The 473,393-nt window shown below is 41.4% G+C and overlaps 2 protein-coding genes across 3 annotated transcripts; one reads left to right on the plus strand and one right to left on the minus strand.

Moving 5' to 3' along the window:
• Positions 1-15,350: 15,350 nt before the first annotated feature.
• Positions 15,351-30,596, minus strand: ESX1 (ESX homeobox 1; the record flags this gene model as incomplete). The annotated part of the gene is given in 6 exon segments (XM_029959197.1): positions 15,351-15,792; positions 17,100-17,386; positions 23,100-23,145; positions 23,225-23,280; positions 23,282-23,324; positions 30,529-30,596. Coding segments are annotated over 6 exon segments (726 nt in total), but the record flags the coding sequence as incomplete, so codon positions are not given.
• A 63,884-nt stretch (positions 30,597-94,480) lies between these two features.
• IL1RAPL2 (interleukin 1 receptor accessory protein like 2) lies at positions 94,481-454,366 on the plus strand. Of its 2 annotated transcripts, XM_008930689.2 has the most exons (11): positions 94,481-94,546; positions 104,634-104,734; positions 274,445-274,718; positions 287,945-288,131; positions 293,443-293,596; positions 349,405-349,479; positions 425,826-425,955; positions 432,237-432,382; positions 437,733-437,876; positions 441,629-441,799; positions 451,134-454,366. In XM_008930689.2, the coding sequence occupies exons 2-11, from the start codon at positions 104,653-104,655 to the stop codon at positions 451,829-451,831; spliced, it is 2,061 nt and encodes a 686-aa protein (XP_008928937.1). In that variant the 5' UTR covers positions 94,481-94,546; positions 104,634-104,652; the 3' UTR covers positions 451,832-454,366. The 2 variants fall into 2 exon arrangements, with proteins under 2 accessions (XP_008928937.1, XP_017926361.1); XM_018070872.1 differs by lacking the exon at positions 437,733-437,876.
• Positions 454,367-473,393: the final 19,027 nt, after the last annotated feature.

Consider the following 473,393-nt stretch of genomic DNA (forward strand, 5'->3'; position numbering starts at 1 on the left):
TCTGCTCTTCTAGAACATAGACCAGCTTGGGGACCTCTCCACCCCATCCCCTCGTTAACTGCTGAGCAGAGCAAAACCAGTTTGTGTTGAGAGAGTTTAAAATCTTGTGATTATGGTGCTATGTGGCTTTCACCACACAGTCACAAGAATATTATATTCAACTAATGACTCCCTTCTGAAAGCATAATTGAACACTAAAGCTGAGCAAATGTCATGTATTTATTTCATGTTCTTTAAATCATGAAATATTTTTTAAATCAAAATCTTTGATATTCAGCCAGCTCTGCTGTGGAATATTCTGTCTCTGGTAGTACAGGGATCCAGAGCCTATCATGTCTAGGGTTGGCACAATCTTCTACCCTCTGTAGGATGGAAATGATCACTCCAGCAACAATTTATATTGGCAGATTAGATAGACAGATAAAAAGGTGCATGAGTCTATGTGAGTATTTCACTAAATTCAAAGTGAGGAGAAAAGCACTATGGTGCTTTTTGTTTGAAAGAATTTTTTTCTGCTTATTTTTAAATAAGGTGAATTTATTTACCAAATAGAAAGTATTCGCAGTGTGTATTTGACTTATAAACATGTTGCTCCACAAATCCATGCATTTCCTCCTGAAACAATTTAGATCATAAAACTGTTTGTAGAAGTTACAAATGTTAGCCAAGCAAAAATGAAGCAGTCTAAAGTCTTAGCACAAACCCATTTGTGGACTGATAAACCCATTTGCAGACTGATAAAATGAGTGTAATTTATGGTCGAGATGCCTTATTGGCATATGTATTAAAGTTCAGGGATATGTCTATTTTTCTTAGTATTGCATTAGCTGTAATTTCTATGTAATGCTTCAATTCATTTATATATTTGCACAACAGACTATCAGATAAAAAAGTGCCAAAATGTGTATAAGGAGGTCATCACTTTAGCTTAATTGCACACAAATTTCCTGCAGACTCTGATGCTTAAGACCAATAACGAGACTGCTACAGCTAGAATAAACGCATTAGCCTATAAATTTAGAGCTTCTACCTGCTTTCCAAAGGGAGAATCATCTCTAAATGAGCCTAGTAACATTGATTTGTGATTAATCATTTTACTTGGTGACTCATCTATGATCACAGTACAACAAAAATGTCATGTTTGCTTAGTGGCATTAGCACCATTTATCTTCTCTGCATTCGGAGAATTGCCTTGTTGTCAATGTGGGACTGGGGCTGAACAGTACGGTTGTTAAAGGACTTCTGATGTCAGTTTACCCAAAGCAGAATATAAACAAGAAAACAAAAAATGTTTTTTAATACATGTTCCCGTCCTTAAAATTTAATTATTCCACTTGATCAGGCCAAACCATTTGCAGTAATTATCTTGCATCTGTAAAACAAAATTAATTTATCCTTGAAAATTGGTATTATTCAAGTTGCCTCTGGATTTTTCTTTTTAAGGCCATCCCTGCAAGTTAACTCTGCTTTTTAGGCAGTTTTGCTTTTCTTGTTGCAGAGTGAACCCAACCCTCACTCATTACCAAATGCTTGGCTTGTGGATGGACTTGTGGATGTCAAGTTTGCATAGGTGTTCTCTAACCCAATCTTCCTTGACCAAGGGAAAGTCTTCATTCCAACATTCCTTTACCCTGGTCTTCTGGGTCAGAGATTCCTGAGGGTTGGTCTTGTCAGTGAAGACTGAAGGTAATAAAAGTGATTCATGTTGAGTGTCAGATCTGAGAAAGAGAAAACCCAACAACCTTCAGAGGAAACTTTGATTTAAAGAGCAAATGGTACAACCAGAAGGTTTGGTGAGGATGAAGAATTCACACCTGCCCTGTATTGCCTGTTCGGTGTCTAAAAAGTATGAGTTAAATCTCTGCACCTTGAATTTACTTAAAAATCATTAAAACTTGCATGTATCCATAAATATAACTGGCCTCTGGTTATGCATTCAGAGGTTTCTTGTGACTATGGAAGCCAACTTATCTTTAAAGGAAGAGACACAGTCCTGCCATTTCGTAAGGGCATTGGTGAGGCTTTAATAAATATTGGATTGTATTGGATAATACATCTGGAGAAGGACATATCCACGTGATAAAACCTTAATTCAAAAAAGATCCAAGTGTTCATTGCTGCTTCTGTGACAGTGTTGGTTTTTTCCTTCAGCTTTACAACTGAGCCTGCTGCCTCTGTGAATTTAGTGATGATCAATGTGGACATGCTGGAACTGTTTACATGAAGTGAGCTGAATCATTCAACCTAATATTCATTTGTTTGACTAAAGCCTCTTTAGAGCCACTTGTGATCTGATGACTAACGTGGCACAAAGATGCTAATGCTCAGTGTATACATAAATCATTAACTACTTAATTTGGATTTGGAAACCTGAGGCAACAGAATGCTCCATGGAGAAGTAGCTATATTTATCTCTCTCCATCCTGAACCACCTGTCTCCAGAGACTTGGAATGCATTAGAAAAATTAATGTAATGACTGATCTAAATCTAGGTTCTCTGTTTCAGAAGAAAACAGCATTTTTTCAAGTAGATAAGCATGGAAATCTAGGATCTGTTCTCTGTTCTGCTGAGACAACAAAAATTAACTTGAGCAGTCCTGCCAGAAAAAGTGAGTAAGAGTTGAGAAGAATCTGAGGGCAGCCATAGTTTTTTTTCTAAAATATTTTTGGAGGTGGTCTAGGTTAGAGTGTTTGTGGAAGAGAAAAAGGAATTTTGGTCCTTTTTTGACTCCAGGGAGTAGGACTTGATGTTTTAAAGTGAGACTGAAAGCCTCCCTTCAGCAGTATTTCAGCCCATTCCTGAAGGCATATTTAACTACATTTCTTTAGTGAATTGTGTTGACACTGATGAGGGAAATCTATCTTCCAAACTGATAAGCTCACCTGCTAGATGATGTGAACAACTTCCTGCCATTCAGAGCCAACTTTTCCCCTCATTGTCACTGTTATCTTGTTCCTTACCTCTGGTTATTTATTAAAGAGCTGTGGCCCATTGACTAAAATACCATAAAGAATATTATTTATAATGAAGCCTAATGGAATATGTTCAGGGGTCTCTGTGCTCTTACAGGGCACTAAACTGCAAAATTCATAAGGGGAAATCTTGAGACTGGATAAATTTTTAGATATAAATTGACATTGAGAGAGAGGCATTTCATAATGATGTCAGTGAATGAACTCCATCCTCTGAAACTTTTGTTTATCTCTTGTTACATAAACAGGGTTAGGTGCATGTATTTAAGTATGCACAGAGCACCAAAGCTGCTTCTGTACCAAAGCCAGTTGATCCTATGCCCATTCCTACAAGTCCAAGAGGTGTTATTGCCCAGTTCTTAGAGGGGAAAGCTCAATGCTGTGAGCTAACCTGGATCCTGACACATGTTGAGCTGAAAGGGAAGTTGGACCCTCCAACCTTCTTCCTGGCTTAATTATTTATCTGTTCATTCTTTAGTACTACACTACTACCAGATGGGACCTTTTTTTCTTCATTTGAGTTATTAATTTGATCCTCTTGTGTAAAAGTATGGCAATTGATAATCTACTGGCATGTTGCTTTTTTTTTTAGTTTGAGCCGTGTTATGTCACTCTGTGTTGTTAATGGTGAGCATGACTTTCAGGAAAAAATATTTTGTTTGCTATTTCACTAGTATGTTGTTTACCTGAATGGAAAGCTTGGTCCACCAAATCTGAATGTTAGACACATTTTCTATTTAGTAAAGCAGGCAGTAAAAAATTATTTTGTTTTAAACATCAGATGACCTCACTCATTCTTAGAGAAGTATTACTTAAATATTTAATGACAGCTTATCCTAAAGGGTTTGATCTGTCCTAGATAAAATGTTTGCTTTGTCTTTAAATATATAGTATTTAAACCCTGCTCCTTTAGATGTTTATGGTAATACAAATTTGGAAAAGTGATAAGCAAAAAAAAAAAAAAAGTGTTGGAGGGCAAACAGGAATTATCACACAGTTCAGAGAAATCAAAATCACTTCAATATACGGATTTTAGCAATGTGCTTTTATTTAGCTTAAAAGCTGGAAAGTGAAGTTTAAGGGGCAAGTCAATATTCTCACAAGGACTTGTTTTACTTCATGATATAAAACTTGGAGATTACTTGTCAGCTACATTAGCTTTTAAAGTGTTTTTACAGTGAGTGATACACACACTTTGGAAGAAATAGTTCTTTTCCAGAGATAGCATTTTAATTCTATTTCAAATATTGAGTGAAGAAAGCTCCAAAGAATTTAGTACAATAAACCATTGCTACGTTCAAGACAGTAATATAAGGGGTGGGTTTTTTGGTTTTTTTACGGTTGCTAATAGCAACTTATGTGGCGAACATAAGTACAGCAATTTAAAAGGACACTGTGGTAATGTGAATTTCTTCAAGTAGTTAAATACTAATGTCTTTCACCACAACATCAATGTCAGCTCTGCTCCCAGTCAAAAAGCAAAGGACAAATGAACTTACCATTTTCATTTGCTTTTTTGAATTGAAGGGTTTTCAAAAACCTGACAATAGCCGGTCTAGTCTGTAATTTTAACTTGATTTATTTGAATTAGTGAAATCTTCAGTAAATACATCTCAGTACACTTCTTAAATATTTCCCCAGAGAGATTAAACATCTATTTACTTTAACTCCACTAGTGCTCACAGACTTTTAATTGCAGTGCCTGACAAACTTTTCAAGAAAGGGAAAGCGAAGAAAGAGGAAGAGAAGGTCACTGCTGTAGAGAGCCATTGCCCTGAGTGGGAGCCCTGGGTAGCACACTTCAGCAGCTCATCTGAATGCCAGGCAAGTGTGTTTGTGTGTTGGGAAGTGTAGCTGGATCATTTACGCTACAGATTTCATTTGTATGTGTTATCAGGAGGAGTATTTGTCTACTTCTGGAGAACTTGCCTTTTGTGTGGTGTTCCCATCTGCTTGCTGCATCTGCGTGCACGTAAGAGTGGCTGCACTCATGTCCTTCACCTTAATCTGTGTTTGGGGTGACTGCTTAATAGAAGAATATTTAAAACAAAATGCTAGTGGTAGTCCCATGTGTAGTGTAAACGCAGCACAGACCTGTCAGAAGAGCTTGGCAATAAAATTGAGTAATTGTCAATGTACATCCTTGAGGTGGAGTTCTACCCATGGTAAAATCAATGTCAACAGTTTAGTTGATTTTAGCCTTGGGTTTATTTGCTCTTTGCTACTGGTAACCATGGTATGGCATGTGTAGTTCTTAAAGAAGAATATGTGCTGTTGTTTTCGTTTGAGGCTTTATTGCAAAGACTGTGGAAGTTGACAACAGGATTTTTCCTACCCACAGCAAGGTCTGGACTTGGCAATGTCAAAATGGGAATAAAAGGCCTGTTCTCTGTCGAGGAGGACAGAGAACTCCTCCATCTCTGCAGAGTCCCCCACTAAAGCTCTCTGAGCCATCCTGGTTGAAATGGCAGAGACAAGTGCAAGTAATCTCCCCCACCATGGCATCTCTGCCTTCACAAAGATGATCCCACTGGGCAAATGTCTTGGATTGACCCAGAAGTATTTTGCAGAATTCACCTTTAATTCTTTGTTTCCTGCCATTGCTGCTTCTGCTGTCCCAGGAGTTCTCCCTTTAAAGAAGTTGTATCCTGGCTGCCTGGGACTTACCAGTTCCCTGTTAAACTGAGCAACACAAGTAAAGAAAGTGAGACACACAAAAGATCTCTTTTGCAACAGAAACAAATTGCTTAAGAAAGAATTCTTGCAGACTGGAGGCTTCTCTATCAGTGCCACATCTGCAGTGCCCTCTCCTTGGCTTTGGGAGGCATGTTTCCACATTGGCTTCAAGGGGTGAGGAGCCAGCCTTGCTGATTCAGTGCACTAATGGAATCGTCCTCGAGACATTGCTTGGCTGCAATGGGCTCAGAACTGTCTTCTCATGCCCTTTTAGTGTTTCTGAACAAATCCAGGCTTAACTGAGAAGGTCATTCTCTACCCTGGTAAAGCTTCTGGGAACTTTACAAGGGGAAAGGTATGATCAGTATTTTCAAAGATATATGAATTTTCTGCTGTAATTAGGTAGAATATGGACATAGCATTATAGGTTCAATTAAAAGCATGTCAATAAAAGGCAGTTGTGTGCTACATAAAAGATTCTTTTGTTAAAAACTGGCCTGAATTACGACTGTTTTATACACATTAATTTGCTTTGTACATACAGAATGGAGCCGATTGAACAGCGTGATTGTCTGACGAGAGCTGAAAAGCAGCACTTGCTGTAGGTAATTTAAATTGAGCCCTATTATCATTTACGGATTTATTCTGCTTAGAATCAATAAGATGAAAAAGGGTCTGAAAGCTTTACACTAATGCTAATCACTTCTGGGTCAGTAACTCCTTGTGTTTAAGTTATGCATTTCTTCCCTGTATTCACAGAGCTACTTGGAAAGTGAAATATTTAAAATATCTTCCACTGAAGAGAATCTTCCCGCTTCTACTTCACAGAGCATTCAGCATTGATAAATATTTTGTTGTACTGAAAAAGATCCCTGAGAGGGAAGTGACACCAGCCAAAAGAACAAAAGAGATGCTTTGGAAAGAAGCTCAGCACAGAGTGCCCTGAAAAATTTGTTATAAAGCAGCATTCTTGGTGGCTGGAGATTCAACTTGACCCTAGGATGCAAACCAAAGCTGGGTTTGGGTAGCTGCAGTCATTTCACTTTCTATTATAGGAACAATTTTACTCCTGGATGATTTATCTTTTCAGTTTAGAGAGGTATCAGGAGTCACAGGATGGGAAGAGTAAAAACAAGAGAGACCAGAACCAAGATAATTTTGGTATAGAGATGCAATCAAGAGGGAATACAATGAAAGGAATGTATATGTATAAAGCTGAAAAAAGGCTAAAATGACCCCAAAAAATCAACTTGACAAATTTATTTGTCCAGTAAGACCCTGGTTACTCTTTTGGGGATGCAGGCAAAGGGCAGAGGTGTGCTGTGCTGAAGGGCTGTGTTTGACAAACTGGAGGAGAGCTAGCAAGTTCTTATGAGGAAGAAACCTAACTAAAACATCACTCTGAGCAAGGAGCCACGGTGAATTTCCCACTTCTCCAGACTGGATTCGTTGTTTTTGAAGCTCAGGAACTGGTGGTAAAAGTATGGCTTAAAGAGAAGGTGAGGGGAAAAAAAAAAAGACAAAAAAGGACAGACCCCTGTCACAAGAGGATCTATGCTCCATGAATGCCTGTTTGTGTCACCTGTTAGCTGTGCAGCAGTGGATGGACTGCACCCCCTGCAGAGAAACCAGGAAGGGTAGTGAAAGAAGTGATCTGGATCTCTTCAGGAATTGGATGTGCACTGCCATGATGAGCCTATGGCTGTCTGAAATCTACTTTTTCACCCAGAGCAGCACAGAAGAGACAGTGAAGGGCTCCTTGAGTCCCAGTTCTATGGTTTCTGCTGACTCAGCCCCTCCCAACTTTACCAGGAAAGATCCATTCTGCAGGTTGAGAGGGGGCCCAGGTGATCCCTTTGGAAGTGGCTTATGTGGCAGAGCTGAGACTCAGGATCCTGAGGGCACTATAAAGCAGAAGGGTGAGTGATGCTCCTCTCCCTGAAGAGATTGGGCTTTGTAGACAGGGCAAAGTGTGGCAGAGGACAAAATGTTCTGCCTAAGGCATATGGAGGTGCAGGGGTAGGGGCAGAATCAGAAGTAGAATAAGACTTTTGAGTCCCAGGTGAGTGTCCCAGCCTCTGCACCCTGCTGCATCTCTGTTCAGGTACAGGGAGGTTAGTTCTGGATGATTAAACCTTCAGGGCTGTTATAACCGTAGTTCATTGCGGGCAACATTGTTGGAGCAGATTGCCAAATCTTTATTTCATCAACGAAGTGGCTTCCCCTCCTCATACTCAGTTTCCCCAGATACCTGAGAGTGATACTTCAGAGGTTTAACTTTTTTTTTATTAAAGTGTTTTAAAAAACACGTTAAACTTTTCTTGTATTAAAATGGGCTGGAGCAGCTAATACAATCTCTTGCAGTAAATAGCTTTAAAAACATCAAAGGTTTTGATAACTGTTAGCTATATATTTTGTAATGCCTATTGTATTTCCATTTTGTTAGTTCTATTTAAAGAGCAGTATTATCATGCCCCATTTCCTGTTAGATAGTTCTATTTGTCTGCTCTACAGGAGGCAGGAGATTTTAGGTCCAAAAGAAATTATCTCTCAGTAAATTACTCCTAACTCCATTACGGAATACTAAGCACTCTCCCCTTACTGTGTGAGCAGCTTGAAGAGATAACATTGCAATTTATTTATTTGTTTTGTCCCATGTATATAGGTGACACACGAACTCATCTGAGCAGAGATGGTGATAACTGACAGGTACATTAGATCAGACATATATAGCAAAGTTTACTTTGATTATGTAGTAAGTGCCAAGATGTACAGTAGCTGATGTCAGTTTGATCTCTCTTACAGCATATAATGGCTTGTCTTTTTCATGGTTGAATGGACACTAATTTTTGTCTAATAAGTAAGCTATCAGTTGAGTGTTTTAGAGAGTAGCCCGAGTTTTTTATCCTTCTGAAAGGGAAACCATTCGTGAAATTATTTTAAAATTTGTTTGGATTGCTTGTTGTATTCATTTTTCTCCTTCCAAAGTCCCCTGTTTACTCCAAGGTACTAAAGATACAATATTTTCTAAGGACCTGCTGTGAATCTGTTGCATTGTGTATGAGACCTTTCCATACTGAAATAGTAGCAGAGAACAGAATATTTTCTATCTATGTATCTGATGTATAGCTGCCAAACTATAAAGTCTGTATGTAACACCTTTTAAACTTTAAAGGGAGAGAAGCAACGATGTTCTGGCATTACAACCTCCATCCTTCTCCCCTCTGGGTAATGCAGGAATTATCTAAGACTGTAATTTTGTAGGTTTGTTTTATTATTATCATGCAGCCATGATTTCAGGTGAGTTGTGTTTATGAAAATAACTTTTAAAAATACATTTTGCAAGACATAATATTAACTGATTAATAATGGACTTAAACAAACCTAAAAAACCAGAATCCCAAAATAACACTGGCAAACTCTGGAAGTGAAGAGTAACATACTGGGTTGTCCAACATGGCTTAGCTTCATGGCACAAGGGCAGTTCCAGGGGAAAAAAATATTTACAGTGAATAGCAGTCTCTAAATTTGGAGGAATATGCCAATTAAAATGTAACTTTCTGCTACTACAAGTATGGCAGTAATAATTAACATCTCTGAACCCCATGCTGTTCACAGTATACATCAGTGGGACCAGAAAGTCTCAGTTCTGCATGGTTAGATCTCTTGTGCAGACATCTGAATGGCCTGCACTGGTTTTTATTTCTCTGATCAAAGTGCTCTTCCACAAGCAAAACTGCTGAATGCTTCAGTGTTGAGGCTGTTGATAATTTCAAATATTTGACTGCAGCCTAGCCATGCATCTTTGTCTTAAGAACAGTTTTTCTTGAAAATATTTGAAATGGCCCCTTCAGAAGGTAAAATTCGGTAAGAGTCAATAGTAATGGCCATGTCTGGCCACCTGTGCTGGAAACAATAAGTGAGGTTGTCTCCTGCCTTCTCTTAGACTCGGGATGAGAACTTGAGATGCAGATTGAGTTATTTTTAAAACTGAAAATAACTGAGTGAGTGCTCTAGTAATGCTTGGTGCTGGTCTCAGAGCTCACTACAGTCCCAAAGCAGAAACCCTGCTGCAGTGTTGGGAGCTGAGTAAGAATTTCTCCCATTTGCTCCTCTGTCCTCCAAGCATAGCCCCCTCACTCCTTTGCTTTCTCTTTGCTCAGCTCTGTACAGAGAAGCTGAATGTTTACAGTGCAACTGCTGAAACATCACCTGAAAACTTTATTGCTGCTGTCAGCAACTTCTCCACCAGTTCAGTTTGAGAGAGCACTAATAGAAGTAAGACTGAGATGTTTTCATAACTTACTGATGAAAGTGTCTCCAGGCTCTTCTCATACATTAACATTGCAGCCTGCTTCACTTCTCTTCCTATATTCACTTTGGGATATATAGAAAATAAGGCTATAATAATGCTGTCCTTTCTTGTCTTCTTTCACAAACATTAATCCCATGATTTTTTATCAGTATAAAATAACCCTGGAGATAGGGCAGTCTGTGGATCAGCTTCTATGAAACTAGAAAACTGAAATTATTGTGTTTAATTGCGTGTGAAAGTCAACTTTTGTCAAAATCTCTAGCTGTGACTGGGTGCTTACAAAATGCAATGTATTCTTTTCTTTAGCAGATCACCTAAATACATTTTACTAGCAACCCTTTTGAACCAGATGAAACTGTAATTCAAGCTGTCTTGTCTGCTTCTGCTTTAGTTCACAATAATGTCACTATGCTGCTCACACCAAAGCCTCACACCAAAGTTTTTATCTCTAACAGCTACATCAGATATTTTGTCCTAGTTTTTCTGCAGGTCATTGCTGATAAGGTATAAAGTAAAAAAAAACCCCAACAACCCAACCAAACCCCAACAATCCTCCATTCAGTTATATTTTTAATGTAAAAGTTTTGTTACTCCATCAGTGTGACTTTGCAAGCTCCTCCCAATCTTCCAGTGACTTCTGCCAGCCGTCACAGAGCAATTCTCTATCTGGAATATAGGAAATGTTTCTGCAACCAACAAATGAAGTTAAAATATTATGTTCCTTCCAGGAATTCTGCCTTGACATGCTGCTTGGCTGAACATCTTCAATCCTTCAAGGTTTTCCTCATACTTTTTTGAACATATATGTTAAAGGGTGGGGGACAGCATGGCCAAGGGCTAAGGAGAGGACAGGCAGCAGGCAGGGCTGGCTTCTTGCTGGTGCTCTGCTGCTCCTGTGAAGTAATGCCTCAATTTCTTGAAAATTAACAATTTGTTAAAATCCCAATAATAGCAAAAAGGAAAAAGAAAGTTCTGATTTAGGGAAAAACATCTGAAGTTTGAGGATGTTTCTCCCCTATGTTACTTTTCCTTTGATTTCAGGCATCTTTCGCAGGATGAACAAGTGGAGCAAAATTCTTACCTGGCTGAAGGAGAGAGGAAGTTTTACAGAGAAATTCTTGTTTACGTGGTTTAGCATAAAGTCAGCAGATCTCTGTTTCAAAAATGGCAGTGCACTGGGATTTATTATTCAGAATAAGGAGGGAAAAAAAGTAACATCCCGCTCTACCGTTGGCAAATTTGCAGCGAGGACCCCATTGAAAGCTGGTGGTTTACATCTCATGTAACTTGAAATAAAGGAGTCACTCACACATTCATAATCAATACAATTACTTCTACTTTACATGAATTAAGTAATTTGTATGGCATTACTGTTTGGGGCATTTGTATCCCTATTCAGAGCACTTTTTCAGTATTTCAGTCCCACTGATGGTAAAGGCAGGTGCATGCCAGTTACCCACAAAACCAAGGCAAAGCTCTATGGGGAAACTCTTTTATGTTCATCTAGATTTGAATTTGTAGTCCCTTTCCAATTACTGCGCTAATTGTTTAAGAGATTGCTAGACTAAAAAAGTTTTTAATCACTAATCTGTTTTTGAAAGGAACTTATGGGCTCAAAACCCGAACTACATACTTCTTAAATTAATTTTCTTCGTGAATACTTCTTTCTCAATACAGATTTGTGAGTCAGAACACCCTACTGTGCTTGTTTCTTTGTCTTTTCTTCAAACACCTGGCCTATTATTCTCTTTTTTTCTCCCAACAAAATCGCTCTTTCTTTGTAGGCAAGGTTCTGATGATATTATGTCACTGGAAATAAGGAAATTTACCCAACGGCCTATGGTACCAGAACTGAATTTGGAGCAGAGAACAAATTGAACAAACTTGACAATTCAGCCAAATGTGAGCCCTACAACAGAAATATTTGTCAATGTTTCCTGAAGAGATATCAATATGCTGCAGGATCTTCCAACAAAACACCTTGAAAAATTGTGACATGAAGCCAATAGGTTTAATTTGGACATAGAGGTTTTTCCTTAGTGGGATGGTGGCTGTAGAAGGTGGATGGGGTTGGGGGTGTGTTTAGATCTTCTGTGTGGCTTTGAAAATCCTCCCATATATTTTTGCTCTCAGGAAAACCAGACAAACCCAACAAAACAACCAGGACTCTAGGCCTACTTCAGTTGAAACCTGTGCAGGGAAAAAATCTTGATGTCACCCAGAGAAGATCTGGGCTGCGACCCTTCCTTATTCAGAAGAGAGGCATAGGGGCAAATCCTGCAGTCTTAATACAGATCAGTGTAGGCTTTGCCTAAATTAGGACTAAAGAACTTAGTGCACAAAGCAAGATAAAGTGTTGGGAAATAATTGCAATATTCAGTGTGAGACACTCTCTGTAAAATGGCTGACCTGTTTAGGATGTGGGAGGCTGCACACCCCATTGCCCTGAGAAAAACTAGGAAGCAAATGTCCTGGCTTGGTTCATGGCAAAGCTGTTGACCCACGTGCAGCTATGAAATTAGGCTGAAGGTTTTTCAGTTAATTGCTCCTCAACATTTTTAAAATGTAATTTTAATACTGTGTCCATAATAGATGGTAATTAAGCCTCTTGATTTAAATTTAAAACATACTGAATAAGTAAATCTTCTTCCCTTGGTGTGATATTTCATTGTAAGATGGTAATAATTAACATGAAAAGCTTTCTGAGTTTTGGTTACAGACACACTGATTCCTAAGCTGATTTCAAGTGTTGCCCTGCATATTTATTTTCATAATATCATTAGCTCTCACAGCTGGATTTCAATTCACACGAAAGAATGGAAATTTCTTGGAAGGACCCATTAAAGCAGAAAAAATGAAATCAGCTTAAAGAAAACCTCTCTGCACTTCAAACTAAAACCAGATGAAACATCAATAAGCTATATTCTCTACCTGTACCCATTGGGAACTGCTGGTGATTGGAGACACTGTCTTCCATGCAGACAGCACAGGACTGACAGCTCCCATTTAATCAGGAACAAGGAGCAGGGGGTGTCTTGGAAGAAAGGTGCCCTCTTGTAAGGAGAATTAGGACAGAGCAACAACCAGTCAAAACTGGCAAGGGTTTAGGAGCCAGCCCTGCTGTCCAGCCCTACAGTTCCCAGTGGTGCTGCAGTGGCTGTGTGTGCTGGGTGGAGGTAGCAGCTCCCAGCTCTGGCAGGAGCTGTCATGCACATGAGTGAAGTTACTTTGCAGTTGTGTGTTTAATTGCTGTTCCTGAAATTATTTCTATCCGTAGCTATTGGAAAAATTTTGTTGATAGATGAAAGTTATCTTTGATGTAACTGCTGAAATTTAGCTTGTGAATTTGATCCACTCACATGCCTGAGTGTGATCTCTGTGCCCTGTAGTCAGTAATGAAGATTTTAGTGATTACATAGGACCTACTATTTCATGCAATGTATTAAAACAACCTTCAGCTGTTATTTTTCACTTTATACTTCCAGTGAATTTTGTCTAGGAATTTGGCAAAAATACCTGGGTTTTGTTATTATTGCAGAGTTCTTTTCTCAGTGGCTCATGGCAAATGCAGGACAGTTTCTGCTACTTTAAATGAAACAGTGAGAGAGTCTATTTTCCTGCAGAACCTCTTTGCATTGCAAGAGCCAGACACTGGTGGTAAGGAAAGATGCCACAGAACAGGAGTTGTGTAATGACAGTTTTCAAGCCATTAACCTACTTAAAAGGTTAATTTGGAACAAACTCAGTGCTTGAATGGATACCGTGTTGTGCTGCCAGTTGGCAGCCTGGGCCATGAGAGTGGACTGGTGGAAGCAAATAGCTGTTGTGGAAGAAACACACTTAAACTTTGTGTGAGAGGTCCTGGTTACATCACTTCCCCAGCCTCCTGCTGCTCCATGCACAAGCACAGCCTCAGTGCTACTCGGGTGGGAAGCTGGCTTTTCCTAACAGTGAAATGCCACCACCTTCTCCTACCTGTGAGGTCTACAAACCCAGAAATACTTCCACTGTTTTGGTAGGTTGTGACTCAAGAGCAGCCCAAGCAGTGAGTATTTCAGAGGAAATGGAAAACTGCCTTCTCTGTCATGTACCCAAGTACAAGCTTGGCAAAGTCTCCAGAAGCAGCAGTGAGGTAGCTGGAGCTCTGCACCTCAACCTGTAGTCTTAAAAATAGTCCCAGAGCTGCCTGGAGAAACAAGTTCTAAAATATACAAAATCTTTTCAGTGTAAATGTATTTGAGGATGGTTTTGAGGAATGAGGCAGCACCAGTGGAGGAGTTCAATACTGTCCCATCAACCCACAGAAAGAGAGCTTGCTTGGACCTCAGCTAGAGGTGTGGGAAAGGTGATCTCCATGTGCAACCAGCTATTGGCCTTTCTTTTGTAACTGCTAAGCAACAATTAGCACTTGTATAACTCTGCCATTTGCACAGTGTCATGTTTGTTTAATCAGTCCTCACAACAGCCCTGTGAGGTAGGCGAGAAAGCTGCAAAAGGAGGATACTACTTATCCTCACTTTACACTAAAGCATCAGACCTGTAGAGAGTTGTTCTCAGTCCCATGTCCTGGATGGAGAAATTCAGCAAAGACTTTAAAACGACCTGTCTTGAGGCCAGAGAGGAATCCAGGATTTTGAAGACTGTAGACACTTACTCAGTCAAGACTCAGTTTTCACTCATTCCAACATCAGTCCAAGGAAGAATTTAACACTTCACATTTAGTTTTCACTTAAATTCTGAACCTACTCAAGGCATGAAATGTCTCAAAATGTACAAGTAATCTGTTAACTTACTGGTCTTGTAAGATGTGCCAGAAATCTTGCTATAAGTATTCAGCAACTTCATATTTACAGCTCTGAGCTACTGATTGACAAGTATGTACATACACGGAGAACTACACACAATTTGCTGCACACTGATCACCTACTTCCACAGATACAGTTTTCATATACAAAGGTTAAACTTTTTAAACTATTAAAACATTGCCACCCTGAACATAAAGCAAACTTTTTTTAAAAATTCGAAACAAGGTACTCTTTGTACAAACCTAGTTCTGAATCAAAAGGCCATACTGAAAACAGTCCCCATCTCATTCCTGCTAAGTCTGTCTAGAATGCAATATTTCACTGGCATTTGCACTTCAACATGAAGCATGGTCTCCAAGTTAATAACTGTGTAGAGATTCTTACATCTCAAGTACTGCATGTAAGAGTTCCTCCTGAGAAGTAAGTTAAGAATTGCTTAGAAAACTGCTTATTTCTACAAAGAATTTGGAACCTTTGGACTAGCATCTGGTGAGTCTGGTGATTTCAAAGCTTCAGATTCATGCTGGCCTGATTTACAAAGAAGAGATAGTTCCTGTTTCTGTTTCTGCAGTGTGAGAAATTATACAAGCCAACTTACTACCTGATTTAATGTTGTAATGAAGGAAACCCATCTTTAGCAGGGTTATTCCTTTCAGTCCGTTACTGAAGATACAGGAACTACAGCTCTGCGTGTGTGTGTGTTTTCTTTTTTTTTTAAACGTGTCTCTCTAACGAGAGCTACTTATTGGAGAAGGCATTCACTTCCCCCTCCGTGGCTGTAGTCTGTGGGAGAGCTCCTAACAAAGTTCTTTGTTAGTGTTTGTAAGACTGGAGATGAGGTTTAATTGAGGGATTTGTGCTGAATGTTCTTTCGCTTTGAGTCTTAGTGCTGCAATGCTTGACGTTTTCCTTTCAACTGCTGCTGGATCAGTGAAGGCAGTAAGAGCAGGGTCTGACGGGGGTCCAGGAGCTTTCATTAGCACTGAAGCTGTTGTCACGAGAGGATTTAAAGCATTGAGAAACCTGTATTTGAAAGAAGTCAATATTATCCAAATTAAGAATTGTTTTGGAGAACAAGTACTTACTGAGTTGCAGCTTCCCCCACCCAAAGTATTAGAAAAAAATGTGCCAAAATTTCCAATTTCTTCCACGTATACATTTTGTTTTAGCTTGATTTTGCAGCATAGTCTCTTGCCTTTAAAAAAACCAAACCAAACCAAAACCAACCAGAAACCCCCACCCTAAATAAAAAACCAAAACACTTTTAAATAAAATGAAAAAGAGATGATCAGACGTGGCATGCAGATACCTAGAACAGCATTTGCTTAACTCCTCATGCTAAATCCTTTCTAAACAAACCTGAGATGCTGCAGATCAGCCTGTTCTCTGAAAGCAATAAACCATCTCATAAAAAGACCAATTTATATGGCTGTTTATGCAGCCAATTTGTTCAGATCAACTGATTCCATGTGAAAAGCAGCATTTGTTTGTCTGTAATTGTGGAACTACCATACAAGCTCCAATTTCAGCAAGAGTGCTGTCTTCTGTTTTTATAAATATTTTTATATTTTAAAAATATATATATATCTACATACCTATTACATGTATACACATACACTATATACATGCTTTTTTCCTATTTTATGGGGTACACTAGAGCAGCAGTAGCATTTTGTTAATAAATTTCAGGTTGCCAGGCAAGAAAGCCCAGACAGCAGGTTCAGCCAAAATGAATTGCTGGGGTGTCTGACTACAGAGAAAGAAAAGGAGACTGGCTGTGGGCTCGTTCTGCGTGCTGAGAGCACATCACCTGCCAAGGGAAATGGGCTGGCTTTTAGTGGGACATGTAAGAGTCAGGAAGATCTCTCTCAATCTCTCTCTCTCCAGCTGTGTCTCTATACACAGCCAGACCCCTAGTCTTCTGAGAAGAAATGTTAAATACCATTATTCTGTCAAATCACCTACACACCATGTCTGCCTGCAGCCACATCTTTATGGTGTATAACCTGAGTTAGCCTGAGATAAGGATGAAGCTGCAGCCACCCAGGTCACAGCAGTCTGTGTGAAGACTAGAGTTCAGTGAGACCAAAATTGCAGTAAGTATGCACAACTGGTCTTCAAAAAACAATTACATGTTAATTTTTTACTAGCATGACAAACTTAAATCTTGCTATTCCTAATCAAGCTATCCTACATGGGAACTAACCCATTTTATTAAGTTTATTTCTCTATGGGAACACATTTATTGAGAACATGTGAGTATGAAACTAAAAAAAAATGCAGCATTTTTTAACAGTTTAGAGATTTAGAAAAAAAAATTGGTTCTGTACCTTCCAAAATGTGGATTTAAAATAGGATTTCTGAAGAGAGAAGTCCAGGTAAGGCTGTTGAGGCCAAATGGCCCTAAGGTTGAAGGACTAAAAGCTGGAGACATGGATGGCACAGCCAATGTAGAAAGAGGCATTGACCTCCACGTGGGATCTAGGAGGGGAGAATGACTCAGTGGAACATCCAAAAATAGACCAAGTGGGTGTGTTAAGGAGATTCCTGGAACAGTCCCCAGAATTTCATTTTTTTCACGTTTTCTCCACTTTGCCCTTCTGTTTTGGAACCAGACCTTCAGTAAAAAAATTATAAAGGCATTAGATGAACTTACTCTGTAGCTTGTCTTACCAGATACTACTGCATGCATTGATGCAGGTAGCAAAATATTTACTGTTAAACCAAACCCCCCTTCCTTTAATACAAAAGATCCATTCATAAATGCCTTAGTGGGTTTATTAAACAAATAAATCACTTGCAAGTATTGTAAATTTGACTACTCACATATGTTTTAAAGCCATTGTAATACCTATCACCTGAAAACTCATGAGCAGTTATTAAAAATTATCATTCTCCCGTTCATAAGCTATTTATTGAAAGTTAAACTTCAACAAAGCCATTCCAGAGGTGGCTATTTCTGTACAGATACCTCAGGAAGCAACTTAATCATGACTGTAAGAGTAACTAGGCCAAACATATATGTGCTTTTTATCTTGGTAGCTGCATCATACAGTTTTATGTAGAGAATTCAAAAGTAAAATGAGAACTTTTGCTACCTACCGTGAATGCAAACAGCACATGAAAGTGATTAACTGAATTGCACTGAAAGCCAATCCTAAACTAGAAAATCTAGTAAGCAGTATTGGAACAGAGTATCAAGATGTTTCTAAAAGGGCTTTAGCTACTATTAGGTTTGTGTAGTATGCTGGTATGTTGCCTCTTCAAGCCTGACTAGTCATTACTTTAGCCCATTAAACATCTTTTAAAGACTTTAGTCAACTGAATCTACAGATCAGAAAACTGAGGCTTCACACTGTTATTCTTTAGCATTCACTGAGCAGAACGTTCAGACTCAGGATGGCAGCAAAGAGGAGTGAAGGGTATCAGCTCTGAAGTGAGGGAGAGAGAATCTAAATCGAGGATATATAAAAATGCCAAAAATGTGAACACAAAAGATGTTGAACACTCAACATCCAAATGAAACTCAGCAGCTCAGGTTCCTCCAGCCCCCTCAGCAGTGGAGGTTGTTGGAGGTGGATTCTGAACTGGATCTGGATTTGGAAGACAGGCATTAGCTGTGGCCCATAATCTCATTCAGCAGTCTGGTATATAACTACTGTTGCAATTCAGTGAGCTGCTTGCAAGCACCTCCTATGTATAAAACTTGAATGCACTAATCAGGATTCAATACTATAAATAATAATGATAAATAGAGAGTGGTAACAGAAGGAAGAAGAGTTGTTTGAAAGGCCAATTTGTGTCCTGGATAAAATTATGACTCTCTAAAATTTACTTCTGATTTACAGCAAAGGTAAACTTCAAATATGAGGGTCTTTTACCATAATAATGTAGATGACTTCTTAATAAGAATCTATCAGGCCACTAAAGCAAACTAAAATCATAAAATTAAACTGCAAAAATTCAAGTATCAAAAAAATTACATGTTCTAAAAGTAGTTATTACTCTGATATTGGTATTTCTGAAATAGTAAAATTCTATAGAAATCTGTATTATGACTTTGGAAGCAGCAGTTTTACAGATGCATGCTTTTTCAATAGTTTCTTTTTGTATCCTCAATTACATTTCAGCCAAAAAAATGTTTTCAAAGAGTTTTAAATAACAGCTAAAAATCAGGTTTTTGGGGGTCCCGGTTTCGCTGTTTGCTTTATCTCAGACATGCCATATAACCATTTCCAGAAATGGGACTTACCTTCAGGTGCTCAAAAATAACATGAAGTGTGTTTGGAGGGAAGGCCCTTCACACACTGCAGCAGGTCCAACCTTTGTGTCCCTCTGTCAGTAACAACTGCCTCCTTCGAAGGACTCGCCCTGGGGTTTTCAGGAGCCAGCTGAAGGACTACTGCTCTACTCCTTTCAATGCATCTGGTATCTTTACACTGTGAGCTGCTGTTCTCCTGGAGGAGGGATTTATATCCCTTGGGTTACATATATAACTGTCTTGCTGCACAAGCAGTGGGCAGAGGGAGATGTCTTTAGCAGAAAAGTCAGAACATCAAAATTGTGATGCTGTTACTTAAAATTCTTGAGTGCTTTGACTCATTCTTCGGTCCTTTCTCCAGCAGCCCATGGCTTTCAGTGGTCAGATGTCTTACAAAGGAATATCTGAACCCCTGAAATGCCAGGCAGCTGTGCCCGTGTGACAGGGAGGACACTTGGTCTGTATTAGTCCAACACAGGGGGGTGGTAAGAAAAAAAACACCTCAATTACTGAGATCAGATGACTTTAAATCACTATTAACCAGTAATCCTAAATATTTTTAAGTGGAGCTTAGCTAAGATCTCATAGCAGAAGATCAACTCAAAGGTGTTAGTGTTTTCTGTGAAAATAAAGTCCAGTTGAAAAGGCAGTGAACTGTCTCGCACTGCAGCTATGCAGATACAGCCTTTCCTAAAAAGGATAAATGCTGCCAAGGTGTACATGACCTTACTAAATCTTAGCACTGTTCTTCAATCTGTTCTTGATAAAGAAGCCTAACACAAAATGAGATATCTGCTTTCCTGCTTTCTCTGCCTAAAGGAAATCCATTTGATCACTGCAGTGCAGACGTGCACTCTAACTACAAAATAATTTTTTTAATGTTACAGGTAATTTCGCGCTTAAAACCAAACCTTAGTCATCTTTCAGATTTTTTATTTATCAAACTGGAAGGAAATGCCAGCATACATATCTAATAATTACCTTTAGAAAAAGGCTGGCTTTCAGTTTCTTAGTGGTACAAACATCAATGCAAGTGGTAATAGAAGAGCAGATCCACACCTCATACCTCATACTGACGTGAGAAACAGCTTTCAAAATCTACTGCATACATTATAGTCACTAACATTCAGATTAGTCATCTTGAACCTTTTGTTAAGTGGTTTTCCTTTGCTTCAAATAAAAGGCTTAAGTTGCCTTTACTCTGTTTTCAGACACATCTCAAGTGCCAAACTAACTGTAACAGAAACTGCTATACCAGTCTTAAGATTTTCATGGTATGACTGTAATATCAGTGGTAAAATAACTGTGGAAAAAATGCATTACTTACTACTCAAAGATGAGTTTTAAACCATCAAGTTTGAATTGTATGCTAAATATTACCCAGATTTTATTTGCAATTACAGCATATCTGACAAGAGATTTAGGTCTTTCATAAAGGAAAAGGTGAGCATGTAAAATTTGATAGCTTTCTTGCTGTAATTTTCTTTAAAAATGTATCCTATTTAATTGATGTAATACCTAATGATGCTAAAAAGAAATAGATGTGTCTAACTGTATCGTGTTTCTGCTGCAGCTGAATAAGAGGGTTATAATGAGAAAATATGACAAGGATGCCCAGATCCATTATATCTGTAAGCTCATGTTTTAAAACTGATGCGATTTATGGTACTGAAATACCCATGGAATGTTTTACTGCTCACGTTAACAAAATAACATATTCTTTTAACTTTTGCCTGTTTTCCTCCCATCCTAACAGTACGAATTATGAGAAGCAGAATGGCAACAACAGATGCCATTGAATGCTACTGAAGAGCACCCCAACATGGCTCCAGGTTATGAAAAGGTTTTGCAGACTCTCCGACTACCCCTTTCCCAAGGTAAGGAATGCTGCCATCTCCCCTCCTCTATACAAGTAAATAATGGGGGTTGGGTGAGGGGATCTCTTTGAAGTGATGCTGGAATGAGCATATGTTCATGCAATTTTTTTTCTTATTTGTTCATTTTCATGTAAGATTCAGAATGCAAGAGGAGGAACAATGCTGTGCCTGGTACCCGTTTCAGCTGGCTGATGGAAGGCTGTCCCCAGAGAAGCAAACCTCAATTTGAAAACATACTGAGGTGAAGAAATGGTCTGACTGTATTGGGTAAGATCATTTTGTTCAGTTTACACTCAAGTAAATAAAGAGATACCAGTTTTCATGTCAACTGGTTTAGCCAGGCACCGTGGGACAGGACTGGAAGTCTTCACTTCACACGGGATGCCTTATAGAGCAATTATGAGCACAGGTACATGAGGCAGGCATTTGGGAATTAAGGTAGCTTGCTAAGTACAGTACATCACCATTGATACAGTACCTATTCCTATGCATCCCCTTCCCTCCAGGCTAAGCCCCATTTCTCGCAGGATAAGAACACATGCACTGGAGCTGAGCCACTGTGCACTGCAGGCTCACCCTAAACAACTGTGCTGACTCTGTGCTCTGGGCCCAGGAGACTTGTGTTAAGATGTGATATCTTCAGGAGGTAAGGAGGTGCCAGGAACAGCTCTCTGCTGTTCCTTCCATCCACTGTGGATGCATCAGCTCTGCTATTTCCCTTGTTAATTCCTTTTTTACTCCATCAAACATAAACATTTCAATTTCTTCTTGATGAGTCATTGAGAAAAGAGTCCCTCTTTGCCATATACCACTGCACCATTCCTTCACAGGATCTACAGAGCATGTACCCCACAAAGGGAATGTGACAATAACAGGTAAATTAACAGCTTTCCACCCATATCTTTTCAATTGTTAGATGCCATGTGTAATTGCCAGAGACTGGGCCATTTCAGTGACTGGAGGTTTTAGGGATTGTTGATGGTAGGAAGAGGAGAGGACACATAATTTCCTCCAAGTCCAAAAAAGAGAGATGAAAAGTGCATCTAGATATTCTCAGATGAGTCACTTATGAAGTACCATTCATACTTCTAAGGCCTTTTCTGAAGATGGTGCATATTAAAAAAAACCAAACTAAAGAAGTTACAATTTTACAGACATTAGCTAGTGTGAACCATCACCGATCCAGTGATTGAAGTAATGACAACGTATACAAACAAGGATCTGGCATCAACAGTAACAAAGCTACAGGAGTTAGTAGGGCTGTCACACTGAGCAGCTGTACCAGTTCTCAGTCTTTCACAAGTAGGCACAAACCCAGAGCTGTGCTGGAACAGTCAATATCTGATATACAGAACAAGCCAAATTTAGTGCAATTGTTGTTCTGAGCTTAAAAATACTTTGAAAGCCTTCACACCTTTTGAAACAACTATTATTTTTTTTTAAGGCTGTAGTTTCTGTATAAAAAGGATTTCTAGGTTATACAAGAGATGAATCTAAAGAAACTGCTTCTTAAGAGGTATTGTTAGGCAGGAGTGCACAGAGTCAGGAAAAGTTACTAAGGGTTATTTGTAGTTTAAGCAAACTGCAGGCTACAAGTCATTAGTGTCTGTCTCTGTACGATGAAGCTCTATGGGCGTTGTTACAATCACAGTCCAGCCAGGCATGAAATTTTTCTGGACAGTGCCTGACTGTCATATATGAATGTCAAATTAATCTTTCATTTGTTTTGACCAGTCATTTAGAAGTGTGACTGTTTTATGGAGCTAAGTTAGAGCAAGAAGAGGATGTAAACTTCACTGCAGCCTGGGTAAATAACTTTGGATGCCCCACAGAACCCCTCATTTGCTGTGAACCACCTGATTTATTTTTTTTTAAAAAGCTGTTTAGGCACTCAGGAGACACTACATGCCTTTAGACCCACGAAGGCGGCAGCACACGCGGGTGTGAAGCTCAACCTGGGAGCGCTCCCGAACCCTTTCCCCGCCGCGGAGGTACCGCGTCCCTTCCCCCGTCCCTTCAGCACCCCCGGCGTGGACGGGACGATCCCGGCCCCGCCCGCTATTCCTCCCTCCCGGCTGAGCACGGGGACAGCGCGCCTGTGTTTCCCCTGCTCTGAGCGCTCTCTGGGGCGTCTCTGAGCTCGCCCCCAGCCCCCAGAAGGGCCCCCCGGTGCTGCCGCGCCCGTCACTCACCTGCACCCGGGCTTCCGTCAGGTCCAGGCGCAGGGCCAGCTCCTCTCTGCGGGGCACACACGGTTAGCGCCTGGAGGCCTGGCGGCCGCCCCGCACGGCCCCCCCCGGCCCGCCCCTCCCGCTACCTGGTGAACACGTCGGGGTAGTGCGACTTGCGGAAGGCGCGCTCCAGCTCCTCCAAGCTGGAAGGTGCTGAACGGGGGGTGCGGGTAGCGCCGCTGCTTCCTCTTTCACCGGACCGGCGCCTCGGGGCCGGGCGGCGCCCCGCGCCCCTCGGCCGGCGGATCCTCCGCGGCCGGACTGCGCGCCCGGGACGGGCCGCGGCGGCACCCGAGCGCTCCGCGCCTGCGGGGAGAACCGCGGATGACCGGGGCGCGGAGCGCCCCGCCGCCCCTCACCGTTCCCACTGCCGCCGCCCGCCCGCCCCCGCGTTGCCCTCACCGCGCTGCCCCTCACCGTATGCCGGCCCGCGGCGGGGCCCCGGCCCAGGATGCTGTCGATTGAAGTAGGAGGTGAGCAGGTGCAGGGCCGGCGGGGCGGCGGGGGCCGCGCTCTGATGGGCTGCGGCCGGCGGCGGGGCAGGGCCCCCGCGCCGCTCCCGGCTTTTATGGTGGCGGGGCAGCGCCCGGCTTCCGCGCCGGCATTAGCATTTCAGTTAAGCTCGTGCTGTCAAGGCCGGGGTGGGACGCGCCGGGCCCCGCTCGCGCGCAGGGGCCGGGCCGCCTCCCCCGGGGGGCAGGGAGAGCCGCCCGTCGGGGTGCAGGCCCCGGGGCAAGGGCCGCTGCCCTTGTGTGCCCTGCCCTGCCCTGCCCTCGGGCCATTACCGACCGCTCCCGCGGGCCGCGGTAAACTTTTTCAAGGCTCCTTTCGACGGGGCGCGGGCGGCTGCCGTTGAAGTCCGATGCCTAAGGCATCAAAGTTGTGCGTTGCTGGGTCGGCAGCGGGGCCTGACAGCCCCCGGCTGAGCCCTGGCAGTGCGAGGGGGATCACTCCCTCACACAGAGGGAGAAGGGTCACTAGAGTTTGCCTTTACTGCTTCTGATGAACTTGAACTTGTTGAATTCAGCGTTTTAAGACTGATCTTGCAAGTGCCGTGTGCCGGCAGGTGCAGGGGGAGCGTGCAAACCCAGGCAAGATTGAGCCCTTTTTCCTGGAGATCTCTGATTCCACTCCTGCTAGAATTCTGTTGTGTGTGCTGTTACAGCAGTGATTCCTCAACAGGAGGTCTGGAAACTATTTCCTGCGCAGGGAGACTTCCAGCAGTACTCTGATCTTACTGTGGTGTACTGATAGAGACTGACATAAATTAGATGATGAAATTACTCAGTCCCAGGGTCTTGATTTTGGGGGTTGAGGATGAAATACTACTTTCTAGAGTGTCTTACAGAGAGTGCAGCAGAAAGGGGCTAAAAAAATCCCAAAAGTGGCTGAAAGCTGAAGCCGGACAAATTTAGATTAGAAATTAGATATAGATTTAAAAATCTGTGGGTTTATAACTAACTTTTGAAACAATGTAGATGGTGGTTTTTTGTGTTCTTTGTCTGTCTTTGCATCAAGGCTCGATGGTTTACGTTCTAGCTGAAGATGTAAAGGCCGTCAGTGCAGGGATGTTTTCTGAATCTGTGACCTGCCTTACACCAGATGTCTGGCTGAATAATCTTTTGGTTCCTCCTGGCACCGTAGTCCATGAGCAAATAATTTTTTCCTTTTGTCTTCCACTCACCTCACTGGGGCTGTGTGGGTGCTTAGTGCTTCTGTCTTTGTTACTGACAGACCTCCTTGCTGTCTCACTGCTCTGCTGCAGGGCTCTTCATTCTCAACTTCACTCCCTTCACTACAAAAATCGTGTTTGGCCTGAAGCAACACCTACATGAACCTATTCCTGCAGCACCTTCAGATGAGAAGGTTGGGAAAGCACTTACTGATGCTAACTCTTGAGAAAGTGGGCTGCCTTTGTGAAAGATGACCCATGGAGAGAGAAGTCTGTGCTGGAGAAGGTTTGCTGGCAAGACTTTTGACCCTGGAGGGGACCCACGTTGAAGCAGCCTGTTCCTGAGGTATTGTACCCTGTGGAAAGGACCTATGCTGGAGATAGAAGAACTGTCTCCCGTGGGAGGGACCCCAGGCTGGATCAGAGGAAGAGCATAAGGAGTCCTTCCACTCTGGAGGAGGAGCAGCAGGGACAAGGTGTGATGAACTGACTGCAATCCCCCTTCCCTGTCCCTCTGTGCTGGGAGGAGGTAGGGAATGCAGGATCAAGGTTAAGCTCAGAAAGAAGGGAGTGGGAAAGGTGTTTTAAGGTTTTATGTTATTTTTCATTACCCAACTCTGATTTGATTGGTAATAAATTAATTTCTGTAAATCTAGTCTGTTTTACCTGGGATGGTAATTGATGAGTGATATCTCCCAGTCCTTATTTCCACCCATGAGCCTTTCATTATATTTTCTCTACCTTGTCCAGCTGAGGGGGGGGAGTGACAGAGCAGCTTTGGTGGGCAGAGAAACATAGCAATTTGGGGGTGTATCTCATGCTCTATCACCCACAAGCCTCTGGAAAGAATGAGAGATACAATGGGCTGCTAAAGACTATGTTGAGATCATTAGGCAATGGGGCACAGAAACATTTGATACAAATTTACCAGAAGCCACTTGCCTGGTTAACATGAGAATGAATATTAGTTTAGTGTTAAAGGACAGGGGATATTAGTTAATGAGAATGTATAAAACTGTGTATTGGGTGTAAGATGGATTAAGTATGTAGTACAAGTTGTACATGTTGGTAAGAAGGGATTTAAGTAATAAGATTTAAATGCAATGACATGGCTAGAAGATGTATATGTATTAAATTATGTGGGATCTGAGCATGATACAAATGATAGGGAATAATGGATGGAGATTGTGCTGGGTTTAGCTGAGAGGGAGTTAATTTTCCCCAGAGCAGGCCCCATAGGGCTGTGCTGTGTATTGGTAGAAAGGTGTTGGTAACATCCAGTGCTGTGGCTGTTGCTGAGCAGTGCTCTTCAGCATCAGGGCTGTCTCTGCAACATTCTTACCTTACCCAGTGTGGTGGAGGTGGGCAAGATCTTGGAAGGGGACACAGCTGGGACAGCTGACCCCAACTGACCATATGATGTCTGCTCAGCAATAGAGGCTGAGGGAAAGGACGAGGGGTGTGAGGCATTTGTTGTTATGACATTTGTCTTCCAGAGTAACTCCTACGTGTGCTGAAGCCCTACTTCCCAGGAAGTGATCAGACATTGCCTGCTGATGGGAAGTAGAGAATAAATCTTTTGTCTTCCTTTGCTTCCATGCCTGGCCTTTGGTTTTGCATTATTAAACTGCCTTTATCTTCACCCATTAACTTTTTTGAACTTGTTTTCTCCCCTCCCTGTCGTGCTGAGGAGAGGAGGGACAGAGCAGCTTGATGTGCCCCTCGTGTCCAGTCAAGGTGAACCCACCACACAGCTGTATTTTTTGGATGTTCTCAGGCAAGTCACACTTACACTGCTGACTTTTAATTTGGTAATTTGGATTTGTATTGTGTCTTGTCATAAGCTGAACAACCTGTCTTGTAGTTGCTGCCTAATACCATTGAAAGATGCCCCAAAAGATTGTGACCTAAATGACTTTTTCATCACTTCTTGTTTAACCAACCTTGTTGCTACTGTTTTCTTGGTTTTCTTTGACTCCTATACAAAGTAAAATGTGACAGATGATTCACAAAGCTCACCTTGTCCACAAAGTGTTTGAAAAATGAAAGGAAGCATATGTGTGTGTTTGTGGATGACAGCAGAGTTGCAATTGCATGAGGGGGACTTGTGTTTGATGTGCTTGAAATGTTTCTTGGTGTGTTGATAATGTGCTTCAGCATTCTTTATAGAGCTTTAAATACATAAATGCATTTTAATTAAGTTTAGTATTTAGGCCTAAAAAACAAAGCCTGACTATTTTATATTGAAAGAAAGTTCTGAGACAAAATATGATGAAATTAACGGGAAAAATTTCCTGAAGAAAGTCCAAGGAGTTAGTTTGACAGCTCAGCCTGAAGCTCTATTGGCTTGAAGAAGAAAGATATCTGTCTGAGAGATCTAAGTGCAAAACTTGGGAAAGGCAGAAGTGATTCTGATGAGAACTCTGAGTCAGCTTTGGTTGATGTTATAGGAACTACATCCTGAAAAGTGCTGAACACCTTTAATGCCATATAATTAATGTTTCATATTCTAATTAATACAGTTGGTATCTCATTCTACTTCTGTTTTGCACTGAGGCCTGAAGATCTGGGTGAACTTGAAGATCAGCACCTCTCTTTCTTTTTACAGGATTAGATCTTATGTGTGGCAATCCTGTAAATACTGGGGAACTGCAAGACTGAATGTTGTGGGACAAAGCCTTAGTTGGCATGGTTAAGTTCTCTCAAGCCAATTGATACTTATTATACCAGCTGCACCTGAGTGCAGTAACTCTTTTGTAATGGAATCACAGTAAGCTGGTTTCCCATTTCAGTTAATAACTTCTGGAAATAATGTAAGTGCTTTTTGCTGATTAGGCATACCTGACTGCTTGGAAAGAAAATGTGTGTGCAGTACATGGCAATTCAGCTTCCCTTTCTGTGCTGCATATTCAAGAGCACAGCAAAGTATTAGTTGGAAGACAAATGAGATAAGAATCGAGGTGTTGCTGACTAACTCTGGAGAAGCCAATTGTGTTGAGGTGGTGGATGCTGCTGTCACTGTGCTCATTCTGACCAACCTGCTGGGAGCAGATGCCCTTCTGTTGTGTCCCCGTCCAAATATCTTGGCAGGCTCAGTTTCAGATCTGTTCCTTCCCCCTCTGCAGACTTTTGAATTTATGCAGGCCAATAGAGTGAGAGCCTCAGTCTTCCCTCTGTGCATTTGGTTCTTGAAGGAGATTGTTCATGAAGGACTGGCATGTAAGAGGTTCCTGTTGAAATTATATGAAAATATTGTGAGAGATACCTTGAACAACCTAAACCTGAGTATTGTCTCAGCAGCCTTTGTAATGCACTATTTCTCAAAACCTTTAGATGAAAAGTGACAAGCTCTTTGCTGCATGGGTACCTCTGGCAGTGCTGTTATGATATTATAATATTTACTGAGTCTACTAAAGCCACCACTTTTTGGGTCAGAATTAAAGGAGGCTCTCATCTCTTCTAAAAGTAAAAAATGTATGTTCTAACTTCTCAAAGTTTCTAGACTTTGCTTTTATGGAGAAACATTTGAAAACTGGTCAAGCCTACAGTCTCACAAGTCCAGGAATAAATAAAAACAAATCAACATTAGTTTATTTTTTCTTAGAAAATGACTAATTCCAACTCACTTTACAGACAGGGACTTAATTCACAAAAAATTAAGAGAGTTGTGAACTGTCTAGTAATGTGCAAGAGGGGCTCTGCTACAATCTTTCTGTTATCTCTGCCTCACTCTTCCACAACTGGAGTAAAGTAATTGCTCTGTCATCCTATTTCTTTATAGCAGTTTTGCTGCTGCCATCATGGAGAGCATGTTGAGATGGAGTGGTGTAGGAAAGGTGGTGGGTTGTTCTGTGTGTATAAAGTGGTTGCCCATGTTCAGCCTTATTGATTGAACTATCAGATTGTCCCTTTAGTACACCCACTTGAATACACTAAAAATTTTATAGGAGGCATAACTGCAGAAATCCATAGCATCCATATCTGTTCTCCTAACAAATCTGTAAGTGAAGCAGCCAGTCAATAGGTAAAAGTCTGCAGTAGTACATTTCTTTTAGTGTGCCTGTTGGCACACAGCTATTCAGTAGTATCCTAGATATTTAATACAATATCTAGATACACAGAGGTACAGCTACAGAGGCAGCTGTAGTGAGGTTCCCGCACTGTTTTATGGATTGCTCCTCTGACTTGTTTTTTGGTCTTTCTAAGGATCAGAGAGCTCTGCATTTGGTAATAGAGTGATTTGGGAACTCCTTTGGCTGGATTTGTTGAGGTACAGTCTGACTGGGCTCGGGGTATTATAGCACATCTCTGACCACAGCAGTTCTGCTGCTGATTCATGACAGTGCAAGTGCAAAGGGAATCAGGTGTAGATTGTGTTCAGCTAGAAAGGTATCATAGAATAGTTTGGGTTGGAAGGGACCTTAAAGATCATCCAGTTCCAAGTCCCCTTCCACTAGACCAGGTTGTTGAAAGCCCCATCCAACCTGGCCTTGAACACTTCCCAGAATGGGGCAGCCACAGCTTCTCTGGGCAACCAGTTCCAGTGCCTCACCACCCTCACAGGAAAGATTTTTTTCAAATATCTAACCTAAATCTCCTCTGTTCCAGTTTAAAGCAATTTTCCTATGTCCTGTCACTACATGCCCTGTAAAAAAATCCCTCTCAATCTTTCTTGTAGGCTCCCTTCAGGTACTGGAAGGCTGCAATTAGGTCACTCTGAAGCCTTCTCTGCTCCAGGCTGAACAATCCCAACTCTCTGAGCCTTTCCTCATAGAAGAGGAATCCATCCCTCTAACGCTCTCTCATTCTGAACTGTGGCACACTTGGTAACAGCAAACACCTGGAGTCTGCCACTGGTGGTGTTTGTGACAGCTGCTGTCAATAACAGAGGGAAGTAACTGTTGTCTACAGCTGAGCTGACTTAGGACTAAAGGGATATTAGAAACAAAAGGACACCTGTTTGTTGTTTTAAATTGTGAAGAGTTGGTGACTTAGTTCTACAGGTTGAAAGTGTGGAAGAGATACTGGTATTAGTTACTTGGCTTCTTTATTTTATTAACTAGTTCTGAAGAGCAAAGGCTGCATAAAATCATTCTGTAGTTACCTTTGTGGAATTGGAATGGAGTGAATCATCAAAAGGAAACAACTAAGCAGCTAAGACATAAGTTGAGCAAACTCCTCATCCACATGTTGGAAACTAATTGTGAAGGATGGCACAAATGCAGCCTGGATCTGAGCAGAGTTGGATAGCTACAGTCAAGTAACCTCATTCAAGAGGAAGGTAAGTGTGAGGCAGAGAACTCAGTTCTCTTTTTCTCCTCCTCCTAGAAAATCTGTGTCTGGGTTTAGTCTGTCTTTATCCAGCAAGGTTTAAGGATATGTAAGTTGCTGTGTTTGATACCAGTGGTAACAATGGTTGGAATCACTATGGATTGAAAGTCAATGGGCTTGGGCATCTGTTTGATTGCTCTGCTGGAATAGGACAGTAGCTGTTGCTTTTAGCAGTGGTGTCATAATATTTCAGGAGCAACCTGTAACTACCTGGATTTAAGATTTCTATTTCTAAACATTATAATATTCAGTTTCATAGTACTTAAAAGAGTTTTGGTGACTGGGGGAGAAGGTAGATAGGACAGGGGGGAGAGAGAGAGAGAGAAGGAATGACCAGGGACACTCTCCTATACTGCAAGCTTGTACACTTTTTGTTGTCATATATGCTGCAGAAGAGGAGGTTCAGGGGGATTTTTTTTTTTTAGGGAGCTATTTTCTAATATTGTTTTAGTGAGAAATCATAGTATACTGCCATTAAGGTTAGTACCTCCAGTTAGAAGTGTGTAGTTTCCTCATCTGTCCCTGCTCCCCCACACATATTTGATATGCTTGGAAAGGCTTATCAATTTCTTGCAAATATTCTGTTCACACTGCTGTGATGAACCTGCAGGTTTCTTCCCATCAGGATTGTCTTGATTTTGCCATCCTGTGGCATCACCCTGTGTGTGTTCCTTAGGTGACCTCTGCAGCATCTGCTGGCTTTGAAGAGGGCTCATCATGTTGTGAATGTGAGGCAACACCTTTTCAAAAGCAAAAAAATTGACTTTTTTCATTGTCTGAAGACCCGTGTGCTGTATAAAATTATTGTTAACTCTTAGCCTGACTTTAGTCGTAGGTAATTACATCGAACTGCTTATTTCTACCTCTTCTCTGGCATGGAGAGTTTAAGGAAGGTGAACTCTGCGCTCCCTCTTGTGGTACATGTAGGGTACATGTAGAAATGTGAAAAAAGTTTGGGGAAAAGCTGCCTGTAACAGTGAGGGAAGCTGTCTACGTTTTCCCTACCGTCTTGCGACAAGATTAAATGAGATTTTTGATGTTACCTCAAACGGCGTAAAAGTAAAAGGTTTTCTGAGGCCAGAACACAGCCCTGAAGCAAACAGCTTTTTACAGCAAGACTAAATGTTGTATTATATTGTAGCTTTCCAACAGTCAGGGAAGGCAGAATGGTGAAATAGAGTTACATATATGCTCTGTTGATTGATTTTTACAAATGCACGCAAAAGAACAGCATTTGCCTAATGCTAGTTAAAGTTTTTATGCCACATCCTGTAGATCTTCATGCCACTTGATGTATTTTTCCTTTATATGTTATTGAGTCTTCTGCGGGTTTGTAATCCAATAGTAGAAAATGCATTCATTTTGTGATCTCTTAGCTTTCTTGACCTTACAGCATAAGAAGTATTGACACAGATGTTCAAAGATCCTTTTCGCATAGCTGGAAATTATGTGCATTTTTACTCTAGAAATGAGGAAAGGAATAGTAATAAAGAACTACACCCCAGACTACTGCAGGTTGGTGTATGCTCTGTAAAGATCCTGTGCTTGCTTGGACTTCATAATTTTGCTTTAGATAATGTACTTTTTTTCTGGAATTGTTTATGCCCCTACAGAAGAATTTTTTTTTGTTGTTTTTAAAAGGGAGCAGTATGCAATGTCATCTGGGGATCCAGGAGCCTGGTTTGAAGGGAGACTTCACTGGCTGTGCCTGGTTGGCTTCATGTCTTTGCCATGGGCTGCACATTATTGGATGGATATGTGTGGAGTGCCCAGAGCCTCCAGCAGCCCCAGGCACTCTGCAGTAGTGAACTGGTGCAAAGCCTGATCTTGAAGATACTGAGAGGCAAGTGAGGAACGTCAGGTGAGCAGTTTTGTTTGTGGTTACAGTTGATGACTTGTGTTGCCCAGTTATAGAAAAAAAGAAACAGGTTTAGCTCATTTATACAGAACCTAACAATAGAATGACTGCCTCTTTGTCCCAGTAATAGTTTGTGTTAAGCAATGATTTCATCACTGCCTAAACAGTGGTATACCAGGCTAATAACATCCTGAAGGTTATACCATGACTTCCCCTCTCTGTTGGCCATAATTATATCTGTTTAATGTCTTCAACTTCCAATATCACCTATAGTCTTGTAAATAATACAAACCTTTGGTGTTTGCTAGTTGTATGCGGATTTTGAAAAGGTGGTTGTGCTGGTTTTGGCTGGGATAATTTTCTTCATGTTATCTGGTATGGGCCTATGTTCTGGATTTTTGCTGGAAACAGTGTTGATAATTCATAGATGTTTTTGTTCTCACTGAGCAACACTTACCCAGAGCCAAGGCCTTTTCTGCTCCTCACCCCACCCCACCCCTGAGGAGTCTGGGGGGGGCACAAGGAGCTGGGAGGGGACAGAGCTGGGACAGCTGATCCCAACTGACCCAAGGGATATCCCAGACCATATGGCCTCATGCTCAGCATATAAAGCTGGGGGAGAAGGAGGAAGGGGGGATGTTTGGAGTGATGGTGTTTGTCTTCCTAAGTCACCATCATGTGTGATGGAGTCCTGCTGTCCTGGGGATACTGAACACCTGCCTGCCCTTGGGAGGTAGTGAATGAATTCCTTGTTTTGCTTTACTTGTGCACATGGCTTTTGCTTTACCTATTAAACTCTCTTGATCTCAACCCATGAGTTTTCTCACTTTTACCCTTCTGGTTCTTTTTCCCATCCTACTGGGTGGCTGTGTGGTGCTTAGTTGCTGGCTAGGGTTAAACCACAACAGCAGTGAAAGATTTTAACATTAATGAAACACTCTGATTTTGATGTGGTTCACTTGGCAGTTCCCAGCAAAATTGCTTTGCATTTCTCTTTGCTGCGGTTTAAAGAATTTGAGTTTGCTGCAGAAAGCTTATGTAGATATCTGTAGTTTTACTGCTGGTAGAGGAAAAACCATCCAAGGAAATCAATAGTTGCTTTATCTGGATTAGAAGCTGGGCTTTAGGCCTAAAGTGCTCTAAGCAATGCAAGCATTGAGTGAACCACCAGGACTTTTATTTTCAGGGAGTACAAGCTGTTGTAAATGTGCAACACCCTGAACTTAAATATATTCATGTTACATGTCAGTCAAACATGTTATCCAGGGTGCACTTAAGCGGGTAGGTGTCTCTTCTGATATTTTTCCAAGGTGTGGCTGTCATGATGCTGGGGATCTGCAGAGATATAGAGATAAATATTTCAGTGGTGTAAAGTTTTGCTTAATGAGGGGACATGTCTCAAAACATACATAAGGTCTACTGGAGTATTGATAGCTCAGGTAACCCTCTTAAGCACTTTCATTGCGTGAGCAATAGAGGATGGATGCTTAAGCAGAGAAGTGACTAAATCCAGAAGTGATGGATGAAAGATCTCACAAGGAATTGGTGCAACAAAACACAATGAAAGATGTTCTTCTTAATTGAAAAAAAAAAAAATCAATGAACCAGATTGAAGTTAAATAGTTTATGTGAAAAACCTGTCTCATGGGCTCTGGAGGTGTGAGCTGCTGTTTGCCATTGTGGTGCAGTCGTTTCAGTACTGTCAGTGTTGCAATGTGCTGGTTCCAAGTTGAAGCCTATGGGACAAATCTGTTTCTTTCTCTTCATCATTTAATGCCTCAATGCTGCTAGCACCAAGGCATTTACACCTCAGGGGAAAGGTGCCAAGTGGTTACAAGAGTGGCCTGTAAACCCCTGAGGTTACAATAAATAACTGGTAGCATGAGTTCTTGTTTGTGTGCTGTCTGTCTTGGAGCTGTTCAGGATACACCTATACAGTCCACTGCTGTCAGTAACTGCAAGGAAATGTCACTTTTTCCTCTTTAAAATGAAAACCTGAGACTCTGATGGGATCATGTGAGTCTAGTAATTGTGTCTTTAAAACAGACCTGTGAAATAATGCAGCACTTGTGGTGAGTTATGGGAGGGCTGATAATACTTTAAGCAAGGGCTCTGTCTTGACTCTTGCTGCCCATTTCCTTCTGAACCCTGTCCTGTACCCCTCTCATTCCTAGTACAGAAAATAACATGGTTTTTGTCCCCCAAGTAGCTCGGTAAAACGGGAGGGTGTTGCAATTATCAAGAAATGAAGCAGAGATTTATTTTTATATTAACCTGCAACATAAATATCTTTTATACTGTTAGGCTATTTCACAGTTCTCATTAATGGACTAAACTTGCTAGTTTGTCTCTTTATCATGTTGATAGACCTGTTAAATGAAACCCTGAGAGATCAGACAATTTAGTCCCGTGGCCAGTGGCAGCTTTTCACAGTAGTGATTTCTAGCTGGGTTGTACATGCCAAATGTCCAGGCAGCTTGTGCTTATCAGCATCCGTTATACTTTTTGTTGACTTGAGCCATTAATAACCTGTCAGATTAGGTAATTAGGCTGTCTCTAGTAGCCAGGGGAAATTGTTTTTCCCTAACTGATGGTATGGGTTGTGCAGCTGTGCAGATAAGCACTTGGTCAAACGGCAGTTCAGGCGATTTTTAACTAGCCTTGCTGATGAATGCAGAAGTAGTGCTGAGACATGAGGGGCAGATAACAACAGAGAGACAGGCATGAAGTAAAAGGACCTGCCACTTTCAGAACTCTCTCCAAATAAGACAATGGTTACTGTTCTGATTCTGCAAATCTGCTGCATGTAGATTTGGTAATTGCAATTCTGTGATGGTTTTATAAACATTCTTCCATCCTCTCGAATTAAAAGTCATCCTAGACCTGGTGGAACTAAAGGGATTCTCTCTGAGGTGTTGTTCTACCCCTGTGAGTAAAGCTGTCTACTGCTAGTACTCACTGCTGCTCTGAGATTCTCTTTGTGCAGTGACCTTCTCTCTTTGGCACTGATGGAGTCTGTTGTGCCCAGGAAATGCTTCAGTGGTTAGTAGGTGCAGGAAAGGTCTGTTTATTTTGTTGAAGCCAGGATCCCAGTTCTTAGGTGAATGACATTTACCTATTTCTAGAAGCCATCAATCTTCAGTGTGAAAAGGCTGAGTGTTGTGACAGCATCCATCAAATAGCTGTGTCACCTCAGTTACGTGAAGGCTTTCTGTCAAAATAGACAAGAAAATGAATTTCCTGAAAAGCCATTTGGGTTCCCCATGATTAAGTGCTTAAGTTCTTGAAGCTTACTGTATTTGAGCCAACTGGTAAGGTGGGTGCAAGGGTCCTAGAGGCTACTTTGTTCTGCAAGATTGGTAAGGGGAATGAATTCCTGCACAAAAGGGTGTTTTAAGATACCATTCCTCTGAACTGGAATGATGTTGGGAAGGGAAACAAACCAGCAAACAAATAGTGATTCCCCAGCCCTAATTGTACTGATGCTGACAGATTCCCACAGAGGGCTGTGAGATGGGAGCAGGAAAATATGGTCAGCTGCCCAGTCTTATCTACTCAGGGGGACACTGAGCAGATTAGTTGTGCTTGGGTGCAGGGGAGGTCCAGGGAGTGGAGGGAGAGAGTGGCAGAGGGCTGGAGCAACCTTTGAACATGCATATGATGCAGCGAATGTCTTGGAAGAGATGACTTGTTCTGGCTGGCACCCACCCTGCACATGCTCTTCTTGCAGCCCAGGTGGGTGGAGTGGATCCACTGGCCAGCTCGTTGTGCCTCGAGTCCAGAGGCTTTACAGGGATTTGTAGCATTACAGCTTTGCCAGCTGAGTGACTACTGAGATTTATGTGGCATAGACCTAACCACCTCAAAGTCAAAATACTTTCTGGCAGGCCAGCCCTGCCCAGGGTACATAGTATAGGAGACTGAGAGCTCCCTTCTCCAGTGAGAAGTCCCTGAAAATGAGGTGTTTTAACAGTGGATTTTCCTAGTTCCCTGATACCTCCCTGGGAGATATGCACAGGGCAGCAGCCCTGTGTACAGACCCTAAGAGGAGGCAAGTGTTCTCTGCTCAGGTGGTGGCACATGCCTTGGTGCCCAGGGAATTACCTGCTTTTGCACTTTTATGCAGCTCCTGATGGGATGACAAAGATTTCTCTTTTAAATGTCACTGAAGAAATTTTGCTGAACCTCTGCCTGATAAAAATAGATATGTTGAAAGTTTGTCCTTTTGATTTACTGTCTGAACTTCATTGTGAGCTTCAGTGGAGCATTAAGTATTTTCTGGGGGTTCAAGGATTGGAGGCAGTTGATCTCTGGACAACAATCCATTAGAAGCTAAACAATCCATTGGGATGGTTTATGCTATGGTTGGTTTATGGAACTGACTGGATTGAGTCTGTTGAACTGTTCACTTAAAACAAGATGAAAATCCCCTTGCTTCAGATGAAAGCTCTGTGTGAACTTGAGCTGGGTTTCTCCCTTCCCCAGGCTCCACAGTCCCTCTCCCTCTTGCTTAGGCAGCTGCCCTCAACTGCCTGAAGCTCTTTGCTCCTGCTCTGCCCAGCCTTGTCACACTGTGATTCTCCTGGGCTTGCTGGTAGTTGTCCTGGTCTGAAGAACTTGGTCAGTTTTGTCTGGGGAGGATTCCTGTATCAGGGAAGCCCTAAGAAGTTTCCTAGAAACACAACAGATCTCTGAGATATTAGTAACACTGCCTGTGGCTGTTTGAGGCCAACACTTTCTGAGACAGTGAAAGTGCATAGAAAGGGGTGTTGAACATTGAGAATTCAGTTGCATTTAATGAAAATGTTGCATATGAGGAGGTTTTTGTTTCTCAGTAAAGGGAGAGATCAGCTAAGTCAGCTGAATATGACAAACTTGGTGCAGGGTAAACCTTAAGCCACACAAAGTAAAGGATTGGCTTGGAAACTCTTACTCCCAAGGTAATGGCTGCCTATAGTAGATCAGCTACCTATAGTTGTCAATCAGCTAGAAATAAAAGTGCAGAGCCCTCTCCAAGTCTCCTGTAATAGGGGAAGGAAAGGAAATAACATTGTTAAATGTTGGCCTGAATAGGTGCTTAATGAGTCAGGTTATTTGTTGGCCCAGTAAAGAATGGTTAGCAATAAATCAGAGTCTACTTTTTTAATATCATGGTGCAAGTGAAGTTCTTGTTTTAACTTCAAGCTGGGCAACTTTTCTTGCCATAAAATGAGTAGAGTTCAGAGAAATTGTGAGAGGGAGGGAGATAAGGTAGCACTGTGGAGTGAGAGGACACAGAGATGCCAACTGGATGGTGGAGCTGGAGGGATGGAATGGAGTTCTTTGTAAAATATGCTTTGTGCTCACAAGTGATTGCTTTCTGTAGTTCACTAATGCTGTCCTAGTAGTAGTGAGCTGTAAGATCTCGAGTTAGTGCCAAGGCTTTGGTGGATAACAACACCCTACCTGGAGTACTGCATCCAGCTCTGGGGTCACTGAAATAAGAGCAACATGCCTGTCAGAGTGAGTCCAGAGAAGGTCATGAGATGCTCAGAAGGCTTGAGCATCTCTCCTATGAAGGCAGGCTGACAGAGTTGGGGTTGTTCAGCCTGGAGAAGAGGAGGTTCCGGGGAGAAAAGGAGCTACAAGAGGGCTGGAGAGGGAGTTTTTACCGGGGCATGGAGTGACAGGACAAGGGGGAATAGCTTTAAATTGAAAGAGGATGAATTTGGTTTAGATATTAGGAAGATGCTCTTTACTCTGAGAGTGGTGAGGCCCTGACACAAGTTGCCCAGAGAAGTTGGGAATGCTCCACTCCGGGAAGTGTTTGAGGCCACATTAGGTGGGGCTTTGAGCAACCTGGTCTAGTGGAAGGTGTCCCTGCCCGTGGCAGAGGGGTGGAATGAGATGATCCTTAAGGGTTCTTCCAAGCCAAGCCATTCCGTGATCCTCTGATCTCGTGTGGCCTTTCCCGCGGACTACCGGCGCTGCTCGCAGGCGGCGGAGACCCGCGAGAGAGAGCGAAGTCCCGCGGTGCCGTCGAGGCGGCAGGTGGCCTGTGAGCAGCTCCGTCGCGCCGGACCGGCGGTGTCGCCGCGAGTGTCGCCCGCCGGCCGCGCCCAGCGCCGCTGCGAGCCCGGCGAGCGGGACCCGCACCCGGCCGAGCGGGACCCCCGACGCCGGCGAGCGGGGACGGCTCCGCCCCGGCCCCCGCCTCTGCCGACCTGTCGCTGCTCCGCCTGTAGATTTGCATTTTTGGCAGCGTTAAGGAAAGTCGTCGCTGCTCCTGCTGCTGCCGCTGCCGCCCGCCTGCTTTTTGTGATCGCAGGAGTTCTAGTCGTGTCCAAAAAACTTTGTTTTCTGCAGCGTTCCAGGGAAGCAGTTGAAATGGTCTTGTTTCGGGCAGCAAATAGTCTAGTAACTAAGGGAAAAACACCCAAAAGTAAGTGGACAGAGGGCAAGAAGTGAACTGCTGTGTCTTTCCTTCTCTAAACTATTTGTAACTCAGTCTATATGAACATTGTGTTGCATCTGATTTCTATAGAAAATCCAAGGAGGAAAAAGACAGAAATAACTGGTTTAGTAGAATCTAGGGGCAAATCTTATGTAAAACTTAACAGGTTATGAATAGCTCTTGCAGAGGTTGCTGTGGCTTAACCTCAGCCAGTAACTAAGTATACACAGCTGTGGAATAGAGAGGAGAATAAGAAAAAGGTAAAACTTGTGGGTTAAAATAAGAACAGTTCAAGTTCTGAACAGTTCTGGTCAAGAATAAACACAGGGAGAATCATAGTAGTGAGATGCAGAAAAATCTGTACCTCTTGCTTGGGGGATAGGAAAAATGTAGCAAAATATAGCCACAGGTTCCAAAATCTCAAAGTCAGAGGTAACAAAAAATGCTGATCTAGATCATTTGCATTTCAGATCTGTGCTTACAACAGAGGCAAGTGTACTGACTTCAGTATGTATCAGAAGTTTGCAGATACAGGAAAGTATAGAAATCTCTGAAAAGAGATTACTCTAGGGCAAGGTAAGGAAGCCAAGAAACCACACTGCAACTGCATAATGTACACTGTAAATTGTTGCAATACAAAAAGATCATTCAGGGATGAAGAAAGTACAAGAGACAGCTGGGGCATAATACAGGAACATTGAAATTATGGCTGTTTTACAAGGTTTTAGGACATAAGAAATTAAAATTCTACTCCAAGTTGATGTCAGGCCATCCTGGGGTCCATCACATCCACATATGCTACAAGATCAACAAAGCTTTGCATGCTCCTGGCTGCTGCAGTTGGTACCAGAAAATCATTGTCCAGGGAAGTTAGGTACTCTTGTTCCCAAGGAGCAAGAAGACTCTGAATTTTGCAGAAAAATAGCTTTCAGCATAAGATCAGCTGGATCCCAGGCTAATCAATAATTTCAGGATAGTGATATGTAAGGACATGTGCTGGAGAGAAAAGTTGATCAATTCTCCATTATTCTCTGGCACTCAATATCGAATGCTGCAGGACGCGCGCATTAAATGTGGTGCTTTTGCCACAACACAAACCTCTCAGTAAAAAGCCAAGAAGGAACAGGGTACCTGTTTCTTGGTACAGAAAATTACCTATTACCTGTCAACGATTTTTGTCTCTGACATCTGCTCCGAGCCCTGTTGCTGTTTCAACTGTGCTAACAATTGCTTTGTGGGCAAAACAACTCCCTAAAAACACAGAGTGACAAATCCTAGGTCTAGTATTCCCCTCCAGCTCTGTCTGGCAGACATGTGGATGAGGCAGTGGAAGAAATTGTAGTATCAGAGAATGGTTTGGACTGGAAAGGACCTTGAAGATCATCTAGTTCCAAGTCCCCCACCACGGACAGGGATGCCACCCACTAGACCAGGTTGCTCAGGGTCCTGTCCATCTTGGCCTTGAACACTTCCAGGATGGGCCATCCACAACCTCTCTGGGAAACCTCTGCCAGTGCCTCATTACCCTCTGGGCAAAGAATTTCTTCCTAACATTTAATCTCAATCTCTTGAAGTTTAAAACCATTCTCCCTTGTCTTATCACTATCAACCTATGCAAAAAGTCACCTTTCCTCTTTTTATAAACCCTGCTGAAGTTCTGAAAGGACTTCCAGTACCAGGGATTCAGATGTGTCACTTGCTGTGTGAAGCTGGTAGTGCAGTTTAGCTTCTGCAAAGCTAAAAGAATGTCTGTACAATGTCAACAGGAAGAATTTATCCTTGTCTTGCATGACCTCTTCCTTAGTTACAGCATTTCACGTGTGACTCCATGCATGCCTCTGTACATTAGTTTTGTGCTTCTCATAGTTCATCAGAGACTCACACACATGCCTTTTTACAAGCATAGAATGAAGTATAATAGGAAAGGACTTACATCTCAGTGTAGAGAGAGATTTATTGTCCTAGTCTATTATATTAAATTAAATTGCATTATTACTCTCTCTTGTCTATTGATTACCTTCTTAAGTGTGTCTAAAGTGAGCAATTGCCTTGATCTTCCAGCTCACTGACATCTGAAAAGAGGGAAGTCAAGCAGCCTCCTTTCAGGCTCTTAAATATATTTACATTTACATTATGTATATTTTCTAGCTTATCCATTATTCCCACCCTTAAGTTCATCTGTGTGCAGCTATACCTGCTTGCATTGTGTAATACAATGTGGTTTTCTACACTGGAGGCAGAAAATGTGCAGCTTACAAATTAATTGGTCAGACTTGTGCAGAAGAACAGACAATTTTTGATTCAGTTTCCAGGAGCTTTACTGCAAATATGTTATCACTTCTGCAAGATTTATCTACTTATGTGGTTAAACAGATCTTGATAAGGCTTGTCTGTAATTCCACTCTTCATGATTCTAAATAATGTTACACCTTGCAATCTCTGTTATCTATGTATCATGGTATCCAAAAGTCTTTCTGTGCTTAAGGAAAGTAAAACACAGTAATGCCAAGTGTATATCAGATCTTGTTTTGCTGGTCTTTATCTCAAGCTTTGATCATTAACGTAGTTCTGAAAATCTGGAAAAGTGAGACAAAGAATTTTGCATTCTGCTTTTAGGTAGGGTGGCGTGTCCCTCTTTATTAATAAAAATGGCTTTATTTACCCCAAATTTAGCTCAAATAAGTTGATTATGCCATGTTCTTGCTGGTGCAATTTTCTACCATAGGAGTATTGCTTTTGATTTGGAGGCTGGGGGGTGGAGTGAGGCAGTCACTAATCTCTAGTGTAACAGAGAGTAGTTACAGCACAGTAGTATTTACAGGATACATGCACAGGTTCCCTCAGTCACTAAGGGGAGCTATTTTGTAGTGGAAGCGATTTAGGAAAAGGGAAAAAACTGGAGCTGACTGACATTATACTGAGAGAAAAACTGACTGTGATCTAAATGTTATTTTTTTTTTTCTGGAAATCTGTCTTCCATTGATGTCCCTTCAGTATCAGGAAGCCAGCAACCCCTTCACTCTGCAGCAAGGCAACAAGAGCACACAGGGGCTGCACCTTGCTCGGTGAAGGCCACATCTCCCCACTGGTAATTTCACATGACTTTGGAAAAGGCTTCTGACCTGTTTCCCTTGTGAATAGCAATATGAGTTCATACCTGAATTTTTTTCTTTGCACCTTGTCTAGACATTTGTACTTGTGAACCAGAAGTGTTGAGCTGCCACCAAGAAAGAAGGGGAATTCTTATTTGGAAGAATTTCAGTCACTTTGTGCAGGCAGAAATGAAGACATGAAAGCTGTGCTAAGGAGAATCAGACCTAGAAATTGTCTTGAGCTTCATGAAAATGATCAGACAGAACCCTTCCCCATCACAGAGCACTGCTGGCATGCCATTGGTATATTGTCTGTATTCATCAACTAAAGGGTTTGCCCTGGGCAGCCAAGTAGCCCTGGAGGGATATATAGGCCTCAACCCTTGCATCTCTGCTAGATCCCCTCCTTGTCACCCTGAGAATTATATGACATGTCATTTACTGTCAGCTTCTTTTCTCCTTCAGGACTGCTGAGGCAAATAATTAATTTAGCTTGTTTTAGAGAATGTAATTTTTCTGTCTCAAAAGATTACCCTGGCTGCTCTATCCCTGCAAACCATTCAGTCTGCTTCACTCCTAGCACCCCATGTGCCCTCTGGATGTGAATTTTTTTTTCTTTCTCTGAACATCTTTCATTATCTTTTATTTATTTTACCCCTTTGCTTTTCTTCTCATTTGTTCACAGCTGATAACTTTGAACTTGCTAGTCATCATTGCCTGATGTTTTAGTGTCCATATGCCTCTAGACTTCTTTATCAATCTGTATTGTCCTTCTGTGAATTTACAGCATGATGACTTTGCTATTTGTACTGGATCAGTTCCCTGTGCCTATGGAATCAGATCTGATGGCTTTAATGATGCACTCAATTTGGATTGGATTTTGGCCCTGCTAGCCCAGTGGACCAGGTTAGAGAAAAGTGGTACCTTTTCTGTTCAAAATGCATGATTCATCCTGCAAAACCCTTTGAGGAAGGCAGGATAGCAGCCAAACTCCCAAGCTGGCAGAAACTTTGGTGGATTTAGTTCTCTTCTCCGCACTCCCCTTTTGAACTGAACATGTCTGATCTGGAATCAGTCAAAGACAATGAGCATAGAATCTTATGAAAAATTTCATAAATCACATTTCAAAGTAGATCTGCATCTTACTAAGCCTGTAAAAGACCAAAGTGTGAGTAGAGGATTGAGAAGATGAAGGGAAGGTAACTATATTCAGGGAGGTGATGGCAGGTGAGGGTTATGTGGGAGGAAGAGAATGAATTCATATTTAAGGATCACTCTGACACTTCATGGCCTGACCTGTGGTAGGTCTAAGTTTAGAGAATACAGTTAAGATCTGAGAAGAGGAGAAGCAGATACAAGATACAGTGCATAGAGAATGTGGTACCCTGGAGGATTTAACTCAGTAGTAGGGAGCTTTGGTGCAACCAGCAGCTGACAGCTTAAAGCAAGTCACCTAGAGGGATCTGAGTGAGCTACCCCAGAGCAGCAACTCATTAGTGTCACCAGAGACACAGAACTATGTAAGTCTGTCTTTCAGGTGAGAGAGATGTTATCTTCCAGCAGGGAAGGGTTGTGCTGATGAAGAATTTCTGTTTTAAAAGCTCTGCTACAGACTAAAATTAGCTGCTCCCCAGACTCAGCAATAACGGGCATCTTCTGAGGATGTGACTATTTATACATGTCAGGCAGCCTGAGAGAGTAGGGCCAGCATCAGCCTGGTTCTCCTGTTTGCCTGCAGTAAACAAGTGAGTTCTCCCTTGTCCCAGTGATGCACAAAGAATTGCAGGCTCTGTTCCCTGGGGGAGCAGAGACTGTTCTGTCCCCAGGCAGTGGAGATGCAGAAAGCTGTAAAGAGCACTGGGGACTGGATCTGTGGCCAACCATCCTGATGTAACAATGAGCTGCTGGGAAGTACATACAGGAGGTGGGATCAATCCCCTCTGGTATTGCTTCCTCAGCCATAGTTGCAGTAACTTTGATTCCATGTCATAGTGTAAAAGGACCAGCTGTTTTCTAGGTCTCCCTTTTTAAGCATTTCCTTCCTCAATGCATCACTGTGAACAGCCTAGATGAGAGTACCTTTCCTCACAGCTTTACTATTTTGAGGAAAACTGGGGTTTTACACTGTTAGCCCAAGGTAAATTACAGTGAAAATTCAGGTGTTGCACTTCTAATGTGAACTGGTGGTCTGGAGGCATCCTTAGCTCTGCCACAGTCTTTAACCTGACTGCCCCAGCCTGTGGGTTACAGACTGTGTAGCAGTCTTGAACAAAGAGCTCATCTGTGGTGCAACACAGTAGTTAAAGATTTTGACATGAGATATGAAGAAGGCAGCCACTCATCAGAGCTCTCTCTTGCCTCCCTCTGTTTTCCTACGTTGTCTCTTGGTCCCCTTCAGCTGATGGGCTGGGAGCAGTTAAGGTGCCTGCACACTCAGAGGAAGGCAAGATCCATCTGTCTGCTACATAAAGATGTCTCTTATGCAAGACAATTCTGAGCTTCTCTCAGTAGTGACCATATAATATTTTTCAGTTATTTTCTGACTCTATGTTTAGGTGGGATAAAGGATGAGCTCAAAATCGGATTTAAAATTCAGTGGAAACTTCCTTTCTTGTGCTACTTCTTTCCTTAAAACTTGCAATTTTGAAGGAAAAAATAGTGAGAACAGTGGAAATTCTGTGTAGTCCACATCACAAATAAAGCAGGGACTGGTAAGAAAGAGCTAATACAGAAAATTTCTGCTCATATGAAATCTGTGAATCTACTTTAGCCAAATAGATTGAAATACCCAGCATAGAAAACTTCCACTTCAAGTTTCTGGATGAGCAAATAAGGACTTGTTTGTACAGAGTGAAGTATAGTGCCTGACTGTGACCAGGCAAAAGACTTAAATTCATGAACTTATTCCTGAGCTGTTCCTCACTAGCTATATCCACAGTGTCATATGCTCAGAATGCATGTGAGTGCTTTGATGGCTTTCAACATGTCAAAAATTAGACCAATATCTGCTTGTTCTTCTGTGTATATGCCCTTGGTACTGAATACATTGTAGTACTCTGAGCTATCCAATGTAATGGGATTTCCATAAATTTTTTTAATGTAGACTTCAGAAGTACAGTATTTAGATAGTGCATCAAATGGATCTGACTGTTTCCCAAAGTTAAGGGCTCAAGGCTCAGCCAACAGATCATTCCTGGATGCTGTAGCATCACACAGGGACAACGTAGCTCCGAGAGCAGTAACACAAAGACACAAATACTACTGAAATGAGGTGTGAAGGAACTGGAAAATAACATAAAACCCCAGTGTGCAAGTTCAGACCATTTGCCTCTGACCCTACGTGAGAAGTTTTTATTCTAGGGCTGTGTTTGATGCTTGGTGCTGATGAGGCACAGTATGACAGGAAAACTAGAAGCCATGAGAAGAGTGGATGCACAACCACTTGTGCCTCTCTCTGCCAGGCTGGCCCCTCCAAGTTGCTGCTTGTGCTGGGAGTAATTTTCCCACCTTTGTTCATTCCATCTCTGCATGCAGATAGGGATGTTTTGCCCAGTGGGGATTGGTAGCATATTCAGGCTGGGTTTGTAATGGGGGAATTGACATATTTGCTAATCAAATGAAATTGGTTAGAATGCCTGAATAGCTACCAAAACTTTCTGAACATTTGTTGTCATGGCAGCTTTTATTGACTGGCCTTATTGCAATATCTTGCCTAACTGGACAGTTGTAAAAAAATATTCCATGGAGGTGATGAGTTTTAACTCTTTTTGGGTGAGTTGAGATTTCAAGGAAGAATTTCATTCCATTTGCAAACATTCCAGTGCAAGAACACACACGTGGTAGTTTCTCTTCTGATTGCTCATTTTAGAATTACATGGCTTGCTTTGTGTTAATGAGGGCTTTCTAATCTCATATAAGCAATCTTATTTATGGACAAGCTGTGCTCCATGGATCTTCATCTTTCCCCAATGAATATAAGCAATGATGGGAACTGTGCTAAATGACTTGCTACACCACTTTTTCTGCTTGTTAATACTGATCTATCAGTCATTGATAAAAAAGAGCTTATGAGGGAGCTGGCTACCTTAATGTGCATGTGAAGTTTGCCAGCTCTTTATTACCTATGTTATGTACATCATAGCAATTTGTTGAGTTATTCAACTGGAGAGAAGAATTTTATAGCAAGCATCAGGCTACAAATATTAGAGCCCAGGGTGTGTAGGAACAGGATAGAGTTAAGTGTTATGCCAGTATACAAGTCATTAATTTGAGGTTACTTAACGCAAAAAATCTGAAAATCCACTTTATTTATATAAGAGATGTTTGGGTTTTTGTTTGCTTGTTTGAGGGAGAAGGGTGTTTTATTGAAAAGTCAGATTTTGCTAACAAATATGCAAGATGCCTCTGGGGAGGTCAGTAAAATCTGTTCTCTAGTTAAGCTATAAGGTGGGAGATGGTTTTGAACATAGGATTGTGATCATTAAAAACTGCTAAATATGTCATGAATAATACCTGCTGTGGCTTTTCCTGGATCTTTTCACTGACTCTGTCACAGAAATCCAAGCAGTTGTGGTCAAAATATAGTAAATGACAAAAGCAAAGTTTGGAGATGACTGTTTCTTGTGCTGCAATGTTGTCTTGAGTTGGAATGAGATAGAGTTTACAGCTGAGACAGAGGGGCAGGATGGAAAGTGGACTCATTTCTACTCTGAAGTAACAGTGTAGTCACAAGAAACAGAGTTTATTCTGAAAGAAGGACCAGAGGAGGAGACAAAGGTATAAAGAGAGAAAAAGTGGAAGCAATAATCTAGTTTCCCATAAACCAGAGACAATTCTTCAAATTACAGAACCTCTGGATTTGGGGGGTATTTTTGCCATGAATCCCAAATTGTTGACCACCTCTACCAGGCTGTATATGTCTTGAAGATTAAACCAAATCTATATGAACCATTTATGTTCAGTTATTATTTATTTTTGATGCTCAATTTAAACAGCTAAAATTGTGATCTAAACATTAAATTAAACCTTGGCATGAATTGGATCGTGTACGTCTCTGCATGATTGCTTTTATATTAAACAGTTTACATGAATGCTGTTACTTATCTTGCAAGCAGTTTGACATGCATAATGATGAGGCCAGCTGTTAACTTCACACCTTCTTTCCAACTAGGAAAATCTTTATATTAACTTAGTATTTTTTACAAGTATTTCTTGTAATATATATGATGACACATTCCACATCTTAATGTTCCAGCATCACAACTGGAACATTTTATTTTTTCCTTTCTGAGTCTCTTGCTCAGTTGTAGATGAATCAGGCTCAGAGTGATAGCAGATATAGCCCAACATAAGCTGAGTAAAATGATATTGAGGAACCTACCAAAATATCAATAAACCCTAAGAAAGCACTGAGAGTTGAATCCCAAACAAGTCAGTGCTGTCTTGCTCAAAAAACAATCTTGGTGCATTCCTGTCTCTGATTACCCAGCTTCATAGCTGTTCAGTCACTGATGTGACTTTCCTTATTTTCCCTGGTGCCAGAATATTCTGCCTGCTTATGTGGAGTTGAAAAGTGTTGCATTTGGGTTTGTGAGCTTGCAGCTTGAGTAGCTTTTATTTGTGACCTTTTAGTTAAAAAACAGATAGAGCTGTCAATGATTTAGGCATGTTCTTGGACTTGTTGCAGCAGCCTGGGCAGTACTGGTAGTACATACAGCTAGTCCTAGGCATGCAAAGGCACCATCAGGTTGTAGAACTGCAATTCATCTGTAACTCTTGCAGTGGTGACTTCATCCCTTGCTTGCACATGAGGTCTTTGGAGGCTTCTAAAGCTTCATTTCCTCGATTGGGAAGCAGAATTCATGTGTGCTAAATCAATTCTACAACATTATTTTTGTACAGCTCTATCTTAGCTTGGTGAGCTTATGATTAACAAAGGTAATAAGGAGTGAGTGTGTCTCACACCACTTAAGTCTTGCCTAAAAAAAAGCTCCTTGGATATGGAGGGACATAGGTAACAAGAGAAATTCTTCAAAATCAAAGCCACACAAAGCAGAACTGACTTCTGAGGAGCTTAGGAAGAAGGCCTGTATTTCATATATAGACCCAGCTGCTGTAAGAGTTCAATCTCATTTGCTTTGGATTTTGGGTTCTGGTAGAACTGTATAGTGTTACTCTGCTTGTGATACCTGATTATTCACACATATCACAGTACTTGTCATAAGAACATAATTTATCTGTAAGAGTTTGATTCTCCAAGATGTTGGATTTCATGCCTATAATCTGGTCAAAGACTTTGGTTCTAGTTCTGCAGGGCATGTAGGTATATGCTGAATGTAAGTATATTAAGTTCAAGTTGAATAAGAGCCAAAATGCTTCCCATCTTGAAGGTTATTCCCAAGTGAACTAATGGCTCATAATGAGCATATTAATCCCTGCTTATGCAAAGTATTTGGATTGCCCCTCTAAAATAAATACCTTAGCACATTCATATCCAACAGAGGCTTAATTATAGGTTTTAAAGTATCGGTACAAGGAGTACAGAAATAAATATATCTTTTAAAAGAAAAAAAAGTTAATGGTATTACACTTATTGCATACTGCCAAAGGACACTGTGTATATATAGCAAGTTATGTACTCAGGTTACAGAAATAAATTTTTAATTTGAAATTATGAGCTCAATGGGCACTTAACTTTATTTCCAGTGTTAGTTACAGGTACTAATGGCTTCATTTACATTAGGTTAAATCATTACATTTAACTCTCATTCAAGCAACTCTTTTCATGGGGAGTCACTAGGAGTTGTTCTTGTTTAAGGGGACAGGACCAGAATTTACAATGCATGGGAGTTCCCATTAAAATGTTAGAATCTCTTAAAGGGTTGGGGTGTCAGCTCTCCCTAGAAGACAGGTTTTTTTTCTATGGAATGGGGTGAGTCTACAGAAATGTTTTGATAGAGAAGAATTGGCTGTGAAGGTGGTCAAAGAAAGAGTGGAGAGCAGAAGGGCTTTGTGGAAATAGTTGATTTTTCAATGGTGGGGGGAAGTGCTTGTCTATTTTTGTCAATGTTTTGAAAAATGTCATCAGCTCTCGAGGACTGTCAGCAGGTTTGTGAAGCTGGCACATTGGAGGGTGATAGAAAGAGAGCATTTGGCCTGTTCTTCTCACCTAGAAACCCTGCTCCTCTCGCCAACCCCTGACAGCTGAGATTTCGCTTCTTCACAAGTCTGTGAGCAGGGAGGAACAGAACCAGACCTGGAAGGGCCTGCTGAGGTCTGCCCCTGGTGTGGGCACAATGTGCTGTTACCTGGGGCGGGGAGCGAGCAGAGCAGCCGGTGACCACCTGCCTGCTCCATTGCACAGCTCCTGGTGCAGCACCAGCCCTTCCAGCAGCAAGGGCACCCTCAGGAGATCTCCAGAGCCGGTGGCCTGCACAACAGCACGTGTGGCATTCTCAGGATGAAGGCATTTCTCCTGAGCAGAGATCCTCTGCAGGCACAGAGGACAGAATTTGAAGCTGACAGGCTCAGTGACATGCAAGAGCAGGGTAATTAGACCACTGTGTGGTGTGGGCATAGGGATGCCTGAGCTGTGAATGTTCAGATGTGTGGCCACCCTCAAGGGCAAGTTGAGGTTTCCCTAAAGATTGGACGTCAGTGCATTCTGCACAGCTTAGCATGTGGCTCAATGTCTCTGGCAGGAAGGTGTGAGTGTGTTGCAGCTGAGCTGGAGATCTTTCTGTAGTTGAAATCCAGACACAAACTACAGCTATTCTTGTTGGAAAGCTGGAATGTGTGATGTCCAGGACAAGAGTGTATTTAGTATGGAAAGAGTATGTTACTAATTCACATGGCTGTTTTTCTTGATTTAAGTTGAAGGTCCATGTCGTGACTGGGATTTCCTCTGAGCCCAGGTTTTCAGGAAGGTCTTTGTGGAACCAGAGAGACTGCAGTAAAACCTGCCAGAGCAGAATTCTTTTGTTCTAAAGTTGTTAAGCTAATGAGACCCTTCAGGATGTCTCGAGGACCCAAGGGACAGAGGAGGAAGGAAGCAAGAAAGCTGGTTTAAGCTGTGGCCAAGGCAAAAGGAGCGTGATAAATGAGGTGAAAGTACAGTTGTGTTGCCTTGGCTGCTGCAAGCTGAAAGATTAACAGGTCAATGTATCCCAGCTGGGGAGGATGAGGAACAAAACAAATAGACTTGTGAGTGGGCTTGTAAGGTTTGGAAGCCAGCTGTATTAGGTATAACAGCCAGAGTTTCTCTCTTGGATTTGTAAAGCTTTTACAGTTCTAATTGAGGACTAAGTGATAATCTGAACTTTTAGAAATACTTGGGGGTGGAAAAGGTTTTCTGTGAGTGCAGTACTGCCACTTAGAGACAGATTTTTTTTCACTTCTCACGTAGGAAGTACTCAAGGATATGGCCCCAAAGCTGGTTGGGCCCGTTATCCATGAAATTATTTTCCCCAGCCCAGATCTGGCAGAGGTTGGGATGCTGATGGGCCCTTTGCAAGCAAGCAAACAAGATCCTAAGTGCTGTCAGGCAGTGTGTGTTCTCAGGCCCCGTGGATGTGAATGTTCGCTGTCCTGGGCTTGTAATTTTGGGGAGAATTAAACCTTTAATACTGAAGTTATCTTTCTGGGAGAAGTTCTTGGATGTGATTGCTCATCAGTTGAGTACAGAAAAGACCCCACCACTAACATTCAGAGTGAAAACAGCTGTTCGCCAGTAATTTTTTAGAGAGGTCTCCCAGATTTATGCCTGGCTCTTGATAAAGTGAGTGAAGTGCTTCTGATACTAACAGTAACCCCTGCAGCTGACCTCAGGTTTGTGCCAAGGCTACTGTATGTTGCATGTGGTTCTCAAGAAAAATCTGTTTAACTAAAGCAGGGCATCTCATCTTCCTTAGAAGCCCATCTTCCTCTTTATGAGGTGTTACTTTGCTATAAATCCCAACCACTGAGATGTCTGTAGCTGACACTGGGTTTTGAAAGACAACAGAGACTGATTAGGCCTTTCTCCAGAAATTAGTTACTGAGGGTGGGGAGAGGACACAAATAGCACATGCTGAATGAGGGGGAAGCAGTACACAGATCAAGGGATTAACTGGCTGTGCAAGAACACGCATCCAACCTAAAATGTTCTAGATATACTGTCAAGTTAATGTTATCCCTGATTTTTACTGTTGCCCAGATTTCCCCCCTTGTGTAGTTCAGTTTCCAGCTGTCAGTAACTTTTCCATCCTTTCAACATTTGGTGGAAATTCCTTCACCTCTATTCCACCTTGCCAGTGCAGGATTCTTCTGGAGTGTTACAAGTGTGTGTAGTTCTCTGGATATTGAGTTAATCACGTACTCACTGTCACTCCACTGAAACCATCAGAAATGAAGTTACCCTTTAATTATGAAGAGAGATGTGCCTTTTCAATGCTTCATTGACCCTCACATTGCTGACATTGAACCTTAAGGCTATTGGGAATGTCTTACTCAGAACGCCTTGGGGAAGGATTCTGGTTATTTTTATAAATACCCTTCATTTCTCCTACTTTTGAAAGACTTCCTTTTACAAAATATCCCTTCTCTGTGAAAAAACTGCTAAGTGGCCAGCCATCAAAATTCGCTGCATCCACAGTTTTTAAGGAGTGGCTGGAAGTGTGGTTAGTACATGAGTGCCCAGGGGAGTGTCACAGGGGGGTGAGGCTGGTGTGGTAATTGCTGACCATGGGTAAGACTCAGGGTGATTGCTTGGAGGGATAGTAACAGGAGATTGCTGCTCACAGCCATCCAAATTTGCTCTCCTTTGCATCTTGGTAATGAGCAATTAGGACTTGCAGAGCAGCTTTATTTGTTTGCCCTGGTTTGTTCAACTTACCAGGGTTAGTCTCATCTCCTGCCTTCTTACGGGGTCTTGAAGTTTTCAGGTAGTTGCTGTGAGAGTTCTGCTGCCTTGGAGGGTTTGGAGGAGCCTGTTAAATCACAGTATGACTGCAGAAGAGCTGGAAGTAATGCAGTGAGGCAGTCATGAGATCTAGGACAAGGAGACTAACTTTATGGTAGCAGTACTCACTGGAGGGTATGGCTGAACTTCCATCTCTGGCCAAGGTTTTGGGATGGCAAGGCCCTGTAAAATGGGCTTGTGGTCCTGATTCTGGATCAAGATGGAGATTCCTTTGATTGTCCTGCAGCAAATCCATGTACAGTGATGGCAATGAGGCCATTTAAAAAAGCTGGGATTTATACATAGATATTTTGCTTTATATCAAGTTGAATTTAACTACAGGGAATTTTCAAGCTGGGAAGTTCTGGGTAGGATTAAAGCCAGCTCTTAAGTTCGGTGTTTACTGTGGTAAAATATCTTGGGTGGTTCTTGCATGCCATGTGAACACTTGAACCTCTGAGCTATAAATTCACCATACACCCTACCTCTAAGAGATACATAAGTATTTCATAAAGAGAAGAATAACTACAATAAGAGACTGCATATAGTCAGGCATAGAATGCCTAATTTATGTTTAAAAATAATGTTTCAGACTTCAGAATAATTTCCAGTGTTGATTATAAAGTGAACCAATTTCAGCGGAACTGACTTGGCAGAGAGAGATCTTGGTGCTTAGAAAAGTATCCTGACAAACAGATTTGAAACCCTCTTCAGAGCTGAGTAGAAAAAGGATATGCCTTCAAATTTCTCTTTTCTTTCTAGATTTTTGTCTCTCTAGCTAGATTAGAAGATATGATAGCTTGCCAGTTTTGTGATAGTGTGCAGCTGACAACTTCTACTTTTGCTGTTATTTGGAGTGCTTCAAAGTGAAACAAAATCATTTGGGGTTGAAATTAGAGGTTTAAGCCAAAACAAATTGTTACCATTTATTGAATGTATATACACAAACACATTTATATATATGTAAAAATATATACTTTAAAAAAAATAATTTGCTTCAGGTGTACCCAAAGTATTTTTTCTCTCTCCAGCTGAACCACTGATCTAAAAAGATCAATTATTCACACCTCTCTATTGGTGAGGGACGTTTGCCTTTGTCATATCCTCAGTTCTGTAATGAAATCGTACTCTACTGTAATACCTTCTCTTTGGTAACTCCCCTTTAGGGCTCTTCTTTATCAGGTGTCTTAGAAACCTGACTTTTAAAATTTAAGGATCCTGTGTTGCCAATTTCAACCCGGACTAAAACTTCACCACATAGTTGTTCAGCAAAAACTTGGATTTCAGAAAGTATCTTAAGGCAGCTGCCTTGCTTCCCCTTTAGGCATGTTTGGTTTTTCTTCTAACTTAAATCAGAGAGAGTGGGGGGAAATGTCATAATTTCTTCTTCGCTTCTGTTTTAGTAACCTTTTCATCAAACACGAAGAGCTACATGTCTTTGTGCTTCAAATAGTGTTATCCTTCGGCAACGATAAGTAGAAAAATGTGTTTCTGCCTTGAAAATCTTATCACCTTGCTTTCAGATTCTTCACTTTTCTTGTATCTGTCTGTCTGTATCCTTTGTGGCTGGGCATGTACTATAACAACATTATTTATGTAAAGTGCAGGAAAGAGCTGCACAGTAAGAGTTCAAAGGCAGATTGTAATTCAGTAGAGATCAGGCATTTCTTTGCAGCTGGTTTGAAAAAAAATGAAATGCAAATAATCATCATTTCCTCCCCTCAATTATTTTGAAAAATAGAATAACATTTATGTTTTAGAGATTGACTTAGTTTTCTTTCAAAGTGTTAAAAATAAACAGTCATGGCTATTAGGAAACATTTTTCAAATGTGTGGCTTCCAGTTAATTTGCTGGAGGACACAGTCCTGGATGTATTATGGCTTCAGTGGGGAGGTCTTAACTCAGAGGTTAAGAGCTCTTGGGTTACCAGAGACCTCCTTAGGCCCTAAGAAATGGAACAGTTTTTACTCAGATGCAGCTTGCTGGAGACTCAGTCAGACTTGAGTGACTCAAATGGAAAAACTATTTGTTTTGCTTCTCCAGTCTGCCCTCTGAGGAGAAGGTTTTCCTACACTGCTTGGATCAGAATGCAGGCTCAGTAGGTTCAGACCACCCAGGGGTGGTGGGCTGTGGAGAAGAGGGGCTGTGGTGGGAACAAGGAGGATGGAGTAAGAACACTTCTGGGCAGTGAGCTGGGCTGTGAGGGGAGCAGGACCCTGCATCTCCCTGGTGCTGAGTGGGGTGTGGAGGGGAGAGGGAAAGAGATGCAGTGTCAGAATTTCTCTTTTTTTTAGTCTCAGCCAATGGGACATTGATGGGGCTGATTTCAGTGGGGGCAGTTTCTTTCTCCAAAACAAAGGAAAGACTTCCCCTTACTGTGCAGGCACTGGGCAGGAATCCATAGTACCTGGCAGTGCCTCGGTACTGTGCATCTTGCAATTTGAGTATCTGCTGGTACGGCTTTAGCACAGTACAGAGGAGTGTGGCAACTGGATACATTCTGCAGCTGGATTTTCATCACTCCTTGACCCAAAACTAAGGACTTTTACCTATGAATATCAGAGCAATACTGAATAAGAAATCATTTAGCAATGAGAACTCCTACTGCTTCTGTTCCTTCATTCTTGCCCCAAATGAAAAGTTGTCCAACCAGTGTATCATGGTACCATGAAATATTGGAGAGGCAGTCCTTATGCTCCACCAGGTACTTTAAGTAGGACAGCAAAATGATTAATGAGACCTAGCCCAAGCTCTGTCAAAGCCAGATTTGTTGGGCTGCATAGTTCTTCTTTTTTGGAATATTCTGCTCAGCAGCATGTTGCCGTACAGACTCATCAGCAAATGAGTAGCAGATGGAGCAGTGACACATTTTATCTTGCAGCAGCAGGGACATTGTATGTGCTAGGAGAATTCAGAGAAGTTAGTTTCATGCAAGTATGTGATGAAAGAGAAGCTGCCAATGGTTTTTCTTTCTCTGCAGAATTGCAGATGGACAAACAGAGAAGAAAGTGGTTGTCTCAAGCAAGAGAGTAACAAAGAATGGAATGTTCCAGAAGTTAAAATTAAAACCCCTGCTATGGCAGAGACATACATCTCTACCTCCTGTGGCTAACTGTTACACCATGGCTTAGTCTTTTGTTTCAGATACTATCCTTTCAGTCAGGGCTTTACAAGTTCTTTAAAAGTCAGATGCTGCCTGTCATCAAGAGCAGTTAATCCATACCCTGGGCTTTGTATAAATTGATTCTTCCACCCCACAAAATATATAATAGATGAGACATTGTAAAGGAAAATTTGAAAATAAATCTGAGCTGAGACTGTTTCAGGATTGTTTAGTTCCTGGGCTCTCCCCACATATGCCTTTTTCTCCTCTAAGCTCCATGTACCATAATGTTTACTAGAATACTTAGACTGGAAGTTGCTGATTGTGAAGTTGAAGCCTGAGGCTGGATCCTGAAGCTAACTGGACTGTGAGGAAGACTAAAGCAGACATTACAAAGCAAGGTCTGTGTTTGTCCAGCCAACATCTAACTCTTGAAGGTGCAGTCATTGTCTGAGGTGCAGGTCAGGTTTAACTTGTGAAAGGCCCTGCAGTATGATACCTTTTTTCCTCAATTAATTGACAGATAGAGGGATGTTTTCTGCCTCGTTTCTGTGGGTAGTGCTTCCCTCTCATTTTTGCTCTGATATTCATACTGCATCCAGGGATTTGCCAAGTATTTTTCCCCAATGACTATTGATCTATAAGGAGAAAGCATATGCAGCTGGCAGCGTGCCGTGTGCCTTGCTGTGTACCAGGTACAAGGCACATCCATAGATGTCAATTTGCCATTGCAGTGCTGTGCAGCTTTAGTGTATTTGGGCCAATGCACCCAAAAAATGTCTCAGCCCTCACAGAGTCTGATTACTCTTGAGACAGAGCTTGTTCAGATGAAGAAAGAGAAGTGACAAGGTACTGGTAGTGGCAGGGAATGGGTTACAATAACCCAACTGTCCCTTTCAATTCCTTTATCCCAGACCGTGCTATGTCTTCTACAACAGTTAATATCCTATTTCAGTGCGTGACATAAGTCATAATTCAGTAGTCTATTCTCCTTGCTTGCCCTATCCCATGACATCCTTGATGCACAAAGGGCTGTGATTTACAACAATAGACACATTGGGAACCATGTGCTGGTCTGCAAGTTATGTGGTGCTGTGCAGAGAGGGAGGTGCTGGCAGCCAGAGCCAAGCCTGACACTTCCTGAATGTAAAGGTGTGACTGCACCTCATCACCAGGTTCTGTGAAGTCTGCAGTGTGAAACATGGTGACTACCAGGAGAGGACAGAAGGCAGCAGGAGTGGGACATGCATGTTGGCTCAGACTTCCCAGACATTGAGGATGCCATGGAGGGAAAGGGCTTCCTTCTCTCCAGACCAGAGTCACAAGCATTGGCAAAACCAAATTCCCAGTCCCACTTGTAGCCTGTCCCACCATCTGCTGGGGAAAGAGAATTTGGTAAGTGATTTGCAAAAAGTTGAGGAGATCCCTTTCTACTGTTAATGAATAACTCTCCTCCTGCTGTGGTGACTAAAATCCTCTGCAAAGCCAGCTCCTAACATTGTCATTAGTGTCTCTGGCATAGTTGGGAGGAATGAAGGATGAGCTTTAGCTGAACATTAATCTCAGATTAGTCTGGTTTAGTAAAAGAAAAAAATAGCAATTGCATCATTTCTGAAAACCAAAGGGAGACAGGAACCTATTCATTTAGATGTAAATCACTTTAAAGTGCTTGCTCTGGGTTGGAATTTAGTTGATGTTAAATTTGTCAGCTTAAAAATGTGGGGAGGGTGGAGAGAGGGGAGGAGGGAGAGGGAGATATTGCAGGACTGCTTTCAGAACTCTCTTATAATCCTATATATTTAGAACAAAGTGAAAGCTTACTTTGTGGTAGTACTACAGATTTCTTTAAAGGAAGAGAAAGGAATATTTGCCTTCCAGTGCTTGCTTTGAACTTCAGAGCTTGTTAGAGCCCTGAATCAATATTCAGTGCAATTTCATTACCAGTTGAGTGAATTTGGATTTTTTATTCAAAGTGATTATTTCCCTCCCTCTAGCAGTCTGAGAGATTCTTAAATACCCTTTTACTCCAGACTGATCAAAATATTAGTGGAGGTTTGTGAAGTTTGGACCTGCTGCGCAGCACCAGATTCATTAATCTTTTGGGTTTCTGACAGATGTTAACCAAAAGCAGCTGTATGTTTAAATCTTCCCCTTAGTGATCAACACATGAAAGTATTAGGAATGGGGAGGAATAACACAGAATATATTATGTGCTGTGAATGTGTAACTGAAACGGATAAAATAACTAGAAAATAAAATATAAAACTGCAACTTGAGAAGATTGATTATAATGTTTCAGGAGTATTTAACAATTTAATTTTCTTAAGGATTATAAGTGTTTATTCCAAATATTTCTAATAAATATTCACAAAGAATATGAAATTTAGCATTTTATGTCCAAGGCTGGAATTGATTTGTACAAAATTCCTCTGGTAAAAAATAGATTTCTTTAATACTCCAGGCACAGATGCTGCCAATTTTTTAGAAATTTCCACAGTTACTGAGAAAAATTGTATGTATTATGAGACAAGTCTAATAGATCATAGAGTTAGTCACTTAAACCTGCAGGAAACACATTTATTAGGGCTTAATCTGTACTATTAAGCACTCATAGGGAATTTGCTATTAAAGCATAAATCATTGTCACGGATGATTTCCAAAAAGCAATGCATGCTGACTGTGATCTCTCAATCTTCACTGCACAGAGAGCAGGCAAAACATAACTGTAGATACGAATGGGTTCAATGTGAAGGATCTTGGGAGTAGTCTGCATGGTCAGTTCTTGACCCAGGCACCAAAGTGCTCAATTTTGGGTGAGTTTCTCAGCCTGCAGAAAGGCTTGGCTATGAGGCAGCAGGTGGGACCAGGCTCACAGACTTTTTAGGGGGGGAAATGTGCTGTGGAGCCAGCAGGGTACTCCTACATGGTGGCCAACACAGCTCTCCCCAAACTCTAACATCCTCTACCCTGTGCTGCATGTGTGATGTGATGCCTGGCCACTGAGGGGATGGGCACACCACAGCCCTTCTGGAATATATCTTCATCAGCAACCAAGTGCTGTTGCTCATGGTCGCTTGATCGATGTGACAGGGGTCGCTGGAAGTTAGACATATGAAAGACAGGCTTTTGGTCAGATATTCTGGGCTGGGGGAGAAGGTGCAGTTGTGAACCTTGTTACCTACTAAAATACACCCCCCTGGAGCCAGGGACTCACTGCTGGCCTCACAACATGTGCAACATGTTGGAGCTGCTTATCAGCCCTACAGCAAGGGCACAGCAGAGCATCTCACACTAGGGGAGTTGTTGTGTTTCAGACCTCATTCTACGTTATGAAGTCATTTCAATATTGGAAGAGGCACCATTCTGGAAGGCTGGGGTCCCATTTCCATGAGATTTTTGGCTATAAATAACCAGTAATTTTTAACTTTGGTGTTAATGAAGTAATGAATTAATGTCCTAATAAGTGTATTTCTTTGGAGGCATACTGAGCTCTGATCTCCCTAGACTTCTGTGTGTTCAGGAAGAAGTGATTCAAATCTGTGTATGAAGAAGGATTTACAAGAGCAAGTAACTGGACAGTACTAGGCAGTAAGTGGCAGTGTGAGCTAAGGACAAAATGCCTTGACTAGTGTGTCCTTTTGGACAGCCTTATTGGCAGGAGTTGGATCCTATTTGACAGCTGTCAAGGACAGTGTAACAGGGAAAAGCCATAAAATTCTGCTTGGTAACAAGCAGAAATCTTCAAGAGGGACAACATGGTAAATATCTTGCTGCTGGCCCATCCTGAAGGATGGAGATTGGCATTTATGTAGTGGCATTCAAACAGCACCCTGAGTAATGTTTGAATTCTGCCCCTTAGGCATTTTATAGAATCATAGGATCATAGAATTGTTTAAGTAGGAAAAGATCTCTAAGACGATTAAGTTTTACCATTAACCCAGCACTGCAAAGCTCATCACTAAACCATGTCCCTGAGTGCCACATCTACATGTCTTTTAAATACCTGCAGGGATGGTGACTCAACCACTGCCCTGGGCAGCCTCTTCCAGTGCTTGACAACCCTTTAAATGAAGAAATTTTTTCTAATATTGAATTGAAACTCTCCTGGCACGACTTGAGGCTATTTCTTCTTGTCCTATTGCTTGTTACTTAGGAGGAGAGACTGACCCACACCTGGCTACAGCCTTCTTTCAGGTACTTGTAGAGAGTGATAGGGTCCCCCCTGAGCCTCCTTTCTCCAGGCTAAACACTCCCAGCTCCCTCAGTCACTTCTCATCAGACTTGTGCTCCAGACCCTTCCCCAGCTCTGTTGCCCTTCTCTGGACCTGCTTCAGCCCCTCGATGTCTTTCTTGTTGTGAGGGGCCCAAAACTGAACAGAGGATTTGAGGTGTGGCCTCAGCAGTGCCCAGCACAGGGGGACGGTCACTGCCCTGGTCCTGATCCAAGCCAGGATGTCATTGGCTTTCTTGGCCACCTGGGCACACTGCTGGCCACTGCTGACCACTGTTCAGCCACTGTTGACCAGCACCCCCCCGGTCGTTTCCACCAGGCAGCTTTCCAACCACTGCCCCAAGCCTGTAGTGCTGCCTGGGGTTGTTGGGACCCAAGTGCAGGACTCAGAACTTTGCCTTGTTGAACCACATATAAATGGCCTTTGCCCTTTGATCCAGCCTATCTAGATCCCTCTCTAGAGCCTTGCTTCCCTCAGGCAGATCAATACTCCTACCCAACTTGATGTTGCCTGCAAAGTGGCTGAGAGAGCTTTCGGTCCCCTTGTTCACATCTGACCTGTCAAGGTCAGATTGACAGGCCTGTAGTTCACTGAGTCTTTCCAGCCCTTCTTGTAGATGAGTGCCACTTTTGCTAACCTCTAGTCAGCTGGGACCTCCCTGGTTAGCTGGGACTGCTGGTAAATGATGGCAAGTGTCTGGGAGAGCTCAGCTGCCAGTTCCCTCAGTACCCTTGGGTGGATTCCATGTAAGTCATTCTTCTGATGGCAGTTTGATTTCATTCTTGTTTATTTTAATACGCTGTGAATTCAATTCTCAATTGCACTAAAGTATTTTCCCTTTCTTTGACAGCATGTCAGAGGCTACAAAGTATGTTCATATTAAGTGCTCTTAGTACTGTCAGAATGACATGAAGTGTCTTAGGTTGAGTGAGGAGAAGGTCTTTTCTTGGGGCAACTTGGTGCTCAGAATTCCATGGAAGTAAAGTCTACTGAAATAAATGTTTCTTTTCAGCAGTGTCTGGAAAATAAATATCTAGTGTGAGCATCCAACTATAGCTGTAATTCACATTTAATTCTCCTACAAGATCCGGGGAATTGGAGACAGAGACTGAAAAGTCTATTAGGTTATTTGCAGTCTTTCATCTAGAATCTTTTCACTGACTAATAGCAAGATTAAAATCAGTCTGTTATTCCTCCTCTATACATATTTCCTACAGTCTTATTAAATATTTTAGATGACTTTGAACCGACAGGATAGAATTTTTTTTTCATTAAAAAGGCTGATTCAGAGTTAATATAAGACTATGTAATGTTAAAAATAGATGCAGACCCCTGTGTCAGTCTAGTTTCAGATTCAAAGCTGTACTTGTACTCTTGCATCTTTCAGAAGAAACACTTGCTTTAACCTGGTAGGGATGTAATATATTGACATCAGTGGCATAAGCATAACTGAGATGAATTTGATTCTGCTCCTCATGCCACTTCTTTCTTCAATCTATATTTCACTTGAGAAACTTGATTTGGTGTCATGCAGCATTGCATGTGGTAAAGGGTCCTGGCATTTTATTGCTCCTGCCTAGATGATATTACTAATGTTTCAAGGAGTGCTGCAAAGCACGAAAGCAAGACATAAATCTCTGAAGGTAGCCTAGCTGCTGTAAAACTAGAAAATAAATGTGAACCATTTGCATTTCCTGCAATGATGTTAGAAAAGAACTTGACTGATTGACGGGTAATTCTGCAGATTGAAAATGGGAGACAGAGTCACATTAGCCATATCTAACAGGCGAGTCATCCTCTTGTTCTTACAGTTGTGCAATGTAACAAGGGAAAAATAAAAGGAAGAAACACACGCCTAGGTTTTTTTTGAGCTGACCCTGGGCTATCAGTTGGAGCTGGCCAAAAGGCAGATTTTCCATATTGTAAAATAACTTTTTTTTTTATTATATTTTGTGTCAGTTTGAATCAGACTGCTACCAAATATTTTGACACTTCCTCTGAACTGGATATCCTGGCAAAATTTTGTAAATGCTGAAATATGTCATTGTAAATTCACTCCCCTTGGCCCACACAGCTTTTGGGCAAAATGCATTTCTGTCTCAGCATCACCACTGTGACAGAAGCCATGAGACAGGCAGGGGTAGCTGGGGGGCTGATGCTGTGGGGCTTGTTCCATGCAGTGTGCTGTGAGCCCTGCAGGCTCCTGGGTGTCTGCCTGGCAGGTGTCAAGGCAGTGCCACTGCTGGCTGAGGCTGCCCTGCTTGGTCTTCTCCCCTGCTTCCCTCCCTCCCCTTGTTTGCTCACTGTGCTGCTCTTGCTGGCTCTGGTCTTTCCTGTTTGTCATTCAGTGGTTTGCTGAACGTAGACCCATCCTCTGTGTGCACACTCAGTGTCACCTTGGCTTGCCATGGTCCCTGGCTTCTGTGGCCCCGACTACACTGAGCAAATTCCTTGTACCTCTGCACTTCACTGCAGCCTCTCTTTAATCACTGGATCTTCTCTTTGGGTTGTCCAAAGTCAATCAAACCTGTTTTGAAAAACGTGCTTTTTCATTGATAATAGGGTATTTTGGGTGAGGTTTGTTTCTACAGGAAGTTTCTGTCTACGTCATTGTGTGCCATTTCTAGGACTTGTATTAGGTTAGAATTGCTTTCTAACCTATTCTGCTTTGGGGAAACTTTCTTTCCAATAGACCTTGTTCTTTGAAATCCCATCTCATCTCAGCTTCATCTTCTGTGCTTTGTATTATTTACTCAGACGTTTCCACTGACATTTTAGGTTCTGTCAAGAATGAAGGGTTGTGGTACACATAGTTGTGTTTCCATTAAAGTAGGTGCTGCCCTAACCTTGCTGGGTGTCCATGGCATTATCATCTCCACTTGTGCCCATCTGAAATGTGCAGTCTGGCACGTTGCAGATGGAGCTAAAGGGAAGGTCAAGAACTGTAGCCCTGCAATTGAGAGTAAAATCTCTGAAGAGGCAGGTGCTGAACTTCACCTGACTGGTCCAAGCAGGGGTATTAATTCCTTACTTTCCTGAACACGCTTGCAAAGCTAATTTAAGAAGAAAAACAGCAAACCAAAACCAAACCTCAAACCAACAAAAACACCCAGAAAACATCCTGAAGTGATGCTTGATTACTTCTGGCTCATGCAATGTTAATTACTTTGGTTGGTTGGTTTGATTTGGAATATAAAAGTTATGATCTTCAATCTTTAATGAGAAACATTCCTGCCAATGATAAAAAGCAGGGAAACTGTTCACAGGTTGGCAGATAATGGCAAGTTCACTTAAATTCTCATAAGTTACTGAAGGATTCCCTTGCCAACCTTAAATCATATTCCCCATCCCCAACTGCCACCATGCACCATCAACTGCCCGACCTGCAGTGCATGCCAGAGGCACTAAAAAAAAAATAAAATAATTGAAAGACAGTTATAAGATATTATTTTGGAAATTATTTTGTTTTTCTTTTTAATTTTGTTATTTGTTAGACAATGTTGCCTGACACATTTTTAATAGTCACTACTAATGCTTCACTAATTGTGTCAGTCCTCTTCTTCCCAGGAGGAACATTGTAATCGTGACAAGGTGGCTCAAAATTGCTGCTGCTGATTTAAGGTGTGAAATCAAAATATGTCATTTACTATGACACCTCATATTCTGGAAGTGATGACTTTGTGAATACTGTAAGTTATATGAAATGGGGAATTAATACTTCTAAATAAAAAGGGAGATTTTTCATATTTGTTCCAGTTTGCTAAAGTTGGTATTATGCCACAATTGATATTACATAAATTATCTTGATCAAAGCAGTGTTTTTCAACAGAAAAGCACTTCCAGCAGTTTCAGCCCTGAGTATTTCTAGGAAGTTACATAGCTACACAGAACATTTTGAGTCACTGTAAGACCTATTACTTCACTTCTGTTTCCTCTTTGAGCCAGTGCCAGAGGTTGGCAGTGTTCAAGGTGTAAGAGCTATTCGTCTGGAGCTTCATCTAGATAATCCTCTAGTGTGGTTGGGAGGCTGGGAAAAGACTAGAAATGGCAAGATTTCCCACTGCCCTGCCATGAAAGATGGACACTTGCCATGGGATATGGCAGTTTGCTGTGGTGAGTTCTGGTAGCTCTTGCTGAACAGATGTTGCTCGATCTGTGAAGAAGTTTGCAGCCATGTCCTTGGATGTGCTCCTTGCTATCATTGGTATTTTCATTCATTGGAGATGCTGCTGCATTTGCTTTCTGGTCTGAACCCTGAGTAAGTTCAGAAACTATAGCCAGTAACAGTGTGTCCCCCATTAGTAAACTCTTTGTCCTTCTAAACACTACAGTGGGCATACATCTGCTGGAGTCAGCCTTACAAAAGCAACCACCAAAACAATATAGAAAAACAGAACTATATTCAATATAGTACTGATTTCTTATCATCACAGTCTGCTGGGACATACCTGAACCTTGGCTCAGGTCTGACCTGAAGGTCAGAGCAGAAGGCTGCAGAGTTAAGGATCAGAGCAGACAGATCTAACTTGAGATTTGCAACCAAGATAAGTGCAACTGCTGAGAAAGGAGAGCACTTAAGACTGCTGGACAAGGCTGCCATTAAGTGATAAGATGCAAAGGCCAATAACAGCTACTGTGCTTGTGCTATCTAATGATCTGTGCTCAAAATGACACAGAGTAAAGTGGAAGCTAAATGTATTCATCCAAGTTAAAACAATCCAGCTGATTGAATCTTGGACGTGGCAGAAACTGAACAGTTTCAATTAGGATGAAGTAGGAAGGTATAGGTGGAAAAGGGAGATGGGACAAGACCTGGAGACAAGGTGTGTCTTTCCAGCTAGAAACATCACAAGAGGCAAACAGGTGATTCCCATGTGACAAAGGTGTGGATCGGTGACACACTTGACATTTTATATGTGGAGGTGCCATTCCACACCACTCCATGCCAGATTTGACCTAAGCTTCTTTTCTTTATTATTAATACAATATTTTTAATTGGCCTGCTTGGCTTTAATTAAACTATAGCACTTTTATAGATATATATAGAGCACTGATGTGGATAGAAATGTTCCACTGAAACAACACCTGTGCCTGGGATGGTTTGCTCTATGTAAGGTTGGCCATGCCCTCAGGACATGTTGGGAGTCTGGATCATAGGGAGTCAAATATGGGTGGGTTTGAAATGAGTGAGAAGCAGGGTAGTGATTTGGCCTGGCAGGACCATGGAAACTCCCCTCTGCTTTTCATTAGTGCCATGCTGGAACTTTGGCATTCATTACTCTTTGTGTCCTTTTCCCTCTCTCTGTTGGTTTTGTCTGTTCACACGGCAAGTGAGCGTCTGTCTGTTGATGCACAAGGCCCTGACCTTCACTGCTATCAGTGTATGATCTCACTGGTATAAATAATGCATACAGTTTCTAACAGCCCTACCTACAGTAGTCAGCAAAGACAGGCACATTTTAAATCTCAAAGCATGCTAAGATACCTTCCCTTGGATGAGAAGCTTTCCAGAGGAAGAAGTTGATGTGCTACTGGAGTAAGTTACCCTTAAGTAATAAGATTGGATACATATGAATAATTTCAGAACTATAAATAGGACAGTTTAGCTCTAGATGTGCTGCTTTGAACTGGACCCCAGGTCATTATGTGGTGTTCTGTCATCAAATCTCCATGAAGAATGCCATATATAGTCTCAATTTCAGTAGCAAACCTGTATCGTTGTTGTTTAACCTCGGTGACTTGACACAGGGAACTGTTGAAATGGAGCTCTCAGTTTGTTTCATGATGAAAAGTAAGGCCAGTAGGAGTGTGAGTCTGTGTATGCACACAGACACACATAAGTATATACACATGTACATTAATCCAAGGCAGAAATCTCAGGGGTCAAGAAATTTGGAGAATAAAACCTTATGCATCTCAGGTGGCTCAGCAGTCAATCTGGGAGATCAACCTCTCTTTATATAATATTTTTCAGAGCCATCTTTGGTTATTTTTGCTGTAAACCCTTACATTTGTAGGGAAGGGAAAAGAAAGCAATGGCAATTCCATTTCACTCTTTAGTTTTAACAAAGGGTCAAGGGCCATTTTCAGGGTGCCTGCAGTTTCAGTGTCTTCAGGAGTTTGTGCTACACTTGCTGGGCTTGTTCTTTGGCAGCTGGAGATGTGAACGTACAGCAGTCGAACGTTTAATTTAACTTTGTGGGGCTGCATAACTTTGAGATTCTGAGGCAATTTGGCTGCTACTAAAGGGAAACACTGATTTTTAAATATACATTCATTACAGCAAAAGGCTGGAGGAACTTTTTAATATTTATGGTGCAATAATTGATCTTTTACCACTGTCAAAAGCTGTTAAAGACTTATCAGCTTGCTATTTCAACACCATATGCTCTATACAAACTCCTCACCATGTGTCTTTCCTGCATTTTAGAGGAAGAACATTTGCTGGAATATCAAAACAGAGAATCGCTTCTTCAAATGATGGTGCATGTGTAGATGTGTGGGACTTCATCATAAGCCCTCACTTGTATCCAGACCCCTTGAGCAGGGAGAGGTCTTGGGGATGTGCAGTTGGGTCTTTGTTTAGTAAAGTGTGGTAATAGTATTTTGTCAGAAAAAAAACCTGTATTTGGATTTTCTTTAATGTTGGCTACAATAACTTAATGCAGTGCTGTTGGGAAGGTACCGAGCTGCAGGCCTGGAATAAAGCAAATGCTCTTGCACTGGTGTGTTCACCTGATTTAGCTTTTATGATCACTTTAAGTCTTGATCTTGCAAGTTGTTCCCACATTTTCCAGAGTCTTACCTTCCTCTTGCCCATTATAAAGTGGTGGGAGGCTCTGAGGTCCCACAGGTCAGTAAGGAACAAGGTCTTCACAGACCACTGAATACACTTGAAATAAACCCTTAACTTGCCTGAGTTGCTACATGCTCTGGCATCTCATCTACACAAGGTCAGTGGGGAAGGAGTTTGTGCTCTGCAGGTCTCAGCCTGGGGATATATGGAGCATGTAGGTGTCTCTGTTGCATTTTTACCTTCTAGTGGAATGCAAAAGAGTCTCAGAGAGCTTCCCTGTCACCTGAGCATGTTTCCATCACAATCCCTCTCTGTGAGCCTCACACCCATTTTCTACATCAGAATTAAAATTACCTAGTTAAAATGAAAAGGGTTGGGAAAAGAGTAAGAAAGAAGCAATAGTAGGGTGGGAAGAAGAGCTAATTAAATTGGATTTCTATTTATTTAATTGTATAGTGAATTTCTAGAGAAAGAGGGATGGAATGAGTTTCTGTAGTTCATTAAGATCCTGCTCAGGGTCAGCCATACCATAGCCAGCAAAGAGAGGAAGAAGCTTGGCAAGTCTTGTGTCTGGCCATAAAATAATCATGGTCTTTCTAAAGACCCTAAAATATTGAAGAATAACAGGCCTCCTTCAGCTGTGGCCCTGTGCCATACCCCCACCCGAGAGTTTGGGCTGTGTCCATTTTTTGAAGAAATATGATTTTGCAGTCATGTCTTGCAAAGTCTGGAGCAGAAGAAAAATGCATGTGGATTTCAGAGCACCCTCAGCTGTTCCTTCCACCAGGAGAGTCATTGCAGGATTCAGGTCAAGACAAAGTTGGTTGGGTCTCTTCAAAGAGTAAGACCAGATGAACCTCTTATGGATGGTTAACTGGATTCCTCCCTCAAGGAAAGCTGGGAGGTGGGAGGTACTCAGTTCCTGTTGCTTTTTATCTGTGTGATTTGGTCCCCCTCCTCTCTCAAGCTCCTGTGAAAAATCCCTGCCATAACATCTCAGATGGAGGTTACTGTGGCAACGTTAACTCTTGCTTTCTTGCTGTGCACCAGATACTGTTGAGCCTTATTATGAGACAATCTTTGAAGATTGTGGAGCTTTTAAAAATCTGCTCATTCTCCACAGGGAAGAAGAAAATTTCTGATGGGTGGTAGTGTCTGCCCCGGCAGCTTCATCAAACTCAGAGCTCCCCTTTTAGGGCAAATTACTGCCCTCCTTCATTTTGCTGATCTTTCATCGGGTTTTCATCCTCTCCCTTACCTCTCAGTGACCTATTCTCTCAGAGAGCACCTGAGAGCATTTATAGACCTCCTGTAACTCAGCAGTGCCTTTGAAGACTAGGATGTTAAACTGTGATCTTTTCTCCCTGCTGTTTTTCCTCTTAACCTTGCTCTCTGATTTTAGCCGTGTTCTCTGGATGCTGGTTTCCTCTTATGCACAGCCAGCTGTCAGAGGCAAGAGAGAGTTTTGGAATCAGCTTGGAAGTAGAAGTTAGTTAGGGTAAGCTTCCTGACAACAGTGCACTGACTGATTTTTCAAAGTCATGTTTTGCTGTGAGGACTGTTTTGAACTAAATTTAATTATCTGAGTGTGAAACAATCTAGCATGAGCCGCAATGGATAGCCCAAGGCTGTGAGTGATAGAAGAGGTATAACAAAACTGCTACATGTCTATGTTTTTATATTTACCTGTAACTGGATGACGTTTGTTTATATGCAGGAAAACAAGATGAGGTAAAAGCTCTGAGAAAAGGAGCAAATAGAAAGAGCCCAATGCACTAGTGTTTGTGGACTGCTTTGTAAGATGACTGACAGGGTCAAAAAAAAGTACAGAAATTTGGGAGAATTAAAAGTTACAGCTTTACTTTGTGTTAGTTGAGGTAACACCTGACATAAAGACTGATAGGCTTCAAACTGCAGCATCTGTGCCTGGCATAGTGATGTGGTGCTGTAAGCAAAGGGCTGGGAGCCAGGACACCTGGGTTCTGTATCCAGCTTTTCTGCAACCCTAAGGGTGTTACTCACCACTGTGCTGCTATTTCTCATTGTAGCTCCTGTTGGCTTCACCTGCTGAGCCTGTTGACTTTCCCCTGCAGATGCTGTCCCCTGTACTGGAGCTGCACCTGACACAATGGGGCTTTGCTTCTTATTTAAAGATTTCTTAGGTTCACTAGTGACATCTGATGCTGAAGAAATGCCACCCTTGAGTCATTTTTATTTAGGAATGAGTCAAGCTCTGTAATATTCCGTAGGGTCACAGCAAAGCAGTTGGTCCCATCCGTGCTTATAGTGGAAGGAGTTTGGGAATGCAGGATGTAGTCAGGCACCACATTCTGGATCTGATTGCCTGCTTTGTACAAATGCATAGATCTTAAGATCTCTTACAGGTGCTTGCAGGGGAAGATTATTCAGGACCACAACATGAATATGGAAGTTCATCTCTGGGCAGCCAGTGAACCTGTGGTGCTTGGCTGGAAGGTGGCAGGTTCAGGTCTGAATCCCTGCCATGATAAACTTCAAGATAGGTTTCCAATGCTTCAAGCAGCTTCTTGAATGCTGATCTGTTTTCTGTTTTTCATAGCAAAAGGCAGAAACATGGAGCAACTGCTGCATAGGTGCATCATGTGCATAGTGGAAATGTTACTCACTTGTGGTTGGTGCTCATCATTCTTTCCCACCAGTCTTTAGAGGCATGTTTCCCTTTTTCAGAGAATGGAGACTGAAGATAAAAAGGACTTGGGAAAACAGATAAGTAATCAGGACAAATCGTCCAGTGAGGCTTTTGTTGCATTTTGACGAGGCTGAACCCATGGCATGGACTTGTTCTCAGACTTATTTATGGTATGAAGTGTTTTGAGATCCTACAGACAAAGCTAATACTCCCTTGGTCTTTCATTCCTTACGCAGCTCCAACACCTTTTAATGTCACAGGGAGATCTGGAAATCTGTCAGGATTGAGCCTTATGTTACCACAAGTCCTTTCTGCTAATAATTTAAAATGTCAGGCAGCTGCATGTTTGTGTAGGTAATATATCAGTATATGTTTTAATAACATAATAATGTTACCGAACATTAGCACTACCAAGGGGGGGACTAGCTCTCTGTGCCCTTTGACTAGCTTTGATTCCTCATGAGGCTACACAATTTTTACTTTATTTAAGGTTTTTTTTTCCTCTAGAAATGGAGAAAGTGTTGACAAATCTGTTGAAAGTGCGTTGAGATTAAGAGGTGCTACACAACAGTCAGAGCTCACAAACTTAACTCATTACTAATTAGCTTGCATTTCAGTATAACTTAGTTACTTCAATGCCTCATTCACTTGGCAGAACAGGAGGTTTCTCCACTGTGGGATCCACTGCAGGCACTGCAAACAAGGAGGCACTAAATAAACTCAACTCCTATGGAAATGACCAAGATCCTTTACCAGATGCAAAGATGGCTACGGTGAACAAATGTTTGTGTTGGGTTGACTGTTAATCTGAATTACATTAGGCAACAGAGATCATCAGAGGTTAGGAATAGGAGGGGGTTTGCCCCCCAAATGCATTATCTTTTCTTATTAAGTAAAGTTTGTAAAGTTTGCTTCCCTTTTTTCGTTTGTGTGTCTTAGTGTGACTCTTACGCTTGTCAAACTTATAGGAACTCAGCATCTGTCTGAATGATCTTTTTTTTGCTGACTTTAAATTATTTAAACTGGTCAACAAATTCCGTAATTCCTGGGTGTGGGTGGACAGAGGGCACAAAGAGTTGCCTGCCTCTTCTTAGGAGATGAGACTAATAAAAAAATTCATGTCTTGCTTCCTGCTCTCAATTAATAATGTCGCTCATAAAAGAAAATCTACTTTCTTAGAAGTATTGTTTTAGAATTTAGAACACATAGCAAGTGTGACTCCCCAAGGCAATAGTTTCCTTCTTATAACTTCCTAAATATATGTTCCTAAGTTTGTACTAAAATGAAGTAGAGAATTTACTCTAGACAAGTTATTAGATGATGTGCATAACATAATTACTATGGAAATTGCTATAACCAGTATAGCTAAGTATAAAGTTTGTTTCTTGCCTCTGGTAATTTACAATTCTTTTTTTTTCCACTAGATTTTATGACCCTGAATTAGAAGAATTAGGTTCAGTTGAAAAAAAGAAAAAAGAAAAAAACCCTAACTTTTCTTTTAAGAAAAGCCAATAGCAAAACGATCCTTTTATTTTCTTCAATGAGCTATGTTACATTTGCTCAGCCTTGTAATATTTTTCAAAACTGCCTATCAAAACTGCAAAGGCAGTCTGAGTTTTAAAAAAAATGAAGGTTCTGTGCTCCTGTGCCCAGAGTATCATATGTAATTAGGAAAAACTAATAGAAGTTAAGAGAAGTGGAATTTTGGCTCTTCTCTTATGCTTCTAGCACTGAAAACATGTCCTTTGCTTTGTATTTTTTTCCTTGGAGTCATACCTTTTCTTCTGGACCAAATTCTAATAACTTGTCCTTTGCTTTGTATTTTTTCCTTGGAGCCATACCTTTTCTTCTGGACCAAATTCTAATAACTTGGTGGTTTGGAAAATATGTCCAAGATTTGGCACCAGAAATACAGGGAGCCCTGGCTACAGCTGTGGAATGAATGTCAAGAGTGACAGGAAGCAAGTTTTTTCCTCACTCTTTTCCCAGAGTGCTATAATAAGTCTTGTTTCATCCAAAGTGTCTGAAGCCCGTGGGAATGTCACTGATGTGGGGTGAAACCAGCACCTGCATTGTATCAGTAACTCTGTGCAACAGAGGTTTACATCCAGTATTAAATTTCTACCGATTGACAAATCCAGTATATTAATTTTCAGCCATTCAATACATAGCCAAAGGCTTTCTTGGAACTGATGGTGAATTTATTAAGACTGGTAGCTGGCCTTTGGTTTTTCATCTGTATTCTCATTCCTAAAAATATTGGCTTTGTGTGTCAGTTCACAAGGGATTGACTTTGAGGTTTGGGAACAGATAAAATCTGTTGTGGAGGAGAGAACATTATTCCTGTCATTGCTTTTGGGGATAGTTTGAGCTAAAACCTGTCTGGTTTCAGCTGGGGAGCAGCAATCAGATCTATAGTATTTATTTTTGCTGACTGCATCTTTCAGATGTCCTGGTAAAACCCTTCTCTGTTTAGACATCTGGCTTTGTCTCGTTAACTTGATGCACCTCAATGCTCCATTCATCCATTTCTCCCATAAACAGCTCCATGTCTCATTTTCCTGCTGCCTCCTTTTCATACGATACACACTTATCTACCAATTTCTACTCCTTCTTAGCTTAAATCTCACATGAAAATCAATTTATGACTGCCCACAGTAAGCAAAGTAATAACAATCTTTATGTTGGCTCCTCATCTAGCAGATTTAATCACAGGCTTAACATTTTTGGAGCCTCGAGTCAGGTTTGACTCTAGAAAGGTACAACTGCTGTGCTGAGATGCTCTCTCTCTTACAGGTAGGCAGAATCAAGGGCTGGCACAAGGAGCTGTTAATTCCCTAGGGATTTTAGATCACTTGTGTCTTTGGTCTCATGGATTTGAAATCTATAGCAATTAGAGTAAATTCCTTTATTTCTCAAAATTAAAGCTGAATTTTCCTATGTATTATTCCATAAGGGCAAGATTTTACTGTGAAGATTGCAGAATCTCTCTCTCTCACACACATATTGAGGCAGGTCTCTTTCTCTTACAAAACTTGATAAAAAGACCATTATTATCTTTCAGTGCATTCTGCTCTTTCTTAGTTGATTCAACTTCCACCTCTCTGATACTTTAAATTTTTTCAAGGTCAGACAGGGGAAGAATGGATAAGCATCTATTATTGTTGTGGTACTTTATTGTTCTGCATGAAAAGACACCTTTCTGTCTTCAAAGACCTATTCTCTTTCCTTTCCAGGACAGTGCTTCAAAATATTTTAAGAGGGACATTTTTCTCTTTAACTCCATCTGTGCTGTGCTGGTAGGATGCAGCATGGATAGATTCCTCTTAAAGGTTTTTTTTTGCACAGGAATATCTGTCACTCTAGACATGAACACTCACCTCAGGATAGATGCTAGACACAAAGGCTGATACTCCAAGAGCTATCTGTGGTCTCCACAAGACATGCTGTTTTAACAGAGCCCTTTGTGCCAAGTCAAACCTGGAAGTCTCCTCTTTTTGATTTTTATGGATGTTAAGTGATGCCCAAGGGGGATGCAAATCACATCAAGAAAAGCTCTGGGCTGAACTCTTCCGATGGTCCATCACTGCTAACTGATAAATCTATTATGTAAGCAGGAAAGCCCTGTGGGACAGAGGATGTTCAACATAAGTTGTATGGGTAATCCATAAACTGCTGCAAGACAAAGAAAACACTGCTGCTTTGGCAGTGAAAGATCTGAGGAGAGCACACCAAATCCTGTAATTAAATGACTTTAAGTGTTCCTAAATGTTGTGTTTCATCTAGACTTCCTAAATAGAATTAGCCAGAAGCTAATTAAAAAAGCCTCCTGCTTTCTTTCAAAGTATCTTTCTGGTATTGACTATAGTGAGTTTATCTATTCACAGAGAGCCATGAATCACTCCTCTGTTTAAGAAAAAAATTGATTGCTGTTCTAATACTTATTGAACACCTATAACAGATGTTTAAATCTCTACAAGCTTGAGATAATTAAAATAATAAATCTATACCCATTTGACAAGACTTAGCAGAAATCAAGGATATAAATAATCTAGTGGAGCCAAGAGACATTATTCTGCCAAGTATTATGATCATGTTCTCATGGAAATTTCAAGCCTGATTCTACCATCCTTATTGAGGCAATGCTCTTGATTCCAGGAGAGGGCTCAGGACAGTGTAACAGCAAGGACCTCAAGAGCCTGGCCATTCCCCCCAGGACTAGTGTCTCAGCACTTGGTTGTCCTTGCCTATATCTTCTAGGAGAACTAGACACAGATCTCTTTTGTCCTTTTCTTAGTGTCTGTTTTGGTTCAACCCTGGTTGGCTGGCCATTGGGGCAGTAGCAGTTGAGTTGCATGTGTCGTGGTTTATTCCCCAGTGCCATAACCAGAGGGATATCAATCACTTTCATTCCACCAAAGCTAGAGAATTAGCTCCCTGGGCACTGGGAATGAAAGCACAGGCTGGACCCAACATTGCTAAAGCAGGAAGGCAATGTTTAGCACCACTGTGGACAGGGAGAGAAGTTTTCCTGGTTGCTTCTCTACCCAGGGGGGCTTGAAAGTAGTTGGTTTCAAAATTTTGTGTGAAGCCCCTAAAGACATCAGTGTGACATAAATTATTCTCCCATCCACGCAACCCCTGACCAGTGAGCGCATCCAACAAAGTGACAAAGACCAGGAGAAATGGACATCCATAGGGAAGGTGAAAAAAGGAGGAGTGATGTTCATCCAAGAGGAACCTATGAAACTGTAACGCTGTCATTTTATAAAAGAGCTGTGGGACTAGAGGTCTTGATTCACATAGCAGGACTCATATGACAATAACTAGACAAGGAAACAAAAAAAACCCCAGTGTTAAAAGAAAAATCTGTTTTTGCTTTCATCTCACCGCAGTGGTAGCCTTGTGATTAGTTGTGGCATTCTCCTGTTTTCAGACTAATGAGTATGTTAAACTGTGTTTTGTAATTTCTGGCACCATGTCAGCTTCTTAAGATCACTTGAAAGGGAGATCAATGGGAAGGATGCCACAGCAATGCTTGGAGAATAACTTTACAGGTTTTTCTCTTGTTTTCCCTCTCCTCCACCCTTTGCACATTCCCCCAAGAATCCTGGCTGGCAGAGGAGACAGGGCATTGATAAACTCGAGGCTGCTTTCCGAGTGGTGTGAGGTGCTCACCTCAGTGCTGCAGTTGAGCACATCTTTGCTTGAGCCTGCTCAGTCCCTGACAGCATCTCTGTTGTCCTGTGGTTCTTTTCTTTGCTGTGATATTTGTGCTTTCAGGTACTCTATTGCCACTGCAGCTCGTGGTTTGGGTTTTTTCCCCTTCTGTTGTAGCTCTGTTAGCAAAAGAAACCTACCAGCATTTTGTTCATCACGTTTTTTTTCCTTCCATGGCAAATACATATGAGTAAATCAGTCAGTCCTTGTCAAGGGAACTCTAATGGTATGCTTCTATGTGGATAATTATTACTTCCCTGCCAGCAAAAGGTTATAAAAATTTTTCCTTTGGGAAAATGCAATAGAGAGTTTTTTCCTGGCAGGCAAATACCGTACAGATGTTTTTCTCTGGATAATACGGCTGAAAAGCTCCTTCTAGGATAACCTGACATAAATGCTTCTGTTAGGCTGATTTCTTTGTCACTGAAAGACTGTTGACTCTTTTCCTAGGAGGGGAAAAAAGCTTTCTCTGGTTTCCTCCTACTGGGAAAACATTATTCAGGCTCCTGGTTATGTCAGGAAAATACAAATAAAAACCAGTGGTTTTTTCCCTTTAAACGCGTCAGAATCTTGGTTCAGGAAAGCTGTTAAATACATACTTAAATCTGTGTTTACTGGGACAGATTGTTAGCTGCTCATCTCTTAACTAGCTGCCCAGCAGGGATTGCTCACCTAACCAGTTTCTTTAGTGCTGTGAGTACAAGCTCATAAGTGAGGTGGAAGGTTTACTCGTTGAGTGGAACAATTTGCTGCCAAAGCTGTGGTTTAGCTGACACTGGCAGCACTTCCAGCTGGCTTGACTGGACTGACTTTTTCCTGGAAACAGCTGTCTTGCATTGAATCATCCCAGGCAAGTTATCTGACAGAAACACAGAATCATAGAGCTGTTTAGGTTGGAAAATACCTTAAAGACAATGGAGTCTAGGCATTAATGTAACACTGCCAAGCCCACCAGTAAACCATGTGCCCAAGCCCCACATCTACATGTCTTTTAAATACCACCAGGGCTGGTGACTCAACCACTACCCTGGGCAGCCTCTTTCAAGTCTTCCCTTTTCCATGAAGAAATTTTTTTCTAATATTCAATCTAAACCTCCCCTCACACAACTTGAGGCTATTTCTTCTTGTCCTATTGCTTGTTACTTGGGAGGAGAGACCGACCCACACTTGGTTACAACCTTCTTTCAGGTACTTGTAGAGAGTGATAAGGTCCCCTCTGAGCCTCCTTTCTCCAGGCTAAACACTCCCGGCTCCCTCAGTCACTTCTCATCAGACTTGTGCTCCAGACCCTTCCCCAGCTCTGTTGCCCTTCTCTGGACCTGCTCCAGCCCCTCAATGACTTTTTTGTCGTGAGAGGCCCAAAACTGAACCCAGGATTTGAGGTGTGGCCTCAGCAGTGCCCAGCACAGGGGGACGGTCACTGCCCTGGTCCTGCTGGCCACATTACTTCTGATCCAGGCCAGGATGCCATTGGCCTTCTTGGCCACCTGGGCACACTGCTGACTCATGTTCAGCTGGCCGTTGACAGCACCCCCAGTCACCTTTTGGACTGTCTGTGGTGTAGGAAAATGGAAAGGCAAATCTTGCCACGTCCTATTTTCTGTCCCCAGCTGCAGCTGGATGGTGTTGCAATGCCCAGCCCTAAGCCCCCATGCTTAGGAGTGTCTGGAGGAAATTGCAGATGGCAGGTGCCTGTTCATTCTGTGGTACCCTTGTGTGAACACTGTATTTTTGGGTGAGGGGCAATTACCTGTCCCTTCCTAAACATTAACTACACTGACTTAGTTGCCTTGTGTCAGGCACTGGAGAGAACCAGGAGAAGAGGGGCCCAGAAGAGCATGTTGGTCCAGGGCAGTGTGCCTGTGCATGGTGGCTGCTGTCTCTGACACTTGTTTGTGAGCCTGGTTTTGTCTAAATTTGTAGAAATATATATTAAAAGGTGTGTGGTTTTTCTTTTTTTTTTTTTTTTTAATTCTTCCAACCTTTTTTTGCCCCAATGGTGGGGAATGGAGAGACTGCTTTGGGTGGTTTAGATACTTTTGACTCAGCTATATAATGAAACTGTTTGAGATTGAAGAGTAGGCCTTAATTGCTAACATGAATCAACATGCAGTGTGTGATGTGTGTACAGGAGAGAGTGCTACTCAAGAAAATTATTGCTTTCCACCCTCTTAATTACTGCTGCTCTAAGGTCTAGGCTGAGGTCTAAGTGCTGTTTCTCAGCTGCTTTGTGTCCAAGACAAAGTGATATGGTTCTGAGAATTAAGAGGAAATGGGAAATGATTTGTAGTTCAAATAGGTCTGATGCAGTCTCATTCCCATCTGTCAACCTGTCCCCTCCTTGTGAACTACCAGTGCTGTCACAGATGCAGATGGGTGGTGGCACCTCTGTGCTCACAGGGGAGCTGAACAGCAGTGGCAGCTCTGGGGAGACTGCTGCAAAGCTGGACTTAGCAAACTTGACATGATGTTTTTTTTCTGTAGGACAAAGACTTGGGTGTGACTCTGTGAAAACTGCTGTCAGAGGTGCTCTGCTGCAGTCATGTGTCCTGGTGCTCAGCAAAGGTAAGTTAAAATGTGCTGCTTGTCCTAGAGGAAAGTTAAAACATGCTGCTTGCTCTCTTCACCATGGAGAAAGAATAGTGTGAGGAAACTAGGCAAATATTAAACCCAGTGGAGCTCACCTAAGGCAAAAGTAATTTACCCACTGGATTTCCTGGAAAAGCAGACAAAACAATGGTTTGTTTAATGGAATTGGACCAACATGGATTTCATCATCTAACAAAGATATTTCTCTGTGCTCTCATATATTTTTTTGTTAATTGTCTCAGAAAGGAGGAGGAAGTCCTAAAATGGTTATCTTTGAGCAAAACCATGAGCAGGGTGAAGCATACATAATTAGGCAAAGGACATTTGGCTGAGCAGAACCAGCAGGATTCCTGAGGCTGCTGGACATGTGCAGTGAAGACAATGATATGCTTGAAAATTAAGTGGAAAAATTAGCCTTTAAAGAAGCAGCATGCTAGAGAGAGGGAAGGAGGCTGATGGAGTCATATTGCTTTCCTATGAGTGCAAGGAAACAAAATCCCCAGAGCCACCAGTGCTGCACGAACTGAGAGGCTGTTGAAGCAAATGCTTTGGAGGGAAAATACACTGTTGGTGCAAAACATCAGTATGAGTTTGAGAGTGACTATGGCTAAGGAAGCACAAGGACATCTAATGGGAACAGGATGGGGAAATTCCTATCTGTGGACTCTTTCTCTGTCCCTAAAACTTTGAATGAGTATGAACTTATTCCAGACTCTTATGTCTTCTGCTTTTAAGAACTGTCTTCTCACGAGGAACACCTGCCTGCAGACCAGTATAAAGTTTGTCTATGAATCCCTGACAACGTAGCATCTTTACTGGATTAACCTCCCCCAAACAGCAGTGACATATGCAAGACAGCCTTGTCCCCTCCAATTCATTCATGTAGTTATAAACTAGTAAAGCTGAACTCGGAAGAGGGAGAAAAATACCTCGTACGCTTCAAGCAAATGGGGAATCCAAAGTAAAATATCTTCCCAAGGTTTAAACCATTATTCCTTTGAGGAATGTCTGTGTGTCACAACTAGTTGTTGTTCAGACACCAGAAGATGAATTTAAAGTACAGCTCTGCACAGTGTAGTGTGAAAGAGGCCTGATAGCCTTACTGTTTTTCTTCCTCTGTTAAAGAGAGATGTTTGCTTACAGAGCAAGAAGAACACTCTGTCTGCCCAGCCTGACACTCTGACCACCAAACTGCAGGGTCACATCCCTTTTGTTTGTGTGTGCCAATCCCCCTTTTCAGAGCTAGGCTGACACTTGAAATAAACTTCCTTGAGGTAATTGTAGTTCATAACTTGTTTTTGGGAGAGGCTTTCAGTATTCACATATTTCTTTCCAGCAGTAGATGGCAGCAATTTTCTTAGTCCTAATCTGATAAGATCTGTAAGTTAATTACTGTCTAATAATGTATTTCAAGAGGTAAAGGCTTCAGTTGCCCTTTTCAGAAGTTATTGTTAACTAAGATATCATCCCTGCTGTCATCCAGTTAGTTCAGTGCTGGGCAACAGCAGAGACCAGTGCCTGAGCTTGCCCATCCTGTGCTTGTCCTCTGAAAAGCCCAGCCAGCACCTGGGATGCTCTGTGCCTCTGCCTCCGTGCTGGCAAGAAAGTGTGGGACCAACAGCCACCCAACCCCCAGACTCTTGGCCTTCAGTGGTGCCACCAGGCACCAGCAAGGTATAGACCAACTTCAACTTCCTTTGGAGTTACACTTTGGGGATAAGAGAACTGTGTAGAAATGTGGGCCCACATCCTCACCTTCAGCTGGGAGGGAAAATGAATAGCTTGAAAAATAAGGAAGCACAAAAGTGCTATGATGAATGACTAGTTAAACAAAGTCTGAAGGAAAAGAAAAGAGCAGAAATGATCTGGCTCAGAAATAATCAATCTGTGCGTATTGCTCTAAGCTGACTTTTCCTCCTTGTACATGCTGTACATATATTTCCAGAGGAGGGTCATTAGGAGACTCATTTTAAAATGAAATGTTTTGATCAGTATAAAGGTTTGCAACAGGAGATAGAAAATATGAGAAATAGATTAAGCAACATGAATCTAAAATATAATGGCTTCTGTTATGTGAGCTTAGAATAATGATGTTGAAATTAGGAAAGCTTCATCAACTTTGAATGAATAACTGATCTCCAGTGGACAGAGAGAAAACTGATTTTAATGATTACTTTAAACTAACATTTGGTGAAATAAATGTTTAATGCATTTGTTCTAAACCAGAATTAACTGCAGTGCTGTGTCTTCTTCATGGCTCAAGCACTGCTTCTATTCAGCTGTTTCTCTATCCTTTCTATCTCCCAAAGTCGACAGTAAGTTGGGATTTTAAAGTTTATGATCCATTTTGAAATTGATAAATATACCCCCTACTACTGCTTTTCATGGTGTGTCTGATGGATTTGATTTCATCATGGGAAATGCAAGTGCAAGGCCAAGAATCAGACAAATTTATAATGGGGTAATTGTGTTAAAACCATATTAAGCTCTGTTGATCCTGAAACATTGTAGGAACCTGCAGCTTTGCAGTCCCCTGTGTTCCAGTTCTTATTGTGTGTTAGAACCCCCCACTATTACACAATTAAAAATATGCCTGTGGTATAATTCAGGCAGGTGAAGGAGAGTGACCTGCCCAAAATTAAAAAAATAATAAGAAAGGGAAGGATCCTTGACTAACCTGGGCATTGTTGCAGCTGAAATCATTGCGGACAGCTGACCTATCTAGCAAGCAAGGTAAAACCTTTTCCCTAATCATCAAAGAAAATTGGGTGTAAGATGTGAGCTTGTGGGAACTGGTAAAAATATTCTTTCCTACATCTTGGGTAAGTGACTAGTTCTAATACCATGCCTTTAATTTAAGACAAGTTGTCAAGGTCTGACTACTGTCCTTTAATGCCTCAAGGAGCTCCTCCATCACTGTTTCTGCTCTTTTAGTCTGGATGCTTTTATGTTTCTCTAAGTGTACTCTAAGGACGAGAGTGCTCGTGGGACTGGTGCTCGTTCATAGTGAAGCTGTTTGTCTACTTTGAAGTGCTCCTTTTGACCTTGTCCTGTTCTCCTTGCTAAAAAGGTCACGTACACAGTGAGCAGAGCTGTTGCAGAGACACCTTTATGCCTATATAGCAAACATCCTGCCTTTTCCTGTGGTAACAGGGCCATTCTCTACCAGGTAGCAGAGAAGTGCAGGCAAACTTCCAGGGGCTCTTGCAGACTCTCCAGCTTGGAGCAGGGAGGTGAGCAGGAGGCAGCCCCAAGGCACAGGCCAAAGGGGCTTGTTTAGGAGGTCGTGGCTGGGAGGATGCAGAGCAGGAACTGTCTGCCAGGTGGGAGGAGAGGGATGAACTCAGGCACTGAAATGGCTTTTCCTGGCCACTGGTACATGGCTGGTGGCCGCAGAAGGCAGCAGAGGTTGTGAGGATCAGGTTGTTGTGTCCAAGTCACTTAGGTGCTTTGATTTCTATGTTAGAAGTGAGATTTAGATTTTTTATTTGTTTGCTTGATGAGTCTGAAATGTTCTCTCCTTGATGCCATCACCAATATAAGCACTTTAATTTTCTGGGAATAGGCCATTTAATACCTAACATTCTCCCCAGGGCCTGGATTGCAGTGATTTTGGTCAGTGAAATGCTTCATGCTTTGAAGTGACAGATATATGTGAGTGTGGGGTCTGTGCTTGTCCTCTCCATGACTGCCCAGCAGGCAGGTTGCTCCCTGGAGTACTGAGCTTTTCTATGCCTCCCTGCTGCCAGCAGTGCAGTGCTCTGGTATATGATGGCCTATTTTCTGACCATGTTGCAGATGCTGTGAAGGGTTTGTTTGTAGCTTTGTGGTAAATGTTGCACAGGAATCTGTGACAGCAGGGACCAGCTCCCTTTGTAGGGGATAAAATGTAAGTGCTCTCATTATCAAACATGCACCATGCTCTGACTGAGCACAGGCTGCCTCTGCTGGGAAGTCAAAAGGCAATGAGTTTGCATTAGACAAGTAAACTTGCAGTATGAATTCTCCCTCTCCAAGATCCCTGAATCCCTCATCATGCAATCCTTTGGGCAAGGGCTGTCATGTACTACATGGCTATGTAGCTTATCAAAATATAACTCTGGCTCAGCTGATGCCTCTAGAAACCAACATGAAATAAATATTAATAACATGGCAGCCTCCCTGCTTACTGTATTCCTGTTTCCAGCCTTCTTATTACTGATCATTTACAGCTGGAGAAACAGATGCAAAATCATCTTCTTTCAAATAAGGCTAGAACTGAAAGTGAAAGGGGGCAGGAAAGGGCAGCTGAAATAATTACAGGCATAAGGGGGCTTTGATTTGAGACAATATTAAGCAAGATAAAAATCTACTTAATTCTCAGGGCAGACTAATAAACAAGAGTGTGATGGGAGGATGTATAATAATGAATGGCACAGGGAGGGTCAGCAGGGTTATTCTTCACTGAGTGTTTACAGTATATGAAAGAGATGCCCAATGAAACTCGAAGGTGACAAGCTTGAAATAGATAAATGAGTTATTTTTATGCAGTGCAAAACTTAACCTGTAAATCTCAATTCCACAAGATGGTGTGTTGTTATGAGATACACTTAAATACAAAACTGGTGAGGATTTTACATGCCACACTTATTAGATCTATTCAGTTAATTTAAAAGCAATTTAACTTCATGTTTTAGCTAGACTTCAGAGGTGGCTGTGTTTCAGAAGCAGAAGCAGGCAACTTCCTTCAAAAATCTTATAAAATATGAAGACTATACCAAGAAAAACAGGGCCTAAGCAGAGTAAAGGCAGATAAGGCTTCTTGAACCATGGATTCTGTGAAATGACTGTGCAGGCTCAAAAATACTGAATTCACAATTGTTTTTTAACTTTTCCTTTGAATCAGCTAGCTTGAGAAAGCAAGCTCTCTGCTTTGTTCTGATATAACAAGCGTTTTACTCTTCTTATCAGAGGAGATCGTGCTTACCTAAACCTTATTCCTAAAACTTCCTTCTGCGGGTCAGAAACTTCCTCATGCTGGTTGTCAGAACCATTACCACATCTGGAGAATTTTTCCCTGGAATGTTTGGTACTGAATTATTTCCAGTCGCACAGTGTCTTTGTGCCTGAGAAGATGCAAATAATGATCCAGAGATCCTCACTGTAAACTAGCAGTTTATTTAACTTCATCCCATTAATACAATTAAACCTGAGGTGATGATGATCACTGATCACTGCACAGCTTCACAGGAATGGCTGGGCTGGTTTGTTTTCTGAGACAGGTTTTGGATGGATGCAATTAAACAGAATCCTTTCTGTTGCTGGAGGTTTCTGATGCAGTCACTGAAATCCACGTCTAAACCAGTAAAGAACCTGGTCTTCCAGTTAATTTTGAGTGAAGAGCTCTAACTGCAATACTGGTGGAGTCCTTACTTCTAAAGCTATTATAGAGCTAAATGTTGGTCAATGAGATGCCTTCAGGCCCACTGAGACCTTTGAACTGCAAGTTATTTTATCTTTTTATAGCTTTTTATTTTCTTTTGTAAGGGGCATATACTCCCACATGTGCTTAGGAAAATGAAAGAACTAGATGAAGAGGAGGAAGGTAAAATGCCAAATATCTCAACCAGTCCTGCTCAGCACCAAACACTGGCATCTACTGAATACAGAAGGCAGCAGAAATAACTCAGGTATTTGTTTTGCAATCAGCTGGTTTACACAGGGGAGCAGGAGGGGAGTTCAGTGTGCTGGCATTGTTGGCCGTTTTAGTTTTCAAATGCAGCTGAACAATAGATTTTGATCATCAGTCTCACTAACATTCTTACTAAATACAAATTAAGTCATTCAAAGGACCTAATTATTAAAAAGACTGAATTGAAAACCACTTTTCACTCCCAGTTTTGAACCTTTTGCTACACATGAGTCATGTCACCCAAAAAAGCCATCCCACAGGGTATTCACCTAATCCATCTGGTAGTGCAAATAGTGGCAGGACTCAAAATAACAAGAAAATTGTTTACCTTTCTGAATAGGATATGAAATGACTTTCTTGCTTCTTTAAAGCAGCTCAAACATTTACACAAACTTGTTAAGCTGCTTAGAGAGAGGATTGTTTGTCCAGGTAATGCTTCTTTCAGTAAGTTAAGCTGCAAGGAAAGCATATGCTTGACTTCATGAAATTTGGGTGATTCTGGAAAAATTGCCTCTGGGAGAAATTTAAATAAATTAATGGAGAGCTTCTGCTTTTCTTCCTTCTGTCTTTATTTTAAACGAGCTATTCCCTCTCTATGCAGATGGGTCTGTGCAATACTCATAAGGAAGTCATTTAATTATGTAAAGCTGCACCAGGTAAATGTTATTTACAGATGGCTGAAAAATTTTGTGTTATACTTATTTGCCAAGAAAAACCTCCCTCATTTCACAGTTGGTGGAGAGGTGTTAGTCGTCATCAAGGTAAGCTGCAGATTGTGTACTCCTGTCTGCATCTTTTTACCCATTTTGACTGTTAGCTTTCTTTGTGTTTTTAAATGGTAACCCTGCAGGCACTGTGCATATAATTGAAGTAAACAATCTGCTTGTTTATCTCTGTTTTCCATTAATTAGATATGTGCAATCTAAATTTCCTACTGCAAAACATGAGGTGACATGCTCAGGGACCAAATCTGCTTTTCCTCAGCAGGCTGATCTGCCAGTGTTGGACAAGACATCTCCAGAGCAGGGGCACAGCAGTGTTTGTAGCCATCTCAATCTGGGCTGGACAGTGAGTGGAGGGTGAACAAGTCACCCTGGAAAAGACTGTAGGAGTGACCTGAGAGGCCCCTGCCCTTGGCAGCCTTTGTGAGGGTGAGCCTTCATGTGCTTTGTGTTTGCTGCAGGCGGGGTGTGCACGTCCACAGGACACTTTGAAGCTGCAGTGTTGTCCCTGGGCAGGGTGAAATGGTGCTCCAGGAGTTTCAACCCCTGCCTGAGCCAGGCTCGCAGCAGCACTCCAGGATAGTTTTCTCTAGCCAGACTTCTTTTTTACTACTTTGTTTGCTGCTGACCCAGTGGCTCAAAACTTCACTTTTATAGATAAGCAAGGCACAACCCCTAATCTAAATAGTTACTTCTGACCTACAAAGGCATAGGTAAGACTTAAAGGTACTGCTATTTGCTAAAGTGGTTCTCAGAATCAATTTTATTCAGAAATGGCCCGGCTCTGCAGTGGTGACATGTTCAAAATGGGCTAGTGATCAGCTGTCAGGTTCAGGCAAGAACTGAAGAGCCTACCCAGAGTGAAGTTCCTGGGAAAAAATCGAAGAGATCTTCATGTAACAGGCAAAAGCAAACTGTTTTCAGCCTGCCCACAGACGCCCACTAATGAGAAGAGAGAAGAAGGAATAGCCTCAGCTCTGGGTGTGCAGAATGACAGCTACGTGGAAAATTCCGTAAAGGAACGGGTCAGTAGAAATTAAACTCTTATCCAAATCCTGAGGCAACCATTAAGGAAATCTTTGGAACTAGAAAAAACTTAGTGCTGTTTTTTGAGGTTCTTCTAACACTTTGGTCTGGATCCACAATGGACAAAGCTCAGCATGTGCCTACACACTTTGTGAGCTTGGGACCTGCTGCTTTTTTACTGGAAGGGATAAATAAGTGGTTCTTTGAAGCTAATGGTCTCTTTTGCCTGTATATGTATGCCATAATCCCATTGCAATCCTGTGACAGCTCTCTGATGTCAGACTGGCCTTGTACACTCATTAAGGAGCTATCAGGTACTAGCTCTCTGCCCAGCCCACACCCTTTCCCTCTTGCCTCCCCTGTGCTGCTTCAAATCATTTTTCTTTGCTTGCTTGTTCCTTGCCTGCAGTGATGGGTGTGTGCCCTTTTCCTCACTGGGAGTCTAGCAGTAAATCATCCATTTGCCTTTTTTTTTTTTTCTTTTTACATTCTGGAGCAGCTGCTTTGATTAGTTTGAAGCAGAATAAAAGACCTATAAATAGGGAGAATCCTGAAGGTAAGTACTTTAGTGGGGACTTAATGTCAAGGTACAGCACGCAGAGTAGCTTTTACAGGGACCATTTAAAAACTGTTATCTGCTGTATATTTTAAAGGCAGGACATAATTCAGACATCTGATTGACTGCCCTTGAACATTGATTTTTGCTCTATAATTTTTATTTTTAAGAAACCTTGATTTGAGAACTTTTTGAGGACATCACATATTGCGTTCATCACCCTTCGTGGATTACTTCTGCTGCCTGAGCTACACTAGATTTGTGGGGATAATAAGGCAGAGGAAGGAATGGCAAGCTCTGTCAGAGGAGCAGTGGAAAAGTCACTCCTGTAAATCTGAGGATTGCTTAAGAATTGTCTTCCCTTTTCACTGTAGAAAGTGTTATTTCTAATATTTTTTTCTGGTTCTAATTACTTCAGGGAGGACATGATTCAGTGACCTCTGATCCCTGCAGAGACCACGACACAGTCTGAGTCCTTCTCTTGGGAATGGGGAAATGACAGTGACCCCCAGGGAACCTTCAATAGGAAAAGCATTTGCCATTCTGAAGCACTGAGTCTAGGGATTGAACACAAAAATTTAGGAAGGGTACTAGACTTGAAATGTACTTCAGAAAGCTGTCAATCAATTATCTGTAGCTTTCAAGTCAGACTGGTGCTCTTAAATAAATTCTTGTAGTCTTTAAACTGAGTCTTCCTCACAGCATCTCTACTCAGATTATGGTGCTTTTATGACCCTTTTCTCAGCACCCTTCTCATCTCCCCCAAGATGCACTCTCTGTGTTTTCCTTGGTGTTTGCAGAGTTCAGTGTTTGACCAAGTCTGTTTTCACCCCTCCAGAGAACTGTTGTTTGGTTTGTTGCATGAGGTGGGGCATTTGAGCAGCTCCTGCAACCTGAGGGCTTTTAATGAAGAACCTCTTTGGGGCTTTCTAAGTGTGCTGGTGACCAGAATCCTTCCCAAAAAGCATGATTTTCACTCAATTTTACACCTAATCTTCTTCCCCCTCTCATGGGGGATCTCATGAGAGATGCTGACCAGGTTTTCTCCAATCTGTGCACCACTTTTCAGTTGTTTTTATCACGTCTCCATCACCCCACCACTTCACTGCTGTCTGACTCTTCTTCATGCTGTTCCCTAGCTCAGCAAAGAGTTCTGTTGCCCTGCCCCTACCCTTTTCTTGAGTCTTGGGGTGTGTCTCCCTCTCACAAGGTTTTGGACTGTAGGGTTTACACCACAAGAGATGTTTCCTTGGATCTTATGAAGTGCTTGAGGTCAATGCTTTGATTCTTTTACTTGGGCCAAGTCTGCCTCTGATGTGCCCACTCCAAAGCTGTGGAGCTTAAATTCCAAGTCAACTGATATGTCTGCTCTGCTTTTGCAAGTGGTGCTCTACATTGATTTCCAAATAGTGTTTTTCTTTATTTTGAAAGAGGTGCCCCTGGCCTTAGGCAGTTCAATGGAAGCTGGACACTGGAGGTTTGATGGAGATGGAGGCTGAAGACCATGAGTAGTATATGCCTGCCTGGAGATGTCTGTGCACTTGTCTTCCACTTGTTTTCTATTAAGGAATATTAATACTCAAAACATAAATTAAGCAAGTAGTTTCAGCATGCTTGCCCTGTTTCCTTTAAGACAGGGTATAACTCTAATATGTTTGATATTTCCAGGTACTGGCATTTTTACATAGGTAAGAAACCTTCAATTCTGAAATACAGCATACAACTCCTTACAGAAGTTCAAACCAATTTTAGAATATTACCATGTTATCACAAGCCAAAAGCATTGGCAATCAAATGTGGTTTTGAAGCCGTTAGCTTGTTTTGGATTTTTTTTTTGCTTTGATAGCACTCATGGCTTTTGAGGAAATGAACTCACCAACAGCTTGGAGGGCAGGACTGGCTCAGGCGTGGTGAAAAAACCCCTAATGCCACTGTTTAGTCTTTGAGTCTGAAATTAAATTATATCCCTTTATTTCCATAAATGTTTCTCTTTGCAGATGTACTGGGAAGGGAATTCAGTGAGACTGGAATTCAGTGCCTTTGAATGCATGGACAACAGAGGATGACAAAGCCTGAAAACAAATGTCCCGAGAAGTGTTTATTACCAGGCATTAAAACAGGTAATGCTGGAAAAAGTATTTTAGCATGTCTTTGCTTTGTTGACTGCTACCAATATGTTAGACTCTTTTTTTTATTTTTTTTTTAATCTCATCTCATTTATGGGTTGTGCTCACTGATGCTTAAAGAGACCTTGAAACATTGACATTGGAATTGAATTACTGATGTGATAAATTGGAGGACCGCTTGAACAGGTCACGCTGGAGCAGCCTGCCAGGTGAGCGGGTGGATGTGCAGGTGTGTAAGTGCAGAGCACCTTTTTCTTGCCAGAAGTATTTCATGTATGTACACCTCAGAAAAACAAAGGGACGTCTTTTCTGCCAAATACAACACTGCATAAAAGCTAGAGGATCTTCTTGGCTGCGTTTGCCCTGGAGGTGAAGTGAGGGCTTGAGAAAGGGTCCTGGCACATGAGCCTCTTTGCTGTGGCTCTGGCCTCGGAGGGATGTGCTGCAGCTCCCCCCTCCAGCCCTGCCCACCTGGAGCTTGGCATGAGCTCCCCCAGCCGGGAGCTGTGCCGCTGTGGCTCCGCACCACGGGTCATTTGACAGCCTTGGCTCCTCCACACTCCCTGGCAGCCCCGGCAGCGGCTGCAGCAGAGCCAGGGAGGACCCTTGTGCAGGCGTAAGTGGGAACAGCAAAATCCTCCTTTTCTGCATGGCAGGCCAGCCCAGTGCTTCTGCTTGAGTTGAAGCCCAGTTATCTTTCCAAAAAGTGAAAGAATCAGACTCAAGAATTTAACCTTGAACTTTACATTTTAATAATGGTGCCGGTCAACTTAAAAAAGAGACACCTGTTCACAATGTCATCCAGGTACGTGGGTTTAATACACGATTTATCCATCTGTGAACAAGGGGATGAGACAACACTTAAAGTTGATCATTATTATTTTTACCACATTTCTCCCCTGCCCTGAAACTCCATTTTGCTTTCAACTGAAACAACATTTTTCTTTTCTTTTTGTCAGCTGACCTGGAAAATCCATTATTCAGCTAAGTACAAGCTACCCCAAATATGTGTAGCTTCTGTCTAGAGAAGTAATCTGTGTTTTCTGCCATCAATCTACAGTTTCAGACTATTTGTTGTACCCTTCCCTTTATAGTTATGATTTGCTCTGTGGCCTGAAATATGATAATCTGAGCAGGACAGAAATGCAAAACAGTCCAATTTGTACAACCAGATTTAAAATTTCTATTGTTTGCTACAAACACAATGAAGTTAAAAAAAAGTGCTGCATTAATTTATTCTTCTCTAGAAGCAAAAAAACAGAGAGGGGAAAAGGAATCTGTAACAGAAAAAACATACAAGATCAACATTGATATTTGTTGTTTTCTAGCTTTTATTTCCTTTTACTTTTTAAACTATGTTTTTCAAACCATCCACTTGCAGAAATTTGCATTTTATGAGGACAAAGTTACAAAATGTGATGAGATTGTTTTAGGTAACTTACCTCTTTTTCCTCAGCTTGTGGCATCTAAAACTAACCATGCTTGTCATCTTCTCAGTAATTTCTCAGCATTGGAGTTAAAATATCATCTAAGTTTGCACCAAATGAGCTGTTCCAAGATGAATTTGCCAAACTCTGTATTGCAGTGGGATTTCTGCAATTATGATTAGATACTGTCAAACAAAAATGATCTGTGGAATACAAGTGAATCCAACATTGATTAGCTTCTCTAAATCCCACAAGAGGTTAGGAGAAGGACAGCTTGCATTTAATCTTTTGTCTCGGGTGTCTCTGCCAACCACAGTTGTGCTGTCACATACAGAGCAACTGAAAGGGGATGAAGGGAGGAGAAACAAGGGGCTGATGGAGAACTTTTCTGTTACTAGGATTTCTGTTTTAGGATGCTGTTGGTGCTCACCAGTGGTCTCAGAGTTACTGGATAGATTGTGTAGCTGCATCTCATCCAGAGGACAGAAATCACCAGTACAAGAGTTTGTGTGTGCTGATTATTTTTACACCTCTCCATCCACCTGCCTTTTTTTTTTGCTGATTATTGGTTCTCCCACCAAAAAGTAAAATAAACAGACAAAGGCAGCATTTGTCTTAGTCTTGTCTGAGAAATTCCCAGTGGGAAATGGAAGCATATTTCCACTATCTATTAGTGGATTTTACATTCCTGCTCCACAAACTGTTCTGCATGTGAAAAAGAGCTCTCCATTTGAGCACTTTCTCTGACAAGCTTCATAGCTATTTGCTGGATTAAAGCAAAGTTAGGATTTGTGTCTAATTTTAATTAATCCCAAACAGTGCTTCCATTTCTGCTGTTGGCCAGTCAGGAGAAACAGGTGAATAGTCAATATGTTGTATCTTTTACAAAAATATAATGACTACTGCATGAAGATGTTACCTCTGCTGTAAAGCTGTCATGTTATTCTTTGGGGAAGGAAATTCTTATTTTACAATTCATGTACCTATGCAGAGCAGTCACTCTTTTTGTACTCTGTACATGCAAAATGCTTAATAATTTTATCTTCAGCTTTCAAGCATAAAAGTGAGAAAGTTACCCTATTCCAAACTTAACTACTTGTGTATGTTGTCGGTATCAAATAAGATTACTGCTTGGAAGATGGTGCATTTATCTTTCACTTGAAATAACCCAGGAGAATGTCAAATGCAAAATGATGTTTGAAATCTTGGCGTTTACTGCTGCTTTATACTGTGTGTGTGCAACTTCAGTCAACAGCAGTGACATTATTGTGCGAGGCCCTGCAACTGAAGGGAATTGGCACTCTATTAAAAATCCCTCTTTGTGGAGCCCAACTGGAAATATGTTACTATGCAGCTCTGTGTTTGTCTCCTGAAAAGTGGTGTTCGGAATCATGTCTGCTACCAGCCAGGCAGGATTCTCTCCTTGTCAGTTTATTCCTTCCTGTAGCTAATCCTTTATCCGGTGTTATCCGGCCGTCGATGTCCTACTCGTTCCTCTCACAACAGGCACTCTTTGCTTTGGCTTTTGTCCCGTGTAAATGCTGCCCTGCCAAGTCTCTCTGCGATGAGCTCCCTTCTGTGCTCTGCTCTTGCAGCATCAGCATCTCACATCCTCATGGATCAGCTCTTCCTCCTCTCTCTGCTCCGGTGATGTGGGTGCTGCTGGCAGAGTAGCCTGCACAGAGCATGGGGCCCTGGGCAGCAGGACACGGAGTGGCTGGGGATGGTGGATGCAGCATGGGAGGGGGTGATGTTCATTCTCACTGTCACTGTCACCTGGGCTGAGGGAAGCTGCGTGCCTGCGCCTGCAGGGGGGTTATCTATCAGCTTTGCATCACTGCTGAAGTTAATTGCTGGGAAAGTCTGATGGTGTTTTCAGAGGTGGACTGATGGGCATAGCTGTCAGTCTTATTTCCTCTTGCTTATGTTGGTCATCACAGGGGCTCTTTGGAGCAGGAACATACACGCACACACACACTCTCACACACACACACAGTTTCCATGTGTGGCCATATTTTGCAGAGATCAGACCCGAATCTGTGCTGCTGTATACAAAGGACTAGACATAAAGTCAATAAGTGTGACTTCATACAGCTGTAAATTTTCTCATCCTGTCATCTTCCCATTCAGGGAAGAAAGATGTGAGAATCATGCAGATTCAGGAGCAGAGGTTCATGGAAAGACTGAGAGTCTCCTGATCCCAGCATGGATGGTGGCTCCTTCTGGAAGTAGCTGTGTTAGTGGTAGGGTTTATTAGGGCAGTCTATGCCCCCACAACTACCTTATTCTTGCTGGAGGCTGCTTACTTTGTACCTCAGCTCTGCCAAGCAAGTTGCTCATGTGAAAGCTCTTTAATTTCTGCTTTTTAAAGTCAAACTAAACCTGTCATATTTGACATCTGTCCTTGGGAGATGAGAAAAGAGCAGCAGGGAGAGCTGCCTCCATTGGTGGCTGTCAGAAAAGGATGTTTGGCTACAATCTAATCATAACAGATATGAGTGAGTCTACACATAGATTGATTAATACTGATTAAGAAGGTGTATCTGGGAACTCTCCCAAAGCTAACTGACAGTGGAAAACAATCTTTTTCAGTGAATTCTCTGGCATGAAGTAATTTGGTTAGCAGAAAGAATGGAAAGATGAAGCAAATCAAGGATGGGAGAACTAAATGGGATTTGAGGTGATGCATTCGGTTCCTGGCTCTCCACAGACTTACAGCTTGATGTTGCCTGAGCTCACCAGTCTCTTTGGACATCCTTTCCAAGTATGTACAGGTATGACAGCGGGAATAACTTTTCTCTCTCCTATTTTTATCAGGATCAGCTGCATTATTCTCTGTTTCCTGTGTGTGTGGCTACAACACACAGTGCATCTGGGAAGCCTTAGCTGGGGTCCCTGGCCAGCTTTGCCACACATTAAAAAACAACAGCAAAAAGGTGGTCAGAAACAAAGGCCAAAGCAGATCTCATTACTTCTTTAGTGGTTCATTAGAAACTAGCCTAAGGCCTGGTGCATGGCAGGCTGTTCCTACAATTCCTCTGAAGGTTGATCTCTTCTGCTCTGTATTCAACTCCATGAATACTACATTCCTCTTTTCATTCCTACTGAGCCTACCTAAAGACTGACAGCTGTATGGCATACTACTCTTGTCTGTGAAATGGATTATTTTCCACAATGGGCTGAGATGAGATCAGAATAAGGGAAACAAAGTTGGTTTAAAAAAAAAATCAGCAGTATATTCCCCTCTTTTTTATGAATAATGTATAAATTCATATAGTGAGCCTAATAATTAACGTTTTTTTGACTTATTATAAAGTGCTGAAGAATGTCTAATGAATACCACATTATCTATTCATTTTAAGTTCAAGTATAATTCTGAGGTATCATTAACTACAGCTTCACCTAACTGTATATATCAGAGTCAATGGGATGTTTTATTTTAGGCTTTAAATCTTTTAATTCAGCTAAAAAGTGACTCTAGTATGTGACTTGGTAAATAATGTTAAAAATAGCACTTTTACACTGTAATCATGCCAGGAGAAATGAAAGAGTAGCCGAAGTGCAAGAAGTTATAAATTGCAGAAGACATCTATGTCATCTGAAGAAGCAAGGTCTCCTGGCAACATATTCTCTCTTTCTAATTAGTTAAAAGAATTATACAGGCAGAAAAAATGGGCAAGTTTATTGATTATTTTTTTTTCACATTCCTACTCTACAATAGTTTTGCTCATTTACTGTATGTAAGAATACTTTGAGTGTGCCTGAGTCCCCTTCATGACTGGGACTGGGAAAAGTCAACACATTTGGTTGTTCTTGGCCTCACCCTGCAGAACAATGTGGCTGTTCATCCCCAGCACCTCCTTAAGAGAGGCTTTAAAGGATGGTTATACTCAGAGAAATGCCTAAACATGCTGCTACTTTTGTTGTCCTTGTATGGTATCTAGTTCAAACTTGCTTTGTCTGTCGGTAACAGGACAATGTTTCTAATTGTCAGCTCTGCATATGTGATAAAGACCTGAAAGCAGAGCTGAGTGTTTTCTTGGCTTACCATCAATAATCGCAAAGGTGCTGACACTGATGGATAGCTGGGGTGGACTGTGTGTGACTGAGTAGGATCTGGCTCTTCTCAGCTGCCGGATGCTGAGAGGATGCTTAACTTCCCTGGTGCGGCTCTTGCAAGGAAGGTGTTTTCCTGTGTGTGGCTGCTGTTTGGGTTATGAGCTTCCCACCGCTGCGTTGCTCAGTGTTTGCAGCCTCGCAAGGGTCATGTGCAGGAGTGACGATCGCTCGCCCTGTGACACAGCACCAGTCGGTCCCACCACTGGCACCCTAAAGTCGTGCCGCTTACGTGAGCCTGAAGTGCACTCACAGGAATTTGGCCCGTGATTTTCCTGCCTGTATCACAGTTGCGTGACAAAACTGGGTCCTCCTGTGAATCTGAGCAAAATGCAGAAGTAGATTATATTCTGCATGGAGCTATTCTAAGCTATTTAAAAGCGAATAAAAAGCAGCGCAGGGAAACTAAAAATAACACGACCATGCTGCGGAAAGCATGGATGTGCCATGTCAGAAGCAGAGTTAGGGAAGAGAAACTTAGCCTGGTCCAGTTCAAGGCAGGGCTGGTTAAATTGATGCTAATGATGGTGCGAAAATGTGCAGCGGGTTTTAAAGCGGCTTCTCCCCGTTCAGTGCAGATGCTGTAACCCCGGGGGCGAGTCGCACCGCTCTCCATCGAACTGAAACCGATACAAGTGGGGCGGGCAGCCCGAGGCCAGCCCGGCGCTGCCCGGGGAAGGGGCGGAACGGCCGCGGGTGCTGCTCCCGGAGGGATGTTGCGTGTTCGCTGCGACCCTCGGGAGCCCCGGGTTGCGCTGGCACCGCGCGCTGCCGAAGCGCGGGGAGGTTCAGGGCCGCCTGTTCCCATCCCAGCCCTGCCAGACCCCCTTGGACGGGGCGGCGCCTCCGCAGCCCTTTGGGGACGCTCCCTCCATCCCTCTCTTGGCCGTTTTCTTCTGCCGCGATCGCGGCCGCGTGAGCGGCCCCTTCTGGTACCCGACAGCCCCCTCCCCGCCGGCCTGCTGCGGGGCTGGGGGGTCCCTTCCGCGGCCGCTGCTCCGGGCGGTGCCTGCCGCGGCGGGGCGAGCGGGCCGGCGGTGCCCCTGGCGGCGGCGCGGCGTCCGAGCCAGGCGGCGCTGCGGCGTCTCTGACTAGCGGTGGCGGGCGGCGCGAAGTTGACCCTGTCCGCGCAGCCGGGGCCGGCGGGGGAGCGCGCGGCGGTCGCCGGCCGCCGATCCGGTACCAGTCCCCATCGACCGATCCCGAGCCCCATCGCGCGGTCTCCGCTCCGCCGCGACCTCCACGGCGGGAGCGGCCGCGCACACGGCCGCCGCGGCACCATCGGCCCCCAAAAAAGCCTCGGCTTCCCCTTGCCTGTTCCGCGGAGCGGGGGGGAACGCACCGCATGGGAGACCTAGAGGGAGCCCTGGGAAGGGGAGCCGTGCAGCGGCGCGCGTCTCGCGGCAGCTCCCTTTTTTAATTTGAAAGGAGAAAAGAAATCTTCCCTCAGAAAAAGAAAAGTTCGGGTGTAAGGAGTCCCCCCCTTCGGTGCCGCCGCTGCGCGCGGGACGGGGCTGGGAAGATGCGGCTGCCGCCCGCTTCCCTCCCGCAGCTCCGGAGCAAGGTAGGGAAGGGAGCCCCGGGGGTCACGCTGGGCCGGGGCGCTCCCGGTAGGGGCCTCCGGCAAGGGAAATCACCCGCACTCCGGCTCCGTCCCCGCGGCGCCGACCGGTCTCAGGAGCAGCTGCTCGGGGCCGCGGCCGGAGCCGTCCGTGCTGGCGCGGCCACTCCACCGCTCCCCGGATCGAGCCTGCGGCTCTGGAGGCGCCGGGAGGGTTTTTCTGTCACGAAGGGCGGTCTGAGTTAGTACCGAGGGTCTCTCACTCAGCGCCGCGAGCGCTCGTGGGGCTTCCCGGGTAAAGTGTTACTGCCGGGGATTTAAAATAAAAGCACGAGAGCAGTTGCCCTTTGGGATGTTGCAGCGCGGTGGAGCCTGTTGAAGAAGTATCGGTTCTTTGGAGGCTTGGCTGCTTTGAGGTACCGCGGTGGGTCCAGAACACTGGGACTTGAAATCTCTCGCTGCCTCCGAAAATTCCGTGGCAAATAAGGCTGCTCTGGTTTCTTTTGGGGTCTGACGGAAACCTGCTAAAGGGCACAAAACCTGTCTCAAACAATTGATTCAGCGGGTGTTTTCAAACAGCCTGTCCCTAGGCTGCTGTCTCTGCTAGGATTCGAAGAATCGAAAGTTTCTGGTAGAAAATGCTGTAAGCTGCGGTTTCTCAAAGTTCCAGTGAGGTCTGTGTGCTTTGGGCAATTTTTGCTTCTTTTGGATTAAGACGCAAACTTAGGTTTGTACTGCGAGGAAAAACCCATCGTGGCAGGAGACAGCACTTTGTCGTGCTCCTCGGCAGTGTTTATGTTGTCTTGTTTTTATCCTGATTATTTAAAATATTTGTGTAGATTTTTAGTGCGTGTGTGCGGTTTTTGGGTGTTACAATATTACCATCAGAGTGCGGATAGTTTTGAGGTTTTTCAGAGTATTCTTAGAGGTGGGTGCAAGGCGAGGTGACCTGCTGGGGGAGGAGGGAAAGGCAGGGGGCAAGGGCTATTTCAGGGTGCTCAGGTGCTGCGTGATTATGGTTGCATCACTCCTGAGAGAAGCACTCGCCCCAAATGCTTGCTGTCCGTGCCTAAAAGGGGATGTTATTCCTCGTCAGGGATAAAACTGTGTGGCTGCCTGACAGTCTGTGATATCTGTAAGAGCAGGTGACTGCCTGCCCTGCTTCTGTGTAGTGCATGGGAAGGGACTTCCCTCCAGAGGCAGGAGCTGGCCAGCCCTGAGGAGGACATGGTGTCTGAAAGGCTTTGCTCGTGCCAGACCCGAGGCAGGAGGTAAGTCTGGAGGACAAGCTGCCTGACAGCAAGTCAGTCTCTTGCTTTGCAATAGAGTGACTGCAGAGGAGACAGTGGAACCCGCTAGGATTTGGGATTTTGGGCTCCCTAAGCCAGCAGGGTGCAATGCATGTGCAGTAAACATTAGAAGTAGAGTTCTGGCAGTTCACCAAGGCACAGTCAGTGTTCATAAGGATTTGGCGAGTCTGTGGTTAAGCAAGCGTTGTGCAGGTGATGTGCAGGATGGCTTTCTGAGAAATTACTAAGGTTTGCATCCTTGTGAGGATAGGGCATAGGAGACCTCTTGCAGTGGGAGGACTGGGGCATGGTCCGACCTCCACGCAGAGTGCTTGTGTTGCTAGGCAGCAGCTTGCACCTCCAGCGTGCTCCAGATCCGAATCTGCGAGGGGAGTCCTTCCTCTGCTGAACTAAAGCTTTCCAGCTGGTGATCAAGGGTGTTGGAAAGCACATATCCTGCGTGCCTGGGTGTGTGCACTTATGGCCCACACCTGGGTACCAGGGAGGGGTGATCAGCTGGGAACGTTCAGCTAGCTGATAACAAGACTTCCTTGTACTCACCCCCCTGCTTGAGCTGCAGGTGAGCACAGGAGAGAGAGGAATCTTTGGTTGTTCCCTTTGTAAGGCTCAGGAGTTCTCTGCAGACCACTCTTTTACTTTCACATTGCTTAGAAACTCATAGGAGGTTCATCTTCAAATTGTTTCGTGATTGATGCTTTACCAGCAAAATGGGGAGGGAAGGGGAGGGAAAAGGGAAGAAGATTTGCTTGCATGAGAAGTAAGAAAGGCCAGGTGTGCCACATTAATGCACTTAGCGAGTTTGAGTCAATTTTGGTGGATGCCATGCAATTGCTGGAGCCTCTGTGCATACGTGGCATCAGCCAGTGTTGTCTGAACTGCTCTGTGTCTCGCAGAGCAGAGCGATGGAAAGCCTTTTAACCTTCAGAGCTGCTGGTCTGATGGCTGCACTTTGAAGCAGTGCAGTAGCTGAAGCTGTTGGAAACCAATGTGGGGGGACTGACCATTCTCCAAACAGAAGTCAGATCAAAAAAGAGCCTGTGAGTGTCTGGAGGGATTCGTAGGCTGGTGGGGTGAAGGTGAGCTCAGCAGAAAGGCTGTTCTTGTGGCACAAATAATTTCTGATCAGGCAGAGATTGGTGGTGTGGGAGAGGGAGGAGGAAGTTTCCTGATTTGATGGAGGTTGGGGGCCTCAGAAGAAGCTGGACTTCGCAGCCTTAAGCCCAGATGAGGCTGCAGAGGAGTGTGGAAGCAGAGGCAGGTAGGAGCACACTAACTGGGCTCAGGATCTCATGGGTGTTGTCCCTTGCCACCCTAAGCTTGAGCCATGGAGGGTTTAGGCTTTTGGGAGCTGCTGGGGGCAGTTCCCGGCAGAGGTAACGGGCAGCTTGTGTATGGAGCAGTGTGTGTGTGAGGAGCCCAGCAGAGATGCAGACAGGCTGCTGGAGAGCAAGGAGGAGGGAATGGGGACAGCGTGTGAGGCCCATACCCCTTGGTGTGCTCTACCTGCTTGGATGTGACGGGAGCATCCAGGCTCTCAGGCTGGGATGTGTCTGTAAGGGGATTTGGTTTGTTTGCAAAAGCAGAGTAATTTTTACCCTGACTACAGCTGTTTCCTGGGAGAGAAGGGTACATGTTACAGTAATCAGTTAAAGCTAAGGAGAACAGTGTCTTCTACGTGGCATTTGGAAGGGAGAGGCTGTTAGTTCAAAATTTTCTGTGTCCTGAGTTGTGATGCCCTTGTGGGACCAGAGGTGGAGGAAAAGTTCCAGGGAGCATGTGCAGGCAGCCATCCCTACTGGCTGGGGGCTGGCTGAGGTGGGAAGCTGGCAGGGATGGCTGGGGCTGGTGGCCTGGACCTGTGCATCTGAGGGAAAGGGCTGAGAATTTGTACTCACTGTAAGAAGTACAAATAAAGCATTTATAATGTATGGACTTTTCCTGCTCTCCAAAACATTCATGCTCGGAATAATCTCTCACTTCAAACTCAAGCACAAGCTGAAAATATCAAGGGATGCTAAATCGTGAACAACTATTAAACAGCCTTAAAGGGCTGTATGGGAAACCATGTCTGCTTGTCATTTCTAAGCCTTCCTCAAACAATGTGAACTATTTATCAGGAGGTCTTTAGTGCTGGAAAGGGGAGTGAACATTTAAAGTGTATTGCAAAATAAAGAGGCACTTTAAGAGGCAATTTGCTTTTCAGGATGTCAAACTAAACATAAATCTTCCTTTAAAGAGCCTTGACAAGAAGACAGAGGGAAGAGATCTTGCCCTTGCTGAAAATAAATAGGATCTCTTTGCTAGCCTTGACGGTCAGGGTTTCCTGTGGCATCTGGTACTAGACTCAGGTAAACCTTCCTGGAATAGGTGGTGGACTGAGGGATGGGTTATGTTCAGTGACAAAGCTGGTGAGAGAGAGACTGTGTGTTAGAAACTTCTGCAGGGGTTTTGGCTGATCCTTTTCATCCCAAAAGCACTACAGAGAGTTCCTTCCACCCCTCTTCTCACTGTTTTATGTAAAAATTAAATTAACGAGGATGTCTATTTGGTAGAGCAATTTCAGGGCACATAAGGTATGTATTTCACTTTAATTTTGGGTGCATCAGAAAAAAAACCCATTGTTTTCAAGATTTCCATAAAATATGTGGAAGGAATATTCTGTAAACATTTTCTCACGATTCTCAAATTCTGGGGAGAGTATTGTTTGCTTGCTTGCTTAAATTCTTATTTTCATCCAGATAAATATGGCAGTACATATATGTAAAGGCCAGACTCTGGTTATGTAAGGGGAAAAAAAATCCCCATCAAGAATATGTTTATCACTTTAAGGTACTGAGGTTGTGCTGAGTTCAGTGAAAGCATCTTGCCTCTGTTTGGCAGCCAAGTGCCCTGCCTGGCTTCTCTGGAACTGTGTTTTCTAAGTGAAAAACTGTAGAAGAGTGTTTTATAAGAAGCGTAACAGCTGGTATATCATCTTTTTCTGTTAATTCTGTCTTCTTTGAGCATTAGGTATTAGTTAGGGAAGCATGTGGCCACGAATGAGATCAGGGAATGAATTTCTGAGCACATCTCATGTGGAGTTGTGTTCTCTCGGAGCTTGTTTCATTAATGTGCAGGAGTGAATGTGGATCAGCTTTGCCATCAATAGTGCAGATATTGTTATTGTGTTAATACTGCAGAGGTGTGAGTGTATATAGGAGCAAATATAATGTCAATACAACTGACAGTTATAGCTGCAGTCCATCTTCTATGTGGTCCTGGAAAGGGGACTGTTTTAAGACACTGTAAAAACAGTTTCTCTATAAAAGCAGGGAATGTTTCAGCATGCAGATGGCAGCCCAGTCTAAAATCTAGTTCTCTTTGTGCTGAGCACCTCCATAACGAGCCTTGAGGAACACAAGGGGAAGGAGAGAAGCAGTATGGGGGGGAAGAGGAGGGATATGCTATCTTTCAGGATTGAGGCCTCTTTTTGAACTGTCTCCATTTTTAATAGCTTTTCTGCAAAAGCTGCTTGGGAAGCACGATTGGTATGAGTATGAAAGAAGCAAAGCATCTAATCTTTTGGCTTAATAATGCTCCTGCGTAGGCAGCTGTGAATTGGACAGACTTCCTTATTGATATAAGAGCAGTGTGCAGTGAGTGAAATTGGTGTGGGTGAAAATGGTCTTTTCTCATCTCTTTTAATCTGAAATGTCTTCTCCTTTTGTAGTTGAGGCTCTGTAGAGGGGACCTGTGATCCCTGGCAGGGCTGTCTAAAGCACTCAGGAGAAAAGACCCACGACCTGAGCAGTGGTGTTTGTTCTGGGTGTCAGCGACTGAAGAGCTGGAGTCAAGTGAAGCCTTGGGTTTTCTGGAATTTGCAAGGTTTATCAGCAGCTCTGGAGCCTAAGAATTCTCATCAGCAACGAGGGTTTTTTTACTCAGAGTTCTGAAAAGCAGGATTCAGAGTCCTTTTTGTTCTGAGCGGAGCTTCTCCACAGCCCAGGGTGGGCTGGGTGGGCTGAGTCTGAGAGAGCAGCCTCGGAGTTGGCCTCTGCCCAGAAGAAGTCTGCCCTTCTGGGACAGTGCCCAGCAGCCTTCTCAGCTTTGGGAAGCATATGTGGTCATTCAGGGCTGGGGCTCCTCTTTCCCCTTGGGTGGCTCTGATTACTGCTGCAGTTTGGGAACTGTCTTGCTGTAACTGTCAGTTCTAGGACTTCAGCTGATTTAAAATGATTCTTAAAATCACTCCCTGTTCCACAGTGTAAGTGCACATGTTTAGCTTTCCAAGTGTAGACTGTCTTCACATTTTCTTCTCTCCCTCAACTGGCTTTTCTGTAATCTTTTAAGTACTTCTACAGGGTGGTAAGAGGCTAAGCCCCACTCTGTAAAACTAACCTCTCTGGGTCTGACAGTCTTTACATTTCCTACAGTACTTCATGTTGCCTGAAGTACTGTATTGATTAAACCACAAGCTGCAGAAGTAAATATATGTAGAATATTAATAGCTTCAACTCTAGGAGGGAAAAAAAGCCTGTAAATTAATTGATCCATTATGTTGACCTCATAAACCACGAGGGCTTGCAGTACAGCTGTAATACTCCTCCCACAACACTTATTTCACTTTGAATGTCTATAAAAGGACTGGACTACTCAAATTTAAAAGCTGTGATACTGGACAAGCATATCCATCTTTCCTGGGATGTGTAGTTAGAATATTGCAATGTAAAGGCTGGAACAATAGTTCTCTGTAGAATCCAGGGTAGTGCTGAATCAGTACATCACTAATGGTGCAGCTGGGCATGAGGCTTAAAAAACAATAGTTAACTTTCACACTCCTTTGTCAGTCTTGTTCCTCATTACAGTTGCTTTCTGCATTTCCAAGTGCAGGAGTTGCTGCAATAGGGGACAAGTACAATTGAGGGATTTAAAATCCAATTTGAAGATATAATGAACTTGAATTCTGTGTGAGGGAGTTGCTTAGGGAATCGAGGTCAGTGTGTGGTATGAGCTGATAGAACTCAATCTGCTAATCAGTGCTAGGTAGTCCTAGTTCTTCTGGTTCACAAATCTGTGAGGATGGACTGCTCAAGTTTTGTTGAATTTTCTTAGGAGAGACTTAGCATTTTGAACCTATAGATATTGGAATCTTTATCTGTATTTGGAATATTTCAGGGGATTTTTCCATTTTCTGCTCTTCATTTTTTTTTACCATAAATGAACACTATTTTAGGCAGCTATTGGATCAGAAAGTCCTTGGTGGAAAAGGTTCTTGTGTTAATGCTTGCAGAATTTTCTCTACAGGGCAAGCCAGGAGTTTGCTCATAGTGTTGAGTCTGATTGCCACCTTAACATAACTAAAATCACTTCTACCCTCTGCAACCAGACATATTAAAGGGGGGAGTTATGGGGTGGTGGCCATCCACAGTACTTTTCTTTTGTGCTTGGCAGTGAAGCCCATTTTTTTTGTTTCTGTTCTACACTGTAAGATGCCTTTTGAAACTTTAAGATGCTGCTCTTGGTATCTTCTATGGTTGCCATTTGGAAGATATTTAACTTTTTAATGGAAGCATTACAATCTTTCAAGCAAAACCTCAGTGTTGACACCTAAGGGGTCGTGCTGTTTGTTTCTTCTGAAATAAGTGAGAAGATTCCGAGTTTATTCCAATCACATCCCAAAAGATCTGTGAGTTTTACAGTTTTTATTCAGCCTTTAGAGAAATCATTACAGATCAGTATTGTAACCTTGTCAGGTGCTTTGTGTATTTAGTTGTGGTTTCCTTTGCTTCCTCAGGACAAGACCTTGTTTTTTCCTTGTATGCTGTCATGCAACTGATACACTGCTGAGCCAGTAATAATCCCAAATACTCTAGATGTTGTCTCACTGTTGATGTTTACTTTCAGTCTGCACAACACGAGCACTGACAGGTATCCTCCATGCTTCCCTCATTTTTAAATTTCTCTTAAAATTTCAGCTGAACAAGGAGAATGAACCATATGTGAGTCTAGTTAAGGACCTGAGCCAAATGGAGGCTTAGATCCAGCAAGACAAATGCTGAATGCACACTGCCTTGTAGAATTAATGTTCATTGTGTATTTAGACAACTTAAGTGGCTGGTTATGATGGTGAAGATGCACAATGAATTAGGCAAAATGAAATATTCTTTGATGCTCATTGAGCAGCAGAGCGAGGAACACTGCATGACCCCTACCAAGTAGAGCTGAAGATACATTATTTGAGCTAACATGCATCTCTGATCCTAAGTATTTTTTGTTTGTGTTTATGAAAAAAAAGGATCCAGTGCCCGTTGTGGGTTGCTTCCAACCAACATATTAGATAGACTGAGAATCTTTTAGTAATAAACAGCTTAGTATGGTGTGTTGGCAAAAGAGAAGACCTGAGAGAGAGTTCATATTAAAATTTAAAGCCTTAAAAAGTAGAGTGGGGAAATGGTTTGAAAAGAAATGAACAGAAGTCACCATCTAGCATACTCTAAAGACAGTGAAAGGATTACTGTTGCCATTTCATCCTTTGTGTGTGGGGTGACAATGGTGATTTATTTCTGTGAGATTTCTGAGCAACAAAACCTGACAATTGGCAATCACTAAAGAGGTGGGCTGCTGTTTTTAACGAGTGCCTTCTGCATCGCAGCTTCTGTGGAGAAACCAGAACCTACAGAGCCTCATGGTGTGTCAGCAAATCTCAGCCTGTGCACAGACGTGTGCCTGAGTGCACACATGCATCTCTTTTCTTGATTTCTTTTGAAAAGGAACACTGCATAAACAAAGCTCATGGTAGAAATTAGAGCAAAGCTAAATTATATTTAAAGCGTGAACTTGGGAATCTCTGTGCTGGGTTTTGTGCAGAATACTAATGCTCCAGTTTCCTTCTTGTTTCTGAGTGCCTCCTTCTAACCTTGTCACTGGAAATTCTTTTGAGTCCCAGAAGCTATAGGAGCTGATGTGGGTGCTGGAAAGACAGCAGGCAGCACATGAAGAAAATGGGACACAACTTCCCAAGCCTTGTTTTCTGAGGACTCAGAAGAATGAACTAAGTTTGTCAACAGAGGTGAAGGGTATTGGGCAGCATATGGGAGTCAAGGTGGTTTCTGTTAGAACAGAATCTGTGTTGCATCACAACAAGTCCCTTGTAGTTGCTGGGTGCTTACAGGTCACTGTGACAGCTGCCTGAAGTCTGTGGTCTGTAGCATCAAGCAGTATGAGGAGGGAAGGGGTGCCCTTGTTGGCAGTGGAATGATGGAGAATTAAGTTGTCTCACCTTACTTCTACACTTCTCCCTCTGATGGCAGCAACCTCCCTTTACTTATCTGGATACAAATGCAACCTGGCAGACCACAACAAGGTCTAGATTAGTGATTCTTTCAGCCTTCTCAACAAACACTTTATTCTGTGTCTCTCTTCCCCCCTCTCAGTGACTTTGGGCAAGTTGTCTGCAATTGGTATTTCTATATCCTTATTAAGTAAGATGTCTTTTCACTCTTCTGGGAATGATCCTGAACTTTGTTCCCCTCTTGTGAGGTGTATCCAGTAGAGTACTATGTTTTTGTTACAGCTGTGAGCCCTTACAGCTGCTTGGAGTTTGCAGAGTCAGAGTAAGCAGCTCCTCAGGGAAATGCTGCTCAGTGCCTGTGAGCAAATTTAGAACTTTGTCCTGGACACATACAACCTTCTCTCTTCTGGCTAGGGGACATTCCTCTGGGGGAAATAGATCTTGTATTGTACCTTGTGTTCTTTGTTAACTTGCATGTTTACAGATAGTCATCTATGAGAGGGCAGGTCAAACAGCCTGTTTGTCTATGGCTGCTGTCTCTGGACAGTAACCAGCTGACCCACTGGTCACACTGGTGTCACCACTCCCACCTTCTTCTGGTGGAATGTCTCGCACGATGAAGGTGACACTTCAGAGTCTGATATGTATTTCCATGCCAGCTTTAGTGGGGTTGTGTCAGATGTGACAAGCTGAGGCTGTGGGCTTGATTGTGAATGACTAGGTAGTGCTGTAGTTTCTTGCCCTTTTCCTGCTCAATTTTCCTGATTTTTGGAGGTACAGAGACTGACTGCCTCGATGAGGCCAGGACTTCAAAAGGCAAAACTCCTATCAATGCTGACAGAACCAAGAATTTTCTCCTCTGCCTAGCATTAATATTGGTTGGCAGAACTTGCTTTGAATTTTTAAATGTATTTAATGCAGCATAGCTTGTTTGGGGTGGAGATGGATGGACCCACATGAAAAAGGACCTAGGAGTTCCATACTTCAGCTGTAATAACTGAAGGGAGGAAAGTGTAGAAAGTAATTTGCAAAGCTACACTTGAAAATCATTCTAGCATAACATCATTACAATTATCTGTCAAAAGATTTAGTTCAATTACTTTTTTTTAAGCTCTCTTGTCAGGATGGCCTCGCTTGTTTCAGGATTTTGTTACTCCAAGGAGAGGTTAAGGAAGAATGAATGCTAATTCTGTCATTAACCACTGTCAGACACCCTTCAGCACATATTATTCCTTGAAAATGCCTTAGCATCATTACTGTGAGGAATCAATAGGCATAAAGTGCCCATGGGAACATAGAGTTCAGGAAGAGGAAAAAAAAAAATCCACTGCCTGTTTGTAGCTTATAGTACAGTAAGGTGAGAGGAAGAGAACTTCAGTTCCAAGCGGTAATTTTGAAATAACTGAATGGCAACATAATTCCTGTCGTGTAAAATATCCTTACATATTCTTCACACAACAGTAGGCTAGTAGTAAAATTACAAGGGAAGGATATTTGATGTAATAAACTCAAACTGAATAAGCTTCGGTGAACTGCAGGACATTGCACCCTCTTTCTGCTCTATCCTGTTGGGTGATGGGGGTCTGGGTTGGTCCCAAAGTTGAGGGTTTGGGACCTCTGAGTGGGCAGATGTGGTACAGAGTTTAAGGAATTATTCCATTTCGTTGGCCTTGGTTTTGACTCCTAATGCAGGTAGTTTTGTGCATCTGTTTAAAAGAAACTGCTATAGAATGTTTGCTGAATCTTTTGGTGCAAATAATAATTTCAGATGACTGCCCACTTTATCTGAGAATAAGGGTCCTGATAAAAACTCTGTATCTGTTATGGAGATGAATTCCTGGAGTCTAAATATATCAAGCCACTTCAAGGCCTGTGACTTCAAGCTAAGCATATATTTGGGGACTCTAGCTTATAATTAATCATCTCTCTTTGAGAGAGAGCAAGAGAAAGTTGGGCTTTGCTGAGTTCAGATTCAATCTACCTGTTTTTAAATGCAGAGAAGGAGCCTCAGTTTGCTCTTGCTATTTTATCTTGAATGGCTTCGTATTTGTAAATGAAAACAAAATTAGTTCTGGTAATTATAGCAAATTAAAAATAGAATCTTAAACTAGATTTTTCCCTTTTTTTTTCTTTATTTTTTAAAAGTTATGTAATATAAAGTGAGTAGTAAAGTTCACGGGAGAGACTAATTTTGTCTTTTAAATGAGAATCCCGAGACCTAGATTCCTTGATTTCTGAATTTTGTTCACCTTCTTTTACCTCATTTTACAGGACAAATTTGTGGAGTAGCATTAATTCATTTTATGAGCTTTTACGAGGTCACCAGTGGGAAAATAAGGTTGCTAAGAGAGACTGCATGAATAACCTACTCTTTCCTGAACAATATGAATTTTTTAAAGTGTTTAGCCTGTTTGTATGAGACAAAGCTAATTATGACAGTCAGGATCTCCCCCTTAAATAACATACAAAAATCTGCCAGATTAGACCCATACTATTTCAAATAAACTGTTGTATCTTGTGATTTTTTTTTTTTGAGAGCAAAATTATATTTTTGAGGTGTCATTTAATAAAAAACCCAACCCTTTTGTGTGATAGAGGTAAATTGTTCATACACAGTTACTTTGAACTGTTATGATTTCCTACCTCTGCATAAACATAAACCCAGAAGTCATTACATTAAGCACTGTAATGGTTCTTTGAGAAATAGTTTAACTGTAGCTGCTGCTTTGTTGTAGTGAAGAGCTGTGATTCAGACTTACTACTATGTTTGCATTTCAGCTGACACGGAAAGTGAAAGATGAAGCCTCTTGTTCTCTTGGTTCTTGTGATCTGTACTGTAGTCAGCATGAATTTGAAGCTCGTGTCAAAGAGAAATTCTGGTAAGTCACAGAAAATTATTTTTACTTTTGGATCTGGACCTAGTACTCATGCAATCAGGCATTTTAGATGGCTGCTTTTTGGTTTGCATATATAATGCTTATTCTCTTCTGCCAAAAAAAAAAGAAAAAAGTCATAATGAGTATGGTTTGCTTACCAGATGTTTACAGGATGAATTTTCTCACCATAATGTTCTGTTGGTGTGACTTTAAGCTATTTGAAAGTGTCCTTATGTTTTCTTTTGTTAAAAAAAAAAGATTGATCTGTCTGAAACCCCACCAAGGTAATAATAACTTTGGCATTGTTTTAACATCCAGTCTTTTACTCACGCTAAGGGATTTTCTTAACTGTCGATGTGGTTTGTGGTAACTTCTAAGTCTGGATGGTTTTTTTGTATGTTGGAAAATCGCATTCCAAAAAGTCATGGTGGCCACATGTGTGATCATATATAGGATTAACTGGGAAGAGTTTTCCTGAGTAGATAATCTCTGATTCTTCTGGCAGTGGAAGGGAGGGAGTAGGAGTTGGTTTATGTTTACACCTGCTTTTGAAACCTACTAATAGTAACAGAACACTTCAAAGAGGCATTAGAGCATCTCCTTCCAGGGTAGACAGTTCACCTGGATAATGGCTCACCTGTACTTGAGCCTGAAGTGACTTCTAGTCCATGCAACTCTCCCCCCTCAAAGGGAGTGACTTCATTGGACTGTTTGCCTTTCTCAAGTAAGCTGTGAGTTTGGGAGGATTTTGGGCAGACCAGTAGGTTCCCTGCGGTTTGCACAGTGGTGTTGGTCTGCTACAGCCTGGTGTATGTGGGCAGGTAACTGACACTGGGTAAAAGTTGTACTTTTAAACTTGCACATTATCTTGTTTTTCTGCACTATTTGTGTGCTGTGCTTACATGTGTGAGGGCTCCCGTTGATCCTGCTGTCCTCGGTGTCTTCAGCCAACACTCAGCCCTGCAGGTGCAAACAGAAATTACTGATTTCAGCTGGTGTGGTCAGTTTTAAGTTTAATTTCTACATTTCTTGAGAACAAAGGAGAAAAGTTATTGGTTATAAAGAATTAGATGTCACACCCCAGGCTAAGAAGTGTTACTCTGGGAATTGCCAGATGCTGGGCCGAATTCTTTCTGCTGGGCTGGAAAATGTAAATGGAGGTTGCTAAACTGAACTAGTGTGTGGCTTTTTGTTGTGGTTATTGTGTCCAGAGCCCTATTTGCCCTGTGAGAGCAGTCATGGATAATGGGGTTTGGCTGTGGTGGAACTTGGTCTAAACTCTGCTGTGATGGTGTTCCTGTTTTTCAAAACTGCTGTCGCTGGCCTGGATGGGAACCCTTTGTGACATCCATAATCAGTATAATTGAACAGCCTTTATTCACTGATGCCACAGCACCTGGCTGCAAGGAAGAGCCTTTGCAATTCTTTTGTCAGAAGTACGCATCTGTAGAAGTGACATGCTGGTGGTCATAGCATCATTCAGCTGGTAATTCACCTTTAATTATATTTTTTTAAAAAAGCTGTGAGGCTGCTTCTTGCTAAATATAACCAACAAGTGAATAGGTGGTTCTTATTCTTTTCATTTGATATGCTGAGAATAAGATGAAGGGGAAAAATGCATGTAAAGTAAAATTATAGTTTCTCTGCAAGCACTTAATCATGTAGTTGGCTCTCACCTTCAATACTCATTCTGATTGCTGCATGGAGCAAACTATTGATTTCTTTTTTTGCTTTTTCCACTACATTGTGTGTGAAATAATTTTCTGTTTCTGTGATATCAGCACTTGGTGCAAAACTGATAATTTGACTCCTCTTCTGAAAGATCTTTAGATATGAAGGACTGTTGTTTGATTGCTTAGGGCTTCACTAAATGTTTTATGTTGCAAAGAGACAGATGCCCCACAGGCTTCTGAGCTTTAACTGTTTGTATTAGTTTAGTGGAAGATCTGGGATAGTGGATGGATGCAACCAGGGAAATGCACCAAGAAACAATGACACTGTATTGTTCCATAGGGTGACAGTAGCTGTAACATGCTGGTGCTGTGGTTCAGAGTCTTTTTTTTTTATTATTTTTTACTGATGTCTTGATGAAGGAGAATGGAAAGAGGAAATTAATGTAATGGTTATTTGTGGGCAGCTGCACTGCAGTGTAAACAGCAGGATGTCTGAAAGCAGGAAGACTGTTTTAGCTGTAGCTTAGAGCTGAGGTGGGGGGAGTGGATGAAGTGCCCAAATGATGCCCTGTGGACAGGATCTCTGCAGCAGTGTTCTGGCTGGATGTTGTAGTCTTGGCTCTTGCCGGCTATTGGTACAGGGATGTCTACACTGGTGAGCATCCTCAAAAGGGGAAGGGAAATTGTGCAGACAGTTATGTAGAGCAGTGTGAAGCAGTGCATGGAAGGTGCTGACACTGATGATAAAGACAGATTTGGGCTACTAGGACAATAAACCAGCAAAATTGGGGTATTGGTGTCTTTGCCGACTTATGCAGACTGGCATTTTTCTAAGCAATGTGTAGAATTATTGCATGAATGGCCAGAATTATGATTAGTGTCAAGTACAAGAGCAATTATGAAGCTGACTGGCATGCATGTAATATCACATAATTGAATATATCTTGTTTAAGGGGTAGGGAAAATCTAAAGAGAGCTGAGTTGAAGAGGACCTGGGGTGGAGCAATAGGAGGGTGAGGTGTTGTCTTCAGGTAATGCAAAAGCATCACTAAAACTGAGGCAGTCAAAAGGAGGGCAGAGTGTCCAGAAGGACATTATCAGTGTGACTGAAGTTGCCTAAAGAGAACAGAGGTTTGGCTAGGAAGGCATCTTCAGAGGTTGGTGTGAAAGTACTCCTTCAAAGCCGAGGAATGAAAACCGAAGGGGAGAAAGTTGAGCATGAGAAATCCAGACAGCAAGTGCAGACAGTACACAGGGGCAGGACAACAGGCAAGAGTCATTAAGGAGAGGTCAGGAGTATCTAAGATACTAAACAAAAGGTGATGAAATGGTGCTCCAGTTGGAAGCATAGAACTATAGCTTGCTGAAGAAACAGTCCTCATGGAAGGGAAAAGAAAAACAGCTGTGAAAGATTTGTCTCATGTCCTTTACTTGCCCTTTGTTATAGATTCAGGTGTCTGTATTTCCCATTTGGAGAAGACAAACAGGAATGCATGTGAGGGCTGCAAGTAGGTTTTAGAGTACCCTGCAACACTGCAAAAATGTCAGAGACACTTGTAGCAATATTAATTTGTTTGGCTGCTTCTCACTTGAGATGTGGTGCCAAAATAATTAAAATGGGTGAGCTAATTTAATTATGCTAGTCAGAGTCTTCTTTACAGGCAGTGACTTCCAGATGCTCCAGAAGAAATCTGTCATGTCTGCAGAGTAACAATTTCTGTTTGTGGTGGGAACAGAACAGTTTGCCTCAAGCAACTGTGTAAGTGTAATGTTGACTTAAGTTTCACAGGCGTTTCTTAATATTAGGAAGCGTTTTTGAAAACTGCAGGCCATCCTTTTTCCTTTAAGAAGCAGACTGAACAAACAGCTAATGCGGGGACTGCAGCCTTAGCAATATCCTAGAAAGGATATTTTGCAGATGGAGGTTATACAAATAAATTGAGGATGTGGGAGCTGCTAGGTTCCCAGCTGGCAGGTGATTTCCTTTTAATCGGATTAAGTCACTTCTTTTCCCAAGCCCATTGTATATAGTGCTTTGAATAATCATAGCAGGGAATATAAAACCAATTAAAAAATCATTGCATTTTTTAAGCAGAAGATTTTTCAGATTATAGATTCTGTTTGATTTACTAGACATAATTCCATTAGTGAATAATTGATGCCATTTATTGTTGCTGTATTTGTTTGCTAAGCTGAAATACCCTCTCTCAGCATGCTGGAGCTCCGGAGGGCATGCCAGCCTTGTGTGGAGGAGCATGGGCAGACATTCCCAAGGTTTCTGCAAGGCTGCTGGCTGCAGAGCACACAGTAGTCTTTCTGCAGGTTAACGCAGCTTAATTGGCTCAGGCCTGGCACAGGCATGGCCTCTGAGCTACAGTCATGTCCTCTCCTCCATAGCATGTTGGATGGATGTGCTGTGGGATTCCGCCCTTCCCTTCTCCTTCTGTTTATCTTGGGACCATCCAAAAGGCAGTCATGTGCCACAGGAGCAAGTGCATCTCTGATCCGCCACCTTTCACCTGCAGCTGGCTTTCCCACCAATGGCATGAGAGAGAGGGGACTTGACTTGTCACTGTGTCTTGCTGTGTATGGGCAGAGCCAAATTGTCTTGAATTCTCTCACTGATGTTGTGCCGGTGAGGATGTAGTGCTTTAACACATTCATTTAAAGCCTTCACTTTCCGACTATTTGTCACTGCTCTAGCCTGGGATTTCCATCTGCTCCCTTCAATGAAGCTCAGTCATCCTGTGTTGTTGCCTGACCATTTTGGCCATGAAAACTGTGGCATACATGGAAGTGAAGGTGTTTGTAGTTCAGAGGTGACTCACAGATTTGTGCATGGAGCAGGATATCCTAGATGAGCCTAACTTCCAAAGTCCATTGCTGCTTCTGGAGTGGGCTCCAGAGGAGGTGCTGGATGTGTGCTCACACTTGCCATTTACTTTAGTTTGCAGTTGCACCTGATGAAAAATGCATGGCTATGAGCCCTCCCATTTCTGAGATATGAGTGATGCCAGAGAGGCTTTTGGCTTTTACTTCCCGCCAATAACGTGCAGGCAGAGGAGATGAGAGCTTGGCAACACCAATCAGCGCACACTGATCTCTTACTTTTCCCAGAAGATGTTGAGTTCTTCACAGCTCCAGCAAACAAAGTCAGAATCACCGTTGTTCTAAGCTGTCATCAGTGCAGGAAAGTACAGCCTCTCCTGCATATGGTTGTGTCTGCTCACGGGTTCAGGCTGCTCTCCATCTGTTCAGTTTGGATCAGCAGGAAGTGAGGAGCCGAGCTCCTGTGCTCAGTCAGGTCTCAGGGGGCTACCAGCAAGTCAGCTGTGAAGCTCTGGTAGTCGTGCACCTCATTACAGGATTCTCAGCCTTAGTTTCTTCTCCTCTAGACAGAAAGCAGCATTGCAGCTGGACAGACCTATCTGGGAGACAGCTGGCAGCATTTATCCGTTGTATTTGCAGGCAGGGAGGGAGGAAAATGCACAAAGAACAAGAAAGGAAATAGTCTACTAAAGATTTGGGGTTTTTTTTTAGTGACCTCAACCTGAGAAAGTTTAAATATTGAACTCACTTAAGCACTCAAATTTTTAGCTATTGCACATGTTTAAAATGAATTAATGTATAATTAAAACAATTAAAATATTGAGCTGATACTTAAATATTAAAGCTAGACTCCTTCCCAAAAGGGAAATCACAGCTGTATTTGAATAAAATAAATGAACACAGTTAAATTGTTTCAAACTGCAGTAAATTACAAAGGTAAGATCTTCAGGGGATAGGGAGAAATAAAGCATGAAAGAAGTGTCATTTCCTCAGTTAACAATCTATAATCCTCCACTTTTGCATTGGGCATCATGTCAGCTGTTTGGATATCTGTTCTACATCTAGCTGCAGCATGTAGAAGTTTATTGATAATATCTGGACCTCTACTGAACCATATGTACCATCATGACTGAGAAATCTTCTAGCTCTGTGCCTTTAACTGGATAGTACATATTTTTCCTCTCCAAAATGGAGAGAGGAAATTTTTCAAATGAAAAAAAAAACCCTAATATATCAAGGTGTCTTTTCTTTGTTTTCTTTAAGATTCTAATTAGAAATTTTAAGAGAACTCTTCAGTGTTTCTAGTTTGCTCGCTTTGACAGCAAGTGTCCTAGGTTCGTGTCCTTACTGTGAAACTGGCTGTCCTGAGGGACAGGGAAAGTTGTTCTGGCATGTTTTGTTTTTCATCTTGTTCATGAAAATATTTTTGGAAGGTTTGTCTTACATAATGTTCAAATGAAAGTATAAATAATACAGCTGCAGACTTACTCAGAACAGTCTCCAAGCTCAGCATGTTGGCTTGTCCTGGAGATGAATATCTGCTCAATTTGGGACATCTGTTGGTGACTCAGAGACTTTGAGATAACTTAGGGGTATGTGGACCTATGGGAGCTATAAGGAATCTGTGATGAAATGGCTTTGCTTTGGGTCAGCTCCTGACCAAGAACAGTTCTGAGGAGTGTTTGGGTTTTTGTAACCTGAATACATCTTAAGGCAGGTTTTACACACTGCTGTACATATTTGAAGGAATGTAAATAAGGCTCCTTAGATTGAACTAAGTATGAATATTAATACACATTCTCATATCTCTGTCCACTGAATTTAAAGAACTTTTTCTACTTTGCTTTCAGAACCTTGTTGTTTGAAGTGCTTTTCAACTTTGAATTCCTAGTCTCTGTGACACATTGTATCAGAAACTTCTTTTTTTTATTTTTTACTACTTGTTTTTGTCATGAGTGTAGCTGTCACAGTCACAGTAAAACTGTGAGATAGAAGATGTTGGGATCACTATGGGAAATAGTGAGAGAAAGGAGAATTAAGATGCATTTTTGGGGTTGTTTTTTGGGGCCTTTAAGTTTTTGAAGAAGTTGGTTTTACAGATAAAAAAGGAAATATCAGATTTTTGCCTTTTCAGGAGGTGCAGATGTATTTCAAGTTGCTGACCTGTGAAGGAAGGAATTCTGTTTTGTGCAGTGCATGTATGTACAAACATTAGTATATAGACCTGTGTGATTGTTGTATTCTGTTGTAACTCGCTAAAGTAGAAATGATTGCCCATCTATTAGTTGAAAGTAAAATTGATTTGAACTGCAGTGTCACCTCTAGAGGGTACATTTATCACTTTATTAATCTCTAACCCTTTCAAATCCAATCGATTCTTTCCTACAAGAAGCATGATTAGCACTTATAACACAGACTGATAGGGAAATGTGCAGTGCTCTGCAGCTGAAGACAGTTTGATTCGAGTTAAGCTTCCAACCTGAGCACTTTGCTTTTCCAAGACATAGTAACCAGGCTGCCTGTGCCCACCAGCCTCTGCCATCAGTTCCTTCTTGCTTTCCCTCCCTGTGTGGTTCCTTATTCAGGCAGGAATGGAGCCAGCAGGAGGGTATTTCTGTTAGCTTGACTTGTTTTAAACCTCCTTCACCTTTGGGATTCACAGAACTGTAGATCTATTGTGCTGCATAGGACCTTTGGAAACTCATTCCCAGTTACTTTTTTTTTTTTTTTGAGTGGGGAAGGTATTTTGACACTTCAGTGTAAGACAGGTGCAGTTGGTCTGCTTCTTTGAGGGATCAGCATTGCTTTAAAAAGGTATCTACCGAGATTTCTGCACCCGTTATTCCAGATGGGAAGTAAAATAGTAAGTGAACAAGTAGGAGACTGTATGATCCAGGCAGCTGTAAGTGTTGCTCAGTGATTTTTCATAAAGAAATTGGAGGCAATGGCAGTACCTGACATGAGCTTTTGTATCTGGCTGTCTCATTCCTGTGGCTGTAATGAAGTGGGAGGAGAAGGAACCTGCATCAGTCCCTGGCAACTAACCTGACCTACCAGCCCCTCTGGGACTGAAGGCATCAGGGAAAGTGGTGCATCTCAGGGCAAGCTCCCGAGGCATTCAGCTCCCCTGTCAATGAATAGGCCTGAAAGAGGGCAAAAGACAAAGTCTGAAGTTCCCAAATCGCTTTCTAATGTCTAAAGTACAATATTTTTTATGTCACTTTTGCATGTGTCTGGGGGACATACTGCTGTTTAGGCTTCCAGTAGCCATGTGTACAGTTCAAATGTTTGTTAGGGCTATGTAGTAGAAACATGATAGTTGTATTATTTTTTGGACTTTCTATGTTCTAATTGTACTTTATTGCCTGGGTAGGGGTTTTTTAAGTCTCATGGGACTATCTGGTGTTTTCAGTAAACATCTGCTACCATGGTATTTCATAACAAGTGCTTTTTGTCTCTAATGTTTGCATCATAGTTATTTCCATTTTACAAATGGCAGAAAATCATCCAGAGATAAAACAATGTTACGACTGCCCAACACACTGAAGGTGATGTGGGGAGTAACACATAAATAAAATGTTTCCCTCTGTTTTGTTATGTTGCTAATCCCTTAGGCAAGGACGAGGAAAGCAGTACTGTCTCATAGAGAAATTTTGAGGCTAAATAAGCATGTGTGTAGAATGTGCTTTTATGTCCTTGGATACATGTGATAGGGAACAGCTTCTTTAAATTCTGTTATTTTTCAGTAGAAGTCAGAAAAATGCGTCAGCCAGAAATGGAAGAGGAAAAGAAGGAGAGAGATTTGGTTATACCAAGTTTTATGCACTAGTTTTTAGGCTTACAGCTTTTGCTTTTGAGTGTTACAAGTCTGTTCTGTGTACTGGCTATGAGCTGCCCTTCCAGAGAATAGTGGGGACACAGAGGGAGCAACCACTGAAGACTGTAAAATGGCATATGGAATTGCCTGAGGGACCAGGAGCATTGGAGATGCCAATCAAGTCTCTTGGGTAACCAAGTTTATCGAAGCCTCTGTGTATACTTATTGCTCTGACTTGAAGAACATTTGTTGATTGTGAACTGCTGGGGCTCTCCAGCTCTGCAGGCAGCTGCATTTGAGCCACTCTGGGCTCCATCTGTGCTTACAGAGTAGCTGCCTTTAGATTTTTAGCAATAGCAGGAACTCGACTTCTGTCCTCAGATGTGTGAATAGCCTTAAACACCTTTATCCAAGGACACCTCTGTCTAGTCTTAACCAGATGTTCATGTTTATTTAAAGAAGTGCTGGTTCTTTCATCCCACTGTACAAATACATATAAAATTCTAGTGCAAAGTTGTTTTTCAGATTTTTTAAAATTTATTCTTTAATATTTGAGAGTTAATGGATTTTTTTTCTGGTATGTTGAAGATAGAATTGGCTTATTATTTGTGAAGAGTGATGTTAATATAGCAGATCAGATTTTTCACAAGACAACATGAATTGTTTGTTCTGAATTTAAGCACTATGGTTTTGTTTTGCTGATGCACTCTGTGATACTAAGGTTATTTGGATCAATGTGCAGAGCCACTTCATGCATGATTATGCTGTATTACATGTTCAGCAATATATATATATGGGTGGGCCTGGAATGGGAGAAATAATGTGAAATATAATCATTCTGATGTCTTTGAGCTATTCGTAAAATGCAGACATATAATCACATTCTAGAGAATAGGATGCATCAGAAATTCTTTTTCAGTGACATGATTTCATTTTGAACAGTAAATTCCCTGAGATGGATACATTGGAAAACTGCTGGAACAGGAATCAAAGACAGAGTTATTCCCAGGCTCTGTATCTCTGGAGAGATACAAGAGCTGCAGCTGAACAGTTGTACTCCTGGCATCGTTGATATGGATGTCGGGAGAAGGAGCTGGAAGACCTTGAACATTTAGTGATCAGGACATTCCTCTTTCTGGGATTCCCTGCTGGGAAGCATTTTGCTGTGTCAAATCTCAAGTTTACTGCAGAGGAGATCTGAAAACTGAGAAAGTGGGAGCACTTGAATGGAGCCAGGTCATCCTGCAAGCTTCCTTGGCTCCAGATGTGAGGTGGATCTCTGGCCATCACCACTGCTCTCTGGCACTCCTCTCTAGTGAAGGAGAAGCTCCTCCAGAACCTGGGTCTTCCCCTCTAGTTGCAGGCTCCAGTGTTTTGTTGAGAAAATAAACCAGTTTTCAAGGATTTTGGAAACCTTTTTGTTCTGGTACTTGTGGTCTAGAAAAGCAAATTTGAAATTTAAACCAAGAAAATAGTTATTAAGGATTTGAGTTCTTGAATATATTACTTGTTTTTGTTGTGACCTTGAAAATCTTGCCCTGTTATATAAAGCTAGAGAGGTGTGAATAATGGTGTGGTCTTAGACATAAGGAAAGAAATTAGGATGTGTATCACTAATGACACTTTGTATATAGTATTTCTATTCAAAATGACATCTGTAGTTTTAGGGAAATCGGGGGCTACAGTGGAAATGCACTTAGGAGTGGAATATTTCAGCTTTATTGGAGCAGATTGAGAGCTGAAGCTTTTTGGCTGACTTGTGATGTAGGTCAACATAATTCCTATTTGCTGTGACTTTACATCATATTATTTACAGCATAATGATTTTTTCATCTGGATTGGATGATTGAATTTGCTCTTTACCATTCAGTGTTTATTGCAAATGGTTTTGTTCCAACTGTACAACATGCCTCTAACAGCGCATGAGAGAGGAAACCTAAATCCAGTCACCTGGGATGCCTGGCTGCAACTGTTGTGGACTTTACATAGGAAGAGTGTAAAGCTCTGTGGATGAAGAAAGGATCATTATTTAATCCTGTTTTAGAAGTGTCTACAAATGAACTGTTCCATGTGCTGTCCTTTAGAAGGAGCTGTAATTGATGGCTTTCTCTGAAGGACACAGATCCCATGTGAACAGTTGGCTATTCAGAATGCTGTTGTGTGAAGTCCCTTGCAGAATGTGTCACCAACTTGCTTCATGTTGTAGGAAGACCCTTGATGTGCTATAGCAATTAGTTGCCTTTGGAACAATGTCCTTTTTTTTTCCCCCCAGAAGTGAAATGCTGGGTACCTTGGTCATGAGAACTTAAATAATACAAATTTCACAGTGGGACTGTAGAATGGCTTGGTAATGTCAAACCAAGTTGAACTGTAAATTGAGTCTTTTACTGGTGTGTAAATTCGAGTATCCTCAAGAGAGGCAACTGATTTGATTTTTTTTTTTTCTTTTTTTTTTTTCTGGGGGCTGCTGGCTAAAAGCTCTCCTGTGGAAGAGTTTCACTGCTACTATTGGCAGGTTTTTCAGGTTTGTGCAAGACAAGCACATCCTTTCCTGCATGTAGGGTTGCCCTTTTAGAATGATGATGTGTAATATACTTGTAAAAATCAGATTTCCTTTAATGGTTTTATTGTGCACATGAAAGTTGTGCATTGTCAGTGTAGTTACTGAGATAATTTAACGCTCCTTTTATGCTTTACTACCGGTGCTTTCCAACAGGGAGCTGTAAAAGGTAATTTTGATCTCCTTAAACTTTGTTTAGGTTATTAAGAAATATTTTTTAGTGGCAGAAGAGGGAATTCTATTTTTCCATAATCTAATAGCCCCTTAAGGCTCACTTTTTAAAAATCACATCAGTCAGATCAGGGAAGAGATGGGAGCAATCAGTCATCTTGCTAAGTGTTCAGGGATTCTTGAGCATGCAGCATCCGTGGCTGGTGGTCCCCAGTGCAGAGCTGGGCAGTGTTTGGTGACACGCAGTGTCAGCTGTTTCCAAATGACTGGGAGGTGAGAGGGAATAAAGCCATCAAAAGGCCTTGTCTAACCATGGTACTGGCTCTTCCAGTCCATCCTTCGAGGTGTTATTAGAGGTATCTTAGTGCCCTGGGCAGTCTAGAGGAAGGGAGATGGCTGAGCTGCCCCCATTCCAGGATGCTGTTCCCTGTTCCAGCTGTGTTGAGAAGCAGCAATGCAGCCCTTGCTTGGGGTGGTCTCAGCAGGTACTTTCCAATCTGGTGTGCCACACAGGGGGTTTGGGCTCTGCTCCAGGGAATTGGACTGGGCTGTGTCATGTTCCTCTTTTTATTTTCTTCTTTGAGAAGCTTTCTTTAGACTAGGATATGCTGTAATATGCCAGGAGAATTAACCAGAGGAAGCTTCTGTGTAGAGTGAGAGAGGAGCTCATTAATTGCTTAAAAATTAGGCAGTCTCCATCTGAGTAATCGGTGTTGGCTGGCTGGCCGGCCTTCCTCAGCCTAAGAAGTAGCTCATTAGTAGAATACATACAGATGGTACTGTGCTCTGAGGTACTTAAAACACACAGGCAGAGAGCTGTGCTAATAAGGCAAACCTGTCCTTAGCCTCTGTGACTGAGTTTGCTACAAGCAGCAGAGGGAACAGTGTCATTTGGCAAATATTATTAGGTAAATGCATTTCCATAAATCCATTTAGTTTTCACTTTTTTTTTTTCTGCAGATAACAGATTATGATAAATATTCAAAGTAATTTACTGTTTCTGGAAAAATTCTATAGCAAAAACAGACTTAGAATAACCACTTCATTTGTTCAGTACCTGATTTACTCATATAATTGCTAGAGGAGGAGATGTATTCAGAGCCTAATTTTTATTTGGAATTTATATAGGTTTTTTTGGTTTCTGTTCTTTCCTATGATGTTCTCCTGTATTCAGTTTGTTAACAGTTTATTCAAAGTAATATTTTTTTCTTCTGAGGGAGTTGAGTTCCTCCTGAAAATGCTAGTGTATAGCAACATAAGGAATCTTCCACCAGGGAAGACAGAAAATGCAGAGCCTGGAGCCCCCAGCAGTGCTGGTGGGTGAGCAGGGGCTGAGCAGGGGCACTGGCAGGCTCCTTCCTAACAAACTGCCCGTGCCACTGAGGATGCACAGCCCTGCAGAGGGATGGCCCAGAGCCTCCCACCTTCAAAGCTCTAGGATAAATTCAGAGGTGCTAGTACTCATGGCTTTGTTTTCAAATGGCAGACTCTCCCTCTGCTCCTCATCCCGTGTATCTCACTGAATGGAGAACTGCTCCATCTCTCCTGTGGGCAGTTTCTTTTTTTGCCTGAGTAGGGTCTGAGCCCATCTTAAAGTTACTGCTGTCCTTTAGTGCACTTGATTCAATGAAACTCTCTTTCCTCACCCCATCTGTGAGGTCCTAAATGTATTGTGCATTGACTTTTCTGTTTAAGAGACTTTTACCATTAAGACTGAGCTGGGGAAGAAATGGGCTCCCTCGGATAACCATTCTTCCCCAAACAGTCAGAGTTTGATCTCCTGTGCAGTTACACTTTGTTTAGAATGCTTTTTGTCTCAGTGCTAGCATGTCTTTGTCATGAACTGTGACAAATTCTTTCTAATGAAAGAGTTTAATGTTTCCTTTGTTGATCCTCTGCAAACTCGGCGCATTTCACGCCTTCCTTGGAGGGTTTAAATAGAGCTGCTAGTTACACCCTTCTGGTACACGTTTTTTTGCCAAGCCCTCAAGAGGCCCTCTTTGCTGCATTTTCAGCAGATATTATTTACATTGTTGCTTCTCTCTCTCTTTTTTTTTTCTCTATCTATTTTCATTTCTCGTAGATTGGATGTCTGTTAGTTGAGTGTACACTGGTGTTGAAAGGAATGGTTCCACTTCACCTTGATTAGTCTCTGCCTTGCTGTGTGTGTGTAAGATACAGAGCCACTTTGGTAGATCTTTCAAAATTAATGTTTGGGTTTGTGGAGTATACTTTAAAAATACTGGCTGGACTAGGTAACTCGGGAACAGATGTAATTTGTGAAGAATAGTTTAATAGTTACACACAAGTGTTTTGAATGATGCTGATCCTCTCTGAGGTAGAGTACTATTCTCTTTAAGTCCTGCTTTAGGCTTAGGTTCAATCCTTGGTAGCATGCATGGTTTTCACAGCCTGCACTGGAGGGAGCAGGCTGTAATGGAACTCAAATATTTGAACCTGAAAACTTTGAAGAAATAGTGAAATGTACTTACTGCTCTGGATCAATGGGATTCAATATTTCCAGGGTCATTTAAGAATGGCTACAAGTAGAAATGCAACTTAGTGGTGTATGGAGAGATGAGAGCAAAGAATGGATATCATACAGAGGGGACTGGGAAAGCTTTTTGCAAGGGTACGTGTAAAAGAGTAAGGCTTTGGAAGAAAACTCTGGAAAATATTTGCTTGATTACAGATATGGCTTGATGAAGAAGTGGGGAAGGTTTGGGGTTTACAAGGACAGGAAATCACCAAGCGGCATGATTTCCAAGGAAATTTCAGGAGTTTCATGGCAGCAGAATTCCATAAACTATTCAAAGGTGGCAGTGTATGGAGTTCTCAAAGCAAGAAGGGCTTTTAATCGAATGTGTTGAAAAAGGGAGATCAGTATTCATTTTAGCTTTCAAATTTCAGGGTAATTTGATAGGGTTTACTAGTCACCCTAGGCTGTGGGTTCGTTTGTTGGTTTTTTTCCTGCTGTAAAGCTGTTGAGTTTGGTGGAATTAACAAACATGACTGTGTAGCAATGTGATTGTTTCTCCCTTCTGTGTGCCAAGCTTCTGCTTATTTGTTGTGATTCTGCAAAAACATCCATTGATTTCGGTTATTCAGCAGCTAATTACCTCATAACCCACGGGATCAAGCAGATCAAGCCTATAACAACACAGTTCTTATTATGGTGCCCAGTTGTGTTGGCACTGGCTGCAGGGAACCTCCTGTTGACCCTGCTTGGGAGATGGCTGTGGAGCAGGTCTCCAGCACGTATCCCGCCTCTAGACTGTGACTATTGTGCATGCAAATGGACAGCAATTGCTATTTAAGTAATGAGTTCTTAATGGATGTTTGTATTCTGTAAATCTGAAGCCTTTTTAAGCTGAAATTTCCCTGCCGGTGTAATTTGACGTGTGCCACAAATTGCTGAGGTGAGAACACAAGCGGGAGGAAAATCAAATTATCAGTGGAAGTAGCCTCTGACAGCTCCCTCCCCTGCCTCTACCTCAGGCATTGCAATGGATAAGAGGAGAGAAAAATATGAATGTATGAGAGCAAATCCCCAGGAAGAATCTTTGCCTTTTCTAGGTAGGATCATGATGAAAATTGCCCTGTATTGGATTCTGGAGGGACCTGGCTCTTCATTAGAATAAAAGTCAAGCATGTTAATATGGTAGGTGTAGCAGCAGGAATTCCCCAAAAATGACACCTTGGCTGTAGTTTGACTAAACAATCCACAAATAGCTCAGTGCAGGCTGCATTCAGACATGCTGTGCAGATTCCTTCAGTGCATCCATTTGAAAAGGCCCTCTAATACTAATCCATTTGGATACCACAGTGTCATTTCCAAATGCAAAATCTGAATTTTAATTGAAGTTTTGTGGTCCACAAGAGAAAAGTAATACATCACTATGATTATTTCAAAGACAAATCCTTTGGGGGGAACTCCCAATTGCAATTCCTCAGGCGTCCTTAAGATTCTCAGAAGCAAATCAATAAATTTCTCAACAACAATTATCCTTGGAGAACTTCCAATTAGATATGATATAAAGAAACAAAGCTGTGCTGGTCTCCAGCTGAGCCATTGCCTGTGAAACTGCCTTTGCAACTGGAAAGCTAAATGAAATTGTAAAACAGAACTTGACTTTATCAGTAGGAAGCTATCTTTTGTCAAGTACATGTGGGGATAAAATAACCTCTGAAGTTGGAATTGTTAACTCATTTAAACTGTTAAGTTCTCATGAACTGGCATTGTCTTTCTTCTGCATTTGACTGGAGCTTTTGAGTTCTTCAGCTGTATGAAGGACCAGGAATACTTTAGTAGTGCTAATTAGAGGGCTATAGCCTGTCCTAAAGTGCTCATTTGAACTTAGTGATAATGATAAAATATTAATCTCTCAGAACGTTAATTAAGATTACTTACAGACATTGGGATCACTTTGTACAGAAGAGCAGAAATGCTGCAATTCCTGGCAGGGCTATTTTTAAAAAATTCAGAAGCAAAACTATTTTACTGATATTATTTGTGATTAACTTTTAATGGACTTGTGGTGATTTGAGTAGCTAAGAACTACAGCATGGATCAAGATGGCTTGATAATTCTTCCACTGTGAGTTAGGCACTGCTGTCCAGCACTTGCCTGATTGAACACACAAATTAACTTCTTTCTTCAAGAAAATACATGGGATTGCCTGACCAGCTGCTTAGTGGCATCTTAGTCTTGGCTTGATCAGTTTGCAGCAGCAAATGTATACATAATAGATATATTTAAAGGTACCTCTTTCAGAAAAACAGTTTGGTGGGATGGAAAGAAAATAGTTCCATGTGATGAGTGTTAGTTCATTAGCTCTTGGAGCACTATGGTTGGATGCTGCTAAAATGGTAGGGGAATGTCCATCTTCCTGTGTAAGACAAAGGTGGGAATACTCTTAAATACCTAGGAAAAAATTGGTTTTGTTTCAAACAAAGTCACTGTGCTCAAACATGAGTGTGGGAAGGATGCCTCTGACAAAAAAGCTGTTAGTCTGAGTTGTTGGGAGGAATAAGATTGGAAATCTCCATTGTCTCCCATCATGGGGGGATGAACTAGTGAAGGCCACTAACAGCTCTTTGCCAGGTATATTCATCAGGACATGCTTGGAGACATAGGCTGCAAAACAGTCTTCTAGAAGCCAGGTTCTAGTACATTCTTCAAGCTATTTTGTGTGGTCTAAATGGAATGGAATACCCATGGGAGCAGAGAATTTTTAATAGGGTGTGGGAAATTCAGGTTCATGCTTTCTGGAATTACAGAAGCATAATTTTCTTTTATTTTCTCCTATAAATTTTCTTCCTGTGTTTAGTCATCCAGTCTGCATTTGGTTTCTACTTTCCAAGTACGTGTAGTTTGTGTTGCTAGTTGGCAAAATAAAATGTGGCAGCCTCCTACAGATATTAAAGGACCCCAAAATCAGGAAGGATTAATGAAGTCCCTGAGTGAGACTGTAAATTATGGCTGCTTTCTCTCATAGTCTTTGATGGCACAGTCAGATATTACTGCTCTCAAGTGCTATTGCAAAAGCACCACTGATGTGCTCCTTTGGTCTGTTAACTTTTATGTCTCTCCATACTGACAACAGTCTTTCAAGGCACATCTCTAATACAGAAAAAAGGGTCAAAAAATGTACATGTGTTTCATGCAGCTGATTTAAAAATGTCAGAGTTGAATTCTTTGGTGATTGACTGTATTGGAAAACTGTATGAGATGATGTCTTGTGCAGGGTATCAGAGAGTGATGATAAAGCACTTGAGGTCTCCTTGGACTTGATGGAGTCTATGACCTGTTACACCTCAGCAAGCATCTGCTCTGCTATGTTAGCTCAGAAAGGGTTAAAGATGTTCTGGAAGCTTCTGAATACTAGACCAATTATTTTCCCTGTGTAACAGTGGAAGAATGACTGTGCATAATCTAATTTTAACTTAATTTAATGTACCTCGTAGATTTTTGTATGTAGAATAATGCCAGAAGCATTTGAAAAAGCTTTTCTCTTACTGAAGCCTGTGTTAAAACTCTGACACCAACAGAGAAAATATGTTGATTCAAAGAATTTTTAAAAGCCCCCCCTTGACTTCTGCATTTGATGATCTAAAAACACATTATCATGATTAATTTGTTATTCTTGTTAAAATCTTAAGCTCTCCTTTTAATAAGATTGTGCTGATAGCAAAGCTTCTTATGCTGGTGCAATTTCCCTGTCTGTTAGTTAATAGCTACCTAATTAGAAATGTAAAAGTAATTCTCATTGTGTAAACAAATTGACTAAAAAACCTCTTAATGGGTAATGCAGTTTTGCTATTTAATTTCTGCAGTATTAACAGAGAGAGGACTTTATTGTGAGGCCTCTCTAGGAGTGCAAATACAGAGGTCATCTCCTAACTAAACTGATTCTTAAAAAAAGGGGATAAATTAGGGTTTCAAAATGGTGGTGTGAGTTCCCTTGTCCTGTGGGAAACAGAAGCAAAGACGTTGCAGAGAGACTGTGGATTTTGCCTGTGTTTTGTACATTTTTCAGAGGCTCCCTGAACTATTTGTGTTTTTCTCCAAGGACATATTTTGTTATATCTTCTCTTTTTAATTTCTGTTATGAAATGAGGGTCTCCAGTGTTCCTGTCATCTTTTCTGAACCAGAAAGCAAAACATGAGGGAGAAAAGGAGAAAAAAATTCACAGTGTGACTTCTGAGAAGTGCTGAAGGCCTTCATACCTTTCAAAGAACTGTAGCTCCCAGTTTTTGTTGACTGCAATGCATTTTAAAATACCTACCCTTTAAAAAAAATTGGCCTTGAGTACCTACAACTTGCTCTGCAATTGATGAGACCTGCAGAACCTAAGCACCACTGAAAATCAAACTTATCAGTCATGCTCACTGGCTTCCTTTGATGGAAGCAACAATATGCCTTGGGGAGTTTTGGGAGCTTTACTTAAAATTCCAGCACCTAAATGAAGAGAAGTTTCTGTTCATTTCTTTGCTTCTGGTGCTGTCACCTTCTGGGAGCAGAGCTGAGGCTCTCCTGTGAGAGCAGATACCACAGAGTCACTTGGGAACCCTTTCACAGTTCCTGAACCCACACATGCCCCCTCTCCCCCATCCTGTGACTGGATGGGCAGCCTTTAAAGTGAGTCCTGCTTACAATGCACTGAGATTTGTTTATTGTTTGCTGTAGGTGATTGTTAACAAGAGGAATTAGGAAACAAATGTGCTGTTTTTTATTCTCAAGAAGAATTACCCAGGATGGAAGGTATTAAATTAGCAGGTTATACCTCCTCATTTGCTGATTTGTGTTCATAAGCCTTCAAACAATATAAATGCACCATAGTGTATAGGGCTGTGTTAAACCTTTGTAGCTTCTCTGTGCTGGAGGTTGCTAATACTTGAGGTGTTGCATACTGGAGTAACTAAGTAAAAACAAAAACAAAAAAACTCCAAACCCAAACAATAGGATGACTTCTTTAAAAGAGTCAGTGATATCTCTGTTCAGAATTAGAAGTTTAAACTTTGAATGAGGTGGATTTCTTCTTTAATTGCAGTACTAATTGGAGAAAAAGAAGACTAAGTATGCAGTGTTAGATCCTGAATACATATGGCATATGGTGAAAGGCTGATACCGTAACAAGGGGAATGCAAGAGCTTTGCAGGACCTCTGTGCACACTTAGAGCTGCACCTGGCTCATTCACAGCCTGGGTCTCTGTGATGTAAGTTCCTACTCAGGAAATAGGGTTTCCTGGGCTTCTACACACACTCACTGAGGTTGGTGAGTGTAGATGAATTTCATTGCAACTATTGAAGAAGTTAACCAAGGCATAGCAAAAAAAATAGGCGTGTTATGAACTCTGTAAAAAAATGGAGCTGAGGCTCTTCACAAAAGTGTGTTTGCATGATAAGTGAGGGAAGGAAGGAGGAGGAGAGGAAAGTGAAAAGTTTTGCAAACAGTGGCTTTGCCAAGATTCAGTAGCTGGATAGAAGAGTGCTGCTGCACTTGTGGAGAGTGGGTTGTTTGTTCAGTGTGCTGTTCCTCACAGCCTGGGTTTAGATCTTGGGCTATGTCCTCATGATGCCTTGGGAGAGGAGGGGAGATTGTGAGCTTGTGTCTGGGAACATGGGAGCTTTGGCTCAGCCCAGTGCCAACCAAGGTAAACAAACAGCTCCCAGTGAGCCTGGAGCCTGGGCTGAGTACTCTTCTTTTTCTTTTTCTTTTTTTTTGGCTTATATGGCAAAATTGTCAAGCAACAACTGAATTCCTTTGAAACTTATGGAAGCCTTGACAGCTTTAGAGCCATACTCTTTTCATCCAGGTGCAGCAAACTGGGGCTGCCATGGTTGTCCTCCTCCCCCTGTGTATAGGTCTCTGCTTTTTAGTGGCGGTCTCTGGCAGCTTTTGGGGTTTACAACAGCCCATATAACACCTGGGAACTCTTGTGAATTGGATGCTGTGGAACTTGTAAATTACTTGTCTATCCAAACTCTGCACTTGTAAGAGATGGACTAGCTGTGGACCAAGGGAGGAGACTCGTACCAGAGAAGAAGTGGGCTTACTCAGTGAAGAGCAAAGAGGTAGTGAGGAGATTAGAAGTGAAAATATTAAGCAGCCAAGTAGAGGAAGCTCTTGTCTAAATATAAAAAGGGGCTGGGAAAGCAACTGAATTCTGCCTGATTTTACAGATTCCATTCAGACCAGTTTTTAAATTTTATTTACTTTTTTTTACTCTGCAGAAACAGGGACTTGGCTCAATGTGTTCAAGGGGAAATCTTTGTGCCGTGCATGTAGGCTGCAGGGGGCATCAGGGCAGAACTTCTCCTCCAGCTGAAAGACACTGTAGTGCCTGCGGAGCTTAGAATGCTCAGGAATCCCCACCTGCCTTCATAAGCACTGTGTATGCCCCCCTCGGGCTGTCAGCAAACACAAATAAAGGGCAGGTTCCAATTAAAAATGCACAGGGTCACTGTAATCTAGCTAAAGAGGCTCTCTGAGCTGTAATCCTGTCAGCCTAGCGCAGGTTTCATCTCAGTGAAAGGTACTGGATTGAAAAGGAAAAGCCCTTTCTGGAGTGCAGCTCTGTTGAGCTTTGCTCTCTCTGTCGTTTTCAACTTGCCTCAAAGGAAGGCTGAACTCCTGAAGTTTGAGTTGGCAGCTCTGGCCCCAAGTGCTCACTGCCTGCCCTTCAGAGGGGTAATTGTGCTGCTGGTCAGACACAGGTGTAACGTGCTGCTGGGGGTGTCTGATCATCACCCTCTGATGGGAGACAGGCAGAGCCGTGGTGGAGGTGGGTCAACAGCACTTGAGAGCAAAGGTCTTGCCATGTCGCTCTCAGGGGCAGCACTGCTGAAGCTGAGGGACTGCTCTCAAGGTAAAGAGGATTTACATCAACAAAGCAAGGATGAAGGCTGGTTCTTTGCCTCGAGCAAGTCTCCGTTGTGTTTGAAGACTTTGAGCCTGATGCTTGGAGGTCATTTGAGTGACTTGCACATTTCTGCAATACCTGAGTGCTTGCTGAATTTCACTGTATAGCTGCTATTCAAGGCAGAAACCAAAACCAGAGTATAATTAATATATAAAAGCCTCTTTTCTTTGCCTCAGGCTTGTTTCTAGTTTGTTTGTTTCAGTACATTTCAATGTGTATTTCTCTTGGTTCACTGACTCCAAACCAATGGCTGGCATCAATACATAAAGCCTCACAATCACTTTTGCCTCTTTCATGTGTGACTGCCTCAGAAATGGGGGCTCAGAGCACTGGAAATGTCAGCTACAAGCAGTTCTGGGGGCTACAGCTCTCCTTGTTGGGGTAGAGTTGTAAAAAAGCTTTGGCAGAGGGATGAGTTTGTTCTCCTGGATGCAGAGGACTGTGGCAGTGACTGCAACTACTCTGAAATAAGGTTATCTCCTGGACTTGATCCTTTTCTGTATGTCACTCTGGTTTCTCAGAAAAGAGTGTATATTTCTCGGGGGTGTTGGGTATTTGTATAGAATAAATAGAAGTTTCTTCATACAGGTTTGATTAAAAACAAAGATGAGGTTGGCATTGCTTTGAGAACTGCTGAGCAACAGGCTTAACTAAAACTGCTTAAACTTAGGGAAGGTCTCAGCATGTTAGGAGTGAGGAGGATTGCTGATGAGGGGAGAGTCTCTGGGGTTACCTCCCTCCCACAAGGTAATCCAATTAATAATCCACTTGAATCATGCAGAGTGTTTAAGAGTGGCAGCTTTACAGCCTGTTTTGGACCATAACTTGGATTTTTATGTCAATGTGTTTAAATCAGTGCTTGGTCAGAACTTTGTCTGTTCCCAAATTGTGTAATTGTCATGATACGTTTCTTTTCATGTCTCCGAAGACCGTAAATCCAGGATGCTGAGGGTTACCAGTAAGGAGAGCAGCCTTTCCTCACCTGGCAACATCCTGGCTGAAACCAAGTGTTTTTAGAGGTTTGCAAAACACTGTTACCTCTTGTCTGAAATAATGCCTTTACCTAGCGGTTACTAAGGTATGATTTGCTAAAAGCATAAAATGATATTCTATTTCCTTCCACTTTCTTGTGCTTTATGTGAACCCTCTTACCAGGTCACCCAGGCAGCCCATCCCCTGTCCTACATCTCCTTACAGTCCTGAAATTCTGAGTTTTGCAGAGACTGGTGAATGCACCTTATGGTGTTTAAGGTGCACAGTGGCACAACTGCAGTGCCCACATTTTTCCTTTAAAAGTGCTTCTTTGTCATGGAAGGCTCATCTAAATGTGGGGTAGCATATAAGTCAGAGATTTTGGGGTTTTGTCTTGAGGTATTACATGTGAGTTACATTTGGTTAACTTAAATACATCTGCCCAGTACTTTTAGATATAAAATATCAGTGAGGTTCATGCTGATTTTCTTCTTGACTTGGTTAAATACATAACTGCAGCTTAAGGCCATCAATCTTAAATAGAAACTCAGTGAAATGAGATGCCAGCAAGAGTGGATGGGAGACACTGAAGATTCTGCTTTATGAGAGCTCGTGGGATCCCAGCAGGGCCAGTCCAAACTCAGGATTTTTGTTGAATAAGAAACTATACACACTTTATATTTAATTTCAGTTCCAGTTCAAAACAAAACCTCACCTTTTCTGTAGTTAGAACAAAGAAGAGCTTTCAAAACTTTTCCATACGGGAAATAAGGTTTTACTTAAAAGACTTCTGTGTTCCTAAAGGATTTCCAAATGTGGGATTTCCAAGAGCAGAATTTTCCTTCATGGCTTTTCTTTGTGTGTGTTGTTTTTATGTTATACTGAAAAGAGGCCCAACATGCTACAAATCAATCTTTTAAACAAGGAAGAAGACCACAAAGCAAAATTCTAAATTTAACATGGAAATGAATAATTCTTTTTATGACCCAAATATTTCCATAAATAAGAGTCACTTGCAAGTAGCTTTCTTGGTAGAATTAAGAAATCATGATGGGCTGACTCCATCAGCAATTTCAACCAAAATCCATGTAAAAAAGCCCTCTGCCTAGCTCTTGGATGGCAGTCTGTGCGATGATGCTGTCTGTGTTTCTGTGGGGATCAGTGTCAATGTGAGGAAGGGCTCCCGAGTGAAACTAGAATGTGATATTAAGAATGTCAATATTTCACTTTCTAAATTGAAATTCTTGGTAGTGTTGAGGTAATCCATATGTCTTAATCAACTCCTGGTGTTTGAGTGGGAGGAAGCTCACACAGTAACTAGTTGAGGAGGAGGAGCAGTTAGTCAAAATAACTGCTTTTCTCCCTGAGGACTTTTGGGTTCTGGAAATATTTAACAGTTGAAATAGCAAGAGCAGCTGTCCTAAGGGAATTATCAGAGAGGCATTTGATGTTGTGAATCGTATAGATTGCTAAATGAGTGTTTTGTCTTCAGGGGGCCCAAAGTGTGATAGCACCAAGTGGGGTTGGGGGATTTATCTGGTGGTTGTGATCACCACCAACAGCACAGCAATGGCAGCTCCGATGCTGTGGAGGAGGCTTTGGGGACAGGTATCTGATGGGGCCCTCACTGCTTGCCTGGCCCTTTGAAACTAGGCTGAGGTGCGAGTCTCCAGAGCTGGGGTGAGGGATGCCATCTGCAGTGCAAGGTGGTCCTGCCTCCAGGGGCGTTTGCTCCCATCCTAGGACGGCAGGAGGGGTAAGTGAGGCACCCTGTGCCTGTCTGCTGTACGGCCTCTGCTGTCTCTTAAGGGCCATATTTGTGTGGAAATTCAAATGGCTCCCCTGTAGATTTGGGGGCAGGAGGTGCCCCCCACTGCAGCTCATTGCCTTCTCCTGGGCAGAGAGCACCCGTGTGTCCCCAGCTCCTGCAGCACAAGGTCGCTGGCTGCTGCTCTCCTGGGACAGCTCTGCTGCTGGAGTGCTTCCCTGCACGCCTGGGGATGGCCTGCTGCCTCAGAATTAATAATTTAACCGATTATGAAGGCACGTTGGCAGATACCGTAGTACCCGTCAAATCTAACTGCCTGTAAATTTAATTAGTGTGCAAAAACCAGCTTCGGAGTATACCAAAACTTAATTAGTCAGCAACTTAAGGTTGTTAGCGCACTCTCCAGGGTAATAATATCCAAAAAAGAGTACGTGAAGGCTGTGATAAAATAATTAAAAGTGTAAGATCCTCACGGCATGTTTTCTTTAGTACTCATCTCTGCTCTGTATAAATCAGGATGGAGGAAAAGGAACAACAGCACCTTGGAGCTGGTCTCTGGTAGTGGGTGTCTTCCCTCAGTAGTGGGGGAACAATTAATTAGCAGGTGTGGTGGCTCAGGTCTGCCCAGTCCTATGCAGAGGGTTGGACCTGTCTTTGAGAGCATCTGATGCATTTTCTGTGTGTCTGCCTGCTGGTGGGGAAAACCATGGTCTTTACAAAAGTATGGACTAGTAATTATCAGTTTGGGAACCATGGAGTGGCTGGGGGCTTTCTAACTGGGCTGATGGGGAAACCTGTAATTAATGTAGTAAGTCTTTAAAATGAGGTAATTTGGGAAAAAAAAGCAGAAATTCTTTAGGAGTATTATGAGCAGCCTGAGTGGCAGTAACTTCTCCTAGGCTTGTCCCCATCAGAATAAAGTGCTGTGGGTGCCACAGTTGCTTCTGGGTTACCACAGTGGCTTTGCAGCAAAGGTAAGCAAATGGCTTGATACCTGGAAGGAAAGCTGGTGTACAGTTTGTCTGCGTGCTCCTGCCATGCAGGGTGTACATGGAGAGAAGGATGTGTAGCTCGTCGCCAGCGTTACTACAGGGAGGTTTTTAACAGTGATGGAATGGCATGGTGTAACAATGACTCACTGCAGGCTGTTTGAAAGGAAAGGAATGGGATTTAGTAACACAGAGTGCGCCCCATCTGTCACACCCTAGAGATGTACACACGTGTCTTCCTAATGTTCTGCTTCAGCCCTAAGCTGCTGCAAAATGTTTATCCCAATTAGCTGTGTTTTTGTGGGAATCGCCTCTTCTGTGAATGGAGCACGGACTAAAATGAAAGCAACAAAATTTTGTTCAAGCATCCCTGGGCCTGACTGGTTTGTTTCTCAATGCTTGCCCTCTGAGTGCTCCTGGTCTCTCATTATCCCCATGCATCATGGGGAAAGAAGGAAACAATGAACTTTATGATCCCTGGAAGAATATGTAAAAGTCAACAGTGTCTAAGAAATGTCTGGAGGCTGAAACCACTTATCCACTTACATTCAAGAAGTGAAAGAATTAATAAAACATGCTTTGGCTTCTCCACTCTGTCTCCAAACAGCCAGACAACAAATTCAGTTCCTGTGCCCTGCAAATCTCACAGAGGAGGTATTTTGGCAGCATGTGAAGCTCCCCAGGCTACCAGTGTCAAACACAGGTACTGCAGCCTCCCTAAATACTTGTGCTGGGCACCCATCCTGCCTCTCTCCCAGACAGTGCAGAACAGGGGGGGCAAATGGGCCATCTGCTTTGGTACTGGGAGAGAGAAAACACATTGCCTGTCAGTACTGGACTGCCTACCTGCAGTGATGTCTCCAGCATTGCCTGGAGACCCCATTCCAGAGTATGGGATTAGTGGAATTGTGCCCTGGGAAGGGACTTAGGTCCATAGCAAAGAACCTCTCCAGGGGTGGTGTTTCATGGAGTGGGACCATCTTTCACAGTATGATGGACAGCCCAGTGGAACCTTGTCGAGATTGCCTCTAAATCCTGTATTATTATGGGGCAGTGTCCCCACATGAGCCAGGGTTTGGCGTTTGAGAAGTTGGTGTAGGGACAAAACGAGGAAGGGTGGGTGCTGTGTGTGTGTGTGTGTGTGTGTGTGTGTGTGTTTACACAAACACCTTTCCCCCTGGATTTAATATGCACCTCTTGAGTTTCACTTCACTTTCTAGTGAGCCTGGAAGCTTAAAGCAGAACTGATCTGTAAAAGCTCCATTTCACATGCACAAGGTTCACTCACAGCTCAGACTAGACTTGCTGAAGATAAGAAGATTTGTTGACAATCCTCTGCACAATTATGTTTAACTGTTGGGTTTTGCTGTGACTGTAACATCTAGCTACCTTAAAGTCTATGGAAATTTGAGATTGACTTTGATAAAACAGAATTTTAGTGTGTTTTCATCACAGGCCTGTGACAAAGTGAAGAATGAATGACAGGATTCAGTAAACTACCAGGTTTCTGAGAGACAGACTGCATGCTGCTGAGTGAGCTTAATTTAATGAACTCAGGGATGCTATGTAATCTAACTGCTTATTATGTTAAGAGGCAGCAGATAATCTAATGATCCACAGGTGGCTATTTTGATTTTACTGTGTGAAGTTAAATATGTGTTTAACTCCACCAAGCTGAGCAGTGTTTCTCCCTGTGCTAGAAGTGGCTCAGAGCAGTAGATGTCACCTCAGTGGTCGGAGAGAGGCATTTATTCTTTTTGCCTGACCACGCGTGATGTAGGACAACCTGTCTTGAACCATCATGTTAGTTGTGAGGCCTTTCCTGGAGGGAGCAGGACCTGGGATTTGCCTGGTAGCCCCCTCCCCACATGGAGAAGCTGGGATTGTCAGTGCTGGGGTGTTGGTAGGAGCCCTCCCAGGCTCTCTGTCAGGGTGCTGTGGATGTTTGTCACAATGGGGCAGCCTCAGGCTTCCAGGGATCTTAATCTCTGTGACCAAGAGCTCTCAGCCTTAGCAAAAATGATGGCAAGGATGTGTCCAGGTTTCTTATTGAAAACCATGAAATATAATTTTTATTTTTTTATTAAGAACATTTGGTAATTATGTTCCTTCATATGCATGTATAGGTGCTCTGATCAGCTGGAGAAATGCACGTCATTTGTTATTTATATTTGTAGAATGCTTATGTATTTAAAAAAAGTACCTATTCACAGCCTGTAATCAAGCTGTAATCACAGCCTGTAATCACAATCAATAAATTAATAGATTAATTAATAAATTAATGTCAATGAAATATGATTTTTCTATTGATTGTATGTCTGTTTATTGATTTTGGTGCCTAGAAATGCCAGCCTTATCGTTGGGTTTATCTTCAAAGGAGGAAGCTGAATTTTAATGGGATTTGTGCGTAGCACTTAGGAACACTATTCTTCCGAGTGTGCCCTGCTCCCATTGCTGGGATCACTGATGTTGTTGATATAAAACTGCTTCCGATCTTCATTGTAAAGCTCAGCTTTTAATTGCTTTTGGTTCTGTTCAGTCTGACTGTAATAATTTAATTTTTTAGTTTAAAATTTCAGTCGTGCTTACCATATGGTAGGCATCATTTATACATAAAAGCTACTTGCTGTTTTACCTTTGGAAATTTTGTCAGGGCCTTCACAGTAAGAGCTTCCTAACCATCTGCTACCCTCTCTGACCTCTGGTTAATGTAGACATCTGCAGTTGTGACTCCGGGGTTATTAAACAGTGATGTCCAGTCGAATGCCCTTGTGCCTGGCTTTCCAAAAATCAGCACTGCAGAAAGTGACTCTTTAGCTGCAACAAAAGCCGCTCAATTTGCAGCCACGGTGGCCAGGCACGTGCCCCCCCCTCCCTGCCTCCTGCAGGTCCTGCCACACACACAGCCAGAACAAGTGGATTTGGCTGAGGGGGCGCAGCCATCCCAATTAGCTGTGAGTTCAGATTGATGTCCTGTAATCCTTTAATGCTTGAGAGGCTCCAGCATTAGACCCCGTGCTAATCCATTTTCAGAGTGTGCGGCGTGCATAAAGAAGATTATGCCATTTTAAAATGAGCTAATTACGTGTAGGTAATCAGAGTATCCCTCAAATAACAGAAGAAAGTGCTGTAGGTTGAAATCTTGTCCTCGATTAAGTCAGCGGCAAGACTCTCCCTGGCTTCAGTAAGGCAGGGTGGGAGTGCTGGAGCACACTTACCCTGTCGCTTCACTAGTGCTGGCTACCTCATGGCATACTTTTTATCCTGGGATTTGGGGCGGTTTTGATTTAATTTTGCTTTTTTCTATCAAAATTTTGTATACAAATGTTTGTCAGTGAGGAGGAAGAGGCGACTCCTCGTAATCTCCGATCTTGCAGGAGGTGAAAACAATGGCATTAATCACAAAATTTAAATGTCTAATGTTTCTGAGACTTGACACTCTTCATCTTGGTGCTGTATTTATTGCAGATGAAGACAGACTGAAAATTTGAAGAATGCCATACCATTATTAAAAAAGAAGAAAAAAGCAAAGGAAAAGTGAATTTCATTGTGTGGTTAATGTACTTTTAATGATTATTTTTTTAAAGTGCAAATATTGCTTACTAGAGCTGTTAAGTTCCTTTATATATGTTTCTGGAATTGTATTCAACCCTAATAATGACAATTAGACTTAATGCATTAGTGTTAATACTGCTCTGTTTTCCCTAAAGCAGAATGCTTTTAAACACATGCTCTTGAATAGTAAAAATCTCATAAATGACTCAGGTCACGTGTTGGTCTAAAACTGATTCTTATACGCATTAGCCCTTTTAAATAACAGAACAAGGAAACAGTTCTAAAATGTATTAGCTAATGGATTAAGCATAGCAGTTAAATGCTGGGATTTCTGATAAAAACCCTGTGTTTTTAATGGCCCAGCAGCATGTAAAAAATCTTGATGAGGTAAGAATCTGGGGGAAGAAACCTTGGCATGGCAGGTACACCTGCCAGTCTGTCCACAGCCCATGGGCAGGATATAGTGTCTGACCCACAGAAAAATAAATAAGTTTGAATTTTTTGGTGATGGTAATTTAGAGCTTTTTTTTTCCCCCTTGGTTTCTTTTTTCTTTATAAAATAATTGGTCCCATGGATTTCATTTCTGAAATACATTCTTTTCTTTAGTGAAAGTGGAAGAAAGTTTTCCTCTCCGTGGAAGGTAGGTAAGAATGTCACTGTAGGCAGTTGGACAAATGACCAATTCAGGTTACCAATGCATCTGTTCAAGTCTACAGGGAGTAAAAATTGAGTTGAAAATGTGCATGCAGTCTCTGAAAAGAGATCGGTGAAGAAAATTATCAAAAATGCTTTTTCATTTTTTATTCTTGACTAAATTTCCTGAATACTTTAATATGAAGTATTTGGTTTTCAGTTACCTCAACGTATGGATTTTTTAGGAAAGTTGGTGGCGGTGTTTGTGCTTCTTGAGAGGATGTGGGTAGGAGGGGAGTGGCAGATGGGAAAGTCAGGAGAAGGTTAGGATATGCTTTTTAAAGGAAATGCAAATAGAAATGTAATTTAAAAATGAAAATGAAAGGAAAAAAGGGTTTCTGAAGGATCCTTTGGCTGAAGGGGGATGGCTGTGCTCTCAAGACAAGGGGTTGGACGCAGCGTTTCAGCTTCTTTCACGGGTCCAGAGCCTTCCTTGCTGGAGAGGAAGGAGGTTGGAATTCCGGCTGGCAGAAGCAGGGGGGTGAGCTATTTGTGCTGCTCCCGCAGCCTGGCTGTGGCTAAAGCGCTTCGTTAGGGAGCGTAATTGACCTTGAAATGTGCTGTGAGTGCGGAGGACACAGTCTCACACCTTGGGGAACTTGTTTATTGCCAGTTGCTGCTTGTTCTAAGCCTTAATTTAATTCCTTCCAAATTCCTCTTTTAAAAAATCCCTTGAACAAGTTCACATGGATCAAGGAGAAATGGCAATTAAGGGGTTACAGAGGTTATTTGCCTGTGGGGAGGGTTATAGAGAAGGGAACCCTGTGAACAGGGATGTCCACGATGCCCCTGTAGGATACCCCACAGATCCAGTGCTGCTGCTTCTGTGGGAGATTGGATCTTCATGGAGCTCCTTTCCTTTCAGTTCATATAAAGGAGAGACCAGTAGAGGAGCTGAATGGGAAGTGTAGCTGCGTATTAATTTTGCTGTAATTATTTCACTTAAACATCTCTCTTGTTGATTTGAACTTGAAATAGGTGCAGCCACTGTGTCTTGCTGTTTGTAATAGGAAATGAGCAGAGCATGCTTCTGAGATGGCAGCGTGCTCCTAAAATTTTTGTGAATTTGAAGATGAGATTAGTGCACAATGTTCTTTTGCATGGTGAGGCAGATGTTAAACTGATCTGCATGTGATATAGTAGCCATATCCATTCAAGCCTTTGTTGCTTCTGTTGCACTTCAGATGAAGGCACTACAGGTGTAAAGGGCTTTCAGGTGAACGTACTACAATTCCTTTATTCCAGCCCCACAGTGAATTACACAGATTTCACAGATCCCAGTACCTGTGGGATGAGGACAGATGGATTTGCCTGAAGCTGTGAGGTGGCTGCGTGCAGCACATCTGGGGATGGGATGAGGGACAGCCTTGTTCCCTCTGGGAACTCCTTGGGTGCTGTGTCTCCATCTCCTTCCTCAGCTGCTGGCCTTTGTGTGTGGGGGTGAGCCCCAGAGTTGATCAAACTCTCTGCTCGAGTTTGTCCAAAATTACTTTGTACAAACTTTTAACTGCTTGGCTCCATTATGAAATTCTCACTATTGTCCATGGTGCAACACTGTTGCCTATTTCAGGATGACATTTTCAAGTGGTTGTGTCCTTACATTTTGCTTTAAAAAACCCTCTTTGTCTCCCCTCACAGACTTGTTTCTGGACGGGACTCTACCATTTGTACTAAGAAGTCCTGCCAGTTTGGGCATATTTATTTCATTGCAGAGTCTCTTTTAAAATGGTTTAATACAGTTTCAGGAGTGGAAGATGTGTGCTTTGTCTTGTTACTTCCAGAGCAAACTGTTTAATATTACCTGCAACTGTGTGATGTGGTTGCTTGCAATTTAGTTAAATGAACTGTTTTTCTGCCTGAGGTTCAGCTCCTCTTGTTGCAGCTTGGCTTCAAACTGAAAGACAGTATGTTTAGGTTAAATATTGGGAAGAAATTCTTTACTGAGGGTTGTGAGGCACTGGAACAGTTTGCCCAGAGAAGCTGTGGATACCCTGTCCTTGGAAATGTTCAAGGCCAGGTAAAATGGGGCTTTGAGCAACTTGGTCTAGTGGAAGGTGTCCCTGCCTCTGGCAGTGGATTTGGAATTTGATGGTCCTTAAGGTCCTTTTCAACCCAAACTGTCCTGTGCTTGTGGTTCTGTGTGCTGCTTGTTGAACTGCCAGAAAATTCAGGTGTAGGGAAGCAAAGAGATTTATTCATTGCCATACTGAGGAGGGATTTTGATTGTAGTCTACTAAGTCACAATTGACTATGCTAAAGTTTAGGTAAAGAGTTCTGTAGATGCCCCTTTTGGGTCCATCCTGTGGTAGAAACCTCGATTTAATCTCTCTGCAGAAGGTAGCTGTGGCATTTTGGGTCTGGCTGATCATGATCGGGTTTTGACCACGAGGCTGGAGAAACTCACACGTGGTACCCTCCTGAGTGGTAAATGTTCCTGTTCCCAGGGATCCATGGAGTCTGCCTGAGAGCACCTTTGTGCACAGTTGCTCATTTTTCATTAGGCAGTGATTTGATTAGATAAAAATAAAAGTTGCTTGAGCATTCACTTTTGCAGTGATGCATAACAAATTTATGCAGATTCAAATAGGAGTAATCTGCATGCAAAATATAAAATGTGATTACTAACCCATATGCACCTGTACTGAAGTTTAATCGGGTACAAATACGAACAGGAAGAGAGAAACCTAACAAAATGCAGAGCCTTGAATTTGGGTATGAATTAATGCAAAGAGATCCTTATAGTGTTAATGATGATTCAGGTGTTTCCGGAGTAAATGAAATCTTTCAGTAATTTAAGAACACTTATTCTTTAATTAACTTCTACTCTATTAAAAAAATAATGCTACTTTCTGCAGAGTTTTCACCGTTTTCTTCCTTTAGCTGTGTTGTTCTAATGGAATTCAGTTTGTATCCAGGATCACCCTGAAAACACAGATGATTGATTCTGATGATGTGTGAATCAGTTGACGATGAATAGTTTCCTTGACATAAAAGAAACATTATCAGTACTAACAGTGTGCTGGGAGGTCAGGACTTAAAGTCAGGAGAGCTTTAAAGAACGTTATGACTCATTTTCATAATAATTTTTGCGGTGTTCAGTGATTCGTTCATCTAACCCTGCATCTTGAGTTCAAATTCAGTACTTCACTTGCCTGTGATGGTTTTCATGGTCCAGGAAAGTTGGGTGTCAGTGGAAGTGCATTTTAGATGATGTTTCTTGCTTCCAGGATGCTCTGAGAAGACTGTTAATGTTCTGTGGTTAAGCAAAGGAGAGTGAATTCAGGTTATAAAAGTGAATGAGTTACAACAAGAAGAAAAACTGAAAGTCAATTACCATCACCTGTTTCTCATTCTTAGGGCTTGTATCTGAGGGGAGACTCCAGCCCTTGTAGTACCCGTTTTCAAGAAAGAACCCATGTCTGTATGAACCTGCTTCTGTTAATAAAGCAAGTGAATGGAAAGAATTGGTGCTGCACTGAAAAGCTGGCAGTGCTTGGGTGAGGTTTTGTCACTCACTGAAGTGTGTAAAGGGTACAATGCTGGGAAAGTAACCCCCCTGCCTGGCTGAGGAGGTGTGGGCACACAGCAGCAGGGCCTTGTGCACAGCATGGGCACCCCTGCTCCTTAGAAACAGTTGCATGTAAAAAGTTTCCAGAGTGGATTTCTTGAGGACCAGGCTCATTCAGTAAGAACGATGCTGTGATGAGGATAGCTGTTCTCAGAGAACCTACCAAATAAACATTGCATGTTGTGACCACCAGCAGTTGCAGCTGAGCCCCACTGACCCCTTTGGTTAAGAATGGTTCTTGAGAAGAGATTTCTGACACATTTTGATGGAAAGCAAATGCAAGTAGTGGGAATGCTTTACGTAAACTGAGCTGACATCAAATAACCAGAACCACTTAACACTGGGACACAAAGTGACAGCATCACAGAGTTTCAGAATTTAAGTTGACACTCCATCCTGTGCATTAGTGGATACAAGAGCGACCAGCACCATGGTGTGGGTTAGTCAGGATTTCCTTTAAGTGGCTGCAACACTGTGAGGCTGGCCCATAACCCTGGAGGTGTTTTATACAGGGGAGTGGTTTTGTGTGCAAATGAACAAGGCCTTGGAAAGGTAAACTGCTTAAAAGGTGTCTTGAACAGAAGGCTCCAAGTGGAGTGTTGTGTGGGAGAGCGGCTCGGGTTATTTGCCAGAGTGACTGCTGTGCTTGTTGAAAGCTGTGTGTGATGAGAGAGGGTTTGTGATGAGCTTTGCTAGGCAAATCTACCCTTGTTTAATAAGAATATACCCAAATGACTGTATGGGGAGCCTTAGGTTCAGATTCCTCTTGAAGTTATGCATCCAAGACCTCTCCATTTATACATATTTCCCAGAGGAAACAGTCTCTGTTATTTCCTTTAAGCAGTTACCCAGGATATATGCTACCCGCAACAGCTGCTGCTTGCAAGAGCTTTCATTTTGTTAATGTTACCTTTGCCAGAAAATATTCAAAACTGAAAATGAAGTATCTGTAGTGGTGTGTTCAACTCAGCAGGAAGCTGCATTGGTGCCAGAGTGGAAGGAGACAGAATAGCACAGTTCTGTAACAAATAAAGTATTAATCTTTAACTTACAAAAAGGAGCTGTAGGAAGAAAGGATGGCCTGATTCTGGCAATGCTTGCAAGCACCTGTGAGTCTTGGGGCTGTACAGAGTTTCCAAGAAATATCTTTATGTTCTAGGCCCTTAAGAAAATAATAGACTGTGAGGGAGCCACCTAACCCATTTATCCACTAGCAAGCAGTGCTGGCTTTACCAATGCCATGGTAAATCTTGGTTATCAGCTCTTTGATCAGGCAGATGGGAGAGGGTTTTGCACTACCATCTGCAAGGTCTCAGAGCTAATTGTCAGCTGAAAACAAGAAAAATTGTTCCACGGGCCATGGAGTATCTTATAATTGCTTATCAACAAATGACTAAATGACTTGAAAGCAGACAAATGAGAATGTGCAAGTGTTGTAGGTGAACAGGTTCTGGGAGGTCAATGTTCAGGGAGTGTTCCTGGGGTCTCAGGTTCCTCTGACAGCACTGGCCCTTTCAGAAGGCATTTGCCAGTGTCAGAATGGTATTTTAAAGAGGTTAATGAGCACTTAAGGAGAATGAAGGAGTTTCTTAATAGAAAAGGGGGGAGAAAGTATACTGAAGAAAAAAAGAAGGGAGAAGGCAGCAAGGAAGGCTTGTCTTTTTTGTAGTTATACTGTATTTAGGTGGACTCAGTGCTCTAGGATCTGTGAACAGTCTGTGAGTATAAATGCTTCAGGAGAAGGTGGCATTTTAAGACAAAATACTCTGATATTCCAGGCTCAAGTGAGCTCATGTTGTAAAGATAGCTTTGACTGTGTCACTGCCACTGGTCGGGTGACGTGGCATCATCCGGCATTGCCCTAGAACATGTTCGGGCCATGGAGGTGTGATGCGTGGGTACACACTGAATGCCTATTTAGAGCTTGACTTTACATTTGGGTATAGAAAAATTGAGTTTTCCATTTTGGTTTACCTCGGGTTTGGGATTGTAGGGTGGTGTGGGAGTACCCTGAGCGTTTACAAAAGGGAATCCAATGAAGTGCTAGAAAGTCACCATAGAAACATTAATGTGTGGAGAGTATGACAGAATTGTTTCTGTAGATACTTCCGGAGGCTTTAAAGGATGATACTTTTCAGAAATAGTGGAGTGCAACCAATTAACTGGAATGGGAAGTTTCAGAGATATGCATAAGTGCATAGAGGGATGGAGATGCTTTTTGAATCCTGTCCTTTGCTGTAGTGGGAAAATATGTCATATAGTCCCTTCAATTTTATCAAGATATTTTATGACAGCAGTTGAATCCAGTACTCCTGTACAGCTCCCAGTACTGCTGTTCCCTCAGAACCACTGGGTTCTGCTGACTGGAGACCTTCTTCTCATACCCCCAAAGGTATCCATGGTTACTTGGAGCTGTGTAAATAGCTTTTCTGCCTCTCTGGTGCTTTCCCCTGTTTTACTTAGGAGTCAATTATTTTGCTACCTTCAGCTTGTAAAATTGAGTCTCAGTTTGCCTGGTCTCGTAGATTATCCTTCTCTGCACTCCTTTCAGTGTGAATTTCTCAGTCGTGGGTGACTGGAACTGTGGAGTTCCCCCATCAGCTTGTCACGTCCCACAGATGCATGGAGTCTGGCAGTGGACTGTCCAAAGGCCAAGGTTACACATCTTCTTTGGCAAAAGCTTCAAGGTGGTTTGTATTCGAGTTTCTTGTAAGGTGATCGTGTTGTTGGACGCTGAATTGTCCTCTGCAAGAGGATGCATCTCCAGTGCTGTGAGGGAATATTAAGCAGTAATTAACCATTACATTGCTTGCACAATATATAATCTCCTCACTGGCAGTTTTTCTAGTTAAATGATACTTTGCCTCTGTCTGTCTTCATCTTGTTTCAGAAGAGTACGGGCCTCAAAGAAAGAGCTCTCGGATGTCATTTTTGCATGACAACTGCTTTGTGAGTGCTGTTGGCAGTGCTGTGTATGGTTGGCTCACCAGGACATCTGGAAGCTCTGGGAGGTTCTTGGAGTGCAGATGAGGAGCTCAAAGCTTCCAGAAGTTCTTTGCTGTGCCACGGTCTGACAGTGACAGGCCTTCCTGAGGCTTCTGCTTTTGCCTGTAATAATGGTGCAGGTAGAAATAACCACTGATTGGTGTTCTGTTAGGTAATGTGTGCAGACAAAGCAGCTTTATACCTGCATGTGGTCAGTGGTTTTTTTGTTTAATCTCTGATGATATGTATTTATAACACACACTTCTGAAATTCTGTTGACAGTAGTGAGTCTTCAGGTTCCTACTTTTTATCCAGAATTCTTGAGCATTAAGAAAAAACCTTTATAGAAACCATAGGGCAGAAGAAATGCTTCTCAGGTGAGCTGCTGAACAACTATTACTTGGACCAGACCTGTTGGAAGGTAATCCAATTTGTTCTTAAAAAATATGAAGAACAAATTCTTTATTTTCAGATAACCTGTACCTGTCTGATGTTTGTGTCCTTGCACGGGGATTTCTAATTTTGAATGTCAGTCATGTGTGCTGCAAATGAATGTTGTGAAGATGAGAATGATTGCTGGTTTTAGGTCTGCTTTCTGGCACTGCAGTGTTTTGTATTCTAAAAATGTTCTATATTCCTTTTGAAAATGGAATTCACATAAGGCCACGTGCATAAGAAATGTGCAAGTGTGCTATCATAACAAATGGAGGACACAAGCTAGGCTGTAGGTGCGTGGTGTGGGTTTTTTGATATGTCTGGTAAGATGTTTCCCTCCTCACAGAGCTTTACTCAGAAATTAGGAATGAGAGCTGATGGGAGAAAGGGCAGATTATTTTCATAACTCCTGCAATGAGTAGAAGAGTGACCATACAGAAAGGGTAGCCAGGGTCAAATTAGGAAACTGCATCAATTTGTCCTGAATTTCCATCCATATCTCATAGAGGATGTTCTTAATGGTGCTATGATTCAGAACTAGTCCTTGGCTGAGGCAACTGGAAACATATACAGGACAGTTGGTGAGAACTGGGCTAGGAAGAAGCCCATTGAGATTTAGCCTCTGACTTCAGAGGCGTTGGAATTTCATCCTGTGTTGCTTTTGTTTTGGTTTGGTTTGGTTTTCTTAACCTCTAGCGCCTTTGTTTGAGATGTGTTAATCGCTCATGTCAGTGGCCCTATCTTTGATGGAGCTGGTCATCTTCCAGGAATTTGTTTTGTTATTTCACAATGAAATATTCAAGATACCGTTTTTGTAAAAATTTTCTTTTTCTGGCAAGCTGCTTCTTGTCTTGGAAAATCACTCTAAATTATCCACCAGGCTCCCAATTCTTTTCAGAATTAATGGCTTGACCCAGTTATACAATCCATTCCTCATTCATTTTTCTGAGTTTCTTGGATAGTCATTTATTTCCCATCTCATTGTATATTGAAATGATCTGTCCTATATTTTTCTAGTTATTTAGCTCCTGTTGGGTAATGGGAGTTTGCAGAGGTTTGGCTTTCAGAACCAAACAGCCATGTTCTAGTGTATTTTGTAAGTTCTCACAGGAGCTGTTTGGTAATGGCTTTTGTACTGTGCTGGGACTGGCCGCTACATGATGCTGCGTAGTTAGAGATCTGCATCAGATGCCTTAGTTTTAAGCAATCTGTGAAAAACATTCTGAAATTTGCTTACACTGTTTTTTTTTCCCTTCCCCAAATATTGCTAAATTAACTGGGTTATAACTAAATGGGGGTTTTTTTGTCTTAAAAAATGACTCACTGAGAATTTGCAGCTGTAATGTCATGTTCTCTTATTGCTGTTACTTGCTGTAGATTGTGTTTTTCCTCACCAGCACTTTTCAGACTGGAAATAGGTGGGTTTCTTCGTGCACTGTTAAATAGACTCAGTTTGAATGACTGGCAGTGGGCTCTCACTCTGCAGCCATCCTTGCTGTGAGTTTTGAAATGGCAGGCATGGTTCTAATACAAATTTTGTCTGTGCTGTTATTTTAGTGCTATTTTTTAATATAACATTTACAAAAACATTGGCAATCAAAGGACACGTTACCATTTGTGCTAATTTCAGGAGATGATCACAGGGCTATGTAATTAGCATTGATTAAACAAGGAGCTGAATGGAGAGAGGCTACTTAGGAGATGGAAGAGCAGGACATTTTCACTGCTAGACAAGGAACACTTTACAGTATGTTAATGAATCAAGACAGCTGGAGAATTCATAAAGGGCAAATCAGAGATGATTGCCTCTGTTACAAGGCAATAGGTAGGTCACTGGGCATTATAAGATACTCAGGATGGTATCCTGTTGTACTGTGGGGAAAGTAAGAGACTTATGTAATGGAAATCCTGTTTCACAGCCCTAATAAGCTTGTTAATAACAATTCACTGTGTTATGGCATTTAGTAAGGATTTCAGATTTTGTAATGTAGAATGAGGAGAAAGACTCAAGTGGAAAAGGAAGAAAGACTTGGCAGTGAACATTTTTCAGTGTGTGCTAGCAGCACCCTTTAAGAGGCTTTCATGGACTGCAATTTGAAGTCCAGTTGTACAGTGTGAAGACAGGGTGGTTCCACTTGTGTTGCCTCTGTACCACCTGCCTGTCTGCCTTTAAAATGAGAAGAAAATGTTAGAGAATTTGGTGCTGGGAATTAGGCAGGGCCAGTTTCCTTTTGTCAGTGTGACAGGCCATTGCTACTTGAAATGGCATGTGCTGAAGACTATCTGAGCTCTCATGTGAAATCCCTTGTGCAAACAGCTCGTAAAAACTCATGTACTTCCTTCCCCATTTTGTAAACAGGGCGCTGTGGGTGGGAATTGATAGGTGCAGACTGTGTTTCTCACCTTGGCGTTCACCCACCTGCACCAACTAAGCAGATTGATGCTACCACCTGGGAAAAGGGCAGAAATTTAGGGCGTTGAAATCTAGGGATGAGTTTAGTGAGTTCTGTATTCCCTTGCAGTGGAATTCATGCTATATAGTGGTGTACATAACTCCTTGACTCAGTAGAAATGCCTGGGTGAGTTACTATTTGGGTGAATCTACTCCAGTGTAGTGGCTGTATGAATCCTTTGAAGAACTCTAGTTCATCACCCAAATGAGCAGAGTGCTTAGATCATGCCATTTCACATCCAATCCTCCACTGGCTTGACTGTCTCTGTAATTCCTTGGAAGGACCATTCAGCTTTGTCTTTCTCCTCAGACCAAAAATCCCAGTGTTAGAGCAATTCCCAAAGTCTGTTTTCTGTTCTTGCCATTAGAAGAACTTGTCCATAAGGATCAGTCTTCCTAATGAATGTTGCTTTTGGAACTGTCTGCTTGTATATTCTACACCAGTGTGAAAGTCTTACCTTTTTATTCCTTGGCATCATCATGGGACACAACAGGATCTGTATGAATCTGCACAAAACCTGTCTGCAGGGTTTTTTTAAGTTGCTTTTATTTTGTCTCTTCACTCAAATTTTGATTCATGTGTATAACCACAGTTCTGTGCATTTAAATGCTGGCTCAGCACTTCAGTGGTGGTTATAGTTTTTTTTTACTCATTGGTCTGTCTGGGACAGGATGTGACATGTTTGAAATGCACCCTCTACTAACTGGAGAGCAGCCTGAAGCAAAACCCTGCATGTCTGAACAGCTCCACAGATGGAGAAGAGGGGAGGGAGTGCAAGTTTTTTAGTCTAGACTTTCTTTTCTCCTGATTAACCCAGTTCTTTGAATCTCAGCATCAGTTTTGTGTGTCTGAAACCCTTTTCTAGACTTGTCTACAGAGGGCAAGGGCTGTGATTTTTGTTAGAACCTGACTTCAGTGATGTGAAACAGAATATGTTTGCTCTTGCTTCCAGACCATCTGCTCATCTCTGAACTATGCAATGTATTGATAGAGGTGAGCACATACAAGCTTACTCCAGGTTGTGAGGAAGTCTCAGAGCTGTGGATGTTGTGCTGCTTTTGGTCCATCGCCCGTTCCAATTAAGGTTTTTTCACTAGGAAAAGTCATGCTGGTAAATAGGTATCAACTGTCAGCTTGACTTTTTTTCTTTTTTTAGTTCTTCTCTCCTTATTTTTTATTCTCTCCTTCTTGAAGGAGTATAATGGCACTAGTACAGGCTGTTCCATAATTGCAGTGAAAGCCTGAGTGGAGGTATACATTAAAGCATGAACAAACAGGAATCTGCTAGATAAACATTTAATTTTTGCCTGCCTACTTCAGTTTTAAGTCCCAGAGGACCAACTTCCTATTATCACTGAACCTCATTATAGTTTTATCTCTGGTCTTATAATAAAATCAAAAACATTAAGCAACTGAAGCTGTCCTAGGCTATTTAGGATCGATTCAGATAACCACTAATTGCAGTTTGCCTCCCAAATGCTGTGGAAGTTGAAGGTCTTTAGCTATACGTGGTGGTCAAATATCTTCTGAGGTACTGCGTGAAGCAAAGTTAATAGCGAGCAGGGTTATTTAATATCCTAAATAAGGATACAGGGAGGAAGTGGAAGGCAATCTGGCAATGTCTGCTGTAGCTGCTGGCTTCATTTTGTTACAAATTAACTGTATCAGAGTGAATTAGTGAGGGAAAAAAGAGTTGCAAATGTTCATAAAATTTGGAAAGGGAATTTAGATTTGCTTGTATATGCGACTTTTTCCATGTTTTCTGTGGAACTAGTTCACGTGGTTCCAATTATTCATTTAAGTCCCATATTATTATTTTCAGTTTCCTGAGTGCATGATTTATGTATCTAAGAATATTAATGCCAAATGCACAAATTGAAATTCACTTCACATAGATTAAATTGGCTGTATGCATTACTTAAGTTAAATAAATTACGTACGTTAAAAAATGACTCTAATAGTTACAATTTGCAATTCGAATGACCTATAAACCAAGAATTATTTACCAACAAAATGTTTGAATAATATTGAGTAACAAATACATTAGAGATTTTCATGAGTTCACCGCAATTAATGAAGGAAAAAATACTCATCAGATATTATGTAAGTATTTGTTCAGTGGAAAATTGAATTCACAACAGGTTATTTGGAAAGTCTGTCTGAATGTAAAGGATGCAGAAGTGGGTAAGGTGTGATGAAATTGGTAAGGGGCAGACTCAGGAGCAGGGTCGTTGTCTGACATACCTTAATGGCTGTTGGATACTCTTGTGCAAGGCTCCTCCTCCATGAGGAACTCATGGTCACTTTTGTAGCTGTCTGCTAGCGTCATTGCACATATAATACTGCTTTAAGAAGGTTTGCTTTCTGCAATTGAGCATCTTCTTTCTGTGAAGAAACAGAAGAATGTAAGACTGTGGCAATACTATATCCTTGGAAGGTTGTAATGGTGTGACTAAATTCCTCATTCCTCTTTGGCTCCAGAATTAAAACACAATCAAGACTGAATCTTGTCTTGATGGTGCTTCCCCCTTCTCTACAAACATGATCATGTTCTTTTTATGTTTGACTGCCCAAGTGCTTGTGTGTGTGGGACTGCTTTGCTCACCATTGGAAATATGGGTCTTCTTGGAGAGGAAACTTCTGTGTTGAAGCTTTTTAAAAGAAGTTGGAAGCTAAGGGGCTTGCTCTCATTTTTTTCTGAAAGTCAGTCTCCACTGAGATGTTTCAAGTTCTGGTGCTGCAGTCAAAGTGAAGTATTGGAATGCCTAGGCAAAGGGGTGGGTCTGGCTCCATGAAACTCTTCCATCATTGTTTGCTCTAGTCCTTTTAAAACAAAATAGTACCCTAAAACCTGTGGCCTGTTGAGCTTTTAGTCCGATGGAAAAATTATACAGTAAAAAACCCCAAACAAGCACAGACTGTCCCTCCCTAATACCACCTTCCAAATGCCAGCAATCCATCAATTTCCAACCCCATTTCTAGCCTTCTTCAAGAGGAACCATTATGTTTTATAAACCTTCCTAACATTTCATATGTATAGTAATAACACTAATAAAAGGTGTAGAGATTTATTTTACTGTATAAACAATGCAGCTCTATTGCAAAAGATTTAACTGTAGGACATGTAAAAACAGGTACTTAAAGAGATTAAGTGCTTGGAAGAATTAACAACAGATTGTGTGGGGATCTTGAAAGGTCACACTGGTAATGATTGTATTAAGGGAAAAAGGGCATGTTAGCAAAGAATAGGCAAGTATGGATGTTAAATCTTGGATGGTAAATTATTTCTTCCTAGACTGGTAGGGAAATCTCTGTGCATTATGGAAGATATGGTGTTCCTTATCACCTCCTATCAGTCCTCATTAATTTCTGGGAAAATGCAAAAGTCAAGGTTAGTTCCAGTTGGCTGAGGTGGAGCCTTCAACATTTCCTTCCTACTTATTGCATGTTAATCTTGAAATTTATTCTTTCACAGTGGGAGACAGACAAGTATGTTAGTGTGTTACCTGTGATTTTTTTTTCAAGTCTCTGTATGTTTATTTATCATTTTCCACCTAGGGGAAAAAAAAAAAAGGGGAGGGATTCTGAACTGTTGCAGTCCCAGATTTTTAGGTAGTGCTGCAGGATTGCCGAGAGCAGCTTGGGTCAGAAATAAAAGATACCACAGTTGCTTTTCCCCCTGCTCTTCTCTGTACTCATAGTGTCCTTTATTCCACCCCTGCCACAGCCTCTACAAAAAGCATTGTGGCAGGTCTAAAACCCAGTTTGGTTGTTGGAATATATTACTGAGTTCTGAGCTCAATGAAGATCAGAGATGTGCATAGGGAGAGCACCAGTGCAATACATTATGGGCAGCGTTTTTATTTTCCATTTATTTCCATTACTTCTGTCAAGTAACACTGTTGTGAGGTGAGTGGGTTAAGTGCTCCTTTTTAAATTTTTCTTTAGAGCTACAGTTTTGCTGACTCTGCAAATGGGGCATTTCTAATGCTATTGCAGTCCTCTTATAGTGAGGGGAATTGTATTTCTGTCCTGTGAAGTACCACATGCCTGGCTCTATTTGTTATCTTTCACCTTCATGAAAGTGCATTTGAATAACAGAATCTGCAAATACAGTTTAGGAAGAAGAGAAGAAAATATGAATATGAACAGCTCTGAAACAGCCCTTGTAAAATAAATAGGCACTACTAGTCCCACTGTAAAGAAATCAGGAGCCTGATATTATGTGGTGTTGAGCACCCTGTACATTGGTGGCAGTCAGCTCCTCTGAATTTTAAGTCATAAAGTGACTTGCCAGTGAGCAGCTGGGCTGTGATGGGACTGCCAAAAGACCTTGTTCCCCCTATTATATTCCAACTGTGCTACCCTGACAGTAATGGTGTGTTGTGAAGATTAGTCAGGCTCAACATTTAAATTTGAAATTAATTTTATTTGTTACATTTAATTAACTATTATATTCTATAAAATGTACTCTGTAAAACACACAAAATGAAAACAAATTACCATCTGTGGCAATTTAGCATTTCTTCTATGATTAAAAAAAAAAATTAAAGAGACAGCTTTATCTTGAAAAATTACCCTTGAGGTAAAAGGTAATCCTCCAAATCTGGCTGCCAGATAGCAAAGTGTAAACCTTCATGCCTGTGTCCTACCCAGGGCTCTTTCTCTAATGTGGGGCTGCTTTTACTGTTTTTAAGAGATACCTATAAATTTTGACAAACTTCTTGTATTAGGATGTAAATAAAAATGCTTGTGCTGGGAACTACTACCTGGTTGCAAATGTGGTCTTTACCAGAGCCTGCTGGACTCAATGGAGAAGCCTCTCTGGTGTTTTTATTTTGCTTAGAGCATATTCTGGCAAGTGTTCACAATATGGATGTGTCTGATTTAACAGAGGGCAGCAGATGCATGCTTGGGGTGACTCTTGTTCCAGGTAGTTGTAGCACTGCTAGGGATCCAGAAGGTGCTCATTAGAGACAAAGCTATTGCTGTGTTATTTCTGATCACAAACCAGGTGATGGGTTCCATCCTGGCATAGAAAGATCTAGCTTATGCTTGTGCTTGTCATGCTAATTTTATAGCAAATGTTTTATTTTATGTAGCAGAGCTTTAGGTACTGCAGGTTTTAGAACATTCTCCAGCCAGATACTGAATTGCTCACCTCCAGGAAAGTGAGAGAGAAAAGTCTTGGCTCTACAAGAGGTTGGTGACCTGGGGGTAAAATGTCAAGTCCAGATCTCACTGCTGTTAAGGGTGCAGGGAACTGTGCTGAAGATGAGCCAGTATGTCCTGACTAGACGAGCTCTGCACCTGCTCTGTCAGGGAACCTCCTTGTGTGGTAGGGTCAGTCACTTCCAACCAGGCTCAGGACATCAGTGGCTATCTGATGTATAACCCATGAGCCTTTTTACTACAGGCAGTGAGCTGTCTTTCATGTTTTCATGTGTTCTGGAGATGTTATAATCTTTCAAGTCCTCTATCAGATTTAAGGGTAAGGATAAGGCACGATTTGGTCTGTTGGTTTCTATAAAATGCAATTTTACTTCAGCCAGTCAGCTAGTCTGAGTTGGTTGAGATTGCTAAGTGTTCACATGGTTGGAAAGAGCAGGTAGCTTAAATCTCTGAAAGAACCAAACCCAACTTGACGTGGAAGTTACAGAATTCATTGCACTGTCCAAAACTGGCACAGTAGTAGTGAAAAATTGCTTTGCGTGCTGATGCTTTCTAAGCACATCTGCTCTGCAAGTGTCCCTCTGTGATGACAGATTTAAAAAAAAAAATGCTTTGCCTTTGGAGAATTTTGTAAGCGGGTGGAATATGTTGAGATCTGCCCCCCTGTGAACGAAGTGTAGCAGTGCTGGCACCTTGACTGGGCTGTCACATCCATTAGGCAGCGTGTAAGCAGAGCAGTACAGGAGTCTCTGGAAAGTTTAGCTTGAGAAAAACATTAACATTAATGTCAGCAGGACCAAATCTGCCCACCTATTAACTTGCCTGAACTTGGAGATGCTTGTGCTGGAGCTGAATTTAGCTCCAAGCCCATGTGCATGTTGTCGTCTGCAGGAGCAGAATGTCTCTCGCTTGGCTCTTCACAGCCTTCCTTCCAGCAGTGCTTGTGATGTGTGCCCAAGGGATGCAGGAACTGTCAGGCCAGGGCAACTTTGCATCCCTTTCCTTCCTCCCTTGGGTATGTTTTCTGAAACTGTGCTTGCTGATTTGAACAGAGGCTTAACTTCTGTTTTGTTCTTCTACGAGTGTTTCTAGATTTTCTTCCCTTTGCCAGCTCTCACAGATTTTCTTTTGTATTTGTTCATCACCAGCAAGACCTTATGTTTCTTTGGTATTAAAAAAAATACATATGGGCTTTAAAATCTTTGGAATAAACTAAAAGCAAATGGACTGCCATGCTTCTCATACATGATTTGTCCAAAAACAAGCTGCACACTTAGTTTTCCTCATCAAAACTGACTACATTTTTTGACCTAAAGATGCTGTAATGTTTTAAGCTCCAGCTTCTGCCTGCTTTGCTCACACAGTATTCAGAGCAATTATTTCTCTTTTTTTTTATGAAGGCTGTTAAAATACTGCTTTGAGGACATTCTTATCCTCTTGTTTTCCTTTTCACTGTGGAGAGGCATCTCCTGTGCCTCTTTTGAGTTGTGCTGGTTTTTTGCAGGTTTTTTTAGGCTGAGGTGTGAAAACAAGAGCAGTGCTGGGCAAGGCAGAAGGGTGCTCAGGCAGGGGCAGCCCCAGCAGCTGCTGCTCTGCTGCCTCCTTATCAGTGCCAGAGCCCTGAAGAGCCAGGCTGGGGTCTGCGTGATGGGACAAGGCATCCGTGTGCTGGAGGAGATGGCTTGGTCCCAGCACCAGCTGTTGTTGACTGCCTCTCTGCTATCCCATCCCTGGTATCAGGAAGCAAGTCTGACTTCTCATGTGTCTCCCACCAGCTGGAGCAACCCAGGCTTGGTCCATGGGCAGCAAAATTCAATTTTGCCTGCACGACTGGAGACCTCGAGCAGGGCCGATGTGGCAGCTGCTGCCCTCCCTGTGCCAGTGTGAGCTGGAGAAGGAGGTGCTCTACAAGTGCTGCTTAATTGCTGTGTCTTGTGAAGCACACTCAAAAGGGACCTCACTAGAATGTGTGCGGGACTGCAATCCGTTGTCCTTACTTTCTTGCAGAAGTAGGCTACTCCTCCAGTTTAATTTTTCTAGATACTTTCAGAAGAGAAATTGGGCTGAATACCAGGTTGCCAAATGGAAATCAAAGTACTGTCAGCCATTGAAGCATGTGAAAAAGCTCCTTCTCTCTTCTGGCTCCACTTTATTGGGGTTGCTCTGGGTGCCTTTGCTCTGGGAAAGTGCACATTCAGGCTGTGACTCAGAGTCCTTGAATGGGTTTGTGGTCTGCAGAGGTGGGGGTAGCTCAGGAAGAGACAACTTTCTTTTTCCTCTTGTGTATTTCTTAGAAAAACACAACAAAAAAACAACAACAAAAAAAATTTCCTGTCCTCAGCTGCAGCGTATGATGAACTCTGGTTGAAATGCCAGCTGTATTCACTTGTGTTTTCCCTCCTGTGCCATCTCTTCAAGGAAACTTTTCAGCTACTGATTGCACAAAGACAAGAGACATAAGCTGATGTGCTGCTGGAGCCGCTGCCTTGTGCTGGGGGGTATTTTGGTGCTGCAGCCTGTTGAGTGTATGTGATAATTGGTTTCCCTTTTGGTCTTTGAGGACAGAAGATGCAATTAGCATGTCCGACATATTTTCTTTCATACATTCTCAAAATTGCAATTCTTTCAGGAACACCGAGGAGTCATTAAATTCGGAATTGGTTCTTCCATTGTAAAATACCTTTGCTTTCTGAGCATCAGAAGAAGTTGCTTGCCCTAGCAGCTGTTCTCTTGGTGTATTTGAATTCAGTTGTGGTGTCACAAGTGCAAGTACAAAATCCTATTGAAGTACACCAAAAACATTAAAGGTACTCTGCAAAGCTCTTGAGACTTGGAACTTGCACCAAAGGACAGGTGTCAGCCCTCAATTTGTCTTTCAGACAAGGCTTGAGAAGCTTGTAGGTGGATGATGGGGAATATTTACATGTTAAACTTTAGGTAGGGTTTCATAGTGTACTGAAAACAACTTGTGTTGCACTTCAAAGTTTACCAACATCTGATTTCTAGCACCTTGCCACTTCTGAACAACAACACAAGCATCCCACACTGCAATCTGGCTACCTGGAGGAAGGCTGCATGTGAGGAGAAAAGAACAAAATGTGAGGGACATACGGTTTCAGGTTCGCATATGTTTGTGTATACAGGTCTGCATGAATAAACTGACACAGTTTTTTTACTAGAGATGACTGGGGACCTTCATGGGATGCTGGAGAGCAGCTTGTAATATCAAAGGCTCTATGTCCTTTTCCCACACATCCCAGATCAATTGTCTTGTCTCCTGGCTCATGCTCATATGTGGATGTAGGTTTATTCCTTCCTGAGACAAAAAAAACCAGTCTCTTTCTTTTTGTCCCAATGAGAAATGTCAACACACTGAAATGCCAAAGATTTTACAGGCTAAGAAATATATCCAGTGATGAGAACTCACTGGGATTATTTCGATCTTGGAATAAATGACCAGAAAAGGGGAACGGATAGAGTAGGAAAAAAAAGTGTAATTCCTCTGACTTTGCTCATCCATGAATGCTGCTGAGAAAGTATCTGACTGCCAACTTGTGTAAGGAAAGAGAAATATCTTCATTTTGCTCAGTATGATTCTTTTGCAAAAAAGTGACTTAAGTGGGTAAATAATCTTTGGGCAAAATTTGCCTTGTGCAAACAATATGAATAAAAATCAGTTAACTGATTCACTTTTCTATTTACTGATATCCCGTTTCAGTTTAAAATAGAAAAAGAAAAAAAGAGGCTAGATGTGACCTCAGCATTCTGCTTTTGACCAGAGCTGGGAGGGCACCCCCAAACATTGCTTTTTTAGACCTTGCTCACTTGAGTAACATTCCTTTAAAATGTCACCATTTACCAGCAGCCACTTCAGATTTACAACAGTTATTGCCCCAATTATAGATGGAAACTGTTGTCTGAGAGATAGCTGTGTGGAAACTGTCAAATGCTGACATTTCATGGCAACCATGGGAGCTGGAGATTTGTTTTGGAGGTGTTTCTAAAAATACTTTCTAAAAATCCTAAAAATACATAAAAAATATGTTTAAGATGTGTTCTGCTGTATGTTTTAAAAATCTTCCCTTCCACTGAATTTAATATTTCATTAGAAACTACGTATCCTAAAAGAAAAAAGAAAAGTGGAAATAAAATATGATGTTTGTGTTCATTTGGCTGGTTTTGTAGGGTTATTACTAGCAAAGCAAATTTGGAACAAACCCTGTTAGGATTTCTACTCCTCTCTGTAGAGCCCTAAGTCTGGCATATAGTCATTAATTTACCAATTTTGGAAGGATTTTTATCTAATAAAAAGAGAGATGAGTAAGAGCCTGCACATCTTTGCAGACACGAAGATACAGTTTCGAAGATGTTGTCTCAAGCCCCTTTGATGCAGCCTCGGTGCTCTGAGGAGAGGAACAGGCACAGGGAGCTCTGCTCACAGAGCATCCCAGTGAGCCTGCCCTGCTGTGCCGGGCGTTGTGCCGGAGAGAGGGATGGGCTGAGAGCTTGGCTCTGGCAGTGGTGGCTGGCAGGTTTCTGTGCCCAACTCCTGGCTAGGCTAAGGAGAGCCAGTGCTTAGAGTATCAGATGTGTTATGGAGAGGGATGGGAAGGAATGACAGATGAAGGGCGGTGGGGATGGGGGGAGCCTTTGCCTGCTGCTCAGAAATGCATGACAGACAGAAGTCAGGCACAGCTGGAGGTGGTTCATCCCTGGGTGCACATGAGGGCTACAATCTGCCAGCAGTTAGCTAAGCTGAGACTGAGTGGGCTCAGGGGACTGTGGATTGCCTCCAAGGGACACCAGAGTTGCCAGGAGGGCTTTGCATCGCCCAAGTCTCAGTGAGCTGATTCGGTGCAAATCCCGGGGGACTGATGTGGTCGGACCCAGGAGGGGGGTGATGCTCTGTACAGGCTGCCTGTTTGGACACCATCTCTACTTGCTGCTTCTATTTTCAGTTTGGCTTGGAAACAAGGTTTTAAGCAAGGCAGACACTGAGCATCAGACTCCGTAGGGAGGTGTGTGTGGTGGTAGGCGCACAAAAGTCTGGGATTGCCTTGAGCCAAGAGGGGAGAGGATGGATCCCGTCAGGTGACAAAGGCAAGGTGCATGTCAGAGAACAGCAAGTATTGTGTCTGAGATGGTGGCTGGGAGAATCTTTCTCTGTCCTGGAAGATGTCGAGGTGGTCAAGAAGGAGAAAACTGGAGGTGGGGAGAGGGGAAGGGGGGAAGGATATAATCCAATTTCCTCTATTTAGTGAGAGAAATGTTATTAAATGCAAGAGATGGATAAGGTAGGGAAAATTGTGTCAGAAGAGTGGCTGGGGCTGCTGTTGTGCCCTGAATTTCATGACTGATCTCAGCATAGGTTAAATATGTGTGAAGAGTCTCACCTTGCTGGGCACCCTGCAGATCATCTTTGTTGCTGGGCTATGGTCAGGCTAGGCTGGGGTTGAAAATGCAGCACACTCATTTTTCACCTGTGAGGAAGAGCATGCACATCCATCCTGGGCCATTTGTAAGAGGAGATAACTTTTGCCTTGTGTGTTTTGTCACCTTCTGGGGCAGTGGCATTGTCTGATAACAGTGTGTGCAGGAGTTTGGTGTTTGATTCAAGTGTTGGCACTTTTGAATAATCTGTTCTTGTCTTGAAGGGTTAATGAACCATGGGTCATGCACAGGAGGGCAGTTACCTTCTACCTTTTGTACCATCAGAGTTATTGTTCTGAACTGAGGTTCCTCTCCTTGCAAAGTGATTGTCAGGGTAGCTTTCTGCCCCCATCTCGACTACAGAAAAATGGTTTGACCTTTAGTCTAGTTGGCAGAGGGTCAGAGTTGTAGCTGAAAGGCTGGAGAGGGAAAGGTGGTTTGGGGGAAATTAGTTTCAGGATTAAAAGAAGGTTGGTGACTGTTTGCTGGTGCTAGTCTAGCAAGTGCTCCAGTGGTACAAAATAGGTTAAGGATGAGAGGTAGACAAAGGCATCTTGAAATCTTCCTTCAAAATTTGTCAGCTCTTAGAATGGTAGATTAGTATACCAGTTATTTCCTAATAGAATAGGATTGGGATTATTTAGTTTTCATCAAGGTTATGGCATTGTTCAGACTGTTTTTTTCCCCCCACTTTTTTTGTGCCTTAAAAAAAAATCTATCTGTGTGGGCTAGAATAGCTCTGAAATGCAGCCAACTGGCAGGCTGTAAACTAACTTAAAGCAATAATTTTATAAAGCTGAAATAGTAGAAATCCTGGGAAAAACAGTGTTTTGAATGCACATCTTGAGATCTGTGCAGTGCCTGTGTGCATGTGCTCATGCTCGTGGTGGGGGAGGTATTTGTCAGAGCACACCTGCCTGTCTTCTAAATTAGCTAAGTGAGGGTTTGGTTTCCACTGAGCTCTCCCTGTCCACCCATCAGGCCCCATGGCTGCCAGTTGCTACCTCCACAGATCCACCAGTCCCCGCTGTCGCTGGCAGGGCTGTGCCTCGGCCAGCACTGGGCTTTGTGGTTCTTCAGCCGGTACCGAGGCCAGTGACGGTGCCCTGTCAGCAGGGCTTGGCCTGACCAGGGGAGTGTGTGTGAGTCAGCTTCTGCCTCTGCACCAGCCTTGTGTGGGTGGGCAGTCAGCCAGCCAAGGCCCCAGCACTCCAGTCCTCCTTGGCAGATCCCTTCCTATTGCTGAGACCCTTGGCATTTTCCCCTGTCACTTCAAACATTGTTTGAAAACTTCTTACCCTCTTTATGCTTGAGATGCATCTGAAGATCCTGCCACTTACATATATTCCATAAATTTTCTTGTTCTGACAAGAGCGTGACCTTTCAAGATGCAGATAATTCTTGCCTTTATTGCAAAGCATCTTTTTTTCTTTCTTTTCTCGAGTGTTTCTGAAGTTTTCTATTTGTACTAATGACATCCAAACAGGTCAATACCTTGCTGATTTGTTCTGGTATGTGTATTCAGCAGGAACCAGCTTTCTCTAGCAAGGAGGTGGGGGGGGGGGTTGAAATCCTACGCCTCTTCAGATGAGTCTTGGCAGGTGTAATCACAGGATTTGTGATTCATGTCCAATATCTGTGAGAAGAGCTGACATCTTAGGGCCAGTTGCAGATATTAAGGGGCTAAGTAAAGCCTGCTTTTGATGTGTGCGGATTTCTCTCTGCTAGATCAAAAGTGAAGCTGTTAATTCAGTTGATCAAACCTCCAGTCCCTTCTTACACTAGAGTAACTGGGTTAAATGCTGTCTTAATCAGCTTAAATCTCTACCTCTTCCTTCTGCGAGGCACCAAAGAAGTTAGATCTGTAACATTAGTTTGTTTTGATGAACCTGCCCCTAATGCTGAATAGGATGGGACTGCTAAAGGAGCTATAAAAATTGAGTTAGTAATTACCTGTAATCCCATCGTATTGAATGATGAAACCTGGCTGTAGGGTTTTGTATGTGAAAGGTCTTTAAGGTCTGGGACTACTGGTGCACTGAAATTTTAGTCTCTTCCTCTATTGGCATGTTCCATTTCCTGGCTGGTTTCTCCTGTTGACATTCTTTGGTGTGTCTATGCTGTGAATATCCTTTGCCTGAATTCGGGAGGAGCTGCAGGACTGGATCTGATTCTGTGTTACCATGCTTTGTGCTGAAGTTACTCTGTTCGTTTCTGTTTCTCTGACTTGTCTGAGCTTAGAAATTTTCAGTACCATAAGGAGGTAACTGAGGGAAGGGTTTTGGTGTCCATCTGCATTGCTGAAATTCAAATCCTCACGGGGCTCATTTCTTAGTGTAAAATTTGTCTAAACAGTAACAGGAGTCTTGCCTGCAGTGAAGGTTGCAGGATCTGACCCAAAAACATTGGAAGTATTCAGCTGCAGTGGTAGCACAAGGTTATAGAGGAAAACTTTTGACATGGAAATCACAATAGCTGCTCAAATGAAGGGGTGTGTTACTTTTTCTTTTGGGGCCAGGGGAGGGGAGGATGGTTTTCAACTGGGGAAAGACAGGAAGACCAGCTTGTTTGGCAGAGGAAACTGGATGAAGGGACCATGAGGAGGTACAAGAGCAAGGGACTGCATTTCAGTGGAGAATATGAGGGTTAACAGTACTAAAAGAGAGGGGGTGTAAAGATCAGTCTTGAGGGCTTTTCTAGAGAGATACAGTGTAAAGCCCCAAATCCTGCAGACTCACTGAAGCAAAAGAAAAACCTTGGAAAATGTGGGATTCAGGCAGTTCTTGCATCTCATCCAGTGGGAGCAGCAGCATGAAGCAGTTCAGGGACACAGGGCAGTGCACTGCAAACCCCTCTGTGTGGGGACTGTGTGGTCTTCCCAGGTGTGCCAGAGGCAGGAACCTTTCCCTGCATGTACCAGTGTCACTGCCAAGGCAATGGGCTTGTGTGTCAGAGCAGGGCCAGGCACTGCTGAGGGTGTTCATTGCACATTAGAATTTTAAAACAGATTGCTTATAGCACACTTTTCAAGAAGAAGCAGATAATACACACCACTGCCTATTTAATGTAAAGCTTAAGGTAGTCTGTGATATGACCAGTTTTTATGTTGGTTTAAATTTATTTTAAAACTTTAATGCTGTCAGATGATGCATTATCCATACCTAGATGCCTGCTGTTCACTGTGCAGGTTATCTCCACTATGACAGCTCTGTATCTTCAATGTCAGATACACTGTTCTTGAGTCAGAGTAGATTTACAGATTCTATTATACTTCTATTGAACAGCTCTTAATCTGGGCAGAGGAAAACATGCTGCAACCAGCACGTTTTATCCCTTGCCTTTAGTGTTAGAGCCCTTTTTGGCAGGGTTGGCTATTGTGTTACAAATAGTTCACCACCAGCTCTGCCTTGAACACTAAAAAACCCAATAACCCTGTAAATGCTGGAGGTAGTGGTTTCTGTCATTCCCAAGCATAGCAGAGTCTGAATGAAAACTAGCATTGGCTTTAATTGAAGGTCTGTGTCTGTGTAACCTGACTGTAGTACACAGGTCACCTAATGTTGCTTTCTGCTCTTGTGTCACAATCCTGTATTACAACCTTCATGTAAAACAAGAGAGTTGTGAGTCTGAATTTAGAAGCTGTCTTCAGTCCCTTATTGTTTTGGCAGCTTTATTTTTGACATCACTGTTTCTTTAGTAAATGAAGATTATATGTGTGAAGAAGTGTAACTGCTCTGTGCGTGAAAAATGACATTCGTTGTGCTTGTATGATTTTGCAGACAGAGTTACTGCATTATTTAGCCTCTCCTGAGCAGCATAACACAGGACACTGCCCTTGGCCTGTAAGGAATAGGAATGGCATTGCTCCATGTATGTAGCACCTTGTTATAATTAGCAGTGTTTCTTTTCTCTTTTAGTTGTAAGCAGTAATTGCAATAAGTAGGTAGGAGCATAGTAAATACTCTGGGAATGTTATGAATGTGAATAGTCCCTGGTGGGTTTTCTCTTCCCCCCCCTCCACTGCTTCACTTTCTCCCACCAGCTGCTCTGACCTTGTACCTACCTTGAGATTCATGCTCCTTGCTACCTTTTTTTCCAATTTATCCCCGCTGTTAGTGCTTTGAATGCCATTGGCTCAACACTGTGGTTATTCCTATAGCTCAGCAGTTCCACTTTGTTTCAGCTGCTGAAGTCTATCTCTCATCTTTCTCTGCTTTTTGCTCATTAAAGACAAAGAAAGGAAGAAGGTGAGTTTGAATCTGTCACTGGGAAGTATACAGTTTGATTTGATTCTGTCTGAGAAGGGCTCTTCCTTATGTGCCAATGTAGGTCATGAAAATGAATAATCAGCTTACACATGTATCCACATGCTTCCAGGAAGTAATCCTTCTTAGCATCACTTTATGGGGTTTGGAGTCTTTCTGAACGTTCTAATCCCTGGTGATATTTAAATAACACGTTGTGATCACCGTTTGGCTTAGTTCATGGAGAAAAGATGGATTATACAGATGTATCAGCGTGGAAATATGTGTGTGCCTAGAGACATACATGCACACACAGAATGTATATATTCAACCTGCAAAATAATTTCCATTTGCAGACTTTGGGACGTACTGGGGCAGCTTTCTAGACAGGTGCTCTGGGATGGCTGTTTGTCTGACAAAGCAGAGATACTACAGTGGTGTTATTTTTAGGTGGAAATTTTGTTCTAAAACTAGAAGAACTGCCATGATTGTCCCATTTCTACACATAAAGCTCAGAAAGCATTTGCTACTTCAACACTCAGGATGAGACAGGTGTGTTGTTTTTTTACTCCAGTTAGCTGGGTTTTTAGCCAAAGGGGGTCTGCCTTACAGATTTATGATTTGAAAATAGCTGTGAAGAGCTGCTTAGTGAGTCATGTGCAGAAGGCAACAGAAAATGTCTCAATCTACGGCATCCAGCACCTACACAACCTACTGCTGCCTCCCACATGCAGCACCCTTTCCTGAGAAGCACTGAACCCGAGGGATGTTTTGAAGTCCTGAAGGCACCACTGGGCAAGCCTTTCTCTAGGAGAGAAGCTATTTGTGACACTTACCCAGAGTCAGAGGGAGTGTTGTTGGCCAGAGTTCCTCCCTTGCTTGCCATCTCCAGTGGTGGAAGTGTGAATACAAATGTTCCTCTTCCAGCTCCTCTGTGTTTGGAGCAACCTTCTGTGTTTCCTCCATCAACTGTGGAGTGGATATAGGACATACCACACTGTACCTTTGGCTAAATACTTCCTGAGGAATTTTCCCAGCTTGTGCTCCAAGTATGGGTCTAAAGTGTAGCAGTTACTGTTCTGAATTAAACTTAGTCCTGTCCTGGCTTGCTCCAGTGGTCAGTCACATACCAGTGGCTGCAAACAGTGTGCACTGGAGGTGCTGGTACTGACCTGTCTGGCCTGGCTGGCAGTGTGTTACACACATATACTGCCTGTAGCCCTACCTTCATCTTCAGTGTAACTCACAAAAAAGGTGTGATTTTCATTGTTAGAGAGATGAACTTTGATCTAGCAAAGAACATAAATGAGTAAATAGATCCATCTCTTAATGGAACAAATGAAAGTGCTTATTAAGCTTCAGTCCTTGCACGTGCTGGCTCTGAAGGCAGCGTGCAGGCAGCACCACTGGGTGCTTTTGGAAGACAAGTCAGAAACAGGAGTGGTATCCACAGTAGGAGGCCAGGTTGTGATTCATGAACACCAATTCCGGATGCACAGCATGCTTTCCTGATTAGAATCAGGTCCATACAAATTATGAATTTATATTAAAAGTCCTTTCCACTGGCATGAGAAATTGTCATTGCATTAACACTCATTCTATTGTTAATAATAATTGAAGTGCTTGAAATAAGAAAATACTAGCTGATATTTAAAGTACTTATTATCAAATCAAAATTCCTTAGATAAAAGCACTTAATTAATCTGCATTCTATTTGCTAAGCATCTAGATCAGCATTCAATAGAGGTAAATAATGCTCCTATGGTTTCTGATACCAGATAGCATATTCATTTCTTGAAGCATTGCTACAATAACCAACATTTTGGAAAGCTGTGTCCTGTAACCAGAAACTTTTCTGCTGTTCAGTTGAAAAAGGATTATTAATTTAAAGCAAATGTTCAGTTACACAGAGAAGGTCTTTGAAAGCCTCCAAATATTGTTTTGTGAATCAAGGTTTCTGTTTTCTTCTGAAGTTGTTATTTTTTATTGCTATGGGTATTCATCCTTGGAAGTTCAGATGATTTCTTTGATACAGCCAAGCAAGTCTTTACTGTGCATGTCATGTAAATTGACATTCCTCCTTTTTTTTTTTTTTTCCTATAAGACTCTGGTGGCTCCTGCTTTACACTGAGAACTATTCAGAGAGGTAACTCATGTCACCACGATAAGCACACTGCAACCTCCTTCATTTTTCACTGCTGCCTGAAGGACATTTGGGGAGGGAGATGCTGTTAACCTGAAGAATTTTTATCCTGAGGAAGCGTGATGATTCAGTGGGTTGCCTTATTGAACTGTGATTCAGTCATAAATACAAAGAAATGGTGGTTAAAAGATGCTAAAATTCTGACACACATTGACAAAGGAGAAGTTTGACTCTTTGACTAGGAGTTGCTCTTGACTAGGAGTTGATCCTAGAAGTCCTTGATCTCCAGGTACAGTAGCAGATTGTACTCTGTAAGTAAGTTATTGTTCTCTTTCTCAGCCCTGCAGTGTGATGTGCACGGTTTGATTTCTTCACCTGCCCAGAAATCCACTGTAGTATTTGGAGTTACTGAAATCTGGAATGTGTTTCAGGTTATTGACTTGTTTCTTCTGCCTATGGAGAAAAGAAAAAGAGCACTGGGACAAGTACTAGAGGGATTTGTTTGGATGATTGCAGTGTTCTTGTGGTATCCCAATAATTAAAAAACATAATAATTACACAAATTTCATTTTGAAAAGAGAGTTAGGTTTCAAACACTTAAATCCCATTGATTTCCCCTGGAACATGGTCTCATAAAACACCAAAGTAATTTTTTATATTTTACCCTGTCACCTTTTCTATGCAGAACTCGCTAATGGATTCCAGTACATATGTTGTCAACAGCTTCTAAAACCTATAATTAGGTCCAGTTCAAAACCAAATACATTTTTATTAAATGATTATGATCTTCTATCAAATAATTATTTAAGAAAGCATAAAAAATGCAACCATTTATTAAAAGAGTGCTGTTGACAACGTAAGCACTTAATATGAGTACAGAATGGCTTATTTTAGTATGTGTTGAGCATCTGTCATGAGGTGCCCACTCCTGGTAGTGCTTTGTTGGCTTGCAATTTTAATTACTGAAATTACTATTGAGATTGATGAATATGGGGGGGGGAAGTAATTTATATAAAATATTCCTTATTCTACAGTATTTTGAGGCCGTTTTACTCTGCTGTTTTTATGTCTTTTGATAAAACATATAAGTGGTGTACTGAAGAGTTTGTACAGAAGGCGCTTCTAATTTTTGGCTTTTAAAGAAGGTGCTTAAATGATCAGACTGATAAATTTCATGCTAATGAAATTTTCAGCTAACTAATTAGCTGAAAAAAAAAGTATAAGTCATTGTTAGAATAATTGTTCAGTGTTCTTTCAAATCACGTCTTGTAATTTGCAGAACAGTGAAGAAGTTTGAAGGAGTAAATTACAGTTTCAATGCAAGAATTGGCAGGATATACCATTTCCTGAAGAAGTGTGCCTTCTGATGAAAATGATTTTTGATTTTCTGGCCTCCTATGATTTTTCTGTCATCGCTCCTAGATCTGGATCAGAACAGAATTCTGTGATCCAAATGCTGGAAATTTGAGAGAATTTGGACTGTGATAAATATTTTGCAGCTGACTCACTCTGCTTATGAATGAGCTCTGCTAGAAAATCTGGCTCCCACAATTAAGTGATTTAGAGACCTAATTGCAAGGCAAAGGGGAATTGTAAGCTCCTATTTTTGTGGCAATGAAGGTAATTTTAGATCCTCAATCCAAATGGTGGAACATATGGAAATTATGGATCCAGACTTTGGCTTACAATGAGCTTTGCACAACAAAAAAGCCCAAAACCAGTGATGGAGAGAATCTCATCCACAAGATCTGGGAATGGCTGAGATGCCAGTCACTGGTGTCAGTGCAGTGGAAGGCACTGTACAGCCACAGAAAACAAGCTGTAGAAATGAGAGGGAGCCGGGGGCAACAGTATCACTTAATTTTCTGCTGTTGTACACTGCTCTACTAAGTAATTAGTAATTATTTATTAGGGTGGTAGCCACGGGCTACAGCTGAGATCAACTTGTTTTCTCAAGTTTGTAGTCTTAATACAAAAGACGAGGGGTGAAGGAGCAAGGAAGAGGTACCAAACTGAAGTTGTTTTCCGAGGTTGTGCAACACATCGGTAATGGACTGTGGGTGGGCAGCCAGCAGGATGGAGGAGAGCTGGGGAGAGGACAGGAGTGCTGTGCTGCTGGTTGAGACTCAGAAGTTGCAGTTACTCTGGTCATGAGAATGAGTTAGTTATGGCTCTGGAGGGTGATTTGTGATCGAAAGGAGAGGAAGAAAGGAGATATGTGTTGGGGTTCTCTGCACTGTTTGCTGAGGAGCAAACACTCTGCACCATACAGAAGTGATGTGAGACCAGCCCCACTGGTAGTTCTGTATTGGCCACTTGTTAATTCTGTTGGTTTTCATTCGTTGTACAGTTGTGTAACACTTCAGGGAGCAGAAGGTGCTGAAGGGTGTGTAGGAGCAGAACAGCTCCTGCCAGGAGCACAGATGGTTGGAGAACAAGCCACCCTCAACAACCACAGTGGGGTTTTGTGTTGGTTTCTTTTTTTCCTCTTTCTTTTCTTTCAAACCACAGTTTTAAACTGGGAATAATTTAAACAGAAATAATCAGATCCCTCCCACTCCTTCCTAGGGTCTGCCTGTGTGTGTGCTCTCTAGGCATGCAGTGTGACAGCAGCAAAGCCAAGCAGTGCTGTCTTAAAGAAGGGAAGGTCTGGTTTTTCCATTTATCCAGAGAACAGGGAGCAGCTCTGCCCTGAGCAATTGCATATCAGATCATATGGGGTTGTGCATGGAGTTATGGATGTTGTTCTTACCACTTTTTATTGTTGTCATAATTTATAGAATCTGTGGTAAATATAAAAGTGTGGAGATTACTTTAATCTTTTCAGAAATGCACAGCCCCCCTCCTTGCCCAAATATTGTTGTGTCATGCACAAGGCTTTGAACTGTCCCAGGACAGCATTAAAAAAGTCAGCTCAGATTCTTTCCACCCAGTGGGAACTAGGAGAGCAGATTTGTGCAGGCAAGATCTGTGCCAGTGCATGGAAAGAAATGGAAGGGAACAAGGAGAACCAGTAAGAGTGTGTTGCTTTGCCAGTGAAGCAAAGAACAAGCACGGCTACATGTGTCTGGATGTGTCACTGTCTCAAGTACAGACCTACAGAGAGAGTCTTTCCTAGTGAAAGGGGTTGTACTTGTTCATGGAAAGCCAGACACAATGTGATTATTGCTTCAAGGTATAAAATCTTTTCCTGTCCGTTGACATGTATTTGTGCAGGTTAGTTTTCCATTAGCACTTGGGTAGATGGAGGCAGCATTGCCCTGCAGGTTTCCTGGTGGAGGTGTTGGTACACAGCTGCTGTGTACATAAAATAACTTGGAATATGTATGATATATCCCTGAGTAAAGACGAAATGTGCTGATGTAAAATATACAGTTAAGCATTTTATTTTTGTAGAGTAAACTGTATGTGCACATATGTGTGTACATGTATAAGTTGCAAAGATTTTTTTATTTTCTTTTATTTCCTCACACCTGAGGACATGCCCTGCAGCGGTGTGCTGAGTGGGCTCCTGCTCTGCAGAGCAACCTTCTCAGAGAGCTTGGGAAAGGCTTTGCCTTTGGATGTAGTCCTGCAGTAAGCTGCTCATGAGTTGGTTTTGTTTGTGAGTTTGGATGCCTGCAGATGGGAATATCCTGTCCCGATGGGTGAGTGGGCTGTGACCGCTGTCACGTGTGTGCTGGGGAAGGCAGAAGCTGCAGGAGCCATGGGGCACTCTCTGATGAATCCATCCTGCACCACAGCCTCCTGCAGGATTGTGAGCTGCCATTAGAGTTGCTGTATGTGTCTCACATCAGGGCTGTGCCACCCCTAAGGGTGTCCATGAGCTCTGCCCTTCACCTCGGGCCTCTGGGAAGGTATGCAGTGGATGCTGCTCTGAGCAGCTGCTGCAGGCCCTGGGGGTGAGGTGCCCCAGTGTGGTGGTGACTGTTCCTCTCTTGGCATGACTTTGCTATTATGCAGCTCATGAGGATAATTAAGAGTTTCTGGAGAGAGAGTATAAAATGCAATGTGCACTGTTCCTTCGGAGGGGGTAGAGCAGGGGCAGACAGTCCACGTATTGACTTCAGCCATGATGTGCCTGTTCAGGACGGGAGGACGGGGACCAAGGAGGAGGGGAGGGAATTCGCCAGCAAATATGCAGACAGAAAGACACTGTGGCTGGGCTGACAAATTAGTTCTGCATAGCGTTCATTCCAGTGCTCTGTGACTTAATTTAAAAAAAAGAAAGCCTCATTGACCCTGGTTGTGGGGTACAGAGTTCACATCTAGCCTCAGGGCTCGAGCAGGGCACAGTGGTGACATTGCTGAACTGGGCTTGGAAAATCTTACCATTCTCACAATCTAGAGGAATTATTTGCAAATAATTTGGGGTTTGCAGTTCACCCTGGAAGTGTTCAAGGCCAGGCTGGATGGGGCCTTGAGAAACCTGTCTTCTTGGAAGATGTTCCTGCCCACAGCAGGGGGAATTGGAACCAGATGATCTTTAAGGGTCTCTCCCAACCCAAACCATTCTGTTATTCCCTCCTGGTGTGACAGAATTTAACCAATACATATTGAAGTTGGAAAATTCCCTTCTAGGGAACTAGATGTGAGGAAAGGATGTATCTATACTCTTTCCTTAGTGTAGCATCGAGTCCCTTATTTCAGCTCCCAGACATTTTGTCACTCTGCCAGAAGTCCTTCCTGGGCTCTAGGAAGAGACAGGGGCATACTGCAGTGGGAATAGCTGAACATGCATTGGCAGGGGGAAAAGAAGTTTAAAATGTTCCCCCTTTCCTACCCAATGTTAGGAGGCTTCCATTTCAGGAAGGAAGTGTGGGTCTGTTCTGTTATACCTGGGGGTGGGAGAGCCCAGTGGCGTAATTAATGCTGCACGCCTCTGCTCCGCAGTTGTAGACTGTAAACAGAGCTGATCAAATGATGGTGTGGGAGAGGAATTGTTTAAAATAAATTTTAATAAATTATAAATAACTTATGACTTGCTTTTGTTTAACCAACTCCAGCTAGCCAGCCAGTATTTCCAAGCTTACAAAACACAGCATTGTGCTGGTAATACTCATGTGAGTAACTGCACTGGTGGTTGAAAGTATCTATGTTGATTTTAACTGTAGTGTACAATAATAAGGCCTAAAGTCCCAGTCACAGATCAGGGGTTTATTGCTTGTGGCACTCAGTATAGGATGCCTCTTATCCAGCTATATCAAGCATTCTGCAAAACCAAAATTCAGTGGCTTTTCTGATCTTTGGATGTGAGGGAAGGAGATTTAAAGTCCTGCTTTTAACTGCTTTGTTGTCCAGATGTTTGGGAAATAAAAGAAACTGGTTTAGACATGAACTCTATTGCTCCATCCGAATTAGCAGTGTGTATGGTATGGTTTGCTCCATGCAGACTCACAAATAGACATAAAAATAGAAGAGATTAGGAGAAGTAAGGGGAGTCAAAAGCCTTTTGATGAACACAACTCTGCTGAGACTGGTGCTCCCTTCCTTGGCTGCCCCAGAAGGGCTCTGCATTTGAGGCCATGGCAGAAGGGACTCGAGTGAGCATAGCTGGGATTACATTAGATTCTGTGCTGAAGTTAGAGGCTGTTTCATTAGTGAACGTAGGAATTCTGTTCCCAGGTGCTTAGGTGTTGCTTTCCATTTATTGTCTGAGAGTGTGAATAGTCTTAAGATTGTCCTGTTGGCTAAGGTGTTGGGATGGCTGGATGCAGAAAAAAATGGGATGTTATTTAGCTATTATGGAAAGGAGATAAATAGAATGACTAGGAAACTAGGTATCTAAAAATCTGTGTTTCAATGTTATGTCTCTACATTTCCTTCCAGCAGGAATAACAACACTTCCCTATCCCCAGGGTTGTTGTCTGGATAAGTACGTCATGCAGTGGAAGCTGTTTAGATAAGCAGACTGATTCAGTGGGGATTTCTTTTATCCTAACAAAATCAGTATCAGATGGAATACAGTACAACTCACTGAAGATGGAAAAGCCAACAAATACCTTTTTCATTCCCGTAGATGGTGGAACCCCTGCTTATTTTTCTTTATTTAAGAGGTATTCAGGAGGCAGAACAAAGCTCTGCTGTTGCCTCCCAGCAAGTGACCTAAACCATTTAAGCTGAAACATATGACTTGGAGGAAGTATTTTGCAAAAACAGATGCACAGAAAGTCAATTTCCTATTCATATTTTGTTGTGGCAATTGGTACTTTAAAGAGATGGCAGACTTAAATTAGCTGGAAAAGTGACATCTTTAATTAGGAAAGCCTCTCTGCCAGCATATTGAACAGTTGCCAGTTTCTCAGCATTTAGGGACCATTGATTGCCAACAATGGCAGCTAAACTGCTTCTGGGTAGAAACTAATTGAATTTTCTCAAGTTAAAACGAGGATCTGAAGATAAATCAAGACAAACTCCTTTGCTTGCTCTCATTTTACTTACCACTGTGATGTTCTCAGCAGTCCAAGGGCTCTGCTGCGTGTTGGTGAGTGGTACCGCTTGGGGCATGGCTGCACAAATCCCTCCAGCCTCAGTAGTCCTGGGACTCTGCCATTGCCATTCACAGTTCAGGTCCCTGTCTGCCCTGTTGGTCCTCCTATGCTATTTTGGTCATCCTGTTCTGGAGAGACTCTTTTCCTGGGGCAGGTGGCTTTTATTTAGTCTGGTGCTGCTCTGGTGGGGACTGGTGGAGCCAACCTGAGGAGCTGGGCTGTATTCCATTGCCTGAGCATCCTGTCCGAGCCAGTGCTTGGGATGGGTGAACAGCCTGTGGTTGACATGAACAAGCTGTGATTTTGGGTTACAGATCTGTGTGGGCCTTGCCAACTAGACTTTCAGCGGGCGTGTGGTTGGTGTTGGTCCCAGGTCTGCTCCCTTTCCTGTGAAAGCTGAGGGCTGAGCACACACTGAGGTGAAGCCTCGTGTCACAGTGGTAAAGACCAGGGGTCCAAAGCATTGCTACCTTTGCTGGCTGCAGTCTGGATGCTTTAGCTCTACTTCTGTCCCTTCTTAGGTTATTTCCTCATCTCAGGTGCAGCTTCTCTGAAGAAATTTTAGCACTTCCTCCATCAGTAAGCCTAGGGAGATTTATCCTCTCTGCAAGCAGGTTCTTATACTGCTGATAACCATCCAGGCTGAGTTCTGGCATAATGTCAGTTCTGCTCCCGTCCCATCCTAGAGGTGGGGGGTTCTCCATCCACCCAGACCTGTCTTATGTGTCAGTATTAAAAAAAAAAGCTTGTCTAGTGTGTCTTACCATTAATTATCTACCTTGTTTTAGTCTTCTGATTAAAAGTCTGATTAAATATTTTGTTAGAAAGAATCCTTTTTTGAGCAGCTAGGAGTAAATTATTCAGCTTTCCCTGTTACCCTCCAGCATTAATCCAGAGCAGAAATACCTTGCTTATGAAATGTATGTTCTTTCAGGTACTTTACAAAAGTTATATTCCCATTACAAATACAATGAAAGGGAAGAAGATCCTTGCACTTTTTACCGACCCACTGTCGGAGCAACTCCTTTTGCCTCTTTTTCTAGCAGTGGATGGGAAACATATGAAGACTTCCAAAATATTATCTATGGAAATATTAAAGGAGATTTTTCTCATCACCGTATGAAATGACAGCAAACTTTGCCTATATTTGAAAGAAAAGTTTAGAAGAAAAGAAGGCAAAGATGTGGTTGCTCACTTAAAGTAGTGTTCTGGGAGTCATCTGCATGGAAAGCAAAAGGGACAAATTGCTGGGTGTATGGAGGTTTTAAATGAAGCCTCTGAAAAGTCTACTCAGCAGTTACCAGGGAATGGCAGGAACAGATGAGTGCCTTGAGGAAATTGAAATTTCCTGTGTTTTGTCAGCCCAGGCACCAGGACGTGGAAGTCCTTCAGAGTCTGATGCCACGCGTCCTGCAGTTTCGCTGAGGACCAAGAAGAGGCTGGACAAACAGGTGGCTGCTGACATGGGGCTCAGACTTTAATGACATTGAAAGGGGAGATGGATAATAAATTTATCTGCAAGGGTGCAGGTTTCCATTATCCTGGCCAATTTGATGCTTCTGTCAGGAATGCAGCCTTGTGAATGTACTCTTTGCCTCCTGAGATTCGCTGCTACGTGTGACGCTTCGAGAGGAAGTTTGCATCTGAGACATATAAGAACCAAATCCTGTTTCAGTGTTAGGTCTAAAACCTTTCTGTCTTTCTAATATTTTTCCTTGGAAAACCGCTGATTTGTATTGCAAATGTGTTTGTATAATTCTTTAAACTCTGGTTATTTTTTTCCACCAAATGGTATTCTTAAAGTACAAATGCAGTTACCTCATCAAGACAAGTTCAACAGTAGAAGGTCAAAGAACTTACAGGCAAGAACAAATTTTAATAAGGTCCCAAGATCCCCAATTAATCCTCCTTTTTTTTTTAATATACTCATCAATTCCGGGCCACCAATTGCATTGAGCGTCTTTTAAAAATAATTAATACTGCAATCCCTCGAGTACTTTCAAGGTAAATAAGTTTTAAAGTTGAACCACAGTACTGGTAAAGAGATAGAAACTGCTTTCTGTACTTTTTGTATGTAACTGCAGGCCCATATACCTAATCAAATATTTCTAAGCAAATCTGGATTGATTTAGAGATTCCAGCTGAAGCAGGGGTTGAATTGCAGCTGGATGTTGTTGAAATTGTACAAGCTCTCTTCTTGACATTTTTGATATTCCAGCTTCCTCTCGCTCTTTTCCTCTTCCCTATAAAATCTTGTATTATCTGCAGGTTTTGAAGACTTTTTTTCTAATCTGGGTTGCTCTTTTTTTTTTTTTTTTGTCTCCTTAAATAGAGATCTGAGAAAATGTGAGAGTATTAATTTAAGTGAAATGACTTTGTTGCGTCAAGCTGGATAATCTGGTCTTCTTGCAGAGTACAGTTCAAGATGAAAGAGTAATAAATGCTTTATATTTAAACTTCTCAGGAAATACTGGATGTGGGCTGGTTGTTATAGTGAAGTCATCTTTAAAAACTAGTGAAAAATACACTCTTTCTGTTATCATTTTTAGTTTGGATCAGGAATGTATTTTTAAGTGAATCTTGCATGTCCCCACTTGCCAGGTTTGTTCTGCACTGTAGGGTGGTCTCAGTGCAGGGGCTGAATTCCTTTCCAGTGAAGACAAATGTGAAGGTGGGCTCCCACTGCTTGCCTAGTTCACACTAGCTGCTAGCAGGCACTCAGTGTGTGGCCAGATAAGTGCTGTTGTGAGTGATTAACAGCCAGAATGCATAAAATGTGGGGGTTTGGTCATCAGGACCTGCTGTTTGACTCCTCAGACCTGCCCTGTCACACTGTACTGCTTGGGAATGAAGACCAAGCTGCAGTTGGGTAATTTGTTCCATTGAAGTCATGGCCTTTGCTTTACTGCTGGGTTAAACAGAGAACCAGTGTTTCAATGTCTGCTGGAAATCCCATCCCAGATATGAAGAGCACTCTGCTGAGAACAGTCTCCTCACCACTTGCAGCATCTTACGTGTTTTGGTAAGTAGGAGTCTGCCTATTGAAAGCAGCTGTTCCAAATGTTTAAGAAGGTACCTTGTACAAAAATGTGTGCTGTAAATGTTTGACATCTCAATTACCTGTGTAATTCATTTGTTCTTTTTCCTGTAAAGTCCTACTTTTCCTTTTCTGAAATTTCGATGTGTTTTGCTTTAAGGGGGTCTTGTTACTTGTACGTAGAGTGTGACCTAGAAATGTGCAGATGAGAAATTCGCCTATAGATGAGCGAAACTGGATTTCTCTATTCTGCAGAACTAATCAAAGCTTATTTTAATAATGTGATTTGTCTTAAATTTTCAACTGGGTCTAAACCTTTAGACTTTTCAATCTGCCTTCCAGTCATTATAGGCAGATTTCTGTATGAATAATGCATAATTTTGCTTTAAAAACCAATCTACACAAAACCACTTCATTTTCACTTTTTATTGATTCCAACCTTGGTGGCTTGCAGACATCAGAAATTTCACAACTTAAAAATGTGCCTGTCCCTACAAACGAGTCATTGATCAAAAAAGGTTAATTTGACTGACTCCCTTGAATTTTTCATCGTCTCCCTTTTGTGTTTCTAAGTAGTAAAAACAATTTCCATTTAGAAACTTCAGTTTTCAGAAGGGTAGGGATTTGCTTTCTCTGCTGAGTGCATGTGAATACGATGTATTCATTTAAATACAGATTCACAGAAACAATTCAGAGATACAATCCACAGAAAATTTGAATCCATTGCAGTACTTCATTACTGTAAGAATGCTCAGGTTATGCTTCCCTCCCAAACAGATTCACCTGTTGCTAACTGCTAATATTTCATTGATCATAAAGTTCAAGTACAGCAGAATTTGATTTTTTTGAAATGGTGAAGAAAATGTTTTTGACCTCTACTTTTGTAATGAAATTTCCAGCAGTAGCCTTTTTGTGTCGTTTTTTTCACCTTCCCTTGTTCTAATTTCTTTTCCTTCTTGAATTTCTTAGGACTTTTCTTTCCTACATCCAAGTAGTCTGTCATGTCACTTCTTAATTACCTTTTTTCCTTTCTGAGTTGGATGCAGGAGGGACTCAAATCCTGACTTGGATCTAATGGTGGGAATCCTTGTGTTTTCGTTCCTGTGGACTAGGGTCTGGCAGGCTGGGAATTCCCACCTGAAGAACTGTATGCTGTATGTCCTGGTGGGCTGTGATGGTGGCAGACAGGACTGCTTGTGAGCCTTTGCTGACCTACATGGTGGCTGGAGAGATTGAAGATTTGGGTGCAAGTTACCCTTTAGAGTCCTCAGTAGGAGGTGAAGGAACATTTGTTTTGTTCTTTTAGGAAAGATAGTGTCTGTAAAATATCTGCCCTTCAGCATGGAGTCTGAAGATCTTACAAAGAGCACAGTTTTATAGAGCATGTGACAAAACTTGCTTGTGCAGTAGCAGCCTCTTCTTCAGGAAAGAGGGACTTGGTGGGCTCCAGTTGGGAGCAGTGGGACCAGTTAGGCTCCCTTGGAGCAGTGCAGATGCTGCTGTGAGTAGAAGCCAATGTCCCATTGCTGCTGCTGATAGCTTTCACTCACATTGGCATGGGCACTTTTTTGATCACATCTGAATTATTTGCTGCCTCAGAGGTTTTACTGTACAACACCTGTTTTTTTAATAACTTGGGCACCATGTGATCTGCATCCTTCTTTGTTGTTTTTAGTGCTCCATTTCATACTGTTGTAATGTGAAGGGCAAAAGCCTGGAGGGAACCACAGACTGCCATGCCACTTTTATGTGCTGCCAAACCTCTTATGGTGAAGTGCCTTAAAAGCAAGACTGTCAATATGGTTGGCTGAGTGACAGAAGAGCTGTGCTGGCCACTTGTTATATGCTTGGTTAGTTGTAAACTGCCACAACCTGTAAGTCCCCTAGCTCAAACACATGCATAAGGACCCTGGTTTCATAAGGTAGCTCTAAGTAATATTCAGAATCTTTCATTAACATCAGACTGAGCAAACCCAAGGTAAACTCAGGCAGTTATGAGCACAGTGGAGTGTGGAATGATGCCGTGGTACACAAGTACTGAAGGAAAGGTGAGCTTTCCCATCTCAGTCTCAGTCTGTCTGGGGCCAGGCCATTGTGATTGATTACCAGCACGCCTGTAAGTGACAGTTGTATGATAGAAACATGCTTTCTGTGTGACAGGTTCTGTTTTCCCCATGGAAGTGCTTGCTGGTTGGACACTGCTTGTATGTGGCTCTCTGAGTCGCACACGTCCCCGTGGATGTGCTGATAGGCATTACTGGGCAAGGGGCCAGGAACCTGCTTCCTGCAGCCACACAGCCCCCCCAGCACGTGCATCCCAGGCATTTCCTCGACTGTGACTTTCTATCTCTCGTGCTTGACGCTTGCATCCAGCCCGGGGCACTTTTGCCACTGATGAATTTGGTGATTTAAACAAAAATAGAAGTTGTTCCTGTCCTTGCTGTGGTAGTTTCAGCCTTTCTTCTGTCGTTTCCTTAGCAGGTCAGTGGGTTCTTTGGAAACCAGTGCCTGAGCCGGCCCAACAGCTGGCTCTGCACTGAAGCAGAGGAGCTGCTGGAAGCTACACATCCCAGTAGATTATGTCTGCTTTGAAATGCTCTCAGCCACCCCAGCCGCAGGGCCCTGATCTCCTGCCTGCATCTGTGGCAAGCTGCCTGCCTCATACACAGCCTGCTAATGTGTCCTAGTGGTGCAGGTTTTCCCTGCTTCACAATTTTATACTCTTCCTATGAAACAGAAATAGCAGCGTGGATGTATTTATTCAAAGCATCGAGGGAAGGGGCCTTTAACAGCCCTGCTGGCTGTGTGACATTTACCTTCTTGGGTCTGTCAGGAATTTCATTGCTGAAATGAGGCTTGTGAACAGCTCCTCTCAGGACAGAAACCATTGGGGATGCTGTATCATAACCGACTGCCTTCATTTTATGTAGTGAGACAATGTCCCAGGTATTTGGGACACTTCTGTGGCTTGTCTGTCATCATTCTTTGTCACATGTTCTTTGGTCTTGTGAGACTGATGAAAGAATCACTTAACCATCTGATTTCATATACCCTTTTTTAGGACAACCTTTGAGTAGTACGTTGATGTTTATATTCAGGCCCAAGTAAGGATTTTCTTTTCCTGAACTGGGCTCTAAGAGCTGGATGTATCTGTGTACAGGCTTCAAAAGACAGAGATGTCCCATCTCAGTAACTGGATGAGTTATTTATTTGTTGTGGCAAGGTCAAAAAGATGAAAACAGGGCTGGATTAAAAACTTTTGTGTTGTAAGTGAGAAGATATCTGTTGCTTCAGTGGAACTCAGACTATTGGGAATACTGGATTTGAGGCTTCCTTACAGACTCCCCTGCCTGTCCCCAGGTAGGCTGACCAGGGGAGCCAGACCTGGGCTGGCTGGGTGCCAGAGAAGAGATGCAGCTGGAACCCTTAGAGGGTTTGTCCCAGCTGAAGATGCTGCTGTCATGAAGCATGAGAGCTTTGGCAAGGCACGGGAGAGGCCGTGGTTTGAAAATGCTCAATGGTGAAAATCCATGAAAGATGCTGCCTAACTTTTTGTTTAATTTGAGTGCATAGGTGATGAGCATGACAGTAAAAATAGAGGCCAGGACAGAATTGACAAGGAGGATTTATTTATCTTTAGTACCATATGGGAGATTACTGTTTTTGTTTTGCTTGTTTGTTCTGGTTCCAGTATGATCTGTATCATCTCAGTTCTTGAGACTTCAGTGCCTTGGAGATGTGATAAACAGCTGCCTGATGTTTCATTCTCTTTCTGCTCTTCTAGAGACTACCTGAATGGGCAACATGATATTTATTTTCTGGGTGTGTGGTTATAGTAAGATTTCTTATGGTTTCTCCCTGTGTATTGCTCCAAGCATTGGACAGGATTCCTAAATTGGAAAAGACCTTTTAAAAGTGAACATGGCAAAAGAAGTAAATAAAAATAAGCAATGAAGCTTAAAACTTAGGTTTCAAATAATTCTTCTAAAATCTTAATTCTTTTCCTTATGCACTGACAAGTTTGTTTTATTGGAGAAGGGAAACACTGCTAACATTTTATTAGCACCTTTTTTACCCTGGCCTTTTCAATCTTAACAAGCAGAGGGTAGCTTGGGAAGGGTGTTACAGCTTGTTTTCTACTCTTTTGACATCTTGTGTAAATTAATGACAAAGCCCCATGTAATGTGCAAAGTGAAAATGAGGTTTTGCTGGTGCTTGAGAGCCCTACACTAAAACTCAAAGATGAAAATTCTCTTTTCTTGAGCCCAGTGACCTAACCTCTTCCTGTGAGCAACCAAGGGAGGGTGGGAGAAGAAAAAAGGGAAGTGGGGAAAGAAAAAATAATTTAAAGTGTTTTTTTTGAGATTGTGACTCATTATTCTTTAGCTCTCTGGAATGCCACGAGACTTTTTCAAGCATCCGCTGTTTGTTACTTGGCAGAAAGAGGCTGATAGCTTGAGATTTGAATTGTCATTTTATACACAACACACTGACAGATCCATGCAAAAACAAACCTACCAAAATTACATTTTCAAAATGTATAAAGACACCAAATTAACTAACAGAGAGCTCACAGACACTATTCTTAATTTTTTGATAAAAGACAGAAGAGAGGGTGCTGCTGGAGTTATGCCTCTTATATTTGCACTGATTCTATGTACCTGGTATTATTGCTTTCTAGTTGTTGTCTCTTTAAAGGGAATGGGCTTTTCCTAACCTCAGGTAGAGGGAGGGAAGCTGTGTTTTAGCTCTTTGGAGGCAGAACAGATAATCCAGCTATGTAGGGAATAGCTTGAAAGCAGGGAATGATGTCCCTCATTGAGTGTCATGTCAGTAATTTGCAATCAATATGTTTCTAAATTTGAATATGAACTTGCTTTGGGGCATGCCAGCACTTTTTCTAGTCTGTCCACGTGCAGTTGAAGGATTGGGTTTTGGTTGCATAAATGTCACCTCGGATGTTTGGACTCTTAAGAAACTGTTTTTAAAGGGATCTTTTTCTAACAGGAACCAGCCAAGGTATTTTACCACAGAAGGAAGAAAGATTTCCTCAAAACCCCTTTGTCAAAGCAGGTGTTGCAATGTGAGGCAAGATAATGAAGGGTTTCACTCACATTTCTTTACCCAGTGCTTGTATGAAGGTGTAAAATGTTAATTTGTGTAGCCCACCTGTACATTTTATTTTTGCTCACTATTACAAGAAGCAACACTTTGTTCTGCGTCTCTTCATGAAATGTCAGAGGCCTTTATTCACACTTATAATTACTAGTGAAGTTATTTGGTCTGTAATTCTCCAAATTTTTCTTACTTTCTCTGAATGACTTCTGCAATGGTCTGATTGATTGTTTGGGAGTTGAACACTCCCATAAAAGTACTCCATCCACCAAATCTCAAACTAAAGCTCTGCTTTGGTGTCAGTTAATTGGGAGTTAGTTCTGTTTTTCTGCAGTCTGTAGGTGCTATCACTGTTTTTCTTGGAGCAGCATTTAAAAGCTTTGGTTCAAGATCAGGTTCCTTCTACACTAAATGACATCTGGACATATTGAAAAAGGGGGTTCCTGTTCCAGAGACTTTATAGCTAAGTTATACTTTTACAGTGAAAAAGAAATCTTGAAAACAAAGATTGAATAACTATTTCAGAGGAGCCATGGAGAATAGTATTGGTCCATCCAAATACTTTTGGATAATGCATCGCCTTGAATTTGAGGGAGTTTACCTGGCCCTGTTGTCAAACTGAGTATTAAAAAGTGATGTTTTGAAGGCAAGTCGGGTGCACAGTAGTGGGCTGTATACACTGACTTGACATGTTGACCCTGACTGTTGAGATCCCATGGTAACTCTTGGAATATGTATGTGTGTATACGAGAGGAATAAACAGAGCTCTTAAATTTTGAGAAGAGAAATCACTATCACTGCTTTCTCTCTGACCTTGAATGGTCTTGAATTATTAAAGAGTCTCTTAAAAGTGCAACCTAGTTTCCAGGCTCTGTAACTTTAAAATGGCATAACCATTGTGAAATTTAGTTACAGAACCATTTCAGCAATTTTTTCTGCATCACTTTAATTACAAAAATTGAATGTTACTCTTGCTTCACAATATTTTATCATGTTAATTAAAAATAATAATTTTATGTACACTGCAGTTCTGTGAATTCAGGATACCAAATGATTGAACAACTCATAATACTCTTGCAAAAGTATCTTGAGTAGTTGTATTACTGGGGGAGTTTCTGATAGCTGAGCAGCACTTGAAGAACTTGCTTAGAATATGCTTAATTTATATAGGGATCTCAGTAGCTTTTAGATACCACTGGGGTACAAAGGTATTGTTTATGCTGCCTCCAGAAAGCAGACTCCACTATGAGAACTGGAGTTGGGCCAGACTTTGACTGGCTTAACAAAAACACATACCTTTAGGCAGCTTGGACTTGGAATGAGAAGATTTTGAAATAATGATATAATGATTTCCTTGGGTTAGAAGTTTTCATACAAGAAAAGTCTCTTGTGTTCGTATGTGATGCAGGTGGTGATGGGATGTAGTCTTTGCCCCAGACTTGCCCTTGACACAGTGAGGTGGAATCAGGAGTACAGCTGTTGACAGCTTATTATTTTTATATCTTATTTATTAACATCAAAGAAGTGACATGTCTCCCGAATACCCAAGTCTGGGTTATTTTATGTTCTCTTGTGCACAAGTGAGCTTTATATACTGTAAGAGAAACTTGCAATGGAAAAGTCATCTAACCCCCTCCTCACAGGCATAGATCTATGCCCATGTTCAAGCAGGTTCCAGAAATTGGTTCTCCTGCAGGAGCACTTGCAGGCTATGGTCAAAGCTGAAACCTTGGCTGTGGGACAGCTTCAGGTCTTGCAAGTCCCTTTGAGCTCCATCTAACAGAAAGGCCTTTGAATTCTGGCTTATTGTCAATGTTTACAGCAGTGTGAGTAGAGCCAATTAGTGACTTGTGCTTTGTGTGTGCTGTAATAACAGAGATGCTGTTTTACCACTTTGCTAAATGGCCACAAGGCAAACAAACTTCCTCTTGACTCTGAGGAGAGAGCTTGTAGTGAGAGACAGTCCCTCCTCATCAAATACCAACCTCTCACTGCTGGGCAGGAGTATCTAAAGAAAGCAGGCGAGGGAATGTCCAGGTGTGTGCTGAGAGGAGGAGCGGGGCGGCTCTTTTCAGTACCGATGTGGGACAGGGTCTGTCACTGCATATTTATGGTGGTTCCACTGGAATAACAATGCAGTGCAGTATTTGATGGCTGTTGGCAACTGTTTGCTAATACAGATGCACTTCCTGCCATGTAATCTGTGCCCATGCAGAGCTGCTTCATCAAAAGCTGGGGGAAATGGGAAGGGATGGAGAGGAGCTCTTAATTTTGTCCCTTCGGAAAAGCAGAGTCCTGCGGATTCTGGTATCATCACATCCAGTTTTTGTGCATTTGTTACAGATCAAACCCTACTTACCTCTGCCTTTAAATGTAATTACTGTAAATTCCAGGCTCCTGCACCATGCTAGAGCTGTGCAAAGGTCCTGCAGGAATCTGTCCTCCATGGCTCAGGTATGGAAATGCTGCCAAGAAGCGTGACCTGTCCCTTTTGCTTCCTCTGTCTTAAAGCAGAGACACCTCTCAAAGTTAATTTCAGAATGTTCTTTGTTGTCAGAAGTAATTTGGTGACCTCAAAGGTGTGATAAACACCACCCCTGGACAATCAAATGCACTTTTGGATGTTTGTGATGTGATTTGCAGTGTGTAAACAGACAGCTTCCAGACTCTGCACTCTCTTTATCTGGATCTGTAGACTAAAAACTGTGTGGGTTTTAATTAAGAGATAAAACTGCTCAGAAATGAAAAATTGAAAAGAGACCTGCTTGCAATATGCATGTGCTTCCTTTTTCTGACACGTGCTTATGAGCACACCCACTCTCGGTGAGGAGGAGCTTCAGCTCTGGCTCTGTCAGTGGGACCAGGGCTTGGTGGAGCTGTGGAGCTCCGGACCCGAAGGCTTTGGTTAGGGATGGCCCGCTGAAGGATCTCCCTGTGTCTCTGCTGATGCTGGGGACCAGCACAAGGCTGTCTTTTGTTGGCAGAGATGTAGCTGGAGCAGGCAGCTCCACCAGGGCCGTCTGTAATGACAACTGCAGAGATGAGGGCTGTGGCACCTTCTGGTGTGAAGCACTGTGCCCTCAGGACCACAGAGCTCTCCCCGTGCAGCGTGGGTGTGTGTGCAGCAGCCAAATGTGGGAGGGTGTGCGACACCTGGGAGGTGAAAGGCAACACCACGTGGCTCCGGACCTGTCCCTCGCAAAACTTGCACAGTAAGGGTAAATAGTAACAGTTGGTTTCTGCTCTGCAAGAGGAATTAAGCATAATAATGTGTTAGCCTAGACTGCTACCTGCCAGAGTTAGACAGACTCAAGACTGGGATAAAAAAAGATTGTTGTCTGATTTTTCCATCTGGATGAGACTGCTCAGTTTGCCTGCCGACTGTGCCTCCGGGGCTGAAGCGGAGTGACTGATGCTGCACTCCCTGCCTCGCAGGAGGAGGTATGGCCAACAGTAAGGGGTCCTGCACATGCCCTTCTGGAAAAAACAGATGCAGATCCAAACATGTTGATGGAAAACAACCTGAAAATACACGCATTGACCAATTGGTGTCTCTCCCCCAACTTGCTGCTCACAAAACTGAAGTGACTTCAGATACTGGATAGATTTATTGAAAATGTTTTCATCCTGCTTGTCATCAGTTTAAAAATGTATTAGAAAGGAAATGAAGCTACAGTTGTAAAGTATACAGCATATTAATGCTAAAATGATATGACTAGCATCCTATAAAAAGAGGATTTCTATTTCATACCTAGAAATTAAATTGTATGCAATTATGGTGAGACCATTTATCCTTTGTCCAGTCCAGCTGTCCCTACCTCTTCAGACAAGCTTCCCTGAACAAATGAGTTTTATAGCAAAAACACAAATGGTGATTAGCACAGAAATAGTATTTATTCTAATTATCCTCCAGTGGCTAGACTACTGTAAGAGTTAAACCTCATTTGCATCTTTCTGCAAACAGATGTGGCTGTAGAGAGCTGTGGTATCACAGACAGCAAGGCTAGTGTGTAGGGGGTGTGCTATGTCAGCTTTCTGATCTGGCTGGTTAGGCTTATAATTTCCTGCCAGTTTATAACAGCTTCTGGGTGTTTGATTGTAAAGGGAAAGGCAAACACTTTGGGGCTTGGGCAGCAGGGGAACTGACTTACCTGAATGCCCTTCATCTGAACATGATTTGTTAATTTTAGATTTAAAGACTATGCTGCCTCATATCATATCTGCTTCAGCCTATGATGTTTTGTATGTTTTATTTTTAACTGCAAGGTTTTATATCCATATTAATAAGTCATCCAAGAAGTACTGTAGCACTAAATAACTTACATTTTCCAAGTGAAATAATTGTCACGGTTTGCACAAATATAACCATCCAGTTTGCTACAAGTGACACAAATATAATGGAACATAGTCTAATGGAAGAGACAGTCTTCAGAACAAGTTTTCAAGGATTCTTTATTGCTTTGCAATGCATTTTTTGTGAAAAAGGCAACTGGATTATAGTTCAACTTATGTCCTAACCTGGTCATTATTTAAAATCACCGAGTCATTTTTAGTATCCAACTTTTTCCTCTTCATAAGTGGCTTTATGGATGGACAGCATGTCAGTTGCTAACTGAATTTCAGTTTTTAGGAAGGGCTGTAGTCATATAACTCAGGATGATAAAAATCCTATTTAATGGGGAATACTCCTTTGCCATGGGCATGATCAATAAATTAAATAGATTAATTAAGTCGAGCTGTCAGCACCAAGGACTGTTATGAAGTCAGGCCAGCAGAGTTGGCCATTTATCAGAGGCAAAAGTTTGTCAAGAAAAGGCAGCCTTTAATGGGTAATTCTGGAATGCATACAAATGAGCAAGTACATAAAAAGTCTAGCAAAGAATGTCTGTCATCTAATCACAAGCGGTATAAAAGGAGGTGGATACGTCTGTGTAAAGTCAATAAATTTGCTTATCAAACTTCTTTCTGTGAATTTTTGAACTTCAAGTTCTGAGGAGATGAACTGGCTTGTAATGTGGGTATATAGTCTTAAGTATTTCCATTTTTTAATCTTCACTGAGAAATTGAATTGGTTTTATGTTTTGAGATATATATACAGACACAAACATATACATATATATGTATGAAGTGGTTTAAAATGCAAGCTTATTAAAAACTATGAAAACTTTTATTGCTTTCAGAGCACTCGGAGAAATTATGCTCAGCAGGTAGAGTTCAGCACAGAATTGGTGCCAGACCAATACATTTCTTTCACTTCAGCACAGGAAACTTCTGAGGTTGTTTGTGCCTTGTTCTGTTTTCTGCCTGCGGGAGGGTCCTGTCAGTTCTGGCCTGAGAGAGTCCTGGGTGCTGTGGGCATCTGAACAGGGGACCCTGATGGCTGAACCAGGCTCTCTTAGGACCATCACTGGAGAGGGACAGTCAGCGGTTCCAGTGCTCACTTACTGAGGGTCAAGAGACAGAAGGCCACAGGTGCTGCATATCTTTAGTTTTGCCCTGTGTACCTTAGGTTGCAGAAAGGAGATTTCTCTGGCAGTTGTGGGTGTGGTGGCCGAGGGAGCTCTGTCAATCCCGTGCCACCGGAGGAGCCCCCCAGGCCGGCGCGGTGCGGGCGGCAGAGCAGCAGCAGCTCCCGGCTCTCACAGGCGGAGGAGCTGCTTTGCCATGGACCTCTTTGCTACCACGTGTTTCTCTGCGGATGCAGTGGGAGTGAGATGGTGTGTGCTTCCCAATGTGGAAAGCGAAGCAGTGCATATAATTGCATGAAAGTTGCATCTCTGTTTTGGTACTTCCAGTTTAGCTGTAAAGCCCTGGCCATATGGATGTACTCCTACAGCCGCTCTGGAGGCAAGCTGAGAATAAAATGAGCTGTGTGCAAGTGCTGCAAGCCTGTGTAAATGAAACCTGCCTGACAAACCAGGAACATGCCTTTTTGATGTATAATAAAAATAAAATTCTCTCAAGGCAAAGAACCGTACGTATGTTCAATTCCTGTTGATTAAATACTTCTGAGCTCAAAACGTCAAGGGAGTCAGCCAGGGATGCTGGTGTCAGTGTACTGATCTATCAGGGGAAACATGGAAAGGACAGTTCTAGAAAAATGTGCCCAGCCATGCAGGCAAGGCCAGGGTCTTTGTTGCAGTTCAGAGAGAAGATCCTCTTTGCAAGAGTGAGAAGGAGCAAGGAAATACTTGCTCTTCCTGTGTGTGTCTGACCTTGGCCTGCTGAAATACCACTGGGGTGGAAGAGGATGAAGATGAGAGACTGTGTCTGGTGATAACTTCTGGATTGTTTCCCCTCCTTGCTTAGTGGAGCAATGGGAATCACTGCCCCATGCTGTAGTCCAGGGTTTTGTCTTGGGGACTTAGGAGAAAAGTTAAAAATACTCCCAGGTGGCTGAATAGTGTGAACTGGGCTCCTTAGAGGGTAATCAGGGTAATTTGTGACATTAGCCTATGGGCTTTTGATGAACATTTTAAAAATGGCCCTGGTACTTCAGCTGTAGGAAAGTCAGGCTTTTTGTACTTTTTTTTCTTATACTATTATCAGCAGCTGTGAAGGGTGATGCAATCCATATGCCGTATGGAGCACCTATATATAAAAATCTGACATATGGATGTTGTGAAGTTCTTGGAAGATTCCACATGCTTGAGATCACCCACGTGTTAAAAACATTCTGTTTGGGAATTAGTTGTTGAAATTTATGTTAAATTCCCCAAAGTGAAACCAGGCAAATTGTACTGGAAATGTTTGTAGCATGGAGTCAGGTCTTTATTACTCTTTTCAGTCCCCAGTGGAGAACCACATGTTTTGAGAAGGATGTGTTTGGCTGAATGTTTTCAAGGTGTCTCTCCAGATAACTTTTACTGGATTTCTTAACCTATTGGATCTGAGACGTTTCTAGCTTGTTGTTCTTTAGTGTCATTTCCTGCCCCTCACCTAGCTGGGAGCCTCTGTCCCCATAGGCAGTATGGGAAGCGAGGATGAGGCACAATATCACTCAACACCTGGTTTCTCAATTAAATCTTCAGGATTGTTTTGCTGCATAGAAATTAAGGCAACCTAGTTGCTGCTGTTTCTGTGGGACTTGAAGAAGGTAAGGCATTCCAATGGGTTTAGAAATTAGTAAAGCACGCAGTTTGCAGGAAGCTGCTGCCTTTCCTAACACTGATTTTCCATGCTCCTGTAGCTCATCATGTCAGAATGTTTATTTGGAAGTTCTCCATGGCTAGCTAGCATGAGTTGGCCAGACTTATTTTTTTTTCTTTAAATCTTTTTTTGTGCACTGAGATGGGAATCCACCCTTCTAGTGCTGATTTGGCTGATGCTGCATTATCCTCCCTGAGGAATTTGCCATTGGAGCATGAGAGTGAGTGACAAGGTGGGCATAAGGCTTGGTGGGCATGTTGGTTCCACACAGATGGAGACTGAGCAAAATCAACGACTGAGTGAGCAAATGGTAAGGAGGAAGGTACATATAAACTGAAAAGACTTTTCAGTTTTCCTCACTGTTTAAGAAGCACAGAGCAAGCGCTATAAAAATACAGCTGAGTAATATGTGGTTGGTTGATCCTCCTCTGGCCTCAGCAAAGGCAGATGGAAATGTGCCTGTTTATACACTGATTTTGGGGCTTGTTCAGAGTGAGTGTCAGTACAAACTGCTCAAGGATCATGATCTAGAGTGGGCTTTATTCCTCATATACCATACTTCTCCCAGCACCTGGGGCGTGCTGTGCCCCCAGATGTTTGTACCAGTACTGTGAGTTTTCATGAAAGACATCTCAAATTGCTGCTGTCCTCTCTGTCGATTTTGTTCTTGTGGAACGGCAGAGGATTGACAGTGATTTGGATTCTGCTTTCTGAAATGCTTAGTCCAGTGCTTAAGTGATGTGGAGTAGCAGCAAGCAGTGCACTTTGGAGCTTGGTTATTTAAGAGCTCAGGTTACAGATGTATGTAAACCTCTTACTCCCCAAAGAGCTGTCAAGGTGAAGTAAATTCCACTGCCAATAAATGTTTGTTGTAATCTGTGAAGCAATAGCAGGAGACCGAGCCTACAGCACGTGTCTGTACATCACTTTAATCTGTAAACAAGCTGATATGATTTCTAGTTCATACCTGTGTCTTAGTTACGTGCACGTGCTGTGCTACAGTGAATTCTACTTGCTTAAAATCCTTTGCAGGGAAGAAACATTTTTCTGGCTTTTATTTGAAATGAAAGCTGTTCCCTAGGGTCATGTCAGCTGCAGAAATCCAGACCCCAGCACAAGTGTCTGCATTAAAAACTGGGCTTTGGGCTCCATTAAAATACTGTGACTGCACATGTCACAAACAGAGACAGGCAGCACAGTGGCACAGGCGCTTAAAAGATTGCATCCCACTTAGAAACTGGGGGGCTTTTGAAACTGGGGAGCTGCAATCCTGGGAAAAGAAACAACTATATCCTCTCTTTCCTTTTTCCATCCCCCTATCCCCAGCCTCTATCAACTCTTGGCTTTAAACTTTCTTTGAAATTATGTGCTTGTCTCCTCGTAGAGTTCCCTGGTATTTTAATTGGGGATGGCAGGTGAGGCATAAAGTCAAAGGCCTGGAAATAACCTGTAAAACTAAAACAATGGAGTCAGAAAGACAGAAAGTCAGAAAGACATCAGAAAGACATTTCAGTTAAAAGTGGTGATGGTAACTGCCAGATTTTTGGGAATGTTGGCAAACTCGTGATTAGATCACACAGAATTGTATAAAACTTTTAAGACCTTTGAGTATGAACAGGGCTGGAGGACTCTGAGAAGAGAATGGCTGAGCTCCAGTAAGAGATGTGTATCATGACAGTTTGCTACACATTGTGTAGGCAACAAGTCGTACTGATGTGTTAATGCATCTTTTTGACATTTCTGAGGAAAGTAAATGTCATCTTCCGCTACTACATGTTGCATGTTGTTTATATGTGTACATGTGCATGTTATTACCATACCTGTGAGCAGAGCGTGCCCTTCACTGCCCCTAAGACAAGTGTTGACCTGCTCTGTTCTGGCTAAGTTTTGTAGGTGGCTCATTGCCATGATGTAGGAGTGCCTTTTATTTCTATAGCAAGCATTTTGACCACCACCTATTTAATATTAAGTCTGTTCTCTCTCAGTTCCTTCTGGAGGAGGAGGATTGGAGCAGAGTGTTTTGGTCAGCTTTGCTGCTCTGCTTTGGTGTGGCAGGAGTTATATCTGTTGTTGGGGAAGTCTGGATCCAAGAGGACTTTGAAGCAGAAGGGATTGGGGTTTATGCTAAGGTCACAGTTCCTGGGTGAATTAATTTGTCACATCAGTTGTTGAGAAATGCTGTCTCCTACCCTAGCAGGTGAAGGTGTGCTCTGATTTTAAGCATGTGAGTAGTCCATATTGAGTCTGGATTAGAAACTGAGATTGCTTTTTGACAGTGTCAAAATAAACTAAAGAGTAATAATAAACCCCAAAGAAGAGATTAGGATTTAAAAAAACTGAAGACTCTCATCTTGCACATCTTCTGCTCTTGTCCTACTCTTTTTGACTATGAAGCTGAAGCAAAAAGAGAAAAGTGCTCAAGGCTATTCAGATTTTCAGTGCAAAGGACTAATGTTTTGGTGAGATGAGCAGGAAATAATGTCCAGAGACTTGCAGAAGAGCATAGGGATTTGCAGTGATTTTTGAATCCCTGCTTAGCACTGCAGGTCATTTAAGATCTGAACTATAACAAATGGCATGTCAGAGACAAGGAGTAGAGAAACAGAGATTCCATAGGTGCAAAGTGCACTAATCTGGATCTAACAAGCAGTTTATGGGTATTATGGATTCTCTTTGCTTGGTGTGGGACTGTGCACACTGTTTGGTGTGTGCTCTTAGGCAGAATGAACAATTTTCTGAAAGATTTTCCAAGGTGTGTATCCTGGCAAGGGGAATATGCTGTGTAAGTGCCAATTAACTTCTCTGTAGCTCTTTGGCAGCCTGAGAAAGCTCTACTGCAGTTCTCCCTTTCCCATCATCATGGGGAAAGCGGAGTCTGGGGAGGTTGAGCCTCAGTGTCTGTTGTTATGTTCCGGCAGCCGGTGCTGACGGGATCATTGGGGATGGCAGATGGGCCCTGTGGCCCCAAATGGATCTTGTGCATTAGGAACACCCAGGAGGTGAGTGGGGTGTCTGTGAAGGTCTTGGCTTAAGGATCTTGTAAAGAAGCCCAGGGGCAAAGAAAAGGATTGAAGCCAGTTCTCCCGGGCTGCGCTCAGCTGCCTGTGCTGGTGAAGGGGGTGAGCTGCTTGCTTGCTGGTCCAGTTCCCTGCTTTGGCACCAGGTTTTGTTTGTATTTCCTTCCAGCCCCTGAAGGAAGTGAAGCAGGGCTCATGCAAACAACTAGACAAACTGTGGGAGCAGAGAAGGAAATGTCTTTCTGGATCTAAATAGTATATGATGAAGGCCAGCAGAAGCAGACTGGATTTGGACATTCTGGATGGCTGCTTCCCTGTCTCGGGTCAGGACACCTAATTTCCAAAAGCATTAAAAATTTCCATATAGCTTTAGACTGTCTCCAGATTCCCACCCACTTAATTTCTAATTAAATGAAAGAATTTCCACTTTATGATTAATCCTTCTTTTCAGGGCAAGCTGCACAATAGTTGAAAAAGTAAGACTTATCTGTCTGCTGCTTTCCTTCTGCCTTTTTAGTTTGCAAATGAATGTAGGGTCATCTTATATCATTTGTCTTCTTAGAACTTTTGCCAGTTTTAATTCTGTAAAATGCAATAGTCATTCCTCATACTTATCTGTAAATTGCATTGAATCTTGTTGCAGTCATATTAGGTGGTAATGATTTATATGCCTTCTAATAATTTATTTGATTATGCCAGCTGTGTTCCATTTTTAAAGAATCATTGAACTAATGCTCTTGTGTGGGGAACAAAGAAATATTTTCCATAGTTCTTACTTTGCCTTTCTGCAGTTTGGTACAGTGCTGCATGTTGTGTTCATTAATATAGTGGTATGTAAGGATCAGGCTGACAATTTATTACAGGTATTTAATGTTGTTAGACTTCAGGTTGCACAGAAGCTGCACGTCCAGAAGTGGTTTAAACATGGTGTGTGTCAGTGCTTAGGTGGTTCTGCCTTGTGCATGTCACCAGATTCTGCAAGTCTGTGATGGGACTATCTGTGCTGGGCATGGGTGGGGCCAGCAGCTCTGAGCTCAGTGAGAACATGAAGGATGAGCAACACTGTCGAAAATCTCAGTGGCAAGATATGTTGCTTTTTCCTCTCCTTCTCCTTATGCCCCCGAAGTTCTTCCATGTGGGGTGTAAGGAGCTCTCTGACCCCCCTCATCAGCAAAGGGCTGGCTGCAGGGAAATAGTTAAGCACAGGTTTAACTTTAGGATTGGAATTACTCCCTGTGATTTCTGAGGCAATTGTTCTCTCAAAAATAGGCAAATAGGAAATGGGACTGCTGAGGGGGAACAGGGAGAGAAAAGCACAGCAGGACTGAAGGAAAGTGATTCTTCTATCTGGTGTGTCTCATATATTGGACACTTTCAGTATCCCCTTTCTTGATGGACTGTCTACCTTGTCTGTTTTCTCTCCCTTCTGGAAATGTGTGCCTAACTCCTGGATAATAATACCTCCCACGGCAGCTGACAAAACACAAAGAAGTAGGAAGAAGCTTCAGCTCTAGGGGAAAATTCTTCTCTTCATGAAAAAATGATGTAGTTTTTCTTTTCCTTGACTTGCATATTTAGAAAAGCACAGGGTGGAACAAAGTCATTGCACAAGTGCAAATAACTTTCAACTCTTTTTTTTCCCTCTAAAATTTCTCTTTGAAAAATGGTGAATTTCTTTATGAATATGTTGGCACAAAATATCAATTTTTGGCAATGTTGGAATGCTGCTTTTTTTGCCATTTGATAGTAGTACTACACTGCTGAGACATTGCACTTTTGAACAGGATGAAATGTGGTTACTTCTTAGGGAAAATGATTGCAGTTACTTCAGAAGCCAAATTGCTGCCTTTTCCAGAGTTCATGTACAGGCTGGTACTGTCTGTGCCTGAAAAGAGAGGTAGTACAACCCAAAGGGACAAAAACAGTAGGTAGAAAAACAGGAAGATATTTTAGCCAGTGTACAAGCACCTGAAAACATGCAGAAAATCAAACAAGAAATTACTTCCTAGCAAGAAATTAAAGCATCCAAGCAATGGAATGAGTAATCAAACAGACATATGATATCCTCTCCATTTAAACCAGTTTTTTTTTCTCCTAAAGCACTTCAATTTCTGGAGGAGAATTTGAGTCCTGACCCTGTAAAGTGCCTAGCTCCCAGCTCTGCTCTCAAGTGGCTCAGCCCCTCCAATCCGTTGAAACTGGGGAGCCAGATCCACAGTCTGGGCCACTACATCTGCTCCCCTGGTTGCAAAAATACACTCCATGTCTCTTCATCAATTTTTTGTTTCTCTTTACCATTTCTCATTATTGCTTGTGTTGCTGTTATTGCATCAATTCTACCATGGAGTGTCACTGTGATTGGGAGTGGGCCTCCTTAACATCTCTGTTTGTGTGCTTTTCGACATTATTTACTTTTTGACATTACTGCAGACAGCTGTGTGCACACAGAACATCTGGGGGCCTGCTGAACTGTAAAACCTCCTGACATAGATGTTTAATTTGCATTGACATATTTTCACTTTTACTTTATACCTGTTTGCAGCCTTGCATGTCTTTTGGCTCTTTGTTCTTTTACAGATGACAAGCAGCAGAGACCTGAAACGGAGGGCATACCCTTGGTCTGCAGAGCTATGGTGTGTGAATAAGGGGTTATTCCCAAAACTCTTTCTGTGGCTGCTGAGGAATGCTGGTGTTTAAACAGTTGCTTCTTGATTGCTGATACTCTCTTTTTAAGTGTTATTGTTTCATAATGGTCATTTGCACTTGTACAACCTCCTTGTCATGAGAGCGGTTGATAGTTTGCTAAGAGGCTGATTTCAACCCGATCTTTTCACAGGCCTGGTTATTAGGGAATGCAGCAATCTTCTGCCAGATTTTCTACTCTATTAAACAGCCACATCATCTCTGTGAAGAAAAGTGCCTGCTTTTATAGGAGTTGGCTTTGGTGTGTTGAGGCCATTTGGGTGTTTACAATCAGTGTTGAAAAGCAGCTGATCTTGCAGGTGCCGGTTCTCTGGCTATCCACAGCTAGTTTTTAATGCAGATCTGAAAGTACCATGTCTGGTACCTTCTTTGCTCCTGGGGCAGCTCTGTTAAAAAGGCACATTAACAAGTGTAAGGCAATGTGCCAACCCAAACTATTCAGTCATTCTGTGCATCCCATGGCCTTCTCTAGACCTCTCAGATTTGTGCAAGCAAGGAGTTGGTCTTCCAGGAGCACAGCTGGTTCCCTGGGAGCATGGCTGGTTCCCTGGGAGCATGGCTGGTTCCCTGGAGCATGGCTGGTTCCCTGGAGCACAGCTGGTTTCCTTGGCTGCCCAACAGGGTGCTGCTTTGGGCACTTCTCTTTTGTCTGCAACTTCCTCCTGAACCATTGCATTTGCCTGTTGACTAAATCCTTCCTATTTCCTTGTGCCTGTAGTGACCCTTCAATGAGGTTAGGGGTATTTTCTCCCAGAGATGTGGAATATTTGTTCCCTGCACACGTTGGCCTTTTGCTTATTCTTGAAAGTGCGATGTAGCAAATTGCATTGCTGTCTGTTTCTGTTCTGTTGTTGATTAATCTGTTTTTCCACGAGGGCTCTGTTATGAGAGAAGATTAATATTACAGAGAAGATACTTGTTTGTTTCAAATATTTTGTTTCCTTTCTCTGTTGGGAATACTAGTATAAACACCAGGCAATCTGAATTTAAATAGCTAAAGTATTAGTCTTGCTATTCCAGTTGCTTGTCATTACACTTGAGGATATGGTTACAGCTGATTATACAAAAATACCTGAGCCATACATTTTACATTCTCAATCAGCATATTACAGATGAACTGTGAAAATTTGAGATAGCTTTTTATGATAATTGAGAGAGATTTTCCTTGAAGTGTGCAAGACTCTTGAGAGAAGTTGAATTGCTTGTCTGTAATTTTGTTATAAGCTTTACTGGTATTTATTTAACATGCAGTTTATTGCTACTGAATATTTTTCTTATGGCTTGTTGTCAGAGGCTGCACACTCAGAAGGTTGCTCCTAGGTTTGATACCCTCTGCACAGTGGCTTGCTTGTTTGACCCACCTGAAGCCTCCTCCAGGAGCCTGACTCATGTGCAAGGCAGCAGTGCACTTATGTGAAGAAAATGTAAATTGTTATTGACTGAGTGAGCCCCTTCAGCTCCCCCCTTGACATCAAGGGTAATCAGCCAGCCCGGGGCCCTGGCTGAGATTCCTCTGGCCCTTGGACCTTCCCAGACACAAACTGCCAACTGCAACAGATCCCTGGTCCTTGGCTTTGGAGGTTTGAGGTTGGAAGCTGGTCCTTGACTCACTCCTACAGGTCTGGGCTGTCCTGTCCCCCATGTCAGCAGCACCAGTGAATTGGATTGACCTGCTCTTGCCTTGAGGGTGTCAGTACCTTACAGGTATTACCCCTATAAAGCTGTGTGGGGCAGTCCCAAGGTGCTCCCTGGTTGTAGAAAATGTGATTCTGGCAGTTAAAAACTTCTTAATGGGATGAGGGAATTTCATGTGCTGGGACTGTGCAGGTGAAGGCCAAAAGGGTTATTATATTGGACTGAGAGGCTGCTCACCCAGCACGTGACTGCTCAGGCCCTTCAGCCCGGAACACACAGCTTTTTTAGCACCACAGGGATGAGCTCTGTCAGGTTTGGGGGTTGATGCAAGCACATGGGACAGCAAGGTGGCTGTTTGGAGCCCCAGGATCTAGCTTCTGACTCCTCCTTCATCTGCAGAAGCTGGAGTTGACCAGAGATGCTGCTGGATTCTTATAGCCCATTACATGTCTTCCTGCTCAACTCTTCCTTGCAATTATTGCAAATAAAAGTGAAGAGGAGCCGTGGTGATTACCTTGTTGAGATTCAGGTTAAATCCAGTTTTAAAAGTAAAAATTAAATATTAAGTTCTCAATTTAAATGAAGCAAGTGAAGCACTAATGCAGTAAACTATAATTTGTGAGATTTTGCTGCAGAAGGTTCAGCTTGTCCTGGAGTAGATGAGATGCATACTGGCATACCAGGTGAGAAACAAATGGTTTTCTGCCCAGATTTGTGGCAATAAGTGGAAAGTTACAACTCTCACTTTTCTTTGTTGGCCCTTGTGAACAAGGTTACTTTATACTTGGCTGTGTTTGCTGGTCTCAAGTCACAAGAGTTAGTTTCTCCATGGCTTTAGGGTACACTCTCATGTTCATTAGTGTGGGAGATCACAGCTGCTCCTGTCCCTCCCCTTGGTGTTTTCGTAGAGGTTTTATGCAGCTGGAGGTTGGCAGGTGGCACGGGAGAACTGCCTCCTCCAAGGGTGTGTTGTGGGGGACATGGGGGCAGCAGGACAGAGTTTGTGTCTCAGCTTATGCACAAGGATTTGGAGGCTGGGTTGCCTGACTGAGCTGATGTAAAGCCCTTTGGTCTGGTGTGATTAGAGTTGTTTAGCCCAGTGTGTCTTGACTCTGTCCATTCAGTCATGCTCTCCGTTTGTTTTAGTGTTTGCAGGGTCGACCTCTGGGGCATTAACTCCAAAGGAGACTTTTGTCTGTTTACAAAGATGGGAATTGCCTAGGTTGGGAGTGGGCTGCAATCCCTTCAGAAGACTCATCTTCTGAAGTATATTTCCTGTAATCACAGCTTAAAAACAAACACACATTTCCAAAGTGTTCCTCATTTTTTTTACCCTGTTATTTCTCGCACAGGCATTAATCATCCACTTCTCCATTTAAGTACAGAGCACAGCATATTGCAGTGAAGAACTGACTTCTCATGCCCGGTGAAAAAAATGAGTAATTTTACAGAGAGATTCCTATCACTCTGGGGAGCAGTGATCGTGCTGGAAAAACGTTCACTGACCTGTGTGACACAGGTACCGTGTGTGTCATGATTTTGGTGGTGTTGACCCCTGGGAGTTTACTCTGTAGAACGTCCTATCTTACACTACAAAGCTACAGTCTTGGATTTAGGGTTGTTTAAACCTAGCCTGGCTTGATAATCATTAGATTATCAAGTGTATACTGGCTCAGGCTGTGCAGGGCATGACACACTGGAATTTTGGGGTGCCCACTTTTTGCCTGCTGTGATTTGGTGAAGACGCTGGGTCTTATCCCAGTGAGCCTTAGCACTGGATATGTTTAGTCCAACTTATGGTTGTGAAAATGCAGGTGTTCCTGCAGCATTGGCTTAGTTAAAAAGAGATGTCTAAATATTATTTCCCTCTCTCTGGAAGGCATGAGTTGTTCAGCAGGGTGGGCGCAGTGTGCCCAGGTAGTGCCCCAGTGCCTTGCTCTGTCATTTGTGCTGCTCTCTATTAACCCACTTTACCAGGCTCCTTCCACCACCATCTGCCTCTCTGACCTGAGCCCTGCTCACCCTGCACCTCTCAGACCCATGAGGTGAGCCCAGAGCAGCAGCAAGCTGGACCTGAATTTTGGCTTTCTGTGCAGTCCTGGGCTCAGGGACAAGGACTTAGAAAGGAGAGGTGGTTTCTGGTGAGGATGAACTGTCTGGCTCAGCAGGCTGTGGAGGCAAGATCTGAAATCCTGAAGAGGCTGGAGCAGGATTTGATGTTTTTTACCTTGTGTTGCCACAAGCAACCTCCTTGTGTCATAAAGCAAGATCTGTTCTTTATTGTCTTTGGATTTTAAACTGCCTTAGTCAGCTCTTGAAGCAGATGAGTCAAGCACAGCATACACAGCCTGTGGCTGCTGGAACACCTTCGTGCTCCTGGATATGGAAACAGTCAGGGCTACTGAGCCTGGACCTGTGCTTGTGGGAGCACAGCGTTTGTAGGCAGGCCATACCCAGCCCAGGAGTGGGATCTGGACTTAGGATGGGGTCAGGGGCTCATCAAAAAGAGCATCCCTCCCAGCCCTGCCATCCGGCAGTGCAGCCACAGGCTTGTGCAGCGAGTCTGAACTCCCTGCACCGGGGCCATGGATGAAGTCCGTGCAAGCCTTATGTCCACATCCCATTTGCAGCCTGAAAACAGGCAAATGGCAGTGGAACAGGCAATGAGACCACCTCAGTAATTTGAAAATACATGGCTCCATAATTTCCTGTGTAATCTTACACTGTTCTGCAGGAACCCAATAAACCAGTGCCTGCCAGAGACCCTGTTCGAAGAGGTGCCTGTTGTTCAACACAAATATTGCTAAATAGAAATTTCGAGGTAGCAGGTTTGTAGCAGTGGGGGGGAAGGTAGAAGTGGGCTTAAATTTGCAGAAGTCTTTGACTGAAGTAAAGCTGTGGACCAGGATGCTTAAAAATTTAGCGTGAAAACAACAGGCTGGCAGCCTGCAGTACCGAAGATTTAAAAATTAAAATGCCACCATGCTTAATGGAATCACCAAAAGTAACGATAAAAATGTAATTACTTCTGATGAGACAAATGTTCTATTAAGTAAAGAATACGGTAACTCTCAATTGGCTTGGGTAACCTAGGTAATTTAAAATGAGATATTTCTTAGAGCTCAATATGCAAGTGAACTGGAGATTATATAGTTACTATTTGCAGGATAAACAGCCAGTAATTTAAGTTGATTATGAACAAACCTAAATCCTTGGAGTGATTACGGCCATGCTCCTGTTTGGGGTCAGTTTAACTCAGGTTTGACATTGAGACCTCATTTCCAAAAAGCACATAGCTGTTAGGTTACTGAGCATTAGTGTTCATGCAGTTTGTTTTTCTTATCTCTTCTGTGGCCTGAATGCATTCATACTTTGACTCCACAGGTACATGAGTACAGTGGGAACAGTTTCTTTTCAGGTTTAACACAATTTAATTGACACAATAGTAAAGACCTTATTTTTCTACTGAATTTCAGACTGTTAAAATTGAGAAGACAAACATCTTTCAAAGCTACTATGGCATTTGATTCTTAACTTCAGTCAAGAACCAGCTTGTTTGTAAAACAGAAGCAATGTTACTAAATGGTCAGTCAGCTGCCATGATGGAAACAAAATAATGAGCAGTCCTCCATAACTGGTTTGAGTTTAGAGCCCACAATTTCCTCAGACTTTTCTCCCCTATATGCATGGTTTAAAAAATCCCAACACCCAAAGCCCTGAAAAACTCAGAAAATTAAAGTAAACATGCAACATTTTTTTTGGCAGATCTTTTTAAAAGTTGGAGAAGTCTGATGTGAGATAAAGCAGGATCAGACATGCTATGCTGGTTTCAACTGACAGATGTAACTGGTATTGAATTCACTGAACCTGTGCCTGTTCATAACAGGAACGAACTTGGCCAGATGACTACACTCCATTTTAATAGAAAATAATGAATATTGATTAATACCGTTGGACGTGCTAATACCGTTGAAGCAGTAGCCAGAGGAGACAGATGCAATAGGGTATGTGGCAAGTGGTCCTGCCTTCCTGATGTATTGACCTCATGATGCTGCTCTGCTCCAGGGTTCAAAACAGGCAAGCATGGCTTGGTGTGAATCGGGGGCTGGTCTGTCCTGGTGCTCCTCTGTGGTTTGGGCTGGAATGCCTGTGCAGGCCTGGGTTCTGCTCTGGATGGTAGAAACGGGTAGATTAATGTTTGAGTTGTCTGTATAAATGGGAAGAAATACCTTATGGAAAGACTGTAGTGATTTTAGTTTGGTAGCTGTTGAGCATCCTAACAGAGGTTGGCTTTCTAATGGACTTGGGCATTGGTAATGAGAAACCTGGATGTGTCTGCTATGGAACTGCTGAGCATGGAGAATTTATTGTTAGCTGAGCTATAATCAGAGCCATTGAGAGTTTAAAAATAGTATGGCCTGCTGGGAGGAAAAGGTAAGAGTATGTATTAACATATTGTATTTATACCCACAGCATACTTTCCTTTCAGGAGGTGAGTTTTAATCGTAGTATGTTACACTCATGGCACAGATTTTGGAGATACCTGCATGGCTCTGAGGATGCTATGCCTGCATGGCTCTGAGTCATGCTCCACACACTGCCATGACTGTGGAGATGCATGGGAAGGTGTGGGAAGGCCAGAGGTGGCTGTAGACAGGGAAGGGGCAGTGGGTCTGTGCAAGACATTTCTTGTGCTATAATGCAGCGGGATTTAAATTTAGAACTCGTGTGCAACCCAATGTCAAGTCAGAAATGTGTGGTTGAAAGTGTATAATCAGCTCCAAGTGGCTGCCTTCTAAATCTCAGGAGTGGAAACTGGCCTCGGGCTAGCAGCCGTCTCTGCCGCATCTCTGCTCGAGTGAACTTTAATTTGACTCTTTATCAAGAAAAGCAGTGAGAGAAAGAGGGGAAAAAAGATGAACGCAGCATGAGTTGCTTAAAATGGGCTTTGTATGGATAAAGGTAATTTTGATGGAGACTTTGCAGAGTTCTTTGTGCCCTCAAAGAAAAGCGAAGTCCTGTTAGAAAGTATAACCAGAGAGGGAGGGGCAAGAGAAACTCAGAGAAATGCTCTGGTTCTGACTTTGGGAGCTCCCTTTGACTTGATTGGGTTGAAAAAAAAATGAAGTGATGTCAAATTGGGCTGTTACAATCTGGGGCCAATCCGCAAAGCAGTCCGTACTCTGTGCGGGGATTTGTTTGCTTAAGCTGCTGCCAGAAGTGAAACAAGCATCTGCAATGGCACCAATAACCAGCGTGCAGTTAGTGTGCAGAGGTGTTCAGGGAGAGAATGAGGGCATTAAACACTCTCTGAAATTTTGAGCAGCTCCTGGCTAGGGAGTTTTTTTGTGATATCATAATGTGAAGTCTACATTATGAAAAGAGATTATCGATGCTGTGAAACTCAGCAAACCTTGTGAGGTCTGCCTCGATTAGATGTGGGTAAGTTGTTGTCTGCCATGCTGGAGACTGGGGAGCATTTTGAGCCAGCTGTGTTTCACACATCTTAGAAGATGTAAAATAAAGGAAATATTAGTGACAAATGGAAGTTTAATCTCAGATGAGTTTACAATCCTGGGAACAATATATTCTGGAGCAACCTGTTACTGATTTTAGGGGAAGATGCTTCATTTTGTGGGTGCTAAGCACAGACTTACTCAAAGGAACCAGTTCACAGTGTCAGTGAACCAACCAAGATTTGAAACTCAATTTGTTCTTAAATAAGTCAAGTGACTTTTTATAGTTGTGGTCTGGTAATTTAGCTTTTTATCATTTTCATGCGTAAAATACTTGATATTTAGCAAACTACAAGTTTTACACATGTCTGTATGTTGACAACAAACATAAACATTTATATGAAGTAACACTGAAAATCTGTATTTTTCACACATTGGAAGGTGTCTGAGTCCATTCTATTTTCCCTGGAGGAATATCCAAATAATTTTTAAAAAGGAAACTGGATATAAAAATAGTAGTTAGTGAGTATTCTATATATATAGATCTACATGAAAAATTGCTGTTTTCCTTTTTTTCCAGGAAAACAAGAGTGACATAATCCCACTGTGTGCATATGTACAACGTTTGTGGCCTAAAAATCAGTCATGGAAATAAACAGAAATTCAAGTAGCTCAGTCTGCTCACCTTGTAGAATGTAGCTTGTAATACTCACCCAAAGAACTACAATCTGATCAGTGCTGTAATCTCTTCCCTTGTGGTTTTTTTTTCTTACCTAGCGTATCATTGTTTGTTGTTCGAAGTCATCAGAGTGCTGGAGAAGGCAGAATGTATTGAGACTTTCTAAAAAGTAGAAATACCTGTCTGCTTACCTTGTCAGGTGGTTTCAGTTGAGTCATGGCATGACCAGTCTTGGGTTTGCAGTGGAAAACCCCCCGTACTTCAACATGCCAGTCATAAGCTTACACACAAGCTGCTTTGTGTCTTTGCTGCCTCCCCATTGATTCCTTTGGTGCCTGGAAATTCAAACCTGGGCCTGTTCACATCTTCACAGCCTAGAACAGTAAAGCAAACTGGCACAAAACCAACTATAAACTGTGAAACCCCAAAATATCAGTGAGGAATAAGCAAGAGTTATTTTTGAAGCATCTACTGCCACCTCTTTTGTTAGGAGAAAGGTAGTTGTGAGCTTCTGAGAGATGCTCTAGTAGATGCTGAAGCCTGTCATAAAGCTCTTTGTTCAAAAAGAAAGCTAATGTAAACTATTTGAAGAAGTGTTTACCAATAAACTTAAATATAGCTTTAGCCATCTTCTGATCTCAGAGTCCTCCTTTTCTCTCCAACCCCGGCTACTTACTAAATTTTCTTGTATTGAAACTAGGCGAATGGTTACAAAAAGCTTTTTTTCCCCGTTGACATCCATATTGTTGGAGAAAATTATGTTAAATCCCCTTTAGCTTAAAGCTAATTAGAGCTAGTAATGAAGTCTCTGTTCTTGTGTGCTGTTTCTCTTGTAACTATGATAATTACATAAGGATCGGGGCATCTGTCTGGGAGTTTGACAGGCTGAGAGTCTTGGGTGTAAAGCTGAGATCTGTTTGAGCTGTGGATGTAGTTGGATCTGTGCAGTTCCAGTGCTGGAGCCAAACTGTGCCATGGCTCTTGGCTTACAAACAGGCAGGGTCTGGTGCCCAGGGAGGACACCAGCATGGTCAGTGCATCCAAAGCCGTTGTCTGCCTCCGTGAGTTGTAGGGTGAACCGTCTTCATTTTCAGCTCGAGTGTAAAGTCTGGAAAAAAAGTTGCTGATACGGTGAAAAGAGGTTATAAAAGTCTCTCAATATATAGTGCTTCTGGTCTCTTCACTCATTTAACTGTGTGGGCCTGCCTGAAGGTACCTGAGCCCCTGAGCTCCCAGTGGGAGTGGGTGAATTAAAAAAAAAGAGTGTAGTGGGATGAATGTGTGTAGACCATGTATGTGTGACTGTAACAGACCACCAGGCTTTGACCTTTTGAGTCTGAGTTCAGTGATTAGGAAGGAAAGTAGTGAGAACCTGCTCCCAGATACCTCTTTTACTCAGTCAATGGGAAATGAAATGGGAAATGAAGCTGCCACTTCGAGCAAGTTATTTTAAAGCTGAAAGCTTTGAAGGTCAATCCCACTGGAGTGACATTTTAGCCAAGGGGAGCAGAGAAGAGATCATTCCGTGAGTGAAGCAGAAAGAGTTGTGACCTTAATGGAGTTGTAAAAGCAGAACAAGACACTATGGAAGTGAGTTCCCATATCCAAGGAAGGGATTTTTATTAAATGAGGGACAGAATGAGCAGAGAAAAAAAGTGTGAATGCTTTCCTTTTTTATTGTCATAAAAAGCAGTTTTGCAATTGACTTATTTTTTTTCAAAATTAGTTCTATTTGATAACCATCATTAAAATAAGCTCTAACTGCAGGTACTCCAGTATGTGAACAGAATTATCTCTTATCCCTGAGGATATTCTGTTCTTATCTACTGATGTTCTTTGCAGAAGTAATTCAGTGGTTTGTAAAAGATCCATGAGAAATCTGTATAGTTCTAGAGGGATTGACCACATATTAGAGTTTGTTCAAGGCAAGATTTTCAGAATGTTTAAAAATATGAATGTTGTATTTGAATTTCATGCTCTCCAGCAGGACTCCTGTGCAGTTTGTTGATGGCCAGTGTATTCTACAATTTTGTCTGATGTTGTCTGCTTCAAGTTTGCTAGAATTTCTCTGGAGGAGGGAGGTGGGGCAATTCCCAATTAAAACACTGTGACAAGAGCAGCAATGCTCTAACAGTGAGAATGTCCAAATCAAAATGTCTTCCTTTAAAGATGTTTTAGGTTCATAGCTGGGATATAGGACTTGTAGAGCACTGCTCATGTTGAATGCTCTGGAAATGCAGGCAGCACACAGAAGGGGTATCATCCCTGGGTAAAACTAGATTGGATGTTCTGCTTTACTGTAGTCAAATTTATTTAGGGTATCTTGCTTGCAATTTGTTTACTATTATGGAGATTTCTCAAGTTCTTACCATGTTTAATTTTTGCTTCCAACTGAAATATAAGCCTTCCAGAAATATGGCTTAGTGCTTCCAAAACATAAGTAGGGATTCCTTAAGGTTCTTAAAAAATTCTAAATTATTAGTTTTGTTTGTATTTCAATTTTTTGAAACCCACCTCTTCATATTAAGAGCCAGGGCCATGAGGATGTCAGGAACATGGATTATGATGAAAGAATTAACTCATCTCCCTAATAAAGATCAATGCATCAACTATTGCAACACTCTTACTGGTCTACAGGAAGAAGCAGAATGACTTTGATAGAGTGGTCAACCCTCTTAAATCAACTTAACCTCTATTCCTTGTTCCCTATGCCATGTTTCTTGCACATGCACAACTTGCTTTCAGGGCTCTGCTCCTGAGCCTGTTACCTCTTTGTGTAGCAGAATATTGAACTGTGTTTTCTCTCTGTGGAAATGAAACCTTCTAACAAGGCAAGCAAACCCAGTGTTATTTAATATCTGCGCTTGAGAATGTGAAAAACTGACTTCAAAGTAGCAGCCACTACTTGAATGGCTTTCCATAGTACCCATAACCATCTTTCTTCAATTGCAATTGCTGTTTGGAGAGGACTGTATTGATTTGTAGATATAATTATCTTAAAACAAAGGAAAAACCATTATTTTAACAGGAATATAAAATTCTGTGTTGCAGAAAAGAGAGGTTAATGCTTTGTCTATATTCAGAAATGGGAGACTGCCTATCCAGGCATGCAGAGAAGCTTAAATCAGAGCTGATGAGCCTCAGACAGTTGATGAGATATCTGGGAAATGGGAAAAGCTTAGGATCTATTTGCTGGGGTCTGGAGGGGTCAAACATGAGAATTGAGTTGGTTCTTCTCCCCAGTGTTATGGGACCTCTGTGGAGGTGACTGAAGAACTTGCTGTTGGCAGACTGGATTCTGAGGGCAGCAGCAATTTCCTGAGTGTGTCCAGCAAAGTCTGCTTGAACACTCGAATGGGTGAAATGGTTGGTTGTGTTTGCTGTTGCTGTCTCTTGGTGTAGCTGACTGTTAAAACATGTCATGAGAAGTCATGTAGATCTTGGAAAGTACTTGCTTTCTTTACCATCTAAGGAAAAAAGACCCATGTCCCTTCTGATAATCAGGGTGTTTGATTGTGAAAAATGTACCTTCAGTAGTCTGCTAATAGCTTGTTCTGTTCTTAATAGTCCTTTAATCTTTGCTTCTTGTAGGATTAATTACTAAAACTTGCTTCATGCTCCTGCCTCCAGTTAACATAAGCTATTGCCTTTGTGTTTCCCCCAGCCACTGAGCAGGTCCTCCTGCTTGTGTACTGCTGCAAGCTGAAAGCAGCCTCTTTTGGGGTATTTTGGACTGAGGGAGATAGTTGCATGCTGTCTTCATATCGCTTCCATGCTGGCTGCTGAGACTAATTGCTTTCAGTACCATACAAAAGCCTGGTTTCCCATGTTCTGCTCAGGGTGCAACTTTACATTGTCTAACAGTAAAGCAAGGACAGTGTGTGAGATTGCTAAATGCTGAGAAGGAGAAAAATCGATCGTAATCGCAGAACTAGAGGGCTAGGGGGGTGCAAGGTCACTGGCAATTAGTGATTGTGCTTCAGCGCTGAACCTGGCATGGAGCTCCTGGAAAAACAGAAAACCAGGAGCTGTGGAACAAACCCTATCATTGTATCAGTGCTCTGGCAATATCATTAAGGAAAAGATCACTCAGCTGGACTACGGAGAGCTTGAGTTTCAGAGGGCAGGGGAATTTGTTTTCTGGAGCATTTACTGATCATCCATAAAATAAGAAGAGAATGGGGTTTTGAGATGAAAAGAAGGTCGGATCCTGCCATAGTGCAGCATTTTCAGTGTTTACACACACAGATCCTCACTCCTGTGAAGAGGTCTGTGGGAATCTCGCTGGGAATGGTGTGTTCATAAATGTCCTGCTGGAATTGAGAATGGTCATGCTAGCCTGTATGGGGCATTTGAAAATATCAAGGAGGTGGTGTCCCTCTTTTAGAACTGTGTGTCTGCCCACGTGAGTCTGTTTTGTTCAAGGCTTGCCTGGGCATTGCTCTTTGCTTTCATCTTTTTCCCCTTTACAAAGAAGCACTGAGGATTTGCAAAGGTTCTCATATGGTGTCTGCTTTAGGACACTCACAGGAGTTTAGACATCCTAATGTGTGCTTTGAAAAGAGCCAGAAACCCAACTGCTCGCTGCTTACGCATGTAACCTTGCACAAGAAAGGCTCATCGGGGAAAGTCAAAGAACTTAAAGGGAAATTATATACCAGCTTAGCTTTAGAAGCATTAGACAGCTTTCTTCTTCCTTATCAAAGAGTGATAATCAGCTTTCTTCTTTGTGACAGAAGTAGCTGTAAAATAGTTCTTTTTCTCTCCCACCCTGCCTTTTTTCTTCCGAATTTCTTTAAAGTTTGCTTTCCTTGTACATGCACAACTGCTTCACTGTGTGATTTGATGGAGAGATTCTTTCCTGAAATAACCATTAAAAAAAGTCTGTAAAGCTTTTGTTGTCATACACAGAACTGCACTTGCTTACTGTTTTAATAGTTAGCTAAAATTTTGGTGGGTTTGTTTTGAAATAGTTTATACACTTAAGATGTAGTATGAGGAAAATGAGTGTCAGAGATATAATCCTCAGAGCTTATTAATTCTTACAAAGAGACAACTTTTAAGTGTAAATTTTTTTATTGAGTGTATGGGAAAATGACACCAAAGAGAGAAGTATAAGGTGCAGCAGATCCTTGTCTAGATCAAACATAGGTCACTTCTGTGGGACTGAGAACCAGCCTACAGATTTCACCAAAAAGTATATGTTTTCCTTAAAGATGCTGTCTGTGTCAGGTTAAAAATAACAAATGCATTACTTGATTTCTAAGAGAGCATATATTGAGAAGTCTCTCAGATCTATTCTGAGAGCTATTTAGGTGTCTAACTCCCATTGAATTTTCAGTTCAATGAAATCAATGGGAATTAGGCACCCGAAGAACTTCACAAATCTGCCTTTTAATTTACTCTTTATGCAGGGGAGTGAGGAGTTGATGATGTGGTGGGGTCCCTCCCTTTCAGTTTTGTTCCTAGCAGGTTCAGAGGAGAGCATAGGGACAAACCCTGCAGCCGCCTCCGGAGCTCAGGAGGTGTCTTTATGTTTAAAATAGGTGGGTTTTTTTTCATGTTACTTCTGTGTTTTCAAACAATCCCCTCTTTTGGGGAGGAGTAAAGCCATGTGGTAATGTATGCTGGATTGAGTCCTTGTGCTTGACCTCCCATACAGGTGAGGTTTCTAGTCTATTTTGTGCTTATCATAAGATCAAATTTTTTAGGATGCATCCTGGTAGTTGATTTTAATTAAAGTCCAAATTGCTGTTAGGAATTTATTCTTTTCTGATAGAACAGAGTTCTGCTGTTAGGAAGTGACTGCATCAAGCTAATTACACTATGAAGATGAAAATGTCATCTCAAGCCTGGGCTTTAGCACTCAGTAACACATTGATTTTTAGTATATCAAATGCTTACATCAGAAGTGTAGGGTCACAGGCATAAAATAACCTGTATGAATTATGAATCTTTACCATTTCCTTTTATTAGTAATAGTTAGACTATTTGTCTCAATTACTATTGCAGCCAAGTAAAGAGCAAGTATGTTACTCATTGATACATGATGGGAATGAGCTGCTTCTTTATATGGGTCAAATGTCTTCTCATCATCCTGAATATGAACTCCTTTAAGAGTCTGTAATACTTCTGTACCCCTTTTACTGCCACTAGTGCTGTCTCTGATGACCAGAATGTCAACATGCGTTCATTAAAACACAATTCCTGTGTGTAAATAGATTTAAAATAAGTGAGGCAGATGTAGTAGGTGGCCTTTTTCTCTGCCCTGTGAGGTCATGCGAAGGAGATAATCAAAGATAAGCACACAACATAGCCTTTAGCAAGGAAGAATGCAGCAAAACTCAGCCCTTCCTTTCCCACAATCCTGTTGCTCTCAGCAAGCAGTGCTAGATGATCTCTTCTGTACTCCTCCATAGGGACACCTGTGTATTTTGTTTATGTGACCTTTTTAGTTTGCCTTTCCATTATATCATTCCCTGCAAGTGGAGGGTGTTTTGCAGAAGCTATACCCAAGAAAACTTACAATTAATTTCCTGTTTCTCTTAAAATGAGTAAAATATTTGAGTTGAACATCACAGCTTTTAAAGCAGTCACTGAAGTTTCACCTGTTCAGCAAAAACGTGTCACCCTCTATATTTGTTTTTGTTTGGATAATAACCACAGGGGTTTCTTGTCCCTGATAGTTGGGCGAAAATGGGTATTTAAAATCAAGCTAAAAGTGGTGGTTGTTTTAAAATATTCCTGGATGTAGTTACAAGTATTTTTCAGAAATGTAACTGGTATAGAAATTCTCTGTGTACCCTGTTAATTAACAGTCTTCCATCCATACTCATGCCTGTTGTTCAGTGCTGCTTTCTCGTATTGCTCCCAACCCCTTTGGTATCTCCACTGAATTTTGACCATGCAGAAGGTCAATTCTGCAATTATTTACACCCTGCATGTCCTCCTCTGTCTAACTGTAATAGCAGACGTGAGGGGTCATCTGGGTCTCGCTCTGTAAAATAGAAATAAAAATTATTGGTCTGACATACAAGAGAATAGAACAGTAGCCTTAAAATTGGTGTTAGTGGCTTCATCTTCTGTTGATAGAAGACAAGGTAGGCAGGGTAGCCCTGTTGGCACGTGTCCTCTGTTCTGGGCTGCTGTTGATAGCAGTCGGTGCCAGAGTAGTGGAAGAAGATTCCCAAAGATTCCTCAGTCAATCTGCCTTTTCATTACCACCTTCTCCAGGAGAAAAGGTGTCTGTGGGACAGCTTCAGTCACATCATTGAGGTTACTGACAGTTTATCATCCCTCTTCCAGTAGTGTGATGTTGAATGATCAAAGCCATAGTGCAGAAGCCCTGCTATGGCAATGGTTTTCCTCCAGCCCTTCTTTGAGAGGTGACAGGGGACAAGCTGAGTGTCCTGAGCAGGGATGGTGTGACTGATAATGCTTTCTCAATCCAAGTGTGTTTTTTGTTCACCAGCCAAACATTTTGTATTACTGTTTTTATTGTTGATAGTGTTTTATCTATGTCTTTATCTGATATGACTCCAGGTAGTTTTGTTTGCTCTGGCACATTAACTGGTGTGGATTTTTGTGCAGCAGTTCTTCATCTATTTTGACATGTGTATCTGTCGTTTTTATCAATTTTTGCAAAGACCAGACTGGTATAATCTTAATCACAGTATTTGTTCTGGAATTGTCTGCTTGAGCCCCTTCACATGAATTCTCGTTCTTGGTGGCTGAAATGACCCTGTGTTTTCTGAAAAGGAAGATTTCATTTACTATTACATTGGTTGACCAATTTATTAAAATGCTGGCAATAGTCAGTCACTTGTTAATTGTTTTTACCACATTCCAGTGCAAATACCCTAACTGAGATCATGAGCTGGGCCAAGTACTGGGCAAACTGAGAGAACTTCTGCTGCTGTCCTTGCAGGGCAAGGAGAGAAAGAGCAGGCAAGACCCAGAGGCCCTGTTTTGCTCATGATCACATAGCAAGACTGCATTAGAGCTGGGAGTGACATGCAGGTCTCTGACTTTCAGCCTGAAGTATTGCTTTTGTTCTTTGCTCAACCCTCTTGTCTCACAGATCACCTCCCCATCCCCCAAGGCATCATTCTGATTTTGGTTACAAAAGGGTCTGTTAAATTTTTTAAACTGTTCTGGTGTTCTCCACTATGTTTTTCTGCCTCAGTAAGCCCAAACTTTCCTGTCTTTGTTTCTTTTAGAGCTGACTCAAGAATATTTGTGGATGAGAAGCAGGCACAGCCCAGCCAGATTTTAAATTAAGGATATGTTTCTTGACTTACTCTTTTTAGTCCATTCAGAGTTTCTTTTATATTCAGTCCCTCTGGGACAACCAATATCTCTAATTTTTCACATCCTCAACAGAAGGAATTGAGCAATCTGAGGCTCTGTCTGTCCACCAAATAGAGACAAAGGACAGAAGCTTCTCAAGGTAGGATGCAGGCAAATTATGCAGGATACAAGACGGTCACCTCGGACAATATTCTGCAGAGAAAGTATTCTCTGTTTCTTGTAGGTTTATACAGGTACCATGGCTATGATCTCTGTTATGTCCTGGGAGTTAGTGATTGTAGCCTTGATGAAGCTCAGCATTGACTTTACCTTTTTAATTTGCTTCCAACAGTTGTTGTATCCTACAGTACTCAATATGTAGCACTGGGAATAATCAGGCTAATGATCCTGCTCTTGGCTTTGGGCTTCTGCAGCAAGAAGGCATCTGTCTACTTTGTTAGATGTGCTGCTGTTGCAAAGGAAGAGGAGTAATGGTGAGAGCCTTTCTCACCCTTGTACAGCCCTACTGTGCTCCTTGTTCATGCTTTCCTCACCTGCTTCTTTCATCCTTTGGTCTGGAGCTGCTTGAGATTTGTTTGATGTCTATCTTCCTCTGTTGCTTTCCCTCTAAGAGAGCACTGAAAGAATAATGGGAATGTTGTAGAAATAAAAAGCAAAACTGGGAACAGAGGCTGGGGGTAAAGGAAAGCACAGATGGGAGAGAGGAGATGTAGTAGGACACAGCATGAACAGATTCTAAAAGTTTCTTCCTCTGCTTAAAGCATTTAAACCTATGATATTTGCCACGACTCTAATCTCATTCAAATACTTCAGCAGTATGGGCAAACTATGTGAGTTTGTATTTGAGGAGTCTTTCTCTTTTTTGTTCTAAGTTATTATTTGGAGAGTCCTAATGAGCCATGATTGTGCTTTAAGCTAATAGCTATCCAAGGAATTCAAAATTGAGGGGAACAATTATTTGAGTGCATTATTGCTTTATCTTCATTACTGCCAAAATCTGAAGGGTACTGTTACTGTAAGTTGACTATAATAAGTTGCATCTGATTTTCTTTTAATTAGTGATTTGTTGCCTCCTGAAATACTGGTTAATGCCAATTACGAAAGCGTTGGGAGATAGGTCTGATGTAGTACTGCTGCAATTCCCCTCTGAATAAAGGGAGGGAGAAAAGAAGAGTAAGTTAGTCAGTTTGTTCTTGATGGTTTTGACTTCCTTACACACTTCTTTATTTAGTAAGTGTCCAAAGGGATTCAAATGTCATGGTTGCCGATGAAAGTTACTTTGAGATGACTCTGTTCCTTAACCCTCAATAATTCTTCCTGTTTAAAAGAGCATGGGGCTTAACAGTCTGTCTGCTCTGTTAAGTGAAGTTGTAGGTCATGGGGAACACTGGGGTTTCTGCATCAGGCCTGCTGACAGGCTTCATAGCTCCAGAAAGTGATGAAGGGATATATCACCACAGGGATTGGCTTCTGATGCTGAAAGAAAAGCTCAAATGTTGTCTCTCAGTGTACTTCGCACATCCGGGGAGATTTTTTGACATTGGACATGGTGTTTATGGTTGATGACCACTTGGGTCAGTAAGTGGGAGGTGGGAAACACGGCTTCTGGAGCTAAATACAGTAACTTCAACAGGTTATAAAATAAGATGTTTGACCCCAGCAGGCCTTCTAACACATTGCAGTGGCTTATGTAATAATCAGTGAAAATAGGTAAAACATACATAAATAAACAAACTGGCATGCTGTTGTCATTATTTTTAAATACAATTTGAAAGGCAAATTATTTTTCTATAGTAATTTCCTCTATTCTCTGCAGCTTGCATTCTTGGCTGTCAGTAAATGGTTCATTTAGAGCTAATATTAAATTTGCTATTGTATACAAGGAATAGGCCCCTGAGCCACTGATTAAAAAGCAAGGTAGGGAAGGCCAAAGCATTTAATTGGAAGCCTGAGAGCCGTTAATCCTTTTGTTTTCCTCCAGTCAACAAATTGCTGTTAAAATGAAAGAGAGAGAAGGGCTGTGCTTTTTCAGAGCACTAGAGTTTTGTGAAGAAATCCTTCAGCCCCTCCTGCCTCACCTCTGGTGAATGCGGGATAATTCACCCGGAGGGGACAGTTGTGACACACCACAAGTGCTTCAAGTATTGCAGAGCATAAATATGGTGGTTTGAAAATGAGCAAATGACAGATAATGCACACTTGTGGCCATGTATGTGACTCTGAGCAATTTTCAGTAGTGACATTAATGTTGTGAGAAGCATTTAACAACATCCCTCGAATTGCTGTTTCGGACAACTGGCAGCCAGAAAAAGTGGCAAGATGTTTTTCACTTCTTGATTCAGCCCTCTCTGATGACACTGTGTTTTGTTGTGAAAGGATGAAGCACCTTCCGAAGTTAATGGCCATGCAGGAGGAGAGCACAGTCACCGGTTACTCCAGAACAAGCCACCCAGCGCTTTTGAGCAGTACCTTTGATAAATGTCCCCTGAGGCAAAAAGCTCCTACAAGGTTAAGGCTTGCCCCACCCCGTTTCAGTTGCGGCTTGCACTGGCCTTGACTGTGTTGTGTGTTGTTTGCTGTCTCTCCTACATGATCACCACGATTGGGATGTGGATGAGCTTTCTAACCTGAATGGTGTCAGCCATAGCCGAGCCCTTTAAACATATACTCCACACAAATGTTAAGTACTACTGTGTAGTAGCATAAAGGACTGAACAAAAACAGATGTCTGGGGAAACAAAGAGAACCTGCTCTCAAGGTTTTTAGCAAGGAACCCCCCAGGAAACAAAAGGGGCACTGAAAGGACATCCTTAAAACAATGACTGTAATGAATAAACTGTTCATATATGGAGCATTTGCAAAAGATGAGCCTTAGGCATGGCAGGAAGATCCATTGAATAGTGCATCTCTGCAGACTCTTTGGATTTAAAAACCCCCAAAAAACAAGAAGAGAGACATATAAATATATAATGGCTATAAATCACTGGGTTATTCAATTATTCATATCCATACAAACCCCCTGCATTTATTCTAAAGAGCAAAAACCAAAAGGGATTATTTCTCCTAGTTCTTTTTTTAATATGAGCAATAGAGGAACAGTGGTAAATGATCTTTGTTTTGTGTTCTTCCACAGAATTTGTAGTGTTCATTTGTTTTGAGTGCTTTACTGAGTCAGTTCACTTGCAAAATTTTTTAAATAATAGCCTTGACCTTTCAGCAAGTGGCACAGAATAATGGTGGGAAACAGTTTTGCTTTCTGAATCTTGTATTCCTGGTGACAGAAACATGCTTTCTAACCTTGAGGGCAGGTCTGAAATTGTTCCATTCTTCTGTGGACACCTTGCAGCAGTGTCATGGGTGAGGATTATTCAGTGAATAACTGTAAATAAAAATAAGAGTAATTAGGAGCCTGTTAGCATTCATGCTTAAAAATTGAGATCAATTAGATAAATGATTCAGTATGAATTATTTGCTTAGATCCTTGTAATAGGACAAAATTTCCTGCTGATGTAGTTTGATTGACCTCAGGGAAGGTGAGTCACTGCAATAGAGCATATAGTATTGGCTCTAATTTAGCATTCATTTTTCCCTGTTAATCATAAACTAAATGCCTGGCAGTAACTATTATATGGCAGTGGATGACTTGCTGAGTTCAAAAGTTTGTACACCACCAGCTGTCTTGGTGCCAGACTGACCCTGGTGCTCACTGCACGCAGCCTTCAGTGGTGCCGTGTCTGTAGAGAGGACACAGCTCTGAAACCTGAAGGATTAATTCCTCCCCACCTGCAGCAAGTCCAGGCTCCCCACAATGTTTAATTATGGTATCCCTCAGCTAATGATTCCTTGTTCTCCTTGCCATGAGGGAGCTCCTGTCCTCCTCGTGCTGCTGAAGCAGCCGTGGAACGTTTGCCACGATGTAGAGTGTGCGTGGGAAATGCCTCCCTGAGCCTGCTAGGGGAAGCCAGGACTTGGTATGTACACCGAGTGAACTGGCACCCATTCTATGTGTCTTTGGTTTTGCATAAACAAGATCTTTAATCTATTTAATGTAGCTAGCTATTTATTAATTATGTAGCTCTACATGTCACACACTCTGGTTATAGCATCTGAATTTTAGTCAGCTAAAAAGCCCTGCTGCTGCAGGTCTTGGTGTGGCATCAAATACTTCTAGCTTCTTCTACAAGTAGCATCAGTCTTCATCTAAATCTAGGACACATTTTACCCTCTGCATTTCACTTATCTCTAATATTTAGTGATCTTTGCTAAGAGAATATGGTGCTGAGCTAAAATATTTTTGTTTTCAAAGTGGTCTTTTGTTAAGAGTTCTTCATTCTCTGGCTTTCTTGGGAAACAGTCTTTCCTGTTACAATCACTTTCAGTGTCTTTATATGGCTATTTACAACTTCATATATTTACTTCTGAGTAATCAACAACATAAACTGTATCTTTGGAGTGTTGTTAACAGGCACTGAGGGGGCTGAATCAAAAATTTTTGAGGTCAGGTGGACTCTTTCAGTTGATCTCTGCAAGCCTTGAGTAAGATTGATAGAAGTGGAAGCACACTAACTCCCTGTCCACACTGCTATCAGTCTGAATGCTGAGTCTCTTTGATTATGGTTGAATCCTGTCAAGATTTCTAGGAGAAATTACTGTTATGGCCCTTGCAGCTTGGGAGAGATAATTCAGAATTTGTAACTAAGTCGTTACTGTGGAAAACCTGCTGGTTTGAACCTTTTTGTGCAGGTCTTCCCTGCTGCCATGAAACTGTCTCCAGTTGATACTTAGCTTGAGTTGCAAACTTTTATTCATAGCTCAGTGAAAATAGCCTAGAGATTAAATATTGGCGTTTTCTTCATTTTGTATGTTAGTTTATCTGTTATGTTGTTGTTGTACATAAACTGTGTAGAAAACACTCTCAGAAGGGACTGACTGCACTTTTGAACCTCACAGGGTTTAGCTCTGAGAATATTGAGGAAGAGTTTAATTTCTGAAGATGAGTGAGCAGCAGTGCAAGCACTCAATAGGTACCACACTCCAGCATGATTGAAATTTTCAGTCAGAACATTAAGCAGTTAATTGAAATACACAAATAAAATGTTGGTAGTATTTTTATGGTGCTGAGCCTGTTATTCAGGACCTGCTTGTTACTGTCAATGATTGAGTAAATGTGAGGAACCTTATTTTCTTTCACGTTAAACTGAGGAATCATCACATGAGTATACAAACACAGCCCAGTGTATCCTGTGTGTTTTCTTCTCCTTTTCTCTCTTGATACAACTGAAAAAAACCATTCAGTATTTACCTCTGTTGACTTCCTTCACTGATCCTGTCTCAGAGAATGGAGGAAATGTTGTTTAATTAGGATAAGGAAGGACTTCTAGACTGCCCCTGTAATCACTACTAAAATTTTCAAAGCTATTTCCTCTAAAGTGCTTTGAAGCCTGGTTCTTGACACTCAAGTTAAATATGATGGAATTAATTTTGTGGATGGCCTCATCATAAAATCAAGATAGCATCAGCTCTATGAAGAGTATTCCAGTTAGTGTGTTAATTTTAATTATATGAAAAAAAAATCTGTTTTACCCTGATAAGTTAGTGCTTGTCATTGCTTTAGATTTTTTTGGATGTTCTCCAGAGCAGGTAGAAGGTTAGCTAATTTTAACATGTGAATAGAGAAGGGAATAAGATTAATACTCTCTCCCCAAACAAAACTATTTAAAACTGCTTGGAAGAGAAAATTATAGGCTGCAAACAAATGATACTGTTCACACCTAGACTTTCCATGGGTCTTTGAATACACAGTGATAACCACTTTCTCTAGTATTCCCATAGCAACAGGAAAAGAGTAACACAGATGTAAAGTGATATATCAGTGACATTCCTGTTATCTTGTCCTTTGGATAGACTTTCTCTTCCTCTCTGCTCTGGTTGAGTGTCTTCTCTGCTGTGCAAAGGCTCTCTAGGTCAGAGCTACTGCAGGATAGGCACGTGTCTCTTTGTGTCTCTGGTTTCTGAAGCAGCTTCAGCCCAACGTGGTGTCCAGAGCCTCCCTGACTGAACTCGCTGCTGTGTCCAGACCTAGGAGGAGGTCAGTGCAGTGTGGGAGTAGCCACAGGCTGAGGACGAGTCTTCTCCTGCCACCATGGGCACAAGGTGCCTTCTTTTCCTGGTGACAACCAGCCTGAACTCCCCAGTAAACTGAGAAGAGTGGGAGACAGGAAAAGTTTACTCCCATACATTGTTTAAAATTGGCTCAAACCTTGAAATGTATTTTGTTCACTTACAGAATGAGTGAGTGCCCAGTATCCTGATCTGTGTGGATCCCTTCCAACCTGAGATATCTGATGATCTCATGGAGGCCTTGTTAGCTTTGTTAGAGATGTGTTGCCAAACAGGTGCTGCTCGTATGCACCTTTTTGTTTTCTTTGTGTTTGCAGTTAATTCATGTTTGATACTGTTTCAGTTTATGTTCTTGGCAATGTGGGTTATTTTCCTACTAAAGAAACATTGAAAGTTTTGATATTTACAATGTTTATGGAAAGGTGCTAACTGAAACCTGAAGCTTCACTTCTGAAATTCCAGTATTTATAAATTTCTTTTCCTCCAGTGTAGACCACCAAGACATTTAAAAGTGCAATATGTGATACAGATATTTTGTCATGGAATTATGGACACTAGTAAGAACTAGAATGTTTTGTTTTGATATCTGTGGTATTGTGATTTATAACTGCAGGAAAAGTGAAGTGTTTTAGCCACCTGATAAATTAAAAATTAAGTATTCCCCACTGTCAAAATTAGAGCCCAGGGAATTTCTGTTCTAAAAAACTAAGAAAAGTATTTCATTTGGACATATCAGAACACTAATTAATAAAATCTAAAAATGCCATTGGAACCTGTGCACGCATAACCTGCCTGGGACTTCTAGTCAACCTGAGCCCTTGACACTGATAATATCTTATGTTCCACAGATGGATAATGCATTGTACTGATTTTGCAATCTTCTGGTAGTGTTGAAGGTATCCTTGATCTTACATTATGAAAGAGACTGAATGGTAGACCTCAATTTATCTTTGCTATACCTTTTATCATATTGTCTTCTTTAGTTTCATGTCGTCTCTACCTTTGCTTTTGCTTCTCTGATCTAAGAAGTCCCAGCATCTTCAGTCTCTACTGATACAGAAGAATCAGCATGACTTTAATCACATTTATTGCCTGTCTTTGGAACTTTTATAATTCTGCTACATCCTTTTGGAAGTGGTGTGACCCGAATTAAATAGAACACCTCATCCTTTTTTATGTGCTCTCCTCCCCTTTGAAGTACATTTTGAACTTTGTATTTCTTCTTTCTTTGGTTACAAGAAAAAGATGCATTCAGCTGGGCAGAGACGGTATCTGTTTTGAATGGGAAGATTTATTTTTCCTTGCAAAGACTTTGGGCATGTCACTTGAAATCAAGTGGAAGACAGTGCCAGTAGCTTGCAAGTATTGTACCAAATGTGAAAGTACAAGTTCCTTTTGAATAATGTATTATTTATTATGCATTAAGCTATTAATAGAATGAAGAGTCTAAGATTGCCTAAGACGAAAGTCAGGAATTTGGTTGGAAGGAAAAATGCTGTTAAGTGAAACTTTTTACTGTGTTTTCTTTCTCACATTTTTGAGAACTGTATTATTGTTTTGGAAATGGATTTTGGTTATTTCAGGGTGTGAAGGAAGACTGTTCATAATTTCTCTTCTCTTTCGTAATTCTCTCCAGAGCCTAAATGTCCTTATTGGCCATGGTAAGTGCATACATGAGGACTGGCAAAAATGATGTTCTAACTTCTTAATGAAAAAAAGAATAAGTCAGAGTTAAAATTCTCTAATTCCTTTGTGTTTTGTCTTTGGATCTGGCCGTGCTTGGTCACTGACATGGCTTTTACTTTTTCCAAAGCAAGAACCTCCCCCACTTGAGGACTGAGTCCTGCAGGATGGAAACCTTGTAGAAGTGGACAGTCAATGGCCAACAAGATCAGTCTTGCAAAATGTGTCTTATTTTGCTGTGTTTCCGGTTACTTGCTTGCACTGCATGTTGAAGCATGTGGAGGTCCTTGGCTGACCTTTTCTGAGTGCTGGATGGCTGTACTTGTTTGTGAAGATTTTTCAGATCAATGAAGTTCATATAGAAAAGTGAAGAAAAGCAGATACAAAGAAAGAACTATAAGGGCTGAAGTAAAGTTTTACCAACACCGGCACCAGTGTGTCTGTCAGCCTGGAATGAGTCATTGTTCAGCAGGGAGGGTTTGTCAAATGAGACCAGGGAGGAGATGAGGATCCAACCAAACTTATGGGACTGATCTCTGAGCTCAGAGTATTATAAAAGCATGTGCTTACCCTGTGATTTATCTAGTCAAGTTTGAGAGTACTACAAAGCTACTCTAATTTTCCTGTGTCATGATAGTAAGAAGGACAAATGATACAGTGCAGAAAATACCTACCCTCCCCATCTCATCCATTTTATTTGTGTGAACTTGGTTTTAAACGGAAAAAAAAATAAAGAGAGAATTTATCTTTTTTTTTTTTTTTTTTTTTCACAAAGAGCTTTCAAGTATAAAGAATACATTGTGCATCCTTTGGTTTGCTTGTTTTAAATTTCCAGTAACTGGATCCAGCAGCATGACTGATGCATCGTGTCCAACAGCACCATCAGACATGTTAACCGAGGAACTAGTCTGCACCATTGACTAACCTAATTCTAGGAGCTTTAACTGGTCTGAAAGGACAGGAACGGAACTGTGAAAACTGTCTTGACACTTGGTCATTTCTTTTTGATGCTAATGGGGTTAACATCCTCCTCTGCCATTAGGAATTAAAAATTTTCATCCGTTGGTTTTTAGCCCACAGGGCTATTAAATGGAATCATCAAATGCAAATGAAGCCCCTGGTAAAGTCCCTTGAAGTTTTTCCCTTAGTAAAATAGTGGCACAAATGTATAAATTAAAATGTAGTTCACTGGAAGGTAACAAAAGCAGAAGCAGGAAATATCATGAGTGATAAAAATAGTAGTGATGGTAAGAAAACAATCTGTTTTCTCTAGTGGTATCAGCCTGGTAAGGAACTGAAGGTCCCTTGAATGCTTGCATATTTAGGTATCTCCTGTTAGGTATTACTATATAGAGTTACCTTCTGTAAGAGCCACCCTGGGTTGTCTCTAGTAAACAAGAAAACAGGATGAGGATTTAAAAAAAAAAACACAAGCCAAAGCTGTAGAACCCCACACCGATATGGTCATTTGTAGCTTGTGAGTGGTTTTCTCAGAAGCCTTAACTGGTCTGTGTGATGGGAAGTAGGTGAAGGATTTTACAGTGGCTTAGGGACTTGAACTTTGTAGCACCTGCACTTCTGCAGACTAATGATTTCTGACTCAGACTTGGTTAAAACACTAACACACGCACATACAGAATCATAAAACCGTTTTGGTTGGAAAAGACCTTTGAGATGATCAAGTCCAACCATTAACCCAGCATTAACCCACCAAGCCTACCACTAAACCATGTCCCCAAGTGCCACATCTATATGTATTTTAAATATCTCCAGGGGTGGTGACTCAAGCATTTTCCTGGGCAGCCAGTTCCAATATTTGATAAACTTTTCAGTGAAGAAATTTCTCCTAATATCCAATCTAAACCTTTCCTTTGGTTTACACACACCCACACACAGATTTTTCAGCTGTACAATGTTTAGTGAAAATCAACAATTCACTGTCACAGTCTTGATTTGACAGACTTTGGCTAATACCTGGTTTGTCTTCTAGTTTCAGCCCAGGTTTATGTTTTCCTGTTGATATCTTACATGCAGTGGGAAAACCAGGTGAAATGCCAGCTGGTACTAGACCAAGAAATTAAAATGTTTAAACTCTGCTCTTGAATGTTGCTTTCCAGCTACCACTTAAATTGACTGAATTAAGTAATTCAGTCTGTCTTGCACAGGAATGACTTGTGGTGTTTTTTTCTTGATGAAGGTGTGTGTGTGTATGTGTGTTTGTGAGAGACAGTTTATTAACATGTCATGGTGTAGAAACTAATCCTATTACCACCCTTCCCCGTGAAAACAAGCTCAGGCATGTGGTGCTCTCATCACTGCAGGACTTCTTCCAGCACAAAGGCAGCTTCCATTCTCTGTGGCCTGTGGGTAATCTCTCTCCTGTACTTCTGCCTCCAGGGCACTTTTCAGCATTTTGTACTTAATGTTGCAATTTGGTAAATGCTAATTACCACAATAAAGATTGCCCTTGTATGCTGATTAGGATGTCTTTTTGTCACTAACCAAAGTAAGATTGCATATCACTGTCAGAGCGTTTTAAACCCGGTGAACTTGACTGATCATTTCAACGTGTCACTTGGTACGGTGCAACATTTTAGTACGCTAAAGTTGATGTAGATGGCTGTAGAAACATGATGAGTAGGGCTGTATGAATCTTTCATAATGAAGCATGAAATAGGATGGAATTCTCCTGGACTCCAATCTTGCAGACACTGATTTAATGGAACTATATCCCCTAGTCAAAGAAAATTGAAGTTGGTAATAAGCACTGAGGCTGACTCAAAATTTGTTGTCAAAACTGGTTTTGAATTGCTAAAGAAAAAAAAATGAGAAAAGGAAGAAAGTGGTGTGGACAATATATATATATGTGGGGGGGGTGTATTGAAAAACATACATATTTTCAAAACAGGAACTTCCCCCTAAGTTTTGACTTCTATGATCTAAAGATTGTTTGTTTGTTTGTTTTGCAGAACTTATCACAGAAGGGAAAAAAATAGCAATTGATAAGCACCAAAACAAGTAGGTTCTGCAATCCTAACCTACTAATCAATCAGTGGAAGACATGGGCCTGAAAAGGGGGGTTCAAGGTAAAGTCCTCTGTTTGTCTCTGAAGTTTAGAGGACATACAGAGGAAATCTGAAGATGATTCAGAGGCTTTGGCTGAGGAGACTTCAGAGCATTAAGCAGGGAGAGTAGAGAAATTTAGGTGTGATCGGAGAAAGCCCTATAAAATAAGGGATAGTACAGTGTAGGTGATGAGTACTGTTGCTTGAGTTCTGCAGGTCTGGGAGTGAGAGAAGGTTCTGTGGGTTGTGTGTCAGCAAAGATAATTCTGGCTGAAGGGAAGCCGGGGTTGATGGAGCAGTCTGAGAATTTTGGAGCTCTCTACACTCCAGTCTTGTGCATGCTGCCAGTTACCAGGTTTATGAAAGATGCTTTAAAACTGAGAAGGTGGAGAGGGTTTTTTGAATTGTGAGGGCAGTGGGAAGCCTTACTATGGAGATGAGAAAGAACAGTTGTTTTTGCAGCAAAATGAAGCCTGTAAGATTTAATTGCCATTGATGATACTTGGGGGAGTTACCATCTGGGAGTGAAAGAAATACCTGTTTTGGGAAGAAGGGCAGGGTTGCTGTAAGAATAACACGCTGTAGCTTGGTTATACACAAACTAAAAGTAAATTTGTAGTTACTTATGTGGGAAATTCTAGCGGAGTTTTCTACCATAAGCAGTGAAAGTAGAAAGCAACTAGTAGTTGTAAGGCTGAGCTCAATCAGCTAATGAGAGACTGGCTGGTGTGTTTGTAGGTAGCAGTGGTGAAGTTATGTTTTTAAGCAGTACCTGTTGATGTGTCTGTTTTGATGTGTCTGTTTATCCCTTTCTCCACATTGAAAATGCATTTGACAGACGACTGGAGAATTTCAACCTTCCCTATTGTCTGTCTGGCACCTAAAATAGTTCCACTTTCGGCTGCCTGCCCTTACCCTGGTTCGGAGGGCAGGGAGGCAGAGGGGAGACTGGAGTGTAGCAAAAATTGTGACTACACATAAAATTTGACCACCAAGTATGAACAGTTGTTTCCTCAATGGTTAGGTTTTTTTTTAAAAAAGCTCAGATTCCAGCAACAAGTCCAAGTTTCCCAACTTCTTGTTTCCAACCAAATTGAAGTGAAAAATCAATCACTAAAATTCTCACAAAAAGAAACTTGAAAACATATTTTGCTTTAATTTTTCAAAAGAATGATATCAGAGTTATTTGGGTGAAAAGAATTGGTGAAAAGGAAACTGAAGTGTCACTAGGAGTATGAGTTTTCTTGAAATTTGTAGATTTAGTTCAAGAATTTCAAACATAAAAAGATACATTTCAGTTGAACTGTTTGGAAGTAATGTGTGTGAAGTATAGTCCTCTGAAATGTCTCAATTTATATCAAATAAGCATTTTTTCAGTCGAAAAGTCTGAATGTCAAGTGAGTCAGCTTCTGAACTGTATGCCAGACTGTATTATTAAGTTAGAAAATGAAAATAATAATTGCAAATGACTCACAGTGTCTGTGGGTATCATATGTGCTTTCACTTGCCAGAACCATCCTCCTCGTTTAGGAAAACATGGAAATAATTGGTGAGGTTAAGAGAAACATGACAGATACTTGAGTTTATGGCAGATGTGGAAGGCTACCTCTGCATGTTTTCTCCACCATAGATGGGGGAATCAGGAGCATTGTGGTATCTAATCCCTTACCCACACTCCTACCCACACAGCCCTACCTGGCTCCTGAGTTTCCTGCCTTGTACAGTGGCACCAACTTCCAGTGCAGGCTTCTCCAAGTCCCTGTCCAGGGGCTGGGAGGTAGCAGCATGGAGATGGACCAGTGTGTATTTGCACTTCACCTTCTTTTTTGTGTCCTTCCTATTCTGAAATATGACCTCTGATGTTTATATAATAGATACACAAATTTAAGGCAGGAAAATGTTCTATTTATTTTTTTCCTGCTTGTATATCTGTCCTGTTAATAAACAGTGCTTCTCTTATCTGGAGTTTTATTAACATCTATAAACTGCTTGGTCTGTATTTAAAAAAAGGACAAAATACTTGTTGTTTTGTTTTTGCTGACCTTCCTCCTAAAATTGATGTGACTGATGACATTATAGGTAATAGGGAGAGATTGTGTATTGCTATTTAATAGGGATAGATAGGTTTATTACTAAACATGTAAAATGCCCTCACAGCTGTCAACTGTAATTACTACCTCTGTCTAGAAGGTACATACACATTTGTGTATTTATGGAATTAAGTTTAGAAAGTCAAGATGATCAAAGTTAAGCACTTAAATAGCCTATGTTTGTCAGAATTAGCTATCAGGATTGTAGGGGTTTGAAGAAACAGAACATGTTTCAGTGCATTGGGAATTCAGTTTTTAACCCTTATTAATCCATCCTGTTTCATTGGATGGATCTTCCTGCACCTTTAAGGGTTGGTGCTGATTTTGGAGAAGCAGCAGAGTTGTCTCAAGATCAGCTGAATATTGCCCATAGTCAGGAGAGCCCAGTTGACCCTGGTCTGTCTCTGTGAGTTGGTCTTCAGCTGGGGTTTTCATGCCCCTCAGCTTTGAATCCTGCTTGTGCCTGGTTTTCAGGTTCTGGACTTCAAACTCCAGCTGTACAGGGGATTTGACACAGCTTTGGGGTAACACTCCTATATTCCTTGGCAGGTGCAGAATATTTGCATCCCCAAAGCAGAAGGAAGCTTGTGAAGTGACTGAAACAGTAAAGGCTTAAACCAGATATTGCAATTCACAATGGAAATAGATGGGATTTTTCTATTGGCTGATAAAACTGATTTTATTTATTTTTATTTGATGTTCAAGTGACAGATTTTATCAGCCTAGAGGTTCTCTTCTAGTATTTCCATTCCAACAGGCAAATACTAAAATCAAAGCTTCCCGAGCTTTCTGTCACTTCCGCTTTCTGTCAACATATACACAATCTGAAATTGTATTCTGTTATTAAATGAGCGAGAACAGTGTGCTGGAAGCGTGGTTATCCTCACCCAGAGGGCAGAGATCTTATGAAAAAGTACGTCTCTTCACATAACAGTGTTCTTTATTTGTTTTTCTTTCCCTTGAAATCCCACCACATTGTTATGAAGTTAATTTAGTTGCTGCTGCTTATGATACACACTTCACAGGAATGTGTGGTAAGGCTAAAGAAACAGCTCCTGTGCTTTTTAAAAATCAATTTGGTCTTAAAATAGAAGTTGTGTTTTGGGGGAAAGAATAGGAATTGTATTTCAGGGGCTGAGAAGTTTCCTTATTTTTATCACTTATCAAAAGGACTTCTTAAATCAAATTCAGAGCTGGTACCAAGTGAGCTTTTCAGTGCCACCAGCTCATGATGTCCACTGCATGGCTGCTGTATACACAGGCTGATGAGGACTCTTCCTACTTTGATTCTTCTGTTTTCTGATTGAAGTCAGGAAAGTTTTAATATATATAGTCTGACAGCATTTATTATAACAAGCACATCCCCCAGACTCTGCAAGTAAGGCAAGGTGTGCTTGTCAGCCTTGAGCAGCACTCAGACATGCAGCTGTTGAGCTGCTCTCACTCACACAAGTATTGCTGTGCGTTTCCAAGGGATTTCATTTTTCATTTTAAAAAAACCTTCAAAAGTGGGAATGAGTTGCTCACCTGTTCACTGGTTCTCACAGGTTTGTGGTCCCTGAGTTTCACATTTAAATGGGTCTCAAAAGCAAGCTTAGTGAAATTTTCCCTTTCTAGAATTCCCCAATCCCCTATCTTAGTCCGTGTCCTTTGGAATGCAGCCCAGATGTGCTACAATGCTCATACACCTTAAATTTCTCTTAGTTTTGGGTTTTCTTAGGAAATCTTCATGTGCTAGAATATATTTTAATAATGTGAAAGAGCAGACCTGCTGAATGCTTCTGGATAAAAGACTGGTCTGGAAGGATATGAACTTTGGAGGTGATCAGAGTCAATCTTTGCTGATATTTTGTATATACAAATATAATATTTGTATATGTTGCCAATATCTCTCTTGAGACAGAAAATTCTCAAATATAGAGGAATGAGTCACACCCCATCTCAGGTGAATTTGTGTATTCCACACAGCTGAAAGTACAATATCTCTGCAGTTCCTGTTAAAGCATTAGAGGAGGAAATTCCCACCCTTTATGCACCCATCACATTCCCAGGCTCTGTGGCAGATCCACATGGCAGGGGTGGGCTGTGTGGCACTGGAGCTGTAGTTTGTGTATAACTGCTGCCTGCGTGAATTAATGTAATAATTGTGCAATTATGCAATTATGACACTTGCGTGACTGTATTGTCTGTGTGGTAAATGATACCATGATTATAAAGTCATTATACAGTATAGCAGCATGCCTGTAAAACCCAATGCCTTTCCTGCACTGTTGGTAGGTACCTGCATTCCCTAAAAGGGCTGGCTCTCCCTGGAAAGTCAGTGAAGTTTGTTTACTTTTATCTCTTACCCCTTGCTATGAAAAATTTAACCAATTTCAGACTTTAATGCTTTCCTCTAACTACTGGCCATCTGCTGTAGTGTGGAAGGATTTCCTACAGGGATGCCTGCTTTAACACAGTTTAACTGCCATATCAGCAGTGCTTTCCTGTCATCTTTCTGTTGTGATAAACGATGGCTGCATTGACAGCTGTCACATACGTGCTTGGGTAGCAACTGGGAATATCCATTTCTGGACTATATCTAAATTCTTTCACTTGGTCAATGCATCTGAAGAATGGAGGAGCAGATAAAAGGTTTTCTGTGACGTTTTAAAAGGAACTGTAGTATTTAATCTAATTTCTGTAGTTTATCAAAATTAATATATAGCAAGATTTCTTGCTGTAGGAAGTCAAAGAGAATCATTGTAATGCACAGTCCTACCAGACATGGTCATGTCTAATTGTGCAGACACAGAATTTTATTTATTTCAGTAGGACATCATTTATGCATAAAATTCAGTCTTTTTATATAAAAAGTTTTCAAGATGTATTTTATATGAAAAATGGTAATTACTTAACATTTGCCTATTTCCTGAATTAGGATGTTCTGATGGTTTTACTGTAAACAAGCTGCTGCTGTCTGGAGTCCAGTGACTGTTTGGAGACTCCCAGAAGTGAGTCCAGAAAGAGAAAAATACAGTCTGGGCTGAAACGTAGTAAGTCTTTAAGAGTGACAACAATCCTTTATTTAGAAGAGATAATAAATTTGGGATGTGGGAACTACCTTGTGTATTACACTTAAGACGGGAAAGAAGTTGGATGAGCATGAATGTACTGAGGGATGATATTATTTCAGCCTTGGTGAAGTTTTGGAGCTTAGAACATTTGGGATTCGGGGCTGGCAGGTGAGGGCATGGCTAGAGAATGTCTCCTATCTGGAGCCCCTGTCTGGAGGTTGTGTCCTGTTCAGGCCACAGCTGGACATGATGGAGGCCTTGCACTAGGGAGGGCTGTGACCCATGGGGAAACATCTCGTGCTTTAGTGTGAGATGTGAGCAGCTATGAGAGCCCTCCTAAAGGGAAAATGGATATTCATCTACAACAGTGTTGCTTCCAGGACACCGCTGGTATGGCTGTGTGGACGTAGCATGGAGAAGTCTGTGCTACCTGGCATGACTTGTCTAAGCAGTTACTGTTCAGGAGTGAGACCTGGGTCTATAGCAGACAGCTCTGTGGCAGCATGGGTGCTAGACTCAATAGCAGGCAGAAAAGCAAACAGAATATTATGGGTTATTAGGAGAGAAATTGGGAACACACTGGAGCAACATTGTTGTGCCACCATATAGATCTATGGTGTTTCAGCATCTTGAATGTGGTCTTGGTGCCTTTTTAGCAGAAAGAATAGAATGGAAGAGAATAGAGAAAACTTACCGGAGGGCTACGGACGAGTTTGGAGCAGGGATGGGCCATTGAGGAGGAGCACAGAAACATGCCCCAAACTGGCAGGGAGGGGATTAGAAAAGCCAAAGCTTGGCAGTAGCTGCATTGAGGAGATAGATTTCTTCCTGACATTTTGTCTGTACAGCTGTTGGGTTCCCCTCCCTCATTCCCAGCTGCTGCACTGCAAGGACATGACTGAAAGTGTGCTGCCTCTTCATAGGAAACCAAACTGCCCCTTCTCCTTTTGTTCTTTTTATGCTGGTTTCTCCTCAACTCCTTTTCTCCTGCCCAAACCTCCCCTTTATTCAGTGCTATGCACTTCCAAGACCTTCCTCTTTACTGCTTTGGGGTGCTTGATGTGAAGCAGCCCCACTCACCAGCTCCATGGGGTGCTGGGGGTCTGTGCAAACCCACCCAGGGAACACAGAAAAGCAGTTCAGGGCCACACACCACATGTCTGCCATCAACCTGCCAGTGACAAGAGCAGATCTTTGTTTCCAGACAGCACAGGTGCACTCAGAAATCTTCACCAGCTGCCCTCAGGCAGAGTCTCGCCACACTCTGGGGGACAAATCAGACCCAAGTGGGCAATTTGGCATTTTGCAATGGTGCATTTTTGTGGGTGGTCAAATGTACTTTGGAGAAGAAAATCCTTGTGGAGAGTCAAGTTTTACCCAAGTTTTATAATTGAGTTATTATGGAAGTGTGTAAAAAGTGGGGTTTAGAATAGAAGTGCTGACACTAGAACAGCATGAACACAGCTGTTATAATATAGTAAATTTGTTAGAAATTGTATAGCTAACAAAGTAGGTCAACAGCTTCAGAGGAAAAACTGTTTCAGATGGCATGCTGCTCTATCTTAGAGATCTTGATGTTTTTTCAACGTGAGAACAGAGATGTTTTCCCTTCTGTGCTAATTCCTGTCATTTTTGCTTTTAAAAATATTCATGCTCGAAGGTGGGGCTGACCTCCAACTGTGAGTAAATACAAATCCCTCCTGTACAGGTACAGCAGAGTGGATCACAGACCAGAGAATGTAAGGATGATTATACCATGCCAGATCACAGATCACACTTTCTTGGTATCCCACTGTGACAGTGGCCAGTAATGGCTGGCTGTGAACAAGGCTGAGAAGGCAGGTGACACGTGTGGCAGTTTTTCGAGAACATTCTCCCGGACCCAAGCAACTCCTGTGCCGTAAAGACTTCCCACATCAGAAGGGCTGCCTTTGTACATAACATCCCTTATAGTATCCATGAATTTGTTTTCTGCATCTGTGCTCCCTTCAGGGTCCACTTCAAGTCTCCACCTTCCACTTTGCTCTCTCCTCCTGCCTGTTAACCCCTGCTTGACCACCTGGCTTATAGCCCAACATAGCTACTTAGTCTGACTCAATGAGTTTGGTGAAGAGTAGTGTCAAACTGTTCTAGGGAACAAGGTTAATCCAAATATTAGTACAGCCATTAGACTTTCTGTAAACACTTGATGTTTACTTGAATAAATATTGACAAAGGTAGCACTTGTCAGTCTCTCCCTCGGTCCCCACCTCTGTTTAAAGTCTGGTGCCTTAATCTCATCTTCCTTGTCCTATTTTTTTTTTCTTTGGTCTGCTTCTGGCAAAAAGGTTTTGAGGAACTTTTTTCACCTTCTTTTAACCTTCCTGTATATCTCCATTGCCAGCCAATTTGTTGCTTTGGGGTACAGTGTTGCTGTTGGGAAGGTTCAGCAGTGATTCCCACCTGGCTCAGAGCAATATATTTATAGTTACAGTTGTTCTTGAGAACATGTAAATACCAGTGGTACTTTGACTGACAAGTATATTGCTTAATTCCATAGTTTCCATGAGAAAGAAACGATGAGTGCTGAAGTGGTAACAAGACTGGGACCACTGGTAAGATTTTCAAGGAATTCTGCTTTCCCTTTTTAAAAGTAATCTATTTACTGAGGAGGCAAAATGGAACAGTTTTTTGGTGAGTCAAAGACTCAGTGTTGAAACCGCTCATGACAGTGGCACTTAATTGCACTGTGGAGCCCAGAATCTTATTTTCCATACCTACCCTAGGTTTTGTTCTGGAGCTTTCAATAATGTTGATAACCAGCTTCACAGGTTAATCCTAATGATTTGGAGCTTTTTAAGTAGCTTCCTATCTCATTCAAAAATTTGCTTTTTACATAAGCATTTGATAACATCTAGTATTTTATGACAGAGGAAACAATTGTATTTGTTGTCTTTTCTGTACTGTGGCTTGAGTGTGTCATGCCATTTGTGAATAATTTCTTCTCAAATCAAATTTATCTACATTTTTAGAAACTTAATACTGCAGGATTTCCAATTCTTATTTCTTATGTTGGCTGTCCTTTGACTGCTTTCATTTCTACACAGCCTTTTTTTTTTTTGACAAACTGTAAATCACTGTAATAGTGTTATGAGCTACCAAAACTTTATTCTCTGTTGATAATATTCCTAATATTCCCATCTTGTATGACACTCCAATCTAGGAGCTGAGTATTTCAATGAAATATATCTGTTCTTTGCAGAAGCTAATGCTAGTGTTTTTTTCATTTGGTAATAAACACGTGGGTTTTTGCACAGAAATGGACCCGGATGTGACCTGCAATGCCAATCTCAAAATCTGAATTCTTCCATGTTTGAGTCATTTATTTTCATGCTGACTTGCAGTTAGATGTTCACGCTATTTTTTTCCCTGGCTTACATAATCCTTATCTAGGCAGCTGACATTGCAATCCAAGTTGCAGTGGTACTTAACAAGGAATGGAAAAATGATTGGAATGATATGTTTTAGCAGTTCAGAGTCACAGGATGTTCAGCTTATGCTTCTGACTGCTGAGTAACTTTATTGATAACAAGAATGTTACTGAAATACTGACCCTCTTTTTAATAATACAACAAAATCATGCTATTATGTGCTACTGTGTTTTACCAGTAGAGAATTGGAAAAATGATTTACTCCTAGGTCTAGTAAATAGGCACTATTATTTAGAGAAAATCAAATAGCAAGAATTGAACCTCTTCCTTGCAGTGAAATTAATGTTGCACTCTCAGCTGTGTTTCAACTTAATGTTGTTTGCTTTGATTTCACATTTGCAAAGAAGTTTGTTCACAGAGGATGTAATTTTATTTACATGATGTACAACAGGTAATGGAAGACCAATATTCAACAAGTACAGTAGTAGTATTCACTTGTCAACATGAACAAGTATTTTGGCCGCATACACATTTTTAAAGGCAAGCAGGCAGTGGCTGATAAAGAGCTTACTACAAGTCTTACCAAGGTTGCAAGTGATTCAGTAAACTGGGACCATTCCTGCCCAGACCATCTGGGTCAGGGGCTATGAGCAAAATGAAGTATTTGCTTTTGAACTAAACGCTCACTTGCAGTGTGTGGAATATGCACCCTTTCATGTGTGAAAGTCTTGAGCTCAGCCTTACTCATCCATCACTTCATGCTGCCCAGCTGGGGAGCAGCTTTGCAGAAAAAGATCTGGTGGTCCTGGTGGACACCAAGTTGACCATGAGCCAACAAATGTGCCCTTGCCACAAAGAAGGCCAGCAGTATCCTGGGCTGCATTAGGAGAAGCACTGCCAGCAGGTTGCAGGAGGTGATCCTTTTCCTCTACTCAGCACTGGGCAGGCTGCACCTGGGGACTGTGCCCAGTTCTGGGCTCCCAAGTGCAAGAGAGACATGGACAGACTGGAGAGTCCAACGAAGAGCCACAGTTGTTGAAGGGACTGGAGCATCTCATATGAGGAACAGCTGAGGGTAAAGAATTAATCAAAATGTTTTCAGCCATGAGCCAGGGAACAGGAGAGCTGAGGTGTGTCTATGGAGAACATGAAAATGGGGTAGGAACTGGCTCACTGCTATAGAAGGGACAGAGCTAAAGAGTGGCTAAGAAAGGCTCAAAAATAATTTTGAATTTGTGAATATTACTTGAAAGATTTTATGAAGGTAATGAATCCCAGTTGTTTGAAAACCTGTATGTGTGGAGTTAGAACTATGTTGCCACGGCTGGAGTGTGTGTTAATGCTGCCATGGGCAATGGGCACTCCTCTCATCTTCTGATTCACAGGTATTGTACTGAAGTGTGGACATTGAGTAGTACTTAATAATAATAACAATCAAGATTGAATTTTAATGCAGCTTAGGATAATTAGCCATTTATCAAATGGCTTTGGTTGGGGGCATGTGAAATGCCTGAGAGATGAAGCCGTGCTTTTCTGTTTCATTCAAGAACATTCAACAGATCATTTAAATGAGCAGTTTTTAGCCTGTAGCTCATTTTTAAATGGGTTTTGTGCAAGTCTGTGATGGGGCATGTGTAGAGTGTGAAAGGTTTGTGGTGTCAGTGGCTGATAGTTTCAATCTGAGCTGGGCTGTGAGATGGGCAGTGCTCTGAACTGATGATCTGCAAAACTACTCACAGTTTGTTTCAGAAGGGTTGTGTCCAGGTGGTTTGGAGCTCTGGGGTGCTGGGAGGAGACACAGAGACCCATTGAGCATTTTTTGAGTAATCATTCAGATCTACTAATTGCTGCTAAAATGAAATTTTACAAATAGGAGAGAGTACCACAAGGACACAGTAGGAGTTGGGAAAGTGTTCAGAGATGTTTAACCAGGTGCCCAAAGGTCACCCATGTTACCTAGCAACAGAAATACTGGGAGTTAAGGAAAAAAGGGTAGTATATCTGAACAGGGATATGCAAAGATCCTTATTTTTAAAATATAAACATTGAGATTACTGCAGAGTGAAAGCAGTAATGTAAGATAAGTGTATGCAAAAAGGTGGACAGTAAAGTGCTGGTGTGTTACTGGTATGATGTTTGCAGTGTCTGCTGGGGAATGCATCTGTTTGCTGGGTGAGAAATTACAGTTGTTAGAGATGTTAAAAGCAGTGCTGTCTGTGCTTGTTCTGAGAGAAAGTTGTGCCATATTTCAGGAAAAAAAATGAATATATTCTTAACGGGAAAAAGTGACCTTGTGGTTGCAGCATGTCAGAAATTTGGTGAGCTCCCATCTGGTGAAGTGCAGTGCAATTTTGGGGGGGTTCTGCACTGGCTGGAATTGTAGCTGAAAACCTGAAGTGAGAATTCACTGCAAACATGAACCTCTGGGTTGGAAAGAGGGTAGAGAGACAGTGCTGTGAAGAAACAGGGGGAGGATGCCTCTGCATGGCCCACAATCCCCAAATTATTCTTGAATCAAATCCTTGGAAACACGGATTCCATAAGGCATAAGGAAGAAGGAACAGCAATTTCAAGGGAAAATGGGAATCAAGGGGTTGAAATTTGGTAATGTGGCTTAAAAAGACAATTTTTCTATTATGTGTAAGAGGTTTTCAAAAGTTTTTAGATTTTTAGTTTTTGGGGTTTTTTGCATCCTGCATAAGGTTAAAAACCACTACGAACTTTTTGCTAAATCAAATCTATTTTTTTTTCTGTGTTGGAATATTTGAGTAAGCTTCCAGTGTGTTCTTCATATTTTTATTTTTCTTAAAAATATTTCACTTAGAAGTTTAGTGGATTGAATAATGTCTGCTTGAAATGAAAAATTGAAACCTGCTGCTAGATAAATGCAGAGAAGTGGTACTTTGTTTGCATTTTCCAGATATTTTCCATTTTTTCTAAATAAGAATGTGAAAGTAGATCTGATGCTGTGAAAATCAGATGTGCATTTGCTCATCTGATGGAAAATTTTACAGTGGAGTGATTTTTGATCTGTTATGTTCGGAGATAGGCACAGAAATTATTTGGAGCACACGTGTTTCTGAGGCATCTGAGGCTGGAGCCTTTCCATGGGAACAAACTCTACAGTTAGAAAAAACACTGGACTCTTTGATTGTGTACTTATATGGGGCTTCATAGGACCATAGAAGAAATGGTAGGGAGTTTCTAGGATTTTACATTTATTTTTATTTTTAAAATCATACTCAGCGTAATCCAATTTGTCTTGCTCTGTCTTTGGAGTTACAGAGGCCAAAGGTGGTGATGTGGAGTAAGGCAGGGGGATATTAACTCATCTCTCATTTAAAAGTAGGGATGTCAAGTGCACAGGTGTTTTAAAATCACATTTCAGCATGTTATCTAATTTTTATGGTTAGTCATTACTGTAACTAACTCGACAGAAAGGAAAGAGAAAATTGGTATGGCTTCTAAAATCAATGAGCCATTAAATAGGTGACAATAATCTTGATATAAACTTAGAATATTTAATTGGCACGCAGAATACCTCTGGAGAGCAATACCATTTCATGCTGTTCTCTAAATGCCAAGTGTTTTTCCCTTGCCCAGGAAGGCAAGGCAGCCCTGAGGGGGTCACCACAGCCCTGCTCCTGCAGTGTGCGGGTTGCGTCTCTTCCCGTGCCTTTTCTGTGTGCCTGTGTTTGCTTTCATGGTTTTCTGCCTTCAGTTCTGTGTGAACAGGTGAGGCCACAGAGGTAGCAGGGATGTTCTGCCAGTTTATACCCACTGCTGTAAATGCCCCCACTTTATTTTGCCGAGGGCGATTGATCATTTCGTACACTGCATTTCCAGGTGTGACTTCATACCAACATAACACAGGTAACAGTATTTGCACGGCTTTCTTGTTGGTTTGCCTTTGTTGTTTCTAGCTGATGTCCTTCCTTTGTCTCAAGTGCCACCTGTAATATTCTCTTCTTTGTATAGCACTGGAGAGCAGCTGTGCCCACAGAGGGTGCTGAGCATCCCCGCTGGGACTGAGCAGGCAGCCAGCAGCTCCTGCACCCTTCCTGGGCTGAACTCCTGCACCCTCCTCGTGCTCAGCCAGATCCCTTCTCAAGAGGAGCAGAGTCCAGGTGGTGGCTCCTGCTCTCACCTCTCCCCTCCTCTGAAGGCTCCACAAATGCAGCTGTTTCCTGGCTCTATGAGCTCCGAGTGCCCTATGGGGGCAGCTCTCACCTCTCCCTGCCTGTCCCATACCCAGAGCCTGCTTGGGACCTGTTCTTAGCTGGTGCCATGGGCTGAGAGTGCTTTGGAGTAGCAGGTGTCAGGAGATTTCCAACCCCTCAGGAACCTTCCTGGCTCTTCACTAGACATTGTACCATTCTTTGTTTTGCATTGTAGAATGCTCTTCCATGTTTGGAAAGAGTTTGATGTTTCAGGAAAAAAACATCTAGAGAAAGAAAAAGAAGGCAAAGTGTTGAGATGGCAAATAGAGGCAGTATGGCTTGTTCAGACAGAGTCAATTGAATCAAGCGTGGATCTCATGGTACTTGAATCACTATTACTTGGTGGCCTGGCCAAGTGGGATTATGTTGACAGCAAGTGCTATCTGAGGTTGTTCTCTCTTCTGGCTTTTTGCATTCTTGTTCCTGTTGTAGTACCAGTTTACAAATCAGTTTTATATTAATAGTAATTGTGTTTTTCATATTGTTCTTATTTGTAATATTGTGACTATATGTTATGGTGCCTAATCTTCTAGGAGTGAGACACAACAGCGTAACCAGGACTCAGAACTGAAATCACATGCAATTGAGATTGATCCTTTCCCCCCCAGAAAATAAGAATTTAAACTTCTCAAAATTGTTTACATGAGTATAGACAAAAATGCTTAATGGAAAAAAACAAATCACATAAAGAAAACATTATATTTCATTCTCCTATGATGCTAAATTTTCAAAGCCTTTCCCCCTTGCCCTGAAAACATTTTCTCATGTGTTTGTTGTGCTCTGTTGTTGAAAATCTACCCTGGGAACATGCAGCACCCCTTTATTAAGTTGCCAAATGATTTTAGCAATCTTATTTTCCACATCTGGTTTTTAAACCTCTTTGAAAAGCAGCCAGGCCTATGAAAAGAAGTCATGAATTGCAAATGTGTGTGTCTCTGAAAGTTACCTCACATTTTAGACCTAGCACTGCTGCTCTGGCATGGTGCAAACAATGCCTGCACTGAGTGATGCTGGCAGTAATCCGGCACTGGGGATGGCTGTGGGCAGCTGCAGAGCTCTGCCACCATCGTGGCTCAGGTAGAGAAATTCACTGCCAAGGGCATCTCTGGTCAAGTGCCCGTGTGCTGGAGTAGCCTAAGACACTTGTTGCTCTTAGCATCTATTTCTCTTGGTTTTTTTACTCACTCTCTGGTCTTCTTGGGGAAGCTTTTTAACTGCTTTTTCTTTCAGAGCTTGGTTTACAAGTGTTAAATGTTTAAGTAAAGCACCAGCTCAACAATATTTTCAAATATGAGCCCTTTATGTCCAACAAACTCATTTTCTTTCTGTGTCATGGGATGATACGATGATGGCAAATTCAGCCTGTGTAACACAGCAGGAGAAGACACGTATGGCCACAAGCCCTCTCTGCCACCATGAAGGAGCAAAGGAAGATGATGTAGGGCCTGAAATGCCCAAATTTCAGCTGAAGTGGCACACTGATCACCTCCACTGCCCACCCAGAGCCCTGTGCAGAGCTCAGACAAGCACAAGCCTCCCGCTTGCAGAGCTGAGTGCTGTGCCTTTTGGTATTTTAGGACAAAGAAATTGTTTCTCCACTTGCTGTGTTTGTTGTATAATATAATAAGCTGCAGCCATAAGAACCAAAACTGAACTGAAAGCAGCTTTGACCTCTTCATTACTGTAGAAGAGGTTACTAGTACTGTACAATTAGTACTAGCATGTACATGAGCAATTAAGAAGTCAGAAAAGTGGAGACATGAACAATAGTCCATCTGTTTGACAGAAATAACTGTTAAGATCAGTACAAATTTAGATACTTCTTTACTACTTAAACTGTTCTAATGACTAATGTTCTTGTGGTAGAATTACCTCGTTAGCTAATGAAAATTCTTTGGGAAACCCCCAGGAAGAACACTTGTGAAATGCTAGGCAAAAATTAAATATTGATTATTTTTAATGCATCAAATGAAACTTAATCATACTTTAGGAAATACATAATGTTTCCCAGAAGTAATTGAAATCCCTCTGCTGGTTTCTGTACGAGGTGGTTTCATACTGGAATGAGCTGCAGTACAATAGAAGCTACTGCTAACGTATAATTTGTGATATTCAAAAAGTGTTAGTGTATCATTTAGATAATGAAACCTTTATACCCATCTAGATTTGTAAGTACCAACTTGAGAGAAGGAAATGCTATTTCAGTGCTATTATATTAAATTATATACATTTTCTGAGGGGTTTAGATGGTTGTATGTTTAATTTACAAGCTTTTCATTCAAAAAAGCTTTTCATTTATTCTTAGCAATTAAGAAAACCATAGTTTTAAAACCTACTGATGGTAGTGTTAAAATCAAGTGCATATTCACAAGACTGACCAAAGTCTGAATGATCAAAGTAGTCAATAAATATGAATAATTTCCTAGACACTTTTAATAGCTAGTTTTTCTGAATGTTTTAATTGCACATTCTTCTTATGAACCACCATCACTCTCTGCTTTTCCACCATTTGGTTTAGGAGCAGCAGCCCAATGTCTCGCTGCAAGTGAAGGGAAGAGGGAGGAGTGAAGCAGACAGGGGGCTCTCTGGCTGTGGCAGTGCTGGTGAGAGGTGTCAGTTCCCCCACTCCCTCCTTTCTGGTAGGTTGAGGTGTCCCCACTACCTGCAGAATGAGGTGCTTTCATGTGCTTGTGCAGTTGTTCTTTACTGCTGCAGGGTCTGCTGGGCAGCTCTCCCTGGGCCAAGCCAACAGCATGGACAGGGCAGATTTGTGTGAACCAGCACTAGTTCTGTAGGCTGCAAACTCAGTTTTATGGTCAAAAATGGGAAAAATGTGGTAGCTTTTAAAAGTAAGTCAAGAGGAGCTGCTATGGAGTATTGCCTCTTCCTACCCCCTTGTTTTGCAGTGGAGACATCTCAGCAGCACAAAGCAGGTACCAGCAGTTCCCAGCTCAGCAGCATCCCTGCATCAGATGTTTTGCACATCCATTCACACACTGTTACCTCTCTGAATTTCATCCTTAGTCTTTGTTATGAAATCTCAGGCAAGCTGTTAGTTTTTCTTATCTCCGTTTTTCCTTTTATAACTTGTTGAGTGTTTTCTGTAACCATTGGATGCTTAAATATCCTGGTGATACATGCCTAAGGAAAACAAAGCAAAACAAAGGCTTCAGGAGTTACAGTCTGCAGAACTATTTGTAAAGCACTGGGAGATTCTCGCACATGAGTGCAAAGCATTTGCAGCAGATTTCGTTTAATAGTAAGCAAGCTCTTTATGGCTGAGTGTATTTTAATGGACTTGCTGCATTGTTTGGTTGTTGAAAATAGTTTCTGAAAGCAGAGCTGAGGCTTGCAGGAAATTTTCAGCCTAGGGAAGGAAGGAGGCAAGTTTTAGCAGTGCTCCACCCCCTGACTCCTTGGGCTTTTGAAGTGACTGGCCAGTACTGGGGGTCCTGTTGTCATTGCACACTGGTTCTAGGAAACAGTAAATGTTTTTGAGATCCCTGCCCTGATTTAATGAGGTTTGTGCATGTTGAATGTCATTGAATGTGAGTAGTGTGTGTTTCAGCAGAGTTAAGAGTTCAGGATTGCCCCCAAATAAAGAAATTTTGAAGAATTAGAACAATAAATTTTCTTGCTGTTTTAGTACCAGAACCAGATGACATGTCTATGCCTGCCCATGTTCTGGTGCTGTCTTTGCTTTCCAATGCCGGTAAGAACCCAGCTTGGAGGTACCATGGCACTTCAAGATCTGCTTGAGTAGGAAATGGTCTATAAAACAAAAAGGAGCTATGAATACCGTATCTTTCCATAATCCTCATGAATTGTCAATTAGAGCACAGCTATTTCTGTTAGTATCATTGATGTGCTGTCAGCATTTTTTAAAGTCATCCCCCCCTTTAAGGAGGGATTTCCTTCTCCATAACAGCTAAAATAATTTTGATTCTTAGCACAACTCACAGCACTTAGTTCGGGGACATTTATTTTTATTTTATTTGGGGGACCATAAGGTGGTCAAAAGATTGAATCATTAAAGCAAACAGAGTGCAGAGATATTTCAGGAAAGGATTTCCCGCTCCTGTGATTTCACACTTCCGAGAGAAAAGAAATGATTTACAGGGATTTTACACTTTCCTTTTCATACTCAAAGTTGATACATTGCAGTTATACTCAAAGTTAATGCATTTCACTGTTCTACAATTGGTCATCAGTGCTCAGTGTCTCATGGAGGGGGGAAACATTGGGGGAAAAAATGTGGAGAGACAAAGTCATTAGTCCAAAGATGGATGGTGGGTTTGAGAGCTTCTGGTCTATGGCCCAGGCCATGGACCCACATGTGGTGTTTTATCTCTCAGAGCTGTGTAGACTCAGTTGTGACCCCTGGGCTTGGTCCATCCTTTCCTCCTCCTCCTCTTCTTCCTCCACAGCTGCCAATGACCTGGTGCTTGAAGCTGCTGACATTGTGGGACAGTAGAAAAGGGAACTGGGGACTTTTCACCATGGATGGAAAAAGAGACCATGGAGATGCCACATGGGCAGACCCACACATGGTTCATGCCCTCATGACCTGGAGGCTGGACCATCCTCTGCTATGCACAGGCATTTGGGAGGACTTATCATCCTAATTTCTCTATTTGGTTTTTGTTTTGTTTTGTTGGGGGGGGGGCTGTGTGTGAGAATAGATTGGGGAATAAAACTGGCTCCAAAACAAGCCTCCTGCTGAGCACAGAGTTCATCAACTCTGTCTGGGCAGGCCATTGCTGATAACTGCCTTCAAAGAAGGTTATTTTACTTGCTTTTGAACCACCTTTATAGTTGGTCATAAAGAGTTTTTGACCTTATGTCAAAAATCCACCTATTGAGCTTCCAGCGCTCCCAGAGCAAAGGGCTGTAACAATGCAAGAGGAGGAATTTCAAAAGGGTCTTGACAGGTTTTTGTGAAATGAATTATGGTGGATTGTTTGAAGCTGTTAGAACTGATCTTTAATAGTTGCAACCCTTTAAAAGCTTCTGAAATCTGTTCATGTTTACAAGATGAGACATGAATTTCAAAAGTCTTTTTTCTCCTTTTCTTCTTCATTTTAGTTCCTGCATTAATAGCCATGGTTCCTGCAGAGAGACGAGCATTGCTGAGGTCAATACTGCGTCTTTAATGTGAACTGTCAGGATAATCATCTGTGCTGAAATTCACCTTGACACAGAGGGAGTGTGCAAAGCCCTCACTTGCCTTCATTAGGGTAATCCAGTGCAAATACCCTGATTTCTTTAGGGTAATACAGTGCCAAGCACGTGGAGTGGGCTGGAGAGGGATCACTCGGCTGGGTTAGAGTCAGGTGGGAGACCAGTGCTTTTGGGTGAATTACAGGGTGGTGTTGCTAAGAGGAATGATGAAGAGCTTTGCAAATGGGATATCTAAGAGTCTTGTCAGTGCTTCGGGTTTCATAGAATAAAGGAATAAGTTTGTGTAAGTTTAGGTTCATTTGCTAGAACTTTGTGGGAAAAGAAATAATTCTTTTATACGTAGAGTTTTTAGTATTTTTCCAATATGAGCTGAAGGTGGCTCGTTTACCTTGCTGGTACAAGTGAGAAGTGGGTTCCCTAAACTGTAGGAAAATCACTGGAAGTAAACTACATACTATTATAAAAGTTCATTACAATTTTAATGAAAAACACCCCTGAATAATCTTAAACTTTTGACTTCAGGTATTTGACAGACTCAGTTGAGCACATTTTTAAGCAAGGATTTGTCATGTTTGTCTTGCTACCATCATTTGCAAATTAATAGTAGAAATCTGTTGTGGTAGCAACGATTTATGCAATTTGCAGTACCCTGAGATGGCACTGAGACCTCTTAAGAAAGTAGGGTGTGGAAGCCATATTGCAAGAGGAAGCTAATTAGTTTTAATTAAAGGTAGGCACAAATAATGGACTTCAGGTCACAATCTAACAGTCTCCCCAGGGCTTATGTGGCTTTTTCATTAAAATGAAGCTTCAGTAAAGCAAAACTGATTCTGCAAAGAAATCTGGTAGTCTTCTCTGTAGTTCCTCAAGCAAAATTCTCATTAGCTTCACTGTCATGAGCATGCAGTCTGTAGTTCATACACTAAAAGCTGTAGATATTATTTACTTTAATTTTTGTCCTAGATCTAGTAACTTTGACAGTAGGAATAACTGATTTGAGAAGGTGACTAGAGAGCAAATATTTATCATTCCTCATTACAAAAATACTAGAAGGTGCTTGATCAGGAGTGAGAAAACGGATTTTAGAAAAAATAAAAGCAGTATGTTTTAGACAAGACATGAAGTCAAATTGTGTAACTCATTGCCACTGCCTGTTACGAAGATCAAATGTACAGAGGGGTTAGAAGTTCATTGGCTGAGTTAATGGGGGATAGGTCTGTCAAAATCTGTTAAACATAGTGCTCTGAATCCAGCTCCCGCTCCAGGGAGTCCCAGGCTCCTTGTTTCTGAAATGGAGAAGGCCGTGCCAGTGCATGTCCCACCCCCTCCTGTCCCTGGCAGAGCAAGGTCCTGAGCCGGGGGCACCTGCCAGTCGGCAGCACATCCCTCCTGCGGATGGCTGAGCACTGCAGAGCTCAGCTCACGGGGGGTGGGGGTTACTGTGGAGCATCAGACCCTGCCTTCACCAGACCTGCTCTTGGAGCTGGCTGTGAGCTGCCAGCTGGGTGCCCACGGGGGGTTTGCTCGCGGGGCAAACAAAGCTCCTCGCTTCCAGGGGATGGTTGGGAGGAAGTGTTTCATTTTGAATTGGCGTTGTGAAGTGATATGTTCAGCTGCAGCGGAGACAGTGCACAGTTTTTAATTTCCACACACCCTTACTAAGGTTTTTCAAAGGTTTTCACTTGTGGGAAATGTTGACATTCTGAGGAAAATTATGTTTGGACAGTGTATCACTCAAAATATGTATTCTGGAATAATTAGCTTATTTAGATGTAGGAATTTACCTCTCGGTACAAACCCAAATATTCTGATCATTTATTGGTGAAGAATAATTTGACAAGCCATCACAAGGATCTCAGCTTTTATAGATGTATTCTATTTTGGTTGCTTCTGTCAAGAGGATTTTTTTTTAACATGAAAAAAATTCAGTTCAATGGGACAGATTTCCTTCCAGAAGATAATTTTAAACATTTACTTATATGTAGTGGTTTTCCTCCAGCTGTCACTGCTTTCTTGTTCCTACATTCTTGAGAAAAGATTTTAAAAATAATTAAGTGTGAATGTGTCTGTATCAGCCTTTCATAGCAAGGACTTTTGTTTATTTAAATTTGGCAGCTCCTCGCATTTGTACCACAGACTCTGCACCATGTTGTGCCCACAGGTCACAGACTGGAGGATTATTATTCAGTCCTCACCCTTGAAGCATGTATTGGTAATGCAGAGAAGAGGGCTGATAATTAGAGAGAGACCACAAAACCTTCAGTGCCATGTGTGGGATTGTCAGATGAACAGTGCAAACTATCTCCTCGGCTGCTTTGGAGAAGTGGGGATAAATCCTGACCTGGTGCCCATCAGCAAGATCATAGGGATGTCACCCATGGCCCTGACGAAATTAATGGAATTAGGCTGATAATTCACACATGGGGAATCTGCTCCTTTTGGTAGTTGCTAGCTGTTGAGGTGTGGTGTCTCATACCAAAAATGCCTCTGATGGAGGTATGTCTCCGTGGGCATGGAGCTGTAAGGCAACAGGGAAGAGGATCTACAGTGGTGAAGCCAGGGCCGTAGCACTGAGGTGCTTTCCTCAGCATTTCCTAAAAATACAGACATTTCAGTTGCATTACTGTTAGTTAAGAAATATTTCCTTTGAATTCTCAGGAATCATTTTATCCACCCCTCTGTGATGGGACTTTGCTGCCATTCTTCCTAGAGCTCCAAGGCCTCCCAGGGAACACATGGGTGGAGGCACATCTGCTCTGTACCCATCCATCCTCTGGCAGAGAGAGGTGGTCAGTGCCAGTGAGATGTCACTGCTGATGCTGATCCCTGAGCTGGACTGCAACTCTCTGCTGTGCTTTGGCTTTCTTGGGGCCACCATCCATGTGGATGGGTGGGGGTGTTGGACCGTGGTGCTGGGGGCTGGTGTTGCACCTGAGGGTCTGTCTGGCTGCCACCTGGTTCCTGCATGGCTGCCCCAGGGGCTGCTGCAGGGACTCTGTTCACCCCATTCCAGTCAGGCTGAGATGCCTGAGCTTGGAGTAGTTAAATAATTGACTTCTGCAAATTTTCCTTAGGGAGGCAGCAGGAGTATCCCTTGCCTTGCTATGTCCCACAGCAGTCAGAGCTGGTCAATGCACCAAGCACTCTGCAAGCTGCTCAGAGTCATGGGGTTTCTGCACAGCCCTCTGCAAGCACTTCCCTGCGGGAATTTGGCTGCCCCTTTCCTTCCCCCATCAGGAAGGAACTGGCTGACCTTTGAGGTGAGGACAGGAAGGACCAGGGAGGGCACAGCACTCATTGGCATCTCTGTAGCATCTCAGGTACAGGCAGGTGCCTTCCCTCATTCAGCAATAGAAAAATATTTTCCTCCTGGTGCTTTTGGCCCTGTTTGACTTGGTCTTTGGGAGCTGGTGACCGCTGTGCAGAGCACTTTGGGAATTACACAGGCACAGACAATTAGTCTTTTAAAAGGTCTGCTGCTTGGCAATGTGCCAGGGAAACCAGCACAGCCCCACTATATAATATCAATTTTTAATGATGAGAACTTTGCTAAATTCAGCCCTTTGATAAATCTTGGAGTTGGGTTTTAAAAGTTTAAAATCAAACGTAACCCAATTATTTTGGTATTTGATTAAACCGAACTGCCACTTCGGTAAAGTGTTTAAATAAATCAGTATTAATATACTTTTCTACGGTAAATAAAGTTATGTCTGTAAAGTTCAGATATGAATATTCAAACGTAGCTCTAGGAAATGAAGCACTGGCAGTTTGCACGGAAAATGTATTAACTTAAGGAAATAAGTATTTTATTGATCTTTAAAGGCTGAGATTATAATCTTGGTGGTGGTGACTGAAAACACTTGTTTTAAAACAGTAAAACAAATATTTGTAAACATAGTGTAGGAGATCCATTGTATTTTATTCTATTAACTCTGAAGACCACCTGCTGTAGACACTTGAACACTGACAGACTCTGGGAGGCAATGTCAAATGGACTTTTTGGAGGCTGCAGCACTTATGGACACATGCTCTGGTCTCCTCAGCTGCCAGGTGGCACTGCCAGGAGACACCTGCCTTTAAAGTCAGTTCTCAAACACAGAAGAGTTCTTCACCCAGTGAGGCCTCCTGGCTTCAGCACTAGCAGTGCTCTGCCCTCTTTGCATGCAAAGTTGCCCCTTCCCTTTGGAACCTCATCCAGAGCCCTTCTGCCTCAGCAGGAACCTGCTCACTGGCTGGGACAGCTTTGAAATGCACCTTTATAAGAGAGAGCTGAGCACCAGGGCCTTAATATGCAGTTCAGTGTGCTCTTACACGTAGAAATAGTTCCAAAGAGTGAGAATTATGGGCTGCTGCATCTCTCTGTGGAATCTTGAAACCTGCTCTGTCAGGATCCATTGCCAGCCAGAGGTGGCCCAAGGCCTGTGCAGTTTGACCTTGGCTGCCTGTGGAGTATAAAAGGGCACAACCACCTGAACTCTGCGTAATGATTTCCGTGTGTCAGGAATTCACATGATGACTTGCTTGCAGCTGCTCATCTCCCAACTTGTTTCCACAAGTCTTACTAAAGATGTGATCTTTTTGTCAAGCAAATCATGGGCCTTTAGAAATGCTGCAAAAGGCCAATCTGCCCATTCTTATGGATGATTTGATTTTTCCAGGCTCGTAGGGTTTGAGAAATTAGATCCCTAATTCGACATCTTAGTTCTTCAGTCTTGGTAAACCTGAAGAACTGGGCTTTGCTGACTACCTGCAGCTTGGCTTAAGAATGCAACCATCTTTTAAAACAGACCACAGGAAGACATTACCCCAAAATGTGAAAGCTATCACTGGTTTTGGATCCATCTGTCTTGGAGCCCTTATCTTTATTATCATAGTGCATGTAGGTATTCCCAGGAGGTTTATTTAGTGCTCCTAGGAGCAGCCTCCTACCGTCCAGAGATTCTGGGGGTCATGTGCTTGTTTGAGGCTGCAAAAGTCTGTTCTGAAATCCTTCACATTTTAACCTGTGTTTTGAGCCTGTTTTGAGCTGCTTGACCTGGTGTAACCCATATCCATGATACCATGGTTCTCTGTCCTCCTGGGATTGTATCAGAGCTTTCCCACTGAAGCAGGAAAAAACAGCCACCTTCTGAAGCAGGATATGCTTCTCTGTAGCTGCCCATTGAAGTGCCACCTTCATCACAGGATGCCACTGGAACATTCTTTGAAAAGAATCAAATGTTGGAGAATATCAAGAGAGATACTCAGTGAGGCCACTAATGAGAACTGACAAATGAGAATTGCAATTAAGTGAAACTGTACAAATCCAAAGAACTTTCTCTGATTACCTTTATTCAGAGGGTGAAAAAAGCATTTCTCAGAGTGGGCGTCCAAGTGACTAATGTGTCATTACATTCAACTCAAGAGATAAAACTTTTTATTGCTTTTCAGAACATTCAATATTTTAGCATTAATTTATGGTGAAAGAACATGTCCAGTCTCAGCTCTTTTCTTACAGAGACTTTTATGCTTAATGCCTTTTTTTAAGGTGTTTTTTCCTCCTAATTTATACTATTTAATTTCTTGGGCCATCATGAGTAGTCATGCTGGGTGAGGTTCTTACCTGGCCTCCTATGTTGTGGGCATAGGGATGAGAGGCTTTTTACCTTATTAATACCTGGTATTAACTTTGCAGGAGGGAGTAAAAAGACATAGAAGATTAGAATGTGGAACTGCTTGGTTCTCAAGTGCGTCGTTGAAAGAATCTCCTGAAGAACTTGGCTTTTTGTGGTTAATTTAGGAAAATTCACTATCTGATGTTTCTATGAGACTTCTCTTGTGTTGTAGCAGGGGACCTGGAGACATGTTTGGTTTGGAGATTTCTGAAATCACCTGTATGCACTGCTTTCAGCAGTAACATGAAGAATGTTACTTCATTCTCTGCACTTCATTTTCTTTCCCCCGTCCTCACAGATGTGTATTCTGATGGTGTCTGTGACAGGTTTCAATCTCAGCCTGCTAGAGGAACACGGTTATAGATTCAGTTTTCCAGCTGTTCCTGCATGGCACTTCAGGGTCAGGTTGGACAGAGCAACCTGATCTAGTTGAAAGTGTTCCTGCCCATAGCAAGGGAGTAGGACTAGATGGCCTTTAAAGATCCCTTCCAACCCAAACCATTCTGTTGATTCCACGTGCTCTCATAATAAAACCAGTAGTTCAGTTTTGCTGACTGCCATCCACTGCCTGGTCAGACAGTCATGTGAAACTCTTGTTTTCTTCTGTCATGGCTCACAGTTAGTTAAATTCATGGAAGAATGTTTACAAGGCACACACAGCCCTGCAAGGCCAAGGCAGGGGGACAAACAGGAAGTCTCTGTCCATTGGGGTTGAAAGAATAAGGTAAAATTAAATCAATTCAAATGACTTGATGGTCTGTCAGACTTTAGAATGAAATTAGACTTACATAGATACAGAGAAAGGACTGTGTGAACAGTATTTTTGGCTAATTGCCACAAATATTTAAAAATACAGCCCTGACCATGCACTGGGGTGCCTGGTAAGCAAGAAAAAAGATCTTTTTGTGCTGTCAGGCAGAGATTTATATATTTCATAAGTAAACAGATGTATAATTTCGTTTTCTGAAGAGGGATGCAAACGTGGCTGTGATTCCCAGCAGTTCTAAATATGTATTGTCTGGGCATTGTTCATTTTCATCTGTGGTAGAAATCTGTCATATCTTTTCAGAAAGAGCTTGACAGTGTTTGCACCAAAGAGTAGATGTCTCTGCAGCACTGAGGCATACATTGGCTTTAGCAGTTGAACTTCAGGCTTTTAATCCGACTTCAGTGTTGCATGGGCAGCTACAAGAGTTCTTTGTTTTTCTCAGTTTTATTGTGGGCTAAAGCAGATCAACACAGGATTTGAGCCAAAGCTCATTACAGTCAATGTAAGTTTTGTTCAGTTGATTTCTAAACAATGATTCTGTTCATGTAGCAAGAGCTGTATTCAGGGGGAAAAAAAATCAAATAGCATTCTGTGATCTGTAGAAGTGGAGGGTCTTGTTACTTTAGTAACATTAGTCCCATTGCTAATTAGTGTTTGCTGTCTTCCCAGACTGTGAACAAGTTATGGAATAATGAGTACTGGATTTAAAACAAAACAAAAAGCAAAAAGGAATAGGAAAATATTGCTATTATGATCATGCTTTTTATCTCCATAAGGTATCAATGCCAGATAATTGTTTTGATAGGGTTAGAAATATGCAGCATTGTATATTTGTACTTATGAATCTGGTGCTCTATATGCTCCCAGGATTGATAGTATTACATCAATAGCTTCACAAAGGATCCTGCTCAATGAGACCACACTGATCAGGGTATTCATTAAATTAAATGTAATGTGACATCTTTGCCTACATGATGTCCTGCGTGAAGGATTCTTTGCTGTGGTTAATTTGCAAAGTTCAACTTAAAAGTTCTTGCAAATACATTCTGTAGAGTAATGGAGGATTTTGTCTCAGATCACAAGTTATGTGACATGATCAGAGATCAAAAAACTACTAATGTTTTGCTTTTCTCAAATGGACCAAAAGTTAATGAGGAGTAGCAATCAGCTGGGATGTTCTGCAGAGACCCGTGCTGGTCCTGCCACACTTGTTTTCCCGTGAAGTCAAATAAAAAATTCTTCTGATTAAGGAAGGATCGATGTTGGCAAAGTGGAAGATAATGATTGATGCGACGTCTGTCAACGTGATAAGATTAATTTCTTTTAAACTACTTTGGAGATACATCTGGGAATAAGAATGTAGCTTGTGTTTATGTGTTATGGGTGAAGAGTTGTGCCTGGAGCTCTGAACAGCGCATAGAGCTCACGTTGGAGAACCTACTGAACATGATCCCAAGATACAGAGCTGTGGTTAAGAGGAATAGCATGAATTTGTAAGCACTGAAATACCAAGCAGGGAGAGAGGCAGCTTGTTCATTGTATACAGTACCAGAAGTTACTGCAGTGTATCCCATTCTGATGGTTGAAAAGAACTGGGAAGAATTAGGAAAATAATTTCAAAGTAATAAGGCTGCCTTATAAAGGGTTATTAAAGGATCTTGATGTATTTATCTGGCAGAAGAAAAAAAAACAAACAAAAGAAGAGAAGTATTGATCAGGATTTTTTTTTAAAGAAATATTATCTGATTATTTGAAAATCATTAGTAGACCTGAATCTGGTTCTTGAAAAGTCTAAAAGAAGGCACTCTGCTCTTCTATCACATCAACAATTTTCCACCTATCTCATTATATAAGAATCACACTGAATTAGTGTTAGTTGTCACCAGTAGGGTATGAGAGACTGATCATATTAGAGACTGTCACACTATATTAGCCAGAATAAATATGGAAAGAATATGAGGAAAAACATATCAGTGTTTCAAATGCTGTATCTTATTAGAACAGGAAGCTTTCTGCTCACAAAGCCAGCGTTTTCTGCCTCAGTCCCACTTGCTGATGTGAGATGAAATGCCATGCTCCATTTACACAGGATGCTAATGCTCCACAGAGAGGACTTTACCAGAAGAGCTCAAGTGACAGGAGGCTTTGGAGTCCAGTCAGGGTTTGGATCACTGTTCACCTTAACTTTATAAGGTGCAAGATAGGAATGTAGGTATCATTTACAGTTCCTGACATGTTAGTTTGCAACCTGACTTGTAGGGCAGCATCAATTTTTTTTTCATACTGTAGCAGACTGTAGTTTGCAGAGGTTCAGCAAGTGTCACATGGGGACCAGGGCAGAGCAGGGGGGACAGCTGGGAATAGTGAAACCCTTCCTCCATCCTGGGGAAATAGAAGCCAGAGCTGAATTACATTGAGAAAACTGCTTGGTTTATGTGGCATACCTGGCCTTACACACCAGATTTTTCAAGAGCTAACCAGCATGCCCTGCTTGTAGAAGGGAAAGCACAACTTCCCATGGAGTTGCCACCACCTGGCTGGAGATGCCAGTTCCTGGGAGTGCCAGCTCTGGGCTGCAGCAGCTGCCTGGCACTTGGCAATGTGAGTCACTGTTCCTGTGTGCTTTAGACACAGAAATCTCTTGCCTCTTTGGTTGAAATTAATTAGTTTTTTCTTATAAATTTGAAACAGATTTTGTGGTAATGACATGGTATTATGCCATATTAGCTGCATAGAACAATATCCTGTCCTATACCTGATGCACAGTTATTGTTTTAAAGCTATCAGTGTTAATGCAGTAACATGAAATCTTGTTCAGTTTTAGCTCAGAAACTCTTTTCTCTGAGATGCTTTACATTAATGAAACTCATTTCAAAGCTGGACAAAAAGCTAAAAAGAAAAGTTTGAGATTAATTGTGTGGAGTGGAAGCTCTTAAAACCCAAGACAGAAAGATTTTTACACAGAAATTGGTTTCAGGAGAAGTGGAAAAGAATTTGCAAGCTGCTTTATCTGCTGAATGGAAGGCCCTATGAGCTGATTGCTGAGACTGGGATCTTCATTTTACTCACTGGGAAACCAGTAACTCCCACCCTTCCTCAGCTGCTCCACATGGGTCTGTGTGAGCCCAGCCCCTGCCATGTGCAGGCCTTACTGGATCTTTTGAAATATAAAGTGATATGAAAATTGCCTGATCTTTTATCACTGTGTCACTCTGAGACTTGTGTGTGAGTTACCACAGAGGCTGCATGTTATCATGTAATACATGCTGCAGCTGTGAGCAGCACACCGAAACATTCCCATCAGCTCAGAAACATGCATCAGTTCATTTTTAGGATGTGCATGTCTGTGCTGAGGATCAGAAAGGAGAATAAAGTGCTGCAGCTAATCTTCAGCAGTTGCAGCACACGTAAGTAGATTATACAAAACTGTTAATTTTTTATTATTAAATAGCACTTTAGGGAGAAGAAGGCCTTAATACTCTGCCTAAAGATGCTAGTCACGCCAGATTAGTATTGTTGTACATTAATAATAAAAATAGCTGGGTCTGATTAGTGTCAGTTAAAGTTTCCTGAATGGGAGATATAACTCTTTGAATTAAACTGCTTCAATAGCAGCTAAGGATTCCTGAGGAATAATTTGTATTAAAAAGTTAAGACCTTCACTACTTTTCTAAAGGAAAATCTATCACCAGTGTGGGAATTACATACCATCCACATAACAGCATGAAAAGAAAGGATCTTCACAGACCATAAAAGTGTAATAAAGGAACATCTAAAATTGATTTTCATTTAAGTAGATTACTTATGTTTTCCTCTAGACCAGGGAAAGCACTACTGGTTTGATCCAGATATCCATCACTAAATGAACTGAGCCACTCTCCCAAGCACCTGCTTCCCTGAAACCTGCATCTTTGCATGTGAGAGCATTTTGTCCGAAATAATTAAAATTAAAAAGGAGACACAACTCATTAGTTATTTCCATCTTGCTGGTTGATGTGTGGGCTAATTTGGGATACAAAATTTATTTCTTCTGTTCTAGAGGATGCATTTGTGGGAGGGATTTGGGGTGATGTGTTGTTCCCAGGCTCACAGCAGGTTAGCAGTGATGCTGTTGTAGGTTCTCCATGGGAGCTGAGCACGGCACTGCAGGCTGCTCAGGCAGCTGCTCCAGCACTCGTGGTGGTTCACAGGGGCTTGGAGGGGTGTCCAGTGCATGGGTGGCTTCTGTGTGGTCCGAGTGGTTTGGTCCCAGAGTGTGTCTCTATTTGTCACTTGTTGGAAGGCTCTTGCTGAGAGCTTTGGGATTGAAAAACCTGTGCTCTCCTCGGGTTTCATGTGAGATATCCTGACTTTATGGGGGGCTTGACTTAGTTTTCTGCCCCTGCCACTGTGCAGAATGCTTCAGCTTCCAAGTGTGAGCTCATATATTCTCAGTTTAGTTTGTCTGATCATTTTTGACCTGCTTGCTTAAGGAAATGAGGATAACATGATCACCTTGTATGTGTGTCTGTGCACATGTGCCTGCTGCTCTTTCTTACCCAGTTCTCAATAACTTACAAACCACTGCCCCTCTTTGATGAGGGAGGTGTTACAGGCAATTAAAGTTTTATGGAAATAAATACCAGTTATAAGTGGCTGATATGGAGGAGTCTGAAGGAGAAACTTGTTGATTGCACTTCTGGAAACTGGAAAGAGGGAGAGGTAATGGATGAACCAGTCACATGGAAAGCTTTGATTCAAGTTTGCTCCTTCTGGAACACAGGGAGTTTTACCACAGGAAATAAATCCAGGAGAAAGCAGAATTTGTTAGATGTGCTGGTCCCAAAACAATTTGTTTCTTTGACTAATCTGGGGGTTTTGACAAAAGAAACCTATTTTTAATTGTGTTCATTGCAAATGTGGTTGTGTCAGCGATAGAACTGTAAATAGCTGTCAGTGTCTCAGCACAGCGGGGCACATTCCTTAGATAGGAATGTTGCCTCAACAAACCCATCTGTTTAAGTGAGCAATTCGAAGATGAGACATCTTTCCTAGAGCAGGTAGTGATGTAACATCAGAGACAAGAAGGTCGTCAAGGTAACTTTTGAGGCAGATTGTTGCAAAAATGGCTAGAAGAGTTTACATATGTCTGTAGTGATTCATTTGTACAGAGTAAGACTGCTGCCCTTCACATGTATTCACAGTTTCATTGTAGTTCAGAGGCCTCAACGTAGTTGTAAATAGGTCAAATTCTCAAATTTTTCCGAGGCTTTGCAACCCATCTGGAAAGACACACTTACAGGTCAAATTGAAGCAGAAATTAGTTTGGACTGTATTCTGTATTTTTGGTCATTATTATAATAATTTTTTTCAGAGGTTACCTTGCCACCTTTTGACATTGTCTCTTTCAGGAGTGAGGTCTGGACCCTGGCTTCTGGCTCTGGATGTGCAGAGCTGTGGTAAATCCCACAGGGATACTTGTGTTTCTGCACTTGCCAAAGCAGCTATCAGTAATCTCACAAGAAAGCCTGGTTTTGCAGGATTTAGAGAGATGCTGCTACTGGACAAGAAAGAAAGGCTTTGAGGGAGTCTGGTGTGCTTGTGAGGCAGGAAGCCCCTGTAGCTGAGGGTTGTATGGCAGCACTTGCATCCCACGCACTCACTGTCAGCCGGCTCTGGACCTCCCTGGTCTCACTGGCTCCAGCTCAGGGTCTGTGCTCAGTGCAGAGGCTGTGGAGGATCCTCAGGGTGAGATACAGCTGGGAGGGAAAATACAAACTGAAGTGACACAGTCAGAGCTGTCTGAAAGGAGATTGCAAATTCAGAGCAGTGCTGAAGCCCAGCCAACCTAATTCACAAACTGGATATCTCTTGTCTAATGTTAAAAATTCTCCTTGTTAAATGGGGAATGGTCTTATTTTTACATCATTTGAGCCCTTCCTTTGAGCTACCTGGAATACAGTCCATCACAGGATCCCTCAGACTGTGACTTGGGATAGACTGTCAGGGTCTGCCAGGCACCAGTTCTCCTGTCTCTAAGGGGAATCTGGAGGGAAATTCCAGCATGGTATTGGGCACTGGTACTTTTGAAGGGATGATGACAGACCAGGGGCTAATCCTGATTTTGGGTTCTGTTAATGTTTTGTTGAATTGTATCTGAATCCAGCAAACAGTTCCATGTTCAAAGCTATACAGCTTTGTAAATGCTTTAGCTGTGGTTCACTCATGTTTGTTTTTAAACCACAAAATTGGGCCCTTTCTTATGCTAACTCCTGGGGTTTTTCACACTTTTTCTTCAACAGGTCTTTCACTAGACAGAAACATCTTCAGAGGCTTCTTTTATCACTGTAATGATGATGATTGTACTGACTGTGCAAAGAGCTGGAAATGAGACCGTCGCTATTTCCCTGTGCATGAGCAAACAAGTTGCTGTCCACAAGAATTTTCCTTGATCTCTGCGACACATCTGCTGTAGGCACGTCTTGAGAACAGGCAGTTTGTCTGTGATCACGAGCTGCAAACTGGTTTGTTACCCCATCAAAACACAACAAAGGAGACTAACACTTTTGTAGTGAGGATGTTTACTTAGTACTCAGAAAATGCTAAAGAAAATCAACAAATTATATGGCATGTGTTGGAAGTCTTAGAGAGAAGAAGTAAACTGTTTTCACTTGGTTGTTTTAGTGGCAGGATATTCCAGGAATGATGAGAGTTGGACCTCTCTTAATATTACAAATTCCCAGTTCAAGAATAGCTGTAAATGTTTATTTGATGTGAAAGAGCTAATTGTACAAATCATTATCTCCAGCCTGACGTGCTTCTGCTGTTTATTCCGTGGCAGTAATTAATTCTATAATTAGAAAATGTCCTATTAGATAACTTCTTTGGGAACTCAGCCTGTTGTCCAATGCAGGAAGCCTTCAAGAAGCTGAAGTGTTTCGGTTATGACCTTGGCAATTTGACTACTTTTATCAGCAAGTGCTGGTTTGCTTCACTGGGAGTTCATTACTGAAGAGTTTAGCTTTTATGAGTGGGATTGGAGATGAGTCTCTTGATGCTGAGATTCAGTGCTGTGGATGGATGGATTTGCCCATGGCCTTGCCCCTCTGCAGAAGGGGACACCTGACCTACCTGTGTATTTGCATCTGGTTTTGATCCGTCAGCGTCTGCCATTCTGTGAGAAGTTTGGATGAAATGAGTGTATTTCATAATGTATCAGAGTGAACACAAGAAAATCAATAAGCAATCTGTGTGATAATTAATTAGCGTGCCAGGATGAATTACTGTTTCTTCCCCTCCTGATTTGGATCACAGTCACATCTGATTTGGGAAGTTGTCAGTTTTTCAATTATAGCTTGGTCTCTGCTGTTGGTATGGCTTTTTGCCTTTCTTTATTTGATGTGACCAGAATGAAGGATTGGCAGGTAGAAACTCGCACTGTGCAAACTTGTTTGTTGTGGGAAGGAGACAATGTTGAACTCAGCATCCAGCAGAACCTGTTGCTGAGGAGATGTCCTGTATGCTGTCAAAGCTGGCCTGAGCCCAAGTATTTAAACCCCCAGGAGTGGGGGAATTTGTTGAGGGATCTGACAGATTTGGTAGGATGTAAAATCCATTTAGTGTTCTGCAACTGAAAACTACTTAGAAAGTATCTAGGGAAAGAATGCAAGAGGAGAGGAAGAACATGGTGCTGTGCCTTCCAGCTCATCTCGAAAGGAAAGATCCAGCAACCTCCACCTTAATGGCATTTCTTAGATAGAGGCTGTTCCTTTGTATTTTGAGTCCTTGCTTGTTCTGACTTTTATGAGTGGGATTGGAGATGAGTCTCTTGATGCTGAGATTCAGTGCTGTGGATGGATGGATTTGCCCATGGCCTTGCCCCTCTGCAGAAGGGGACACCTGACCTACCTGTGTATTTGCATCTGGTTTTGATCCGTCAGCGTCTGCCATTCTGTGAGAAGTTTGGATGAAATGAGTGTATTTCATAATGTATCAGAGTGAACACAAGAAAATCAATAAGCAATCTGTGTGATAATTAATTAGCGTGCCAGGATGAATTACTGTTTCTTCCCCTCCTGATTTGGGTCACAGTCACATCTGATTTGGGAAGTTGTCAGTTTTTCAATTATAGCTTGGTCTCTGCTGTTGGTATGGCTTTTTGCCTTTCTTTATTTGATGTGACCAGAATGAAGGATTGGCAGGGAGAAACTTGCACTGTGCAAACTTGTTTGTTGTGGGAAGGAGACAATGTTGAACTCAGCATCCAGCAGAACCTGTTGCTGAGGAGATGTCCTGTATGCTGTCAAAGCTGGCCTGAGCCCAAGTATTTAAACCCCCAGGAGTGGGGGAATTTGTTGAGGGATCTGACAGATTTGGTAGGATGTAAAATCCATTTAGTGTTCTGCAACTGAAAACTACTTAGAAAGTATCTAGGGAAAGAATGCAAGAGGAGAGGAAGAACATGGTGCTGTGCCTTCCAGCTCATCTCGAAAGGAAAGATCCAGCAACCTCCACCTTAATGGCATTTCTTAGATAGAGGCTGTTCCTTTGTATTTTGAGTCCTTGCTTGTTCTGACACCTCACCTTCCAACCCAGACCTAACTACTAGCTTTTTATCAAGCTTCTGGCATTAGTCCCTGCCCTTGCTGTCCTGTTTCCCTTCTGTAGTCACATAAAAGACTAAATATACATGATAAATTAATGAACTCATTTTGTAAATACATCATGTAGTGAGATAGATGCCTATTTAACTTTCTCAGTGAACTTCGAGAACCCAGATTTCCCTTCTTTCCAGCAAATTGGTTTCCATCAACAGAAAAGAGCCTCTCAAAGCTTCTCTGCCAGACCTCTAATGATAACAAATAACTTTGCTTTTTTCTTGATAGCAGACAAAGCAAAAGCACTCTGACACGCTGAGTGTTTAGTAAGGATTGGAAGTGCACTGGTAATGATCACCTGGAGCTTTAGAAATTTCCATGTGCACTGGGATGGTAGGGGTTTTGGTTGGTTGGTTTCTTTGTGTATGGTGGGGGTGGGGGGGCTAACAGCCATTTCTTACAGTGTCTGAAAGAATTCATAGAAAATTAAGTGACTCTGGAATTATCACAAAAAATTACTTCAAAAGGCACTTTTATTTTTCTTTATCCTAACTCCTGAATTTTTCAGCTTGCTTTCTTTTAAATCTTTCTTCCCTTTTTCTTTTTGAAACCTTGGAGAATATGGAATTTATTTCCTATTTCTGTCACTATTAATATCTTTTCCAATATAGCTTTTGGGGCACTCTGGGAGCTCCTACTTTATTAAAAGTCAGATATTGAGAGACACTGAACACCTGAAATTTGTGCTAGTGATGGTCACCACTGAGGGGTAATTACTTGAGAACAGTTTTGATCTGAAACAGTTGATGTCTAAGAAGTTAATGATATTTTTATGGGAACATCAAGCATTTATGACAAACTAAGCCCAACACGTGGCTGATGTTATTATTAACCCTGCTCTCAGTCTATCCTAGTTCGTGTGATTGCCATTCTTGTGGTATTATAACCACCTCCAGTTTAGGTGGACCAAACATGGTGTCAGAAGTGTGATTAATACATGAGGAAGGGAGATCTGATTTTTTCTTTATAATTCATGGCATCAAAAAGAACATCTTGTGCATACAATAAATATTCTGAAAGACTTCTACAAACATTCAGCTCTTTCTGACATGCTAAGATAGTTCCGTAGCACCGAGTTTAAAATCTGTCGTTTTTCTTTAGATCAGTCCAAGGGCAACTTTGGGAAGAACCCAACAGAGGGTTTGCTCCATCAGCAGACCACAGTTGGTGGCCGTCAGAATAATTCTAACGTGGCTATAAGTACATTCAGAGGGAAAAACCTCCAGCCCATTCACACTCTGTTTCAGAATCACGGCAGCATTACAAGGAAGCTGAAGTTTGGCCCTCGGCGCGTTGTGGAGGCAGCGGCTTCTTACTCAACGTCTGTCTGTTATGTCTGTCACATTTTCAGGAACTGAAAGCAGAAAGTCACATGCTGCCTACTCAAACCCAGCTAAACTGCTGCTCCATTTGTAAGGAGTCATTTGGTTTTAATTAGCAGAACCTTTTGGCTCTGTTGATACAGTTGAATGTCTCCTCTGGTTATGTGGAGTCAGGTTTTCTCAGGTTCCTGTGTTAGACTTTTCTTTTTTTTTTTTTTCTTCAAGTGCAAGAGCACAAGGTTTATTTATAAAGCAGCTTTTGCCGCAAGTTTCTTATCCAACCTCAGCTAGAGAGGTTTGGGTTTTTAAGCAAATTGTATTTGGCAGAGGTTGGCTGGAAGGCATCAGCTCAAATGTGATGTAACTTTTATTTTAGAATGAAGCCAAGGAATTGCTTAGTATCTCAATGTTAAGAAACAGAGGGTGAAAGACCTTAATAAGAATAAAGTGCAAAATCATGGTATAAGGTACTACTGCGTGCCAGCTTAAGTGATTGGAAAAAAATATAGAAAACCTTCTAGTTTTCCTAAGCCATGATGGACTAATTATCCTCCAGTTGTCAATAATTCAGGGTGAATGAAGGGTTCTAAGCAGGAGCTGAAAATTGGAAATAGTCCAGAGTGATGGAAGCGCACATCCTAATGAGCCTCCCTGCCCTGAATTCCGACGGCTGTGGAGAAAAAGTATTTTAGCTTCACGTGCTGTTTTCCCAACACGGTAGTAAAAGTAATGGATGTTGGATAGCTCCTTAACTTCAGAACATCTCCAAGATCAAATTATTCAGTTTAAATCATGGTAGCTGCTTGTGAAAGCGAACCCGTAGTTCTCTGGACTCCTGAGTTCAGAGATAGTTGGTTTTGAACTGAAGTGGGGATGCTCTGAGTTAGGCTCTTACTGCAGTCCTCAGGCTCTCCCTTCTGCCTTGGATTTCCAACCTTTTCAGGCACAAGTATCTACCTGATTTTTTGCTCCTGACATTTCACACCCTGCCTTGACTCATCAGCTCATTTTACCAAAGTGAAGTTCTGGTTTTGTTTTGGAGAGAGCGCTTCCAAAACTTGAGCAAAAACTGTATTTACAAAAAGCCACTGAATAGGATTTCGATGGTGGAGAGGTGTGAAAAGGCTCTGGGAGAGTCAAGATACTGGTGAGACTGGTGGTAGATGTGTAATAAATGGGAGGTGCAGGCCATCCTTCATCCTCACCAGGCAAATCTCTGAGTGAGTTTAAGTCATGCACCTAGAACTGCATAGATTAGAGAGTTTGGATAACCATTTGGGTTCACAAACTCAAATTTCAAGGCCCAAGTAGCAGCATTACTTGGTCTTTTGAAGGATCAAGCAAGAAATTTTGCAGGAAGCAGCACTGATTATCCCCCCCTCTCCCCAGTCTGTAAACATTACAGCCTGCATCAAACCCTGAAACATGAATGTTATCTCAAATAGTCTTCCTATAAATATGAGCTATTTTAAGCTTTGTTACAGAATTGTTTTCCTTGTCATTCTTTCATGGTAATTAGGCAATTAATGTTAATCTAATATTAATGCTGAAAATCCACCCAAGTGAGTGAATTCCTCCAGTTAAAGATACTGACAGTTTTATTTGGCTGCATTGTGTTATCTGAAAACTTTGTGCATTTGATTAGAGGCAATATTAAATGACCATATGCATGTAAAGAAAATGGATAGAAAATGTGAGATTTTTGCAGAGTAGTGCTCTTATTATCTTAGAATCACAGAATCATGTAGGTTGCAAAAGACCCTTAAGATCAAATCCAACCATTACCTCAGCACTACCAGGTCCACCAATAAAGCACGTCCCCAGGTGCCACATCTGTACGTCTTTTAAACATTTCCAGAGATGGTGGCTCCACCATTGCTCTGGACAGCCTGTTCCAGTGCTTGAAAATCCTTTCTGTGAAGAATTTTGTCCTAATATCTAATGTAAATGCTCCCTTACGTGCATTTGAAGCTGAGTGCAGCAAAATTCTGAAGAGAGAAAGAGAGAGAGCACCTTGTGAGGAGCATCCAAAAGTACTCATTTGATTCTTTTTTTAATCTGCTACACTCATTCCTCATTTTCTTTCCCTGTTCAATATTTTTGTGTCAGTGGTATTTATCCTGGTTGTTCTTTGGAGCAAGGCTGTGGATTCACATCCCATCACTTGCCACACACTGTCTTATCTGCAGTGGGTCACAGAGGTGGGGGGCACTGAAAACACTGAGAAGGAGCTGGAAGCATCCACAGGCAGACTCCAGGGCACCTCAGAGAGCTTGTACCTGCTTGCCTGTTGGTGCAATAGGGTCTGGTTCTTGTCCAGGAAACAATTGAAGAGCTATTACACACCATCCATCTATTTTCACTAGGATTATAAATGTAAGTAGTTAAACTACAGGTTGATGGTGATCATTTGTTAATGTGACAGTGTGAGGAACCAACCCCTTAAATCAGGTATTTTAATGTTTTAGGCAGTGAGAGTTTTTCAAAACTGTTACATTTTTGGTTCTATGTTATTTTGGGTTTTCCACGCTTATTTTTTTTTAATTTGAGTTGGATTTGTCTCTAAGAAAGGTAAAGTGAAGAACAAAAGGTGTCAAAGATGTTTTGAGGGCCCTAAGAACCTTTGGAAAGAAGCTCTCAATGGGAGGTTTCACAGTCTGCTTTGTCAAGGCAAGTGGCTGCATTTGGAGTCCTTTGTATTATAGCAAAGTATAATACAAAGTATAATATATAATACAATCTATTATATTATATAGCAAAGTATAATACAAAGTATAATATATAATACAATCTATTATATTATATATAAATATTATATCTATAATATCTATAAAATATATAATATATATTATATATATATTTATATTATATATATAATATATAATACAAAGTGTAATATGCATGTAATGACATCAACTTGGTCCAAACTTCGTTTTCGGAAGTCACATTTTTACAAGAAAAGGTTTGCTCTCTATTTCATTTCATGATGAAATTTCAAAATTTAGCATTTGCTGAAATTCCTATTTAGAAATCATAGAGCCCCAACAGTTTTCTTTGTTGTTGGTGGTAGTTTTTCCCCCCCTCCCATTCCTGCGCAGCAGGAAAAAGCTGAACTGCTTAGAAAGAGGGCAGGGAACGAACCACTTTCTCTCATAATTTGACAGCCCTGTCCTTTTCCCATTTTCTCCTTTTACAAAAACAGGCAAAGGGTATCAAATAATCAAGTAGAAGCTGGGTTTTCTGACTTCCTGTTTTGGATACATTTGGCAGTGATTTGGGATTCTGTGCAAAACACCTTCTGTGCGATAATAGACCTTGGAGGAATTTTAGTGATGGTTTCAGTCGACTTAAAGTCTGCCTTTCCATGATGGCAAATGGTTCTGTATTTTATCGTGTCAGCACCTACAATATACCCTGGTATCTGATCTGAACCTTGAGCAGTTTATCAGTGTTGCAATTGGAACGGCTGACATAGGTAACTGCTATAAACACCTACATAACTGCAGTATTTAGAGGACCAGAACTACAGTTTTCAATTTTATTTGGCGTTCACCTTTCCTAAAGAATTTCCAGTAGAAGATCAGTGTCAAAAACTTAAATCTCTTGTTGATAGGTGGCTACTTTGCAGATGTGAACACTGCAGTGATTTCTGTAAACCAAGGATACCAAATGGAACACTGCTATGCTAAGGTGCTTCCAGGTACTGTGTTAGAGGTTTTATCTGTTCTGCTCTTCCTACTGGACCTATTTCTGCTATCTTTGCTAGCACTGTGGCTGCATTGTGCATATGGACAGGCATATGCCGTGAGATGATTCTTCGGGGGATGTTTGTGTAATACAAAGCCTTTTTGTCACTAGACCAGTCTGGCATCACTTGTCTCTGAGGGTAACTCGAGGGATCTGACACAATTAGCACTGGAAACAGTGAATTGGTTTAAATACTGATGTTTTGGAAAAGATCTTGTACTTGATATAGAATTTAAATTCTGTGATTCTTTGAACATTAATGTGGATGTGCACTTCTTGGACTTGCTGAGAAAGTTTGACCTAGTAAGGCACTGGTAAAAATAATTCAATCGCAGTGAATGTATGTGCTGAAGATCAAGTCAAAGCAAATGAAGCAGATCTCTGAATTTGTGAAAAATAAAGTTGTTGGATAAAATTGTACGGTACATACCAACTCCATATGCTGTCTTAGTAATGCTATAATTAAGCCAAAGAGTCATGTCAAACTGGCCTTTTCCATCTGCTCTGTGATCTGCTCTGGGAGCAATTTGGAAAGAATGACAGCTGACCTCAAAACCAATGAGTTCGTTTAATGTATGATCCACCAGAAGTGATACTTAAACAGAGCTCATCCACTTTCATATACAGGTACTAATTGTTCTCCATTTAACTGGGAAAATCACAATTAGGTTTGCTGTGATGTAGGCTTGTTCATAGTTTTTGTTTCAGTAAATGCCTCTTGGTATTAGTTGAGCCATTTTATGGCTCATAAAAATATTCTTCCATTTTATTTGCAGCTATGTAAACTGCAGTGTGGTGGCACAAGTTTAAAACAGCACTGTTGGGTTTTTCTCTCTTTTTTTATAGCTTTTGCCAAAACAGACCTGTTAATAATAAAGTCTCAAAAGTTCAGTATGAGTAATCGACATGTGAGACACGTGAAACTCAGCCTGTATTTATAATACTAATTGATTTCATTTATTTTGCATCCCCTGTGAATTTCTCACTGCCAGTCTTGTCATTATCTTAATGTTGTTGTTTCCAATAACACTCATAAAAGTCGTTTTAAAGGCAGGGGGTCTTACAGCACAGATGTATCAGGTGTAAAGCTTCCTTTCCTCAGAGGTGATCAAATTGGCTAAAAGAAACCCCATGGAATGGTACAGCTTAAAAACCAGGGGCTGTCCATCTGCTTGAATCTGTGTTACCTTGTGAAAGTCTGCTTAACGCTCGCTCCCACAAGTGTCTGCATTCAGATAATGTGGCCACAGGTTTTTGTTCTGACAGGGAAGTGTGAAAAATGTTGCTGCTGGAATCAGTATTTGGAAGGTCATAGTCATCCCTACAGAAGGATAGCAGGGCCTGTTTGTGGGAGTGAGCATTAAGCAGATCAGCAAAAAAGTCAGAATTAGGAGTGAGGAATCTCACTTATGTTCATGTTTTAAATACCAGATTGGGATACTCCTTTCCCTTTGCCTGCATGCTGGGCATCACAGGATGAAGGGATGCAGGAAGTGTGGTGCTCCTGCAGTAGTTGTGTGATGGTGTTTCATGCTGCCTTTTGGTGTGTGGTGAGAGGCAAAAGGCAATTTATCCCCACTGTAGTTACTCGGGGAGCCTCAGAGCTGCAGTGTCTTGGAGCAGGTAACGTAATGTTTTATCAGAACACAATTTTCCAGCTCCGCTCTTGGAAAAGCCATATTGTGCCTCACAGTTGAAACTGCATTAGCAGTGTCATTGGTAATGAACTGCATCTTTTAAGTAAGGAGGGCTGAAGCAGTGTGAGTGGGAGTGAACTGAAAATCGTGTCTGGGGTGACCCGATGAGGCCACAGATGTGAGTGGTCCCAGGCTGGTCACGGCAGGTTTACAGCCAGTGCTTCACTGCAGTGTCCGGCTGCTTTGCTTCAGCACTGATGAGGAAAGGGAAGGGGTGGGTGTCTTGGCTTCAGGTGGATGTTACAGAGCTTTTAATTCACAGTCTGTTAATTGCACTGTCGAAGCTTTACCTGTTTGGGGTGGCAGGTTTGCACTGAAGACTGTTGTTGGGGGTATTATGCAATGGTCTGTTATTTCAATGAAGTATTAAACAAAATTGTTTCCACATCATGAAATAGGGAGATGACCTGCCAGAAAGCCTTAGTTAAACTTTCAAACATGCCTGTGAACCTACTGACCTTCAGGATACAGTAGAGGGCTCTTATTTTCTTTTTCCTTCAGCCCTTGTCCAGATGGGATGGCTGGAGGCACCGTATCAGTGCAGGGGGTAGGGCCTCTTAATGCCATCACCATCATTTAAATATTGATCAGAGCATGTGGAGGGACCGTGATGGCTGCTGTGGGAGGTTAGTGAGCAGAGTCCCTGTAGGCTTTTCTCTGCTTCGGCGAGCAGAAGGAGCCGTGTAACCACTGGCTGCTCATGGGTCAGTGCTGCTGTGCAAGACCAGCCTTGCACAGTGCTTGAGCTGTGAAGCATCAGGCCCATGGATGGAGAGAGGAGACTGCTCTGCAGCTGGGGAGGGGAAGCCACAGCCTTCCCACTTGCTTAGTGAGGCCCTTGCTGGCGAGGTGTGCGGGGATGTGGCACAGATGCTGACGGACCCACTGCAGCCCCAGTGCCTTGGCAGCAGTCCCAGGCTCTGCTCCTGTAAGCACAGCATGGGTGTTTCGGGCCCAGAGCTGTGGCAGGTTTAGCAGCTTGCAGTGTGGCTCTGAAACACGTGTGCAGTCTGGCTCATATCTGTACGTCTCCCTTGAGACTGCTCCTTTTCTCGGGATGTTGCTCCAGGATGTGCAGCCTCCTCGGGTGCCCAGCAGCTGCCGGGGCTGTGCAGCAGGACCTAGGAGGCTCAGCTAAGAGGCAAGCCTGTGTTTGTAGTGGTGATGCTGCTTTGAGGTCCTGCTGAGAGCTCTCCCACTCATACCTGCATCCTGCTGCTGGAAAGAAGACACCTCAAGGCAGGATTGTCTGCATTGACTGTTTGCCAGCACTGGTCCTCTGAAGTGCCCTTAGGGAGACTGGGTTCTCCAGAGGGGGGTTTTGTTTGCTATGGAGGTAAGCACAGCATGGCTGGGGCACTCTGCCAAGTGGGGTTTATCATCTGAACAACTCAGAGATTCTCATTCCTCCCCCCAAACTATTGCAGAGGAACTTGCCCAGGGCCCACTGCCCCTCAACTGCGTGTCCTAGGAAGGAATGATCTCCCACTCGCTGCTCCATGGTACTTTGTGTAAGAGGTAAAAGAAAGGAGGAAAAGTGGCAAAAGTAGGAGTAAGAGTAAAGATCTTGCCAGTTACTGTAATATTCTGGAATCTGGATTCTGTGTGTCTCCTTTTAGTGGCTCCTACTACTGCATGACCACTGTTGTATGCTTCAACTGAGCCAAAGTGAAAGTCAGTTAAGCTTTTATCAGGGTCGTGATTCACTTCAGGTGTACATTTCCTTTTAAAAAGTGTTTTTTTTTCTGTGCCTGCTCTGAAGCTCAGGTAAGGGCAGCACAGAAGGAAGCTAAGGAGGGCTCTAACAGTGGACTCTCACAGTCTGGGGATCCTTCCGTGCTCAGGGCTTAGCAGAGACATCTGTGGTGTAAGTCTGAATCTTGGCCTCTGCTCTTGGACTCTGACAGCTCTAAGGTGAAAATAATGTGGAAGGCTGATGATTTCAGTCTAGGTTTAATTTTGATTATTACTTTTTATTAACCGAGACTCCAAGCAAGCCATGAGCAGAAAGCACATGCAGTGAAAACTGTGAACTGCAGATTTGTGTTGGGATCCCTTCAGTAAAATTACCTTCATCAGGAACTGCCTGAAGAGTGTCTTTTTTTGAAAGAGTTGCTGAGTATGAAACTGCTTTTTTGCCACAGAACTTCAGTATTTCTGTTTTCCTTAGAAAATGGGGATAATTCCTTTTATCTGCTTTTCTTATGAAACTTTTATATTCCTGGGGATAAGCTTATTTTTATCTCTTTGATACACATCTCAGCATGGCCTGTGATTTTTATTCAGCACTAAGTGGCAAATGTAAATTACAGTCACACAGAGGAGATGACCAAGTGCTGTGTGGCTGAACCTTGGTGGCTGCACAAGTACCAGTTTGCACGCTTGAATTGAAGAACTGACACTTTTTGAAAACTCTTGTGCATTTTGAAAATGCCAATTAGGAAAGGATGGCCATTTTGTCCTCTTTCTAAATGTGGTTCCAGTGTCACACCAAAATGTTATTACTTTAAGTGCCAGAGTTCCCTGAGACTTTCCCTTTTCAGCTTCATTTAGGTTTCTGAGGTGAGATTTACAGGTGCTTTGTGTGATCAAGTGGCTGCCAGGCCATATACTGTGTGAAAGCCTGGAGATATTGCACATGTAAAAATGATCTTGCCCCAAATGTTTTTTTCTAGGGTGCTAGTTTACTAGGTAATAACCATTTTTAGTAAACCAACATCGTGTCAGCAAGGCTATTGTTCAGATGGCACGTTTAGTCAGGTTTAAAGTGCAAGTGTACGCTAGATAAATAAAAAATGGCAATAAATTAACACAGTAAAAATAATAAAAAAGTGACCTCCTACATACTCACATGGCCAAATACTAGAGGTTGGGAAGGAATTGCTGTATTTCATTGCTGAGTGGCATAAAAGCACAGAACAAGTGGATGGAAAATGTCATATTAGCATAGTTGTTTTTCAAGTGTTAGTGTTAACAAAGCTCTTTTGACAAAGTCTGTACTAGATCATTTTTTCTAACAAAAGAAAATCAGATTTGAAACTGCATCTTTAATGGCCTAGGGATTTTGTTAGCATATTAATCTGAATGGTGGGCAGACTTTGTCTCCTCGAGAAGGCTGTCCTAAGATAGCCTTCACCATCTGGGGGGATGCAATACCAGGGAAAGCCTGGCCTTGGCAAAGCTGAAAGAAATGATCTTCAGATGCTTTTTGTAGGAGGACTTCTTTCATTTGCAGCTGAAGCTTACAGAGCACAACACTTGGTCTCATCTGACTATGAAACTTTTGTCAAAGCTCAGAAGAGACTTGGTAAAGTTACACAGGCATAATGAATGCTTGAATGATTCAGCCACCTCTTTGTGAACATTGTCTTTCCATCCCCAAAGAAATCTCATGTCTCTTGTACATCATTTCACCAGGGGAGCTTGGGTCTGTATGGCCAGATATTTTTGTTTCTTGTCTCCCTGCAATAAAAGTGGCAATATTCCTGCAGGCAGAAAGGAAAGGGCAAGGTGCTTGTAGGAATTCCCATTAGAATGTTTAAAACATTCATCTAAAGGCTCTTGAGGAGGAAGACAAACTTTAAATGTCCAAGTTATTTTTACAGAGTGCACATGAACCTAGTTAAAGTCTGTGGGTTGAAACAATGCAAAAAACCCAACCTGTAGGAAACAAAAGGGGAAAAAAAGTTAGATAAAGTTTCCTGTGGAAACCTGTTACTTGTGGAAGTTTTGGAAGTCAGAGGTGATGTGCTAAACTTTCTTCACTGAATGTATGCAATGGCAATTAAAATCAAGAGGATGTTAATAAGAAGAGAGAAGTCTGAGCTGTATACAATTTGGTTTGCTGGGAATCAGGGTTTAAATTGGGGTGTCTTGAGCTCTGGTCCATAATGCATCAGAAAGTGACCTCTGCATCAGCTGTGAAACAACTGAAAACAAACAGTGTGGTATAAAGTGGAATCAAATAAAAGCAAGAGAAACATTTTAAAATTTAGGCTTACTTGGATGTGAAAATCACTATGGCAGCAGGGTGAGTAACAGCTGTTTATTGCTTCCCTCAGATCTAGTTTAGATTATTCAATTTAGGGCTGTTCCAAGTGCCAGCTGATGCCCTCTCTCCACTGGTAATTCTTAGTCCCTTTAGTTTGGATCTAAACCCAGACTGGGGTTCCAGGAGTGACTGTGCCCATCCACACTGCTGTCCTAAGCCTTCATGGTGGTTCTTTGGTGCATCTCACTGATGTGCAATGTACACTGGTCACATTTGCACAGGGAAGGAGGGACTGACTTCCGTTCATATCCAAAGAATTTTATTGAACATTACTAAAATACATGATACAGTTTAGAGGAACAAGCAATGATAGGCTAGATTCTGTTAATTATTTCCTTTAAGATCCATTCAGGGATGCAATTCCTGCAGTTTCAATTGTTTTTGTTATGCCATAGGCACAAACACAATGCTCACGATTATTAATTTCCTTTATAGTTGAACAAAGGAAAGAACAAAGTACAAAACCAACTAAAAGTGTACTTTAGTTCAGTTTCCTTCTCACCACCAGAAGTTCATCCCATAGATTATGTATTTGAGAGTTGGCTTGTGTCTGGGAGCTCTTCTTTTAATGCAGGAAGTCTGAAGCATATCACTTCCAGAATGAATAGAAAGTCCCATCCTAGGGCAAACCCCACTTTGTGGATTAAACTGGGAAAGGTGAGGGAGGACATCAGTAGGATTTGATTCCAAGCTGCACTACTGCTCTGAATTGTAATGACAGTGTGAATAAGATGACCACAGTCATGAGAAGGTGGCCACAGCAGGATGCTGAAGGTAGGGGAGGAGATCTACCAGGGATCTGTAAACTGGCAAGTGTAATTCTTAGTTCTGTGAAACAGATAGATTAAGTTTTATGCAGTTACTTTAAAGAATCTCTTAAAGGCATGGTTTTGTGGCAGGTGAAATTAATGTGTATGAATGTTCTGTATTAAAAATAAATGCATCTCTTTGCAGATCTATCTTTTGCTTTAACAAAGCAAAAACATGAAGTCCAACCATTCAGACATGTTTAGACAAGTATCATCTCCCCTGTGAAGTGCTGTCCTGGTGAACTGGATTGCAAGAACAGTGCTCTGCTGAGATTGTGGTACTTGTTGGTACTGTATGGGGCACCTGTATGTGTTCTTTGTCATCGTGGCATGCACAAGCTTAACTTGAGACATAAAAACATGTTGCTTACTTCATTGAGAAACAGCAGTTACCTTTGTTCCTGGTTTTGCTGTAGGAGAGAAATTTCATCTTTAGAGTTGGTGAGGTGTTAAACACCACTGTTTGTCACCAATACTAGATGGAGGTCAGCCTGCCTGTGTGTAGGTGACACATTGACAGCCCTTTGAGGTGTTTCTGAGCAGCATTATGGCTTGAGCACTCAGTCTGAGCAGATGTCTCCGAGGATGAGAGGTGGGGAACCAAGTGGTGGGCTTGGGGTACCCCAGGCAAGCTTGATTTCAGCAATTGAGAGGGAATTTAACAATTTACGGAGTTTAAAATTTTAGCACTTTCAGGTATCTCAGCAAATGAACTGAATGTTCCTTTTGTTCTGATGGGGTTTTGTCTGGAGCTTTAATTAATTATGAGGTGAAATTCTGTTTGGACTGGGTCCAGGCATGCTTACTTTTTGTATAAATTATTGGGTTTAAAAGTCATATGAAACTTGCTTGGAGCACTTTGGATTTCATCTATTTTCTCAGCAGTTCTCAGAGAAGAAACTGGATTTAGTAAGCTGATGAAATGCAACCAGATCATGACCTGTGCTCAGTCACCAGTGTTCCATATTTAAATGCCATAGGATCACAGTATTATATTCCTGAACTGGAATGATATGATGAAGTATGTTGTGATTGTATAGAATTGTGTTTCAATGAAAATATATAAAAACCAGTAGCTTGATAAATTTCCTACCTATTTAGGGAATTTACAAAGAGTTCATGCATTGCCTTTCCTGGTGATAATAATTTTTTGTTCTTAGTGTATAAAAGCTGCAGAGCATTCATAGGAGGAGAATTTTTCCAATAATCAGCTACTTGAATTTAAAATAGAAACATTGTTTAATAAAGAATAAAGGGAAACAGTATCCATTTCCATTTTGCAAATGAAGAATAGATTATAAACCCTGGAGCTATGTAGGTGTTTAACTCTTTTAGGGAATGGACATTTAATTATCTTTACAGTCTGGGCCTTAGAAACTGTAATTTCTTTACTACCATAAACAGTTCACCCAAAACTGTGATTAAAGGCTTAAGGAGTGTATAGTTAACTCATAAAAATATGTACATAAATTTTGCTGATTCATTGAACTGTAAAGCATATCCTTATTTATTATTATAAATTAAACTCTAATGTAGCTCATGCAAAGTCCTAAATGAGTGCCATTCTTTTTCATTAGGTAGTTCTTTAAAATCAATAACGTTTTCTTTAAGGGAAAGCTTTGGCTGTTACTAATTTAAATCTCATTAACTTTTGCCTTTTTTTTTTCTTAGGGTTCAATTGGAGCTACATTTTTCATTTAGATTTGGAGCTGCAGGCTATATGTAATTCCATTTAAAAACCCAAGGTAGAAAGGAATAATGTTGGGTTAACAGTAATTTAGAGAACTAAAAATTCAGAATATTTAGCATGCAGCCTACACTTGTCATTTAGCAGTAAATGGTTTTCCCAGCATAAAGTTTGGAGATGCCTGGGCGTTTGAGAAATTCTTTCATAATTAATGTAAAGTTTGCAAAACCAGATTGAAAGTCACTCTTCTTGCACCATATTCTTTTGATTTATGTACATCTCTGTGCAGTGAAAATTTGTGAATATTCTTGAGACTCAGGGTTGTAACCCCAGTCCCCTCTGTCCGTGCCTGTGTTTGCACGTCTGTTGGTTTGGGTCTGCTGGGACACTGCTGTCACCCCTTCCATCCTTCAGGCATGTTATCTGTGCTCTCTGGAGTGCCTAGACTATTTTTAAATATATGCAAATAGAAGCAAAGAAGTGCAGGGTCTGTGATGCCTACTGAGTAGATTTGTCTCTTCTAACAGGAGAAGCAGTTCGATAGCAACTGGGCTATTAGTGGTGCTTTTTGTTATCTCAAGTTTGTAGCTCGTTAATGAGGTTGTATTTGCTTATCTTTTTTTACTGAAGACACACTAATCAGTCCCAGGGAAGAGGGAGAAAAAAAAAAATCCAATTCTCATCATTTTGATGACATACTTTGGAATATTTGGTATTAAACAATAGCAGAAAATTGCATTGTGAAGGTTTATGCAGCCCCAGGCAGTCTGAAGATGGAAAAATTAGTACAGCTTTTCAAAATAGTGGTTGGCTGGAAGGGTTCTGGCACCATGTTATTCGCTGTGCATCAAAATTAACACATTACAAGCAGTGGTTATTTTCAATTATGTAAAAGCAGATGAGTCTTTGGAGAGATTAAAATGAGATTTGTAATGGCTTAGGAGAATTCTTAAAATTGACAACTTGACACAGCATGATTTCAGATTATGTGAAATCTGGCATGAGGATATTTATATGTCTGTTTGCAGAGATTCTGTTCAAAGTCATCATGATGGAAATATTTACAATGAAGACATAATAATGTCTTTAGTATGCAAATCATTCTAATTGCATTTCTTACACTGTCAGCCTCACAGTGAAATATCATTTATTTCAGAAGTGACACATGAAGAAATATGATTACATTTGTGATACTCTTATTTTTAATAGAAATGCAGCAGACAGTCTTCCTATTTGAAAAACTTCTCTTTATCAGCAGTTCCCTTAACACAGTTTGTATGACGTCTGCATCTCTTTATTTCTGCTTCCAACACAGCCTCTCTCTGTTTTATTCTTCTTCCCCTCTCACAAAGAAGGTTTGCTGTAGGGACGTGCTTCCAGAAGTGTCGGCACCCTCTGCAGGGTGCAGAGGTTGTGGGGGAGTGCTGATCCCCGTGGGAGCTGGATGCCATCCACACTTCTGAGGCTAGACCCTGTATCTTGTGAAAACAGGAATCATTTGTTGCCATTAAATTCTGCTTTAACCTTAATAAGAGCACTTGAAAAGTGCCATTTTTTTTTTTTTGTGCCCCGAGAACACGTGTTAGACTGTCAGACACCTCTCACTTCACTTCCCTGTCTGTAGCCCAAAATCCTTACCCTGAGGTCACATGCCTCCTGTGTACTTTTTCCCCTCTGGCTGGGAACAGTCATTTTCCTCTTCCCTCAGATGTAGAGCTGGACAGATGACAGTTCTGTCATCTCAACTGAAAAATCTGTCATTATGAACTGAAAGAATAATGCAGTCAAAACAATATTAAAATTGACTGGGTTGAATTAAATAGAGCATTTTTAATTGGGAATGCATCCACTCACAACACTGTGTGTCATAATTAATCCTCCCTCCTGTCCTCAGCTTCCCCAGTGGGGAATTTCCCCATGATTTGCAGAATTCTACTTACATTTAGCAGGGGTGGTGAGGGAAGGATCAAGGACCAGGGGGCAGGAGAGCCCCAGCCAGGAGTCCTCCCTGAGCAGCTGAGACAGGGACAGCCTGCCCACCCCAGGAACTGAGCATTTGCAGCCCCTCACTCATTGAGGGGCCCCTCTTTATGAAGAAGATGGATGGAAGAAGAAGGTATCCAGCTTTGTGTGTCCTCCCTAGTCACTGTGAGTTTTTTTCTATTTAAGAATTTAAGTACTGATTTTCCATGTTTCAAAGGATGGTGTCCTAAGTAGAAAACATAGTGGTTTTCTATGGGGCGATCCCTACAGTGGCCAATCCAGGTGCAACCATCTCAACACTTTGAACTTGTCCTCAAGCTGTTTTGGCAGTCGATTCCCAAAGCTGGGGCAGGAAATGAGGGCTGGGGGTTAGGTCAAGAAACTGGGAGTGAGCAAGCAAGAAACATGACAGAAAATGAGCAGCCTCCACGTTACCTACTGAGTATTGGGTAACCAGTCAGTACCAGTGGAGAGACATCAATTAAACATGTTACTCCAGTTATGTAATTTTTTCTGGTTTATCAGTAGCTCATGTGGAGGCTTTTATGACGAATTTCAGAGTTGTCTTTTACGGTTGTGCTGTGATGATTTAATAACAATGTGCTGATGGGTGGTGGGGCTGCAGGACAGTGTCCCACCTGGATGACATGTTGACATCCAAAGAAAAGCCTTAGGTGCCCAGGGCTCTCCAGCTCCTCCCCCCGCATCCCAGACCCAAACTTCTGTCTTTGCCGAGCCTCCTCCAGGAGCTCAAACATCTCTGTCTCCCCATTCCTCTCAGGCTCTGCTTGGTGAAACAGGCAGCAGCTGCGTGTTTTTGCAGTGAGTTGAGGCCATTGAGGATGACAGGGGGCCCATGAATAAAACACAGACCTGTTTGTTTTGTGCCGTTCTGAGCAAATGATGTATTAGTAATGAAGTATTCGCAGTTTTGTTGCTTTTTGCTTACTAATAAATGAAAGGTTCCTGTTGTCGGGTTTTGTTTCTGGCTTATGAAGTAACAGGAAAATGTGAGGAAAAGGCTGTAAACTGGGCTGGTTTGGGGTCTGTCTGCTTTATGATGGTTCTCATTTAAAGATAGTCACTGCTGTGTGTCAGCTGGAAGCAGGGCCAGTTTCTGTGGGACTTCAATCAGTGTTCTGAGTCTCCTGAGTAAAGGCTTTGGACAATGACTGGAAAGAGGATGAAGTCCCTAGGAATGTGCCCGTGGGGGGAGCTGCAGTCCCAGTGATGACTAAATGGCCCCTCTACCTCAACGAGGGGGCATCACCAGGGCTGGGGCTGGGGCAGGGGCAGAGCAAGGACCCAGGAATGGGAGCCCAATAGGGGAGACTGAGTTGTACTGGTGACAAGGCCTGCTCAGGGCCACCACTGACAACTCATCTGGAAGTGGGTTGGGACTTTGGGGGAACTGTCAGACCATAGCAGGGAGCAGGGAGAGTTGCCATCACAGCCCCCTTTTCATGGTCTGTGTTTGTGAAATGGAAATGGGTGTGGTCCTGTACACGAAGCCCTTGTTTTCACTGGAGGTGCATAGCTGGGGGGTGTGGGACTGCTGGTGGATTCAGTGCTGCAGGAATTTGCAATAGGCAGCTTTTAGAAAATGCATTTGTAAATGTAAAGGTGTTCCTAAGCAAATGAGCAATGCTGTGTTACAGAGCACAGCACTTCATTACCAGTTGCTGCTTCACCTAGAGAGATGTGTCTGTAGCACAGGTAGATCTTGTAATGGCTCATTGTTCAATCATCCTTCACTTTTCTTTCTTACATGTAATAATAATGACTTGCAGTAAGGAAACCTGTATGTTTGTTTATTTTAAATAGAAGCAAGCCTTAAGAACAATGTTTACTGTTTAAAAATATCTCATTTTGAAAGCACTTCATAATTTACCACTTACAGACATATTTTAAACAAATAGGCCTCTAACACTTCTATTCATGGTTGTCTATAAAAGCAAATGCTGTTTTTATTTGTGAATGTTCCTTTTACTGAAACGGAGTTTGGTGTGTTCCAGTCAGGAGTTTCCTATTTAAATTCTGCTGAATACATGCAGATAATGAATTTAAATGAGAGGAGGAATTACTACTTAGGTTAGTGCATGGGTCACAACCTTTTCAGACAGAGGTCTTCCTGTCATGCAAGTGGAAATGGTAATTGGCTCACTGCAGCTGAAATTATCTGTGCCAGATAACAGGAGGAATGGCAATTATGTCTTAGATATCCAGAGGTAAATGTGTAGAGGCAAAGCAAATGACCAAAGCTGGTTATTTGTTGCAAGTGAATTCAGATGAACTTGACTTGTGTTCATGTGCATGTCCTGATTGAAAATTGTGCATTCTCTCTCTTTTTTTGTTGTTTTAATTTTTTAATGTTACGGTGTGTTCATGCAGTAGTTCGCAGATATCCAAGGCTCAAAACATTCATTCTACCTGGTGTGTTTATGATAGGAAACTAGTTTTGTAAAGCATTTGGTAATCCTCTGATGGACTGACTACATCTTTGTAAGTTAGAAAATAAACAATCAATGGGTAGGGCAGAGCATGTGCAGACCCAGATATGGATATTTGTGTGAAAGGCTCCTTTCATGTGCCTGCGAATTGGTGTTTGGTGATAGGACCAAATCATGGGATCAGGTAGGTTAGAGGAGGCCCCTGGAAGTCTGGAATCTGGGCTCTTGCTCAAAGGCCTGGCATCATGGCACAGTTGGCTGTGCAGGCCAGGCAAGTGTGTTGGTCAGGCATGAGTTGCCCATGGAAATTGAGGAATTTGGGCTACCAGAAATGTCCCTCCTGCACCGGTGTCCCAGTGAATAATTGCTTAAACCTTGTACAAATACCATGGAGGTCATCCACAGGAATAACTTAGTCCTGCTTTCCTCTTGTGGTGGGGTGTGATACTCTCCCATGGCTCTTTTGAGTCTCCTCACTCTCTTCTTATGTCGAGTAATCTTCCTCTGCCACAGGTGAGATGTAGGAAGAGCCCTTACAGCAGACCTGGGTTACTCAAGGATTCCCCTCTGCAGACAGGGGAAGAAATTAATACAGCCTGGTGTATTCAACGGGGAGTCTGTCTTCTTAACCTAATCCAAACTCAAGAGGACTCTGCCCTGAAAGCAGATAATGCAATTCAAACTGTCCACATACTTGAAAAACAGATGAAAAATAAAATAACCTCGTGCATGTACACCACTCTGTCTGCCCCACAGAGACTAGAAAGTTAATAGAGGTTCATTCTCTTCCATTTTTAATTCTTATTATTCACAGTTCTTTCCTACAACTCCCTTCTGGGAATAACAAGCAGTGGATATAGAGTTTTCTAATTGTATGATTACTTGAGTCTGCAACTGCCTGATCTGGGATCTAGTTTCCATTTACTTTACCTTCAGTAACTTTATTCAAAGGGACTAATGAAAAGAGACTCATCAATTATTGAGATGAATTCAGCTTTGTTCCCAAAGTTTGCATGGTGCTAAAGACATGAAAACAGAAGTGTGTGGAAGTCTCTGTGGTTAATGTGATTGGCTGGAGACTATTAAAACCATCTTGGAGAGTGTCCTTAAAGAACTCATGTATAGTCGACACCACTTAAAATATTAAATGCATATACCTTCAGGTATAAAGTGTATTTTCGGTGTGTTGTTCCTTACCTGAAATCTTGTTAGGATAAAAGTTTTATTTATAAATGCAGTGGAATATTTTCAGTCTGTTTTACTCGCTAGTAGTATCAGTTACTATTCTCCCTTAGACAGCGATTCTTCTTTCTTTGTATCTCCTTTGTGTGAAGATAGTTCTGTGCACCAAAGAAGTATCAGAGATGCTGGGAAATCTCTCTTTGTGCTTTTCCATCACTCATTAATTCCCTCAGGAATCTGAAGAGCTAATAAAAATGGCAATATTCATTGCACAACGTGTTAGAAAAAATTACTTTTTCTGCATTCTGGAACCTGGAAAATGGAAGTATTTTTATTTACTAGATTTTGTGGACAATATGTTAAAAAAATGGAGTTCAGGTAGGTTTCAGAACTGGGTAAACAGCTAATTTACAGTCTTTGAGTTCATACTCGTGTTTTTACTGATTTCTTGAGTACTTGAGTTGTTCATTTATGAACTTAAGGATTTAAACAGGAAAGTTTTGTTACTTGGTCACTCCAAGAAGCAACTGTAATGTCAAATACCTGATCTGGCTCCTCCAGTCTAGAGCAACATACTTTTTCTGCCTAAAATAATGTTTCCTTTCTAGTTGGATAAAGAAAAAAGGGAGATATGCAAATATCATGTTATTGCATGGCTGACTTTGAAGAAATAGAGATTAATTTATGGATCCTCAGATGATAAAAAAATTTTAGTTGTTTGGATATCTTGTTTGCCACAGATCATCCACTTGGCTTTACCTCTGTAGAGTAAAGAAGGAGGCTGGCCAGAGGCAGGAGTTTTGCCAATGAACTTCCCCACAACTCTTCCAAATCTGTTGCCCCATTGCAGGAGGAGAACTGGAGCAGGAAGGACAGGCCAGGCAGTGCCAGAGGGGCTGAGAAGCCAGGACAGGCTGGGGCACATTCCTTGAACCCATGTATGGGACTTCACAAAATACATGAAATCATGAAGCCATGATTTCTTTATTGTTCATGTCCTGGCTCTACTGCTGTTGATTTTCAAGGTGCCTTTTACATTGTTTTCTAACCTGGTGACAGCTGTGGAGAATCAAGGCATTATATTGAATATTTAAAACCAAGCTGCTTTTATAAGTTCCAGTTTCTGTTTACTTCAACACAGGCTCTTTAAAAACCTGCCAGATACTGAAGTGATTAGGAGATCAAGGTCACCAAACACTCATTTTTAAGGTAAATATGCTGCATTTTAAGCAGTTGGTTTAGTGCCCTCTCTCTCTGTGCTCAGCAGAGCGATCTGCTCCACGCAAAGAGCACAGCTTTGGAAGGGCACTTCAGGTTCCATCTGTCTCCAGGAACATCTGACTTGCAAGAGGTAGCAAAGAATATGATGAGAACAGAGATTTTCTTTCCCTCACAGTATGTGTCTCAGAGCTCTCTGTCCCCAGCAAAATCTTAACCTGCCAGCTGTGATTTGCTCTTCTCTCCATCAGCAAGCATTCCCAAAAGCCCCTGTGATAAGGTGCCACATGAAAAGCTGGCTCTGACAAGTGCTACAGGATGAAATGCCCCTGTCCAGTGACTTCTACTGACACTGCTGCAGCATTTTTGTTCTTCAAGTATGATTTCTAAGTCTTGACCTCATTAATATGCCATCGCTCCTGGAAGCTGAGACTTTGTTCAGGTTTTTTTTCTCTCCCTAGAGAATTCTGGTGATCTACTAGTATATTTTCTTTTGCATTTTCAATATAAGACTGAAATGCTCCTGGCACCATATGCATATGTAATTCAGAGCAGAGCAATCCATGGTTATTTGAACCTCTGGCGATATATATTTACAGTGTGTTTGACCTCAAAGGAAATGATGAGTGTTCGACTGGAATATTTGACATTTGAGTTGGGTTGTTTAGCTGCATATCATAAGAAAAGCTGGTCAAAAAAATGAAGCAAGCACAAGACTTAAAAACCTTTTGGTCCATCTTATAGAAATTTGAAGCTTTGATCAAAATTTGGAAAAATATCAGATAATGTGTATGGATAACTAAATGCATTTTTCCTTATTTATGACCCAGATTTGGATAAATATTTGCATGTTGCTAAATCTAGTAAAGTAGGTTTTTTGCACTCATCAGTACTTGCTTTAGGAATTTTGAAATATTTGCACTTTTACATGTCCTGAAAGTCCCAAACTTTTTCACCAGTAAATTTGAATGGTCTACTTCTTGCTAGAAAAAAATCAGAAAGTAGAGATCAGAGTATAGAAACTACAAAGTCTGTGGGTGATCGTCCTCTTAGCTGTTGTGTTTCTATAGCAAAATAATCTTGGTTTATTGCTGAAACAAGACGTTACTGGGATAGAAATTAACTAGTTGGAGTTGTTAACAGGGTAGTAGGAGAAGCATGGCAAAATTCACCCATCTTGGATCATGATAAACTTGGTTTTTTCCTCAAGATTGGTGGTTTTCTAATTGGTCTTATCTCCAACAGATACATTTTTGATTTACTGTATGTCTCAGGGGACACAACTATTTGTATTTTTTTCTAAAATGCAGTTTAAAATTTGAGCATAGTCAGAGTCAAAAACAAAGGTCCACTTGACTCAAAGAAGGGTAAAACTGTAACTCACAGAAAAGAAACATCACAGACACTTTACCTGAACTTCCTCCTCCTTTCCTACCTGCTATTTGCAGTCGCTCCTCTGCTGCTGGAGAAGGGCACTCTCCACACCTTCCTGAAGTACCACCAGCAGGGACGACTACTTCTCCCCTGTAAAACTGGGTAACTGGCTCTCTGTGTTGGAGATATCAGCTCAGATATCTTTAGTTAGAGTGGATTTTTATTAATAGCTGTCAGAGTGTCCTTTGACCATCCAGTTTGGTAGGTCAGCCAAGCTGAGGGAGCTCCACACGCAAAGAGCTTACCCTGCTTCAGAGGTGACATCCATTATTTTGAAGAGTGAGCAAACTGGTCAATGGACTGTTTTATTTGAAATGTGTTCTCTGACCAGCAAATGTGTCTCTGAACATCAGAGTATTTAAAGATTACTCCAAAGGGAGGGGGTGGTGTCTGTCAGTTTTTAGGCAGCTCAGCTCCCTGACACGGCTCACGGTGTGAGGAGCAGGGGACCACATGCTGGGCTCTGCTGACTGTCAGGTCTCTCGTGGCAGTGCCAGGCTGTGATGAGATGCTGGCAGGGGTCTGCAAGCACCACAGCAGCATTAGCATAGTGTAGCCAGAAAGCCAGAGATGTGAAACCAATTATGCATGGCAAGGCTGATCCAACACCCTGACCCTTGTGAAGATCACGTCCGGCCAAAGCTGTTAAAGGTTTCACTGTGTTTGCTCAAATGCAGGACGTGTTCCCTCTTCTCCAGAATCAAGATCTGAAAATACCAAGTTGCCAAGAATTCATTGCCTGTAACTGATTTCTCTCCTTTAAGATTCTAAAAAATTTGCATCCCTCTTTGGACATCCTTAATGGAGTGCATCTATCATTCCTACATGTCTGCAAAGCCCGAGCATGGTGGATATCAACTCCTGGACTCTGCTGTTCTACAGCTAATATGTACATAAAGATATAACTCTTATATTAGAGGAATGGTAGTTTTATTTCTGACTATGTACCTGCAGTCACAAGCATTGCTTGCTTTGTGGAGCAATAAATTTAATACATTAGCTAATCTGGGTTTTTTTTAATTATTTATTTGTAGATGATTTCAATTTAAAATGAGATTTTCAGGTAACAAGGTAGGCAAACATGTTTAACAATGCCATGATATAAATTGCTGTAGGTGACAGATCCCTACAAAAATTATAACAGGCAGATTCGCTATGCAAAAAATTATTTATATGACAGCAATCAGAAAGACAAATTACTCAGAGACTATGTACATGCTCCTCTGTAATTGCTCATAAATTATATGGTTCATGTTAAAATGCATCTAGACTCCCTAGGCAGTGAGATTTATTTAAAATAAGAGTAATGGGAAATTATCAGGAAATGTTGAGGAAGAAGATGCAGTACACGCTTTGGGTTGATTGTTGACATAAAAGTACAGTAAGTTATTGTCAGCCAACTTAAACTCTTGTTTACTTAATAATTTTGAAACCTTCATTTTCAATTCACTCTCTCCTCAGGTTGCATTAGCCTGGATAGATAACTGGGATGGGCTCAGTGGGGCTCTGCCATGATTCACTGCTGCTGTGTTTCCCAGCCCTGGGGGACACACTGGGACTCTCCTGCACCCATGCAGGGCTCTTGTGTACCTGAACACTTTCGTGTTCTACACAATAGGGTGGAATTAGTCACTTGGGGCAGAAGTTACGCTGAGGGAGTGGGGACACTGACTGATGGACAAACTGCTTTTCCTCAGGAACCTGGGCTAAAAATGGGACAGTTTTTTTCCATATTCTCTAAGTGCTCCAAATTTAAAATAAAAAATATTTCAAAAAATTATTGAAGGTTTCTAAAGTACACCCAGAATATACAGGATTTAATTTGAGTTGGCTTTCAGTCAGGCATTTACCAGGTGATTATAGGGTAGCAGAGAAATATACATTTATTGTGTAGTAAGTTCCTCTCTCTAATGCCATTATTTTTCTCTTCTTACTACCCTGATTATATTACATATTGAGAGCCAGCCCCAAAAAAATGACAGCAAACTTTGTTCTGGATAATGTAGTGCTGGACTCCACCTAAGCAGCTCCAGTCATTTGTAATGACAGCTTGGAGAATACTCCAAAAGAATCTAACAATGCTCACGCTCCAGTGACTGACAGCACGGCAAGAGGAAAAATTCCAGCTTCCATGTGAGTGCAGGGAGCCTGACCTAGATTTTAGCCTCTACAGCTTCATAAGAGGAAACATTCTTGACTGTGTATTTAACAAGAAAAAAAAGAGTGAGGGGAAAAAAGTCATCTCCTGTTTGATTAGTCTTTCTTTAATAATTAAGATTTAGTCAAGGCGGTCTGTGAGACTTCTCCCCTCCGCAGATGTCACCAACCCTGTAATGAATGGTTGCTCCGTTCCCTGTGTGCTCTCCTCTGTAATTACCACCTCCTGACGTGCTGCAGGGAGGGAGCTCTTGCAGGGGAGCAGCGGGGGCAGGCAGGGGCAATGGGCAGGCACAGCCTGCCTGCACCTTCCCCTCCATCCGGCTCCCTGTGTTGGGGTCAGCCTTGCTGTGGGCTGCTGAAATTCTTCCATTTGGACACTGTTAATGGGAAAAGGGTCTCCTGTGTAAATTTCCTTTTCTTTAAGTTCTTCTTCGAGATGCAGGTGCTGTGCTGGGCTCAGGTCACTGTGCCCAGTGCCGACTAGAGCGCTGGCAGTGGCCAACAGAGCACCAGCACCACTGTCTTGTTCTCCTCTGGGGGCAACTAGAGATGGATTTTAGCCACTCTAGTGACCTGCTTGTAAATAATCTTTCAAATGCCTTTATCTATTCCACTTCAACAAGTCAAATTTTGAAAATAAAACAGTAGAGAAGTGCACACTAGAAGGGAGAAGAAGTTTTCAAATCAAAGTGGAAGATGAGACAGATTGAATGACACTGAAGGATGATTAGCATTAATTTGAGCTGTGCTTCGACAAGTTGTTTGATGTGGATGTGGGAGAAATTTTACTGGAATCAGAGGCATTTTCAGCTTCCAAAGCTGGATTTCCATATTGGGTCAGTACCTGACTCCATAACTCCTCCTAATTGTGACTCTGCTCTGTGGAATAAATGAAAAACTGGCACCATTCTGCTTGACCCTCAAGCTTTCCATATGTGTCTGAATGTCAGTTATTCTTTGCTGTGGTTTAACTTTGCTGAACCAGCACAGGTTTGAAAGCATTAGGTGATGTGACAGGATTCGATTGACACAAGATTGACAGGATTAATTAGTCTGGATCTGAATTCCAGTTCTGGGCACCCCTATTCATTTCAGCTGAGACTTTTGTGTCTTTGCTAAAGTGCAGGAGGAAGGGTGCCTTTGAGAATATCTGTGTGTCGTGGAGAACAAGGGATGAGCCATCTGGAGAGCTCAGCATTGCCTTTCACATCCCTCGCTGAGAGAAAGTGACTGTGAGCTCTGCACTGCTCTTTAATTGTAAATCACACCAGCCTAAAGAGCAGGGCTTATAAAAAGCACAGAGTTTTGTGAGGAAGCTCTGTATGGAGTACAATGATACCTGCTCGATGTAAAAGACTTCAGTCCACTCTATGAAATAATTCATGGTGTCAGAACTGGGCTTTGACATAAAAGTGGATTGGATGGGGTTGTAGGACTGGGAGAACCAGCTCTGCTGCTGGTTGCCCATGTCTGTGTAACAGTGATGCAGAGAGAGGCCAGTGCCGTGTTTCCTGGGGTCCCGACAAGGGTGTGTTCAAGTTACGACGTGCAGCTTTGGTCACAGTGAAGGATGTTATAAACCTGGAGGGGATGCACTGAGAGCAAATACTCCTGTGCAGGATTTTCAATTAATTATTATCCAAACTTGTCCTGTTGTGTGTGGCACTAAGTGTGAGAGGGTGAACACAGAGGAAGCAGTGATGCTGCAGCAGTGAGGAAAACGAAAGTCAGTAAATTGCTGATGGCCCTTCAGTTGATGTCATTAACAGCAGCTGTTAAAAGCAAGAAGCAATGGATTTTAGTTTAAATCAACGGGATGTTTTCATCAAAATGAAAATGAAAATTGAAGTTAACCAAAACTGTGTGTACATAACTTCAGGTGAAGGATTTGGTCTGGGGACTTTTCTTGATGAGAAGTCAGCTGGCACAACCAGCTGCTGTGTTTGTACCTGCCAGCAGGGTGGGGGCAGGAGCAGGGAACACCCTGTGGGTAAAGGTGTTCTAAGACCTCCCTTTGCCTGCCAATACCCTCATGACAGTAGGTACATAACATAGGTTTGAGTATTGGGTTTCCCTTCCCTCCTGAGCTTATGCTAGTTTGGGGTTTTTTTACAAGTAATGTTTGTTTTGCAATAAGATGTTACATGGAAGTTATGTATACATAACATGGAAGTTATGTATCAGAAAAGTGTGAAAGTGGTCAGTGTCAACAGGTTTAAAATATGGTTCAGGTGTATGGCTCATGTGATCAGAGTACAGTCAAAGCTGATTCATGGCAATGGGAAAATTAAAACCCTCCATTTATCACAGGTACTTTTGAATGATGGAAGAGAAGCCTGAAAAGATGTCAGAAATAATTTAAAGGCTGTAAAAACTGCTAAAAAAAGAACCAGACCTGATATTTCACCATGTGTAGAAATTTTGGTTTGCTGCATTTGTTTAGGAAGTAAATTTAAAAATCACTTGAAGAGTGCATGCTATTGAAGATGTATATGAAATCAAGAATGTATAAGGATATCCAACATTTATAGTTTGAGAATTAATGTTGTAAATGCAGAAGAGGAAAATTGAGCATTACTTGGTTGAATTTGAGGTAGCTGCATGAAAGGTAAAGGTGCTTCACTTACTTGTAGCTGAATATGATCAATAAATTCTGAAAACTACGTATTTAATCAAGTCTATTAATTTTAGGTAATGTGTTTGCCTATTGATGATCTGCCTTTGAATTCTTTGTCCTTGGTTATGTTCTTGGTTGACTTTCAAACTTACAATTTTTCCAACAATGAGAAAGATTGAACTAGAAGGTCTCTGATAATTGAGGGGGGAGTTACACGTATTCGTGTTCTGGGATTTTATTGTAACTAAGATAATAATAAAGGGAGAAAAAATTGTAGGGAGAAGTAATCTTTTATTTAACTGGCTGACATATATTAATTTTACAAGTGAAATATCAAGAAAACTGTTTCAAAAATTTTTGCTGAACAGAACATCAAAAGATCTCTTTTCTTGTTTGTACAACTCCTGTATTAATCTTGATTGTACAGGCAGCAAGTAGTAATTGTATCCTGTTGTGTGTAATACACATCTCTACAGTGTGAGTAGGCTGCAGAAAAGAAAAAAGTTCTGTGGAACTGCCTCGAAAAGAAAATGATAAATGTCACATCTGTTATTTGGGGTTTTTTTGCATAGCGTAATTAGCAGAGGTGGATGGAAAAGTTTTAAGGGATAAGATTGGCATCAGATGCCAATGTACATTTTCCTCCAACAACAAAATAAAGATTTCAAAACTGGTTTACAGAGGCAAATAGTTAAGGTGAAACATTTAGTTTATTTAATAAAAAATTAGTGCTTTGGGGATGAAAGTAATGATATTCTAAAGAAGTGTTCAATGGTTTAATGTGTTCTATTTATTGGCTGCAAATTCACAGTTACATGTAATGAAAAAAGGTGTATGAAACCCTAATTGCCAATAGTTGCTTTACATTTTTTGTACTGCCATAAAACAAAGGTTCTTTTCTTTTAGTGTATTGCATTGTATTTCACAAACGTCCTTAAACTATATTGAAAAATATGTCTGTGTCTAATATTTCTTTATTATTGTTTTGCTTTCAGTTGATGGTTGCATTGACTGGTCAGTGGATCTCAAGACATACATGGCTTTGGCAGGTGAACCAGTCCGAGTGAAATGTGCCCTTTTCTACAGCTATATCAGAACTAATTATAGCATGGCCCAAAGCACAGGTCTTAGGCTTATGTGGTACAAAAACAAAGGAGATTTAGAAGAACCCATTATATTTTCCGAAGTTAGGATGAGCAAGGATGAAGATTCCATATGGTTTCACTCGGTTGAGTTGCAAGACAGTGGTTTCTACACATGTGTTCTAAGGTGGGTATTGTGTTAAAGTCTAAGTAAGAATGTATGGATTGTCTTGGTTAAAAATATGTTTAATTTTAGCTATCAGGATTGAGATATTCATCCAGCTAATACATAATCATTTTTATTCTCATAATTATATATGTCACATAATGCTTTGTCTCAAAATTAGTTTCCCTAGTAATTATAGTTACCTTGTCCAATAGCTGTAATTAATGTGCTTTCACTTAATTACTTCTTTTTTTTAAGTCCAACATTTGCAAATTCTCAATTTGCCATAAATCTTCAGAACTTGATACTTCTTAAATCATGAAGTATTTTGGTTAAGTAATGTTCTCTTTCAACTCCTCTGAGTTATTCGAGATTTACAGTTTGAATTATTCTGATGGGGTTAGGCCATGGGGAGTTACAGTTCTGTCTGGTTTTGAAGAAATGTGTATTTTAATATACAGTTATGATTTGTCATAAATTTGAGCAGACCTCGTTTGGTAAGGCACCAAAATGCATGTCTCAGAAGTATTTTGGAACTGTTGGATGAGCCTTAAATTAAACATGTGCTGGAGCTCGTGATTTCCATCATGTGCATGTTGATGTCAGCTCTATGCCTAAAACAAGAAGATAAAAAAAGTAGAATTCTTTAAGAATGAATGAATAAATATTCCTTAAATGATCCAGTTCTGAATTAAACGGAGTTTGCAGATACTTTGTATGATTTGGTTTTAAACTGTTTAGTTTCAGAGAACGAAGCTTGCATCATCCTTCTCTGCTGTTCCATACTGAAATTAAACATGTTTGATGAATTTAATATCAAATATTGCAGCAAAATAACAGCACTGTTCAGAACCCAGGATTTACTCTCTCTCCATCTCTACTGACTTGCTGTCTCAGCTGCCTCAGACCATTTTGATCCCGAGGAACGCTACTGAAATCAAAGATTGTGCCGTGGGACCTGGTGGTTCTGCTGTGCACCAACGTCCAGTTTAAATATCAGATGCATCTGCCAAACTTACCATTAAGCCTGTGTGGCAGCCTTTGGAGTTATTCTTTTATTAGCTGCTCTGTCACAGGTTGGCTGTGCTGTGAACTCCTTGATTTTGAAATGTTACGGTGAGATGGTGATTTACATGTCTCGAGGGAGCTGTCCTTTTTTCATAAGAAGTCACTGTTGTGATAATCAAGTTACTAGTTTAATACTCTGAATATTTTTAATGCAAATCCTTTGTGAACAATGAAGAATTGATCTTGGATCAAATTCTGGGACGTACTTTTTTCCAGGAAATTTCAAAACTCTGCTCATTTACATGACAAAGTAGTTTTGGTAACAAATGGGCAAGTTCTTGAATAATTCATGGCTTCTCCTCATTGTCAGCTAAAAACTATATGACATGCTTCTTGGAAGGCATTATACAGCAACAAGATCTTCCTTGTCAGTTATGCAGTTTTCCTGCTTTGACTAGAACTTTCTTATATAATTACAGATATTTTTTCCTTTTTCATATTTATGTCAGAGTGCAGAATATTATGTGTAGTGGTTACAGATAAAAGACTATATTTCTTCCTTTACTGAATTATTTTTTCTTTCAAAAGTGGGGTAACATATCCTTGCTGTTACTGTTTATGAAACCCTGGGTGGCTTAAAATAGCAGAGGAAATAGCAATAGTAATTGATTTTAATATCATTAAAATTGAGCTAGATGTTATGTTCTGAAATGATGATCACACTTTTGTGGGAGACTATCCACATCATTGACTGTGTAATTTCAGCCTTATTAATCCATTTTTTGGAGGGGGATAAGCAGATGTTTGCGTTTAAGTCATTAACCAGGATCACCTGCTTTATGAGAATTAAGAGGTCACAAATGAGAGCAGTAATTCTAGAAGATGATTTTATTTTCTAGAAGCATTAACAGTTTCTGTTACAAATGCTGTCTTTTGTAGACTGAGTGAACAGAGATAGAACTTGATGCACTGGATATGTGTCCATCAGTGTGCAACACTGGGTTTAGGGTTGCATGCATAGTTGAATCTTTTGGTTTGGTAGCTGAAAGAAAAAAATTGGGGAGAAAAATGCTTTTTATTCAAGATAAATTCAAAACTTCTGCAGTGTTTCTCAAGAAAGAAGTTTTCATTTAGGTTCTCTAAGAGAAAATCAGGATCAATTCAATCCTGAATTGATGTCTTTCTAGCCGCTCTCTAAGGATGGGTGAAGCCCTGGTGCAATTTCCTGTGCTATCCAAAGGGTCAAGTCCCACATTTGCATGTCCCAGTGGCCAGGCTGTGCTGAGTTCCACTACTTCAAGTCTCTTGCCTTAGAACTGTCTTGTCTGTTATTTGTACTTGTCTTTGCAAAAGTGTGCAAAGTGAGATTCTTGGATGTGGTGCTAAGACCAAGGGGAGACAAGGGATCCTTGTCCCAGAAGCAGTTTATGGCTTGAAAGAAAGGACAGTCTCGAGCTGTGAAGATCTTTTCTGATAAAAGGGAATTGAACACCAAGGCTTTTCAGTAAGTTGTACATAAAGGATATCACAGGCAATAGTGAGAGCTTTGCTAATTCACTCTCCCCCAACTTGTTACTTTTTTCCCAGTCAACACAACATGACACATAAAAAAACTGTATGGGGAAAATATCAACTGTGCTTTTCACTGAATTTCTTATTTGTTGAATGTCTTCACAATTCTATAAGAAACCCCAAACCTATTTTTCAAGAAGCTGCATCATCTGCTTGCTCATGTGTGCTTGTAGGATCAAGGCATGAGTATCAGTGAAGCAATTGGAAGGAATTTTTCAGAAGTTGCTTGAAAAGGGTGTCTATGAGCAGGTGAAGGATAGGCTGATATGACAGTGATTTGGAGATGGGTAAAAATTAAATGTGTCAGTTAATTCTTTCTTATACAGAATTGTCATCTCAATAATCATAATGTCTGTTTTGTAAAAGAACCTGTAATACTGACTAAAATTAAGGAGTATTAGACCAACCATAATAAGAGGTTGCTTCTCCAGGCTGAAAAGGTCTGATATCATAATTTAAATGTTTCCTCTCCTTTATTAACCAGTTAGACATTGTTGCTTAGACAGATGTGGGGGTGTGTGTATAATAGGAGGAAGTTATTGTTGCATTAAAACCTACTTCTCCCTTCTCACAATACATTTTAGCATTGAGCTGACACTCAAATGCAAACCAAAGTGTGGTATTTTTCTCCAGTATTAAGCATGGATGTAACATATTAAAGGGTCCTAATTCTGCAAGGAGTTTTAAGGAAGTGGAGAGTTCAGCTGTGTTAGCTAATCCATGTGAATTCCATGAATCTGCTTTGTTCTTGGGTGCCTTTTCTGTGTAAAATCAGAGACTTGGATAAATCTGTTTTTCATTGCATCATTGGTGTCATGACTTCACTGCCCAATAGGGAAATGCTGTGTTCTGGAGGTCTCTTTGCAGTACAGGCCCTGGATATACCATTATTCTCCCAGCACCCAGCAATGCTACTTTCAGATAAAACTGTCAACATTTCTTTTACAGAGGTTTGATGTTCTGGGATGTTCCCATCAGCACTCTGGATCACAGCTTCTTCACTGAAGCATTCAGAGATGAGCACTCCAAAATCAAACATGGAAACTCAACCAGATCTAAATGCATAGGGTGGCCCTGAAGTTCTGAGTATGTAGGACAGATCATGTGCTACTTTTTCTCTCTGAACAAATACATCTGTTTTTCTATGTTAAAAACCTGTTTTTTAAGAGGGAAGAAAAGCTGGGACAACTTAAATCTTAACCTGGTAAAAGAAGAGAAGATAAGATGGGGAAGAAATCTCAGCAAGTTTAGCCCAAATTTGCCCTCATCAAGGGACTGCTCCTGGAAACCTTTCTTCTAACTAGTCCCAGCTCCAAGAGAAACTCTAGTGAGCATTTAAAGAATAAAACCAGTAAGAGTAAAAATATTAGTGCACATTTGGTGTTAATTAACTGTTGGTGAAATAAAATAACTCAATTCCCATAATGTGAATCAGGAGGGTAGAAAATCTGGGCCTTCAGTGGGTGCAGGAAAGCAGGGGGTGGAGGTTTGTGGTCGCCAGACTGGCTGATGGAGCTAAGCCTTGATTTTTGTACAGGATGCAGAATAAAAAGGGAGTGAGGGCCTTGAATGCCTATGAGGGAATAAGTTTGCAGATCTTTAATACCAGCATTTGATGCCAGAGAACTGCCGACAAATCAAGTTAGGAAATCTGTGTATCCTTTTTCCTTTACTGTGTCCCTGTCTGCACAGTTCTTAATGGAGAGCAGCATTGGTATGGACGTGCACAGAAGAATTGAGCCTTTGCTGAGCCATTGGTGAAATACTGAGATATTACTTTCTGAGCAGTAATAAAATAGACCAATAGTAGATTTTAAGCCTTCTGGCTTCTGAATGTCTGTGGAGCACGTGACCAGCAACTCCAAATCAGATTTAGGCAGCCTGGAGGGCTGGCAGTAAAACTTCATCTCTGGCACAACCTCTGTGCTCTCACTTCAGAGGGTGTTAGGGGGAGCTGAGGGGCTCGTTTCAAGTGCCTACAATCTGGACTGCAGAATGCACCCATCATCCCAGGAAAAGCTGCACCATTTTCTGAGTGCTGAATGCCTGGTTTTGGACCCAAAGAAAGGCCAAACAAGAATGTTGAACTAAATCACGATGTAAAAATCTGCAGGGGTAAGGTTGCTTTCTCTGCAGCCATCTCATGGTTTTTGCAATATGTGTTTTAATACAGTTGTTAATTTTGTTGGTGGCAATACAGACTGCTTCATTTTCAGTTGCTTTGGCTTTATTCAGTGCTAACCAGCTCATGACAAAGGTGATTTTGTATCTTAAATCCCTTTCAGTTGCAGTGTTGTAGTTCCAGTGGTCCCAGGCATGTCTATAGAAGCAGTTACATCTCACATTTGGAGCAACTGCATTCAGCACAGGCTTCCCAGGCTCTGTATGACACTAACATTAAATGTCACACATTAAAAGTATGTGACATTTGCCACAATAAAATTGACTGATTCTGTATAAACAAAATCCCTGTGAGATATGGTATTCAATACTTCAATTCAGTGCTAGAGCAGATACATTATAGTCAGTATGATTCATGATAAAATAAAATTTTTTGAGTTTTTATCACTGAGATATAATGTTTTTGGCATTATCAAAATGCAGGGGAAAGTAGAATCAGAATGCTTCTACTTTTGTATCTAAAATTGTGTATAGGCTGATGGTGCTCCTGCAAATCATTTTGATGACACTGTCTTTATTGAGAGAAATCAGTTCTATCTATTCTTTGCAGAAAAACAAAGATTTGTTTCTTTTCCCTGGTGATATGTATATTTCCGCTCACTCACCCTCCTCCTCTAAAACTTTAAAAGAGAAATTATTCATCCCCTGTCTTTCTGAAAGCCAATGTTTACTGTTGATGAGAAGCTGCAAGAACAGTCAGGGCTTCAAGCAGAAATGCCCGTGTTGCTCTGTGGTTGGAGGGTGTCCAGTGACTTCCCTGTTGCAGCAGCATGTACAAGGATGAGAATATTGTGTATCCTTCAGTTTTCCTAATAGTGAAATCCCAGCTTTAGATACCTTTAAAATGACTGACATTACTTTGCAGCCTGTACAGATTTTCACAGCGAAAGCTCCCTGGGCTGCAGTGCCTCAGTGGCGTTTCAGTTCACTGTCACTGGTTGATTGTGAAGAAGGGCCTTCCCTGGTGGGCTTCCAGCCTTGCCTAGGGGAGAGAAAGGATGCAAAGTGGAGGAACTGCTTCCTCATGCAGTCCACTCTGCATGCAGGAGACCTGCTGCCGAGATATTGTTATGCCCTCCTCAGCCACCTCCTCTCCAACACATCAGGGAGTTTACATTTCCCTTTTGTTCTCCACATATCAGTGGGGGAGAATGTGCTCCTCCTGTTGGAACCCACATTGAGCCAGCTGTGACTATAACATGTCAGTAGACAATGTTTTCTGTGTCCTGTGAGCAGACAGACACTTGGAAGGTTTCCTGAGGAAATCCATCATTCCCAAAGTACAAGGTGACAGAACCATAGGGAGTTAAACTGATATTTGGTGAGTGATCCTGGAAGATAATTTCTTCTTTTCTGACCACTTAAGGGAAGACACAGCCAGGAGGACTCAGCTGCAGGACTCAAACAGTTTTGATTTCAAACTGACTTGAGGACAACTTCATGGTTCTTCATGATAGCATTCTGTGTACACCCTATGAGACAATAACTGATCCACTGGTTTACGTGCTCAACTGCCCACATACAAACAGAGCAGGACTTGCCTTTCAACATTGCATCTACAAAATTGGACTTAGATGCAGGACGCCGGATGTGCTCCACAGGTTTTATTCCCCAAGGCAATGAAATCAGTGAGATTTAGCAATGCAGACAAGTCTGATGGGTGTCCTGAATGCAACTTTTGTTTTGTGTGCTAGGTGTCCAATGAAAAAAAGCATAGAGGAGTAAATACAGGAATTCACACTCTGTGTGGTTTGGAAGACATAGAAGAGAACGTGTTCAGTGCTCTCAGAAACAGAGTATTGCAAATGCAAAATTATTGGAAGGGGATTTCTTAGTACTGTCCTGGGAGCAGTTGTTCCTGTGCCTCAGATTTATGTCATTTGTAATGGGGCTTTTCAGTAAGACAATGTAATTTAACAGTACTATCCAGAGTTCTAATACAAAAGTGTTAAGAAATAAATGAAAAGGGCTTAGTCATTTGTAGTAGCAAACTTCAGAGTAACTCGCTGCATTGTAATTCTTAAGGGCAAGGAAGAAATTTTCCCTGAGAGCAAACCCAGCCAATTACAGGATTTCTTCTAGTGGAACAGGATGTGCTGAAGCTGAGAGAGACCACATGGATTGTGATATGCTGAGATAGCATGGTGTTCCTTTAGCTTCTGCATTTCAATTGTGTTCTGCATTATATTTTCACATATTCATTTCTAACATTTAATAACTAACATTAATGAAGACTTAAAAAAAATCCAACCCAAAAACAAGGGACACCATTGGCCTGTGTGATTCAACTTAAATGTTAGGAGATTTTTCTCTTTTTGCCTGAATAGCTCCTGCTGGAATGACTGACTAGTGATTTGCTTTTGAATTGCTTCTGTCACAATGCAGAGGTCATCAGGACAAGTGCATGCATTTGTGAAGGCAACCAGAAAAGAAATAGCTCCTCCTGACCCATAACCATGTACAAATCAGGCTGGCTGTCACTTACCATTCTCAGGGAGACTTAAAAAGCATGATACTACAGATTAGCCCCGAATTTTCAGATCATGGCCTTGCTCTTACAGGCTGTATCACTGGCTGTAGTAGGAACACCCTGACATTTTTGTGTCACATTTCACTCTTAATAAGGATGTGAGCTGAAATCCAACTTAAACTTAGATCTAAGCTTTGGTGGGAGAGACCCAACCGTGAGCAGCTCTACCCAACTGCCATATCCAAACATCTTTTCTTCTCCATCCCAGTATCTAAGAGCTAAACTCACAGTGAGGATTAGAGGTCTTACTTTTAAGTGCCTCTGGTGAGAACTATACTGTTGATGTTTAACTTGAGGAGACATCCCTGGATATCTGTTTTTCAAGCTGTCATTAATGTGAGCTTTTTAAAATTACCTTTCAGTGACTTTGCTCAGGTCTTTCTTTTGAAGAGTAATGGGAAAGCCTTTCTTCACTGTAAAACATGGGCCTCTGGGACATCTAGTGTGTTTTAGTCAAGCTCAAATTGTCTTGTTTTTAGTGAGTCTTGTGTAGAGATTGAATCTTAGGAGAAAAGAAGTACAGAAAGAATAAAAATTCTTCATGAGTGATGGATTAGCTCTGCACAAATACTTTTTCTACTTGAAGGGAATGCAGCCTTGAATGGTAGCTCTGTCTGGATTCACAACCCAGGTCTCTGTTGGAGGATCAAAGGAAGTAGAGATAATATAATGTTGGATTTGTAACATTATTCTGTTGTAGTACTTCTGAGATCATACTTCCATGATGTTATTTTCATTTACTAGGAGGATCTTGAATCAAACACTAAATAAAGGTAATGTGGGATTAGGATTTCTCCTTAGCAGGCACAGGAGCTAGTATTAGAATTACTGTTATAACAGCAACGAGCAAGCAAAAAACAGTGTTTGGAGCTGTACCAAGGCCAGGTACCACACACATGAGCTGCAGAATCACTGCACCTCATGGCCTGTGATTGAGGGAGCAACTACAGCAGTGCCAGCCATCTGTTAAATTGTTCTACTCAGATGTTGCTCTTTCACTTGACAAACTGCTAAGAATTAAAAATCCAAAAACTTTGAAGGGTCTGTGATTTGTAACCTCCAACAGTCACTTATTCCATGTTCAGGAAATTGATCTTTTCTAGACAATAACCTCAAACATGTAGCAGTGGTAGTCACTGAGAAATAAGTTAGCACTTGAAGGAAACCTTGGAAGAGTAAGCAATAATCCATTTGTTTTTAAGATGTTACATTTTTGTGATCTTAAAAATACAATGGTAACAAATAACTCGTTTTTCTTTAAGGCGATCACCAAACCATGACCTTGGTAACCATTATTTGAAGTGTAAAATTTGGACAGGAATAAATTTATAAAACTCTCATGAAGAGAGAGGAAAACAATCAAATGCTCAATTAAGTCTGAAAGCTGATAACACAGCACATTTATAGAGCAGCCAGTAGTGGATCTGGTCATGCATTAATGCTGTGAACCTTCAGATGGACAAAAACAGTTGGTGGTGTAGTTATTGCTGTTACTGTTCTAACTCAAAATGAGCAAAGAGGAATGTATGTGCTGGTTTATACAGTCCTTCAGTTAGTGAGCCAATAAAAATGTCATTAAAACAGCCAGAGTGTTAAGGTACATGGAGAGAGATCTAAGCCTGAGCTGTGCTGTTTCCTGAGCACTGCTTTGATAAATACACTTTCCAGCTTTTGGATCTACCCTCAAAGTATTAGAATGTAATAAAAAACCAAATGCAATGAAAAATTAACCTGCAAGGGAGAAAATCCCATTGTGAATCCCTTCGTATAAATGTGCAATTCAAATTTGGGTGGGGTTTTTCAATCTAGAAGATATAAAATATTCAACCCCTTTTCTGCCTCCGTCCTCTTTATAAGAAAATGAATAAATGGGGGTGGGGGGAGATTCTGTGTATACTAGAGCCAAAATCGTTTTGCTTGACTCTTTTAACAAACACCCTCACTTAGCAGAAACAGAAATGCCAAAAAAAGTTTTTTCCAAAGCTATGAATATTTCCTCTGATTTTAATTCAGCCTTAGGGCTGATGAATTGTCTTGAATCCAAAACAAGATGAAAAATAATTTAGGGATTGACACTCCAATTCCAAATGTCCTTCTTATCCATTTCTTTACATCGTCCCTTTTTCCCTCTTGCCCTTACTTCCAAGCCAAACTCACAGTTTTGCTTGCTTTTGTTTTGAGACCTGTTAAACTCCCTTGGTTTTCCCTGTGGTTTTCTGTTGGATTTGGAGCTGGCTTCAGTCTGTGGTTCAGTGCCAGTTCCAAGTGGCCTGGGGATTACAGATGCCTTGCCACCAAAACAAAGGAATCTGCTTTGTGAACTCTGGCAGAGCGAAACCCATCCTATTTCCAGTCAAGAGAGTAGGCCCAGTGTGTAACTAGTCCCTTGAAAAAGAGAATTACAGATCTTAGTTTCAGTGTGAAAATATAAGACAATTTTTTTTCTTTGTACTATGGAGTGATTCTTTCTTTTCTTCTCTCTTCCTGTTCCTCATATGACCACTGCTACCTCTTGTGGAAATGGAATCCATTGGAAATCAACTCCTGTGGAAAGTGAATGGTTTGGCAACCTTTCAAAAAAGACAGATTATCAAAAAATGCACTTTCAGACTCATAGGTTATTTCCTTTGCATGGATGTGCAAAAGGTTCTGCAGCCTGACAGGTTAATTTGGGTTCATATATTCTCTATTGAGAAACAACTCTTCTTGTCTGGCCTTGCAATACTAAGATCATCACTGGAAGCCCTCCAGCATCTTCCTCATCCACATGGGAGATACTTCCTTTTTATTCCTTTTGGCCACAGATTCTGACAGCAGAACCCAGGTTACTAGCCTTGATTTTGTTATCTACTGTTCTTTTTGTGTCCAGCTTTCCTCATTAAATATGAACATACAACTGTATGCTCCAGACTCCACAAGGAAGGGAAGACAACAAGAAAAAGTCAGCACAGATGCATCACCTTCTCAGAGGACTGAGCGATGAAATCCTTACAGCTGAGGAACAGCTTGCCCAGCATGGGATGGAATGGCTCACAATTTCAACAGACTTCAGCTCCCAGACTTCTACCTCAAAACTGAGAAAAACAGACTGATCAAACTTTCCTTTCCTTTTGCACATAACTGCAATATAACTGTTATCCCAAGCTGACGAGATTAAAGGAAGGCTGCTGCTGTTTCAGTCACTGGAAAATTGCCCTTTCCTGAATTACCAGCAGTAGCACTAACCTGAGTGGCTGGTGAAGAAGCATTCATAAAGCTTTCAAGTCTATTGCTGTTGGCTTAGTGAGGGCTTTCTTCATCATGAGCCTGAATAGATTTATTGTCTCGGTCATGGAGTGTGAACAAAAGTGATAGTACTCACCAGGCACTTAGTTTCCTCAATTCTACTCAGTTCTAATTGTAACTAATGAAAAGAATACTACATTTTTGGGTCCTGGTTCCAGGAAGCATTTTAAATAGAAGTAGCCTCCAGCGTTTTTCAAAATACAATCTAAATAATGCAAGATTGTTAGGAGAAAATACAGCACTATTAAATAGCACCAAGTAATGGACAACTGTTCAAAGTCATTATTCTTGATTAGCCTGGATCATTATCACTGAGCACATGTGACCTTACTTGCACTCAGTAGTACTTATAGTCATTCAGGAAGGTTAAATAATCATTACTGATTAATTACTATTGATTATACTGAGTGGTTGTATCACATTCTGTGGATTTTCAGTGCAGGAAGCATTGAAACTCTCAAATATGTTTTGTTTTCTTCCTACAAGAAAGGTAACTCTTTTCAAAAGCCAGTTTAGGAGAAAGTTGACTTATGCTCCTTAACCATATAAATATTTCTGAAAAGCCCACCCCAAATGATGGATTTTTTTCAGTCCAGAAAATTTTTCTTTCAGGTAAAATAATATATTTTGTGCAGTTTGTGAGGATGAGACTTTATTATAACCTCTCAGCTGAAAAGACATCATGGCAGCATGCAAAGTGAGCCTTTCCACTCAGAGGTGAGGGAATGGAGAAAATATCCACAAAGTTTATTACATAAATGTACAGGTGGCATTTTGAGGAGAAGGGACTAGGGTGGACAAACTCTGTGGTTCTGCCGAATATGTAGGACTAATGATGCTGAAAATGGGAGGTTTCTGAGACTGCCTGCTGATTTGCCTTGCAAATGCCTCTGTCTGCCAAAACCTGCTCATGGCACACCTTTGACAAGAACCCATTTACAGTGTTTTGTCAGCGCTTGTTTAGCATGAAGCTTCGAGCTGTGATGAAGTGTCCCTGTAGACCTTTTTATTTTCTTCCCAACTACAGGCTCACTTGACAGAGTGAAATGTAGAAACGCTGCATAAGAAAAGATTTGTCATGGAGCATGTTGGATTTTTTTTTTTAATTAAAAGCATTGTCCTGGGTCTAGTTGGAGGGAGTGAGCAGCCAGCGTCGTTAGCGTCAGGGTGAGACTGATGGATCACTTCCCAGGTGCACAGGGCACCCTCTTGTCTCAGCTAAATCAGTTTGCAGCAGAGCTGTGATGGAAGAGGCAGTGGCAAAGCCAAGATACCTCCCGCCAGAGCTCTCCACAGCTCCCTTTGGTGGGAGTAACCACCCAGCACGACTGGTTTACTCCTGGCTTTTTTGGTTGTGGTGCAATCAGTTAAAATGACAAGATGATGCATGATGGGAGGAAGAGCCCCATTATATTGTGGGTTGTTCTCTGAGCCTGCTGTGGCACAGAGTGAGGGGCAGAGCTGGCAGCCTGGCCTGCAGCCATCCTGTGCAGAGTGCCAGTAACAGCATGGCAAACACTGGTTTGGGGGGTTTATTGTGTGTCTGATAGCTCTGTTAAAGCTGCAAGGCTGAAGGAATTTAGTTTAATCCTGTTTTCCTGATTGTGCAGCATGGCAGCTGAGTTGGTTGTGTTTATTCTGCCCTGATATTAAGAAAAACTGGGCATAGCAATCTGCTTCCTGGATTTAGCTGTCAGGGTTCTTTGGTGCCCTGGGCCCCAGCAGGCACTGAGTCCCTGTGGCCTGAGAGGGATTCTGGAGAGCTGATTTTCTGGACAGGAGCTGCATCCATGCTGCAGCAGCAAAACGTAAGAAGGAAGAGGTGACAGAGAGGAATGAACCACTCCCCATCCCCACCTCCTGGCCCAATCAGTGAGGGAGGGAGGGTAGAGGAGGAAAAAAGAAAAGATATGAGGGAAACATGTTTTAGTTTTTTTATCTTTCTTACTACCAACCTATTATAATTCACAAATAATTAAAATATTTTTTCTTAGTGAAGTCTGTTTTGCCTATGACAGTAATTCGTGAATGATCTCCTTGTCTTTATCTTGACCTGTGAGCTTTTTCATTTTATTTTCTCCTCCCCTTCCTGTGAGGGTGAGTGAGGGAGCAGCTGGAGGGGTGGCTGGCAGCTGGTCCAGGTCGACCCACCACAATATCCTATGTTGTAGGATTTTGTACAGCAGTTCCTTCTGAGGGAGAAATCCTTCCTGCATGATGTGCTTTAACACCCAACTCATAACCCTTCTTCTCAAACATGCAGCACTGAGTACTAGGGTGAAATCTCCTGATGGTGGGAGAGAACGAGGGTGAGGAGGACTGTGTGGGACACGCAGAGGAAATGGGACAGTGTATCCTGGCTGATATTTGAGATGCCAACAGGTTCCTGTGTTCACAGACTTGCAAGCTTGAAAGAGCTGCTGTGCTGGGTTGGATCACTTGTCAACAAAATTTCTGCAAGGTTCTGCATAGTCTTCACAGTAAATCAGAAATGAGCCTTTACATTTTCTGTAATTCCTCTGTGTTGGAAAGATAGAGCATGACAGTCACTATTTGAATCTGTCATTCAAGTGTTTGTGAAGATGAGAGCTTAACAAAGAAACTTACTGTGTTGAAACAAACACAGTAGAAAGAAGGTAGGATAAATGAAAACATCTTTCTGTTCCTGCAGAAACTCAACATATTGCATGAAGGTGTCCATGTCCTTGACGGTAGCTGAGAATGAATCTGGGCTTTGCTACAACAGCAAGATCAGATATCTGGAAAAATCAGAAGTCACTAAGAGAAAGACAATCTCCTGTCCTGACATTGAGGATTACAAAACAGCCGGTCAAGAGCCAGATGTGGTGTGGTACAAGGTAACTATTGATGACTCATTGTTCTTGTGCTGAAAAGCACAAGCTAGTTAAATCCTAAATTTGCAGTGCTTGATTTGCCAACCTTAATAACATTCTTTAAAGACAGTTATCTTGTGTGAAATAAGTAATACATGCAGAGCAGCAGTTTTTTTCCTCCTTAGCAGGTTGCGTCAGAAAAGAGCAATTATAAAAGTTATCATTTATTTCTACTTTTTACAAAAATCTCACATGTTCTGTCTTGTAGTAACAAAATGTGTACCATAGCCTACTGTTAGTGTAAACAAAATTTTCTTTCAGCCGTTGAAGCTCTTTTTTTCAGCATATGGGTGGATATCTTCAGTGCTGTTCGTGTGTCAAATATATGTATTTAGTTAATCATAGATATCCTGTGTTGGAAGGGGCCCACGAGGATCATCAAGTCCAATTCCTGGCTCTGCAGAGGAAGTCTGAAATCTTGAAAAAAAGAGAGTACCAAAGAGAAGCTTCTTCTTGCCCTATCTGCCTAGATATTGCTGAACACCAGATCACTGAAGATCTCATTTTCTGCAAGAACACACTGAAAAATAGTCTGGCAGGAATAATCTTCAGCTGTCACGGAGCAGAAATCAGTCTAACTAAGATGCATGTGCAGGTCCACACCAGTGATGCTTTGTACTGACCAAGAAAGGGAATGGAAGGGTCTGTCCCATACACCCACACGTGTTGTCTGGGTTGCACACACAGATTGTGTGACACCAGGCTGGAGTGTGACAACTGACTGACAAGTCATCACAGTGATTGAAAGTGAACAGAATTGATGTGGTTTGGTGATGATGGTAAAACAATCAAAGTTGACAACCTTTAGTCTGCCTTAATAATGAGAAGAGACATTAATGGGATAACCTCCTACATACACCTTCTTATCCATAATTAACAATAAGGTGCTATCAGTTTGGCTCTTAGAGAACATCTGTGTTATCTGGAAATGAGTCAGGAAGCTCAGCAGTGTGAAATGTCAATATTGATGTTATGCAGAAGGTAGGTATGTCAGGTTGTCCATTGAAACTTATTCCTGAACAGGGTTTTGGAAAAATATTCTAGAGAGTATCGTGTTAAGAAGTCTGCTTACTCAAAAGCCCAGTTACTAGAAAATATATAATTACTTGGATTGCAAAATAATATGATGAATACTGGGGTAACCCCTACAAACCACAGTCAGGGATTTCAGACCATTCTCTGTGAGGCAACGTGAGTGACAAAAAGCAGGTCCCTTCCCCCAAACAATAGTGTACAGTGATACTCTGCTTATGATTTGGTCCTTGCTTTCTGAAGGAGGCATCTGTCTCTAGTCATAGCACACTGGGTCCTCAAGTTTTTCCCCTTTACCTTGAAGATTGAGTTTGATGTGTACACGAAGCCATCTTCTTGTGTAAATCTGCTCCAGCGGCACTGGGGGGCAATTCCTTTTCGTTATGCTGAAATACTTAGAGAAGATTTTCATCCAGGCAGGGAACATAAGTTGGCCGAAAGAGAACAGTAGATAAATAAATATAAGGAAGTCCTGGAGGTTCCTTCTTTATACCCTTGTCTGAAAAGAGAAACTCTTGTGTTCAGGAGAAACCTGCCAGTTCTCTGGTAGTCAGGGGTTTGGACTTGTGACCTATGAAATACCATCAGACAGGACAGTCACGGTGCAAGCCCACTGTGTGCAGGACTCACTCTGCCTTCCAAAAGGCTTCTCTGTGTTGAGGGATTAATGAATCTGAGCCAATAATTGCATCAATTTACAGGGAGTTAACTGTAATTTAAACATGCTCTTAATTATGCCTGAATAGATTTTCCCATGCACACCCAGTAAGTAATAAAACATTTACTGTGAGGATTTGTTTTAACAGTGGTATGAACTTCACTTCTGGCTAGAATTACACTGCATGAAATATTTATTTTTAAAGATTTCCTCAATTAATGCCATTGATATATACAGAACTCTGTTATACCTCTTAAAACTGTTTTGACAAGAAGTGTGAGGATTTTTTTGAAGTAAATGAATGTGTCAAGGCATGATTGAATGAATGGGATTTAAGAGTAAGAGCAGTTTCATGAAAAATCAACTGGCAGAGGAAAAAGGTATATTACATCTTGAATGTGGAGTCTTAATCCATTTCCATCATCTCTTTTCTACAACTGGGTTGAAGGAAGGGCTGTGAAAACAATCAAAATGTCAGGTGAAGGACAGGTAGTTGTTATCTACCTTAGAAAAATAGAGTTGTTGAGGTGCTGCCACTAACATTTCAAGGAAGAGAAACATAGCATAATAGTGCACAAGTTAATTACTGGGGAAAAAAACCCACAAAAAACATTTAAGATATCTAAGGAGAATAAATAGGCTTGGAAAAGAAACTTTCAGATTCTTCTAGCAGGTAAATGTAGTGCAAAAGCAGAAAAGAACAATTAATTGGTTAAAGGCTTCAGTGAGACCTTAGAGCACTTTCCAGTACCTGAAGGGGCTTTATGAGAAGGCTGGAGAGGGACTTTTCACAAGGGCATGTAGTGACAGGACAAAAGGGAATGGCCTTAAACTGAAGGAGGGTAGATTCTAATGAAGTGTTAAGAAGTTCTTCTCTGTAAGGGTGGTGAGGCACTGGCACAGGTTGACCAGAGAGGTTGTGGACTCCCCATCCCTGGAAGTGTTCAGCACCAAGTTGGATTGGGCTTAGAGCAACCTGGTCTAGTGGAAGGTGTTCCTGCCCATGACTGGGGGAGTTGGAACCAGATGAACTGTAAAGTCCTTTCCAACCCCAGCTGTTCTGTGATTCTATGAAACGAGTCATACAATTGAGCACTTACCTTTTAGAGAAATTAGCACACCTCTGACAGTAAAATCTACATTGTTTTCCCAGTATGAAGACTAGTTAGAATTTTATTTGTTTCTCAGCCGTTTTTGTTGCTAAAATGCAAATTGTTACGATTTTCCAGCTTCTCCCCTTTTTTGCTTTTAGTTTTGTGTATTAAATATATAAACAAGCATTTTCAACATATTTTTATAAAGCCTGCATAGTTAATAGAAGACAAATTAACTAGCTGAACTTTGGAAAAGAAAGGCTTATAAATAATTTTTAATATGAAGTATTCTAAGTAGATACAAAAAGAAATAATTAGGAAATCGGTGATATAATTCAGCAGAACAGTTTCTCTCTGTAAAAACGTAACAGCACATTGTTTGAGCTAAATCATTAATCTCTGTAGTAGTAAAGGTGTTGCCCTTCTTATTACAAACATGTAGTATATAAAAATATAAGGCATATAAAAATGTATCTTCCATCTCTTTGCTCCCTTATCTACTTTTAAAAATAAAGTACATAATAGAAAACTGGTAACACATAATAGGGAATTTCAGTGCTGCACTAAAAGGTGCATATCTGAAATACGCTTACTTTGTGTGTTCTGGGAATTGTATTCCTTCTAAATTAGGATTGAAGAGAACAGAATCATATTCCTTGCCCAGTGTTCAAATTTAGTTACTCCAAGTAGGTGGTCGATGTACCTTTCAATAGACCTAAAATATTGAGCACAAATCAGAAAGGATTCAATGGCCTTTCCTGGCTCTGATCTGTGTCCTGCGTGAATCTCAAGCGATGATAGTGCAATTTAGTAACAAAAATAAGCTCTGATTCTTTTTAGCAGAGCAGATAGGATCTGGATTTAGTCATTCTCTATCATTGCTGTTAACTAAAGTTCACATGCAAGGCAAGATTACGCTGCCCTTACAGCTGTACTTTGGAAACAGAGATAACCCGATCACTCTGTTACCTGCAGTAGTATTGCACAGCTTCAGAAATTGAAATCTGTCCACATTGTAACTGGATTTGGCCACCTAGGGATAGGGGTGATTCTTCAGTGCTCCATTTTCAAGTGCAAGGCCAGAAGCTCTCAGTCCTCTCTTTCTATTTCCCTGTTGTTATCCTTTAATTTAGAATCTGGCGTGGATTTGGAATGCACATGGAATCCCATGAAAAATTTATGTTTGTGTCATTCTGATCTCTTGCTGTGATACAGTGTATTTGCATGTTGACGTATTTTCTTGTTTGGTTGTTTTCTTAAGAGAAAGCTTTGTTCTATTTTGTTTTCTCTGTTTCTGACACTGCTGTTGCAGAGGAGCAGAAAATGGGGCATAGGTCTGGGCATGTCACCAGTCTCTGAAGTTGCTGAGCCCGATGTAACTGATGCAAGACTGTTAGCTGCAGTCTGAGAGCTTATTCCAAGTTGCCACCTTGAGGGAGGGAGTAGAGGGACATTGAAGGTACTCAGGCCCTATGTTGCTTTGTGTTCTCTTGGTATAGAACTGTCAGGAGTGCTGAGTGCTTTAGAGAACTGAGAAAAGTGATTTTGTTGCAGGCAGAACAGGCTTGATGTTAAATATATTTAGAGACAGTAAGTATATAATCTTAAGGTGCCATTTTCAAGAGACAGTAATTAGGTTGAGCCCCTGCTTTTAGTTCAGAGCATTCCAAGAACTATTCCATCATGAGTACAATTCACGTGGAAGGTGACTGATCTGCCTGCAAGGATGTGGTTTGTTAGGAAAGGGAGAGCCTCTTCTGGCACTATATCACACCCTATACAGAAGGACTCAAATGCTGTCCCAGTAGGACCACAGTTTGTAGTGATGAACTGAAATCTGCCAAACAACAGCTAAGGACTGTTACTGACAGACCATCAGTACCATGTACTGCATCAGAGGACACATGTGGGGGTGATATTACATAGAGCCTAGTGATGGGGAAAAGCTGAATCAGAGCTCATCAGGTGCTAGAGAAGCCAGTGATGAGAAACAAGACTGTTAGGAAACCAGGTTTTTGAATTCTCTTGCTCACAAAACTGCTGTTCTTCCTGTTTGCTTCTATTGGTAAATGGTTCTAGCCTGGGACTATGTGTAAAGTTTGCCTCCAGGCTAACTCTTAACAAATGTTGCCCTTACCCCCTTCAAACAGAGATGTATTTTAATGGTCTGTCCTAAAGTAGAGGTCTTGGCAGTTGTTATCAAGAAAAAGAGAAGATACTTAACCATTGCTTCAGGGCACCATGTATTAAACACAACCCATGTGATACAGTAGGAATTACTGAACCTTAAAAACATTACTGTTTAATTCCAACCTTTGAATTAATTCCAGTTTCAGATCTCTATGCTTTCTGAAATTATATTCGAATTTTAATTGCAAAATATATCAGGGTGGTTGTTTACTTGTATATATAATACTGAAAATCTGATCAGGCAACACTGTCTTATGTTGTACAAGCTGAGTAATTTTGGCAATGGATTTTTTTTCTGCAGGAATGTAAGCCAAAAATGTGGAGAAGCGTTGTAATTCAGAAAGGAAATACTCTCTTAATTCAAGAGGTCCAGGAAGAAGATGGAGGAAATTACACCTGTGAACTAAAGTTTGAAGGCAAGCTTATACGAAGGACGGTTGAATTGAAGGTTACTGGTAAGAATCTTTGTTCTGTGCCAATAGAAAAAACAAAGCTTTGAAATAATAAGAAAAAGTGGGTTTCACATGTCAGTGAATCTGTTTGATAGAAGTAAGTCCAAAGCAAATCCCAGTAGCTGAGCAGTCCAAAACTCAGGGAAATTTATATGAAGATCTTACAAAATTTCACGGAAGAGTATTCCTAGCTTTTTCTCTGTACAGAACCTGGAAATGCCAACTATAAAGCAAAAGGTAGAGCAGACCTAAGTCCTCCATATACACTGGAATTAACTCAGACTCCACTTTGGTCTTCAGTGCTGAATGGAGGAAAGGTTGACTGAAGCTGTAAAACAGGCTTTTGGTGAGGCTTTTTGTCCTGGAATAAACACAAGCAGAAGAGACATCTTCAACCATTAATTTCTTTTTTATGAGTGATTGTTCCATATTTTTAAGCTATGGTTTAATTCATGATGGTCAGCTTCTAGCTTCAGTCTGTGGTTTGTCTTTAGTGAAGAGTATGGCACAACTATTTCAAGAATGAAGTTATGAACATTGGACTGTCAAGGGAAAGTAACCTGCTTATGAAGAGGTCATACACTGTGTGGTTCTGACTCCATGTGATATGTACTAGACAAGAGTGTTTTTCTGTCTCTTTTTGCCAGGTACCAAAAATGAATGGGTAAAAAAGTATTGTCTACAGATATAATCCTGTTCCCTTTCCAGTCCACTGTACAATGTGACATCTATAATTATTATTTTGCCTTCTGTGTCTGTGGAACTTTGCGAGTATCTGAAAACTGTTGAGGTTTTCTTCAACCTTTCACACAAAACCATATAAACAAATGGTTAGGTATTTTCCCAACTGTATTTCAACATACTAATTAAAATGGGACCCTACTTAAAGCAATGAGAAGTAGAATTCCAATTTCTTATATCGAAGTGAATTGGTCCATATGACGTTTCTCATATGTTCTTGAAATAAAATTCTTCCCTTTATTTTGAGTGGAACCCATTTTTTTTTTTATTCTTATTCTTATTCCTCATTTTCAATGAGTTCCCTGTGTGCCATATTCATATATCATATGACTCTTTATTGTCCATTTTTGACCATGGACAGATCTCTACAGTATTGATTCAACCTACCTGACCCCAGACCTGTCAAATGAAGATATAATACCTGCCTTGTGGATAGTTGCTACCCTAAGTAGCATGCTGGTCTTCAACCAGATTGTGAACTAAGTTTGACAAAGTGAAAATGAGATGCATTTAATTCAATTCCCCACGAAGGGTAGTCTATGCTCTCTCTCTCATCATGACCTTGCTAGAAGTCATGTGTTCTCTGTATTATTTAAACACTGTGGTACATTCATACTTCAGAATTTAAGGAATTTGTCCTAAACTAGCTATAGTATTTATTAAAACTATTTCTTTTATTAAAAAAATTACGACCTGAATTATTTAAAATGTAATATGAAATATGTAAGTGTTCTCAGTTTTGCAAAATGCTTGAGAAGCAGATTTTTCCCCTTGTAATTTGGTGTGAAGTTCATGTTGCATTAAATTTTGTTTAGTTTATAAAAGCACATATGTTAGTAAACACCTTTTCCAGATGGAAATGTTCGGGAGACTGTCTGTTTGGGATTCATCGTTAGTGTTGCTTAAGGATTTATTTCAAGTAGAGGCTTTTGATTAGGGGCACGACCCTGCTCTTAATAGTTATCCATCAAACTTCCAGTGATGTCATTAGAGCTGTTAGAAGCTGCTGCCTTAATTTTCTGTGCCAAAGTGTCAGTGCAATTGCCTGACTGGCTGTGGCTGTGGCAGGGAGATCCAAGGGTGGTGTGTGCTGGTCCTCAGGCACTGCTTTCCTCGAGTCCTGTCTTGCCTTCTTGCTTTTGCAGACAGAAGCAGAAGATTTCAGTGGGCCAGTCAGAGATAGGAGGGAAGTTCTACTCCCTTTCTTCTCCTGTGACTAAGTCATAATATGAGCAACTGTGAGATTTGTAAGAAAAATAAAATCTCTGGAGTCGTAGATGGAAACTGAAAGCCACCAATGTGATGTCTGGCTACAGGGGGAAAGACTGAGGGACCTGAGTGGTATTAGTAGGTGAGCAGAGCACAAAGCAAACAGGTCAGGTGGCATTTGTGGAAAGGGGCAGTTGGACTACACATGGGTACTGTGTGGGGCTGGCAGTGTTATCGTGTGGGTGGTTGAGTGTGAGTCAGATAATAAAAGGCTTCAACGGCTGTAGCTCTTCGGGGTTGTAAAGGCAAGGCTTGCAGCCTAGAATATATTACAAAAATATTTTGACACAAAGTATTTATAGGGACAAAATCCTGAGCTACAATACAGCACTAATGAGCATTGCCTAAATCTTGGTGTTTGGGTGCATTTAACAATAATAGATTGTCAACAAAACAGCTTTTTCATCACTAGTTCTTCATGGGTTTGTTACATTATGCAGACAGATGTGAAACAAGTCTTGTCAGCCATTTTTTGCTGAAGAAACATGACAACAGTGTTATTTCTTAGCAAATAACATGTAACCCTTCAATCTATGTAAAAAAAAATAGAGATACAATTTCACTTTGTTTCTCGTTGTGGACAAAAAAGTGAGGTTAGCAACTGTGAGGTTAGCAACTGTTTAGCGTTCTAAAACCTAAAAAATGTAACAGAAACTCCATTTTTAATTAGATAATAAATTAGACTACCCCCATATAGAAAAAAATGAATTCGCTAATATAAAGTTAATCTACAGATAACCTACAATATCAGAATTTATTAGTTTTTAATCAGATTACAGCTATTCAGGAATATCAGCAATCATAAGCATGTTAATGAGTATTGTTAAATGCCAGTGTTTATTGAAGAACAATTATACTATTCAGATAAAAAGAAAAACCCAAACTTAAAAAGTCACATTGGTTTTAAAAGGCAATTTATGCAGCCTTCTGTTTTCCCCAACCCTACCAACCAGTTCTCCCTGTTTTGATGCACAGCAATATTTTAGTAGTAGTGGAGGTGAAAAGGTACAATTTTAAAAAACCACCTGCTATGTTTACCTACTGCTTCTACCCTCTTTTTGTTTTGGGCCACTGATCTGTAAGGAGACAGGCTGAGAAGATGTATGGAGATGTATGTTGGGAAAGGGTAACCCCCCTGAGAAAGGAGCAAAACCTGCTTGTCAGGGCAGATGGGGCAGTTTTGCAGGGATGTACTTTCCCATGACCAGCTATGCTAGTGGGAGAGTTGCCTTCTTCTTTCTGTTGCCTGTGAAAAGAGGTGATTTGTGAACTTGTACTGGTGAATTATTTTCCAGTTTGACAGCAGAAGGTGGCCATCTGACCAACTTCATAAAGTGCTGGTGATGGATTGGAGTGGCATGCAGGAATTACTGGACCACTCCGTCCAGCAGCCCTGTCCTCCAAGTTTCCTTCAGTCTCTACTCTGGCATGTTCTTCATAGGCTGCTAAAATGCCTGGCTGTTCCTAAAAGTCATTTATGCAGCAATATTTGTTTTGACCATCGTAAATGACAAATTATTCCACATGGCTACATGAATCGAATGATTCCGCCTGAATTCACTCTTTGCTCACAGTTTTTCAATTAAATTCTTTCAAGTCTCATTACATTGCTCACTTTTCAAATTACACCTGCTGCTGTTGCTACATTTTGTTTGTGGGTTTGGGACCCCTTTATTAGCACAAGCAGTTGATGGCAATTTGCTATTGTTAAGCCAAGGGGGTGAATTGGATTTAGAAAGGCAAACGATTAGTTGTACTTTCCAGCAGCTCTAGGGACGTACAGTGAGCAGCTACCACAAAATAGGTGAGGATATGAGCTAAAAGTATGTCCACTGTTTGTTTGCAGTTTCTTTTCTGTGCATTTTTAATGCTCTGCAAACTGGGTATGCTGTTTTACATTATTGGAAGTCTAGTGACACCTTGGCAGCAATCACTGGGTGCTGATCAGTACAAATTTATAGTATTCTGTAGTGCACTCTAAGCCTTATCAATTTACAGGAGATAAAGTATTGCCACCACAATCATACAAATGACATGTTGACTGACAACATTTTTGGCTGTTGACAGTTTCCAGAACAACCAAAGCAAGAAGTGTTAAGATAAATTAAAAACTTATTTAAGCTGAGCTGTAGCTGTAACATGTCCTCTGAAATTCAGACTTTTATAAGGGATTTATAGAACTGGTATTTGCTTAAAAATCAGAAAACGTGTAATTGTGATTCTCTCCCAGTGGCATTGTGTTTTGGCACAAGCAGTTTAGTAATCTGCAATGAATTTGTGAAATGGTTCAGTGTTGCTTAAAAAGTTACTTATCCAAAAAACCAGTTTATCTCTGAAAGGTCACTGAGCTCTGAATATCGCTGTGTAGATGTACACAAAAGCAGGGCCAGCACAAGACACAGGTTAGAACAGCAGGTGGCTGAGGAATAGGAGCAGATAAGCTGAATATATTCAGCAGTTTTCTGCAGTGACAGGTACTGTGCTAAGGACATGCCTGTCGCACAGAGCTCTGGTCTGTAGGGATTCCTGAGTTAAGCTCTGAAGGAGCTTTTCCAGCAGAGCTAGTTAACATGTTTTCATGGCTTTTAGTACCCAAATTAACTCTGACATCTCTGCCTGGCATTGCACTCTGTAGAGAAGGCAGAGCCTCCAGGTCCTGGTAGAGGCTAGACACACTCTCACTCTTCCATTGTTGCCTCATATTCTAAGCTCCAGAGCTTTTTCTTTGGAGATGGGATGAAATAGCTGTTGTTACCACTGTTGTATCATCAAATAAAGCAGTAACATGTCAATTAGAGCACTGTATGAAAATAACATTAATTTCAATTTATGTAATTTTAACATCAAAGATCATATTGCAACATTTTACGTTTCTTATTTTGTTATGTCACATTACTTCTTTGTTGTGAGCCGAGATGTTTTAATTTGATTTGTGGCTGTATAATTTTAATAACGCATATAGCTACTAATGTATATTACTGGAATTTTTCAGCATTTCTAAAATGAGATGTTTTGATAGTTCCTATTAAAAATTTTTTTAATTGATATTTCACAGGATGTTTCTTGTGCAATGCCTAAATTTGCACCAAATGTAGACTATATTTCCTGGTAGCACTCAATATCATACCTTATCCCTGGGATCTGGGAGTTGCTTGGAGTGTGGGGGTGTTTAATTGCTGATTTTGGCCAGCAGCTCTGGTGAGAACTGTTAGTTCCCCACTCTCTTATTTATTTGTATTTTCAAGCATGGGTCAGAGAGCCTGTTGTCTCAAATAAAGCAGAAAACATTTCAAGGAAAGCCTAAAGCAGCCTGTGAATTTTCCTGATGAAACAGCCTGAAAAGCACTCCAAGGTAAAACGTGGTGACGTGCGTATGGTGGGAGTTAGTCTGGCCTTCAGGGCTTGCTCCTCCTCACATACTTGCATGTCCAGTGCTGATGGGCATGGGAAGTGTTTGCTGTAGTTGGAGCTGTCTCCTTTTTCCTGGAAACAGATACTTCTTCTAGAGAGATTTTTTTTTAGCTCCACATCTCCAAATGAAAAACTTCCCTTATTTAGGGTTCAAGAATTCTAAAGCGGTGTTGAAGCTGTCACCAGCTGTTGGACCCAAGAACATACTTTTCCTTCTTTCCTTCCTCTTCTGACTTGGCAGCTTTAGCCTTTCTTTCCCTGCTAAGAACAATGTTCAGCTCACTCCCAGTGCTTGACAGTCCCTTCCACTTCTGACATATGGCCTAGGGTGCCTGTCCCCCGTCGTATCCCATGCAAGTGTTGTAGCCAGAGCCTCCTCTTGGCAGGAAATGTGCTGTTTCCAGCTGAAGACCCAACTTCTGCTCCCCGAAACTTCATGGGGAACTGCTGGAGTACAGTCAGAGAACGCTGGAATATTGGCATTTTCTACTTCAGAGCCCAATTTTGTGCTTAACAAGCTAGTTTGTCCATGATTTGTAACTCCCCCCCATACTTACTAATACAGACAGCAAATCACTGTGCAGAAGGCTTCCAAAGCAGGGGGGTGATTGATGTTTGCACTGTTTCCAGGGAGAAGGGGGTCACACTGTGTCTTCCCTGATGCCTGTCTGTGTGCCATGGTGGGCTTTAGGTATCATTCTCTAATAGCATCACAAAGCAAGATTTAATGTTTAACCAGAGGTGTTGAGCTCAAAGTAAAGTATGCATTTTCAGATTTTCATCAAATATAGCATAAGCAGTTTGTTGAGCCAACAAACTGGTAAGATTTTCATAGGGACTTACATTTCCTTTTTAATTACTGTTAGTACTTGCCATCTACTAATGTGGTATTTATAGTGGTAGAGGCAGCAAGGCCTTCTTTCCTTCTGGAAAACACTTTTTAATATTCTTTTGTAATAGAACTTTTACCAATATTTGAGTCCAGAAGAGAATAAAGGGGAAAAAAATCTACATAAACCAATTGTTTGTGAAGAAAATATTTACATAACAAAAGGCAAAGAGAACAGCAACTTGCTTATGACTACAGTTCTAATAACTGTGAAAATGAGATACTTTTTAATTTGGAAGAGAAATCTTAAAGGTGAACAAGTTAAATCTGCAGAAATTCTGTACTTCTGGGAGGGATACTACAGATTGTTTGGAAATAGAAAATCCTTCCTATTCCTTCTAATATTGACATGTTAAAATATATAACATTTACGTCATATCTGAAGTGACATTTTCTTGCTCATATAAGTTACACATTTCCATAGCAAGATTTCATCTCTTCTCCCCATTTGCAATATCTTAACACAGTCAGGGCATCACTTTTTCATTAAATGCAAAGGACAGCAAAAAGCCTGCCCAAATTAAGTTTTTAGTGAGAATCTCAAACTTTAAAAGATCTGTGGTAGGAGATCCTGTCCTTAGCATTTCCTCTGCTGCTCTTGTTTATAAATAATGCATTGAATTTTCTAGTATTTTTATTTTCTAAAGGAAACCTTCCTTTTTGTGACAAAAAGCAAGCCAGAAATGGGTTAAGTGCTGACAAATACAGTACTAAAAGACCAGGAAATGAATTTCACAGCTGGGTTCTCAAACCATTGCCAAAATAACTATCTATTTAAAGCGACATATAGGAAGTACCAAAAAATTAGAGTTTTCTTTTGATATATTTTGTGTGATTTGTATTAATTTTTATCAAGGTCTTTGTTTTGTAAATATTAGCTTTCTATTTCTTACAGTAAAGTATTTATCTTAAACCTTTAACTTCAATTCTGATTTGTTACATGTCTGGCCAGCACCATCCCGTTAACTGCTGTAGGCAGCTAAGCATGTTTCTGTGGTCAAAGCACACTTAATAACCACTAATTTCTGTAGTGACTTTAATTTTTCTAGCTACCTCAGGCAAGCCCACTTGTGATCCAGCAAGAGAAATGTGTGCATTTACTTTTGACCTCATTTGGAAAATGGAGTGATTTCTCTGCCTTTTTCAGAATATTCCTTGTTCAACCATGCAAAAGCCCCATCATAAATCTGCAGCAACTTCTCTGTCTGTGAAGAGTCAACAGGAAAATTCAATCCAGAGCACGGTGTCAGTACAATGCAGGTACCCATTCACCTGGAAGAAGTGACACAGCCAGTCGTGTTCTCTCTTTTAACATCTCCTTTTCACCTTACACCCAGCAAGGTCCTGATAAATTGACCAGGCTCTGCTGCTTTCAGGAGCACCTTATCAGAGTCTGTAAGCTGAGGATCTGGACAGTGTCTGAAGGATGCATGTACCCATTTGTGGTTGCTGTGTGAACTGTGTCGCTGTTGAAGTGACAACGCAGTATATCCACAAGGATAAAAGCTCCTTCATTTTCAGTCCCTCAAATGATCCAGATTGATGACTTTTCCATTCACCAGAGTGACCTGTTAATACAGGGCTCATGAAAAACAAGTTTGGAAGATAAACATTAAGTATTACCTCCATATTTCCTGGAGAAAGTGCACGTTCTAAGGGCAATGAGAAATGTAGCAATATGCTGCAGTCTATGAATTATATATAGTGTCAGTACTCTTGGCGCTTTACTTACAGCTTCACAGACTGCCTTCCTGGCTCATGAACATGCAAAGTAATTAGAATGGCAAATAGCATTAGTTTTTATTGACCTATGTTGCCCCCTAGTTCTCTGTCATGTTCTTGAACATCATGCTTTTTTCCTTCCACCTTAAATCAGCAGTTTGCAGTTTGTAGCATTGATTATTTGGTGTTGTCTAATTTATTGACGCGGACAGCCAAAGCTTCCACACTTGTTATCAGTTGCTCATTTATCCCATGATCTGCCATTGTGCACAGCAACTGTAGCTTGCTGAATCACTTGCTCTATACTGTAAATGTCAGATATGAGCTCCCACTTTAAAAACTGCCTTTTATTCTGGGAGCTACCGAGCCACATTCTTTAAGTGTATTGTGCCTTCAGTAGTGGAGGTGACTTGGTATAAATGATAGGACTGTGAGGTTTTTTGCCCACAACAGTGAGGTAAAGCACAGCCACTGAAATAAACTTGTACATTTTCATTTCCTATATAAGAGAGGTTTCCTTCATCATGAAAATGTAGGCTGGATGCTCATTCTTCTTTATTAATAATAGATAGGCAGATAGATGCACAGACATGAAATAACGCTGCCTCTGAAACCATTTTGCTAATGGTAAAATAGATACACATGAATGAGTAGATTGCTTTTCCCACTGAAAATGCAGCTTTCCCACCCAGAGAAACTGCAAATCTTGCCTAATGTTTTGTCTCATAAGAAAAGCCTGAGAATAGGGAGCAATGACTGTCTAGTTCCTGTGAAATGGCTGGAGAAATTTTAATAGGTGAACTGCAGTAACTTTAACTGGCATCAGGGTTATGTTTTTGCAGCACAATGTTGACGCCTTTCAGAGCTGGTTTGTGCTGCTTGGCACTTGTGGCTTTGTATCTGAGATGAAAAGTTCTGCTGTGGAAGGAATAGTGCTCACTACTGAATTGTCAGCATTATTTCTTGCTGCAGTGATGTGATCCTCAAAGGTGCCTTATTCAAGTGTCTGTTTGGCCTGACCCTGTTTAGCTTATGAGATCTGACAGTAGTAGTATTGCTTCAGGCTCTGATGTTGCTCTTATGAAGTTCACCAGAAGACTGGAGCTAATAACTTACTGGTGTTTGTTCAGTGTCTTGCAATTTTTAAGTTGAAAGGACATACAAAAATATGCTGGGTGTGTTAAGTAGCTTGTTTATCTTTGATATCATGGAACAGGATGGAAAACATGTTCTTACTTTTTATCAGGACCAACCAAGCTATTTTTTGTCTTCGATAGTATTGACTGACCTCTTGTAAGCAGGAGAAAAATAAGCATTCAACTAAATTTGTATTTAGGCGTTTATGACTCCAGTGTATTTCAAAGGGATAGGTAGCTACTCGGTTACGTTAGACTTTCATGTGCTGACTTATTTACTGTGTGTGTTCAGTGGTTTTTGCAATGCAAGCATGTTTCAGTAAATAAAATCAATTTGCAGCCAATGGGAAGGGAGCAGTAAGTGATTTAACTTTTCATCTTTTCCTTTGGCTTAAAATGAAAAGCTCTCCAAGGTATTTTTTTATGACAAGCCCTGTGGGCTGAAGTACTCTGAGAAAGTGCAGGAAATATAAAGTGCAGAATTGCAAACCAAAATGATTTAGCAGTAAAATTAAAAAACAATATAGTTATAAATTTCTAAGGCAGCTTTGGATTCTTATCCTCTATTTTTTCTGTTACAGGCCAGCAATGGACCTAAAGGACTATTTCTACTGGTAAAGGACAGTGTGGTCTGTGTGATGTCTGATTTTATTTTATTCTGGCTGGTGCTCCTGCTCTTGTGTGGGTACCTGTCTGCCAGGAATTGGTCTGAGATAATTTCATAGTGGAGATGATAAAAGGGCTTTGGTTATATTGAAGGAGGCTGGATCCAAGCACCAGATGGCTTTTCATCTTTATACAGTACATATCACATTAGCAATCCAGTTGTGGGTAGTTGAGTCGCCCATCCTGGGCCAGGAGTGGTTATAGTTTCTGGCAGGGAAGGAACCAATTTGCCATAAGCCATATATGCCCTTACAACTTCTCTGGAATACACGTGCATGCTGCTTTTTTTTCTTATGTGGGAGAAGACGTGCATTTGGAACAAGGGAGGTGTGACCCTGCCAGGGATATGACAGGTCTGTAACCTCTGAGTGGACATAGTAACTGTATTTAGGCAGATGTTTTTAAGGAGAATATTGTTATCTGAATATGGGTATGTACATGTGAATGTGCAGTAAAGCAATCTCATTTAGAGATTTCATTTCAGTTGTGCTTCTCTTGGGACATGCACATGTTGCAGAAATATGGGCAACTTAACTTGTAAATAAAATAGGAATGAGGAGTGATCAGTAAGTTTTTCAGCATGGGGTGGATGCCAGTAGGAGAGGAACAGAAATACTGTGGGAAGGATTAGATGGGCAGAGAGGAAGACCTTTGGTACTTGGTTGAGTTTTCTGATATAGAAATCTGTTTGAAACTGGCGGAAAACCTAACCAAAGCATCAGGTTGATGAAGAATTGTGAATTTTTGGAAAAAAAACAGGAGTTTTGTTGGAGAGGAATGTTAGCATTTGCCCCCTTATGAAATACTTTTTTCCTTTTGTAGCAGGAATTCCATTCTGGGATAAACTGCAGCTTTTCTGTAGTGTTCTCCAGAGGGAGAGAATTCATTCTTTTTCTAGCTAAAAGACTTCTTGAAAAAGAAGCTGCCCTAGAGCTTTGGGCAATGCTGTGCTCAGAGGAACTACTGTGATCACAGACTGCAGGTGGGAAGAGAGGTCAGTCTGGGAAGATGATACTCAGGGGTTAAAATTTTGGTGTCTGCACCTCCAGCAGTGACAAGGCCTGTTATGTTCTCACCTCTAACAGGTTTCATACAGCTCACGCAAAGAAATGTTTTATAATTTACTCGTAAACTGATATTAATACACTTGGGACTGTTTGTTTTAAACACTGATCAAAGAGAAATTTCTCTTCCATGTTAATGACTTCCCATACAGGACTATCCAATTTCCTGTAGATCATACCCACATGACTGAAGCAGTATAGCAAAGCATGGAAGTATTTCCAACCATTCCCTTGAGGATAGTTATCAGTGCCTTCGTTCCAGAAAAGCAGTCACGGAAGCTGAGTACACATGTAATGTACATGTTGAATCATTCTACCCATAGGGAAAAATGGCCCTTTGTTGGGGTTTTATTTTTGATGTCTGCTTTTTCTCCACCTCCCAAACACGAATAATTCTATTCCTCACTGTCCACTGTTCTGGCAGTGCAATGGGAATTGTGCATTTCATAAGTACATACAGAGGTTTTTTGTCAACTGGAGCTGTAGGGGAGAGGTTAATGGGACACATCATATTCTAAAGATAAGGAGTGGGAATTATATATATTAGTTTAATGTAGAGGATATGGACTGGAAAGAAAGTTGGTTCCTTTCCATTAAGTTGTGGGAGAGTCAGAGCAATGTCTTTGAGCACCACCAAAATCTCTGTCTATCTGCTACTGAATCTATATTCCCCATCAGCCCAGACCTCACTTTAATATTAAAAATGGTACTTGCTTTCTTTTTCTAGCCCTCGAAAGGGCTTTAATTCTTTCCCTTGTTCTGCCAATGCTCTAGCTGCTACAGCTGTTGCTGTCACATTTAATAAGGACTTTGTAGAGTTTAAATATTGCGTTGCTTCACCAGCTTTTCTTTGGCATAGGAGAAAAGCTTTGTTGTTAAGATGAGATGCTTCTCACCAACACAGCTGCTGACACGTGGGTTTCAGCTGAAGGTGACAGGAACTTGTCACTTGCCCCAGCGTTCACGTGAAGCTCCCTGCAGTGCAAGTGCTGCCTGGCACAGTAACGCAGCCACTGATGGAGCTGGGACTTGCTGTGCTTCAGGGCAGACCCCATCCAGCACGGAGCCCTCACTGATTTGCCCCAGGACTGTGGTATTCAAAAATGCACCTCTTTCAAATGGAAATATAAAACTGACCACATTATGGTGGCTGGCCTACAGTTGTGCCATTACAGCGACTTTGTGGTCTCATATTTCTCATTTTAAAATCACCGGTGATACTTGGTTTGTTTTATGCAGTAAATAGGTAACTTTCCCTTGCTCACTCGTAGTCAAGGTGGGAAACAAGGCAGCAATGTGGACAGTAGCTTGACATTTTAAAAGGTCAGAAGGAGGAGGAAGTGAGACTAAAACTTGATGTCCTTATACCTACAGTAACTGAGCTGCTTATTGAAATATTCTTCTCCCCAGCCTTGAGCTCTGTATGTGTCAATCCAGCTGAATATAATTGGGGCTGTTTACTTTGACAGACAGTCAAATTCAAGAAAAACATGGAAAAAACACTCAACCCCCACTCTTCAGTGTACTGCTGTATACCCTCCTGTGTGCATTGTATCTCTTCCCATTCTCCTTCCCCCCAAACTTTCCATCTCTCTGCACAACCAGGCTAGATATTTGCATTCGTTCTCAATGTTAAACTGAATTAAAAAAGCCCACTTTCTTCCTGAAGCTATTCATCATCTTTCTGGACCTTTGATGACATCCTCTTCCTTTGATTCTGAATCATTCTCATGTTTTCAGTATGACAGAGAGTGATTTTATTTTTTTCCCCTAACATTACAAAAGGACCAACCTCTCTTGTTAGGATTTCTTTTGAAGTAGCCAGAGTGAAAAAACCTGAGCTGCGGGATAGAAAAGTGTTGCCAAAACATGACATTTTAAAAAAATAGATAATAAAGTCTAGGTTAAAAAAGAAGTTACTGTGCAATGCATGTATTTTCATCCAAACATTACAGGCTGTTCTTTTGTTTGAATCTTCTGAGTGATGAAGGAAAACAGATAAGAACTGTTAAGAGTTTTGGTAAAAATGCTACTTTTCAAGAGTATTATCAATTATATTTGGACACCTCATGGCATGTTTCTATCCTTTAAATAGGATTGGTTTTGGCTTAGTGTGCTTATACTGCTCTGATTCTGCCTTAATTCACAGACATTTGCATTTCTCTGCTTTCCCTCTTGGTGACATGCTTGGTGAATAACAGCTTGCTGGGTTTACATTATGAAAATAAGAAAAGGAAATGAAACTGCAGATCCTTATCTTCAAGAAAGATGCCTAAATTAGAGAAAATCTTTTTGTTGTTCTTGTGTTTGCTAAATATAAGGCGTAGTCAAATCCCAGAAGCTGACACAAGAAACATCTGCAGTTGGAAAGTGGCAGTTTGAATTCTCAAACCCATGACATAGCCATGCCCATTAAACCCAAACCAAAATGAAAGTTAAACCCAAACAGAGATTGTTTCCATCTTTGCATTTGAGGTTCTCTGTCATTCTAATGCTTGCTTGCATGTCTGGCTGAGAACTTACTACCAGGCTGTGCTATATTGTCCTGGGAAGAGAAAGAGGGACTCTCCAAAGGACAGGTGCCATCAGTGATCCAGCATCAATCATCCAAATCAGTCCAAAGACCTGGTGGAGAGCTGGAAGGAGGTGGCTAAAACAGGTGCCAAAAACAATCCAGGGCCTCAACTGGCCCAGATCAGCATTAGAAATCAAGAAGACAGTGCTGCTTTGTACTGACCAAGGGTCTTTATGTTTAATTCTCAGTTGGTTTTTATGGAGGTGTGTAAAAAAAGTTCATCCTGTTGATTTAGATTCAGCTTGCAGCTTGTTGTATATGCAAAGAACCTTGCCACCAGAGAGGCCATTGCAAGATAACACAACAACAAGAGCAATTGTTCTCCTCTTATCTGAAGCCCTGGTGCACCGATTACTATTTAAAATTATTATTTAAAATGTTTGTCATAAACCCTTTCATAGCAGGAGCACTTTTGAAATATTAAATGCTATTTTCCTTTCAGACAGAGCAAGGAATGAGGGGAGATGGAGTTGCTCGAAAGCACGTGGCTGCAGTTTCTTGTATGAAGCTCATTTGTCAAGATAACAGATGCAGTGCTGTAGGGATGGGGTTGTTGTCCTGTGTGCTGTTTATCACTGCAGGGGTTGTCCTGGAGGTGAGATGCACATGCAATATAAAGTGGTGGAGGATCGTAGCTCTGTTCTGTCTCTGTCAGAGGGCGTGATGACTGTCCCAAGGGACAGGGCAGGTGCCACCACACTGACGTGGTGCTGCATCCTTGCAGCACTGTCTGCACTGTCTGGTGGGCTGGCTGGCACAGCTCCCCTGCCCTGCCTGGGTGCTCCTGCACGGCTGACACAGGCACTGCTTGCTGGAGGCTCTCTGTGCTGCTGTCCATCGTGTCGTGTAGACACATGTACAGTGTGCTCATTGTCTGAGCAGCTGCTAAAATTAAACATGTAAGTGCAAGATGTTTTTTACAGCCCCATTTTGATTTTCTCAAGGCAGTCATTTGTATTAGAGGTGGGAGGCTGAGATCTGGTCTGCAAGGGGGCTGGCTATAACATCCTTTATAGTCATTTGTGTGAAGAACAAAGTTAATGAAATTGATAGTTGCATTAGTGTATATTTCATGGAAAACTAGTGCAAGGCTTTGAGTATTTTCAAAGTATTTTTTCTGCATTTGACCTTGGTTTTGAGTTTCTGACCTTGAAAAGAGAAAATGAGATATTTTTCTTGCAACAAAAATGGCAACAGCAAAATCGACTCTGGCCTCTGTTTGGAGCCTGAGAAATTTCAGCCTGAAAGGGGGAAATTCTAAGTCACTGACTTCCCACGAAAGGGCAACCTTGTAGAGTATGTGTATGTATAGCTGTAACCGTTGTAACAAAGGCTAATGTGCTGCTGCCAAGGAAAACTCAAAATGGCAAAACATAATGTGAGAAGTGGAGGTGATAGAAAAGTAACCAAGTGAGTTAATAGTACAAGGCTTGAAAGAAATCCATTGCAGCGTGAAACTGAAGTTAGAGTATTTACCAGCTTCCTGAGATGAAGGTGATTATGCTCTGGACAGTCAATATCAGGAGCAAAAATCTAGGACGCAAAAGCAAACGTACTAAACTGGTTTTGCTGGGGTAGTCTCTGATTGAAGAGCAATTAGATGGATGTGCCACTCCTGGACTCACTCTCTGTGTCACTGGAGAGGCAAACCATCTGAAATAAACAGTCTGGCTTCTGTTAATGTTTATCAGAGTACGATGTGTTGCCCTCAATGGTGTTCCACCAGTGGGCAGCTGAGTATTCAGTCTGTGGCAGACATAAAGTGCCAATCAGTGCTGGAGAAGAGCTGCTTGGATGCATAGGCTAACGAGTTAGAAAAGTAAGAGTTGAGGGGAGCTGACAAAAAAGAGCTTCCATTTTCATGGAAGAGAGTGAATTTTTGGTGGGTGTTAAGTTTCCTTTGCCATGAAGAGCAAGCTTTTCAAGCCATGCTTTGTTCCCAGCTGAAGAGAAACATATGCAGCTCCAGCTGTGGAAATTACCATGCGGTAAACTAGTCTCAAATGACTTTGCTGCTTCGTTTCATAGTTATAATTTTGGAAGCATATCACAGCAAAGGCCTTCATCCAGGACTAAGTTCAAATCAAGTTTTGAGTTTTGAAATTGAGGTATTTTGTGAAATCCCCAAGCATTTAAAAATAAATGCCCCTGGAGAATTTAACAGATGAAAAATGTATTTTATGTTAAACAATTCATTCAAAAGATGAAAAAGAGAAGGGAAGAAACAGTTGTTTCTTAACTACAAAATAATCTATTAACTTTTGGATTGTCTTTTCATCTCTGCAGAAAGATGTGAGGACATTAAAATAAAAGTAGAAGTAGGAATGCATTTATACCAGGAGCAGGCATGCATATACATCTTGATGTGAATTGTTGAAATGATACCACATGCATGAGTTTGCTCAGAGGTCCTCATTGTCTGCCTCTCCATCTTCCTGATGGTTTAGCTGCTTGTGTAGAGAAACACTTTGGAGTTGCTTGAGCTTTCTGGTCTCAATTCTGACTCTAAAGTCCCTTACTCAGAAATGTTAGCAGGGTACTCATTGACCTTAATTGATTTCTGTGGGACCAAGGTTGAGTATGAAGCTGTTGCCCATCCCTTGACCAGCTGTCTGTTGCTGTGCAGCAAAACATAAACAAAGGTTTTATTCTGCTTGAAGTTGAGAAGGTTTAAGCACAATGCTTAAGGACAGCCACACAGTACAAGACTTTGGCAGAAGAGGAATAGAGTTTCAGAGAAGCAGTGCATGTGAAAACCTGTGCAGAGCCCTCCTGTGTCCCAGGGCTGTCTGTGGTCACCTCCAGTGGCACATGTCAGAGCGCAGCTTTTCCAGCTGTGACAGCATGGCAGCTACAACTGTTGTTGTAAAACATCCAGTTCTTTTCCCTAATGCCCTCTAATGCCAAACACTTGAAAGTATATGGGAAACTTATGTTGAATCAATACCTTATGAATAAGGAAGCTTTTCTTACAGAGCTCTTGATAGAAATGAGTGTTTGGCTCTTATATTGAACAAAGTGTACTTGTGCAGCAGTTTCATCTCTAAATGGCATTTTTAGCTGCAGCTACTAGAAACATAAATGACTAAAAACCATGCTCTGTTGTGAAGACCATGTTGAAAATAAAACTTGTCTTGTGCTCATGTACCAAGTAATAATGATAACAAAAAAAGCTGTTCAGAAAGTGCTACTATTTGAATTAGGCCTGTCTTCATCTCGTTAAAATAAATGTATTTATTAAGTATGCATATCTTTATCTCTTATGTAATGAGAAGAACAGAGCCATATCACAGATCTGCAGTGTCTTTTGTGCTCTACAAATTCGATGCGACAGTCACCAGACAAAAAAGTGATTTATACTGTGTCTTGTAATGGGTGGAATAATTAGCAGTGGTGGCATCCATCACTTCTACAACATGCTTATCTCAGAACTTTTCCATTGATTCAAGAGAAAAGCAGGAACAAACCACAGGAACTGAACAGTAAAAGTCTGTTATGTACTCGGTGCTTTAACTTGATGTGTCTGATTGGACACCTGATTAATAGATCTCTACAGCTTGAACAAAGTGTGGCTTAGGAATGGGTTCAGTTCGTCAGAAATTAATGCTGCAAGGCTAAGAATAAGAGGAAAATAAGCACCATAACTGTCTATGGATTGTGAAGGCTGTCAAGGGGGTTTCAATTCTGTTTTGTGCCCAGACGCTTTGTTCACTGGGAGCATGATAAGCTAAAGATTTTGGAAGTTTCCTGTCATTGTAAAGCATGTGATCTTGGATTCAAAGAAGAAGACCATATCTTAACAAAATAGTGCACATTAGTAAATCGTTGCTCAGCTCTGGTGTAACTTCTCTCTGATTTCCAACACACTTAATTCCTTCAAAACTTTTAAAACTTTTAAAAGTTTTTAAAAGTGAGAGCAATTGGGAGTCTGACTCTGACTCCATGCACTTCTCTTTCATTCTTTTGGCACAGGTGAGAAGTTGGGGTTACTGTATTTCCCTGGTTTTTTGTTTGTTTTTTTTTTAAGCAACTGTTGCAAAGCTGCTTGCCAAGTTGCAGGTCCATCAAACTGCATGGAAGTGGCAATCCAGTACAACCTGACAACATTTTGGGAGCAAAAGAAATGTTGCATTAGATACAGGGCATGCCCTAGTGTAACCCACACTCCTGTGCATCTTCCTCCATTTTGTTGCTTGTTTTCTGCCATCAATAGCCTTTTGTTAAAAAGAAAAGTTTATTTTCTAGCTATGTTGGTTTTGAAAAATAGGGGAGCAATAATTCTGTACAAGACATGGGGATAATGACTCTCAGAAGGCAACTGTAGGAATCAAAATCAGTGGGATTAGTCTTTTTTTTCTGTATTGAAAGTAAAAAACAACACATTACAAGTATGGGAAATGTCTGGGAAATATTTAGGTACAAGATTTATGAATAGCTTACGTGCAGTATGAAATTGGCTGGCTAAAGATAATTTCAAGGTTAAAAGAGGAGGAGATAATTTCTGACTATAAATGATATTTGTAATTCTACAAAGGAAGTTTAAAAGGGTATTTGGATCTTGGGCTTCATCACCTGAGACAGTTCCTTTAACACTGATGCTACATCGTTTGGTGTGAGGCAAAGGAAGGAAGAAGAGTTGGTTAGCAGAGCACCTAAAACAAAATCAGATGTACAGATTTTGAATATTTTACCCAAGTAGATCTCGGATTAAGGATGGGACAGTTCCACACTTCCTCTCTAGGAGAGTAACAGTGAGAAGCTTGTTAATTTACGGGAGTACCTGTGAGAGCTCAGGGGAGGAAGTGTGGTTACCTCTAAAGCCCACAGCAGTTCACCAAAGAATGCATTCAGAAGAACAGGAGGCAATAATACAGGTCATTGGAGAAACCATTACACATTGGTATGAACCAGTACTGGGGAAGTTAGTCTGGAAAATCACAGAATCTGCAAAGGAAGGAACCCAGGAAAAATGTTATGTTCACTGTTATTAAAATTGTACATTCACTTGTACGATTTGGGGTTTATTTCCATTATGATCCAAGCAGAAATTTCTTTCAAACAAGAATCTTTCTGGCCGCTGTAACTCAGCTCACATTCAGATGGAAAAGAAAGAAAATTGTTAGTTCTGTTGCCATTGAAAAACAAAGGCCTTTAATTAAGAGGGATATTTTTTGTGAGATACAAAATAATAAAACAAAATAATAAAACAAAACTTTTCTAGAGGTCATTGAAATTCAAAACACTCTGAGTTCTGGCATTAGTGCAGAAAGAAATGTAATATAAATATGTACAGAATGTCTGTCACTGCTCCCATTCCATGTTGGTTGTATTCTTAGAGCACATGCTGTTTTCTGCGAATCTGCTGACTGCTAAATAATCTTGTCATTTGCTGAGTTCCTGTAACAGCAGACACATAATCATCTGTTCAAAATAATTATGTAAGATTCTAGCTGATCTGAAGAGTGTCATATAGCTTTTTAGCCTATAATTAACATGGATATTTTCCAGCTTTGCTTTTTCACATAGAAATGGGAGCAGTTGTGTATTTTACTACATTTTTCTTTGCTAGAAGTCTACATTCCAAACTCTACAGAAAGCTGTGAAGGTTTTACACACTTGGTGCTATAAAACAGTGCTTGATAAAACATATTTTCTGTGCAAGGACCCCAGTGAAATAGCAGAGCTCCACTGCACCTACTTAGATATTCTTTAAATAACTTTGAAAAAAAAAGAATATGAACATTGTTAGGGTGCAAGTGTCTCTGTTTTTAGTGGACATAACTCTTCATGTGTTACTAAGGTGCTTGTGATCAGTGGGTTAGGAGAGATGGAATCCAGACTGGCAGAGAATGAGTTGTTGTCCCCACTAGTGGTTGACCCAGAATGATAAAAATACATCACTGCTGGTTGCAAGTAGCAGTACTCCTTTACCATGGCTGCTATGTGGCCTGCATGGAGATCTGAAATTGCCAAAACTTAAACGTTCCAGGTTTTAGCTGTGCTGCTCACCCTATTCAACTCATGACTTTGAACAAGTTATTAACTTTGGAGTGTGTCCTTTTCCCCTCCCAGTAAAAGCTTGAGCATACATACTGTATGTGCAGAGTGTAGGATAACCAGTGAATTCATGCTTCCAATATTCTGTAGGTAGAAGGATAAGAACTAACAATAATAGTTGTTATCTACCAGGGCTGTAACTCTGAATTCTTCCTATGCTTGGCTTTGGCTAAAATGTTTTCATGTTTGGATAAGCCATCATGTAATTTCAGAGTGTTTTAGCTGAAAATGTGGAGGTGATTGTAAGAAAGCCCATGCCCCAGCAAATAACTCTGACATAATTGGCAATATGCCAGCAGGACAGCATTCACATAGCTTAGATTCATGCCAGTCCTAAGAAATAGAAGCTGGGGAAGAACAGAGGCCATGTACTGCTCTACAGTGTTACAGTGTTGTCCTGCATCCAAACACTTTTAGGACAAATCATACAAAATTCAGGTCTCTCCTGAAATCAGAAAAATGGTTATGGACAGAGACATAAATCAGTCACCTAGGGTATGAGGAGGATTGGTGCAGACCTTCCAGTTTTGGCCTGTGACTTTGGGTTCAGACTTGAAGGGTGCCTTGCAGCAGAGCACCTGATCTCAGGTGATAACACAGAACCCAGGGCTGTACACAGTGATAAATAACAGCAAGTAGTCTGTTCATCAGAGTGTCTGTGACATTAGCACTCTTGTTAAAAAGGCAGCTCTATTCATGTAGTTCCATATTAGCAATTTTCTTCATAGAGAATAAAAATATCTGTGTGAGAGCCATGTGATTGAAGTCTACTCAGAAGTTAGCCACTACAACAAGAGCAAAGATTTGCTGGTGAGGCCTGTTGGTGTTAAATCTCTCTGCAGACAGTGTCTGCCATCATTTTATTAGCAGACGAGATATGGTGTTAAAAATTATATCTATTGTACCCATCCCAGAGGCGTTCATTCAGAAGAGAGTAATGGAGCTCAGCTAACAAAAGAGATTTGTCCATTTGGACATGCTGAAGGGCCTTTAGATAAGAAATAATTCTCACATAAGCAGTTCCTGAGTTAAAATATTAATTTATAGGAAATGCTTTAAAAATAGGTCTTTTGAGGAGATTTTGAATGGCTCAGGTTTCTCATTTTAGAAGCTTTAGAGCTTAGCTCACCTGGTAAGAGTTTCCAAATCCAATCCCAATGATTTGTGTGTCCATATTCACACTTTTCATAGTGAGACCTCATCACTCTCTTCAACTCCCTGAAAGGAAGTTGTAGCCAGGTGGGGGTTGGTCTCTTCTCCCAGGCAACTATCAGTAAGACAAGAGGGCATGGTCTTAAGCTGTGCCAGGGGAGGTTTAGGTTGGATATTAGGAAGAAATTCTTTACAGAGAGGGTAATCGGGCATTGGAATGGGCTGCCCAGGGAAGTGGTGGATTCTCCATCCCTGGAGGTTTTTAAGATAAGACTGGATATGGCACTAAGTGCCATGGTCTGGGAACCACAGCGATGTTGGGTCAAGGGTTGGACTTGATGATCTCAGGGGTCCCTTCCAACCCGGCTGATTCTATGATTCTATGACAGTTACTTCCTGAGCAAGGAGTATGTTTTATCCAGGACATAGCTATGCTGTGTTTTGGGGGATTAGCTCAGGGAGCTCACTCTTCTGGCAGTTTTCAATGGACAAACCTTTGCCCTGGTGGAAGCTCATCCCCCTTCCCTGAATGGTGCAGTGGGGATGGATGGGCATCACTGCAGAATCCTGCCCTCTTTGTTTACTCCCTGAAAGCCCTCCCTGAGCAACTGGGTTGCAGGCAATTCTCTGACAGACTGAGTTGTCATTTTTAAAATTACTTAGAGACATAGGAAGTACAAAACCAATACAACCACAAGCTACTTTTCTCTTTGGAGGAGTCCTGCTCCCCTGGTATGCCCCACTCCACACATCATCTCCCGGAGGGCTGTGCTTCGCTCTGACAGAGGACAGTTTGTAACTCCCCTTTCATATCCAACGTAGCAGCCAGATTTCAGCTTACATGCCAAAATGCATCTCCTGGGATGTTACTGTACATTTTTGTGATTAATTAATAAGGAGCAATATCAGGTACTTTGCTAACATTTGGATTTCTGACCTGCGTTCCTGCCTGCCTTTACTGTTATAATTCTGCCAAAGAGCAGTCAGTTTGTCTGGGGTGGTTAATTCTGTGTGTACCATGCTGCCTGCTGCTTGTGTAGCCATTACCCAGTAGGTACATAGAGAGTGGTACTTTGAGGGGTGGAGGAGGAGGTGTGAGGGTTATTTTGCTCTTGTAGTTTGCTAGACACACTGAAGAGCTGTGAAGGTTACCATGCTTCTATTGAGCTCATTCTTTAGTTGATGTAGAGCTTTCCACTCCTCTGAATGAGTCAGAGATTACATTTACTCCAGCTACGAAAGCCCCCTGGTCAGCAGTGTACAGGAAAGGAGTGTATTGGTTTGCACTTTGTCTGTTTTTGTGATTATTTTTTATTGACTTCAAGAAGTCTGGTTCAAACTAATAGAAAAGATATCAGGAATTTAGCTGTTAAGAGAAATCACCCCTTTCCAAGATTGCTTTTATATTAGTAGATTTTTAGACATTTTGAGTCTTTTCAGTGGAAGAGACAATGTTGAAGCCCTGTTTGTGCCTGGTTTCTTCAGATTGTAGATTAAAAGCTCTGTTAAAACTGTGTTGGAAAATGCCATTTATAAGGAAATACAAGGAAATTGGACTGCCTTAAAAAAAAATGGACCTAACCCGGTTGTCAGTAGTGAACTGTAGAGACCTTGGGGACATGCATTGTAGCTGGCATGTCTCCTTATTTTAGTTTCGGGAACATCTGACAGTAATCTTGATTGCACAAAGTGAAAGAGAACCATCCCAAATTTCTACAGAGTCCCTGCCCCCGGGGTTACTATTGTAAGAATTTCATTTTCAGGAATTGATAATAGTTTCTTAAAGGTGATCACTGAAATTAAAGGTTTCTCTTTGAAATTAAGGGACTCAAAGCTCTCAGTGAAATCCAGGTGTTTTCTCTACTCCTGATGAAAGTGCTGTTGCATTTGGTGAGACATTCCCAAGTAATATCTACTGTTTACTCACTTTTGTTTGCTATCATCCAGGCAGAGTGTACTTACCTCTCTAACCTGCAAGAAGTATGAAATTTGCCTCTGGCTCTTTATATGTTTTATTAAGCTATTTTTCAGTCTTTAGTGAAGAAAATTCTTTTTCCTGCTGTTCTCAGTGCTGGAAGTGACAGCAGTGTGGTCCTGCCATCTTGCAGCCTCCCTCCCCATTAGCACTTCTGTGATCGCTGTGTGATTTTTTTTTTTGTTCTTCACCACGTAGCTCAAGCAGAGACTCCCAGTCATAATATGCAAGAAGTTGTTATTCTCTGCAGTGCCACTGCTGTGGTTTGGAGTGAGTCTGTCTGCTAGTTGTGTGCACAGAGACTATGTTTTCCGTCTGCTTCAAGGTATGGTATCAAAGGTGCATGCAGGAATAAATCCTAAATGTGATTTTCTTGGGAATAAGACATGGAAGCCTTTTCTCCCTTTGTACATAGACTGGTTCAGTCAAACAGACCAGGGAGGCCAGGCCTGGAGATGTGGGTGTTGGTGGCTGGAGCAGCTCACCAGAGCCTCTACTCATTTAGAGTGCCAGGAATCTTCTTACCCTCAGATGATCCTGTCTTGCGGCAGCAGCTTTGTCTTCCTGGAGCTGTCATGGAGCTTTCCTGTGGCTGGAAAGGAAGGGGGATGAGGAACAGGAGAAATGTGGAATTAGGAGTCAACAGCAGGTTTTGGCAGTAGCAGAAGAAGGTCATCTTGCCTGCGAATCCCTGAAGGCAAAATGCATAAGAAAATCTCAGACAGGGAGCAGTTCACACAGCCCCAGACATGGGGATGCAAGGCAAAGAGAAGGAGGAGGGCATGTTTTCTTCCTTGTCTTTATGAATGATCTTGCACAGTATCATCCACCCATGTTGATTTTTTTTTTCCAGACATTTTTCATCATTCTGGATTTTGTTTTGCCTTTTTCATTTCCCTAGATGTCTTCTGCAATTATGTGCGAGCAAGGAGAATAGATGCATAATTTCTTCATAGTCCCGGTGTTTACCTAGAGGGGAAGCTTCATGTAGGTGTACAGACAGACACACAGACATAGGTGTGCAAGAACATAATGGCTAAATACCTCAGGCCCAGAAATGGGCATCCACAGTGGAACTGCTTTCACAGATACAAGCTGTCAGCATACACGTTCTGGCAGCTGCCTAACTGTACTCAGACAGAACACTTCATTATTTGCCATAAAGAGTAGAGGCTTTTGAACCCAGGTGTAACACTTTCCAAAAGGAGCTCTTGCATGCAGTGGCATGCCAGGAAAGGCTGCTGTGCTCTCATCCTGGTCTACCCGTGTTCTAGTTTGTGAGTGGTCTGTTCCCATTTGCTCTGTGGTCCCTCCAGGTGCATTTTATCCTGTGAGTTTATTTTAATTACCTTGCATTGACCGTTGGCTGTCTCTGTAGTTACAGAACTAGTGAAGTGATCTCTCATTATGCAATTTGGGTTAGGCATAATTATGAAATTATGGTGTGTAATTTATTCATTTTGAGACAGGCCTGTGATAAAATCCACAGCTGCTTCTTTCTCTGGGAAACCTTTTTTTTTTAACTTTCAGATTGAGTGGGAGGTTCCATAAAGTTGAGGGCAAATGGCAACGGGGTTGCCTTCCACCCTGCCTGTTCTGCCCCAGCAAGATCGAGTAGCCAGGAAGGAGGGAATGGCAGCAGTCACTGATCCCTGCAGTTTCCCAGCCATCAGTATGGTTTATCTCAGATCTCACATATCTTTCCACACTTGGGTCTTAATGCAGGTTTAGCAAGCAGATTGCTGTAGAATTCATTACAGAAGCCAGGCTGTCACTGCATTCAGGGTTGGATAGGGGAATGGAAAAGTGAAACATCTTTTCAGTGAAACAAAGGAAGCTGATAAAGAATGTCCTGTGAATTGAATGTTAATGTTATTACAGGGCAAATACTTGACAGATTGAGATGTTCTATTGAGAGCAGATCTGATCACAGGCCTTTAAGTGAATACAGTGCCTTTTGACTCCCATCTTATTTCCATTTAGAAGTAATTAAATTACTTTCAGATTAAAATATGAATTATTTTGTGGTGATTTAGATTTTCATAGAGACAAGGTATGAAAGTATCCTATTTTCTATTTTATCTACATTTTAACAGAAATTTATAATGAATTGAAATCTTGCTTTTCATAGAAGCTTTAAGCATTACTCAAGAACTTCTACAGTTGGGGTTGTTTGAGCTTCAGATTTATTTTTTTTAAACTTTAGTAACAATGTTTTAACCCAGCCTTATACAATTACACAATTTAAAGGCAGAGTTAATTTCAATACAATAAATATTTAATCGACACAAAAATCTACGAAAGTCTTTCAAATAAAAAATTTAATTTTTGTTTGGGAAATGCTGTCTCATTAATATGGACCTGCCCGTGGAAATGCATGGATATTGGTGGAAATTCCAGGGTGTTGGTGAAAGTGAGGGCATTATAGGAACAGCCAGGAATCTGATTGTCCGTGCAGTCACCCTGGGGAGACTGAAGTTCTCATCTCCAATTAACTAATTGCCCTTTCTACCAGACCACTGCTGCTTCTATTCTAGTGTCTCCTATTATGATATTTATTCAGGTTTTGGGAAAGAAAGATCAGGATTTGCTTATAGGTTAAAAGCAATTTTGGAAAAAAAAAAAATGTTTCCTCTGACTTTCCTGCCAGATTGAATTGTTGTTTTCTGATTATCCCTAAATCATTACAATTATAAATAGTGGAAAATGGGCATGAAATATGTTTGACCCGAACTCTCAGTCTCGGCTTGCTCACTGTGCACACATCAGCCCTCAGGGTATCCCTGGGTGTCGTAGCCTAAATCGTCTCAAGGTCTGCGAATCATTCCATTTAATGCTGTTGTCACAGGTGATTAACGTCATGAGTGTCTTCCCATTGCAGTGTTTCATTATCTGCTCTCAGCAGTGGAAGGGGAATTACTTTGTGCCAGCCCTGCTCTGGGTTGGGTGCATCTTGGAGTGCCGGGCACAGCTGAGCTGACTGCTCCCTGACAGCTCAGAGATATGTGGAAGGGGACAAATGCCTTCTGCTGGGAATTCCAGTGTAGCCTTGGGAAGTGTATCTTCTGCCTATGGTGGTGCAGGGCAGGTGTATCATGTTCCCTGGCAAATGAATTAGCAATCCCTCACTCATGCTGGAATACAACCGGACAAAGATTTTATTAGAGTCCAGGAATCTCAGTAACTTAAAACAGTTCTCAATTATGAGAGAAACCTTTTCCTCTCTTCAACACCTTGAGTGAATATTTAAAGATGTGAAGTGACCACTTCATTAGGAAGAAGACTCCTTTTTGGCTGGATATTTCTTTTCTTGCAGCATATTTCTCTGTAGTGTTAGGCACTGGTTTTTTGTCTTTAATACCTCTTGATTGCATCTTGTTATCATCTTGTCTTGATTGGCTTTGTGGCTCGTTATACAAAAAGGGTGCTAATCTTTGTTAATTAGTTCCTTATTAGAGTCAGTAGAGATTTGTACCACAATAAGTGAGCTGTGTGTCTGATGATAAATAATTGGCTGCCAAGGAATTCTTAGCGTGAAATCATGTCAGTATAACTGATGATACTTTAATATTTTATGTGGGTTTGTATGTGTTTACTACAGTACTTCTTGGTTCTTCCAGCTGCGATTTCCAAGACTTCTTTTTTTGTCCTGCAGCTCTGTTACTAGTTTGAACATAGCTTGTCTTTTCAAGTTATTTCTTTCCATGTTACATTCTATGATTTCATTACTTCATTGCTAGACAGCTATATGGTTCAGAAAATTCTCTTCTGTAAATGGCAGGAAGGACTTTTAGTGGTTTTCACACCTGTCTTTATTCTGTTCTGGTTTTACTGTGTCGTAGGATTGGATATTATAAGGTCTTTGGAGAGTGTTAAGACTTGAAATGTTTTCTGGAGAACTGGTAATAGGAAGTGGGATGTAAGGTTCTAACAATACTTTGAATCAGTGGGATGCTCCTGTATTTCACAAAAAATCCAAGTCATTGCTCTGTATGTGATCCCACTGATGATGACCAAGGTCCCTCTATCACAGCTCCTGGCTCAAGAGGGAGAACCTGTAGGAGTAGGGTGTAAGGAGTAAGCCTCTCTGTGCTTGCTTGCCTCTGGGACATACCCTGGGAGATGAGGTCGAACCAAACCCAAGCCTTTTCCTGTCTTTCTGGTATGTCACAGTGCTTTTCCTGGAAGGCAAACAAAGATATGCTTTACAGCATTAATCCATATCTAAACAAACAACCTTAGGGGTCTAAGCATTTTGAGATCTGTATTCCCACCTCCTCTGCAACAGCTCTGAGGCATTGACCTGGGTAGTGGTCCTTTCTCCTCTGTGAAGTGAAATATAGGCACCCTTGGAAGTACAGTGATGGACTGAGCTGTAGAGAAGTTGAATCTGTTTTTTGGCTGGTGCTTTTGAGGGATTGTCTGAGGTCAGAGTGGGCACTTCTGCAGCAGAGCTTTGCTTGTCCTGGTATGTTCCCATAGAGAAAGGCAACTATCATTGTGTGCTCATTCAACCAAGCAACAGGAACAGGCAGAGGGGGAGAATGTATGTGTAAACTCTAACTTAGTTTTTAGTCTACTAAAACTTCTACTAATACTTCTATTTGTTTGGTTATCCTGCATGGCTCAGTGAGATGCCAGATGTCCCTGCTGCTGTGTCACAGTCAGCAGGGTTATGTGGAAGTGTGGGATTTCCCTGCATGCATCTCCCCAGTGGAGCCAGGCACAGCCTCCCTGCAGCATCTGCCTTGCCCTAGTGCATTCATTTCAGTAGGGATCCTCATGATGATGTAGATTACTGCTTTGCAGAAGGGATGGGGGTATTCTCAACATGGGTATCCTCATCTGGGAGATACTTGGTGAGAGCTTTGATGTAACAGCCTGCTTTTCCCAGGAAGCAGCAGAGAGAGTATCAGTAGTCTTACATATTAAGGGTGGTTTGCCACATGGAAGAAGAGTGAGGCAAAAAGCCCGAAAAAAGTAAAAGTGTCAGTTTGAGCTATACTTGCTTAAGAAATCCTTGGGTTATATGTTCCTCTCAAGTACTGTAATGTTTTGCATATCATTAACATACATTTTGCAGAGCAGAAAAGTCAGTAAATTATTTTAGTCCCAATGATAAATTGTGAAGTAGTTTAGCTGGCATACTGTTTGCTTTTGATTTCCTTGCATTATGGATGGAGCCTAGAGGTATCCCCCTCAAATACATACTTTATGATTTACTTTTTACTGTCCAGCAGTACTTTAATTTTATAAAACCACCAGAATGTTTCTCATGTTCAAGTAACATTATTATTGTGACTCTCCCCAGAATCAGAATTATTTTGAGGATTGATTTGACATGGTAGAGGGACATTCTGGAATAGGTTGCCTCCATTATAAGCTGGACTTTTTAATTTTGCAGAAAGGGTCAGATCTCTCTCTTGCTAAAATTCTAAGGACTTTCACCTTCAAGGGGCGGCAGCTCCAGTTCTGCATATTGGTCCTGAGCTGCTTGTTCTCCAAACAGTAGGATTTATATAAGTAAATATTGCTGAACTCCACTAGTTCATCCGGGGCGTACTGATGTGAGGGGGGGCACAGACAGTAGGGGGGGACACCCATTCCATTCCATTCCCACAGGCAAGTCTGTTGGCAGCACTGTGGGCTGGGTGACAGCTTTGCTATTTGTTCATATGGCAAAGCATTTCTAAAAGTAGCCACTGTACCTGCAACTGATAATGATCACATTGTGTACAAATCTCTAGAGCTCTGGGATACAAAATCCATCTGAAATTTAATAGTAAAATTATGTTCTTCCACTGCACAATACATAATCTGGTTTGTACCAATTTATCAGTCTTTCAGCTTACATTACTGCCTCTAGTCTCTCTAACATACTGTGTCAACCATGGTCTGGTCATGGAGCTTTCTATCACAGTTTGTAAATTTTACCACTTCTTTCAAGCAGTGTAATTTCACAACAAACAAATGTGAAAAATAATAATATAAAGAATCAAATGCTTATAAACAGGCTAACCTCTGGGGATTCCATTTTACTGTGTGGTGGTTGGAACTTATCTGCAAAACAATTCTATGTAATTTCTCAAGGATATGTACTGAAGTCTAAAGCAGTTTTGATACTGGAATCACCGAAGAATAACAGTACATATCAAAACTACTTTTTGCATTTGAGCTGCTGCATGCAGAGTGATGCAGATTTAAATAGTGCATAAGGTATTTTGACAATGACATATTTTTTAAGACATACACTGAATGTTTGTGAGTTATGAGCTTTATCCTCAGTAGTCAGAATAATGCATTTATTCCCATTAGTGCAAAAGAACTCATAAATCAGAGTGGCAAGATACAACGCTCCCAAATGCTCACATGTGTGCAGATGCCCATACTCTTCCTGCTCTCGACTGAGCATGTGTTTATTTTGTTATCCTAAACCGTGCTGGTCAAAATCACCGTAGCTCCCATTACAGTTGAGTGAGATAAGCTACTTAGCTCCAGCTGACTCTCTAGTCCATAGTGATAAATAAGTCAGGAATCCATGGTTTTGAATTCTGTATTAATGGGACAATTTGTGGTAATTTCTCAAAGATGATTTCTGTGCTGCAAGTTGGAAGTCCCTAACTGAATGAAGATACAACCCAGAGTGGGTGTATTGACTCCTTCCAGTGCTGAGTATTCCAGTTGCATGTGCTCATGTGCTCTAGTGAGTGCTGATGCTGTTGGAGCACAGATTAAAAAAAAAAGAGAGGTGAGAAAAGGCAAAAAAAAAATCAGTGTGGGGTAGCCAGTATCTTGGAGAAATGTATACTTTACCCATGCTTTTTAAGCTCTCCTTTGAAGCTTTCTGTGAGATGCCTTCAGTAACCTGATTTTCAAAGTGGCCCTGAGCATGTGCAACTGAACACAGAAAATGCTGTGGAGGCAACCCAAGCAGTGGCTGCAACAGGGGACTGTCTCCCTTCTCTACATGTTGTTCTTTTGCTCGTTCTTGCTGCTGTGTTTAACAGAAAATGTCACCAAAAGGTCCTCTTAATCAAGGAGTGATTGCTAATCTGTAGATGGACAGGCAGAATGGGCAGGAAGCTGGCCTACAGTGTTCCTTCTGAGTCTCTTTTCTGTTCTGGACATGGAAATATGTGCCTAAAATGAACATGATAATCTAACATTTGAAGCAAAAGTGTCATCAAGGGACGAATCCTTCTCAAAGGAAGACTCCTCATCTTAATGACTGCCTATCTAACAAGTTAAGAATGTTTTTACAGCGAAACTAAAGAAAGCACAGTGCAGGGCAAAGTCACAGTCTTGTAAAATAATAATAAAAAAAGATTATGAAAGAATACAGTAGCACCTGTCGTTTAAAAAATGATGAATTCTGAACCAAAGACTGTCATGAATAAGATAAGGATGAAGCTCTCCAAGAAATACTTCAGGGAATTTCTTTTAATAAGACCTGAAAATACTGAAAAGTATGCCTTGGGCATAATATCACAGAACAGATTTGAAAGCCTCGAGCCAACTTTCTCTTTTGCCATTGTAATTTGACCCAGCTATTGTACTTAATCACTGAATATGAGGTAGCTACAAGTTCCCTCCTTTAGGTAACTTTTTAGAAGTTCAATAATTGGAAAAGTTTCAGCTATTTCCCATCATGTCTAAATGGTTGGAAATCAAAGCCCTTTCTCAAGCATTTTAAAGAAGAAAGGCACTTAATGGGGAACCTCCCATTCCCAGATGTTCGTTTGTGACATGTGAAGGGGTAAACAAATTTCAGAGTATTAAGACATTTCAGTGAGGTGCCTAAGGGAAGGTAGGGAACACTTGACATGCAGTGAACCCAAACTTACAGGAATCCAATACCCTCATCTCACTAAAAACGCAGGTTGTTCTGTGCCAGTGGGAACTGAAAGTGCTTAGCCTTGTGTGAACAATCTCTGAGATTGCAGTTCACTCCTGCATGGAGGGCTGCTGGAGAGGACCTGGTGGTTACAGTGGATGCCAAGTTGAAAATGAGACAGCGGTGTGTTCGATTGCAAATAAGGCAAAACACACACTGAGATGTGTTGGGAGCGGTGAAGTCAGAAGATAAGGGAAGAAGGGAATGCGTGTCCATTCTGACTTTGTTCTTGTTAGGGAGGATCAGTGCTGACCTATTGAGGTTTTGGTTTTGATTAACAGTATGTGTACTGTCTGATTCTAAGTATGTTTACTTGTATCAGCTCACTTGGAGTACTTTAGTTTGGGCTAAAAAACCTGAGCTCGGTTGGAGAATACTTGAGCTTTGCATTGTATAAATTGTATGAAGTATTAAAGAACAGGCTTCCAAAGCACGTTTCAGATAGTAACTCCATGTCACCTTGAATATCTTACTGTAATATTGAAGAACAGGTTCAATCAGCACTTGTCCAGAAAGCAGTGGTAGTAGTGGATTGTTGAAAGTGAAGCCGACCCTCCCTTGGGGTGAGGGAATGGTAAAAATGGTCTCCATGGGTACCTTGCTATTTTTTGTCATCCCTCAGTAAAATGTAGCAATGATAATCTGTCTAGTTGCCTTTAGTTCTCTGTCTGTCATTAGTTCTACTCCTGAGACCCTTTTGAGCACTAAAGGTCCCTGAAGCATGAGGAGAACTCCGCAGTGTATGAAGATTTGGTGATGTGTCAGTGTGTGTGTGTGTGTGTGTGCAATCTGTGATCACATCAGTCTTCCTAATACTTGGTATCCTGAACTTCCCTGGTTATTTTGCAGTTAGAATTGTGACCAACAGCTGTACTACTGATTTTAATGCACCTTGTTCTTAGAAATTTGAACATTCTGTTCATTGTTTACAGTGGGCTCCTTTGAAAAAGTTGCAGATTAATGTACCTTTTTATTGTAAAAGTCTTACTAACAGGAATAACATCCAAATGCACAGTTTGTTTGAGAATCAATAATGTCATTCTCCGTGGTATCCTCAGGCAAGGAAATGACATTTTGAAATATTAGATTTTAAAATGTATGAAAGACCTTGCACCCAAAGTATTGCAGAAAATCAAAAACATTGTCTGTTACATTAATGCCTTGATTCCAGACTGTGAAAGTATTTTATGAAATTTATAGCTGCAGTTCTCTTGCAGACAATCATGATATATTAAAAAGTCTATGGAAATAGACAAGTTCTGTGTGAACTTTCAAAACAAAACTGAGTTTGAGTCTGAGTTTGTCTGGATAGCACATCAGTCATCTTTTGGAAGTCATTGTTTAGCAGTAGATGCAGAATAGTCTCTTAGAATTTGAGTCAAACATATTTAAAGTGAGATTTATTTATTTGTTTGCAATTTCACTAGGAGAGGCAGCACTTTCAGAAGGCACCTCTGAAATTGTGAGGTTTTCTCATTCCGAATCTTGTCCTGTGTCTGTTGAGAGTTGGTTGGAGGGAGCAGAATGACACCTTCTGGATATTTTTAATCTTATGTTTATGACAGCTGTTACAGGTTGTTACATTTCTCCAGTCTTCTACCTATTCTGTCATTCTAAAACAAAACCAGTGAGGAAATTCACGTTTGTCTTATGCTTTAAAATACATACATTTGAACAATGTGAGTTTCCTCAGTTCAGCAAGGTGGGCTCTGCTTCTCAAACTCTGTTTTCATGGGATAGGTTTACTCCACCTTAGGCAACTGCATTCCCCACTGGTCACCAGGGAGGTGAATCTTCATGTGCAGGGTACACCTGAACTTTGCCATTTTAAATGGCTTCAGAGAATGCCTTCCTCCTGAGTGCTTGTGCTTGTGGATTCTCAGGATGACAGCGAGGAACCGTGAGAAATCAAGAAAAAGAGACAACCTTTGACATAACAGTTGCACAAAAATGAGAAGAAAGCCAGGACATGCACTTTAGTTTTTCAGTTTTGTAGCCTCCGTGTGGACAATACACTGATTTCCCTCCCTATTGCATGTGGAGTACTTTGAATTCAAGGAAATGTGTTCCATCTTTACAAGGACACTCCTTGTGTTATAGAAAACATTTAAACATTTGTGCAGCACCGGACACAGTTGTTTTCTCAGATTCGGATGTATCATGGTTATCTCACTTTTGTGGTAGATTCTTGACATAGAAACTTGTTTCAGGCTTATACAGCTCAGGTGAAGATCAATGCAACTTGTCCTCCAGTCTGAGAAAACTTTTACCTTTGTGTTCCTCAGACTAGAATTAACATCAGTGAATGCAGATACCTCCGTTCCTGAAAAGACAAAATACTGAATACAGTCCTCAGAAGAAATCCTTTCTCCACTCGTCTTGTTACTCTCAGAATAAAAGTTAGATTCTAAAAGGGACCTCAGTGTAAACAGGAAATGAACTTAGGCCGTTAGAAACAGGTTTCAGACTTTGTGTAACTCTAAGGATGTTCGAGGCTGTTGGCTGGGCTTTGCTTAACAAACAAGTTTTCCCATAGCTTTGATGCAATTGCTCATAAATTGAAAATGGAACCCACTGTCTGCTGACCAGTATGAATTCACAATTCAGGACTACACAGGCTGAAAATTTGTTGGGGCCAAGATGTTTCCTTCTTTCACCTTTACCTTCTCCTATTCCTTGACAATATTCAGGTCTGAAATTCCCATTTAATTTGGAATATTGCAGCAGCTCGTATGCACTGTGTAATTAGGCCTTCCAAACTCCATGGCCTGACACTCTTTATTCTGCATGCAGTGTTGTCAAAAGGGCAAGAAGGTTGCATGTGCTCAACATGGATGGAGCTGTCTGCATGAAAGGAGCTTCCAAGTCTGTAGCTGCACCAGAGAAGGATGAGGCTGTTTGATAGTCACAGATGAATTTTGGCTGAGTTGAAATGTCCCCTTGCCTGCATGTTCCCGTATGCCAGTGAACAAACATCAGCATAATCAAGCACCAAAGAAAAGCCCCAATTCTCAGATGAAAGAGTAATGGCAAATTTGAATGCATCACCCACACAGGCATATTATTATGGAGTTTGATCGTTATCTCTGAGCTACAGTGGGATATGGACAAAAGCTTCCTAAACCATGGTGTGCCTGAGCCCTGTGCAGATATTAAGAATTCCTTCTCTGTGGATCCATGTAAATCAGCACAGGGACTGTGCAGTGCTCACTCTCCAGCACAGGGATAATGGAGTGACACATTTTAGTTAATTTTACAGTATCCAAAAGGCAAAGCTCCCATGTGATGCACTTCCACTCACATTGGGTTTTGCCACAGAATTTGTGTTTCTTAAAGGAAAACATTAGTCCATGACTGTGTCACATAAGCAAATGCAGGTAGTAGAATTGCTCCCTACTTTGTTGTGGGGATTTTTTCTCCTGTTTGAGTGACTTTTTTTTCTCAGTGAAATCCCATTTAGTTTAAACTTGTGGGGGTTTTTTTCAAAGTATAACCTCAAGCTAAACTCTTTTGCTTATGTTGCTGTTTTTTGCAATGGTTTAAGCTGAAGTTAACCTTCCTATTAGCATTTTAATGGAAAAGGAGATTCTAGCACTTAGCCAGACGTTTTGTCTGCTTTCAAATGGCAACATGGTAAAGGTATGAAATGCTACTTTCCAGTGTTTGCAAATTCCTTCTTTCCCTACAGCAAGACTCTCTTCCCTTTATTGATATAAATAACAGTATTTGGCAGGGACATCCCAGGTCATCTGTTACAGTCATTTCCTTTATAACCACATCAAATACTTCACTTTATAAGCTAGTGAGTCTTGTTTTAAATGAAATTGAGTTTTTTTGCTCATGCTTTCTAAGCCTATTCTAAATGTTCACATTTCTGGTGGTTAAAATACTTTTTTGTTGCTAAATGAATTCATGGTCAATTATAATCACTTGTTTCAATGCCAGTAATGTGCTTTAGCTGACATATTGTTCTTTTAAGTGAAGATGACTTTCCAAATATGGTTTTGTTGCCATAGTCCTTCCTTACAAATGTTGTCCCTGTTGTCTGACACTGTATGGGGAGCCCTTTCCTTAGTGAGGATCTAAAAGTGGGTCAGGACATTGTGTGCCTAAGTGAATAATATTAAATGTACTGTCAGCTTTCCAAAGGTACTGCAGGGTCTTTCTAACACCCTCCCCGAACAGTGGAGGTTAAGCCATGTGAAAATCGAAGGGCAAGCAATAGATTTGTTGTACAGGCAAGATTTATTTATTAAAAGTTCCCAAGGTAATAAAGACTTTAAAGTAGCAGTTATAATAATAGCTTTGTTCCTGCCTTGCTAGGATTTCCATTAGATGTTAATTCTATTATTAAAAATTAAATTTGTTTTATTTATGGTCCTGTTTTCTTAGAAAACACCTATTGATCAAAACAGACCTTGCCTTATTAAAAATTCAGAGCTTTATCCAGATCTGTTGTCAAGCTGGATATATTAAAGTAGAAAATGTTTTAACACTAGCAGATACAAAGTGATGTGCCCAGCAAGAGGGAGAACCAGGCACATCTACAAAGTGTATCCCAAAAACCTAAAGCACCCTCAGGGGCACAGGGGTGAGAGCACACTGAGGTACTGTGCCAGTGGAGCCACCAGGGTGGCCAGGGAAGTTGTTGGCAGGAAGAGCCTGGTGATAGAAGCTTGTTGAAAGGGCTAAATATTGAGAGAATTTAATCTCTGTGCTGATAAAACTCCTGGGAAGGTGCCTTTCTGGTGATATATGTGGTTCTTTCACATAGAAGGGCTCACTGACTGTCACTGTAAAAGAGAAAACAGAAGTGAGAAGGTGCCAAGTGAAGCCAGACAAGTGTGTACAGGGCAGAGTTGGGAGTTGTTAACACTGGAGTGAAGTGTCCATGTGATGGTGATGGTGCTGCCTCCATCCTCTGGCCTCTCCTGGCTGGAATGGGAGGACAGGCATCAGCCCTGAGCTCCAGTGAGGAGCATCTGCAGTGTGCACTTCCATGGAGAGAGTGGGAGGGGGTTGGCTTTTTCATATGCTGGCTGGAAGACCAGTTGATAGAAAGCTACATTTTCCTTGTAAATTGGTTGAATAATGGTGTAATTGGGAAAAATACTGGATCTTGCATGCAGGTATCTGATGAGGCTGTGTTAAAAGACAGAAACCTCCATCTGCTGTACGAGAGCAGTTCAGTGTCAGTGTCAGAACAGCAGGTCATCAGGGCTCGTGTGACTTAACTGTGCCAAGAGTTATTTATATTCATTTATTGAGAGCAAGGTCTACGAAGCTGCTGTCCTGAAGAATCAGAATTTCAAATACAGGAGGATTTCCAACCAAAGGATGAACATTGGATTAGTACATTAAATTTAGTTATAAGAGGATAAACATACATTTTTTCAACCAGGCAGTACCCTTCCTATTCCCGCTGTCTCGGTGTGGAATGGGTTGGTGATGTCACATTACATTAATATAAAAGTCTTCTGTGAGGCTGGGTGACTGTACCTGAGATTATCCACTTTGCCAGAGGAGGAAGCAGCTAGAAAATACATTACATAGTTAATATAATGCATTTTCTGGTTAGGATAAACTATTTTGTTTGGAAAGACAGATTGTAGATTTTCCAAATTGCTTTTCTGTCCTTTTAAACAAAGAATCATGAGGAGAATAAAAACATCAAGACCATACATTAGGTCTCGAGGTCACTTCTACTGAAAAGTTAAATTGTTTGAGTTGAATAATAATGAGGAGGAGAAGGATGGTAATAATAACAATAATGTGAAATTATTTAATCTTTAATATTAAGAGAATTTCCAAAAAACAGTGATATCTTTGTCCATTCTACTATTCATTGGTATGAATTTTGTTCAATTTTCAAAATTGTTCATTTTTAAGAAGAACCAACATTTACAGGTTGTTGGTTTTTATATATGTTCTATTAAAGGATTGTAACCACAGACAGGTACCCCAAATTCCCATATATAAAAAATGAAAATATGTCACTTTTGTTTGAAATAGCTCAAAAGTGCCATTTAAACCAGTCAATTCATCCCTAGTTCATCTTACCTGGGTTCAAGATTTAGACCTGCAAAGCTGTCAGCTGTGGCTTAAATTATACTTGTTTGATTTGTCTGCATTCAGGAAGCAAAATTAGAGGCATGTAACATGACTTAATTGTGGATCATGTATGCAAGAGGAATGTTAGTAGACAAGTACAAAGTAACTGATGCTTGGCAGCTGCTGCTCTGACTCTGCTGTGCCAACAGACTGTTGACTTTGTGTATATGTAATGATTTTTTCATAGAATCAGTGATTATTGAGGCAGGAATAATTGGCACTGGGGAAACCTTTTAGCAAGTCTTCCCTAGCAGCTAGTGATATGTTGGTTTTCACTGGTTTTTGAATAGCTAGAAAACATGCTAATTTTCAGTTGTGTAGTAGCACTTAATTAAAAATGCTATAGAGGCTTGGAGGGGTGGGCTTAAGGTTGGGCAAGATCCTGGTAAAAGGGCATTGTGTACTGAGGAGACTGTAAGGGAAGTATGGTCTCAGACTAACTAAGCAGTGGAGGAATAGAAGGCCTTGTTTGTAAAGAAAATGCAGCAGGAGGAGAAAAATTCACAGCGAAATTCAACAGAGAATGGAGGTACATGATACCAACTGGCCAACTTGGATTATTTAGGAGCCAAGTGTCCAACCATGCTGTTCAACGAGAAGCACTGGGCTTCAGAATGCACACCCACTAGATCAAAGCCCAGGCTTGGGATGTTACCAGTTTAAGGCCATGTTGAGTTCTGTGTATGTAGGACATTACAAGGGACATCTGGAAATGTCTATTCACTTATCACTTGCAAGCCTGGCCATCATCATTATTTACCACTTCGGGCGTCCCAGCCCCCAGGCACAGAAGCCATTATGGTTGATGCACACCAGGGTCAGGAACATGTCGCTGGAAATATTCCTCGACCGACTGACCTCAACACTTTCAGTGTTTGGAATGACTATGGAGAATTGATGACTGGAGTCCCCAATAGGGAGACAGCACTTATGCAGTTCCCATCAGTGTAAATGCACTCAGTTGAGCAGGTCCTGTGCCTACCATCATTTCTAGCACCAAGACTGGATACCAGATCTCAGGAAGCATTCAAACCAGTGCAGTCTGGAGGTGGTAGGCACGCTGAGGAATTCTGGCTCCCTCTGTCAAGAGTAATGTGGAAAAGGGTTCCATAGATGTGTTTTTTTAGGAAATAGGCATTTAGATTCCTAGTGAAGGTGAATGTGATTTGAATTGTCCCTGCGACCTTGCACCTCCATGTGAGAGAGGGACGGTTGGTTATGACATGCTCGTAGCTCATGAGTGACAAGTTGACATTTCATTCTGCTGCTACTCATTCTGTTTGGTCCACAGAGGAATCAGCAAACAGAAAGTAGGATCTTACACTGGGGAGAGATCATAGGTGTCCTCAGATGACCCTGTCTCGTGTGTTCCTCCCTGTCACCCAGATTTACAGCAGAGCCAGGATGGGTTCATTTCCTGCCTGTCCCCAGATCCTTTGACAGAGCATTGCAGAGCACTGTTGTCCTGTTCAAAGTAATGGGCTCCTTTACCCCATAGAAAGGGCCATACACCTTTTGTGTGGTCTCATAAGGGAAATAACACTAATGAAAAGGAAAATGGCAACTCTGTTTTTCTTTAGTCTTGCCATGCTAGTATGCCATGCAAGTATAGCTATATGACATGCTGCTGTCAGGGTCAAGCTCCTGCTGCATATGGGTTTATTATAAATGTGCTACCTACTTATCAGTGTGCTTGACCTGGGATTTGGCATATAGATGTTTCAGCTGTGGGGGTAATCATTGACTTGCCCACATTTTGGAAACTGGTGATTTATAAATTTTAAATACACAAAAGAATTAAAGGAATCTAGGATCCACTTGGATGCCTTCCACATTTTACCAGTACATGAAGTGCTTCTCCAGCCCATCAAGGTTTTTGCAGAACAGAGAATAGATTTTCACTCCCATTAATTGTCAAACATATGCAATGGCTGCAGGTCTTTGAGCTAAGGCTCAACCAAAGATTAAGTTTAGGATTTGGATGGGGTTAGGACAGAGACAAAGCCTGCTTTGCAGCTGTAATTTCATTTGAGCAGGTATCAGTGTGGAGCAACCTTGTGCATAGGAGCAGAACTAATAAAGCCAGGAAGTGCTTCTGTTTGTTTCATTTTCAAATTACTGCTGTCCTTACTCTTGCTTCCTCAGCCATGGCTTTAACACAGAGTAGAAGTTCACTCATTTACCATAAATATTGGTATAAAATAAGTTGTATACATGTGGATAAGTGAATAGAGAACTCTCAAATGGAATCTCTGTGCATTTTTTCCATTTTCTCTTTCAGTTTAGGCAATAACTCAAATCTGTTTGTACTTTGTGTAGGTTTGGATTTCAGCATAGGGTTTTCTTGAGCCTCACTGAAGTATCATATCTTGCAAGACACTCAGGCTTGAAGGGCTCTTCCATTGTCTTAGAGGACACGGTCTGCCAACCCAAAGAAAACCTACTTGTGCAGGGACAGACAGCTGAGTTCTGAGGGATGGGATATTCCTCCTTGGAAAGCTGTGGTATGGGAGGTACAGATAGTGGTTTGTTTTCTCTCCAGAATTTCTGGTTTATAGAAAAAAAAAAGGCAAAAGCAAAAGTTAAGGCTCTAGCTGCTGCAGCTGTTACAGAAGCTTTCAGAACTAACATGAGTTTAAATTAGGAAGTTTTATCTGCCTGAATCTGAAGCTTGAAAATGTAAGAGTCATTTCAGTCGATTCAGTTGCTTAATGAAATAACGAAAGCATCATATGAAATTATGCAAAACCAGGGGAAATTCAATATCCTGAAATCCTACACACAGATTAATCAAATTAATGGCAAGGTATAAAAGGACACATTTGGGAGATTATGTAGAAATTCAGCTGTGCAGGGGTTTAAGAGCCTTGGCAAGGGAAGATGAGCCATTTCTCAATGCTGTATGGAAATTTTCTCAGTATAGTAGTTAAATATAATATTTTGGGGAAAAGATATTATTTTTTTTCTTTTTTTTATGAAACCTTCTTAGCACATTTGTTTTAGCTTGGACAAAGTTAAGTATGCTTCAAAGATATTGCCTTAATTTTCTGAAGAAAAATATATAACTATGTTTTATATAGTAAAAATGTCATACCAAGGTGTTTCTATTTGTGGAGAAGAGGTATATTACTCTTCCTTTCTTTTTTTTTTCTTTTTCTTTTTTATTATTATTATCTAAAACTGAATTTGACATTAATATATGAACAGTTTCAGGCAACCAATAACACATTTCTTTTCCTTCATAAACCATTTGTCTGAAAAAATTAATGGGGCTCCTACCTTGAATATTTGAGAACTTCTCAGTGTTCAAACAGTGTGAAAATATAATTGGAGTCTCCTAGTTTCTGCCTCTACCCACTGTCATATTTTAAATAGAACAAACAATATGTAGAAGTGAAAAAGAAAGAATTATAACCTTAGAGAGGTGACATCTGGGAAAAGATGCAATATACCCAAAACTTATAACAAAATTTATGAATTAAAAAAATGTGCTTACCAAAAGTACGAGCAAAAATGAAAACTATGAAATAGATCCCTCACTGCCAAACCATTACCCCCAAGCTTTAGGAACTAGGGTGCCAAATTTACTCTCCTTGGTGACAGGCTGCTGTACCAGCTCTTTGACCACAGAAAGTCAGGAGACTAAAACCATAAAGGATCAAGATAAATATCAGCATCACAATAATCAGCCCAAAGCTTCTGAATGTGCTCATGTGTAAGACTGCAACCTCATCTCTCGAAGGAAACATCCCCAGAAGAAATTTACTTCACTAGAGGGATTCAGATTGGAAAGTTTCCTGATCTGAGGGTCTTTCCCTGCTTTTAAAACCATACTTCCCCTGCAGCAGTCCAAAATGCATCAATTAATATGAGACCATACCTTCACGTAGGGTCTGAGTAAAGCACTGCTTCATTGCTGGTAGAGAGCTTTTATGCTTTTTTTATGACTGCAAACCTCCTCAGTACCTTTATTTTAGCTTGGAGGAAGTTAAATATACTTCAAAAATATTGTCCCACATCTCACATCTCAGTTTCCTGTACAGAGTCCCTCAAAGAAATGCTCCATCCCCACATCTCTGTGCTTATCTCAGTGCATCTCTGACAGGGCCCATGGCTTGTACTGTTACTGTACATGCCTCTCCTCTTCTCACCTAGGATCCCTCATGCTTGTTCCCCAAAGGAGACATTTCAATGTGTGATATTGGCAAATCATCTTCCTAAGAGGCACAGGGAAATGGAAAGGATTAGAAAGATGGAAGGAACACACTCTGTTGTGCTGTTTCCTCCCACCGTAGTGCAAATCTGGAGTGGATGCAACTCACCCCAATCAGAGTTTTCAACTATGCTGACACAGCAGAGATGAGAACCAGAGAGAAACCTGTGCTTCTCTGAAAGCAACTCATCAAAGCCTGTTCATTATGACTAACAGTGATCAGTGTACAAAAGAGATAGTGACATCTCTTGAGTTAAGCTGATAACAAAAGAAAAGAGAGAGAATAAATGAGTTTCCTCAGATGCAACCAAATCTCCTACCAAGCCAGTTTGCCTGCCCTGGCCAGCTCAGCTCAGTCCCAGCCAAGAACATCTGCTTCAGCCATCGTGTCAGGGGGAGCACAGAGACTCCTGACCCTGAGCTGCTGATTCTCTCATGGCTCACATCAGACTAGGTTAAGTCAGGTTCTTTAACCTAAAAATTATGACTGCAGAATAATCCTTGTTGGTTTGTTTCCATTCCAAGTGAGCATAAATCCTCTTGCTAAGTCCTCTGTCACAGAGCTGTGGGTGTTGTGCTGCTGGGAGCTGGCTCTCAGGGAGACATCCCATTGCCTCAGAGGTAGTTAAAGGAAATGTCAGACTGCCAGCCAAAGGTGGAGAGATGGTGGTTCGTGGTGAGCGTGTTTGTAAAATCTGGGAGGAAAATACTGGGGAGGAAGATGAGGGTTAGAAAACAACGCTCTGTTAGATATCTGTGTATTGAAAGTGACAACACCCAATACTACTAACAGGAAAATTTATCATGTGTTAAATTAATGTACCGTATTATTGGGTGCTTTTATGCAGCAATTTGGCACTCTCAATGAAGTTTTGTATTTAGAACTAATAAAGAAAATTCCAATGTAAAATATGCTACCTTCAACATTCATAAAACATGCCATACTTTAAAGGACCCAATCCTGTTCATATCCAGAGAAATGGAAGCTTTGCCATTGACTTCTGTGGAAGCAAGGGCAGCTACAAAATGATCAATTAAATGGGATTCAAAAAATGATTTATTGTCCTCACGATACTCATTTTCACCCCATTAGTGTTCCTTTTGGTTAGTGTGACCTTCAGTCTTGCATAGTGAAATGCTATTGCTCCAAACCACGATGAGAATACAACTGATAAAGCAATGATCTGAATCAAACAAGATAGTACCAGTGGACAAGAACTTTTTGTAGAATGCAGTGGACTCCTGGCCTACACACTGTAGTGGTTTTGGACACCCTGGCAGCATAAAATCTGTGTAATTCTAATAAACCAGTGAATGTGTAGGTTTGAGGAACCAAAATATGTTTTATAAGATTCATTTGATTGCTGATAATTTTTTAAGGATTTCAACGATTAAGTATGCTGGTTTTGGCTGGGGTAGTTAATTTTCTTTGTAGTAGCTGGTATGGGGCAGTGGTTTTGATTTGTGCTGGAAACAGCGTTGATAATTCGGGGATCTTTTCATTGTCACTGAGCAGCACTTACACAGAGCCAAGACCTTTTTGCTCCTTACCCCACCATACCATTGAGGAGGCACAAGGGGGGGGCACAAGGAGCTGAGAGGGGACAGAGCTGGGACAGCTGATCCCAACTGACACCCAAGGGATATCCCAGACCATATGGCCTCATGCTCAGCAATAAAGCTGGGGGAGAAGGAGGAGGGGGGGATGTTTGGAGTGATAGTGTTTGTCTTCTCAAGTCACTGTTATGTGTGATGGAGCCCTACTGTCCTGAGGATGCTGCACACCTGCCTGCCCTTGGGGAGTGGGGAATGAATTCCTTGTTTTCTTTGCTTGTGCACATGACTTGTGCTTTATCTATGAAATTGTCTTAATCTCAACCTGAGAGTTTTCTTACTTTTACTCTTCTGATTCTCTCCCCAGTCCCAAGAGGGGGGAGTAAGCAAGCAGCAGTGTGGGGCTGAGTTGCCAGCTGGGGTTAAACCATGACACTAAACTAGCATCTAGACTAATATTTTCTTGGGGAGTGAAATTAATGTTGGTTTGCTTTTCTAAATAAAAATATCTGGCTAATGGGAAACAAGCAAAGGACTAATCCCAATGGAACAGAAATTCAGTTACAAACCATCTATAGCACAGACCTAGGAAATCTTGACTTTCATTTTCCATTGAAAAATAGAGATGTTTGATGTAGTGACAGATGAAACACTGTACTGTATGTTCTTTTTCTATTGCTGTTGGAATTGTATATTTAGTGAATTAGTCGTGATTGATGATAGTGTTTTAAAGACTTGCTAGTTCTTCCAGGGAAAAGATGGCATATTTTAACTATATTAATGGTTTGAGACTTAAGGATAGCACCATATATTTTTGTAATCTTTCAGCAGCGAAGCCACAATTTATATAAATGGATTCACTCTGTCTTTAGCTCAAGCAACTCTGACAAAAGATGTCGTTTGAAGTAATGTTGCTCATCATTCATAGATGCAAAAGTTTAAGACTCCATTGCTTTGATATGAAATGGTGTTGCAGTTTTCTGCTCCTTGCAAGATCAATATATGGTGTTAATGATACTTTCACTGTTAAGCAGCTCCTTATTAGAGCTAATATGAACACAAAGGTTCTTATTTGCAACAGAAAGAGCTACACTAACTTGGGAGTATGTAGGAGGAGAAAAGGAGCGTTCCAGCAACAACTCAGAATTCCCTAAATGTTAGCTCTGGAGCAGTTAAAAAATGGTGCTACAATGTGTTCAGCCAAAATTGCCAATTTACAGTACAGTACAGTATATTAGATCCCTTTACAGCACCTTGGTAAGGAAGCACATCATTGCAGAGTAATATTAAGGGCTGGGAGAGGTCTCTGTCTTACTCTGGTGTATTTGCTGAAGTGGAGCCCAATCCTGCAGTTGCATTTGGGACTCCCTTTAGTTGTGATATCAGTAATGCATGTTTAGGGACCTGTCTCTGAATGGGTAGCAGACAATAAAAGCATAGTACAGAGAGTAGTCTTTAGACACAAACTGAGAATAATAACAGATTAAGACAGACATTCTACCTTAAGAGCATGTCTGACAGTACTGCTGCACTGTGGTTTTGCTTTTGTGATCCAGCCCTTTTACGATGCCACTATGCTTTTACTGATTAAAAAAACCCCGAACAGCAACTGAGGAAACACCAGCTCTTTCTTTTTGTATTTAATCCACCTGTTCTCTAAAAAGCAATGATGTCATACAGTGTGTAGATAATTGATAGATCTTTATATAGTGCCTGTATTACAAGTGTGCTGACACACAAAGATTTCCTTTAATTACTAATTAAAATCTGGGAGAGAAAGTGATAATATTTCCCGTCTCTAATTCTGTATTTAGATTATCTCCATATTACCCTGTTAAAATACTTTGTTCTCTAATTATTAATCCAAATATTGTTCACCTCCTGAGAAACTCTCATCTTCTTTAGCTATGCATCGCACGTCTTTCAGTGTAAACCATTGCCTTGCATTTCTAGAAAACAGGCCTTAGAATTGAGGTAAAAGACTTGCTGAACAAGACATAATCTTTTCTCCTGTAATAAATAAAAGGTGTTTGATAGCTATTGTGCATCAGAAGGAGTTGGTGGATGTCGACATGTTGATTAGAGAGAACTGAGTGTGGTGCATAATACATTTTAAAGCAGAGAACAAAATGAAGAGAAATTTTCAAATGGGGGTAGGTGGTAGGTAAAACAATCCCACGTACCTGGGCAGGTTACCACACTCATCGTATGAGGAACGTGATAAGTAATTCAACCTTTACTGTTTCCTACACTGCCACTACTGAGTTTGTGCTCAGCTTTTTCATCAGCCAGTCATCCCGTCCTTGGGGATTGAAGTAGGATAGATGGTCAGAAATTTGTATTTGGGAGGAAATTTGTGTGGGTTTTTTTCCTCGGATTTTGCTTTCATTTTAGGGTGGAAAAAAAGCCAAAATTCTCAAAAATCCTGTCATAAAGGCACACCTGATGAATGCTATGTGAGAATGCTGTTTCAGAAAGAAATAGAAGTTTCAAGGTGGCATTACTGGACAGTTGCAGAGGTCTTCTTTAAAAGTCTTTGTTGCTTGAACGTTGTTCCATGAGATGGGACAGTAGTAGTACATAATCATACGTAAGATATATATAAAATGGCAGTTAAAATCGTATGTTGAGTTTCATTTGAAAGATGTAGTTTGAATGTAATGGCAGGTAGTACCTAGAACAGATTGAATCATCTTGTTCTCTTGTTGAAAATGTCAAAGCAAAATCTTAAATTGCTTCTACACATGACAAACAGAAGACACTTTCTACAGGAAAACGAAGTGTCAAGCGGGTTCGTTACAACAAGCTGACACAATTTCATGAAGAATTTCTCAGAAATTACATTCCTGGTGCAAAACTTCAATCTGGCTTCTGGAAAAAGAAGTAGCAGAAAACGTAAAAGCTGGGTGATGAATGGTCCTCTGAGAACAGCAGAGAAATGCAGAAGCCAAGGAAAGTGATCCTTGTTTTGAGCTGCTTCACCAACAGTGTCCCAGTGGCTGAGGGCCAGGAGCAGTGCTGATTTCTGTCCTGGCAGTTGGTGGAGAACTTATAAGAGAACAGAAAACCCCTCTTAAGAGCCTGCTTATGCACAAGTAGTTCAGGCAGGGGATCTGGGTATTGGGGCAGCCCATTGGTGTCATGTCCATGCACTGTTCAGAGAGCTGGTGGTGCCTTGTCTACCAGGGCTGGGGGGAGCGAGTTGTCCTAACCACACATTTTGGGTATATAAGCCTTGGCTGAGAGGATTTGTTAATAAAAATAGGGTTAGTTCCTCTCCAGTTTTTCTGCTTGATGTTTGTTGGCTCTTTCAATTTTTTTTTCCTATTTTTCTCTTGATTTAAAGATTATCTTCATCTCTTAATAAAGGATGGAGGAAATATACCGAAGGATTAAATCCTTATCAGCAGCCATTTGAAGTGCCTGTGGGAGTGTTTAATCTCACATTTCAGGGGATTTGGAAGCTAGGCCTTCCTGCAGTTTCTGCTGCCTACAGTATATGTAACGTGTGCTCAAGTTGACCTGTGGGACAGGTACAATCCATCGCTCACTCTGCTGACAAGTTTATTTTATACTCCTCTGATATAAATGTCTGATGTGTTGGCAGCCTACTTAGCAATGGTCACATTGATTAAAAACAAGTATAGTCCCAAAGACATTTTTTTGGCCATATCTTCACTGTTTTCCATTGCTTTTAGTGTTGCCTTGAGGTCTCTGAATTGTTTCACTGGGAAGTTCACTTTTAACTCTCCACTGTGCTGTGTGTCACTCACTGGGCTTCTTAATAGGGCTGCCCAGAGGTGCACCACTGGGCACTGGCACGACATCCATCCTCATACTTTTTGTACACATGGATCTCTATGCAGCCTTTAGTCATGTTCCTGTAGGAGGTTTGCTTGCAATTCTTTACACCCCCACTGACCATTAAACATTTTCAAGTAATATGTTAGTTTTAAAATATTACATGTTTATTGTTGAATAGTTGCCTGCTGCAAACCTGATACAGTGCTTTGCACGTTTGGTGTATTTTTGTGAAAAAGAAATTGCATTCTCAGATCAGAAAACTTTCCTGTGTTTGATGGTAGCTGATACTGAAAGGTTCAGGTCCCAGGCTGATCACTAGAGGTTACTCTGCTTCCCATCAGCTGGTATAAACTCTGATGTAAGTGGTAAAAGGCAGCAGTGCCGACTCTGAAAATGGGTCGTCTCGCCAGAGATTTCTGTGGATGCTACTTTTATTGTTAATTCTTTTAAATCCTTTGCCTCAAATAAGAAGACAAATTTCCTGGGATAACTATCTCCTTCATTTCTTAAAGCATTGTCTTTCATCAGAAGATTTACATTTTCTTGATCTTTGGTCATGAGGCAGGATAAACAATAGTGAGCGTATCTATGATTTCCTTATGTGCCTTTATTATGCCTGCTTTTATTCATTTTTCTGCTCATCCAACCAACAATGACATGATTCGGCCCAATTTTTTCTTAACAATGCTCCATGTACTTAGTGAATAATATAATTCAAAACTTCTTCGATGGAAAAATGAAAAAATATTAGCAAAACCTGGTGGAACATATTTTGCAGCTTTTGAAGGCAAATTAGAGACAAAGAACCTACATAAATATTGCATAAACATTTTATGAAAAGGTTTTCCTTGTCGAGGATAGTAACATTTTTCATCACTGTAACAAGCTTTGGAAGCCAGGGTGCTGATCCAAAGAATGGATCTGAATTAGTAGACTGTATGGGGCAGGATGAAACCTACTCATTAGCCCCCTACAGAGCAAAATCAATTGGCAAGGGATTACTTTACTGAAGTTCCATGTGTCTTACTTGTAAATATAGTTAATCTAAGAAACTCACAATTTAAATTCCATCTAAAAATTGTTTGTGGTATGGTAGCTTTGAAATTGTGATGGTGCTGCTGAACATCAAAGCAGGCTGAGCTGTTACACTGTGCAACATCTAATCTTGTCCAGAGTACAAGTTTTAAATGGTTTCTACTGCCTTTGAGACTTTAGTGAAATGCATTTTTAATATCCATCTTCAGTAGCTCTGTCCTCTTTGAAAAACTGCACAGGAATGTTTGGTCTGTAGCGAGGGTTTGATCTGGGCTGTCTCAGGGCGCAGCCATGTGGTTGCTGAAACAGCAAACTAAGAGAGGTGGCAAAATGGCACCATCTCCTCCTTTGGCAGATTGTGATGAACACTGGCTGGAAGCTGCTGTTGAGCTTGGAGATGGCTTTTCCCAGTCCCAAAAAGAGCACCCATTGTTTTGCCTGTGTATAGTACCATAGGGGCTTAAGACTTAGTTCAGCTGGTGCTCATCATCCACGATAATTCTCTTTTGATACACTCTCTATATTTAATACAAGTTTTTTTGGTTTCAGAGAATAATGGATTGCTTTGAGTTTTATTATAAAATCCACTCCATGATAATTCATGTGGCTGTGGTGCAGTAGTTCACTGTGCACAAGTGGTCAAATTGATCATGGAATATTAATTGGTTGTGGACTGCGGGCTTTTGGTACTTTGGCTTCAGGTTGACAAGAATGATAGCTTTCATTTGCATGCAAAGGCTCCAGCTGTCCTTTTAAGATGGATGATGGGATCTGGCTTCATCCGTCACCACTTCTTTACTTTTTTATAAGACAGAAAGAAAAAAGAATTAAAAAAGCCAAACCATAAAATGTCATAAAATGTTCTTTGCAGATCTCCTTGAAATAGAGGGTAATTTCAAGCATCTTATTTCTGCCCAGAGTGCAAGAGAAACATTTTGAGTGCAGATCAAATTATGTGTCCTTTGTGCTAAATACTCTCTGTTCATTAAATAAAGCACACTCCATTTGAGATTTTCATGAATTACATTGCAGGAAAATGTAATTTACATTTAGTAAGAATTTATTACACTTTTTTCTCTACTTCAGAGGAAACTCATGCTTGCTTCATAAAAGCAAGCTGCATGATCCACATCTAGGAAAGGAATAAAACGATCATAGGATCATTTCGGTTGGAAAAGAATTTTGCATAATATAACACAATCTGTGAAATTTGGAAATGCAGTGAAAAGAAAGGTGTGTTGGCAACTGTGGGAGTAAGGAAACTTGATAGCACCATACAGTGAGAGCCCTGCTAACACAGAATTCTTCTGCTTTCCAGCACCCACCTTGCAAAGACTCTAGTGATGGCACCAACAGTAACCCCTACCATCAGTGTCACTGAGTGTTTCACATCAGGAGATGTGTAACAGTCAGCTGCCACTGGCATTTAACACGTATATTGCAGTCGTGTGAAGTGTTCAGCCCTGTTGTAATTACTTTGTGATAGGCACCTTGTGGGATTTTGCCATCTGTGCTTCAGTAATGTGCAATCTGTGCTATTGTTTCTATTCCACTTCACCAGAGTCCTCCTAAGTCGTACTCTGTTGCATAAGTTCTGCCAGAATCTCACCATTTCATTTTCTACAGCCCTGCATAACTTGACTGCCTTCTGAGAAGGGGGAAGAAGGTCCAGCACAAATCAGAAAACTAGAGGATCACAACCCCAAAATCTAGTTAATCTCTGCTTCTCTTAACATTTCATTAATTCAAGAGTTCATCTAGTACCTGATGCTGCTGCTGTTCTCTCCAAAGCCATTTGCCTATCTCCGTGCACTCCCATAGCATCCCGTGTGCAATAGCTGAAGACAGATGAGAAGACTGGCAGCAGGACTTTTTATTTAGAGTTGATTTTGCACATAGAATTGCCAGCTGCTCTTACTAGTTCTAAGCAGTTACCATGGGCTGCAAGGTCATACCTGCAGCAGAAGCCGTTGGAGCAGCTGGCAAGAACAGGCCAGTTGTTTAGAATTTTGACTGCTCTCAAAGTCAAAGGAGCTACAGTCATGGCCAGCTTCTTCTTGGTGCCAGTAGTATGACCTGTCAAGCACGGGGCTGTTCTGAGTCATTGAGGACTTAATGGGTTAGAATCAAACCCACCAGTAATGATCCAAGAGCATTTGACTGCCTCAAAATTCATTTCCCTTGCGAGCTGCATTTCAGCATGGACACAGCATCTTCCTTAAAACTGTGATTGTGTTGTCCTTCTTTCTATGTCATAAAAAGAATTCATGTGATGAATGCCAATTATTTACTGCTAATATAAAAGCGCTAAACTCCTTCTTGCAGAAAATTGTCCCACAGAGGCAGTCCAAACAGTGCATTAAGGCACTCTTGATCCTAGGTAGAGTTTTCAAAAAGTGATATTTGTGATGGTGGTGGCAGAGGGGGAGGCATCCGGTTGCTGAATCATTTCACCGCCTTGTCCCAGAAGAAGCATTTCCTGCTTGAATAGTAATAAATAGAGAAAAACTCTTTGTCACTGGTTAATGACTACTGACTTCCATGCAAGTTCTGAGTTTATTAAGTTGGAGTTTTTTTAAAATAAGTGTTCAGTGTTTATTTTCAAAGATGTAGACATTTATTCTTTGTCAACATTTCATTGCAATGGCTTTATTTCTGTTAGAACAAATGACAGACGGAGGTGCAATCGTTTTGTCAGCTTGATACTGTGGGGAAGGAAATAGCACAATAGCCAACTGATGGAGAAGTGTATTTTGACTGACTGGTAGAACACACTACAATGCAGCTAATGAGGAAACAGGGTCCTTGTATAAACACAGCCTCACAAAATTGCATTTTTATGAATGAGTTGCTTTATGTGGTTTTCTACTACTTTTCACCTTGTGTAGTAATTTACTGCTGTGCCAAGAAAATGAAAAGTAACCGTTGTGATCTGATAGCAGGGCTTGCTGGAGATCGTGTGTTAGAGGCTCAGTCTGCAAAGTCCAGGTGGGAACCCTTGGCTCTTTAAAGAAGCTTTTAGCTCTGCAAGTGCACAGTTCGGTCCCTGGCAGCCAAATTATAGCTGTCACATTTACATTTACATCTGCACAATTGGCTCACAAGTTTGCTTAGGTGTAAGCAGCAACATGAAAGATAAAGCAGTGGCAGGTCAGGCCTGAAGCATTTTCCTGCCAGCCATTGAGAAATCTCTTGGCACAAGCTGAGATTATGGATGAGACAAAGGGAGTTAGGTATATATCTTTTTAAAAAGTATAATGCTGAGCTTCTCTTAGCAACATGTGCCCTCTGGTTAACATATTGATTTAGAGTTTTAGATGCAGTTAGTTCTGTCGTCATCTATGGTGTGAAAGTTGCAGTGTCACTGCCAAGATTTTTAGATGCCAAAGTAGATCTAAGCCATGCCTGGAAGCATGTGTACTTGAACTAGGAGTGAACAAAAGCTTAACTTTGAGTATGAGCTGGTTTCAGATTAAGGATTTGGCATGCAATTATTTGCCCCAGAGGCTGCCATTCCAACAGATCTGTTCTGCTGTCAAAAGGTTAGCCAGATTCTTGATTGCATGATACTAGATGCTCTGTGTTAATTAATGGTGAGAAAGTGCCAGATCCTTTGATTGAAGGAAGTAGATTGGTATGTACTTGTCTCATAGAAGATCTGAAACAATTTTGTTAGATTCCCTGCATTCTTCTTCATGTTTGGATAATTTTCCTTTCATCATTCCAAATTACGTGAACGAATGTCCAGGAGGTACATCAATGGCAAATTATAGAACAGCAAATGTACTTTGTGTGCTTAACACAAGAAGAGTGATACCATGAGAAAGAAAAAGAAAACTGTTCACCAGAATTTGACCAATTCTTACCCACATGGGACTTAACATTTTAGATTCCTTAGAAGAGTTATCTGACCTGGAAAATTCTCCAGCTATGCTGAGTCATAAGAAAGAAGCCCTTTAAATCATAAGCAGCTGGATTTCAGTGCATGACCCCGGTGCTAACTGGCTTCACACTGGCAGCAGTTCAGGTCCTCAGAGTACAGGTGATGCCTGTTGGCTTGGAGCATGGCCTTTGCATGGCACTGGGGAAGGTGATCTGTGTTCAATTCAGTTGCGTTTAGCTGAGCCACTCTAAACACACAGTAAAAGACTTGTGTTCATCGTAGCAACAGCTTGGGCTGTCTGTCTGTCACTGTGGCTGCTGTAAAAGTCTGACTGGAGTGGGGTGAGTATTGTGAGGCTGCTGCAGAAGGAAGGTAGGAAACAGTCTAGGGAAATAGAGCTGTGTCAAATAACAAACTGTGAAGGAACTGATGCTTACTGAGGAGCCTGATAGTGTTTCTAGCAAGTTATCATCGCTTATCCCTAAATCATGATATCCTAGGGCTATTTGTTTTCAACTGCTTTGTGCTTTTTTCAAGAGAACTCATTAGTGTGTCAGATTATGTCTGAATACAGAACGAGAGACTTTTGAAACAGTAAGGCTGTGGTGGGGAAAAAATGAGCCTTCAGGCTCTTAGTCTGCATTGACACTTAGAAGCAGAAGCTAACTCTGTCAAGGCAGTTTTCTTCTTCATTTGGTCCTGTGAGTAGCTGAGCATTGACCTGGGCAGCATATCATGCTCTCCTTTATCTGATAAAGATCACTGTGTAACTAACTGCAGAGACCAAATCTTTCACAAGTGTCTTCTCTGCTCTTCTGCAGCACTTCTGGTGGGACAGCATATTCCTTGTGCTTATGACCAAGAGAGAATAAAAAAATATTTGTCTTTAAAATTCTTAGGGACAAACCCTATGACAAGTGTTGAAATCACAGCAACTCGATTATTGTTTTAAAGTTTGTGTGTTACTTTCGAATGGGGTGAATATAAGCATAGGAGAAAACAGCACTTCAGGCAGTCTCCAAGCAGTCTGGCTGCTAAACAGCCTCTGGCCATGTTCAGCAGGCTCCTATGGGAGGCACGTGCATTGCCAGGTGCCCCTGGGTGAAGAAATGTCTTTCCAGCTTGTCATCCAGCACCTGTGACTTCCAGCGATGCCCCAGGTAATGAGCCTGGTGTGAGCCCCCCTCATCTCTGCTCGGTACTGTATCTATCCATTGGCACCTGCAGAAACAAACCCAGTCTATTCACAGAATGAAATCCTAGAACAGCAGGCAAAGGCAAAGCAACCCCTTAGTGTGCTGCGTTGTCAGACCTGGTACCTTGCAAAGGTAGGTCTGTCTGTGTGGTGCAGGAATTGTGCCTTGGGAAACTAATGTCATCCACGTTGTGATGGCTTCACCATGTAAGTGTTGCTGCTCAGAGCAGCCCAGGGCCCTGGCACATTCCGTGGTGTCTGGAAGGAAAAATAACAGACAACTCTATCCCAGTTCTTCCCATGACAGTTCATGAGGTAGATTCAGTTTCATAGCAGAAATACTGCTGTCCCTTTAATAATAGGAAGAGCGTTTGCAGTGCATTTAATTGTTTCAATTTAAAGTGGCTTTGTGGGAGGTGAAGCGAGAGTTATACTGTTAAATATATGTTGATACAATAACAGCACTAACTTTTTGTTCTGCTTCCCCTTGAGCAAGGCTGGAAATCAGAGTGCCACACATCTGTCAAACTGTTCTGAGAATTAAAGAAACTTCTCATAGAGGACTGGGAATTTGACTAAAGGTTGTTTGTGGACTTCTGTCAAGTACAGAGATCATGTAAGATTAGAATCCTTCCTAGCTGAGAATATCTTGTATTGCCTTTCTGTTTAAGAAGGACCAAAAGGGAATTTCATAAATGATAATGAATAAGTGATCTGATGTCTGACCTCTAAAATAAGAATGAGTTTTGTTTTCTGTAAACACATCTGACATTGAAGAGCCAGCAGTTCATTGCCTTCAAGTCTCAAAATCCCCTTGGGCCATTTCAATTCCTACAGAAAGAGTTCTGACAGGCTGCCAGTTCATTATGGTGATTACTCTCCAAGAACAGTACGGCAAAGTATAACCATTTAAAATGCAGGAGCACATTTAGAAAACATCCAAAGACTGCAAGTAAGCTAAGGGAAACAGGGGGAAGCCCTGGTCAGATTGGGTTGCAAAGGGTGCAGGTGGAGATGAGATATGAAGAGAACATTAAGCAAGGAAAGCCTGACCACACTGGCACAGTGTGGATGCAGTTACTCCAGTAAGTTTTCTCCATATCTTACAATGCACAAAGTACAGTTTGGTACCAGAAATGAAAAATAATAATATAAGAAAAACCTAAAGGTAGCAACAAAAGCCCGAAAAACTGAGGAAAAAAGCTGATAAAAAGAGTACCGATAATATACCAGAAACTGAAACTTTGTTGAGGCCCCTCACAAACTACAAGGCACACACTCAACTGAGATGCAAGGTTTTGGTGGTTGGGCTTTCCCTCTCTCCCACAATCAAATTACCACCCAAACCAACACTTATCTGGTATATCAAATTGTTTAGAACTTCGTCAGGCTGATCTCTTTCTGCATTTCATGCTGTACTCATGAATACTCGTGTGTGTGCTGAGCTTCAAACATATCATCACGTCTTCTGAAGGGCTCTCTTAAGTTTGATGCCCAAAACTCCTACCTCAAAGTTTTCAGCTTTTGTTAGGATTGAGATTCCCTAGAAAGCAAGTACTTTGACCATATTTACAGGTCGGGCAGTACTTTGTCTCATTCTCTAATGATGTTCAGATGACTTAGGTGCTTTAGCACAGCAAATTAGTTATTTGTTTCTACCAGAAATTTTCTACTCACAGGCTAATCCCCAAATAATGTGATTGTACAGGTAGTGTTGGTGTTGCCTTTGTGTCAGTCTTGTGTGTCTGCACTGGATGAACATTTTTGAACTGCTGAATTCTCAGTAACAGAATTTTCCAGTTATCTATCATTCTGAGCCCTGCTTGTGGTTTTATTCTTGATAACATGCTGTTTAAATCCCTTTGGAGATTCCTGTGTTGTCCTTGTGGGTACACCGTACAAGGAGTTCTTACAAGCACACATGATTTTGATTTGAAATGCTGGCTGCTGACTTGTTACCAGAATGCCTATTTTTTAATAGGCTAAGCAGAACTGTAGCATCAGTGGAAGGAACCCTGTTTACTTTTAAATGGCACCAGGGAAGTGGTTTGTGCTGACAGTCACATCTTAGAGAGTTTTAAAAATAGTGTTGACTGTGAAGCAAAATCAAGCAGGTATTTCTTTAATACAGTTTTCGTTTTCTGTAGATGTTTATGTAAAATTGTTTTGTAGGTTGACAGTGTTTGTTGGTTTGGTTTTTTTTTTATAGCAGATTTTTTCAGCTACCTCCAATTTCACACAGCTGTGATTTGATAGCTGGTTGTCAGAGTCACATTAGTGGAAGGTGTGACTGCTGCACCTCTGCTTCAGCCCCTCAGCTGGCTTGTTTTAAAGCCATAGAGGGCTGTGTGGAACCCTTAACTCATGGCTGAAAGACTCCTGGGGAGAGATGTCCTTCCAGCATGCCAGTGGCTCAGGCTGAGTTGGGAGCATAGGCTTGGAGCTTTCAGAGCTGGAACTCCCTCTGCTTGGTTCAGGGAGATCTTCTACCCCCAAATTTCAGCTCTGTTTAGGCTTATTTCCTCTCAAATCAGTAAGTGCTAAGGCTTCTGAGGTGATCAGGGCAATTTTGTCATAGTCTTTTATTGAAAAACGCTAATTCATTTTACAAACTCAGATCAAATAATTTCAGGTGATGAATTTTAACAGGAAAAGTTTGGAGGTGATTTAAAATGTTTGATTTCATGTGGTTCAAGATGCTATATGTGATTAATATCAGTTCTCCCCCTTTCCAGGAATATTCAGTCATTTATTTCAAGCTAACCTGAATTTACAAAACCTGTTTTCACTATCTGGCCCTAAGCCTTCAAGCAGGGTCATGAAGCCTGTGCCTGTAGCTATGCTTTTTAATAGTCGTATTATCTGGTGGCTGGAGCAGTCCCCTGGTAGGACCAGGCTGGGGAATGTTTTCCTGCTCTCAGATGGAGAAACTTCTGTTTAGCAGGAGGCAGGTTCCCCACTCAGGCTTTGAGAAGAGGGTCCAGGTGCCCCACCTGCTGGGGTGGGAGTCTAAGCTAAGTGTGGAGCTGCTGGGGTTTTTCAGGCACATTCATGTGCAAGTTTTTTATATGCTGTTTTGGACAAGCATCAAGGCATGTTGGGACTGGTCACACTGAAACAGATTTGTCTGGCAGTTCAAATTAGTTTTGTTAACTTTGCAACATGAGGGTCTAAACTGCTTGATCTAGTTATTATAGGTAGGTTAAAAGTGAGAAATGGAGTTTTTTTTGCTGCTTTGTATTAAAAGTGTAATTCTTGAAATAGCTCATCTCTGTTGAATCAGGGGATCACCACAGCCCTGAGGAAAGTGGTAACACATTGGCAGCGTAACAGCCATAGTATGTAATAAATGTTTATGTACCATCGAGTGTACAAACATTTGATTGCTTACATGACAGAGCTTTTTTTTTTTTTACAGTCATTGGTCTCAATTTTTCCATTACATTTTCTCATTTTCTTTTCTAGCTTTACTCACAGACAAACCTCCAAAGCCATTGTTCCCCATGGAGAACCAGCCAACTGTTATAGATGTCCAGCTGGGTAAGTCCCCTTCTGGGAATAATAGATCCTGAAATTCCACTCTGGTAGCAGATGGGATAAATTGAAAGTGGTAAGAAAGGTTTAGTGGTACTGTTATTACATGCAAATCAATTTGCAGCCTCTCATTTATAACCATAGAATTTACTGCCATGGCAATTTAAGGGAATGAACTTGTGTAATATCAGGGGATGGCAGTACTAATTGGTTACAATGGGTATTAAATATAAAATGTTGATGCTTTTTTTAATATATGATTGATATAGTAATATATCTTTGCATTGGTGCTGTATTGATTAATTGATGTTCACCCTAAAACAAATATTCTCATAAAAGAGGTGCTGATTCCTTTGAAAGTCAATGTAAAGCAGTGCATTTTCAGGTTGTTCTGAATGTTTACTAGAAAGGGCTTTTGACTAAAATGCTTGTATCCTTTTCTCACTCCTGTTATATATTCTTCTGTGAATGCACATCTCTGGATCTCAGCTAGCAGCCTGTATTTTCCTTCACGTTAGAAACTAATGGTATGGAGTTCTGCTAACTTTGAGGAACTGTGGTGCATCTTGATGCTGAAAGAACTGCTCAGCTTTGAAGTTAGAGGTTTTTTTCAGTGATTTGAAAATAGATTTCTAATTTTGAGAGGCAGAATTGGAGTTACTGTTGAGGACTGTGGTGCCATGAGCTTAAATTACAAGAAATGTATTGCAGATGGGGATTATTCACTTGATGCTGAAGCTGTGGTGTTTTTTTTCTTAAGCTTGACTTTCTTCCTTCTTTTATAACAAAGCTGACTAGGAGTCAGAGGTAGAATGGTGTTTAAAGGCAGGCAGGGTCAGCATGAAACATTTCAGTGGGGCTGGTGACACTGTGGTAAAGCTGTTTGTGAAACTCTACCTGAGCTGAGTACAAAGGCACATCCTTAAAGCAGGTGCCTAACAATGTCAGTGAAGTTCTGTAGATGCTATGAAGCATTTAAAAATGGGGTTTGAATTCTTGAATGTGAGAATATAAATGAGAATATGAATCATTTGTGACTTTAGCTAATCTTAAAGATTAGCTTTCTCTCATATACCTGAACTGACTGCAGCCAGGAATCTGCAAGGGCTTGCACAGGGAAGGAACTGGGAAGCAGCCAGTGCCACATGAGTTGTGCAGACAGGTGCATATGTACCTGTTTAGGTTCCCCTCCACAGGGCTCAAATGTTTGTAGCTGTAGCTGAGCAGAAATGATCCCTAAAAGAGGATACAAAATGGTCTGAAACCACAGTCAAACCCCTACCTGAATTAGCAGCAAAACATCATCATCGAAGTTTGGATGAACCCAGAAGACTGAATTCAGTCTCCTGGTCCAGCTTCTTCAAAGTCAACTTTCTAATGATTTCCTGTGGGGGCACACTGCCCCTGCATACATCTGTGTAATAAAGGCACCGAAAGAGTACACATCTTTATGTCCTGTGTTTTCATTTCATCTTCATTTTCTCTTCCAAGTTCCCCTGTTCCCTCAGGACTCTGGTTTTTTTGCACTCAGTTGTTTGGGTTTTTTTCCTCTGTGAAAACATTTTGTTCTGGTTGATTAAAAGGAGGTTTGATTAAAAAAAATTAAAACAAACAAACCCCTTCCTCTCCATGGAGATGTGGCTCAGTAATAGGATTTTGGAATATCTCTAGAGGGAAATATAGATCTTGCATCTTTATATGCTGGAATGTAATCCATTCGTTGTCCCCTAAGATCAGGGAACTTACATATGGTGCTTTTTTTTTCCTGATATGTTAATGGGTTTGGTTATTGCCACCAAACCATATCCATATTATGTGTTATATTAATGCTTATGCAAGAGCCTGAACTGACTTATTTTGCAGTGAAGTTCCTTGATTTCCCCCTTGATTTTACTTGGCAAATAGATAAAGCTAGAAGATTCTCAGGGAACACCTTCATCTTGTGGAGGCCACCTGCAGCTTGGGGCTGGGAGGCTTGTTCTGGCCTCTGCAATGTGGTGCTGACCCTCATGATGTGCAGGAGAGAGGATCATCTGATTGCAGCACAGTAATGGAGGAGAAAGTTGCATGTAAGGTCACCTGCTGGAGTACTTCTTTGAAATCTTGTTAAGCTCCAAGGAGTTTTGAACAGTAGATATTCTTCAGTATTTTATTAGAAATCAAAGCAAAGTTTCTGTGTTTTACAGGCCCTTTAGCACATGGAGTCAAATCACCCAATATGCCTGATTTTTTTTTTTTTTCAGTGGTTCTGCAAGTATGAATGTGCCACTAAACTACAAAAGAAACTGAGTTTAATCCATCTTCTTGTTCTGCAGAGATTATTTTAGTTTTCTATTGGAAAACTAATCTTTAAAGAAATAGCTGTCTTTGCTGTATAAGTAGAGGAGATTAATAGTTATTTGCTGTCTTTATGCTTAATGATAAGCACAATGCAAAATCTCTCTAGAACTCTAGGCAGTGGCCTAAGTATTTAGCAGCTTATTTGACCTTACTGTAGACTTCAGTATTCACCTTTTAGCTTTCAGTTTTTATAAGAAGATTCAGTGGAAACAAGTATTTACAATTCTTATTGACAGCAGATAAAAGAACTCCTTCAGGCTTCAAACATGGTCCAGAGCCTGCCTTGTTCTTCTTAAGGAGCATGAATGTACTTTTTGCTTTTTCTGTTTTTCTTCGGCATGTGACAGAGATCAAAACCAACCCTGTCAAGGTTAGAGAGAAGCAGAAACTGGAATTTGCTTCTTTCCCATTTTCCATATTTGCTTGTGCTGGAGAAACAGAGCCAGAGACAGGAGTGTTGACAGGAGGACAAAAGAGCATTCCAGAGGACTAGAGATATAGTCAAAACCAGTTTCACTGTCTCAGTTGCTTTACCAAGTCAGATAATCATTTCATGTCTTGGCCAACCTAGGAAATAATGACTGATTTTTTTTTTATTTTTTTTTTTTTTTATTGTCCACTTACTGCTTCCTTTTCATAAAAACAGAACTAGGGGAAAAAAAATTCTTTTTATTTGTGTTTTAGCTCTTTGCTTTGGGGTTGGTATAGAAATGGTTCTTGATTGCATTTACATTTAATCTTTATCTTGGTTTTGACAAATAATGTTTATGTTTACTATATAGCGTATGTTTTGCAAATCTGTGACGTTACTCTGATAATATAATGTTCTTACTGAAAAAAATATCCTTGAGTTGACTTCGTGACATTAAAATGAAATATGATCATAGAAGCCAAAATACACATAACTCCTATGCCCAGGAGATGGTGTGGCTTTAGTAGAAGGCATTCAAGATTGTCTCCTACGTAAAGCTCTTAATGTGAATTTATTAAAGCTAATGCTGTTATGATTCGAAATATTTGTTCAAAGGCCCCATTTTTTAGAGAAGGAATTTGCTGTTGCTTTGACTGACCATATAAACCTGAGTGTGCTTGTGGATTGTTCATAACAAATCCCTGAGGTTACAGAATTCCTTAAGTGATTTAGAAGAGTGAAGATCGAGACCTCGGTCAGAAGTCTCAAGGCTGTGAGCAGTAAGTTTTAAAGATCTATTATCTATTTTCACATACAGCTGTCTGACAGTAAGAGGAACATGCTATGCTGTTAAGTCTTAAGATGACATGTTGGGACATGGCTCTGCTGATTTCTTAATTTATTCTTTAAATTATTTTCCAGCTAACTTTGCTAACTCTTAGTTATGATAGTTAATTCGGCTATCAGGTTAGTAGTATTGAATATATAATTTACACATCATTTGCTTTTCAGCTATGTACTGGGTTTGTTTTCAGGCATTTACTTAAGAAATGTAGCAGGAGTCTTACAAAACAAAGCAAAAATCATCTATGTTAATTCATTTACTGAACAGGGAAAATGTCAAGGGGTTTAACTTGCTTTTGTCATGGTAGTTTCTCTGCTTCTAAAGGTGCTGAGGAAAGAAAACACATAGTTTATGAGGATTGTCACTTTTCTAATAGCTGACCTGTTCAGAAAGATTTTGTTTCTAAAAGATTTAACAGTGCAATTCCTTGGGACTCATTATTAAGCAGATCAATAGAGATCAATAGAGCTACTGTAAAACAAGTGCAAGGGAATATACAAAGTTACATCTGCTGACAGGTATGGGAATAGAATAAAAATAGGGAAAAACCTCTTTTTGTTTGAAGCACTGGCTGTAAGGAGTTATTTAGGAAGTGAAAATTTGTGTATTTACTGACATTTTAAATATATATTTCTTCACTGTCCACAGTGTCTATTTTCACTGAGACCCCACTTCTCTTCTTAAAAATAAATAGTAATTATTAAAAAAAAAAAGCAAAATGTTTGAGACATCCATTTCATACCAAAGCTAGCTATTCAAGACAATCCAGCAGTATCTCTCATTACTGATTTGCTCATTAAATCTTGCCTTCTTCATATATAAAGATACAGGTATTTGATAAACAGTTGAATAGGGTGGTGATCTTGGACAGAAAGCAATACAGAAATTCTGAACTGTAAAGTGATTCAAATAGAGCAAGTGATTTGAAAGTGAACTTGGGAAGGAATTCTCATTTTGTGTGTTTGCAGTGTGGAAAGAGCACTGATATTTGTCTGTGGTCAGGCTTCTGAGTGTTGTGGATGTGCCTTTTGATTTGCTCTTTGTTTAAGTATGATAACTGCTCAGGAATGTAGCAGGTATGTATGAAAAACAGGGATCTTGGATGTTGGTTATTCCATGCTACCCTGCTGCCTGTCTTTCCCTCAGCTCCCTCAGGCTTTCTCCAGCCCAGGGCTTGTCAGGGGCTCTCAGATGGAGATCTGGGTTTCTGTGAGCTGGGCCAAACCCAGAGCTTTGCACCTCCCTGAGGGCAGTCGCCCTCCATCCCTGTGCTGCTCCTGCTCCCTCTGCTCAGCTGGGCCAGCACAGAAAAGAGGAATATTGAGGAATATTGAGGTGAGCTGATCCAAATGGGTCCTGAGTCAGCAAGGAGGGGCAAAAGATGAAGCTGAGACCAAGGAGTGTCTGAGGAGGATAAAATTAAAACTTAGAGGGCAAGGAGAAGATAAGACTGCAGATATTTTTTCTTCTCCCTGCCTTTTCTGTTGAGATTTAGAGCTCTTGTCACCCTGTATGAAATGTGATGACAGCCAAAATACATGTTTGCAAGAAGTTCTCGGAGCCCAGCAAGAAGTGTGCACAGAAGTGTGCTGGGCTTCTGCAGCTGATACTCAAATCACCACATGTTCAGGGTGACTCTTCTGAAAGCTTGTAGCCTGATTAGACTTGGAAGATTTTCCTGGAAGTGTTTTGTAGAGAGATTGTTGGCCATCAAATTGGACATCTCTTCTCTGATTGTGAAAAGAAAGGGGATGGAAGGAAGGAAATACTTTTTTTTCCTCTATTCTCTTCACTCATTCTGTGAGAATGCCTGATAGTTTTGATGTAGATTCCACCCCTTTCCTGTCTTCCAAAATTAAAAACTCTGATTAAGATAATTAACTAATATCTCAGCTTTGATTTCACCTAACAGATCAATCAGTAAGAAATCATAAGCATGTAAAACCAGAGCCTTATGAAGAACAGCCTTGATAGATGATGATATTATCTTATATGTACACTGAGGATTTTTTTCTGGTTGGGAAAATACAGTAACAATCAGCATACCATTTTCCTATCAGAATAGTCTGATAGGACTAGTAAATATTAAAAGCAGTAGTACCCTAAGTGGAGTAGTGGCTTATAGTGCCCCGCCCAACTGGCTGAATGGTGCACTGAGTGCCCTAACTGAAAGTTATCCATAGAGACTCATTACTCTTTCCTTGTGCAAGACCTGAGTGTAAGATGAGAGACAGTCTTGCCCCAGATCATGTTCTACTGCCCTATTCTGTCTGTGTGGAATAACCCTTACCCCCACAGAGATCTAGGTCTGTGATCTGAATGGCAGAGCAGAAGGGAGGTGGGATTAAAGGCAGAGAAGTCCTGTAGTTGGTGTCCCCTCCATCCCAACACCAGCAAAAATTTGGTCCCCTTCATTCCCAGTTCTCCCCACGCTGCACCTTCATCTCACAGCTGTGTCCCCTCTGTACTGTTGCTGTCTGGAGGAACAAGCTGGTACCCCTCACTGTTGTGTCCCCCACACATTCTTCCAGACATCCATGGATCTCTACTGCACCACATCCTCCTAGAGATAAGCTGGGAGACCCCTGTTCTTCCCAGCAGTGGATGAACCTCGTGTGCTGTTCCCCTCCCTTGGAGAGGTTACAGACTCACTGTGTAAATTACCCAACTCGGTGCTGGAAAATCATTTCCTCCCAACAGTGCAGAGTCACATACCAAAACTTCATGTTCCTGCGTAAAAATACATGAAGGAGCAATTTTCACTAGGAAATGAAGAGAAACTCGGGGTGTGGTCTTTAGGACCTGCCCTCCTCTGCAGCACAGGCGATACAGCTCCACAGCTATTTCAGCTGTACGTGCCTGTAGGAAAGGAGGCAGGATTTACATCTATTACAATCATTTTGTACTAATCTGCAGGGAATATTAGAGACAAATTGTCTGACATTTAGGTTTAGAAGTAGTTCCCTAAATACCCAAAGTGTATTACTGCTAATGCTTTGATGCTAATTTGGTATGTTGTTAATATCCCTGCCTCTCTCAGGGATAATGGTGAAATGCTGCACTTCAGAGACTTGGGCTGGGATCTGTGGTTCAGCTGGTGTAAATCCATGGTTGTTTTGCCTTTTGTATGGTTAATCCAGGTTTACATCTGTGAAACAGAGAACAGTTCATTGGCACACTTCTTTTGTTTTACTGGACTTGTAAAACTAAGCGAAATTCTGACTGCTGATCCATGGTTTTTACACCCATTTAGATCCCTGGGATTGGCACAGGTATGCAAGAAAGGAAGATTTAGCACTTCTCAAATTTTTTTTTTGTACTTCTATAAACCATTTATTGCTTATATTGAGTTCAGTGGTTGTTAGGTCAGTCCTATATATACTGTGAGGGCAAAATGCTTCTGCCTCTATAGAAAAATTTGATGAATTGATGTCAGATAGACACTCTTGCAGTTAGTTTTGACAGCAATACTATAAATCAATCTGATGTGCTCTTGTTATTCCAAGAAAGTAGTTAAGAAACACTTGATATATCCTGACTTACAGTTGTTCCAAGGACATTGGCTAACTTGTCATGATAGAGAAATGACAGTAAACGTTTCCCTGAAAGTGGTGACTGTTGTGTGGGGGTGTCCAGGACATGGACCTTTAGCACTTCACTAGGAGTTAAGCTTCCATTACCAAATACAACCCTCGCTTCAGCTGCCACAGAGATGTGACTGTAATCAGCTTGGCTAAAGGATCTCTAGTTTCTCAGTTTACTGCATTTGATGGGTGTCTGGGAAATGGGCAGAAGTTTGTTTCTGCAAAAATGAAGTTCAGCCAACAGGACAGAAAATAGAAAAGATGGTCTTTGTGAAGAACAGATACTTAGGGCTGTTGTAAGAGCTGTGGAGGTTTTTTTTCTGCTATATCTCTCCTGATCTTGACCAGGACTCTATTTGTTCTTAAGGTGAGGATATTACTTTAGTTTTCAGGATTGTTGTGACAATAAAATCACCTGATATTGGGAAAGTGTTCCAAGAAAGGCAAAGAAAGAGTGCAGATAGGGAAGGCTTTGACCTGGATTTTTCCCTCAGGGACCTTGCCTTTTGGGTTCTGAGCCTGACTGCAAGCACAGAGACATTTGACTGCACAGTCCACAGACATCTGCTGTTGTGCATTGAAAGTCAGACAATATTAATGTTTCAAAAAACAGAACCACAGGGCAAAGTTTGCACCATTTTCCATGTTTGTTGGAAACACTGTCACTGGAAGGAATTCATGTGCTGCCATTTTACATTCTCTCTACAGTGTTTGTCATGTGAATGAGTTATTAAGCTGTGAATGCCTCATATATTCTGTAAATTACAGAGTAGGAACATTCAGCACTACTATTTTGACCTTTTCAGCATTCTGTGATTTGCTGGGCATGCCATTCCACATCTTTTGTTTACAGCCTCACTAAAGTGTAGGGATGGAGCTGAGTGGGCAAACAGTCAAAATATACGGGGCTGTGAAAGGTCAGGGTCATGCATCACAGCACCACTGTTCAGTGGGCAGGGAAGATTAAAATCTAGACTAACTGTTCTCATGATTTTTTCCTTCTTCACTGAAAAATAATAGAGAATTGTATTTTGTAATCTGTTCTGAAGGCAACAGGGCAGAAAATGAAGATTGATGGTATAATTTTTATTTCTTAAAATTTCAATATCGTAATGTCATGATCTTAGAGGCCGTGAAAATCAAAACTGTCATAGCCTTTCAAAAGAATTGAGATGGAATTCCACTCACCAAATCTTTGCTTCATTTAATCCTTGTTTGATAAATGTTGCTCTTACCTTCATCCTCAATACCCTTGCGTTTGTCTCCATCCTACAGAAACAAATAGTTTCTATTAGGTAATTGAACTTCGACCATTAGAACGAGGTTGATTTACTGTACTTGTGTTAGACACTACAGTCCAACAAAGACCAAATGAAAGATGAGCAAAGCAAGATTTCTCTTGAAATGAAGAGATACTTTTATTACCTTCTGACGACACGTTACGTGACTTCCCAGGACCCCAAATCAACTGGAAAGTAAAAAATCTAGGAAGCAGTAATCTGTAGAAAGGCAGCAGAGGCACGCTGGTTTCTACCACACGTTTTTAGTTTTAAAAACAAGCCTCACAGTAAATGACTGTAACTTTCTAGTACTGAATGTATTTTTGTTATCTGCTTATGCTATATGAGAAGCTTACTAAGTTTTACATAGTTGGCTCTAGTCCCACGAACAAGTGAACATGATTAGTCACAAAAACATCCACAGAGATCTCACTAATGCACAGTCAGGTGTGCAGTTAATTCAGCTCACAGGAGCTTAAACACTTATTCTTTGAGTGATGATTTATATTACTCAAATACAAATTTCACTGATAGTCTTGCACACTGTGTTGATTAAAAGGCCTAAGAAAATTTCATTTTACATCTATATTAGAGTCACAAGTGTAAGTGAACTACATATGCCACTGCTATAATCTCAGAGATGAAGTTTGTAAAAGGTGCTACATGCCTTACTGTGCAAATTCAAAATGTTTACCATGTTTCTCTGATGAAGCTCAGTTGTTAGAGTTGAGAATTTAAATATTTAGGATGCACTAATTTTAAAAAGAAAAACAACAGGTGTGTTAAGCGTGCTTTTTCATTACTAGTGAGCTCAGTAAATAATAACAAGTAATCTATTGTATGAATTTTATCTCTCTTTATGAAGGAAAAGATTTTCCCTGATCTTTTCCTGATCCCTAAGGATCTTTCCTTAGACACATCCTCCAAATGCTTCTGGACTTGACACACTATTTTGAATAGTTTATTGCTAAGTCCTGAATATGCAGGATTGGAAAAGTGAAGCTGTTATGATTGGTCAGGCTGATCAAATCAAACTTTGTTTCCTGATTACATTACTGTTAACTCTTTTTAATGATTTCCTGATCTGCATTGATGAATTTGAAATCCAATTTATGGATAATATTCTGTAGCCTGTCATTCAAATTGTTGATAGCAATAAATATTACAGGCAGAAAACTGCTCTGCTGAAGCATTTGAGCATTGGCCCAGTGAGGTGAATGCATATGGAGTAAGCAGAGGATTTCATTTGTAAGTGCAGTGGGTACTTGTGGTTTAATTTCACCTGAATTCACCTGCCTTTCATGCTTTACTCAGTTTGGAAACTAAGTTGTGGGGACTTTACTATATGCAGTAAGAAATCTGCTTTACTAAGGATCATTGACCAAGCGCTTTTATTTAGGATTGTGGTTTAACTTTTCTAAATATCATCTGGCATAGTGAGTGGTGTGCAGATATCAAATTGTTATTCCACCTGTGGGCACATTGCCTCTGAGAAGGGATCTGTTGCATTTGAGCAGTTATTTGGAGGCAGGCAAGCATGCTCCCCCTCTCAGTGTCAGGATTTCAAACCCCAGCGTCTCACAATCCAGCTCATCCCTTCACAACCTGACCTCTCTTGTGTGAAATGTGTCCTCAGTCAGAAGACTTGTAAACAAACTTGCGATTCCAAACACCTACATTTTCAGCAGGCATTTGGGGGTTATGAGCCATAGTTTTTCCTGTAAAAAAAAAAAACCAAAAACAAAAAAGACCCTGGAGAGCCACAAGTGAATTACAACATTATAGTATATAACAGCAGGCATGGCTGTCTTAGATTATTAGAATAGCTTTTTAAGAGGAGACACCAGTAAATCCTCCCTGGGAATTTGCAAGCATCTTGTTTTCTGTGCTAGTTTTGTGTCAGGACCTTGGTTCACACCTGTCATGTACAATACTCTGTGCCAGCTGTGTAGTGAGGTGTTCGACCAACATTTCAGCAAAACAGACCTTGCAGATTCGTTTTTTTCTGTGTCATGTAAGGCTCATATGTAACTATCTTGTAAATATGGGTGTATGCACATCATTGTCTTATTTCCTGTTCCACACTTATTTGCCTTACAGTCTTAAGCACTGAAATCCCCTTCAGAGTTTCCATTAATCTTGTTTTTCAGGCCACATTAATTAAATATCTCTTGATTTAGAGAGCTTTGGGGAATTTCTGCTGCAAATAGTATTTTTTTGAATTGTGACACTGTTATCCTACATAACCATCTCAAAAGTATTCAGAAACATCACTTCAAATGTTTGGGGGCTGTTATCAGAAGCTTGGTGTATGTCCACTTCTGGCACTGCAAAAATTAAGTGACACATTGGAGAAGCTGAGGGTCTAAATTATGAACAGAGATGCTAAAACAGCAGGTCCAGTCTAGTTCACTTTGTTCTAAGACAGGCCACAGGTACTTCTGTAGAGAGAGAATATATGGTCGTTAATGTTTAGAAATATAGAGTAATTGTTGTCTTTTGTTATGTCAAAAATGATATGATCTGTTTGGCATTACATGCTACTGCCACCATGGCATGCCTTTGGAAGTTTACATCATTGCTTTATCTCTTTAAAAATGAAGATTTTTTTTTTTTTTTTCAATTTGGGTAGAAGCAGGTCAGGAGGAGGGCATGGCATCTTCTTGTCATTGGAAGTTCAAGAATTTCTTTATTTTTGACTCAGAAAACAATTTTCAAGACATAATTTAAACTCAGAATATCTGATCAATGTAGCCTGCTGCCCATGTCATGCAAGTGGTGGCACTTAAAACAGACCTTAACCCTCAAGTGTCAATGAGCACAATATCTCCTGTAGGAAAGGGTGCATGGTCTCATAGTGACAGTGTAGTGTTCCTTCTCTGACATGAGCTAGATTTCCATCTGTGAAGCCATTGCTCTCCTTGTGTTCCTGTTTCTAATGGTATGAAGAGGATCTCTATGTCTAGATCTCTGGGAATTTTGGAAGTATGTGCAGGGATTGCTTGCTGGGTTTCATTGATGTTCTTTTAATGCAAACCAGATAAACTTTCTTAAGCAGTTGTTGTTTTTTTTTTTTGACCAGACAATAATGAATGATTATGAGATCAAAAGTGGGCAACAGAACAGCTGGCATGAGTAAAGACTCTTATTTTTTTGCTATATCCCTGATTGAAATCACCAGTTTTCAAAGCCGATGCTGACTCTGTTGAATCTAATTTAATTCCTGCATCAACTCAGTTGAAGCATAAGTGTAACTGGGAAGGAAACTGATGTTCTCTAACGAGGTCTCGCAGCCAAATGCCACATCTGCAGTGTCAGACACGTGAGTGCCCACAAACACCTGTTTTAAACAACAGCCAATTTGCTAATGCTCAGTTATGCCCACAAATAGCATCTGTTTCTGGCCTGATGTCTACCTGAATATAGCATCCTTCTTAATCAGTGAAAGCCTCTGTTGCATAACTAGTCTGACTCATTTTCCACCCAGAGATGGGAATTACCCACTCTGCTCTCTGCCCTTAATATCTTTGAGGGAATTGGTGGAAAATAGAAAGTCTGCTGGAACGGTTCCACCCTCCCTTCCAAGCAAATAAAGCTGTCAGGGCTTTGATATGTGCATAAAAATAAATACATTTTTAGAGCTGGATGTTATTAAAATATCACATTGGCTGAATGATAATTAGTAATGGACCAGTGGAGCTCCTGGGGCATTCCCACGGTGGATATTGCTTTAATGATGCCTCCAAAAAAATGCCCACACATTTATAGTGGATTTGGATGCTGGTGAGAGAGAAACAGGAACACCTTCCTGACACCTAGAAGTCAGAACCACCTTGTCAGCTAAAAGGACCCTGGACAACTGATCCATGCAAACCTGGCATCACACACTTCCACTGTGCTAAATATGTGCTGTGCACTGTTTGCCCATGGGCTTTGAGGAGAGCCTGGCATATGGACACAGTAAAGACTTACCGTTCTTCCTCAGGAAAATTTTGTGTCTTTAGGTCAAAATTCCAGATCTAGCAATAAATTCTGTGTATAAAACCCTATTGCTCTGTGTACAGCCTTATGGTGCCAGTAAAGGAGTAAATAAAGCTTATTACGCTATATAATCTCTAAATAATATCCTGCCTTCTTCTTTGAAGGAAACAACCTCAGGGGAGAAACAGTGGTGATAGAGACAATCCTTTTCTCTTCCTGGTGTGCCCCACTACTAACTATAGAGATGCAGAAGTGGATTTAGTTATTAAACTGTTTTATTGCTTTTCTTATTAAACATTCCTAATGGGATTACAACTAGAGGCCATTGCACTTACACAAGAATAAAGCATCTTCTGACCTCTGCCCACGCATGTAATAAGTAATATATTGTCTGCTATGCAGTTATTACAAGTAGTAATGAATTGAGGATACAAACTATCAGGCAGGAGTGAGGGACCAGAGAGACAAAGCAATGAAATAGCAATATTTTTGTAATTTTAACCTTTCAGGAGCAGCATTGCAGCTGACCATGTGCCCAATACAATAACCTGAAACAGCATAATAATATAGCCAGGGAGAAGCAAATCTCCAACCCAGCAAAAGTGAAGTCTTGACTTAAACCTTTACGTGAATTTTTGTAAGCCAACCTGTGCTGCTTGTTAACAAAAGACAATTCCTAAATCTTTTATCCTCTGTGCTAATTCTGCCCAGCAGATTGTATTTGATAGAGAAGCCAATCCAAACTGCTTTTGACTTGATTTTATATTTTATAGAAATCAACCTGCCTAAAGTGTTATGAAAAAAAATGTGGTTCTGTGGCCCCTGATTAAAAAATGTGATGGAGCTGATTATTCACCACTTACACTACATTTTCAACAAGAAGTATTCATACAGTGCAAACTGTCTGCATAGTGAGAGATGAAGCACCAGGCCCTTAAACCGCTCCTGTGACTGAGCAACCAGCAGTGGTGGATGTTTATGTTTTGAGTCCATAATGCACCCTGACAAGGGAGGCCACTGGATAGAGGTAGACAGAAATAAAATTAAAATTGAATAAAACCAACTGAAGCCCTGGGACAAAATTGCAACATTCTATTTTTATTTTTGAGACATCTGGTCTCACTGGGATTTTCTGAATGTCTCTCACCGAAGTTGCATATTAAGTACCTTGAAAGCAAATGATGCAGCACAGAAGGGAGTTGGCTACTCGCTGTGCACTGAGCAGAGATTTTTCATTTCATCCATCATTCACAACGTGCTGCAGTACTTTCAGAACTACTGAACTTTTCTTATATAGAGTAGAACAAGACCAAGAGCTCCATTTGCAATGTGTGCTCTGCCTCTAAACTGAATGCAATAAGCTGGTTTGTAATTGCTGGTTTTAGTAGCATGGTTAATCCTATAGAATATTGTGTGATTGTGCACTCTGCTTTTTAGGATACACAATTATCAGCTTTCAGGAGTCATAAGTTGGTTATTTATAAATCATAAGACTGACTTACATATCAGGCTCAAGGGGGTTTTTGCATTTTGTTTATTGTAAATGTAGGTTGTACTCTACCTGTAAGTACATAATAAGAACTGCACATTAAGAACTACTGTCCAGCTTCTCCATTTCCCACAGTATATCCCACAGTACCTATGTTAATGGATTTATGGCCTTCCAGGTCATCCCACATCTGACTATCCACACAATAGAGAGCACACTGCATAATCATTTACTCAGAATAGCAGTAAAAAAATGCAGCTGGTCTTGCCAGTTTACTAATATTTGGCCAGCTTTGGGAGCTGATCTCTCAAGACCCTTCCTGCTTCAGCATCCATTGTGTTATGATTTAAGAAGCTGGAGATTTTCAAAAGGTCAAGACTCTTGGTAAAATACCAAGATGTTGATGGATTTGGCAGCATATATCTTCTCTCTCCCTGTTTTCTGTAGACCACTTAATTGCAGTTAATTGAAATTCCATAATTGAATTATTAAAATGCTTTCATTTGTCAGCTTCTTAAGTGCACTTCTGGTCTTTGCTGTTAGCATGTGTCAGTGTGTGCAGTTGGAGAGTTGTTGTCATCTGTGGCATCCAAAATTATAGAATTGTAGAATAGCTTGGGTTGGAAGAGACCTTTAAAGGTCACCTACTCTATTGCCCCTGCAACGAGCAGGGACATCTTCAATTAGATCAGGTCACTCAGAGCCCCATCCAACCTGTCATTGAATATTTCCAAGGATGGGGCATCCACCACCTCTCTGGGCAACCTGTGCTGGTGATACCCACTCTCATCATAAAAAATTTCTTCCTTAGATCTAGTCTAAATCTACTCTCTTTTAGCTTAAAACCATTACCCCTTGTGCTATTGCAAGAAGCCCTGCTAAAAAGTTTGTTCCCATCTTTCTTATAAAGCCCCTGTAAGGACTGAAAGGCTGACATAAAGTCGCCCTGGAGCCTTCTCTTCTCCAGGCTGTACATTCCCAACTCTCTCGGCCTGTTTTCATAGGAGAGGTGTTCCATCTTCTGAATATCTTTGTGGCCCAGTAGATCCAATTGAAGCTTTTTCGATTTCCATCCTTGAGATCCCTTAAATGTTTGTGATCCCTAAAGCATAAAAGGAAATTATGAAACATGTAGGTATGTAAGTATGGCTGGAAATTTTTCAACCTTGGAGAAGGTGGAATTGGAGGGTTTTAAATCATTTTGCATTTGTCTTTTACTAGTGAGTGAGCCAGGCTGAAGAAAGTGGCAAGTATCTTTCACAGGGCTTGTCTTTGGGGATTTGGTGTTTGAACTTAAAAACCTTTCAAATGCTTGGGATTTCCAGCATTGCAGTTCCAATCTGCCACAGGAGATGGGCAAAACAACAGAAGACAATTGCTGTTCAGTGCCTAAAAGAGAAAGCTGTGCCTATGCACGAGCAAGGCGTGCGACACCCGGGGCAAGCTGGGTTCATTGGGTCGGATGTTCCTATTTGTTGTTTGAGCCCAATAAGCACTGTTGAAATTGCTTTCAACTGCACCAAACCAAAGACCTAAAATGATTTACCTTTCTATTGCTGTGGTGTTCAGGCTGTGTCTGGCCTGTTTTCAGATCTCCTGCATTACAAAGTTTTTATTTTTGTCGTACTGCAAGAGGTCAGGGGAAGGGCAGATCCTAGGAGCAGAAAAATCTTACTTAAACAAGCCTCTGTTTGTTTCAGTCTTTGAAAAGGTGAGGATTTGCACAGCCCCTTGGCACCCTGGGTGTCTGCTCTGCCCTGACCAAGCACCAGCATCACAGCAGTCATTTTGTGCACAAAGGTCTCCCTTATCTTTTGTAAAGTAGATGGAGTTGTTTCTGTGGAGAATGAGGAATTAATTGTTTTGCCCTGTGACTTCCAAAGAGTCACTCTGGGCCATGCTCAGGTAAGTCTGGCAGCCACAGCAGGTTCTTAGACCTGAAGCATGTGCACAGTGCCTGGACTGTTTAGATTACTGACAGACAGAACTAACTTTGACTTCTTCAGTGGTTAAGTTTATGAAAGAATCTGCAAACTGAAATTTTTTGGGGAGGAGAACTCTTCACATCCCCTTTTTGTCTCTTGCAGAAGAGGAGATTGTGGGGCCTGTCAGCCTGTGTCATAGACTGGCTTCCACCATTCATGTGAAGTACCTCTAAAAAAAAGCTTTGCAGCACCTGCAGCTTCTTGCAGGAAATATCCTTTTATGTTTTAGTGCCTGACTGGCTCCATGTGTCACATCCACCTGAGTTTTGAAAATCATTATTCCTTGTGGATTTTGTGCTCACCTATGAGGACAGTGTCTGTAGGAACCCAAAGCACGTGCAGCAAGGTTACTTCAAGATTTATTTTATGGCAGCCTCATTTCTCTGCATGCTCTTCCTGTGCCTCGTAAGATTAAAGTCAAACTTAAAAGAACCATTTTCCAAAACAGGAAGCAAACAATGATTTAGCAAGTCCATACCCCATCATTCACCATTCAGACTTGGGAGAATGGCAGCATTATGTCACTGTCCTAACTGTGAATGTTGCCTCTAAATTTGTACGTTCTAAGGATGGAAAGTGAAGCAGCCTTTTTCTGATAAAAGAAAGGCTGGTTGTCTTTGATATCATAGATAAATGCTTTGATAGTTACTTTTAAATTGCTTTATTGCCAGAAATTTTCAATGAAACCATAAAAGAGGAAAAAAAATGATCAGTCTAATTGCCTCAAGATGGATATGTAATGCATAAATCTCTTGTTTAATGGATCTAGTAATAGACCACCTGTTTCAGTTGGCTTTTCCTGTTCAGAATATGAATGAATGATTCTCTCAGATGATTACAAAGAGAAAACACAATTGCACCATCAAAAACTCAGTGATTTTTCTTTCTACTTTTTTTCCTTGAGGTTGGTTCATTCTTGTTCTATGTATCAGCCAATCTTGGTACATTTAACCTTGGGAAAATAAAACCATTTGGTGTGATGTGTAAAGCTTCATGCGTTTTTGTTTTCCAGTTGTGTTTCAAATGAAAATAGAGAGCCATGCACATTTATAAAACTTTTTCAAAAACCCAGAGAGTCAGGCCTGAGTTGCACATCCTTCATTATGTGGTGTCTGTAGACTCCCCAGTCTGGATTCCACCTCCTTGCCCAGTTCTGTGTCTTCTAGTGTTATTATTAATTGTCTCTGGCAGGATTCAGTGCAGCAAGGGTGTTTGAACTCCCCAGCCTGTCTTGTGATTCCATATGTTTTAAAAATAATAATAAAAAAAAGACCACACAACTTTGTGGCTTTGGGCTTTTCCTTTTTGTGGACATGGGGAATTACTAAGCCATTTATAGAGACTGAATTTTAGTAAGTAGAAGTTTCATTTTTTCCTCTTGCGGTGTTAGGGTTTTTTGGTTGGTATTTTTTTGGGGGGAGAGGTTTGGATGTTTGTTTGGTTGGGTTTTTTCCCTTAAGGATAACTTAGAATGCATTTACAAACAGCTGAAAGTGCATATGCTGCCAATCACTGTGTCCCACTCCTGTGGGTAACTTTCCAAGACGTGCTAATTTGCTGTCTTTTTAATTACAAGCAGCTCAGTTCTGAGGTTACATCCTCCTGCTGTAAGTCCCGGCATGATCCCTGTGAGCACACCCAGAAAAGCTGTCTCTGTGTGACTCTTCCATGTTCCCTGTGGTAACTGTGTTTCAAAGATGTGCATTTTCCTTATGAAAATGTATTCCAGGGATCTCTTTCCAAAGCTCAGCCCCGTGACAGTAGAAATTGGAGACTCAGAGGACTTCTTGTATCTGGAGGCTTCACAAGCCCCAGTCACAGATCAATGAGTGAAGCAGTCTAGCAGGTTTTACAATGGCAACAAACAGGAAAGGTGGGGAAGGAACAAATGAGCAGTCATTTAATAAAAAATCAGGATGTCAAGAACAAAATTAATCAAGCCATCAGCGGATGTAAAAAGTGTTTTTTTATTTTTTGTTTTAAATGTTTACACACCCATGAAAGGAACCTGGGTAGTAAACAAGAAAGGTAATGGCACATTTATGGGATTAAATTCAACCTAGTCAATAGCAGAGAAATCTGGTGGGAATGATTTCCACGATGGAAGTGTTAAAATCCATGTTTATAACTTATTTAAGAGCAGATGAGAGGAGGAGGAGCCATCTGCCAGAAGTGGCATTTGCTGCTTCTGGGAACCTGGAAGCACTTCTGATGGATGCATATCAATCAGTGCTGTAGCCATGAAAGAGCAGGAAGGAGAAGGGGCTTGTATCTCTGCAGACCATGGTTTTGTAGTGAGGAAGAAGATGACCCATTGTGAAACCTTTAACTGTTAGTTAAGGACTGGAAGAGCTGGAAATCACACTTTTGTCATCAATAAAACTTCCCCTAAAGTACTACATCCTTAGCAGGGCATTTATATGTTGCCCTCATCCTGAGCGGCAAAGAGGAACAGACCAGAGCTCTGGTTGAGTTTAAGTGGGTGTAAAAGACCTATGATTTGGTGATCTTGTTTCCACATAACATATATGTATATATAAAGCCCAAATGGGTAAAAAAAACTTGGAAAAAACCAAAGCATGAGCAATATTGCATGGTACCAGCTTTATTTGTCACAGATAAAGTAAAGTTGTGCCTATGTTTCGTCTCTATACCAGAGTCTCTGCTGCTTTATCCCTCCCTCTCCTCCCATTGCCCAGAAAGCCTGACTTATGGTAAATCTCCATAAAATCATTTGGTCTGGTTGTCATGCAACACTGAGGTGTTGTCAGTGATTGCCAGCTCGTTTCAATAGTTTCTGCACTACTTCCCTGTGGATCTTGGCTCTGAGTGGCATTGAAATGGAGATAGTATGCAGTGACACAGGCAAACCAGACACCCAGCATCTCAGTACAGCTAAATCAGCCATGTCTGTAAGAGTACAGGCTGTAAAAAGGATGAGGAGATCTGCTTGGGAAGTGTTTCAGGAGTGCTACTGTGACCAGAAGGACTAATACAATCCCTAGGGAATACACTCATGGAGGGTTGGAGAAATGATATTTCCGCATCTGGCATCTTGATGGGATCCTTGCAGCAGTTTCCAGGTCTGGCTGTTAGTGCTTCAGGAAAGCTGAGCATGTGGAGGGCAACTGGGGAGGCCCACAAGAAAGGCTGAAGAGCTGGGAAGAGTTAAAGAAACTCTGCTGTGCTCAACACGGTGCCACACGCCTTAGTCTGTGAATTACATATAGAGGGAATTGAAATCTGGTGATGGAGAGCTCTTGTATTTGTTACCTGAAGTATATAACAAGAGCTGATTACTGTGTGTTGATGCTATGAATGTATACCAGACTTACAGCAGAGACTTTTACCAGGGAAGGTAATAGAGCAGTACAGCAGCTCATCAGCCTGTAGCTCTCCATCAGTGTGGATTCTTCAGTCAAGAATTGGGCTTTGCCCGATTCAGGATATGCTGCAGTCTGACCTCCTCCTTTGGCTTGTGCAATGAAAGAGCTGGAAGTGGGAGATCAGTAGGCCCTTCTGCCCCTGTCCTCTCCAAAAAGCTGGAAGCCCAGTGTTAAGCTCTTGCACCTGTACTTATATAAGTGACTTGATTTCCAAAACCTTTTAAAGTCAACAGGATCTGGGCCTTGGTGCATAGCTAGAGAGAAATTTTTGGTCTATAATTGTTAGTTCTATGTGAATGCTCCATTATTTAAAAGTACACACTGTAAAGGATCAGTACATGAGAGAAAATAGCCCAATTCCGGCTAAAATGTCCTATTTCTAATAGCTAGTCAAACCAGAACTTGTTTAGGATGTAGACCCCAGGAGGCCTAAGGATTGTCTTACTCCAGAACAAAACAGGGCTCATACACCATAGGGCTCATACCTCAAAATCTCTTCTAGACCTCCAGTTTTGTTTGCTGCAAGCTAACTTTTAATAGCAGAAAATCTGGGAGATAGACCTGCACAGCAAAGGCATGATTTAATAAATTTTTAAGGGTTTTTTTCATAGAACTCATTATTGCAGTGCACTCCCTGCTATACAGTTATGCTAATATGAAAGTATCTTATATTTCAAAATACTTTCTTGTTCTTAGTGTGGATTGTCTGTGCTTGTGTTTGAAGATTCTGAAGTAACGTATAGTTTTAATCAACCCTTTGGATGATTTGAGTTTACACAAAACAAATATCAGATTATGCTTACTTTTTATGTGCCGACTCTATTTCTGGTTTTATTTCTCTATAAATAAAGAGCAAAGCTCTAGTTACATATGCCTAAATGCCTGCAAAGAGGGATTTGATTCCAGAAGTTGTTGTTGTAATGCAGTTAGCGTCGATGTTCTGCTAGCAAATTCCATTTTGAATCATTTTAATGTAGGTTAGTAAAATAGACTATGAGAGTTAGCTATTTGTAGTGTTCAGAAGAACCTGCTTTTTTCATCCATTCTGTATTTTATGAAGGAATAAGTCTAAAAACAAAGGGGATTTTTTTGAGCTATTCCCAAGGAAATGGAAGTGCATACTCTTAATTCTGCCTCTTACAAGAAAAAAGTAATATATAAGTCTTGTGGTTTGCCCAGGAGCGTGTAATGCCTTATCTTGTTTAGTAAATCTTAAGTTTGGTCTGTATTACCTGAAAGATGAGTTCATAAATAGCTGTACGGGAATGGATGTGTTCATTGGACCTGATGGTTTTGCCATCATCTGCAACTTCAGGTGCTGAGATACCCTGATAAAATGAAACTAGATGCTCATTTATCTGTTTTTTCCTCACTTAGTTCCTTGACTTTTAATTGCTGCATTTTAGGCTGTGGTCTTTTTTAACATACAGTAGTGTTGTAAGTCTTTCATGTGTCTGGAGGCAATATGCTTTTCCCCAATTTCTGAGGTAAAGAGGCAGATTTTCAAAGGTGTGGCAAATTGCCAGGGAAATCATTAAATCTGAACTCTGTTATTTTATCCAGGACTGCTAATGACCTAATTTCATTGGTTTCAAGTGAGCTTTGCCTAAAGTGAGTTGCAGCTTTTCCAATCAAACTGTAGCAGAGCCATTGCCTTATTTGAACAACTTGTCCTTTTGCCTGCAATGTGCCGTCGTTGGGTATTCAGATATAAGGGCTAATTCATTATGACCAAGTTGTCTTTATTAAGAATAAATTAGAGCAATTATGCTGTTATGTAAACCCAGAACATCCTACATCCGTTGCTGTATTGGCCATGAATTGTATGATTTAATAGAGTTCTATCAGCCCAAAAAAGGAAGAACCAGTCAGTGACAAGGAATTAAGCTTAATAATTATGTACAATCAAATGTTTAACAGGCTTGAAAGGGATTTCATTTAACTATAACCTGCACCTCCAACCATAAAGGCAATGGTTCCTCAGCCCGATGCTCTTCGGGGACCTTCATAGCTGTCATTCAGTTTGCTTCTTTCAGCACCACTCTTTGTTTACCTGGATTAGTTGTCAACATTTCCATGTACTACTCAGAGAAGGATTCACATGGAGAATTCATAATGCTAGTGTTAAAACATCTAAATATTTTTTAAAAATTATAATGTTGTTTTAAATGTTGCAAAAATTAAGGGGAATGGGGGATTTGTCCTTTTCCAGAGACTCCAACAAGGGTTCTGCACAGGGGCTCTGGTATCATTTACTCTGGGATGAATGTCCTGTAAAAGGTAGTGAAATGTGAATGATGGTTACATCAGCAGGACAGAAACTGAGAGATAAGAGGAAATACAATAAAAAGTGGGGCAGGGGTTGAAGGGAAGGAAAGAAAAAGCTTCCTGGAGGGAAAAAAGAGAAAAGAAATGGCAGAAAGGCAGGAGGAGAGAAACAGAAAGCTACAGAAAGTCATCACCTATCAGTGAGAAGAAAAGCAAAATGAAAAGGTTGTGATGGAGAAGAAAGTATCTTTTTAAAAAGAAAGAAAAAAAAAAAAAGAAAGAAAAGAAAAAGTGAGAGAATTAAGAAATGGCTCTACCTAGCATCCAGCCCCAGGAGAGCTGTCCTAAAAATGAAGTACATAAATAGGATATGTCACTTCTGGCCAATTACTCAGATGTATGTTTTATTAAAGTCTGAATAATTTCCTCAAATTCCATTCAAACACTGGCATCTATGCTTGCCACTCCCTGAAACCTGGCAGGATTGCTTGGGTACTCGCAGCAGATCCTGACTCTTCTTCTGTTAGATATTTATTGGTAAGTGTGTGTGACTTTCAGTTGATCAGTACTGGGTGTAAGTAAAGGGATGAGTCTGTGCAGCCACAGGAATGCACAAAGCTGTGCCACAGGCAGGGCAGCAAGTTCTTGGGTGGTTGGGTCAGGTGACTCTTCCTACGGAGCACAGATTCTCTCTCCACTTCTTCACCCTGAATCATGCAGTATTGTAGTTATTGTTGATTATTGTCTGTGAGGTTGAGCATATGGGCCTAAAAGAGTTCTAAATGATTTTGTTTTCTATTTTATTGTTATCCATCTGATGCATACAACCAGGCAGCATAAGGCACTTGATTCTCTTCACCAATCCCTTGTGTACAATACTGAAAAAATTCAAAACGGTGCATATTTTAGCTGTCCTTTAGAGATGAGTTATTGCTGTTTATGCTTCATGCAGAAGCTTGGAAACAGATTTCTGCATATATATGCTATTTTGCTTGCAAGTAAATGTTTAAAGCCACAGTTATATGACATGTAAATCTAAATTATTCTCCATTTGTTTAAATCTGAGATGAGTTTTTAATTAGCTATCAACAGTAAATCTGAAATGAATGAGGAAAATATTATGAACTTGGCTTTTTAACTATTTCAAAATCATCTCTTGAGAAAAAAGTCAAAGTTCAGAGAAATGTCCTTCTTAGGGCATGTGCCCACAACCCTGAAAACATTTTGTGTAAGAGTTCATGAAACTCTCTCAGGTGCTCTCCTCACCTTGATTTAAACTGAAGATTCAGTGTTAAAGGTGAAATATTAATCTTGGAGAAGTGAGGGATAAAGCTGGGACTAATGGAATCAACATTTTACTCCACTGTTTGTGTATCCACAGGAAAAACTGAACAACAGAATTCTATTTTGATCAGAGAGTAGGTAGCATACACAGCCTGATCACTGTCTCACATGCATATACATATATATATATATATATACATATGCTGTGCCCCTGGAAGAGTTCTGCATTCATATGCTGGATTTCCACAATGAGATTAACAACTGTCTTTTTTTTTTCCCCTTCGCTTAAGTGCAGATAGTGGTTAAGGAAACTGTATGGATAAATCACAAAAATATTTTCTGTCCCTCTGCCTTGATAGGGAAAGTCACTGCAAAGCCTTTTTTTCTTATGTACAGTATTGTGTTATCTGCGTCTTTTCCTCACTGTAATCTCTTTTTCTGTGTCACTTATTAAAAATTCTGACTTTCAAACAGCTACATAAATTTCTTTAAGCATCTCCTGACTCAATAAAAAAGGGAGGAAGGGATTAAATTGAACGCTCAAGCTTCATTCCATCGTCTCACAAAAGTGTTCAGATAAACTATGAAATAAATCTTTCTTCCTGTCAGGTCATTTCAATAGCTCTGATATTATTTATGGTCTCATCTGTATAATCCTCACTCAGAAGTAATCGCAAAGTTCCCCTCAGTCAGCTCGCATGATCTTTAGAAGTGGAAAGTGCAAATGCTTTTGCTTAACTTCAGCTCAGATAAGGGACAGGGATCCAGAAGCAGGAGTGTGTAGTTATTCTCAAATGGTAATAATGTTCAATGAAACGAAAAATTCTGGCGATGATTCACCCCATTTCAGTTCTGTAGTAACAAAGCTGTAAGTGGGGCTGCTGCTGCACGGGCTTTTCTGGGAAAGGATTCTACGATTTACGTTGTGATTGTGATGCTGTGAGGAAAGAGGCCCATTGGGGATGTCTGGCTCACATTCTGACTCCAGGTAGTTTGGGGAAGGGGGTATGGATTTGGTTGTTTTTTGCTGTATGGGCAAGTTTTTTTGAGGGAGAGATATAATTCTGGAGAGGCTCAGAGTCCAAAGGAGAGCATAAGAGAAAGGAGAAGGGCAGCTTCCAAAACCTCATCTGTTCATTTTTGACCTTCAGCATTGGTGACTCCTAGCCCAGACTTGGGTTTAACCAGAGGCCATTGTTTGATTTTAAACCAAAGGGTGTAGGCCATCCATGCACCCCGGGGGAAGTTTGTGCCAAAATCTACTCATTCAGCCTGCTGCCCTTCCCCTGCAGGCTTCATGTCAGAGGCAGCGTTGGGCAGGTGCTCAACTCTCAGCTGCAAAAATGGGGGGGTTAAAAGTAAATGTCTGACTATAAAGGAACTTTTGGAAAACTACTGGCATATGATCTGTGCCACAGCACATCAATATACCAAAGAAAGTAGAGGAGTTTGCAAACATCGTTGCACACTACTCTGAATACTCTCGCTCTCCTTTTGAGTAGGCTTTGAACAGCTCCTTGATGGAAGAAAGTTATATTGGCTTTATTTCCTTGAAAGTCTTTAATGGCTTGAGAAACATGGTTTAGAGAATTGGACTATTACTCCTTAAATTATGTGTACTAAGATTATCTGAATTTCTAAATACAGACTTCAGGTTTTTTCAGTCCCCCATTACATAACTCAGCATCACTGAGTTCAATACTATAGCAGCATAAGAAGAAGCACTGTCTTTTAAAATAAGGCTTTGCTACAGGTAATGGTTGGAAAATGGATATGTTCTTCTTCTGGATTAGTGAATACTCATACTTACAGCAGATATTCTTCTCCATGCCTAAGAGAATTATTATAGGCTGCTGCATGAAAGACTTTCATTGGTTTTAAATGTAGAAGTCTTTCCTACAAATACTTTAAAAATCCAATCTCATCACATCTGTTTCATTCATTTAGGACACTGCTAGGCAGCTTTTCTGCAGGTGTTTGCTGATTTTTTGCTTTTGTTTCAGTTGTCCCAGTTTGGTTCTATCTGAAAATCTTTCAGTTTGATGTCATCCCATACATTGTGTTGCTGTCATGGTTCTGACTGGCTGAGATGCCACGGTGCCTAACCCTGTTATGCTCCATAAAGGCAGAAGTTAGAATCCCTCAGCATAATCTTAGCCACTAACTCTTTTCTAAGCCCTTTACAGACAGACACAATATCATTTGTCATGTATATTACACTCCGACAGATCATGAAAGAGAGATATCTCTTGTACTGTCGTAATTTAAACTGCAGTTTTATTTTCCTAGACAGTAATAGGAAGGTGGTGGTGAACACATGGAGTGCCTATATGCTTCTGTTTAGTGGGTTTGGTAATACACAGATTTATTAGGGTGAATCTTGGGTGTTAGTTACTTGGTGATACCATAGTTTGCATCATTCTGTTTTAACAGTGCAGTTCCCTACTTTGCTATGGAGTAAGTCAGATCCTGCCACTGTTACTCTGGCAGAGTCCCAGAGTATTATGCTTAAAAAGATCATGCACATGCCAAAAAATGCAGATAGGTTGGGAGATGAATGGATGCAGCTCTGTGTAGGAGCCTACCAGCTGTTAGCAATTTTGAGGTCATGCTGGTGCCCAGCCTGCTCAGGCATGACCTATTTCTCACTGAGCACCTCTCTACTTTTGCAATTCATGCCCCTTGCTGAAGAAAAGACAGTCCTTTTGACAACAATGAGGCTCAGGTCAACCATTGGGTTATGACAACATGAGTCAGAATTTTGTCCTATAAATAAAAAGCTCATCCTTTATTTCAAAACTAAGTGGAAACTTTAAGTATGCCCAGCTGCCACCCTTCATTTAACTTCTTCCCCCATTTTCTTCACAGTGACTGTTAATTACATAGTTCCTGTTCTCTTCTCTGGCATCTATTTTCCAGTGTTTTGCATGAAAGTGGTAGATAATACGGTATGTGTGTCTCCGTGGAGATTTGGCACTTCAGAGAGCAGAGTTGCAATGGGATTTGGTGATAATCCATATTGTTTTGAATAGTTTATGACATTGGTAAAAATAGATATTATGCTTTCACAGAAAATTGCTGCAGGTTTCAAGCAAGTGCTGAATTTCTAATAGTCCTTGCAAACTCTAAGGAGTTGTCTTGGGGAAGGGAACAATTACTTCATGGCACTGATATTTTTTTTTTTTATGTTACATACATTTTAAGATCACAGAGTAGCATTGATGGTGTCAGTGTTAGTGAGATGAGGCCACTCTGAAGAAAGGAGCCCCAGTTCAGTCAGTTAAGAAACATCTGCAGCTCAGCAGTCACTCTGGGTTGCAAAAATCATATCCCAATGCGGTGGTTTCACTTGGGCACAGTTTTGGTGCCCATAAGGAGATGAGGAAATCTTTGGACCCAAATTCAAAGTATTTCGTTGGAACGAGGACATAATTGCTGCACTGCTGTTGCTGTGCCCTTGCTGCCAAGGGTGGTGTGGTAGAGCTGAGTCCTGCTAAGGACCTGGCCCAGATCTCTGACTTGGTACAGCTGGATCCACAGACGATGAAATTCCTTGGAGAAGGAGCTGATAGCTTTCTCAAACTGTCTTTGAATCATGTGCAATGTCTGACAATGGCTTCTTGGAAAAGGCACAAAAAGACCATGTGAATTTAGAAGTGCAGCCAATTCACAGGATAATTGTGCCTGTGCCTTGGCTGCTGTATTTTATCAGCCTGAAGGATCAAAGCAGACTGAATGCTAACTGACTTTCAAGGAATTAACTATATCAATCACTAGCTACTGATGACATTGATGTTCCAGCAAGCTGATGTGACAAGTAGCTAAGTTTTGGCTATAATGAGAAAAGACAAAGGCAAACTACTGATGTGTCACTTTGATCTCATTTTAACAAGGTGCAAAATGCTTGCGGATCAGACACACCATAGTGCCTTTAAGTATTTATCTTAATCTGAAATCTATGGAAGTCATCAGTACCATTAGTTGAGAAAGCTAGAGATGTCTGTTTGACTTAAAAGGCGATTTTGATCACATTTGAGAACTATATTCAAATTGATAAAGCCTAAGTCTAGACCTTCCTTGTAATGAGGGGCTGAGAGAAAGTCTTTTCCTATGCACTCTGCCATGCCATCACCCTGTGCGAAGGCTACGGGTTAAAGTAGCACTCTGCACCCAACAAATAAAGTCTGGGGGGAGAGAGACAGACAGACAGACAGTTCTTATAAAAACCTCTGCCTTCTCCATACAAGGGACTCCTGTGCTTCTCACGGCTGTGTGGAGTGAGCAGGTCTTGACTTTGGTTTTCCAGTAAAGGTTATAGCTAGAACACCAAAGATCTAACCTCCAACATCCCAACTTATGAACACGTGAAAATTTCTAGGGGGATTGGATCTGTGGATTGTGAGAAAAAACAACCTGTTTAGGTTTAGAGACTGCCTTAGCCACAGCAGATACTTGAATAAGTATATTGCAACCTGAAGAGATATTACTGGTTTTCTCTTTTTTTTTTTTTTAAATCCTAGCCATACCCACTGCATTAAAATTTGTGTTAAAGATAATTAGAAATATTAATACACTACAGAAAACTGGCATCACATTTCGCTGTGTTCCTTGTACCAGAATAGATTCCCTTCAACATTAAAGTGGTAATCTCAGAGGTATTTGTTATTTCCAAAGAATTAATGATCATTTAGTCAGCTAACAGCCCAAGGCAAAGCAGAAGGGTTTAACATTGTGCCAAGTGGTAGCTTCTTGTAGGAATGACTGCTTTCAAAGAATTAGCGTTATGCAAAATGCTTTCAGGATGTGCCAGTCAGCTCCGTGGTTTATGGCTCTAATAGTCTGCTTGTTTTTCAAATCATTTACCCTGGTGATTTAGATGCTGCAAGTTACATTTACAAATCTAATCACTGCTTATAAATGAACCAGTAATTATCCAACCAGTAAGTGTATGAGCTTACTCTCAATAAAAAAAAACAAAAACAAAAACCCCAGAGGTATGTGTGGTTGATGTTGGAAAGCATGCCTGAGGACTGAGTCCTGGAGATAAATTGAACCTCTTGGGTAGATTTTTTGGAAAGCTGATCTAACTTAGAGTCCACTGCTTTCACTGAGAGCAGCAGAAGTTACTTGTGTGCATTTCTGTGGGTAGTGCCAGGACTGTTACAGAACATGTTGATGTTCTTTATTCAGACAGAACTTTTAAAGCTTAAAAGCATTTAAGCATTTTGTAATCCCATTTTGAAACACCTCCAGGCCACATAGATGCATTATTTCAATATATTGCAGCATCACTAGAAACACTATATCTGGAGAATACATTCAGACCTTGAAAGTTTAAGACAGGCACTGTTCAGAAGTACTGAGGCTGCCTGATCTGGCTGATCTAGAGCCCTGTTTTTACTCGTAGAACACCAGCTTAGTTCACATGAATACAGTGTTATATCATTTATTATCTACCTTTATCTGAAGACTGCAAATGGAATATTGCTTGTGCTGTCAGGTAACAGTGCAAAACATGACTTACCCACCTCAGAACTATTTATTTTTGTCTGCTAAATCCCAGTTCTATGTGATTCCTGTGGTCCAGATTCACATTTTGTTAATGGAAATGACAATCACTTCATAGTTTTCCCCCGTGTTCTGTGGTTTGGGTTTGTCGGTGTTTTTTCTGGTCTCCACAAATGTGGTATGGACAGTTGGTGTAAAATCTATGCTATCAACACATTTTCACTGATAGCAAAGAAAATATATCATACATTCGTAGCTGTCTGAGTTGAAGTCCACATTTGGCATTTGCAAACCAGGACAAATTCATTCCTTTAAATTTGTTAAACTTGTTTACGATCTGTGAGGGCAGCAGAACCAGTTTTATGGAACATGGCTCATTTCCTCAGCCCTCAGCCTGGGGAACAAGAGTGTACCCTGGCTCATTTGACAGGACAAGGACTGTCCAGCATGACCTGACAGTGATAAATATCCTCCCATTCCCCCACTACGGAGCTGGAATGAGTCCTGGACTGTTTTCTTCCATATGTGCCTGAACAACATGAAATCTTGTGTTTTTGTTGCTGGACCTGTCCAACTCTAGCATATTTAGCATGTGCTTTGTGGGTCTTCATTTCACTAAATGGTGCTAAAAAGGGGTAGTAGACTTTCTGCTTTATAAGCAGAGCTCACACTGTTTTCTTATTAAGGTCGTTGGACACTCCACTATAAACACTGTTTTTATTTGTCTTCGTTTAATTTGGGTAAAATATAACCTTTGAACTTAAATTATCCATTCTGTGGGAGCATGCCTTGGACAAACAATTAATTTAAATCCAAGCAACTCAGATGAATCTGGGAACAAAGCAAAATCAAATATTCTTTTTAACTAGGGCTTTGTAAAGAAAAACTTGCTAGTTTGGAGAGGAAAGTTAACACAGATTTCAGGAATGTATTATTTGGCATTGCCTAGAAAATCTGTTCAATTTGACCAAAACCTTCACAGTGCAGATGAGCATCCAGCCTCTCACAGGTGCTGTGTTAGTTGTCATTATTTGGGGCTTTCCTATATGGACACAGAGTTGGATCCAGCTGGCTGGGCAGAGACCAGCTGTGCTCTGGGGCACAGACAGCTCTGTTTGTCCAGCTCCCACATCACCTGGAGGACAAAATAGGTTTTTAAACATTTGCTTTCACTCTGTCTGTAGAAAAGTACTTCATCCTGTCATCTGACCTTTGGAGAGGATAGAAAACAGCCTGTGTGAGGTGACATTTGTGTCACCAGGGGGCCTGTTGTCTGGAGCCAAATCAAGATCTCTCTTACAGATTAGGGAAAATGGGGATGTTCCTTCTTTCCTGTTGTGAATTTGCTGAATCCCACTAGTCTCACTAGAATTTTTGTGATGAGGAAATGTGCTTGTCTTCATTAAGGGGGAGATAAATCAGCTTAAAAATAGCCTTGAAGTAGAAAAGGGCGAAAAGCCAAAAAATGTTTAAAAGCTGGATTGAGGGCAGACAGTCTTGTATTTGTTTAGTTGAACAAATTCCACAGCTCCAGAGTAGTTGTTAATCCTGAGCTGGATTATCTGTCTTTCCAAAAGCACTCCTTTTGTGGCTGCTGCTCACAGCTGCATCCGGACCCTGGCTCTGCTCCACCGTGGGTATCACAGCACCACAGCCTCGCCTGGTCCAGAAACACCTCCCAGGCAGGAAGGAGACTGTCCAGCAGTGCAGGCCAGAGTGGTCCATTTTCCCTTCCCAGTAAATGCTGATTGTTATCCTGAGTGAGAGTTGTCTGTAAACTTTGGGATGGTATTTGCTATGCAGTTATTCTTCCTCCAGCTTTTTAAACTGAAATAGGTTTCACAACAGTTAAATATCATTTCAGTTGTTTGTATTTGAAACTTTCTTATTGCTGTGGCAAGAGCCAATGTCTTCATTGTATTATTAATCTTAGATATTTCCTGCGTGCAAATGCATCATTTAATTTAAATGTCTAAGGCTTTCATTTAGAAGCAGTAAAATTTTATATGGCATCAGTCTTTCCTGCATTTTTACCTTTTAAATATTAGTTGAATCCCACGTGAGCATTTTTTTTTCTTATCTTTTTGATGATTTCAAGGCAGGTAATAATCACCGTTGGGTTTTGTCTTTAGAAAGTGGATACTTTTCATTTGAATGAAGATGGGGAGTCTGGAAAAGACTTTATTATCACTCCAAAACTATTGTGGATTAATACAGAGAGTCCTGCCTCTATCATTGAAGGGAATAACAATAACAGCGTGAAGCAGCTCAGCAAAAAGAGAAATGGAGTTGAAGAAAAAAACAGCTGTAGACATCCAGGAGCTGATTCAGCTCATGAATCAGAAGTCAGTGCTAGTACACTCATTGGGTAGGAATTGGTTTTAACTAATGATAGTAAAAGGAAAGACAGGATTTGTAGAGTGGGGAAAAAAAATTACAGACTGTTATTGGAGAAACTCACAGGCTGAAAGAGATGGGATTTTCAATGCAAATCCAATTGCTGTATAAGTATGAATATCTCTGATTTTTCACTGGAAACCAAAGAGTCTTCAGATTGCATAGGTGCTTTTTGAAAATCCTCTTACAAGATGCTTACATGGAATTCAATAGCATCCTCTCTGCAAACTGTATTTTTTATGTATTGCAATTCAATACAGTAAGAAAATGTCTTACAGCAGAGCAACTCAGCAGTGCAGGGGTCGGGTCCTGCATCTCCCCTGCCCAGCCAAAATGGGGCTCTGGGGCTGTAGTGTCCCAAAACAGTCCCTGATGTACCGTGCAGAAGTGAGCCTAAAACTGTGGCAAACGAGCAGAGCTACCTCAGCTCTGTGATAGCACTGAGCAGTCTGGCAGAGTCACTGAATTTAGGGAGGAACATTAGCTGAGATATTGATGCACGTGGTGACAGCTGTGCTGCCTTCAGCGCTGCTCTGTGCGGTGCTTCACACATCTCTGTGTGCTACTGAGTACAACCTGCCCCCTCTGCACCCAAAATGTGTGCAAGTCAAGGCCTTTTTGAGTGTTTTTGCTACAGATATCCCTGCAGTGGAGAGCTACAGCTTCATGCCGGTAGTAAGCTGATTTGATTTGTGTTTAAATGTTGAAAAATATTTGGAGCAAATATTCTATTTTGTTCCTTAATAGGTAACTTGTAGTGAGACTTAAGCAATCTCCTAATTATGATATTTGTGTATGTGCATCTAGATTTGTACAGTGGTGACATCTGCTATTGCCTAATCAGCTTCTAAAAAATAATAGCAATAATCACAGAAAGTGGATTTAGGAAATCTGTTATTAAATCTGCCAAGTGTCAAGTTTTGTTATAGAACTTTCACTCTCTAGCTGTAGGCTTTGTCTTGTTCTTACAACAAAATTAATTATAACCTGGGGCAGAATTATACATTATATTGGCTTTACTCTGCTCAGACCTATTGAATGAGGAAGTACTTCCATTCTGCTCAAGGTCAAACTTAATTTTTACTGAGATTCATAAGCCTTCCCTTTAGAGTCTGCGTGCTGCTGTTCACCCACAGTCTCAGCCACACTGTAAAACTCAAGGGGAAACCTAGTGTAAAGCTGTTGAATATTATACAGTTTCTTTCTGGAGGAAGAATTGTGTTACTCGTTTTTTGTAAAGAGGACGTTTCTGTGTTAAAGCCTTGTTCATAGTATTTAACAGTTTTACAGTGAGTTTGGATCTGTAAGCACTGCCAGGGTGCAATTAAGTATTTCAGTGCTAGCAGTGTCCTGAAAGCCTCACACAGGACTGGGATATTAGCAGGGTGTGGCACACACAGAGGCAAGAATCTGCTGCCCTCTCAATTTTCTAAGAAAGGCATAGAATTTTTGGATACAAGGCATTACTAGACTCTATATCTGTTCTTCCCAAACTCCTATGCTTTGGAACAAGGGCTCCCCAGTTCTTGGTATTAGTGTGTGATGCTGCCTTTTTTATACAGGAGGAAGTTGGGTTTAAAAGCCTTGGTTTTAAAAATAGTTTCTGGGCAGGCCTGACACTGGTGTCACCTAGCTCGTTTGTCCCCAGGCGTTAAATCTGTGCAGAGGGCAAAAATAAATAAATAATCAGAGTCTTTCTGAACTATAAATGTAACCAGCAAATAGATAAGAGTTCAGTGTCCTATAATAGGATGTCTTTTCGCTGACTAGCAGAAAGGGAGTGACTCAGCCTGACTGTGTACACACACTGAAATAGACTTTTTCAAGTTTGGAGACAAAGGCCTTTACATGCATTTATAAAATTGCCTTTAAAATGCTTGTGAATGAGTTAATCACACAGCCATCTGATTAGACATGAACAGCCTCCCTATTTTTTATGAGATTAGGTCATCCCAAGAGAATCATAAAACAAAATAGATGCAGATGTGTCATCCAAGGGTGACTAATAAAATGTAGTTGAAAACAGTGCAATTAGGAAAATAGTTCAAGTAGGAAATTTTCAAGCCAATTTCTCAACTCTGTGTCCTTCATCTGCCCCACCAGAGCCTGCTCTTCAGGAAGTTGATGGAAAAAGTTCCCCTTGGCTTGCACAGGTCCAGGCAGGTCTCTGCTTTCTCCTTGCTCCTCTTCATTCCTTCTTTGGGGCTGTCTCCAGCTCAGCAGTGGCATTTTGAGCATCTGAGCCTCAGAGTCTCTCCACTTTCACATGAAGATTGTACTTTCCCATGAACTCGCTGAAGTGGGAACTGCTGCAGTGGAGATTTGAGAGAGATTGAATGTCACTCAAAATCTTGAAAACTACAGAAATGGCACAGCTGGCACAGCTATAAACGTGTGTCTCAGTAGCATGAGCAAGCACAGATCCATAACCTTGCAGTTCTACAGAGTGGTTTTGTGCCCACTGTCTGACAATGACTCCAGTCCTGACTTGATCTTTGTTCCCCACAGCTCAGCCTTCCCAAAGTTCAATAGAATCATAGAATATCCTGAGTTGGAAGGGACCCCCAAGGATCGGCAAAGTCCAGCTCCTGGCCCTGCATGGGACAGCCCTGAGAATCACACCATTCTCTCCTGCCCACTCTCCATTCCCCATTCTCCTGCCACACTCTCCTTCCCCAGCTTGACTGCAGAATCCCAACTCCCTCCTCTCTTGAAGCTTCAGAGTGAAGTGAAAGGCAACCAGTGGTCACCTTGCTGGGAGGATGCTTCATCAGACCCTCTCAGGCTTTACCCCATCATCTATTTAGCATATTTCACCATTTAAAAGACAAGGAGAACATACAACAAACAGGCCAGGTGGGCTCCCAGAGTCAAGAGATATGTGTAGAGGGCACTTAAGCATTTTTTAAAGTACAGTGGTGGAGGATCTGAACCTTCTTACTTGCAGGCTTTCATCTTATGCTAAACTCCAGTATGTGGAGTTTTTGATAAGCTGACATCATTGTCTGGATATTTGTAGCTTACTAAATAGGCTTTCGATTACAAGCTCAGAGAGGGAGAGAGAGATGTCAAAAGAAACTTGATCTTTATAGTTTTCCTGCAGCTTTAATTGTGAATGGCATCTAATCTCTAGCAGTCATCTGTCAGATGCAATGCTGGGAAAGGAAAAAGCCTCTAGACAGCTGAGAATTAAAAAGAAACACACAACTCACTTGATTGGTGGTGTAATCTTTGAGGTGTCTTTGCAGTCCTAAGAACCTTGTTTTACAGCTGTCAGCTTTAAAGAATGAATGTCATCTTTCCCAAGCCTCTTTTTCTAGTGGTGGCAGTTGTCTGGGGAGATAAAAACTACACAGACTGACACAGTTGCTGATACAAAGGGGCTTTCGATGGCTCTCTCACCACTGCTGTAATAAAATGAAGTACTGAGTCCAAGATATCTTGTAGCAGATTTCTAGGGTGTAAAAAAGCTGCCCAAAGTAAGTCAGGCATGTGCTAAAATTTTTTACAGTTTGAAAGATGATGGTGGAGAAAGAGGTGAAGAGGTGACTAGGTCTGATTATTCTGAAAATGTTCTGAATACTGTTTTGGAGCAGCTTACCGGTTCCAGGTGGTTCTAGTGTGGAAATACCGGGTATTTGTACTGCTGAGTACTGTTATATGTTCATTTTAACATATCCAGAGGGACTTCCTGACAGGGGAAGTACTTCCCTACTCAGCAGAGGTTGTTAGTATGTGTTTAAATTCTCTTCTCAAACTGATTTAAAATTGGGTGCGCTCAGTTGCTTTAATTGGAAGGACTAACTGGGTGCCTGGTGTTTTACTCAGTGTTGGGATGTGTCAGCCACGTGGTGTTTGGCAATATACATTAGTGATTTAGACATCTGTAGGAAAAATCAATGGAACACCAAGTATTAATTCACTCAGGTACTTTAACAAATGTACCCTGGAGTTGTTCAATATGCTCTGTTTTGCTATGATGAATCTTAGAATTAGGCTGACCCAAACCTTAAAAGTGTTATTAATAGCAGTGCATAATCGGGGGTTCCTTGATTTAAATTTATGTTAATGTAAATGAATTCTTACCGTGCTGGCTGATGGCACTCCATAATTCCAGTTTGTCCATGTAGTGTGTCACTGTTTTGCAAATTAGAGATTCTGGCGTGTTGAGTTTTGATGCTGCCAAAATTTATCTCAAAAGCATTGAGATGTGCTGTATGTAATTAAATGAATAAGGAGAGAAGCATCCTTCCTGGCTTTTTCTTCTTTTCTAACATCTTTTCTACTTTTTGGAAGTCGGATTTAAGTTCTTATTTTTCAAAAGGTGACTATGAATTCTTATTCTTACCAGAAATGTAAAAGTGATGGGTTCAGGTCTTAAACATTTGTTCTCCTGTCAAGAACAGCTCCTCTAAAATCATTCCCCCTAGAGAAAAATATGAACAATCTTAAAGAAGAAATCTGTAGGCGGAAGAGAGCTGCTAAATAAGTAGTCCTAAGAAAGAGAAACGGTGAGCTGCAGCCTTCAACAGCTAGAAAAAATATATCTTATATAGACACTAACTGTGGTTTGCTATTCAAAGAGCTGGAGGGAGAAGGGAGCTAAGGCTATAGAAAAATTATTTCCTCAGAGACAGAGTCTGTAGGATATAGACTGTTGCCAGAGTTTAAGGGAAAACTGGAAAAATCTCACATTTGATTCAGAAGCTGCTGAAAAAAAAAAAAAAGATAGCTTTGGATGTAGGGTCTTTTCAAGAACTCATTTGTTAACATCCCACTATTCTTGGGAATAAGGCACCGACCCGTTCCTGGCAGACTATAGTGAGCTTAATCTGATCCTAAGGGCATTTAAAATAAACCTTTTTGCTGGTTTTACCTGGTGCAGGACCACATCACGGAGGCAGCGCAGTCAGTCATTCTACATTTGCTTCCCTTAGCTGGAGAGGAGCTCAAATCCAATTATTCTGTTGGACCAGGTTACATTTTCCTGATGCCTCCACATGTGCTCCAGAGCAGAGCATGTTGGAGGGTCGTGTGCTGTGCTTACATGAACAGGGCTGAGGAGGTAAAATCAGAGGCTGGGCATCAGTAGTGCTTCTGCAGCAACAGGAATTCAGGTGCTGTTTGAGATCTTCTGCATGAATGTGGTGCCTTAGCAGAGCCCTGGTGACACTGTGATGTAATTAGAGAGGTGGCTCAAAAGTGCCTCAGTGCACTAATGACAAATCCTGTAATTGCTGAATTCATTTTCCCGGGTGACCAGTAAGGCAGTGTCAGATGGCACATTACAAATTACCCCCCAAAAAAACAGGCTGTAAGTAAGAGAAAAACAACTTGCAAAATGCCACAGACAATAAACCCCTTATTTCAGAAGCAAAAAGAGGTTGGGAGTTGATGTGTTCACTTGGAAACTAAGCCAGTGAGGATTTGTGTGTTCAAATAAAAATAAATAAAAAATAGCAGAACATTTAAAAGAAGCTTATTTCTGTAATAATGCAAAATGTTAAGCACAGATTTAAAAGCATAAATAAGAACTCAAGTCACAAAATGGGTAGAGACATTATACCAGCAACATTAAATAGATGGAATAGCAGTAGTCAATCTAATAAATAGTTTTCCTTTGCTACCTCTGAAGCCAAAGAAATTGTACTGCTTTAGGGACATGTTTGAAAAGAGTTCAGAGAAATATCTGCTCAGCCTTTCTGCCACTGCCAAAAGGCGCCATCTGAGGTTACAGCACCAAACTACTTTTCACTGTTGCCCTGCCCATTGCACACATAGCAAAATTCAACTTTTAAAGGGCAGAACAAATGATGAGGAAAACGTGATGGCAGCAGCCGGGGAATTCATCCTGCTGAAATCAATGGCTGTTTGAATTATAGTTGCTAGATTAATCTGCCTACTCCAGGAATTTCTGAAACTTACTTTCTTTAGTCCAATTCCTTTTTTAACCATCTGGGTGCTGGTTTACCACCCTAATTCCTCCAGAGGAAAAATAACATCCCATCATTGCTCAGGGGTGGTGAAAGCACTGATCATTTTGTAGCTCTGCGGGGACATCTGTTGTTGTATCAGCTCAGTCTGTGAGTTAGTGCCAGCAAAAAAGCTCGGGTCAAATCCTCTTGTTCTGCTCTGGTAAAACCAGCTTGGAATGCTAGTTCTGATTATCACCTATTTTAAAACCAAATATTTTATTTTTTTTTTTTCACCCTCAAGTACTGGACACTGGCAATTTCCAGTTACCTGGAAATCACATCATTGTGTGGGTTTACAGGGAGAGCAATACAACAGCTAAGGAGGGACGGGGAGCAGAGTGCTGGTGGTGTTTATGATGCACTGGGCAATCTGTGAGTGCTTTGCTGCAATGAGAGTCAGTAGAACTTAAAATTTTAAGGCTCAGTTCGGCAAAGGCTGTGCTGAAGTCCATTGCTGAATACTTAAGCATATGCTTATGTCCCCTGGTAAGCAGCAAATCTGAGTCTTCTTTCTGTTGCTTCCTGTGCTTTTCTGCTTTGCCAAATAGAGCTGGGGAGCTATTTGAGGCCTTGAAAACAAAACACCTTCCCCTCCAGCCAGGGCTTTGAGACATCATTAAGGATTTCACCTAATGCTACTAATCCTTCAGTGGGCTGTTTTGCTGAGGTCCTGGTGGGTGCTGAGACGTGTACACCCAGGGAGATCTTGCAGAAGAGTCTGGCCTTGCCATCCATGTTAAATCATGGAAATAGAAGCTCTGTCTGGCACTATCAGCCAAACAAACCCACAGCTTTTCAGGGCTGTGACCTTCCCCTGACACAAGAAGAGCTTCCACTCCTTGTGGTTAAACCTTAACAAGGGGAGTAACTCCTTTATTGTTGCAGTTTCCTTAATGGTTATGTGTTTTCCATTTCTGAATCCTCCCATTACACTGGAGGCTGGACTGGATGATATTTGTGATGACTCGTTTCAGTGCCTGTAAACCTATTAATTCATTTAATGAACTGCAGGCAAACCTCTTGTTTGGAAAACCCTTTGTATGAAAATAAACAAACTTGGCTTTTTTTTTTTTTTTACAGTTTCACTAGAAACCTGTATTTTTAAATAAATACCATCCTGCTTTTCAAAAACTCATATGCTAAGGTTTGCTTTGACAGAGAGAATTTGCAGGTGCCTTGTATTGAAGGAGTACCTCTCCGCTTAGAGGGCTATGTCATGTTTGATGTAGAGTGCTCTTCATTTTACTTAAATAAACTCTAGCTTTGGCTTCTGTAACAAGAGGCTAATTCTGCTCTGCTTGAGGGAGAGAGGAAGACAAGTTAGTACAGAGCACCATCAGTCTCGTTCTTGTCATCTGATTCTGTTGTTCCCGTAATAAGCAGGGACCAAGACCACAAGAGTTTACGATTCAGGAGCTGTGTGGAGTAGAGTCACTCTCAGGTGCTAAAATGACAAGTGTGCTGTGAGAGACCAAACCCTGTCAGGTCCTGTGGTGGTGTCCTCAGTGACACCCTTCCTTGTGCACATAAGGTGTGAGGGGTTTCCATCTGGCACATGCTGTTGTCCTGCCAGAGTTCCTGCATCACTGAAATACAGTTTGGGAAGTTGGCATGGGACTTGTTAAGCTCATTCAGGCACTTCACCCAGGGGAATGTAAGCACTCCTAGGGGATTTCATGGCAGAACACATGCTGCAGTAGTCCTGGGGTGGGGAAGCAATGCCATACTGCTGCTACTGCAGGGACTCTGCTTGCCAGCACCTGGCATGGGCAGAGAAAGGTCTAAGGCATGTTTGAACAGCTCCCCTCTTCAGCTTTTATGCATGATAATAAGGTAAATGCTTTCAGCTTATTTTACAGATAACATTAGAACATGGTTTTTGTTGCAGAGACAATGCTGTTTCATTTAATTTCTTTTCTGCTTTTGCAGTGCCTCATTTAAAATGAGGGGATGTTTTCTATTTCAAAACCTGTTCCAAGATCTGCCTGTTTTTCTCTTGTGTAAAATCACCTCTAAGTCCATACGGGTTTCATTGGAGAAACTAAAATTGTTCAAGAAAGGTAATTTAGGGACATCCCTAATCATTTACAAAAGCAACATGAGTACAAGTTTAAAGTGTTCCCAACACACTAAAGTGCTGTATAATATATATACAGACACAAGTCTTTGGTTTTGGATCCTTAATTGTGTTTGCCACAGCCAGGCTACCCAGGTATCCTGAAGTGCTGAAGCAGGTTTTCCCCATATAAATTGTTGAGCTTTTAGGCTTGGGATTTCCCTCTTTTCTACAGTGGCATACTGTGGATTTTGTCCACACTTGGCAATATCATGTCTGTTGCTGACTGACAATGGAGCCAATCTGGAGTAGTATTGCAAGTCATCTGGCATGCTAAAAGTGAACTGAGCAGCTTTGGGAAGGCCCTAAAAGGCTCTTAAGCAAATCTAAATCCACTCCAGAGAAGACTGTGAAATTGCCAATGAGAAATTGTGGGAAATATCACCAGGGAGGAACTAATAATACTAAATGAGCTGTACTTCACAAAGTTTACTAGTATAACCTGTCCTTTCAGTAGCAGTGATGGCAGACCATTTTCCTGTCTGGGCATCATGAATGGTGCCACTACCTGTTAGTAACATATTTGTCAGTAGTGCTAATGGGTCCCCATTGCTGCACTGCAGTGTTTGATGATTAAAGGGAACTATTACATCTGTTTGACACTTGCAAAAAGTCCACATATTTGCTCCAAGGTAAGAAAAAAAGGGAATATCGTATTTTGATCCTCTATATTAGAGTTTATCGTGGTGCTCTCAGATTGAGCCCAAGAACTTGTGCCTGTGCAGTACTTATTCTCCGAAGGCATCCTCCAGCTGTAAAGTAAAGAAATAGAGAACTCAATATATTGCTTGGCTCAGCGTTCAAAAGCAGTGCCTTGTTTCCCAAATGAATTTCTCTGGCTTCAGTTCCCAGCCATCAGTTCTTCTAGTATAATTTCCCTGCTGGACAAGAGAGACTCTAAGTACCCAGTGTTTGTTTTCTCCCCGGGAAAATGCTTACACTGTATAAACCAGTCACTTGTCAATCTTCTCTTTTATAAACTAAATGTATTGAGACTTCCGTAGTCTCTTGCTATATGGATTTTTTCATATAGTCCCTGTAGTCAAGGTTTTGGGGCTGTTTTCTGTGTTCTCTCAATTTTTTTTCTAAGACAGGAGCACGCTGTGTGCTAACACAAGGTTTCACAAGTACTGCATACACTTCCCTGCTTCTTGTTACCCTTTGGTATTCAAAGTTAAGGAATAAGTTACCCTTTTCATACAGCTAGGATAATACTAGAGCTGGTGGGTATGTATAGATATGTGTGTAATGTAAAGCAGATCCTTTCTGGTATCACAGAGGCATTCCCCTTCCTGCAAGTAGATTTGCATTTCTTATTTCCGAAGTCTTTGCACTTGGCTAAATTAAAATTTACTTAATTTGACTGGACCCAGCTTGCCAGTGATCCCCATCATTTTCACTGGCTTGACCTCCTCCTGATGGGTCACTGAGCCACAGCTTGTCACCTGCAAATCTGCCAGCACATGATCTTGTGTTTGCTTGCAGATTTCATGCCTATAGTTGATGTTCCCTTCCCTATGATTTGTACACCTCTGTCTACATGTTGTAAACCATTAAAGAGTTCTTTCATTTTCAAAGTTTTGCTCTTGGCTTTTGCATTTTAGTGAAAGAGAGGAGATAGCAAAAGTCCAGATCTTCAGAGACTTGTGTTTGGGGCAGAGGTTCTTCACAGTGGCATGAGTAGACAGACATGTCTCATGGTTTTTGAAGAGCTCTCATATTCCTCTTGCAGCAGAATAAATGGATAACAGATAAGCCAAAGCAGCTCACCAGACCTGCCAAAACATAACTGCTCATCTGGCAGAAGTTACAGAATATAAATTTTATTTCACAGCTGGGCTGTTAATCTCATTATTATGTTCACTTGTCAGAGCATGTTAATATAACCAAGTGAAAAATGTTCATAGAGACATGTTATTGAATATTTAAAATGAAGAATTAAGCGTGACTTTCAAAGCATCTGAGAGAAGTGGTGCTAAATCATGGTGGTTTTAAGGGAGGGTTGGCTTACCTATACATGTTCTGAGAGTCTCCCTAAATGGAAAACAAAGAAAAGTCAGTTAGAAATCAATTGAGTAATAGAAAAATATTATGTTTTTCTTTAAAATCTCCATTTTTTTACTGGTATAGTAATCCTTTTTGTTATGGATATTCATTGAGGATTGAAGTGGAGTGGGAACTCTGCACATACAAAATATAAACTGAAAATTTGGTCAAAAGAACTATGCAGACAGGAAGAAACGTAGAGATTAAAAACTTCGTTGATAAGATTATGCTGGGTTTCTGTGCTGTGTCCCTGCAGATTTAAGCCCTGAAATTAGCAGGAAGTTTGCAGCTACGTTGTGTAAGTGCTCAAACTTACTTAGCACACGAAGGCCCCACTCATCCATATGATCGTTTATTTTTCTCCATAAATACTCTGTTTTAAATCTTTTTAGATAGCAAGAGCCAGATGTTTAACAACTTCTGAAGCCATCAGTAAAGCAAAATACCCAAATGTACGTGGGTTCACTGGAGACTAATTTGTTGTAGTCAGTGAATATAGTCCTTGAAAATTACATTCTCTTTTCTTCCATCTCAACAGCAGGCCAGGTTTCGTTTGCCTTATGGATTTCTGTGGGGCTGTTGGTATAAATGAGCAAGAGGGCTGTGACAGGGCATGGAGATGTAGTGTATAGGACTTGGGTTCTGAGACACTGAAAAGAGGTTTCTTCCTGCAATGTAATAATTCAAACCTATACATCTTCTCTCTGATGGTGTTTGTAGGGCTCAGGAGGAGAAGGTAAATAATAACACATTCAGTGCTATTTGTCTGTGTGGCAGGGAGCAGGGGAGTGGAGCAGGCCATTTCCTGGGCAGGATGCAGGCTCCTGCTTTTGTGCAGCACAGAGCTGAGGCACCTGGTGAGTCAGCCTGGGGCACTGGGGCACTTCAGTGCCTCAGTGAAGAGCGTGGGGAAGTCTAGGGTGGAGACACTGAATGCTTCTGCTGGAGGCAGCACAAATTTTGGGATGGTCCATACAGAGTTAGAGCTAATAAAGCCCATCTAGGTATAAGTGTGTCTGCTCCCCAACCATCCAGGCTTCAGAAGAACTTTCTAGCTTGGGAGCAGCACCAGATTCAAGCTGGTCCTGGATTTCTATATTGCTCAGTCCACAAAGTACCTTCTGCTGGGAGCCTTGCAGAGCAGGGCATGGGGATAGTGAGGCAATTCTGCAAGGGCAAGAAAAATCCCTATGGATGTTATAATTTCAGCTGAACACCAGCTGTGCTGGAGATGGGTTGTCTCAGGGCAAAACTGCTCCAGTATCTCCAGCTCAAAGCTTGATACCAAGCAATTCCACGCTCCACAGATGGGGAAACTGGCACCCACAGACTTGTCCAAGGACACAGAGCAGGCTGGTGGCAGAGCTAGGAGTAAACCCCAGATTTCCATCACTGCTTCTTTCTTTTATCCACTAGGCCATGAGACATATTGATTATCCTTCTGTGCTTTGCTTGTGTCCTTTCTTAAGTGGAAAAAATCATCGCCAGTATTAGTGGATTGTAAATTTCCCAGATAAAACATACGTGCACACACATATATTTAGGTGTTTGTATTATTTATTACTACGTTTCATAGGCAGAGCCATTTGAGATAAATCCTTACCACTAATTTAGACCACAATTCCACATTGGTGGTCCTTTTGGCAATTGGTTGTAACTCTCATGATTGAGTTTCCTTTCCTTCCCCCTGCCCCTTGAGTACCACATGTGTATTCACATGATCTATTTTACATCTATTTATGGAGGTACATCAGCACAGTGTAGTATCTGTACAAAATAAAGTTATAAATTAAAGGAAACGTCAGCTCTTTACTGGAGCTGCATTTTCCAGGAAGATAAATGCAGTGAAATAAATGCTTAATGAGGGTACTTCTGGCAAGATGGTCCTGGAAATATTCATTATAACTTCTATGAAAGTTGCACGTCCCACTTCCCTTTTGGGACGCCCAGGTCCTCCTTCTATCCCATTTAATGTTTTAGGTAACCAGCCATTAATTAAATGTCGTGGCTTCCCAGCAGTAACGCAGCAGTGGTTTGATCCAGCCACTCTCTTGTAGGAAATGTGCAGGATGGATCAGCCAACTGTTTGGTTCGGGTCAGTGCTGGCCTGTGCTCGCCTCGTCCCAGCGTGTCGGCTGCGAGCCCCATGTATAATTCAGAGCTCCACGGGGCTGTGACGGGAGCTTTTCCGGCCATTGCTTGGACAGATGGTGAGCAGAGCACGGAGCAGAGAGCACGCGATAGATTGGTGCCAAGACTGGGACTTGGTTGCCAAAATCTCATGTGAAGTAAGGCTGTGCAGATGAAATAGAGACATTAATTATAGTTTGTTAATGTTCATTAAAACTTTTGGTCCTTATAGTCCTGCTGAGATGAAAAATTCTGGAGCAAACAGAAATCCGTAGGAACTCACCATGTTTTCTACAAAGGTCTCCCTTGATCTCTGATTTTAAGTTTGCTTTCTTTCCCGAAGATATTTAGTTGCCACATGTAATGGCTTCAGGCTTCTGACTGTTATGAAATTGAGACTGAGTCTTTAAGTGAAAACAAACCCCTCACTTCAGTAACAAACCTAGAATTATTTCTGCTCATTCCACTTCATAGTGCTACAGCAGTTTTTAGTAGATAGAGGGTAGTTTGACAGATTGTGATAAAAGCAGTGATAAATACATTACTATTTATACTGTAAAACTGACTAGATAAAAACCTAGAGCATTGTCCTAATCTGACTTCCAATATAGAAATCCTCTGTCCTTTAAGCCTCTTTTTGGGGGATTGTGGCTGGGAACAGAGCTCTGCTTTTATAGGCAAATTGCAAGATCCTTCCAGGCAGGGGCAGGGCATTGAGGGATGCAGGAGGGCTCTTGTGAACTGGTGGTTGGCAGAAGAAGTAAGCTCCCAAGAAGGTGGTACTCAGTGGAAAAGCCTCAAATATTTATGTTGAAAGAAGTTTTTCTCTCTCTCTTCTCTACCTTTTGGCTGTTGGTTGCACAACCCAAAACACAGTGTTAATTCATTTAAGCTGACTTTCTCAACTTTGAGATACAAAAAAGGGCAGGTTGGCCTTGGAGAACATTTAGGCCCCTGTGGTAGTGGTCTGATCTTATGCAGACAGATCCAGAAGCAGAATAAGTAAGGCTTGTGGAGTTTGTGCAACTTCACAAAGGTCGTAGGTCTGCTGTGCAGAGGGAAAGCTTGTATTTTCATATTGATATTTCTTCAGGTTACTCAACTTCTTTTGGTAGGTAGAGATGAAAAAAGTTACCCAGAGAATAATTCTTCAAGTATACCAGAAAGTTTTGCAAGTAAAGCACTGAATTTCTCTAAGAAGCGTGATGCATAACCAGGAAAAACAATGACTTCCCAATTTGATTTGGGAGCTCAGTTGTACTGGAGATCATCATCACTGGGAGATGACATCATTGCTTATTGTCCATTTTAGTAGCTTACAAAGCCAGGTAGCCTTTCAGGCCACTGAAATGCAACTGGATTAAAGGAGAATATTTTATTGTACACACCAAACCACTTTGGAAATGTGCACCAACATGTGGTGTCCAGGGATTACTTCAATCCCTTGCTTTTCCTTTATTTGTTGTATATGTTCTACGGTAACAAGAGTTTTTTGAAATTGGCTCTGCCTTTTAATCTTAAAGGAATGAGGCTTTCTTGGCTGCTAATGCTGGCATAGTTTTTACTTCTTTGCAACTTGTACTAAGCACATTTCTACAAAGCTCTTCCTAAGAGGTAACGTGCATTTTGGGTTTGTTTTTGAAATCCACGCACTGCTTTTCTGTTGTGCTTGTGAGCTTTCTTTGTTCTAGCATTTAAGACTCAATTCAACAGGAATGCTTCCCACAAAAGCAAGAGAAATGGACAATTATCTAGCTACTGGGAGAAATATTTTACAGATGCTTGTATGTTCTAAACAAACATTTTAATCCTCGTGGAAAACTATCCAGTAGGGTTCCATAATCTGGAAACATTACCATTTTTTTACAAAACAAGCTATTCTTTTGTGTTGTTGCCCTGCAGAGTTCCTTGGCAGGGAAACCATTTTGTGTTCAGCAGAGATAGGTAAAAATATTAAAAATTGCAACTTTAGGCCAGATTTTGAACTACTTTATGTTTACATTTTATAGAGGAGATGTGTTGACTTTGGGTTTTGGCAATATAGTGGAAGACCTTCACGTACAGGAGATTGCAGTGAAATTTCCTCAAAATGAAAGTCCTGATTTGCTGCTTCACATTGCATTAAGTTCAGTGGTGAAAATACATATAACAGCTGTAATTCTGCTGGAATTCCTCATTGAGACATTATTACAAACTACTCTTAAGAATGCTTTATCAACTCCCTCTCTGCCCATACTAGCAGGAAGGAATCATTGCCCATAGCTAAGTCTGGTAGGAAAAATGTTAGTGTTTTGGAGACCAAAATTTTCTATACTGTGTATCAGTCTTTTTAATTTAGTGCCCTACTGTTGCCAACAGGCATGGTCAGGGCATGGCTTGCTTATTAGCTCATGAGTGATAATTAGAGCATGGGAAGGTTCGACTGTTGATGCTGGGTGATGGAGGCTCTCCAGAGCTGGAGACAGATCCCACAACAAGATGGGACAGAACAGCCCATGCAGTTCACAGCCTGTAGTGTTGAAGTACAGGGGAGCTGGTGGCAAGTGGAAGTTACATCCCAGGCTGTAAAATGTGATGGAGACACCTACTCTGTCATCCCTGTTACTAGGGTGGTACCATCTGCCTGATGACCAGGCAAACATTTAGGGAGTTTAACCTCCTAAACTGCCCATGAGTTGTGGATTTTAAAAGGATATCTATGATTCTGGCCACAGCAAGATATTAAATATGTTTATGCAATGATACCTTTGTGCCCTCCTGAAATCAATTCCTGTGGCATTCAATGTGACCCAGAATTTTGTCTTGCAAAATTGCCTGATTAGGCAGTGGACTTCAACAATATTCACAAGTAGTGTCTCATGCAGGAGGAAAAGGGGACTGGAATCCTTTTTTTTTTTCCATCCCCCAAAAAGCAGTGTCCCCATACTAGTGCTTCATCCTCTATGTGCTACATCAACATTGAGAGTTTCAGAATGTCAAACAGAAACTTCTAGGAGCATTCAAATATACAAACATTTGCCTTTGTGCAAACTGTAAATTGTTTGTTCCAAAGAAGTTCCATTTGTTATTACCTTAGGCTAAATCAAATTGCAGAGGAGAGTAATTTATTACAAACATGATATTTTGTGGCAGTTAAACCCATTTACTAGCAAATCTGGAAAGCAAAATTCTGTAATTGCAAAGGTCTTGGTACAGAAAATATTGAGAGGAAAACTAGTAATGGCTGAGTAGTACTTGTTGTCAGTGGATATGCATGATTAAATAATAAGTGAAGTTAAATTGGTGGCGCCTCTCTAATTTAATCTCATCTTCTAGTAAAAAAGATACCTAACTATAAGTTCAACTACTAGAACCAACTATTTTATCTCGAGAAGAGACATTTACTACTCATTTAATCTGCATTCAGATGAAAAGACAGTCCCCTTATTATTTTTAATTCCTTCATAAATTTGGAATGATATTGCTTTCATGACCTTGTTATAATTAGCAGTAGCGATTTCCTGTTAATGAGCTATTACCTGCAAATCCATATAATTCATCTGACAAGCTGACAGCCTGACTAATTAACAAGGTTTGACCAGTATCTGCAGCCCTCTGCAAAAGATTTTCTCCTCTGACACTAAAAAATGTTCTCTGAGTTACCATATATAAATATATCAAACACTGTAAATGGTTTCTGCAAAGAGGTTACAAAATCATCCTGCTGAGAAGTTTGTCTGTAGCATTCATCTAGAATAGAGACTGGTACCTAAAAATCCTATTTTGCATCACGTTTATCCTGTGATTAAAACTGTGCTGACACCACTAATATTTATAAATCCCTGGCAATCTATAGCATTATTTCTACATGGCTTTCACAAAAGATTTTAAAACAGAGAACATCAGGCTGTCCTGCATGAAAAAGCCTCTAGATCTCTGCACTAGTGGAAAAAAAACACTTTTGAAAAACCATTTGCCTGTTTTCAACAGAAACTGTACCATTAGCTTTCAGGGCCTGATCAGTCAGTCCTCCAGTGAGTCATTATTCCTTGCACTTCAGTGGAATATGGATCTGGCCCTGGCCCTTCTTGGCTGTACATTACTACCTAGTCTCTCTCCATCAACTTTTCTGCACCCTTGTAAGTAATAGGAAATATTTTCTTCTTTCTAGGAAGTATCTTTTCAATGGTATTAAGGCGGGTTTTTGTGGCTTGGGGTTCAGTAATGTTCAGAAAGGCATCTTGTAATGTTACAGCTGCTCTGTGTGGATTTATTGATACACATGACACTTTACCATGAAAAAGCAAAGTCACTGCCCAAGGCAGTTTGCAATTCAACATGCAGTGATCTTCTGCATAATGTGTGGTAATTTTGCATGGACCAGATTCAGTGCACACACTCTGCTTCTCAGAGTTGCTGTGAAAATTAGATTTGTTATTGTTTGTGAAGCCATTAGAAACCAGAGGGATTAACCGGAAGAAAAGATGAGGAGGAAATTACAAATTCTGTCATCAGGGTAGTGTTTGAGTGATGTGAAGTAAATAAAGCACGAGACCATGCAATAGACAAAGGGGAGAAAACAAAAGACTGAATAGCTTCTCTTTACATGGACAGCATTCCTCCTGTGCAATGTAAGAGGCAGTGACTCTGTGGAAAAAATACATTGTGTACGTGTATCTGGACTGTCTGGTGCTGCACTTGCACAAAGAGGCTGTGTTAAGGTTGCAGATATTTCCAGCTTTCAAGCACTTGGTTTCACTCCCTTTGTTTTTTGGGGATGCTTTCTGTGACTCTGTTTAGGATGTGTTGTGGGACCCACCTCAAAACTCGTCCATCATGAATTGAGATCCAATTACAAAAGCTGCTGTGCAAATACATAAGAAGATACTGACCACAAGATCACAAGAATTGACCAAATAATTTTTATCTTTTTTTTTTAAAGGTTAGTAGTCAAAGCAAAAGATAAAGGGAACTAATTTCATCTCTGATTCAGTGACTGTATTTTTTTGAGGTTCACAGAGAAGGGGAAAAGGAAACTCTTGGAAAGCTTTGTTTAACAGCCATATTAAAGCCTAAATGACAGGTCTCATTTTGGTCACTGAGATGTTTTTACACAGGGAAGGAAGAAGCATCATAGAGAAAACTGTGACAGAAGTGATAACAAGGAGGATGTGGGAGTGCAGGCACAGCCTTGTTGGTGAAGCAGCCAGGATGGATGTGTGCAGCTTCAGGTTCATGTGTTCATAAAGGCAGCAGAGACCTCTGGGAGCATCCATGGCTCCCTCCCACACTGATTTGCAGGGTGGACGGTGTGGTTCCCTCTCTGGTGTATTCGTTGCTGTTTGGTTAAAAGACTTTCTTTTCTCCTACAGAATTCCAATAAAAATAAAGTTTGTTTTATTTAGCTTTCAAGTGGTGACTAACTGGTAAATTTAGGTAGATTTTTTGGGTAGTTTCAGCTTTATTTTCCCCATGGGGAAAATTCATCTGTCTTTACCTACAGTTCAGGGGAAGATTTTCATTCTGATTGTAAGGGAGGAGCTCTCAACTTTCATACCCTGATTTCTTTCCTTCTCACTGCTGTTTTGCTTTATACCTTTCTGTTATCCTATTGTGATACAGAGGAGAACTGTAAAATTCCCTACTGGTGTCATTTCTCATTTTTTACTTCTGGAGGAGAAGTTTTTGACAGACTTTTGATTGTGGCACATTCCTTCCCTTGTTAAATCAGTGACAGACGTTTTTAGCTGCTCAGTCTGCTTTCTCCGGTGAGGAACATTCTCACCACAAAAGGAAATAACAATATGCTGCAACCTTGCTGCAGCTGGGAGCTGTGCTGTTGTGGGAGTGTCCAAGCAAAACCCCACCAGAGTTAGTTCTGTATTTTACCTCAGTCCAGGCAGTTGCAGTGAAGCCCATGTCTGGAAATAAAGTGACTTCAGCTCATTACAGTAGAGTAAAGTATTCCTGTACCATATCACCCAGCAGCATTTATGTTGAAGCAGCTGACACAAGTGTGTCGATTTAGAGAGAGACCTGTTTTTGCAGTGAGCTGTAGCCCAAGGCCTCTGCTTAGCAGGACTTTCAAGCAAGCAAGTAGTGCATTGATGTTGGCACTTAAATTTACACATTTTTAAGCACTCTGGCAAGCAGGGACTTGAGCAGAAACTGTTTTGGTATGGAACAGAAATCATGTGAAACCCTGAAGAGAAGGTATCAGTAAAAGCATTTGCGAATTTCAAGGCTTTTTTTTTTTTTTTTTTTTACTGTGTTTGGACCTGGGAAGGTCTGCACCAGTGTTTGAGCTCTTAGACTGAATAGCACTCTGACCTCGTGCAAACTGGGTGCTGTGCTTGCTGTCTGATGGTGAGAAGGCTTTGTTTTGCGACAGTGCATCATTTAAGAATTTTGGTTCTTAGTGCAGACATAATAAATTGCCTACATTTCAAGGAAGAAAATGAGGAGCAGCACCTGGGACTGCATGGGCTCTCCACAGATGCCATTTTAGCCCAGCAGTGTGTCCTGTGTCAGGACTGTGGAGCTGAGCACACAGCAGCTGTCAGCCTGCAGAGAGAGCAGCGGGAGCGTGTTTCGCTGCAGGAACCGCTCTGTCCTCGGCCGCTTGGGCTCCGAGTTGCAAATGATGTGCAGATTAACTTGAGTGCAAACAATCCTGCTGATGCAGGCAAGAGGCAGCAAACCTCTTTCACTGGTTATTTCCAAAAGGTAGAGTATACTCTTAAAGCACCAGTAGGTTATTGGAATGTATAGTGGGATAAGTGAACTTCCCCTTAGGACAGAGGACGGCATGATGAATGAGAGGCTCGCACTGACAGCTACCAGGACACTTCTTGGATAAAAACGCCATTTATCTTCTCACAAAGCACTTGTCTATTGTAGAGCAACAGCCATGTCAGTGTTAGGAATATTACCAAAATCCAGGCAGTAAAAGCTCCAAGAGATGGGCAGGCTTTGGTGCTATCATGGTGCTTCTGCCTCCAACTGCACCGGCCTACTTGGTGAGTTATTGTTATTGTATTTGTAAGTAACTCTACGCAGACAATTTGCATCTTAACCAATGCAGCACATTTGCTTTGTGACAGCTTTAGCACCCTGATTACATATAATATGTTTAGGCTGTAGGGAAAAACTGCTTCTCTTCTTCTTCCCTCCTCACTCACTAGTGCCCCTCCTGTCTCCGGCCCTCCTCAGAGCAGATGGGCAAGAAGCAGGAGGGGAGGCAAGGGGGAGCAGCACTCACTCTCCTTGTCCTTGGCTTGTTAGGAAAGGTGTCCTAGATTCATGGCATGACTTAGAGGAAGCACAGGACCCACTCAGGATAACCTAACCCCACTTCATCTCAGGGTTTTGCCCTCAACAAGTACCATCCGTTTTGAGTCTGACAGAGATGTTCCATTCGTCTCCAGTGCAAGGACAGTCTCTGAGGAGGTATTTTGTGTGGCAGAGCTCCCAGCAAGGGACACTGTGTCCATCCCAACTATTCCTTCAGAGAGATGTGTTTTTCTAGAGCAATGCTGTCTGTCCAGGCAGGACACAACCCTTGACTTTAAAGCTACATTTACAGAGGATGAGACCTTGGCAATTTTCACTTAACCCCTGGGTTCACACTGAGCCAGAGCTCAGGCAGCTCAGACTCAGCACTGCAGGAATTCAGCAGCCCATCAGTGTAAGAGAGCCGCTGGTGTATCTCCATTTACTCAGTCCAGGAGTGATTAACTATGTAATAGCCCACAGCTCCAGGAGTGCCTGTCCTGCAGAAGGCTTAAGATAACCATTTTACAAAATACAGGAAAAGTGTGAAACAAAACACGGTATTCTTTCAGGCAGCAAAACACATATCAAATATACCTGGATTTAGGCTCTGGAGAAAGCATGACACTTAGTCTCTGTCCAAAGAATTATAGTCTAATAAATTTTAGCACAGTTAAATAGATGATAACAGGGGAGATTAATGTGTAAATAAACTTTAAACCACCAGGAAAAGTTTATTTCTGTCTTGTCACAAGCTGACTTTTGTGTGTGATAAGACCAGAAATATTTTGGTAATTATTATGAATCTATTATATAGGCAGGGAGAATGGTCATCATCAAAGCTAGTTTTTTGTGTGATAGCATATTGGCATTTCTGTGCAATTGATTAATTTTATCACTGGAAATTGTGACCGTTCTCCCTCTAGACACTGTTACAGAGAGGCTCAGCATGTCAGAATGGTTGGGACAGAGGCTGGGAAGGTATGGCCATCAGCAGCTGTGAAATGCAATTCAACCTGCAGCTCAGGAAGTCCTTACAATGCTGATTGCTGAAAGGATGAAGTGTATTTCAGAGGAAGGGTTGTTGTTTTCCTTTGGCTTTCATCCCAGCCACTGTCAAAGAAAAGATAGGAGGATAAATGAACTTCTGGCTAACCCAGTATGGCTGTTTGTATGTTGTAAGGATATTGTTTAATTACTCAAGAGCAAATAAGAAAGTCTTTAAAATAGCATGGCATCACTGAAAAATGGTAATAGACTGGGACAACTGCACAGGCTTTGACTGAGGTGTTGCTGATTTAATAAACAGTTGAGTCTTGATGGAGTTCACTGTCATTCCAAATGCACTTGTAAAATGTGGCTTTAATTTTGGAGTAAGATCTCTCCAGGCTGAGAGCTTTGTGCCAGTATCATTTGTTAGCAAAGTGCCACATGTACTAGTAAGTACATCTGCAAAGAAGTTGATGTAGAAGTAAAAGATGGCAAAGACTTTAAAAGCATTAATGAGTTGGAAACAGGTCAGCAATAGAGTCCTGGCTCGTTAAAGATGTCCTCTTGGTTCAGAATAATTGCCAGTGTAAGTTGAGCTGACATTCTCAGTACAGCAGACTCAGATGAACTGCAGGGTTAGAAGTGAATGACCAAGTGTCCACTTCCTTCTGCTGCTAGGAGGATGGGGAAATGTCCATTTCTAGCATTACTGGCTAAAATGATGCTTCAGTACTTTCCCAGCTTTTTCAAAAGGTAACCCTCCCCTTTAAGAATTATTTCATCAACATGAAATCCAGATTCGTGAAATTATATTGGGCTAGACCCTCAGAGAGTGTAAGTCCCAGAGAATTGTCTATATACAGCGAATAGGAATCTGTCCCATTAATCTTATTGCTCTACTAAGAAAGCAGCCATATCACCTAGACCTTCCCTCAGGCCAAAACTGCCAAGAGAACTCAGAAAAAGGGCCCATTTACAGATAAGCAGGTTTTCAGTCAAGCCTGGGGACTGCTTTCCTATTTGTTTGCTTCTCCTCTTAACCTAAAACTAACTTAAGGAATTTCATGTTTTGTATTTTGAATAACTTTTCTTCTGCAGATAAATTGCTAAAATGACCTTTCCCTAAATCCTATTAGTGACTCCTACGTTTAAGGGGTAATATGTTTTGTTTCTATCTGTAAAACAGGGGGAAAAAATCAAATAATGTGTGCAGAGTCATGAGAAAGATGATTTCATTAGATGTGGGAAATTTTGAAGATGAAAAATGTGCCGAGATTAGATTTGGACAACAGCACTTCAATAGTCAAGTCCACAGAAAACAAAACAAACCTGAACAACTAAGAAATTCTTTGGGAGAAAAAAAAAATCACGAACTTTTTGCTAAAAGTCTTCATAAGTCCCCTGGGTTTTAGTGTTTCCCTCTAAATTAGGATGTAGCTCATCTTGTTTCATTGAGATGGAGTATGTCACTTGGATGATATCTGTTGGGAGCAGTTTTCACTTGTTGTGCAAGCTCTCATTTTTTGGGAATTTTTCATGCAGGTAATCCCACCAACATTATTCCATAGACTCGCAGACCTTCCAGAGACAGTTTGTTAGCTCACCTGATTTCATCTCGTGTGCACTATGGGCAATTAAATTTTCAGTCACCCCCTGTGCAGAGCACAACACAGGGTATTTTAGAAAGATCATATAGTTCAGGAAGACAACTTGTCTTGATCTCACAGTGTGGAGAGCTGAAGAATTCACTGTTTCCCAGAGTCATCTCTTTTGATTGCTGTTTAGATTCACTGTTTCAAACTGGCATTTTGTTTGCAATTAAAACTTTCCTGGGTTCCCCTTTCAGTTCCTGAAATGCCTTTTCTGCTGTGCTAAGAAATCTTCCACTGTCTTGCTTTTCTTCCCAGTGAAATCCTTGCACGTTGTAATGTAGGCACTTTCTAATCCTCTTATTGATAAACTGAACACACTGGTCCTTGAATTCTTCCTTTAAGGCCTGTCCCTCCTAGGGTGCTTGCCTTTCTCAGCTAGTGCCAAGTCCAACATCTCAGGACAGTTCCTGTAACAGAACTAGCTGCATAATTAAGGAAATTTTCACAGAATTGTGACCAAAGATGGTAAATTGAGGACTTGGTTAAGTAGGTAAAGTAGCATTGACTGTGAATTCCTATCAGATAGGATGGGAGCTGGACTGTGCCTTTGCACAGGCGTAAAGAGAAGTGTTGTTCAGCACTGGATGCTGCCAAGTAGTTTAGTTAAATTTGCTGCAGTCAGCCGGTCCACATTTGGCATACAAAGAAATTGCGCACAACTTGCTGAAATGTAATCACTGAGTCACATCATTGAGTGCTTAATCTCTAGGAAAGTTAACTTTTTCGGCACAGGGTAGGTCACATCAGCAGGATCTTTCTTATTTATTCCCAGGTGCTGCTAATGCCTTCTGCTCCCCTTACCAGAGAGATTGTGGGCAGTGCTATGGGAGCTGCTTTGATGTCATATCGCGTTGCTTTTACACACACATCAAAAATGCAAAAGCACAGCTTGTTTACTGTAGCTCAACAAAGGGACAAGTGCACTTAAATCAAAGAGCTTGCCAATACCAACATCTGAGTGTGTAGGCTTCATTATTAGACAGATCTTTGGGGGCTTTAAAACATGGTGCCATGTAACGAAATCCTCAGATGCCACAAATGAGGCTATTCCCCTTACTGTACTTGGCAGGAATCTGTTAAATGAGCAGCTCTTCTTTTGGCAGCTGTGCCAGTAGGAATAAAATGCAATGAAAAGGCTGTGCCAGTATTTACTGACCGCACAGCTGCACTCACAGGCAGAGTTACAAAGTCATTTCTTGACATGCCTCCTGTGACAGGCTCCTGCTCAGCATTCTAATTTCCTTGATGCTCTCTTCCCAATGTGTGATGTTCCTTTGAAACATCACTATTTATTCATTTGACAGTTGCAATGTCAATGACAAGGAAAGAGAATAACAGCCTGTTACTTTGCAAAAGTGAGTTGGAAGTGAGAAAGTCAAAGTCCTTGTCGAGTTTTCAATTTTCATCTCTCTGTTCTACCCCAAGAAATATGGAGTTTTCCCCCATCTGAAGACCCCTCAAATGACTTTGTGTATTCAGGTTATGTGCATTAGAAGACAATCATCTGTTCTTCAACAAGAATGCTTTTCTGACAAATCAGCAAGGAAATGGAAAGACTCTATAGCCTGTAAGGCAACAGTGGTATTTTTGCTTCAGTCACTTGATTTGACATTTCTTTTTCAGAGACTCTGTCCAAAAAAAGCACCCCTGCTCCTCCCCTTAGCCTCTTTTGACTCCAAGTAGAGCTTCTTACCTGTAGTTCTGCTTGCTTTCTTTGATACTTCTAAAGCATCACCCTGAAGTGAGAATGGGCCTAATGAAGGAGTTCCTTGTCTGTGATTCTGCTTTGAATCTAAAGGCAATAAAGAAGATTTTTTAAATCCCCTCTTATCTCTGTGACTTCAAGCCACTCTTAAACTAGCAATGCAGAGCACTTGCAATTAAACTCCAGGCAGACTTTTTGATGACCTTCAGTGTCCATGGGCGTTCACTATCCTGCAAACCTCCTCCAGGCTATTCAGACTAAAACTCAAGTGCTTACATAGAAGATGGAGAGGGAATGAGGTGACTGAGCAGCTGTGACTTACACAACTATAATTAATCATAGGAGACCTTTCATCTTGATCCTCACGCTTGGGACCTGCAGAGTTTTGTCAACCAAAATGAAGGCAGGGCATTCTAAACACAATTGAGAGGTTTGTGTATCAGGTTTCTGTTCACCTGCAACTGGATGGTCATAATCTGCTTTCAAAACACTGGCAGCTTAGCTAGCTAATGAGTCTTTTTTTTTTAAGAGAAGGAAAGGAAATCAAGCTACATTTTCTGCATTGTTAAATCCTTTTAAAAAAAGTATTTTTGAAATCAGTTTAGCAGTTTAGAAAGAGGAAAGCAGTTACAATCTATCAGGTAGCCAGATTGGAAGAAAGTACAGATAATGTCATGGACGGCTTCATGCTTACTCGAACTCTTCCTGCCAGGGGGGCAACAGGGGTTTAAAATGACATTTGTAAATTATATGACAGAAACCTCATTTTCCTTCTTATGGGTGGTGGCAGAGTTCTGATTGCAAAGGTCAGTCCTGAAGACACTAACACAACTGAATGAGAAATACTGTGCTTCCCTAGACTTCTTTCTACTTCAGAAGGATTAGTTCAGGACACTAACACAAACATATTTGATAATATTTTCTGTTTTGGAAAAACAGCAATCCAGAATTCTCTTTGTATTTTGTCCCCTCATTGACTGACTTGCTCAATTTTCTTAATAAATTGTCTCCTGAAGCACTTGTTAAAAAAGGAAGCTGCTAAGTGCTGCTGGTACATCCCTGTGTATCCCAAGGAGAACATGTGGCACTGAGATAATAATAGTAATGAAGGGATGAGACTCTGGAGCAGCTGTGTAAGTCAGTTCAAGCATCATGCATCTGTTGAGGGCATAGATAGCCCATAGATGTTAGGTATGTAAACACAGTATGTGTATCTGTGAGTACATAAATTCCCAGAGAACTGTCCATAAGAGTATCAGGGCATCCTTACTAATAGCCTGCTAATTGTTTGCTGGTTTCTATTGATCTTTAAATTGCATAAAGTCAAGATCAATTTCCTGAGTAATGCCTCTGACATTTGTAAGCAGTACCCAATATAATAATTGATCTTGGGTCGTCTTGTCTGGGACCGACAACGCTGTAAATGTCCACTGATCAATACACTCCCAAATAGTGCTTTAGTGATACCTTTTGGAAGCAGCTGTATGTCTCATAGAAGCAATATACACTGCAGGAGCTTTTTCGAAAGCACAGAAAGAAGGGCCCACTTTTCCTTCTCTGACCCTCACGTGTGCCCATCTGGTCCCTGTGGAGTTGTTGTTTTTCTTTGAGCCTGTAAGAAATACAACACCTGTACTTAAGAACTATAATCTTGTTGGAAAACAGAGTCTTGGTGGGCATTGTAATGAAGTATGTTCAAGAAAACCACAAATTCCAGTTTGGATTAGATGATAAATGGCATTATACTTCAATGTGGGTAGCTTGGGGTAATTTTTCCAACCAGCACTGTCTTTGCATAAGTCCTTCTGGACTTCCTCAGCCATCCAGTTTAGCAATGAAGAGAGAGGGATCAATCATGATTCCTTCCTTAGATTCATTCCCCTACCCCAAAGTGAGAGTACCTGATCTGATTCTCTGCCAGCTGTACTTCCTTGAAGGGAGCTGAAATACATGTTATTCTTTTCTACTACTGACAACCCAAGGAGTTAAAACAAAACAGAAATCAGGCTCCAAAAATGCGTGAGATAGTTTTAATATATATCTAAATGCCAGAATGGTCTTCAGGCATTGTTGGGCACTTCATCATACTTGAATTAGATCACTGAACTTCAGTTTTCTCTATAACCAACAGGATAAAGCCTAGCATTCTCCTCTAGATCCGTGCCCCAAGGAGGCTCAGCATTAGAGCACCAGTCAGTGCAAAACCTTATGCAGCAGGGTCCCACAGTGCAATCCCAGGAGAGGGCATTGGCACTTTTCCATCTTCTGAAGCTTCAGTGTCATTGGCTGCTCAGCAGAGAATATGATTTAAAGCAAAATTGTTTCTGCATTTCAGCTCTGGCTGGGTTGGTACAGTGGGTGAAGGATAGGGTGCGTGTCTGAGGTACCCCAGGAGCATGAAAGGAAGATCAAGGCATGAAGTTGTCACAGCCTGCCTCTTCCTCTTGTTCTTTGCTTTAGACACAATGGTTTGTTTTTCAACTAATGGGAGAAGCTCAGTAAGATTTGCAAATGGAAAAATAACTCCAGCCTGCCCTGTGTGCTCTTGTTAATCACAAACTGTACTATAAACTCAGTCAGATTCTGTTGTTGTTGCATAGAGCTGTTCTGGTTTGAGAGGGAAGCTTCGGGGTGCACTGAGGACAGGATCATGGCTCTTGGTCTCCACTTGGGTTTTTTCAGTCCCCTTTGAAGTTCTTCTGCCTAGTGTTCTTTCTTGCAGTAAACATCAAAAGCCAGTGTGGGTTTTGGCTGATATCATTAAGATAAGCAATAGGCAGTTGTGTGCTGAGCAGCTCCTGCTCCCTGAGGTCACAAAGTAACCTTAGCAAGCAGCCTGCACTTCACTACCACTGCCTGCTGCTATCCCTTTTAATCCCTTCCGTCATTTGGATAACCTTGCTGAAGCCAACAGACTTAATCACATCAAGCTTACCTCGGAGTTCTACTTGCTCATGTCTTCTTGGGATCACCACTGTGGACCTTTGTGTCCAAAAATGAATCCCATAGTATGGAGGTTATTTTAGCTTCCATCTGTGAAATGAACCTGCCACCTGCCATCAGGTGGGAGGTCTCTATTGAGAAAAGTCTCTGTGAAAATTTTGCACCAGCTAGGAAGAAGATGGCAACAGTGCTCTGGCTCTGTGCTAACTGTCTGAAGTTGTGAAATAACAGCCCTGTGCTCACGATAGGGAGGTAAGACTAAAGTGGGGGACAAGATTGCAATAACTTGTTTTCCTCTTCCACAAAGAGGAAGATCTCTCCAAGTGGTGGTGATTGGCACATAGGCTATGTTCTATCTAAATGAGAACACTTTTTCTACTTACCTTTCTAAGTTTTAGATAAGAGTCTGTTAGGTTTCTGCACATCCCACATCAGCACTCAGGTACCGAATCAGAGCCTGGCATTCTCACTCCTCATTATGAGAGAAGCATTGCTGCCATACATAATAGAAGGCACAAATGCATCAAGAGAGACAAAGGTAATTTCCTTGGACTTGAACACCTACCTCTGGGAAATGCTAGAGTGACAGAAATTAGACGTAGTGCAAAAGCAATGAGATCCTTTTCTTCCTTCCTTAAAAGCAAATTAGGCTTCAAAAAACAAGGATCATTATAACTGGTCACTGGCTGTCAGTTTGACTGAACAGGCATAACTGCTTGGATTGTTAACAAGGGCTCTGACAAACAGGAATAGCTAAGTACACACAGAATTCCCCCAACAAGAAGTTAATGGATACTAACGATAACTACAAGAAATAGTATGTCGTCTGGTGATGTGCTGTGTGCAGGATTTGTTTCTCATTACTGCAAGCCAAGTCATGTAGAACTTGTAGTTTGCCCTTTACCATAATTTATATCCACTGGGGCTCTAAGCAGATTCATAAAAAATGGCAACCAATCCATATCTATCATGTTTTAGGTTTGGGCAAAGAATATGGGTATTACTTTTATTAAGTTTCATGAAATATCTGCTCTTATATTCATAGTGATAGATGACCCTGCCAAAGTTTTATTTTAAGGTGGGTTAGGGGCAGCAAACAGAAGGGGGAGATGCTAAAGGAGAGAAGGGTGTTGAGTACAATTTTTATTTTACTGAGGACAAAGAAGCCATAAACCCTTCTTGCCTTGGGGGAAGTATATGCAAGAGACTATCTGGCATAGCCAGAGCTATCTGTAACTGGATAATATTTTCTGCAAGGCTTTTTAAATACATTTTGCCAAAGTAAATTGATCCTGACAGAAGCCTTCCTGTCACTACGACGTTCTCTCTTGAGCAAAGCCTTCCAGCTGTGCTGAGATTTGCCAGATTTACAGATCTCTCCTGGGGACTGGACAGGGTCTTTTGATATTAGATGTCTGAGTATGTAGCTGTACCTGACTTCCAAAATACATTTACTATCAAATACAGGGACTGCAGATAGCTTATACCTTCCTAATGGCTACTTTAAAAATACTTTGTCACAGAAGTATTTTCTCCAGAAGCAGATAAAGTAGGCTAGAAGGTTTGCATTTTTTTACCTTATTAATCTGTTGTTTTCTTTTCTTTTTCAAAAAATGTAGACATAGCCAGGACTTAAAAAATCTGCAAGCCCTGGAGAGGGTGGTACAGGAGGGTTACTTGCAAGCTTCTTAAAATGAGGTGTCATAGGGCTGAAAACAGGTGCTGATCTCTGTTGTGGTGCCAAGGGTGCACAAGGCTATCAACCAGCCCACGGAGGAGGAGGATGGAGAGCTGCTGAGGGCACACTCTGCTCCTTTTGTGTCTTCAGCTGTACAGCACAGCTTTTCTGAGCAGTGGATCAGAGATCACAGAGCATTTCCCATACCCAGACGCAGAGATACTTTCCAAATGCACTCTCCCCAAACCACAAGTTAATTGGCCCAGGGTAAGGATCAGTGAGAACACCATTATGAGCAGGGATGGGGAGAGATGGTCTTGATGACCCGTTCTAGCCTTAAAAATCTGCGACGCCTGCAGAAAGCCCAGTGTGGCTACAGAGGAGCAAACCAGCACTAGACAAGTGAACTCCTGGTTGCCAGTAAAACCACACAGATTTATAGCAGGAGAGAGAGTCAGTTTTCAGCTTGAATCATATTGGCTTATAGAGGCAGCATACTATGTGGTAGACTCCTGCAGATTTCTGAGACCTCTTTTCTTGAATCAACCTGAGCATCAGCATGTTCAATTCTTGTTCTCTATCCATTGTGTGGTTTCACAGACTGTTGCCACTATTCCCATTTTTTACCACAATGTGTGGAAAATTCAGGTCAGTGTCTTACAAAGCGCAGCAGTAATAAGGTTACTCTATCTGCAGTTGTTTAAGGAAATAAGCAAGGCAACGTGCAACATCAGTGAGTGTCCTCACACTGCTGACATTGGTAATGTAAAGAATAGCCCAGTATTCATACAAATAAAGGTCAAATTTGTGTTTTGTTGCAAAATACGAAGTGATTAAATAAATAAAATGCTACATTTTTTTCAAAATTGCAAGGCAGTGTAGTGCCTAGCACCCTTATCTGGCAAATGCATGTCTTTGAAGGTAATCTTCAAATCTTCTGAAGCATCTACTTTGTGAGTATTAGCAGGAGTGAGACTTTTCTCATATAATTTTTTTTTAATAAAATTCTGCAAGGCATCATTTAAAGGATTAAGGGATTTGCTAGCTAAATCTATTAACTGTGTACTGCTCTGGGATAAATGCGTGAGTTTACTTGGGGCAAGAAGTAAGAAATGGTGCATTGTTCTGCAAGGTTAGGACAAAAGTACAAAGCCAGGTCCTCTGAGGCTGGACCTCATGCTTTAAGAAGAGAGTACATTTCACAGAGTAGGTGGATGCTCCTTTGGAAAGATAGTAGTTGCAAAACCTCCCACAATGCAGCCGAACATGTTTTTCCTCATTGCCTTTTAAAGCAGCTGTTGGAAGCAGTCTGTGGTCCAGTGGAACTAGGCAACTGCTTCTCTCTTTGAAGCAGAACCCTGCATGGATGAGGGCTAAGGAACAGCTTTCTGGCTGTACAAAAACATCATGTAGAGACAGTGTCCCACAAGGAAGCCTGCTTCCTTTTGTCTTCCTTCTCTGTCCCATAGCCAAATGGCTATAGGCATGAACCAGACGTTGTGTGCTTTGGTGCTTTCATAAGTGCCCTCAAACACAGCCTGTGTCTGTAGACTGACCTCCCGAGATGGCATTTTTAACATGCTAAAATTTTAAATAGTAGCAATCAGCACTAAATGGAGTTTTGGCTACCAACCCTCAATTCAAAAAGGCAGCGGCCTGATTTGGTCGGCCTGAGTCAGGACTGAGATTCCAAATCCCAGCACTAGTCGCTACCTTTTAAAATTTAAGCATCACTTGTACTGACAAATCGCTTTCTAAAGTGAAAATCTGGAATGAGAACAGCTTGCTGGAGTTCCAACAGGAACAGAGGAAAGAGTTGCATCTCGTGTCCATGTAACAGAGAAAAATTTGAAGCCATGATTCGTGTCTCCTAATCATTGCTTGTTGTAAAAGAAATCTTGGGTTGCTGGAGGGGCTGTGGAGGTGTGCCTGTGGGTATATCTGAGGAAGATCTTGGGGTCAGAACCATGCTTTTGTGCTGTTCAGGATGGTGTGGGGGGCTCAGGTTGGCACTTGCTCCAGTGCTTTTCCTCTCTCTTTGGGAGCAAATTGCTTGGTGGAACAAACTCCAGAGGAAATTAAGAACAGCAGTAGCAGGCAAGTCTGTGCTTCTGTAAAGCAGCAGAGTCAGGTGTTGAAACTAAAGAACCTGACCAACCCTAGGAGAGTGGTTTCCATGGTTAATTTTCTCTTTCCTATCACTGATTTTTTCTTTTCATTATGCTTGAAATTGAGAGTTCTTTGTTCAACATTAATAGCCAATGGCAATAAGCTGTAGAGATGAGACTTTGCAGAGATACAGGGCAGGGGAAAAGAAGAGGTGTGAGAAATTGAAATGACAAGGTAGCATTGGTGACTAGTGATTTGGAGGAAGGAAATTTTTACCCAGTGTGCTTTGATGAATAGTTTAGAACAGGAGACTGTAGTAGGCAGGAAAATCTTTAGAGACCAAGTTGGCATGTCTGGGGCACATCTGGTATAAAACAAAAGAAAATGGAATCATTTCTGTTTTAAATGAGTCTATTTGGGAGATTTTTATTATTCTCTTTTTCAAGTTGGAGACATCTGGGCATATTTTCATTTGGGAGGGACCCAATATCAACTGCCGACTGCATCCATGTGTCTGTGCACGGGAAGTGAGCTACTGACAAGACTCATGGCAGTTCCATCTGTCACCTGGGATCACAGCAGGTCTCACTACTCAGGTTTTTATGTGAAACTGAATTCACTGAAAGTGCGATCGTGCTTTTGAGACCTTACCATTCAAAGTCTGCAATAAAAAAGCTTTACTGCCTCAACTGTCCTCTTAAGGTTTCCCTTCCTTTCTGTTCAGTTGTGGTCCCAAAGTGCAAAAAGTATATTTTGCTGCTTGGGAGTAAATATATATTTTTCATTTTATTAAGTGGATACCTTGCCATCACTGAAAAACAAGACTTTTCCAGAAATTTAGCATATTGAAAATTAAAATATTTCCACCACTCACGCTAAAGGCAGGTGACTGTCAGAGGGGTGACCATGTTACTCCTTGTAATAAACAGCCCCTGTGTAGTGCTTTAGAGTGGCCAGGAACTGAAGAAGAAAAAGCACAGTCAAAAGCAGGGCAGCAGCATTCTGTTGGACCATTCACCCGCCTTTGATTGCTTTTGAGTTTGAGGTTACATAAACCTTGTCTTCATGTAGTCCAAAGTGAAATTTGTTACTGAGACAGACTTTCCCTAGGCTCATGGCCTCAGATTTGGTGGAAGTGCTACTCTGGCTCTGCATTAGTTTTTCTGCACAGTAGTGCATGTCACCGTGGCACTTCATTTCCATTTGAGCAAGCAAAAAGCATCATCACATAGGCTCTGAGCAGCTTGCAGATGACTCGACATGACAAAAGCAAAGTGCAGGGTGCCAGCAATCAGTTTCTCCCACAAACTGCCTGTCACATTGTCATCTCCTTTGCATCAAAAGCCAACCAAAAAAGGTAGGGCAGGCAGTATCAGGGGGTGAAGCTGCTTGGGACCTCATGGGCCCTGCAGATCCTTTCTCCTGGTGGGGCAGGTCCACTTTAGCAGTGGTTGTACACAGAGAAGCTGAAGTTTCTTTAACGCCGTAAGAAAAACCACATTAGCTCAAGTGCCTGCTGAGTGTGGTGGCAGCACAGGTGGCCCAGAGTCCAGGGGCTGGGCAGTGCTTGCTGTGAAGATGGGAGGTAGGAGACAGTGGCTGAACCAAGGACCATGCACCACCCCATGCTGCTCCACACTTGTGGGCAGCAGGGACCAGGGTGCCAGCCCTGTAGGGACAGGCAGGCTGCTGCCATTGCATGGCTAATCCTGCCAGGCAGCAACACTGGGGTTCCCCTGGATGTAACTTCCCTTGCAAGCCCAGCTCAGAGTGAATTCACTGCCAGTCATGGGTTTGCTGTTTCCACGGGCATATGGGACAGATTTTATTTCTCTTTTTCTCCTATGAAACTATGCCTTGCCATCAAAGGTGACAGGAGCTGAAGAGCAACCCTCCCCTGCCAGAGTCTCTGGGGAAGCCCAGCCTTTATTAATATTACCCCTTGCACTGTTGAAACTGAACTTGAGGCTGTTTTGGTGTAGCACAGGCAAGGACTTCCACTGTGGCAGCCCTGCACCTTGGGAACATCCACGCTGCTGTTGAGGCAGGGCAGGCCTAGTTCTGGAGTGGCCCTGCAAGGAGCCCTCCTTGCTTTAAGGAGGCCACAGCCTGTCAACTTCTATTCTCACAGCTGGATGTTTCACTGCCCAAAGGCTCATTCCCTGTGTGGGTGTGTATCTGTACCAGACACAAGGGAAACATTGGCCTATCTGGGCTTTAGTGTCTCCTTTCGCTGAAATGCCCTTAGATTACTCTCCCATCCGAAGCTGTCTCTCTGAAGCAGTTCTCTGAAAGGGCGATTGCTCTTTGCCTTCCCAGCTGTCCCCAGAAAGCTGCTGCGTGTGCTCTGTGATCCCAGCAAATGCAGCACTGTGTACTGGTAACTGGGGTCTGATCCCTCCTCAGGGCTGTGAAAGGCAGCTGGGCTCTACCTTTCTGTGAGTGGGAGCAAATAAGGTCAGCAGTTCTGACAGAAAATTTGTAGGAGTCAGTAAATCTAATAAGGCTGAAAAACTAATGCTACAGGAGTCAATATAACAAGTAATTAATGTATTTTCTGTCTGTTGGGAAAATGAGAAACATTCAACAACTCACTGGAAAAGAAAGAAAAACCCCAACTTGTTCACAAACAGAGCTGTGTTTCTATGTGGTGCTGACTTTTGAAGAGGGTTTCATTAATGGGATTGAAGTGGGGTGGGAGTGTCTGTGTAGCTAATTCGTTTGGCACTTGGGAGTACTGAGTGTTACATGGTCTGTTTGGCTGATAGCTACCCAAGGGATCCTGGTTTTCAGCACACTGCAAGGCATGAAGTACAGTGTTCTGCAGGGTCTGTGCTCGTTCTCTGGGACAGACTGTGAGCTTATCCTTAGTGGCAAATGAGAAATGGCACAGGTGTAGGTAGCACAGAGCACAAATCTGTCCTACTCTTCCCAAAGGAGCACTGCTTTCAGAGGCTCCTCAACATGCCTTGAGTCAGCCCTGTTTCCCATGACCAGAGCCAGCAGAATCCTTCCTTTACCTGTGAAGACTCAGGCTCTTTCCTCACTGCTCCTACTCCCCTGCTCGTTAGGCAGCGCTGTCCACAGCTGGATTTCTGCAATATGGGAAGGATTTTTCATATGCTGTATCCAGCCCTATCTTCCTCCAACCAGGCTTTCAGTTGGGGATGAGTCCACCTGGCAGAGCTAAGAAGCGAATCTTGCCCGATATCTGCACAACGCAGCAGAGGGAAATGTTGGTAAGAAATACTAGGCTGAAATGAAGCAGCAGTAGCATATAAGGCAAAATATTAAGAAGCCTCCAGTGAAATCCCAGAGTAAACCATACCTATACATAAACCACACCCAAGAAAAGAAGTTTTCTATCAAACCCTGAGTTAGCACAGATGTAGTAGTGGAGATTCAGGCTGTAGGAGGGAGCTAAGGGGCAGAGACTTCAGTCAAGATGATTCCTGATAAATGTAAGTTATTGTCTTTTTCTGAGCCCTAGCCCAAGGAAGAATGAGTCAGCTAAGGAAATAAATATTTTTTTTTTGACAGAGAAATAAAAGAAATTGGCTCAGACACATTGGATCTCAACAAGGTAGCACAGAAGATAATTATCCAAACAGGGGGAAAATTTTGCCCAGCCTTTTCTTTCTCTAATACTCAGCAGAGTCAGCAGAAGACCTTGAGAAAAACCTGTCTGACTTCAAAGTGCAGCAGCCCCCTCAGGGCAGCTATCAACTCTTCACAGGTATCACCCAGCTCTGGGAACCCTCTGCCAGTATTCCTCTGGGTGTTGGGGTGGGAAATAACAGCAAAGCATTGCCATGTTCATGTCGCCCTGTGCTGGAGCAATACTGTCTTTCCTGATTTGGAAAATCTCTGGACTACAGCAGGGTTTTTTCTGTTGTATTTGTCTCTGTTTTGTATTGCTACATGAGCTTTTGAGAACATACACAGCATCCCTTTAGAAAACCTTAAAAGAAACATCATCAAAACTTTGGGGCAGGCGTTTGCCTCAGCCTGTTGCCAGCTGCAGGCACAGCTTTATTGAGTGCTCTGTGAGGTAGCAGATGCACATCTCTAAAGGCCAGTCCTTTGCTCTCGCTTCTGCCCATCTGTGTGTAATTAGACCATCACATTTCCAGATGATCACTATTACCTGGGTCCTTTTGGATGGTGGCAGGAGCTTTCCCAAGGGAGGGAAGAGTAAGCCTGTAACCTTCTCTGGTTAATTCAGAGGTGAAGGCCATGTAAAGGTTTCTGGCATTAGAAGAAAAACTCAAATAACAATCTTGATACTGAAGTAGCCAAGGTTTCACAGTAACTCTTTCAGGGAGCAGCTTAATTTTCTTCTCAGCACTAGCACAGCTAAGAAAAGATATAAGCAATAAAGAAGAGCAAAGCCTTTCTCTCAGGAGAGTTTGTTTAAGATACTGCTCTGAGCTCCTAAGATACAGCCTTATATCCAAACACCACTGTGGGCAAGATGGGGAGGGAGGGGGGGGAGTGGCGCATTCTGAGGCTCCGGGAGTGTATAAAATCAAAGCTGCTTTCAGTGGGAGCCAGCTCTGTGTGCCGAGTGCTCTTGCACAGCTGTTCCCAGTATGCTGGACTGAAGAGCAGGCTGGGCCAGACAGGAGCTCACTGACGCTTTGCCTGCTGTGCATGACATGACTGACAGAGACAGGATCCCTATTTCCTGATTCCTTTTTGGTTTTGAATAGCAGGTAGTCTTTTTAAGATCAACCGCGTAGGTTCACATTAAATCCTCAGGAGGCTGTTCTGAATAAACATGCTCAGAACATGGCTCTCCCAAATGGATGTTCACTCTGAGTTCTCCACAGCAGAATATAAAGCCTCCCCTCTTCTAAATAGATTTCAGATTTGAACTCATAACATCTTTTTGTAAGTCTAGTGAAGACATGAATGCAAGGCAAGAGGCTTAGGGTAAATCTGAGTCCTCACTGCTAATAGGTTTAGGGCAATTAGTCCATTGACTTCTGTAAATCACATCTGTCACAGCAAAAATAACAAGGTCATTTTCAACATAGCACTTGACTGAACTGCTACATTATGGCTCAAATTACTGAGCACAAGGAGATGTCACTATATCTCTTTAGGAAGGGGTAGTTTTAATTCTGAGAAGTTGTCTGAATTTACAAAATTTTTTATGACTATTGCATCCTTAAGTCTCTTTTGCAGGTCTTGTGTCTTGGTTAAAAAATTCTTAACCTAAGGTTTTTTAAAAAAAAACAAACACCAAAAATAAACAAACAAACAGAAAAAAATTATGTAAACTGTGAATTTTCAGTGTGATTGAAATTTTTTAAATACTATCTACCCTAATGTTATTTATTGGGGTTTTTTATCATGATTATTTTTTTATCAATAAGAAGGACAAATAAAAATGTGCCCTTTAATCTTTACAAATTATAAGAGGTTGATCTTCCCTGTAAGTTCTTTATTGGACAACTGGTGAACAATACTGATTCACGGAACAAGCAAAATACAGTTTGTGTTTATTGAACTGTGTTTTACTGTCCTACTCAACCTGAATGCTATCTCTAATTTAAGTAAATAATAAATGGGAATTATTTACTGCAGTTAACTTGGCAAAAACATTGCTCTGTGGCTGTTGTTTTTCTTTTAAAATCTTTTTTGTAAATACATTTTTATTTAGAACTCACTGTTGCCCTTACTCAGCATGGCACTTAAATATGGGCTTAAATTTAATGAACAGGGAACCCTTTCCCTATTCAGCAAAATGTTTGAGCATTTGCTGGGTTTTTAGCACATCAGTCAGTTGTAGATTCTCGTTTGGGTACAAGCTGATCTCGTAGCTGTGTCCCTGTTGGTCACATTGTGCAGGGGAGGTGGGAACTTGCGTCATCTTATCACGAGCCATGGCAGGTCCTGTCCCCTGTGGATGAGAGGCCACCTGCAAAACTGAGGCCAAGTGAGGTGACAGTTGTGGTTACACTCATTGTCAGAGGTGATTGACATCTGTCTCTTCATCCCCCTGACCAGGGGGGATAGGAAAGCTAGAAGGTTGCAGCAGTTACTGCCTCTTGTGTCTGGCCCCTTTTCTTAGCCTTCCCATCCCTTTCTCCTGTACTGTGTCAGGAGCGTGGCAGCAGAGAGAGGAAAGGACTTAGCTGACATCAAAATACGTGCATCAAGTTGATATTCTGGACCTTGTTAACACACTTTTCTGGCCCTACATGCCTGCTGCAGGTCACTACAGGGGTATTAGTGAGTTGTTTATTGAGAATTAGGGTTTTCATCAACGTATTTGTACAAAACTGATGTCACAGTATGTTCAGACCTTTCCAATTTACAGAGGAATATACTCTGTTATTTAAACTTTGTTTCATAAGTAATTAAGAAATATAGTAAACGTGACAAACAGGTTCGATCCTCTTTTCCTCAGAGAAGTCTGTCATCTGAATTCACTTACTCAGAACTTGTAACCCGTAATTCATAATATCATACACTTACCCTATCTAAAGATGAGAGTGCTCATGCTTCCTCCTCCATCAAGTTGGGACTGTGCCCTGTATCACACCCCACAGGAAGCATGAAATTCTGAGCAGTCCAGCTGCTGTTGGATCTGCTTCAAAAGCTTTTTGGGTAAACTGATGTTTTATACCCTCCAGGTTGGAGGTTTGGTCTATACCCTATCCATAAGTTAGTGGATTCTGAGGGGACTGCCAGACAAAAGATAATGGTGGCTGGAGACAGCAATTTGAGGTGATAGTGGTGCATAAGGGACTTCAGCTCTATCTGGCCACCTGTCCTGCCCATGGAGTGTTCTGGCTTGGACCTCATGATGCTGCTCCCAGCATATATCAGGCCTTACCATGAGCTGTGTTATCAAAACCTAAGCAGGAGCTGAGTGAACAGTCACAAACTGAGTATGAAAATACCCAGATGACTCCTTAGATTCAAGCACACATACAAAAGTGCCACTTTGTTTATAGGGCAGGACGTCCATAGCAGCAAGCAGAAGTTTGCACTGGCTTTGTCCTTTCTAAGTGGAAGATTATCCATTCTGTAGTCAGTGCCTTGAGGGGGTTTATCATTTGTTTAGAAAGCAACACAGAAGTTGGAAGAGGTTTAGCGTAATTTCTTCAGCCTGTTGCAGCCTGCAGCTGGTTTCCTTAGCAGCCTTGAGTGTACCCTCTGCCTCCTAGATGGGGACTCTTTGAAATGTACAACTGGGTACCCATAACATACTCATGTGACTAAGGTTCAGAATTTGACCACATTGGTGTCGGTAGATCTCAGTCAGGTTGGTCCCTCCGTGCACTTCTTCACATTGAAGCCAGGTTACTCTAGAAAGAGATGCTGGATTTCATCCTCTTTATCCCCTGTGAGAAAAGATCAAGATGTAATTGCTCAGGAAGCTGAAATGTGAGACACAAATGTCCATAGAAACTTTCATGCAGGGGCAAGTTGGAGAGCTGGAAACTCCCGAAGCTGGCAAGAAGCAGCACTGTGTGGGATAGGACCCTGCCTTCCCCTTGAGCCAGCAGGTTGTTGTGAGGAGACAGGAGCATCTCTTTGGAGCTCAAACAAATAATTCACTGTTTCCCCTTCTCACCGTGGGACAGTAGTTTAAGGAAGCAAGTGTCCCTCTGAATAATTTTTCCCTTCCTGCTCTTCTCTCGGGGCAGTGAGAGGAATCATTGCTGTGGCAGCATGGGGACATGTCCATGCCTTGGCCATAATGAGATGATTTGTTCCATGGCACTCTCTGCGTAGTTCACCCTATTCTGGATGTCACTGCTCTGCTGCCATTGGGCTGCCTCAGCCCTTGCAACCCTACCACTGAGGGGATATTTTCCAAGTACGTGCAGGGCACTTCTCTTCTTAAATAATGTTTCTATGCCTCAAAATGCACAGAAGTGAGATTTGCAGAAAGACCTCGGCACTGAACACAAGTTAAAGTCAGCACAAGGCAACTGTCAAGCTGCTTCTGGAAATCCCACTAAGCATCTGTCTTCATTGTAGGTGACTAACCAAAAAGCTACAATCCTTGACTTTCCGTTACACCCGAGCTCTCAATGACTAAGATTTTAAATTATGACCCCCAGGCAGTTCTGAAAATGGGATAAAGGATTTTATAGGATTTAGGTGAGGTTAACTTTTTTTTTGTTTTGGCAGTGGAGGGAGGCAGGGGTTGGGATGTTTTTCTGGGTGTTATTTTTTTGGAAAAAAGTTGCTCTAGGTGATTTTGCCTTGATTGATTCATTTTTGGAACATCTGATAAATTTTTATCAGCAACATTTCAGCCTTGTGTGTGTTTTTTAGTTTTGTTTTTCTCTCTTTCTGGGAGCTACAGTCAATAGCCAAGCCTACAAGCAGCCCTTACAGTGGGTTGTGATTGTGTTGTTTAAATTAGCAATGGTTGGAGCTGTATGGAATGACAGCAAATGCATTGACTTGTGTTCTTGGCAACAAACTGTGTAGAGGCTTAGTTGCTTTGTTTCATGTTTGGAGTTTTGCTGCTTGTTGTTAGTGTTATTTTTATCCTACTTTTTATATATGCTATTTGCTCACTTGAGTGAGACAGAAAAGCACAAATATCTCATGGCTGTGTGTTTTGTGATGTCTCAGGGCATAAGAAATAAGAGCAGAGCAAGAAAGAAAGTTAAAATTAAGATCATAAACTACAGAGGACAAAACAAGACCTAAAGATCTCTTGCATTTTTCTTGTCAAAGTTTTCACCGGTCTCTTTTTTTATTGCCAAAGAGTTGCCTTGGTCAAAAAGTTCTTATATGAGTGAAGAGCCAACTTACTGTAAGTTATGTATTGCCACCATTTATTTTTCCTAAACATCAGTACAGCTGCCAGGATAGCACTGTAGTGGCTGTATGTGCTGTTAGTAGCACAGGGTCGTACTTAGGGGAAGAGCACCTCCTTTAGGCTGTTTCTTTTAGAAACTTGGAGACTAAAACAATCTAATTATACATATATATGGGTGTGCTTTCAAATGTTCTTAAACTGTTTTGAAATTAATGTCTGGAGGCTAGTTAGGTTTGATTTCACTATAAATTTATCTTATTAAGGCAATTATTATCACTACCCAAAGCAGGTTTCTTAATTTTCTTTAAAATGCTTTCAGTTCATTAATTCTTGGCTGAGCTTTAATTATGCAAATGTTTGGAAGGCTCATATCCAGTCATGAATCTACTGGCTGCTGGAATAGAGTTTTGAAATATTATAGGATTTTCTGTAATTATGTTTTTTGGTGAGGGAAAATAATTTGATTTGAGTATATTTTATTTTCACTGGATCCACTAATGCTCAAACTACTCATTGAACTTTATGAGACTTTTACCTAAATGGGATAACATGGTTCAGCACACAATTAGGCCTGTATTCTGTAGAATAGCCAGGTAAAAGAGAAGGCAAAAGAAGCCCTATAGTATAGAAGGTATAGTAATTAGCACTGTCTTTATTAATCTTTTTGAACTAAACAAAACATGAAACCTCTGATCAAGTGATGCTGGGAAATGGCCAGGGGAAAATAAAGGATAATGTATCTGTAGTTTTTGTGGGGTGTTTGTAGCTTTGTCTAAATTCAGTAGTGGTGTGCTGCTGGGCTCCACTGTCGCTGCCAAGCATAGGAGAGCAGCTCAGAAGATGTCCTTGCAAGGGACTTGGAGAGAATTGACATTCTCTAACTAGAGAGAAACTACCACACACAGAGATTGTTTTCCACGAGTCAAGGTCTATGTTGCCCCCGGCATTTGTTTTGTGGATAAATTGCAGGCATAAGCTCTGTCTCCCATATCTTCTTATCCAGGATGTCCTTCTGAAAGAAAAGGAAATGTGTTCTTTACTTCAGGGTTGTATACAATCCAGTCTGCCTTGCCAGGGGAATTTAAATCACTCTGCTGCTCTTTGGCCGCTTACTAGCACTTGTAAAGCACATTAGAACAATAATGTTCTTGTCAGTGACATGGTGATTTGCCTTGCAAACCTCACAGCCTGGAAAGTCAGCTTCAGTTTTGCAGACAGCTTGTAGAATACACTTATTGAGATGTGATAAGTAACCTGCCTTTCTTGTCCTCTGCCTCAGCAAAAAGAAGAAACAAAGCCCATGAAGTGCCTGCATAACATCTGCACGTGTTGAGTGGGAAGCTGCTCCTTTGCCAACACTCCTCTCTGTTAGTCTTACAGGGAAACAGACACAAGCACCATTGTCAGAGAGGAGCTACATGATGCATATGCATTGATAACAGGGACTTGGAGTGATGAAATGACTTTTCAGTGGCAGCAGTGCACTTGTCTTCCCTTCTATGTGTACACAGCATCCAGCCCTGGAGTAGATGAAAGCAGTGATATTGCAGTCCACGGTATTAGCACCCAGGTGGAACAGAAGTTGTAAATCCAGCTAGCAATGTGTGCAGGATTGACTTTTGATGTTGCTTAGTACAAAAGGAGGCCTTTTGCACTTTCAGTCAGTTCTGCCACCAGCTGGGAAGGATCATTTGCTTCAATTCAGGCTTGCTGAGACCGGTGTTGTATCTGGCACAAAAATGTGAAAGAATTGGAAAAACAACTAATGTCTTTCAAGCCACAGGGAAAAAAAAAAGGCACCCAAGGATTCACAGATGACTTTGGCTCCTTTATGGGGTTGCTCTGAGATGATTTGCTCTGTGAGTGAAGGCCTGATTTGCTGGTAGCATAGGTCATCAGTCCATATTCTCTGATGTGGGCATCAAAGCCACAAAATACACCTGTTTGTGCAAAACAAGTGAAAAACAACAAACAACCAATCTGCATTTAAAAAAAAGTCCTGAAAAATACCTTGGCATAAGGCAGATGTTATGACCTGTGAAGAGGCTTTGTCTTCCATGCTGGTCAGTCATGTAGCCTTGGCATTTAAGTTTTTAAGTCTTTTGAGTTTTTAAAAGACAGAAAAACTTTAGGTATTTTAAGTTTCATTTACTCGATGCTTGGAGCATATTTCATTTAAGAGAGATTGTACTGCAGGATTTGTGATTCTCTTTCAATGCATGTCGGCCCTGCAGTAAGCACATTCAGAATCATTCCTGGCTAAATTATTTTGCAGACCCTTTTTCCATCCTTAGCTAGTACTTTACCACCATCAGGCAGCTCTTTTGCTTGAGTAATTACATTTCTGTGGAATTCTCCTTGTCAGGAATACAAGTTGCTAAAACTTGTATGGTAGAGTTCACACAGATTTACTGTGAAAATGGGCAGGTGAAAATTGTACAGTAAGATTTAGTAATAAAAGTCATTGCCAGCGGTTGTGTCTTATCAGCTGAGAGTTTGCAACAAGCCTGCCTGATTGACAGGGCAGGGAGAAAAGCTAAAGCAGAGACTTCTGCTGGAATCTGCAGCTTAACTGTAACAAGGTGACCCCAGCAGAGCAGAAGACTCAGGGATGTCTATAAACAAGCTTTTCTGCTTTCTTTCCTTGTTTTTTCAAACACTTTCTTAACTGTTGATTCATTAGAAATCTCGCTAATAGTCTTCTCTGTTTCTCAGCAAATTATTTTATTAAGTAAAAATGCATCTGAAATCTCTATCTGATTTAAGCAGAATCCATCTATAAATGAAAAAATATTAGGATACCATTCATTCTAGGAGGTTTAATGTTGTTAATTAAATGGTGCAAGGGGAATATTTCTAATAAGAACACTTAGTAGGGGAACTACTTGGGGTCGTGCAGAATAGCAGTAATGATGTGCAGAAGTTTGGGCCTTACACAAGATGGATTGTTGGAGTTCCAAATGGCCTGCTAGTTCCTTCTGCCTGGAGCCATGACTCAGTGTGATACTGCATGGCTTGAAGCCAGCCCCAAAATCAGTACCTGCAAAAGGGCACTTTCCATGCTCAGTGCCTGTTTCTCCACATATTCAAGGGTACATTTAGGAATCAGGGAAATCAGCCTCATTTTTAGGATCACAGCACTTGGAGGGAAATGCAGTGAGACATGCTGTGTTCTTTTCTGGATGGGAATTGGTTGGAGTTCCCTGAAAACCAGGTTGCTTCCGTAGTTGTGTCTTAACATAGCAGGAGAGAGGAAACCTCCCTTACTTTCCTTGTGGAGTCTCATTTGGGGAGGTGAAGTGGTTCTGCAAGAAAGCCACTGTTACCTTTCTGACTGTGTCCTGCTGCCAGAGTCACAAAGGAGTAATGAGAGTTACAAACCAGAAGCTGCTTCAGAGAAGTACAGAAGAGTGAGCTGGCCTTACCAGCTTGAGGAGTAGAAGAAGAGGGAGTGAGAGTTTGAGTTTGGATGGGACTTCAAAGGGTCAAGCCCCAAACTCTTTCCACCCCAGAACAGATCAGCTCAATCCATATGCACATCATTCTGCTACTGAGATAAAAATTAGTTATTCTATGAGAAACAGTTGCTTATGCCACCCTCTAGTCAGTGATGGATTTGCACATGAGATTAACTATGGGGTTTTTCAGGTGTGGCCAGTCCCAGACTTCGAGCTGAAAATCCAAATTTACTCTAAATTTTGCTGTTGATGGTATTAGTTTATTCTGCTGGTTTCCCTGGTGGCAAAGCTAGGAAATAGATCTGCCCAGGCATGTTCAGATCATACAGGCTGTCATAGTAAAGGCTCCTGATGCTTTATATTGGGTTTGTTTATTACAGAAGCTGTGTACCAACAGCTGGGGGTTTTAGATTTTCCTATTTGTGTAGAAAACTTTTGTTTCTTCAGACCAGACGTATTACCTCAGGATATTTACTCTGCATGTATAGAAATCTTAGGCTCACCTTAGAATATTCTCATTTCTCAGGGCTTGTTTTTTAAGTAAAAATCTACTAGTTTGAGAAAAAGCACACTGTGTAATATATTTTGCCTGTAACACTTAAGGCCCAGCATGGTGAGCCAGGAAAAGGGCAAATACTGTCAATGCTGATAGGCCACATCTATCCTTTTCCTTTTACACATTGCAACAATGTCTTTTTCCATTAAAATCAAACATGGACTGAGCAGCCACATGCTAGGATTCACCAAATGGTATTTAAAAAGATGTGTATTGTGACTCCAAGGCAAGTGGCACAAAAGCCCTCACACCACGCAGGCATTCAGCATGTTTGGAGAAACTGAGGTGAATGTAGCCACAGGCTCCAGTTTTCCACTCCACCCGTGGAGTGAGGCTGGGTGAGCTTGTAGTGGAATTAAATGTCTGCCTAGGAGTGTTTCTGACTCTTTGTTAGGTAGAAGTTTAGAAATTTTTCTGATGGTGGTCAGTGTTGTGGGATGTGCAGAGAACTGTGAATATCCACCCCTTCTTCTCTCTTGTATGTTTGATCTGGTTGTATAATCTGTCAGCATCAGCACGTGTTCAGTGGCCAGCTGTGGTGCCAGAGTTCATCATGAATGTGGAGATAATTAAAGAGTCTGGAAAACATTTTCAGGATAAACACTTTCCATTTTTATCTTTTGCTATTTGAGAAACAGAGACTCAAGTGCAGCCTTTAAATCTTTTCTTGCTGTATCCTAATGTTTCAAAAGGACTTGTAATTTTGGATCTTGACTTGGAAACAATTTAAAGGCGGCTGATTTTCCATGGCTGGGAGTGCTGTGCTTCCTGACTAATCAGGCTCTTTAGACATGTCTTAAATTGGGCACCAAAATACTGGATAGACAAGAGCAAGCAGTTGACTTAGGACAGCTCTGTGGGGATTTAGGCAAAGACACTTTAACACGCAGCTCTGATCCGCTCTGAGTGTGCACACAGCAAGTTAACGCTCCTGAGCAGACAAGAGGTAACTGGTTAAGGCACAGTAAGTCAATCATGTGAAACCATTAGCCCATGCTCAACCAAGTGATGTGCTCCAAATGATTAGCCCCTCTGAATATTGTAGGCCTGTTATATTTCAACGTCAAGAGAGTCTCCTGCTGACACTGAGAATGGTTGACATAATAAAATCTTTCTTTCAAATACAGTAAAATTCATTTGGGCTTTCCATTCTTGATCCAAGTCCTAGTAGGAGTCTCCATTGACATTAAATGTAATCTGTCCTCACATCTAAGTTGCTGATTCTACAGCTGCTCTGTAACCTAGACGACCTCTGTGGGGTAAAATAGGCAGAGAAAAGTGGGTGCAGGAGCTGTATTTTCATACCAAGGGAATGGGCATGTTTCTCATGAATTTCCTGTCTTGTTTGAGGTTTTTCTGGGGGGTTTTGTTGTGTTTTTTTTTTTTTGTCTTCTGCAGTCAGACGACCATCTGTCCTGGCAGTGTAAGCACAGTCCTGGACTACCTAATACAGTTAGAGCTGTAGCCAAACTAAATCCCATCTAAATGCTGAATTCTCGAAGAGAAAAGAAACCTGATTAGTTTCCAAGTTTTAATTTCTTTCTTTTGGAAGTATTATTGCAGAGCTGAAAGGAAGAGGTTCTTTAGTCTATTGCTTAAATAATGCTTTGAAGTTTGGTCCTTTGCCAAATGCCTGTTGACAGTAACAGCAGTGTTGGTGCTCACTGGTATCATGTATTTCTAGAGAATCTTTAAAAACTCTCTGAGCAGCTTACCACGACTTCATTAACATTTGATTTCTATCTAAATGAGGAAGAAGTTATTCCTGTGTCTTTTTTATGGTGGGAGCAGTAGTTCAGTGATTTACCTGCCCTATAGAGACGAATCCCCAGTCCTGGTAGAGATCCCAGGAGTCTAACAGAGAGGTCATCTCTTTCTTTTTGACAACCAGTTTGACATCACCTTATGTTGCCACCATTTCCATACCTTCTCATTGTTCACGTAGTATCTTTCTTCTGGGAAAAATTAAACAATAGATAACCTCAGGGTTTCATTTCACAGCTATTTCATGTAGATGGAAATCAACATCACTCTTTTTCCTACCTTATAGTTATTCCTTCTTTTTTTTCCTTCCAATTTTAAACGAGGAGCTTTATCTGAGGTGTTGAGATTTCTTGTATTCTTATATTCTTATATTCTCTCACTAGTAGCTATGACATAGTCTCTAACCTTTTCTTTTTGTCTTCAGGAAACCCACTGACTGTGGCCTGCAAAGCTTTCTTTGGATTCAGTGGAGAATCAGGCCCCATGATCTACTGGATGAAAGGGGAGAAATTCATAGAAGAATTAGAAGGTCACATTAGAGAAGGAGAAGTCAGGTACTTTTTAGATTATGTACTGTTAAACTTATTGTTTGCCCCAAAAGCCTGTTGGGTTTTCTTAACAGGTTTTTAATTGAAAGTGAAAATGTTTTTCTGCCTGAAGAGTGATTAATGACTTGGAGCCAGGGCTCTGTGATTTGCTCCCTCCCCTTTCTAAACTCTAAAGACATAGAAGATAAAGACATAGCTATCTAAGGGCCTGAAAATCTGTTATCAAATTCCCCTGGTGGGTGGTAGCTGAAGGGTCTCTCGAGTGTTCCAGGGGTTGATTTTAGCCCTGCATGAAAATGGTGCTGCCCAGTGCAGCTGTCCCATGTGGCAGTCCTTGGCAAGATGACATTCATTTCAGCAGCAGTGTTCATCTTGAAGATGAATGGTCTCCTGTCAAAGCCACCATACTTTTTCTCTTCTACTGCACGTGCTGTCTGTCTGTGATGCAGCTCTCAGTGTGCCTTAACCAGGACTTTCAAAGAGCAGCATTTGTTCCTCCAGGCTTAACACTTAAGGGAGAGAAAGGAGTGGCTGTGTCTGATATCCAGCTTGTGCTTGGCTTGTTCCAGGTGCTGGTTATCATTTACTGTACCAGTTGTAAAGAAAACACTCACTTGTATCCCCATGAACTTCCATGGAATTTGCACTTAACAGCATCATCTTCTCTTCTTTAATAATTACCTGATTATTGTTCTTTTAGCAAAGACTAAACTATGGTTAAACTATGGGAAAGGGGGTCCCAGCTCCAATAGACACAATGAATATAGATTATAAAGAAAGCCTAGGTCTTTTCACCTTCCATTGCACATTTTTTTGATCTCATATCTGAGTTGTTTGTTTCTTGTAAAGGTAATTTTGGAGAGCAGGCAGAGAGAGGTTCCTTTGCTTTATTACTTGATCAATAATTTGAAGTTCAGCCATTTAGCCACTGGTTATTAAGATATACTAAAATAACTGACCTAACATTGCACCTTAATTGCACAAAGATTAAATTTATTTTATATTGCCAGTGTACAGTCCTCTTTTGGGCTTCTGACCACAAAAAGCAATTATTGGAAACTTCTGCTATTGTAAGTAACCAGCACTTAATGACATTGTGTCCTCTCTGGTGTGGGTATATATATATGAACAGAGTGATTTTGGTCATGTTCTTCCTCTGCATCAGAAGAACAATTTGAGTTTTGTATCTAAAGAGCATTCCAGCTTTAGCACAGTTCAAAACTTTTCCTTCATGTGCTTTTATTAGTGAAACTGAGTTTGAAAAAGCTGTTATTTGTCCTTCATTGTGCCATCTCATTACACATTCATGTTTCAAATTAATATGTGACAACTCCCTCTTCTCATTCCATTAAAATGCTTTGACTCAGTTTGCAGACCCCTCACAATTCAGTGAATCTTCTCCTCAGCAAATCTACTTATCACGTACCTAATCTCCTGTGATCACAGCCAGCATTAAAAAGAGCATTTAGCAAAACCTACTGCATCATTACCAGCAGTGCCACAGCCCTTCCCTTTTTTGATTTAGAAGTAGCTGTGGCAACTGAAGTGGTAACTTTTTGCAAATGATTCTTTCTCAGTAAGAGCTCTTGTTTATGTGTCCCATTACAGGTGTGCTGCTTTAGGGAAACTAAGCAGCACTAATCATTCTGACAGTGCTCTGAGCCAGCCCACACCTTCCACCCGGTCGTATTTATTGTTGTACTTAAAAAATTGTCAAGTATGTGTCAAATTTGATGAGCCACGTTGAACTTGCTGGTTAAATGCCTTTTCCATTAATTTGCTTCTCTGTGGTGTTACCAGCATGTTTCTGTTTGTGTTGAGAAACTAAAAGTAGTAGGGAATTGTTACAACCAGACCGAGATACTCCAGCTTTCATTTGGAGAGCTTCTAACATTTTAACCCTGCATCCCCCATCTTAAATCAGTTCACAAACTTAGTAGCATTCTGAATTTTTGGTGCTGTCCCTACCCTGGACCATGCCTGTCTGTTGTGTTGCTGGGTTTTCTGTGTATGATGAGAGTTCAGGTTTGCAAATCAATGCAGTGTGGGAGTACAAACCCCCCATCCCTAGTTTGCATCCTCCAGTGTGCATGGTTAGCAGCCACTGCTGTTATGAAAGCACTGAAACAAGGGTGCACTTAACTTGAGCATTCCTGTTCAAATCAAACCTATGGAACTGGGTTTTTTTTTATAACTACACTTCACTATGAATAATATTTGTGTAGTTCTGGACTTCTTGTCATTTATTAGACCTTGTTCCAAAGCCTCATAATAAAAAGCAACTAATCAGCATTGCAGGACTCAGAGGCAATGACCCTCTCCCTAAGCTGCTTCCTTGCCTTCCCTTGAATTAAGATCCCCAGGTGTTAGACATGCGTGGGGGGAAAGGAAAAAGAGGCTTTGCTTGCCAGGTGGGCTTTTCACAGCGGTAATAAAAATGTCATGTAAATTGAACCAGGGCTATTAAAGAAGGAATCAGAGTCTTTAAGCCTGTCTTCAGTGTTGTCAGTTGTACCTAATTATCAAAGGAGCCCACAGCAAATTTCAACACCATCTCTCTGCCATGGCAAAGTATTTTCAGACATAAATCTTACTCTCCCAGCCACCTATGAGTTGCTTCTTTTTCTTCTTCAGGCAACACTGCCAAACAGTTTGCAGTTGCCTCATAATGCACATCTTATAAAGTATGTTTGTCCTTGTTTTTTCTGTCTTGTCCATTTCTAGAGTAGTAATAGTTTAACTCCTTCTAGTGGCATGAAAAGAGGTGAATGAAGACATTTTGAATGGCAGCTTTATTTCTTCAGATTAATTTATCACCCACAGAAGTAAACTGATGGTTACAAAATGCTCAGACAAGATGAGGTTATGTTGTGTTTTGTTAGGAGGGGGTGCTGAGGGCGGGAGACAGAATTCCCACCACTGCCTGGCCAGTGTGCTGGGTACTTGGCAGAGAAGTATGGAAATTACAGACCTCTCCTGAAAAGCTTATACTGCTTAAGTAGACAATTTCTGGGCAAAGAATAAGAAACATGATGCAGGAAAGTGAAAGGGAAGATCATTGTGCCATGTTGCCAGTTGAACTGCTTTGCTTTGGAGAGGTACTTATGTACTCACAGGTCTGTCCTTTCATCTACAGCCTATTGTTAAGGAGTAGAAGGAAGGCAGTAGAGTTCATAGCCCTGTTCACTGTCCACATCCTCAGCTATATAAGGAATGAAAATATCCTTTCTGCTAAGTCCCATCTCACATGCAGGTTAGTAAAGGTTTGGAAGTAATGCCTTGGTCTTGCAAAGAGACCCAGGTGAGGCTTTCTTAGGGCCTTTACATCTTTGATCATACACAGCCTAAAAATTTTAGGAAAATATGGTCTCAAAGGAAAAGTCTTTTAACTTCAGATTCAACTTAGTGCACACATGCATTGGAAAAAATATGACAAAAGATTTGAAAATCCAAACTGTTGGATCATTTTCAAAGAAAACATTTGTATTCTGAAATGGCACTTCCTTTTTTTAAAAATTCATATTCTTAACTGAAAAATATTCACTAGACAAAATGTTTTGATTCAGCTCAAATAAAATGCTTCAGCTTGAAGAAAAAGAAGGCACTGTATTGTTTTTACTTCACCCACCTTTTCTTTCTCTCTTTCTATCCTGTTTGTTGTGAGTTGTCAAGTGCCATTGATTTAGCAATGTATTAAATGATGTAATTACTCTTAGTTTGTTCAGCAAACCAGAAAAAGCAAGCTATTATTTTCTCAACTTGTGAGAGCTGGCATGTGTTGACAGTGTCGCTGGTGAAGTTTCCCCCATTTCAGACAGGGACAGAGCTTCATCTTCGGGGTGTGCAGAAAATGCTGTTGGACCTGTAAGGTCTTACTTGTTACTCTGTTCCTTTTCTAAACCAAAAATACTGTGCTCAGTGTTCTCTGAACCAACCACAAAATGCAATTAATTAAAGGCTGTACACATATTGAAAAAATGTAGGTGACCAGCTGTGTATTTCCAGGCAATAATGAATCATTAGCTGTAGAGTACTGGTTAAAAGAAAAAAGAAGAAAAACAAAAAAGCAGGAATGAAAGGTTCAACACCACCAAGAGCATTCTATGCTTTACTGCCAGCATAATGCTTAAATGTTTGTCAGCATTTTCATGATAGATCCCGTTCTAAAGAGTTCCCTTAGAAGTAAGATAAGTGGAAAAAATTCTCTGTTCAAATGCATATTCTTTGTTTTATGAAAGCTCCTTTTTAGCTGCTCATGCATTATTTAAATTTAGGTTAAAGGTCAGTTATTTTAAATAAATATAGTTTGGATATAGTTCAAATTAACAGTTTCTTTTATTTTAATTGTAATCTGTCTTCATTTTTTTCTGTGTAAAATATCCTGATTATAGGATAAATACAAGACAATCGGAGCATTGACAAAGTGCTCCAGATTAGTGTCCCAGATATCATCTCTGTCAAGGATTATATAGTTCCTTGTGGCAGGATTTGTAGGCCAAAATTTGTCAGGCGTATTGTTTACCAGCAGAGGAGAAAGACTTTCCTGAGTCTTTTTATAGATAGCAGATTAATAAGTAGATGAGAATTGATTTATCTGACTCCCAATTATTTAGGCTGAGTCTGCAAACAGACCAGGCTTTCCAAGGAGGTTTCTTTTCTGACCAGAAATGATGCAAATTCAACTTTTCTTCAATAATTTCACCACTTGGACTCTGGACTAGAATTAAAAAAATTAAAAAAAAAAATGAAAAAAAGAACACAAAAAACCCATAATAAATGAGAGTTAATTTGCAAAAAAAGATGAAATCTAAGTTTCCAAATGCAACACACACACACATGTTTTTAAACTAATGATTTTCCCCTTGCTTTTTTGCAAGTTACACAGCCACAGTGAAAGAGGCTGAATCGTTGTGGATGCTCTGGTACATCTTCTGAGTTCTGTCAGATCCCACATGCCTTTAGAGGCTGTGTGCTGTATGAAATCTTACTGTAAAGATGTGGTTTATAGCAGTCAGCATTCTATTTTTCATTGTCTAGTGCAATTCTCTCATACTTCTGATTTGTTTTCAAATTCGGAGTGTTATGTGAACTCACATACATGAGAAAATGTGTGTGTGCATCGGAAACTCCAAAACTCTCTGTTATGGTTTATAATAGAGAAGTTTGGGGTTTGCTCTTTACTGACAAATGTTAAGGTCTCCAGCAGCAGTTTCTACCCAGAGCGGGCAGCGCTCCCATTAGTTACTTCCTGCCCAGTTGCCTCCCTTTGGTCTCTGAAGAAAATATTTCATCTTTGGGGAACCTGGATTTTATTTATACCTTTACCTCACAGTGCCGTAAACAGCCTTTTCAGAGAAAAGACTCACTGAAGTGCAATGTGCAGTGGTGAGTTCACAGGTGTCTGCCAGGGCACCCCACATTTTGTGTTTACCCCCTCCACGTTAAGCAGCAGTACACAAACAGGATCAAATGAACCTGGTAGATTTTACTTGACATTACATTTCCTTTATCAAAGGAGCAGCAACTTTTCCTTGAACAAGTGATAAGCCTTTTGAGAGAATAGGGTATTGTATTTTTAGACTTGATGTCAGCAGCAGAAAATACTTGCATTTACTTTGCATTCTTTTTAATGTTCACACGAGAACAATGACATGAAAAGACTGTACCTCTGGCCTGAAAGTCTGCTAGAACTTTCTATTCCCTTTGTGGGGATTTTGCATGTCTCCTCTGTCCTCTCAGAGGAGCAGAGAGCTCTTGTTCTTGACACTATTCCCTTTTAAAGTCAGGATCTAGCCCCAGAAAATAGAGGAAAGTTACAGGGAGTAGCACAGCTCCTTTTGTTAGGTTTCCAGACTGCATTAAAATGTATTACAATACCCAGCCTTTAAAATACTGCCTTATAATTTGTTCTGTGATGGCTTCGTAGCACATATTTGCTTCTGGAAAATGGATATTCACTGCTTCTTTTAAAAGAAGCATTGTTTTTAGCATTTAATTCTGATGGAGCCAATGTAAACAATCCATGTGCAACCATTGCACTCATGGCCACTCTTCCTTTACTTGGTTTAGCTCCTCACTAGACATGGAAGGAGAAAGAGGCTTTTGGTGACCATGAAAGATGCCTCTGAGAAGTCTTTCAGGCAGCATGAGTCTCCTTCTAAATCCTTCTCCCGGAGTGAAGGAGCCCAAGGGACACTGTCTGCCTTGTGCTGAGAAATAATGGTTCTTTTCAAAGTCTTCCACCCATATTAATTCAGCTAAAGCAAAGGCTGTATCCTTCCTTTCAGACTCCTCAGAGAACACCTTGGAGAAAAAGAAGTTGAGTTGACATTGATCTTTGATGCTGTAGGGGAGGCAGACCTGGCTAACTACACGTGTCACGTGGAAAACAGAAATGGACGGAAACACGCCAGTGTCCTTCTGCGCAAGAAAGGTAATTCTCTCCACTTCATTATCTGTGCTCTCGCCCCTCGCAGCAGCAACAGGTCAGCCAGAGGTCCTGCTGACCTCTCTGAGCCAGGCTGGACTCCTGTGTGCCTGCTTGGAGCTGAAGTAGGCTTGTGTACAGCTTCAGTTTACCACTTGTGAAAAAAAAGAAAATAAAAATCATTAATTGTTCTTTAGTGTCTAGCTATTCAGCCTTGAAGGTGATGCACTTGCTTGGAATACAGTCACTCATAAAGCACCAATATGATCAGTGCGAAGTATTTTGGTCTAAACAACCTATGAATTTGACCCAGAGTTGACTGACTAGGCCAGCAGTAATTGTGTGATAGAGTTAAAATGTGGATTTCTTAGAACGGGTACCTTGGCAGTGAGGTCAGATGTTCTCGTATTTCTCCACTTCCCGGCTTTATGTTTTAAATGGAAAACTTTAAACTGTCACCATGCATTTAGATTTGTAACTGCATTGAGAATGAAAAACATTGCAATAGGAGCTACAAATTGATGGAGAATTACCCCATCGTGGTTGTCTTGCTTGATACTGCTCCTGAATTGGGAATACAACTACAGACAAGATATCGTAGCAGAAAGGAAACCATTTGGATTTGAATGTGCCAAATTAAAAGGTGCTACTATGTACTGCTGTTTGGAGAAGTCATTATCGTAAAGAGTTTAACAGTTCCTCATTACAGTTATGTTGTTTGTTCAATCACCTCTCCTATTCATAAGTAGGGTGGCATTTAAATTTGATGGTGATCTCTCTAAGATACAGTATATCAGGCAATACAAAAGCTATAAGAAAAGCAAAGGAAGGTTACACACTCGGGAGAAAGCTGTTATGTGAAACTACAGAGCCATCATCACGGGAGATTGACTAAAGAGTTAATACATTGTCCAGATTTCTGCCATCATTCCTGGCTGTAAATTATTTTGCCAAAAGCAGAGAAGAAGAAATGTTTTCATGAGGCAAACCTGAAGGTGCAGCTCCAGTCCTTTGTGTGTTTTCACTACGGCAAAGCATGTGCTTCTCAGCAGGTTCTGGGTTACAGTGTTAATTGAAAAAGCCAGTGCTCTCCATGGTCACAGATGCAGCAAAATCCCATAGAAGTGTCACCATTTGGAGAAGGTTCAAATACACTGTTAGTACCTGAGCATGCTGCAGATTGACTTTGGAGCCTAAGGTAGACATCACCATGGGACAAATGAACTAAGAGTCAGGTGGAAGAATAAGAAGAGCAGCCAAGGCCTCTCTAGATGGGGCATCACAGTTCTGGAAAACATCCCTAGTCATCAGTTCCCCCTGAAGGCATGCTGGGTGCTAAGCACTGTGTTTGATGGCTATAATCTGTATCAAATGAAAGGTGAGGGAGGTGGGGTATTGAGACAAAAAAGGGCTACAAGGGAGAGGAAACTTTTGGGTCAATGTCCTCTTTTTTTGCTATTCTTTCATGTGACCCACAGGTTTTATGTGTGGAAGTAGAGTATGCAGTCCTGTCAGAGTCAGCTGACAACACCAAGTTGGGCAGGAATGTTGATCCAGCAGATCATTTTACTCTCTACTACACACATACATGCATACATACAGGAGGGTAGAAAGGCTCTGCAGAGGGATCTGGACTGGCTGAATCAATGGGATGAGGGCAATTATATGAGGTTCAACAAGGCAAAGTGCCAGGTCCTGCCCTTAGGTCACAACAACCCCCTGCAGCACTGCAGGCTGGGGCAGAGTCACTGGAAAGCTGCCTGGGGAAAAAGGACTTGGGAGTGCTGGAGTCACCATCCCTGAAGGGATTTAAAAGTCATGGAGATGTGGCACTTGGGGACATGGTTTAGTGGTGGGCTTGGCAGTGCTGGGTTAACAGCTGGGCTCAGTCATCTTAGAGGTCTTTTCCAACCAAAACGATTCTATGATTCTATGATCTAAAGTGACAGGTTGTCACAACTTTAATTAAGGAGTCTGGTCATCATGATGAAGGATTAGCCTCTTTAGTGCAAAAAGCATTCTACCTTTCCTTCTACTGAACCTCATAAATATACAACTGATAGTTAGTGTATCTATGTTGGCACTGTTAAATGTTCTTCTGTGTGCATATATTAGAATAACAAGCTAGGTTTATTTATAACAAAAAAATGCAGATATTTCAGAGCTCTGCTGAAATTATGGAAGAAGCACTGCTGAATACAGAATTTGGAGGTGGAAAGGATCACTTTGCAGCTACTATTTCATTTCTCTCTGCACTGTGGCTGTAAAAAACTTATATTCCCCTCAGGCATTCTCAATAGTTGATTTTCAAGCTATTAAAGTGTCATTTAAAATAACCACTGTATTTTACTGTGTCCTTTGACTGCCTGTCCCATTGTCCTGTTTGTTATTTTTTAAGTTCTTACAAATACTTGACCAAACTTTTCCTTTCTGCAACTTGATTTAATTACTTCTTATCCTAGCTTTCTCCAACTTGGATTTGACTGTATTCATGAGCCAGGAAATACTACTGTACTTACTGACCTGGGACAAGATTTAGAGCAGGACTGGTAGAAAGCTGTTGACCAACACCCCTTTTGCTGTGTTAGTGGTATGGTCCTCACGAATCCTCAGGAGAATACAGGAGTGCTGTCTGCATAGCACCAGGGTACCAATAGCCCCAGAGTACGTGTCATCATTTATGATTATTTTCATTGGGCTTTTTTGACTGAAAAAGAACAAAATCCAGTTATAAACACCCAAAGTTACCAATGCAAAGACAGAATCAGTCATGCTTAGACCTGAATACCACTGTCTGCTGTCACATTCTTCTTTACTGACTTAATTCAAGACTGCATTGTTACTTCTTTCTAGTAGTTCAGGAATAAGTTCTGGGCAACCCTGGGTTTGGTTTGCTTTTATTTTTTGTTTCTGTATGCTGTCCTAGCATATTTGATGCTCAAATTACATGGAAATGCAATATACACCCACTTGTCCCTTAGTTGTGGGAATGGTTCAGGATTCCCTTCAAAAGAATTTGAAAACAGTCCAGTATTTTAGTGGTTGAAGTCTACATAGCCTATAATATAACTGTACTGGAAGATGAAAAGTTTGTCAGGAACTGCAGAATAAAATCAAGCCAGGCTATTAGTGGAAAGAAGCAGTGAATTGAGATAAAAGTAAATATTATGACTTTTGTTCATGATTTATTTCAAGGAGGCTGCCTTTAATCAAGACATGCAGGGAACTAATTTTGGGGTTTTTTCGATACTGATGTAATACTAAATTATGAGGAACTTCTAAAATATATTTGTCTCTCATTTATTGGGTGTTAGGAGACTTTTGCTATTTTAAAGACCATAATCCTCTATAACATGTTGTGGGAAGGTCCTTCTACATTATTTTACAGAATATTATTATTTGCTATTTTTCAGTCACTGTTATAGCAGAAAGGCCAGATTCTCCTCCTTTCTTAATGTTGGAAATGCTGCCTTCCTTATTGACCTCAATGAGGACCACTTGAGGAGGAAAGAGTTAATCAGAGGCTGAGTCTAAGCTACAGTAGGCAAGAAAACTGAACATTCTGGGTTTTTCTCTTTGTCTCCACCTTGAAATGGAATTAAGGAGCTCAAAAGCCTTGTTTTCTTCCTCTTTATGTGTGGACTCTAGAAGAGTTTATGGTGCAGAAGGACAACTACAGGACATGTGAAAGCAGATCAGTTTTGCCTTTTGAGCTGGATTTTGTGGTTTTACTCAATATCCTGCCGTTCCCCCCAAAAGTGGACACAAGTCAGAGCTCCTATGTCGGCTGCAAGGCTCAGCATTTTCTCTCCTTCCAAGCTGGCAGCTTTGCCATCATCTCAGTTTCCTAGCAAAGAAGATTCAGTGCAACAAAAAAATATTTTTTCCCCAAAAAGTGACTTTAACCAACTCTGTTCTCCATTTGCCCAGATTTATCCCCAGAGCATATGCTAAGCTTTATCATGCAGTGTAATAAAAGTCCCATGAATTCCCTGTGTTCTCACAGAGATTAAATAGCTATTATAGTAGAGTTTTTCCATCTATTAGTCCATGACTTCTTGCCAACCAGACATCAGAGATACTGTAAACTGGGAATAGCTTGACATCTGATGTTAATTATTGAAATACGAGGCTTGGCGAGGCAAGAATAACCTCAAAAGATACACAACTAATTTGCTTTTTATCTCGAAAATGACACAAATGACATACGAGTAATTTTTTCTGACCTAAGTTTTAGAAGCGTAAAGATCACAAAAACTTTGTCTCGCCTGTATTAGTTTTGCAACTTCTCGTTGTATTTATCACAGCAGCAAATATCTTCATGACGTCTTATCTGAACTAATATAGAATGCTACAGTCAAATTGTCATCCTCTGTCTTTTATGGCTAAATAATATGCCAGGCAGTGTTAGGAGCAGTATTACATTCAGAGGACATTTCAGGCTAAAAAGCAATGCTGTTCAAGTTAATGTCTTACATCAAATGGAGCTCTGGACTGGTAATCAAGGGGTTTTATCCCATTCTGTCATTGGTTTGCTGAGTGACCTTGAACATGTTGCTTCTCTTTTCTATGCCTCTGTTTCCCTAGCTGTAAAAGTTGGATCACTGTCTTTGGATGAATTTGTGAATCACTGCTTGTGATGTTTCCTAATAAAAGCATCCCAGTAGGAAATTTTAACTAGCACTAGTTCCCATTAAAGTATAATGTGTACTCCACAAGCATGTGAGAACTTTGTTAGTAGCCATCACAATTCAAATGAAGTGGCTCTTGGCAGCCTGATGTGTACTCCTGGCTTCTCATGTTATCTTGGGCTTTCTGGATGCTCCATTCATTTTCCAGTGATCCAGCTGAAGCCCTGACTTGGCAGCTCACATCACCTTGTCCACAGGCTTCACAAATACAAAACCAAAGTTGTTTAATTTGGGGATGGGGGAATGGGGGACTAGAGCCAGTGAGGTACAATATATCTGGTTCTATATTCCATATATATAGAATATGTCTATTCTCACATGCTGCATACAGCATTTGATGCACTTGGCCAATGCAGAAGGTTCAAACTCCACAAGCTCATTTTGATTAATCCTCTGGGTAAAATCACTACATAATTCCCATATAGAAGAATTACATATATTGTCTCAAATGCATTCCGGATTTCAGATGGTAATTCCAGATGAGTGGTAGATGGAGTAAATAAGTAAAGTTAAATAATAGGCAATGAACAAAAATATTAGGCATTCCTAATGTTACAGTGGTTATAACTGGAAGCTGCAGAATTTTATGTGCAATTGTATGGTGGATTAGAGCAAATAAAGCTTGGAAAGATCATAACCTTGTTGTCTTTCCTTGCTAATTTTAGATTTGATCTACAAAATAGAGCTTGCTGGAGGACTGGGAGCCATCCTTCTTCTGCTTATTTTGCTCGTGACCATCTATAAGTGCTACAACATAGAGTTAATGCTGTTCTACAGACAGAACTTTGGAGGAGATGAAGCAGCTGATGGTAAGCAGTTGCACAGGAAACTCTATATATGCAATGGCAATATTTCAGAGACCCAAAGTGGTGAAGCTTCTAGATTGAAATGAATCCCAAAAGATACCTGCTTTTAGTTCAAGTTCAAACTACTAAGCATCCAATAGTGTAAAGCCCTAAGACTTTCTCCCAAAGCCCCCTGAAATCAATTAGTCTTTTCACAGAAATATCACTGGGTCGTGCCATAAGCAAATGGGAGTCTGAAGAATTGTTCATGAGTCTGTTATAGAGACTTCAGCATCATTTGTGAACTCATTCCTTGGGGAAACTCTTTACATTCATGTCTCCGGTGCCATATCTGCCCAGGATCACTTCTCCTGAGGTCTGTACTTTATGTGGGCAGCCCTTTCACCAGGTATTCCTCGTTAAACATTTTCATTGAATTCCCATCAGGCTGCCAATGAGCTCCTCTGACTAGTGAGAGGTGATTGTTATCAAGGCTAACTAGTTACCTCAGTTAATTGAGAGACTGTACACAACTTAGTGGAAATGTAAAACTTCCCTGGGGAGTATGCTGGGGAATAAACTAGGCTGTTTTCCATTTTTATTTCCTCACCTTCCCTCTCACTAGCTTATATTCTGTTTAGTGCCTAAAGCTAAAGTTGTATTTTTAAATGGCAGCTTTAATTCTGTGAATTAATTTAATTCTCTGAATTCTATTCTGAACATAGAACATTCCTGCTCCTATGAAGCTGGAGTAAGCCCTGTAAACTAAATCCAAATATTTCTAATTAAATCCTATTATTATGTTCTTAACACATATCATAATTAATATGTTATTAATATGCATCTAAGTAGTATCTGCTAAAGATCTGAAGTACAGTGTTGAATACAGGTACTTGCCATAGTCCACTGCAACACTTAATGAGCCACAGAAGCACTCTGGAATGCTACATCTAGAAACTATAATGTGTTTGAAAAAAGAGCAGGGAACACATTACCCATACTGCCAAAACAATGTGTAGTTGCATAGACATGTTCCTTTCTGCAGTTAGTGTTACTGTTATCACAGTAATAAATGTTTCACACTGGGTAGATATGGTGTGAAAATGTTCCACTACAATGAAATCCGTGGGCGTTTTGGAGAATGGATGGAATGACATCTAGGAGATTTTAGAATAGGGAACAATAAATAGCAGGACTAGAGGTCAGGAAACTGGCTCCTTTGCAATCTTCATATGTGACTGGCAAAACATGAAATTATGGGGTTTTTTCATGCTATATGATACTGCATAATATTTATGCTGGTACCTAGGAGAAAGTGAAGGGTGGGATTATTTGGGAAGTACTTTACCTCTAACACTTTAGGATTATAGCAACACGACTTCCCTGGCTCACCCCCACAAAAAGTGATAACTTCCTTCAACCTGCTTTGATTAATTTATCTTGTGTTTTCAGTGTGAAGCTGCTGCATTTTTATTCATGTAACTTTTTTGGTTTGATCACTTTTTAATTTATGAAACAGTATTGTTTTCTGGTTGTTTAGAGGAAGCCCCATGAGTACATAGGGTATTTTGTGTGCATGTTAATTCTGAAAACAACCTTTTATTTTTCCAGTGCATGATTGTAGACCTACTGCAGCTTTGTGTCACATTCTGATCCTGCAGAACAGAAGATGGAGGCAGAATGTTACTGAACTCAAAGCATGTATGGGGATGTTTTTACTGATGCAGGCTATAGTGGGATTGTACAGAGCTCCTATGAGCAGTCAGCTATATTGATGCAATTGCAGGGTCATTTTCCATTTATACATGTATTTCTTTAAAAAAGAAGATTTGAGAACTCAACAGATTTGCTTTATTCCTATTTCTAAAAATACCCTATGTAAGCAATGCTAGATGCATTCACTTCCTTTATTGTGTGTAGCATTGCTTTTAGAGAAAATGACACTGAGGATTAAAGGACCCATTTAGAAATTGGCTCCAAACAGTGCTGCTTCCAGAGCACTCAGAGCAAGTGGTAGGCAAGTGTGGACAGGTCCTTCTGCTCTGTCCTGTGTGTGTGAAGCTTGTGAAGAGGGAGTTGAGCCCATGGAGATGTAACAGAAGTGTGCAAGTCTCAGGAGCTCGGGGGAACTGGTTCTGTCTGCATCTTGCTCACTTGTGTTGTGAGCAGAGGTGACTGGAGAGGGCAGCTGTGCCCCCACAGCTGGAAGGGGTTGGAAGCTCCGGGACCACTGGCACATGGATGTGTGGCTTTCACGCTGCTCCACGGCCACGTCAGGGCTCGGCTGCCTCTGCAGAGCTCGCAGACGTTTGCAGGGATGTTGCCTCTAGGATCACTTGGTGCCTGGCATCTCTTAAAAGGTTTTGGCAGGCTTCATTATGGACAGGGGAGTAGGTTTTGGACAGGCCTCCAAAGCTGACTGGCCTGTTGATTTCAGAGGAATATCAGCAAGCCAGGTGGACATCTTCCATCCTCTCCTACAGCTATGGTGACACTAGGCAAATTGCCTTTTACAAATATATAATTATTCATATGCTTTGACTGTAGCTCTGACCCTCATGGGTCTGGCTTTGTGTCAAAAATTATAAGTAACCATCATTTCAAGGTCATCAAGGAAAATATTGTATTACGATTAGGTTTTTTTTTCTTTTTGTCAGAATATATTGATGACTTTTAACTGCTGTAATTATCGTTCATGTGCACTATTCTTTACAGATAATTGGTACTCAGAAACCCTCCATTCATGCAGTTTTGTTCTCACAACTATTTGATTTTTCATTTTCTGTAAATAATGGCAGCTGTGCTCTTCCCTGGAGACTGAATTGCTGAAGGTTGACTTTTCCGATACACTGTTTTCCATTACTGCAGAGGAATAGCAAAGAGAAATGTCACTAAGACAATCTGATGCCAGCATGGATCCTGAGCTCAGTAGTGGATCACTTCTGTTCCTGGCATGGTCACCAGCTCTTAGCTCCATGTTTCAGAAGCAGAGCTGGAGACAAGCCCCAGTGCTGAGTGGGAGGAAGAGGAGGGGGTGTATTGCCCTTTCTATCCACCTTTGGATGAGGTTTTGCATCCACTCCTGAGCTGCAAGGAGAATGGAGGGGCAAGTCTCCCCCTAAGCCCCACTGCTCCGGGAATTATTTCTCTCTCTCAAACTGTGAGCTCCAAATATTTCAAATGTCCTGGGTCAAGTGACCTCTAAAATTATTACATTGATTTTTAAAACTACAGGGCTTTCTGAAAAAAATGCTTTAAACTGTTTGTATCTGGCGTTGTTTTTTTGCATAGTCAGTATTCATTGGGTTAAGTCATGTCTGTTCTCACAATTACTTGTGAGAGGAAGTTTTCCTTGCTCAGAACTTTCCAGGCACAAAAACTTTTCCAAGTTCAAAACTTTCACATAATCCTAGCACTCTTGAGGCATAGGAATTGAAAGATTTCCATTAGCAATATGTAAAGGATTAAAATTAAAACTTTCAGCTTTAGTATTTTGTATCAAAATCTTGCCCATGACCTTGTCAGCTGTGACATGGGTCCGACCACATGGAGCAGAGTTACTGCTCCACATGCAGAAGAAAACTGAAAGGATATCCTTTGTCTGGATCCATAAAATTTATCTCTGGAAGCCAGATTATACGTTCCTGTGAAAAGTCCCAATTTTGTTGGGAAATGCCTGGTCATTTCAAGGAATAATACAAATTCCTAGTCCTTCCCTGTATTTTTTCTAGTGCTCTTGCAAACAGCCAGCTGAGCATTAATTTGTTTTCTTGCAGACAACAAGGAATATGATGCATATCTTTCATACACCAAAGTGGATCCCGATGCGTTAGATCGTGACACTAATGAAGAGGAGCAGTTTGCACTTGAAATTCTGCCAGATGTTCTGGAAAAGCACTATGGATACAAACTCTTCATTCCGGATAGGGACCTGATCCCTAGTGGAAGTAAGTATTTCTGACCTTTGTTTTGTTTCTCTCTGATGTGTCACAAAGGCCTGGACTGGGTGAAAGTCACTAGAGGAAAACCTCTCTTTGGGAAGTGGTTGCAAGGATTAGAAAAGTTTCCTTAGCACTGCAAATTCGAGCTCTATGTTAGAGCTTGTTTGTGCATTGCTGAAATCAATGGAACTGCCATTGATTTCAGTGGTGGAGGAAGGAGCTGGACCTTCCTACAGGGAAGGCTGCAGCTCTTCAAGCAATACGGAGTCCAAAATGTCTATATCAGACACAGGTAACTAAGCAGGAAACTTCCTAAAAAGATTTTGTAGTCTCTGGTATATATTGAAAATGGGATTATTATTTTTTTTCAGTGATTATTTGTTTGTCTACAGCAGCTTTACAAGTAAAAGTAATCTTTTCCATTATCTTTCTGGGTTTTTCCCTAACTTGGAAGTCTCATAAAGTGCTACAATAGTTTCCCAGTTAATGGTAAGGGTACAATTGGAGTTTTAACTGTGTTGAATTTCTGAGCAGTGTGAGCATTGTGTAAGTCATTGATATTGTGTAAGTAGTATTCATTATTCAGAGGACTATGTACAGCCCCATGAGCCAATACTATTTTCAATGCTGACAATGAAATACAGTTGTGCATTTCAAATCAGTTTTGCTACCATGTCTGAAGATGCAGCACCACCTTTGGATGTCTGTACCAACAGTTAATGCTTTCCTAGTGGTAGTTATGGCATTTTTTCTACCAGGTTCATTTTCGAGCAAGTCAAAAAGACCATGAATCATATGCATGATGTTGATGAATTTTGAGTGCAGGGTATGTTTACTGCAATACCACATTTATTTGAAATGCTACCCTTGTGGAAAAAAATCAGCATTTTTTACTACAAATTCCGTTTCCAAATCACTTCCATAAAAAAATAGTAAAAGAGAAAATGAACTTCTCTCTGTATGTGCTACTGTATAGAAAATATGAACAAGAGAACAAAGCAATGGCTGTACTGGAACAGATGTCCCCAAACATGAAACAGCTCGAACATAGCTGCGTTAGCAACCTGCCTGCCAAAAACCTGAAACTGCCGCCTTGCTGCTGCCAAACCCCAGTGCCTGCCCCAGAAGTTAGAGCCTGTTTCTTCTTTGACATTTGAGAGAGCTGGAAGCAGAGCTCTGAATCCTGTACCACTGGGAAAGAGGGGTCAGAGCCCAGCCAGAGATCATGCAAAGTCCTGCGTAGAGGCTTGAATCGATCATGTGTGTTTGCAGCTCCTAGTTTAGAGCTGATTCCCTTTTTCTTTCTGCCCCTGCAAGGTGTGAGTTTTTCTCCCTTAGTGAGAAATTCCAGAAGGGGGACTTGGCCCATAGCCTTCTTATTTCTGACAGTACAAGCAAATAATACCAAATTTTTAGATATTATTAAGAGAAAATACACTTCTTTCACAGAATTGCTGTAACTAGTTGTTTGATATCCAGCAATATAGCAGAGTTATACATAGCAATTATGCAAGTGAATTAAAGAATTTAAAGTTAACCCTTCAGTAACTATACTGAAGCACAAATTAATCCAAAATGAGATTCTTTTTCCCAATTGTTGTACCAGCCAACATGGTATTTTATTTTTGTCTATTTTTGTCAGTCAGGCACTCAGCAAATACTTGTCATCACTTTGGGTATTCATTAAACCTCTCTTGAAAATGTAGGGTACCTGAAAATGTCAGTTCTCATTTATGAACATTCACAGATTTAATCCCTCTTTTTTCCTCTCAAACTCACTTCTTCAGTATTATGAAAAGGCCTGATTCTAACACATGGAGCTTCAAGAACGCTTAATCAGACATAATGACAATGCAGAATAAAATGTGCCACTGAAATGAGTGTGATTTGCATGCTTTAGCTTTGAAAAAGATATGAGAGAAGGCACTTTATTTTAAGTGGGGCTAGAGGGAGGGAGAGGGGATGGGGAAGGAAGGAAGACTCGGCCTCCTGTATTTGTAAGCTTTCCGTGTGCTCTGGAGAAGTGGAATGTGGCTGTGTCCTGCCTAGTGCTCACCAGTCTCACAAGGACTTGCAGTGCTTAGTGAAGGCAGTGTGATGTAGAATGGGCCTGCTAGAAGCTTCTGAGGTAAACATAACATATTTTAGAGTGACTGTCTCAAAAATTGGCAGATATGACAAAATATATAGCTCTCCAGGGTAGACTTCTATAGAAAAATTGAGGGTTGATCACAGGTATTTTTTTTATTTTAGGAAATATCTCTTCTCACATGTGCTGCATTTCCTCATCTTTCGGTGTAAATTACTTTCAATCAATGTAATACTTTCCTACTTTGTTCTGATGTGTTTCCTTCTATATCCTGTGCGCCTCAGCGTGTGCCACTCCACTAGTGCAGCACATGAGCTGTGTTCTGTAGGACTGTTCCTACAGTCTCTGCAGTTGTGAGGTGCTGCCACAGGAGGGTGTGAACCATTGCTCTTCCTTCCTGGCATGCAGCAGTACTGACAGCTGCTCCTTGGATTTGAGAGCGAGCAAAAAATAGATTTGTTAAATAGTATTTCATTAATTTTCTTGCACAGTTCTCTGAACAACCTAAAAAGCTGACTCCGGAAAAATTCAGGGACAACTTTGATTATGTTTTTGTCCAGCTGGCTCATCACTAACCTCTGGGGAAAAGCTGTGATGGGCTCTGCATGTCCCTGTGCAGCCAAGGGGGAGATTACCGCCAGATGTGCTTTAGCTGGGATGCACCCAGCAGCCACCTCCTTCACAGTGCATGTCTGAGCTCTGCATGGCACCTCTGTGCTGAGAACCCTCTGTTTCAGGGATGTCCATGGAGCAACTGCTGCTGTCCCTGGGAGGACAGAGGTGATGGCTGTGGGGACTCAGGCCACCTCTTCACCATTGGGAAGCAGATCCCTGGCATCCAGGGCTCAGGTCAAATGGGGCTGAGTCACGTTTTGCAGTAGGTGTTGGTTTCTAAGCCCTGCCGGGATACAAATCTTATCCCAGTGGAGCGTTTTGTCCTAGTGGGAGGGAGAACACCATGAAGGATGCCAAGGGCCTCAGTGGTGCCCATCACAACATGGCCAGCAAGGACCTTTGAGGTGAATCTTGGTGCTGCCTGAGAGCAGCGTGGATGGACCCGGCTCCCCGGACTGGTGAGGTGGAAAAGGGGCTAAAGCAGCCACTGCTCCTCTGCTCTGGCTCCTGCAGAATCCCACACAGCCATGCTGGCTGGGAGGTGAAAGGGGTGACCCAGCAGGGAGATGTGACATGTAGAGTGCTGTGTAAGCAGTGAGACGAAGTTTATAACCTAGGAATTGAGTTGCATATTCTGGGAAGTACTATAGCAGCTATTTGTTCACAAAGAATATTCTTTGGTCTTATCAGAGTGAGTGTTCTGCATTCTGTCGAAGCTGACAGCACATACACCTTTCTGCCTGGGCAACTTAGGCATAATTGGATATGTTAACCTGTGTAAGGAGACTGTGATCCCTGAGATGCACTTGCAGTTGTTATGGAAGTTTTTTAGCAGTTCTCATTATTTTCACCCTATTAGTTTTCAGGGCTTTTTAAACAAACCCTTTCCCACAGCAAATACTCTCAAGCCCTGTGAGTTTTTTAATTCAGTGTTAGGAGACCTGAGGAGACTGAATAGTTGGGGGTGGGGGGCAGGGGTGTGTAACAGCAATAGTTACATTTTCACCTGAGCCATTTTCTGTCTGCTAAGGATGATGTGTCTGCAGAGAAAAACATCTATTTGTCCTTCACTCCTCTAAAATTAGGACTACTCAGAAGAAGATATTTTTCTCCATGGTTTCTGCAAATTATTTTAAACCCTGAAAGTGAAGAGGTCAGAATTGTCAAGTTTGATTTTTAATACCAGCAATACAAATCTATTAGAGCATCATCTAGGTGCTCTCTAAGCATATGTACATTTGGTCTTGACAGGATTGAAAAAACCACAAACAATTCACCCCAGCTCAGCCCAGGGTAAACAGATCAGGCAGTGCAAAGAACTACAGTGATAATCTTTGCTTTACCTGAAAAATGAGAAGTTCTCAGCAAAACAGGAGAGTGCCTAAGACGTGATAAAAAGCACACAACAGTCAGTATTTCAGTTCTGGCACTTTGTAGTTTTGTCTGCCTGTCTGTGTGGTGTTTGCCCAGTGAATTCCAGCTTCCTGGGCTCCTGGATGAACAAAACCAGTAGAACCATATGTCTGGAGTTCCCAAGGAGCCTTTATTAGGTATGGGATGCCATTTCTTTGGAACAGGAACAACTCCTTTCTGAAGTCCCTGGTTGTCTGCTCTGTATGAATCTTAAACTTAATGCCAGGCATGGGTGAGGGTACCAGGGATAGAGAGGGATAACAGCTGAAAAAGGAAGAAATGTGAGCAAAAGCCAGAAGGGCTGGCTATCCTGTAACAGCCCACTGAAGGCCACCAAGGTGGTCAGGGAGCTGGAGCATACAGTATAAGAGGAGAGCCCAAAAGAAAAGGCCAACAAAGACAAAGCTAAGGACGGATCTGACTGTTATTTTTCCAGTGGACAGCACAAAGGTGAAGGCAGCTTCTTCTCAGAGGAGCACAGTTCTTGAACAAGAGGTCATAGGTATGAGTTGCGACACTGGAAATTCCATTTAAACATCTGAAAAGTTTACTCACCATGGAGGTGGACAGAAACTGAAACAACCCAGAGACATCGAGAAACCTCCAATCTTGGAGGTCTTCAAAACATATTGGACAATGTCCTGAGCAATACCCTTCAGGCAGGATATTGAACTGGAGACCTCCAGGGCCCCCTTCTAACCTGCATCAGTCTATGAATCTTTGATTATAAATATGCAGAATTTTGTTTCAGCCATCTATTGCCAAGACAATTTTACCAACATTGCCCACTTCAGATATTTCAGTCCGCAAGGAGACATTCCCAGAACTTCCATATTTTCTATTTTCCTTCTTCCTTAATCCCTCCTTCCTTTATCATGTCAAATACAGAAAGTCTGATGATGGCAAGGGGAGGAATATGCTGAGAGGGCAGTGTGTCACACTGATGTGCAGTATTTGTTTGTTTATGTTGAACTCATCAGCTCTCCCTTAGCTTATACAGGGATTGGGCTCTCTCAGGAGGGGCCATTACTCTGCTCTGTGTTTCAGCAGTTCCAACTGCATTGCTGTTCTGGTCTGAGCTAACAGAAGCAAAACATATTTAATAAATAGGAAAGCAATACATGCAGTTATTTGTATTATAATAAAGTGGTCAGATTTAGGGTTTGGGAACTATTCAGTTAGGAAGCCAGGACTGAATTGCTCTTCTATAAATAACTTCCTCAAGTGATGGTCACATTGCCAAACACAGAAAGGCTGGTTATTTTCAGACTGCCAGGAACCAGCCAGCAGGGGGTTGATGGTAGATACTCTTTGGTTCTCGTGGTGCTGGTGTTTCCCAAAAATATCCGTAGGACTTGATATGATTTCTAGTGTTTTTTCTTTCTCCCTCAACTGCTTCTGCAAATCACCTAAATCTGGTTAGTCAGTCATTTCTTTGTGTAAGCAAATGGTGTTCATTAATTTCCTTGCTCTTAGTCTGCTTGCATATTACATTTCCTTCCAGCTTGTGGTTAATGTAGCTCATTCAAGGTTCCATAGGCAGTTATGCATGATTTAATTGCAAATGGGATGCATCGCTTGGAATTCTCTTCTTCAGTGCTTCAGACTACAGTTCAGCATTACTACATGTTGATGGTGTTTGGTGAGCACATTTGATGTCAGGTGATCTGTCTTCATTACTCATGGACAACCATGCAAAAACATTGTTTGGTTTGGGGTATAACATTTCTTGCTGTCCATGCCTCCTTGGGCGTTGCACTGAACATGATGCAAGTAAGTTACTGATACAGTCACTCACAATTTTAAGTTTTTGACCTATGGGATTTGCTTACATTTTGAGAACAGTTTTGTACCATATTGCAAAATGATGTTTAAAGGAGGGGGGAAAAGGGCCAAAATTTAAAATGTTCTTTTTCAATGAAATCCAAGTGGATAATTCTAATGCTGACATCTTATTTTTACATCCTAGTTTATAATAAAAACACAGTCTTTGGGAATTAAAAGCGAGTAATCCCATACTGATTTTGTCAAGACAACTTTTTCTCCCCTCACAATGAAATGTCATTGAAGTTGACACCTCCTCAGCAAAAGTGAAGTTACAGCAAAGTTATATTTATCTGATGTAAATATGTTGCTCTGGAATCTTATAGTTGATCCTAGTTGGTGATGTCATTGCTGAAGTCCCTGTTCAGGTTTTTTTTTTGTAAGTGAAACAGAACCATTGCCTGACAACTACTTCTTAGCTCACTGGAAAGGTGAAAGCAACCCTTTCTCCATCCCACACTGCAACAGAGATTGCTTGGATTTAATACCTTCTCATGGACTTCACTTGAGACAGACAACTGAAACTGCTGTATTTTGGGAAGTCTCAAATTCTGAAGTGAAATGAGAGCGGGTGATTTAGCAACTCATAGGTTTATGCAGTCAGACTTGTACCACTGGAAAATACCGAGCTGGAATTTCCACAGACAGGAACCTGTCTTCCTGTGCTTTTCTTCACAGAAATGTTCAAGTTGTGCACATTGGACATATTGTAGAGTGCACCTGATGGAACCACATACTCCAGGAAATTTGTCACCAACCTTCAGTAGTAATCCCAAGCTGAAGTTATTGGGAGTACTGAGTACTTCTGGACCAGATGGCTGGAAAGGTGACTTTCCAGTTTCCTATTCGGTGTGCTTTATCCTCAGTGCACCAACAGGCCCCCTGTTCACTGGCCAAGTCCATGGAGCTATAACAGCTCCAAATGTGGAATTTGAGAGATCACCTCATGGTCATTTGGGAAGGTGTCTGTTAGTTAGCTGAGGACAGAGCTCTAACCTGTTGCAATATCCAGTAAGAAAGGTGGGCATGCCAAAATGTGGGAGAGGCACCAAGGGAAGAAATGTCCGTCTGTTGTCTTCCCACCTCTTTCCCTGATTGACTAAAGCAAAGTCTGATGAGTTTTTGACTGCAATGGTATTATGGATTATTGCCATTGAAATGATTGCCACTGGATATTTGAAGAGATGAAAGTGGACTGATTTCTGTTTATGTTGTTGGTTTGTGTTTGTTGGATGCATATTGAATATGCGTGGCCGTGCTTGGCACTAACCTGGACATGTGGTATTGCCCAGTGTTGTGTCCTGCAGAGAACTGTCTTGTATAAAGCAGTGTCTGAGTTGTTTGAAGGAGGGATGAATATGTCTCAGGAAAGATGCATGATAGTTTGTTGTTTTACTGTATCTTGCAGATTCAACCTCTAATGATGAAGCTTCCCACCTAAATTCTTTCTTTTTGGGAGCAGAAAGAAAGGAAGAAAATGAAGAGTCTGAGCTGTTGATACATTGGGATAATCTCTTTCCATTGTATTGAACATTTCTACCTTTCCTTAAGTTTTGTTTCACCAGTTCTGCTTATCATTTTCTCTTTGTTGCCGATTCTCTCCCCTCTCTGCTGCCTCTCCCATGGATTTTAATGTTGAATTTTTTTCATTAATGAGTAACTATTTTACACAGAACAATGTGGGGGTTTTCCTCATAAAATATTTCAAGGAAAAAAAACAAAATGTAAATGCTGCATGATTAAAGAGTCATAAACCATTAACTAAAAGTCAGGATTGTTGCATAGACATTTGTAATGTATGTGTATGTCTTAAATTTTTGTGTGTCTGTGGGATGTTTGCAATTGCCTCTTTTTTCCATTTGTGAAAGAAATTCTTCTTGCTGCTAAGTGGTGAAATAAAACATTGGTAAAGGCAGATTTGATGCTAACTATGCCTTCAGTCTCATGAAAATAAGCTATTTTAGAATGTTACTGTTGGCCTATTTTGTAGCTATTTGCTTTACTGGAAGTGGTGTGAACAAGCATGCTGTGGTATGGTGCCTGGGACTATAAAAATGAGTCTTGCAGTAACAGATGTTGATTAATGATGTTATTTGTAATTATTGTTCCTGCTAGAGGGCAGGTGTGTAAAGAGAGGCCCTGCCCTGTGCTGAGTAAAGATCTGTTCTGTGCAGCTCTTGTGTCCAAGTCTTCATTTATAACACGTGCTTTCCTCTGTTGTCAGGTGGCACATCCTCAGTAGCATGGTCAAAGAGGTTCATGTAGTTTAAAAACACAAAAAGATATCCTGTGTCGAGTGCTATGCAATCTATGAACACTCTTCTGCCCTTAGTGGGTTTTTTTTAAGTGATTTCATTTTTCCGGTCTTGACCCAAAACCCATTGAAATTTGCTGAAGTCTGTTCATTTGAATGGGTTTTGGATCAGGTCTGTAAGTAGATCTCTTTCCCATCCTGTTCCATGTCAGACCAGCGTAATTGGCTTCTCTTCCCTACCATCCCTGGGATGAGCGAAACTCAGGGAGCCAAGTCCAACTTCAAGGATATTTTGTAGTTCCATAAGCTGGCATCATGGAGCTGATGATGGGCTGGCATTTCTGCTTACACTGATCAATTGCAACTCCTTGGCATGCATGAATAAAAGAATTCTACTATTTTCTTTGTCACTGATGTCTCAACAAATAAATACCTCCAATATGTTTAAATTTTCCATTTGTTCCTGTCACTTGTGAAGTTTCTGTTAATACCTTGGGGCACATAGAAGCACAGGTTCCTGATATTAAAACAGACCATTGGGCTACAAAGAATGTTCTTGGGCTTTGTGGTCAATACCTAAAGAAGAAAGAGCTACCATGATGCTTCTATGCAATAAGCACAAGTTCTGCATGTGATGAGGGTTCATTTCTTTTTGAGCACTTGCAAGTTACGGTTCGTACACCCTGCGGCACCCTCATGTCCTTGCATCTGAAACACGAGAACTGCTTCCCAGAGTGTGCTTCCCTCAACACAGTGTTGATCATAACCAATGTTAATGTTAAAATTTACACAAACATTACATTGATCTTGACCTGTATTCTTTTCACTGAGTGAACTGTGTGTTTTTAGTCACTAATGCATCTACACAGCGAGGATGTTTTGTAAATGTCGTTCTGCTGCAGCGAACAGGGAAAAATAGCAAAGGGAGGAGGGTATTATTAAGGAGTTTTTTATGTGTACTCCATAAATAGAACTATGTTGTGATACACAATCCTATTTTTGTTGGAGTATATTGAAATGCCCATTGTCTTAAACAGTGTGGATCAGTAAGCTGTAGGATTTTGTTATACTTGATTGCAAGCCTAATGTTTTGATACAATAGACTTCTTTATTCTTTACTCTTTCTCTCTTTCTATAATTTGTAGCCTACATTGAAGATCTCACAAGATGTGTTGAGCAAAGCAGAAGACTCATTATCGTGTTAACTCCAGACTATGTTCTCAGGAGAGGATGGAGTATTTTTGAGATGGAAAACAGACTCCATAACATGCTAGTCAGTGGCGAAATCAAAGTTATTTTGATTGAGTGTACTGAATTAAAAGGGAAAGTGAATTATCATGAAGTGGAATCTTTAAAGCACACCATCAAACTTCTCTCGGTGGTCAAGTGGAAAGGACCAAAAAGCAGCAAACTGAATTCTAAGTTTTGGAAGCGCCTAGTCTTTGAAATGCCAGGGAAGAAAAAGGAGGTGGTGTCACGGCATCAGGTCCTGGATTCTGCAGAGCAGGGCCTTTTTGGAGACCTTCAGACTATCCCCTCTGTTGCTGTCACAGGCACTTCTGCCACGTTGGTGGAATCACGGGCTGATTTAACTGACTACCACCAAGCAGACTCTGTGCACATGAGACATTACTGCCGAGGATACGAGTACGACGTGTCAGCAGCGACACTGCCAATCGCTTCCATAAGCAACCACCACACGTACTGTAACATTCCTCTGACACTCCTGAACGGACAGCTACCTCTCAACAACACCGTGAAGGACCCCCAGGAGTTTCACAGGAACAACCCACTGCTACCTTTATCAGCCAAGGAGCTTAGCTTCACCAGTGATATCTGGTAGTGGACATCAGGACTCTTTCGAGATGCTTCATGACCGCCATGAAGACACATTTTTAAAGAACTTTGCCCTAACCCCATGGGGTGAGAAAACATATTCGAAGCAGCAGCACACTTGTTTGCTTTTCTACTTGAACTTTTTTGTTTACATTTACAAATTGTTGACAAAGGGGGCATTCTTTTTGTAACTCAGTAATGTCCTTCCTGTCTTTTAATGTACAGTTTTATTGCTTCTTTAGAAAGGAGGGGGGAGAGAAAAAACGCACCCCATCATTTTACAGTAGGTTTACAATCTGGGATGGGTAAAAGGTCACTGTATATGGTCTCCAACATCCATACATATTTAAGTAACAGTATTTGAAATACACAGAAGTTGTCGGGTTTTTCATATGGACTACAGTACACTTTGAAATTCTAATCATGCTACAAAAAATTATTATCTCCTGCACAGACCACAAGGGGTGAATCATCCTGAAAAGGAAGGAGGAGGAAACCTTCCCGGTAACATTGTCTCACAAATACTTTTTAGTAAGATGACCAGCTGAAACAATGCAGATGAAGCTTTATCAATAAAGTGCATAGTAACAGTTACTGCAGAATAAATCACCTGCTCCCATCAGCATCTCTTCATTTTATTATTGAGGCATGTTGTATTCCTAGTCAATGGTTAGCAATGTGGTTTTACTAAACAACTTACTAGAATATCGGAAGATGTTTAGGAGGATTTTAAACATTTTTTTCTGTCAATTATAGATTATTTCACAACTTTTTGCAGATTTATAATGACTTTTTCCAAACAATTTAAGTAGAAATTTATCTGTCTATTGGTCTATTCATTAATTTGAAATTTCTTATGATCTCGAGCCCCATTAAGATTTGTAGAAAAGGCAATGTAATTTTACATAGGATTTTTTTTCCAAAATCAGTAGTTACAATTTGAAATTAACCTTTTTGTGAGAACATCAGCAATAGAAAATAATTACTACAGCAATATTCAGAGATGAAGTGCTAAATTATTCAGGTTTACTGGTAAATCTGACTTCAGTTGCAGTGATAATCACCTGAGACAGTTTTCTCTCTTGTCTATCTACCTGTCAGTTTATGTAACTTTTAAATATGGCAAAAGCAGGAATATTTCTGCTGTCTGTGCAACTAGTGAAAAGTGATGTTTTTAAGCAGCTGTTAAGGTCTTGCATTTCTCACTTATGTGAGTGATCCCATCAGTCAAATAGGATACTGTCATTTATCTTTCATGTAAGGCATTCCTGCTGCTGATGGATGAGAAGTGTTATACAGGTACTCTGCATCAGGCATTGCTGCTCAGTGAGTACCAGTGAGATTTCCATACTCAGTTGATTAAGAGTTGCAGAGTGGAGTATTTAAGGAAAAAAGCCCTAAATAATGAAGGCAGAAGCCAGTTTTGCAGGTTTTGGCACAGCTCTAATGAAAACACAGTAGACATGAAAGTTTTGTCTCAATGAGATCTGCTGGAGCAAATTCCCAAAAATCTTTTTAGGCAGGCAGCCTTGCCTGTGTTTCAGCATTGTTCTTTAGCATTGTTCTCTTTGATTGCATGAATTAAAGTTAGCACTCTGCACTCAGCTGCCTGTGGTTTCATCAGCAAACAAGTTCAGTAAATCCTTGACATTTTGCAGTGGTTCCTAAATTGTACCCTACAGTCAAATGGAAACAAACACTGACCTAAGACTTAAAAGTCAAAGAATTGGCCCAAAGGCCATGAGAATGATCTCAAATGTGCAATAATTCATAGAGGTCAGTATTTTTCCATTGCTTCTTTCCCCAGTTCTTTATTCTGTGCCCTCCTACACCAGTTATAGTCTGTAAGATTTTCATTAGGTTCTAAATAATAATGTTTCTCTTGTTTTTTCTAGCATTATTATGCATTTGACACTAACACTGAAAATGGAAATCTAGAAAAGATATTAATTTATTACACAGTATAGAAACTATAACTTGCTCTTTTGTGAAGTTAAGTTCCAAACATATAGGTGTTTAATAGATGTATTTTTCTACTGAGAAAGAAAGCGATTTTACCTCCATTATAAATATATGGATTTCAACCTCCTCCCAAAAATTTACAAAATTTGCACTGTTTTATAAGTGTTACAGACTGTGTTTACACTGGCTATGTTCTTTAATGCAAAGTGTAATTAAAAAAAAAAAAAAAGGAAAAAAATTCCTAAAAGCAAACCCTGCATGAAAAGAGCTGCATATGTTTAAATGAAAAGCTGTACTTTTCATTATTTTCCTTCCCACATTACTCTAGAATCTGGTTAATTCACATAGAATGTTCAGTGAGATTTTAAATCCGCTAGTTCTGTATTAAGCATGCAAACTCCAAAAAAAAAAAAAAAAGAAAAGAAAAAACATATGCAGGTTGGTCTGCTTCTTTTATTTACAAGGACTAAATATGGGTAACAAATTCATTCACCCAATGGTAATATGTCTCTTAGAGCAGTAGTTATTCCAAAGCAAAATGCAGTCATGTTTGCATTGAGGAAACATGAAAAGAACAGTTTTTCTGTCATTTTGCAAAAGCACATTGAGTGTCTATGTATTGATATTTTTTTAGTTATAGATGCCAAGTCACAATCTGCTTTAAGATTTCTGAGTGTGTATTGAGTACTACGACAATATATACATGAATTGGAACTGCCTGTACCCCTCTGCTTCTAGTGTGGGGATGGGGAGCTGAGCTCAGGAGGCCTCTCATGGACTCAGTTTCATGTAATACCAGTATGGAATCATGGAATTGTTTAGGTTGGAAAACACCTCTAAGATGATTGGGTCTAACCGTTAACCCCGCGCTGCCAAGCCTGTCACTAAACCATGTCCCTGAGTGCCACATCTACATGTCTTTTGTGTATCTCCAGGGATGGTGATTCCACCACTGCCCTGGGCAGCCTCTTCCAGTGCTTGACAACCCTTTCAGTGAATAAATTTTCCGTAATCCAATCTAAACCTCCCCTGGCACAACTTGAGGCCATTCCCTCTTGTCCTGCCACTTGTTACTTAGGAGAAGAGACCAACCCCCACCTGGCTACCACCTTCTTTCAGGTAGTTGTAGAGAGTGATAAGGTCACCCCTGAGGCCCCTTTTCTCCAGCCTGACACCCCCAGCTCCCTCAGCCTCTTCTAATCACACTTGTGCTCCAGACCCTTCTCTTGCCCTTCTCTGGACATGTTCCAGCACCTCTATGACATGCAAGAGGCCACATGCTTCCATAGGTAGCACTTAAGGGTCTGGAAAAATACAGTCAAACGCTGAAATGCATCCATCTGTGGGATTTGAGTGGCACAGGAGTTTGTCCCACTGTGAAAACCACCACCATAATAGCAGCCCTCCAGCGGGATCCCTCATGGCAGGAGTAGCAGCTGGATCAGGGCCTTGGTGGCAAGAATGTGAACTTCATTAGCTGAAATAGAAGGGCATATGGGCATTTTGCATTCCTCTGTCTCACCAAAGCCATGGGGGCTTTATCAGCTGGATTTATCAGGGAAGAGGCCAGGGCACTACCCTGACTGTGCTTGGTGCTGCATCTTGCTTGGGTGACTCTGCAGCCCTGCCACCCCCAACTTGTCAGGCTGTGCCTTCCCCGGTGACAAAATCACCAGCAGCAAACATCCTTATTGCAACCACAGGGACTTCTGATTTGGGGCACACTCATTTTAAATATGATTTATTGTAATGTTTGGAAGCTACTGTTTGTATACTTACCTTTATGTGTGATGTACTTCAGAGGCAATTGTGGTTTAAAGGTTGTCTATAAAAAGAGCTAGAAATTGGAAACCTATTCAGCTGCTGCAGATTTTATGTTCCTAAAGTAAGTTCAGCAAGAAAACAGGGTAATTTTAAATTAACTAACAAAGTACAGTGAATATTGACAGTTCTTGGGAGCTGTGTGCTTGGCTGGTATTTTAATAACATTCCTTTCTCTAGACAGCGGATGAGAAAAATATATAAAGGTATTGCCATACTCTTGCCGCCAGGTCTGCTCCAAAACCCATTCAAGCCAATAGAAAGAGTTCCATCAAATTCAGCAGACTTTGGATAAGGCCATAAACCTTATATTTACTATGTACAGAGGAATACAAAAGACAAAAGGGAGAGAAAGAAGTCAAAAGACTAAGGAGCATTTGCTTATTTATTCTGTCTAAAATCAAGCTTATTTTTGTCCCTGTTTGGTGTGGATATGCTCCAGAACCATCCAGCCTTGGGAAAGGAATTTTGTTCATTCTTTGTTATAAACAAGATAAGGACTTGGGAATAAATAACAGATACTTTTGCAGGGAAAAAAGAAATCATTATTTTTAAGGGCTTCTGCTCTCAGTAGTTCCTTTGATTCAACAGGCTTTCTCTGTTCATCCAAATGCATAAGCACATACTTAAATTCCCCTTAATTCAGTGAGAAATACTTTACTGAGCAGGGGCCTGGAAGGGCAGTTCAGTGCCAGAAATCACAGCATTCAGCAGCCTTTAGAATTGTGCCCTTATGGAATGCTCTGAGCAGCTTTTTCCAGTGTCCATCTCTGAACGGACACTGAGAGTTGAGCTTTATGGCAGAGCAGCTGTCAGGTCTCACAGGCCTGGTCACAGGAGAGGAAGTCTCCAATGCATGTTAGCCCTGGCAGAGACACTGCCCTGGGAACTGTGTCACAGATGGGAGAACAGTGGAGGTTTTGCATTGTCTCCCAGTTGGGCAACTGGGAGCTTATCCCATGGGACAGCTTGGTTAGAAATACTGTCTGCAAGAGACCTCTACCTCCATGCAGCATTTTGTCCATCCCCTCTTGTGCACCCTTTGTGCAGCCCCAGTAACTTTGCTGGGGGCTGCAAAGTTACTGGGACACTAAGAAATAAGTGGGCAGTGTGAAGAAGAGAGGGGAAGAAGAGAGTAGAGTCCAAGGGTTTTCCAGGCAGAAACACTGATTGACTACAGGACAATGGCAGCTCTTGCATGAATGCATCATGTTAGCCCAGTACTCAGTGGATGCTGTGCAAAGTTCCTCAGAAAAATGTCATTTCTTAACATCAGTTCTGCAGCTCTTGCAACACATCACTGCTGGGTGCTGTATCAGTTTGCTGTCCCCGGGGGTCTGACAGAGCAATCACAGCCAGAGCCTGATTGTCCAAAGCAGTTAAGCCACACAGGAGCCAGATCTTATCAAAAGTCCACAGGAATTAGTCCTGATCCTCAGTTTTTGTAATACCAACATCGGTTAGTTAGGACTGTGAGAAGTGATGACTGCTGTGAGCAGTGGAGCTGGAAGATCCACACCAAGGTGTCAGGGAGCCAATGGGTCTGAAGGAAAATGGGTACCTGACCTGTAATATTCATTTAAAATAATCAATATTGGTCTGTTTGTTTATAAAATAATGAAAACTACAGAAAAGTACCTTCCTCCATGGTCTTGGAAGCATTGAAGCTTTTGAAATTTCATAAATAACAGTGATTAAAACAGTTCCATTTTGGCACTAGTTTACCCAGCAAATGTTAAAAATATGGCACTTTGGAATACTTTGTTACAGGAAGAAAGCAGAATTTGAAAATAGAAAGTAATGGCACATCATATTCCTGCAAACACAAAGAACAGAGTTCTGAAAAGTAATTTGCTTCCCCAAAGAAAGGACCTGCAGCATTTGTGATGGTAAGCTTTGCAGTGCTTACCACAGGAAGCCATTTGATCACTTCAGTGCCACTGGAGAAATTCAGAGGTTAATAAGGCTGCTCCAAAGAGGTATAAAACAATGTCTCAAAAAAGGAAATGCAAAGTAAATGTTACCAAGCTTTGCCAGGATATTTGTCATATAAATATAAAACATCAGCACTGCCAGCAGAAGCATAACATGGCCTATCAGCATTTTCTCTTCTTTGCAATACCATTGTAAAGCTACAGACCAAGCAGTAAAGCAAATAAATAACAATAATAAAAATACAGTTTGTCAAGCTGAGCCAGATTCTCACGGTAGGTATTCTATAAACAACTCCTCTAATTCATTTTGATGGAGTGTAATTGGCTTTACAAGGTTTTAAGAGCTTTCTTCTCTTCAGGACAAACACAAAGACAAAACAATGTACTTCATTTTAGATGGGTTTTGCAAATTTCTATGACTGTAAAATAATTCCTTCATACACAGCAGTGGGTGGTAAATGTTTTCCTGGCTGCAAGTATCCATTGTGGGTATTCAGAGTGGTTTATTGGAGTGAGAACACCAACAGCTACTGCCGAGCCCAGCAGAGCTGGTAGACCAACAGGGGCAGTTGGGTATCCAACGTGCTCAGCATCACTGGGTGGGCTCAAATATTTGGCTGGGCAATACCTAGAGAATAGAGCACAAGTTCAGGCTGTGCTCATACTGGATAGAGGGATTTGCAAAACCCCGGTGCCCTCTTTTAATGGAGAAATACAGGCAAGCCAAGGTGGGAATGAAAATTGTCAAAGGAAGAATTGTGTGCCTCATTTCTCTCTAAATTCAAATTATTTGGGATTCAGAGCATGCCCTAGGATTTATGATGTGGAGGAGGGAATTAGTGATTCTCATGCAGAGAGTACAAGGGGCTTTGCTTTTACTACCAAGACATATTTTCATGAGAAATCAAGACCCTAACATGGGCTAGACTTCATGTAAATTAGCCTCTTATGAGATGACTCAAGAAGAGAGGGTCTAATGAGATGTGAAGAAGCTTTCAAAGCACAGTATGCTCTGATCAGCTTGTGTATGAGGCTTAAAGGTAACTTCTGTCAGCATCTAAAAGGGAGCATTTAAAACTTAGTCCCCAAATAACATTAGAGACTCCATGTTCTGTGAATTAACATCTCTTCCACAGATTATAACAACCTTTAAAACCCTTAACAGCTCTTTGATTAAAAGATATCAAAGGCTTTATGATCATGAAACAATCAATCTAACACCTAAATCCTCTGGGGAAATATTTTCATCCACCCTTTAGCAAATGAAAAATATGGTTAAGATCCATTTTACCCAAGATCCCACCAAAAACCAAAGGCAGAGCTGAGGCTGTGCCCACAGTGCCCCAGTTTGGAGTTCTGACCAGTAGATAATATTCCCTGGACTGGACTGGTAACTGGATTGCCTCATTCTGACTCTGTGGCTGCACTGTCTCAACCAAAGAAAAAGTTTGCTCCAGCCTGTGTGAACAACCTCTGAGTGTCCCCTGAGTGGGTCACAGTGGGGCTGTTTTGGGGGTACGGCAGAGCTGTCCCAGAGAGAGTCGTGATGCTTCCCTGTGGGATCAGCAGCTCATTGCAGAAACAGGAAAAGACAAGCTAATCATCAGCAGTGAAGTGACTTTGGAAGGACACAGACTGACAGGAAAGCTGTGTGCTGTAGCAAATTATTGGCAAAAGGAGATGGGGGGGGAAAACATTGAACTGACACATAATTTGTACCTAACAACCAGCCTGAACCCGTATCAGAGGTCTGGCTGTTATGCTGCCAAACTCAGGGAAAATCTGAACAAAGTTCAAACTTCATTGCTTTCACCCATCAACATAATGAACAGAAGAAGCATCTGTGATGTGACAGTGCCAATCTGCAAGGTAGGCTTCAATCCAGGGCCAGAAGTTTTCAGCTATTCTCCAAACAAAGTGCCCAGACGAATGCAGGTGTTGGTATAGGGTAGTGTACAGACAATTCAAAGCAGCCCCTTCATGGTGGAAAAAAGAGAGCAGCCTGAGACAGCAAAATAAAGGAGGATGTTCATGAACTTGATCGACCTGACATGTCCTTGGCAGGTTCCCCAGCTGTGAAATACAAGCATGAGGGCCCTGTAAGACAAGTGACGTGGCAGAGGCAGTCAAGCTGGGTGAATGTATCCCAGAGGTGCTACAGAGCAGGGATTCAGGGCAGAGAGGGGCAGGAGCTGAGTGCATGAGGGGAAGGAGCCCACCACCACTGCCTAGAGACCTGCCCATGCCAGCAGCTGGTGGAGATGTGTAGGGCATGGACTCTGCTTGGACACAATGGCAGCAGCAGCTCATGATCACAGCAGCCTGCTCTAAAACCCTCAAAAAGGTTTCCAAAGCTATTTATACCCAATTTCTGAGCTCCCTAGAGTCCAAGGAGAGGTAAATTCTATCCAAACAGCTCTGCCCCCAGGAAACAGGCTAATAAGAGGCTAATAAAGGAAACAATAACAGTAGTCATTAATTCAGCAATCTCTTTAAATCCCTTTCTTAAAACATTAACTAGATCTTATAAACTCGTCATCTTGTCTTTAACATACTGAAGTCCATGGAGAGGATATGGAAATAGCATTGCATGGAGCAGGGAGTGTTTTATGTGCCTTATAAAGCTAGTCATGGTCACATGGATTAAGTGGGAAATGAGGCATCAGACGGCCACTTGCAACATCTGGGCACTGCTGCCCATGGGAGGAGGAGAGGACAAGCATCTGCAGGACAGCAGTGGAGATGTCCCACACTGCACCACAAACACTGGGACAGGACAGAGAGCTGGAGCAGCATAGCCCCACGGGCAGTAACCCAGCACCCTGCGGGCATGGCAGCACCGCGTCCACTGTCAGCAAAAGAGAGGCAGCCCGTGGCAAGGGCTTCTCTTGCAAAATACAGCAATGTAACCTTTGAGCTGCTAATCATTTTTCCTTTTTGGCAGCCAAACAAATGTTACGAAAGAGTAATTCTCAGCATCCATTGTACCCTGAGGGTTAACAAACATGTGTAAGAAGAGCTCCAGATAGAGAGCTGGCAGCCTCTGCTTCTCCTTTACTGTGTGCAGAGCTCTTCTGAGACTTGAGGGATGATGGGAGTTGTCTTTTCTTCCCTTTTTTTTTTTTTTTTCCAGAAATAAGGTCATGGAAATTGTCAGAGGAGCATGTGGAGCGATTATAGCAAAAGCACAGAAGCCTCTTAGAGAAACTTCCTGATTTTAGAAGCCTGACTCTTGTTGTTTTACAGTAAGACTGTAAAGAACAAACTCTCCCCAAGAGAGCCAAGGAAAGTGAGGCGGTTTGTGCAGGGCAGTGACAGAAGTTGAGGTGGGAATGGGCAGAAAGGCAGAAGCCAGTGTGTCCACGGCTGACACCAATCTCAGGTGATGCCGTGCAGGGACAGAGCCAGGAGAATCCTTGCATGGGGAAATGCAGCGCCCACCACCTGCCATGGGCTACTGCCACCCCATGGTCACTTCCCTGTGACACTGTTGCTGATCTTGGGGACATGTCTATTGGCCAGGCCTGGACTTCTCCTTTGGCAGCCTTTCCCCTTCACTCAGCAAAGAGGCTGAGACTGGAGCAAGCCCAAAAACCGAATTATTGTCAATCAGGGGTACGGTGTGCAAGGGGTGGCACAGGGACACCTGTCTGGGGCCAGGTCCAGGGCACAGGGCTTCAAGTGCTGTCACTGTCACCTCCTCGGAAGCAGATACAACAACATTTCAGTATACATGTCCACTGGGCCTTTCTGGCACTGAAACCTCACCAAAGTGTCTGAATTCTGATACTTACTTCCCCTAAACCAGCAAAATCCCACAGGAATAGCATTGGTGGCAAAGATAAAATGTGAGAATGAGACTGAAGACCAGGTAACCTAGTCAGGGCCAGTTTAACTTGCAGCAAGTTATTGCCTTCTTAAATAGTACTGAAAAATTGTGATGTGGAAGCTGTGTTTTTACAAAGCAGCTGAAGCAGAACAACCTCAGATAATCATCAGCCTCAGTGTGTTCAAATGGTTTTGCCTGGCACCACTGGGAATGAGACTTTCCCCTGGGCTGACCTCCCCTGCCCCAGCCCACTCTGCTTTTCCCCAGGTTTGCCATGTGCTGGGATATCCCTGCTGACCTGCCAGCCACTCCACACAGGCACCACACCATTTTCCTGACAATTTCATGTTTAACTAGTACTTTGCACTGAGCCACACAAGCAATTCCTTGTGGAATGGGAGAAGTTCCTCGTGGGCAACTTGAAATGCAGGACTTGGGCAATGAGGCTTACTGTAACATTTAGAAATTACATTTTTATGGTACTTGGTTGATTCAGGAGCTTACCAACCAAAAGCAAAAAACCAGGCTTTAATGATGCTGCTATCAGCCCCCGGCCTCAGCCTGGGCCTTTTTCATATGGAGTGAGATGAATTCAGTGTACATGTGAGCAGTGAGCCACCAACAGTAAGCTTTGTTAGAACAAAGCATTTCTTTAACTTTCCCTATAGGCTGTGGAGGAAGTGACTAACTCCTGAGCAGGCAGTCATGGACCTGATGAGAGATTTCAGGTCTGTGTTGAAGGCAAAAAAATGTGCTGGTGCCTGTTAGTCAAGCACTAGTCAGCACTACACCTAAGACAGACTTCCCCGGGGAAATCATAGACTGCTAATTTGGGGGAGACAACAGTGAAGATTTTTTCCACTAAGATGATAAAATAAAGGTCTCCAGCTGAGATACCCGTTTGGGGAGATGAATGTTAATTTGCCAGAACAGGGGACAGCTGAAATTAATAATGATATTCTGCTGTAATTTGTACTGCTCAAAAGCCAGAGTCAGATCAGCGTAGTCACTAGGGATCTGTACCTGATTTCTCTGAATGAGAATTTTTTCCATTAATCTGGGTGGCTTAAAAGGAAAACTCTAATAATGCTGAGCATTGGGCTTCACTTGGTTCAGTGGCTTTTGTGGAGGACAAAAAAAAAAGACCTGTGAGTTACAGGGTCTGTGTTTTTGTAACTAGACTAGTTAATGTGATGTGGCTTGGCAGAACTTGTGATTCCCTCTAACACAGAGGGAAGTTACCAGAAGTATTTTCAGTTTGCCAGCTGCAGTACAAAACCATGCTCACCCCACTCCCCCCGTTTTACGTGGATAAGGCATCATTACTGCACCAAAGTTTAAGAAGGGAGTTCCTCACTCAAACCAACTTCTCAGAGTCAGCTGTGCTGTAAAAGACCTCAAAAGTCACAGAGGCTAGAATTGTCCCTCCTGACCTAAAGGGCAACCAAGTTTCAGTTACCTTTCTCCTTGCCTGTGCCTCTGCAAAGAGCCTCAGCACATCTCAGCTGCAGAGTCAGCCCAGGGCTGCCCCCCTGTGAGTCCTCCCTGCTGCCCCCAGGTTCCTATCAATAGCTAGAAAGGCAAAACTGCAGAAAATGTTCTCAAAAGGTTAAAAAGAAAAATGTAATAGAAATGCTGGCCAAGGAAGGATCAGCCCTGGAAGCTTTCTAATTCTCAGTTTGAGCTTGGACATGTGGAAAAAATAATAGTCATGAAAGGACTCGCAGGCCCTCCCAGTCTAGATGAAGAATAAACAATACAAGGGACATGGCAAAGAGAAAAAAAAATAGATAATTTTTTATTATCTTCCCAGCAGTTATAACATGGAAATTAGGACAGGATAACAGGCAATTTAATGCCAATGTATGCGTTGGAAAAGTGGAGGTGGCCATGAAGGGGATTAAATATGACTGGAGAAACAGCCAGCATTGGCATGAGAGAATCATCAAAATAAGCCAAAAGGAGAAAGGGAATGAGGATACACACTACTGACCTTTGCTATACTGTTCACAGAAATGTCAAGGGAAAACCCAAACCCATGCAGCCACACACAAGTAAAGCAAACTGTTATCAGCCTGAGCAGGAGGACATGTCTGGGCAAGAAAGAAAACAATCAGTCTCTGTGGGGTGACCTAAATCTAGCAAAAAGAACAAAAGGGTTCAAATATTGCAGAGATAAAATGAAAGGGGTTTTTTCTGGTTTTTTTTAAATTTATTTATTTTATATAAATCAAAGAAAAGAACACCTAGAAAAAAGAATGGAAGTGCTACTGCTGCTTCAAAGTAAGAGATGGTACAAAGCACGCAGCTCAGAGGAGGTGTGGGAGCACCCACAGTGTGAGCATGTCTGTTCACAGCCACCACGAGAAACACCTTTGATTTGAGAGAACAGATTACAGAAGAGACATCCAGCACACAGGTGTTAATCCATGCCAGGGGAGGTCCAGCACAGCCAGGCTGGTGAGCCAACCCCCATTGCATCCCAAATGGCTCAGCACAGCCAGGGCCAAGGGGAACACTGCTGGGCTGGCTAAACCCACCCCATAACCACAGAGTCCCAGCCAGGGTGCCCTGACACTGGCAGAGTGGAAAGCTCTGGGGCAAGCATGATGGACCAGGGTGGAGGGCAGCACTGTGCAAGGCCATGACTCCTTTTGCTTCAGCAGACTGGGTGCAGTGCCAGACTCAAGTGATAGCTGCAGGTCCCCAGTACAAAGACACCCCCACTTTGTCCCTGCATAAAAGGGCACATGTAAAAGTTGTGTCAAAGAGGCAGAATGTAAAATCAGGCCAAACAGCCACACTTAGGTTCACTGTTTCTATCAGCCCTGATGGCTGGCAGCTGTGTCCCTGCCTAATGAGGGAGCTTAGCTTTGGGAGGGAGGTTGTATGTTCCCACCCTTGGAGCTCCAGGTGCTGGGAGGGTGGTGCTGGCTATGGGATGTCTGAACTGGTAAGTACAGTTATGTTGGAAGTGCTTTAGCAGGAGCTGTGTGGCTTTGGGGAATTTTTCATCAAAATGGGGTAAGTTTTTGAAGTACAATCTGTTTGCAGCAAACACTGGTGTTTGCAGGGATTGAGGAACTGTTGAGGTGCCTGCTGATTGGGGCATTAAGCTGGGAAGTTTCTTGGTTAGAGCAACAGTTGGATTTGTTGATGAACTGGGTTCATGTAATGAACTGCACAAAGTGCCTTACTGGGACAGGGCTCATCTTGGAAACATCCAGCACCCTCAGGTCTGCTTCAGGGTCCAGGGGCTGTGCCTCAGTGCCATATCCTCCTCAGGTGAACCTGATGCAGAGGGTTGAACATGGGTGTTGAGCAGGCAGAGCTGATGGATGGGGCCTTTTCTGGGATGATTTGTCACTAGCCTAGAAGAAAAGGAGATGGTGACCTTGCAAGTGAGCAACAGCAGCAGCAGCTCCACAGCAGTGGAGCAGGTCTGCCCTTCACATAACACTCATGTTATGTCAATGGTCCTTTTCAGGCATAAGCACATGACTGACCTCAAGTATGTGGGCAAACTGTATATTTATTGCTACAAAATGACGGCAAGTTCACTGACAAAAGCAGATTGGGCAGCTGTTGGGGATTTTTAATCACAGAGAAGATTCAGTGGTCACTGAATGTTAATCCACAACTGTTTACAGAATCACGTTATTACTGCAGCATGTTGTTTTTTCTGTGCAGGAGTTAAAACTATATTCTAACAGAACATAATGATATATGGTTATTAACTGACTTTAAAAGAGCATATAGGAGATATGCAGTGATTTGTTTAATGTGTATATATAATGCAAATCTATATAGTTTATATATAAATATATCTAGCTATGCAGGATATGTCCTACAGGAAACAAAGGAGGCTGGTGATAGCTTCACATAAAATTTTATGATGTGGTTTTCTGGCTTTCAAGATATTGCTGATTTGTCTGCTTAAAAACAAATGAAAGAAACCCTAACAAAAAAGCCCAAAAGAGTACTTCAGAGACTTGGTTGTAAGCTTTCATATTCGAATATCAAATGACTGTATTACTGTTCTCCTTCTTGTAGTGTTAGCTAATCTGAAGGAAAAAGGAAGGACAGATAAGGCGTTGGGATGGGACCCGCGGGGCTGACACCAGTTATGTCTGCCTGCACTACCACAGTGGATGTGTAACTGAGATAATAACTGGTTTACTCCCACTTTTAGCATATCAAGTTTATGGGCTTGTGGGCCATCTATTACTTTCTAACCTCAAACTGGGGCTTCTGGAAAACAGAGGGATAAAGGTGGCTTGACCTTTTCCAAACCTGTAAGAATTTGGTCTCAGAATCGAGGCCATGGAGTGCAGCACTCCAAGTCTGGTCTGCAGAAAATTCCAGACTCGCCAACTCTGCCTGGGATTGCTCGCCCCGTGACCTCCCAACATGCTCAGATCTCAGCTAGATGAAAACAGCTTTCACCCTGTAAAGCAATGTAAGCAGGCAAACTGGGGGAGGTATGAGAGCTCAAGGATTTCAAGATGCTTAATTGGTTTATGGAACTAAACTGTTTAAAGTTAAGCTGCTGTGAAAAGGGAAGCTGGTTCAAATCCTGAAATCTTCCTGCTGGAAGGCAAAGCCTGAGTATGCTATAGGGTGGCAGTTCTGGGCTTGGCTGCAAGTTGGCCCCTGCACAGCAGCCAGGCAGCCCTCTGGAGGGGTCAGGTTACCTGGGTGGCACAGAACCTGCCACGGTCAGGACATCTTGCTAACCATAACTTTGGACTAGTGAAGCAGTGAGGCTGCTGACACCAGTTGTAATTTGGGGAGGTCTGAGCACTCTTTCACTTATCCTAGGAACCAGAAAGTGATAGACCCATGAGAAATGGAAACCAGCAGGTCTGTTAACATGTGGTGCCTTTGTTTCTACTTTGTTGGTTTTTTAGTTTCACGGTGGGTTTTATTGTTTGGTTTCTGCTTCAGCTACTGGCTCTCATTATGTCTCTTGTGATTAAAATGCCCACTATTTTCTCTTTAGGAGAAAATATAAAGTCACTTCTCTTTTTAATAAGGTTAGAGCTTTAGCTATTCACAGTGGGCTATTTTAGCTATTCAAAGTATTAATTTTTTTACCACCTCTTTGCACTGAATCCAAGTCTTCATTTCTGCTAGGAATATGCTGGAGCTGCTGCCCCAGCATCCATCTCAGCAAAGCAGTAGAGGAGGGAAAGTCCTTTCCCTTGTCTTTCTCTGCTTATGCAGCCATGGATCTCATCAGCCCATGTGCCACAGTATTGCAGCAAGATGTTCCCACAGATTTGCTCTGTTTGGCATAGTCTGTGAGTGCTCTGGGCAGTGTCCAGGCTGTGGAAAGCAGGGTCTGTGCCACAGCCCTTCACCCCACTGAGCGCTGGCTGGGCTTGCACATAACCCAGCATGAGCTGCTGCTGAGGTGAATATTGTTTAAATGGGTTTAAGTTACTGAGCTGTGTGTGCTTTATAGTGTAGCCCTGTGCCACTTGCCACTCTTTATGCCCTCTGTTCACTATGCAGTGATTATTTAGTAGTTGTTTCCGAGTTATCAATAAAAACAGTGAATACACCTGGTCTCAAACCTGTGCAAACACATTTCTTGCCCACAAAACTTCCATGACTAAATATCAGTGAATGACTGGCAGATGTACAGAGCCTTCCCATTCTTCCCAAACCACCAAAGAACTTGTCAAATTTAATTTTTAAAATGTTTACAATCTCAGCTGACAGCTGCACTGTGCAGCACCAACATCAAGGCGAGTGCACCTACTCAGTGCTTTGCCCAAAATGCTGTGAAGTGCAGCGAGAAGCTGACAGACCCTCATGAGAGCCGTGTGCTTGTTTCCAGGCTGAGCATGGTGTTACAGGCATAAGTGAAACTTGGCTGGAAGTTATATGCAGGTTATTAATATACAAAGATAGAGAATGTTTAGATAGGATTGGCAAGGATCTACAGGAAAAGACATAGACTTATTCATGAGTTAATGTTGGAAGAGGACACTGTTGCTCAATGCCTAAATGAGCTTCCCCTTGCCTTTCCCATACAGCAGACACACACATGCTCACACACAAAAATTAGGCAACCTCCCAAATACAGGACACAGTTCCCTTGAGGAAAAGAGGAGGATTTAAAAGACTCAGGCACTGCACTGGGGCACCCAAGTGTGTTTGAAATTGTCGAAGTTGACAAACTATTGAGATGAAAAGCAACTTAGAACTAAATGTGGAAATTGGACCGAGAATAGAGGAGACTTCCCTGAAGATTTTTAATAGGTCACAGAGGGCAGGTTTTGTTCCAGAGGGCTGGATAGGGGCTCATAAATTACAGTTCCTCTTTTGCTTCTTTTTTCCTCCTTTAAGAAAAAGGAGAAGCAGAGGGCCTGGGAACTGCAGATGTGTAACAGGGACTTGAGCAACAAGGTAGGCTTTTTTTGTAGCTAAGGCAAGTTTAAAATTGTGTAATTTTGTGAGGTACAAGTTAGGCCTGCAACACGACTGAAAAAATCTGTTTAATTTACTGAGAATGTACCCAGACTGACACATGAAAAGGTTAAAAAGATAGGATAAAGTCGATTTTTTAAAATATTTTTAAAATATTTTTAAAGTACATTGAAAACTGTCCTCACATTTAGTTGTTGAATTCTTTTTCTTTCCTTTAGGGAAGAGGGGAACAGAAACCCAGTGAACACCCTGCCCCCAAAACCCCACGCCTGAGACCTTAATCTGACAATTCCTCCAAACTAAGGGTGATTCAGATACCAGTTCCTTTTTAGCTAACCACCAAACTTCAGTGGTTTGGATAAAAGGGAACTGTGGTTTGAGTCATCCAGAGTTAGTGTTTGGTTGGCAAAACCATGCCTGCAGGATTTTCTAAAAGTCAAAAAAACCCCTGCCTGTCTGCCAGAAGCGTTACCACAACTTGTCTTGCTTTCACATAAAAAGCATCTGCCACGTGATATTTTGACTGATACATTTAATGTGGTAGCGATTAAACTGTGCTATGTCAGTTTTCTTTGTATTTTGGATTTTTTAACTGAGAAGTCTGCCTGTGAAGAGGCAGCAGCTATTTTTTCCATAATTGCATCTGTTTCAGAGAGCAGACAGATGTTGGGCTGAAATTCATTACGGTATTCATAAACTCCATTGGGATCTGATGACCTAGTAACATATAGCTACTGCTCCTTGCAAAGGATTTCAAAGGGTTCTTACTTTGAATGAAGAAATAACTTTGCAGAAGATGGGAGGAAAGGTAAAAACTTATAGCTAGGCAGATGGCTGCACCAACAGCAAGATACAATAGTTATGTAAAATGTATGGGTTCAATTTATTTCAATAAATTATCTTTCTCTTTATTTTGCAGAATTGTCAGCCAGCCTTCTTGCACTGGTATTACTGTAGCAGGCAGATATTGCCTAGATATTCTCATGCAAGGCAGAGAGTCACAGGGAAATAGCCAGTGACACAGGAAAGAAAAGAAAATCAGAGTAGGAAAAATTCTCATGGGGATACAATGTAACAGAAATGGCTTTCACAGAGGGAAACAGTTATCTGTGTAATTCATGTATTACTGCACAAAATCACCACCGAGGATTCAACTGGTGCTGGAACAGAGTCCAAAAGCCAGGAGTGCAAAATACCATCGTTCCAGAAGATACAACTGTTCTCCCTGAAAGCTTTTCAGGGATAGAACAGCGTGGCTGTTTTCAGGGATAGAAGGGATGTGTGCTGGGCTGATGGGAAACTGGAAACTTCCAGTTGCAGCATTCTTACTTGAGAAACTTCGAAGTGCTGAGCTGAAACAATGCTGTGAAGTCATGGGTCAGGCAGCAATGGGAGGTTATCGGTGCTGTGAGGAGAGGGCTCCTTGTGCTCCCTGTGTGGGGACATGTTTGGCACAGGCAGGCTCGTCTGTGTGCCACTGGAAAGAAAATAGCTTTCTGCAAGAGTCCCAGTGAACAGATTTGGACTAATGGAAGTTTTGTGGGAGACCTATATTTTAAGTTTTACCCTGGGAAATGAGGTGGACATCCTGGCTGGGATTACAGTAGTGAGAGGCACTTTTTCCAGCTTGCCTGTCCCCTCAGTAATCCTTGGGGAAGGAAGCTGTTTGGTCTCATTTTGGATATCCTGTGAAACAGAACTAGCACGTCTGCCAGGAACTGAAAAAAGTTATTTAATTTTTAAAGAGATGAAAACTACTGTATGTGCTACTGAGTATTATACGGGAAATGACTGATTTAGTTTGTTTGTCTGGATTTCTGATATTTCCAGTTTACTCAGGGTAGTAACCCTGTCTCTCAGTCCTAATGCAGCAACCTCTGCAAAGTGCAAATCTGAAGACAGATTCAGGTTTTAATATGAATTTCTGGCCCAACCTTAATATTTTTGGAATGAAGTGGGAATTTTCTTTAGTTCAAATAGGAGAAAGCATGAGAAATATTCACAGCTCTATCCAACAATCCATTGAAAAGAAAGATTTTACTGTGATTTCCAAGCACTGCAGGGATGGGTCCCAGAAATGCTGAAGTTATGAAGTGGACTGGGTTGGTGGTTCAGCTTTCTTAGCATCTTCTAAGTAAATTGGAATGTAAGTAGCTGGGTGTCCATGGCCCGAAACTTAAATCTTTCCTGTGCAATCAAAAAAATTTTTGCATCAGCTACAGTAAGTTATGCTGGTATTTTCCAAGGTGTGACCTGATGAAAGTATGCTCTGATTTTCTGGTTTCATTCATTAGTTCTCCTGGCATTGTGAGGCTCCCATCAAGTTAGCATGCAGACATACCCAGGCTGTATGCAATCCTATACACATTTTTAATGTGTTATCTTGTTCCTGACAGTCTAGCAAAGCCACCCACGGTACAAACCATGCTGTAATTGGAAAAGGAAGGGGACAACTTTAAAGTTAGTGACTAGCCTAATAAATCAGGATTTTCTTTTTTTTTTTTTTTTTGTACTCTGAGACTTCATAAAATGACTTCCAGAATGATGCTGTAAATGGTAATGAATTCAAGCAGCAGCCAAGAGACCTTACTCAAGGATGAGTGTTGGGCTTAATATCATGCTGGCCACTGCCACCCATAGACTCTCCTGTAATCTGCATTTAACATTTTGTCATGTTCTGATTCTGCAAACAAATGAGGAAAAATTGTTTCCTGAGATCATCAGGCAAAAAGATTGGCCTCTCTTTTCAGCAATCCAGAAAGCACTTCTGGAAGGGGAGGGTGAAATCTGTAGTTACAAGCAGATTTCATGGGCTTTGGTGTCACTTCTGTCTGTCAGCCAAGGGTTGTTCCCTAAAGAAACACTAAAGAGATGTCTAAAAATTTTAGTTCATATAAAAACCAAAAGTAATGGGGAGTTTTGTAAAGTATTTTTATTCTGGGAGAAAGGTGCTGATGTCAGAGCATCTGCATCAGTCCAATCAGGCACCTCAGACACTGTCAAAATGCAGGTTCCTTGCAGAAGGTAAGAAAATTTTCAGCAAAATAAATATCTCAGGGAATGTTTCAGTGTCAAGGAAAGCTGGTGTTCACAGGGATCCTGTTTGGCTCTGAAGCATGTGCTGGGGAACTGCTGCAGGGAGGAGTCCTAGAGAAGGCTGGCACACTGGGGTGAGTCAGGCTGTGGCTCTCCACCATGGGAGCAGGGGAACTCAGAAGCTTGAAGAGGGATTTTCCTTCTACTTCTATGGCAGAAAGCCTAAATTGAGCTTTTGGGTTTCGAGCTCCCTGTTGAATTTGGATCTTGGAAATGCTGGGAAGTTATGCAGAAGGTTGGCTCTGGAGTCACAGATGTGGCATGAGCTTGCTGAGCCTGGCCATTCCTGCAGCCATGGGGGTAGCAGGGATGTCCATTCCCAGAGCAACATCTGGGGGATTATTTCAGTGTGTTGAAGTTTCTCTGAATGGTAATTTCTCTGAATTTACAGTTCAGAGAACCAAGAAACACTGAAAAGGGTCAGTTTGTCCATTTCAGGCTAAATGCACATTTTAAGAGGCTGTTTATTTCCTGCAGACCAGAAATCCTGTTCTCTTATGAGTTATCTTCTTGTTTATTTCTCTGCCAACTTCACACCTGTAGGCGAGACCTCAGTGTAAACAAAGCTAAGGGAAACAAGCCAGCATGCCAATTCTAGCCTCGGCTTTAAACACTCTCTTCCTTTACTGAGTGTCACATCTGGCAGGGGCAATTACTATTGGTAGGACTATTATGGACCCAAATCTGAGTTGGGATGCTGACAGAAGAGCTCAGGATTAGCCCGTACTTCTGGGGTACAATGGCATTTCCTTTGCTGAAACAAAGGAAGTTCTTCCCCCTTCATTCTTGCACTTCCCTTCTAATACAAAACATCCTTTGCATGCACATAGACATTCGAAAGGTTTTTATGTTCAGGTCTGTGGTTGCTGAATTTGGCTGCAGGGTTTTGACTACAGCTGTTGGAAAGGAAAGCTGTACCGATAGCATTTAATTGTCTCTTGTGTTTGTTATGCTTTGGTTGTTAGGGTGATTTTTTTTTTAATTGAATTTATTCTTAAGGGAACCTGTTCACTTTTTATTATTGGTGAGATAAATGTGGGTTTCTAATTTATTAACAACTGTGCTAAGGCACTGAATTTCTGATTCCTGGGAGTTACTCTGCCACACAGCTTCATGCAGAAGAGCAAGGTGGGACAGCCCACTTGCATGTCATCAATAGCAGCAGTGCCCTGTCAGCACAGGGCTTTGGGGATGGCTGGGACAGGGCACAAGACCACAGGGGACACCTGGAGCACAGTTTCTGTGTCTGTAGAACCAGTCATCAGGCTGGTGATGGGAGAACTCAGGGCTTTTAAATCTGGTTCTACTCTGAAAAATAGGCTTGGCCTAGTGGCATTTGTAGCCTCAGCAACAGGGTTCAGTGAGGGGAAGGCAATGAAAGGTCGTGATAAAACCACGTAGCAGAGATACTGACCTGCTTGCAGAAATACTATAAGCCATGTTATGCTGCTAAACCCAGATTTTCATCTCATATTTGGGTAGAGCTTTCTGTCAAGTGGAAATGAATCCTCAGGTTGGAGAACTCATCAGAGGTAAGCAAGGCAGGCAGGATTAATTTTGGCAAAGAATCTAAGAGATGGAGCAGGAGAGATTGTGTTGGGTAGACAACAGCCTGGAGTTTCACACCAGTTCTCACCAGGGAAGCAGGAAGGAAGTGGAAAGTGGCAGGAGACAAAGGACAGCCTGGAGGTTAGAGAAGAGATAAATAGGGATTGTGAGAAATAACACAAGCAAAAAGGCTAATGATGGATTTATGTGAGGCAGGAAGGCTAGAATGGGGAGCAAAGCTGTGGCTTAACTTTGTCAAAGGCGACATGAGGGCCAGAATTTTCCAAGCGCTGCTCGGGGGAGAGTGGAGGGGCTGGATTGTCGTTGTGTGTGGATTTCTGCCCATGTCGTGCATGGCTGCATTTACATATTTAGTTCTTCAACAAACTTCCACTTTAATGCAGCAATTGGTCACAACTCCTCAGCAGTGCCTCCACGTGCTGGCCTGCAGGTAGGCAGAGAGCAGAAATCCAGGGTTGCTGTAGCGATAACGTACCCATTGTGGGCTTTTGTACAAGAATACTTTGAAGCTGAGTGATACATCAGCACTTCTTTCAAGGAAATTGCCAAATGCCTTTATTACAACACTACCCCTCGCTGCTGGCATCGCGGCTGCCCCTGTGTGTTTACAGGCACCGAAGACACTTTGACCACTTTGTCTTGATTTCATATCTGCAACTATGAAAGTACAGATTCAGAATTTCATGCTCTCTGCAAGGGGACAACGCCCTGAGCATCCTTTAAGAGTATTTAAAGACTTTGACTGAGAAATGTGCATTTCCACTGAATTTTGTCTCTAAACACGAGGCCCAAATATACCCACGAGTCGTTCCACTCCACTATAGCTGTGTTCTTTCTGTGGTCATAATTACCGGGGGGAAAGAGGCCGTAAGGGGCCGTGGAGGTTTGCGGTGCCTCCGTGAAGCCGTCTGCGGCACTCG

This window comes from Manacus vitellinus, unplaced genomic scaffold (assembly GCF_001715985.3).
Source record: "Manacus vitellinus isolate BGI_N305 unplaced genomic scaffold, ASM171598v3 scaffold_19_pilon, whole genome shotgun sequence".
Lineage (NCBI taxonomy): Eukaryota > Metazoa > Chordata > Aves > Passeriformes > Pipridae > Manacus > Manacus vitellinus.

Bases quoted from the DNA above. Each gene is read 5' to 3' on its own strand.
- IL1RAPL2 (XM_008930689.2), top strand. From the start codon at position 104,653: ATGAAGCCTCTTGTTCTCTTGGTTCTTGTGATCTGTACTGTAGTCAGC. The intron at 425,956-432,236 runs GTACTTTTTAGA...CCTTCCTTTCAG, and splicing joins ATTAGAGAAGGAGAAGTCAG to ACTCCTCAGAGAACACCTTG. The intron at 441,800-451,133 runs GTAAGTATTTCT...TATAATTTGTAG, and splicing joins GGACCTGATCCCTAGTGGAA to CCTACATTGAAGATCTCACA.